We start from the raw sequence: 567,575 nt of genomic DNA on the forward strand, positions 1-567,575 counted from the left end.
AAGATATAAAATAAATCATCTAGTTTTGTAATGAACACTTTTGCAAGGCACTGCTCCTGCAGATTGATCTGACTGGTAAAAGTTAGCTTACGCCACTTTTGGTCTCGCCATTGTTCTCCAGAGGAAGGGCCAGCAGCACCTACCTGTAACTTCATGTTGCCTGAGCTCGTTGTACTTAAAGACTTGTTCCATTGGCTTGATGGACTTATGGTAGATGTTTAACAGTCTCTTTATGGCGCCTAAACAGAGAAAAGCAGAGAGAGAGAGAGAGACAGACCCATAACAGCTAATGCCAAAACCTGCTTCCGCTGTGGATGATGAAAAGACCCTATAAAATTTACTGTACAGATCGGAGGCAATAAAAGGCCTGCCCTGTTGTAGCTCATAACTTTCCTAACAGGAACCGCTCTGATTCAACAAACTGTAGAGGCTTTCATGATCAGGACAGCATCACATTTGGTCTGATTAATCGCCCTCATTTGTACACACGCACTCACATGGTACATCATGCGCACACACTTTGGCCCAGACATCATGAAGCAATCATCAGAATGGCTGCAGCACGGCGACGCAAAAAAAAACAACCCTTTCTCAGGCACAGTTATTTTTCTTGCGAGCACATCTGGTTTCCTTTTTGCATTGACAACGTAGGTGTAAACATTCAGATGCTGTTGTAGTTCAAGTCACAGCTTCGTTTCCACAGCAGAGGTCCAACAGACGTAGCCGGTGGTGATGATGGATAGAGGCAATGTGTCTTTCCCATCAGCTTTCAGGTATGGTGGAGCATTAGGCCCAACATTATGACTTTATTCTTGTAATTTTGGCCCTAATATTCCGTTGTATTTTAGGGAACTCGTGTACCTTGTAAAGACTTCTCATCAGTACGATCGGGCCGATATTTTGCTCCTTACCAGAGAACTCTGCTGATGGTTCAGCCGTCGCCAGTCGCAGCATCTCCTCAATGTGGGAGCGGTCTCTCAGGCCCGACCCAATGGCCTCATCCTCTGTGAGAGTGAATGAACATGCGGTGAGTCGGCAGGCGGATGACAGAGAGCCAATCTAAATGTGACCGAAACAAGCGGTGCTTCGCTACCAGACAGCTGTCGACACTGATCTACGAGATTTGAGAACAAAATCAGCAAAAATCTGCAGAAGTTGATAAAAACAGAAGTGATGTGAGTAATCTGAGTAGAAGTACTAGCCTCATAGTTAAAACAAGGTTTTGTTCCTGTGTAAACAACCACACATTGTATTGTTTTAGCTCCAGTTTCCAATGTTTTGTAACCCCTATCTGGTTTTCTTCCACGATTGCCTTGTATTTCGGTATTTCCTCCTGCTAAAAAAAAAAAAAAAGCTTCCCCACAACATGATTCTGTCAGCACCATTTACATTTTTCAGGTGGTGTGTTCAGGGTGTGTTTCCACTGCATATGATGATTTGAACGCATGCCAAAAAGTTTCATTTGGGCCTGACTATTTTTTTTTCCAGATTTAAATAACTTTATTGTTTTTAATTTAAAGAAGAGCTTAATTAAGACAATATGTATTTTTTTGTATTATTATTTTAAAAAATTCAACACCCTCCCTCACTCCGGGTGGCATAAATAAAACAAAGCAAACACATAATTAACTTAAGAACAGAGGAAGAGACAAATATATTCAATCGTCACAATAATATCTAACAATGTGCATGCAACGAAGCATAGGCAATCCCATTTCTATGAAGGCGTGATGCTCTTGGCTCATCTCTGACTGTACAAAAAGTAGCTGTCAAAGTGTCCAAGGTCATCAGCTGTTACTGAAGGGGACTGAAAAACTGAAGACCCAGTAATGTTTTCCCTCCCAAGTCCAACAGTCTTCGTCAAGGGTCCCCAAACTACGGCGCGCGTGCCGGATTCGGCCCGCCTCCACATTTGGTCCGGCCCCCTGAAGAATACCAGAAAGCATTCAGGTTTTTTTTTTTTCATTTACTGTATTTTCCGGACTATAAGCCGTTTATATGTGATTTTTTTCTTCAACCACCAGGGGGCTCTTTACCAGGAAGTGAATCATTGGAAGTCTCGGTTTCTTGCGCGCCAACATTAAGCCCACATGCAGCAAAATGAGTAAGAAACACATCAGATGTCTTTGGAAAGTTTCTTTGCAAAGGGGAAAAGGCCCAGAGAAGAGACAGGAGGATGGATTTATCCCGGACTCCCACATTACAAGCCGCTCTGTGTAACATGCGGCGAACAAGATTGCCACATAGAGACGCTGTGCTCAAGCAACACAGCTCGGGTGTTATTGTCTCTCATCACTCCCAGATGTCTCGTTGCAGAGAAACAAGCTCAGGGCTCCCATTACTCATTATCGTGAGTTAAAATTTTCACGTAAGTAAAATGTTCGTTTCTGTGGCGCTTCTGTTATTTTGAAGGGATATATAAACGTTACCATAACGACCAGAGTCAGAGCGTTTGGGCAGTGGTCGAGAGGAGATGAGTAGAGCTTGTGAGTCTTAAGTCTGGTTTAGGCGGCAAGATTTAAGAATTGTCGGCCGATTCTCCAAACCGCTGTGACCACAGAGCTGATAAAAGTACAACAGGTTCGATTGGTTCGTGTCTCCAAGGCAGGAGCAACACGAACCGATTCGTGTTTTTCCATTAACATTTTTAACTGAATAGACATAATAATGACCTTTACATATAATAATAAACATTTCCACATATCATCTCTGATATCCATCTGACTCTCAGTTGCGCGATATGTCAGCTGTTTGGGATTCCCCTCTGTTCTGACGTCACCGCGCTTTCTGATTGGCTACCTGTCACATTCAGCAGGTTGTACTCTTATTCCCAGTCAGGGAAAACCCCACAGGCTGCGATAAAAGGGCCAAGACAACCAAAATAGGGCATATTCAGGATTTAGTGGGAACGCCAACATGCAGAAGTCTTATCTGACTGTTCACCCGCCCCCCGGCCCCTCCCATCCCCGGGCCGCAACAAAATTTCCAAGTCTTGACCGGTCCGCGGTAATAAAAAGGTTGGGGACCACTGATTTAGCACATGCTAGTAGCAGACACGAAGGATCAGCACTTTTACTGTTACAGTTACCGTTCGTAAACTACCGTAATCAGTTCTGTTAAATCTAAACTTGGCAACTTTTTCCTTTTTCAACCCTAATAAATGTGATATTCAATTGATATGACTCAAATTTTGGGTGTCCGCCCCCCTCTGCTGCTGCTGCATAGTTGTGGAAAACCTGGAGCGGCAGAGATATCTGCGGCTTATATGTGCATGTTTACTGGTTTATTAAAAAAAACAAAAAAAAACTTTGGGGTTGTGGTTTATAGTCCGGTGTGGCTCATAGTTTGGAAAATACAGACTATAATCCTTACTGGATTTTTTTCTGTGAAGAACCCAGAGAATGTTATGTGATTGTGCTTTCTAGAAAACAATATATTTTTACATTTAGGCACTCCTGCAATCATCACACTTTTTCTGTTACAAACTGACTCCGGCCCCCAACCAGAGAAAGGAAAAGTTATGTGGCCCTCACAGGAAAAAGTTTGGGGACCCCTGGTCTACGTTAATAAAACATTAATTGTGAATTTCGACAACTTTTTGTACCGTTAGCTTGAAGCTGTGCTGGCTCCTCTGCAGGCACCTCCTCTGGTTTCACCTCCTGGTCAGAACCCTGTTCAGACTCCGGTGTGTCCTCTGTAGTTTCCTCCACTGCATCGTCCTCAGTGCCTTCCAGAGAAGGTTCCTGGTTAGCCTGATGGGTGATTTCTGGTTCTGGGTCAGACTCGGTAATCAGCTCCGGCTCTAAAGTGACTTCTTGCTCTGCTTCTGTCACTTCCGGCTCTTTCACTCGATCCTCCGGTAGCTCCTGTGACTCCAGTCTGGGGTCTTCTGTCAAATCTGGGGGTCTTTCCTCTGGTTCAGGCACCATTTCATCCTCCTCTGCACCTTCATCTGCATCAGCTGCAGTGTCCTGACTCACGTCTTCTTCCTCTACTTGAGACGATTCTCCTAGTGCTTCCAGCTCCTCTTCCTCAGGTGTCTTCTCTTCTGGCTCAGCAACAATGACCTCTTCAGCTACTTCCTTTTCCTTGCTTTGAGCACCAGATGTCGCCTCTTCACACTCCTCTGCAATCTCCTCCAGGCTCCTTTCTTCACTTGCAACTTCCTCGACAGAAGAATCGTCCTCAGTTGGATGTACTTCCTCTAGCTCTTGCTCCAACGCGGCCACCAGCTCGTCTTCATCACTCGACAGGGGCTTGCAGGGGTGGCACACGGCTCTCTCTGGAGCCGGGGTGTCATTGGACGAGGTCTGGCTGGCATCAGTTGTGTCACATCCGCAGGGGAAGAGGTCTCCGTCTGGCTGCTGGAGCTGAAGACGCATTTGACGCTCCTCCTCGTGGATGGAGGACTCTGTCAGGAGAAATGAAGGTGTTAAAGAACATCAAACATGAGCTCACAGGGATGCTGTAATAATAATAATAATAATAATAATGAATCTCCTTTCCTGCTCGCCACCAGTCTTAACTTTGCCCCCGAGAGACTTGAGCTGCATATACATCCATTTCCAGAGTTGTTTACGGCTCCAGAATTGCGCCGCTCATTGTAGCAGCATTTTGGAGTGGCTCTGTTATTTCTGATTTGTTCTTTTTCTAGACTTCTGCTTGTTTTTTGTTGTTGTTGTTTTTTTCTAGTTTTGGATGCTGTGCAGCCAGAAGGGTTTTTTTTTGTTCTCATCTTGTAACTTTGCAGCAATTGCTATGAGGCGTAGTCATGGCAACAGGAAGTTGAAAAGGATGCAGAGGACCAAAGAGCAGCTTATTGAAGACCAGACACACTGAGGTATTCTGGACCATCTGCAGAGGTTTTACAGAACAGCCTTTACACTAAAATGTTTTTCTTTAAACTATCACTTTCTCTGCACTTAGTGCTGCTCTTACACTTAAACTTTGTTACCATGCTTTTATAGATCAAACACAGTTACCATGACTTCTATAAAATCATACCTAACAGCAGGGGACTCTTTTGGCATCCCAATACATTGAGGCATGCTGGATATCCTTGACTGTCACGATGGACAAAGAGCAAAGGTTTGTGACCTGCATTTAAATTTAACTGCCTGTGGTACAGAGTGTGATGTGAGACACTTAAAGGAATGCCTGCAGTTCATGTTACAAGATGGATTCACTGCGAGGGAGGAGGATTAAAAGGTTTTGGCAGCTGTCAAAGACATCAGATGTTTTGTTAAGCATTTTGTCACGAATTAAGAAGATCCTGTTGAAAATATTTGTTTTGATTTTTGACTCGGGTAGACCTCCGGTGATTAAACTTCATTTTCTTGCTGTTTGTGATTTTCGTACTTAAAGACTCAACTTAGTCTAAGAGATTGCCAGCCAAGCCTACGCTTACCATACCATTAGTATTCAAACCGTCTGATCTTTTGTCGCCAACAACGGATGTGCGAAATTGTGTACTGATAAATAAAAGAGTCTCTAGCATTTTGTGTGCCACAAACTAAAAAAATATCAGATTTCATCAAGAGCCTTGTTGGCAAACTGTTTTCTATTAAGTGTCCAACTTTTAAAAGTCCATAGAATCAGGTTAATTTGATGCCGTTAAGAAATTGTATAATTTCAGCTTTTATAGAGGAGCAAAATGCTCATCTAGATGTCAGAGGTCATTATTAGAACAATATGTTCCTTGCGTCCAGCACTGTCCCCCACACTAACTTAAGAAATGTCCACTGTGTTCCCATCATGTTGTTGTCACCTCTTGGGGCTCTAAGTTTTTGGCTTACCACCTCCCTGTGGGGTAGTCAGCTTCAACAGCAACTGAAAAAACCCCCCACAATACTGCGGTAATGTTGTTATGTCATGAGGTGTTGTTATGCAGACTTTGCCAAAAGTTAAAATAAAATTGAGTCCAAAACACAGTTAAGGGGCCACATTGTGTCATATTGTTATTTAAATAAATATCTGTGAGAAACAAAAAGGTAAATTTTCAGAGTTCGAGGAGTCCCCCAAGCTCATAGGAAACGGATAGAAAGGAAGATTTTGCCTCCAGGCTACGAAACATGATAAAAGTGCAAAGCCAAAAGAAATCTGTTGACGTCCAGATGAGGCTCAAAGGTTGGGATTGATCAAAGAGGCCAACCAAGTCTGGCTTTGAACATCTTTGTTTGGGCCAAATTTGGTTGAAACCTATAGACAGGAAAAGTCCAGTTTTACACCATGTTTAATTGTTACATACGGACAAGGAAGGTCCAACCTCGAATGGCCGCGATTGTGAGTGTTTTTGCAAACAATCTGTAAGTTTAACACATTCAGTGCAGAAAAATGTGAAGCTTCTATTCAATTATTTTGTTTTACCAAGATACACTATCCATCCTTTAGAAATAATCCTTAGTATTACATCAAAGTATTAAGCCATCCCTCATTTCTTCATGTTACCTTCTGGATGACTCACTTTCCTGAAAACATTCAAAGCTCGGATTCATACCAAAGACCTTTTTGCTCTGACCAGTGCTGGCAACTGCATCCCTCTGTTTATTATCAGTCAGCCATAAAAAGCCTCTTGAACTCAAAGAATGAAAACTCTTGACATCTTTTTTAATGGCTTTCAAAGGTTTGTCAGAGAAGAAAATTGAAAGTGGACATTTTTTTAGCCAAACGTTGCAGATGTTGTAATTTGACCAAACTCAACTACGTTCATACCACATTTAGACGTCTGTGGACATCTTTAGATATCTCTTCATCTTTCACTTTTTAAGCCTCTTTAGACATTCAAACATGACTTGTTTTGGATTTATTATAGACCTTCAGAAAACCTTTAAGGACGATTGATCGGAGCCACTTAAACAGATTCTAGTACATTTGTGTAAAAATATCAAGAGCGGCTCGGTAATGGAGTAGAAATCTCTCTCGGCAGTCAATGCCAAGGTCTTATAATACCCATCTTGAGCAGACTTAAGTGTACCGCAGGTGTCTATAATTGAATGACTCAAGAGAGGAAGAAGAGTAATCTGATCCATGTCTGTACAGCTTCGACTCTGATCTGCCTGAGTCATGTGGGAGGTTTGGATACAGTCCAGACGGGTGCAGTGGCATCGCTTGCGTTCCAACACCAGCCAAAGAACAGAAAGCTACAAGGTTTTACAATTGTCGACTAACTCGTCGTTGTCAGCGATTATTATATCTGTCTGATATTGCTGGCAAATGAAGAGTGGTTAGAGATCTAAATGAAGGGCAATCCTGGAAGAAAACCTGTTAGAAGACGCAAAAACCCAAGATTTGCATAAGGTTTTATCTTTGGGACACAGTAAAATGGTGTGAATCAAGCCATACTTGTGTTTTAGAGTGGCCAAGTCAAAGTACAGATCCACATTTGTTAGTTTATCAAAGGAAACCTTTAAAAAGGCGTTTGCTGTTGTGACTTGACTCGATGTGGAGATGTTCAAAGTATGAGAATACTTTTGCAAAACACTTTACCCAGTTTGAATTAAAACATTCAGATCCATTTTAAATAATTGACTAATTAATTGGAGAATACCTGGTAACTACTTTAACGTTTGGAGCATCTGTAACAAGACTTTATCACATTTTTTCTGCATTTTTGTAAATATAAAATAACAAAGCGTTGTTTATGACAGCATAAACACAGACTGCATCTTTCTTGAGTAATCCACAAACAAATTTTTTTGGAACGCTTAGAAACATTTTCAGTCCAAAGATTTGTTTGCTACCATTCTTGATAAACGTAATTTAATCTCTGACAGAAAATAAGATAAATAGTTTATTCTGTAGTATTAATGTCAACTTTTCATTATTACTTTATGGTACGTTCAAAGTTAAAGCAGACAGGATGGGAGTTACTCGATTGTCCTCCAAAATCTAAATGAGAATCTTCAGCAGCGTTGCTTATTTACAGACACCAACTAATCGACTTGAGATATTTAGCTACTAAATCTGGTCAAAATACATATTTTTATATATAAAAAAAAGGTGGCCTAAATCCAAGCATGGATTTGTGGCAAGAGTTGAAATATGACGTTAACAGATCTGACTGGACCTGGAGTCAATTTGCAAAAAGATGTCCGACACTCTCAGTCTGCAGCGCGAGACGTTAAACCTTCAAGTCCTCTGCTTGCGGGTTATCCTCACTTCAAGAGCAGTTAACGGGCAACGTGTTGCTGTGGTGCAGATCGGCGGCCAGAAAAGCTCCCCGGCAGCAGCCTGACGCTGGAGCCTGGGCAGAGCGCAGGCCTGTGGGGACGGAGCGGGACAGGTGCCCTGGGTGCTGGACGCCCAGAAATAGTCCCACAATGAGTCAGAGGGCGCAAAGAAGGAGGGATAATTCCACTTCTATTTTCAGGAAGCGTGACGCCCGTCGCCCTCTCTCTGCGATTGTCATGAGGCCGCGCTGCGGCTCCTGCAGGAGCTCCGGCCGCGTTCGGCTCCGGGTCTCCTCCAGGAACAATAAATACATCAAGATGTCATAAAGTCGGCATATGGCAGCAATTAAACATAGCAGCCACAGGGAAACAGAGTCTGATTGTGTGTGAGTGCATGACGGATTAGCGGCTCGGCAGGCGGAGCAGCAGGCGAAGCCCCGCTGAGGTGTTTGACTCGGCAATGATTGCATCCAGAGTTTAATGTTTGTCTCAAAATTAAGTGTATTTAACAAATTTAGTATGTGATAATACAGTATATTTTACAGGATGACTACAATATATTCCATATGTAAAGCAGACTTGAAGTTTTTGGGAATATACAAGATGTAGTAATATAAAAATATGAAAAATGTCATATTTTAAATAATACAAATGTTTGTGAATATGCCAGGTGATGTGCTGTAATAACACAGAAAATTTACACTTTCAAACGACACAAATGTTTGTGAATGTAAACCCCCCCCCCCAGAACATTTCAGAAAAGTGAGTAAATTTACCATGAGAAACTGTTAAATTACGGCGAAACTCCATGCGTTGGAACTGAAATATCCATACAATTAGCGGAAAATGTCCTGGTAATCTTCTGCCAGGAACTTTTCTTTTATTTATTTATTTTAATTTTAATTTCTTTCAGAGTGTAGCTGTGGAATTTCAGTCAAAGTAAATGGCTTTAAGTTTGTCTTGTTCTGACGAAGACGTCACAGGAGCAATCTTCGCATTTGGGTACGCGATGTCTGTGCATTCCCGAGAGGTTGGAAGAGATCATCATCAGCCCAACAACCGTATCTGATGACGACTTTGTCTGACAATATCCCGACACCTGGTCAGCGGGGGTCAAAACGAATCGGCATCAAGGACGGACGAGAAGCTTCGACATTAAGGGAGAGTCGATAAAGACCCCAAAACAGCACAAGACGGAGCAAAACCACCAGCCACATCTAAAACAACACATTCAGTTCAAGCTCGTCCAAACCAGAAGCAGGAAGACCGACAGATTCACAGGAGGTCCGCGCTGAGCGTCCAGTGTAAAAAAAAAAAATGATTTGGTTCATTCAGATTTAAAGCAGCAAATTCTACCAAAGCTGTTAGGAAGTTTACCAAAAACGGTGACATGCGTATACACATCAAGTGGACATTTCATTTGAATCAGTCCCTTTTTGTTGTTGTTGTTGTTCAAGAGCGTTACAAACGAAAACTAAACGTTCATTTGTGTCTAAATCTGGTTATTTCATTCATCCGGCCTCCGTACCTGCAGCCGACAGAGCCAGGAGACACAGCAAGCGGCACGCAGTCGCCAGAAGCTTCATTTTGGCTGCCAGAGGACTGCAGATCATCCCCCCCGGATATATATACCGCTGCGGCTGAAGGTCAGAGGGCACGCCGTTGGAGGTGGGGTCGCATTGAGTGTCAGAACAGCTGCCCGGGGAGTGCTGATAGGAGCGGAGCAGGAAGAGGCGGGCCGAACGCTTTAGTGAGTCTGTGGCCCAAATCTAAAACGGCCAAGGTAGATGTACTGATGTACACGATGGATGGATGGTTATGGGGTAAAGATAGTGAAAAAACCCCTCAAATTTAATGTCTCATAAAATTAGAAAATCACATAAGATCAATAAGCCAGTGCGTCTGCAAACAAAACTGTCAGGATTCTGAAAAGTGCGGTGTGTGTGTGTGTGTGTGTGTGTGTGGCTCTTGATGCACTCAACCCACCCTCAGTCCAGACTTTGTGATGCTTCTTCCCCAAATTCTTGAATTGATTTTGCTTTGTAATCCACCCAGGAGCAGAAATATTCATGTTGCTGGTGCAGAATTTCCTACCAAAATATTTGTTCCACTAAGTTTTCTATGAGCATCCTGGTTATCTGTAAGCCAAGAAATAAAGGCTTCAAATATATAATTCCATGTATATTTCACTCTTAAGTGACAAACATATTGAGCTTTTTCACAAATTCCACTTTCTAGATCTCATTTTTTTTTTGTTTTTGTTTTTTTGCCATTGTACATTTCCAAAGTTTATCACCCTTTTGATGTTGGGAACAATTTTCCTTTGCAGCTGCACTTTTATTTTTGATGGAAAACACATTGTGTTGCTTTGAGCATGACATCTGCTATTTAAATAAACTGGACCTGGCATGTGGGGATGCATGGTGCCAATAAAATATGCCCCAGCTTTGCGTTACAAACGAAATCGCGTGTAATTCATAATTTACCAATGAGGAACAATGTTTTCACCGAGCGAGGTGATCTGGCTCGTTACGTTTTGTTTTAAACGTCGCTAGCTAGAAACGAATCCAAACGAAGGAACCTGGATTTGGTCATTTTTCAGGTAGGTACGACGCTAAAATGTTTTTTTGTGAGCTGAAGCATTTAGGTGTGACAAAAGAAAAATAAATCTATAAGGAGGCTAATATTTTTCATGACATCGAATCACTTAACTCCCAGTTCGACGCTCGGCTTGGACGCCATGCTCAGTCGACGGGAGAAGCGATGAGGTGTCCCATCAGCGTCCAAAACCACAAAAAACAAACTTTGAAATGACCCTCCAGAACCGCTGACGGGGTCAAAAACTTCCGCGGGGTCCACTCGATCCTTCCTGGACTGCGGGAGAGTTAAATGACAACGAGAAGTCATAAAAATGGCAGAAATTAAGGTCCCAAGAGAAACCATATGCTATCAAGTCATTTTTTAAAAATTATTTTTCTTATGTCAGTCCCAGTCTGATTCACATTTTGCTAAATTACCAACAAATAACTACAATAAAACTTTAATGCAACTTTTAAAGATGCAAAAAATGTCACCACCTAGTGGCCAGACAGTTTTATATATAAAAAAACTGAAACAACAGAGTGTAATAAAAAAGTACAAATTTTATTTTTTTTTATTATTCCTTTTTTTTTTTTTTTTTTTTTAACAAAGGCCGGTTCATCCAATTTTTTTATAAACAAAATATAACAGCTTGGCATCGCCCTGGACTGATGACGAAAAAAAATTAAAGTCACACAAAATATATATAAAAAAAGTCTTGTCACTAAAAATGGAAAACGGGAGACAAAAAAAGAGTAAAGAGCCGAATGACAGAGGTTAAACTGCATCACGGAAAACAGCTTAGAAAACATAAAAGGCAGCAAAAGAGAAACAAAACAAAAATGATTTAGGCAGTACAGAACAAGTGCTTCATATATATATATATGTATATATATATATATAAAAATTCATCAAAAGGACAGCCGTGCTGCCAACAAAATGTACAGAAACATGAAGGGGTGAAGCGATTCTGCGACTGATAACCACACCTGAGATTTAGGCTGTGGACCAACTGTGATCAGCGCGATGCTAAACCCTTCAACAAAGCTTCACAAACAATATGTAATCCCCTCCCTCCCCGTCTTCCCACCCATGTTTGGCTTGAAAATACTACTCTAACCAGCTGATGAGTGAATGAACAAAACCCAAACATCCCACACAAGACAGTGTCACAGAATGCAAAAAAATAAAATGAGAAAATCATAAAAACCTACTTTAAGACAAGAAAAAAAGAAAAAAAAAAGAAAAAAAAGATGCATTTGGTTGGCAGAAGAACACACAACATCAACAGACGGAAACGAATCCAAACGAAGGAATGTTTACAGCATCAAATCAGCGACTCGAATCGAGTACGACAGGAGAGAGGCTTTGCAGCACGGGGGCCGGGGGGTTTCCAGTCAGACTCCCAGCAGAAACACGAGTAAAGTAACATGAGGTGCGCAGGGGGGCATTTCAAAACGAAAACCAGGGGAGATGGGGCAGCGTGGGGGGTAAAAAAAAAAAAAAAAAAGGGGGGGGGGGGATTTACGAGTGGCACATCTGCAATTCTCTTCGGCTTTTCAACGTCAAAAACTTCGCTGTTAGTGTTTCTGATGCTCGGGCTTCGGTTTAAATTAGTCTCTTTCATGAATCAATTTGTTTCCCTAAATTAAAGAGTTACAGTCTGTGTTTGTACATTAGGGGGAAAAAATAAAATAAAAACACTCCGACTCCTGTTTTCTTGAAGTAACTTTAGAAAATGGAGGCACTAGGCATGGGCCGGTTATCCGGTCGAAGGAATATTTAAGTTTGACAACAAGAACATTTTCCCCCAATATGCGGCTCCTGTGCTTTAGATGCATTTCTAATAAGTTGCCAAGTTAAATACTTGAGTTTTCTCTGGATAAAAACAGGAATCGCTCCCTTTCTTCTTGCTTGCGTCGCAGACAAATCTCTCCATTTGGAAATACTCCCCAACCCGCAAAAAACACAAACGGTTATTCATCATAAACATAACGGATACATATATTATCTCAGCAGCTGCTGGAATAATTTGCTGCAGTTCTTTTTGTAAACAGAAGCACATAAAACAGTTTTTTTACCAAACAAACTGGTCTGTGCTTGGTGCCTCCATAGTCACTGAAGTTACCGGATATGTTTGTAAATAAAGTTCTCTTCTATAGCCAGACTAGGTGTAAAAAAAAAAACCAAAAAAAAAAAGCCGCATATGTAGCTGACTCTACTTCCACCCGTTGCTGTGCGCTGCCAGACAGCTGGCTTAAAGAAGACTCCTATTTGTTTTGGGTGCAAAAAAATTTTAATAAAACCATCTAATTTTGCAGATATCACCAGCAGGGATAGCTGTTGCTGTTCTGCTTTGAGATTAAAAAAAATAAAATAAAAAATTGTGCACAAATTGTGACAGCGTTGTATTTTTACTCAACGTACAAGGATCTATTGCTGGTTAAACTTTGCTTCTTGAAACTCTTAAAAGTTGTGGGATTCTTTTTATCCCCCCCCCCCACCCACCCACAGGAGAAGACACCAGACATTGAACTCCTGTGTCAAATCTCCAAATCTCGGGGGGGAGAGAGAACAAAAAAAAAGGAAAGGTGACTTATTGCAGGTACTTTTGGCCTCGGCTCGTCGCGCCCCTGCAGATCGCCACAGTGACGACTAAAACAAGCACCTCTTAAGTACATTCTTCCATTTAAACACGTCAAGTTTCACACACGGTGCATAGAGAACTTCACCCCATGTTTAAATGATAGCGACAACAAAAAAAAAAAACAAAAAAAAGAAGAAAAAGAACAACAAATGTACAAAAGATGGAATTGCATAAATCCCAACATCTCTAGTGCATAGTCACCAAGACCAGATGGTGGATTCAGGCCCTCAGGGGGAAATGCTGGAAACATGATTCATGCCCATCTGTTTCAGAACTTCGATGGAAACATTTGTAGATTCCAAAGAGTCTGATTCAGTCAAACCGTCTCGGCTTGATCGCTTATTTACAAAAAATGCGGCACCTGAATGTTTTTCATGCAACAAGTCGACATCAAGTTAAAAACGTAATGGTGCGTTTTTCTCCTCCCTCCTGTTAAGAACAAACAAGCAACAACAACAACAAAAAAAAAATGGTAAAAGAAAAGTCGATTAATTTTAAATTACAACAAAACCTTCAACGATTGGCGACCCTGACACTTAAAAAACAAACAAAAATAAAACCATCTAAACTGAAAGACCAGAGAAGGAATTCAGCTCATTTCTAAGGGCTTATTTAGAGTTTAAAAACAGCTTTTTTTCCTCTTTTTTTCTTCTTCAAGTAAATAAGATTTTATGTGTAGGTTCAAATTGTGAAATTTAGTATTTAATAGCTTAAGATTTGACAGCCAGCAGAAATATACGAAAAACAAAACATGTGAATAAGAATCTCCTTGCTTATTGTGTCGTTACATTCAGCTTTCTGATAAATTGACTCCTTTAGATTGTAGCTGCACGGTCAGGAGTGACAGAAAGAGGGCGACGATGATTCAGGGACTATAAGGAGAGCACGCACAAACGTGAAACATCGGGGGGCCGACAGCCTTTTTTTTTTTTTTCTTTCTTTCTTTCCTTATTTTTCTACAAGTAGACCGTTTGATTATTCAAGTAGCTGCAGAGATCCAACGGATCCTGCACGCTGACCCTCCTACCTCTTCAATACTCCGAAAAATTACAGTACAAAACTTGACGCAGAGCTTAAACCACTGGATTTAGGAGTTTAGGTAATGCCAAAGACAGATTAACGTGAGTAGTCAAGCTCCTGGAGGGAATCTTACAGTGAGTAGGGTGTCTTAAGTGTTTGTGTGCGTGTTGGGGGTAGGCAGGAGTTCAGGGTGGGTGGGAGCGGGTCAGTTCATCAAACAGTCTTCGCCCTCCGTGTCCGTGTCCGTGTCTGAGCAGGCGGTGTCCATGGCGACGTGGGTGGGGCTGACGATGACGGCTCTCCTCTGCTCGTCCTCGGAGCTGCCTCTTCTCTCCTGGGTGCGCTCGATGTGCTGGATGGCCTGGGAGGGGATGAGCAAAAAACACGAGCATCGTTACCAGAGGTGGGCGCAAATCTGCTAACTGTGGGCCTAGTTTTTTTTGCTTAGCAGTTTAGCATTTTAGCAAAGAGTAAAACGCTATAATCTTCTCAGATATTTTGTAAGATTTTCAATTGAATAAAGCTCAATGGTCAAATTTAGCACTTTAGCATTAGTTTCTGCTAAAAACCATGATAGCCTAGCACTTCAACATTAGCAAAACTATGTTTATAGATGGCGCTTTGGCGTTAGTGAAGCCATTGTTTATAGTTAAGTGTTTTAGCAGAACTAATGCCTACTGTTAGCGCCTAAGACTTAGCGCAACTAACTTTTATAGCTAGCATTTAGCATTAGCAGAACTTATGTTTATAGTTAGCATTTTAGTTAGCAGAACTAATGTTCATAGTTAACACTTTAGCTGAACAAATTTTTAGAGTTGGCGTTTTAGAGCTAGCAGAACTAATGTTTATAGTTAGCGCTTTAGCGATGGCTCTAGAACAAGCTCCAACCTGCACAATGGTGTCCAGGTTCTGTCTGGAAGTGGACACGGTGCTGGTGTGGACAGATGGGCTCATGGTCACCACAGTGACGTGATGGTGTTGGTTTAGTGTTGGAGCTGGGACGATGACAGTGGGGTGGTGGGTTGGAGCAGGCGGAGTGGGCGGAGCCAGCACCTAAAAGACAGAAGATCAAAGTGAAACCAAAGTCCAGATCTCATTTTTCCTCCCCCAGTGATTCTCATCGATCTGGAGCACAGGGACCCCCGGGAGAGTGGAGCGTTTCTGACCTGAGGACTGTGTGTTTGTCTGTCAGCTGCAGCGGCGTGGATCTGCTGTAGCCGCAGCAGCGTCTGGCTCTGGATGAGGGCCTGCTCCTCCTCCACCTGCTGGGTGATCACCTTCAGACGCTCCGGGTGCAGCTGGCCGTCCAGAGACCGCACCTACGAGCAGATATCAGTCCAGTTAGAGCGCGTCCTCACAAGAGGGGTGTGGAGTATTTGTGACCGCACAACACGCATCAATTACAGAAAAAGAAGAGGAACTTCTACTTTAAGGTTTTCCCAATAAAGTGTTTAACTAGATTTAGTTCTTTACTGGCTCTATAAAACCACCCAGAGAGCCAGTTTGGAGCCTACAGACATTTCTACGGTAAATGTTAGCTTTTATTAACCAGACTTTTTCTCGGCACCCTGCAAAGAGATTCCCTAATATTCCCGCTACAAACGTGCGCAAAACTATTGCAATATTCCGCTAAAGTAAAAAAACAACAACAAAAAAAACACGCAAATCTGCAATGGTGGTGTTTCCGTTAAATAAGAAATACAATTAAAAATCACACGTAATTAAGTTAGTTTAAGAAAACATGCTGATATCTAACCAATTTCTGATGTCTGTATTGGATCAGGACAACCCATATTTAAAACATAAACAGTGTTCAAATAAACATTTGGAAGCTGCTCTGAGCTTCACACACCCAAGAGGAAATTTACACTAAAGTATACACACAGTTCATTAAAAATTATGATGTTAAAAACTCCAAAAAGGAATAAAATGCTTTGGACTTGTGACAGAATGAGCTCGCTTTAAAGAGATCAAACTATTTCTCAAGATGTAGGCGACTCCTCCAACTTCGCGGCTGTGAAATTCTGGTCGAGTCTATAATTACGCTCACACAGCCGTCAGTGTTCAACACCCTCCCCTCTTGTTCAAGCTGCTTGTTTGAGTTTCTGCTTGTGTGCAGCACCTGCTGTTCAGGTAGATCCAGGATGTGACCCGATCAGGACGTGGCTGATGGGCTGATAAACGTGTCGGCGCCACAATCAGCATTGTGTTTGAGTGTTTGCTCTCCTACAGCGTGGCTCAAGGGCCCTATTGGCTCGACATGGAGGACAGGGTTCAAATACACGGGGGAAGAGTTTATAATGATTAAACGCACAGCTGAGATCACCTGCTCCTCCAGCTGCATGCGAGCCGAGCGCTCCTTGTCCAGCTGCTGCCGCAGCTCGATCATCTCCCTCCTCAGCTCCTCCATCTTCTCCTCCTCCAGCGTGTCCGGAGACCCGATGCCTTCGTCCTTCTCCTCGGCTCGCCTCCTTTTGGGTGAGGAGCCGCTGAACTCCTGCAAGAAACGAAACGTGACGTTGTAAACGCGCGACGCCTAACTGAGCGACCGAATCGAACCAGAACTCTGCACTGGAGGCAGAATGAAAGAAAAAAAAAAAAAAAAAAAAAAAGAGCTGAAAGTGCGTCTGCAAGGCAGACCTAAATGATCAAAACAAAACAAAAACACCTCCGGCTATAAAACACACACCACCACATGCTGCTCAGGCGTTACCAACACCTGCTTTCAAGATCAAATGCAGGACGACGTTTTTGTCAGACAAGTTCTCGTCTGACTAGTTAGTGGTGTCTGGTGAGTTTTTACTTTTTTTTTTTTTTTAAATAAATATAATGCTGGCTGAGAAAAATCTATAGGGTGAGTTAACCAGAGATGTCATACGCCAAAGTTTTAAAGAGGCTGGGAAATTTCGGTTTTAATTTTGATTTCAATCAAAATAAGATATAAATAAATCAACATAAAGATTCGTAAAATTATTCTGCTAATCACCGTTTTAGATGGGAACCCTTCTGAAATGTTGGGCTGGTTGCAGTCATCAATATTTACCGATGTTTTCCAATGTTACATGTTCAGATTCATGGTTTCTGCAGGTTTTACAAACTCAAATTTAAGACTTTTAAAGACCACCATGAATGAAATTTAAGACCTCTTAAATGTACAAACTTCCTTCAGCCAAGTGGCCATAAATTTGCAATTATTTATTATAAAAGCAGAAAAAATGCCAGCACGCAAGACAGGGTATATTAGGAGCTAGTTAGCTGTAGCATCAACTGCCTTGCATCACAGAACGCAATGAGGACGTCTCAAATCTTTGCCTGAACAACAACAAAAAAGGTGAGGGGGGAATAAAAGGATACTAGATGGAATAATGCCGCCAAGACCAAATTTAAGACTTGTGACATAAATTTTTTTTTTGAATTTGATGCATTACAGCCTTAATTTTAGATGCATGATTTAAACTTTTTAAGGATGCACGGCCACCCTGACCCTTATTATTAACACTGTCCCAGCTTTACTTAACGGTTGGATATTAATGTGTTAGAAAATGACCAACGTCGGCCGATATTGATGTTAACGCTGATATAGCAACACAGTGAGGCAAGCAAATATTTAGATAAAAACTCCATAAGCAGGAAATGTCAAAGAGGCAAAAATACAACAACACTGAGGCTTAAAACCAATAAAACTAGAGACAACGTTTCCAGTCACATGCAAAAATCTAGAATTAGCGTTCTGATCCCAACCTGGATGAAGCGTTTGAGCTGGTTGTTCTGGGTCAGCAGCTGGGTTTTTTCCTGCTCCAAGGTAAAGATGTAGTCCGCTGTTTGTTGAAGGATGGCGGCCTGGTAAAAGGAGGAACCAGCAGCTCAAATTAGGGTTGAAAAACTCTAAATATCGACAGTGAAAAAGGAATAAAGAGACTTTAAAGACCCGGGTTTGCTCATTGCAGCGCAAGAGGAGCTACCTTGCTGAGCTTCTCTCCGTCTGTGTGTGGCAGGAGTGTTTTGAGGGATTGAAATCCGGCGTTGATGCTCTGCATACGCCGCCGCTCGTTGCTGTTGGCGATTTCCCGACGGATCCGTCTCTCCTGGTCCTGGGCCGTCTCCGGACTGAGGGGGATGTTCGCCAGGCTGAAAGACATTGGAAGGAGGATTAAAAATGTTCTCCCGCGAAGAGACAAAACGTCTTACTTATCCACATCTGCACTTTTTTTTTTTTTTTTTTTAGCAAAAACAAATCCAAAGAATGACATGCATTTCATGTAACCCCCCCCAAATAAAATCCAGTGCAACCAAGAAGCCCCCTAATTAGTCAACAGAGTACATGTGTGAAAACTGACACTGCAAATCACTGAATCCACCACTTGAAACACGGCAGAGGCCGTATCATGCTGTGGGGATCATCTTTGGACCTAAAGAGTCAGCGCACAGCTTCTGTTGTCACAGCTACAAACTAGTGGTCAGGCCCGAACTCTGGCTGTGGGGATGGACTCAGATCCGAGCCTCCAGCGTCACATAAAGACAGTTACAAAGTCGGCCTTCTGTCACCTGAAGAACACTTCCAGGGGATTGAAGAACCAATGTCTCAGCAAGGCCTAGAAAAACCCGTCCATGGAATATCGATCAACATATTTGTTGCATGTTTGCTTGATGGTTTTGATGGTGGCATTTGAACTGCCGTGTTGCTGTACAAATAAACTAGACTTTTCTCTAGAAGGGACAGAAAAAGCTGGGCAACAGGTGGGAAGAGGGAATATGAAGATGGAGCTGAATCTGTCATTAAAAGCTAATACGCCGCATCTAAATCCTAAAACTGATGCCCTGTTTTATCTCCCTTCAAAGTAAGTCTAAAAAAAACAACAAAAAAAAACAGGTTCAAGTATATTTAAGTGAAAAAACGTCAAAGTGGGGAAATAAAAGACGTTTTGATACAGATTACAATTTAATCTGTATCAAATTAAATTGTAATCTGTTTTACCTTTTTTAAGTTTTACCTTTAAAAAAAAAAAAAAAAAAAAAAAAAGCACAACTAAGAGGAACAAAAAAACTTCCCCTTTAACTAATAGCTCTGACGGTGACCTCTTCACATTCCTGATGTCTGGCTCCAGAGGTCACGGGTTTGGGTGAACTTGCTGCCCCTCTCCAGCTCACAGCGCCGGGCGGCGTGCTAGTAAAAAACCTCGCTCTTATTTACTGCGAGGGGGCGGGGGCACCACCAACGACATAAACGGTCACAACAAACCTGAAGAACCGGATCGGCAACGTTGAAGTCGGAAGGTCAGAAGCAACACGGTTCACGTGGCTGCAAAAGCTTGCAGGCGCCGCTGAGCAGCCGTGCTGTCTGAGTGAGAAACTTCAATCGATTTTTAATGCAGGCCTCAGTTTCACTGACATTAAATAGCTTCTAAAGCAGGAAAATCTGGAATAATCTTTTTTTTTTATTAAATTGACAGTTTTTAAAGTTTAAAACACCAACTTGGAGGTCAATTTGAGTGCGTTTGTTGTTTTTCTACTTGGATTTTTCTCAGAAAGAAGAGTGAGCTGGTGACAAACTTTTAGAGATCAGGTTCCACCTACAATCATTTACCTTCACTGATTAACGAGACTCTCCTCACCGGAGAATTTCTGTGTAAAACACTTTCAATAAGCAATTTTTTAATACTCGCACCGTTGAAGTTTATTTTATTCCCTGGGAATCAGAGCTGTGAATTGCATTTTTGTTTAATTTCTGAATTATGGTGCAACAGAAGCTTCCTTAAGTTTCTCTTGTTTTTTTTTTTTTTAATCATCCACAGTTTATTGGTTCATTGTTTTCAAATACCTGTATACAGAGAAAAAAATAAATAAAAATTGATAACATACATTTTTTCAATCGTTTCAGAACAAGATTGCCAAATACCATCACCTTGAATGACATTTGAAACAGTAAATATTGGATTTTTGAAGTTATGTATGAAAAAGGAATAGGTTTCTCACCAGCCCTGACCTCAAAACCAAACATGGTTGACTTGTGTAAAAAAAACTTTAATATTTTATAGCTCGAAGCAACAATACTTTAAACTGTTTTAAACAGTGAATATTTTATAGTAACAAACGCAATGAAAACAGTTCCAGCTCAATTAACTGAGACTTACTCTAACCACGAAGGTATAAGACTCACATATTGTGCCAACACTTTATGGTAACACCTACATTTTGTTAAAAGTTGGCAATTTTGCCAAAATTACAACTTTTAAAACGGTTTTACATCCATAAATAAATTTGATCATTCATATAATATCTTGCTAATATAAACAAAGCATGTTTAGTTCAAAATAACTAAAAAAATATATACAACTTAGGTAAAAAAATCTCAGAAAAGAGATTTAAAAACAACAAGCCAGCTGTAGAATGATGTCACATTCTGGAGTAATGCGCTTCCTTTCATTTCTACCGCTAGGGGGCGCGTCTTCGAACGGTAGCGGTTAGTGAAATGTGACACCACCTGCAGAAGCAGCAGGCCCCCTGGCACCGAGAACAATGCTGTACGCCATTAGCATTGAGCTAAGGCTTTGTCTGCTATTAGTCAAAGGCAGATATACTCATGTGTGTACCCTAGCTTGTGTTGAGCGACTTATTTAAATAATAAATATATCGTGAACACGGGTTTAAAGAAACCCAGTCACACTTAATATGGTTGCTACTAAAGTGCGCAGCGACATATGACTTGCTAGCCAAGCTAAGCTAATTTTAGCACATGACAACGTCGCCAGCTACAGGGAGCAGCTGTTTAAACACACAAATACCGAAGCCGAAAACCTGCTGAACGAACCCAAACGGTATACATCCACCCAGAAAGTGGTTATTAATGTTGCTCAGTGGAAACTAGTTGGGTTTTAATAAACTATTGTGATTTGAAACATGATTTGGTGCGGCAGCGGCGATCATGATAACTACCACGTGGTTGGCGTCCATCTGGACATGAACGTATTCGCTCCATCTCGCTGTCTCACAGAGCACCCATCTACATACTTTCGCCTACATAAATAATGCATCTAACACAGGTTAAATTTAGAATAATATACAATAGTTCTCAATAAGCGCGAATGTGACAAAAAATAGCCAATTTCTACAAGCACATTCCAGCTGCCAGTAGCTAACAGCTAGCATGCTACTCGAAGTCCCCTTTGCACCACACACACATACACACACGCTACGGCCACATGAAAAACCCTTCACGCACATGGTAAGTCTGCACCACAAATTATTATTACGCGGTTTACACACCTGCAAAGCCCGCCGATAACATCCTTCTCCGTCCGCTTGAAGTGCTGCAGGGATGTTATCTTCTCTGTCGGCATCCTGACATAGTCCATGCTTTCAAAGCCACCTTCTGTAGTTCGTGTTTGCTGTTTTCTTCCCCTTCCCACTCGTGTGCTCTCGTTGAAGTATTGTGTTTTTCGTTAATATCGCAGAACCCGCAAAGGCGTCCCAAGGTAGCGCAGTTCCTAAAACCCCGCTCTAAAATTCAATCTGAGAAGGAGGGAAGGAAAAATGAAAAGTAAAATCGAGCTGTGTTTCTTTCCACAGCTGATGGGGTTCCCTCCAGCGTGTGTGTGTATGTGTGTTGCCTTCCAGCCTCCGCCTACTACGACTCTGTGTGTGTGTGTGCGCAGCTGATCTGTGTGAGGCGGGAAACAGCTGGTTGGAATCAGAGCTGGTTTTCCGGAAAACCGAACAAGCAGGGCTCTGTTGTTGAAGCTCTGCAGCAGGGACTGCAGTTCCGCAAATTAGCCACGACTGAACAAACAGTACCGATTAGAACTGCAGGAGACAACTGGGAAACCGTCTGCGGGACAAAGAAAGCATATGTGTGTGTGTACTGAACAGTGTATATTCAGTACACTTCAGAAAGTACTTTGTTGTGTCCCATGTGGACATCTTTTTTGGAAATTTATTAAAAACAGAAAACCAAGAAAATATATTTGCCGAACTATTCACAGCGTTGAAACGCCAAGCGTGAAAGAGGCATAAATCTGGCAAGGATCCAGAAACATATCTGCTGCCTTGAATGAGCTCAGTGACTTCCGGTGTTCTGACTGCACCTGCGTTATTTTGGTATCGATCCAATCCCAAGTAAATATAGAGTCTGTATCGCCAATACCGATGCTGATAACGATACTTTTTAATTTAAAATTGATATATCATCAAAGTTTTGATCTTTAGGTGTCTTTGTGTCATTTTAGCCAAACATTAAATTGCGATGGAGATGTTTAGACAAATGGGTAGAAAAACTAAGAGCAACTATATGGGTCTGATATTTCTAAGACTCTGTTTCGTTGTCTCTGTGGAAGCTCTTAAAAACTACTTAAGCTTTTTTATTGTACTAGGCTTGTCTGTTAAAATTTCATTGAGTCACTTTTATTTGGTCTATACTAAAACAACTGGTTATAATTTAATTTCAGTTCTATTTACAGCTTTGTGACTGTATATCAGAAAGGTGCTCTATAAAAAAAACTTTACTTAGTTTGCCTAAAGGAATCCGAAACTTTAAAAAGGCCAACGAAAAGCTTGTGGAAACAGCCAAGACCGTCTTCACGATGTAATCATTTTAGATTATTAGAAAAAACAAAAACAAAAAAACAACTGGACTAATACCAAAACTTAATTGAGAATCAATGTTAAGTTAAACAGTTGGTTAATGTCAATCTGATGGTGAGATTGACATTTAAACATACTTATCTAAATCTGAAGACATTATTTCAGGTTATTCCTGAGTCATCTTAAAAGTGCAAAGCTGAGCCAACAAAGTCCAACATGGGAAGAAATTTAATTTACCTTCTTCAGGGAGACATTTACCTTTACACAGCATTCTCACAAAGGCACCATAGCATGCGGTATGGAAGACTGGAGGTAGAAAGTGTGAATATCCCCGCTTAGTCCAGCAGGTGGCAGCATTTTACAGAAATATTTTACAACAATCAGGATGCGCTTTATGGGGCACGGATTTGTCTCCGTTTTCGAGTGTTCAAAGATTATTGTGAACAAATTCAGAACCGACTTTTAGCTTTATGAAACACCCTAAATTTGATTAAGATAATTTTAAAATTAACTCGATTCACCTTTGAATCAAGTCCTGTTTCCGATTTAAGACACTTGAAGCAGCTTATCAAGCATTATTCATGTCTTATGAGGCAGAAACTCCAACTTTCCAAATACAACATTATGGCAAAGTTTTGAATCCACCTTGAAATCTTTATTAATTTGTTTTGTTTTCAAAAAGTCAGACTTAACATTGGCTACTTTCTTAAAAAAGAAAAAAAAAAAAAAGAAAAAAGCACCTCTCCTCGTAGTATGCTTGCTTGGTCTGGTACCAGGACTGAACTAAAAAGTTTAATGAAAAAAATTGCAGAACTATTTATCAAAACCATGTATTATGTTCCAATTACATTTTTCTAATTTAAAGCAAACATGTAAGGAAATCGTTGGCAGTTTCACTCTTCTGCAAAGTCTTGCTTTATGTAAACACGTCTTTATGTTTAACATACTAAAACTGATGTGCAAAAGTTATTTTTTTGTCGGGTCTTTATTTTTCAATCTGTAAGAGTTCAACAACAACAAATATTTGGTCCTAACAAAAAATGCCAACATCTTTCTGTGCAGAAGCACATATAAAATCACAAAGTTTCAACAGAAGTTTGCTTTTCTTTCAAGAAAACTGGACCATGTCTCTCAAGACATGTTAGTGTAACAGTGGAGTTAGCGCCATCAACGAGGCTTAGGGCTCTGTCGAAATCCTGACAAAAAAAATATTAAAGCTAAAGAACAGACAAATGTTACAGGAAACAGAAAAGAGCACAAAAAAAACCCCCATCTGTAGTGACAAAGTGCATTTCCTTTTTAGGATACAAATACTATACATTTAAAATCTACAAGTAAAACCAAAGAAACCTTGGGTTTGATGAAACATATGTTCAATTCAAACTAGTAAATACAGAGATTTATAAAACTAATTACACCTTTATCCCTGTGAAGTGAAACCACCAGGAGTTTCCTGGAGAAAACTGAATTCTATGAATTCTTCATTTTACATACCTAACATACAAATAAATGGCTTTTAGGGTTCCTGAATGGTAGATTCAACAAATGAATCTAGAATATGAACATGATTATTCCTGATTCCCACCGTCTAGTAAGCTGTTACCTTGGAAAACCCCGTGGAAACGTACAGTAAAGTAACAGAAATAGTCGATTGATATAATGGGATTGTAACGATCACTGAACAGTTTATGTTGAGATGGATGGTCGGATCCTCTTGGCAGCGGATTCCTCCACCGTAAACGTGTAGTTGTACTGAAAAGCCAAGAAACAAAGGAGCGCGTTTTCCATTTTTAATTGCAGCTTGAGGACGCGTGACTTAAATCCAAGGATCACAGCCGAACCTACCTCATTTTCAATGTCCTTCACAGACTTTATGCGGATGTTGTTTAGTTGGGAATTCAACTGGAGAGCCTGAGAGAAGCATGGCGAAAACAAATAATATGCAATTCAATGTCAAAAACATCAAACATTATTAAACAATCACACAAAAGAGAGCAACCTTACTGTGCCACTTGCTTGCAAATCGAAATCTGGGTGCAGGCTGAAGGGGACTCCATCTAAAGCTGCAGGAAAAAAAAAAGAAATTTGGATCCTGATTAATTAAAAAAAACAACAACAACTTACAAAACATTTCTGAAACGCTTCTCCCCCATTGTTGTTGGGCACATCCCTAGAAAATACAGCGACTGAACCAAAATGACAGAAAACTAATTGGCTGCAGTAAAATTGTCAGCTCTTTTTTTCTTTATTTTTCACACAAAGTTAGGGCTGAAACAATTGGAGTAATCATCAACGAATGAAGTAATCGACTGTTGAATATACAGATAAAAAAACAGGCCAATTGCTGAAAGAGCAACATATTCAGAGACGTAGCCAAGCCAAAATTGGAAAAAAAATGTAGCAAAGGACAGACTTTGGGGATCCTTGATCTAGATAGATAAAGATATGTATCTAGATAGATATATCCATCTAAATAGATCTAGATACATCTCTATATCTGGATCAAATGATGGCTCATTAGAGGCCTAAGAAGAACATTGACAATGATAGGAAAGTTGTTACTACCACCTGGGAGAAAACTAAAACATGCAGGATGCCAGCCCTGTGAAGGAAAGAGGAGACCAGCTGCACAGGCAGGCTGCGAAATGAGATGCAGGTGATCGGTATCGGCAACAAGAGACCGTGATCGGCGATCACTGATCATTCACTTTTTCATGGAAATCGGCCGATTATGATCGGTGGCCGATCGATTGGCACACCTCTAGTATATATATATATATGTGTGTGTGTGTATGTATAAATAAATAAAAGCTACAAGTGAACAGCATGAAGAAAAGATGTAAGACGATCGGGGATCGTCTTACATCCAGTCATTTAACTGTCTCCAAGAGGTGACAAACATCAGCCAGAGACATGAATGTTTGATGAACGTGTAAAAAAACCCCTGATGTCCGATGAGTCGGGACACATTTTACTGGCCGGTGTGAACAGTCATCATCCCAGTTGATCCGATTATTCAAGACAAAACATTGTAGTCATGTGGGAAGGGGAACCATTAATAAAAAAAAAAAAACAATCTGTTCCCTCATCACCTGTAATGGCCTGAAGACTGTTGTCAGCAGGTGTATTCAGGACGTCCCCGGCCTGCAGGCTGTGCCGGCGATTACTCAGCCGGCTTTGCTGCGGTATAGGAGGAAGGTTCCTGCAGCGACAACCAAACGTTGACACATGAGGCATCCAACCTGCACAACGTCTCAGCGTCTCACTCTGGACTCTTACCTGGGCCGGAAAGGAAGAGCCGGAGCGGACGGTTCCTCCAGAGAGAGACTGCGCATCTCCAAGCTGATGCTACGAGGTTTAGCTTTGGGGGTGGGGCTGGAGAAATGTCCCTTCCTGCACCACAGCACGTAACCATGGATGTCGCTGCACAGATAGTCGTTGGCAAGTTAAAAACTTACAGGTACGTCTCGGTTAATTAAAATGTTCAGTGTGGGATGGCGTGGAGGTTCTCGGCCTTATTGTTGGGTTTTGTGTCTTTGATTTTCCTCTTGATCATAAGATTCTCTGTGGCGTTTAGTTCTGGCCAAGTGGTTGGCCAGTCCAGTGCTGTGATAAACTAGGCACTGCCGCAAACTGATGAGCATATTTATGATGGTTTCCATAGTTCCCAAGTAGCCAATAAGTAGGGGTGGACATTTATCATATCGGTTATCATTTATCGTGATAAATTTCTTATCACGATAAGAGTTCCCATCATGATAAATCCTAATTGGTGGTGTTTAAAATCCCCCCAAACTGTCTATATTATCAGGATTGTTAGGTTTGCTTCTTTTTTTTATTTTAACCACTGTTTGCTCAATGAAAGCATTAATTAAATACCAATAAATTGGAAAATGCAGTTACTGTGTGGAGTTTAGTGACACAAATCACACTTCTTCATGTGGCTGGTGTCCTAAAGAAGCATGTTACCAATAGGAATGTTTTTCAAGAGAAATATTTGTTTGTGGGGAACAGATTACTGTGACACACAGTCAGAAAAGACGTCATAGATTCTTCTTATGGTCAGTTTTATCACGCAAAATATCGTGATAAAACTTTAAGTCCACATCCCCCGACCCAAGCAATGTCTGTAAAACCTTCACAACACAACTCAAGCAATTTGAATTCTGTGACTATGAAGACTAAGTTCCCAATGAAGTGAAAGATTTACTCCTAAGTGAAATGAGGCCCTTTTTTCTGTTTATCCCAATAGAAACATTTATGCAATTGTTCTTTATTCAGGAGTGGCTTATCATAAGAAGAAGGGCAGCTGTGGCTGCCCTTCTGTGTGTGTGATACTTCTGTGTGTGTTGGCGCTTGAATTTGCTGACTACCCTCACCTTTTATGTTTTCCTTTTAATCTTCCTAAAGCTGCACTTATTCTGTTGGTTTGCGCGTCTTCTACCACACTTTTTCCTTCCACTCAACTTTCCACTAAGATGCTTAGACACATTACTCTAAACAGTTGGTCTCATCAAAACAACCACTTGAAATACATCACTGTGTGTGTGTGTAACAAATCTACCAGGGTTGTGTCCAAAAACACTTTATCATGAAGATTCAAGATGAAGAGCTGCCCCGTATGGATGCTACTAACCCCACGTAAGTGTAATGCTGCAGCAGCATTTTGCTTTTGGCTGTCAGTTTGATGTCCAACACAGCCGTTTCTACGTTGGCCACCGGGGACGTGCGAACGACCACCCGCTTCTTCTTGGACACAGAGGTCTCTGAACACAAAGCGTTACACAAAATGCTCGTCAAGAACGCAGCGAAAACAAAAATGCATCAACATTCCAAGCCTGAGCAAGCCTGTACGCACTTGAATCGAGGAACTCTCTGATGTAGCTGTAGCCGTGGGGAATGGAGTCCTTGTCTGAGATGACCTGAATATCTGAAACCACCACACTGCCTTTCAGGTCCTAAAAGGAGAGCGACACGGTTCGGTCATGGAGCAGAAAAGGCCACAGAGCAGTGTAACCTAAAGCATTTGTTAAATGCAGCAAACGTCTCTCTGCGAGTCACCTTGCTGTAACAGAGGTAATATCCAGACTTCATGCCAAAGCCGCGCGTGAAGTTCGCCGCCGCTCCGTCTTCTGTGATGCTGATCTGCAGGAAGTTGAGAACATGAAGAAAAATGCACAAGAAGATCATGTTTTCCCCATGTAGCTGGTTGCTAAAGTCACAAAAATATGTATTGTATTTTCTGGGGAACTTTAAATGCAGAGCCGAGAGATGAATGTCGTTTTTTAAATCATGCTAACCTTACAGTATTGAGCTTATTGTCACTCGCTGACCAGTTCTCCAGCCATACTAATTAAAAAGATTTCCTTCTGAGACTAATTGTACCGAAGCAATAAGGCCAGACGATGCTGCACCTCAAATTTCCGTTTCCTACCAGGGTGAAATCTTTGGGGCAGCAGCCGAGGTTGGATGTCCAAGCCACCGCCGTCAAAGGCAGGACTTTTCCCGAATCCATCAAGGACATCTGTGACAGAAACAACAAAAAAGGATAACTATATCTTTAATTAATTTAAAACGCTCAACACCCTTAAAACATTACAGGTTAATAACGACACTTTCTAATGTAGCAATGGATTGATGTACAAATCCCCTTTAGAGTGACTTTCTGACGTTTTGGCACCGAGAAAGCGTATAATTTATGTCCATGTGACAATGAGTGGGAAATCACTCAGGTCAGCAGAGTCCATTGTTTCAGACAAGCAGATCTCATTGAGTCTGCAGAGTTCTCAGCAGACAATGCCAAATAGAAAGAAACTATTCAGAGAAAGAAATGTTGCTCTTACAAGCAAAAGGAAGTGGCTTTTCTCCTCAAAGCAGAGACTTTAATAATGCTTCTAGAACACGCAGTACTGACACTAACGAAGTGCAGATAGCAATGCTGCGCTTTCTGGTTTCCTTAAGCAAAATGCTCCTGCTGGAGAGATGTTTTTTTTTTTATTGTGTTTGATTCCTGAAGATCTGAGGACCACAGCAACATTCAGTTTCTGTGCACCACAAATCTGGAAGAAACGTCCAAAAAACTGCAATGATGCTGAAACACTGAGTTCCTTTAAATTAACGTTGAACCCATTTGTTTTCTGCCCTTCATTATTGTTAATAGTTCTTATAACTATAATGTTCCAGTTCATGAAATGAATAGAATTTTGTATTTAATCTAAATTTATTTGTCTCAGGGTAAACGTACATTTTTAATGTCTGTATATTTCTCTGGTGTTCCTTACATCAGTGTGTATTGCGATTAATTAGATCTAAATTTTTTAAAGTAAATTTCAATGTGATTACTTAACTATCATTCTACATTCTTATTTTATTTTCTGTTATGATTGTTGATTACAAGCTTGTTCCTCTGTAAAGCTCTTTTATATTTAGCTTAAATTTGCTTAAACATGGAATGAATAGATTTGGAGAAGGACACAGTTTGCTTCTCAACACAAGACTTATTCATAAAATTAACACGTTGCTCCTTGTCACCTCTGTTACCAAACAAATTGCTCTCCTGTAATTTCAAAACGTAAAGAAACAAGCTAAAAAAACAACTACATATATATATATATATATATATATATATATATATATATATATATATATATATATATATATATAACAGAACAATGTATTTTCCCTATAAAAAGCTGTGTTGAAAATGGATTAATAAACTATTTATTTACGGCGATACTTCAGGTACTTTTTTTTTTTTTTTTTTTTTTTTTTAATCAATGTGTCCAAATCAAGATCTTACTCTCATTTGCCTTGAAGGAACAACAATAACACGTCAGATTCAGGTACATTAACTCTTTCTTTACGTAGCTCTAAAGATAACCAGTCGGTTTCACAACAACCTCACCCTTAAACATTAAACAATAAAGTCACGTAAAGCATAGTAATGCTATGTGTCACATTTCCAAATTTATCCAGATAAAAACTAATTTAAACGGTAAAAGCTGAACCAACCTTACACTCGACTGTTCAGCCGGGAAACCTGACTGTTTCCTGCTCAAAAAGGCACAAACGCTGCTTGTTTCATAAAGTGACATACAAGCAACAAAGGTGGAAACACTTACCTTGTTTGTGAATCAGTTTCTATTTTTTCGGGGGCTTATATGGAGAATAAAGAACTTCTCAGCTACTAGCCGAAATATCTCGGTCGCAGTCGTGGAAGCAGGAAGTTCTCAATTCATCCCAACTACAACTCCCGTCAGACCCCGAGGCATTACGTCATGACGAGGGAACAAGTTTGCGATGTTAACCGCAAGGTGGCAGCAGCAGTATTTTTGTTACAGCGGCACACGGTTGTACCAAAAGAGGAATACACATTCATAGCCGGTGTTTACGTAAGTAAGAAAAATATATTAACATTTTTTACATTACATGGCAGTCACCTTTTTTTGGTAAGATAATTTGTCATATAATTAAATTCCTCTCAGTCAGAAATACAAACAAAAAAACTTTATTCTGGAAAGGACAAATGTCATAACTCTTGTGGATGTTAAAATGTAATTTTCAGGAGCATTTTAGATGTCTAAAGAGAAATACTTTAAGGAAATAATTTTTTTAAGTTTTCTGATGAATTCCAATCGAGCTTGCAATGTTAAATATTAACAACTATCAGGCTTCCATTTTCAAATATCAGTGCAAATCAAAACCATTTCATTTGCACTTATTTTTGATGGGAAATGTTGACTTTCAAGATACAAATAGCTTTTTTTTGCATTCACATGCTCCATTTGTATAAAACTTGACAAGTTACATTTTTTCCAAGGGGCTCTGTAGACTCATTCGTCTAAAAAGGAAAGCAGACAATCATTAGCTCACAAACAGACAGAATATATAATAACCAGCTTTTAATACGTGACTGTCACCCACAGACAATATTTGGAAAAGGGGTCAGCACAGAGGACGGGTTAAAGGCCGAAAGTGATAACGGAGAAAGTAGTGCAGAGCAGAGACAGAGGAACTGCTTTTTGCTCATCATGGGTTCATATGCTGCAGCTCTGATCTTCTGCTTCCTGATATGTTCAGGTAAGAACTCGGTTTTTATTCAGAGAGAAAAAAATATATTCCTTTCATTTTAACATAGGCTTTTCAAAGGTTACTGTCCTTTTTGTATGTTCTACCTGTGAGCCGAATAACTTAGTTTGAAACAAAACCATACCTTTGACACAAGAAGTTCAGATTCAAGCTGTGTAAGAAGGGATCATTTTAACCACTTTAGGGAGTATCGTAATTGTATTTTAGTGTATTTTACAAAGACAACAAAGAGCAAAACATTGTAGAAAAAGAGGGAAAAAAACAAGATGATTAAAATGATATATTTTCCTTTTATAGTCCACAACAAGGTTGGTTCCCCTTTAAACTGGTCTGGAGACAGGCATTTCAAAATCAGATGAAACAAAGTTTGTAATGCGCTGTTACTGACAGCTTTTTGGTTTAAATTTCTACATTGTCACCACACACATCATGATATATTTGCTTTGGGGTGGTCATTTGTTTACTCTTAGCGTCACTCAGGGCCTGTTTAAAGGTTCACACAGTTGATTCGTACTTGTGTTTGTCCTCACATGTGACACCTCTGTCTCTCTCTGTACCGCTGTCATCAGTGGCAGCTCAGGCTCCAGTTGTCACCGTGGAGCCTCGGACCGCCACCATCCGCCAGGGAGAGTCTGTCAGCTTCAGGTGCCAGGTGAAGAGCAATGTCCAACCAGTTCAGCTGGAGTGGAGAAGAGCCAATAATCAGGTCTTGCCAGGTCAGGAGCAATTACACTTAAAACTGTTTGTCTTATAAAACCAACATCTGTGAATATACACTGAAATGTAATTTTTTCCCATTCAGATAATGTAAAGATTGGTCCAGATGGGTCTGTGCTGACTGTTGCAAACGCTCGACCTGGAAACCACGGCCAGTACCGCTGTGTGGCCATCAGCGCCGCTGGACGCAACTTTGCCAACATTGTGCTGAATGTCAAATGTGAGTTTTGTCTTTAAACTTCAGATTTGGAAAATGGGATTCCCCTAAAGTAAGATAAAGTAGATCCAGTTCTTATTGAAAGGGAAGCTACATTTTCTGAGAAGCCAACTTCTATTTAATCAATATTAACCAAACTGTTAAGTAGTCAAGTTTTCTTTTTTTTTTTTTATGTTGTTTTATACTGCACATTGTCGTTAGAACTAGATTACATCCATGCACAATTTAGAACTGCCTAAAGCTTAGTTAAATATTTTTGTTGAATTTTAGGTTCATCTGTAAATCTTTACCCAATGACTCTCATGAGTTGTCAATACAATTGTTGTTTAAAGATAAAATTAACAAACTCTTAAAAACAATAATTTTCATGTCCTACTCTTCATACTAAGTGCTCAAATTTAAACAAGCTGGCTTTTTCTTTTGTGTTAGTGATGTTTTTGAAACAGCAGATTTTGGGGGCTTGTCCGGGATTAGAGTCTAGCAGTACCAGTCTACATGCAGGTGGTCCAAGAGTCAAAACAATAAATATACAGTAAATATACAGTAAATATATACAACCTCATTTCACCTATTGCACCGATAAGGAGAAGGGACATATATTTGCAGAGTGCAGAATAACATTAACGGAGGATTTTCAAAGGTTGGATTTATAAACGTCTGATGTGATTTTGGAGACAATACAGTCGAGACTGAACAGGTCATGAAATATTACCGCCAGATTTTTTGAGCTGTAGAGGGTCTGTCTTCCAATATTGTATAGACTTCTCTCTCTTTCTCTCTGTGTTAAATTGAGCCCATCCCAACTTTGGTTTGGTTTGCTCCTTCCTACACACATTTCTTTCTTGTGCATTGATCTCCCTCTCTGTAAGCAAACCACTAAACCACAGTATACAGTTTAATGCTTATGAAAATACCCAGATCAGATGTATAATCTATTTAAATCATATTTTGCCATGGGAAATCATTGTATTAATCTTTATTTGTATGCATCTTTTTTATGATTCATAATACATGAGAGTAAGATCCGTTCTGCTGGTAGATTATATTTATTGGGATCAAGTCAATTTATGTCTTCACAGTAGACCGTAGGTTTTAAAGAACAATTATTAAATTCTCATGGGTTAGAAAAGTAGACTCCAAACACTCCAAACTGGTGGATACAAATTTAATAATGGCTTCTATTAAAATACAGTTTTGTACCTCCCCAAAAATAGGTAAGAAAAGACCAAGAAGTGGTTGAAGTAGCGAATGCTCTGACCTTAAACAATGCCAGACTGGTCTGAAATTAATTTTGGAAGCTATATATATATATATATATATATATATATATATATATATATATATATATATGAAGTTTGCTTTTGTGGCAAACTCCATAGTTTAGTGTATTTATGTGCATCCATATTTCTCTTAGTTCCTTCTAAAGTACAGCTGACACCGACTGGGCCCCTGCGTATCCGAACAGGAGAGTCTGTGTCAGTGGAGTGTCGCGTCACCGGTAGGCCACGCCCCACAGTCACCTGGAAACGCAGAGGCTCCACCCTCCAGCTGGTAACTCAGGAGATAAACGACGCCCACATTATAAAGGTGAAACATAAAAGAAAAAAATAGCGTCAGACTTAAATCAATTTTTTTTCTTTTTATACACACACTTCAGATAAGTGGAACAAAATGTTTGACTGTTTTCTCAGTGGCCTTCCGTACGCCCGGAGGACTCCGGAGTGTATGTCTGCCAGGCTGACAACAACGTGGGGAAATCTGAGGCAGAGGTTGAGCTGGTCGTGGTGGGTCCGCCTGGATCACCAGTGGCTTCGGTTAACATCGAGGAGATGACGGCGATCGAGGGACAAACAGTCACCATTGAGTGCACGGCTACAGGTAAGCCTGTTTTTCTGAAAATCCTCTGATTGTAATTCCATCATTCATGTATTTTTTCCCTCCAGGCTTCCCTACCCCTGTCATCACCTGGTCCAAACTAAGAGCACCACTGCCATGGAAGCACTCTGTAGCCGATGGCGTCCTGACGCTGACCGACGTGGGGCGCCAAGACTCGGGACAGTACATCTGCAATGCGACCAACATACACGGCTACAGCGAGGCGTACACCGACATGGAGGTGGACAGTGAGTAGTACATGATGGGTCTGCTTGCTGTTGCTAATTTTGATGAGGGATCCAGTTTGCAATAGAGCTACAATATTATTACAACATTACCATCACAAAGGGCTTTTTTGGAATGTAATAATTATTGGCTGATACATTGCAAGTGTCATAAGCACTCAGAAAGACAGCCTGTTGGATTCAGTCTCACTTGGGCAGATACATGATAAATTACACCGTCAAATTACACAAGATGCTAACGGGCACAGGCAGCACAGATTAACGCTTTCATGCCTGAATTATGATGCTTTGTGTCAGGATTTTTCCCCAAATTTTTCTTGATCCTCTTAAGGCATAAAAGAAGGTAGAAAAAAAATATTTTGTAAAAAAATTTTTATTTTATTGTTTTTAGGGGATCAATTGAAATTTCCTCCAAATACAAAGTTGTTATTTGAAGAATACATCAGTAGTGTTGTTCTTTAGGGGTTAACTGATGTCACAATAATTTTTTTACCGTCTACAGTAGAAGGAGGGACCAGGTCGGTCGGCATGCTTTTTTTGTCTGTCGGCCATATTGGATTTAACAAAAATAATTTCTTGCATTTGCAGCTGATTGCCAGTAGTTGATAGTGTATTTTATGATGCATTAGTGTCCACTTCAGTGGTCTGTGTGCGTTTATAACATAAAAAAATCCACAAGAAGCACAAGAAAATGACTTTTAGACAGCTGTCCACTGTAGTGACCAATATGCATGAAAGGGTTAACAAAAAACTAGAGTAAAGAAAGTGTGTACTTATCATAGCTGACTAATTAGCCCTTGTGCAATTTTTCATCCTGTCATTTGCACTGAAAAGTAAGATAATAAACAGGAAACTGGCAGCTTGAGGCCGTGTGGAAACATCTGCAGGGATTGAAATATGCAAACCTTTTCCAGGTCAAGTAAGATGGCAAAAATGTTGTTTGTTGTCTCTCCAACTAGCTGGATTCTGCCTAAATTAAGGCACCAATAAAGTTGTCTGCACTTCACCTTTCCTTTCAACAAGCCCTCATTTCAAAAATCTTGAACTATCCCTTTAACGGCTGTCGTCCACATGCAGCTCCTCCGTACGCCACCTGCCTGCCTGACCAGGTGCGGCTCCAGCCTGGGAGCCCTCTGGTCTTGCAGTGCCTCGCCCACGGCTCTCACCCAATCCAGTTCACCTGGAGCCGCGTGGGAAGGGGCAGCCTGCCGGTCGGAGCAGAAACCACCAGGGAGGGGAAGCTGATGATAGCCAGTGTTAAACAGGGCGACACGGGAACGTATAAATGTGTGGCCACCAACCACATCGGTTCGAGCGAGGCCATGGCAAAGGTCATCATAAAAGGTGAGGCTGGTCTTTTGGAGGCGCTGCCAAATTAACCTGCTTTGCTTGTCATGTTTCTAACCTCCCCGATTTCTCTTTTTGTCGTTTGTGATAACAGCCTGGGTAAGCGTGGACTGACAAGTGGCGTGAAAATTGCCTGCAGCAAAGATTCTATTTAATGTGTCCATGTATCGTGGAGAATAAAAGCCAACATTTGTTTTGTAATCCTCACCCAACAATTACAACATCAGTTTGATTTTCTGAGAACTAAAGGTGAATAGGGTTGAACTTTACGCAGTATATGCAAGTATGTTTTTCCTTCCGATTGTACAGGAGTCAGGACAAGTATAAAATTCAACTTAAAATCATCTGTTTTAAAGTAAATTAACTGAGACAAACATAAATGCAGTGTGTGAGAAAAACCATCTGCTACACGTTAATTTTCCAAAGTAGTAACATAATGTTAAGACTGAAATAATAAAAGCACAACAAAAATGTAGCTCTACTTTGTGATGTGAGAAAATATTGGAAATATATCACTTCTATATTTCCATATTAAAATATGCATTCTTTGTTTACTCTGATTATTTGTCTGGTTGCAAAATTTGTTTGATAACCTGAAACATTTAGGTGCGACAAAACAAGAAAAAACAAAACTTTTGTCACAGCACTGCATGACAGAGACAGCAGCATGCCATGTGTAGCAGAGCTTAAAGTTTTATGCTATGGAGAAGTTTGTAGCCCCTAAATATAAAGGACATAAAGACTAAAGAGGAAGACATTTTGCAGCAAACATATAAAGGATATACACTCCAAACAAATGTAAAAGGGCAATACAAATGATAAAATGTAGCTATTTTAAAATGTTCTGGAACATGAGAAATGAAAATATGTCAAAAAGAGAGAAACAGACTAAATATGTTTCCTCCTTGTGGCTGTAAACCCACCAGGATGTTATCTTGATCAGACTGAAATGTAAACAACAAACAGCCCAGAGGGAGACTGAAGGTTCAGAGTGGATAAGTTCGACGGGTTAAAGGTTCAGGGTAGCATGATGAAAACATGCCTGCTCAAAAAAAAGGAATAAAAAGCCAAAGGAAAATGAAATAAATCAAATGTGAAAAAAGTGAAGTGTTAATGCAATATGTTAAAGGGACGAGTATATTGGATGTTTTATTTATTATTGAATGATCAATAAGGTGCATAAATTAACTTCGCAGAAATGCTAGTGCATCTCACTGTGTTTCTACTGAAAACCTGGAAGTCGTTTCAGATACAGAAGCCGGTCTGCAGAAGAAAGGTCAAAAAAGGAAGAGAATCAAGACGTTGCAAAGTTCGCTCAAAGTCCAACCCTCAACCTGACAACAATGCCGCTGCACAGTGAACTGAGGAAACGCTACAAACAAAGAGTTGATCAAAATGTTTATCTTTACAAAGACCTAAAGTGAGACAGATGGAGTCTGAGGTTAAACAATTACTTGTAACAGCTTCTAAAAGAGCTTCTGAGCAACTTGATCCAACTTTCTTTTTGGTACACATGAGGTTAGATTAAAATAATTTTACAACCTGGTAAAAGATGAAGGCCATTTTAATTGTTTTTAGACTTGAGAGAGAGTCTGCTTTCTTTTTTCCTGGAACTTCATTGTTTCTTGGTATTTTCCCATTCCAGGAAACACTTCTGACAGTTCTCACACCATGTGCATGACAAAGATCACACCCGTCTTGTGGTAGTTTTGTGCCTGGTTTCATTTAGTCTGCATAAGCAGTCAAAAGGTCAAAATGAGCCGATCAGCTCATTTAGCACAGAAACAGATGTGCTAAGTGTTAACAAGACACCACAGCATGTTTCAGTCATCATAACTTCAGACTCTGTAACCGCATGGGGCTTGTTGCTTTCATTTTCTCTCTGTTTGGGGTTATGCAAAAAAAAAAAGTGTCTTACAGTGTCTTAATTACGGCTGAAGATTAATCGTATTGATTGTGATTAATCGATTATTGAGGTAATAGTCAACTAGTAATCGACTAATTGTTAAAAGTATAGACTCACACCCACATTTTGCATTTACGATAAAAAATGAACAAGTGGCATAGTTTAAGCTTCACATGGTTCAAATTCTGCAGACAAAAATCTACTAAACACCTTCTGCTGTCCAATTATTAATCGGTAAATTAAAGAAAAGAACCAGAAAATCCATGCCCTGCACTGTAAACTGAAAGGGTTGAGCTTATCACACTATTGATTTTTTTGAATTATCTGCAGACAGATCCTTTGCGTACAGTGAAGGAATAATATATTATTGCACTTCATGCAATAATATGTTTATTTTCCTATTTATAAAGGGACTCCATTATTTGTTTATTTGCATCTTTTAATGTATTCCAAATTATGCACAAAAACAGCTTAAAGGGCCAAATAACAAATCTGCTAATTTGCTATCCAATTAATCGATTAATCGTCAGAATATTTAATAGAACAATCAATTTGCTTTTTTTTTTTTTTTTTTTTTTTTTTAAATCACATCCTTCCGACATGCAGTGACTGTTTTTGAAATAATCTAAAATCTCGACATTACTCAATCTAACCACACGGTGGCAGTATGGAGCTGACACCTTCAGCCATATACCCGCAGGCCAAAGAAACAACCCTAGCTGTTAACAGTTAATAAATGGAGGGACAGATGCACCGGACAGATGAGGCATAATTCTCCAGATGAATTGACTTAATGCTAACATTTACAAAGACAGAACGCTTTCTCTGGTCTTACCAGCTGTCTGTCTACATGGGGATTATATCCGCCCACTGAACAAAGTTTTATTTGACCAGACCAATATGTTGCAACAGACAAGCCCCCACTGGTTCGGCTGCTGGAAGTAGCTTTGATTATATAAGGTTTAAGGTGAACGTTCAGGTTTCGTAATCGCAGCGCCACTTGGAACGGCAGAGCCGTGCTTTCCAGAACTGCTGCCAGAACAAAGACGGCATGGCCTGCGTGTGACGGTGGCCTCCCTCGTAAAAACACTCGGTGGTGGATTTATCCTTTTCCACTATCTCCATCTTTACAAAGTACTTCAAAACTAGAGAGAGGAAACATCTGCCCTCTGTCACCTTTAAGCCACCCCCTCACTTCACAGAGAGACCGAGGGAGAGGAGGAAAGCCGGGTATGAGAGGAAAATACGAGAGGTGAATTTATTGAACGGTGCTGTTCAAAAGTCTTGCATAATTTAATCGAGTTTTTTTAAAGTGGTTATAAATAATACAGTGCGATATTTTGATCTGTTTTCATACTGTGCAGCACGTTAGTGAATCAAACAGCTTTCTTAACGTGCTTTCTGAATAAAAAAAGATTTAGATTTAAAAGCTAAAATGATCGTTGATGCGCAGTCAGTCTTTTGGGTTATTTCTCTACCACGTTTGCACATCTGCAGACTAAAATGTTTAGCTCAATCCGATTCGATGGGCAGGAAGTCGGAACGTAAATTCTTCTGTCTTGCTGCAGATTTTGTTTTAATCTCGGCTTAGGTCTGGAGCTTGACCATACTGTCCAAGCTTTAGGTCTGTTCTTGTTCTCAGCTGATTCATGTGGCACACCTGACCGGACACCGGGTTTGGACTAGACCACTGAAACACATGAACATGCCTTGAGCTAAAACTTTTCATTGTAACTGATCGTATGTTTACTGTTATTGTTCTACTTGATACTTTTCACCTTTCTGCCACGCACTGTATTTTTTATGTGACTTTTATACAATGTTATTTTACATGTCACCATATCATGACAGCATGCTTTGAGACAGATAATCTGTTCCTCAGCATCAACCAAAAACAACCAGTCAGAGCCAGGAGGCGTGTCTTAGAGCTGTCAATCATCCTCATGTACTAACTTCTAGAATTGGGAGCCCTCGCAGAAGGCAGAGATTTTTTTCCCCCACAGATTTCCGCATCATACCATAGTTTCACGACATAGTCACAGTTTCAACAGATTTGCAAAAAATATAGTTACATCCAAATTAAATTATCGAAGTTTGTTGCAGGGTGAAGAATGTGAAAGAGTTCAAAGGAAACATTTTCAAGGTACTGCAGTAGATGATAAATTATAGGTTTTGTAGCTCCTCTAGATAGACATACATAATAAAACCTTTTATTCTCTATCCATCTATATTCACAACGTGCAGTTGTGCTAAGCTAAGCAATGCAGACAGAGTAAAAATAAAGCTGCCAAAATGTGATTAAAAAACTATAAACAAAAGTGTTGATCTTATCGAAACCAATACTCAGAATGTCTGGAGAGATATTTATCAAGAAAACGCTGAAGATTGGAATAAATCCAGGCATTTTGTACAGCAAATCAATTCCTTAAATGTGATTGAATTATTATTTTTTCTTCTTTAACCTGCGGGGCCTGCTGTGAAGAAAACTATCCCTCCAGATGACGTCTTAGTGAGGAGATGTGCGCACGCACTCACTCAGCTTGTCACACCTTTACAAACATCGCAAAAGGTTTATTCGGCTGAAAGATTTACCGGCAGCGCACACATTTCACAGAATAATAACATGTTGCCGAAGAGGTGAGAGTAGAACTCTTTGTCTTCCGGAGATTTATTATCGCCAAGATCTCTGTTTCTGGTTTTGAAGAGGGCCACGACATTCATGAACTCGGTCCAACTTGTTCGTTCAGGAAGGAACCAATGAGGAAGGAGCTTCCTCGGGAAGTGACAGGTGGGGGAAGAGCGAGCGGGGTGGGGGCGCGCTCGAGCCTGTTGCCATTGGTTACCACCTGTTGTGCTCGGCTAGGCTACGGCGGGGCGCTTTATCGGAACAACAGTGTTCTCGGGACGGATGAAGGTAGGCAGATGGGTCGAGTTCCTGTTCTGCCTCGGCTGCAGAGCCGTGATGAATACCAGAGCAGAGCGCCTCGGCTCTGTCTGGTCTCATATTTGTGTCAGGGAAAATGTTCCTGTTCCTACCTGGTGCTACAGGAAGCGGCAGCAATATGTCCGTCAAGCTAATCTTTTAATAAATAAATTTTAAAAAATCCTTTCATGTAAATGAAGTGAATTATTGAGAGAGGAAGGGCCGGTAATTCCTGCTTTCCCTGGGGGGGAAATGCCTTCACTGGGAGAAATTCCTGCATGTAGGTTCACTGTTATATATGGAGAAATTAAAAATCTAAACTATCAGTCTCTAATGTAAACAAACTCTAACCCTATAATGACTGATTATCCGCAGAACCCACATTTGCATATTTTTACACAGATTGCTCTTGTAGTTTCACAGCTTGAGTCATCCTGTCTCCTCTGTTTTAACAGCTTCCCCGCCCCTTCTCGTTTTTAGTAAAACATTAAAATAAAACAAAATAAATTTACATATAGATGGCCTTTTAGTATCATGTTAAAATTGGACCTTAGATTACAGAGATGTGTATTTTTGTGACCCAATACATTTTGACTAATAACCTGCTTACAAAATACATTTAGATTTCAAAATATCGTGTGTCCTTAAATGGAAACTGTGAACTTAAAACCAGAGAACTGCATCCTGTTATTATGAGCGAGGCGCCGCTCTGAAGCCACTTTGGTTTAAAAATGCTCTATAGCGTCTAAATATACATGTCCAAACCTAGTCGGTCATAAGCTTGCCAAAAATATATATTTTGAAGTCAAAGCATGAACATGGTTTTATAAAAAGACCATGCTAAACTTAATTTAGATCAGTAAGAAAGCAAGTAATTTTAAATTGTTGCTCCTTTCTGTTTCTAGCCATGTGTAGTCCAGCTTGGGTTTGATTATAGATTATGGGATTGGTGATGGTGAATGTGGTGTATAAAATGTTATTAATACAGAACCAGAATTAGGAAAAGCTGATTTGACTGGCTTTGACTTTTTATGTACTAGTGGTTGTTGTTTATAGACAGGATGTTCTTGGTTCCAGCTGATTTAACCAGATATTCTGGTTTACAGGACATGGTTCTAAAACAAGAAAATATCCGGTGGGCTACAGTTGTGTGGAAGAAAATGCCTTGATGTCAGAGGTCAGACAGGAAAGGGCAGACTGTTGTGGGATGAGGGAGAGGCAACAGTAGCTCAAGTAGCCACTTTTTACAGTCAAGGTACATAGAGCATCATCTCTGAATGCCCAACCTTGAAGAACATGTGCTGCAGCAGCAGAAAACCACACTGTGATCCACTTCTGTTAAAAAAACAAAGGTCATGTGGTTGCAAAACAATCATATTCGCTTACAGTTTTCATACATGACACAGACCACCAGGGGGCACCCCTTTGTCACACCCTAAGCGTATAGGTGAGAGTACACCTTTCTGCAAACAGCCCCCTCTGCGGACAGTGACTTTGCAATTTCCGTCCAAGAGTTTTTAGCCATGTAGCAATCTTTGTAGGTATTTTGTGAAGAATCCTACAGATCTACATAGTTCCTCATTGCATCTGATGAACGTTCCTCAAAGGTTTTCATGTCGCTTGCATGTACAGAAGTAGTAAAGGATTGTAGGAGCAGACTTTTTTTGGTAAAAACCAGCCTCATGTTCTACGCTTTGCTTCGAACAGAAGGTGTGGACCTTCAGCTTGAAGGTTACCGGACATTATCCGCACTGTAAAAAACCGTCCCCCACTGCCCACCCAACCATTCCCAGTGCCGAGCCGAACAGACAGGAATGGTCTGTTTTTGTTAAGTCAATATTTGGAAGTGTGGCCAACATGCTTTGTTCACTTCCTTCACTGCCATTGCTAAACCTACAGGCAGACTACAATATTTGAAGTGAAATATCAACATTGCTATCTGAGCGCATTTCTGTACAACAACTGTCATCTGTGACAACTGTCACAGATGACAGTTGTGTCATCTGTGAACAAGATGACACAACTTTTGACAGCGAGGGGCGATTTCAACACTTCCGATGAAGTTTGGGAGAGCCTCTATTGAGACATGCAAACCAAGTATAAAAGGTTGGGAAAATGTTAAGTGGCCCTATGAGTATTGATTCCAGCTAAAATTTGACATGAAAGCATCCTGCCTTGTATTAATAGTTCAGGCTGATGGTGTAATGGTGTGAGTTTTTTAGATACTCTCCATCTCCATTTACGACCACAGTGTCACTGTTTTGTGGATTGGCACTTCTAATACAGTAACGTGTGACGTCCCAAAGCTGCCCTATTGAACACAGTAAAAGAGTTCACTGCGCTTCACAGCCACCAGATTTCCATAAAGTAGAGATGGGTGCGGTGGACATACAGCTTACAGCAGCCATAAACCCCAAAGCGACATCCGCACGACAAATCGCTTTTTCTTCAACACTGAGAAGAAAGCTGGTCAGAGTTGACTTGAAGATGAATTGATATACATAACTACACATTTTGTTCACTACTTCAGCTATCGTCAGATCCTGTGCCTCATTGTGGTTTTATGCCCATTGTGGTTTTGCCAGCTCTGGCAAGCTTCAAAAACAAATAAAACCCCTAAAAGACTGGAGAATTTTCCAAATGTAATACTTCAACCCAGCTTAATGCAAACTTCAACTTTGATGTACTTGCCATGGGCAGTTTCGTCTGAGTATGCACAGCTGCTGCAGCATCAAATGCGAGCTTCAACACTTTGCTGTATCTGCTTTTTCAGTTCTCAGTTGAGGCTGTTCTATCACACATCTTCTTCTCACAGAGTTGCAAAGGAAGCTGAGAAATGTCTGTTTGCATGGCGTTACTCTAAGTTGTGTTGCACAATCTCTGTGCATGGAAACTCACAAGAGATACACGCTTGTTTGAGAAAGCTTTGTAAAGTTTTACCAGGAGAACGCGACACAGATTGGTCGAAATGATGAAACCAGCTTCATGTGAAATAAATTTAAAGGTACTCTGCCTGTTTTTTTTTAAAGGCAACATTAACATAAGCCATTTTCAGGATCCCCTGTAATTATTGCTGCTTTACTTCGAACTCATAAACCACACACACACACACACACACACACACACACACACACACACACACACAGACACGCACACACACACACACACACACACACACACACACACACACACACACACACACACACACACACACACACAAAAAGGCCTGTCCTCAATTTGTGTTATGAACCAATTGTACTGATGCTTTCACTACCCGTCTCTTCTTCCTGTGTCAAAGAACATCAGTGACAAAAAAAAAACACAAGAAAAAAAAAAATCACGCTTTTAAAAACTTGTGAAACTCTTGCAGATTAAATTAAGAAATCTACCAGAGCTGAAACCGCAGCTGCGAATGTGCGCTTACGCCTCGGCTCATGTGGCATCGCAGAAAAGCCACTTGAGGTGTGGCGGGGAGCTGCGTACGCTCCGGGATAAAAATACAGGGTATAAAAGCATCAGAGTGAGTGAGGCGCACACATCATACGTGGCTGACGCAGCCCTACACACATCTTCTCGCTTGCTAACTGCAAATGAATGTTTGTGCATCGTTTGTAAAGCAGCAGTACACCTCGAGTGTTTAGCAATGTTTGCGTTCGCACAGTGGCAGTGAAAAGAGAAGTAAACAGAACGGTAATTTGGACTGCTCTGACCATTGCACATAACATTGTACGATTGCTAAACACACACTTGTCATACATATAATCATCTGCGCTGAAATTTTGTACATTTCAACTGAAACAGAGAAAACAACCGAAACAATGTGATGAACACCTAAAACACCCAGCTTTCTCTTCTTTTCACCCCCCCTCTAACTGTTTTGAATATAATAGAAAGTGAATAAAGTTAACTGCCTTCAAGGGGCAGTATGTTGTATTTTCGAGGCAGATAGTGATATTTTACAAGAGCGCTATAAGATTGCTGTATATGTCAAACGCAACTTCAAAGAAATGTGACTTTACAATTTAACGCCTTGAAATCGGGTCTCCGTCTCTTTGAGAAGCTCCTGCTCTTTCCGACGTTTGGCCTTCAGCACCTCATGGCAATGTTTCTCCACTTGGCCGTTTGCTAGTGTTGAACTAAGAAGTCGTTTCTATGAAGAGCTCAGCCGACTTTCCACGAGGTGTTTACTAATTTCTGCTGCCGCTAGTCTGGAGACTCAAAAACGTTAATTTTGTTTTAAAATACGTATCTTGGAAAGATCATTCAGATAGCTCAAACTTTTGCCTGTCAAGTTAAAAATTTAACTTGGTGGTGCGTAATTCTGAAATAGGAGGAAATTAATGTGAGGATTTCAGACAACAATTTGCTTTGACATCGCTAAAATATGTCCAGTCCATCTAATTTACTTTCAGAAGTCACCTGGTTTCTAAATATTGTTGACTTGTGTGTTCTGTGAAGCCCTCAGAGGTTTGTTAGAGAACACTGGTGAACAAACAACATCGTGCAGACCAAGGTACACAGCAGAGAGCTCATGCATGAGTCCTGTCGCCATGACAACTAACTGTAAATCTAATATTTATGCGTGTGGCAACAAGAAAACCATAGTTTAAAAAAAAAAAAGCCAGTAGAAGTCCCGTGTGCAAAAATGTAGGACAAAAGACTGTTGTGGTCCAAGGAGACCAAATCTGAACTTTTTTGCTCAGCATGGATAGAAACTGGTGGTTAGAAACTGATATCTCATGGCAATACACGGTGGTGGCAGCATCATACCATGGTAACGTGTTTCTTTCACTGGCGAGAGCTGTTTGTGGTTGCAACATGACAAAATGAGAAAATCTTTACCGAAGTATTCACAGTGCTTCACTTTTCTCATGTTTTGTCAAGTCAAGTTATGGCTTCGTTCAGAATTGTCCTAAATGAATATCTTTCCTCAAAGGTCTACACATGAATATCTTATAATGACAATGTGGAGAAGAAAGGGCTTAGAGATTTGCACAAATGTAATAAAAATAGAAAACCAAGAAATCACAAAGAAATCCAAGACTTTTTTTCCACTTTGTCATAATGTGGAGATTTTTGTGTGTAGAATTCTGAGGAAATAGATTCATTTAGTACAATTCAGAATAAGACCGTAATGTAAAATGTGGAAATAGAACACTCTGCTGCTTCGCGCCGCACACGTAGGTACGGCGATGGTGCTAAAGCGAAAAATAGACAGCGACGAGGACACAGGAAACGAAGGAGGATGTGGTTACTGAAGGGGGGCTGTGGGGATTGCCAGCTTTGACTCTCCTGCACCTCGTGGAGGGAACATTAAATAACACATCTGTGTGTTGTTTTCAGGATGCCAGTCGCAACTGAATATGAGTGATTACGGTCCCCTCGATGTGTTTCCATATGGAAAGATCCTGTTTGAGGGAGTGTGTGCGTCCTGCCAGCTTCAGGGCTCGGATATATTTCTACATCTGCTACCGGAGTTTTTCCACGGTGCTGCTGCTGCGATGCAACGGGTTTTGAGGCAACTCGCAGACTGCCAAAGAGCCCTGCGTTAATCATTAAGTAGAGTGTGAAGAGTAAATATTGAATTCTTCTTTAAAGAATTATCGAGCAGCTGGAGAAAATTTACTTTTCCCTCTTGATGGTTGCGTCTGAAAGCTCACATGAGCCACAGCCAGATGTCAAATCTGTCTTTAAGAACAGGAACTATAAATAACGTGGCCTGTCTGTAAACTGACTAACAACCACAGATACCAATGAAACCATTTGTGTGATCATAACTTTTTAAAAATACATAATTTTATTGTCGTTGAGGTTATCTGGTGCCATGGCAACTTGTACAATGTTAGCAAAGTGTCTGATGTAAACATAGGCAACATGAGCCAATGGATAGATAAAAGTTGTGAAACCTACAACGCTGAACAACTTAATGATGCAAACATAGATTATGTCAGTTCAGGATCGTGGCTCAGCAAGTTTCGGTTCTGCGCCAGCTAGCTGTCGTGTCACATGAATGGAAAGCAGCTGAAGGTTCATGTTTTGGAAATTCAAGATGAATGTTATAGAAAAATGTACCAAAAGCATAATCCAGTGATTTACTGTGGCAAATGAAGAATTTCTCTTGAAGTATGGGAGAAAAAAAAAATTAATTAATTGACCTTATTTTTTTTAGCTCTGGAGGAGCTTCGGAGCCTTCATCTCCTATTTTTGCCCTGTAATCTCCTTAAAGTCTCCAAGATTGGAAGCCTAAATGTCCACTTTTAATGAAATCTAGCAATTTACAAGATTAATAAGGAAAACCTCTCCAGATAAGGTGCAGAAGTTAATTCAACCTGAGGAATTCGGGGTCAGTTCAAGCAGCATAAGCAAATCACTTTTTCAAGTCTGAATTGTTGCAGTGCCATAAACAGGCACACACAACAGGGGTTTGTCCGTTTGGCTCCTGAAGAACTGTTTAGAGGTTTCAGACACTGATTAAATAACAGAGCTGTCCAGATCTTCCTCCTCCACACTCTAATCTACAGTAAGCTGCTCTGTTTTTCAGTATCTGGGCAAAATCAAGCACAGGGTTCCTTCACATATTTCATGTGAAAACACCACACTTTCATGGATTTAACTTTCCAGAGCTACCAGTCCAGTCTAGTGTTCACCCTAAAGTACCAGAAAATACAATGCCGATACTTGAAGAATATAAAAGTATTTGTTTTGTGAAATGTTTTGTGTTAGAAATTCTTGTTTCAAGAAGCGGTAAGCACTGTAAGGGTGTTTTCATACTTGATAGTCCAGTAGACTCGGCTTGATTGAGGACCAAAAAGGCAACGTTTGTTAAATTTTCGGCTGGTGCTGTTTGCTGTCACGCTGCATTGTGTCCAACAATCCAAATTCATCCGAAGACCTGCTCCCCCCCCCCCCCCTCTCGCTTGTGTGGCGCTGCACCAAAAACCACTGAAGGAAACAACACAAAAACCTCAGAAGAAGACACGCTAAACTGGGGTAGCGTCAGAGTTTAGTGGTTGTAGGATCTCTCTTTTGCCTTTGGTAAAAGACCTCAAGTCATTTTTTGCAAGACGTGCATTGATTTTGGCTGTATTTACCCAGAGTGCCCTGCGCAATAGTCCACTTCCTGGTTTTGCAGAGTTCATCCAACCAGACCGACACCTTGGTTTGTCGGTGGACAAGAGTTCACGCTTTTGGTCTGCGTCCAGTTGAACTAAAACATACGTGAGATCCAATGATTTTATGACTACAGTAAATAAAGAGAAAAGGAAAGAAAAGAAAAGTCTTTGGGACGTCACCCCCCCCCCAGAAAAAAAAAAACGGTGGCCCTGGGCTACTGCCCCTTTAAGCCCTTTATAGAGCCTGTCCCAGGCTGCATGTAGCTTCCTCTTCTTGGGTTGCTTTAGATTAGCTCACTGCTAAGCTGGTCCGGTGAATGACAGCAGCAAAGCCACAGTTTCAGTTTGTACTGTCTTAATCAAGTGACAAGGCGTCACGCTGTCACATGCGAATCACATCAAGAAGTACATGGAGGGCTGCCCACACAAACTCCTGAAAACCGTTCAAACTGCTACTTGTATAAATAACATTCTCCCTCTGACAGATCACATTTTTCCCACACAGCTCCTCCGTTCAGATGACGGATGATCACATTGCGCAGACGTCAGTTAAAAGCATGTGGGATTTATGCTTACTGGCGACGGATACTCACACACACACACACGCACACACACACACACACTAGTTAGATCTGTCCATATGGGAACATATGAAGCCCATAAGAGAACAGATACAGACTTAGATCCAGACAAGTCATTAAAACTCAGACACAAACAAATCTAAACAGGTGAAACTTGACTACATGCAGATATACGTATACACACACGCACACACACACACACACACACATATATATACATACACGTGGTGCGTCTGCTTCTTGTTTACCGAAGATGCTGAAGCAACATAAACTCTTCCTCTTCCTGCCTGCATGTGTGGATGATTTGTGAGTCTCCATGTGTCTCTCCGTTTGTCTCCGTGCGTCTGGCTCTCTGTCTGCACTAAAACGAAGACAAACGGTGACAGGGAGTCATGATGATGCTTCTGGAGGCCAAGACAGCATGAGGCCATGTGAAACCAAAGGAGGAGTTAGGGGACAGAGGGAGACGACGAAATCTGGTCACATCGGTGGCCTTTCATTGAGCCCGAAAGCCTACAACCGGCTCGACTTGAAAAAAAGCGAACCAGCTGCACCAAACCGAAACTCTAATCTGCGACTTCCTTATACGCTTCAGAGATTGTTTGTGAACACAGCGCAGAAACCATGGCAACGGCAACCTTTTTCCTCTCTAACAAGTGTTGGTGGGCTGGGGGGGGGAACGGTACACGTCATGATGTGAGTCCACACGTCCTTATCTCTCTTTTAGTTGTTTACAGTATCTTCAAGCATTTTTGTCCTCCTCACACATAGCTAGGCATATTTATGGCTCTTCAAGTAGGATTGTGCATCAGCAGACAGTTTGCAACAATCAAACAGCTTTAAAACTCCCCACCTGTTATAGGCGACATGGACAGTTTGCCATACGCAGCAGATTGTTTTATTTCCTGAACCCAAACCAGAAGGGCAACTGATCAAGGAAGTTTTTTCAGATGCACAAGTTATAAAAGGTTCACTCTCTCCTGTCAGTTTTGTGAGCAGGGAACATCTGAAGTAGGAAGCAGGGAAAAGGGCAGTTACTTTAGATTTGGTTTGACTTTCTGTAGGCGACTGTAACAAGAGAATGTCAAGCAAACAAACAGGTCAATAAACCGCAGCCATCTGGGACTATTGATCAGCTTCTGGAAAGATTATTCGATAGAGGAGCCAAAGTATCTCTTTCACAAAGACCAGACGTCTGGTGATTGTTTCACCATTTAATAACAAACAATAATTCACCCGGTTTTAAATGCTGCGGCGGTGCTTTGATCTGACTTTGCCTCCACTTCTTTTCCAAACCAGACTTACATTTCTCGTGATTCTTTCTCAACACAGTCGACATTTCCATCAAAGTTTTTTTTTTTTTTATATATATATAAAAGGTTAAAAAAAGGTAAAGTTCATTTAAAAAATGAAGTTATCGGATAAAATAAACAGCAAATTTCAATGTACTATTTTTTTTTTTTTTTACACCAGTTCAGAGTTGTGCAAGATTATGACGTGGAAGGAAAACCACTCTAATCTAAACAAGTTAGACGAATAGTAAACAGAGTTCGCATGTGCATAACTTTGAAAGCCTGATAAACCATTAATGAAAAATACTCCATCATGATTAAGTAACCGCTATCTGAGGACTGAAAATACAAGTGCAAACTTTCAAAGACAGCTTGCCTGTCAAGAATATTGTTCCTCAGAGAGCCAATCAAGAGTTTCATGTAACTCAAGCTATCCGCGTTGGAACAGTCCAGTCAAAGTACGGTGCCAAACGCAAATGAAAATCTATGTGAAGACTTGGATGTTCACAGAAGCTCTCCAGTCAGTCTGACTGAGCTTCAGCTATTTTGCAATCAAATGGGCAGGAAAATGTCAAGTCTATAGATGTGGGATTTTATTTAAGTGTATCAGGGCAAATGGAGTTGAACACAGTTTCACTGTTTTATTTGCAAAATGTTAAAAATTGGATATCATTTTTCATTTACTTCCCAATTCGGCACCTGCGTAAATTCACTGAACTCAGTTTCAATGAAGTTAGTAATGGATGTAATGCAAACAGCATGGCTGCCATTGTCATGCTGTTTGCAGGGCACTGTGAAAAAACAACAAAACAATATAGATTCTCTTTATTTTTCCCATTTGTCTTTCCCACGTCAATAAGCTAATTAGCTTAACATTAACTCACTTACTGATGACATGGAAGCCCAGTTTACTCTAAGCAGTACTCTGTTGTGGGAACAGAAACAATTGGGAACAATCCCGAGGCATATTTTCTATTTTTATTTTCAAAAATTGAAAATGTGGCTGGCTGTGATTTGCCTCAGATGTGCCAGACTGTCCTGGATGGGAGCCCAGCAACAGAAACAAAGCTGTTACTGTAGTTCTGCTATTGTCGTGTAATTTCATTTGCACACATTAAAACCAGCCTCGCCCGTTTTTCTGTTTGGTTATCAGCGATCGGGCCAAGGGGGAAACAAAGGGACCAAACTATGTGAAGTTAGTGTGATGCAGTCTGATCCATGTTAACACTCAATTGATTCCAGATAAATACTCTTTTGGCATAAATGACTGTTTTAAAAAGGACCAAAACCGCAAAGATTTATGAGCAAAATCCCAAAATCTTCTAACTAAATGGACCCTGGGCTCATCACTTGGTATTAACGGTTTCCTTCCTGCTATAAATGCTCCTATATGTGGATGCTAGACTTCAGAAGCACGGCGGTGCGCGGCTGGCTAGCTTAGCTTTATTTTTGTATTTCATACTGCGGTTCATGTTTTCAGGTGGTGACAAATTGAATTTGTAGCAGGGCTGCTTATAAAATTACGACCATGTGTTCTGGTGCCTGTGTGTGGTTTGTCTTGTGTTTGTGTTGATTTTGAGATTAAAGTCATTAAAGTGGCCGAGGAGGAGAAGAGGAAAGAAGTTTGAGTTATTTTTTTTATATCTTATACCTTTTTTAACAGTTTGGTGTGATACAGATTAAATTTTTTTTATTTTTTTATTTCCTTTATTTAACCAGGTAAACCCCGCTGAGATCCAGATCTCATTTTCAAGAGGGACCTGGGCAGAAGTCTGCAATACACAGCTACTTAAATATTCTAGGTTATGTACCAAAGCCTCCTCTCAGTGTTTTTGATAAAACCAGTTGTTGTTTTTCTTCTTCTACTTCTGGTTTGACTCAGTCTTTGTGTTTTAGGTTCCACATCTTTCACAGATATTTTATCTCTGCATGTGTCACCGTGGGTGCAGGCCATGTAGACATCAGCAGCTATCTTCAAAATGATCTGACCTGCACAGTGACTCAGAAAACCCACACAGTCTTTTACGGTATACACTTTCCCCGTTCTTTTCTCATGACTGGACAACGAACCATGAAATGGGCCTTATTATTAGAGCCTTGACTCTCCCCTGGGTTGTGTTATGTGTGTGTGTTTTGACTGCTGGTCTTGTTTATGTCAACTATATGCGCCGATGATGGGATAAGTTGCCTGACTAGTAGCCTACAGTTTGGTGGAGAGTGGGAACCAAAAACCTCTTTCGCCCTTTATAAAGATAAAATGCTGTTATTTTCACCAGTAAAACTCAAACCAACCACTAACAACTCTATGCCCTTCTGTAACTCTTTGGAAAATTGCAACGCCCAAGTTCCAAAAGTATTTTACTGCACAGCTCTCGGCCGTTGCTCAGAAAAAGAGATACAATTTGGTAGAACCAGATTCTACAGCCATAGCCCAGAGGCCTTGTGCGCAGCAGACGGATATAGAAGAACTTGTGTTGCCTGCAGAGAATCCTGACTGCAACACAACAGAACACATTTGGGATGAATTAGAGCAGAGACTGTAAGCCAGGCGTTTAAATACCACTAAAGGGGAACTTCCTGTCCATACCGATTACCTTCTACAGCAAAAGGTTTTTGAACAAACCTGTAACAAGCTGTAAAATGAGCTACAACAACATTTGATTTCCCTTTGAGGTTAGTGAAGTATTTTTGAATTGAGTTGAACTGAGCTTCCTGTTTCTATGTATTGTATGACAGTGCAAGGGTAATTGGTGTCTCAAGTCCAAAACATGTGAATCAAATGACTGTAGGAGTTATGTCAGTCCTGCTAATGACCTAATTATATGAGTCAGTGATGCAGAGACACAGTGAAATGTTGCAGAGACAAAAGCCCTCGAGGAATGGAGGTTTTACACCTGCTATCTGGAGACAATTTGTTTTCCTAGCCACTCCTTAAAAAGGGAAAATTGCACTCATAAAAAAAAAGTCAGGAAATGTCCTAAACCACCAAGTTCTTAATCAAGAAATGGAGAAATTGGACAATCACCTAAAATGATATCTAGAGTCAGAGGAATGATCAAAAAGTTTAAAGCAACGGTGCCAATCAAAGCATGATGAAGACCCCTATGTATCTGTCTACCACACACAAAGCAGAGGATGGTAAGAAAGACAAGATCAATCTCCAAGAGCCACTGGAAGTCCATAGCTGCATAAAATTTGTTATTTTAAGGCTTTTGTACAGATCCTGACAATGAGTACTTCTAATCATGGTATTAGTAAATGCGACGCCATCAATGACATCAATGAATGGTACCATAATGTTCTCCAGCTGAACAGAAATAAAACTGAAGTTATTACCTTTGGAGCGATCTAGAGTCGGCACAATGGCTTCATTTATTACAGCTAGAAACTAGAGATCAGGTCTGAAATCTGAATGTAGTGATGAACTCTGACCTGAACCTTCAGAGTCACATGAACACAGTTACAAAGTCGGCCTTCTGTCACCTGAAGGACATTTCTAGGATTGAAGCAAGCTCTAGAGATACTCGTACACGTGTTTATTTTTAGTTGAATTGATCACTGCGGCAGTGTCTTCACAGGTCTGCCTAAAATAAGAAGGTCAATAAATAACTGAGCAGCTAAGCAGCAAAGTACATTGACCAGAACCAAACTTGGAGAATCAGCATTCAGCTTCTGTGCTCCTCTAATGTGAAACAAACATCCAGAAAACTACAAAACAGTCAAAACACTGAGTTCCTTTAAACCCCAGCTGTTCAGAGCTGCCTTTGATTAGCAGCACCGGTAAGTGGAACATGAGTCAACATTTCTCACATTTCATTTCATGTATCTGCTTGATGATTTGGATGATGGGATTCAACAAAATGTCATATTTACTTCTTGTTTCATAAACGGTCGCTGTTGTACGTTTTTAATGCTGTAAAGCGCTTTTACCGAAACGTGCTTTACAAATAAACTTGACCAGGTGCTTGTAAGGCTAAAGATCGGTTTTGCTGTTCTTGAACTACTTTTTTAAAATACCAGAGTTGGACTGATTTGCAGGTTTCTAAGTTTTAAGACACTTTAAAGTTTTGTTACCACATCGTGTCGTGTCGTCTTCTCCACCCAGCTGCCCTTCTCTAATCTACACCAGAGAAACCTCGCAGAGGTCAACCCCTACATCCGTCTGCAGCCGGCTTTCTTTGTGTCCCGGGGGGGGATGAGAAAATGCAGGCACTGGAAAATGGGTGAAGAGCTGAATGCTGCCGAGGGAAAGCAGGGAAAAAGCAGAGAAGGGGGAGGGAGGAGAAGTAGAGTAGAAGTTAGAGGAGAATGTGAGCGGATATAAGAGTACTTACTGGCAATTCTCAAACTCTTAAGCAGCAGCTGTTTAGATTAAGTGTTAGTCATCACGCTCTTTTTTTGATTTCTGTCCAACCCCCCCAACATCCTCCCACCCTACTACTTTTTTTTTTTTTTTGGAAGGCTGTGAATAGCTCCTGAAATAGAGGCCACTGGAGCAGCAGAGGATATTGTGAAAGCGTGTGTGTGTGTGTGTGTGTGTGTGTGTGTGTGTGGGTGCAACGTGATACGACAAGAGTGAGAAACTTGTTCACAAGGAGAGGATTTGGAGTGAAAGACAAAGAGATCGAGACAGAGCGTTGTTGAGGGACACAGGTCCGCAGAGATTAGAGAAAGAGAGGAAAAGAGAGGCAGAAAAAAACCAGAGAGAGAGAGAAGGGGAGGGGAATCACAGGGAGAGAGCGAGAGAGAGAGAGAGAGAGAGAGAGAGAGAGAGAGGAGTGTGCTCAGACTGAAAGTCTGAATCAGTGAGAAAGAAAGCTGGTGAGCGTTCACTGTTTTTAGTGCCTTATTAGTAATTCCTATCTTATAGGAGGGGTTTTCGTTTCTTCAGTTCCTCTGTTTTTGGATCTCCATGACCCTCGGACTACAAATCGACCCGAAAGCTTTTGTGAGAGGAGCCAGTCTTTGCGTTTGAATTGAAGCTCATTGATATTTCGTGTAGATCTGAAAGAAATCTCCTGTGTGGATCTATTTATTGCCTCTGACATGGGGTTTGGCAAGGGGCTGCTGATTTTGGGTGAGTCTTTCAATGAAGTTTGTGTGTCTTAATGTCCCGGTCTGTGCGCATGGAGAAACCAAAACTAAAGACAGTCTCCAAAATGATCTATTTTAGTCGCATACCTTTACGTTTTCTTTGCAAACCCTTTCTATAAAAATAGTCACACAATTAGAAAGCAAATCTTTAAATTAAAATATGAGTTTAAAGAGAATCAATGGGACTTTTTAGAACTTGACAAGAATAACGCCGCACAGTTTTAATTGCGCCCAGCTCTTTTCAGCCAAGGTTTTGAGTTGTGAACTGTCTTGAAATTGTTGCCAAAGTGACCTTCTCCAGTCAGATCTGCTTTTTAGGCAAAGTGGATCTTTAAGGCTTTGTAAGAGTTGTGGTTGTGGATGAGGTTCAAGCAGTGAAAAGCACAGCTTATCTGAATAAACCACAGCTGCCGAACTTCAGATCACTCGTGGAAATACTTTTTTTTTTTTTTTCTGTATGTTAGCAGCAGATTGTTTTGAATTTCACACTGATAAGATGTAACCAAGGCTGGTTAACCGGTTGTGTGTCTATGTTTATCTCTTTTAAAACATATAGTGTGTGTTAATCAGAAGAGCATGCCTTCAGAAGTACCTTATATTATTTTAAAAGGATAAAATTACAGAGTTTGTGCCGATTTGTTGGCTGAATCTTCAACGTTTTCTTAAAGTTGCTAAGTTACGATCTGGTGACTGTGTAGGTCATTGCTTTCCAGTGAATTCATCCCATTGAAAAAAAAAAACATTTTGAGAAGATTTGAGCTTTGTGGTACGGTGTATCCATCATACGACAATGTATTTGATCAGCATTGGCACTCAGATAGTCTGTGGTGTTTAAAACAAAATTACAAATGGTGTTAATTGGCCCAAAGTACAGCTGGAAAATATTCCCTGTACCACGATACCGCCACCACCAGCCTGGATCTTTGATGCATGGTATGATGGATCCATGCAGTCGTGTTGTTTAACTCTTTATCTAAGTTTATACAGTTCAAAGCAGAACATTGCCTGAGATCTTTTGTTGGAGCTCTTTTCCAAAACTTTTTATCACCTGTATACTTTAAAGACAGAAGTGTACTTTAATCATGTTCCATCTCCGGTTGAAAAGATTCACTTTCATCTGTAAAGATGCAGTCATTTTCCCCATCACACACCTTTTTATAGTCTCTGTTTCTATTCAGTTACGGTTGGTGACTTCTCATTCTTCCCATTAACTTTTATAATTTTCTTAGCAATCAGCATTAAAATACACTGAACCTAGCTTTGAGCATTGAAATCGTCAGGAAACGCTTTGAAGGGACTTCCCTTTTAACAATTTTCTCAATCTCGTTAAAGATAATCTCTGACCATAACATGGCAACGTTGCTGCAGAAATCGAGACTGCTTGGAACAGGCGATGTTTTTTCCGTCTTATAGTACCCAACTATGGTGAGCCATTATAAATTATGGTCTCAGATTTCTGCTCCTAGCTGAAGGAAGTGGCACCGGGTGTTGTTTTATTACATACCTTGGTCGTAATAAGTGGTTATTTAAGCTGCTGTTGCCTTTCTGTCATCTTCAGCCAGTTTTCCCTTTCCTCTCCGACCTCGAACGTCAACGAGGAAAGAAAAGGCCGCGCGTGAAAATCCCCAGAGATCATCAGTTTCTGAAGTTCTAAGACCAGCATGTCGGGAATAAACATCCGTACCATGTTTAAAGTCACTCAAATCCCTTTTCTTCTCCATTCTGACGCTCGGTTTGAGTTTCAGAAAGTTGCCCTTGAAATGTCTAGAGCAGGGGTGAGCAACCTGTGGCTCCGGGGTTTGGACTTTCCAGTGGCTCTCAGTAACTTTGGCAAAAAGCAATAAAAAACCAAAAAAAGATAGTATTTTTTTTTTTGCTTAGATTTTTTTGATGGAAAAATTGCACTAGATATCCACAAAACAACCAGTAATCATTTTTTAGGTCTTTTTTTTTTTTTTGGTCATTAGGTTGGAAACTACGTGCTTTTTCAGAATTAGAATGAGTTTTAAAGGTAAAGATCATGAGACCAAACCAGAATTAACTTAAGTTTTAACACTCACAGTTTACAAACATTAGTCACAAATACAAAAACTTTAGAGGATTTTTTTTTTTTTACACAAATAACATCCCCACAGAAGGAACTTTATCCACCCACGTTATTGCGAAAAATGCTAAATTTAGAAATAAAAATGATGGTTCCCTAAACACAACAACACATTTTTTTTAGTATATATTTATACAAATTATAATTATTATGTAACATTTGCTGCCCTAAACAAGCTTTATTTAGCTGGACTGAGGACAAAATGGCTGTTTTGATTACGAAAGTCGCCCTCGTTGTCATTTGATGCCCAGGCTCCGGTCAGTTCACCCCTTCACCAATTTGTACACCTATTCACCCAATGCAGCGCCACTTCTTTCATTTCCACTTGCATCTTTTATGAGTAAGCCAACCAGTTTAGAAATAAACTCATCATGTGAAAAAATGTGTTTATTTCTACTGTCAGAGATAATTTGCAATAAAAATGCCTAATCTCATGTGGAATTTAACCCGTAAACATTTGATGAAAACCTTATGCTACAATTCATTTCGATCCTGATCCTCGCTTGAAATCGCTGACCTATGAAATATGACAGATTGAGAATCTGACTTGCCACAAGCAGTTAAAAAGGATGTGCAGTGAATGCATACACCTCATATGTTTTTGTAATTGTCTTCATCTCATAAAGTCATAAATTAACGAGTCCTGTTTTCTTTGGTTTTACTGCTGGTGAAAACTGCACTCTGAGGAAAAAAAAAATCAAATCACAAGCTAATCAGGGCACAAGGCTGTCTTAAGTAACTGTGGAGTCAGCTATTTCCTGTGGAGGCTTAATTCAGAAAATGGAGAGAACAGAAACTTTTTGGTGCTGCTTGTTACTGAACTCTGTGAAATGTTCGTTGTTGTTTGTGTCTGCCTGCTGACAGCATTGAAACTGTCAGGAGATTGAAATGACATCACTCTTCCATGCGTGGCTTTTTTAAACATGCCAAAATGTGTGTGTGAGTGCAGGGAGGGGATGGCAGAAAGAGCTGTGTGTGTGTGTGTGTGTGTGTGTGCGTGTGTGTGTGTGTGTGTGTGTGTGTGTGTGTGTGTGTGTGTGTGTGTGTGTGTTTTTCTTATACGCCAGGTGACGTAAACTGTCAGGAGTGGAAATGTTTGTTTTTTTCCCCCATACGTTTGTACGTCTGTCGTGTGGAAATATTTTGTCACTGCACAGTTTAAAAACCACTGAGGAAGACCAGTTGGATAGTTGATCATTTTATCCCACTGGGATGGCTTATGGTTAACTGGTATTGAATAAATAAACTGAATTTAAAAAGAAGTTGCCATTTCACGTCTGTGTCTGATCTCAGCAATGGATTTGACTTCTTCAGTACGAGCGTTTCCCAAAATTTTGAGAAATATATGAGTTTTTCTTTTGCCATGATGATTGATGTTTCTTAGTCAGTACTCATATCAGATAAATCTCAGACTGAGCCTGACAAAATGTTTTGAGAGAAACGTTGGTTTCAGACAGCTGTGTTTTCTGTCTGTGTTTCCTGGAGCCTCGGTAGCCATAGCATGCTAACTCATGTTTGTCCTGAATCGCCCAGCGTTATCTTAGTCCGCTTTCATTTCAGCTGAAATCTTCTCATCAACAGTGGTTTGTGCATCTGTGCTGCACGGATAAGATCTTGATGAGGTCTGCCGACACTTAGTCGTACACACATAGCACCCATGAATGTAGGGTCAAATATATCTTTGTGCTCAGTTTCCACCGAGGCACCACATGATTTATTACGATGACACGGAAGATTAACAGACAATCGGCCTCTTTTGAAATGTCTTCAGAAACGTCCCGCCTTCTTTTCAGCGTGGTCTTCTCGGCAGCTTCAGCTCAGCCTTGAAAAGATCATTTTATCTTGGAATGGTTGTTAAGCGTCCGACATGCCTCACTTCCCAGGTTAAATGAGACAAGCCCCCGTGTTTGCTTTAGAGTAACAGTGAACACCAGGGGAGGCTTTGTTAGTGCTCATCGCGGATATAAAGTTACACGACACAACGTCGAAAATGCAAGGCAGAGGAGTCACTCAGCCGTCTTTATGACCACCATTGGCAAAATTTCCACATTCACTTTATGATGGAGTAAATGATTTTAATAGTACTTTGAATTCTGGATGGAAGTATTTCCTGAATACTGAAGAAAGCTGTAAAGTTTTCACATACTACAATCAAAGTCAAGTCAGGTTTGTGTCGCTCGTTTCAGCAACAAGGCAATTCAAAGTGCTTTACACCTGAAAACCATGAAATAAACATTACATTTTGTCAAATGCCATCTTCAAAACAGAATATACATCAAATATGTTGATTAATGTTCCAGATACTAGGAATCAAAAGTGGCTTCAAACAAGTGGGATTACAACTTTTATGTAAACGAACTCAGTGTTTCGGTTTGCTGGCACGTTAGCCTCTTTAATCCCGGAAATGTTCTTCAGGTGACGGAAGGCTGGCTTTGTAATTGCCTTCATGTGTCTTTGAAGGTTCAGGTCAGGTTTTGTACACATTAGACCAAAGAGATCATAAAGCACAAAGGATCCCATGATAAATGATGTCATGGGATCCACCTCACATGGTATAATGCAACATCTTCAGTTCTCCAAATGTCATCATGAAACAGCTGAATGATGATAGTACGAAAAAAAGCCAAACCGGATACCAAGGCTTTTAAATACACTTTGACTTTGCTAGGTCAATTTCAGAACCGGGTTGTGCATACCTGATACCCAGCAGACCTCGGGTTGACCTGCTCCCATTTTTGGACGTGCAGCGGGAAGCCATATTGGATGTTTTCGCCACATATGAGTCAGCTCAGCGGAAAAGGGACCAAACTGCACGACTTTCATCCGGGCATTTTCCAGACCTGCTGAAAACGATAAAAAGGCGCATTCTTTACTGCTCCTCTTCCTGAGCTGAAGAGTTTGAGAGATTATCAGCAAAATGTGAGCTGACAACATAATACGTAAAACACTTGTGTCAGCAAATAAAAGCAGTAAACACGTCCAAGGTAGGTCATAAATTATACACTACAAAAAGTGAGTTCGACCAAATACCTCTACCTCTGTTGCCTCTGCAATATTTGTACACAAGCATAGTTAGTATTTATAATTATTTATTGAAGGCTGTGATAAAGTTACAGCTGTAAGACAAGCTTGTATGAGTAAATAAGGTACAATAAACAGGGTAATGCATGAAATAATAACTAATAGGCGATGTTTACACATTCTTTTTTTCAGCCAAAAACACCAGAATCATACAATCCTACAGCTAGGATCTAAAGATGCATTTGATTGTGCCCATACGATACGTTATGGGAAATCCTGGGAATAAAATCATAAAAACAAAAATCCCCAAAGAAATTAAATTGGCATCTGAGCTCTGAACACATTCTGCCCCTTGTTCCCATCCGCAGGCCACTTCACCACATAATCAAACCCAGACACAATTTTTCTCACTCTGGCTCAGTGAATCGCTGTCTGGTCTGCCTCTGGCTGACATTACGGGATCCCAGCGCTGTCGCACTGCAACAGAAGGCTCATTGTGGTCAAAAGGAGGGAAACGCAGCGAAAGGATCTCGGAATGTGAGCCGGAGCTCCGTCTTTAAAGCAGTTTCATTCACACCCGAGTCATGGAAATGTGACCGGCGTTGGTCTGTTTGGAGGGGCGGCTCGTTCTTTTTTTTTTTTTGGTGTGTCACGGCTGACGTTTGTTTAGAAATACAGAGGAAAAAAAAAACGTCAAGTTTGAATGCTGTGTACGAATGCGAGTAAAATGTGCATTCATTTCCAGGACTGGTTAATTATTAACATCAAATGAAAATGGGGCGAGGCTGATAGTTACAAAATTCGTTCTCGTTGCTGACCCTTTTGTCGAAAACTGTGTGGTGATCAATTTTCCAGTCTGCTCCCACAGTCCCGGTCCAAAACATTTAGTGTAGCGTACTAGATGCATCCTCTACAGCTGGAAATAATCCCAAGTCTTATCTTTATTGGAACGAAATGAGTTGAAAGCCATTGTGCATTTCTGTACACATGGTGTGGCTTCCACTTCCTTGAGCACTGATAAGTCATCCTGGGGTTTTTATGTGCTTCAAGGTCAAGTTGGTCTGTGGCTTTTTTTTTTTCAGTTTCTCTTCTAGATTTTACCAAGTTTCTCTCTCTCTCTCTCTCTCTCTCTCTCTCTCTCTCTCTCTCTCTCTCTCTCTCTCTCTTTTCTGGCAGTGCTAATTAGAGGTGGGAGAGAAGCTTATTTTTTAGCGAAACGTCTTCCTGTTTGCAGGTTTCAGAGGCAGACGAAAACAATGAATTTAATCACATTCTGAAAAAGTTTATGTCTTGCAACAGGTCGAGTACGATGCTCAGTGGTTCAGATCGCCAAGCAAATCTTGGTGTCAGAAAATGACAACCACAGTACTTACAATAACATGTATATTTATGCTACTTTCAAGAAACTGCAAACAACAGCAGGGTCGTAAACACAATTGATTGAGTTTATTACAGCTGCTGGGAGGGAGGATCTGTAGTAACGCTCCTTTGTGCGACTGGGATGCGGAAGTCTGTCACTGAAGCAGCTGTCCTTCTTGGCTACAGCATGAAAAACCTGATGTTCCAATGCTCTGTTTCAATCCAGTGCAGTTTTACTTGTTTAGTGCCAATTCACAACAAATGTCTTCTCAAAAAAATTGTAAATCAAGTCGCTGAAAACAGCAACATGAGGAAATTATTTTCTTTGCTGCACATCCACAGAATGACCATTGGATTTGACGTTAGCGTCTCGGTTGCCAAGGGTCTATCAAAAGTCCTTATTGTTGTGGATCATACACTTGCGACTGCAGCTTCTCTTGTATCCTAGCAACGGTATCATTGTTTTTTTTTATGCCATGTTTACCTTTAGGGCAGTTTTCTCTTCATTGCATTACTTTTGATCAACAATGATTTTCAGCTTTGGACTTTCCTGTAGAGACCGTTTTGAACCAGTCTCTCTCTCTCTCTCTCTCTCTCTCTCTCTGTCTCTCTCTCTCTCTCATTGCCCAGACTAACATTTTCAATAACAGTGAGGCAGGTGAGGCCTGCAGAGCTGTAAATGTTCTTTTCTAACCTCCTGAGTGAGTTATGGACATGATCAACTCCTGGGAAGCTTCATCACTGGTCCATGTTTCCTCCATCTGCAGATTATTTCTCTCACTGTGGCTTGTTGGAGTCCGAAAGCATCAAAATAACTTCTTTGCCCTCTCCAGACTGATTTTTTAAACTTTTTTTTAGACACAATAATTTGCTTTCTGAGATCTTTTAGCTTACCTCATGTTGCCAGACATGTTCTATAAAACGTATACTCTGATTCTATAGCCACTTTTCTTGTAATCAGGAGTCCAGTGACTTTTTACTTTACAAATAATCATCAGACATGGTCAGATATAACCCACAATCGCTGCTCACCTGGTAATTAAAGACAAAACCTCATCATTTACTCAAGTCTGTCATGGTATTGTGTGACAGAAATATCATTTTTAAGCTGGTTTCCACCAGCTTGCTCTGTGTTTGTCCCTCAGCATTTCTTTCTCATGCTCTCTCACCCCATTTCTTACTTTGTCATTGTAACAACTCCCGATGTTTCATCAGTTCCTCTTTCCCAGCATGCATATTGAGAGAATTTATTACACGAGACATTTGGGTAGGAAATTTGCATTTTCTACCCAAATGAAACTGAAACACTGGGTTCTCACAGCTTAAACCTTTGCTGTGAGAACCCGGCGTAAGATAAAAACCAGCATCACAGAAATCATGGATTTAATCAGTTTATCAGCTCTACCAGTTCACGGTTAGGCCATGACTCTGTGCTTTTTTTTTTTTTTTTGACCTGATGAAGTTACAGTACGTTTTTGTTTCTTATCTTACAGCTTTTTTTTTTTTTTTGACCTGATGAAGTTACAGTACGTTTTTGTTTCTTATCTTACAGCTTTTTTTTTTTTTTACATCAAAAGACTTCTAACATTTTCAAACTTTTATCAATTGCTAAATTAACCAACAATTATAACCACAAATCCTCCTTCTTCTTTTTTTCCCCATTTTTCTACATTTACTCTTTTTTTTTTATTAACCCACCAGTAACCTGCTGCGTCTAATTCTGCTTAGTTTTCTTTTTAATGCAAATTCATGAAATGCATAGTTGATTTGATTCAAAACTGCATGCACATAAAAATGATTTGTGTCAAGCTCCTTGACAATCATTCAGAGGACTTGCTCTAAAAGTCGGTCAATGTGTACAAAATTCAGATTTAAACGTCAGCTGACTCTGTTATATTGGGGGTAAACATATACCTGACTCAAGATACAGATGAAAGATGTTTTAGTTTAAAAACTAATAGCTAAGTCTTGTTTTAGCTCATATCTATCATTTGATGGATAAGTAAACAAAACAAAACAAAAGAGCGTGCTAACCATAAAAAGCTCAGACAATACATGTAAATATATCGTCTGCTAGAGATGCGTAACTATCATGACGTCTCGTCTTTGGTGAAACATTATAAAACATTTCGCTTCCCGACCCCCCCCCCCCCTCTCTCAAGCAGACTTGTGGGGGTATGTTGAGACCGGAGATGTTGAAACATCTCCTGTCTCAGGTTTATGCATTTAGAAAGATTTACATTTAAGGCTGTGGTAGGTCGCAGTGTGTGAGAATGACCTTTCCATAAATCCACTGAAAACGGCGCGTCCAGCCAAAGAAACCGTCCTATGGAAGAAGAGTAAGAGAGCAAGAACCGCGACTCTTACTGGGATAGAGTCAGTGTTTCTGTAACAAATTATATTTCTGTCTTGAATTTTTTCTCCTTTATGAAGTGTTTAAAAGGATAAGATCATCAGGCCACAAACATCTATGAACTTCCTGATAAATAAGCTTTTACTAGTTTGCAAGAGTTGACAAGCTTACAAACAAGCCTTCACATAAACTGCTGTGACGTTTTCTGTGTGTGTGTGTGTTTTTTTTTAATTGGTTTCAGCATTGAAAAAATGTGCTTTGCTGTTGGCTCCTTGCAGTTAGAAGGGGGGAGAAAAAAAATTATTTGCTTCATCGAACTGGTGACGCCAAGAGAGCTATCTGCTGCAGGGATGGTTTCTACTGGCCGTCGCGCCTATTAGAACTGAATGTTTTGAGTGAAAGGGAACAGGAAATAAGGCAATTTTACGACCCCTTACTGTGACCGCGCAAAAATATACATATAAAAGTCCAGTGGCAGTTGTGCAATCATTCACATCACTGTGAAGCATTCAGCTGTAGAGAAATTTAGGGACATTTTTAATGCAAGAAAAGTGCCGGAACAGCAAAAAACGATCCGATGATTAATCAGCAATACATTTTAACGGCCGTCAACAGAAACTTTATCGCTTCCCAGCGTTGAAAGCCTTATAGACGGCGCAAGCTTTCTGTTTTCACGCGTACCCTCAAAAGGTAAATAACAAAAAACAAAATCTCACATATAAAGTAATATTCTGTCGCTTTGTCTCCACAGGGTTTGTGTGTGCACTGCAGAAACCCGTGTCTGGGTGCAGCAATGGCTTCCAAGCCATTGACGGCAAATGCGAAGGTACAGTTCTCACACTTTGTGTTCCTCTGTTTTCTGTGACACGATGATTCTCATTCAGAAATGGAGGTACGGTGGCAAAGTGTTGCTTTGCGGAGTAAAAAAAAATTGTTTTGTTCAACACTTAAGTTATACTGGCATCACTTAAGCCTCAATTAGAGTTCTGATATTTGGAAGCAGAAATGTTTGTCTTGACATGCTGGCTGCTTGCTATGTGTCTCAAACACTAAGTCTCAAAATTGCAGATATAAATGAGTGTAATGAAGATGCTGAATTATGCGGGAAGCACGCAAAGTGCATAAACACCAATGGCAGCTACCACTGTGAATGTTCTGCTGGTTTCCACAATGAAAAAGGGAGTACCAAGTTTACCGTTACGGAGGGACAGTGCACTGGTAAGTATGGCATCGACTATGCTGAAAACGGATCTGAGAAATTGGATTGTTCCTAACGGTGTTTGCGTTCTCTCTTCCGTCAGACATTAATGAATGCGCGGACAACAATACAACCTGTGGTCCTCATGGCACATGCAGGAATGTCATTGGGCGCTATACGTGCGTCTGTAACGCCGGCTACGTTAGCGCAGAAGCCAGAAACGACACTGCGCACTGCAGAGGTGAGTGCTACTTCCTCTCTTCTTTCATTTCTGGTCGATAGGTGTTCTTACACAATCTGGAAAAAAAAAAGAAGAACAAAATACGATCCAAGTGCTTTCCAGCCTTCCAGACTTTTTCCTTCCACCGACCAGAACTAAGTATAGAGCAGCCATCCGCAACTGCAGGTCCGCTCGCTCCCTCCCGCTGTTATCAACTCATTATGAAATGATAACAGACCTTCCAGTCCGTACATACACAAACACTTTACGCTTAAGAGGCGCTCAGACATCACGTCACTCGGTTTATTCAACAGAAACCCACTTGATGAACGCCGAAACGAGGAGTAACAATAACATAAGCTGAGAAGATTTATGAAAATTAAGAGGCTCAGTCGCCTTTGCTATACAGAACGAAATACCTCTGAAAGCTGCGAGAGCAGACCAAGTAAGGCTGCATTAACAAAACCCTGGCGGGCACTGGTGGATTTCATTGGTACTAGTTGTAGGAAGGAACGAAGAATGTGTTTTCTTTTTAAATACCAAGGATTTTTTTTTCTTTTGTAAATAATGACAACTAGTCTTGGTTATCAATGAGCTGCTCCCAGGCTGAGGAAAAGCTAACGTTTTAAAGTTAAACTGCTGTGACTCTTGGGGAACGATGCTGCTGAGTAAGAAATAAAGAAATTACATGCGATAAGTGAATGATTTTCAAGATTAAATACAAAGAAATAACCAAAACAAAACAAAACAAAAAAAAATAGTTGTTCTTCACAATTTTCCAGTAACCCCTCTGTGGATAAACATTTTTAATTACAAAGTGTTTTTCACTAAGTGCTCTATTTAACAATCTTTTTAAACGTGCAGCCAGCAAGATAACAACCGGCTCAATATATTGTGGGTTCAGAAATGCCCTAAATTGCACATCATTGCTAAAAGTCTCTCTTTTCATCTCTTCCACAGATATAGACGAATGCAAACACAAAGACATTTGTGGAGAGAAAGGCGACTGTGAAAACCTCAGTGGGAGTTATCGATGCAAATGTGATGCAGGGTACACCAACTACGGCCAGGAAAAAACCAAATGCTTAAGTAAGTGGAAACGCTGCTCTACCCATGGTAGAAAATACTCAAGTCAGCATTTTATTGCTTCTTATAAACCATATCTATGTCCCAAAGAGTATTAGGGTCACACTAAGAAATTACGCAAGAATAAAGTCATAATATTGCGACTTTATTTTCGTAATTTTATGACTTTTATCAAAATACAATTCCATTATTCTCACACTTACTCAATTCTATTCTACCGTTGCTTTATTCTTGTAATTCTTTTGTTTGCGTGTTACATCTGTGACGCGCTCTGTCCATGTATTTCTGAAGAAGTCACTAGATTCTCATCTTCAGATCTGTTTGCTTACATACAGCAAGAACCGGTTCGGTTCGTCACAGCTGAAAAGAAACAAAAACAAAAACAGCCGCGTCCATGTTGTGTTTCTTCCCGTTGTCTCTCGGCCACAGTTTTATTGTTGATACTTCTTGAAATCCTCAATCTACTTCCTGTAGTAGATAATCTTACCTCAGATCGTCTCGTTTTTACTTGCATGTTTTGCTCGTCTGTTTTCGGAACAGGATTCAGATGTTAGAAACGCTGCGAATGTCATGCGAATGTTTGACTTTTTCTTTTCTCGCAGAGCTCGAGTGCGACAGCTTTAGCGCCGACAGCGATCCGGGGAAGGTATGTCTGGACGCATTATCAGCGAGGTAGCCCTCATGTTGAGAATGAAGTGGGGGTGGGGGGAGGGAAGGTGCATAATGGCAATTAAATCTCTAATTTCGTCCAAAAACACAAACTAATTTTCTCTGTTAACGAACCGACCGAAATAAATTGTGGTCAACGAGAAGTCGAATGATCTCTTTGTTCCTCTTGTCTCCCAGTCATTTGAAGGGCTGGTGGACATGTTGTCCATGATGAGGAACAGCTGCTTGGCTCTGTCCAACCCGAGCTTTTCTGCTGGTGGAAAGGCTGACGGCGACGCGCTGCTCGAGGTTAGAAAAACAAAAACCTCAAACTCCCATACGTTCTGAACCCGCATGCAAATTATCTGTCAACACAACTCCGCCGCTGGGTTTCTGATTTAGCATTTATTTCTTTTGGTGCCAGTAGAGGCTTATTAAACAGAAAATTCCTAAACACCAGTGCAGCGAGGGAAATGAGTTGAAATGAGCCTCAGAAGACTCACAAATGGAAACCAAACGTTCAATAAAAGCAGATTAACTGCACGAGTTTGAGAAACAAGTCAGCTTGGGTTTTACATTATTTATCAACTGTGGAGAGTGGGCCTTTTTTGTAAGTGTAATTTTATATGTTTCTGCAGTCGTGAAGGCAAGTGCGTGTGCTATTGCATTTGTGCAATGACTCCTTGTTTTAAGAGAAACGGTTAACATTCTCATATTAAGGTTTTAATTTTAAAACAGCAACAACAAAAACAGTAGTTGATGGTTAGAATTGACCTCTTTGAGAGAGGAAGCCATGTTCAGATTGGTCATCTTTCCATTCTAACCATCTCCACAGGTGACCCACAGGGTTCTGTGTTTGGACTTGCTACATGCATTTATGCTTTAAAAAAAAAAATCAGCTTGAAGAAAATCTATCATCTTCAGCCATTTTCCACTCTTTCTAAAGTTGTTTAAGGGTTTTGATGAAAAAGAACAGATGTTCAAACTCTTCAAATAAATTACAATATGTTAACAAAGCACATGATTAGATGACTATAAAGCACTTCTTTGCATTTCCACAGGATTCGGTCCTTTGGAAAATTATATATAACTGTAGTTTTGTCTGTGTCTGATGGATTTTTTTGTTTCTTCTTCATTAAGATAAGTTAATGGAGTATCCTGACATCTTATTTCGTAAAGAGTTAAATAAATTAAAAAAAACAGTGTAGTTGAGGAACTTTTTTTCCAAGAAGTTCCTCAAGTAAATGTAACTGGTTACTACCTACCTCTGTATTTATGGAGACGAAGGGGGAACCATAAAATATCTGGGTAACACTTTATTTGACGGGGTGGGCATTAGTCTTACATGACATAAACATGACACAACATAAATGTCATTTGGTAAATGACACTTGTAATACAAAGTTGCTCTAAAAGTTTGCATTAAAGTGTCATTATTTACAAAATAATACAAAGTTGGCACTTTTAATGGACTTTTAGAGCAACTTTTCATTGAAAGTGTCATTATTTAATGAATGACATTTCATGACACCAGTCATAAACATTCATAAAGACTTCTTTTTGTTCATAACAGCTGTTATGTCATGTTTATGTCAGTGTCATGTCAGTTTTATGCACATCCCGTCAAATAAAGTGTTACCAATATGTGTTTAGATGACCCAGCTGGCTTGCAGTGACCCTGTTTATTTACTCTATAATATTAGTTCTTCTTTCTCAAAGGTCAATTCCGTCTTTATGCTGATGACACAGCTCTGTATTTATGTTGATTTTTTTTATTAGTCCACCACTGCAGTTACGTGCTCTAATGTCTTTTATTGCATCAGTCTTGAAAATCAGAGTTCTTTCTTTATGTATTTCCCGATAATAACTAAATAAAATCTACCCTTCACCTAGTCATTTTATGTGACTCAACACGTAAAAAGGAACTAGAACAGGTTTAAAAAAATGTCTCTGACCTCCGTCTCTGTTAGAAACTTCTGACAGCGACTGACACCATCCTGTCCCCTGGACACGTGGAAACCAGTGAAGGTGTGAGTGGGCTGCTCAGTGCTGTGGAGAAGTCCGTTTTACTGATCGGTCCTCAGCTCAAAGGCAACGGCACCAAAATGGAGACCAAAGAAGCGGGTATGTTTCAACCCATGAGCTCATGGTTCATAGTAATTATAATAATCACAATAACACTGTGTCATATCTGTCGAAACAGAAGCTGAAATTACAGTTCAAAGAGGAGCTACCCGCCCAACCGGACCAATCCATCTGACCAGTGAACATGCTGATCTCAACACCGACTGGACAACAGCAGCTGGCGAAGGCCCATATCCTGGTGAGCACTTGACTCTGATAAACAGGTCATGCTCACCTTCAAAAACATAAACTAAACCCGAGCGTCCCAAACAGGTTTCGCTCTGGCCGCATTGCTGAGCTACAAGAACCTGGAGGGGTCCGTAAACAGATCTTTCGAGGACCTGAAAGAAAAAGTAAAAGAAAAAGAAAAAGAAAAAGAAAAAGAGGCCATTTCCTTCCAGGTCTTCTCCAAAGTCGTCTCTGTCGTGGTTTCCAACCCGTCGACTCAGAAACTGCACAGTCCCGTCAACATTACTTTCAAACATCTAAAGGTAGGTCCAACCTGTTCGACATCAATTTTGTTTTTTCTTTAGTCCTCTTTAATAGAGTTTGGGGAAGTGTGAATGCATAATCAAACTCTGCCTATAAACCCTTCACTTCACTTCTTGGTTCAATCAAAGTGAACTCTGGTGCGGTTTACCGTCATATGTGGATGCAAGCAGACCGGAGACCGCTAATAAAAGCAGGAAGTGGACTATAGCACAGGGCATTCTGGGTAAACACAACCAAAACAAACACAATAGTCTAGCGCTAGAGGGAGAAATGCCACATGGTCAAAAGACAAAAGAGAAATCCTTCAACCACTAAAATCTCATGCCAATTCATTTTTGTTTACATTTTGTGAAGAAGGAAGTTGCACTTTTTCTGAGGTTTTCGTGTCGTTTACATCAGTTGTTCTTGTTGCAGCGCCACCACAGGCGAGGGGGGGAACAGGTCAGGTCTTGCAATTGTTTGGATCGTTTGACACAGTGCAGTGTGAAAGTGAACCACACCATCTGAAAATGTAACTAATTTTGCAACTTTGGTCCCCAGTTGAACCACGTGTACTTGTGAAAACACCCTAAGAGATCTACATTAATCTCCTCGTTCCTGGTAGCTCTAATTCCAGCTTCTAAAATAACGGGAGACTGCAAGAAAACAGTCTCTTGCCTGGTAATGAAGTCATTACCAGGCAACTTTCAGAGCTTTCCCTGAAATCCAGTGAAGGTATAAATACACCACACACTCTGTATTTAACTGTTGGTTTTGGTTTGCACATTAGGACATAAAGCAGACCCCCGAGGTGGGCTACATCTGCGCGTACTGGGATGACAGAGGAGTCTGGTCCCCAGATGGCTGCACCCAGAAGCTGTCCAACGACACACACACTGTGTGTTCGTGTGAACATCTGAGCAGCTTTGCTGTGCTGATGGCCCTTTATCCCATGAAGGTAAGTCACAGATAATACCAGACAAAGTGCTTTTTTTTTCAAATATGGGAACTATGCAGAATGTTTTTGGATGAAAAAAAATATATATCCATGGCATTAGGTAAAATATAAGTATGTTTGAAGTTGGTGTGATACAGTAACCTTTACTGGCAAGCAAATTGGTGGGACGGTTTTGTCATGTTTGGTGGAGGAATTTGAGCCACGTGAAGACGTGAGGATCACAGTTACGTGTTGAGATGAAGGTTCATTGAAGAAATAGAGTTACCGATGTCAGGAATGGGCTCAAAGAGAGTTTTTTTTTTTTATTACTGGGAAGGTTATGATTGACTTTAGAACCACGTCAGGCTCAAACTAACCAGCAGAATCTAGAGGAACTCAGGGAAGCGACCGATTAGAAATGAACACAAAGGGAACCAACAGGACATAAAATGATTAAAAAAAAAAACTCCCTGAGATCTACAACAAAACATTAACCTGAACCAAAATGGTAAACTTACAAACTTAATGATGATAAATAATGCCTTTCCAGACATACTCGCCACTCAAAGTGTTTACGGTTTCAACTTTATGGGTCCCAAGCATTTTTACAAGACAGAACCCATTGAGATTCTGACGCAAACAACCAGATTCATTCAGTTCGAATCATGTGTTCATCATTTATGAAAGGGTTGTTGTAAGCTGACTTGTTTTCTCTTGCAGACCAGCTTTCAGCTCCAACTGTTGACCCAGATCGGCCTGATCATCTCCCTGGTTTGCCTGGTGCTGAGCATCCTGACGTTCAGGTTCTGCCGGTCCATTCAGGGGACGCGCACCACCATCCACCTGCACCTCTGCCTCTGCCTCTTTATGGCGGACCTCGTCTTCTTGGTCGGGATTTCTCGAACCAGTCCAGAGGTAACACGAACCAGTCCGGACTGTTCAGGGCTCACAGTAATTTGACATCTTTACTAATCTTAAGAATTCATGCTTAGACCTGACAAACTCCAAGAGGAAAGTAGATGAGCCAAAAATGGTGCTAAAGGATTAGAGATGTTACTTCAAAACAATATTACTTAAAGAGGGGTGTTTTGTTAAATCAATTTTTTGGCATTTTATATCATGTTGCAATGTTATCCCCTCATCAAAAACATACTTGGAGTGTTGCTGCATGTTTGAGAAATATGTGAATCTCCCATGGCAACCACTCTGGGTACAAGAGCGGATGTAGACGGCACATTGAGAATGATGTGCTGAAGAGCAGAAGGTTGGAAAGAGCAGGAGGTTCTTAAAGAGACAGAGACCCAATTTCAAGGCATCAAAGTGCGAATCAAATTTCGGTAACACCAGGAAATCATCACTGTTTAAACTTTACCTTTAATAACATAAAGTTACCTAATTTTTAAAGTGCAGTCAGTAATACTTTTATAACAAATTAATATCAGTAATGATTTCTTGGTTAATGTCAAGTTGTCATAACAAAGACATTTTGAATAATGTCAACTTTGTATTAAAAGTGTCATAATTTACCGAGTGACGCTTTATGACAACAGTCATAAATATTCATGAAGGCTTATTCATGTTCATGACAGGTTTTTATGAAAGTGTCATGTCACTCTTATTCAACCCCCTTCAAATAAAGTGTTACCCAAATTTCTTTTAACTCATGATTGATATAGACAGCATTTGTATGGCGACTGAAGATAGCAAAGTGACGTGATTTTGCTATGAAATAACACTAAAGTACATAATACTTCCTCACTTCGTTTCCCCTTACAGAGAGACAAACAGCAAGACATTTAGCTTGATACTTTTTCTTTCTTTTTCGTGTTATTTTGTCTTCCAGGGCGGCTGCAAGTTTGTTGCCGCAATGCTCCATTTCTTCTTCTTGGGCGTAATGAGCTGGATGCTGTTAGAAGGGGTGCAGCTGTACAGAATGGTGGTCCTGGTGTTTAACGCCACCATCCGGCCCCTCTACTTGTACCTCACCGGTTACGGGGTCCCTCTGGGGATTGTTATCATATCCGCCATCATCAGACCGGGGGGCTACGGCACTAAAGACCAGTAAGTAAACATCGGCGCTTTGTAAAAAAAAATGTTGCACATAAAAGAAATTGTTGCTTTACAGTGAAACCAGGAAATTCATGTCTTGCTTGTATTTCGTCACACTATTTGCATCAGTGGAATTCAAACACTTTCTGTTATCAGCTTCTGTGACGTGAGCTATTTTTTTTTCCCTTCTTCTTCTTTCATCTCGCTACCAAAGCTGCTGGCTGTCCTTGGAGCACGGCCTGATCTGGAGCTTCTTTGGCCCCGTGTGCTTCATCATCGCCCTGAACGTCTTTTTCTTCATCGTCACTGTGTGGAAGCTCGCCCAGAAGTTCGCCACCCTCAACCCAGACCTCTCCAAGCTGCACAAAATAAAGTTAGTCTCTGCAGACATTCGTACACCTTTGCAATGAACGGAAAATGATTTGAGTCAGAAAAAAGGAAGGAGATTCCCTACTTCTATCCCGTCTCCCTACATTGATAAGCTTTGTTTTTCTTACTCCTTTTCCACAGCACATTCTCAGAAAAAGTGTTCAGCTGTGAAATTCATTGGAGTCTGAAAATGTCCTTGCTTGGGTGTAGAAGCTCGTAGGGGTTAGTGTGGGAAATTTAAAAGAAATCATCCTCCTGCATGAAAAGCAGCCGCTTGACGAAGCGTGAGATTGAGATCGAAGAGGGGTCGGTGGGTAAATGAACAGATGGTGGAGTTGGTGAATGTAGCGAGAAGCACCTTTTCAATTGGAAGAAGCTGAAATTAAAGAATGGCCTATGAAAATAACAACATTGTAATTCATCCCTGGGAAAATTACACTTCCTTAATCTTCTTCAATTATGACTTCTGCTTTTAAGTTTTTTTTTTTTTTTTGCATTACGCAACCCAACTGAAAGTACAGCATGATAATGAAGGAAATAGGAAGTTTTCAGAATTGCGCTGCTCCCTTTTACGTCTTAACGCTAAAATAAGAAAAACAATGGAACTAATTTCCTTCTAAAATCAACTAATTAGCAAATAGACTCAATCTATGTCAGTGACATGCTGAGGTTCATACCTGGTGAGGCACCGATTATTACTTAAGGAAATTTCGCGCATGCGTACAATGCTGGAGGGCATAAAGGCTATTCTTTAACATGTGATGCTTAGCCGCGCCACAGAATAATTCCGTTATCTCAAACTTAGACATGTAGATATTATTAATTTACTGCTGTGCTTGACAGCAAAGGGAGAAACCGTTAAAGTACAACTCAAAACCACATCTTTCTCAATCTCTGTATCAGCGCAGCTACTGTATAGCTAGCTCACTGTGTCTTACTCTGCAGTTGTGCAGTCACAATATCTGGGATCATGAGCGCCCCCTGCCATGAGGCAAGAGAACTGCCTGCCTCACCTCGAATCTGTTCTCTGCCATTTCTGATCGCTCCTCAGCACACGAAACACGTTACACACACAGTTGGTGACAATAAAAACACAGTACATTAAATACATAAGCTAAATTATGGAAAATCAGTTCATAGATTAAATGTTTTTAACCATTTTATTGGCGACGTACAGACAGGAGGAGCATGCTCTGAGAACGGCAGCCAGTGCAGTTAGCGAGAGGTTGCGCAATCCCAGGTGAGGGAGGCTGCTGCCTCACCGGCTTCGCTTCTGAGCATTTGAATGGGAAAATGCAAAAATTCAGCGATTTTGAAGAAAAAAATAATCAGATTTGGTTAAATTAAATGAAAAATAGGTACTTTATAGTACAAACCACAGGGTGAAAATATCTTTATAAATGATTTTATTATTATATATTATTTTCCCCTGAGGACAGGTGAGGCTCTGTCTCACCTGCCTCCCATTACCGCACGTCACTGATCTATGTGTAATCTAACTGAGCACAGTGCAGGCCATCATTTAAAAAAAGAAAAAAAAATTAGAGGATATGACACACATACAAACTGACTTTTCCATTCAAAGAGCCACTTTTGCCCCCGCTGCTACAAAAATAAAACTCACTCAGAGCCACGAAAAGCAATTTTATAAACGTAACTATGAACGTTGACAAAATGACGCTAAAATGTATTTCTATTTTTATATTTTAGAACAAAGTGAATCACCTTTTACAAAATAAAGGATATATGCTGAATGAGATATGAAAATGGAAATCGTTAGCGTAGTTTAAAGCTGGATACTTTTAAGAGCCTGTTGTAGGTATTATATTCTGATTTTGCATAAGAATTTCTAGGGGAAAAAAAATCTAAAACAACAACTTCTTCATCAAAAACATTTCATTTTTGGTATTTAAGAGCCACAGTTGCGGGCCCCAGAGGGTCACAACTTGCATAGGGGAATCTGATGACGGGACGGATATTAGTTATGACCTCCAAAAATCTGGAAGACTAGAAAAATGAAACCCATTGCTGAAAGAAAGCCGTAAGAGCTGCTTCCTCATCTGACCTTCTGAAAATGGTCAGATGAGACCAGAAATCAAAAGAATCAGATGTCATGTCCTGGACTTTAATAGAAAATCTTAACTTTAACATACATGTATTTTTTCTTTCTGCTTCCTTTTGAGTTTAAGGTTGTAAAGCAAAAAAAAAAAGTACAAATAGGATCAACGGGTATCGACTTCTCAAATCACAGTAAATTACAAACTGAAGCTATTAAGCAACAAATATGTTCACCGGTTCCTTAAATCCAGGTTTATCTCATAACTCTTTTTTTTTTTTTTTTTTTAATTCAGTTGTTGGTTCCTGTTTTGTTTAGGCTGCAGGGACACTGCAGTCTGATTGAGCCTAATTATACCAAAAACACTTGTAAATGCAGCTAAAGGGGGTTTCTACATATTAAAAAAAGAAAAGTCTCAAAAAAGTCTTGGTAGTGGCATTTCTGTCATCGGGGATTTTTTTCGCAGACGCTGGCAACATCCGAGTCACGAATGAGAAATCTTCGTCTGCGTTCTCTGCCAAGTCCCGTCTGTCTGACTTGTCGTTTCGTCCTGCAGAGCTTTCACAGTCACCGCCATCGCCCAGATGTGCATACTGGGACTGATGTGGGTGTTTGGAGCCTTCTTGTTCAGCGAGGGCATGACGGCGGTCGCATACATCTTCACCGTCCTCAACAGCCTGCAGGGTGCCCTGGTCTTCATCATGCACTGCGTGCTGTCTAAACAGGTAGAAAAGATCTGGAAGATGTTTGTGGGAGTGAATAGTGTTGGCAGGAAAAGGATAAGTTCAACATAAAAAAACAACAACAACAAAAAAAAAACACCAACCAGACCGGCGATTTAAAAAAAAAAAAAGAGGAGAAATGTTTTAGAGATCTCTTCAAAAATGTTGTAAATATGAGATTGAGACGCACAGAGATGTGAATATTTCCCCGTGGCTCTGCTGCCCCCTGCAGGTGAGAGATGAGTACGTCCAGTTCCTTTCCTGCGTCTGCACGACGGAAAAGAAGAGATACTCAGACTTCAGCAGCACCAATCCGTCCAGCAGTCAATCTCAAGTAGGTGCCGTTTCCTGCCTCACATGTATTTAATAAGCTATTTATCTGTTTAGTTGAAGGTATTTTAAAACAAACGCTACTTTTATGATCGACAACTAAAACCAGATAGCTACGACAGATCCACTTATCACAGTCTTAGTAATATGTTGAAATGTTCTTTCTTTCCTTCTTCCAAAGTTTTCCATTTGGAAAAACTCTTGTCTTGAATGTTTTCGACAAAAACGTAACATCAGTTAGTGAGTAACACACACCGCGCCCAAGTGTCTGCAGATTTCACCGAAGCGACAGTCTATTATTATTATTTGGATATAAAGACTTATCTGGTGAGGTTTGAAACGGAACATCTGTACTGTCAATCATAATTAGTGTCATATTTCATTATAATCAAAGACTGTGATCTTCCATCCCTCTGCCTTGCAGTACATTATGTCCTGCTGTCCATTGAGTTCTAATAGCCGATTTTAAAATCTGGTGAATGTTAAATCTTTCCTCATGACATGACCTGTTTCCCTGTAGGGTTCCCGGAGCGGACAGATCACGGGAGAATCCCAAATATGAAGAGCTTCATCATTTCTACCCCGCCTCATGGGCGGAAAATCACTCCTCCAGACTGTAAGGGCAAAGACTATCAAGGTTCAAATCACCTAGAAAAACAAACGTCCTTCTGTTGCCTACATTTCAGTCACTTTTAAATTTTTATTCTTTCAACCTGCCTATTGTTGACCCGTAGAAGAGCAGCAAGAGCGATCTCTTATTTAAAAATTAAACAGAAACACAATAAAACAGGAAAAAAAAGAAAAAAAAAACATTGAGTGAAACCATCAGCCGGTTTTAGGATTTGGACTTTTGCCGTTTTTACTTTTTTGAGACTTGAGTTAAGGGTGATCAGACTGTGAATCGTGAAAACTAAACCCTCCATCTCGCCTGCTCAATTCTGTATTCAGTTTCACCGCGATGAAAAACTAATTTAGAGACAAAATAAAAGACTCGTTCGTGAGTGTTTGCCGTGGTTTCAAACATTGTAAAAGGATGAACTTTTAATAAATTTAAACAATTTCTCGTGACTAAACGGTGCCCCCTGCTGACTACTAAAGCAAATGCAATGTTTCAGAAATGTCTGTTTTGTGACAGTTCTGTTTAAATACTCTGTAAGGTCTATGTAAAAATATTATTTAATCATGCACACCAACTTCAATTTAAAAAAATAGGAACAAGACACCAAAATATCATGTAGAGAGAAAAAAAATAAGTCAAAGGGTTTGATAGTTTTTCATGTTATAATGCCATTCACAACTGAACAAATTGTATGTGATGTGATTTATACTGTAAAATGATCCAGGTTATTTTTTTTTAAAGTGAGCCTTAAAAATGTTTATTCAGGAGTTGTTTGAGTTACATTGATGCTGCGTTAGTAAACAGAAGTAACTCGTCAGTTCAACCGGAACATATCACAGTTATAATATAAGCTGTACTGCCGTCAGAGCAACTAAAACGGAGTTTTATGGATTTAGACATATTTATTTCAGAACGCAGACAACAGGAGTTAATACACACGTGAGCAAATAGTTTGCACTGTATTTTATGTAAATGTTACCTGTACAAATAGTCGTTTTTGTTGTTTGTTTTGTGCGTACCGTAGGGAAAAAAAAAAAAAAAGGTACAGAATACGTCAAAAAGTAAACTTCTAATCAGGCTGCGGTGATGGGGGTCATGAAATTCACACCAGATGTTGGCAACAATTCAAGTTATCCTCAAACGTTTACCGCCAGGTTAGATTAAAATAAACTTTTTCCCAGTACAGAGTGAAAAACTAAATATAAACTAAATATGTAGCACTGTTTTATTAAACCTAACAGTGCACAGATAATTCACAATTTAAGAAAAGAAGAAATTCATTCCTATTGAATAAGATGAGACTGTCTGTATGTTTCCGTTTGTTTTTGGACATTTTCAAATATTTACAGATTTTTAGTTTTATGAACTTCTGAAAATTTTAAGCTTATCGACTGTTGCTCAGTCATTTAGGACTGAACCTGTCGATGTCGATCACCACCACTAGGGGGCAGGAATTATTACAAAAACGCTGAGATTTCATCAAGTTCCTTTAGTATCTAAGCCTTTTTTTTTTTATTTATTCCAATGTATTAATTTTAATGCATTTCATTCTTATACTATGTCTCATTATACATGTTATACATACTTTCTGACACATTTGTTACAGTTTTGTTGTATTTGTGGCTAAGTTTGGCTAACTACCAACGTCTGGTGTGAATGTTGTGGCAATAGCCACTTCGGAAACATATTCATCTGGAGAAACGCTGAAGTGTTTGATACTTATTTACCCGGCTGTATTTCTGCGGTATTTGTTTTCATGTACTGTAATTGAATATTTTTGCTTCTAATGGGACAGAAACTCACACACAAGCCTCTGATTTCAAACAAAATGAGTGATTTAATCACTTGTGGCTAAAGTTAAATCCTCTGTCTTGGCTTATGACTGAGCTTTCCTGCTCTTTTATTATTATTATTATTATTATTATTGCAATTGCCAACCATGTAAACACATCTGGGACAGGATAAGAGCTTCGGTAATCAACAAAAACGGGCCCACCCTGCTGATAAGGCTGCAGCAGCTTCCCCCCCATCATGCAGTGTTTATTGAATAAATGTCCATTTAATTACTGTGTTCTTATTTTAGATCTTGTGTGTGTCCAGGAAATGTCAGCTACTGTAAGACTGAGGCTTTATCGCTGAAATGAGAGCTTAGACAGCCATAAGATCTGTACAGACCTGAGTTTGTTTCGTATCATTGCACTTTTCTGTGGTAAAAAAATATTCAGCACAACTACAGGTTTTCATATTGTTATGTAATAACAGAAGCAGTCACACTTGCAGAGCCGAAATAGTTTTAAATATAGATATGCATTTTAATTTTCCATCATTCACATCTGTTGAATGTTAAGACATGGAAAATGCCTTTTCAAAAATAAATTAGAGGCTTTCAGAGCTCTTCCTATTTATGTTCAGATTTCAATGTTAACCCTTTGTTTTACTCGCTGTTCTTTGGTTTGTAATTGTCACTGTTTTTATTATTATTTTTACCGTTTTTATTCCTGCAAAGCAAAAAGTTGTATTTATGCTGAAAAAAAAAAAAAGAAGCAATGTGCAGCTTTTTTAAATGAATGTAAGATTCCTTATTGTTAGAGTATAGAATAGCTACATTTATAAATATGCTTATTTTTTTACTTTGGTTCACTTTACACTATTTGGTACTTTTTCTTCAATAGATATTGTCCACAATTCTGAATAAAGCTTTTTCTTCTTGTGAGAAATCTGATTTATTTGTGTGCTTATTATCAAAACTGTCTTTACAGGCTAATTCAATTAATTTGTGTCTTATTGAAAAGTTAATTTACTTAATAAAGTGAAACACATTCAGTCGATTAACTGCACACTGACTGGTGTTTTAGGACTTTATTTATATTAGTTAATTTTTTTTTTCTGCTTACACCTTTTTAAAAAAACATCGCTGAAGGTTGAAATATATTAGAGCAATAAAACAACTTTTCAACACAGAAGTGTGGACTCAATGAAAAGTATGATCATCAGAAGAAGCCCTGTTTTGATTTGGCGAGTATGACTGCACATCGACTTCTAGACTCCTAGGTGTTTCAGCACACACCGGCGAGTCTGAGTGAGGAACTGCAAGTCTGGGTTTGACTGGAAAAAACCTAAACCAAACAATCACCCACAAACTTATGAATCAGACATTCATAAGAGAATCAGACATTCATAAGTTTGTGCCTCACAACATCGCTGTCATTGCAAAAGGTGTGTAAAAGCATATCTTCTACACACCTTTACAAGTAATTGTCTTGTTTTGTACAGTAAGTGATTTGAATTTTTCCATGAAATGTAAGGAAATGAGTCATCTCACACTCATGAGTCTCAAAAGGTCTTAGACAGTGGACTAGACAAACTGTGAAGAAACCACACAAGGCTGAACTGACACTAGATTTGGCACAGAGTTTTCATTTATAAGCTCCTAATTTGTTTTCAGACATCTGGTTAGAAGCTTACATACATCATGGGGATTATTGTTATATAAATAAGCCTGATGAAAACCACCCTCTTCTTCAACACCTTGCTTAGTTCTGAGAGTCTGGAAACGACTTTAAATTTTACCCAAATGCTAATATTTGTCCATGACATACAGTTTCAGTGCTATGAAGCTTACCGGAAATCACCTGCGCTGTAAACAACCGTCCTTCACTGCCAGGAGAGAAGTGGCGAGCTGAAGCTAATGGCTAACTGCTAATAATGTTGATTCAGTATTTATGGAAGCGTGGCCAACACGGACTGAACGGCTTCATTCTCTTCCTCCGCTGCCATCCTAAAAAGAGCGCAGAAAATGACGTCACATCGCCCGCGACTTCTCCTTTTGTTCGCTGATTGGTCCGGTTAAAATTCTACAGGAAAAAATCCACTTCAATGGGAGAAAACTCGGACTGAACAGAAGAAATCCAGCGGAAATGGCGCACGAAGGAAATGGGGTCAGGCTAATAAATTTGGAGCTTTTAATTATTCATTTGAACGGCCTTTATAAATAGTACATAAACTTTTGTAATTTTTTCCCCCATTAAGTTCAGACGTTTTTAAAAACACGAATTGTATTTTTAAAAATCATCGTTTTTCGAAGTGAAATCCGCGAAGTAGTTACCTTTAGCTTTACAATTATTATACAGCACAATTAAATACTCTACATTAAAACCAAAGAACAAAACCTGTTCTCAGGTCAGCGGATGTGCGTGTTCAATCGGGCCTTAATGTGATCCGTAGTCATGTGATTAAAGCGTCTCCTCCACGCTGCCCAGCGAGATTCACTGCTGTATCTACGGCAGAGTGATGGATCTCGTCAACCGAGCCTCTGGTCGGGTTTTGCGCTGCCTCTGGCCACAGTTTGTTTTTTTGTTTTTTGTTTTTTTCCAGCAGGCATTCAAAGTTTTCAGCTTTCATCTCCTGAATGGCCAGTCTGTATTACTTATATTTAAATACCGTTACGTTATTGGCACACAGGTAGAGAAGGAGCTCGGAGACTGTTTAGCCAATCAGGACGCAGAACACAATGCACTGTGAAAAAAACAAAACAAAAACTGCACGCGTTATAGCGAGGGATCACTGTAATCCAAAGTAGGACAAAAGCATACATACAGGTTCAAATACAGCAGTATTTGAGTCAATATTTCTTAGCAAGTTACTCCTAAACCCCATGCTTTTTTTTTTTTTTTCTCGAAGCCATCATTGCGCCCCCGGCATTATTCTGACAAGACCCATAAAGTAAGAAAAAAAAAAAAAAAGCTCCTTGTTCCTCGTAAAAATACAGCTCGGTTTTGGCTCCGGGGCAGATGAGTAACACACCCCACTGTGACGCTGGAGCTATGAGTTGCAACCTGCTCTGCTCTCTGCTATGCGCTGCTTATCAGGCACTTTATTTCTGACAGCTGCTCTGGAAACATCTGCTCTGAGCGGCTGCTGCTGCTCACCCTGTGCATTAATTACTTCTGGATTCTCCTTCCCAGTGGAGCCTTTTATAAAATCCCTGAACAGGTAAATAAATCGTCTCCCTCTCTGTTTCTTAAAACCCATTTTTTCCCCCCTCATACTCTTTTTGAATCCTGTTTGTTTTTGTTTTGTTTTTTTTGTTTTTTTTTTCTTATTGCAGACAATGAAGCTGCTGATTTGTGTCCTTGCGAGCTTGGTCTTCTTGGCTCCCCTGAGGCCCGTCTCCATCCCCTGGCTGCCCGGCCTGATTGCAGGGCTGGGCGTCCTTGCGGTCTGGATGGGGTCCTGGAAGAACATTCGTGTTGCTGCATGCACCATCAAGAGAGACCTGATGTATGCAAGTGTTCTGTTGTGCACGTCTTACTCCTGTTCTTCCTGATTTTCCGTCATCCCCTCCATTTTTGTCCCCTCTTTTCAACAGGTGTCTGGCTGCTATTGTGAAAGTAAGACTTTCCATGCACAGAAATGTGCAGAATAAAAGAACCATCCCTGCCTTGTTTGCTCAGAAGGTGCTGCAGCATCCAGACAAACCCGCCTTGATCTTTGAGGCTACAGGAGAGGTGAGAAAAAAAAAAAAAGACATTTCAAAAGTGGTGCAAAATCCCCAAAGAAATCTGAATGAAACTTATTTACTTTTGCATTTGTATTTCCTCCAGGTTTGGAGTTTTAAAGATCTGCAGGAGCGATGCAACGCCGTGGCTCACTTGGCTCTGGCCCAGGGCTGGGCTGAGGGGGATGTGGTGGCCTTGTACATGGAGAGTCATCCGTCGGTGGTCGCTCTGTGGCTGGGGCTGGCCATGGTGGGCGTGGAGGCCGCGTTCATCAACCACAACCTGCGGCAGGAATCGCTGCTGCACTGCGTTGGAGTATCTGGCGCTCGGGCCGTGGTGTTTGGAGCCGAAATGACTGAAGGTGGGAGGCAAAGCGACACGCGCCCGACATAAAGATACATTCGCTGCACAAAATGACGGGTTTTTTTTTCCCCCCTCATTGTCTGACACTGAATCGGATAAAATGTTTTGTTTTTGGTCAGTTTCTTTCTATTTGCTAAATGCCAAAATTGTAAAAACAATTTTAGAGAGAATTTTTTTTGCACTACTTTTGTCAGAGTTACAAGTTTAAATACTGCAAGATTACAAAGGTTTTTTTTTTCTTTTTCTAACAAAAACTCAGGGAATGACTTTAAGGCTTTCTAACTGATTCATTTACAGACTTTGAGTGAAAAGGACACAAACCTGGTGGAGGCAACACTTCAAACACACTTCTCCTTTGTGTGGCTTAATGGAAACATTAAAAGCAGTCAAGGTATCAGGAAGTGAACTGTGAACCATGAAGCCATGGGAACAATTTCCAAATGCCAAAACGTGCCACAAATGTTTGTTCGAACAAATGCAATCAATGAGCCAGAGATGAAAATTAGCAAAATATACAAATCCACCTTAAAACAAAAGCAAAAAGACTTTGTGAAGTCGTTGTCTAAAGCTGGTCAGAGTGTCATTAGAGTGGAAGGAGTCCAATATCGGACCACACAGTGAGGAGGAATCCATTACTCCAAAAACCAGCTTACAGTTTGGAAATGCACTCATTGGACAAAGACCCTATGTTTGTTTGTTTGTTTGGAGATGCATCCTTTTTTTTTTTTTTTTTTGGACTAATTGAAATTGAAACGTTTGGCCAGAGTGACCATCACTGCATTTAAAAGAAACAAGCGTAACCATCCCAACAGTAAGGTACGGTGGTGGCAGGATCATGTTACGTGGGTCAGCACATGCAGCAGAAGGTGCAGGGAGCACTTAAGACATAGATGATATCATGAAGAAAGACTAAATTAAAACGGGTCTACCCATTTAAAATGAGCTACAAAGTGCCTAAAAGACAAGAAACATCTGTTTTTCACGAAGCTCTGATGTCTCTCCTATAACCTGAGAGCAGAGCTGAAAAGACGTGTGTGTGACTAAGGCGAACTGCAAACTTCACTCAGTTCTGTCAGGAGGAACGATCCAAGACTCCTGCAAAGTAAAGCGACCCAATCACATTGTTTAAAAGGCAAAGAAGCTAATTTACACTTCTTAAGTATTTCCTAAAGAAGTGTAAATTAGCTTCTTTATTTGAAAAAAAGGTAATAAAAAATATCTAATATATTCTGGCAGTCTTTGTTCTTTCGTGAATCATCTTGGTAATTGAACCAACCTGAAATAGAAACGTCAATAAATCCACAGGGTTTACTCCTGTTGTTCTTGGCTAGTTGTTTGGCAAAATCACCGAATATTACCACAACATGTCACAGTTCATAATTAACCCATCACGTTATTAAAATACATTAACGTTTCGCTGAGACGCACCCGTATCAAAACGAACCGATTGCAGAAGATTTCATCCGAAATACAAGCTATGAATCTTTTTTTTTTTGTGAGCAATCTCTTGAGGAAAAGTGTTGCCCCTCTCCGCATTCCTATGCGCACCACGCTCTGTTTTTCTTTCAGCGGTGTCAGAGGTGTCAGGATCCCTGCAGCCCGGCACGACTCTGTTCTGCACGGGCGGTGAGGAGGAGGATGGGGAGCGGCGCTGCAGCTTCCAGGCCCAGAGTCTGGAAGCCCTGCTGACCTGCTCGCCCACACACCCGCCGTATTACAAGCTGAGGAAAGGCTTCAATGGTAACACTCTGCAGCTTGTTTAGCCCCCCCAATGCTTAATGTGTGCATGCGCGTGGCTGCAGTTATATTTCATGGGGGTTTTTTTTAAATACTTTGATTGCACCACATTTTTCTCAGCAGGTCTTTGCCTGCCAGATTGCTCTCTTTCTCTTGCGATCCAACCCGTATTAACACGCAGACAGCACAAAAACGCTCATGCAGACCTCACCATCGGTCTCTTGCGTGGTGTTGTAACTCTTTAAATGTCATTAAAAGTTATATTTAAAAAATCACTCTAGACTGGCAACATCCCAACTATTCAGTTCTGTTTCTGTCTTGTCGTTGTTGTATCGCATTCCTGAGTTATTCTTCATGTCTTTGCTTGCTCGGTCTGTCAGGGGAGAAAGGAACATATTAGGTGCTAATGTGGGGGCAGGGGGGGGGGGGAATCTGGGAGCGTGTCGTACAAGTAAAAGTTATGCTGAACGTGACAACAGACACCGAAATCACTAGAAAGCTTTTTAACGTCTCTGCGCATTGGGTTTCTGCTGGCTTGCAGACAGACTTTTCTACATTTACACGTCTGGAACAACCGGGATGCCAAAGGCAGCGGTAGTGGTGCACAGCCGGTGAGTTTATTTCGATTGGTTTGATGAATGTTGAACGGCAACGTGTTGCTCAAAAACAGCCAAAGATGTTTAACTCCTAAATGCATGTTTGTTTGTTTTATACCGTTTGAGTTCTCTGCTGCTTTTCAACTCGAAAGCATTTGGGCTTAGCTCCACTACTGCCATGCGACCAGATGGGGTCACGTTGAGCTTTTCAAAACAAAAGCCTTTCTTTTATGACCAACAAAAGACAATAGATTAGGATAATGAATAGGTTCTATATGACTAATAGTCTGCAACCTTTACAGTACGGGGAGACATTTTCATGTAACAAGTGTTACATGAGCAAATAATTAAAAAGGTAAATATCTACTGTAGGAATTTTTAATTATTGTTTTTTTTAAGTAATAAAAAACAACATAAAAGTAAAAAAATAAAAAATCTATCCTACTTTCCGTCTTAACCTAAAGAAAAAAAGTATATACATTCATATCTAAATATCATCTTCTGTTGTGGAATTCAGTGCCATTATTCAACGAGAAAAGAGGAATTAACACTAAAAAACCTGCATTTCTTATTTCTATATTTAAAACATTAGTTGGACCTTTATTATTTTTAAGAGCCATTGTAGAAACCTGCCCAACTAAACCAGCCTCAACTGAGCGCAGTGATGACATTTCAAAATAAGTCCTATAGATGCTCTACAAAATAAAAGCCTTCATATTTAACAATAACATTTTACCAAAGCTCTGCTGGAAATGAATCAGCGATGAACCAGCATGAACAGCAGTCGCCTTCATGTTTGTCATGTATTTAGAAACGGCTGATATGACTAAGTCAGACAAAAATGTTAATGTACAGGTGACCTTTGACCCACATCAGATTGCGTAACACACAGAAGGTCTTTCATGAAAAGACTGCATGACACAAGGAAACCAGTTTCCTGTTAGCAAATAGTTCACCAGTGGTAACTCTGGGGGAGCTGCAGAGTTGCACGGCTCAGGTGGAAGATTTTCTACGAAGCTGTGTGGCAGAAGCCATGAGATTTTCTATTTCCAATTTGCAACGCGCCTTTTAGGAGCTGAACCGAACACATGAAGACGTTTTCTGCTCAGATGAAACTAAAATTATTTTTTTTTTTAAGCCAAGATGTAAAATAAAACATAATGGGAGAAAAACTAACACGACGCATCACCCTGAAAACACCAACCCCATGTTGAAACAAGGGAGTGGCGCCATCATGCTGAGGGAACGCTTTCTGACTGAGATCCGATCAAACCCTCTGCGGTGTGCCATCGTACCTTGACAAATGCTGATTGTCTCTTCTTCCACTTGGCTTGGCAGCTATTTCCGCATCGCTGCCTTCGGTTTTCATTCGTTTGGCTTGCGTCCCGATGACGTCCTCTACAACTGCCTTCCTCTCTATCACTCCGCAGGTAGGCCCCGTTTTTACTGAACAATGCATCTTTGTAATTATCACACCCTTTTTTTAAAAAAAAAATCTGCCATATATATGTTTTATTCTGTCCAGGCTTTTGCTCCTTTTTGTTACTCAAATTATCTTCCTGATTACAGCTTTCTTATTTCATCTACTAATTAGAGGAACAAAAATCTGTCTGGACCTCAGCCTGTTGTGTAAAATATATTCCTCCCCAAGGCAGCTTTTGTTTCGGTCTATAAAATATTTTTCAAAAAAGTCTTGAGGATGACGAAGATGATTTTTGGCAAGCGTGAGACGACACTTTGTGTTCCTTTTGGTCTCGGCTGGCATTTTTGCCCAGTTCTGTTTATGTTTGCTAAATCTTGAACATTGACATTAACTGAGGAAACTAAGATGTGCAGCGCTTCAGATGTTTTCCTTGGCCGTTTCATGACCTTTTGGATGAGTTGATGCACTCACTTCACTGCTGGAAAGGTTCGCCGTTTTCTCTATTTATGGATAATGTCATTTTTTTGAGGTTCGAAAGGACTCGAGTGTAGCGCTAAGCTGTTGTTAAATGAAGTCCTGTGACAATAAGGTAAACAGTGACATTACAGGGGGAATGCAGGCAGTGAAATGTAGGAATCCAGCAAGGGAACAGTGAAAAACCAGGAGCTTAACTGCTGAGGCAGAAATTCAGGACCAGATGAACTAATCAGAGAAGATGGGGAGCAGCTGCAGCAAGAGGGAAAGCAGGGAAACTGAGGGAGAGAAGCTAATTAACACTCAGGGAGCAAAACTAACGCTAAGTGCACACAGCAGGGCGAATGCTACACAAATCAGATTTTTTTTTTATTTTTACCCATATCCCACTTTTTCACAACAAGCTGAACATCTCAATTTTGATCTTTTCACCTTTGTTCCTCCAGAGGAATATATTAAAATCACAAAATGCATGCAAAGGAATAAAGCAGTTTTTCAACACCTTTCTAACAACATCTGTGGTTTGTGACAAGTATTACATGTTTTTGATGATCTGAAACATTTAAGTGTGAGAAAGAAAAAAAAAAAAAGCTGCTTTCATCTGTTTCTAAAGTATCTGAAAAGAATCTCTTGGGTTTGGCTCTTCGGTTGTTTTTGCTGTATGTGTTGTTTGTTTGCACAGGGACCATCATGGGCGTGGGACAATGTTTGCTCTTTGGCTTGACAGTCGTAATCCGGAGGAAGTTCTCAGCCAGTCGCTTCTGGGACGACTGCGTTAAACACAACTGCACCGTGAGTTCACGCCGCCGCCGCAAGCCGGACGATCGATTTCCTTCAGGCGCGTCTGTAAACGACTCGGCCAAATCTGCCATGTGACTTGTCTCTCCTTGTGCGTCAAAAACCCAGGTAATCCAGTACATCGGCGAGATCTGTCGCTACCTGTTGGCTCAGCCTGTCCGCCCGTCCGAAGCTCATCACCGGGTCAGAGTTGCCATCGGCAACGGCCTTCGTCCCTCTGTTTGGGAGGAGTTCGTCCGGAGGTTCAGGATCCAAAGAGTGGGCGAGTTTTACGGCGCGACCGAGTGCAACTGCAGCCTGATCAACATAGATGGAAAGGTGTGCTGAGACTTTAGAACCAACCTGGCCCAGTCCAACCAGACTATTAACTTTAACTAAAGGCCCAAACCCAACTTTAGTTTTTAGACCCTCATTTAAGTAAGTTAGTTTTGTTTAACGTCCACCTTGTCACTTCTTGAATCAGAATCAGCCTTTATTGTTTACGTTTGCGGTGGAGACACGGCTGTCGAAAGAATCGCGTTACAGTCCGAATAACGTCTGCGTCCTACTTACTGCCTTTATTTCCCCAACAAGTTAAACTATCTACTCTTCTGTTTAGACTATAATAAGAAGATTAACCCAACACTTGCTGAGCTCAAGGATTTCAGACGCGTCCTGTCTCACCCATCCAGGTGGGAGCTTGTGGTTTCAGTAGCCGGATCCTGCCCAACCTTTACCCCATCCGCCTGGTCAAGGTGAAAGAGGGCGAGAAGGAGCTGCTCAGGGATTCGCAGGGACTCTGCATACCTTGTCTGCCTGGTAACACAACACACACACTTAAACTAAAAAAAAAAAAGAAAAAGGTATCAAACAGGTTCCCAAACCTCACATCTGCCTTTGCCTCTGCAGGGGAGCCGGGTATGCTAGTGGGCCGCATCAGCGACAAGGATCCGCTCAGGCGGTTCGACGGCTACGCTGATCGGGACTCGACCAATCAGAAAATAGCTCACCATGTGTTCCAGATGGGAGACTCCGCTTACGTCTCAGGCATGTTGCACGCTGTCCGCGTGTCGGTTTCTGAATAATAATGATGTCACGTCTGGGCTCTGGTTTCCAGCCTTGCCGTCTCCAAACAAAGGCTCTCAGTGTAAGGAAGCTGGAGGAGACGTTGCAGCGACACGCGCAGAGGTGTAAAAATGACACAAGGACAATTCGTCTGTGTTCTCCGATTGCTGGTCAGCTCAAGATAAGGCGGGCTTCAGCTCCCTGTGACTGGAAGAACGGGACATGTTTAATAATAGATTCTCTAATGGTGTTTTATTTTCCTCCTAAGACTTGGATAACCTTCTAACCAAAAAATGAAAGCTTATAGTTTGTTGCGAGTGGCTCTGCAGTGCCAGCTTGAAAAGAGAAAAAAAATACAACAGAAACATAATCTGGCACTGAACAATTTAGAAATATCTAGGTGTTTAATTCTACTTCTTGGCACCGTCTTGTCACAGTTTTCTGATTGGCTTATTATTGTAGTGAACGATCCAATCATGAACCATTTACCTCCAGTAAGGTTCCCCAGGCTTTTGGAATAAATAAATAAAAAAATAAATATAACCAGCATCACAAAACCTTCCCTGTACTTACTCGTGGACATGATGTGCTTTTCCAAATCTCATCCATTGGTCCACATCCAAACCCACCTGTGGTGTTTGTAGCTGAAAAAGCCTATTTTTAGACTCAGCTAACCAAAACAAAACACAGGGTTCCAGCTGGAGTCTGCAGCAAAGCTGAACAAATGCCAACATCCCCTGCTATCATTATATCACACTGAATGTACTAAAATCAAACGTTGGGGTTTTCTAAATTGTTGCGTCTGACAATAAAATATGAATTCTGACACTAGAGGCACCAACAGGACGTGGAAGTCTCCGTAACAGAGGTACTTTAGCATCGATCCAATGCCAACCAAATACAGGGTCCGAATGCATGATACCAATACTGACAATGATACTTTTTATTCAACCTTTGAATTATTTTTGTTCAAACCTTGGACAGAATCTGGACAAAGTTTATAGATATCTAAAAAATACTTTAATAACATGATTTTTGTACATTTTTCCTAAATAAAGTGGGGGAAAAAACATTTGAGAGCAAAGCGAAACAAAATCTTTTTTGAGGAAGAGCTGAGACACTGATACAAAAATAAAATAAAAAGATAGAATCCAAATCTAAAGTATCGATCCGATACTGATACCAACTTGGTATCGATATCGGTATTTTTGGATCGATCCAGCCACTTTTACTCTGTTATTTCAGAAGGATAATTATCTTCGATTTCTACTTCACGGATGAAATTCCTGATTCCTTCTTTTCCATCTTTGCGTTTTGTGTCCACCAGGCGACGTGCTGGTGATGGATGAATACGGCTACATGTACTTCAGGGACCGCAGCGGGGACACGTTCCGCTGGAAGGGGGAGAACGTTTCCACCACAGAGGTGGAGGGGGTCCTCAGTGGGCTGCTGGGACACACCGACGTAGCCGTCTACGGAGTGTCTGTTCCAGGTACGGATGAGACGGGGAAAACACACACACACACACACATGTTTGTGTTGCTATCTTTGTGGGGACTTTCCATTGACATCCATTCATTTCTACAGCCTAAACCTTACCTTTACCCTTTTCCTAACCCTAACCATCACATACCTAACCCTAACCAAAACTCAATTCATACCTTAGCCCTAAATCTGACCCCTGACCCAAAAACAGGGTTTCTCCTCGTGGGGACCAGGCTCCGGTCCCCACGAGGAGCGATTGGTCCCCACAACGTAGTATATGTCAGGAAAATCGTCCCCACAAGGTATTACAAACAAACACACACACACACACACACACACACACACACACACACGACACCTACAAACGAAGCCAAACCTGAAAACTCAAGAGCCTCCTGCGTTTGTGCAGGCGTGGAGGGCAAAGCCGGCATGGCGGCCATTGCTCACACGGGAGCCGATTTGGACCTTGATGAGTTTCTGAGTGCCGTACAAAAACACCTTCCCTCCTACGCACGACCCGTCTTCCTGCGATTCATGCCATCTGTGGACACTACAGGTGAGGCGGCAATTCAAGGACTCAAACATGTTTCGAAAAGAGCTGAAATACAAACTCTTTCCTCTATTTTTCCCTCTCAGGTACATTTAAAATTCAAAAAACACGCCTGCAGAAGGAAAGCTTTAAGCCACAACACACGGGGGAGGAGATCTATTTTCTGAACAGCCGGGCCGGACGCTACGAGGCTGTTGATGATGAATTGTGTAAAGCGATCGTTGAGGGCAAAGTTTCTCTCTGAGACAAGAGGACACCCATAGAGTCGGCTGTATATTTTATTACTATTTTAAGAAAACTCCATTGTGCGATGGAAACCTTGTTGATTTTTCAAATAAATGTTGTATGTAAAATGTTTGAGAAACTTCTTACACACTGATCTTAAAATGCATCAACTAAAGATCAACCATTTGGTAATTTTACTGCAGAACAAAGAAACTAATTATATTTGCACAATGTAAAATATTGCACCTGATCTTAATTTTTTTTTTTATCACATTTGTCTCTCTTCTTTTATCACAGTTTGCACTTAGATTTATTTGAGGTTTCCACGGTGAGTGATGGTAAGGTGATTTTTATTTCTACAGCACATTTTCAGCAGCAAGGCAATTCAAAGTGCTTCACATGAATTAGAGGAAATACAAACAAAATAAAATAAAAACAAAGTACTCCACATTTATAAACTAGTAGGGGTTTCTCTGGATTCTTGTTCTGATAAAACTAGATCTAAGGGTATAAAAGTGCGTGTTGGTTCTCCATTATTAATAAGAATAAGTTATTGTTAAACTAGTTGGCATCACTCAGGGCTTTGTTCAGTGAAACATGGTAGCTCACGTTAAACCTGCTCTTTCTGCTCTGCTTCTTAACATGTCTGGCGTTTGGCGTCTTCTCCTTCCCTTCAGGTTTTCCTGATTCCTCCTTTTTCTCACAACATAATTCGGCCGACTTCTTCTCGGCGTCCGTTTCTCTCGCCATCTCTGCTGTAGTACCGTTCTCCGTGGGAGAGTTGCCCTTTGCGGGCCGATCCTCCGACTCCAAGCTGATCTTCACTCTCTGCTCCAGCACTGCAACGCCTCCACCTGCAGACGACGCCTCAAAGTAAGGATAAACTGCTTCTGCGAAACAATGCGGGAAGGTAAAAAGAGGCGCGTCCGTGTCAGCATCTATGAACGTCACCGCCCCTCCTTCGAGGTCCAACTTTACTCGGACTCTGTTGAGGCGGCGTGAGGTGCCGACGTCGAGGGTTTGAGTGGGAGTCGTGAGAGCTTGGTACTCTCCGTCCTTGAGCCCGATGCACCAGAGTCCGGCTTCTGGAGATGCTTCACATGTGGCGGTTTTCAGCGCTGACGGAGCGGCTACACCCACTGTCCATCTGTTGGTCTCCCCAACCTGAGAGACGAAAGATGAACCTTTAGCCTAAAAGTTCGGAAAGAATCGTTATTTCTTGCTGCACGTGAGATTGTCTAAATGTCCTCCTGGTTAACACGTCCCTTATTGGTACCAAGTCTTTATTTTCTGGACTTTCTCAGTTGGTAAAATGTGCCAGGAGTGCCGCAGGGTCGTGTGCTGACCCGCCTGCTCTTTGCACTTTGCAACCATGGCTGTTTTCCCATCAAAACCCTCAAATAAAGACCCGTTTGCAAAATTTCATGTAACAGTTTGATTCAGAACCTGGCAGTGAAATGTTTATCCTGCTTTTGAACACCAAATGGAGATCTTAGGACCGCAAGGAAGTCCTATCTCACTTCAGCATATGTCAAAACAGGAGCAGTGGAGTGTTGTATTTTGAGAGTCACAGTTGCGTATCCGCCTCTTCCGTGCTAGCAAATTATATTCATGTCTACAAAACACATAGTTTAAGTTTTTAAACTAGCTAACCTCCCTCAGAATCTGTTTCTATAGATGTCCTCCTGACAAACAGCCTGGTGGCTTCATATTCCAGCTGAACCAAAGTTTCCAAAGCTTCTCCAGCCTGTGATGAAAATCAGGAAAAGGACATGATCAGAATGGAGTTACCACGAGGTGACCAGCGACACAGGATGTGCGGGGAAAAATATTATCAAAGAAGTTTTTCTAAAACAAGATAAAACCTGTCCCAGCTCCTCCCATCAGGGCAGATGTTACAGATTAATTATGTTCCTACAAAAACAACTTTTCCAGAACTCCCACGAATCTATTCAGCCTTGACTCTCCTTTCTGCTGAACGGTGCGTGTAAAAACACCGCATGTTTAGTCAAAACTTTAAAGCTCACAAAGCCAGCTCAATCTGTCTAATTCTGACAGATTTTAATTTTTACCAATGTTTTTGACATTTCGTTACTCGTGTTTTAATGTTTTCCTCTTTCCTGGTTTCGTATTGTATTATCTATGCTTTTTTTTTTATCTCTTCATTTTCTGATGTAGCTTTTATGTCCATTCATTTTATTCCCCTGGACCTTGGGGCAATCAGAGAAACAATCTCATCATTAAGAGAGATTCTCTTGGAAAAAAAAAAAAAAAAGATGATGCACCTCTCATGTCGGGTCTTTGCTGGATATCTGTGTGATTTTTCAAAGACATGATATTTAAATGCTGTTAATTTGCTGCGGATACCTTTTCAGGGTTTGCATTTTCTGTCTTTAAGCATGCTGCACAATATTTGGTTTTGGTGGAAGAAGTGAACAGAAAAAGAGTGAAACATCATCCAATGTCAAAAGGAAAGCTTTTAAAAGCTACTGATCAATTAGAAGCCGTTTAAAAATGTAAACATACAACACAACTGTACAAAAACACACATTGTCACCTTCATAACCTTATCGCCCAAGTCATTTTTTGCCAAAAGTGTTTTTTTTTTTTTTTTTACTTTTTAGCAAATGCTTTTAGGGCATTATTTTAGGAAGGTGACCACATGCCTCGCAGTGGAAATGTGAGCTTATACATACCTGAGTGAGGCTGGCCTCCCCCCCCACTTTCTTCAAATCAGACAAAACTTGTGTCAAACGTTTGTGCCGCTGTCATTTTAAAGATATTAAGAAAAGTTTCCAGAGGTCGTGAGAGGTCAACCAGCCCCAAACACTTTCCTCAAACCAGACAAATTTGGTGTCAATTGCCTCGTCGTTTGTTCTGCTTTGGCTTTGAAGTCATTAGTGAAAGTTGAAAGGTTAAGAGGTCAACCAGCCTTTTGACCTTTTACAAAATCAAAGCAGCACAAACACAGGCGAGTCGATTGACACCAGATTTATCTGATTGGAAGAAGGAAGAGGGGGGAGGGGCTGGTTGACCTTTCATGACCTCTGGGTAACATTTCTTAATATCTTTAAAATGAGAGCTGCACAAAGGAACATTTTTGCTGCGCAAACGTTTAGCAGCAGGTTTGTCTGAACTGAAGAATCACTCAGCTTCACTCGGGTTAGGTTGCAGCATGTAGATACCTCCACGTCCCAGCAGTGCACCCCGGTGTCAAAGCCCTCTCTTGCCAGGATGCGGGGATGCGGGTGGAGGTGTTCGGGCTCGTTTATGAGCTGCTCTGCGCTCTGCCGGGGTCCAGCGGTGACATGGAACCGGCTCAGCCCTGAAGACGACGCCCCCGCAGCCCGGCCTGCTGCTCCGGGATCCAGGGTCACCGGAGCTGGAAGACGTCGGGTATTTGACTGACATCAAAAGCAGGGAAGCGGAGCAGACCGCAGAGAAAACGAACGCGCATGCGTGGGAGGTCACTAACTATAGGGGGCGATTTGTTTCATCTTCTCCCAAACGGCGTATCGGAGGTTGCCTAAGTGTTTTGCCACGTTGATTAAAGGCCTGTGAATCCTCTCCGGCTTGGCGTTACCGCACCATGTGCTGCAGTGAGTAAACATGGACGGAAAATCAGATGGTGGTGATTTTTTTTGTTTTTTTTTGCTGCTGCTTATATGGATATGATAAATCCTCATACCTACTCAATGTATCTTGGTATTCCTGTGAAAAATAATTGATTTGAGAGAAATTTATTTTTAGGTAATTTTTTAACCGCCAAAAAAAACAAAACAAAACCACAATTTGATTACGTAACCTGTAAGTATTCAGTTCCTTCTCCCCCGGCACGCAGCTCCCGTTCAGTGAGCCGGATCTTGTCCTCCAGACATGTCATCACCTCGTTTAGTCGGTTTATCCTCTCCGCAGCCTTCCTGCTCTTCTCCTCCTTCTCCTCCATCAGCGCATGAAGTCTGGCTGCTTCCTCCTCTCTCAAGAACTGATGAAGTTTCTCAAATTCTTCCTTCATGATCTCCTCTGTGAGGTGGGAATCAGTCTTTAAAAAGATTTTAAAAGTAAAGCTTATTTACACACGCAGACAGGTGAAGAAATGTGTTGTTGTTGTTGTTGTTTTACTGTTAGATGCACCTGGTTGCACTTGGATGCCGCTCTGCAGGCCTGCATTACGTCCTCGAAGTTTTTAATCTTCACGTCTAATCCGGTTAGTGATGTTTTAAGCTCCTCCTAGTGTTGGAAGGGAGAATAACTTTAAAACCAGGCTTTATGGATAGAATACATACGATTAACTTGTTTTGGAAATAATTAAAATGCAGTTTCTGACTTTGCATTTGATTACTTTATAAAGAAATCCAACATTTTAGAGCAAAAAATTATAAATTTTATACAAATAAGACATTTCCCACCAAATTAAATCAAATCTGCTTCATGGTCAATGATTCGGACCTGATTTCTAGAAAAGATTATGTACAATACCTAACTAAAACTTGATCAACTTTGTTGACAAAAAAAACTGTCTTTTTCCATACACAAAAGCAAAGAGAGGACATATACTGAACTTCAAGTGCAACTGAGACAAAAAATTACAGATATCTAAAGTTAAAATACATTCTAGCCACCTAATATGAAAATTTGATTGACTTTACTGAGCTGCTTCAAAATTGGTTTTGAATATTCCTTTTTTTTTCAAAAGGCCTTTTATGTTTTTATCCTCAAGATTGACATATATATGTATACACACACACACACACAGCCAAAACCAGAAGATCACAGCAAAACATGACCCTAAAGGGTCACACTATGACCCTTAAAATTTGAAATCTGAAATATTTTTAAACTTCATATGTGAACATCTTAATATCTGAAGTTTAAATCCCAAAGATGTAGTCATATATCTGTGTTCCCAGGCTACACATATAAAGTATGACTTATGAAATGAATTATAATTTTCCTGGACAACAGTTAGCTGGATCATTAAATGAACTGCCTGGCTCACCACATACAGCAACAATACACTAACTCAGTGTTTCTTAACTCTGGTCCTCACCGCCCCCTGCTCTGCATGTTTTAGATGTGCCTCTATTCCAGAACAGCTGATAATGATTGCATGACCATCAAGTACTGCAGAAGCCTGTTAATCACCCAGAGATACAATTCAGGTGTGTGGCAGAAGGGAAATACCTAAAACATGCACTATGCTAAGCTAGCATTAGCTCCTTTCGGTTTTAATAGGACTCATTGATAATTTAGGGTTGTAACATTTTCCAGACAAGCAAATGTGGACAAATCGTACAGAAAGATTAGCTGTTGTGCTTCATAAACTCATCATTTTATGACTCATTAGTGTTATAAGATCAGAGTTAACCTACACGGCTGTTGGTTGTGTCTCGGTACTGATCTAAGCACTAAATTATCTAAAAATAACATTTCTGATTATTTATAGTGGATCCCAGAGATGCGTTCAAAGATTAAATGATGATGAAATGGTGATGAAATGGTGATGAAATCCTTGTGGAGCCAAATTTTTAGCAAAGACGACCACTTAGATTACCGGCCAAGTATAATTTGTGAACATTCTCTCTTAGTAAATCAGGGCCACATTAAATTTAAACAAGGCAGCATCTGTTTGGAGGAGAAAATGCATATTTACCAGAAATTTTATGGAGGCCTGTAAAGAATCCTCCTTGTTTACACATCTGCCGGATGTGGCTTCAGGAAGCAGGCGGAGGAAAAAGTACACAACACTCAGAGAGGGCCTCAAGACGGGGGGGGGGCAGACAGATCATGTAAGACTCGGCGCTTCTGGCAATTCTTCTGTCACTTTGATGACTTTTGCAAATGTTTGGTTTGGCTTTCTGGCATCATGGCTGCTGTGACTTGAGATACCAGCGCTCAGACATTCTGGTTGGCAGTCGTCTGATGAGCTGGTGTCCATGAGGGGAAAAGTCAATTCATGCCAGCTGTTCTGTTTCTCAGCACTTCGTAATCTGTTTTATTGCTTTCTGGGGGAAAGTAAGGTCTGTTTCCATTTTAATTTAACTTTTTTTTTTCTTTTATCATTTGGGATATTGTCGAAGTAAAGGTGTAAGATAAAGATTGACATTGAAAACATAGTCTAGAATAAATACAGTGCCAGTCATGTCGAGGGAAGAAAGGCCCATAAAATGAACTTGTCTTTTATTTCAGCAGCCAAGAAAAAAAACAAAAAACAAAAACAAACATTTTCTAGTAAACTTTCATTAATAACAATTTACTTTTTGTTTTCCTGGGGTATAAGTGTCAATTAACAGTAAAGTTAGGCGTCAACAAGGACACAAGAACATGCAATGAATCAGCATGGAAATAACTTGTCATCTAAACTTCCTCATGTCCACAATTAGAGCAAATTGCTGTGTCATGTTTTCTTTTTTTAATGTTATTAATTGGAGGGGGGGAGCAGAGGGACGGGTTCGCCCAGGGCCTGAGTCAAGTGAGAACCGCCACTGTTTTAAACAGTCTGTATCTGTGCTGGCCAATCACATGAGCTCATTCAGTGAAGAACTGAACGCCACAGGATGTCATTCCCACGTGTTGCGATAGAAACGATATGACTCCGTCCTTAGACCACAACAAACGGACCACTTTAACGCCATTTACTGATTCAGGTGTGTGCATCCGTTTGTTTACTGTTGTTTATATATATATATATATATATATATATATATATATATATATATATATATATATATATATATATTCTTTTTGCAAAAACATTCTTTTTGCTGTTTTTGATTTTTCTGATTTGCATGTTAACTAAGCAACTGTATCATATTATCGATTCTAATTTCACTTCACTGCTCCGTCTGGGTTTTCTCCAATTGAAGTGGATTTCTCTAGCGAACAGAAGGAGAAGTCATGAACGATGATGTCAATTTTCTACACTGTTTTACAATTGTAGCTTGCCTGTAGTTTTAGTAATGACATCAGAGGAAGTGAACAAAGCTTCTCAGACCGTTTTGGCCACACTTTCAAACATTTAGTTAGCTTTAGCTGCCGTCTCCGTTCGGCTCGGCGCTTCTCTCTTCGCATTGGAGGATGGCTGTTTACAGCACAGGCAAGGTCCGGTAAGCTTCATAGCATCATACCACATGGACAGAGGTTAGAGACTGGGTAAAATTTAACACCTCAACCCAGTCCACACCTCCAGAAAGAAATAATTTCTCAACAGACCATCTGTACGAAGCAAAGCCTAGAACAAGGATCTGGATTTTACCAGGCTAGTATCATCCTGATTAGGGTGTAAAGCCTGAATGTTTAAATGTGTCTTCCTATTTAAACTTCCAACTCCATGTCAACACCTTGTTTCTATTCCTAAAAGATTTATTTACAATGCTTTCTCGTAAGCATGCAGCTTAAAGTGTCAAAGGTCGAGGTACAAGCGGCACCAAATTCCAGATTCCTACCTTGCAGTCGGTCGCGGCCTCCGCTGAAAGGTAAACCCTGTGGCGTGCGTGGCTGTCAGCTGCACAGTGTTTACACAAGGGCTCCAAGTCATCCAGACAGAACAAGGACAGGTACTCCTCGTGTTCCTCGCAACATTCCGCAGACGCAAGCGGTGAGGGAAAAACAGCCTCCGATCCGGGCAAGGGCAGAGAAGAAGAAGAAGAAGAAGAAAAAGAAGCAGCCTGGTCACTCATGGCAGTTCTGACAGATATGAAGACAGTTTAGTTTGTCAGAATGAAGCGGCGAGGGGGAAGCTGGGAACTGGAGAATGGCAAATGGGAGGCGCACTCAAGCGTCCTGGTGTCGGGATTGCACGGTGGTCGGCTGGCATGCATCTGTTCAGAAGTGAGGCTGAATAACAGAATATCTGCTTTCAGTCTTCTCATCTGACCAGATGAAGCCGTGCATCGCCCAGCAGCGAAGATCTGTCTTCTTTAACGCTGTGATTCACAGGTGTTCATATTCCTAATTAGGACTTAGCTCGTCCCTTTTCCCGCCAACTGCGTCTGTGTCATAGTAAAAGAAAAATAAACAGGTCTGAATATGAGTTATCTATTTTCCACCAGGTTGTAAAGTTACTTTAACTGTACAAACCACACACTACAGATTTCAATGTGTAATTATTCACTAAGCAAAGAGAAAATGGAAAAAGTTTGCTTGTAATTCTCGCTGTTGTGATTCAGAGTGCGTCCTCCTCTTCCATGACTTTTCACGGAGGTCGGCTGGTCGTAAAGTTCTGCTGTTTGACATGTAGCTCCTCTGTATGGATCCAGTTTCGCTGGCCTTTAACACTCTGAGCTGCTCAGATCCTGAACTCATGAGGCAGATCAGTTTCGTGTGGCTCATATTTCTTTGCTCGGATGCATCAACCGTTGACCAGTTTAAGGTGAAATGCAGTAAATGATTGGGGGCAAAAATGGCGTCTTTCATCTTTTTATTTTCTACAATTTTTTTTTATCAGAACAGATTTTATTTAGATGCGAAGCATATTTAAAGACAGATTTCAATTAACGTGAGTGACCACAAAGCCACCCTTGAAAATGTATCATAATAATAATACGCTATCTGACTTAGTAAATGGCGAGTAGATGAAATGGATACGTTTTTTGATTTGATTTTGAAGATATTTCTTGTAAAATGTGTGAAACCTCAGGCCGTGTGGGGGAACACTGAGTCCTGTCATGCCTTTGAAGTCAACTAGTTATTTTAAATTTACTTTTTGAGCACATTTCATCCCATCGACTCAAACTGAAATAAAGCGGAATAAGCTGGTCTGTCTTCAGTTTGCTTTCCAAGAGGTTTAGTATTTTGTAAAATCGTGCAGGAAAAATTCATGCTTCATTAGTCTGCTATTCACTGTCCACTTGTCAATGAGGGAAGGAAAACTATGTGGTAACAGACTCAAAACCAAAGCAGATGATTTAGAGAAGTTCTAAACTTTCATCTCGGAAACTTCAACTTTCGTCTCCGTTGACTTCACGCCTCCCAATTGAACAAATCGGATTCTTTGTGTTCTGAATTTTTGCCCCCACTGGTTTTCAACAGAGCGTGTTACAGACATCCTGGGTAATCTGACTCCTCTCTGTAAGCATCGTTACTGCTCTCATCTGCTGAAACATTTGAGGAGAAAACACACAGAGTCCTCTGAGCCCCGCCCTCTCACTCAGCAAGCCGTGAGTCACGTCCTTCCCGAGTATCTCAAATCAGAAACATATCCCTACGGGACATAAAACTCAACCACGGCACTGGTTCAGGAAGCCCGATGGATGGATGGGATCTGGTCATATTGCCACCTGCAGGTCAGCAGCGGTTTTGCAGTGGGGAAGCCGTAACGCCAGAGAGGTAAAGACTGGATCTGCATTTGGGTCTTCCACTGAAGCTTCATGCAGTGTCTTCAACGTTTCATCTTTGAGCACACCAGGTTGTTTAAAGGTGGATGGAGCTGCAAGACGGAGTTCGTCCTTCCTGGCTGCCACGTCTGCTCCTCCGTACCTGAGCATTGTGCGTTAGTGTGTGACATGTGTCAGCACATTACAGGTGAGCGCCTTCAAGACAGATAAATGTGCACAGATTTATTATTTTAACCGCCTGGGGTGATTTTGTTTGTGTGTGTTTCAGGTAAGCCAGAGGACAGACTGGCTTGTTGGGACTGTCCTACCTGCAGTTTCCTGTCTTCATACAGCATCCTTACAGTAACCCAGAGTGTCTGACTGGCTACCGGCTCTTGTGAAGAACAGATCTGCTGGGCAAACATACTACCAACACGACATCAAAGCTCCGGTCTGCGGCGGTTCCCTCATCCCTCCTCCCAAACATTTTATATTCATCTCATTTGTCAATTGTCATGCAACTTTTTTTGATTGAACATCTTACTTTGACTCTTCAAAACGTTTTTCAATTTTTGCCTTGTCTGATCATAAGACATTTCAGCAAAGCTTGAAAGTTTACAGTTTGAAGAAGAGACTTCGTTCTTCGTCTCACCTTACTCTGGAAACTGACGCTGGTGTTTCAGCGTCCTCCAGGTCATGTCGTGCTTGAGTGGACGTTTTTTTTTTTTTCCTCCCCCTTTCTACCAAATTGGGTCTTTAGACAGAACCAGCTACCTGCTGGCTCTAGTCCTGGATCTGGTTAAACACAGGAAGAAAGCTGCATGGTGACCTTTCAATCTAACATTCTTTCATCCAAAGGAACATAGTCTGAGTCAGACGGATGAAACGCCTGGCTTTCCAGCCGGAGAAAGATGAAAACCGTTATTAAGAACAGACTTTGAAGTCAGGCTAGCATTAATCTTCAGGAATGGCTTCCGACATCAAGCCTACTGAAGTTTGTAAACTGTGTGCAAAAGATCTGGAGGAAACCAAGTCGAAGTTCACCAAATCTGCCTGTAGACAGGTCCGGTATCCATCTACAATTATACCAAAAGCTCATTGATAATCTCTACAGATTACATCCTAATCTGTAAAGATTATGATGGAGGTACAAGTCCCCAAAGGGTGTCCGGTTGGGGATATTTGTGCTTGTATTTATGGTTTTTAACCTGATTAGTGTAAAGGAAATTACAAATTTACAGTAGATTTAAAGTATTCTCACTTTTTTTGGAAATTATTTGTTAAATCTAAATGTTAAAAAACATTTCTGTTTTCTGTTTTTATAAAAAATAGAAGATCTTACCAAGTGTTTTTGTCTTATTTTTAGTGGAAATGTCTTAGTACTCTTGAAATAAGACAAAACTAACTGACAGATACATTTTCAACAAGATATAGGAACTTGTTTTAAAATAATTCCTCAATATTGGTGAAAAAGTACTAGTTCCACTGACAGATGTCTTTTTATTTTTAAAATGGGAAAAATAGGATTGAAGAAATCTGCCAGTGGAACGAGTACTTTATATCAATATTCAATAATTGTTGACTTGAAACAAGCTCCTACACTGAAATATTACTTGTCAGTTATTGTTGTGTTATTTCAAATGTCCTAAGATAATGGCAGTAGAAACGGAGACAAATATACTTGGTAAGATTTGTGTTTTTGAAATGTATGCTCCATTTTAAGCCAGTTGGCTCTTGAGCTTTCTGTCTGTGTGTGATTTTTTTATTGAATTCAACTTGTCAAATCTTGCCTTCCCGTTTAACTCCGTCCTGAGAAAAAACCTGTGCTGGTAAAGTTTGCGAAAAGATGAACAAACATGATTTGGTAATTATCCGGTCTTTTTGGCTTCCACACTGTGTTTTTTTTTTTTGTTTGTTTGTTTTATTTTGTGCTGCAGAGACGAGACACTGCCTGCCACAGACCTTCATCCCTCTCCAGCCTGCACCAACTGGCCGAGCGGCTCCAGCTCTGATCTTATTTCTGAACTGGTGTACCATGAAGAGCTGCCCCACAGAGTGTGCCAACACACACCAGGCTACAAGTGTGAAGGCTCCTCGTCAGACTCTGCAGCTCTCCGTCTGACAGGGAGGACACATTGGACAACTCAGGGAAACATGTGCTGCTTCGTGGAGCGGAGTTGGTCAGAGCCAGAGAGGAACTGCAGAACAGGAAGCAGTAAAAATATAACACAATGCAAATCACAGCTGCAAGCATCATGGTCTCTCTTAAACTCTCATATGTCAAAATAATGTTGTTGGTTTTTTTTTTATTGCTGTAATGCAAATTAAGATTTTCCCATAGATTATTGGGAGGAGGAAAATTACTTATCTTTTTATAAATGAAATTTAGATAAAGACAAAAAGAGTATTATTCTTTACTTGAAGTATGTTTGTTTTATCATATTTTGAAAGATGTCTCTCTACCCCCTCCCCCCCTTTAAAAACAAACCTTTTGCAATTTATTAAAGCTATAATTGGCATTCGCAGCATTTTTATTTATTCAAAGGTTAAACTTTTGGGTAAAATGGGGAGAAAAAAGAACGTTCCCCCCAAAGGTTTTCAAAGCGTTCCCCAGAACAGAACATTCTGGTTTTCAGATCCGTCTGCTTCCTGAGTTTTGGTGCTGGGTTTGTTCTTAAAGGGAAAGAAGAACTGAGGCGCTCGAGATGGAAATTATAAATTAATTTTGTTGTTATTTATTTAAGTAGGGGGTATTCCGTCGTAAGAGTTTCTGAATTTGAATGTTATCATTAATGTTTTTCACTATAACCCGTGCACACGGTGGATTATATAATATATTACAATGGTATTAAAGTGACAGTGAGTTCTCCTTGACGCGGCCCTGTCCTTCCCCTTTAAATCCAGACCCTCCGCCATGTCGGCATAGACAACGGCTTCCTCTGCTTCTGCATCCCCTGTCTCCCCCTCTCTGGCTACCACTTTCTGCCGCGTCAGCTACGTCTTTTTTCCCTCTCTCCCCTCCCTGCCATGCTCCGGGTTACCTCGCTGCTGCTTGCCCTGCTGTTCGTTCTGTTGCCGGGCTCGGGCTGGGGTTATTTCCCGGAGGAGCGCTGGAGCCCCGAGTCGCCGCTCCTGGCTCCCAGGGTCGTCATCGCGCTGGTCTGCCGCAACTCGGCCCACTCTCTGCCGCTGTTCCTCGGAGCCGTCGAGCGGCTGAACTACCCGAAGGACCGCTTAGCGCTGTGGTGAGTTTCACTGATGCAATTAAACGTTAATATACGTTTTAGTTTAATTTATGTAACGGGGAGTAGCTGAGAGACGCTGTCAATGAACGCTGACAACTTTAATGTTAGGACAGTCGGTTAGTTGTGGAGAAAGCACGTGCACTTTATTCGCACAAATCAAATAATGATTGATTATATTTGATACGTTCAGTGGAGTTTTCCTCTCCGCTGGGCGTGGAGCAAACGGGACCCATGAGGCGGCCTCCGCCTGCAGAGACGTGCCCGTGAAAAGTTCCATTCAGTCACAGGAGATCATTCCCTCATCCCCCCTTCGTTTTTTCCCCTTCTCTCCTCATACCCAGACCCCTTCCTTCCCCCTTCCACACACCCGTCCTCTTGTCTGAACTAGAATCAGAACTTATTTAAAATAAGCACCTGAGTTTCAAACTCTTCCAGCCTAATTGACCATGAAGCTTGTCCAACAAGTATTTGCAGGAAGGAAAAGCTTCGCTCCGGGGTGTTCTGTCAGCCTGCACAGATTTCTCCTGATTCAGGCTCTCTCACTTCCCTTTTTCTGCTTTCTTTCTTTCTTTCTTTCTTTATTTATTCCTCTTCCATTAAAAAAGAGCTGTGTAATGTTTTTATCTTTTCATTAGCATTCATACCTGACAGGTTGAATCTGTTTCTATTTCATGGTCCAGCGGGATTAACAAGGAAACCATGGGCGCAAAAAAAAGAAAATAAAAAAGCTCTGAGAGGAAGTTGTGTTCTGACTTTGAATTTTACTTCTAAGGATTTTAAAAAACTGTTTAAATGACACAAATAGGTGTTAAGTTGGAGCTTGATTTCCCAATTATCTGTAAATCTTTTTGTAACAAACAACAATGTTTATGTTGAGCTCTTCTTTCACAGTTTATGTCCAGGGGTCGTGATCTTTTATGTGGTTAACTTCATGACACATACAGGCATTTTGTTATGCTCCTGCTGCAAGAAACAAGAACAGAGAAGCAGAATGCAGAAAAATATGTGCTTCAGTTTTTTTTTTTTTTCTAACACAAAAAAATCTAAAAAGTGTGCCAGACATTTGTATTTAGCCTCCTTTATTCTGGTGCCCCTGAATAAAATCCAGGAAATCAGTTTCCTTGAGAAATGACTTTAGTGTTAAACTGTGTTCTCAACATATAAACATAGCTGTTCTGTAAAGTTAAAGTGTGGAAGAAGGCGCCCTAGTCGGACGAGACCGAAATTAAAACCAGACTAAACAGCGACCCTAAAAAGGGCGTCCGCGCATCCATAAAAAGTCTTAATTTTATGTATCTAAAGAAAATTGACCTTGAAATATCTTAAGTTCTTTAAAACAAATTATCGATGGTCTTAACTTTCGTGGCATGTATTCCACTTTGTGATCACAAACTCCTCGTGAAGCATGCGGACGTTTTGTGGTTGTGACATCAGCAAATGTTAAAAAGTTTAAGGTGTGTGAATACTTCTGCAAGAAACTTTTTCTTTTATTTCCTTCTGATGGAGGAAGACAAAATAAAAGAAAGAAAGAAAACTACCTGCAGACATCAGTGTCAAGTTGAGAAGGAACGCTTGGCAGCAGAGTCCGACCAGCATGCAAACTCCCAGAGGGCTTTGCTGTGACGCGCACAATGACTGATGCCAGTTCAAAAATCAGTTTCAATCCTCTCTCTGTCTCTTGTTTCAGCTCTCATATCCGTTAGGCATAGTTCTCCAATCCCAAATATTTACTCTTCAAAAGACACTCAGTTTTTTTTTTTTGTGTGTGTGTGTGTTTGTTTTTAAATCGCTGCCTCTGGACATTGAAAACCTCTCAGCAGTCAGACGCTCCTGCCAGCACGCTGAGAGCTAGACGGATGCAGCGAAGAAGACGGATTGCGGAGTCGGTCACACGTAGGCGTGGAGATGACACCGCTGTGTTAACTTGCCACAGACGCATGGGAAACGAACAGCGGCAGCGCGCTGACTGTCACTCACTACGTGACAGGCTCGGGAGGAAATCCATTTCTGTCATTTTTACACATTCTTTCACTCGCCGGCTCTCGCAGCCGCTGCCCGTCCCTCCAACACGCATTGGGATTTGTTATCATAACACAGACAGTAGACGAATGCCTCGCTTTTTCAGCCAAATTTCCCCACCACCCCTCCCCTTTTTTTAAGGGTGGCTACACTCTAATAAACAAGACTTTGACCGAATTTAACCGTCTCGACTCTCCTGGGTAATCATTAAAACATTTTGTTTGCATTTTAAAGAAACTGAAGTAAATTGGCAGCTTTTGTGCTGATTGAGAGCATCTCTAAGGAGTTTCAAGATGAGTACCTCACACACGTTGAACACAGTTTCCTTCACCTTTTCTTTGAAGTCACAAGGAGAAAATATTCTGTCAAACCGTGTTAGAGACACAGCTGGCACTGAAAAAGGAAGGAACTGCATTTGTCCTACGGATCGTTTAACCTCCAGATACACAACAGGTTTCTTTATAACAAGAGCGTAATAAGGAATAAGATCCCAAACTGACAACGGGACGCCTGGTTATTTTATTTGAAAACAGAAACTTACGGTAAAGTAATTAAACATATTGGTTATTATAGGTGTCATAGTTTTTATAAACTAGTGTTGTGGCATTTCCCGCTTAACAATTATTTCTAAATTCACTTCAGCAGGTCAAAATGAAGTAATTTGTTCGCGAAGTAACTCTTGCTAGTGGAGGGCATTTATTGTATCGTTTATCATTTATCGTGAAAAATTTCCTGTAAGAATTTCGATTTATCGTTTTCTCTATGAATTAGCGTTAAATAAACCCCCTGACAATGTTATCAGAAATGTTAATTTTACTATTTTCTCCACGGTTGGCTCCGTAAGAGGATCAATAAATATCACTATATTTGAAAATTTGATGAAATGCAGTTAATATGTGCAGTTTCAATCCCACTTAGATAAAGAAGCCCATTTCAAATGTGAATGCTTTTCAAATATCACATTAAATTTCTAAGTCCTTATTGCCCAGTCCTAGTTTTTGCTGATTTATTGTATTTTGCGAGTTTTTAAAAATGCACACATGCAGTTCATGTCGTAATTTATACACATGAGCTGTGTTTTATGTTGTGATTCCTAAGACAGCTGCTTTCATTTGTGGGAAAGCACAATAAGTCTGAAATTTCAACAGAAGTGACAGAAAACAATCAGCTGCCCAGAAATATCTGGTTACAAAACAATTTCTTCATGTTAGTTTGGCGTAAAATGGCTTCAGTTTAAGTTTTAAGCACAAGAAAAGACTTAGAGTATCAATATTTGTTCCCCACAATAACTTCATGTTTGTGTGTAAAAGTGTTTTTATAAAGGTTGGTGGCTGGATTTTATTTTATTTTTTCCAAAACTGGCTTTGAGAAGGCGAAGAAAGAGCTGAGCAGCATCTGTGTTTACATAGCTGCTTTTGTTTCACTCGCAAAAGATGCAAAGGGTGAATGAAAACTGTGAAAATTCACTACTCTGCAGCGATCGTGTTACTTATTGTGTGTGTTTTATGTTTCCGTGCCTGTTTTAAAGAAGGCTTAATGTGATTTAGAGGAATGGGAATATGTGAAGAGTTTTCACCGTGACTCACCAGCTGGTAAACTTCATGTTAGCGACTGGCTGCCGTTACGCCGGATTTCATCTAGTTTTTCCAGATTCCCCACCGGTGATCGTAACTCTACTATCATCTCCCAAATTACAATAATCCAGTGTTTTATGTTATTTGGCCTCATTTTGATAACAGTGGAATTTAGTTTATTGGTACTTTTTTAATGTACTGATTACACCTGAAGCTGTTAACTTTTTTCCCAATGAGTTTTTAAAATTTTACTTTTCTCCCTTTTAAATTCTTAAAAACAAAAAATTTCCAAAATTTTAACTTTATGCACTGTAAACTCCGTTAATCTCTAAGAACAATTTGTCGCCTGAAACATTGTTTGTGCATTAACATTAGCACAAACATTTGCAGTGCACTGGACTAGTGAATTAGCATTGGCCGTTTCCCTAAAATAAGCTTCTTAGCTATAAATTTATTAGCCATGTTTAGCACACTGAATGGAGGAAGTCAATGTAAGACAACATGCTAGTGATGCCCCACATGTCACTGGCAGCATTTAGGCTAACATTAGCATTTTGGCTAATTTTAGCTTATACACTAGTTTTAACATACTGAATGGAGTAAGTCCATGCTAATCAACATGCTTGTGATTCTCCACATGCTATTAATATTACTTTAGCTAAACGTAGCATATATGCTAATATTTAGCATCAGAACACTGGGTTCCAAATGATGGGCAGGCCCCGGTTAAATTTCTTCAGAAATATTTTAGTTCCTCTTGTTGTTGCTCCACAGGGTGGCAACAGATCACAACATTGACAACACCACAGCTATCCTGAGAGACTGGCTCATCGTGGTGCAGAATTACTACCATTATGTGGAGTGGCGACCTGATGACGAAAACAGGTAATGTAACGTACATCGAGTGTTTTTTTTAAACTTATTATTAGTTTTTCTTCTTTAAATGGGCCCATCTTTTTATGTCCCAGTGCCTTTGAGGACGAAGTGGGGCCAAAACACTGGAATAATCTCCGATATGAACACGTGATGAAACTTCGGCAGGCAGCGCTGGACACTGCCCGCGAGATCTGGGCCGACTACCTCCTGGTATGTTGGCACCAAGTTGTGGCACTCAAACTTCTACTAGCTATCAAAGTAATCTGCATTACTTTGGAAAACCTGGATTGATTAAAAGTGAGAGTTTGGAATTTTTCTGTTTCGTGGACAAGTTACAGGTACACAAAGTAGCCCAAGTGCTTCAAACATTTTCAGCATTCATTCATTTATTCATTCATTTATTGTTGTGGAGGTTTTCTTTTGAAGTTAAATGTTTTTGTATTCCCTATCAAGCCAATCTTATTCAGAGCACAAGCATAGTTGTTGATGAAATGGACAAATGTTTGTGCTTCCCTCTTTACAAAAAAAAAAAAAAAAGAGGCTAAAATGCCCTGAACAGCTGTTTGACTCCCAGCTGCCCCGCAGATGCTGACTGTTAATGCTCTCTGACAGACTAAGGGAAAATATGGCAAAACATAAACTAATGGCATATCCCTACAACAACACCCCGTAAGTAAGGCCTGTTTTAACCCATTACGATGAACAGATCCACGCAGCGTCTGTGCGCTCGCTTCCCTCTCTGTGATCAAACCACGTCGCCGATGAGTCATCCGCCGGGGAGAAAGAGAAGGGAGGGGAGGCTTTCTCTGCAGGCGCGCACACGTTGATGAGTAATTGTATGTAAATATTTAACCGCTCTCTTCGCTCTGTAGATGGCCGACTGTGACAATCTGCTCACCGACAGAGATGTGTTGTGGAAGCTGATGAGGGAAAACAAGACCATCGTCGCCCCCATGCTGGAGTCCAGAGCCGCTTACTCCAACTTCTGGTGCGGGATGACTTCGCAGGTAATCAGAGGTTTTTTTTATTTTTTTAGTCCACTCGAGGTCCCACGTATCTGTTTCAGTAAATATTTGTTGCATATAGAAGATTCCTTGGTGTAAATATTTCTATTTATGTAATAGAAGTTGAAGAAGAATAAGTGTTCTTAGAGTTCCTGTTCAGCTGCTGCTCAAATGTTACACTGAGATATTTTTCTCTGCAATGTGACACTCTCACCCATCACGTCGTCGTTCTTGAACCGCTGCACACAGAGAGCCAACATACTGTAAAGATTATGTATCCGAGAGCCTCAAAGACTCCCCAGATGGCAGATGAGATTTATGTTTCCTTTTTATGTGCCTGAAAACCTTCAGAGGAGAAGGAGAACAGAGCAGCAAATGAGACGGAGACCAAACCCATTGCAGATGTTCCAATTTGTGGGTTTTGTGGAGCATTGTTCCTGGGTCAAACTGCTGAGTCAAACTCAGCTGCGTGTTTGTCCAGATTGTTTCCAGAATCATCTTTAGAAAAGTCCAAATAAAAAAAAAAGTGATTTTAATTGTAAATATAAGCCCTTTCAAATGTGTTTTAAAGTGGGAATATGATTGAATATATATGGTTCTGGTAAGAAGTTTAGGTTTGCTTATCATGTTGGTGTTTATGATTTATTGAACAGGAGACTTTAGTCTAACTCGTAAACGGTGGCAGACGGTTATGTAGCTTCCAGACACGCCGTGCAATTTGAAAGCACAAACACCTGCAGCTGTTGTGAAAATTCAATAAGTTAATAGAAGTTTGGCGTCACGTTGTAGCCGTGTTTGACGCCTCTTTTTTATTATTATTATGAAATTTTATTCGAACATGATACAAATATAAAAATAAAATAGTGCACAGTAACAAGAAGTGCATAAGAAAGAAGAGAAAATACAGATTTTTTTGTTTCAGTTAACATATCATGCTCAAAATGGGGTAGGAAGAAGTGAGAACTTATAAACTCCTACCCCCTAAACACTTGAAACTTTAGAGTCCTACTGTCATTAAAAAAATCAAAATCAAAGTGGCAGTCAGAAGTAACAGTTACTAATATTTACCTATACATTTTCCCATTTTATGCTGGTTTGTCTTTCTAAACCCTTACACCAAGTTATCTGCAATACACACCTTATTGCTTTCCGTCACCCATATGTGTATCTATTGAAAATTACCTCTTTGTACTTTCTTTTGAATTGTGTTAAACTATTGCTTTGTTTTAAATCTTCATGTAACTTGTTCCATAACTTTACACCTTTAATTGAAATACAGAAGCTTTTTCTTGTTGTTCTAAAATTGCGGATCTTGAAGTTTGAGTGACCCCTTAAGTTATACCCCCCTTCTCTTTCAGAAAACGTGCTCTGTATGTGCTCAGGTAACAACTTTTTAGATACTTTGAACATAAACTGAGCCATTTTAAATTCTACAAGCTCGTCAAATTTGAGAATTCTGGATTTTATGAAGAGCGGGTTTGTATGCTCATAATAACCGACATTATGGATGATTCTAATGGCTCGTTTCTGTAGGACGGTTACCGGATGTAAAGAGCTCTTGTAATTAACTCCTCCTCTGTCTGTTTAAGAATAAAAGGAGACGACGCTGGACTCTCAGCAATGGAGAACTCTGTCTGTGTGTATTTGATGCCTAAAAGTTGCAAGATAAAAGCTTTAATGGACTGGAACTGGGTTCAATAAATCCTTTAAAAAAACGTTGAAAATTATGTTTTTAAGTAATTAAATGGTTCTCCAGATAGAAGCTTATTTATGATGATTTTTTATCAAGTATGGCTTTTGAGGCATTAGTGAATAATGGGAAACATAGTGCATGACATATGAAAGAGAAATAAAGTCCTCATTATTTTGATAGCAAAAAACAAAACATCATTCAGGATTTTTGTGAGGATTGTTTTACATGCATTCATAAGGAAAATTATTTTTGTGGAAGAGGAAGAAAAAACTGAATATTAATCACTGTTTCTTTAAGGATTGGTCCCACGTCATGCTAAATCAATGTGTAATTAAGATAGCTGATTTATTTCTCAGGTGTACTAAAATTTTTTGCTCCGTTCAGCGTTGAGGAAGCTTAATGATATTAGAAAATTATTCGGCGGGTGTGCAGATAGCCCACATCCTCATTATGTTCCATTAAGGAGTATCTGCAGGGTTTGTCCATGCTAGCTTTAATAAAAACTCCAGCTGGTTCTGCGCATTAAAATAAGTTACTTAAGCGAAAGCTCTGACATGTGTTTTCTTGAATATGCAAACACTTTTGCATAATTTAAGGTGTAAGTTGTTTTTTTTACACAGTTGGGAAAATAAGTATTGGAGACACTGCAGATTTTTCAAGCTTTCCTCTTATGATCTGTAATTTTCACTCTACATACACTTCAACTGTGAGAGACAGAATCTAAAAAAAAAATCTGAAAATCAGATTCATTTTTTTTAGGAGTGCACCGATTTATCGGACAGCTGATTTCCTTAATTTTGGGAGATTGGTGATCGGACAATTTTTGCACATGAAGCAGATCTTATCCACCGATCTTATCTGGCTTGGCAAAGATCTATGAATCAACCTCTGTCCTCTTTTGCTCTGCAGTGAGAAAGGTTTGCCTGACAGACCGACCCACCAAGTTGTGTCTTTACAATTCACAATGGTCACCCCACTGTTGCCAACTCCACAACTTTCTTGCTATATTGAGCAACATTTCAGACAAAAAAATTGCTGTTGGCCAAAATTGGAATAGGCAGGTTAAGCTTTTTAAAAGTTCAGTGATCGGCCAGAGAAACGCAATCGGTGAACTCCTAATTTTTTAAAATAGTTAATTTGCATTTTATTGCATGAAATAAGTATTTGATCACCTGCCAACCTGCAGTAAACCCCTCCTGTCCTCCATTTAGTGCCTGTATTAAACACATCTGTCCACACACTCAATCAATTGGAGTCCAACGTCCAACATGGACAAGACCGAAGCGCTGTGTCTAAGGACACCAGGGACAACATCAGGATGGGATCCAGTCAGTCAGTTTGGTGAAAAGGCAACAACTGCTGGTGCAAATGAAGGAAACCTTTGGATGAAGGTCAGAATCCCTCAGTCTGGCGCTCCAGGCAAATTCAGGCCTTGTAGAGCATCAATGATAATGAAAAGTGTAGAGGATAAGGACAGAACTGCATGGGAGGACCTGGTCAATGACCTGTGGAGGGCTGGGCCCACAGTCTCAAAGGTTTCCATAGTAACGCACTACACGGTAATGGATTAAATCCTTCAGGGTGCACATGTCCAGCCAGGTCCATCTGAAGTTTGCCAATGACCATCTGGATGATCCATTGGAAACGTGGGAGAAGGTCAGGAGGTCAGTCGAGACCGAATTAGAATATTTTGACATAAACTCCATTCTGCGTTCTTGGAGGAAGAAGAAGAAGACGGATGAGCACAGTCCCAAGAACGGCGTCCCAGTCGTGATACCTGGTTGCAGGGACCTTAAATGTGAGAGTTTGGGCGACAGCCTCCTTCCCTCAGTGAAGATGGGTCGTGGCTCGGTCATCCAGCATTACGGTGCCCCGGAGCAGTGGCTCCAGAAGAAGCATCTTGAGGTTCTGGAGGGGCCTAGCCAGTCTCTAGACCCAGACTGTATAGAAAATCTATGAATGGAGCTGAAAATCAACCGATGAAGAGCTGTGTGGATGAAAAGGGCTAAAATCCCTGCTGCCATGGAAACCTGGTCAAGATTTCTGTGTCAGAATATTTTGTTCTATTGTAAATATTAAAGTCTAGAACTGGGAGTGGGAGCATGTTGGAGTAGGTATGTTACATTAGACGTTTATTTAATTTAAACATTTAATTTCCTTCTGGAATTAATAAAGTATTTTTAATCCGAATGCATTTTTTTGGTTGATGCATTGCTTTTTTTTGACAATTATTCCTTCTGTTTTTGGGTAACTGTGCAGCTGCAAGGATTTCTGCTCTCACTTTTTTGAGTTTTGGACAGTTGCTATGCATAACCATGGCAACAAGGAGGCTGAAAAGGAGGCTTTTCATGGATGCAGAGCAAGACCAAAGAGTGGAGAAGGAGGGTGGATCATATTCCAGACTCTTAACATCCGCCTGACTTTCTAACCACATAATCAGACGGCGTTAAAAAGGAGCGGCAAAAGCAAATGAGGTGGATTAGCAGTGCTTGCCAACAGCTGTCATCCTGGACAAGTTGGTGTTCAATATCATCTCTCCTGTCTGGCTCTTCAGCATGAGTCAGTCTTACAGCAACCATCTTCAGTCAGAGGCTTTTTCAGATTCGTTGCAAGACTGACTGCTACTGGAGATCCGTCCTGGGCGCAGCATCTCTGTCCTCTTTGAGGATGTTGTTTGAATCACAGCATCATTTAATTTTCCTTTAGGATAAATTAAGAATTTCTTCATTGAATTGATTTTTTTTCTGTTGTATTAAATGCTTATTTCATTCAATAAAATACTAATTAAATAAAACAAAATCATACAATGTGATTTCCAGTATTGACTCCTATAGTTGAGATGTACCAACAATGAAAATGACAGATCTCTCCGTTATGTGCAAGTTGGGAAACTTAAATCAAATACTTATTTTTCCTACTTTACATTTACATACAACCTATCCAGCTGAAGCTGCAGATTTTATTTTAAATTTTTTATTCCATTTTTGTTGTCAACAAATTGCTTTCATTGAACCCAAACCATGTTGTTTCTCAGGGTTACTACAAGCGCACCCCGGCCTACATGCCCATCCGCCGCCGGGAGCGCCGCGGCTGCTTCGCCGTGCCGATGGTCCACTCCACCTACCTGGTGGATCTGAGGAAAGAAGCCTCCAGTCAGCTGGCTTTCTACCCGCCACACCCCGAGTACAGCTGGGCGCTGGACGACGTCATTATCTTTGCTTACTCTGCTCGCATGGCAGGTGGGGAGGAAAAATGCAGCTGAGATTGCCTGGTCGCGTTTTTGATCCGCCCGCACATGTCGCATCGTTTGTCTTCTTTCCGCTCCCTCCCCTCCTCAGACGTGCAGATGTACGTGTGCAACAGAGACACCTACGGGTATTTCCCGGTGCCCATGCGTTCCCACGCTTCCATGCAGGATGAGATGGAAAGCTTTCTGCACACTCACCTTGAGATCATGGGTGAGTTAAAGAATTTTTATTTTTTTTGTTGTTGAATTGTTTTTTGGTAAATGTCGACTGTCTGACACTGATTATCACCACAGGGAAAGATGTGGGAAAAAAAAGACTTGACATAAATTTATTTTTGGATTGTAGTAGTAGAGAAACATTGAAACTCAACAGCTAATTTTAATTTTTGTATCAAATTAACTGGTGGGACCCAAATGATGTTAATTAAATGCAACTGAAGTATTTTTGTTTTAAGTTGACTGGAGTTTCTCTGAATTTTTAGTAATTAGTAATCTAAGATTTTTGTTTAATCTCATCAGGATTATTCTATTTTTATTCCCTTCAGGAAACTTTCCTTGCAACAAGGTGAGGAAAAATAAAAATACCACTAAGCAGGACAGGGACCCACATTTATCTTTGTGCCACACACAAGTCCCGGTCAAAAACAGCCAATCAGAGCCAGAAGGAAAGTCTTAGTGCTGTTAATCATGTCTGTGTACCCGCTGCTCAAAGGCTAATGAAACGACTTACCGTTCCAGGAAAAGTGAGCAATCCTGGCAGATTTAGCTAACAGGAAGAAGTTGTAGCAAAGCACAAGGCTGGAGGGGATAAGATGAGCTACACATACACAAAGATGATTGACAGCGCTAGGAGCCCCCTCCTGGCTCTGATTGGTCGTTTCTAGTTAGCATTGAGAGGAGGCAGAGGAGCTGCATTTATTCCATATGTAAAAATACATTTTTATAAAAGTTACATACTGCAGTTTAAAGCAACACCAAATGATTCATCTGATAAATGAAAACTTGTGTGAAAAAATGGAGATAACAACGGAGAACATAGATTTCTGGTCTTTGCAGGAGACGCTAGTCCTGCAGCTGCTATGCGTTTCTTCTCCGATGCAACTAAACCAAATGGCTAAATTACCGCCTTAGCAGAGTCCTGCTGATGGCCCAATTACAGGAAGCAGGTGACTTGCAGCAGATATTAATTTAAGGCTGCTTTCACACCAGCCCTGTTAAGTCCACTTTAATCAAACTCTAGTTTGTTTGCCCAGAAAGTCTGGTTTGTTTGAGGAAGTGTGAATGGGTAATCGAACTCTGATGCAGACCAAAAAGGTGAACTCTGGTCTGATTTATTCAAATACGTTACACCTGGGCCACTCGACAAAGCGCTTCACTTTCAGTCGGCTGTTCCTAGCTAAAAATGAACAAAGGAAGAGGAATGTTTCAGGTGAGGATTCTTTAGATACAAGTTCTTGTAATGGAGATAAGGATCATTAGCAGGGCTGCACAATATTAGTAAAACGTGATGTGTGTGAACGTCGCTTTCGGTTCGTTGCAAATCGCAGATAGTGAGTTGAAAAAAAACCCAAAAACTAGATTTATTGTGTCCGTCTTGACATGCTGCTTCTGGCTACATCTGCTGTTTTCTCAAAGAAATGGCTTAGTTGTATTTTCTTAATGACTTTACCTCAACCCCACAGAAAGCTTCTCCAAATACATATTGCTGATATAAAGCGCTTGACTGCATGGTGCTTATTTAATTGTCTAATATTTATGGCAGTTCAAGCAGTTTTTGCAGTATCGAACGCGTGTGCAGGGCTGTGTTATTTATTGCACAGCCCTATTTATTAGTGATTTTTAAAAAATACTATGACGTGTGCTATATTCAGTCTGCGCTCTTTGGAAAACTTTACTACCATAGAGAGTTTATGGTTCTGGTGAGAAGTTTACATACAGAACAGATACGCGCATAATTGTTTACGTCACTGGTGGATTTTGGTAATCTTTTAATTTTACTGACTTGTTTTGCTTGTTTGGAAATAACATTAACATTTCGGAGCGGCTTAGGCAGAGTCCTGACTTTAATCACCTTGCGTGGAGGGAGATGAAGAATGTCGGAAGACTTTGAGCTCATGGCCAAAGATAACTCATCAAAATACCAGAGGAAAGAGGCAAAAAGCAGGTCAGAAACTACAGGAAGGTTTTGATTGCTGTAGAGCCTGAAAAATATTTTCTATTGATTATTTAAACTTGCATTATTACACCATTATCTATATTTCACTAGGTGAGTGCAACTGAATTCCCTCTACTGACAAAGTTACGGCTCTAATTTCACTTTTTTTTTCCATTTTTACTTGTATAACTTATGATTTCACGCTCTTCATTTTGTGCTTTTTGTAAAATTCTCTTCTTTTTTTTCTTCTCCTTTCCTTCAACAGTGAATAATCCTCCATTGGAGCCCTCCAGCTTCCTGTCTCTTCCTCCCAAGCATCCAAACAAGATGGGCTTTGATGAGGTATACTCACACTCCACCTCCTACGGTCAGGAATACGCATTAGCCCAGCGTACGTGTGTGTGTGCCTGAGCGTCTGCATTCGTTTGTGCGCAGGTCTTCATGATAAATCTGGTTCGCCGAGTCGACCGCCGCGAGCGAATGCTGAGAACTTTGTACGAGCAGGAGATCAGCTGTAAGGTCGTTGCCGCTGTGGATGGCAAGTATGTTTCCTCGTCGCCTTCCTCTCCTCCTTCCTGTCGTCTTTTCTTTTTTAGCGCCTCTGGATCGTGTGCGCTCGCCTCCCGCAGAGCACCGAAACTGACATAAACAATCAGGTGAACAGTAGCTGTTCTTGCTGTTTATTCTGCTGGAGGTGGGTTTACATGCTTTCATCTGTGTAAATACAGCTGAAGCCTAAGATTCAAATATTTACAAACTCTAGCTAAAACTTTTTTTTTTTTTTGGCTGTGTCTGGTGTTTCATCAGACTGAACTATTCATGTTTTACAACAGTTCGGATTACTATTATTTCTGTTTGCTAAATGCTTGATAAGATTTTCACACGGTGACTTTAAACAGTTTGGGAAAGCCTGTGGGATGATGTCATGGCTTTGTGAACTTCTGATAGGTTCAGGTAAACTGAGGCAACACATTGCTTCCCTGTGTGACATTGTGAAAAATTCAAAGAAATCAAACAAGAACATGGAAGATGTTAGCATTTCTACTCCAACTGTAATAATCCCCTTTCAGCGAAATGTTGTTTTTTCGTTACTGTTTCATATTTTACTTCCTTCCTTTCTCTCGTTTCCGTCCTGTCGCCTGTGGTTCTTTCCTTCCTTTCTTTACAGGGTTGATGGTGGCTGAGAAGGTAGACGTTTGTCCTGTAACCTCTGTCCTTACTTTCTTCCTTCTTTCCATCGATCCTCCTTTTTCATAGTGAACGTTTGGATTTTATATGTTTTTAAACACACCTAAAGGAGTTTTAGAAAAACGTTAGGAAAGCTCGAGTCACAAGTATTGGGAGATTTTTACTCCATAAACAGATGTTATGAAAACCTTTATTCTGACACTAAAATGCCCCCTAATAATCACTGTAATGACATAAAACGGCAGACATCTCCAGGCACCAACACCTTAGAGCTACTTAGTCTGTAGAAAAGTGAACATAAGCTTTGCTATAGACGGCATATTGATTGAACTCTAAAGGTCGTTGGGTGTAATTAGTCCAGCTTTATGCTCTTCCAGATGAGCGCCCGGTTAATGCTCCGCTCTTTTTCCTGCTCCATAAGCATGTGGGCTGAACTTTATGATCTGGCTTATACTCAGCCGATTGGGTCCAACGTCGCTAGAATGAGGGTCAGCTGTCCGCCAAGCGAGTCCCCGGAGTCCAAGCTTAACCTCTGAGGGACCTCATCAGTCGTCTTGGAAACCGTCCAGCCGTCCGACGCCCTAAAATACAAAAACCTCACGAATGCAGCACCGTTTTGGGAATAAACTAAAGTTGCGTTAAGATCATTTAAAGAAGAAGAAAACTCCAGTGTAACATATTTTATAAAGTTTGGTTGTTTCTGTGCAATTATTATTATTATTATTATTATTATTATTTTTCTCCTGTCGTGTAATTTATAGATTTAATCCCTCATCTGTTTATATTTAATCCCATCTCTTTCTGCCAGAGCTCTGAATACGTCTGATATAGATTCCATGGGGATTAAGATGCTCCCGGGATACAAAGACCCTTATCACGGTCGGCCCCTCACCAAAGGCGAGCTGGGTTGTTTCCTCTCTCATTACAACATCTGGAAGGAGGTGAGACACTTGAACGCACCAGAGGCATTCAGTTCCCCCTGCACAAGGCTGATAACAGTTTGTGTTTAATTGGCGGATTGGTTCGTTGTTTGGAAACTCGGGTTTTCTCAGACAAATTAACTTTTCTGTTCAGGTTGGTGTTTTTATGCTCTTGTTTACTATTGACGAAGACTTTGGATCAGATATGAGAATATTACTTTATTACCTTTTCTCATGATTGAGTAGTGACAGAAAGACACTCACTGTATTTGCCACCATGTTCAGGTTGCTTTATTAGCCGCCTTTAGCTCGTTTCCGTATTCGGATCTGGTTTTTTCTTTTCACCATTTTCCACTTGGCAGGTAAGTTTGCTGACCAACCAGGCAGAGCACCAGCATGGTCACTAGACCAGACTGCACCAAGGCCTGCTGGGAAAATGAAAATGGCATCTCCATAAAGCTAGCATAAAGCACCAATTCTCTAAAGTGCTCCTGGTAGACGACCGTGTCTGGGTTTAGACTTGATAAAACACAACGGATCGATTTTTCTCCCACATTTTTTCCTTCCATTTAACTTTCCATAAGTTTGCTTGCACACAACACACTCAGCAGTTACATTTTGTAGCTTATGCTCTCTGCAGAGTCCGGCAGTTGTCGGGTCATTTGTGTAAGTCCTAAAACTGCATTAAAACAGTTTTTTTTTTTTTTAATAAGTCGCTTTTCAAAATTTACAAAAATAAAACCATGAAATACATCACTGTGTATATAATGCATCTATAAATTCTGTAGTAATGTTTGTTGAGATGCATCTTTTTAAAGCAGCAGCGGTTTCACAAATCTATTACTTTTAAAAGAAAATTGTTTATTTCGCTAGGAGGGGGAAAAAAACGTTATAAGTTACATTTGGTTTAATTGAACAAAATAAAACGGGAGCCAAGTTTGAATCACTTTTGTTGTTTTGTTTTGTCTTTTTCGCAGCTAGAAGGTAAAAAAAGAGGCACCGTAAAATGTTGTTTGCTTCATTAAATGCCCTATTAAATAACCATTGGGCTTGTTACTGCAGCAGTATGGGTTTATGGTTCAGAAAGTCGCCTCCTGCTGCCTCGGCTGAAACCTTTGTGTCCCTGTGAACCCGTTCAGATCGTGGAGCGCGGCCTCCAGACGACCCTGGTGCTGGAGGACGACCTCCGCTTCGAGGTGTTCTTCAAACGCCGGCTCCAGGCGCTGCTGCAGGAAGTGACCACACACAAACTGGATTGGGATCTTATGTGAGTAAATAGACATAACCCAGATTACCCCCCAAATAATCCCTCCTGTCAAACATGACGTCTCTCCACCAGACATTCAGGTGGTTTGGAAATGTTCTGTTTTAGCGTTTTGCTAGCGAGCACAGACGCTGAGCATCGGCTCGGAAAAAAAGAAAATAAAAACAGAAAGTTGCAGCGTTTATTTGAGTATCACATTTTAGCAGAAAGGCAGTTCAAAGTGCTTTACTCCATAGAAATGTGATGCAGTGGCAGATTATGGAACAAGCAATAAACATTACTGTTTGCCAAATGCCATCGTCAAGACCGTAAAGCAACTGCGCCTCAAATATATGGATTAATGTCCCAGTTGTAATTAATCAAGGCCTGGTGGGGGTTTTAGCCTTGATTTACAGGAACTCAGTTTTTCTGCGGTTTTGCAGTTTTTTGGCAGTTTCTTCCATATTGAAAACCAAATGCTTTGCTTCTCCATGTTGATGGAGTTCAGATAAATTCACAATGTATAATCTGATATTTTAACAGCCATCAGTTTTGATATTCTTTGTTAGACTGTAATGATATGGATGTGATATTTTAAAACATACGCATAAGACTATGGTGGTCATGGAAAAGATGAATAAAAAGATGAAAAAAATAACTGAAAACTATTAAAATGAATCTCAACTCAGTTGGGGGGGAAAAAATCAGGTTAGGAAAAAAATGTTACAATAGCACCATTCCTTTTATGCATTTATCTGAAGTTTAAAATGTATGTCGTCTGAGCAGGATAGTAAAAGAGGTTAATAAAATCCCTGTAGCTCAACGCTGAATCATAATGTTTCCATAAGAGCCGTTGCATCTGCTCTTTATGCTAACCGGGAAAAAACCTCCAGTAACACTGCATTTGACGGGGTGACATGTCGCTGATATAAACATGACAACATCTGTAATGAACATGAAGAAGTCTTTATGAATGTTAATGCCTGTTGTCATGAGGTGTCATGAGGTAAATAATGACACTTTTTATGAAGTTGCTTTAAAATTTACATTAAATGTCAATTAAAAGTGCCAACTTTGCACTTTAAATTAAAATTGCCATTATTAAATCGATTTTATTTGCATTATTTGCACTTTAATGCAAAGTTGGCAAAAATGTTTAGTTTTTTTTTTTTTTTTCAATTAAAAAGCTAATAGTGAGAAAAAATGAGGTTTCTGTGTATTTTGTGTTTTGGTGGTTATTTCTAAATCTAAAAGTTTTGTATGAACTACTGTTTCACAAGGTGAAACAAACAAACAAACAAAAAACAACTATTTCTCTGTTTTAATTGGTAATCTGACAAATGGCTGCTCAGATACATCGGACGGAAGCGGATGCAGGTGGACCACCCGGAGAAGTCCGTCCCAAACGTCCACAACCTGGTGGAGGCCGACTACTCCTACTGGACGCTGGGCTACATGCTGTCCCTGCAGGGAGCCCAGAAGCTCCTCATGGCCGAGCCTCTGAGCAAGATGCTCCCCGTCGATGAGTTCCTCCCGGTCATGTACGACAAGCACCCCATGTGAGTCCAACCCACGTTCTCTCTGTCGTCCTCTACGTGGCGCTCTTATTTTACACAACCCCCCGTTTTCTGCCCCTCCAGCTCGGAGTACATGGCTCCCTTCGAGCGGCGGGACCTGCAGGCGTTTTCCGCGGAGCCCCTGCTGGTGTACCCGACCCACTACACGGGGGACGCAGGATACATCAGCGACACGGAGACGTCCGTGGTGTGGGACAACGAGACCGTCAAGACGGACTGGGACCGGGCCAAGTCGAGGAAGACGCAGGAGCAGGGCGAGCTGAGCTTCGAGGCGCAGAACTCGGACGTGCTGCAGTCCGAGCTGGAGAACGTGAGCGCGCGGGACGAGCTGTGAAGAAGAAGGAAAGGGAGAAGTAGAGCTCCGACGCACGGAGACAAGGGAGACTGAAAAAAGCTGTGATGCAGAGAACAGAGGAAAGTATGGAGGGAACATGATCAAAAAGAGCCTGAGAGGCAGAGCTAATGGAGGCTTCGTTCACCAGGAAAAAAACAGTTTCCTTATAGATTTCTCGCTCCACTAATGGATCTTTCTCCTGAGAGATAGATGTCGAGTTAACTCTTGAAGAGTCCGCTAACACCTTTTGGTTTATTTATTGCAGTCGACACAAATGTCTTGCTTTAAGTGTGATCCAGTTATTTTATTTTATTTTTTGCATATCAACTTTTCTGAAACTAATCCAAACGTTCACTTAGACTTTCTGTGCATCTGAAAAGAAAACAAGAATGCGTATATGCAAGTGGATTAATCGATTATTGGAATAATCATCTAAATTTGGTAATCGATTAGTCGGTAAAGGGGGTATACAGACTCAAAAAAAAATGCCACTTGTTGAAAGAACAACATGTTTGGGCAGTAATGAACTGTAAAACAGAATATACATTTTGCCTTTAAGATGAAAAGAAAAACACTTTTTCAGTAAATATGTTCTGTGCAAAACTCCTGAAGTGGCATTTTTAGCTTCGCCTGCTGCAAATTCTAGTTTGCAACCTTATCTTATTATTAATATAGGAGTATATTTTGGGTTAAAATAAATAATTGGATCTCATTTTATTTTTGCATGGACTGACTCTGCAGCTCCTCAGGTGTTTATGTTTGTGAGCTCCTGCATGTCCACAATCTGTGGCCTTTTAAACCAAAAAGTTTAGTTTTTTTTTTAATACTTTTTTTTTTAATTTTTTAGGTTTAATGCAGATGATGAGAGCAATAAAACAAAAACGGCTGTAGTTGATGAAATATTCAATTGTTCCTGCTTTCTGTTTTGGATGTATCTTGTTTCGCCTGCCTGAGGTCCTGACACCAACGTTTCTCTGAGTGTCTCTCATCGTCCTGTTTAAGGCAAACCTCAGACGTTTCTTTTGTTTTTAACGATGAATGTATCTGAGTCTCTTCTTGCCAAAGAAACATTTCCACATTTGGACAGCAGCAGATTTGATTGTCTCTGTGTTTTTGTTTTTGTTTTTTTCTGATCTTGACCTTTTGCAGGATTTATTAGCAAACCAGCAGCTTGTGTTGCGTGTTTGTTTAGATTTGCAAATATAGATTTAAAAAAAACAACAACAAAAAAAAAGCCTAAGTCTCAGCTTTGTTTTCTGCACGTCTTTCTTGCCAAAAGTCGGCGCTTTGTAGAAGCATTCAAAGCCCTTTAAAACATTGCGTCAACAACTGCAAAGTTCAATGTAGTTTATTAGGATTTGATGCGACTGAGACACACAAAGCAGAGCATAATTAAGAAGTTTTGCAAAATGTTTCTCTATTTTTTTCCTTACAAATAAATGTTTGTCTGAACAGTGTGTATAAAAAGTTTTCATACTTTTACATGACCAATAAAATGTGCCTTTTTTTTTAACAAAAAGTGAAAAATTGATTTCTACAAAATATGCAACTTAAAATAAGTGACTATATCAATATTCACCCTCTTTACAGTGACTGACCTAATTCGACAGAGGTCCAGTCAACTGCTGCTGGCAGTCTCACCGACGAGTTGAATGCAGATAACTTAAGTGCAGCGAATGTGTCTCCAGATTGTAGCGCAAAGTAAAAAAGCTAAACTAAATGTACGCTGTTGGAGATTGTCATTGATCCAGGACATAATTATCCTAAGTGGTTCAGTAGAAAGCTCCCCGACTTCTTTGTTCCTTGAGCACTGAAAGCCATAAACGTACAGCCAGGGCTTCACTGGAAAGGTCAATAACATGCATTGAAGTTTGTGGGAGAAAACACCTAAGCGTTCAAGAGGATAGCAATACTTTTGCAAGACACTTTAAATCAAATGGAAAAGAAAAGAAAACGTCCGAGCGTCAGCTGAAGCTGCTGGACTTAAAACATCTGGACTGAATCTTTTGGCAATCGGTTCTTTGTTTCAGCCCAAGCCGACCCATTGTGCAGCTCAGACTTCTTTTAATTACCACTTCCTGGTGTTTGCCCTCTCCGTAATTACATAATGGTCAGTTTGGATTACAACAGGCCACAATTACTTATCCTCATTCTGTGTTTTTGTTCTCATTCGTTATTCATTGTTGACCCATGGAGTTCGCTCTTTGTGTTTTGCCTGCTTTACAGATTCAAAAGGAGATGGAAAAAAAAGTTTCCTACTTAATTCAGGAGCAAGAAAGACTGATATATATATATATATATATATATATATATATATATATATATATATATATATATAAAATTAGACTGAGAAATAATGTCTTTATTAAGTGTTGGAGAAACTAGTACACCACTGTGTATTATCTCTGTAATGATTCAAGTTGCTATCACCCTTCATGCAGTAATTGCATTTCTTCTCAGCTGAACAGTGGGGTGTTTGCTCTGGTGTAAAGTTAAAGCTTGCAGTTTGCATTTGATTCGCTATATTAAAAACACAGACCCCCGCTGTTGCAAATCAAACATCACTAACCGAGTGCTGCTTTCAGTTTTTTTTAAAGATCTTTCCTGAATGAGTGCGCTGCTTTATTTTCTCCTTTTTAATTAAAATAACGTTTTTTTTGTTTGTTTGTTTGTTTGTTTTTTTTGACTCCATGGTATATTTGCATGTATAAAATGCTCTCTGCCACTGTTTACTGGACCCCTCCCTCTAAATACCAACAGAATACAGATATATCTCCAAACTGCTCACCTGGCTGGGAGCAGCAGCGGCGTTAGCTGCGTCTGAGTCGGTGTTTACCGTGGTGCTGCCTCGGCTCCGAAGCGGCTAACTTGGCTTTCCATTCTCTCCACTACGGTGACAAAAACGACTCATTCCTCACGGCTCCATCGAGCTGCCGCTGAATATTGAAATCCGAAGCAAAGAAAAAAAGCAGGCATCTTTTAGTTCACGGCTTGTTTGTATCTTCCTTCACTTCCGTGTTGCAGCGAGTTTCAAACGTTGCGCCTTCATTTTTCTTTTCCCTTCGCTGCTCCGTCTGTCCACGCCCTCGGCCAATCAGTGAACAGTAGCGAAGCTTGCGTCACCCACCAAACCATGGCTGGCCCTGCTGGCCCTGCTCTGAAGCAGGACCCTGAAAACAGGGCCAGCCCCGTAAAAAAGCAAGTGAAAACACTCGGAAAGCGAGCGGAGCCGAGTCGAGCCGGTGGAAAAGGGGCATAAATCTTTGACTCATTCAAGCTTGGTCCCAACCTCAAGGTGTCTGACGTAAAATGCGGATAACACTTTAGCCTCTGCATAGGGGCGCCCAGCTAGCGGGGGCGCCAAAGCGATGGAGGAAATGTAATTCTCAGTCAGCTGTCTGTGAATGTGTAAATGAATTTATCACTGCATAGTGTGATATATATTGCACAACATTTCTTTTGATTCTGATCCAGTGCAAAACCTAAGGTAGAACCTGAACCCGGAATCCCCCCGGAGGGCTCAGGAAGTGCACGCAGTGAGAGGAGCACGTGCTGGACATGCTGCCTTTCGTTCCCGTGTTTCGCCCTCGCGTGCGGGTGACAGTCTGAATGAGCTGCTGAAGGGATGCCAACAGATCTGAAAAATTCCCCCTGACACATAATTTAATGTCATATTACAGCTGAGCGACAGGCAGAAACGCGTTGGCACCGGTCGCGAAGCGGAGCTAACGAGCTTTGGCATGCAATTGTGCGCACTTAGATGTTAATGTCCAGAAGCCATGCTTGTGTGCGTCTCGCCGCGGGAGTGTTTCGGTGCGTGTGACGTTTGTGACTCAAATGAAAATCCTATTAGATCTCTAGCTCTCCCCCACCTCTATATTTACCTCCCTCCCTCTCTCTCTCTCTCTCTTTCAGATTAACCTGGGTGTTTACAGTGTTTGGCTGCCTCTGTGGATCAGTAAGCGTGTTTTCCAGCCTGCAACCCGGGGTTCACTAGAACCAGCATCAAACCGCGGCGACTTTCTTTCTCGGCTCATTTCCTCGCCTCTCTGTCGCATGCTGGCTTTTAAATCACCCTGATAGCCGGGCCCAAAAGATTCAGTGTTGTGCTTTAAAGGTTTAATGCGCAGACATTTCTGTGAAGAGGGTGAGGGGTGGGGGGAGGGGGGAGTTGAAACCGGGTCATTGGTCTCACTCGACGCTTGTTTCAAACCTATCTAACTCCATTTTACATTTTCCCACAGTGTTTCTTTCTACCCCACTGTGCATGTCCGTCCTCGCTTTGCAATCCAATTTGTCCTCCTCTCCTTTATCCTTCCTCTCCTCCCCTCCCTTCTTCATTTGAAGTAATAAGATTTCTGCTGTTCAACAGAGAGTTTTAGAAACACACGCACACACACACACATTGAAAAGCAACCTCTACCCCTCAATTACTGCGCTGCCACACCTCCAGCTATCTCTAATCTCCTTCGGTGGACCTCGGAGTCCAGGCTGAAACAAATTACAAAGCGGGGCGAGGAGGCAGCGAAAGGTGTCACTAAAAATAACAAACTTCACAGGATTCAAAAAAAAAAAAAAAAAAAAAAGGAAGGAAGGAAGGAAGAAGAATGAAAACTGATCAAATAAAAACGAGGACTCTTTGACGGAGGAGGAGGGAAGCGGCGGATTTATTTCTCGTAGGAGTGTGAGGAGTTTCAAGGTAAGGTGAGTTATTTCGTGCAGATTTGGCTTCCGGGGCCCGCGCGCAGATTGATGCGCTATTAAATTAGCAGCTGACAAAATGAAGCTCAGCGTAGATCAGGCAACATCGATCGGCTTCCAAAAAAAAAAAAAAAAGAAAGCTGGACCTAATAGTTGGGGAAATTGCTTTTTTTCTCCCAGTTTTACAATTACAGCAAATCGTCATTCTGCAGGCAGGTGAGGTGCGATGCTGCTCAGATTTCAAACGTAACTCTCCCCATTCACGGCGGTCCTGTGCGCCTCCAGTCCAATATCTCTAACGGATTTGGCGCAGCTCAGTGCCAGAGAGCCAAATCTAATTTGTGCAGTTATCACTGTCAATTCCCGCCCTGCAGAAACACAGGCTGGATCAGACACATCAAGTTTTCCTCTTTTCTTTTTTTTTTCTTTTTTTAAATGGTTAAAGCTGAACTTTATTTTTGTTACTGATTTTTAATTATTCTGAAATTTAGGTGCTTTTAGTTATATGTTAATCCCCCCCCCCCCCCACACACACAAAGCTTTTACTTTAATAAGTAACTCGGTTAGCCAGTGAGACAGCAGAACAGTTGTAGGTCACATGAGGGGAAAACTCGCCCTGAGGGTCAGAAGTGTCTCTTTCTGGTCTCTGATGACCTCAAATGATCCAAAAAACAAAACACCGATCAATGAAATCCACAGTTTTCAAGTTAAATTTCAAATTGAACACAAAGCACAGCCTAAAAAAGACTCTTCTGATGTAAATCAAACCTCTAAAAGCAAGAAGGAAAAACTCAGAATGGTGTTGAACAAGGAGGAGCGCAAATATTTACCCACAGAAAGGATAATTATTGAACTTCCCCATCTTCCTGATCTCATGTTGCCGCTGTTCTTAATTCCTCCCTAACCAAACTGTGCATCATGTTTTCTTAGTTTTCAAATCGCTCAGAGTTAAAGTCAAGACTTAAGTTTCATCTTGTGAACTGGTGTATCAGGATGAAAGCTGCAGTCGTGAAATGTCTCCGTACTGTTCATAATGTTTTTCTCATTTAGTAACATCATAACTATAAACTTACACATCTCATTTTATATGACAGACCTGCCAAATAGCTCATTTAGAGCCGCATGACAGCTGCTGGAGCGTGTGGCTGTAATGTAACCAAATGGAGAGACATTTAAAGGTATATTGACACATTTTTAGGGAGGGCTTCCCCATCGCTGCCCGCCAACATGGTGGACCTGTTCCTAGACCGAGTTCTTGTGGAGAACAACTCGGACCAGGACGAGTTCAACACGGAGCGCGAGATCATCGGGATCCTGGAGAACCGAGTCCTGCTGCTCTTCTTTGCGTCGGCCGAATGTGAGAAGTGCCAGAGGTTTGTGCCCGTCCTCAACAGCTTCTTCAGGAAGCTGAAAGATCCAGCGTACATCGAATACCCCAAACTGCTCGCTCTCATCTATGTCAGGTCTGCGTCTTCGTCTCTCTGATGTTTTTTGTTTTTTTTTATCTCCTTCTTCCACACTGGCCTCCACTGCTGACTCTCTGACATGATTTCTATCTTTCTTCTTCAGCTTGGACCAATCTGAGGAGCAGCAGAAAAAAATCCTCAAAGAGCTCCACAAAAGGACTTTGTTTTTGGCGTTTGACGACCCGTACAGAAAGTAGGTGACTCGTGTTTAAATGCTTAAAATAGATTAGTTTTAATAAGTTTTGTGATCTCTCTTGTGGCGTAGGGAGCTCCATGCCATGTTTAAGGTGAAGGACGTCCCAGCGGTGGTGGTCCTGCGTCCCGACGGCTCCGTCCTCTCTCCAAACGCCGTGCGGGACATCTGCCGCCTCGGCACCGACTGCTTCCGCAACTGGCAGGAGTCGGCGGAGCTGGTGGAGAGGACCTTCATGCTCAACGAGGAGTTCGACGACCCCAACCTGCGGAGCGCCACCGACCCCGTGAGGAGGCTCAAGTACAAGACCGAAGACGACAAGAGGAACAAGAGATGGTGGAAGCTTTGGGTGAAGGGAAAGGACGGAAACGGCGAGGAGGAAAAAGACGAAGCATGGGACATGAAGAGAAAGAGTGGAGATGGAGGAATTTGGAGAAAGAGATGAAAGAGTTTTTGGTTTTTTTTATGATATAGCCTAACTTTTTTTCTTGTTTTTTGCTGTCTTCAATCTAATTCTGTTCACCTAAAAAGAAACCACACTTGTTGTTGCTGCTGACCCAACACTGTTTTTAAAACTGTCAGGATCCGTGTTTTTGTGTGTTTATTTTTGAGTTTTCTGTGTTCAGTCCTGTTTCCCTGTGAGTCTCTGTCCTGTCCTCCCCGTTGATTGCTCCCCAGGTGTGTCTCATTCCCTTAATTACCCCGTGTGTATTTAAACCCTCCTGTTGTCTGTGTTCCTTGTCGGATCCTCGTTGTATGTGTCGTTGTCTATTGTTGTTAGTCTACTCACCAGTTGTACTGCTAAGTCCTGGTTTGTGTTCGCTCGCACGTAGTCCTGTCGTTCAGTTGCTACCGGTATTTGGCTGTGTGCCTGTCTCTCTGCCGTGCTGCCTGTTTTGGACTGAGCTTTACTTTCATCATTAAATATCATCACCACCATAACCTGGGTCTCGGCGTCTCTCCTCACCATCAACACCCCCACTTCTTGACAGAAGGATCCGACCACGACCGGTGAGGCTCGCAGTTTATCATCATGGACCCAGTAACCACTACAACTCCACCGCTCTTCCCATTCCTCAAATCAAAGGACATTCACAACATCGAGTTCGAGGAGGATTTCTGTTATCTGTTCAATCTGTTTCACAATGACCCGTTTATGCTGGATTTGGTTCACGAGCTCCACGAAGAGTTTCTCGCCAAGAAAGTATTCACCATACCTGTTCCCGTTCCGTCCCTCCGCACCACCCCTCCGTTGCCTCCAGCCGCCACCTCCGTCTGCCCGTCTCCAGCCGCCACCTCCGTCTGCCCGTCTCCAGCCGCCACCTCCGTCTGCCCGTCTCCATCCACAACAGTCCCCATGGTGATGGGGTTTCAAGGAGCCAGGTTGTCCCCGGGACGTCAGGCGGCACGGTTAGTGGCGTGGCCCGCTCCCGAGTCCGCTGCCGGAGCGCAGCTTTTCCCCCAGCCAGAGCTCCCCGAGTCCGCTGCCGGAGCGCAGTTTTCCCCCCAGCCCGAGCTTCCCGAGTCTGCTGCCGGAGCGCAGCCGCCCGAGCTTCCCGAGTCTGCTGCCGGAGCGCAGCCGCCCGAGCTTCCCGAGTCTGCTGCCGGAGCGCAGCCGCCCGAGCTTCCCGAGTCTGCTGCCGGAGCGCAGCCCCCCGAGCTTCCCGAGTCTGCTGCCGGAGCGCAGCCCCCCGAGCTTCCCGAGTCTGCTGCCGGAGCGCAGCCCCCCGAGCTTCCCGAGTCTGCTGCCGGAGCGCAGCCCCCCGAGCTTCCCGAGTCTGCTGCCGGAGCGCAGCCCCCCGAGCTTCCCGAGTCTGCTGCCGGAGCGCAGCCCCCCGAGCTTCCCGAGTCTGCTGCCGGAGCGCAGCCCCCCGAGTCTGCTCCGCCCGAGATCCCAGCGTCTGCTCCGCCCGAGCTTCCCGAGTCTGCTCCGCCCGAGCTTCCCGAGTCTGCTCCGCCCGAGCTTCCCGAGTCTGCTCCGCCCGAGCTTCCCGAGTCTGCTCCGCCCGAGCTTCCCGAGTCTGCTCCGCCCGAGATCCCAGCGTCTGCTCCGCCCGAGATCCCAGCGTCTGCTCCGCCCGAGATCCCAGCGTCTGCTCCGCCCGAGATCCCAGCGTCTGCTCCGCCCGAGATCCCAGCGTCTGCTCCGCCCGAGATCCCAGCGTCTGCTCCGCCCGAGATCCCAGCGTCTGCTCCGCCCGAGATCCCAGCGTCTGCTCCGCCCGAGATCCCAGCGTCTGCTCCGCCCGAGATCCCAGCGTCTGCTCCGCCCGAGATCCCAGCGTCTGCTCCGCCCGAGATCCCAGCGTCTGCTCCGCCCGAGATCCCAGCGTCTGCTCCGCCCGAGATCCCAGCCGGCCTTCCTGCCGGCCCGGCGGACCCGCCTCCGGGACTCCGGTTTCTGCGCCGGAGACGCCGCCCGCCGGACCCGTCTCCTCGCTTCCTGCGCCGGCGGAGGAGACCGCCGGACCCGTCTCCTCGCTTCCTGCGCCGGCGGAGGAGACCGCCGGACCCGTCTCCTCGCTTCCTGCGCCGGCAACGTCCGCCGGATTAGCCTCCTGGTTCTCCGCCCACTCTGATGGGTAGTTTTTTGTTTTGGACTGTCTTTCTATGGACTCTTGCCCTCCTTCCGTCGCCCCTCCGCCCACCCTGTTGGGTTGTTTTTGTGTTTTTGGACTTTTCTGTTTTTTGTGGGCGTCTGGTATCCGCCCTTGAGGGAGGGGTACTGTCAGGATCCGTGTTTTTGTGTGTTTATTTTTGAGTTTTCTGTGTTCAGTCCTGTTTCCCTGTGAGTCTCTGTCCTGTCCTCCCCGTTGATTGCTCCCCAGGTGTGTCTCATTCCCTTAATTACCCCGTGTGTATTTAAACCCTCCTGTTGTCTGTGTTCCTTGTCGGATCCTCGTCGTATGTGTCGTTGTCTATTGTTAGTCTACTCACCAGTTGTACTGCTAAGTCCTGGTTTGTGTTCGCTCGCACGTAGTCCTGTCGTTCAGTTGCTACCGGTATTTGGCTGTGTGCCTGTCTCTCTGCCGTGCTGCCTGTTTTGGACTGAGCTTTACTTTCATCATTAAATATCATCACCACCATAACCTGGGTCTCGGCGTCTCTCCTCACCATCAACACCCCCACTTCTTGACAAAAACATCTGATATTATAGTTTAGACATTATATATTTAAGAAAAAAATGTAATGGTCTATATATGTTTTTTATTATAGATAAAATACTCAGAAATGTACAAAGACATTTGTTGAATTACAGAATTTTTTTTCTTGGTTTTCTAGATAAAAATGTCTGCAAAAAAAGAAATAAAATACCAAAGATAAGAAACTAAAAAGTATTCACTTTACAATAAAACATTTTTGAAAAATGTTGCTTAATTCTGTGAAACAAAACAGAGATAAAACTCTTTAGCCTTGTAGATGCCAACATTATTTCTACACCAAGCAGAGGAATAAAACTGATACCATAAACAAAAACATTTTAATTTTCTATTTTTGACCTAATGTTAGCATTACAGCTGAGCTAGCTATAATGCTAACATAGAGCTCAGCTATGCTATAGCTAAGTTAGCTACTATAGGAGCTATGCTAGCTAGCTCAGCAGTAGCTAGCTCAGCTATAGTAGCTATAGTAGCTAGCTCAGCTGCAGTAGCTATAGTAGCCAGCTCAGCTGCAGTAGCTATAGTAGCTAGCTCAACTATAGTAGCTATAGTAGCTAGCTCAGCAGTAGCTAGCTCAGCTATAGTAGCTATAGTAGCCAGCTCAGTTTCAGTAGCTATAGTAGCTAGCTCAACTATAGTAGCTATAGTAGCTAGCTCAGCAGTAGCTAGCTCAGCTATAGTAGCTATAGTAGCTAGCTCAGCTGCAGTAGCTATAGTAGCTAGCTCAGCTATAGTAGCTAGCTCAGCTAAGTTCAAAGCATATTTGTGGGAATGTTCATTTATTTTGGGCAATATAACCATGGAAAGTGTGTCCAACAGTTTTCAAGTTTGCTGTTGCTGATGTTGCTTTAGAAAGCTGTAAAAGTAACTCTTGGACTTAAGTAAAGTAAATATTCATTTATTAAAATGTTGTTTATAAAAAACCTCTGAATAATTTAGTTTTATATCTGTGTGATTGAACCCACACATTTCACTTAGAGCTTTTAGGATTCATTTTTGCTGTCAGATTCAATAAATAAGAACAATATTGAAAATTGTATCTATTTATGGAACTCAGTTCATCAAATGGAAGCAGCGTTTCAAGATTAATTACTGTCAGACTCATGTATGAGCCTTTATTTCTGTTTAAGGTAATATTCCACTGCCAGCCAACGAAAACACACTTATAAATATGATATCAGATCAATAAAATCATTAATACAGAACTGTGGGCCTGTACGAATCCCTAAACAATAAACATCTTGTTGCTCACTTCATTAAAGTCTCATTTTAAAACATTTCCATCATATCTCTGTGTTCAGACAGCTCAGTCTCTGGAAAGACAGTGAGCACTTCATGTCCCCCAGCTCCTCTGGTCACCTTGTCTTTATGTCCCTTCTGTAAGCAGACAGAGGACGGGGGCGGAGCCTCCAGGACTGAAAGCCAAGACTTAGCCAGCAGCTGGTAGCAGCACCGAGATGAACAAGTCAGAGGGAGACTCTGACTAACAGGCTGGGACCTGCTTCTAGAGGCGTCCAGAGAGAGAAAGTTTGGAGGAAAAACAAAGCCAGATGTGAATGTTGTTCTGTGTCGGATCTGCTGCCTGGAGGGGAGATAATACAGGTGAGCAACTGTGAGGATTATCTGATTTACCAGCAAGTGAGATTACATATGTGAATAATGCATGTCTGTAAGTAGGGCTGACTGGAAATAGGAAATGACACTCAAAACAAAGTGAGGAAAATTTCTTGAGTTTAGATTTATATCAAGAATTTAATATATATTTTTTTTATAGATCACCATTTCTTTTTGGTTTGCTGCAAAAATATCATCCTGCTATTAAAAGAAGTGAATGAAATGCTAAGGTGTGTGTGTGTGTGTGTGGGGCGGGGGGTTCTAATGAAGCCTATGCACCACTTCAAAGTAATGTGTTTTATTTTTTTTATCTAAAGTTGAATTTACAGTTACTACTCTGCTAAAAACACAAAACCTTAGCAAGTATTTGTGTTCTAGTTGTTAGTGCAAATATCTTTGTGCACTTGAAATAAGACAAAACTAATTCACAAGTAACTTTTCAGCAAGACAAGCACTTGTTTTAAGCCAATAAGTATTTAATTTTTATTTAAAAAGTAAGTAGTTATAAGTGAAATGATCACATGTTATAATATGTGAAAAATATCTTGTTCCGCTAGCAGATTACTTCATTTATGAATAGTACCTTTTCATGAATATTAAAGGAATATTATTATTTTTTTTATAGTATTCTAGTCTTGTTCCACTTTCTCATCAATATTAAGAAATGATTTACTTAAAACAAGCTTTTAAATTTTGCTGAAAGGTTACTTGTAAGTTAATTTCGTCTTAGATATTTTCAGTAGAAACTGGACCAAAAATACTTGGTAAGGTTTTGTGTTTTTACAGTGTAGGTACTATATTGACCCATTTATTTATTTATTTATTAGAAAAATTGTCAGCTCTTCTGCTTGTTTGGATTATTGGATTATTATTGTTTGCATCACCGCTAACGACAGCAGCGCCCACAGCAGGGTTCCTCTTCCTCTCTCCTCTTCCTCGCCCAGCGACGCCTCATCATGGTGGACCTGTTTGTTGACCGGGTTCTTGTGAAGAACAACAAGGACCAGGACGAGCTGGACACGGAGCGCGAGATCGTCACGCGTCTGCAGAACCGCATCCTGATGCTCTTCTTTGCCTCTGCTGAGTCCGAGACGTGCCAGCGGTTCGCTCCCACGCTGCACGACTTCTTCAAGCAGCTGACCGATGAGTTCTACGTGGAGCGCTCCGCCCAGCTGGTGCTGCTCTACATCAGGTGCTCCGCTCGGCGCTCCTTTCCTCCGTCCATCGTCGGTCTTGCTCGCAAATGCGGGGCTGCTTTCCTGGAGTTTCTGCACCCGAAAATCTTGCGCTTCTTAAATTGGGATGTGTGCGCCTATACGGAAGCCCTGTGGTTTACAGTTCTGATTGTATTTATTGGTGATTCTGACTGTCCATTCGGACACTTACATAAAGTTACATATACATTTTTGTACTTCAGACGAACCTTTTGCATGATTGGACTAGCTTTGTACTTTTTTCTTTTTGGTGACACTTTATTTGAAGGGGTGTGCACAAGACTGACTTGACGCTGTCATAAACATGACACCTGTTATGAACATGAAGTAGTCTTCATAGATGTTTATGACTGTCGTCATTTGGTAAATAACGACACTTAATGCAAAGTTGCACTAAAAGTTGCATTAAAAGTCCCTTGAAAGAGTCAACTTTGCATTAAAAATGTCATTATTTACCAAATGACACTTCATGACAACAGTAATAACCATTGGTGAAAACTCCTTCATGTTCACAACAGGTGTTACGTCATGTCTATGACTATGTCAGTCTTCACCCCTTCAAATAAAGCTACCTTTTTTTAAAAAAAACAAAAAACCTTTTTTAATGTGTCTGCATGTAGATTCTGCAGTGGCAGGCTTCTTATTTAATTTAGGTCAAGATGACTCCTTATTGTCCAGTTTTAAATACTTACTGTTTCAGAGTGTCTGAACTAGCATTTAAATAAATTAAGACCTTAAACGCAGCTTCTGCAACCTTAAGTGCTGTGTTGTCTTTAAAAGTTTTTTTTATTTACCCCAGTGAACATGATTTCTTCTGCACATTTTATTCAATTATTCAAATATTTGTTTCTAGTGTCGTTATAAATAATCATGCCAGTAGCTTTGCCAAGCATTGTGCACGTATTCACAACAATTTCTGCACAAAGTTGTTGTATTCACCAGATTCAAGTATACATTATTACAACAACAGAAAGACACATGTAAAGCGCTTGTTATTATTCATTTTAATGGCTACGGCGTAAAGCTAATCAAAACACAAAAACCTAAGTCCTACTTTATAACAGAGAAGGAGAAGAAGAATGCTAACTTTACAGTTCAGCAGATCAAGACCCTCCAAAGTGTCGGCTGTAAAAGGTCGTTGCTTAATTAGGTTGATCACATGACGTTGTGTCAAAGGTCACTGTTGAAGCAACCAGTTGATCATCTCTGTGCTACTTTGCATTGATGCAGTAATTCGTGCTACATATTGAGTGCATTCATGCGTTGCACTAAACTGGTATTTCTCTATTAAAATCACTGATTTGTTGATTTCATATAAAACACCAATTTGCCGAGACACTAAATTTTGGCCACATTTATCTGAATTAACATCCTGAAACACGTGGAACACTGTAAAGACAAATCTATATCTTATATGAGTGTCAAATTTTGAATTACAATAGTCAAATCAATTATCTTGTCATCGATTTTCATAGTTAGTAAAACACAACTGTACGTTTGAATGCAATTTATAGGGAAAGTTATGTAACAATCAATTTTTCCCCCAATCCTTTTAATCCCTGCCAGTCTGGACCAGTCAGAGGAGGAGCTAGAAAACTTCCTGAAAGAGCTGCCAAAGAAGTCCCTGTTCCTTGCCTACGAGGATCCTTACAGAAGGTGCGTGGTGGTGAATATATTAACGAGATGAATTCACAAAGTCATCACGCGTCATGTATGCCCGCAGGGAGCTGGAGACCATGTTCGACGTGAGAGAGGTTCCCACCGTGGTGGTCCTGCGTCCCGACTGCTCCGTCCTCATCCCCAACGCGGTGGAGGAGATAACCCGCATGGGTCCGGACTGCTACCGCAACTGGCACGAGGCGGCCGAGCTCATCGACAGAAACTTCCTCACCAAGGAGGACTTTGAGGACAAGTCCATGCGCAGCTTCAGCGACCCCGTCAGACGACTCAAGTACAAGGTGGAGGAGGAGGAGAAGAAGAAGAAGGAGAAGAAGAGGAAGAAGAAGCAGCGCAGAGGCTGGGGTGCAGGAGGCGACGAGGGCGAGGAAGCCGGAGCGGGCAGAGCAGACGATAAGGACGGTGGAGGGTCGATGTGGTGATGGAGAGAACGACGCTGTCAATTTGTCCCAAAGTTGCTGTTTTGTTAGAGTTTGCTGTATGGCAAATTTCATAATAAATATGTTGATTATGGCATTTTTAAAATGTTTTTTATTATTATTACCTACTAGGTGAGGGGAAAAAAACCTCTTCATGTTTTCAAAATTGGAGCAAAAAGAGAAATATTGGGATTTTGCGCAACAGATAAGGTAACACGTAGTTGTCAACAGGAACGGAAGTGATGGATATAATTACTTCTAATATACTAAAAATCATCTGAAAATTGTGGAATGCATGTTTGTTTACACTGCTTTTGTCCGACACCCCAAAATTAAACTCCAAACATCTTCACAAGTCACATTTTAGGATATACAGTTGACCTGTGCGCAATTTGACGATGAAATTTAGCAAATGTGCTAATTCTTTCATATACACACTCCCACGAATTGTGCTAATGTGGATTAATGCGTGCTGTCTTAATCAAATTAATTAAATAAATACACAAATAACAAACTTAATCTCGCAAGATTCAATTTTTACTGCAAGACTAATTTTTAGAGACTGCAGCTGTTCTGAGAAAGCTTCGCAGGTTTGCTAGGGAACATCACACAACAAATATCGTCATAAAGATTAAGAAACTCAGTAGACCGAGCAAAGAATGAAGATGTAGAGAGGATTAAAGCAGAGCTAGGTTATAAAATGAAACTCCAGACTTTGGACATCTCTCATAGCAGTGTTTGATCCACTGTAGAAACACAAAATTACCAAGTCACGATCATCCATCTAAAGTGAAAGGATGGAGCAAACAGGGACATTTCATGTGGAAGTGGCTGCTCTGTCTGACGAGAAAACGTGAAAAATGTTACGTGTGGCGTAAAGCAAAATTACCCAGAACGCACCTTCCTCACCTTGAAACATGTTGATGCTCACGTGTTTGGTAACTTCTGACGAAGGCCAGGGCTAAAACCTCTGCATCAATGATCTCAAACACTCTTCATCGGACCGAGTTAAGAGGACAAATTGTCGGCTTTTATAAATTGGAAGGAGTTCAAGGTGTGTGAACAGTTTTGCAAGGCAACTCCATGCAATGTAGCTCTTCTTTCTGAAAGGCCACTGAAAGCTGCCTCTTCTCTTTGCCGTGTTTGTTTGGAATCGCCTCGGTCTTACGTGTGAAGTTTGCAGTCAAGCACAGGTTTGGTGTGAGCCACGAGGAGTCCTCATCCTTGCGGCTTGTTTTTATCACACCCAGGGGGATGACTGAAAGCCCTTCCTCCACTTTCAACAACACCAACACTCGGCGAAGATGTAGTTCTCCCGTGTTGCGTACCGCCCAATCAAAGCTCGCCTTGCACAATTTGATAACCGATGAATAATTCAGCAGGATTAAAATAATTTCTAGAGACTGTTTTGTTTTTGAGTGCTCGTGAAGCCTGGCTGTACTTTATAGTCGGCATAAGCAGTAATCAGAGCCATTCAAAGAGAGTCAAGTGAAAATGGGGAAACTAGCTCAACAACATAATCAGTGATTTCCTTTCAATATGCCGAGGTCTGTGTTTGGTCCCTGCACATTTCCCCTCACTTGTATGCTGCTTTGATGATGCTTTTGTGCCGTCAGCTAGGATTCCAAGTTAGGAGCCGTTTTCTCAAAGGAAAATGAAGGAACCTGGTTTTCTTCCTTTATCCTTAGTGTTCCATTACTTCAACACATGCTGTCGATGCTTCTGAGGACAATGTTAAATTGGATTTTTATTTCAAAATTTCATTTCTTTTTCATGCTCAAATATTTAGGTCTCTTGTTCAATTTCAGACCTGTTTATAAGACATAAATAAAAAAAAGTTCAACATGTATCTACAGTCAAAACGCTCTACAACCACTGGGGTTTATATTTATAAACTCCAAATGCCGTAAGAAAACGTCACGGACTACAAATCCCAGCGCTCACCCTTGTTCTGTTTTATTGCTACTGTTGATGGGAAGAGCGGCCATATTGAAACGCAAAGTCAGCCTTTGCCGGGGGTCGGAATTTCCCAGTTCCGACTACAACTGGGAACGCACCATAACACCGACTCAAAACTGCATAAAAGAAAGATGAACACTGTGGTCCACTGTATTAAAAAGAAGATTACAAAATACAATTACCCGATTATTAGCTACTTAGTTCAATCACTTGAGTAATGTTTGGTTAGAAAAAATACACGTGTACTTTACGGCCTGTCTACCATATAAAAACAAAACAAAACATATAGGGCTGAAACGATTCCTCAAATGATTTGAGTACATCAGTTACTAAAATTCCTCGAGGAAAATTTATCTGCCTCGAAGACTCATAAAATTATGCTTTATTATTTAGCGCGCCGTGTTCCGGCCGGACCATTATTTGTGTTGTGCAGCGCGCACACTTCCGCCTATGAGTTGTTGCTATGTGCTAGCAGCACAACGGCGAAGTTTCCGGGTTTGTGTCTTTTTTGGGAGGGACTAATAAGCATTTTTAAATTAACTGATGTTATTTATGTTATGTTACTTTTCTCCTCTCGGAACTGCGCGGTCGGTCACCATTTGAAGGCGAACAGCTGGAGAGGGGATGCAATTTTGGGCAGGCATGCGTTTCTGGGCATAACACCTGTTTTATCTATGGAGAGAGAGATAGGTGTTTTCCGATTACTCAATTAATCGTAAAAATAATCGATAGCGTACTCTAAAATATCCTTTTACAACAGCCCTAAAAAACACGGTAAGCATGTTGCATTCAAAACATATGGTTGTAATAACACTCTTTATGGTTACAGATATGTTTTCCGCTCTTCTTCCACTTCCGCAGGTAAGGGAAAATACTAAATTCAAACGCTACGAAAGCACAGACAGGAAGAACCAGTGAAGAGCACTGGAACAGCTGAAAGTGCATCTGATGATGGAAGCGGAGGATCATCAGGTGTCATTAGCAGCTGATCATCTTTTATCGGTGTGATACGATGACGGACAGATTGGCTAATATGTCTTGTTTCGAAGGAGAGCTGCACGATTTCCATGGAAATATTGTAAATACCCAGTGCTGGCTGGCTGGACGTCTGTTCATGCTGGCTGGCTGTTCATGCAGCAAACACAATAGCGCCCATTCCTCCATGGCAGAGCTGTAACATGCACTCGGAGCTGGTCAAGAGGATACAGATGCTGAAGCGAACGCGCATATTCCTTTGCTTTTGCCAACACAGCAGCTTATTGTTGCTCACTCAGACAAACCTTGACAATATATCTGAATTCCACCCACCCACCGACCATCAAAACACACACACACACACACCCTCCCGCTCTTCTCTGCCTCTGTTCACGCTCACACGCACGAGCACACATAGAAAGCAGAGACGCGTTGCGCGCTCTCGAGCGCAGAACGCGCAACAAGCGGGACCAGCGGATGGAGAGAGAGAGAGAGAGAGAGAGAGAAGAGAAGAGAGAGGATAGAGAGGAGGACGGATGCAAGGCGAGGCCAGGAGTGAGGAAACCTTATCTCTCCTGCTTTTCCAGCTGTTGTCTTTGTGCTCTCTCTCTTTTTTTTGTTTTTATTCCCAGGATGATTTTATAAAGCATTTTTGTTTTTCTTTTCTAACGCAAGAAAACAGACGTGACAAATCTCAACATCCGTCCTGATGTGTCGCCGCGTTTCATCACGATTGGTCAAAGATGCGGGAAGAGGCTCCCGTCGCGTCGATGCTATTTTCCATTAAAAATACAAAGACGTACTCGATGAACGACGTCGGACACATGACAGGCGACAACAGCCTGGCTCGGTGAAGAGAAGAAGAGGAGGACGAGGACGAGACAGAGAGGGGGTGGGTGGGGGGGCTCGACATCGACGGATGGACGCAAAGCAACCGCGGGTTTGTGCAATAATTTGCGCCTAATTATTGCTCGTGGCGGCTGATCGGGGAGCTGTTTTTGCCCCGTTCTCTCTGACATCCGTCCGTCCTTCCGTCCCTCCATCCCGGAGCTGTAAGGCCTACATAGCCCAGCATTATCTCTGGACATGAAACCCGTGGGAATTATGATACCGACGTGACGCACAGTCACACACACATACACACACGCACACACCACAGCGCGGCGGGGAAGACATCGAGGGTGTGAGGTCCACACTGATCACAGGAAGGGGAGGACGCCCAGTTGTTGTTTGACAAATCGCGCTAATGACTGTTGTTTAGAGCCAAGAGGATTGGGCCCAACAAATATTTTTTATTATTATTTTTTTATTTTTATTTATTTTTTTTATTTTTATTTTTTTAATGCACTGGAGGCAGCGGAGCGGGAGGCGGGCAGGAGAGTACAGCGGGTGAGGGAGCGGAGGGACGGGATGCGGGAGACGCAGTGAGCGCGGAGGAGGAGGAGGAGGAGGAGGAAGCAGAAGAAGAAGAAGAGGGGAACCAGGAGGATTGACGGTAAGATATGAATACAGGCACCCCGCCCCTCACATTAGCTCCCATCCATCCTCATGCACAACTGCACATGTATGATGATGAACGCCCCGGAAGGCAAGAAGAGAAGAGGTAGTGCTGCTGCTGCTGCTGCTGCAGCCTGTGGCCATTTGATCAGTGACAAACACGCTTGAAACTCCTACCGCTGGCTGCCATTAAACCTGGGTCAGTAGTAGAGGAGAGCTGCTGTGTGAAATATTCATAGGCATGTGATTGGCCTCAGAGGGCGACACGCTTGACAAACTGGCAACCGTCTGTCCGAGCTGGCACATCAGAGAGCGAGGCTGCTGCGAGCCTTGATTCAAAATGTCCTGCATGGGGTTTTAAATGCTAATTCATGACGAACGAGGAGCAAAAAAAAAAAAAAAAAGCCCAACGTGAGGAGGCCAGTATCAATATTTCAGAGCGGGAATGAGAAGACTGGGTCAGTAGGAGGAGGAGGCCAACCTGGAGAGGAAGAAAGAAAGAAAGATGATGAATGAAAGAGGAAGAGTCACGCTGTCAGAGTTTCGATTTTAGGAGAGGTTCGACTTTTCCTGACACATTTTCACTCTGTTATAAACACAAAATGAGCTGCCGGTTCTTTCATAGAGGTAGAATTAGTCTCTAACCTTTATATGATTTCTTTTTTCATTTTGGGATCATATTTTTAAACAGGTGCCTCAAAGTGAAGACCTGAAAATGCAGGGAGTTTGCAGTTTGATGGATTTATTGACTAATGAAGGGGAAGAGGAAAAAGTTGGATTCTGTTTTATTTCACTCACAGACCAAGGGAGGAAAAACTGACTGATTCCTTCCTCTGGGTGACTGCTTCATGTTTCTACGATGATGTGGCAAAAACGAGGAGTTTGCCGCACACGACTGCTGATACGAAATCTCCACAATCTGTCTCGTTAGGATGCATATCGAGAGAGGAAGCAAAGATAACGAGGCTTGTTTCTCCATTTACATCAACTACAAGAGAAGAGAGCGATTTGTCTCAGAGCACACACACACACACACACACACACACACACACACACACACACACACACACACACACACACACACACACTCAGAATATGAAATGTACCATTTAGTGGCTTTCTGCCTCAACCATCTCAAACAGGTTCCCGTCACGTCCCTTTGAATCGGTCAGACACAATGAGTCAGTCTCCCTGTTGCGCTGGGAGCTTTTTACGCATTCAGGCCTGCGAACGCTGTGCGGAGCTGTGGGCGGATGGATCAGCGCAATATCAATCTCGTGGTACTAGACTGGACATCGGCAAGGATTTCAGCAGGAATAGAGACACTCGGACGCGGCTGATGATTTCATAGTTCCTGCTGAATTGGTGGAAAATGTGTTATATGCATAAAAACAAAAGCAGAAAGGCTGGCTGCTGTTAACCCAGTGATGTCTGAATGTTTCGCATTCAGTCGACTGAAGGTCTGATCGTTGCCACAGTCGATCGTTCGCTCCCCGGAAGCTTTTCCATGTTTTGTCATGTTACAGATTTCATTGTGTGGCATTGGGGTTTTTTGTGATACGAGGTGGAAGGTAAATCAGAGATGATTTTTTACAATTTTTTTTTTTTTTTACAAAAAAAATCTGGAATGCGTGGTGTTCGTTTGTATTCACGGTTTCTAAGTAGAACCACCTTTTGCCAACGTTGCAGGTGGGACTCTTTTCGGGGTTTTATCTCTACCAGCTTTGCACATCAACAAACTCAAATTGTTGACAGTTTTTCTCTGATTCTCAAACGGATTTAGGCTTGGACTTTGACTGGGCCGTGCTAACCCGTGACTGTGCTTCGGTCTGAACGGTTCCTCTGTGGTTCTGGCTGCCTGTTTGGGCTGAACCTGCAGGGAGGTCAAGTGTGTGGGAGTCTCTTACTGTCAGCTATCTCACCATGGATGGTGTGTGCAGGGTCATGTATGCCTGTTAGTTTTCTACTAAACAAAGAACGGCTGCATGGTTTCATTTTGGCCTCGCCTTTCCCACCTGAGCCGTGGCTCTTTGCAGCTCCTCCAGAGTTACAAAGGACCTCTTGGCTGCTTTCCAATGAGGGGTACAGCAACGGATATGGGACTTAAACCTGCTCTGAACTCCTCCGCGGCTTTATCCCGGACACGTTTCATTTATTCCTCGGTGTTCGGGATGCTTTGTGTTTCATTATTGGAACAGATCTCCAAAGCCTTCACAGAGCAGCTGGATTAATACTCAGATAATATTACGCATAACTGGACTCTACTTACAAATGAGGTGATTTCTGAAGACTTTTATTTAGTTGATTATCTCCTAAAACTGTTACACCAGCTAGCACAATCTTCTGCCACAGTAAAATATATAATTTGATCTGGATTCTTTTGTTCTTCCAATTAAAACGGACAAGCTTAACGTGCAAGTACATGAATTTTCCTGAAAACCAGTTCCTTAACATATAGATTTTCTTAATTTCACGGGTTTTATTTAACCCAGTCCTGCTCGGCTGTTTTTCTGCAGACCCTCCAGCCAAAAAGGCTGCGACCGGCACGGTTTCCATGTGTCACGTTTTGTTGCACTTCAGCACAATAATCCACTTTTCTGTCCAGAAGTCTGCTTTGACATGCTTGAGCAGATAATCAGTTCACAGGGCGACACAAAAGAGACAGCCCAGTCTAACAGAAAAACAGAAACGACCAAATCCTTTCTGTGCACTTTTTTTTTCAGGGCCCTATAGATGTGTGGTTTGTGCTTACATCGGCATGACAGAGATGACAAGACATGACAGTGTTGTGCTTTAACACAAGCGTTACGCAAAAGAGAAAACAAAGAAACGGCTTGCAAAGAGGTTCTGTAAACATATTAACATGCCATTTCTGATTTTTATCTGAATGCGCCTCCTGCTAAGTAAAGCGCCATAATGGCGTACTGCAATATTGTTGGGTAGTTATGTTTTTATTAGCTGCATTTTGGCAATGTGAAACATCGTAGTGAGAAACATAAGCAGCTCATATACAAATGCCTTATCTTAATTAGTCCCTCCCTTTGTTTCGTGGTGGTAGAGCAGACAGTAGGACTGACCAAGGGGAGACCATTTACTGCTGTTTCACATTTTAATGAAGAAGCTTCTGTTACCCAAACAGAAAGCAGGGCCACATTATATTAAAATATTAAGAGCTGAGACTCGATCTCCTTAAAAAAAAATATGTCTCTCATTTAGAGTACGCTGTCTAAAACTGCTTTTTACAGCAGCTGCACCAAGTGAATAAAATAAGAAGAATAAAATAATTGAAAGGAATAGGTCAAATAAATAAGAAAAACAAGAAAAAAAAAGCACATCTGGCTGACTAAACAATGTCCATTTAATAGCGACGAAGCACCTCATTTTGCTTGTCTGACATTTGAAAAGTGCTTAAATTTGAAACCAAATCCTGTCTGGTTTTTCACCTCAAAGCATCTCTGGAGTTATAAATCACAAATTTGAGACTCTCGGTTTAATTATCGGTTTGTTCAGACGCAGGTGTGATGGCGTGTTGGGATTAGGAAACAAAGCTCCCTGATAAAGCCAACCGCAACACAAAAAAAAGAAAAAGAAAACGGATTGAAATGAACTCCTCTGATACGTGATTTTACAGTAATTCGGCGATTGGAAAATGAAGAGCATGATAATCCACTGAATTACTTTGCTGCCTATTAAGGTAATCAGTTTGTTTAAATTGTATTCGTTGTAGTAAACTTTTATTTTGCTGTTGGGAAAAATGACTTTTCCTGTATATCTGAAGCCAATTTACACTCATTGCCACCCCAGTAGTATAATTTCACAACGAAAACATTTAGAAAAATACAACTTTAATTTAAGTCCTTTTTTTCAGTGGGGAAAAAAAACATCCCACATTTAGAATTTAATTTTTTCACCAAAAAAAATAATCACTAAAAGGTTGTTGTAAGTAATTGCATAGGGACCCGTAATTAGTAACTCATGACTCCCTGTTTCCCAGGGGTATGAATATAGTGTGACACAGCAACCGCTTCAAGAAAAGGAAAGAGAACATTCATTTTCAGTAAAGCAGACGCGTGTTGATCTTTGTAACGCAGAAAGTAGCTGCAAGGAAGCAGCTACCCGCCTCAGCCGGGGCAAGAATCGTTTCTTAACAAATGGAAACAGTGACACGGCGGGATGAGGACTCGTTTATCTGGGCACCACACACAGTGAGCGCGGTGGCTCAAAGGTCTCTGAAACCGTAGCTGGTTCTGCAGCACCGAGTCTCCAAGCACTGCAACAAAACTGAAACCGAGTTAAGCTCAAACATCTTGGATTAAGGAGGTTTCTGCTTCACAAGATACTTTTTCCCACTTAGAGGTTTTTATATGAGACGTACCGACCTGATATTAATATCTGTATCATCCTCAATTGAAAAAAAAAAGAAGTCTAGATCGGGTATTGGTGATGATTTTGCCTATCAGATGTATTCAGCCTCATTCTGTGGTTTGTGCTCTGGACGTCACTCCTTATGTATTTCACTGTTCCTCTCCTAACCACACTGACTGAACAAAGTAAAGTTGTTTTTACATGTTTGAAGCTTGTGAAGCTACTCGTGTATTTAAGTGTGCCGTGCAGGTGCAGAGCTATCAAACACATTTATAATTCAGTACAGTCATGTCTGTATTTAAAAACAGAAACAATCTAAGTCAATTCAGCACCGTTTTTCTGTATCGGATAGGTATCGGCTGTAACACTTTATTTGAAGGGGGGTGAATAAGATTGTCATGACACTTTCATAAACATGACATAACACCTGTCATGAACATGAATAAGTCTTCATGAATATTTATGACTGTTGTCATAAAGCGTCATTCGGTAAATTATGACACTTTTAATACAAAGTTGACATAATTCAAAATGTCTTTGTTATGACAACTTGACATTAACCTAGAAATCATTACTGTTTAAACTTTACCTTTAATAACATAAAGTTACCTAATTTTTAAAGTGCAATCAGTAATACTTTTATAACAAATTTACATCAGTGTCATAATTTACCGAATGACGCTTTATGACAACAGTCATAAACATTCATGAAGACTTATTCATGTTCATGACAGGTGTTATGTCATGTTTATGACAGTGTCATGTCAGTCTTATTCACCCCCCTTCAAATAAAGTGTTAACGTATCGGCTGATACTAAACCTCAGAATCGGTATCAGTATCGGAGGTGAAAAAAGTGTATCAGGTCATCTCTTGTTTCTATATTAGAACATTTCCCTTATTTTAAGTGTTTTGGGCATTAATTATCCCGATAAGACATTAAACTTGATATTAAGAATTTATTTCTTATTAATAGTAATTACATATCTATACTTAAAGGAAAACTTTAACTATAGAACTTGGCTTTCAAAGTGAAATTTGTTTATTTCAAGAAGAAAAAAATCGTCACTAACTCAATTTAATCTCTTCAGATAAGTGAAACAGGTGAAATTTAAACGTCAACCAGTGTTCAGAAACATGCCAAGGAAAAATTTTTCATTTTGTCCAACCACCACAAATGTAAGCAACTCAACCGGGACTATAATCTGGACCTGTGTGCTTTGGTCAGATTAGACTAGGATTGCCTTTTTCTATAAACAAATACTGAAGGTGGGTTTGGCACCAAACAGGTTGAAGATCTGTTAATTCTCACTGCTGTGAACTGGTTTTTACCGGTGAAATGTGCAGTGCAGTCCATCACAGGGAGTCACATGGACACACACACTCAGACCTACCAGAAGTTTACATAGGCATGACGTTGGGCTGTGGAGGAAACTGGAGTATCTGGAAAAAACTGTAGATCCATGCAGAAAGGCTCCTGATCAGGATCCTCTTGCTCTGATAGTTAATTATTCCACCATCCGATGACTCACATTGGTTTCTGTGCTCCTCTACCTACTTGCCAAGCAACACTTTTTTTTCTTTTTCCTATCCCGATGATTCCCACCACCCAGTTGCTGTGACTGATCAAGCCTGCAAAGGAAAGAGAAGAAAATGTACCCAACGCAATTTTAATGAGGCTTCAAATACACTTTAACTTTCAAACTTAGAAAGGCGCGGTGAGAAATCAGCACTTCTATAAGATAATGAATGTGGGCGTTTCAAGGCGAGACTTGTAACCTTTTAGCATTTCTCTTTAAAGCTACGCATTCTTTTATCTGCGATGATAATGACCTGAGACGAGACAGTGACAGATTCAAGCTATTATGTCGAACACTGGAATGCTCAGATAAAAGCAACAAAATGACAAATGAGGAAATACACTTAAAATCCTGCAGATTGTCTGGCACGGAGAAAGTGCTTGTAGTGCGTAAAAGGCAGGAAGTGCTTTTAACTCGAAGAGCATTTGCTGAGGGCAGGATTGGGATCTTGATAAATATGTGAGAAGCCTCATCAATGTTTAATAAACCTCGGAGCAGTTTTAAGAGACTCCAGGCTTTCAGTGACGGAATATGAAATATGGTCTCATTCAGAACCATTACAAACTATTTCTGTCTTACACATATGATTGATGTCTGCAGGAAGGTGAAAGAGTTTTCTGGTTGAAACTTTTCAAGGCTCAGTTGCATCAAACAGGCCGGGGTCTTCATTTACTGTGCCAAACTAAAGTATCAGGGTTATAGTGAAGACAGTTTTGGCTCATTTGCGTGTTCATATTTTTAGCTGCTGGAAAATCTATTCGGTCGTTATGGTAATAAATTTGTCGCATTTTTTTTTTCAGAACGCTGCCAATCATTTTAGCTTTCAACTCGAGCATTTGCTTCAATAAAATAGAAAATATCCAACTTTCAAGTACAAACTGTGTTATGTAAAATAATACTAAAGAAAGTAAAAAATAAATAAATACCAAGCTAACTTTCTTTGCAAGTTAATAGCTCTGGTTATTTTACAGATTAAGCTAAATGTTTGGTCTTCTATGGTATGTTTAGATAATTAGTTAGCCTGTGAAGATAAACAGAAATTACTAAAACTTTATTTTTATCAGAAGTATTATCTAACAGCTGGACAAGCAACACCAATCCTTGAAAATATTCAACTTTGAAGTGTATCCTAAAGATAAGTTTTTCTTTTTTTCTTGTTTTTTTCTTCTTTTTTTGAGAAAGACAGCTTAGCTTCATGTGCTAACTTAGCCTGGCTAACTTACAAGTAAATTTAACCGGTTAGCTGGTTGGCCTATCATGGGAACACGGCGGGGAAGAGGAGTAAAGTACGGGAGTTTCCCAGCCAAAATGGGAGACTTGACAGGTATGCAAATTATTTGGGATTTGTACATGCTAGAAATGTTTGTTGTTATGGGAATGATTGTCAAACAGTTGGGTAAAATGCAACAGTCATGTTATTTTTACACCCTAAAGCCAAAGAGATTCAACTTTCTCTCTCTAAACAGAGACTTTTATGGGCAGCAACACGTAAAATAAACAAAGTAAATAAAGGCTAGCTGAACAGACTTAGTTAGCTGAATAGGTTAACCAAACTGATCAACTTGTTAAGGGAACTTGTTAGTTATTCAGCTTTAGAAACAAACAGATTAGCTGTCAAGCTAGTTAGCATATTAACTTAGCTTAGTTACCAACTTATTAGACCAACCAGCCGACAAGCTTGAAATAATGTTTGGAAATACATTAAAGTAGCAACAATGAGCATTACCCACACAGCTAACACTCTGTGAAGATAAAAAACATTTGATCTGACTATAAATTGATCTGTTTAAACCTAGTCTTGTACTTTAGAGGGATTTAATAATTGTGAAATATGCGCAGCATCTCACTGACTCAGAGAACAAGTTAATTAAAATAACAATTTATTACCCCATACGGTATAATAAAACAGTGATTACTTGTTAAATTGCAAAAACTGAACTTAAGAATTTGAAGCTTCAGAAAGAAATGAGATCCTATTTGGGAACATACTCTGGCTGTGTCTGCAATTTGTGCCTGGTTTTCCCTTTACGTTGGGCCAGACAGAGTATAAACCGATGCTCCAATGAGTGCCAAACATGCAATGCTTTAGCGCTTTGAACTGGACTCTGATTTGCGACAAGCAAATGATTGACAAAAGGTGACACCTTCGTTCCCCAGAGTCCTGCATCGACCAGACAAACATAAAGGCTCTAAAACCCCTTTAAGTGGCTTTGACTGCAGCTTGCAGGCTTTGGCCCACTGGGAGACGCCGAGGTCGATGGTTTGAAACTGGCTCACAGGCGTGGAGGCCAATGCGTTGTGTCTTTTAATTCTGAAATACTGTGAGCATTTACGAGGAAAAAAACTAAACTTTCAAGTGGCAATGTTGAAAAGTATCCTGCCTCTAATGCTTTACATTTCTGCGTGCAGTCAATCCCTCTTCCCCTCCACCACCTTCTCTCTCCATCACCAATACACACTCGCTCACACACCCACACACACAATCATTCAGCCATTAGAGCAACAATAACACTACAAGCCTGTTTTGTCGCTTAGCGCTTCATCGCGATCTCCCCTCAGGCATTGACAGCATTGATGGAAGAGTACATGTGGGGGGTTACACACTCGCTGCCAATCTTGTTGTTGACTTTTTTTTGCCTCCACATCAAATATTTGGAATATTTCTTCCTGTTGTTGCTGTTGTTGTTTTTGACATCTCCATGTCTTTTCCCAGAAGCACCCATGGTGCAGCGAGCAAATCCCTTTCTGTAATTAATTGCCTACAATTTTATACATTTTCAATCATCCAGATTTGCTGATTTGTTTTGACCTGAATTGTTTTTGAGGCCATTATGTTAATTAGATAAAAGTCTACAACATGTCCAGAACATTTGACCAACTAGTTTGAGCACGGAAAATCTTTGGCCATCGATTGAATTGCGTTTTTGTGCTGGAAGGCAGCGAGCATTTATCCTGGAGCCTGAAAGAGAACATCCCCTGTTCTTGCTAATTACGGTTTTCCAAGGGAAATATGTGTCTGGTGTCGGGGTTCGATAAACAAAGCTGTTTATGTGCAGGCCAAAAAAAGAAAAAAAAAATTGCTTTTGGTATTGTGTGACTAGAGCGTTTTCTTTAACAAGTCTACGGCAGGTGCATTCACACCAGCCCTGTTTAATCCGCTTTAACTGAACTCTAGTTTGTTTGTTTGCCTACAAAGTTCGGTTCATTTGGGGAGGTGTGTATGTGCAAAAAAAGCAAACTCTGGTCTGCGTACAAACCGAGGTTAAAGTGAAGTCTGCCGCGGTTCGAATGCGTTTGTAGATGCCAGTCGGACTGTAGACTGCTTCAAAAGCGGGAAGCGGACTCTAGTGCATGGCATTCTGGGTAAATTTAGCCAAAACAAATGCACGAATGGTAGTACATGGTGATTTTATTTTTTTTTACCAACAACAAAAGAGAAATCCTACAAACAATAAAGCTGACACTACTCCACTTTTGTTTACTGAAGGAAGCTGCGTTCAGGGTCTTGTACAGTTTTTTGTTGCCTGTTTACCTTGTCAGGTGATAAGGTACACAGGTTTTTCAAAAGTTCTGGTTTGTTTAACACAGTGCATTGTGAAAGCGAACTGCACCAGCTGAAAAGGTAACAAATGTGGCAAATGAACCAAGTTCACTGGTATCTACTATCAGGTGTGAAAACACCCTGTGTCTCCGACACGTCTCGTGGCAAAGTGCGAACAGGACCGCTAAAGCTTCCTGTTAGCATTTTTACAACAGCCAGGCTAATGAACCAATTGTCTTGTCAAGTAACTCTCCCCACCTGAGCTTGCAATCTTGGCAGCAGCTCCAGAGTTACCATCGTTCTCTTGACTGCTTCTCTTTCCAATGCCAAGGCGTTTTGACTGGGAATGTAAGTCACACTGTTTAGATTTTTACATGTAAAAAAAAAATAGGAAAACACATCATTCTTCTTCAAGGACATTTTTTTTGCTTCTTTGCAGCCTGTCAAAGTACTGGCTGTACCAATTTCAAATGTTCATGTGCCTTAATTTCTCTGTGTATTTTGACGGTAACCAGGATTCTTACTAAATGTTACGCTCTCAGTTTACCTCGTTTATCTCCAGGCAAATCGTCGCATCGCACTGTAAATGCATTTTCTCTCAGCTGAAATTGTTGGGAGTGCGCATTAATGCAAGACTGCATGTGCATGCGTAAGTTTTTGCACTTCGGGCCGTTTACTCACACACGTTCCCACTAAGAGACCGCTGCTACTCCAAGTAGGCCGGCTGGTGGCCCCGGGCTGGATTTTGGTTGCAGGCGGAGGGGGGAGGGGGGACAGGGTGTACGGCTTTGTCAAGGGCCATCAGTGTCCTTGCTCTACTTACTCTGCATCAACACTTACAGGGTTTATGGCAGTGTGAGTGAGAGGAAGAGACAGACAGTCAGGAAAGCAAGCAGAAAAAAAGTAAAACATGCTGCCATCAGGGTTTTTGATGTCTGTCTGTGTGTGTGTGTGTGTGTGTGGCGCTTTGTGCGTGTAGGACACAAAATGAAAATGTTTTCATTTTGTGTAATCTTTGCCGTGTGTGTGTGTGCGTGTGTGTGTTATGATGGTCCTGCGGCTTCTAATACAGTGTTGTTGGTTCAGTGCGTTCAGAAAAGGCAGAGGTTTCTGTCCTCCCTCTTAGCTTTGCGTGTGCGTGTACAAGCCAAAGCCTCTGAATGCATTTTGGACATTTGTTGAGTAGTGACCTAAATCTGTCGGCTGACATTACCTAACAAGAAGAAGCGAGGAAAAGTAAGTCACATACAAACATACAGGCACACATATGTTTTTTTTTCTTTTTCTTTTGCATACAGAAAGTACAGTGGCTTTAACCTGAATCATCGTCAGGACTGAATAATTCAAACCTCGAACGTAGCCCTTGACGAAGGAAGTCTTACTACAAACGTCCAATTAGAGAGTAACCTTCAGGACGCTCCGTGACTCAGCCTGAGAAACTGTGGTACACATGAAAACATCAAGCATGATGAAGATCACAGTTTGAGGAGCAAAAATATAATGTTTTGAGCCAATGGATTTTATTCCTTTATGTCATTAAATCTACAAAATTTTGTCCAAAATTGATGGTTAATGCAAATTAGAATTAAACGTGAACCAATTTAGTGAAAAGTTGATCTAAGTTCATTTATATTCTGGAAAAAAATTAAGAGATCACTTAACATGTATCAGTTTCTCTCTCATTGTTCTTTTTTTTTTCTATGAGCTACTGACATCAATTCCAAGCAAAAATGTAGTTTTTATTTGCAGAAAACAAGAAACGGTCCAAATAACGAAAAAGATGCAGCGATTTCATACCTCAAATAATGCAGAGAAAACAAGTTCACACTCAATTAGAAACAACAGTTCTAATGTTTTAACATATTTATGTATTTGCCACCTTGAAGATTTCTTTTTTTTATTTTCACACTAAATGTTTCGGATCGTTTTGACAAAGATAAACTGAGTAAATACAAAAAAATAAAAAGCAATGTTTAAATAATGACATAAATTTTAAAGGGGGGAGTTCAGCCACACTGGAGGATTTTTGAGCATAAACAGCAGATTTAACATCCCGCAACAGCAATGAAGCTGTGTTTAGGTTCAGACTTTGACTTGGCCACTTTTTTTTGTTGTTGAGAATTTCAAAACAGGCTTCACTTGAGCTCAACATCCTGAATCGATGATCGCTGATTCTTCTTCTTCTTGTTGTTCTCTATTTTCTGCTCTGGTTCTGGCTCCGGTCTGATTCAAGTTCTGTTGATGCTCCAGGTCCAGCAGTGGTCAGGTCTGGGTGTGGCCAGGTCTTGGTGTGGACAGTGAAGCTTCACTAGAAATTCATCATAGCTTGAAAACCGAGATGCTGTATATCATATTACCTGTTTGGTTTGATTGCTGATCCGAAACATTGAAGTGAGTTAGACGGAGCTGCAACCTTTAATTAAGGTGATAGTTAGTGTGGAGTTCCTTGTTGCTTCAGTTTATTTGTTTAAGCCAGTTTTGTGTTTTATTGACAGGTTTTCCTGTCATCCGTCTCTTTCCCCTTCTCGTTTATTCTGTTATTTTGCGCCTCCTTCCCTCTGTTGCCTGCACCCTGCTGCGTTGCTCACTGACTGTTTCCATTTAGTTAATCAGTCTCACCTGTTCCTTGTAGCAATAATCACCTTCCCCATATATTCCTTCCTTGTCACATCCCCCCTGTTGTTTATCCTGTTGTGCTTCACTCCCAATCCATCCCCTAATTTTGCTTCATTTTGTCACTTCTCTGCTCTTCCTGGCTGTTTACTGGTTTGGTTTCTCTCCCTGTGTCCCCTCTGTTTGGATTATCATTTGTGATCTTTTTTTTTTCTGTTTATTGTTTCATCTTCTTCTTCCAGTCTGTGTTTGGGCTCTTCGACGCTAAAACCATGACATACACAGCCAGCGGCATCTCTTGGGCGCCTTAGAGAAAATGGCTCTGTGTAAACGAATGGACTTAATTGCGCATGATCCCTCACACAGAGAGTCAAACCACCTCAGTGACGGCAGGGATTTACAGTGAAATACAACGAAGCAGCGCTGTCATGTTGAGTATGAATTTATTTGTGCTTTAGAGAATAACAGTTGGTTCATTGCAATGCGTCTGATTTGTTTTTTTACTTAGTAGAGAGCTGAAACTGGGAATCGTTCTTTAGCAGCTGCTTGATAGTCAACAATTACTGAGAGGCAGAGCCAGCCCAAAACATGTTCGAACCAAGCGGCTGCTTGGGGCCCACAAACCACGAGGGGGTTCCCATAAATCCTTGAATTTAAACATGCATAACGTGTTTATTGACGAAACAAAAATGAAGTTCGATTCAACAGTTTCAGCACAGATAAATTAATTTTTTTTAACTTTAATTTAGGATCCAAAGAAATTGAGGCGTTCACTTTGTGCAAAGAATAATCTTCATTGTTAGTTGTGTTCGCATAGTTGCAGTCCGATGCTATGACTCTCATCTTTTATTTGTGTTTGATCTTGATTTGTTCTTGGCCAACAATATCCAATTAACCGTAATGCTAGTTGAGCTAATTAAACTTGGCCCTCTGTAGTGGTGGTGATGTACTTAACAGGAAGACGGGATCCAAATAAAAGTTTGACCCAGGCCCACATAAAAGCTTAGTCCACCCCTGCTGAGGGCAACAGGTTGCCGAGCAGCGGCAACAAAGTAACAAACTGCCTCGTCAACAAAGTTGCCAAAACAACAACAAAACTTTACACAAAAGGAAAAGGGGGTATGTAGAAAGTTGTGAGAGTAGTTACTCTACAACTCTTACATCTTACATCATGTAACGAAGACAAAAAAATAGAAAATAAAGCCTTATTTTTTTCAGTGAGCTAGTTAGTACGACACATCTTTGCTATAAACATAATCTGTGTTATGCTAGGTACGTAAAACCATCAAAGCCGGTTATAAGGCAGCACCAGCGGTACCGTACGGATGTACAGGTGTGTTCAAAATAGCGGCAGTTGAACTTCACTTGTTAGTGGAAAAGGTGCGTTGAAAATAGTAACAGTGGAGTTCAGTCAACGAGGTCAGTCACAACAGATGTGAACCAGGTGGCTCCGATTTACGACGAAGACGACAAATGCTGTGTATGCTGATCATAGTTGTTTTTCTTTTTAATTATTTCAAATGAAGGACAAAACAACAAACTACGTTGTTGCAGCACTGTGAGCGCTGCAACGAGAAGACGGCAACATCTTCAGAGCTACGAAGAGCTTAAAGTTCGACAAAGATTGCAATGACAAGATAAGAGTCTGTGGACCACTGAGAGCAACTTTGATTGTGTTTTTCAGTGAGCTAGCTGATATCTAAGTGAGACCAGTGTCCAGTTTAAGTGTCGTAAATCTTTTCATGTCGCAGTAACCTGACAGCAGGGCTAATGTGGATTAAAAACGGAAAATATGTTTGGAAATTACAATCTTAGAGACGTTTAGGTGTAATTCTCTTCTTGACTGAGACGCTCTTAGCTGGGCAATTGTGGCTGATCCTTTTGTCATTAACCAGGTGGAGGTCATTTCAAACGTTGAAACGGTTTTTAGACAATCCATGTCAATACAAGAAACTCACTCCAAAAATATAATGCAAAAATAAAACAAGGCACAACTAAAGAGAGAGCGGGAACCGTAGACGTTTGGTCAACAGTTTGCAAGAGGAAAATGAGGAAAAATGAGACACCCGAGTTCAGAAAAATTCAAAAACCCGGCGGTCCGTTCAGGACCGCAGTAGTGAATAATCAAAGGTTTCGTTTCATGGAAAAGAATAAAAAAATATTTCCCTGCATCCCAGTAAATGAAGGACTCCTCAGGAGGCAGACAAATGGTAACACAAAGCTCTTTTAAAGGCGAGACGTCCAGAGTGAGAAACACGGACGATTTTATCAAGGCTGAAAAATATTCAGAAGTCTGAAGAATACAAAGAACAGGTTTGACTGTATATGTATATATATATATATATATATATAAGTTTTATATTCATATAAAATCATCAATGTTACAATATGTGACTTATCAACCTGAAATGTGTATTTTCATAAAGATATTATGCAATAGACCAACACAAAGCTTCACTTTACTGTAAAGATGTAGGACATTTATGTCATCAAAATTTCTTTATGAATAATTTGTATTCAGTCTAACAGTCAATTCTTTCTTAACCAACTTTCGCTGCTGTTGCATTTAAGAGTCTCTTGCACAAATTCCTCTTTATAAAATGTCTAAAGCTCAGTCAGGTTGGACAGAATGTCTATAAACAGTTTTAAATGAATTTAGGATTAGGATCTTCACAACATAACTGACTTAATATCTGAATCAGGGGACCTTCAAAAGTATCTGAAATATTACGGAGCCCAACCTACATTAATTAACTACATTACTGTTGTTCAAATGCAACTTTAAATTTAAGGATGTTTTCATGGGCTTAAACTAAAAATGCATTCAACTTAAACTTCCTTAGGTATCGTTCTTTGCTTTTTATCTCCCTTTCTGAGAGCAAAGCACAGCAGCCAGGTTTACAGCCAGACAGACAGGAAGCAGCAGTGTTGGTCTTTCAAAATAAAGTCTGACATTTAATCATGTTTAAATTAATTTCAATCTCTGATATTATCCATCCATCCATCCATCCGGCGTACTTTACATAAGATGAAAAATACTTCATCCTGAAGGTGTGACAAAATGTGACATTTAAAAAAAAACTATATATATATATATATATATATATATATATATATATATAAGCTCAGTCAGGTTGGACTGAATATCAAGGAATACTTTTGTTAAAGGTATGAATCTATTTGCAAAAAAACAAAAACAAAAAACAAAGCATCACAAAGCTGCTGACAAATATTTTGCATTGCACTAACTTTCACACATTGTTCACCGCCGACCTATGCCCCTAATTTATTTATTTATAATTTATTTATTTTACAATAATCTGCTGGTGACATAACTTCCGCCCTCGGCTCTCACCGGGACCTCAGGCATCATGTTTTCGCCTCATTAGAATCAGGCTCTGATCCCCCAGGAGGACCGCAGCTACTGACAAGGTCAAAGATTATACAAGTAAAAACTTCTAATTAAGTAACAAACAAAAAAAAAACCCAACATGGACACACGCTGCCTGCCGCTCCTCCAGCCGTGGATGTTTGCTTCTTCTCCGACCATCCTGCGGCGGCCCGCTGATTAGCATGCTAAGCAGGAAGAAGAAACGCAATCCGGCGCATGTTGTAGTTTAGCCTCTATCTGCCGTTCTGTCCGAGGCCAAGAGTTCAGTCTATATTCAGGAATCATATTACTGTTGTTCTCTTGTAGCCCATTCGCCTGCATCCCTTATGTTCCCCCCTCATGAAGCAGCCCTGGGATCAGCCTCGCCTCCAGTCAGCTGTTTACCTTGTTACGCCCGATGTGGATGAGGCCGGTGTTCTCTGCAGCATCATTTATTTAGGATTAATGAAAAGTGGCCTAAACTGAGTGTAGCCGTCTGCCTCTGCACACGAGTGTGTGTGTGTGTGTGTGTGTGTGTGCGAGTGAGAGAGAGAGAGAGAGAGAGAGAGAGCGCGATGGTGTGATGGTGAGAGATTAAGGCTCTTTCATGGGTCAGCGGCCAGTTTCGCCTCTGGCTAATTGTGGACTTAAAACACGAACTCTCTCTGATAACGCGCTCACTCCCTCCCAGACAAAATAAAGGCGGCGTATCTCTCCTCCTCGCTCCCCTTTCCCTCCGTCTTTCTCCTTGAGACTGCCCTGCGCCGTCGCCATGGCAGCAGCAGATTGAGTGATTTTTCACTGCACGGATTGTTCAATTGTTATCTCTGTTTTTTGCTCTCTGCCTCTCCCTATTACTCTGTCTCCCTTCCTGCTCTGCCATGTTGTTTCACGTGCATCCATTTCATTTTCTGTGTGGGTTACCGATCATCCTGCATCAGCTCGCGCGCACGCACGCACACAAACAGAAGACAATGCAGCTCTTCACTCTCATTTTTTACCGATGCTCTCTCTGTCTCCCTCCCCAGGGTCTCAAATTGCAGCTGCTGGTGTGAAGTCCCAGCTCTTCCTGCTCAGCATGGCCGTGTCTCTGTGGTGCATGGCAGTGGGGGTTCTCACCCTGTCTCAAGTCGCCCCCTCTGGTCAAGGTAAGTTTGATAGTAAGAAAAAAGTAAATAAATTAAAAAGTTAGTGGTGCTAAAATTAGAGGAATATTCAGTTAGAGCTAGAGCTTTGCATTTCTTTTTCAACTTTGAGTACTCTGCTGTGCTCTGTCACCAGAAAATTTTTGCTTTACTGAGATTGGGAAAAGGTTGAGTACCAGTGAATGGAAGTAGCTGAAAAGCTCATATAATCACTCCACTTTCACTCGCAAAGGTTTAAACGCACCGCAATATTCTAGCTGTCAAGCTGATATTCTTTGGACACAGTCTCTGTCACATCTCTTTACATCTGTGTAAAGTTAGTTTCCTTAGAAGACTTTAAATTTTTCTGCCCTTAGAATAGGATCAAATTACAATTTTAACCTCCATTTATAATGAAGCTGGTTTTGCTAAGAATCAGCCAATCCCAATAATCATCTCAATGATTAATGCATTGCAAGTTTGGCGTCAGTTTTTAAATTTAAACACACTTCATGACAATACGAAAGGCAAAATGTTTCAGTAAAGGCCAGTCAGTCAGACAGTGATGAGCTCAGCCTCTGTTTTTCACCACACAAGTGAATCAGAACTGTGACAAAAAACAAAATCGTAATTTGGGACTAAAACTGTGACACTCAGGTGTGATTTTTGCCTAAGTTCTGATTAGCAGTGTTTACTCTAACATTCAGCCAGTGTCACTATAATATTTTACGTTTGTTGATCATTCTGTGGTTATGTAAAACAACACAGGAGGAAGTGGACGTGGTTGAAAATATTCGTTTTCTACACATAATACGTTGCGTCAGTACAGTAATAACAAGTATGATGAAATCCTCTGTCAAACTCTAAGTCTGTCCAGAGTTATTTTCTCACAAGACTTTTAGGTTTCTTCAAAGATATTTGAACGAACCCTGTAGTGAATGGAAGCACCTGAAAGTCCAAACTTTCCACATATAGTTACTTACGATTTCACTGATAACGGTCTAAGGGTCGAACCACTTCACTGTTATAAGATCTGCAAAGCTAAAGGTCAGTTGATCCTGGTTGATCCTCAGTGCAGATCAGTTAACCAATCACATTCATCTATAAACTACCTTAAAAACAACAAGCAAAGTAAAACATCACAATTAGATTAATTTAAAGGAATAACAAAGTTAAAAAAACAACAACAACACAGATATAAATAAGGAGAGTAGATGCCACTAAAATAACTCACTTTGTCCAAAAGGCCAGGGGATAAACATGTGTTTTTAAATTAAACAAAAATAAAATAACTAATGACACCTGGAAAGATTTGAAGTTCAGCTATTCAGCACCGTGGACAGCGACGCGTCATGGCCGAGACGCTCAAGAGCCGGCCTCCTTGCCGCGTGTGCACGATACTGGAGCCAAAGTGGGAAGCTGGATTACGGTGACGATAATGGGATTTTCTCCTGACATGTAAAGATTCACTTTGCTCGGGTCGTGTTACAATACGGCCCTCAAAGAGGAGGAATCGAAACCTGCCAAGCTGTTTTGTTTTCACAACCTTCTGACAGAAAAGACCTTCATTCTGTGAAAAAAACCAACAAATAAAAAACAGCAACAAGAAGAAAAATTAATAAACTTATCAGATCCGACGGCATGCAGAATCCAAAGTGCAGTTACAGTCCAGGGGCACGTGGTTTTAAAAATATATATTTTATATTCATTAAGAGCCTTATTTGTGGGGCCAACATTGATCTTTGCAGGGTTTGAATTAGGCAATCTGAGCAAATTGTTACAACATCCACAGGGGAATCATTAGCGTGTATCAATATTCCCAGGCATGGTAATTAATGACTGATGAAATCGGGACAGGTAATTAAAAGGAACTGGCTCAATTTCTCATGCAAATGTCTCTTTAGCATGAATATTGGTGCTCCGTTTGAAGCACAGAACGGAGCCTGGTGAAACCAAAACAAACCCACACAGAACCCAATAAACCCGAAGTTCTGTTATGTCAGAACATGGCTAAAAATGGACATATTTATTTAAAAAGTCCTTTTGTAACGCCATACTAGTTTTATTTAAATCACACTTTATACGTTTTTCACTTAACCCTTTCATGCATAGTGGTCACTACAGTGGACAGCTGTCTAAAAGCCATTTTCTTGTGCTTATTGTGGATTTTTGTTATAAATGCACACAGACCACTGAAGTGGACACTAATGCATCATAAAATAAATTATCAACTACTGGCCATCAGCTGCAAATGCAAGAAATTATTTTTGTTAAATCCAAAATGGCCGACAGGCAAAAAAGCATGCCGACAGACCCGGTCCCTCCTTCTATTGTAGACGGTAAAAAAAAAATATTGTGACATCAGATAACCCCTAAAGAACAATACTACAACTTTGTATTTGGAGAAAATTACAATTGATCACCTAAAAAAAATTAAATAATAATAGAAAAATGTCCTACCTTTTTTTATGCCTTAAGAAAATCAAAAAAATTAAAAAAGAATGGAAAAAATCCTGACACAAAGGATCATAATTCATGCATGAAAGGTTAAATCCTGCACATTGGTATTCAGGTGTGACAAAATGTACAACCAGTACACAATAAAATCACTCTTTACCGGTCGTTTGTATTCATTAACAAAAGAGCTCAAATTTGCCATGACTTATTCATGTCATATCCCCAGATGGAAAAAAAAAAGCTTAAGTGTTTGCTTTACCTGGAGCAGGAGCATTTATCACAGCCCCCAAAAACTGATTCCAAAAAGGCTGCATATATACCTATTAGAGCATCTTGCACTAAAGGCTCCGAAACTGACAGGAGCACTAAAGTGTGGATAAAAGGAGGCGTGACGGATGCATTTTATCAGGCTTGGAAGGCGAGTGGCAGCTCATCCAGTGAGAACCAAGCTGGAATTTCAATGTGGATTTCATCTTTAAAGCTTGATACGCAGTCTCGGGGCGTTGCAGCCTTCCCTCCACCGGTTTTAAGCAAAGTGTCACATAAATTGACTTGGGAAAAGAATCCATTACCCTTGAACTTTTACATAGTTTTCACATTGCAACAAGGATTTTCAGTGTATTTCGTTTGGGATTCTGCGTAATAGACCAACGTGAAGAAGTGCATAGGTGTGAAGCGAGAGGAAAAAGACAAACCTTGTTTAGTGCCGTCCGTCATCATCATCATCATCATCGACTCTGATCAACTTCTTTTTCTCCTGCTGAAGAACATCACCGCAGCCTAATGCTGCCACCACCAGGTTTTCTTTGACGCATCGTACGTCTTCCTCTCCACAGCTACCGCATGCAGTCATCGCAATTAAATTTGCGAGTCAGCAACCTTTGAAACATCCGATTAAAAAGAAAAATCCTTGGTTTTTAAAATGCTAAAAGCTAGCATTTTAAAGAGTTTAATACTTCAGTATAATAAACACATTGAGCGCTAAAACGCACCTGATTGTGTGCTGCCTGAAAGAGGAGTTATGCAAACCACAGACTAAAGACTTTGTTTTGACTTTTCTCAGTCTTTATTACATCAAGGTGTTTCTTCTTTGCAAGCAATGCTGAATATTTAATGTTGTGCTTTGAAGTGGGGCCTCTACGCTCTTGTCACAAACAGGAATTTAAAACTTTGTGGCATCTTTAAAACATTCTTATTTTTCCTCTCACTAAAAGGTTATTTTATTGCAACGAAAACAACGTTGTTGCGTCCCTCACCTGTTTACAGAAACTGGTTGCCAGGTTGAAACCACCAGACTCTTAAGGAGGTTTCTCCAACAGCTGAATCTCACAATTTTCACCATTATTGACATTCTACTCCAGTGCCAAATGCTTTTAAACACGCTGTTGTTCAAACTCTGCTGGCAAAAAACAAAAACAAAACAAACAAAAAAACACAAAACTGGCTTTGGCCCAGCAGCTTTTGCTAATTTTAGAAGAGAAGGGATTCCTTAAATCATTTTGGAAGTCTTCCAGCATGTTGGGTTTTTTTAGTTTTGTGCTTCTGCTTCATGTTCTGTTATATTTCACTGATAGCTTTGATACTCTGAGCCATATTATCATCTTTCAGCAGCGTGAAGGCATCACTGGTTTAGAGCCTTCCTCACACACAGGAATGTCTGTGAGAGTTCAGGATTTTACCCCCTCCCAGTTTCTCTCCCTTGGGGAGTACCGCAGGGCTCTGTGCTTGATCCGCTACTTTTCATGATCAATTTATCGCCTCTTGGCGCTATTTTTTTTTAATAAACCACGGCCTTTCATTTTTTATGCTGATGACTACCAAGTTTATTTTCCTTTCAAGCGGAACAGGTCGCCCTCTGCTCAACCTTGTCTGAGCTGCCTCGGCCACATGAGAGGGGATGGAGGGCGCTCCACTCGGGTTGCTTAAATTTAATGAAAGTTGTATCGACTCTGGCCTCAAAGTTGAGTCAATTCAGCTGTCAAATCCTGTTTTTGTTTTCCACCCGAGGTGGCTGGCCAAAATGAATTCTCTCCTTCCAACACCGTCACGCCTAGGGAGAGCATTTAGATTTCTGTAATTCTCTTTAAATTAGTCTTAGCCGTTCACAGTTGGCACAAAATGCTGCTGCAAGATTTCTTAATGACTTTCAACACCTGGCTCTAGATTTAATGCCTCGTCACTGGCTTCCTGTCCACGTTAGAATGTGTTTTGAGAAAAATTTACTTGCTTTCAAAAGTTTAAATGGCATTCCCACCTTTTTAAAAATCTCTTCTCTATCTCATCACACACTCTGAGCTTAGCTCATCCGATGTTTTAACTGTCTCCCAAAACCTCATCCAGGACCAGTTGCTCCTAATAGTCTGTCCACTTATCTTTCTATAAAAGTGAGCTATTTATCTGCTGTTCATAAATCTTAAAGTCACTTTTGCTCTGTGGTTTTAATCATACTTTGCTTTATTCTACAGTTGTTTTTATCTTCTCTGTTATTTTGTTTTCATTGTGCAGCCCTTTGGTCAGCAGTAATTGCTGTTTTTAAATGTCCTTTTACAAATACAGCGGATGGTATGTTAAAAAATAATAATAAAGTCCAAAATTACTCTAAACATTTGGACAGGAAATCCAAAAACGCTTCCCAATGTGTAGCATTTTAAAATCCCAGTTTTTGTTTTTTACACTTAATGATAAATACTTTTAGCTGCCATCTTTATGTGTTGTGCATCACGAAGCGCAGCGCTGGTTTCATGAGTCATGCTCGGTATTTTTAATTTGTTGTTCTGACTCAATATCCATTAAGCTTAAAGTATGAAGAAAAAAAATGGTCAAAGAAATGATGAGCTTCAAGTGTTTTGAGGGAATAATGAGCCTCTTTAAGACATTATGAAGAGGCTCTTTGAAATTTCATCTATTCATTTACGTCCATGTTTTTCCACTTTCTTGTGCTGCGTCTGCATTTAAAAACATTTTGTTTTAGCACCTTTGCGACAACGATTTTTATTTTTAGAATGAAAATTGTTCAAATAATTGCTAACTGATCATGAATTTGATTTTTCCTCATGTCTTTCTGCATCCCCCCCATACATTCCTTTGCCACGGCGCTCTTTGCCTCTCTCTCTCTCTCTCTCTCATGCAGCCATGTCTCGGGCCGCCATGCCGTTCGGGCTGCTGCGCAGGGAGTTGGCGTGCGAGGGCTACCCCATAGAGCTGCGCTGCCCAGGAAGTGATGTTGTGATGGTGGAGACGGCCAATTACGGACGCACCGACGACAAGATCTGTGACGCCGACCCCTTCCAGATGGAGAACACACAGTGTTACCTTCCTGATGCCCTAAAGATCATGTCCCAGAGGTTTGTATCCGCTGAGCTGTGTGATTTGTTCGCTGGGTGAGGAGAATAACGCGCGCTGCCTCTCTTACCTTACATCGCGTTACAAACAAGGACTTCCTGTTTCGTGTTGGGATCTTGTTTGACAGGCCAACTGAAAATAGCACGAAACTGCAAAGTGAAAAAAATAAAAAATCAGGTATGGTTTTCAAATGTTCTTACTCTTAGTGAAAAATCTGAAATTTAGGGCACGCACATTCAGCTTCTAGATGAAATCCAGTGCAAGCAAGTACCTCAAAGGGGAACGGGATGTAAAATTTGCATTTTGCAGGTTTTTGCATCTCAACTGTGTCTAAAAACAGCAAAAGCTTCTAAAAAAACAAAACAAACACCCAGCCATTTTTTTAAATAAAAAAAATGAACGTTTTTTTTGGTCTCTCTCAGTTGTTATGCCGCAATCGACAGGCACTGTAACGTTACCTAGCAACCCCAGCCGAGCTCCAGCACCTCTTGTCAGCTGGTTTTACCACTGCATCCACTGTACAGTGGCTGCTGGAAAAGACAGGTGTTTCGTTGTTGACTTACCATTCAGAAACCACTTGCTGGATTCTCCTTGGTCGCGCATGAGGCTCCATTTATGCTTTTCAAAGATGCCCGGTTGTGTATTTTCACTCTTCAGATCTGAGCCAAAGGTCCTCCAGCTGTATTTACATCTAAAGGGGGTTCTACAAACACTTAACCGAGTGGGGCTCTACACATTTACATGCACGCCACACTTTTCAGACTTTTTAAAAATCATACAAAACTTCAAAAAACCTCACATTCTTTTTTCTATGTGTCACAGTTATACGCTACTTTCTGTCACCAGTGGAAAAAAAACCCCACTCAATTTCCTTTCTGTATCATGACAAAATATATTTATATATTAAAAAAACCTGTCAAAGAGGCATTTGAGCAACGCCAGAATTATTTCAACATGTGAGGGCGCTCTGGATGGAAGCAGGTCAACTGTTTAACGCTATTGCTGGTTTGTGCGCAGCGTGTCGGTGTGTTGCCGTACATAATAAATGTGGATTAGTTGGAAACACTACACCAAACCAATACTTGGGCTTGTGTGTCATGTGTGTGTAAGTACTGCAGAATGTTTAGCTGTGTACTCAGCAGCGTTTTCCTCGAAGAACTGATCAATATTCAGCGAGAGAGAGAGAGAGAGAGAGAGAGAGAGAGTAGGCAAATGGCCCATCCTTCGCCTCTTCTTTTTCTGTGCTACTCCCTCGACTTCCTTTCTCTTCCCCTCCCTCTAACTCCATCAGTTTCATCGACCGACTCATCAATCCGTCCGTTCTGTTCCTCAGATGTAACAACCGGACTCAGTGTGTGGTGGTCGCTGGGGTCGACGTCTTCCCAGACCCCTGCCCCGGAACGTACAAGTACCTGGAGATCCAGTACGAGTGTGTCCCTTACAGTGAGTACGCGTTAATATGCAATTGAACACACACAAACACAAAAACAAAAAAAAGGACACAGTGACACACACGAAACACAGATTTAACCTACTTATGTCATGATGCAGGTTTGATTTTTGATCTTTCACCTTCTGATGTCAGCTATTTCCCCGAGAGATTGATGGATATATATATATTTTTAAAAGTGAGATGTTTTATGAGATGTTTTTTTTTCTCAGGAAGAGTGTGTGTGCATGTTGGTGTGTGTGAATCACAAACAGAAAGTAGGATGGAGAGAGAGGGGGAGAGGGAGGGACAGGGGGTGCAGAGAAAGGGGGGAAAAAGTGAAGAAAACAAACCGTGGGGCATTTGCAAATTGTCATAAAATGTCACGCGTGTCTGCAAGCGTGTAGGTGTGTGCGTGTGTGTGTGCGTGTGTCTGCGGGAGGGGGGGTAAGCGCTTGAGTGTGCACGCGTGTGTGTGCTTCTCTTTTGCAGATTCACGCCACAGGAGTTGCTCTCTTTTCTCCACAGGAGCCTGATTGAGGGAAGGAGAGATCGGGGGGAGGGGGGAGGAGGAAGAAAAACGGGGGGATAATTGGGGGAGGAGGGGTGAGGGAGGTGGTGAGGGGTGAGGAGGAGGAGAAGAGCGGAGTATGTCGGGGTTTCTTTATCTTTCTCTTTTTTCTTTTTTTTCTTTCTTTTTTTTACATGAACAATAATGTTTGTGGTGAGAATGAGCTCCGAAATCTTTATCTGTGCAACTTTTTCTTTCTTTTTCCTCCTTTCTTTGCTTCTTTCTTTCTTTCTTCCTTCCTTTCTTTCTTTCTTGCTTTCCTTTTCTCTCTCTTTCTCACTCCCCCCTTCTTTCACCCTCTGACTTTTCTTTCTTTCTCTCCCTCTTTTTTTTCCTATGCTTGAGTAGAAGTGGACCAAAAAGGTAAAGACAAAACATTGTAGCATCTTGATCTCTCCTTACCCCCAGCCCCCCCTCTTTTCTCTTCTTCTTCTTGTTCTTCTTCTACCTCTCCACTCTTCTCCTCTTCCTCTATCCTATCATTTCTCTCCTCCTCCAACCCTAGGACGTTGTTTCGTAATCATGCTGGATGTTGCCCCCCTTCCTCGCCCCCTCACCCCTTCTTCTTTTTTTTTTGTTTCATTTATTTATTTTTTCATTTTTCACACAGTTCTTTGATATTTTTTTTCTCTCCACATTTTATCCATCTCTTGTTGTATCCAAAGCCGTCTTTTTGATCCAATTTTATCCAGGTTCTGCACCTCTCCTCCTCTCTCTTCCTCCTCTCCTCTTTCTCTTCGTCTTTCTGTGCACACACAAAAAACCCCCACAACTGGTCGCACAAACACGAACACCTTCTTTACCAGCTCTTTCTTCCTTCCTTCCTTCCTTTCCTCCTTCCTTCTTTTCCAGTCATCCTCGTCATGCTTATTTTCCCTTTTCTTCCCTTATAGGAAGAGCCCCTTATTTATCTTCATAGGAAAAATAAGACGAAACGTGTGTGTGGTTGTTTATTCGTCTGGATGTGCGTGCTTACCAAGCACCGCTTACATGCGAGAATGCGTGTGTGTGTGTGTGTGTGTGTGTGTGTGTGTGCGCACGTACGTACGTGCGTGTGTGTGTGCATGCCTCTTTGCATGCCAGTGTGGGACCGTCCAGTCTACATATGTGTCCATGCAGTTATTGACATGTGGGTGGACCAATCGTTGTGCCCGGCGTAAACTAACCTGCCCTCTCATTCACTTCAAGGCAAACTTTAGCCCCGCCTTCTGCGTCCCTGACTCTACCTCACACTCTTCTTCACTCTTTTTGCACTAACCCCCTCCGTCCCCCCTCCTCCCACCCCCCACTCCCCTTACATACACACACACACACACACACACACACACACACACACACACACACACACACACACACACACACACACACACACACACACACACACACACACACGCAAACACACTCACACACATGAAACACTTAAATGCACTTATACAACTTTCATTGCAGTGTCCCTGTTGTATTAATCACCACACACAAACACACACACGCTCACACATACAGTGTGTGACTTTTCGACACTTATTCGTCTCTTCTGTCACCTGTCACCTGAAATCAGAGGTGTTTTAAATCTCTCTCTTCTTCTCCCCATTCTTCTTTTTCTCCGAATCTCTGCATTGTCATCTATAATTCAATTCATTTTTTCCCCCTTCTTGCTTTCATTCATCCTTCCCCCCCCCCTCCTGACACCTGCCTCTGCTTTCCTCCTCCTCTCTTCCTCTTACGTTGCCTCCGTTCTCTTCCCCGTTTCTCTCATGCTGCTTTCCACCTGCTCTCCTAACGCCCGGCTCTTAGTTTTCGTGTGCCCCGGCTCGCTTCTCAGCATCCAGCCAGACTCCTCGCTCCTGGAGGCGGAGCATCAGTCCGGGGCCTGGTGCAAAGACCCCCTGCAGGCCGGAGACAGGCTGTACGTCATGCCGTGGACGCCGTACAGAACCGAGGTCCTATACGAGTACGCCTCGTGGGACGACCTCCGACAGAACAGAGTCACCACCACCTACAAGTGAGTTTGTCTTTGGACCCGGCTCTGATTGCTGTTGGACCAGTAGCACTCGCACTCAGAAACCCAGAAAGCATCATCGCCCTCATCCCCTCCGGTGTAAACATGCGACAGCGGAGAGACGAGTTCCACACATTTCCACAAGACCTTTGAGAAAATGCTACATGGAGGGATGAGACTTTTTAAAATATGTGTGTGTGTTTTGGTCCGTCTGGCATTGAAGAGTAACACAGAATTTCCAAAAAGTAATTATTAAATACAGAGTCAAGGATGGTAGTTATAGTGTGACGGTGTGAGGACGTTTTGCTTCATCAGGACCTGGACAACTTCCTGTGATTTATGACATGGTGAATTCTGCTCTCTGGAACAGAATAGAACAGAATAGAATATAATAAAATAGAATAGAACAGAATAGAATAGAATAAAATAGAATAGAACAGAATAGAATAGAATAGAATAAAATAGAATAGAACAGAATAGAATAGAACAGAATAGAATAGAACAGAATAGAATAGAATAGAATAGAATAAAATAGAATAGAACAGAATAGAATAGAACAGAATAGAACAGAATAGAACAGAATAGAATAGAATAAAATAGAATAGAACAGAATAGAATAGAACAGAACAGAATAGAATAGAATAGAACAGAACAGAATAGAAGCTGAACATTTATTTTGTCCACCAGAGTGGAAAAATGTCATTGCCTCACCATCGTACAACACAGGTGTGTGTGTGTGTGTGTGTGTGTGTGTGTGTGTGCGTGTGTGTGCGTGTGTGTGTGTGTGTGTGTGTGTCATATGACTTTTATTAGAACTTTATTCTCATAAAATGAGTCCATTTCGACTAGGCGAGTCGGTCTTCAGATCTTTTTTCTCATGATTTTACTTGTTTCTTTGTAATTTTGCATCTCTCCTAATTTTATAACATTATTGTCACAATGTTATGATTTTATTTTTATTATGGCTTTTTGTCGTGCAACTTCATCTCGGATTATTCTGACTTTATCTTGGTAACATTGTGACTTAATTTTTGCATTATTAAGTCTTTTTTTCTTGTATTGTTATACTATATTCTCCTATTATTTCTACTTACTGTTGTGCGACTTTAGTCTCATATTCTGCTCTATTTTTCTTAGCCTCCATCATAAAAACAAGACAGTTTGACTAAAAATGTATAAATAACATATTTTTCAAATTAAAAAGTGTGCCACCACTGGTAAACTTTTAAATTTCTCTTATGTGGCATAGTTACAAACATCTCAGTATGAAAAACCTATTATAAAGGAAAATCGATGTCGTAGATGTATCATTTCGGCCTGGAAATGGTTATAAAAGTCAGCTATATTACCTAGTTTACAGTTTGCCCACATGCCAAATCAAATGGATATTATCCGTCCTCTTCCTCTGTCCCAGGTTGCCGAGTCGTGTGGACGGCACGGGTTTTGTGGTGTACGACGGAGCTGTGTTTTACAACAAGGAGCGAACTCGCAATCTGGTCAAATACGACCTGCGCACTCGCATCAAGAGCGGCGAGGCGGTGGTCGTCAACGCCAATTACCACGACACCTCTCCTTACCGCTGGGGAGGAAAGTCGGACATCGATCTGGCGGTGGACGAGAACGGGCTCTGGGTCATCTACTCCACAGAAGCCAATAATGGACGCATCGTGGTCAGCCAGGTAGGAGGACCGAACTCGGATCGATAGCAGGAGCGGAGCGAGAAGAAAAGCAGCTGAAGTGCCACTGGGTTTTATTCCAGGTGAACCCGTACACGCTGCGCTTCGAGGGCACCTGGGCCACGGGCTTCGACAAGCGCGGCGCCAGCAACGCCTTCATGGCCTGCGGCGTCCTCTACGCGGTGCGCTCCGTCTTCCAGGACGACGAGGGCCAGGCGGACAGCCGCGCCAGCAGCAACATGGTGGTGTACGCCTACGACACCAGCCGGGGTCAGGAGCTGCCCGTCCAGATACCGTTCCCCAACCCGTACCAGTACATCTCCTCCATCGACTACAACCCCAGAGACAACCAGCTGTACGTGTGGAACAACTACTACATGCTGCGCTACCCTCTGAGTTTCACACCGCCACCGCCAACTAAAGGTGAGGAAGCAACAAATTATGTTATAGGACACATGCAAATATGTTTGGGGAAAAATTTTTTAAAACCTTTTCACATTTTCAGAGGCATCGCCTCGAACCTCAGTGTGTTTTATTTGGATCTGGGCCAACAGGAGGAACTCATGGAGAGGAGAGAATATACTGCTCTTTTATTTTCACTTCAGTAAAAATATGACTTCATTTTCTTATTCATATCCATCCTCCATTACTCTGATACCCCGAAACAAAATGAAGTTCAACAGGCTGCGCTTTGCCAGAGTCCCTACAGGAGACATGCTGACCGTGAGGGAGGCGGCGCTCTGGTCAGACGGTGGTTTAGATCAAGAAGCGTATTGGTGTGGCTCAGTCAAAGCCCAGATTTAAATCCCACTGATTAATGGCATTTAATCCGTTTCTAACTGAAGCTGAATTATTGCATAAATAAAACTGTGGGGGGAAAAATATCTTGTCGTTTTCCCCCATAAATAAGCAATAAATCAGTAGCTGGAAGACAAATTTAAATTAGCGCAATCATTTCCATTCTGATGATTAACATTTTTTTTAAGGGCAATTTTATTCACAGACTTCATTTTCTGTTTCATTTGTGGTTTGAGTTGTGTATGTTTTCTTTTGTTCTGTTGTATTTATTGTTTTTGGTTGTTTTGTTTATTTTATTTTTTTATTTAAACAGTTTGAATGTTTGCTCCCTCTACGGTTCTTTCAGAGAGCAAATGTTGGCATTATCAAAATGCCAAACAGCAGCAACACTGTTATTGATTACCTCAATCATTTCTGGCAATTTCTTGATCATGACAAGCCACCTCATAATGACTCAGTAAAAGTTGGATATAAATACAAACACCAACGCGTAGCAGACCTTTTTTTTCAATTTATTTTTTAGCTGTTTTCTCAAATATTTCCATCTCTGAAAATCTTTTTTCATCCCTTGTGTCGTCTGTCTTCTATGTGGAAAATATAAACGACGTAAACTGAGGTTTGGGGACGTGACGTAACAAGATGTGAAAACTGTCAGGGAACATGAACACATCAGAGTGTCAGGTCAGAACACAGGCGTGTCGTCTCTGTCCCTGCAGGTCCCCTGTCCTCTCTGATGACCACTGTGCGCTCCTACACGGCGACAGTCGCTCTCACGCCGGTGCGCCCGTCGGCCTCGCACCCCATCGGTGTCATCAACAGGGGTCCGATCACAGCCATGGTCCCGCTGACCCCGCGGCCTCCGCTGCGGGTCCCCCTGGCCCCCGGCGGGCCCGGTCAGGTGGGCGGGTGCGAGGGCCGCGTTGCACGAGGAGTTCAGTGGCCTCCGACTCTGAAGGGAGAGACGGTGGAGCGGCCCTGTCCTAAGGGGTCTCTGGGTAGGTGTGGAGTGTGTCTTCGTGTGTGTGTGAGTGTATCCTGTTTCCTTTTGAAACGCAGTCAGGTGTCCTCTCTTTGAACTCGGACGAGACGGGGAAAAAAAAAAAAAACGAGAGACGAGTTTCAGAGCGCAGAGACGCCGTATTTGGCAATCCTTCCTGTCGCTGAGCAGCTGCCTCTCCATCCCTCCCTCCCTCTGAGGAGACGCCGGGATGCAGATTATGTTGATAATCCTGCGGTGCATTTTGCCTCGATAATCATGTCAAATCGCTTCAGCATGGATTTAGCACAGAGTTGACGATTATACTGGAACGGCATCACCTTATTTTATCTTTTAACTCCAACCAGGTGGATCTGCTGTCTCACCTAATTTGCAGGAAATGTGAGTGACTGGCCATGAACTGATGTTTTAATGTATTTATGTAATATATATCTGGCTGGATTCACAGTTTTACGCTGAACTTTGTTGTTTTGTTTCATAATTTATTCTCAGGGCAACAAAGTCTAAATGTGTAAATCTAATTAGAACTATTTCAAAACTCTAAATATAACGTCAACAATTCAAACTCACGTCTAGGACTAAAATGATTATTCCAGTTAATCACGATGAATTGATTACTGGGATAATTATCAACTATTTTAGTGATCAGTTAATCATTAACTAGAGAATGCAGACTCAAAAAAGACAACATGTTGAAAGAACAACACACAGTGATTATAACTGTACAAAAGATATGTACAATTAGCATTTTAATCTTTGTAAATAGGTTCAAATTCTGATTAAAACAAATCTCCTATTAAGCACCTTTTGCCGTCCATTATTAACCGTTTAATCTAAAAGTTATCAATGTATTGATGTTAAGTCGATACATCCTGTTTTCACCTTTTTTTCTGTGGCCTTTCCACTTTTTACACGCTGATGTTGGAAAGATTTTTCAACATTTCTTACGAAAGATTGCGTTCACGCCACAGGAAGGACGTGTTGTTGTATTTTCCTATTTAAAGCAGGAATCCAGTTGCTTATTTTCAACATATTTCTAATATAAAATATAAACACTTAAATGAAAAATCTGCAGAACGTGCCCGAGTTTGAATCATATCATTTGATTAATCGTCAGAACAATCAATAAATGAACTGATATCTAAAATAATTGTTAGCTACAGCCCTGCTCTTGTCCCAGTATTTCAAATCCTTTTCATGAGCCTCGTTTCCATTATTATTGTTCCGTTTGAAAGCGAAACAGCATCCAGGATGGAAATACAAATCACTAACTTCTGCTTTTAACACTGGGAATCTGTCTGATCCCAGTGCAGAGGGGGTGGAAGTTCAGCTGCTTTGCCACAGGAGCCGGATTCGGTCCAGATCTTGTCCTTCAGCTTCTCACTGGTTTCTGCTCTTGTAGTTAATCAAGAGATCAAACACTTTTATCCAGGCTGTGGGCTCAGATCAGGAGACATTTAAAAATGTTTCTGTTTGTTGTTCAGGCTCATATTATCTCAAATTGAATGCAGAAACAATTTAATTCATTGTGTATTATTATTATTATTAACATGTATTGAGTTCCAGTTTGAAAACAGGAGAAGATGTGGGTTTGGTGTTTGTGCGTAAGGCCTCGTGTTTTTTTTTTGCTTTCTGTTTTTCTTGACTTTGTCTCCCCCTTTCTGCCGCCGCAGGAATCGCCTCCTATCAGTGCATGTCGTCTCCGGTGGGCTGGAACTCCCGAGGGCCTGACCTTTCCAACTGCACCTCTCCCTGGGTCAGCCAAATCGCTCAGAAGGTCGGTGCCTAGCTCACACACACACACACACACACACACACACACACACCCTGATGAGAGCAAAGACACACAAACATGCGCCGAGCAAACACCCCGCAGCTCTCTCTCTTCCTCTCTCTCTCTCTATCCATCTCTCTGTCTTTTAAATGTCAAAACATTTGACATCACAAACACCTCCTGACTTCCGTCCAGATCAAGAGCGGCGAAAACGCGGCCAACATCGCCGGGGAGCTGGTCAACCTGACCCGGGGCCGGATCTATGCCGGCGACATCAGCATGTCGGTCCGGCTAATCGAGCAGCTCTTGGACATCCTGGACTCTCAGCTGCAGGCCCTGCGACCAGCCAACAAAGAGTCAGCCGCACGCAATTACAACAAGGTAAATTTATAACGTGGGCGACCTTTAGTGGAAATGAGATGGGAAATGTCAGCGATTGCAGGTTTAATTGTTCTTGTAATTTTTTTTTCTGCTTTCAGCTGCAGAAGAGAGAGCGAACGTGCAAAGCGTATGTTCAGGTGAGACCGATGAGTGGATGAATGGAGGTATAGGTATTTGTCAGGTCGCTGTCACAAACATCAATTTTAGTCTGATTACCCTAAATAAATTGTCAGACGGCTTCGAACATCACTTTGCTAGTAACTTCAGTTTGACGTAGTTCGTGAGACTGACGGACTGAGTGTCCGACCAGGCGGAGCACCGCAGGGTCCTGAACTCTCACCAGCCCTTTTAACTCACAGACCTCCAGCACAATCCGACTTCTGTCGTCTGCAGAAACATTCAGATGACTCTGGAGTCATCAAACGTATCAGACAGGGTCAGGAAGCCGAGCTGGCGGATCACTTTTGAGCTGGAGACCTAAAAAGGCTCCACACCCTTGTACATTAGGCTGGTTCTTTTCTGTTGGAACCACTGGAGATGCTGGTGCAAAGACGGATCCTTCATGAAACCAAGACCGTCACGGGGAGCCCTGAGTATTCTTTAACTGAATTGAAATCCAGCTGTTCTGTGGAGGTTTATTTGAGAATAAACAGCATGCTGCCAGACCAAGCAACGCGGCAGGCAGGTCAGAGATCGAGCTGTGGAGAAGTTAAACCCTGGATAGGACATGAAATGATCTTTTAAGCACAAAGCCGGTGTTCAATCATCTGTTAATGGGAAGAGTAAGTCGTAACATGCTGAGACGTGTATGAGACAAGAGCGGGAAAAGCTTGTTAAAACATAATCTGAGAGAATAACTGCAGCCAGCTGAGCAAAACACGGTTTTGTTAACTGTTGGCTGGCTGGAAGTAAAGACAAATGCATTTCAATTTTTCTTCTGTTTCCCATTTACATGTTGATGTTTAGGTCTGTCACCTAAACATCAATGTGAATCCACTGAAGTTTGTTGTTTATAACACGACAGAAAGAATGTGAATACTTCTTCTGCTTCTGCGCAGACGGATGAGCAGACCGACTGACAGATAACTCTCTGTGTGTGTGTGTGCGTGTGTGTGTGTGTGTGTTTGTCAGGCTGTGGTTCAGATAGCCGACAACCTGCTGGGTCCTGAAGCCCTGGTGTCCTGGGCAGACATGAGCAGCCTTGACCAGTCCCGCTCGGCATCGCTGCTGCTGGACGCCGTCGAGAAGGGAGCGTTTCTGCTGGCGAACAATCTCTACGAGGGCCGTTTCAGTGACAGAGCGCCTAATGTCGGCACGTTGACTCTCCATTTGCCTGCATATTTTTCTCCCCCGATGCAACTTGGAAGAATCCTGAACTCATGCACAAACATGTGTATTCTTGTTTTTTTGTTTTGTTTGTTTGTTTTGTCATTTCACAGATCTGGAAGTGTATGTACTAAATACAGAGGCTGACATACAGGACCTGACATTTCCACACTCGTATGACAGCGACAGCATCCTGCAGATCTCGGCGCAGGCTCTGCAGCAGTACAGCAACAACGGTCAGTGGCACCGGGAGAAACCAGTATTAACCAATGTTCATGGTGGTTAGTGGAAGTATTACTTGTCTCGGTATCCGTATTTGCTTTAAATACACCTTCTAATGATTATTTTAGAAATCAATTATTCTATCAATTGTTCTAACGATTAATCAGGAATAAAAAATCGGCACTGATTTTTCATTTAGGCCTTCTTTTATATAATATTAGAAGTACATTAAAAGAATAAACAAATAATTTATTGATGCAAATGATGCATCTGTAGGTATACTCCTAACTTCAACACGATGAAAGGCTCAGCCCTTTCTGTTTGACTTACAGCATTGGGCTGATTTGATGATTATTTTTTGAAGTAACTGATTAATAACAGGATAGCAAACGATGCTTAAAAATCGATTTTTCTGATACAGAATTTGAACCAGGTGAAGCTAAAATGCCACTTTGTAAAAGTTTTGGGTAGACCAGATATTCTTTTCATCTTAAATGCAAAATGTATATATTTTTTGCAGAGTTTTGGCTTGATTACTGCTCTGAGAGTGTTGTTCTTTTTGAGTCTGCATACTCCAGTTAACGATTAATTGATTATCAAATTAGTTGGTAATTGTTTCAGTAATCGATTAAGGCCTCCTTCGCTAGAGGACCCAGCGCTTGCTGCAACAAGATCAATTGAAAACACATGCTATACATTTATCAATATAGGCATATTGCATATCCACGTATCGGGAAAAAGCTCTTCTAAATGATAGAAACAATATTTTCTACCTCAACAACACCCAGCTTGAACACTAAGCATCTTGATAAAAAGAAACTCAATTAGAAGCTAACGAGGCATATCCGGTAAAAAACGCAACAATGAAAGAGCAACGATTCCCAATGGCCACAAACTATCTATCAGAGTAAAGCCGAAGCTCTGCCGTTTCCAACAATACCAGAGTCACCACGCTACGTGCAAAGTCACTGAACCAGCAGCTGAAGAAGAAAAAAAGAAATAGCTAATTTCACGAAGCTAAAAACATAAATTCAGTCCTATCTTTGCTGTTTCGTGGTCATAATCCTTATTAGAGCAAATATTTCCACTTCGTCCGATAATCCATTTTCCCTGCGTCCATCTCACATTGTTTTCGGCTCCGCCCAGAGCCTCTTCCGTCTCCTAGCTACCATACACAAAATCTAGAGGCGAACTCCGTCAATGTACGTCACATGCGTTTTCCTCGCTGTAATTGGTGAATGGCTTTAGGTTCCGTATTAATGTCAACGCCCTCGGATTCTATTGGCTGTGACGGTTCGAAAGACGTGTCAATCATCAAAATTGGCCAATGGGTTCCCGAGAAACTGCCCAGCGTAATTTTGAACGTCTGAATGGAGAACTGCATGATTTTACGCGCAGAGTGCAGAGCGCATTGTTATTGCAATGTAATTGTGAGATATATTAGTTTTTACCTGTGATCATATCATTTTGACAAATTAGTTTTCATTTCTATTTACATTTTCATTGTTATTTAATTCTATTTGAAATGTCATTGTGAGTTAATCTGTTCCATTTTCAGACTATTACAATTTGTCTATTTTTTTCTCTTTTTATGAATGAATGCAATGTGGATTTTTCAAAGGAACCCCCAAAAACAATTATTATATGTAATTACTTATCTATGATAAATAATCATTTATTATATGATAAGAATAAATTATTGAAACAGAACCTACAGAAAAAAAACTGAGAAAATTCAAATGGCACAAATTGTGCCAAAATGGCTAATTTGGAAGGTCCGCCTAGATTTTTATCAAGTACTACCTCTCTATAACTCATAAGATTAACTCTTTTTTCATGAAACTTGGCATAGTAAAAGGTCAGATTGTGTACTGTTGTTTACTACATGCTTTGGATTTCATCTGCATTGCTTTGAAAGGAATTTTAATATATTGAACTGTTTTTTTTTAGGCGGAAATAGATTTTATTTCTTAATTTCTGCTGTGTATCATATTAATTTACTTTCCTCAGTAACCGGCAGGGTGGTTTGTAGAGTTGTTACATATTCTCTAGGGTCTTGCCTTTGTTTTGATACCAAAACTATTAAAATAAACTCTGTAGTTCTTGAGATACATTCAATTCATTTGGGCATGTTATTTTCAGCCATATTTCTCAGAAACAGGCCATGAATCGGAGAGGTTTTAATCATGATTGATTGGATTAATCGTTTCAGTCCTGATTTTCCCACCCGGGCTTTGCTTTTGCAGGTCAGGTGAAGTTGGTCCTTTCCCTCTTCAAGAACCTGGGCCCCTTCCTCACCACCCAGAACTCAACTTTACGTCTGGGACTGGGACTTTCCCAGGGCCAGGAGCCCCGGCGCAGGAGCCTGGTGGTCAACTCCCACGTCATCTCTGCCTCGGTGCACAGAGGCACCAACCGGGTGTACCTCACAGCGCCCGTGATCTTCACTCTCAGACATCTCCAGGTATGTTTGTTTGCATCCACATTAACATTTAGATAGAGCAAATCCCTCCTGTTTGGTTCCTGAGTTTCCTTCAGAGCCTCTCACGGGACACTCGGCCATGTTCTTGTTTTCGTCCACAGCTGGAAAATCACTTTGGTCCCAACTGTTCTTTCTGGAACGCTTCGGGGGTTTCTGGGAGCGGCAGGTGGTCCACGCAGGGCTGCCGCCTGCTGCACACAAACAACACGCACACGACTTGTGCGTGCAACCATCTGTCCAGCTACGCGGTCCTCATGACTTACCAGCAACCAGTCGTAAGTTGCACATCTGTACACGACAGCGCTGGATACAGCTTTAGACACGGACGAGTTTGTTGGGCTTCCGGTAGAGACGAGCAGCAAGGATTTAGGCCGTGTAACGCAGACAGCCATTAAAGGATGGCTGATTTGGTGGTTAATGATTTTTGTTTTGATTAAGTCATCCAGCAGAAAGACCCAGCGATTACTTTCAGTTTTCTGGCAGAAGCTGCCAGATTTTTACTTGAGACTGTTTGAAAGAGTTGATGTTGCCACGCAGTAAGATTCCCAGGGCCTTTGGCAGACAAAACCTGTCCAATGTACTTAACAGTGGACATGAAGTGCTTTTCCCTAAATGATCATTAGGCATTAAGAAAACATCTAGTGGTTACCATACCGACATGGAGACCCCCAACATGGCACCCTCAGCGTCCTCCTCACCAGGCATGCTGGTGCGACAAACAGGAGTCTGTTAGTAGCTTCCAGTTGTTTTTCTTTTCATGAAATGGGGTTTAAATGTACTTAAAGGTTGGCTCATTCTAAAATTCTTACTATTAGGTTGTACAAGTGAAATAAACAGAGGTGTAACAAGACATCATTGTATGAGATTTTGTGATTTCAAGGGTCTCTTCACACCTGGTACATTTTGATGCGCTTTAAACGGACCAGAGCTCGTTTCCCGCCTTGTTCTGGACCTTTTGTCCGTTCACTGAAGCGAATCCCGGCGCGGGACAATCAACCGGAATGACACCCGCTGTTCGAGGTGGTTTCGGTTAACCTCCAAACGAACCCTGGTGTGCAGCTTCCACTTCCGGAACGCTGCTTCTGCTGCGCCGACTGAACTGAAATCAGGCCCGATGTGCCGCGCTCTGCTCAGTGCTGGCAGCACGTTGTGGGTCAGGAGCTCCTCGTCTCGTTCGGCTCGCAGCAGCATCCGCTGACGCTGCTCCGAAATGAGAAATATCACATTGGGAAACCTGCGTCGCACGAGGCGCTCTTGACATTTAAAACGTTGCCGCGGTTGTGAAAACAGCAACAACAACAAAAAAAACGTGCAGAGCAGAAATGCAGCAAGTGGGTCTTCCACGTTTGTTGCCTTTCCGTCACTTCCGTCCAACAGGAGGAACGACGGTCATCTGCTTGGTTTTGTGGTTCTGCTGCAAAAGAAGCATGAAAATGAATGCAAACTGCACCCGGAAGAAAAAAAAGACAAACAAAGTCTGCTTTGGAGTTTCCTGGCGTGAACGCACAACTAAAACATCACAATGTTTCTCGTTGAGGCGCCTGCTGCCTCATGAGCGTCAGTTAGTCAGCGTCAGCTGGGCTCCTCCTCAGGAAGTGGTAATAAAAGATCTAAAATATTTATTTGACTGCATTCGGTTCCGACCTGGAGCAATAAATAGCAGCAGATTAACATCAGACATCAGTTTGTTGAGTTTGTAGCAAAATCAATATATATATATATATATATATATAAATATATGTATGTATGTATGTATGTATGTATGTATGTATGTATGTATGTATGTATGTATGTATGTATGTATGTATATATATATATATATAAAAGCAGAACGAGGGCGTTCCTGAAGCGTAGCGTCTCGTTCTCATGAATTCAATGTCGCGTCTGGTCTGGTCTTGCTGTAGACATCGTTACAGTCCGGAAATAAGAGAGGAACTGATTTAAAGTTTTATTTTTACACAATCCAGTGTGGGCAATTAATTTTGTCTCTAAATTTGAGTTAGGTTTGATCTCTACACTTAAAAGCTGTTGTTTGCCAATATTAATAAAGCACGTCAGGTTCTTTTTTATTTATTTATTTATTTACGTGTGTTAGAACAGTTGATTATAAAACGTGTCACTGCTGTTGATTCAAGTAGCCATGTGCCAAATTTTGCCTTATTTCTTCCTCTTACTCAGAGAGCTCAGACTGACACTGTGGTCTCTAAACAAAGGAGGAAATCAGACGCAGAGTAGGCGTTGGATGCTGCTGCAGACATGCAGCAGGATATTTTGTCCTGCCATGAAATCAAATTAAGTGTTCCCTGCAAGATGTTCTCTTCATTAGCTGTGATTTATTCACATAAATAGACGTTATGTAACAAACATACACACACACACGCACACACACTACACAATACATCCACATCCGCTTTAGGATCTGCACCAACGCTCTGCCTCTGCATTCGTTCGTTCTTGTTGTTTTTCCAAACGTCAATCGACGCCCCGCTGTGACATTTGCTTCTCAGTTCGGCGCCGGTGTGGAGGAGCTTCTGGTCTACGTGGTTTCCTGGGTCGGCATCGCCGTCGCTCTTGTGTGTTTGGCTACCTGCCTTATCACCCTCTGCTGCCAGGGGGCGCCGTGGCACACTGACCACAGCACCATCCACTGCAACCTGTGGGCCAACCTGCTCATCACGGAGCTCATCTTCCTTATCGGCGCCAACAAGACCAAGTACACGGTCAGTACTTTGATATCAGACAAATCAGCTTGAATTTTTTTTTTTTTTTTTTTGTGGTTGCTCATTTTGCTCTCCCGTTTTCAGGTCCTCTGCTCCATCACCGCCGGCCTGCTGCACTTTTCGCTGCTGTCTGTGTTCTGCTGGTTGTGCCTGGAGGCAGTGGAGCTGTACCTTCTGCAGAGGGAGGTGTTTGAGGGACGCAACTCCAGGAGGAAGTACTTTTACCTCTGCGGCTACTCCGTGCCCGGGCTGGTGGTGGCCGTGTCGGCGGCCATCGACTTTAGAGGATACGGTTCAAAAACGGCGTAAGTTGATGAATGTGGGGAGTCGCTCTGTTTTCCCTACTGTCTTTTTTTTTTTTTTTTCTTGGTTAAGTCACCAACTAGTGCACACAAAACAACCAATACAGGATAGCAGACGGAAGTTTTGGTCTGCAAAATAACCAATTAGATAAGCAGAGAGAAAAAGCAACAATAAAAATGAACAAAGTGTGAGAGGGGGAAAAAATAAGTTAAAATGCGCACATTTCAGACGAAGACAAAACACAACATAAACAAGCGATGTCACGACACAAAATGCAAGTGGGATATGCTTTTTTTTTTTATTTTCTTCTTGGCGGTTATTTTCCAATTATTATTTCCTCTCTACATGCCTTTTTTTCCCTAATATTCCTTGTTTTAATTAATCTAGCGACACACATATTTTGAGTAAAAGTGGGAAAGAAAAAAAAAGAAAAACAAGCCAGAAAAAAAAAAGAATAAATAACAAAGGGTAACTAAAGAACATGCTTTGTGATCTTATTGGTTGCTTCTCCCAATTCCCATCTTCTCCCCTCAGAATTGTGGAAAATATTTTACTGAAATAGTCAAATTGACTTTTTTTTTTTAATCTATTGCAGTTGCGTGAGAAGATCTATCCATTTTTTATGTACTGCTTTTTTTCCTGCTGTCTAACGTCAACGTGCTTATTATTTCTCCGGGTGTTGGTGCTGTTACAGGTGCTGGCTGCGCACAGATAACTACTTCATCTGGAGTTTCCTCGGACCTGTAGCCGTCATCATTACGGTGGGTTCTGCTGCATTGTGTCGTGCAAATATTGTTCAGTTATCTCCCGTTTCTTTATTTCTTGTTTCCAAAACGTCAGACGTTATCTCTACCATCAGGGTTTTGTTTTAGACTGGACTGGTGGCACTTATCAAAAATGTTCATAGTCAAATGGTTTTCAGCTTATAACTGAAGTGAAAGTATCTTAAATCAGACGTCGTGGTAACAGATGATCTCAGTTCCACAGTACAATAAGTTATACAATAGCCAGTTGTGGCTGCAGAATGAGAAACTAATGAGCGTTGCATTGTTTCATGATTTGTGGGGTATACAAAGTGGAAGATCGTGAGGTAATAATAAAATGTTTTGCTGCTCAAATGTCAAATGCATGTTGCAAAAACGTTGAAGTCTGAGTCAGGGCATGTGTGGAGTTTTAAGAACAGACAGTTGGCAGAAACTCTGTCAGCAGAAGACGGTTTTTAAAACAAAATGTTTTTTAACGTGCGACACTTCTTTTCTCCAGTTTGTTTTTTAAAGATTGTTCTGTGCAATATGCTGCCGCTGTCAAGAACAAAGACTAGATGAAAAAATGATTGAGAAAGCAGCCAAGGTCCAAACGAAAACTTTGAAAGGTTTCAGAAAACCTGAAAAATGGATGAACACCACTTTGAAATATTACAATGAAATGTTGTTGTTTTAGAGGGAGAAAAAAAGTTTTTAATTTTTTTGCAAATGTTCAGCTTCTCTTTCAGCGTCTCTCTGACTAATGTCATTAAACAACACATCTGTCTTTGCTCGTTTGCCTCAGTTGAACCTGGTCGTCTTGGTGATGACCTTACACAAGATGCACAGCACCGCTGCACTCAAGCCCGACTCCAGTCGCCACGACAACCTCCGGTCAGTCAGACGGCCTCGTGCTGTTTTTCATGTTTGAATAAAGATCACGGTGTCTGAATGAGTTTAAATCGTTTTCAATGTTTGAAGAATTCACGGCGTGTCGAGCTTCTACAGCGCCACCTTTTTTCTTTTTTTTCCCCTTTTTTTTGTGTGAAGTCAGAAAATTTTATGGTTTTCAAGTTAAAATTGACAAAAAGTCTCTGAAGTTTTGAAATCAGCGTCACCTGGATGTTGAAAAGAGACGAAATATGAAATAATCAACTTTCTGCACATAACCGGGAATATGTGTGTGCGTGCGTGCGTGCGTGCGTGCGTGCGTGTGTGCATGCGTGCGTGTGTGCGTGTGTGTGTGTGCGTGCATGCGTGCGTGTGTGCGTGTGTGAGCTTTGTCCATCACCTTTGGTTGAGCTTGCCCTGTGTCTCCCTGTGGGGTTCCTGCTTTGCTTTTACAGAACTGTTCAGAGAAAAACTCAGGAACATTTTTGTTTAAGGTTTAGATTCGTTGTGAATTACACGCAGAGCCGAACATCCGCAGAGGAAATAATAAAAAAGAGAAAGTGTGGAAAAGTTTTCGGAACAGCAACAGGAAATCTTATTACTGTGAACATTTCATAGGTGGATTTATTCCAGAAGGTATTGAGTCATACGTGTGATAGTCTTTGTAACGTTTGTTTTGTTCAAGCTAAAGCTCTGCAGGAAAACAGAATTCAAGAAACGTTAAAAAGTTTCAAAACCCCGCTGTGAAGTTTAATGTCGACTCGTGCTGATAGACAAAAACGTATGTCTGTCTCTTTGACAAACTAAAATAAAAAAAATAAAAAACAGTTAATGTGGACAGGAACGCAGCTGAAACCTCAAACAAGAGGTATAATCAGTTTCAGGTCGCCATCTCCTCCATGTGTTTTGTCATTAAAACGTAACACAAACCAGGAAGGTGAAACGTTTCTGAGGTGGCGTCCACTGATGATGTGGAAAAAGCCGAACAGATCTGAAATTCAGAGATTTTCTTGTGCTGTTCTCTTTAAAAAATTGATTGCTTTAAAGGACTAAATGAAAAATCATTTTAAAAAAGCATGCTGTCGTTTATTGAAGTTTTTGCAAAATCCATTCTTTGTTTTTTCTCCTCAGCCACAAAACGTAATGTATTTTCTGGAGACTCTGTGTATCAGACCAACAGAAGCAGTGCACAGATAGTTTTTTGCACACAAAGTGTCATATGTTTGCATTCACCCGGCCTGAGTTAACACTGTGTAGAACCACTGTAAGTTTTTTAGCAAAGGCTTTACCAAATTATGTTTTTGCTATTTCATATTTGCAAATATTGGCTGAGTTTGGGCTCAAACTCAGCCACATGCCATTGGTAGGGTCTGTGTACATTTCCAACTCTTCCCACAGATCAGATTCAGATTTAGACGCGAACAATAATCTTTACTCCTGTTGTTCTGCTCCACATTTAAGTTTTTTGCAGGCTCTCTCGATCTCCATCACCACTGTCTTTAATTTGTCAAACAAAGAAACAAACAAAAAAGTAAAATAAAATATCCTCCCTGCCTCTTGTGTGACCTTGCTGCCTGGCCTGCAGGGCCTGGGCCGTGGGCTCCCTGACGCTCCTCTTCCTGCTGAGCGTCACCTGGTCCTCGGGCTTGATGTTCCTGTCGGGTCCGTCTCTCCTGCTGGCTTACCTCTTCACCTCCCTCAACACGGCCCAGGCCCTCCTCATCACCATCCTCCACTGCACGCTCGCCAGAAAGGTCAGCATCCAGGAGCCGTTATGCAATTATACACGTCCGTTTCTCTGCGACTAAACGCTCTGTTTTGCGTAAACGGTGGGGGGCTTAGGGTCAGAAGGACTACGGCCGATGCCTGCGTCTCTCCCAGTGCTGCGCCACGTCCTCCTCCAGCTCTCCGGACTCGGTGAAAGGCGCGGCGCTTCGCTCCAACAGCCGCTACACCAGCAGCCAGAGCCGGAGAGCTACGGCGAACAGACAGGTGAAACGCGGCGATGCGTTTGTTTTTACCTGCTGCCGAGTCTGTTCGACCCCCAGCCACTGTTTAACCGCGAGCTAATTTTCCACTCTAGAGCCGCATCAGGAGGATGTGGAACGACACGGTTCGCAGGCAGACCGAGTCCTCCTTCATCGCCGCAGATGTTAACAATACTCCGACTCTTAACAGAGGTGAGGTTTGGGGGAATTAGCTCTGCTTTCAGCCTGCTGTGAAAAGAGAGAGAAAAAAAAACATTTTGTTTTCCTCTCTCTCCTTCAGCTGCTCTGGGAAACCATTTCCTGACAAACCAAATGCTGCAGACTCATGCAGGAGCTTCTCCCTACGACACGATGCTGGCGCAGGGATACAATCAGCCCTTCACCTCCACTGGTACGTCCCATTGAATCACATGAGATCTTCCTATTTTTACTGGTATATCTAAGAAAACAAATATTCTTATAGAATATTTTGATTGTTCAGCGTATGCTCAGAGTCACATTAAATTATTACTCAACTCCAGACTTGAATGTTTCATGGGACAAAAGTTAATTTTGTCTCTACTGGGGAAGATTCCAGAAAAAAAAATTACACTTTTCAGTATTTTCAAAATATTAAAATAAACTAATATTATGTAGGAGTGTAAGGATTCAACATTGTAAGTTAAAGAACATGTTTTTGACATTAAAATGTATCAGTATCATTTTGTGAAATTAGGGATATATCAAACTTAAGGACATGCAAAGCTGCTAAATCTAAATAATAATGCTATGGAAAACTATTTGCACTTCTTTTTTTTTCTTGTTTTTTTTTTGGTCACATTCTTTTAGATTATATGTGTAAAAATCAGGCTGTAATTATAATTGGCCTGGCAGATAATTGCAAATTTCCATTAGAGCTGACTGGATGTTGGACACACAGCTACTATTACAAATCCTAAAAAGCAAAGCTGGTGCACTGGCGTGTCAAGCACAGCCGCGCTCCAACGTCGACATTCATTAGCGAGCTCACGCTACCACCAGTCCCATCAGGCCGCCGGTCCTAAAAACATGGCCGAAAAAATGATAAAAGGCAACAGACTGATCTGTTTATCACCTTTTGCTGATCCAATGCAGCTGTAATCAAAGTATATAAATTTAACTTCAACAAATCCCAAGGTTAGACAATAATATTCAATATGAAAGTTAGAGGTTAAAAGCTTAAAAACTCCAAGTAAACCTGAAAGAGTGGCTACAGATAATTTTATGTGTAATGTAACTTAATTTGTAATGTACAACTATTTGTGTGCTTGTTTTTGTTCATCATGTTTATTTATAAAGCTTTTAGTTTATTTCAGTGTGAGAAAAATGACTTTTTTTTTGGTCAATTTCCTTTTTCTTTTTCCTTTAAATGTTTTTTGTCGTTTATAAATGTTTTTCACGCTTTCCTTCTCTGTCTCCGTGTCTTTACGTGGACCAGTAGGAACCTTCAGAAACAAACAGAGTATGACCTCTTTCCTTTTGTGCTCCTTTAAGTCATTGAGCACCATTTTTTTTTTCAATTCATGGACTCTCAGTGCAACAGCCACAGAAAGTGAATATGCACAAACCATGCAGTCTTCTTGCAAAATTATTCATGCTTCTTTTTCGTCCCAACATTTTGTCACGCTCAGCCTGTCCTGCGAAAGTAGAAGATATGGCCACCCAACTAAACAACAAACGTGTAGAAGTTGTTTGTCCAAAATGGACCTTTTTGCTCTTTAAAGAAACATTGGGTCAGGAGAGCTGGTCAGGGTTGATAGGAAGTTGGAGCGAAATACAAAAATACAGGGTAATACTGGAAGTAAAGTTTTGGGAAGCTGAAAAAGACGCTCAATGTACAGCGACGGCCTTCAGTGGAATAGCTTAAAACAAAACATGTTAATGTGTGTGATTGTTCCGATCAAGGTCCAGACCTGAATCTGACTGAAAATCTATGACAAGATTTAAAAAGCCAACTAACCTTGAGCTGTTTAGCAAAATTAAGGAGCATAGATGGTAGAGTCACAGCCCAAAACAGCGGCAACATGGGGCTCCGCAAAGTATTAATTCAGGACAGATGAGAACATGTTTCAAAAAAATTGTGACGGTTATTCACTTAGAATCTCAATAAAATGCAGTGGAGGTTGTAATGTGACAATGTGGGAAAATGTTGAAGTGGTGGAAATACTTTTGCAAGGTGCTGTGAAGGCATAACTTACACCTCTCCATGTGGCAACATGAGCAGACATTTCATTAAGGAACAGCTTGTTTATCTCCTAAGTCCTCCTGGTAACCCTCCACCTTCAGCGACATATGAACTCCAATCTGTATCCATTCATTCATTCATTCATTCATTATGTGCCTTTCCGTCTTTGTTTCAGTCTTCTCTGTCTTTTTTTTAAACTTTAATATCTTTATTTCTCCTCACAGAGGGTGGAGTGTCGCAGAGCCAGGAATCCTGTGCATTGGACAGTGTTTGTCTCAATGGAGGCTACACCCCCAACACCTTCACCCTTCACGGTCTGGGTACAACGCCCGGGTCCCGAGCAGGAGTAGTGGGCAGCGCTGACCTACTCAGGGAGGGGGGCGTTGGGCTTGGAGGTGATGACATCTCACCGGGGCTCCTCACACCGCACAGCTCTACAGACCTCAACAGCGGAGCCGGAATGCGTCGTAACCTGTCCGACGCGGCGGCTCTGGAGAAGATGATCATCTCGGAGCTGGTCCAGAGCAACCTGCGGCCCTCCGTCCCCATGCCCGTTCCGCCCGAGCGCTACGGGAGCCTGGCGAGGCCGCATCACCATGAGAGGCCAGCTCTTACTCACACCGCTACGTTGACCCGCCACCCGCAGCCCTCGCAAGAGGGCTGGTCTGCCACGGTGCAGCCGAGCTCCCGGCAGAACGCCCAAGAGGGCTGGGCGCATGCAAGGCCGCCCACACAGGACACCGAGGCAAACGCCGCCACACGGGGCCAAGAGCACGGCACCACGCCTCGCTTGCAAGACGGCTGGTCACACGGACGCATTTCTGGAGATTCCGACACCCAGGAGTTACTCAAAGACGGAGACCGCTCACAGCTGCAAGGTACTCTGGGCAGGCGTGGACACCAGGAAAGGCAGCCGGCTCGACCACCGGACGTCCAAGCTCGGCCTTACGCCACCCTAAGCCGCACCCCGGGTACCTTGTCCCGCCACCGCAGCACGGTGGAGTCTACTGGAGGGACAGAACGAGACAGGGAGAGGGACAGAGAGCGAGACAGGGATCGCTACCGAGACAGACCTCTCCCTCCGCCTCCTCCCCCACCACCACAGGAGCCAGAGTCGCTGTACAAGGCTCTGGAAGAGCCACTGCTTATGAAGCAGAGAGAAGCGGTTGTAGAGGCATGGAGAGGTGGCCAGGACAGGGAAAAGGAGGAGACATTTCTGCTGAAAAGAGACGGAATGTCTGACGACTGGAGAGGAGGAACCGAAAGGGGACGAGACGAGTCTTTCACCTCTCATAAGCGAGACGGCGCGATGGATGAGTGGAGGTCCGGCATTGAGAGAGGCAGGGAGGAATCTAAAATGCTCGAGAAGAGAGATGGACGACTCGAGCTGTGGCGAGCAGGGGAGACGGAGCAGGGAGAAACTTTTATCACTCAGAAGAAAGACTTTGGGATGGACGGTTGGAGAAGTGAGGTAGAAAGAGGGTCGGACGAATCCTTTTTCCTGAAGGACAGAGATGGGTGGAGGGCAGGGATCGAACGAGAGAGCGAGAAACAGAAGGACAGAGCGCTGGATGTTTGGAGAGGTGGGATAGATTTGGACAGGGAAGAGTCTTTCTCATTCGAAAACAAAGATGGAGGCCTAGACGGGAGGATCAGGGGGAAAGACAGAGGGTCTCTGCGGTATCAAGGCGAGCGTCAGGATTCAGACAGCTTCACCCTACCTTTAACGCCCGATCTCGACTTGGACCCAGACTCCTCGCCCATCTACACACGGGATTCGAACCCTTCCCCTCTGTACCCCGGAGACCGCCGCTCGCCGCCGCTGAACATCTTCTCCCGAAACTCTCCGCCGACAAACATCTTCGCGCCACAAGAAGACAACTCGCCGCCGGGTAAACTCTACTCCCGCCACTCTCCGCAGGTGTACAGCCGCAGCGGCTCCCCTCCCCGCTTTTACACCCGCACCTCTCCGCCGACTCACATGTACCCAGACAGCAGCCCCGAAGGCCCAGAAGAAGTCAGCCCTACCAGCGGGCATCAGCCCCAGCGGCCCACTCTGGAGCTGCCCTACAGCCTGGGGCGCCCGCCGTTAGGCCCGCGGCCCAATCACTTGCAGACCTTCTACCAGCCCCCGCCGCTAGCTTCAAACGGAGAGACAGGGTACGCGGCAGAGCCCACTTCTGAGGGAGACGACGGACAGATGCAGCGGGTGACGAGCCTGTGACTAGGGCGGTGGTGATTGGGGTATAGATACCAGGGAGGAGGAGGAAGAGGAGGAGGATGGTGACAATTTCAACAAAGTGAAGAACAAAAAGATGGAAACCAAGATTATGCTTTAGAATAATAACAATGTTGGACTTCTCTAACAATTCTGGCATTTTACATGATGGCTCCTCCCTGCTTCTACACCCCGATCACCACGAGACTCCCCCACTTTTCCCGTGTTTTGTTACTTTTGTACGACTGTGATCCATTTATAGCTGCTTCTCCTCCTGCTGCTCCCCTCTTCTGTCTTTCCCGAAAATCCCTTGTGTCTTCCCATATCATTGGTGCTTTCCTTAATCCGTCCTCGTCGCCTAGGTTTTGCTTCATTGGCTGGGTGTTGCCCCTCCCTGTAGCAAACAGTGTGTCAAAGAAGCACTTGTGTGTTGCCAAAAAAAAAGAAAAGAAATCCTTTCAAAGAACTCATGCATGACTTTATAGTGGCTTTGCAAGGCTACATACTGTAGGAGGACGTGCTGATGCGTACATGCGAGTGAGTGTGCATAGCTTGATGAGCATGTGTGTCTGTAAGGATGGGTATATGTGCGTATGACAGAGAAAGTATGTGTATATAATACATTATTGTATATTTAATGTATCACATTGAAGCATTTTATCAATACCGACTGGAGGAGCTGTCCGTCTCTCTCCTCCTCCTGATTTCGACTCGACCCATTTCACATCAAGACCAAAAAACTTTTGTTCCCCCCGCCCCCCAGAGTTGCCACGAACTGCCCCGTGGAGGAACTCGCTGACCGCAGAGCCGGAGATTGTGTAAAACCTCAGAGATTTTCTGCAAACCCCTCCTGAGATCCTTGTACATATCGACCTCAAGTGTTCTGATTGTCTTGTATTGCTATTGAAGTTCAAGTAAACATGTGAAATAAATGTTCCTGTTTTTCTGTTTGTGTGCACAAAGAGAGATGGAGGCATTCAGAGAAATGATCGACATTTTTGTTATTAATTAATCGGGGGATAATAAAAAAAATGATGATGCTGATGTTCTTTTCAGAAACCCTGGATAGCACATGACGAATTAGAAAATATAGTTATGTACATTTTAGAGTGGATAAATAAATGCTACTTTATACAGCTACTGTGGAATCTTGGTCGATTTGCCCCCTTTGCCAATTCATACCTTGATTTCATCTGTGCATGTTGCCAGTTTCTACCTGTAAACCGAACATGTATTATCCATCCGTTTACCCGTTTCATATCACTTTGTTTCTTGGTAGTTAAAGGGAGTGAGGTTCTGTTATGAGGCTGATATCTTACCTGCAGTCAGTAATTTAGCTTAAATCCAGTTGGACCCTGAGGCTAATGTCAACACCATGTCCAAAATAATCCAAGGCCAAAATGGACCCTGTTTCAGAAACGGTACAGAAGTTTACGCATAAGCTGTTGTGTTTGCATTGAAGGTTTATTTAAAAAGAAGTCAAAAGAGTATATACCTGGAAAATAGAGGTAGCGGGTGGCAATTTGGGATTTCTATGTGAAACAGATTTTAGGAGTGCACTCACACCAGTCCTGTTTAGACCGTTTTCATCGAACTCTAGTTTGTTTGCCTAGAAAGCCCGGTTTGTTTGGAGAGGTGTGAATGTGCGATCTGATCCGCCTACAAACTTAGGTTTCTTTTTGATAAATGTGAACTCTGGTGCAGTTTGAACGCACATGCCGACGTAAGCGGACCGGAGACCGCTCCAAAGGCGGGAAGCGGACTGTGCATTCTGGGTAAACGCAACATAAACAAACGCATAAGTCTAGCGCTAGCATAAGAAAAGGCGCGTGGTCTCCAACCAAAGGCAGAAGAGAAATACTACAGCTGCTAAAACTTCATTTTTGTTTACATTTTGAGAAGAAGGAAGTTGTGCTTGTCGTCTTGTTCAGAGACTTTTGTGTTGTTTCCTTCAGTAGTTCTTGGCGCAGCGCCGCCACAGGCGAGGAGGTGAACAACATGTTCAAAGTTTTTGGTTTGTTTGACAAACGTGTTGAAGCCACCTGCACCGGCTGAAAATGTAACAAATGTTGCAATTTTAGTCCCCAGTCCAACCCAGTCTACCAGGTTATCAGATGTGAAAACACCTCTGGTCAGAGTTACTATCTGATAGAACAACATGTTTATTTATGACGAATAAACTGTGTATTTTTGTTTATCACTCCTCTTTATCGGTCAAGAAACAAATTTCACTCAAAAATATTTCACACAGGCGGATTATTAGTAGTGTACCGCTTCTTCTGTGCTGATTGTTACACATTTTCCTGTGTAACAATCAGCCATTTCTCTGAATATATCTACTGAATGCCTAAATGATTTATAAAGCGATGTTAGCATAAATCGCTCTCATGTTCTTAATGTGTTCTGAGATGACAGACGTCTTTGGTCTCGGCCTTTCTCTAACGAGCTGTTAGCTTAATCTTATCAGATAATCTGGATTTATACTAAACGATAGTAATCTGACACAGGTAAGACATTAACCCTTTAGAGCATTTTTTTTTTAACAAAACCTCACTTTAAAATTTGACTTTGAAGAAGTATTTTGATCAATAAGAGATGAATAATGATTAAATTGGACAAATTTGACCTATTTAATTTATTGTATATAATTTTCTTTTTTTAAAAGATTTTATATTATTCTTTATATTACACCCTAATTTCATTCACTGTGTGTCTGGTTCTCATTCGGACCAGTCGACCCATGAAATGAGACATTATGACTCCTTATCAAATCAAAATAACTATGACTGTAAGATATTAATGACCAAACTGAGGGCAAAGTTCACCAAGGCAGATACAAAGTGATGGTCGGTATGACGCGTTCAATGGCACGCTGCTCTTTTATGAACCCAAATTATCTGATTAACCGAAACGTAAAACCAGAAAAGTATGAAATGGTGAAGGGATCTCATGGCTGATGCTCTCTACTGTGTGGCATTTCAGACGACTCTGTAATATTGCAACATCTCTGTACAAAACAGATGAAACGGCTGCAAAACAGTGCAAAAGTCTTAGGTCATCCTGTATTTCCACACTTTGACTCTAATGAAAAGTCACTTCTTCAGGATTTCTACAAGTCTTTTAAACATTTTCTTTGGTGTTCACTCATTTCCTGTGCGGTGCTAGAAGCTGACCACAGCAGCTCGTTATAAAATGTTTGCTTTGAGAAATTAGGAAAATGCAGATAAATAGTTTCTATGTTTAGAAAAAAGGAGATGCATTGATTGATTTGTTGCCAAGATCTCAGTTTGTGTGTTAAACTGTTTAACTTGTTTTTTGGGTTTTTTTTTTTTAGAAAATAAAGGAATGGGAACATCTGAGTTCCTGTGACTCTAGTAGCAAAGTGAAAAGGTTTCGTCACTGGTTCTTTGCTACATTGTGAGTAGACAAAAAACCAGTTTCGCCCTTGAGTTATGAAAGCTTTTTGGGACCAAAGAGGTCAAACAAGAATCCATTTAAATGTTGACAGGTATTGGGGCTGTTACTCTGTGAAAAAGAAAATCTTTAAAAGACCTGAAGAAATAGAAAGAAATATCGACTAAAGCCACTTAAAAAAAAAAAACTTAAGAATTGAGGGATAACTTAATGACTTTTGCACCAAACTGTACAGAAACCAAGAGATAAAAAAGAAAATTGTTGCTGAAAACATCCGACGAACGACTGATGTGAATCTTTTTAATGAAGATAAAATTATCAATTTGAAATGGTTACAGAGAGCAGCAGTGCAGAATGTATTCAGTCACAAATCACTGCAACTTTTATCAAGAGGACAACTTGACAAATCAGATCATTGTACTTGATCATTACATTTCTGAGAAAATATGGAAAACTGGCATTTTCACAGGCATTATAAGTATGATGAACTGGTACATATGACCATGTAGCCATATTTTGAAGTAAGAGGCGGTGAAATCAGAGATGGAGGTGATGAGGTTCATTTCAGGCAGCAGAGAAGAAATAGATGAAACGATGAGTTCTGCTGACAAGAAAGATTAACTACAAAACTTAATTTAAAAATGACGGTGTATGATTTTAATGACAGGAATAAAGATTGTATTACTTCTCTTGATCAAATAAAGATTTTTTACTATTAATTTACTTTATGGTGTGGTTTCACTTTAATCTTTTGCAAAGTGTTGTATTATTGAGGAGGGTATGGTTAACAGACTCATTTTAAATTTATATATATATATATATATATATATATATATATATATATATATATATATATATATATATATATGTATATATATATATATATATATATATATATATATATATATATAAGCAAAAATCAGCTTTTACCAACCATTTTAATTTTTAAGTCTTCAATTTTGTAAAATATCGAATTTGTTTTGTTGCATTTTCGTTTTCGTCTTTTAAGATCATCAGACAAGAAATTATGTAAAAAAAAAAAAAATTCAAATGTAAAACTAAAAGAGAAAAGAATGAAGAAGAAACAGAGAGATGATCTGGTGAAGATGAAAATTTGGTGAAAACAAATTATGAAAATAAAGAATAAACAAACAAACACTAAAACGATTAGCAAAAGAATAACACACACAATAAACCAGGTGCAAAAATCTCTAGATCTTACAAAAAAGTACCTCATCAAATTTATGTCCACTCTGCAGAATTTTATAAACCTTATGTTTTTACAAAACATGTCAGAAACATTTGCAGTTCAAAATGTTTAGATAGCAAAGCAGACCTTTCTGTCAGTATCAATATTAATGTTTATTATCAGCCTGTAGAAAATTGTACAAAATCATTTGCTTCACATTAATTAAAACTGAAAATGCAAACACTTTTTTTGTGTGTGAATTTTCTAGTAGAATGAGCGTCAGATATTTGGAGTGCTATTCATTTTTGGTAAAGTTTAATTTCACAGAAAAAAATAATTATTTCCAGTGGCAGATTATTTCACTTATAACAAGATATTTTCACCATGTCAATAGTGACATTATCTGCCAGTAGAAATACTTTTTCATCAATATTGAAGAATTATTTATTTAAAACAAGCTCCAATAACTAGTACAAAATTATTTGTAAGTCAGTTTTTTATTTAGATATTTACACTAAAACGTAGACCAAAAATACTTTTTTTTTGTTTTGCAGTAAGAGGAAAATAATCACGAATCAAAACACACAACATATTTATAAAACATTTTACTTCTAGGTGGCCTCACGTCAGCTGCGCCTGCACACTGACGCGTTCACATCAAAAATGACCTCTACTGATAATTTCAGTATTTTTCCTGTAAGTTATGTTCTGTTAGGACGTCTATTAGTCGTTTTCTTATGACACAACAAACCCTACGACATCTGGCCAAACACATGAAGAAGAAAAAAACAAGTGCTTACATGCAGCAGCGTACAAAATTATGTAAAAACTGTTAAATAATACAATCTGTGTTTATAAAAAAATATATTACGTTCTATTCATTGCAAAGTGGCAATAACACTAACACTGAAATGAAATGTGCCTTGACGTTATCCTTTGTGATTTAACAATATTTACACATGTACAAGTGGTGCGTAGTTATGGCGGCTCCTGTTTTCAGTCTCAGGTCGGAGGGGCGTGACCAGTCACAAGGGCAAAAGGTCGAGGGCTCAGGCTGTTTACATAACAGACGCACTTTTCAGTCTCCTTCCTCTCAATAGCTTCGATTTTCTCTCTCTCTCTCTCTCTCTCTCTCTCTCTCTCTCTCTCTCTCTCTCTCTTTTTTATGAGCTGCAGAGATTGTCTCCGAAAGTCTTTTTCTGCTGTCAAAACGTAGAGGTATGTCTTGTGATTTCAGAGGAAATTGCCAGGCGTTCCTCTGGCTCGTGGGGTTTTCAGCAGACGGTATGCTGAGGAGACGAGGGGCCGTCCGGCTTCTCGACTGCGGACAGGTCCGACGTACGGCCTTTGAACATCGGCGAGATGTAGAAAGCCTGGCGGTGCGGGGAGGAAACAGACAAACACAAACACGACTTTGAGACATGAGCGGACTCTGACATGCGGATGCGCTCCGGTGAACCAAACAGGGACGGTGAGGAATACTGACCACCCAGTACGCAGTGAGAGCCCCCTGCACGTATCCTGTCAGCACGTCCGACGGGTGGTGCCTGTAGTCCGAGATGCGGGTCAGACCCGTGTAGACCGCCAGGACGACCAGGAGGAACTGCAGCAGCGGCCTCAGCAGCCGAGCACCGCGCCACGTCAGCCGCGCCTGCAGATAGAACTACAAACAACAACAACATGTTTAATGGTCTGGAGGTCATTCAGTGTAAATGAGTAAACCAGGAAAGAAATGAAATGCAGTTTAAAACTGACTGTGATAAAAAAAAAAACATTAAAAAAGAGAGACATCTGTGGTTGAAGTAAATGGACAGCACCAAGCATCTACAGAGCTCTTTTCCCGGGAAGACGATGAAAGTCGTGAAAGCTTTTCTTTTGGACTTTCAAACCTGTTAGCTTTCTTTCTACTTCACTGATAAAAAAAAAGGTTTTCCATTAATTAAAACCCCCACTTCATTTTTGTAAGACTTACTTGCAAACCCCTAACGTTCAGCAGCTCGAGAACAATTTGTTTTTTTTTTTGTCATCGGAAATCTGGAACAAACTTCCAGAAAACCGTAAAGATGTCGAAACACTGAATTCATTCAAATCAAAACCTTAATAAAAGCCTTAATCTTTAGAGCTGCCTTTACTCTTTACACCTGGAACATTGATCAATATATTTGATGTGTATTTGATTTTTGATGATGGCATTTGACAAAATATGTTCATTTCTTGTTTCATATTTGCTAATTGTACAATGTTTTTATGACGTAAAGCACTTTGAACTGCCTTGTTGCTGAAATGTGCTCTATGAATAACTCTAAATATTTTATTGTGATATTATAACAAAATTGCTCGTACTCTGTGAGTTTGTCAAGACCTTTCAAATTTTTGGTCTGATTATTTTGACAGTATCGACTCTCCAAATGGAGTCTGACTGCTTCACTAATTATTACAACTACAAGTTTTAACCTTAATCTGAATTCAAGGTCTCAAGAAGTTATAAGGGGTTTGTTTTGTTTAGTCTTATTGAAAATTGTTTTTTTAATAACCGTAAGCTTGATTTGGAGTATTAAAATCAGAGGATTGAACTCGATCTACCAACTTGTGATGAGGGCACCAGGGTTTACACACAAGTTCCCACATCCACACACACACATCCACACAATGCAGCAGAGCTGTGGGGGCGACGGCGACGCTCCTCCCACAGCGAAACAAAGCGGCTTTTGTCCGCCTCGTATCCTTCGCTCCCCGTCCTGACGATAAATGAATGCAGCAGGAATTTATTTTTTACAAGATATGAAAACGCCGACTGTAACTAGAGAAATATAAATGTCACGAGTTTGGCTAGTCAACGAGAGTGCTTCGTGGTTCTTGATAATTTAAGTAAAATTCGACGTAAATCTTTACTGGTCAATTCATTTTATTATAGTTTCTCTTCTGAAGAAAATGATTTAAAACGTCTTAAAAAAGATCCTGATGTCTGATTGGTGAACCTGCACAATAACATAATATTTAAGTTCATTATGAACTCATTAGAGCTTGACTATCAAAGAATTAAACACACACTATGTGGTACATTTTGAAAAATGGTTTCTATATAAAGTTACACTTTCAGTAAGACATAGACAAACTTTAAATAATCATTTCTTTAGCTGACGTATTTCCATTTTTATGACATAAAAAAAAGAAGATATTTGAAGAAAACGTAGAAACTCACCGCTAAATACAGCAGGGAGTACATGGCAAAAGAAGCATGACCAGAGAAGAAGGACTTCCTACAAAAACAGAAAAAAGCATTTAAATTTATAAGTAACTGAAGGAGATCGCACAGAAAATTCATAAACACGTCATCTGCTTTTACAGGTGAAACTCATTTGTTTCAGTATTTCAATACAAGAATGGACAGTTTTATAGATAAGCTGTCACCTAGTGAAATATATGGGCGTGAATTACTGCATTAATGAACATCCTTTTACCTGCACACCTTTTTTGATCACAGTTTTTCCTTCCAATCAACTTTCCATTGATTTGTGGTTCAACCTTCGATGGCTGTAAATAGCAAATGTTGCTCTGTATGTAATATTTTCACATTTTTGTGAAACTAAATTTTGGGTTTTCATTCGCTACAAGTTAAATTTTTAAAAAAGATGCTTGAAATGTATTGAATCTACAGTCACATTCAATAAATTATAATACGAGTTCCAGTGAGGCTCGTCTGTCAGATTAAAAGTACATTCTGAAAATAACTTCTTATCAGGTATTAAACATACTTTTCACTAAAACCCACATTTTTTACTCATTTTCTATTGGTCTGATGTAATATTCTTGTCTTTAATGTTGCATTTTCAGATTCGGTAAGTGAAAATCATCGTAATTTACAGAAAAATTGACTTCTAAACCGTCTGTCTCTATTTGTTTTATTTAGTGACGTGAATGAATGAAAGGAATTAAAACTTACAGACTATGACTGTATTTTATGAATTAATGAAATAAACAAACTTTTTAATGACAGTTTAATTTATTAACCCACACTTGCATATTTTTATAGTTTTTGACACGTCATCAGTCGGATCCTCACCTGGCCTCTTCCACTAATTGGTGGTCAGGTTTGGTACACTTCACGTCTGTGGCACGCACGTATGTTCCCAGCGTGCAGTTGAGTGACGCATATGTGACGCCGCACACTTCCAGGAAGTGAGGCCGCAGCCGCCCGACGCTGAGCTTGGCCATGTTGGTGAGCGACTGGCCGACGCAGCAGCCGAACAGGAAGGAGCCCAGCTCCTTGTACAGGCAGGAGACGTACAGGTTCTTCACGAACGATTTGGAGCTCACGCTGCAGAAGCGCACCCGGAAGCACTCCCCGAGCGCAATCTGAAGGTTGGAAAAAGTTCAAAAGGGAAGTGAGAAACGGTTTAAAAAAAATTAAAATAAAAAAAAAAAGAGCTGGTGTGATGGGAGGAGGTGTGTGTGTGGGGGGGTAACATGTTGAAAACTCACTGCCAGGCCTGTGATGACGATTCCACCTGCGATAAGAAGCTTATCTGAAATGGCTTCTTGGGTCAGATAAGGGTAGCCGATGCTGGGGTCTCCACATGTGAAGCCCCTCTTGAAGGGTTTCACTGCCTTCAGCTCGCATACGAAGAAAGGAATCGATGCTGCGTGGACAGAGAAGAGGCAGACACTGGGTTAGCCCAGCAGATAACCCTAAAGACTCTTCTGGTTTAAAAACACACACACACACACACACACACACACACACACACACACAAATGTCAAAGCACATGTGTCACAGAGAAGTGGACGGGCGACGGAGGAACATCTCTGATATGCTGAAAAGCCGCAAGTGTTACGACGGGACATGAATTTTAATTGACCGTCAGGCAAGAACGCACCAGCAATTACACTTCAGCTTTACTCTCAGTCCAGAAAAAACAAATAACTCTCAAATATTCTGTCATTATTGCTGTTCTAATTGAATTACTTTTTTTTTTATTATTTGTTGCTCAGAAAGGAACACTCGATGATTCTCAATCAAATTTCCACTCCTGGCATTTTTAATGAAAACTCACGACAACGGTACTTTGTGCAAAACCTTGCAATAAATATGCTGGAATGCTAATGCTAAGTGCATCGCTGAATGTAGCTCTGAAGAACCCGCTTGCATCGCCAATTCACAAATAAAACACTGCGAAGGTTTTGAATCTCTTTGACAAGCTTATGCAATTTCTGTTTTTTCCAGTGCGGTCTTTTAAAGGTCTTAGAGAGGAACAGCTTTGTTTGTGGCCGTCAGACTCACCTGCAGTAAACCACTGGACAGTCACTCTTATTTTGAAATCAAATTTCTTTGTATCCTTAAATCACTTCAGACTCAAAAATCCAAAGAGTTTCAGGCAAATGTTTCGATAAACCTTGAAGCCGCTATCACATTTACATGCAACAGTTATTTAAGGCTTTCGGTTGTTTGCAGTGGTTAGCTTGCAATGTTAGCTTAACTACGGTAATTCAATTTTCTGTAGACTGGGATAACTTATGCCATAAACATCAACTTAAAAAAATTATACTGATCTGTTGATAGAGATATTTCTCATTATGTTTTAATACAGAATAGGGTTGCAGGCAGCAGTTCCAGTTTTCTCGCCCATCGCCAATTACCGATCTCTAGAAAGCCTGACCTGCCGATTCTGATTTTGGCCGATAATTTTTTTTGTCTGAAATGTCGCTAAATATAATTAGAAAGTCACTGAGTCAGCATTAGTTCACATGCCATAATCTGACATTGATTAAAGCTGAGGCAGATGTTTTGTACAAGTAAGAAAGTCTTGGACAATTTTTTTTATTTTTAGAAAAATCTGCGATAAACTCCCAATTATTAGCACAAAAAAGTGCAGGGATTTGTTGACTGATTGATGTAATTTGACAGTAAACAGAAAAAAACTGCATTAATTTGATTGATACCCATGATATTTAAGCACAACTAGTGTTCAGTCTAGAATCTAGGGTCGCATAAAAAGCTTTGGCGGGCCAGATTTGGCCCACGGGCCTCGAGTTTGACACATATGGTCCAAGCCAATGGCGAATACTCTGTAGTATATGGGATTTGAGAGAGGAGAAAAGGTCAAACGTGGATTATTTTTACAGGAAAACAACAATGAAGAATGTGGAGGTCACCAAGCTGCTCCACTGGGATGTAAAAGAAGAGCTGCAGAGATCTTCTGTTCCCTGAATGAACACAAGCTGAATCCACTGAGACTGGAAAGAAAGCAGTAAGGCAGAGCCCCAACAAAGACCCAGCTCCCACTGCGCATGTGTGTGGGAAGGTTTCTGTTGTTGAGGAGGAAGAGGAGGGTGCAGGAAGGGGGGTGAGGGGTTGTTTGTGACTCCAGTTCAACTCTGCCCAGCAAAAACAAAGAGTAAATGGAGCAGCAGAGCCAGAGCCAGCTTCACACTGTCTCTGCTTGTCTCTGGTCGTCCGACCCCTCTCTGCCTCTTCCTCGTTGTCTGTTTTGCATTCCTGTGCACACCGAACAAAGCAGGGAGTGGAGAGATAAAAGAGATACAGGGAATTCTCACGGTGCTGCCTCTCTTCTCAACTTACCCAAACTGTTGTTAAAATGAACCACTTCTCCCTACAGCTTTTCCTTTTAACCGATAATAATATGTAATCGGCCCTTGTTTATTGCTAGCGGGTTGGTCAGCAATGGGCGACGCACGCGAACATGCAGTACCCATGAATGGTAAGCGTAAGTCTTTAAACCAAATCCTCCCCAGACTTTCCCCGAACCCTGAGAACTGGGATGTTGTCATGGAAAGAGCAGAAATCCCCAGGCAATGCACAGACCAGCTGGTACAGCGCGCTCACTACGCCACATGAAGAGGGACAGAAGGGTTCACATGTAGATGAAGGGATGACCTTCTCTCAATCAATTTAAACTAAATGCAAAATGCTTTTTAAAGTTTAAACTAAACTTTAAAAAGACCCCAGCTGGAATAACGTTCTCAAAGAATCACAATATTCACTTAAAACGTGACTGCTTTTGTTTTTATGTATGCTTTTGGGCATAATAATACGCATTGCGGGTGTCCCAATACAACTTTTTCACTTCCAATACGATACCAATATTGCGGCTTTGTGCGTTGGTTGATACTAATATTGATCCGATGCGATATGAGCACAAATTGTACACAATTTTCTTACTTACTTTGTAGCGTGGAATGTTATTGATCAAGTTATATTACTCAAACAGAGAGCAGTAGTCAGCAACAACTGACATGTGACCAGCTGACTCACAAAGGTCTGTGTGAGGGATAAAAGAACAGCTGATATAATCTGATACCGATATTGGATCGTTTTCCAATATCAATAACAAATTGGAACAACCCTACTATAGATTTTGTCATTTTGCGTTACAAAATAGCATAGGTCTAGCAAGCTGATGTTAGCTGGTTCAGCTGATATCTGCTGGTTATATTGAACTTGGTTAGTAACTAGGGAGGCTAGCTGCTCAGGTAGCTAGCCTTCAGTCAGCTGCTTTACTCTCCACCTGTACAGTGTTACCCTAATAAAAGTGAGTAATAAACGGGTGTGTAACAGGATCTTGTGACACCTTTTAGTCAAAGTAAAGTCCGTCTGGTAAAACAATATTTAGCCAGTGTGAGCATGTGACTTCTTCAGTTGAAATAAGTAAGTGTGAGATGCTAATATGTTGTTTGAGACTTATTTTGAAGGACAAAAGGAACAAGTTTTGTATTTCTGAGCTATTTTGTTAAAGTAGTCATTACATTAAGATGGGTTGTCCATGACACTGATTTAGTGTACATAGCAAAAAAGAGAAAGATTGGTTTGCAAACAAAATACAAACATCTTGTTAGAACTGTGACATTAGCACCTCTAGCTAACTGTTAGGTTGTGCAGGTTGTATCTGCTTCTGGGTTTTATGTAGACGATAAACTGAAAAATTATTTCACAGTCTTTTAATGATTTGAGCAAAGTTTGAAATTCACGAAAACTTTTTTTTCTGTTAATTAATACAGAAGAAAGGAGTATTTTTCAGTGTATTTTAAAGGCAGGATGACCGATCGTAAATACCAGAATGTATGGATGAGTCAAATCTGGACCAGAGTATTCTATACTCATTCATGATAACTCTTAGAAAACAAACTAAAGGGGATTTTAATATGAAAATTGTGGTTTAGACAAAATATAGTTAAAATCGATATCGAATGTTATATCATCTCTATAGACCCAAGAGTTTCCATATCAGCTCTGTCCAGGTTTTTTAGTAGTATATTTCCAATCAGCTAAAAGTGTTGCTTTCGCTTCCTTCAGTTAGCAGTTTTCAGCAACAAGTGTTGGAGAGACAATCCTGTTTTACTCTGTGCGTCACACAGCCGAACAAAACACTCTGGTCCTCTCATTACAGCGCCCCGAGGGCAAAGGAATGATGTGTGATGTAATATATTTTTTATGATTTTGAAACTGTCACTTTTTAAAACTGAGACATTTTAAACTAGTGCCTACTTGCAAACCAAACCTGAAGTTATCTTAGTTCTGATTATCCCAGTTTCAGCTGCTGGGTTTCTTCTGTTTTATATATATGTATAAATATATATAAAAACAGGAAGGATTTAGAAACTAAGCAGAAGATAACATTAGTGAAGTTACAAAAAAGAAGTTACAAAAAAGAGGGAAGTACAAACACACGAAAAAATAATTTAAACACGAAAAGAAAAAAGTAAAGCCAAGCAGCATGTGAGGTGTTTTTTTGTTGTTGTTTTTTTGCCCAAGTGATTAAAAAAATATTATGCAACGAATATAGTAAATGAATATTACAACTATTAAAATTGGAAAAGCGAAACCACAAGTTCACAGGGGATTCAGTCACGTATTGAAACATTTTTTAAAAATTTCTCTCACATTCGTGGGGTTTTTCCCCACAAAAAGCGACTCAAAAAGTTGTTTGTGATTGTGTCCAATAATCAATCCGCGCACACAACCAAATAACTTCTAAGAGACTCAAATTATGTCGCTGTATTTACACGATACATTAAAGACAGGTACTAAAAACTTTCTCAAACATGTTTTTTAAGTGCTGCTTCTGTTCAAACATGTATTTAGCTGTATAAGCCTTTCTGAATGCCTGTTTAGAGTCACCGTTTACTTACCGAGAAAGAGGCAGAGGAGGTCTAATCCCACCAGGAACCTCCTTTTTGACAGAGCAGGTCCCGTTATCTCCAGGAGTTTCTTCCCGCTGTCCATCCCCGTCACTGCCGGCTTCAGGCTGACCTTCTTGTCCGACACTTTGCGCTGGAGCTCCGCACTCGGCACGGTCACCGTGGTGGGGTGCGTCCCAAACGTATCCAACATCACGTCTGCCTGGCTGCGGGTTGAAGCTCAGCGTAGAAAAAAAAAAAACCCAACTAACAACAAACTTGTAGGCAGGAGCTTCTTGAGTGCGTAACCCGAACCGTGGCTGCGTGTTATTTAAACTCTCCAAGGAGATTCACGTGCTCACACGTTACAGTGTTTCGCTTTTACGTGCTTTTTTTTTTTTAAATTGATATTCATTCATCATTGTCTGGCCAGGCCTGCCCCGACCTGTTGCTGCTGATTCATCTGGAAGACATGGCGTTGTTTGCGAAACAAACCGGGATACGATCTCTTTTCCTTTTCTTCCCGTTCAGAGGGAAATTACCAGATTCGGAGAAATGTCACATCACCCTCCAGGGAAGGATCGGAGACAAATGCATCAGATATTTGTCAGTGTCTGGAGGAAAGATAGCTTTCTTCATCGCTATTCACTTTTCATTTTTATAAGCCAACATGTAAATTTACATCAAAATGCAGTAGATTGTTTAGTATAAACGGTGCCGTGAAAGAGTAGCTACTTGCAGCCTTAAAAATCCGACGTTTTTGGTTCTTTGTCAACAAGCAATTATAGCCAAAAATAAATCCAGTAAATTAAAAAGTTTTCTAAAATTTCCTTTATAAAGTGAAAACTATTTGACTTAAAGGGGACATGAAAAATATATTTGTGTACGTTTGAGTGTCTAGGAGTGAAAAAAATTTAATTATTCTCTCCCAATGCTGATGGATATATATGTTTTTTGACGTTATTTGTCATTCTGTCCATTTCCCTCATTTTCTTGTCTATGAGGTCACCACTACATTTACGGTAGAACCATAGACATAAACATGTATATGATGTCTATGGTAGAACCACCGTAAATGCTAAACTTATCAGCTGGAAGTCCAACTGATAAGCTGCACTTCCGGCTTATCAGCTTTGTCAATCCGCCATTTTTTTTCCCCTTGCTGTGATTTTGTAGTCCAGGTTCGGTTATGCCTCAGTTGCAAGTAGATAAGTCAAAATGTTTGGTTCTTTGGTGGATTTACTCACATGATTCCTTACATCGCCCCAGTGTCTGGTTAAACTTTGTTTTTCTCAGCAGCGTACCCACATCAGTGGGGAAAGTCCGCTTTTGTTAGCGCTGTGTGCTAGCTTTTAGCTACATATGAAGATATAACTGTACTGCATGTTTTGGTTATAATTATTTGGCTTTATTTTTTTTTTACACATAATTCAAACGCATTCAGTGACGTTAGCTAACTCCTTCATTATGTCGAGGCTTTGTTTACTTCACACATCTTGCTCTAGCGTTAGCACAAGATGCTAGCACATCTTAATACGTATTTGATATGCATAGATACTAGAGTTAAACTACACTCCATATTATGTAGTCATCTTAAACTTGGGAATAAAATTTTCTCTGACGGTGGATAAACATATTGCTGCTGTCACACTACAAATATGGCCAAAAGGAGAGGAGTGGGATGTTAAATAAGGGTAAACGAGGGATCTGTGGAGCTTCAATATTGTGAAATTCAAACCAAAACATTCCAGTTCTGCTTTATACCATAAGAGAATGATTTACATGTGAAAAGGAAGCATTTAAAAGCTCAACATGTTCACTTTAATAAAAAAAAAACTGTTATTGAAAAACAGTTTTTTGTGTTTATGTCGCTTATCTGAGTAATCTGAATAAGCTATAATGTAAAACGTCTGTGACTCTCACCCAGTGGCTACTGGACACTTGTTAGGTCGTCACAAACAAAAAAAGAATAAAGAAAAGAAACCTGTAAGGATGACATTTTCACTAAACTGCAAAAAGGTAATTTCTGGAAAATTTCAGTGTTTGCTTTTAATTAACCACAAGACTGATTTAATTTTTGAAACAGAAATGAAGCTTTGTCATATCATGTGTCTGCATTTAATCAGTTATTTATTTATTGCTTTTTTCTACCTCATTGGAAACAAATTAAGATTTAAAAAATGAATTTTAGTAAATGATGAAAGACATACTGAATCACAAATGAGCCAGTCCTGAGTTAATTCATATGGCCTGCAGGTGTCTCCAGATGGCTCTTAAAGGTGTGGCCAAGTGCAAGTCATGGATGGCTCATCAAAACTAACCAGATCTGGTTTTTGTTGGGGTCTTTTTGAAAATCATATTGGGTTGATTTAAGTAGTCCTCTCTCTGATATCCCAAGGAGCAACACAAGCAGTCACTACACAACTAGGATCCTCACTAACCTGATGGTTAGTCAGGGGTAAATAATGTGATTTATGAAGAATTTTCACATGTATATGTTTCTTAACTTAGGAGCAACAGCGCCTCCTAGAGTTACAATTGAAGTCTTCAGTATTTGCAGACTAGTGTCCTTGTCTGAAAATGTGAGAAAACTTTTCATTTCTCTTTCTGAACGATCTTATATGTTTACTGTTTTCATTAATATGGGAGAATACAACAAAAAGTGAATTTCTACAGTTGCATTTTTTTTTATTTTCTTTAAATAAAGACCTGGGATCTTCACTTGTAAATAAACTTATAACTATAAGTATTTTTATCAGTATTATTACTGTAATAAGTTCAGATTCAACATATTTACTTCTGTAAGTGTAGTTTTTCCTGTAACCAGCCTGTCTTAGCAAAAAGGAAAATACTAAGGGATGATACACAGCTCCTCATCTCAACATCGCCGTGTCACTCTGGACCCATCCAGGCTCTGAAAGGAAGATCACAACCAATCAGGGCGTGGAGGTGTTACAACGTTTTTCAGCTGAACACAAAGTGGGTGTTTAGCACCTGTGTTTCAGAGTAAACTTTCCTGAGCCGTGTATCTGCAGATGTCAACCATTTTACATTGCCAAAATCCACAACTACTGCTCCAACAAATAATATCATGAAGGAACTGATTAACTACCACATTATTAAGATATTCTATAAACATCAGTAGAAAGTCAACCATAAAAAGCACCAATTAAGCTTTTAAACTACGTAGTTAAATGAAGTGACAGAAGAAGGACGACGCCACAAAGGTACAAGCTGAAGAGATTTATTGAAGGAATTGAATGAAGGGGATGGTTGAGCTCGGCTTGGTCATCTGGGGAGAAAGCTGGAGGGCTTGGGCGATGAAGGGGATGAAGACTCAACGTCGGGGTTTTCAGGAAAACGTGTTCCACTTTTTTTCCCCAGAGCTCTCTTGGGACCTTACAGACAAAACCTGCAGCGAAAAGGGGGATGAGGATGATGGGATGAAGAGGGGTGGGGTAAAGGAAGTAGAGGGTAAAGAGGAGTAGGGTTGACGAAACCTAACAGAGAGAGAAGAATGGGTGAGTAGAGTACGAGGAGTCTGCTTGGGAAGTTGGAGGTGTGGTTTTGGGCGAGACCCTGCTCCAGAACCCAACTTAACATTTTAACTTAATTTTTAGCGTTTCTCCCTTCTTGTAATTGTGTTTTCCTCCGCTAGGTGGAGCCTGTGGTCTGGTATTCACCCACTTCACTGCGTCTCCTGCCTAAAGTTCGTTGGGATATGGCTGTGAAATAAAATGTTCAACCTATCCAATGTGTCTGGTCACCTTTAGAGCTTATGTTGCATTACAACTGTGATAGTGTTGTGCACCAAAATGTTGAAATGGATCGCTATATGAATGACAACTATTTATTGAGAGCAACAAGCCTAAGGTAGTATTTTGAGAAATTGAGAAAGTTTGGTCCAGTGGCAACCAAGTACTGCAAACCGAGGAATTTTGAAGAGAATTGTCAGGTTTTTAATTTACAAAAGCATCCCAATACTTTCACCTCTGGGAGATCTGAATCCTGCCTTTACTCCGTACTATCAGATTCCCAACTTAAGGTTAGGTGTAGAAACCATACATCTGCATTTATTTGTCTTCTCGGTTTTCTCTTGTTGCTTCATGTGTGCTAAAACAGTTATTTTTAACATCCTGATCAATGTGGAACTGAGCTTTAATGGGCAAACACTAGACTTCTCCCTTGACTCAACTTAATGTACAAACAGACCTAAATACAATCTTCCTTCCTACTGTCATTATCCAAAGTGAAACATGTCCTGTAACAAACCCCTAAAGACATCAGGAAGTTAAATCTTAGTCCCAGATGGATCTTCAAAATGAATAATAACCCTGAGCATCCAGTGGTTATGAAGGTCAACAAAGTGAATGTTTTGGTGCGGCCGTCACGTAGTCATGATCTCCATCACAAGGAAAAGTTGTGGGTAGATATGACAAGGCGGGAAAACCAAAACTTTTGACCCAAGTCATACAGTTTCCTCTGATTCTGACTAAACCTCTGAATTCAAAAAAAGTTGGGAAAAAAATCTCTAACAAACATTGTTCTTGCATTTGGCAAATAGAAATGATTTTAGTAATTCTTAAACAAGAGACGTTTGGTCTGATTTGACTTTAAACAGTGAGGAGAAAAAAATGTGTATTTGTATTTTTAGTTGGTGTATGTAAACTTCTGGTTTTATTTGAAGATGGAAGAAGTTTTCATATTAGGTGAAACACAAGGATGTTTTTTAGTTTGTTTAATTAAGGATGAATCAACAGGAAGTAATTGACAGACCTTTTTATGCCTGCGACTTTTTTATTGATCTGATGTAATATTCTAATCCGTAAATATTGTGTTTACACTAGCTGTTGCTAGAAAGCCATCATAATCAAGATGAATAATAAAAAAAACAGTCTCTGCTAAATTTATCCAAATAATGTGTTTCACTTGGAGATATTTGCTGAAATAAGTGCATTGAACATATCACTGTTAAAAGCAGCTTCATTATCTGTACTGGAGAATTTCAAATTAAGTGATGTACAAACTTTTCCTTTTCTGTTTAATAAGGAAATTAATAATAAGTAGAGTAAAAGCAATTATACTGTCTTGTTTTTTTGCATGTGTTTTTATCCCTAAGATCAGCTAACTTAATGGGGGAAAAAGTTATATCCCTTTACTCCTCCAGGGGGCAGCAAAAGCTCTTGAACTGGAGGTTTTCCCTGTGTTTTCTGCTCTTCGTCAGCACTTTGGTGTTTTCTTTTTCTGTTTCTGTACATAGAGGAGCACTGAGTGACATCACACACACACACACACACACACACACACACACACACACACACACACACACACACACACACACACACAAGAAAGCGAATACCTTTTTAAACATGAAGTGAAAGCCACGGCAGTGACTTCCCAGGGAGAAAGCCCAGCAGCGCATCACGGTGCTGTTTTTGTTTTGATTGAAAAGTGTCCAAATGAAGACCTGACCGCAGAAAATCCAAAACAAGATCCGTGTGTCCAGATTTATGACGCTCCGCTTGCGGCAAATCACTCGAATTCCTTTTCTGAGGGAAATGACGTGCGCCCTCCTCCAGTATTTCAACACTTACTGTAAAAAAGATCTCATGTCTAAACGAAGAGAGTTATGACCCTGATTTCTCACTGACTCGGTACTTCATCATGGAAGGCTGATGATGAAAGATAACAGGTATCTGGAAATCTGCCATCTATAAATTATTTATATATATATATATATATATATATATATATATATATATATATATATATATATATATATATATATATATATATATATATATATATAAATATAATTTATAGTAACACTTTATTTGAAGGGGGTGAAAAAGACTGTCATGACACTGTCATAAACATGACATAACATCTGTCATGAACATGAATAAGCCTTCATGAATATTTATGACTGTTGTCATAAAACGTCATTCGGTAAATTATGACACTTTTAATACAAAGTTGACATTATTCAAAATGTCTTTGTTATGACATCTTGACATTAACCAACCAATCATTACTGATATAAAATTGTTATAAAAGTATTACACTTTAAAAATTAGGTAACTTTATGTTATATATATATATATATAATTTTACAAATTAATCATGATCAACATTTTTGTTTTATCAAAAATTATTTGCTAAATATTTCTACAAATAATGGTAATTAGAGCGCAATATGTCTCATGAGATAACAGACTGCCCTAATATTCACCCTTCAAGTCTTCATCAGGCTGCACATCTGGATGCTGCAGTTTCACTCCACTCTTGCAAAGCTGTTCAAACTCTGTCAGAGACTTTGACTGGACCATTCCTGAACACTCAACTTGTCTGTGTACCGTTGGGTTGTTGTCTTGCTGTAAATGAATGATGGAAACTAATTACTCCTCCAGGATTGCTTGTATTGTTTATGTTGTGTTAATGATAGCCAGGAACACTGATGAACCAGTGAACTTCCAGACACAGCAGGTTTCCTCGTACTGCGACACACTACACTCAAGTGATCTCCACTCCACGCATCATCAGACTACAATCACTAGTTGGCTGGACCTCTGTTGAATTAAGTCTGTCACTTTAACAGAGAGAAATATTAATCTTCTTTTTTTCTTTTTACATATTTCTCTTTAATCAAACAGCCATTTTTTTCCCACACTGATAAAATGACTTTAATTAATTTCTAAAGTCAATAAAAGGATAAAAAAGAAAATCAGAGGGAGTGAACACTTGTTCATTCAATTCATTTCAGCCAAATTTGAACACATTCCCGCCTCTACACTGAAAGACCTTCAGGCAGTTCAGATATTTTAAGAAAAACTGAAAGTGATCCTCACTCAGCTGGGTTTTTATCCCAAGCTTTAAAAAATAAACATGGACTTTTGAAGATCTCTGTGTGCTCTTTAAGGAACAGAGTTATGTGGGATTTTTTTTCTTGCCCCCACAAATGCTTATATGACATTTAACAAGAGTTTGTCCTGCTTGCAATGTTAATTTTCTCATTTTCTCTGTTTCGTAGCTACTTCCTCATCTCTGTCACTCCTACGCAAAAATAGTCCCTTCATCTTTTCCCATCACAGTGCTGTACTTCTCAATTTTCATTCCTTGTGATGTTTTTTACTCCTTAGGCACTTTTTTCAGTTTGTTTAGAAAGTATTCTGTCTCTTCATGTGATGTGTGGACTTTTGCGGAGCTGCAACAGTGAAAGTTCCTGAACCAATCTGAATCTTTGAAAAAGATGAAAAACAAAAACTCCCAAGAAACCTCAGGAAATAGAAAGCACATAACAAAGACACATTCTCTCAAAAGTAAAAGTCTGGTAATGAAACTCATTGTAAAATGACAGCTTTGGAGTTCATGTGGACTCTTTTAGCTAGCTAAAAGGCTTAGCTAGCTAAACTAGCTAAGTCTTTTAGCTAGCTTAAAGGCTTTGCTAGCTAAATTAGCTAAGTCTTTTAGCTAGCTAAAAGGCTTTGCTAGCTAAATTAGCTAAGTCTTTTAGCTAGCTAAAAGGCTCTAACTGAACTAGCTAAGCCTTTTAGCCAAATTGGAGGAACAACTTGAATACAGGAAAACAGGAGGAACAATTATTAAATAAGATCAATAATCTATGTAAAGTGCTAAAGATTAGAGTGATGGCAAGAATACCTTCTAAACTCAAATACTAATAATTGCAGATTTCAAATATCTTGCTCTTTAAATTGGTCCTAGTCAGTGAGATGACATTCAGTTTATTTACCTGCCAGTTTACAATCCATGTCTTCTCAAGGCATTTTACAAAGAAAGCCACTTCAGTTGAATCACAACTGACTCAAAATTAAATGCATCAACTGTAATGTCTGCATGAATGGACTGAAATGAGTTTTTATGTAAAGTGCCTTGATATGACATGTTGTAAATTGGCGTCAAATAAATAAACTCAACTGAATTGATTTCCAATTTCATCCAAGACATCAAAAAAGTATTCAGTTTATTGTCCAAATTAGTTTGAAAGATTCCTATTGAAGGAACCCCACCTCTACAAGTGTGAATGGTGAACCAGCTCGCCTGGATCAATTACTTTTGGTATACACTTGAAATACTTTTTCCATATTGAGAAAATGACTTTTGGAGAAATTTTTGATTGTCTTTGAGTTACAGTCAGAACCAAGGCTTCAGCCCCACTACCCAAGAAGTTCTCAAGAAGACCAGGAAATAACTCAACTTATTAAATAAATAAATGCATTCTACACAGATATCAGTTTAGAAAATTCTAATATTAATATTTAACAAAATAATCAGCTTTATTGGGCAAGACTGTGTGCGCAAACAAGATGTTTAATGTTAGTTTTCAAGCATAAAAAATCTGGAATACTAATAGCTACAACATGCGTAACATGTTGAATTAGATTAACATATCTTTTAGAGATTATAATAAAAAACAAATGCATTAGGGGAAATGGTCCACAAATACGTCAGTAGCTGCAGTTGCACCAACAGATTCCAGGCTCACAAAACGTCTGGGAGAAATTATTAACAGACTGTGCAGCTTTGCCAACTCAGACGTTTGTTTTACCAAATATGAGACGCGTAACTGAGGCCAGGAGGCTTGTGATGAAGGTTGCTTTCTTGAAGCACTCTGATGCATTTCTACTGAAAATATGCAGGCTACGTGATACTGGTAATCTGCAAGCTTTCAAAACAAACAAACAAAACAAAACAAAAAAAATAAGAAGAGAGAGAGAGATAAAAATGTGACGGCATCAGAAGCACAGCACTTGTTAGATTGCTGAAATTTACAGCAGAGTGACTCATTAAAGTTAACCCTAAGGAACCTCCTGACTCTTGTTTGTCTTCATGCAACAGTTCAGTTCCCGTTTTTGTGGCTGCCACAAACATTCCTGTAACACCAACATGCTGCAACATCAGCGGATTAAAAATAGAGTCTGAAGATGATTACCATAAATGCCACGAGTAAAAGCATCAGCTGTGGAAGAGCAGAGTCTAATTTGCCGTGGGAAGCCCTCGCCATGTGCAACATTAACCGTGAGCGGTGCGTGACTTGTCTTACTGTAACAGTGCCAAAGTCCTGACGGGAATCCAGTAGATCAAATCGGTTCGGCCACAATGCAATTAATGACTGGCACCTACTTTCATCTAATCGGATCGAATCACAAAACGTTATTCTGACCCAGACGTTGTACGTCTGAGCAAAAGCATGTGATGAGACGCAAAGCTCTGAGATGCTCCTTTAATGTTTTACAGGGCCGGATTTAGAAGAGTCAGGGCCACCAGGATGGAGCCGGGCTTGGTGCCTCATCCGTAGGGGCATTAAAGTGTCTTACTCATGCAAAACTTAGTAAGTTAACATGTAGGCCTTTACATCAGCAGGTGGTTTGAAATGTCCCGTGTAACCCGGCTCCATGTTGGTCCCAGAAAGATGCAGTACAACTTCAGAATTTTCCCATATTTGAGCGTTGCAAAGAGTTTTAATGCAACATTAAAACTCCACGTTTTAAATGGGCCAACTCAAGGCTCCAAAAATGAAAAACACAGAAAGAGTTTATGTTAAAGGGATTCATTGACACAATGTAACATGAGCATCATTTGCAGTTAAATCACCAATACTCAATTTGTTTTCTGTAAAAGTCACCAACTCAGTAACCAGAGGTTGGAGTTTACACAGGTACATCTTATGTCCTCTTTTTAAAACAGTAGATAATTCTGGTGATTCTACTGAGTCATTGACTGATTCATTTTTTTTTTTGTAGATGTTAGCCGCAGAAACAGAGGAACTACTGGGGACTATTTGTCAGTTGAAGCATATTTCAGACTGTTTATTTAAAAACAGTCTGAGCGCTTGTTCTTCTGTACTGAAGCCAGAATGTGCAGAGGCACAACCGGTACGGTTCTCATTAGGAAACGTTCTGATGTGAAATTTCCTCCTCCGTTTGATTTAAATATAAATCTGAAACAGAAGCAGCGCCAGCGCCTTCACCTGGGGAAGGTTTATGAGATGCAGTGTGACATTCTGTCGCCACAAACCTAGACCTATTTTTTTTGTCTGTGTGTGTGTGTGTGTGTGTGTGTGTGTTTTCAGAGGCCTTCTTCTCAGAGGGCAGGTGTGTCTACTTTCACTTATGTGTGGTCTGTCTGTGTTTTTTTTTCTTCCTGCACCAACTCATCTCACCAGACTTTTTCTTAACCAGAACCTCAGAACAAAAATGTTTTCCATGATGCAGCGACAACATGAAGCGCCTGACCAATAAAACACCTTGTTTCAAAGCGAAGACTTGAACAGATTTGACCTGCCCTGTTCTGCATGAGAAATACAGCACAAACTTTAACACAAGCGAATGTTTGAACCTTTCTTTCCCACAGATGACACGTAAGAGCTTTTTTTTTTTTATTATTTCTTGAAGTTTGCGGATGCGCTGTTCTGTTTAATGCAAACAACAACAACAACAACAAAACCCAGCAGCATGAACATGTTATTGTTTGTAAAAAAAAAAAAAAAAAAAAATGTCTGCACCCGTTTACCTTTCACACGTTTTCTTCACCTCAAACCTTTCTGTATTTTACTGGGAATATTCCATGACAGACCAGCAGAAAGTAGAACAAAACTGTGAAAACTGAAGGAAAATCTGACATGATTTTCATATCCTTTACAAACCTGACGAGTGATACATGTACTTGCATTTTCAGCTCCTTTCACTTTGACTCCGGTAGATAAATCCCATTGCAACCAACACGCCTTCACAAGTTGCCTCAGCAGTAAAGAGAGTGCGCTTGTGCGTCATCCAATCTCACTATAAATCCAGCCGTTCTCTGAAGGAGGTTTGAACAAGCAGCGTGTGGGACGGGCACCGCTAGCTAAACGGTTAGCCGTGCCAACCCTGAAGCAACCAATCATGCTAAATATTAGTTTCACAAAATGCTAAACCCCTGTCCTGACATGGGGTTTAGGGAAAAACATCCATGCTGATGCCTTCATGGTCAATCTACAGTCAAAGTAAATCCATGTTGTAGAATGGCCCAGTCGAAGTTTAGACCTAAATTTCATTGAAAATATGAATAGACTTGAGAATCGACGAGCGCTTGATGTATTTTGCAAAACAATAACTTCTCTTCTGATGCTCAAAACTGCCCTATAGAGACATCTAAGTCCCGAAACACTCACAGCTGCAATTTGATGTTTTCTACGAAGTGTTGACTCAACATTAATGCATGACACGCACACGCATGCAAGATTTGTAAAACACGAAACCAACCTGCTTGAAAGTTACGGCCTACTTTGCGGTTGCCCATCACATGATCCCCAAAAACACATGCAAGGAAGTTTGCAGCCATCGAGCAGCAAGACGTGGAAAGTTCATGGAGTGAGTTTTGTTTTGCAACGCACCGTACTGTCCAAACTTCTGTCGACACAACAGACTTTCCCCCCTGACGTAACCCTAGAAACTTATTTTAGGATGTTTTTCTGCCACACGTTCTCGGGTTTGTTTTGTTTTGGTCGAAATGGATTCCTGTATCCCGTCGATCAGCGGCCCACGTCACTTCTCGCTCCGCTTTCCAGTCTGGTGAATGGTTGCTGAGATAAGCGTCTGATTTGGAAACGACACACAGCAAACTTCAAAGTCGGGATTCAAATCTGGTCTTTTGAGTTTTGGCTGCTTGATGAGACATTACCATTTGATATTTGATGTTTTTAATTGTTGTTCTTTTTTTTTCTTCTCGCGAAAACTCGCAAATGAGAAAAAAAAGTGTTTTTTTTTAATGAAGTTGTTAAAGTTTAGAGGAACTTTAACTTTACGCAGCCAGTTCATAAAATACCTTATGCAACAGAAATGTCAACAATGTGCAGTTAGCTATAACCGCTGCATGTGGCCGATGTCAACCTCATCACATAGCATGCAAAAAGCGGAACCAAAATGATTTTGTGAATATATTTACTCTGCAGCAGCAGGGAAAAGATGAAACGGCTTAAAATAAATTCATTTTTCCACTGAGTGTCATAATCCCAGGAAAACTTAAGGAATCAGACGAGAAACTGAGGAGTACTATTCAACCAAGTTGGTATCTCGTGATGAGACACGATTGTTTCGATGGTTATTGCAAACCCTTCAAAAATAAATATGATATTTTCATATTACATCGCTTTTACAATCAATTCGATTTTCTCTGAACTTTCCATCTAGAATCCAGAACGCTACAACTTTAATGGACCAGTTTATTTTTCAAAACAAAAATCTCCCAAAGGTTTGGAGAAACACGACAAAGATAGGAGTCCCTCGGGCTCACACAGCCTTTTTTGGCCTACCATCACAAATATAAACATCTCAGGCTCATTTTGCTCAGACGAGACCAAGACCTGGCTTTTCAGAGAGTGTCTGACGCAAAGCAGAGAGCGTCACTTAAAAACTCTGCTACAGCAAGGTAGGGGATCTGTGATGCTGTGGGCCTGTTTCCTTACAGAAGGTGAAAGGAAGCTGAACTCTTTCTGAGAGTGGAGGACATGCAATAACTACATGGTCCAATAAAACCAAATGGGTCAGATCAACACGAAATCGTTTCAGAAAGCCAAATCCCGAATTGATCTCGATTACGGTGCATCTGGACACGTGTTGTGGGAAAGTCCTTGGAGTTTCATCCAGCTCGTCATCCCACCCCCATCTGATAACCTACCTCTCTAAATATGCCTGCACAGCGTGTTCAAACCCATCGCTTTGTCTGACGGCCAAGCAGATACAAGTATAGATGCCTGGCCTCTTTCGCCCACGTAAACTTTACCGTCTTGGAATAAAAAGAGACAGAGAAAAAAAAAATCCCACTCCTTCTCATCATGTTTAATATCCACCCACGTGCACTCCACCCTTCCCATTAATAGAACATACTGGGGCCCCTATAGAGAGGGGCCCCCTCCACGGGTTCAGGTACGAGTTTGTATCTCTTTTTTTTTTATGACTGTATAGGAATGTAGCCTGGTAATAAATAAATAACGATGATAAAAAGCCCTTGGGTGATGCTTTTTCTCTCTTTTCCTTTCGGTTTCCACGACACACGCTCTCCTCTCTGATACGCACTTGCGCAACAGAGAGGAGAGCCGCGGAAAGTCTACTTTTCGCACCTCCAGTGAAAGCAGGGAGGGGAGGGGAGACGGTTAGCGTGCGTGTGTGTGCGCGTGTGAGTCTGTATGGAGGCGGGGAGGGAAACCCATGACTTCCGTATTTTTTTCCTCTATCTGAAAGCGTGTTCTGGAGAGCGCGCTATAAATGCTCCTGTCATGGTCCTCAGAGCCGCCACACTTTACCAAACAGCAGGACTGAGCTGAGGTGATTAACAGAGCGGACTAAACTCCCAGGAGGCAACTGACCCATCAGCTGGAGGACTGTCTTTGCCTTTTTTTTCCTTTTACTTGTTTTTCATAACTTGCATTGGCACTTTTGAGCGTTTCGCGCCGCATCACAACCTCGGCAACAGCAGACAGACCAATGGAGCAAAGCAGCAACCAGGCGGACGTGGAGTCTCTCCAGAAAAGCGCCGGACGGCGTCGGAGCCTCGTGGATTTCTTCCTCGGCATGTCCGTCGTGATCCTGTTCGTGGCGGTCACTGCTCTGGCTGTCGGCGGGATGCTGGTGGTGAAGGAGCTGCGCTCCGAGCTGCGCGACCCCGCATCTATACACGCCCGCCTGGTGGACAGTGGGTCTCCTTCCCCCACTCCATCTTACAAGGTAAACCGCGTTTTCGTTAATGACAACCTTACAATGCCTCAGTTTTGTTTTGTTTTTGTTTTGTTTTTTCATAAGCTTTGGTTGTTTTCTGACACATGTCCTTTTCTCTCTTTTTTTCTCAACAGATGCAGAATTTTGCTTACTTGAAACCCACACAGAGTGAGTATTTATTTTTATTTGCCCTAATTTCAACAAAGCCGTTGCTTTTTTTTAAACGAGCTCACATCCAAAATTAAATCAACAAAGCAGAAATAACTACTTCAAGTTTTAACTGGCAACGAGAGCATGAATTCAGTATGTGTTACGTTAACGTGCCACAGTCAAATAAAATAAATAAATGACAGAGAGAATAAACCAGTGAAAATATGATAAAAAATAATTACAATTTTCATGTAGAAAAATTCTATATAATTATTTTATATTCTGCCAAATATAGAGGGTCAAAAGCACTGCAGTTGAATAAATAAATGTATATATAGTTGTGATAAAACTGATGAATGCCTTTAAAAAATAGAAAAATGTGTCAATATGTCAGTTTGTTAATTGTAAAATAAAATAATGAAATGTCTACTGTTCGTCATGCAATGAAATTATATTGACATTCATATTTTTGGTAAATATGGAGCATGAAAACGGACAATAATAATAATAAATATAGGGGTTTATTCGTCTAAATATTAATTTTCAGTTTTTATTCAGTCATGTTTTAAAGGTGCTGCAGCTCAGTTTGTGTAGGAAGGACTGACATGATCAGTCTGCACTGCTGCGCATGTCAGCCAATCAGATGTCGCGTCTATTTGGCGACAGTAAATAATCTTAGAACAGCTGCAGCACATTAAGAGTAAAATGTTTATGCATAGTTTCAGAATAAACTGAATGAAAATTTAATTTGTTAAATGATTCTTACTCTGCCTGTTATGATTGTGTATTTTAGAAAGTATTGACTCATTTAAATACATATTTAAACAACAACAAAAAACCTTTATTTAATGTATGTATTAAAATTTTTGAGTTGTTGATGTCATGTGTTATCACATACAGAAAAATGTGTTTTATAAATATATTTCGGCACTTTTGGCCCTCAGTCCCCTTCTCCCTTCTCATTTTCTAAAAGGTGTTTTTTTTCTGCATCTAAAATGTAAAAAGAAAATGGAGGTTTAATGAATATTAACTGTGCTTACTAACCCTCAGTAACCATCTTCTAACTAACCACATGTTTTTCTTCTGTCTTAGGTAAACTAGACAACACTACAATGTCTTGGATGATCTCCCATTATGGCGAAAGGAAATCGATTGGGAGCAACTTCCAATACGACCAATCGAAGCGATCCCTGACGCCATTGAAGAAGGGGACCTACTTCATGTACATCCAGGTCACTGTCAACTGCACACACAAATGCGAAGCAGGCGTCCTCAAGCTGGAGGTGACCGGCAAGCTCACCTGCAACGTGGAGCTTACAGACGACGTGGAGAAAACGCCCGTCAGTAAAAAGTGCTGGACGGTGACCGAGCTGGGCAACGACGACCTGATCACTCAGATGACTGTATCGAAGAAGACAAAGGAGAACTGGAGATTGGACCAGCACAGATCGGGCCTCGGGGTGTTTCTCGTAGACTGAGGATCTGCGGCTGCGGGTGTCTGGAAGAGAACGGGACCCTGACCCTGTGGGGGGGTCGTAACACAAACGTGAACACCAGTGGGTTCTTTGTGTAAGCTCAGGAAGGTGGAAACGTGCCAATATCGGTACCGGTACCGGTCAAGAGTTGAGGTGGGATGTTTTGTTTTTGTTGTTTTTTTATTTTGTGGTTTTTGTTTTTGCACTGAACCAAAGAGTCTCTGAAAGGACTTTAAAGAGAAATCTCAGGACAAACATCACTCAATATCAAAAAACTCAGTTTTCTGCATCGTCTTGCAGTGTATTTATTTTAAGTTTTATTTATGTATCTATATTTATAACGCTGTGGGAATGTTCTATTATTGCTGTAGATGCCACTACATATGTGTTGATGTGCAATGCATTGTTACCGCACTGATTTGGTTCAGTTTTGAACTCGGGGAGCTGGATGTTGTTTCACAAAAAACAAAGGGTGACACGTCGTCAAGGAGACAAAGTTCTGCAATCGCCACCGGCGATTACGGATAAGACGCATTCCATGTGGAAACTCGCGAGCCAGGAAAACGTTCCGCTTGTGAGAAAAATGTAAGTCCTATGGACAAAACTATTCAAACGTGAATGTATTTTTTGTTGTAATCCATGTCAAACATGGATGTAATGTTCTTAAGTTTATTGCAAAAAATGAATAAATAAATAAAAATCAAAAAGTGAAGTCATATGTGCAACGTTTCAAGTGGATTTTATGAAGTTTTATTTAGGTGAGGGAAAGTTCCCCGGTGTCACGGAGACTGTAACGGGAACTGGACGCACATCACATCCTGTTTGTTGATTGCAGCGAGCGGTTTAGAAAAAAAAGAAAAAAACCTGTGGGCCATCACACATACACACTTTTTTTTTTTCTCTACACCTCCTGTGTTGATGTCAAGCAAAAAAAAAAAATTTCCGGCCACAAGATATGAGAAATACGCTCTTAATTTAGCCAGCACGGGCAAAAAAAAACAAACAAAATGTTCAAAGATTGCTGTGTTGCTTCCTATGAAGATGTAAAAACGCTTTTTGAAGAAATGCATGTGATTTGAAACGTCTGATGGATTTGCTGCATTTAAAGGGAATGTGCGATTTTTTTGTTTTGCGATATGCTTTCACTTTATGGCCCCAGTTCATCAGAGGTCACAGGTCATCATAAATATAAAAACTCTGATTGACTTATTAAGTAACTTAGTTTTATCTGAAGCACAAATAGCACCTTTTCACTGAGTTTTTCCAAGAATTGCATTCCTAAAAATATGTGTTTTAAAGTTTTATATCTTCATAAACTCATAAAAATAAGTTCAGAGTTTAGGAATCCCTGCTGAAGAACAAAACTAAGAAATGCAAGCTTAAAAAACCCCCCAAAAAAACATCAAAAACCACAGATCTCTTGCTGTCTGACAGAATGAAGTTTTTTTTTTTTCCCTTAAACAAGCCGATCGGCACCTTAAAAGTTTTGAAGAGTTTGTTTTTATTCTTAGACCTTAAGAAGCAGATTATATCCAATAGTGTAATTTGAGATTTCATGACTTAAAGGTTATTTTAAAGACCGTCATCAGTTATAGATGGGTCTCTGCTCCCATACAGCTGACTCAAACGGTCCAATGAACTCATAAACAGCACAGACCTGTTAATGAACCATCATTTGATTTTAAGTGTGATGAACCAGGCAGATCGCTGAGATCTGCAGGACACCGACCTTTTGGACTCCACTGGAATAAGGAGATGAGACGGGAAACGTTTGCTGCCCAAACCCCAAAGAACAAGGAAACGTTCTAGCTCGGTCCAACTCACATGCTGTAAGATTTTCCACCGATTCATGGCATTTTTTCGGGTGGAAGACGCAACTGGGCAGTGGAGGTCAGCGCACAGAGGTCACCAGGGACTGGACAGTGGTGGAGGGCACGATTTCCTTCGCTTTGGATTCCTGAGCAGGTCAGTGCGAAACTTTTCTGAAGGCTTAAAGACACTAATGAGACGAGGATAAAACACAAACAGGCTCGGAGAGATTTACCAAGAACAAGAGCAGACTTTTGAACAAAGACATGGAGCAATTCGGAAAAATCAGGAAATAAATTGCTTGTAATGTCTTGAGAAAGATGCATTTGATCACACAGGAAATTGTAAAATTCAAGGGTTATCTTATATTATAAAGACTGTCACTGTATGCACCAAAGGTGTGTGGTTGATACCAGCTATTTACACAGATATGTTACACACATAGAGCCAAAAAACTGCTTAATGCGTCTAGTTGTCAGTCAAAAATAAAACCAGCCCCAGGAAACAACACATTACCAAATTTGGACTTCCTTCACGACATATTCAGTTTCTGCTTGTGCAGAAACTGAATATGTATTACTTTTTATTATTATTATTATTATTATTATTATTATTATTATTATTATTATTATTTATTTATTTATTTATTTATTTATTTTACTGTTTTTAAACATTTGGCTTGGAAAGTCAAAAAACATTCATCAAGTTGAGAACATCTAAGTGTTAAAACTGAGCTCTGTAGCTGCGGCGGGAATGAAAGCGAAGAGTTTTGGTAAGTGAGAGGTCAGAACTTAACCTGAGAGCAGAAATTAAACAAAATGCCACAAGACACTTCACACCTTGTGAAAACAATGCAGAACACATTTTTACTGATTTGATGCGTGAAAATAATAATAATAATAATAAAAAATCTCAAACTGGCTCTTTGTTGTCCAAAAGAGTCAGATCCGAAACAGCAAAGCAATGGGAAGCTGTTCTTTCACTTTCTGAACTGATTACGCAAAAAAATATATATATAAAAAAAAGGTTTCAAAGAGTCGAACTTCAGAGGTACTTCAAACACTCCAGCATCCTCTGAAATTACTAGTGTGCTGAGCTTAAAGGAACGCTACCTCAGTTTCTCCCTCGGCGCTTGGCTGAGTAACCCGCAGCCTCGCTGTTCTGAGTCACTCTTAGCATCGTTTTTACAGGTAGCCGCTTTCACACCAAAAGCCGTGCAGAAAACAGGCTGAAACCCGGTGAACCCAGCGGGAGGCTGACAGTAAGCGTTGCACGCAACATTTAGAGGAAGAGCGACAGCGCAGGCGACAGGTTGCAAATCTCAGACTCGCCAAGTTGTGGTCCCTCTTTTGTGCTTCTTTTTTTTTTTTTTTTTTTTTTGCTCTGGAGCGACAAAAACCCACGCCGAGAAATTTCAGCGGGCGCCTTTTCAGCGTATCCATATCTCATGCAAATTTTGGTGTCAACGTGGAAGCTAACCTACAAAAGATTTCAGGAAGAAACAGCACACATGATTTACAGCATGAATTAAGTTGATGTACTTACATTTACATTCCTTTTGTCTTCTCCGTGTCTTTTTTTTTTATTTTATATCTAAAATTGGCAATTTTTTTTATCAGAAATCCATCAGTTCCTTTCCACATTCCTGCATCCGACATGATGGAGGCGTTTGTGCAGTAAATCAAAAAGTCACTTCAGGTGGTGATGTGAAAGCTCCCTGTTAAATCTACAGCAGTGCAACGCAGCAAAGCTCAGCCTTACCTTAAAAGCCTGCTGAGAAGCAGCCGCAACACCTTTTGCCTTGACGCCACAACACCTGCCGTTACTTCAGCAACGCTTCCATATGGCGCAGCACTCACTCTATGGCATCCTGCCTACTGCCGTCTGCCAAATATAAACCCCAACACGCCTCTCTTGAAAGGAAAAGGTGCATCACAAAAGAATTCACATCCTTTAGACTTTTGCTTGCCCGACAACCACGCGTTCCTAGACATGTTAAAGAAGAGGAGAAAGGTTGTATTATTCTCAAACTGTTTACACGCAAAATCTCAAAAGCCTGAGATTTAGCCCCTTACAGTCTGGTACCATTGAAAGTCATCATCGGTTTGGTTGAGGTTTAAAGCAGGGTTAGGCTGTGAGACAGCAACCCGAGCTTTTGCATGTGGCACAGAGGATCTGGTCAATGAAAAGACTGCAGCATAAACTCAGTCCCATTGGTCTCGTCAGTTGATCGGAAGATGCGCGGAGACAAAAACAAGTTTTCTTCAGATACCAGAAGAAAACCTGTTAGAGATTTAAGGGGAAGTTCAGGAAGTTGTGATGAGATTTAGTTTTTAAGAATTTGGTTAGCAAAACGTCTATTGCAATGCGAGCATGTCTCCTTGTTTGTAGAGTTTAACCTCTGGCTTCAGGATGATTGGCTTGCACTAAGAGTCAAAGATTCTTCCCAGTCGAGACGTGAAGGCTGATGTTCCTACATGCATCTTATCCAAGTTAGATCTGCAAGAGATCGTTTATTTACATGTACAAATGCCAGCGCAGTTCGGTTTGAAGAATACGGTGGAAAAGGTAACAGATCCTGATTCTGATTGTAGTTGACCTGTAGCTCTGACTTGGTGAGTTATCGCCACATCTGGTTCGTGAAGAACTGCCTCTCTAAGTAGTTTTAGCTCAAAGACTCCTGCTCGTTCCTCACAACAGAGGTTTAAAACTTGATTATCACAAGAAAGGGTGCTTGAAATCATTTCTTGCAACCAGCGTTGCTTTGGTATCTACCAAAGTTGGGCGCATTTTTTGTATTTCCGGGGAAGGCTCCGAAAAAATTTTTGAGGTCAACCTTGATAACATTTTTGCAGAAACCGCTTATTACCGGATCAGTAAACTTACCATGAAAGTGCAGGCTGCGTCGACTAGCAGCATCTTTGCATCAGGTGGTCGGGGGTGGTTGTGGTTTACGTTCCTTGTGCTAATTAAGGGGAGTCACTTCTGTTTTCAAAGTCAGGTTGGGGTAAGACGAGAGTCTTTTATGGTTTGGGGATGAAACTCTCCTGTTTCATGTTTGCCAAGTCCCACAGTGCAGAGCGGTGACAGTGCTACCTTTGCATGCAGGCTTTTTTTTTTTTTTGCATTTGTCAGCTTGTTTACTGACTCATTTCTGCGGTTTTGTGCCTTTCTGCAGGCGGCTCTGTGGGATAGTTGAAAGCACTGGAGCACGCTGCTCTAAGGACGATGGCACAGCTGCGCTGCTTTTCTTTCCAGTGTGGTTATTTTTGTGGTAGCAAAGCTTGTTTTTTCCCAGGTTTTGTTCAGAGCCACCACTGTTGTCTTATAGGGCGTCTTCACACCTGATAGTCTGGTAGACTCGGCTCCATCGGGGACCAAATTTGCAACATTTCTTTACATTTTCAGCTGGTGTGGTTTGCTTTCTTCGCCAAGCCATTTGAAAATGCTGTTCCTCTCCCATTTGCTTTGGCTGTACTTACCCAGAATGCCCTGCGCTACAGGCCACCTCCTGCTTTTGGAGCGCTGTCCGCCGCTGCTCCAAAATGTCTGAATTCCCTCACCAGCATTCATTCCTCTCTGTAATAGGCTGGAAACGAGCAGTTTATTTGATCCAGGTGTGTTTGAGCAGAGACGCATCTAAAAGTTACAGGATGGTAGGACTGGAGGACTGGAGTTGGTGACCCTCTAAGCAATGCCAGAGTTCTGACTGTTCGTTTAGAGTCATCCTGCTGGAAGGTGAAGAGGAGCGTCCTCACACCGTGATGCTGCCAGCGCCACGTTTCAGGCTGATGTTCCTCAATACACAAAGCGATTCAGCCCAAAAGTTAAACTGGGCCAGATCAGCCTCTCCCACACATTTGCTATGGAAATCTGTATTAACTTCTTAGGAGTTTCTTTAAAAATGTGTTGTTGTTTTTGTGTTTTTGACTTTTCCACAAAGGCCAGATTTCTCCTTGCGTTTCAAGATGCTGTTTGTTTACTACTGATCTCTGTTTAATAATTAGTTGATTTCTGATTGCATTGGGTTGCACAATTGTAATACCACACTTCATATATACAATATGCACATATAAATTAAAGAATAACGAATGCATTTTTTTCAACAAACCCTCTTTTGTCTTGATTGTGACTATACTATCTGGTCGGCGTTACATGCTTCAAATAAAATGTGCAAAGTCGTATAGAAGCCAGCGTTTGTCACGCAGCTGAACATTAATATGATGCAAAAATAAAAATAAAAATATGTGTAGCACATTTAATTCCGAACAGTTTTCAAATTAAAGCACTTGGGCCAAGCATGCACAGTTTCTTGCACAAGAAGCTTTTTATACGTTTGTTTACCAGAGCATCAATATGTGGAGATGTTTATCGAGCTCTCGCAGCAGGAAATGACCCACATTTTGTTCAAATGCAGAAACCTGGTCTGTCCTCTCACATGTGTCTCTCAGAGGTGATCTGGTTACCTGGTCCTCCACCTGGCAGCTCTTTTTTTTTTTCTTTTCTCTGCTCTCAGTTCAACTTGTTTCCAAGTGTGGAGCTTTGTGTTCTGCATTGCCGCGTTTGTCTTTGTTCACTCTGTCGCAGCTCTTGACAGAGAATCTTAATTACTGTCAAACTTTCATTTCCAGACTTCTGCATTGTCTGCGCCTATTTTTTTTTGTTTCTTTTTTTTTTTTTTTTTTCCATTTGAAACTTTGCTGTGTTTCTGAAACTCACTCACTGTGGGAAGAGCTGAGTCAGCAACAAGCAGCACTTTATTTCACTCCTCCTCCTTTCTGCGTCCTTACTCAACCACATCCTGCTCCTCACACACACACACGCGCGCGCGCGCACACACACACACGCATACAGTCATGCATACATACACAAACTCTCCCCTAAGCTGATTGCACATTTGTACGCCTGCAGCCCTATAATGTGGGTTGACTGCGGTTTAAAGTTATCAAGTTGATTTTTCTCTCAGTTTATCATGTGAACAGAAAAATAAATCATATTTCTATGGCTTGTGTTTATGCTACAAAGAAAGAAATCCTCTTACAATTTGTTTTGTAGCATTTATTTTTATTTAAACACCAAAATATGAGGAATAATTACAATGTAAATATATATATAATCTGAATATCAGATACTTTTATGTCAAAACTATTTGTTTTTTCATTGTTCTCAGAATTACATCCATCAGTTGTGGTATACATATATTAGGCTGGTGAACAGAGCTAGCACAGAGGTATTTCTGCTATTGTCTAAGTGTCTATCCAGATGGCACCCAGACAGTTCTCATTGGCCTCAGGAGACAACTTGTCCATGTTGCTCAGAGTGACATAAATTTCATCTCCGTCCTGCAGGAGGAAAATCCCCGACAGAAAGCTTCTCCATTTGTCCTCGCTTGAAGTGCCACGATTTTCAGAACTATCAGAACTTTTCTTTGGGCCCCAGTTACTGGAAAAAAAAACAGTGAGAAGAGTCAGATTTGGTTATAGTTGTGTTGCATTTGGAGAGGAGGGATGTATGCATCAGGCACAAAAGGAACAAGAGCAAATATAGAGAAAAATCCCACCTTTTGGACTTCAGAAGGTCTACAAGTGAACCATAGCCACTGGGTTTACTCATGATCGTGTGGACGATAGGCGACGTTGCCTCCGAAACGTCCACTACCAGCTTGGAGTAGACGTAGTAGTAGCCTTCCTGGTTGATTATCAGTCGGTTGTCCCGGTACTCCATTCTCCTTCTGTCGTTGTGACCGTGTGATTTCCACTGCACTACGTTGCTATTCGACTTCTCAGCTCCTGAAACACAGAAGAAAAACACAATATTGTATTGTGACGTACAATATTGGTACGCCACAAAACTGAACCGGAAAATCCTGAAATAAGCTGAAATAACGTTTCACTGGACTAAATTCAACTTTTTAAATTTCCCAAACTGATTTTTTTGAACAGACAAAGCAGCGACCATGTTGCCTCCTCATCTGGGCAACATGAAATTGTGGTTAAAAAAAAATGTTTTTAAAGTGAAAAGTCAACATAAAGAGCTGAACTGATGACCAAATGTGGTTGAAAGCTGGTTGAAATGATGACATCATGGGGGTTCTTACCCATCAAGTGAGCAAAGGGCCGTTTCTGTGGCTGCAGTGGAGGAATTTCATTGGATTCTGTCGAGAAAACCAGATAACAATGTTTGTTAAATCAACAAACTAATCAATTAATATGGAAAATGATAAAGTTCTGGGGGAACAAAGGCAGTAATAACAGCTGCATCTCAATGCTTTCTTTTAAATAAAAACAAACACATTAATCACCATTCCAACCTTGAGTTCCTATTCGTCTTGATGTCTTCCCATCCTAGAAAAAAAAAAAGACACAAAAAAGTGGATTTGTTTAAGCAGAAAAAATTGACTCGGTGTCTGACAATTCACGTTCTACATGCACATATATCTACCTGCTGATCAGAGTTCCCAGGGTGGGACAAGTTATGGCACAGATTATTAGACACACAGCCAGAAAGGGCCTGCAGGGAACGAGAAGGAAAATGAGCGTGAGTGATCTAAAAATGAACTGGAGAGTCAAGTTGTCTATGAATGACTGAAAGGAGAAATCGTTGCATGTAGGAACAGAAATGCCCGGTGACAGTAAATCATTCTGGAAAGGTGGCTAAGAAGTGCAAGCCCTTTTTTCCCCTCCTAATTTGGTTGGAAAATGGAGAATCCTTCTGGTTTAAAAAAAAAAAAAAAAAAAAAAAAATATATATATATATATATATATATATATATATATATATATATATATATATATATATATATATATATATATATATATATATATATATATATATATATATATATATGTATGTATGTATCATTATGTAAAAAGTGGTAAATATAATTACCACTTGAAATACAAAAAGAAACCCTACAGACAAAATCAAATCTGACCCTAGTTAACACCAAGTTCCACAAATTCACAACTAAATTTAGGCTTTAGTGAATCCAGAGAGAGTGAAATAAAATAGTCAAGGTTCATAACAAAACGTATAACCTGGCATTAAGCCTGGGGTTAACGCCACATATCTGCAATTTAGACAGAAAAAGAAAAAGGAAGTACAAATTCAGACTGAAATCTTGTGACGCCTTCGTCAGTTTTGACCAGAACTTCGCGAGTAAGAGATGACCCGAGCAGAATCTTCTTCTACGCTGCCATGTGACGTAGAAGAAAATATGCAAATCGCCACGTGGAGGAATTTCCAGTCTCACTGAGCCCTAGAGGGTCTCCCCTCATCCGATCAGATATGCCAAGAGACACTCTCCTTACCTCGGTTCTCTGGTAAAGTATGTAGATTAAATATCCCTCAACAATGACTGCCAGCGCGAACAGAGTCAGGAGAGGTGGGAGGAACTTCTGGACCGCTCTGGCCCAGGTTGACTTCTTCTTGGGCATGGACAGGTAGGAGGCCTGGCTGTCCACCACAAACACCTGCGGCGTGGGGGCCGAGGGGTCCTCTGACATCCTAACTGGGTCACAATCCACCTGTGTGCTCTAGCGTAGTTTGGAGAAGAGTTACTGAAAAAGAGAGAAAAATGGGTCTTAGCTTAGCAGGTAGTCAGAGAAATAAACTGTGGAAGACAGACGGCAAAAACAAGCTGGCAAAGGAGCATAAAAGTTACAAAAATAACGTCTGAAGGGTCTAAGTTTAAGGCAGACCTATGTGACTCAACCAGATCCTGGAAGCAAAGTGATTTCTTCACATCCTCACTACTACGTTGACAAAGATAGTCATCACCGGTCTATTGAATTTAAAAAAACCACAAGGCGAACAGTAGTCCAAGTTCTTTAAATGAACATTACCTCAGATATAAGTCTCCGTCCACAGCTCAGTCAACCATCCAGCTCCTTCTTACTCAGACCTCTGAAGTTTGTTGGCAATCTTGACCAGCACAGGCATTCAGAGCCAAAAGAACCAAAACAAAAACCGAAAATAACCAATAAATAATACTATAAATCTGTTCTACCACCAACTATTTTATGTTTCTGCCAGATCTGTCCATCTCTGAAGGGAGAGGTCCTGTCAAGTGTTCAAACTTTAATCCTTCCTCTGTAGTCGTATTTGCTTGCCTGCTGTCAAATGTCACTTATATTGCTTTTGAAGCAAGCTATTGTAAGGAGGAAATGAAGATAACATGGGGAAAAGACATGCAGAGAGCGAGAGAGTAACAGAGAGAGAGAGAGAGAGAGAGAGAGAGAGAGAGAGAGAGAGTGATCAGTCTGTGTGTTTGCATCTGTAAGGGACACTCCCTGCTGTATATAGCTGTCAACTAAAAACTGACACTTCCCTTTTGCTTTCTGCAGTTTTTTCCCCTCTTCTCCCTCCCGATCATGTGCACGGTTTTTCTGTGTTTCTTTTTTCTGACTTCGAAACTGCCTTGATTTTGTAAGTGTCCCTCTTGAGCCTGTGATCTTTCGATGTGTCGGTCTGTGCTTGTTGTTGTGTTTGGGCTACGCATTAACACTTGCCCTGAGGTTGAAGCAGTGACATCCTTTCTTTTTGACCGCTACGCATCTCTGCTACCACAGGCTACAGCACTATAACCCACATTGCAGCTCACCTCTGTCTCCTCACGCAGTCACCCTGAGCTGACATGTGTCTGTAAAGTTGTCCTGCGTGTTGCGAGGCTTTGCCAATTGAGCAGCCGCTACCTGCAGCAGATGTAGACGACGTGTTGCAAAAGACCAACATTCATGGTGCAACTTGTCCTCCGTCTTTGGATTTCTACACATAATTACCGTCATTGTCTTGTTGAGGAGTTGCTTCACTTACTTTTCTGCTCTCTTCCTTTTTTTTCCCCAATCACAGTTTTACATGTGATTCATGTTCTTGTTGCAGAATGGCCCAGTCAAAGTCCAGAACTAGATCCAACTGAAGATCTGTGACACGACCTGACAACTAATTTTTGCCTGTGCCTAAACATACAAATGCAAAGCAGACTTTTCACATAAAAGTTTCATGTTATTATTATTATTGTTGTTGCTATTAGCTGTATGCTAGTTTTTAGTTCTTTAAGCTGTATACTTACTGTAAAGTCTTTCATGTGATTCATGCGTACAAATACTTTTTCAAGGCACTGCATTCACTCCAACGAGATTTAATCTTTCACTCTGCTGCTAACTTCCTCTTCTTGTGCTCAATATGTGTGAACTGAAAAGATTCTTGGGCATTTTCACAATGTTGATGTAAAATGTATTTTTTTATGTTAACCATATCCTATATTTAAACTAACCTTTTCTCTAGATCTTTCAAGTTTCCTTTTCTCTCTCTCTCTCTCTGTCATTGGAGGGAACAGTTTGACAAGACAAACTCCATACGGCGAAACCTCACAATTCACTATGACTTACTTTCTGCCCACACACTGTAACCTCTCACACAAGCGAGACGCTTAATGTCTTGCTTAATGCAGATGAAGATGCAGAGAGGACTGACGGAAGTCGACATGCCGACCAAATTAGGGGCCCTGCCTACAGGCGCCTGTGGCTTCTGCTCGTCGGGTGGAGGGACAGTAAGAACTAGAAATGCCCTGAGACGCATTAGGTCTCCATGGGGTTAACCTTACTGTAAGGCTGGTGGCTCAAAACAAGAACTCTAACGTTGGAGGATAGTGGTTTCACACCAGTCTTTGCTAAGTCTCAAATAATGTTGAGCTGGAAGTTTCCTTCCACTCATCATGGCCGTTTCGAATGTTTTATTTGAGTCGAGGTGTTAGGATTACATAACATCCAAAGTCCAATCGTGTTTCTTAGGAACAACTAGGCACACGAGTTTGGGTTGATTGTAGATTTTGTACTCATAAGTACAGGGTTAAAATTATAAACTTCAAATTTGCCTGTACTTGTAGAGAGCTTTATCAGGTCCAGAGGACTCCAAAGCTCTTTATGCTACATTCAGTCATTCACTATTTCACACACACACACACACACACACACACACACACACACACACACACACACACACACACACACACACACACACACACACACACACACACACACACACACTCACACATACACGCACACGCACACACACATTCATGCTGTAATAAGCTACAACTATTACAGTGTGTTATTTTGCCCATTAGTGTGTAAAATATGTATTGAACACATCACAATTTTACATGTTAATTATATTTCTAAATGTGCCATTGGCAAGACATTTTCACCAGGTGTTTGTAAGCCACCCAAGGACTCCATGCAAAGAAATAAACCAAAACAAATAAATCCAGAAATTAAGTTTTATACCATTTGCCAACCAGTCAGGTGGTACCCCGAATTGATAATTTTGATCTAAATTACTAATTTTCAGACGACTGTTAGAATGTCATGACCTATGCTGGTTCAGCAATGACATCTTAAATCATAAAAATACATTTCGTCATTAAGACGAACGCTAGAATTAGACTTACTGTAAGAAGTGTGAGTGCTTTATTAAGTAGTCGTAGGGAAAAGAGTTCATCCTGACATACATGTATCACTGTGAGGTCATACCACCGCACATATTAGTGACATTTACTTTGAGGTCTACAAATGTCAACACTTAACATTTTCCACCGCACCAAAACAAATTCCCCGCCAGCAGCATAAATATGGTTTGTTCTTACTTTTTCATGGTGACTCTTTGAAGAAGTGACAACCTGCTTACTTCCTCTTGGTACGAAAACGGACACTTGTTTTCACAGTTAGTGACATATGGTAATTTACATGGACCAGTGATGAAGCGTCAACTTGCTCAGGATGTGTGCCCACCTCTATACGACTGACGTGACCCTGAACAGCAGCACACAGAGGGTAGAAAACAGGGGAGTGGATGATTTATACTGATTAAATAACAATTCACAGGAACCCCCTGATCCCCACAGCAAAATAAATCAAAGTAGCAATGTGTACTTTCTTAAAATGACAAACTATATCTAAAGTAGGTACCGTGTTTCCCCGATAGTAAGACACCCCCGATTGTAAGACGTATCAGGGGTTTCAGGGGGGTCGGCTAATATAAGCCGTACCCCGAAAGTAAGATATATGTCTTACTTTTCGGGGAAACACCTCTCATCTAGCTGCGCGCCGCCTCCTGCCCACTTCCGCGCCGCCCCCCCTCCATACGTCACCGCGTCTGCCGTTCCAATTTAAGACATACCCCGAAAGTAAGACATAGTGGGGCTTTTGGGGATAAAAAGAAAGTAAGACACTGTCTTACTTTCGGGGAAACACGGTAACACTTTATTTGACAGGGTGTGCATAGGACTGACGTTGTCATAAACATCACATAGCATCTGTTAGGAACATGAAGGAGTCTTTTAGGACGTCTATGACATGAAGTGTAATTCAGTAAATAATGACACTTTTAATACAAAGTTGTTCTAAAAGTTGCATTGAAAGTCCATTAAAAATGCCAACTTTGCATTAAAGTGTCAATATTTACAAAATAATGCAAAGTTGGCACTTTAAAAGTGTCATTATTTACCGAATGACACGTGATGAGAACAGTAAGACATTCATAAAGACTCCTTCATGTTCAGATGTTATGTCATGTTTATGACAGCATCATGTCAGCCTTATGCTCACCCTGTCAAATAAAGTGTTAATAAACACACACTATAGAGAAAGGACATGCAGTAAATGTGTTTTAGTGCTTAGTCCACCATTTGACCCAGTGGCCTCTTCCCCAGCCTCTCACATCCAGCTAAATAACATTTCCTATTTCTAAAAGACAAATTCCCCAGGTGATTTCATCTACCTTAGTTCCCCATTTGACAACATTTCTACCCTTTTTTGATTGCTGCTCTCTGACAATGATGTATGTTGTTTGCATTAAGGTCACATACATATTTGTTTGGGTTGTGGTTAGTGTTGCATGCACAAAAAAAAATTAAATTCTCTGTTCCTGAAGGTTTGAAGAAGTTGTTATTGTCTTTGATTTCTTTATCAATTTAGTTATGTGAATGACTGGCATTTCAAGAACCACACAGCCACAAGAAATAATTACTACAAATTATTTTTCAGTAGAGAAACTTTGATGTCAGATGTAGTACTAAAATCAATCTTCCTCTTGTATCTTTTATCTTTTCCTGTTAAGATATTTTTGTTTGTTTAGTATTAAGTAAAACTGTTGAATAGCTCAGTGAAAAAGAATATATGGGAGGTAAAAACGTCTTTTATAGATGAAAGAGGAAAAATATTATTGTCTGAAACTTTAAATAGACAACTTAGATTGAAGTTTCTGATTCTATCAGTTTGTTGAATGTTGCCTCAGTGGATTTCATGAGCATCATTACATCTGACAAACGTGGGTTCTCCATTCATTGGTGGACTTGCTGCTGTGCTTTGGATCATTGAAAAAGCAGGGTTGAATCTACTGTCACAAAGAGTCTCGTTCATATTGTTGAACTGAAAACTGAATGAAGCGCCAAAGTCCAGGCTCTTTTGAGTTATTTTGGCGAATTACTCCTGATCAAAGAAATGCTATGCTACAAAAGTGTACCACAGCCACCAAGACAAAACAAAAATATCACATTATAATGTGAAGGCTATATTCTTCTATCTATATACATCCCATGTATAAAACATATAGTTTCAGACATGTAGTTCATACATAAATAAGTATATTGTTATGTTATGAGAGTGTACTTATTTATATTGTATGAATTTGTTGTGAAAGCTTCTAAAAGATATTGTCGGAACAGTATATTTCTAGTAAAGACGTTTCACATTCAGAAATCAATTGCTCTGTTTGTATGTTCAAAAGTTCAGTTTGCTGTAACAGTCAGGATGGCACATTAATTTGGAATCATTTTTGGCGAATTTTGTCTCTGCGCCAGATATATCTGTCAGTGTCCCCCTCCAGTCTAAATAAAGCATAGTATGAATGATATAATATCTGGGCCACGAATAAAGATCTGAACCTGAAGCTTCCTGTGCTCCTCTCATGGAGTAATTTCAAATGCGGTCTCCTTGATCACTTCTGGCTAATTTTTCCTCCTTTCCTTTACTCAACGTTATAAGTTCCTGTCCACGTAAATAGCAGCAAAAATCTCACCATGACTCACAATGAACACCTAATCAGTTCCAATAGAAGATGTTTTCTCAGTAGCTTATCTTTGTCGTCATTGACTTTATGTTACAAGGTAAGCACATTGCATGTTCTAGCAATAAAAACAGTATTATGTTGTAACATAAAAACTAATTATTGTTAAAACAATATAGATTTTGTGTTTATACAATGTATTGTAATTATTTGTCCTTATTTTCATACAATATAAATATAAACCTGGAAGAACACAAAATGTTTATTGTGATAACGAAATATACTTAGTAATAATGCGTGATATGTTTTATGAAAGTATATTTTTCGTTTGTCTAAGGCGGCAGGTCTACACTTCCGCACGATTCCCATCACTCTCCCTTTAAAAGACGTCAGGTTGCTCTGATTGGTTAAGGGCTGCTACTCTTCCTCTTCTTATTGGTCACAACCTCTGCCTTTGTCAGCGGGCATCTGTCCAATCAGAACGTCGCAAAGTTGTTCTGCGGAAGACGGATGCGAGGAAGATGTTTGTAGTCAGATTGCCAAGCGTTTGAGCAAATTTTCACCGTCATGGAGGCTCTCCGGGGCAGAATGAGCTGCAGGGGAGGACTGCTTGGCCTGACCGTAGCCTTCCTGTGCTGCGTGGGCTCCGTGCAGTGTTTTGGGCAGAGCCAAGACAGCGAGTTTACGTTTCTGCTTCCAGCCGGAAGATCCGAGTGTTTCTATCAAACGGCAATAAAGAACGGTACGATGGAGGTCGAATACCAGGTAAATGCTCAATAGTCAGTGAACACAGTCACTCATTGTCCTCACAAACAGCTACATGCTCATCTTTAAGGATTTTACACCAATACCCACTAGTTGAATTAAAGCTTTGTCAATTTCCAGAAGCTGTAATGTGATTAAAATATTTTAAAATCGATATTTATCAAACACAATATGTATAATTTTTACTCCAAGGAGGACTATACCACTTACAAAGTGTGTATAGTATACATAGTATAGTGTTTAATGCAGGTTCGTTCATAGAAGTAATAGTTTTAAATTCACAAGACGACGAGGGAATTACATAATTATTGCATCCAAGCCTATATTCTATAAAACGTGCTAAGCTAAAAGTACACATTATCGTGTTTGTTGCCCCAAAATAGTGAAAGTTATATTTGGATGCATTTAATGAATAGAGATAATAAATAAATGAATAAACTAATATCATCATTTCCAGTCACAAACCAGAACTCCTCAGCGGTAAATTGTTAAATTCATTAGTGCATAAATACAAACATAAAAAAAAAAGGTTTTAATTTGTGTGAAAGTCCAAATGATTTATATTATCCAGGACTCCAAACAAAGCTATCAATAAACTATTGGATACATGTAGAGTTACTCGTTAATGTGAAAGGAGCATGCATTTCTGTTTTGCATAATCCAAAACTTCTCATTTCAAAAGCCAGGCCACAAAAGGAAATTATTCACTTTTACTACCAAATATGTAGAAAACTCACAACTGTTCAGTATTTTCAGCTTTCCTGCTGTGACCAATGTGTCTAATGTTAAAGCAGTTTTAGCTCCACTGCTGTCAGATCTGAGAGGGAGGCGTAAATAAAAATGTGTGATTATAACCACATCTCATTGGTGAACTCATCATCACATAAATAGGAAGTTGCTCTTCAAACTGTCTTATTTGCTGAGCGTGAAAGTCTCCGTGTTGGTGACGTCACTATAGAAAGAGGAAGTTGAAAATATTTCACTCATGCATTTATTTCTCATTTTATTATGTAGTTGTCATTATGTTACACTGCTTTTCAGTGCAAGTCCTTCTTTTGGAGTATATAGAACTAATTCAATATCTCAAAGCATCTTAAACCATACAGTCCGTCTGAGACCAGCCCAAATAATAAAGCAAAAATGATCAAATTCAATTGATTACTTTCTGAATGCAAAGGGACAGGGACTTATGTAAAACCCCTGCAGAAGATATTTCTACATCTTCTGCAAAAGACATAATAATATTGCTGAGTTTTACATTTTCTACACTGCAAAAACACAAGCAAATATACTCATTCAAAGTATATTTAGCTTAATTTTTAGTACAGATATTTTAGTATACTTGACTAAAGAAACTAATGACTAACCTTTCAGCAACATATGGGAGCTTGTTTGTAAGTACGTAACTTTTTAATATTGATTAAAAATATACTGCTTCAACTGGCCGATTATTTCACTTACAAGACATTTCCCCTATGTTTTAAGGATCTAGTACTTTTGCATCAATATTAAGAAAGTGTTTGCTTAAAACAAGCTCCTTTATTTACTGAAAAGTGACTTGTTAAATTGGTTTAGTCTTGTTTCAAGTGTGCTTAGATATTTACACTAGAAATGAAACAAAATACTCGGTAAGATTTTGTGTTTTTTTTTTTTTTTTTTTTTTTTTTTTTTGCGGTGTGCCGTCCTTGAATCGTTTTGAAATTGTCACTGTGTTTGTGAATCTACATTTTTAAGAGCATACTCCTGTTGCTTCAGTGTGAATAAAAAAGTGGAGTCTTGCTACTCCACAGACGGTTGGTCCGTAACGCCGTGTTTGGAGAGCGACCTCTCTGCCGGTAGTTGACATTGTCTGTTTGCTCAGTATGTAGATCACCTAATGGTTTGTTGAGCGCACGTTGGCCGCGCCTTTTACTGTTTGGGCATTTAGGAAATGTAGTTAATAGACGCAGCTGAAAGTGTAATTTCTCAATCAGATTGTGAAACAAATATAACGATTTGTCCCGTTTGCCTCTTTTGACCGTATGATCTGCCTGTGGTCCCAGGTGATAGCAGGAGCAGGTATGGACGTGGACTTCACCATCATCTCGCCCCAAGGAGCCCGCCTGATTATCGAGACGCGCCGCTCCGACGGAGTCCACGTGTAAGCAGCTTTAAGTCCTTGATCAAGTTTCACACCACCAGCTTTACTCTCTTTTCTTTTTGTTTGTTTTTTTTTAACCTGTTTTTCTGCGTCTCTGTTGTCGCAGGGTGGAGCCCATGGAGGAGGGAGACTACGAGATCTGCTTCGACAACGGCTTCAGCCGCTTCTCGGAGAAGATGGTGTTCTTTGAGATCATCATCGAGGGACAAGGAGGGGATGTGGGAGGAGACGACGAGTTTCCGGGTGTAGAGGAGCCCGACGGGAGCTTGCTGGAATACAAGCTGGACGATATCAGGGTGAGAGAGAAGCAGCAGAAGAAGGTCCAGCGTCTAAAATTGCGACGGACGCAACACGATAGAATGCCAGGTGTTTGTAACGTCAAGAAACAAGACGGTAATAACGTAGATCTTGTCAAATTGAACTGAAAACCATATGATTTGTTACGAAACGATCGTGAAGGGATAGAAAATATTGACCTGCTGCCAAAGAAGATATCTTGTCTGTCGTCAATGACGCCACAGTATTTGTATAGCTAGTTGGAAATAAAATACTAATTAAGACTATATATATATATATATATATATATATATATATATATATATATATATATATATATATATATATATATATATATATAGAGTCCTTGACACGTTGCAGAAGGCGGTGAAAGAAAAACAGGGTTATTAAACCACCACGAGTGTGGTGGAGTGTGGCACGCAGCTGAACTTTGGACTGCAGCTCTAGAAGGAAGGTTTTTTTTAAAATGATGTCCTCATTGTGGCAGAGGGAAACTACAGAGGCAGACCTCTACTTCAGTAGCTAGCTAGCGATTAATGCTACGTGAGTAAACCTTTAGCTGGATGTTTGCATCCAGCTTCAGAGGATCTGGTTGCTATTTAGACTTGTAATTATAGAGTCAATGCTGCAAACTTTCACATTAAGAGCCTTATACAAAGTATTTGAACAGCAGTGTGTCTGCATATCCTTAAAAAGTTTTAAAAACACTTAATTCATGTATCTGAAATTATGCCCTCAAAATGTCTTAAAAAGTTGGTTAGCATTAAATGCATTAATCGCAGATCTTTAGTTAATCCTATGTAGAAATCCTATTCAGATTTCCGCTTTCATACAGGACTGCACTGTTGGATCACAGTTTGACTCACGCACAGAGGTCTTCACTGCATTGTGTGACTCCAACGGTTAGCTGAATGCTAATATGCACTCGCTAGCTAGTTAGCTTTGTTTTTGTTTTTTTGTTTTTTTCTACATCTATCACGGACAAGTGCAGATTATTTCCAGTTCATCTTTGCCATTTTCTCACTTCTGTTGTTCCAGTAATTGAAAAATATTTGAATTTCTTCCACTACCAAAAGTAACACAAACATTGATGCTGATCTTCAAACTGTTAACTGATTAATTTTACATGAAAAATGCTAATTTTTCATCGTTATTTATGTACAGTTCACTCAAATAAGTTAACTTTATCTGTGTGTTTGTGTTTTAGTTTAGACATGTAAATAGTTTTGAATTAGCCATAGCATTTTTAGGTACAGCGTATTTTTGTTGTCTTTAAGTGCAATGCTTTAAGATAGGGAAAATTAAAGTTTTGTCATATCCTCCTTTCTTATTTGATAATGTTATAAATAGTAGGTCAAGCATGTTGGAGGTGGAAAAGGTTATTAAATGATTTGTTTTTGCTCTTCACAGATTCGCTGTATTTGACCTTTTTCCGTATAGATTTGTGGAAGCGACATGTAGAAAAGGCATCAATTTAAATATTACTGGCCCCTCATTAGCAGCACCGTTTCCTGGTAGCAGTTCTCATCTGAAAAGGGCAGTCGTTTTTTTGTCATTTAAAAATGGAAATAATGCACGTCTGATGAATTGTTCCTTTGTCAGGAGAAGGAACACGTTTGGCTCGTGAGCCGCAGAAAGCCTGAGGAAGTGGGAAATTTAGAAAGACGGACTAACGCAGAGTGGGTTTTTGGTGTTTACGTGAGACCTGCTGACATTTAGGAAAATGTGTCGTTGTGGCCTTCTGGATGTAGTTAGATGGCACCCAGTTTATGCTGAGCTATTGTATGTAATCTTTAGCTAATGGGAACGCGCCTCAGCGGCTGACAAGCTTAGGTAGGAAATAAATCATGATCTCAAAGGCATGCTTAGAAAGCCATAAAAAGTTATTGATGCTCAACCTGCTAAAAAATATGACTAATATTACTAGTTTCTAAAGAGTACCTATGCTTGGACTTTGAGTTTATGTTCTTAGAAATATGTGAGCAGAGTCATTTGTTTGGGGAAGTCCCTCCAGGACTGTTGTTGGCTATCTATGACTTTGAACCTGTAAACATCTACTGTTTTAGGTCTATACGTGTATATATATATATATATATATATATATATATATATATATATATATATAGAGAGAGAGAGAGAGAGAGAGATGTCATCAGCTAATCAAGCAGACTCAGGGTGTTTGTTTGCGCATCCTTAAAAGGGCTTAAATTTGTGTATCTAAAATTAAGGCCTTAAAAGCCTTAGTTTCAAAAAGTGGTTTGGCCTTTAATAAGTTTATCACAGATCTCAGATCTTAAATGTTGTCTTAATATGATTGTTTAATCTTTTTTGTTGTTTTTTTGCGGGACTTTTTTGTCAGGTTGTGTTTGAGTCGCACTAGGATATATTCATTGCTTTTTGTCTGAGATGATGGAGGCCACTGCTAACTCACTGCTAACACCCCCTGGTAGCTGTTCTTTTTTTTTTTTTTTTTTTATCGCGGATAAGACCAACTTTATCGCCTTCACCAGTCGGCGTGATGAAGGCATTTCCGTGAAGATATTGGTCTTAAATTGCAGTCATCGTGGTCTTAAAAAGTCTTAAATTTGAGTGAAACCTGCAGAAACTTCAGAACCTGCAGACAAGACTCGTCCTCGGTGTAGTTATTCTTTCTTTTTAGCATTAGTTTGTGTGACTGACACGCCGTCGCTCTCTGCTTGGTTTCCCCTCAGGAGACCATGGAGTCTCTGCACAAACGTTTGGAGCGAAGCCGGCAGATGCAGACGGTCCTGCGGGCTTTTGAGGCGCGGGACCGAAACCTGCTGGAGGACAACCTGTGGAGGGTCTCGTTCTGGTCGTGTGCCAGTGTGCTGGTGATGCTGTGTGTGGCCCTAACCCAGGTGACCGCCACACGACCCGATACTTCACTGCACATTTTAACCAGACGTTACAAAGTATGACGCGTGTTCATCCTCCTCACTGATTTTGTACATTTAAGTGATGGTCAGTGTGATTTGGCATTTACATATTTTTATTCCACTTTATTAGTAGTAATAAAGTGGAGTGTGTGTTTTACTTTGGATTTTTAAAATATCTTCCAGTACCAGTGTCTTTTCAAAATGAAACTTTATTTATTGGTCTTAGATAGAGCAAATTTGCATTATTACGCAATTAATTAATTTATCATCCATCCGAATATATATATATATTTATATAATCATCCATCCATCATTCATCCATATATATATATATATATATATATATATATATATATATATATATATATATATATATATATATATATATATATATATATATATATATATAAATGAAGGAATAAGAATTTGAGCATTTATTTGCTCCAATACAGCAGACTAAGTGCTGTAACTGCAGCCAGTAGTGCATCTATTTAATACAGACCTGAATAAATATGCATTTAACTAAAACATTTATATTTTAATTTACTGACATGATTTTGTACGGATCTTTTTTTTTTTTTTTGCTGTTTTCTCCAGGAATCTGCTGCATTTATGCTTCAGTAATGTAAAGAGAAATGTGTTTTTTTGCTGATTTCTGTGCCCGTCGTCTTTCCGCAGGTCTACACCGTTCGCAAACTGTTTGACGACAAGCGGAGAGTCTGCACATAGAGGAAGTGTGCAAGACAGACGAGTAAACAGACTGTGAGCAATAATGACATTTCATTAAATCACAAAGTGCAACCAGAAGGTGAAGAGGTATGACAATGTGGAAGTTGGGTCAATTCATTTCGTTTAGTGCCTTTAATGCCACGTTTGGCCCACAAACTGATAAGGAAATGCGCGTCAAAGCCGTCCTACGCCTCTGAAAGGGGGTGAAGGGGTCGAGATTTTACGGTAAAGGTAGACGGTTCGCCCAGTTGCTGGATAATAATGACAGGATAATAACGTGCAATAGTGTCGACTCTGCAGCTGCGTTTGTTTTAGTTGGTCTCAGAGTTGATTCTGGTGTTTTTCTTTTTAAGGGTCCTGTTTAATGAGTCACATTTGTTTTAGTCTTTTGACGCGTGTGGGAAGGAGGGAAACTTTCACAAACTGACTGCCATTCGCACGTCTGAATAATGTAAACACACCGACTGCGTTTGTGTCTTAAACTTCAACCATGTGGGTTTTTTTTTTTTTTCTTTCAGATGACAAAAGTGTCCTTTTTGTTCATGCAGAGGCATTTTATGTTTACATGTCCTGTAAGATGTAACAAATCACCTTTTAGTGAAAGACATTCATGACAATAAAAGCATTGTTTTACACTGAAAGAACGCAGAACGGAGCCGTTTTTGCTTTTCGCCGTATGAAAATTGATATGTTCTCTGATCAGGGAGCTCTGTGAATGGCTAAGTGACACAAAAATGTTACCAAACTATCCAGTTTGGTTTAAGTTTGTAACTTGATTTGATCGGCTGTTCAATCTTTAAACAGTGGATCAGAAACTGGATCGGGTCTCAAGTTTCCTCAGACGTCACTGGTGTTCTAGTTCTGAGTCAGAAAAAGGTGGGATTTTATTAATATTCATGATGCTGTTTACTATTAGCAATAGAGGGGTTCTTGTGCATTAAAACACTTGCAAAGTTGGCACTTTTAATGTACTTTTAATACAAATTTTATTGCAACTTTGCATTAAAAGTGTCATTATTAACTGAATGACACTTAATGACAACAGTTGTAAATATTCATGAAGACTCCTTCATGTTCATGACAGGCGTTCATGTCATCACGTTCATGTCGTCACGTTCATGTTGGAGCGTTTGTGGGTAAACCCAGTGCTTGCGGGCCTGAATTTTTCCCACCTCAACATCTTCTTTGCATCGCCTGAATGTCTCCCCAGGCCGCCTCAAAGTTCTGCAGAAACATGTTTTTATTCGAGGCGTTACTCCAGCATCTGAAATAAATGTGTCACGAAACCTCTTGGCGGGCTGTAGTTTACAACTACCTGGAAATTTAGTCATAAAATTATCACCACCAAATAGTTTGACCCCAAACGTCTGAACGGTATTTATTTAGCCACAGAAAAAGTTTTACAGTATATACAGCGCATGTTTACTATTGATATTACCATACATACACAGCAAATCAGGGGTTTTTCAATTCTGTTTAAGAAATTCTTGATACCCGTTATCTTCTTCAACCAAACGATCTTACAACAAAAATTAAAAAACAATAAAAATTGAGTTCTTCCAGCAGAGTCCTGCTGCTGATTCTTTGTGGCCGGGTCGGAGGTTTCTTCACATGGGGTTCGGACGAGAAGGAGCGTGTGGCGGCCGCCTGCGTGAGAGGACCATGAACACAAACACCTCCGGTTAGTTTCTGGCTCTGTTGAAAAGCAAACTTCACTGGAAAGAAAGGATTCACACCGAGGTCTTCTCTAACGTCTGGGGGGGAAAAACATCATTTCAAATGATCACTAGCGGGATGAACAACCTGCTGGGGCTGGAAGTGTGAGGAATGACTCTTTAAACCTCTAACAATGGCTCTTAATACATTTCTAATAAGACCTTTAGTAGTTAGAATAGCTGCACTGAATTTCCAACGAAAGATGCTTTTTAGAACAATTTTTTGTCTTTAGGTTTGAAACTATGTAAGATTTTTTTTTTTTTTTACAGACTGAACAAAATGTATATTATAAAGTTTTATGTTTTTCTGAATACTAAACCCTTAAAATTTAAATAAAAACGTAGCTCTTTAAAAATGACTCCATATTTCCTCTACTAAAGGTTTCTTTTTTCCAGCACCTAAAAAAGAAAAAAACAAATCAAAACATTTGCGGCTCAAAACGAGTTTTTTTTTTTGCTGGATTGAGGTCAAAACCGGCTCTTTGGGTTGAAAAGGTTGCAGAGGAACTTGTATAGCTCAATCTCCACACATTCTATAATTTATACAGTAAAAGTTTTGGTGTGTAAAGAATGCAGCGACTTCTGGCTCTGCTTCTTACTTACCGGTAAATCACTGCCGTTTTGTTTCCCTCCTGTGGTTTGATCCCAGACTCCCTACGTCTTTCCCGAGTGCGTTTGCATTGAACATTGATCCCAATGTGTTAAAAACAAGTCATTCTAAGGATTCCACATTGTTATAAACATGCAGCATCAACCAAACTGACCTAGACTCAATCAGAGGAAATGTTTCACTTCTGCTCAGCTGCTTCCAGGTTTGCACCATGCAAATATTTCATAAGCGTTTGCTCATCATCTTGAGTGAAAAACAACAGAAGCACGAGAAAAGGCATGCAGCCAGAAGAAGCACCAACCACCAGAGCTTTTGGTCTCGATTTGTGTTTTATTCATAAACATAAAGGCGACGTCTCTCAGATTTATTTAACAAATGGCTTTATGCGCTGATGAAATTTCAAAGACGTTGTGACATTTCTTCCATTGACGGTAAGCTTTGTGGAAACTTGCAGGCACAGGACATTCTTACATCAACATCTGTGTAGTTATTAGTGTTACATAAGACGTCAGCACTTCCCTTCTGGTTTCCATCTCTGATTTAGGTTTGCGTTTCCCACAGAAGGAGAAGCAATAAACCTAACAGGAGTGTGTTATTAAGAAAAAAAAACTATCTGGAAAGAAGCTGAATGTTATAAAACATCTTAAGTGAAAAGAAAAACCATGTGAGAATAATTATTTTCGTTAAATGCTGTTAGTGTGTCAATGTTGCAGATTTAACATTAGCAAGGGTTCAGCTCACAAACAAACATTTCTCTTACGTCATAAAAAAAACGTTGTACATCATACGCCGCTTTAAGATGGATTTTATTACAAAGTTTCTGAGGAAGGCTTTAAATTTGTCATCAAATTTATATCTTTTCATTTTGCCTTCATGTCGTCGCTTTAAGGAAAAAAAAATATCTACACAAAAATGCCTCTGAAAAGCACAGACCTAAGAGCATAACAGTAGTTTGTAATCACAGAGTAGAAACTATTTTAGTAGAACGTTTCTGCTTGTAAGCGATAGAAAAGTGTAAACAGGGTCTGAGAGACCAGATGGAGAGAAAAAAAGGAAAACAAAATGACGTTTGAGGGAGTTTCTAGTCGAGCAGGGAGGGCTCTGAAGGGCGGATGATGGTGGGTCTGTTGGGTGCAGCCGGCGGTCTTCTGCTGCAGGAGAAAATGGTGGAAGAGAGGAAAAGGGAAGGGAAACAAAAAAAAAAACATGCGAGGGGAAAATGTTACTATTTAGTCATGCAGCGATCGCTCCCAAAGCACCAAAACAAACCCTCCCGCCCCCCCCCAATAAAACCCCCAGCAACACAGAACGGGAGATACGTCATGCGTGGAGACTCGTGGGCTTCCTGGGCCCGTTACCATGGCAACAGGGTCACCTATTGTGTCAGTGTGGATGCAGACGGAAAGCCAGACATGAAACGGGTCTAAATTCTGGTCCGGATTTCTGACCCTGAAGCACCAACGGCGCTTTGAAAGCTTTAAAACGGTGCTCAGGCGTTCAGTTTGCTAATTACCAACAACACGGTAAAGCTCAGTCTGAGTGCGCATCAGACTGAGTCTCAGCTGGACCCAGACTGATGATAAGCTGTCCATGCAACATTTCTATCAGCTCATGTTGATCTGTTCAGAAGAGTTTCTCAGGAACTTTAAATTAATCTGAAACAAGAGCCCAGATGGTACAGCCTTAGCTAGATGTTTACATGATGCACGGAGCCCATTGGGCTTTTAATCGTTATTAGCTTAGCTTAATTGAACCCTTTATATTTAGGGTGTGATAATGTTATAACATGCAACTGCAATTGGTAATAAAAAAATAATTTAGTTTAGAATCTGAATATAGCCTTAAAAATGCATTTATGCTCATTATTTTACTTGTTGATGCTAATTTTACATTTTCGAAGATGGGAGTCTGGCTCTTCTATTATAACATTCAGTGCCATGTGTTAAAAATTAATTTTTGTGAACTTCCTGAAATACCACAGCATGATGAAACCAGGTCAGGTGACATAATTATTGCATTGGTAATCATTTATCGTGATAAGTTTCTCATCATGATAAGAGTTTTGACTGACTGTTGTCACGATAAATTTCAATTAATGATGTTTGAAACCCCACAAACTGCCCATGAAATGTTAGAAATGTTGTTTTTACTATTTTCTTTGTTCAATGAGCGCGTCAATAAGTATCAATCAATTTGAAAATATGATAAAATACTGTTACTGCGTGCAGCTTAGTGATGGAAACGGCACTTATACATTACAACTGGGAACATTTTTCAGTTCCAGTATGTGTGCTTGTGATGCTGTGATTGCTGTGGCCCTAAAAAAGTAGGAATAAATTCCTCTTATTGTCACTTTTATCAATAAAATATTTCCCACATTTACATTTGGACCAAGAAAGGAAACAGACGAGATGAACTCATAAAAAGAAAAGCAAGTGACCCTCCATCTGCCAAAAGGTCCTCATGATACGTCACAACAAAACTCTAAATCACATAAGGATGTGTAAGGGTGTGTGTGTGTGTGTGTGTGTGTGTTTCCATCTACCTGGGAATTCCCGGCGGCAGAGCTGGAGGCACGCGGGGCGGCCTCGAAGGAATGAGGGGCACGGCCGAGTTGGCATCGTACGGCGACGGAGCGCCGGGACGAGACGGAACGGGCGGCGCTCCGAACGCCGGCGACGGATTCAGAGGAGCGGGCGCACCCGCGGGTGGGCCCCTCGCCGCCGGGGGCCGGTTGGGAGGCGGTGCGGTCGACGCGAGAGGTCGGGACGCCGCAGGAGGACTGGAACAAAGAGCCAGGTGTTGCTTTTAACATTTCATGTTCGTCATGGATAATCTGAACAAATCAAAGCCGTTTATTTTCTAACTGCATTGCAAAGAAAGGAAGAAGCTGCTGGTCTAATAACTGACAGCTCTTTGGTGCCCCCTGGTGGACATTATGCATTATGATAAAGGCAGTTTGCTCTTGTTTACATTTTTAATAAACAATAAAAATCTAAACAAAAAGAAAAATTGTAACATGTATTTTTTTAAAATTAAATCATGAATCCTTAATTTATTCACACTTTTTACTCTTACACCAATACCATAGTTTTAGTCACGCTCACCTGAATCTCTTCAGATTTTTTTTTAATGTTGAAAAAATTATTCATTTTTCACCTGAATGTTATATGCGAACATGACAAAAACAAGAAAACGCAAACATTTCGTCACGATTTTACTCTGCATTGTTTTTGTTATTTATTTCTATTGCAGCACATAGAAATAAAAACATGTTGGAACAGAAATATGTATTTTATCAATAACTTAATATTTCCTAAATACATTTTTCTTTTAAGGTTTGTTTTTGTCTAATCTGGAGACTCACCGTCCACTGCAGGTGAAGCTTTGACCATTAAGCAGGTTGAAACCCGTCTGAAGTTAAAAGTATTAAAACTTTTCACGCATTTGTTTGTCTAACATTTGTCACCTCGGTTCTTTGGCGATCCAAGTGTCGTCTACGGGTGGCGGCACCGGCGTGGAGACGGTGGTGGTGCTGATGTCTCCGATGATGACGAGCGCCTCCTTCAGGGCGTGGTACATCCTCAGCATCTCGTCCCTCCTCTGAGCCTTCTCCGCCGACTCCTCCATCAGGCTGCCCTGGTCTCCGGCCGAGTACAGGTAGGCCAGCAGCTCCGAGTGGATGAAGTCCTTCGTCTGAAGCGTGAAACATTTATTTTAAAAAATGTAAAGTGAGGAACGTCGAGCACCTCACAAAGATATTCTTTGGTGTCGGTTTTTACAAATAAGGACATGTTTCATTTTCAAACTCAACAGCATCAAATTATCATGCAATTGACTTTGAAACGATTGAAGACAGAACCAGATAGGCGCCATGTTAGGTCTAGATAAATCATTAAAACAGTGTTGTGGTACTCGAGATCGGTCTTGGTCTCGAGTCCGGTCTTAAGACCGTTTTCTGATTGTCTCGGTCTCGTCTCGGACTCGACCGCATTTGGTCTCGGTCTTGTCTCGGTCTCGGGCGCTGAGGACTCGGCATTTTATTTCAAGACCAGTCGAGACCGCAACTGTGAAAATATCACTAAACGTACAGCATACTGTCCAGTTTATTTGTTAACATCTTTGTTTTCAGTGGATGCAAAAAGCACCAATTAAAATCCAAGCAACTACTGTTTCTGTTACTCCCCCCTCCCTCTACCCTCCCCACCTTTCACTCGCACGCGGCGCTCCAGGACATGCGCAGTGGTTTCCTCTCAGCGGCAGAAAATGTTTGTCTAATCGTCAGTAATATAATAGCGCTGCATAAATAGTAAGAAATCCGATGGCCAGAGCTAACTCAGCAGCGCTTCCTTTCAGAGACGATGGGGACAACGTCTAACTTTTTTCGTCACTTAGAAAAGTAGCTCAAAGAAGGTAAGCCCCGTTAACGTGATGTTAGCAAAGCTAGCTGTACAGAGACACATAAGAATTTGTGATGAAAAAAGTCACTCACTGTCTGAGTTATTGTGCAGAGGTGTTGACTGACTTGTCGCATATATGGGACAACGCTACGTCCAAAAGTCTGCAATATAGTGATGTGACATTCAGAAACAGTCGATTCTTCTCCATGGCTCTTTACTTATTAGATAGGACTGGAGTGTCACTCACTGAGAGCCGTTGTTCTATCAGATTACCGTGTGCTGTCAGAATAGCATACATGCAGTGAGTACCATGCCTGCGCATGCGCATTAAGAAGTCCGACAGTCAGAGGAGTTGTCAGTTCACCATATGCAGCAAGTTATGACGAAAATAAGTCATTAAATTGTTTTCAATGATAACTATATAGATATACATGTGTTGTCATGGTTTCAAAGTGTATTTAAAGCAGGTCTGGCTGCAGCTGGAGTCAGCTACAACACACGCCCATGTAAAACTCACTTAACCGCTAAGTCAGGATGCCATACAACTGTTAATAAAGTGTATGACGATCTACGTCATGATTCTATGTTGCTAGTACCATGCCAGCGCATGCAAGTTATGACGAAAATAAGTCATTAAATTGTTTATAATATGACATAATATGATAACTATATAGATATACATGCATTGTCATGGTTTCAAAGTATATTTAAAGCAGGTCTGGCTGTAACTGGATGCCATACAACTGTTAATAACCAAGTGTATGATGATCTACGTCAGGGGTCCCCAAGCTACGGCCCATGGGCCGGATCCGGCCCGCCACCTCGTTTGGTCAGGCCCCCTGAACAATACCGGATCCTGTATCCATCTAAAAACGCGAATATGTCGTCGGCCGTAATCCAGCCGTCCGTCCGTTCCCACCCCCGCTCGACAGACCGGCCCCCGACCAGAAAAGGGAACAGTTATGTGGCCCTCGCAGGAAAAAGTTTGGGGACCCCTGATCTACGTCATGATTCTATGTTGCTGATTAAATAAAATCATATGGTAATGACAGCGTATGCATGTCTGAGCTAAGCTATGACTATCTGACAACGTATGCTGATCTGACAGAACACCGTGAGTTCGTGTTAAGCGTATGACGATCTGATCTGACAGAACACCCGTTCTTTGTTCTAGTAATGCTCTGTGTACACTGCATCATTATTTTATTTTATTATGTACGTTGATATTTAAATTAACAAATAACTAAAACACAAGAATGAAAGAGCACACAGAGCATGCACATTGCTCTTTGCTTGTTTTTGTTCAAAGTGGCAGCTGTAATGTCTGCCATGGTGTCAGACTACCTGGCTTCATGTACTGGGATAGAGAGTGAAAACAGTCACGATGAGCGCCTTCTGTTTGGTTACTTCTTGCTTGTTGCTCCTTGGTCAGTGTTGGTAGTTGAGCGTTATTTACCGTCAGGGCATTGCCTCAATTGCTGTGTTTAATGGTGCAACAGTGGTGGTTTCTTACATGAGCAATATGGGCAAATGCCCAGGGTGTTATGTTTTTAGGGATGGCACGAGACCATCACACATTGTAGCACAGAAATGGAATATTTAATATTGGTAAAATGTATTAAGTATTTAATATCTAGGTGTTTTTATAGGAATATGGATCTTTCAGATTATTTTGAGAAGCAATTTCGATCATATTTTACATTTTATTGTGTCATGTAGCGTGGGCCGTCTTGACTCGGTCTCGACTTTCCTCGGTCTTGGTCTTGACTTGGTATCGGACCCTAAAAGTCTTGGTCTTGTCTTGGTCTCGATACACTCTGGTCTTGGTCTTGTCTTGGTCTCGGGTTAGGTGGTCTTGAACACAACACTGCATTAAAACAATCTTCCCAGAAGTTTACGACTTTCTTCTGGTAATAATGCATCTAGTCTACTAATATTAAGACTTTATTGTCTCTATGTTAGCAATTAAAAAAAGAAAGTCTTTTAGTTTGGCCCCATTAAGCTTGTGTTTGTCACATTTAAACATCAAAGTTGCTCAAAAACAGATTTAAACAACAAATCAAACCAGCACTAGTAATGCATTTCACTTTTTCTGCAAAGCTTCAGTGTTGATGCTATGTGCTAAATGGATCAGCTGATTTTCTGCAGAAGCTAAAGAGGATTGAAAACACCCGTCAAAGACGAGAAATTAGCAAATATTGTTAAGAGCTTTTTTTTTTTAAACATGTTTTCAAAATACAGTCGATAAATATGAGTGCACTTAAAAGAGTTTTATACATTGAAATCCCAATGAATGTCTCTGGGTTTGGTAAAATTTTGTGAAGACAACGGAAACCAAATGCGTTTGCTTGTGTGTGTCTGTGTTTGGCCTCACTGTGACGTTTTCCTCGAAACCCGTTTAAAACGCACCAAGCAGAACCAGCTGGTAGCAGAAATGTTCAGCTTAACGTGGAAAGAAAACCCGGGACGTACGTTGTTGATCATGAGGTGCATGATGGTCTTGGGCATGAGGTCCCTGATGGACTTGTTGACGATGCTGATGTACGAGTCCACCAGGTTGCGGATGGTCTCCACCTGGCGCTCCAGCTGTGGGTCCATGGACACCGTGTCCCCGGGAATCATGGCGTCCTCGTTCTCGTGCTGAGGGACACCAGAAGCGGACATCACATCACCCACGCAAAGGAAACCTTTTTAGGAAAGTCAAAAGAGAGTCTGAAAACTGAAAAACAGGGGACGTCTCGTCAGCGGTAATCTCTTGAGCACCTGGTCTTTCTCTGGGTAAACGCCGGCTCTGAGGAAGGAGGCCTTCCAGCTGTCCACGTCTTCCTGGGTGTCGCAGGCCAGCTCGATCTGACGCAGGTCTTTGTACACGTTCCTGTAAACCAACAGAACCGAAACACAAAGCTTCAAATCCAACGAGTTTAACAATAAAAAAATAATAATAATTAAAAAAAAGATGTCAGCACCTTTGTTCGGTGTTAAAGATAGCGAAGACGTGCTTGCTGGACATGAAGCCCTTTTCCACGTCTCTCAGCTTCAGATTGTCGAGAGGCAGCATGAACTTCTTCTCTTTCTCCTGATGAAACACTCTGTGTGACGTTTTGCCAGAGACTGACAGCTACATCATCATTTCCTGTCGTTTCTGCAGGTTTACCTCCTCGTCTTTGTACCAGGAGAGAGACTCGGCGGTCAGGACGAACCAGTAGTCCTTGGATCCGCCCTTCATGATGCTGATGTTGATGGTGAGCCAGCCTCTGCGGATCACCTGAACGGTCCACAGAAACACCAGGTGTTTTAAAGCTCATCCTAAGAGAGGAGGCAGGACGCTACAAGCAAATGAAAATGCAGCACAGCCGAGAGAGCTTGGTGCTTCAATTTGATATCTGATTTGCTAAAGTTCTTCTGTTCGCTGTTGTTTCTGCGTTAACACTGGTAACTTTAAATCTGCAGTACGTAACTTTTATGAAGAAATAGCTTTTTCACGTATTTGTTCAAACTGTCATAACGATATACTGTGACGGTATGCTTCGAGACAGATAATATATGAAAAATAAATAAATACATCAAGCTTTTCTTCTTCCTTCCAGTCCTACAGCCACTGGAGAAATACTCTCCATGGTCAGAAACAACCAATCAGAGAGCAAGGAGGAGGGTGTTATCGCTGTCAATCATGCTTGTGTACACACCAGGCACACTCTGCCATTTGCTCTCTGCTGCGATACAGCCCCTTGCTCACAGCGGAGCCTATTATGAATGCTAAGGCTAGTTAGCATAGCAACCAATGACAATAGCTGAACGGTTTTCCTGTAACGGTAAGTTGCTTTTCCGCCATTAGCGTTTAGCAGCGCCTACACAAAGATGATAGACAGCAAAACAAATAAGCAAAAAAAAAAAACATTGTTTATAAAGTAACCTACTGCAGCTTTAAAGAAATACATAAAAACGTACCACGGAAATGCAGCACTCTGACTAAAATGATGCAGAGCTACAGATTAAATGGGAGAAAAATAATCTTCATGGCAGCCATGCTGCAAGACGTTTTAGCTTGTTTTTGACGTCTAGCATAGTGTAGAGAGTTGGAAAATGTCTCTGTTTCTTCAATAAATCAATTTTCAGCATTTCAAATTGTGATCCTACGGCTGATTCATTTGTATGTGTTTTTCGCAGATCAGATGACCAGAGGAAAATTACTCCAGCCTTATGATGTAATGGGTTGCAGCGTTTTACAGATAAATCTCACCACCTGCTGCCTGTAAACCTGCAACAATTAATCCTAGCTTTCCCGTATTTCTTCTAATTTCACCGTCATCCATAGATGCAGATCAAAATTCTTAAAAGCTCAGAAAAACCCAAAGGAGCTTCACGGAGAAGCTGTGATGTCATATGTTTACACTTAAAAGCTGACCTGTGAGTTCTCATAAGTGTGCGCAATTCTCACTTCCCTCTTCCCTGTCAGACATGAAAAAATATTGTTTGTCACGGCCTGAGCGAGTAGCGGCTCCCCCCACCCACCTAAAGAGGAACTGGGGCCAAGGTGCTTTACTAGAAGCTCCAGTGAGCGGTTTAGAAGGAGGAAGAGAGGAACAAAGAGCCAGTAGGTAGTAGCATGGAAAGATGAACAATTACAGCGGAAAAACAAAACAATGCAGTGATGTAAGAGAGCTGGTCTACCTGGTTGGGCATGACTCTCTTCTTGGTGGCGTTGGCAGCGGTCCTCTGCTGGGCGCTGCAGGACAGAGACGTTCAATAAAATCAGCTCAGCTTTAAGAACTGGCAACTGTGAAGCGTTTTAGGACCCGGTTTCTTTTCACACACTGGAAGAACCATCAGTCGACTCTTACACATTCAGTCTGATCCAGTTACAAATGAAAGAGTGTTTAAAAAAAAAGAAACCTCATCAATGAGAGACTAGAATACCGTATTTTCCGGACTACAGAGCGCACCTCACTATCAGCCGCATCTACAAAGGTTAAAAAAAAAAAAAAAAAAAAAACCCGGAAAATAAGCCGCACCAGGCCGCTGGTATCTCCACCGCTCTCGGTTTTCCATAAGGACGCAGCCCTCCATCTCCAACACCCAACCATGGATTCATTCACGGCGAGTTTATGTGCAGCGGCTCCATTTACTGCCAGATTGATTGATAATCTTTAGCTTAAAAGCGGCATCATATGAACTTCTTCGTGTTGCTTCCATGACGAGGGGGTTTGAATTTGAAAACATTTCTCCGTCGTTCCTGTTGCTAGCATGTGCTTGCTCTAAATGAAAATTAGTGCTTTCTTCTTTGATTTCCAATGTTGACTTCCAATGACTCACTTCCTGCTAAAGCGCAGTTGAAGAAAAATCCACAGAAAAGCTGCACTGGGCTGTAAGCCGCATGGTTCAAAGCGTGGGGAAAAAAGAAGCGGGTTAAAGTCCGAAAAACACGGTATATTTCTTTATTTACCAACATTTCGTTTATTCTTTTTAAGTTATTGCATAATTTAGCATTTTTGTGGCTGGCTCAGTTGTGTTTTATGACTATAGTATAATCTATTATTTTATCAGTATTTGTCCCCAAAGGAATAAAAGAGCATGGATGAATGAGTGGTTTTATTCCTTATACATTTATTCTAAACTTTTAAAACTCAGGTACTTTATTAAATATAATGTAAACATTCTGTATATTTTCCTATGCAGACATCAGTTACACTTTGTGATTTAAACATTACTCTGGCAATGGGCAAATCTGTACTTAAGTTTCAATTTCATTTTTACGTATTTTATTTTCAGAAAAGCTCTTAAACCTCACAGTAATACAATGAGATACCAGAATCATCCAAAAGCATAACTGAATTTGATTATTTATTGAAATGGCTAGAAATGGGTTTTGATAAAGTCAGATAAAATGTTTTAAACATAAATAATTAGTGTACATAATGTAAATAAATGTAAATAATGTGTTTTAAATGTAAATAATTAGTTTTATTTGTTGCACGAACATTTACATGTTGAAAATAGGTCAGTTTTGCGTTAACACAAATTCGTTTTAACTTTGTTAATTTAAGCTTCTGTACCATTTGGACCTCTGCAACAATGTGACTTGAACGCTACGTTCGTCTTTGTTTTGGCTGCTTCTTAGAAAGAAATCTCTGAAAACAGTTCCAGTCTCTGTTTGACAGCAGCTCAGCTCAGTCGCGGCTGAAAGGGGCAGAAACAGGATGGACCCGCATAATCATTTTACTGTTGTAGACAAAAAAAAACAAAAACGCAGCAGAGCATCTTTTTTATTCACTACTGAAGCAACACTAAACCGCTTTGAACAAATGAAAAACTGTAAATGCAAGAGCAACAAATGATCCCAGCCTTGTAATCTAAAATAATATATAACAGAATGTAGAACGTATCATCCTGGGCTTTAACTCCGAAACTGAGAAGTTTTTGGACCCACATTGTTAGAAGTGACAAATTTACTTTAAAGAAAGAACGTTGGCTAAACACTGCAAAGCCTCTCAAACATCCACCATGAACTATGAGGCGACATCATCCACAGACCAAATCTATGTTAACAGCCAATCAGAGCAGCCGAGCCGGATTCCCAGTAAGAGTCCCCATTAATCTGCCTCAGAGGTTTATCTTACTTTGCAAACCCGATGAAGTCTTCATGGTTGGTGTTGATGTAGGAGAGCTCGATGTCAATCAGCAGCAGCACCTGATAGGCAAAATACAACACAATGCTGCATTATCTGCACAAACAGAGCAAAACTACAATTTCCCGGTATACTGGGAATCTTTTTGCTTCCAACAAACACCAACCTGGTCTTTGGTCTTGTTGTCTCTCTCTCGGATGTGAGTGGTGACGATCCTCTCCGTCTCTTCTCTCAGTCGAGGGTACGAATCCAACTGCAAACACCGACGTGTGTGCAGGAAGAAAAAAAAAAAACAGCTGCAGAAATCCCAAGCTGCACACCTTCACACCAGCACATTGTGCAGAGCTCCTACAGTGCCTTGTAAAGATATTCAGACATTCAAATTCCTTTAAGTTGTTCAAATTTTCTGACAATAGAACCACAAACTTCTGGATGCTTTATTGGGATTTAATGCGACACACCAACACAAAGTAATGGATGATCATGAAGTGGAAGAAAATGACACAACATTTTCAGCTGCTTTGATAAATAGCTTTTGTATACGAGGTGCCGCCGCAATCGCTGCACCACTCTCTCATTAGGAGGAGTCTTTGTTTAACTTACTGTGTTTTTTTTGTTATTCTTCTTAGAAGTGTTTATTCCAGAACAAGTGAAAACGAAATGTTTTACCAAATGAAGCTTTGTGCCCGAGTTCCCGGTCTCCCGGTTCCAGTTGAGTCCAGGCCAGTACCAGGGTGCAACATATGCACTACTTTACGTTGATCACATAAAACCCCAACAAAGTGGATTTAAGTTTGTGTCAAGTTGCCGGAATTGGAAACAGAACTGGAGGACTGAAAACCCCGCAAGGCACTGTAATTACAAGCTGCACACCTAGTATTAGTACAATGTGGGAAGCACCTGAGCATTTCTGAGCAGCGACAATTTTACAGACGGCTCAGACACAAATGCATGCACAACACGTTCACCATCAGCTTGACGTGAGTCTCAACAAATCAGGAAGGAAATCAGGGGGAAGCTGAGAGGAAGACTGAAGAGTGTGAGGGAGAGGTTTCTAAATTTGCGTGTGCGGGGTGGGGTTTGATTTAAGAACAGGAAGGGGTGAGGACTTGTTAAAGAGCTGATCAGTGTGGTGATGGGCTGCGTTTAAATTGAGTTGGTCATTAGATTTATAATTGAGGGTCAACATTGAGGGAAGTGGCAGGATGGGTGTTGAGTGAAAGGTGCCGATCAACAACGTTCACGGTGGCTGGTTAGTCCATTAAAAGTTCTTGATTTTTCTCTTTCGCTTATTGCCTCTCACTCCTCGTTCTGTTTCTGTTCACATTTACCTTCTCCGAGCACTTCCTGATCAGGGTGACCAGCTCGGTGACGACCAGGTCTACGCATTTCAGACAGGGGTCTTTCAGCTTAATGACCTGCTTTTTCACTATGGCCTCAAAAGCCAAGTCTGGGGTGAAGAGACCTGTCCTGTAGTGAGGCATCATGGGAGTTGGAGTTTCAGTGTCAGGTAAAAGAATGAGGTGAGCATAGCGTGGGTCATAGTAGGACAGAAGGGAGAGAAAAAAATGGTGGAGAAAATAATAGTTGGATGGGATATTGTGGGAAACAATAGAGCATTGAGGCATGTGAAGAGAGATAAAACAGGAATTAGTTTAGCTCTGCTTCATGTTCAGGACTAAAACAAGCTGCAGGTTCTTAAATCTGCTTTATGGGACAAAAACAGCTTTTTAGTGACACTGCAAGTGTAGCCAAAAACAATGAGGTGAACTCTGAGAACAGCTACCCAAGAAAACATCAAAGAAACTAAGAGAAAGTTTGGCTGATTGGAAAGAAAACTCAGAGAAGTGATGGACAGGTTAAAACTTTCCCTCAGTGCTGCACAAACAGAAAAGAAAAAATAAACCTGGGAAAAAAAAGTTCAAATGAGGCCTGCAGCTTGTTTTGCAATGAACCAGCGCAGAAACATTTCACATCTGCTTGTAAGCACGCAGCATCTAGCAGGCAGCATTCCACCGCACCGCCGTCCAGCCAGGACACCAAACCTCGTCCGCAGACGGTTGCACATGCTGCACATGGACTGGACGGTCAAACAGAACCGAAAATACAGCTGGAGCTCATCACAGCTACTACTTGACCTTCCCTCTAATCATGAGTTAAAAGGAAAACCGTGCAAAAAGGAAGATGCAATAATTGTTATCTATTAAGCGGAACACCGTCTTGGTGATTTCCAGTCAGATTGGGTGAAATATTGGTCATTTAAAGCAGCAGTTCTCTAAGTTAGGGTTATGAAACGCAAAGTTTGAGGCCTGGACATGATCCTCCTGTGGCGGTGTAGCTCTGGTGACACGATATTTCTCATCAAAGTGAAGTCTGGTGAAGTGAAATCTTTTATAATGTGAATGCTTGACGTGATGCCAACGTCAGAGTTTTTATTTTACAAAAATGGCCGCTGCTTATCGATGAAACAAGTCAGCTACTAATTGAACCCAAAATTATTTAGAAGTTACTGACAGGCAGATTTAAAAAAAAAAATTACAAATTCTTCTAAACAATTTGAGTTATTTTTTATTCAACAGCTGAAATAGATTATTTTTAAAGTGCATTCCTTTTAATACATTGAATTAGGAATCGTTTAACTAAATTTGGGATTAAATAAAATTCAGTCTGGGCAAAGTATATAAATATACCCACACTAGTTTATCTTTGAGTAAAAGTTTAATCTCAGCTGCTTTGATGTTATTGAAGTGTTTTTCAAAGCGGGGGCCACTAGAGGGCGCTAGGAAAAAATGTTAGACTAAAACAACTCAATCTAATAAATGTTTTAATCATAACTATTTAATCACCTTTTTATTAGAAAATCTAACGTGTTTCAGTCACTGTTCTAAAATATAAATAATTACTGGAAATGTCACTTGCCATGCTTCTCTTTCTGATTGGCTGCCAGTCAAATTCATCAAGCTGTTTTGTTCCTCACTGAGGCTGAAAAAGCCCCCAAGAAGTCATGGTCGACTACAATTAGAAGGTAAGAGGCAGCATTTATGCTACACAAAAGCAATAATTTTTAAACAGTGAATAAAAGTTAGAAAAAAACACAAAGAGCTGATGGTTTTCATGTATTTTTCTGTGGCTTTGTAAAGTGGATCCTTAGCAGAAGCTAAAGCTGACTGGGTGGGGAGCCACGGCATGGAAAAGTTTAAAACAGCAACACAATGTTTCGCTGACCTTCAAGTTAATTTTAAGAAAATAGTTTATTCTTGTAAAGAAAGACAGTTAATTGGTTAAAGTAAGGGCCACATTGTAGGCATTAAGTATCAGTTTTTCCTCGAGTTGTAGCCAAATTTAATGCCATCACTGTTGTGTTATTGTCAGAAACCTCACATAGAAATCTTATCTGACCCGTTTAACATGGACTTTGAGAAGCAATCGGATTTTTTGAGGTAAACGTTTAGCTCAATGAAAGCAGATGTTCTGTCACAGAGTGGGATTTTATCGATTAGTAGTTTTGTGATTTTTTTTTCACTGGCAGGGATTTCAAAGCTGCTACTGTCTGTCTTCTTTTTCAGAAGCTGTTCTTCTCAGTCCATGAAAACAGCATACGATAAGTAAATAAAAAACACAACACTGGACAGATATGGCTCCTGGCTGCACTGACTGTGCGCTGGCGTGACAGTCTGACAGGCGGCCATGCAGCGATACCTTATTAGTGCATTGTCTGACTGTGTTGATGAGTTCCTGGATGACCAGGTCGATGCATTTCAGACAGGGCTCTTTCAGTTTAATGATCTGCTTTTTCACAATGGCTTCAAACGCCATGTCTGGGGTGAACAGGCCTGTCCTGAAGGACATACAGATAAGATACATGGACACAAGGACTGGAAGAAAAAAAAAAAAAATCAAAGACAGGGAAGACACGAGCAGACGAGACGCTGTGGAGAAAACTAATGAGGAGGGGAAGAAAAAGAGAACCTGGAGTCAAGGCAGCCATGTGGCAGACAAGCAGAAAGTTAGAAACATAAACCTCATTTCCAGAAAGGTTTCTTCTAAGGCGGCCATTTTGTTCATGTCAAAGAGTGTGATAGATGTATTTGTGCCTCAGAGTTCATCTGTGCAATCATTCAGCCGCATTGGTCAGAGGTGATTACCACTTTCATCCAGAAGAGGGCGTGCCTGTGCTTTCCTTGTATTAACTGGAATGAAAGCCTGATTGTTACTAGGATTGCTAATGCAATTATAATCACGCAATAATGGACTCAATCAGACATGTTAATGGAATTACCTTTGTTTAGTCAATGTAAACAAACGGAGCTACTTTACTTGAATAACAGAGAAGCTTATCTTTTAACATTAGTGGAGGAAAACAACTTTACAACAACACCAATAAGCGTCTGAAGCATTTCTACTGTAGAACAGAAAAGTGCATAACATTTTACTTATTTCCTGCTTTGTCTCTGCTTTTCCAGTACCGTATTTTCCGCACTATAAGGCGCACCGGATTATAAGGCGCACCTTCAATGAATGGCCTATTTTAGGACTTTTTTCATACATTAGGCGCACCGCATTATAAGGCGCATAGAATAGACGCTTCATACTCTATTATTACACATCCACATTAATAAAGAAATGGTCCCCGAGTACTTTATATAGTAGGCTGGCGCAGTCGTTGTTTCACTCACGGTGTTGGTGTTGCGATATTATGCCCAACTGCTTTCTGGGTAACACAGACCAACCGACAAGCTGCCGCTGCAGTCTCTGTCTCTCTTCCCCTGCCCCTCCCCCCCTTTAAATGTATTATCAAACTTTATTAACAAACCAGTGTTCTGACAACTATCCCAGCATGCACCGCGCACTACTTCTTCTACGGGGGAAAAAGAAGTTGGCGGCTGCTTATGCTTACCGTAGTGGACCAACTACGTAAGCAGCCTACTGCATGTCTGTGTAAACATGACGTCTTTCATTTCGATCTGAGTTAATTAGCGTAGCATTTCTGCCGGATTTTCACAACATATCAGCCACGACAATGGACAGGGGAACCAACAAGTTCATGTCATCTTTTTTGGACGACATCAAGGTGTTTGAGCCACTGGATGCCTCCGCGTCACAGCTAAAAGCTACCGATAGATGAGGAAAACAGCAGATCCTCACACCCTCAGCATAAATATAGCTGTGGACAAGATCACTGATGCCTATTGTTCTTGCAAGGCTGGGTAAGTCGGCATTCATGGTTTTGATGGTCCACAATGTACATTAGCATATGTTTACTACTGTAGCTTGTGTTTGTGAGACGGTCACGCACGTGGTAGCTGCACTGTGACCTAAAATGGGCATTAGCCAATGAAACGCGGCCCCTGTGGTAAGGTCCGTTGCTAGACCTGTTGTGGCTCAATATTGGTCCATATATAAGGCGCACCGGATTATAAGGCGCACTGTCGGCTTTTGAGGAAATTGAAGGTTTTTAGGTGCGCCTTATAGTGCGGAAAATACGGTAATTCAAGGCCAAGTCAACTGACACAAACAAAGCCTTATAAAAAAACTAAATTATACTATTTACAGAGCAAATGAGAAGAAACTTCCTGACTTTATTAAACTTATGTGTGCTGTCACACACTTACTAAACGGCACACAATAAATATCAGTGTCTTCACTGATTAATGTTGTCGTGTTTAGAAAAGATAAACAAACACATTCAAATATAGATATGCAGCACAATAATAAACATTTATCTTCCTATTTTGTGTGAATTTCTGGCGAGTGTTGGTCATCTCACACTATATCTTTGATACGAGAATGTTTCGTACAAACCGTCCGTCAGATGTACCCAACAGGCGTACAGTCATTTCCAATGCTCCGCTCATCGCCTACTGTCAGGAAGTTGGGTTATGTGACTACAGTAAGTGGCACCTCCCAGTAGGAAATCACTTTTCTTATGTTCAGAGATTATAATCTGTTATATGTCATAATATTTAGCAGGCACATTAAGGGATCAGAACCAAAACAATTAGGTTTTAGAAAAAAATCTAACAGTATTTAATTATATCTGAGTATTTTTGTTATAAGTACAAACTGCAAGTAGAAAGGAGCAAAATATCCACACACAGGTGAAATGTGGCAAGAAATTGTAGAAAAAAAACAATTAACCTGAGGTCATTTCTGGCTTCAAATTAAAGTTTGAAAAGTTTAAATACAAAAGAGGTGAAAACAATACTCAAAAAAATAATTTCCTTCTCTTTCTTTCTCAAAAACATAAATTAATTAGCAAATGGGAAGATTTGGGTTTGCTGTATATTGGAAACAATTTCTGGATATGAGGTTTTAAAAAGTGATGATGAAAACAGAAAAAGCTGAGAATCGTGTAAGATGGACAGCTGACAGAAGGGTAGGAACTAAATGTGGAGTAGGTTTTTTTTGGCATGCTGGCTGAACTTGCCTGACTCCATGGATGTTCTTGATGGCGTAACTGATTTCTTTGCGAAGCTCCTTCTCATCAAACTCCATCTGAGACACAAAAGCCGTGTCACGTTTTACTTGTTGTCAAAGAGCTTCTTTAGTTTTAATTGACAAGCAGGAAAAACCTTACATCTAAAACATTTTCATTTTTAGTCAGAAAGAAAGTCTGCCCTTAAATCCCACTGCAGTTTAGAAACATGTCAGAGAGAAACCTCCAAAATTACCTTCACCAGCTCGAATGGGAAGCGCTCGTGAAAGATCCGGTTGATCTTCGCTCCGCCGGACAGGTTGGAGGTGTCCACTTGGTCTCCGGACCCTTCGATGCACTTCTCAAAGTCCACACCGAACTGCTGCACCATCCTGCAGATTCATGCAACGTCAGCTTAGCCAAAGAGTTCAAACACGTTTTGTTTATGTCCGTCTGTTTGTGTTTGTACGAACTGGAGCAGGGCTTTGGTCTTCCGGGTCGGGTCGTCGGGCCGGAAGTTCTTGTACTCCTCCACTTCTTTCTCCAGCGACAGCATCTGGCTCTGCAGCTTGCTGCGTAACCCCGGCAACGTGTCGCGGATGTGGTTGGTGAGTTGCTGCAGAAAAACAGAAAAATTAGGTGGAGACGATATTTATTTCAAGTGGAAACTCCGTCTTAAATTCTCGGAAGTCAAAATTCACGAGGTCCGACTTAAGAAAAGAAGAAAATAAATTTACCGTATTTTCCGCACTATAAGACGCACCTAAAAACCTTCAATTTCCTCAAAAGCCGACAGTGCGCCTTATAATCCGGTGCGCCTTATATATTGACCAATATTGAGCCACAACAGGTCCAGCAACGGACCTTACCACAGGGGCCGCGTTTCATTGGCTAATGCCCATTTTAGGTCACAGTGCAGCTACCACGTGCGTGACTGTCTCACAAACACAAGCTACAGTAGTAAACATATGCTAATGTACATTGTGGACCATCAAAACCATGAATGCCGACTTACCCAGCCTTGCAAGAACAATAGGCATCAGTGATCTTGTCCACAGCTATATTTATGCTGAGGGTGTGAGGATCTGCTGTTTTCCTCATCTATCGGTAGCTTTCAGCTGTGACGCGCACAATGTTGGAGGCATCCAGTGGCTCAAACACCTTGATGTCGTCCAAAAAAGATGACATGAACTTGTTGGTTCCCCTGTCCATTGTCGTGGCTGATATGTTGTGAAAATCCGGCAGAAATGCTACGCTAATTAACTCAGATCGAAATGAAAGACGTCATGTTTACACAGACATGCAGTAGGCTGCTTACGTAGTTGGTCCACTACGGTAAGCAGCCGCCAACTTCTTTTTCCCCCGTAGAAGAAGAAGTGCGCGGTGCATGCTGGGATAGTTGTCAGAACACTGGTTTGTTAATAAAGTTTGATAATACATTTAAAGCCAGGGGGGGAGGGGCAGGGGAAGAGAGACAGAGACTGCAGCGGCAGCGTGTCGGTTGGTCTGTGTTACCCAGAAAGCAGTTGGGCATAATATCGCAACACCAACACCGTGAGTGAAACGACTGGGCCAGCCTACTATATAAAGTACTCGGGGACCATTTCTTTATTAATGTGGATGTGTAATAATAGAGTATGAAGCGTCTATTCTATGCGCCTTATAATGCGGTGCGCCTAATGTATGAAAAAAGTCCTAAAATAGGCCATTCATTGAAGGTGCGCCTTATAATCCGGTGCGCCTTATAGTGCGGAAAATACGGTAAATGTTCAGAAGGATGGTTTTGTGTTCACCAAAGGCAACCTTGAAATCTGATGTTTGTTGGGTGTTTAACATGATGAAAGCTTCAGTATTAAACTGTTTACTTGAAACTTTAATGGTTAGTGTTGAGCAAGTTACATAAATTACTGAGCAACAGCTGTTTGCTAAAGTTGCTAAATGTGCAAACTGGTAGGAAATAAACCGTCATTAGCCTTTGCTGATAATAGTAATTAGACGACGTATTGAACTTCATTTTTCCAACTTGGAATGGAAGAAAGCGAAGGACCTCTGGAGCTCATTGTGTAACAAAGATGATCCAGTGAAAGGCCAGTCTTAAGACAGGAGCTTTTTCAGATTGGCTGCAACACACACTGCTACAGGAGATCCCTCCTGCCCAGACAATAGAGACTCCGAAAAATCTTGGATATAAATATCCACGTTCCTTTTACTGAACTGAACAAAATGTACCAGAACATGGTTTGGTTGGGTGTGACGTGTCGCCCAGGCAACGCTTTCAAGTCAAACGGTGTGACGGTGTTTAATCCGGGGCGGGTCTGACCTGGTTGAGGGTCTTCTGCAGGTGCGGGGTGCCCATGCGTTCGGCGATGTGCCTGTATGCGGGGTGAGACAGGAAGAACTTCCTCTCAGCCGCCAAAGCAGCGCGGATATCTTTCTTTCCGTCGATGTCCTTCTGACTGCGGTTCACCACCCCGATGTAGCCTGATAAAAAAACATAAAAGTCAGATCTTACAGTGAAGGAGCGGACTGCATCTGACTCAGATTGGAACATTTCTAACATTTGCTCAGAGCCAGTCAGAGAGACTGGCGACTCTGAGAAAAATCCCATGTGCAGAGTTACCTCTGCGAAGTGGCAGCAGTTTGTTTTCCAGGATGTCTCGTGCGTCCGTCCCCTCGTCCATCAGGTCCAGCTTCGTGATCACGCCAATCGTCCGCAGCCCTAAACACCAAAGTGTCCTGATGATGGTCTTAAAATTACAGCTGGCGCTAATTTTACCTGAAAACTCCTTCTGATTGTCATACATACAACACGTTGCTACAATCCAATAAAGAACAGCCAACTAACTGATGACATCATCGTGGTTTGAAATATAAAGAGCTAAAGATAGAACTAATCCACTAACTTTATCTCTACTTGCTTCCCCTTGGCTACCAGGAAATCTTTTAATAATTAAACAGTTCATTAAAACCACAATCCAGCTTTATTAGTGAGGCAACGAATGACAAGAGAGCGGAAGGGAAGAAGTGAGAGGAAGCTAAGAGCAAGGAGCATGTTCATCTTATTCAGTGCTAAACCAAGTTAAAGTCAGACTGAATGACTACCGGGTTTCTACATGTTTCACCAACTCAAATTTAAGACATTTTAAGACCAGTATGAATGGAATTTAAGACCTTTATGTCCAAAGAAATGTACAAACTTCATACAGCCAAACAACTGGAGAAAAATTTGCACTTATCCATGACAGACATAAGAAAAGCTAGCTGCGACAACGAGCCGCAGGTTTTAATGAAGATGTCTGCATGTGAGCCAACCTTTTGCCTGACAAAAGTCCTACTAAGACCAAATGTAAGACCTCTGATGAACAAATTTAATGACAACTTACTTTTTAAATGAATTTAAGATAATTTAAGTCTTTAATTTAAATTTTTAAGGATCCAGGTCTGAAGGGACGGCCTCACCTTGTGGGTCCACCTCCTTGGCGATTTTGAGAGCATCTGAGTTTGCCAGGTCTGTGTTGGCCGGAGTGACGGCCAGGATCAGGCAGCTCTCCTTGACGATGAACTGCAGCAGCATGTCTCTGATCTGGTGCTCGATGTCCACAGGCTGGTCGCCCACGGCGACCTTGGTCATCCCCGGCAGGTCAATCAGGGTCAGGTTCAACACTGAGCCGAGAAAGGAAGACGAAAGGAAGGCTGAAGTCAGCCGGGGGAAGTTCAAATACGTGGAGTAACGGTTTTAGCGTGTGGATCCGGTACCGTTCGGGGAGTAGACGCGGAGGTTGATGGGGACGGGGGAGATCCCTTTGTTTGACCCGGTGATCCGGTCGGTCTCTGCTTCGATCTCCATGCGGACCTCGTCAAAGTCCACAAACTTGCGTCCCTTACAGTGCAGGAACTCCGCATACTCTACAGAAGAAACAAGTGATGTAGAAGACTGACGCAAAATAGAAGTAAAAATCAAGGACAGAAAAATGTGTAGAATAGCAGCCATTACTACAGAAAGAGAATCAAGCAAAATCATATGTAAAAAAAAAATTACTTTAACAATAATAATAATGATAAATTACAAAATAAATGATCATTTAAATAAGAATGTTCTGAATTTTGACCTAATTTGATGCAGCTTCCATGCATCTTTTTACATTTTTGACAAATTAAGATCAAATGTTTTAGAATATTACTAAAGAACTATTTCAATTATTCTATGATAATGATGATTATACAAAAGACAGAAAAATAAATTTGATTAAATGCACAGCTGCTCCAGGCAAAAAGTAAAAGAATAATCCAAATTGGTATCAGACAAAACGGACGCAGCGATGGAACAATTTTTCGATAGATTCAGGATTTAAATTCTAGTTTACTGCTGCTATTTACGTTTTAAAGTAAACCCAAAGTTTTGTGCTTTACCTGCTTTATTGTTAACCAGCTGGAGGATGAGCGGACGGCGGGTGACGATGCCAGATCCTCTGGGTAAAAAGTCTCTGTCAGACAAAAAAAAAAAGAATAAGTTTAGTTTCTGGAAACACAAACTAAGGAATAACATTTACAGGTTGATCTTTTATTCTTAAACAGAACTGTAAGATGGAAGCTGCAGGGTACTTGTTTTTTTCCGTTTGTTTTTTTGCAGAAGGTACCTGTAGCGTAGCGCCACTGTGTTCAGCTGTGTCCCCTTTCTGGAGGAAACCATTGCTAACCTATTGCTGCCTCTAACCTGTTGAACTGTTTTCGTTTACATAGAAAGCTCCTCTGGCTCAGTGTTTCTCTGACTAGCTGCGTCTCTTTCCTGGATGGAGTCTGTAATGAACATTTATTGTAGCGAATCATTCTATGGACTGTTTGTGATTCTGCATTTCATCTCCTTTCTATCCTCCCAGTCCGCCATCATGGCCGCTAATCCTGAGGACAGTTCTGCTGGAGGTTTCTTCCTGCTAAGAGTTGTTCCTTTCCACTGTGACCACATGCTTAACTATTGCAAAATCATTGACTCAAGGTAATCTTCTGGGCTCCTTTACCTTGATGACTTTTTCCCTAATTTGCATAAAAAGATCAGCTGAGTTTGTACTTGATGACGTTTGGACTGAATTGCATCTATGACTGGGTTTTTGGTTTTTGAAGATTTAATTTATGGAAAATCTTAACTTTTTTCCCCCATCAATGTACTCCTTTTGTTTCCGTATTTCAGAGTGATGTCGACACACCGAAAGCCGCCATCTTGTTTTTCTTGAGGCAGTTTTACAGATTCTGCTTATTTGGACTCTGAGTTCAGGTCAGCTCTACAACAAAACACAACGGTCAGGCTAAGATATTTGTCTTTTTCCATTACAAGAATAAAGTGAAGATATTACAAGAGTACAGTCGTAGTAACACAACACAAAAAAAATACTTTTTTCTTATAATTTTAAGATGTTTTTCTGGTCAAATTTCGTCTTTATTCTGCTAACATTATGACTGTGTTCCCGTAATTAAACACAAATTCTTGTAGCCTGACTCTAAAACTCTGTCATAGAAGGAACGATTGAAATAAAAGCCACTTTTTGAAAATGTTTTCTGCCATTTGTAATTTCTTTCAGAGAATAAGGCGAGAACAAAAACAGACAGAAATCATAAATGAGATTTTAGATGTAATTCCCATCGCTCAGTCCTAGTTTTACTGCAGTGACTGAGATTGACACGAATTACTTAATCAGGACCAAATTGAACTGCATGTCTCCGCGTGAGCTGGACTTGCTTCTGTTTTCTGAAGTGACTTTAAATGACATTCGCTGAAAACTAACACGGTCTAAATGAAGCTGAAGCATCTGCCTGTGTTCCCTCTCCTCTTTGCACACATGCTCATCGGGATGGAAACTTCTGCTCAATACAATCGCGATCATTTCCAGGTCAGCGCCCCCACATCTCTGCAGGCGAGGAGAATATGTTTGTTTTTCTGTCCGTCTGGCTGTCAGGTCAGCTGGGAGACTCAACATTTTATTCAAAAGACGGCAACCTGAGCAAACAGTAAAAAAAAAACCTTCATATATGCACTGAGGTCAAAACTGGAAGACGTTTATGTTCCCTCTGCTCCTGAAGTTCAGCGCTGACTGAGCAGTTAGGATGTTGCACAACTTTGATTTCCATCCTGTTTCCTCCGTCACTTATGCCGCTGTAGCATAAAATATGAACAAGACCAGTTCAGATCATGAATCATTATTCTGGTAAATCAGTCAGAAATGCCTTTTATTGACTCCCATTTTTGGAAGAACGATAAAGAGTGATCTATTTCACATTATAAAGGCTGAGCAGCAAGAAGTGAGTCATGTGGACAGCTTGATAAGTCTGATAAGACCAAAACTCCAGGTTATAGAATGGCCCAGTCAAAGTCAAGACCTAAATCCAATTGAAAATCCAATCTGATTGAGCTATTGAGCGGTAAACCTGTCAGGTCCAAAACTAGAAAGGGAAGACAAAAAACATGCAGCTGTAGTTGCAACTAAATGCAGGTCTATAAATCAGTGACTCAGGGCGACTGAATACAAATGCATCCCACATTAACTTAATTTGTGTGCAGCAGAAACCATTAATGACCAAATGTGGACAACTCGAAGGGTTAAGGTCGAGGTTCTGTCCATTACAAATGAGGAGAACAGCTTATTTGGACCAGTCAGAAACCAAGAGCCATTTAATTTAAAAACTAACACAGTGGAGTCAAAAGTCTGCCAAAGCGTCCCTGCATGATTACCGATCATGGGAACAGCTAGCAGCTTTGTGGGTATCTGGTACCCAGTGTGTCATGTACGCATGACGGTGCAGCTGGTGACATGACTGACGACCCGGGCGCAGACACATCAATGCCTCCACTGTCTCCCTGTGCGGCTGCTGTGGGGCTCACAAACAAAAGGCGACAGGAAAAAAAAACGCAGAGACGTGGCCGTCTAATCCACTTTCACTATCACACACACATTGCACTTTAGCTGAGGTCTAGAAAAACTATGCGGATGCAACAATCTTCAGCAGATTTAAACCAATTAAATCTTATCATAAACAGATGTTTTCTCACTATTTCTACCAATTTCTCTAACTATGTCCACAAAAAAAGGGATTTTTTTTTTTCTTAAAGTCACAATTGATGCTTGGCTTTGTCAAGATTTCCTTAATCAGCCCCACACATAAACACAAGATTATGCAAAGGGTTAAGCTCCTGTTTCGATTCCTGTGTGGCTGAATGATAAGCTATTTTATCTGCCAGTGACCTCAGGAAATCTACAAACTAACCTTTTTCTGCCACACCCTTAAAATTCAAACAGTGACCTATGTGACGTGAGGTCTGTGTTTACAGCCAGGCAATCTTATGATAAAGCAGGCTTTGTGAATGTTTGACAGGACATGGCAGATAGCAGGCCCTGCTGACAGCATTAGATTAGTCATACACTCACAGTCACTTTTCCACCTACTTTTAGTGCCTGAATAAAGCCAATTTTGATGTATTTTACAATAATTTTAAAGAATTTATGTTGTCTGTCAAACATATGTTTTTTATACGTAAGCTACGTAGGAATAGACTGTGAATAGCTCAAGAATGGAAAGAATCAGTTTTGGGGGAAAAAACGTTATAAACTGGGAGGAACCGACACACTGGGCGCCGAAACAACTGCTTAGCTGGCGAGTTTTGTTTGTTTTGTTGTTGTTTTTTAACGCAAGTGTTCATGAGACACTAACAGTAGCTGAACTCGGTCTAAAAGCAAGGGGATAAAATGGAAGAGCAGAGACGGGCTGTACAACCTTCCAACGAAATTCTCCAACACGGAGCTTTTCCCTGCGCTCTGCCCGCCGACCACCGCTATCTGCGGCAGGTCCAAGTTGCAGCTCTGGCCGATGGAGCTGAAGGCGTCCTGCAGCTTGTTGATGAGGGGAATGAGGTCCTCCATCCCCCGGTTTCCCATAGCGGTGCCTCGGTGAGCCCTGCGGGCTTTATCCCAGACACCTCGCTAGTCAAATTATGGTTCGCTCTTCCAAAGGGAGGGAAAAAAAAAAGTTTCCAAATGGCTCAGCAGCCTGCCACTGCTTCTTTTTGAAAGTCTGTCTTCTACTTCTTTTTATTTATTAAGGAAAAAAGACGGAAAAGGCTAAATTCAGTGAACTTGTCAGCTAGTTAGCGGGTCAGTGTATAATAAAAGTAACTGGCTTCCAGTGAAAACTTCTGTCATCATCCGGTCAGGCGACACCCAGCCTCCGCCGGAGGTCGAAGCCCCGCCTTCCAGGTCTGCTCGTCCAATCATTGGTCGGGTTGAGCGTCTGTCATCGCGTACGTACACTCACGCACATCCATGTTTTAATTTTCTAACTGGAAGTTTCTGGACTTGAACTTCAAAAGTAAGAGCATTATTTTATTATCGCTTCAAAAACTATAAACGTTTTTAGATAGTGAATGAAATCAACAGTCAAACACTCGCGTGTTTTTTTTATTATTATTATTTTGATATTTGTAACTTTATCATTCCATTTATTAATTTAGTGACTTTTTTTAACCATTTGCACTGATTTATTTATTTATTTATATTTGTAAAATTATATGAGCTATCTGGAAATGTGTTATATTTTTATGTCTGATCTGATACTTATGACAGAAAGATGTGAATATCAAAACTAATAGACCTAATAAGAGAACATAAGAGTTTGTATTAAATATTTATTTTAACAAGATATAATGACATTCTGAATACCCGAAATGTTTACTTAGACTTGGCAGAATTTTATTATAAGCATCTGCTTTGATGGTTTCTGAATACCCTAGTGGGAAAAAATACTTTAGTATATTTCAAGTGTACTTACATTTGTGCAAGTACATTCTACTAAGTATTAAGTGTACTACCTATAAATATATACAAAGTATACTAAAAGTATGCTTGTACCAATTTTGACATATTAACTTTAAACATATTTAAATAAAATTGTACCAAAATACACTTTTAAGAAATATATTACATAAAAGTATACTTTAAGTGAACAAAATATGTATTTGCCCAAGTGTAAATATGGATACACTTATCCATATTTAAGTGTAAATATACACTTATCCAAATGTATATTTAAAAGATATTTTAAATATTTTAAAATATCTTTTAAATATATTTTGTGTACATTTTAAAATATATGCTCAAAATAGAATTTAAATAGATAACATTAATAGAATGTTAAAATGGCAAAGAATTAAAAAAATAATCTTAATAGTGGAACTTGATGTAATGTTGTTTAACAAAGCAAATAATGTGTTCATAGTTTACTTTGTGCTTTCAATATGTACAGTAAAATTCTAATCCTAAGTGAACTTGAAGTATACTCATGATTAATCTTTCTTAAAGTATGCTCAAGTATGTTAAAATTGAACATACTTAGTATATTACTTTTTCACCAGGGCAAAATTCTTTCAATAAAGCGTCAGAACGAAAACTTATGTCGTATCCTCTGTTGAAAGGCAGAGTCAGGATACAAATCAGGTCATCTGACTGAAACTTCAGTGTTTGCCAAATCAATTTTCTTGAGAAATCCAATCTTGACATTCTTGTTGACTTAACTTGTTCGTTGAATAAAAAGCAAACACTGTGGTGCCTCTGCATGCCGACATGAGTAGCCGCCATGGAGGAGACACCACCAGTTAAAGGCTAAAACCTTTGTTAAGAACCAATACATAAATAAAACCAGGTACTCAAAGGAGGAGATATTTTTCACTGTTCAGCGATCAGCATCTCAACCGGGGACAAAATTTAATGAACCTCTAAATCAGTGATAACAGCCAAGTCACAAAGACTACCGCTGTTACCGCCCGATGGAGGGGACCGCTGTCTTAGCCAAAAGGCCGAGAAGCAATTAAAAGTTTCTTACCACATAAAAACTCATTGAAAAACTCATGCGTTTATTTTCAGTATATCCGATTATTTTAACCATGTCTCTACTGGTCTCTATAAAACAAAACTGAATTCTACAATCCAGTCTAAATTCAGAAAAGTGGATCACCTTAACTCCCCTCTTTCAGAGGGAGCATTTAGTTTATTTACTTCTTCACTTTGGGAAAGATTAACTGAAAAACCAAATGCTGGCTAAGAGGTAAACATTACTGTTCATAGCTGCTTTCCTCGTCTTTCTAATTTCTAACAGGCTAATTATACATGTTAGGGTAAGACACATAATATCCACTTGGTGGCGTTGTTCGTCTACTCTAACAGCGGCAGACTGAACGGACGAAAGTTTGTATACTTAATGAGACAGGAAGTCGTTTACGCCCTGCGACAGACTGGCGACCTGTCCAGGGTGACCCCGCCTCTAGCCCGGAACGTTAGCTGGGGATGGGAACCAGCACCCCTCCCGACCCCACTAAGGAACAAGGGTGTACAGAAAATGGATGGATGGAAGTCGTTTACATATTTTAAACGCCACATTCACTACGCAATTAAAACGGTACAAAGTGAAACCGGTCTTATTACGTTGTTGTAATTTTTGTAAATTGTATCTGCCAAAGTATTTGTTTGCAATAACAGATGAGGCCAGACTGAATAAGAAGAGATACGAACTGAGAGGACGGCAGAGAAAAATCTGTCAATAATTCCACAACTATCCACAAGATGGCGCTGTAGAACACAGAAAAACGGTACAGTACTTATTTGTCATAAAATATTAGCGCCTAAAACCTTCAATGCTTGGATAAAAAAAAAATAAACCAAAATTGAAAACAAGTGATTATATCTTCTAATTTATAAAGGGTAAAAGTTAACAAAATGCTGCAAATGGCCAGAGAAATTATCTCAAACATTGCAGGAAATCTAAAATAAAATAAATAAAAAAAATCCAACTCAGTGTCACATTATGTTGCAAATTTTGTGTAATTTATTATGGAGAGTTGTGACTTCAGTCTTGTTAATATATGTCCTGGGTAATCAAATTTTTTTTTTTCTTAAAAATAAGATACTAACATTCTTTTCCATTTGTAATTCATTGTGATTTATGAAACTCAGGTTCAGAGTACATGTAAAACAAGGGAAAAATATTTCTGAAGGGAAATTACCTTTTAATTCTATCCAATATTTGATAAGTCAAACAATATACCTAAAATCAAGTAAAAAAAAAAAAAAAGTCAGAGAATAGACATTAATGCATGAAATTAGTAAAAAAAAAAATAAAAGCTCCAAATGCAGTTCTGACTCCAGAGCTGCAGAGTTCTACTTATTCACAGGCAAACACAACAATGAATCAGCATATCCATTCCGGTAGCAGCCTTCATCTCCCATAGTTCACTAGCACCTCTGCAAGTCCACCATCCCATAAAGTCTGCAGACGATATGTTCAGCGGCCTCTTGAAGTAGCAGTAACACAGCAGGTTTCAGGCTCAGCTAGTCAGAGTTCTGGATTTGCCCTCCTCTAGATTCTCCGCCATTCACAAGTGGCTGGAGCTGATGCTCCTGGCAGCTTCTCTGTAGGGTTAGGAATAAAAAAAACCAAAAAGGTTCCTTGATGCAAGACATTCCTTCTTTAAAAATCCTTGCAGCAGTTTCTCCATGTCTCAGTGGCACCCCTGAAAATTCTCATCGGGTGCCCATTTTAGGGAGTCACAGCAACAGAAAATATAGGAATTTAATTTACATTGCCCGTTTACATTTATGTCTTCATTGAAGAAGATAACTGTATGCCTTGCTATGACAAACTACATTTTTCGGCATTTTTCAAGTGGAGGTCATGCCCCCTCCAACCCACCGCTTGGGGACGCCACTGTCAAGTACCCAGAAAAAGATCAAATTCTCTACATGTTTCAGAAAACACACAGGAAGTTTGGCTACTCTTCTCCGAGCTTCGCGACCGTAGAGTAGAGAGTGGTCTCTGCTGGAGGGTGTGAAGAGTCATTTTGATCACTACCAGTTCTGGGCTCTCCGCCCTCGATATTGACGCTGGCGTAGTGCAGCTGGTCTGCAGGTGGGTTCACTGTGGAATAAAGAGTGCAGACTGTTTTTGCTTCTTTGTTCTGCGTCTGTATCTCGTCATATTGGTGATCTCCATCAGTTGTCTGGAAAACAGAACAACAATTAGGACGAGTTCCAGAGTAGTGACGAGAAACGCGCTCCTGTTATCAAATGTAAATGAGACACAAATGCGGACCTCTGCGCTTTGTACTGTGTTTATCTTCGGCTCCGATGTTTCCCCTAAAGCACAACATGCAAAAATAGTGAATATTTAAATATAGCTTCAGGATATTTATGTTACCTCTGCGCAAATAACTTGTAAGTCAGTTTTCATGAATTTATAGGGGCAAAATCTGAGTTTTAAGTTCCCAAACTGCTAAATGAAAAACCATGCTTACGATTGCAATTGAATTAGAACAGTGTTTTTTTTTTTTTTTACACAGCCACCCCTGACCTCGTCTGTTGCAGAGTTTCCGTCTGCAGCGTATTAAGACAACTGCAAGCACCACCACGATCACGACACCACACACAATGCCAGCAATCGCTTCTGCAAACAAAAACAGCAGGAACAAAACATTAATTTGGGTAAATTAGCAATTAGTCTTTTCAAGACGTCATGCTACAGTGAAAACTCCTAGGAATTGTTCAGCGTTGTAATTCTGCGTTTATAACACTTATTCTGTTCCTTTCACGTTCACCATGTTAAAGAGATAAGTACAATTAACAGGCACACAGTTACAGCATAAAGAAACAATTTCAAAATGTTTTTGTAGAGCCATAGTAAATCCTTCTTTACCTGGTGGTAGTTTTTTGTTTCCTTGTTCACCGTCTAAAAGAGATAAGTACAATTAAACGACAATATTTCAGTGCAAACACACATTTAAAATCATTCTAAAAATGATTTTAAAATGTTTTTGTAGAGCAATAACAAATCTCTTTACCTGGTTTGTTTTCTTGTTCACCGTCTGAGATAATTAGAAGACAATATTTCAGTGCAAACACACAAACATTTAAAAATGATTTTAAAATAATTTTTAAAATGACTTTAAAATGTTTTTGTAGAGCAATAACAAATCTCTCTTTACCCAATTTGTTTTCTTGTTGTTCATCATCTAAAAGAGATAAGTACAATTAAAAGACAATATTTCAGTGCAAACATAAACATTTAAAAATCATTCTAAAAATGATTTTAAAATCACTTAAAATTACCAAAATGTTTTTGCAGAGCAATAATAAATCTCCCTTTACCTGGTGGTAGTCCTCTGTTATCTTGTCCACCTAAATGAACCACAAATAGCTGTCATAAATGGTGGTTTGGTGGTGGTGAGGATTGACGCCGAGATCCAGGTATGGTGAACATGATGATATGTTTAATAATAATGATGCTTGGAACAGTCCAATACAGGCAGCACGGCAGAGAATAAAGCTAGCGCTCAACACCAGTAGCAACTGTACTAAACAAAGACTGACATGACAAGCTAATGCCGGCACAGGACTTTGCAGTTCTACTGTGCCAGCAGACTAACAGTCAAGGACATAGACATACGTTTGACGTTAGACAAGGACCCCAAAGACAACAGGTGGACTTAAATACACACGGGGTAATCAAGGGAATGAGAAACTCCTGGGAACAATCAAGGGGAAGGCAGAGACAGAGACTCATAGGAAGGACCTGAACACAGAAAACTCTAAAAATAAATAGACAGAAACATGGATCATGACAATAGCAGACATAGAGTTACAATGCAAACAAACAGAAACAAAGACGATCTTTAGAACTTCATCTGGTTCTAGTCAATTTAAATTTTGCTAAAACGGTTTCATTTTGTTGGTTTGCTCATATGTTTGCCACTCATATTTACCTTATCCTACAAAACATGCCAGTACAGTGGCAGTTTTGGATTACCTTGCAAAAATATAACATATTATAAAGACTGGACAAAATCACTAAACCACCTGCAGACAGGTGGGATTTTTCTCTGTGTTTTGCCTCTTTGACATTTCATACCTTTGTAGTGGTGGTAGTTCCATAAAATTTTATGAAATTGGGCCAGAGGAGGGTTTTCTTTTCTTTTTTTAATCAACCATATTGTGATTTCTACACGCTTTTAAAACCAACAGTTGACAGATAGATCGACAATTTTCTATTTTTATTTTATATTTTTAACAGATTTAAACAAAACCGTGACAGCATTTGATCAATTCCACCAGTTGGCTCACAATTATGGTGATGCTAAATTTGCACTTGGCTGCATTCTTGTTGTGTACTACAGAAACGAGGAACATTGGGACAAATTGGTAAGGAGAGGCTCACTAGATCAGCCTTGGCATTATTCTGGGCAGTCGTGACAGGGCAACGTACCAGAATGATGGGTCCCTCCAGAATAAATCACTACCTCTTAAAAAAAACAACAAAAAAACCCATCCCATTTATGTTCTTTCTAGGATTTTGCTTAAAGTGATAGCTGTGTCTCTTTACTGATACATTATGACCGTGTAAGTCCATATTAATTTCAATCAAACAGAGAGACTGACCTAGGCATGTTGCATATCTGATAGGGAATTAGATATGTAGGTAGTGTGAATTTACTGAAAAATATGACAAGCTGTCGATTAAAGTTTTATTCGTTCAATTTAATTCAACACTTCTTTATTTTATTATGATGAAATAAACAAAATCCTTACTGGCTTGACAGCAGTCAAACTTTTCTCGTAATTGCTGATCAGGTTTTTGTAAGTTTCTGTTTTGAAGAATTTAACTTTGGTGATAAACTTCAAGTCTTTGACGTCTGATCTTTCTAATCTTTAGTTCTCATAACAGTGTCAGTACTCAAAATGTTAATATTGCTTTCTGTCAGAAGAAAGATGTTGGTAAATTCAAAATTACTTTATCTGTAAGAGGCCTTAATGATCCTTACAACATTAACTTAGAAGTCACAATTTGAATCTACTAATTGTGAGCTTTTGATTTGAGCCAAGGATGAAAGTAATGGCCTCAAGACACAGAGAGCAGCAAGCAACATCAAAAAGCTTTCCTTCATTTTACGGTTTCATTCTGTATAGTAATGAAAACACATATTCATGCTGCAGTATTGTTAAATATATACAAAAATATAATTAATAGAATCAAGTTTATTGTGTTAATTGTTTTGTAATATTATAATCCTATTACCACTCCATTAAAGTACTGTCTTAAATATATGAGTTTTCCAGTTTATAAAATGTATGCATAAATGATAGAGGAGGCATTTACATGTATGGGTGGAAACAAATAGCAGGTGTTTCTTACCACAATCAGAACCAGAGCCACAACCAGAATCAGAATCCCTGTAAGTCCTCACTCGTGTTGGTGGTATAATCTGCTCAGGTTGGGGTGGTGACTCTCCCTTTCTGCTGTAGGTCGGGACTGTAACCGGGTCTGAACAACAACAAAGTATAAGTGACAAAAAGCATAAGAAGCATTACTTGATGTACAATTTAAAAAAGCCCATCTTAAAAAATAAACTTAACTTATAGAAGTAAATATGTGAAGAAACATATAACGGCTCCAAAACAAACAGCTCTGGTTTCAAGGGGTCTTAAGTATTTTTTTCACCCTTTACAACAACATTAACAGTGAAAGGGAGGCTGTGGTAGCAAGCAACCTATCTGTGTTGTGTGACTTGCACCAAATTTATGAAGTGGATTTTTTTTGTTAGTTTTATCTATGCATAATTCAGCTGGACCCTGATTGAAATTATGTTACCGGACAAACTATCAATAAGCCCTATAAAACACAGAGAGAACATATCAATATTAAGCTAGCATGGCAGCAAGCTTCACTGCACATAAATGTCTGCAAAAAGCCAGACTTCAGATGGATGCTTATAAACAAACACTGTTTGAGCATTTTAGATGGCCTATTTGACACGTTTTATAGCTTTCTCAACCACATTAAGCCAAGTGTCGGAGGATGAACTGCTGAACACCATTTCAACCTGATACATTATTATTAGTCTAATGTTATTTGGAGATTTTTCAGATCTCATAACTTCAGAGTAACCCTATGTACTCTGTTTTTATAAGGCCGCATTGTGTTGATAATTTCTTAAACAGCGATCCACTAATTCAGATCAGTACTCACTCAGAACATGGAGGACGACCTCCTGTAAACAAGTGATTATATCATTTTCTTCCAGGGCACACCGGTATTTGCCCGAATCCTCCTGAGTCACCGTGAAGATGTTCACCTCGAACAGTCCTCGCTGTTTATCAACGCTGAGGGAAATCTTTTCCCGTTTTGTGTAGTTTGAATGCTGCGCTGAAATCATCTTTGTCCAGCTGAAGTTTCCGCCGCCTCTGCAGAAGTGTTTGATGCCATTTTCAGTGGCTTGTGGATATTTGCAGGTGATGGAAACAGACTCTCCAGGGCGTGCTGTTTGCTCCACTGTTGCACTGTCGCCTTTGGGAGAATTAAAGAGTAGAGTCATGATCGCTTATGTTTATTAAAGGCACGTTTTGGTTTGTTTTAAGCTGACTGTTAACATTTAGAATCCATTTATGATTCAGAATAAGGCCGTGATTGCTAATTATTATTCTTGGCGTGTCTGAGTAAAATACATTACTGCGCTTAAACCTGTCTAGATATGTTTTGTTGTTTTCAGTAACTGTAAGTACGCGCTGACGCACCATTTTTCTACTGTTGCTGAAATACAAAGCAGTGAAAAGTAGATAGTTAATAAATGTAACACAACTATTTTCTTAAGCACATTGTTTCTTCTTAATTTCTGACTTGCTCCTGATACCATTTGTAAAGACATTTCAAAGCATGTTTTACGACCAACGTACTTACAGTGTGACCAATCAGCAGTGTTGAGAGGCGCTTCATCATTTTCCTCCTCTACAGATAAATCTCCACTGACTGTCATGAAAAATTCACCAAAAGTAATTTCATTTTCACACACTTAACATGTTTAAGTCCCACATCACTTTATAATGTAAAAAATAAAATAAAATGCTCTTACCTGTCAGCAACCAGACAATAGTTGTAAAATATATCCTCATGGTGGAGTTCAAAACTGCTTGAACTGAAACTAATATTGGCCTAAAACTTCTCCTCAGGAAGTCAGATCTGTGACCGTTTCTGATTTTTTTTTTTTTTTTAAATTATCGTTTCAACTTCTCCTTTCTTCTACAGGACTCGATGCATTTGCATGTCATCTGTCATCAGAGCATCTGCCTCCGACGTGAGAAGGAGAAGAAATGCAGAAGAGAAAGCTGGGACCTGACTCATACGCAGAGTGAACCTCCACCTGCTTCATGTGACTAAAACACGGCTCCGCTTCACTGAACAATGTCTGCAGTGTACGACTTATCTTTGGATCGAAAATCATTATGAAAATAAATACGAGCTATTTAGTTTCATGTTGCACATTATCTCAGCATATTACACCCCGAGGTAAAAGTGGAATATTCAAAGCTCAGGCTATAATAAGGAACATGTTTGAATTTTGACTGTGTTGATTTTCTCTGGTATGTGTGAACGTAGCCTGGCACTTCGCTGAAGAAGATCTCCCATATTACTGACGTTTGAGGTGAAGGATATTATTTTTCCATGGAAGCACTAATCCAGTTTAATTACCAGATGAGTCCAGATAAAGGCATTTTTTCAGATGAGCCGTGTCAGAGTCCCTGACACACATTTTGTTCTGCTGCAACTTTTATTTGTTGGGATTTATGTGACAAAGATAAATGTGGGTTTAAATTTCTTGGTGGTTTAATCAAAGAACAACTTATGATGTTCATTTGATGGAAGGATGAATTCATCTCTTATTTTCTCAGAGAATGGAAATTCATGACTCTTTCAGAATGTGAAGCCGCAAAAACTTGGTCAACTTGAGGACACAAATAGCAACGGATATGTAAATTCCTAGAATGTGGAAGTAATTTACACAGGTTATGTACTTGACAGCATTGAGTGAGAATAATTTCTGTTCGATCTGGACCTCTGTCAGAGAAGCATAGCATTAAAATGTTTTATTTTTTTTTTTTTAAATGGGCACTTCAGCAACGTTGAACTTTTGCCCTGAGTTTGGAAGGAAAGAAGATTTTAGTTTGATAAGAATCTAACAAAATCCTAAATGTTACTTGGGCCTATTGAAAGTAAATTACTCCATGTCTTTTTCCACTACTGATGTGACATACATCTATTTTACAAACTAACAACCTGTTTGATATGAAAAAAGAAAGCTGTTTGCATTTGTAATCCAATTCTTCCACAGAATTTTAAATCATTTGTATGTTTCCATAACAGGAAGTGGAGACAAACAGAGTCAGAAATGCGTAACGTTAGTTATTCAGCTGTGTGTTCAAATCATCTCACCAACATGCTGCATGTTATTTCTTATAGTCAGCAATGATTTAAGTTATTTAAATTTATACTCACATGTTCTTTATAACTATTTATGAAGAGTTTTTTGTGTTTTTGTTTTTGGATTTCTTACATTCATGCTAAACATTTGCTCATAGCCAAGTTATAGAGATTGATTACTAGATAATAACATATATCGTAAAAAAAAAAAAAAAAAACCTGTAGTATTGGGACCATGTTAGTCTGGAAGGCTTTTTTTAAACAAAAGTCTGGTTTGCCTCTTAACTTCTAAATGTTGTGTAAGATTTTTTTTTGTTGATAAAACTTAATGGCAAAAAAAGTTATGCTCTTGATTTGAGAATATGTCACCTACAAGGTGATTTTAAAATAATGAAGATTTGGACTCTTGAAATAATTTTAGAATTTGAATGAGTGATCAAATAAAAAAAACATTAAAAACATCTATTTATAGGTGATCTGTTCTAAAAGAAATAAAAAAGGGAGATTACCACTGAAACTTCTAAGGCATAAAATGTGCTGCAATGCAGCGCAACTAATGAAGAAAGACGGAAAAAAACAATATATTCCTTTGTCAATTAGAAACTGTCCACTAGATGGCAGTATTGTTATGAGTTTACATGAACAGAGGGTTTTGGCTTAAATATGTTGGATTATTTCTTTGTTCCTTTTGAGTTTGCATGTATGAAACCATTTAGCCTAAATTGTAATTTTCTGTCAAATTAATGTGTTTATTTAAGAGGAAGATGAAAAAAAAACTCTAAAGTATTCAAAGGTAACAAGAAGGAAAAAAGATGAGTATGAAACTAAATAATTAAATAAAAATATTGTATATTTTTTTATCTTTTTGTGCTGTGCATTTGAAATAATTAATGATAATTTAAAGAAAAAACACAGCTGACAACTGAGCCTATCGATCACATTTTGATCTATAGGACATTAAACAAACCACAAGGATAAACTTAAAAACATCTGCTGTAATCACTAGATATAATTTTCTCAGTCAAAGATGTAAAAACTTATATTTGAACGTTAAAGCTGTTCAGCTGGCGGAGCCTGCAGGTTTGGATTTAACAAACGAGTATGTGGTTAGTTCGTTTTGAGGAGAGGCAGCGCTGCAGGCTGGTTGTTCGCTGAAGCTGATGGTGGAATAGCAGAGGTTGTCTGACTGGACCTGAGGCCCTGAACGGATGTTGGAGTACAGAACCTCCGGCTGATCCGCGTTGATCCTGAAACCTGCTCCTTGCTCCTCACTGACTGACGAAGCGGCGTTGGCATGTTGGGATTTCTTCTGGATCGAGGGCTTCGAATATGTAACGCCATCATGTTTTCCTGAACAGGTTGAGGAAACACAGAGAAGTTCTGAATCCCTCCACAAACCAAACAACATTCATACATTAGATAAACACGAAGCAAGAGTAGGTTACAAAAGCAACAAAATGCGACACATCATTTGCTCACATTTTTTTTCTCTGTGATCAAATGATAAGTGTGTTCACTGCTTCGTTCTGTTACAAATACGTTTTTATGTAGACATTTGAATACGATGGAGTATTAGGGCCATGCTAAGACAATTTAAAAAAATACAATTACAAGAATAACGTCCTAATATTCTGACTTTATAAAACTCTTTATAAAGTAAAATTCTTGACTTTATTCTCATTTATTTCTTAGTTTTTTGTAGCATGGTCCTAAAACTCCACTGTATTTGTTCTTCCAGTATAAGCAAATTTTAGTAGATACTAAAATGGTAATTGAAGATTGCTTTTAAAGTCGTGAATGTCTTTAATCACTTATTCCATCACTTCATATTACATACTAAGTGATGTGAGCCGGAGAAACTCTGCCTGAAATCAACCTACAGACCTAATTATGATAGATCTTCAGCTTTGGGCCCACAAGCTGTAGAAAAGAGTTTGGAAAAATCTCAAAAGAATAAATAAAGATAAAGGGCAGAATAAAATGTCTTGTCTTTTTTTTATATCCAAAGAAAATGTTGAAAAATTAAAATTTTAATGAAAACCTGTTAAATGTTGTCAGCTTTACTTGTGATCATCATATGTTTAAATGAACTAGTAGGTTTGTTATGGGCAAGTTTCTCTTTGCCCTGTGTGTTTGGCGCAACCTAAAAGGTGTGTTTCAGCGGTTTGCACCTTGAGACGTGCTGACGTCTCTTCTTCTGAGTCTGAAGAACGACAGCAGGACGGTCGCCAGAGCCAGCACCGCCACACCAAGACCTGTTCCAAGATACACCATCTTATCTGGAACAAACATAACCAATGAAGAACAAGCTCAGCAAATTGTCTTATCAATAAGGCACTGAAACAGAAATGCTTACTAGAATCCAGCGTCTTCAGGCTGCTTCCTTGATTCTCTGTAACAGAAGGCAAAAAGAAAACTTTGACATGTTTCATGATTTCGTCACATGCTTTTGAGACGAAACAAACCCGTTCAGAGAAGCTTCCTCATCAGTGAAAGGAAGCAGAGCTGATATTTTTATCTCGAGAAGAAGTGATAATTACGGCATCAATGTTACAACAACTTTACTCGCCTTCTTCTACAGAGAGGGTCACTTTGTCGTACGTGTCCACTCCGACTCTCTCAACGCCACACCAGTAAACTCCTTCGTCGCCCTTTTCCAGTTTTGATATTGTTACATAGAATGTGTTCCCTTTATCTTCTATAGAGTACTTCCCCTCTTGCTGCATGGGCCTGCTTTTTATCAGGACGTCTGCTTCACTGCACGCTCCTTTGCAGAAATATTTGACATTGGTGGTGGCATAAGAATGAGAGCATGTTATTTTGACTGATCCCCCCTCAGTTCCTGTTACAGACATGGCTCCAGTCTGAAAAACCACTAGACAAAAGAAAACAGAATCAGAAACACATAAAGACAATTTCTGAACAGACTTTTGACAAAATAAATAAATAAATAAAATCCTCCAAATGTGACGTTTCTGAATTTCACGGATTAGTACTATAAACACGTAGCGGTGCCCGTAGCAAAGATCAAAGCCTTAAATAAGTTTGTCTTTTGCAGCAGCAGGAAAATCCAATCATATATTGAAAACATTTCAGTGGAGAGTAAAAAACCCCTTTGAGATCAGCTTTGGGGGTTTTGGGGCTGTTGTTTGTTTTTTTCTGGTAACACCATCACTGGAATCCCTAACAAATCATTAATCATCGTAAATAAGCGCAAGTAAAGAATTTAAAGGAACTGTTGGCATTTTATGTATAGATTTGCAGCTGTAAAGAGTGTCAGACATGTTGACCACAGTGCTAACCGCTAACCTCGCTGACAGACATGTTGCATTTGCCGTGACAAAACAGTGAAATCACTTTGACCAAACTGATCTTAGTTGGTTAAAGACAGACTTGACCTCATTTCCAAATTATTTTGAAAAAAAAAAAAAAAAAAAAAACCCCAACAGGTTTGGCAGTTCATGCTGAAGTGTTACATCATTGCATCATTTTATTGGTTCATTTTTTTTATTATTTTTACAGTTTTACCTTTTCGTAGATTATTAGTTTCATCATTCTTTCATCTCTCACTCAGTGGTTTAGTTGAGTGTTACTGGCTTTTGGTCCAGAAGACGAAAGGCAAAAAGCGTTCAGTCAAGGTGTGGCGTGTTTATAGTTAATCAGATATTACTCTTGGTGTATGAATATTTTTTAACTTTGTTGTAAAAAAAACAAAAAAAAAACAGACAACTCAGTAAATTTAAGCTTCGTTTTTAAACACCTTGTCTGCTGGTGGGGGTCAGAGGGTCAGAGGTTAGCGCTCTGACACTGGTTGGTAGCCATGGCTACCGTCCAGTAGCTCACCACCGTCAGTGAGTGACAAAGTCCCCAAAGATCGTTGTCTGAGAACAGCAGCGTTTTTCGCTGCGAGGTTACGGTGCTGCAGTCAAAGGTTTATTTATCTGTTGGGGTTTTTACGTATATTTGCGAGCGCTGCCAACAGATAAGGGTGCCATGCATCCCAGCAGCAGATAAGCAAAAAACAAACAAAAAAACTGAAATGAAGTAAGTTTCAGTGATAAAAAAGAAAGTGCAAGATGTTGTGTTTTTAACTTTTATGTTGTGTTTATCTTTTCACTGCTGCAAACTGCGACATTAAAGAGATACCAAAGAGATACTTGAAAACGAAAGCTCACCAGCTGCATTGAAAATGCAATTCGAGTCAGCAAGAAAATTTTATTGGTTTTAACTCAGAAGCAAAAGTTCGTGAAGCTGATTTAACAACAAGAGACAAGTTGTCTAAATATTGTTTTTTAAGCTCATTAATCTTGACTGGTGAGTTTTACCTTAATGCTGCAATTTAAGCTAATTAATTATGTCACAATATGCAAGACAATATCAAGTTCATATAACTATTTACTTTAGAATAATTTAAATCCTTGTTTCAAATTGCATGAACAAAATTTCTGACCTGATAATGAAATTTGATAAACATTATTATGAAAACATTTAGTGTGAACAGGACATTATCCTCAAGCTTTGCAAACTGTCAGTTGCATTAAAATAAACCTTTGCCTTAATAAAACACAAGAGTCAGATCAATGTAACGCACTTCCGTCTCAGGATACAAAAACATGCCGCTAAGCACTCTGGGAAATGATTCTCACTCCTCTCTTCTTCTACTTTCAGTTTTTTCTTTAACCAAAAAACTCTAGTTTATTCCTCCAAGAGTTATTCAACTCTTGGAGGTTTGAGAAAATTAATAAAAATGTTAACACAACTTACCACTGTAAATTTATCTTCCACAAACTCAGACATTTAGGTTCGAAATCTAAAACTCGCTAAATTTATTTAACTTAAAGAGTAGAAGATAGCAGACACAACTAAACGCAGCTCAAATGTTCTACAGTGTTCCACAGGGCAATAAACTTTACAGAAGAAAAAAATGAATAGTACATGTGTAGACATTCATTTATATTTTTTATTAAAGTCCTAAATGTTGTTTTCCACCCCCAGAAGAACTAAGTGAAGTGACGGTGGAGTTTCTAAACCACTGTAGAGAAATGTTCAACCACAGAAGATGAAAAGAGAGGAGGACACTCGAAAGGGATGAATTAATAAATCTTGGTGAATTTACCTTCCAGAGCGAGGACAACAGCAAGAACCAGACTCCTCTTCATGATTTTCAGATGGTTTGTACGTCTGTGTCAGTTTTCTCAATCCAGACATCAAGATTGAGGAAATCTGTCTGCGCAGCTGCTTTTATTTTTACACAAGTTCCTTGCTGTTGTTGCACTTCCCCACTTCTGACCAATCTTCTATTTAAACTTAAAGAACATCCTTTGGTTCACATGTTTTCTTTCTTTCTTTCATTTACGTGACAGAAGGAACTACTTATGGTACACAAACCGAAGTGTTTGGTAAACTTAAATAGGTCATGAAGAACTTAGGAAACCAGAAGAAACTCTTCATCACCAGAAAGAGGTAAAATACCAAATGCTAAGTTGTAGATTTGCATTATGCTGTGGTACACACGGGAGGAAACGGTATGTCCTGTTTTGATAGCAGAACCTGGCTGCAGTGAACTGCTGACTGGTTCACAATACAACCAGCTTTTGCCAATCTAGTTGAGCGTAGATTATACCTTTAACCTCAGCTTCCTTCCCTGCTACAATGTCCCCTCTGCTTCTCAAGAGATGGCCGTCTTACATGTAGTTGTGCTCCCTATACCTAATCATTGTATTTTTTAAAAAAGTGCTTTTCTACATTTATTCATTTTTGATATTTCATTGTTAAAACCAAAACTTAAAAAACTAGTTTTTTTTTATAATATTTCTTTTTAGAGGCCCCTGTAAGTGCTTAAAATTTATTATTAATTTTTTTTACATATTCCTTACAACTATCACTATGTATTACTGGCACAATCTGAGAGAGATAACCAATCAGAGCAAGGAGGAAGGTCTTAACGCTGCCAATCATCCTTGTGTACACACAAATGACAACAAACCAAACACTGAACCAAATACAGAGGAAAAGCAGATACCAATGTGATCTTAATAGTAACTTTAACGTCCCTGTTCGTTTCCTTGTTTTGACTATAAATTACAAGCCTTGATATTTCCGACCCGTATTCAGAACCAAAGAAGCCTTTTGGATGTGGGGTGAAACAAGAGAAAAAGTCCAGGTACCTTCTATTTGACCACATCAAGAATGTCCTGGATGACTGACCTACTCCATGGTAATGAGAACAACATGTAAAATAAACCAATCAGGTCTTAGAAGGCGATACATGCAAAGTGTTCAGCCTCAGTCACTAATCATTCATTTGTGTCATTGAGGCACTGGCATGGTACAATTATCAACTTATATTGATAATTACAGTTATTTTATTTCTTGCAGCTCTTACCAAAGCAAAAATCTAAAGTAAACACACATTAAAGTTAATATTGGATTTCAAGTGTTTACTGTTTCGAATGATAAACCTCTATGCCGTTCTGCCCTTCAACAAACACAAGTGTCAAGGCCATGCACTGCAAAAACACAAAATGTAGTTCCCAGTGCATAAAATCCTGTCACACTTGAAATAAGACCAAACCAGTTTAACAAAACATTTTTACCATATCAGTGAAATAATTTGCCAGTGGAAAAAGCACTTTTTCATAAATGTCATGGAGTTGTTGACTTAAAAAAATTGTTTGTAAAACTCCTCCTGCATTAAAAATGGAACTCGTGAGTCAGTTTTGTTTTATTTTAAGTCTGCTAAGATATTTGCATTAGAAACCAGTCCAAAAATACTTAGATTTTTTTTTTTTTTTTTTTTTTTTGCAGTGTATTAATTTGCTTATAGCATGCGATGTTTTAAAAACACCATGATGGACGATCCTCCACTTTCAGACCATGACTTATCATGTTTTCTCCATTCTAGAAATATTTCCAAACAGACTTTCTTTGCGGCAGTTTATCAGATTGGCAGTGTGCAGCAACAAGTGGGAGAGGGGCAGCTCACATTATGCTTAACATCATCAGGGAGAACACATCTGTACATTTTTTAATCTCATTAAAGCCACTTTCAACTGTGCAAACAGCTTTAGTAAGATGTAATAATTCTGATCATTTACCTTCTTCATTTATCACAAACAGCCAACAGAAATCTGTGTGCCTTTCCAATAGTACTGAAAGAAAGGAAATGAAAATGTCCGTTTCAGATTAAATTCCTCCACAGTAGCTGAAGGACGGTGTTTTCCTGACCCTTTTCATCATTCTGTTGACTCATCAGAATGATGGAAAGCATTTTAAAACTTTTTTCACACAGTTTTCTTACATTTTTTGAAAGAATAAAACAGTTTAACTTGCCCATACTGTCAGATAAGTTGATTGTACATCCAAGTAGGTGACTGCATCTTAATATGACTGTAATTTTGTACAATACATTCAGCAAGTAGGACGGCAGCGGGCAGGTAGAAGGAGCAGAGAAACGTCTGGCACTTCCTCCTTCATGTCACTGAAGAAACTTCAAGCTATAAAACTGAGAGAAAAGTCTGTCACTTTTTACAGATTGGTATAACTTAATACCAATAACCAACCCACACACTGTTCCAGGTATAAGCTCTGTCAGTGGACAATCTGCTCTTTTGGAGCTCGTTGTTTGGAGCTGCAGCTCCCGTGAAGACTGTGGTAAACATGGTTTTCCAGTCGGCTCCGGTCCAGAATCTGGTACTGGCAGATATGTCCCGGTACGTCTACATCGACGTATTCGCCGAGGCTGCAGGAGATGGTGGACTCCCGATTCTCTTCTGTGAAGCAGGAGTAGAGGTCAGAAGGTGGCCGAGGTAAAGTAGAGAGGTCAATGCAGTCCGGATGAGAACATCCACAGGGCTCTGGTGCCGCTCCCGCAGGCGAGGGCATCATCGTCTCATAGTCAGACGACGTCTACAGGGAGGACAAATCAGTGGCGTCAATGAACAAGTCATGGACTTAGATCAGGTTTTTAGATAAGATAGATAAGATCTATCTATCTTATCTTATCTTATCTTATCTTATCTAAAAGCATCAGCTGTACTGACCTGAAAGAACATGATGTCACATGTGGTTGTAGAAGTTCAGAGTGATTAAATAAGCAATCAAGAGACTTACAAATAACTATTTTTAATGAACACGAAACAGAACTCTCCAGCAAATAATATTGGTGAAATGTGCTGGCATTTAGTTGTATCATTTGAAAATCGTTTCAGCGGCTCTTGTGGCAGCTTGACTGCTCCTAATATGGAGAACACGATGTCAGCTGTCCAGACAGAACATGTGACAAAAACCGGATTTGACCGCTGAGTTTCCCCTGAGGGAAGTAGGGATTTGAGGATGCTGCAGTGCCCCCTTGTGGACTATAGATGACAGACATGTTCAAACAATGTAAACAAAAGCCAATGAAAAAAACTCCCATAACTTGATCCCCAAATATCTGACTCCTCCCTGCACTCTGGGAAATTTATAAGATTTATTTTTTTGCTCTCATATATTTTACACTAAATATTAGAAATAAGTGCCATATTTTTCCCTAATCCTCCTTCATCTCTTGGTTCTCACTCACTTCATGCACAGTCTTATTTGGAAAAGTCTTTTCATCGCCTCATAAATCAGACAAGTTTGAAAGGCAGAAGGCGGTACAGTAATATGTCATTGTCAGCATCTTGCTACTTCAGACAGGAAAAATATGGATTAAAATGTCAAAGTTCAAAGGTTCCAATAGTTAAAGGGAGCAAACTGGATAGAAGGATGCTTAATGAGCTGATATTAGGGATTCACATTCAACATGTATGCACACATCAAATAGATTTTGATTCCTTTGATTGTCTGAGGTTTTCTTCATGAGGTGGGAGTGGATAGCTTAATTTTTCTCCCCTTTAAAAATCAGCGCCACACTGCAGCAGGAACAATGAAAATGATAAGGACCAGTTTTAAAAGCTAATTGTGGCCACACAAATAAAATTTTGATCAGCACAGATAAATACAAACAAATCACAGTGTACTGATACGTTATTTATTTATTTTTTTATTTCCTTTATTTAATCAGGTAAACCCAGTTGAGCTCTAGATCCCATTTTCAAGAGGGACCTGGGCAGAAGTCTGCCCTTTCTTATATTATAAATCTATAAAAGAAAGGGTAGTAGGATAACTTAGGGATTTAAGAGAAACTAAACCATTGTTAATTTTAAAGAGAAGTTACTCCAGATATTTAACTTGAGACCTCAATGGGTGTTATTTTATTTCATTATTTTGTAAACCAACCTCTCTTTTCTGGCGTGGGGTGGATCTCCTGTGCTTCGCAGCCAGAAGAAGACATATTGTGAACAGACACACAAAGATCATCGCTCCAACGCACAATATAATAGTCAGGAACAGCTGCATGGTGAGCTCTGTATGTTAACAAATAAATAATAATTATTCAGTATAACTTCAAAACAGCAAAACACTGACAGAAGTATATAGGGATGTATAAAAGTAACGTATTAAACAGAGAAGAGTATGAAAGCACATCAAAAATATTACCAAACAATACTGTGGGGTCAAAAACCAATACTCACTGTGAACTGGTGCAGCCATGGTGGAGGCAGGGATTTTATACACTGGAAAATGCAACAATGCATTAGAAACAGAAGTATGTAACTTTAAAAAATAAATTCTAATAACAATATAATAATTATATATATATATATATATATATATATATATATATATATATATATATATATATATATATATATATATATATATATATGCCTTAATTTATTTATTGTCAAATTTATTTATATAGCACTTTACAACAGGTATAAAACTGCACCAAAGTGCTGTACAAAAACAACAACACAAATGACAAAATAGAACACACGTCAATTAAATGCCAAAGAGTAAAAATGAGTTTTAAGAAGCGATTTAAAATGATCCAGGCTGTGGGTCACATGGTGACAGTTTTAACGAACAAATAAGGCAAGTCCTGAGAAGCCAGCTCAATGGCAAGAACAAGATCCGTGCAATAAACACCTATGCTTCACCAGTAATCAGACAACCTGGAGGAATAATTAGACCACGACCCTGCAGGAATAATAAGACTCAGAAGCTACTAACCATGCATGGAGGGTTCCACCCCAAATCCAGCACCCTGAGACTGTACACGAGCCGTAAGGAAGGAGGCAGAGGACTAGTGAGTGTGAGAGCCACTGTCCAGGATGAAACATCCAAGATCCATAAATACATCAAGGACAAAGCCTCAACGGACGATGTGCACAGCGAATGTCTCAGACAATGGGGAACAGAAGATGAGGTGCTAGAGGTACCATCATGGGAGGACAAGCCCCTACATGGGATGTACCACCGACAAATAACTGAAGTGGCTGATATCAGGAAATCCTACCAATGGCTGGAGAAAGCTGGACTCAAGGACAGCACAGAGGCCCTCATCCTGGCTGCACAGGAACAGGCCCTAAACACCAGAGCAATAGAGGCTCAGATCTACCACACCAGACAAGACCCAAGGTGTAGGTTGTGCAAGGAGGCCCCTGAGACAGTCCAGCACATAACAGCAGGGTGCAAGATGCTGGAGTTGTAGTAAAAATGTATTCCTTTGTTCCATTTTTTTATTGTTATGTTTTTTGTTTGTTAAGATCCAGAGACCAACACTGGCTGTCTTACCTCTAGACTCAAGACTGTCCAATGCGGTACCTATGAGGAGCATGTTGGTGTCTCCAACTTCATGAACAGCCCAACAACCCCAAGACAATCTTTGTTAGTGAGTGGACAGCCCTTTGGTGGAGTGCAGAGAGGACCTGTCTCCACACAGAGTTGGTATTTGACACTTAATTAGAGTTAAAGATACCAACTCTCCAAAAGGAGTTAAATTAACTCTCTCTGGTGTTGACCCATATAGACACCTTAAAAGTATTGAAATCAAATCTGACAGAGTTCACTTGGGCCTGCCGGATCTGCCGTGTTGTTTTGAATCAGAGCGGTGCACTTAGACGGTAACCACAGCTCAGCGAGGAGGTGGAGGATATTGATCTTTTCACAGATTATCTGTCTCATAACAAACTGTCATGACATGGTGACAGTTTTAACGAACATGTAAAAAACATATTCTTTATAAAAGTGACATACTGTAGCTCTAAGTACAGAGGAGCAGCCTGTAAATAACTTTACTGTATCTCATTTCCAGTTGAATTTCACACAAAACAACGTTTATTTGACGTGTATCGGCTGAAAGCTTCATGAACTCAGGGATTAATTTGAAGTTTAAAAGTTTAGTGTTTCAATGAATTGCTAATATTTTTTTAAATATCAAATGTACCCATGTTATTTTCACGGAGAAACGGTAATAACAGCAGCATGAGATTGTTTTTGGCTTATTTAAACCAAGAACAATTCATCTAGCTTGACCTCCTTCGTATTTTGTCACCTCACGACCACAAACCTCCGTGTGCGTCAGTGGGATTTTACGAATCACACCAACACAGGTGCCAAAGTTATATCTTGGTATGTCTCTGCCAGCTTTTATGCATGTTGAAAGCCAAAAATCCCATCCTTTTGAAACTATGTCCCTTGTTCTTTATAGCCTAAGCATGAGAGGTACTGAATGAAAAACATCAAAAACATACAGAGCTAATTTAGCAACAGAAAGGCAGCATTTCTTATGCCACTTTTTTTTTTTTTAACCAAGTAAAATATAATTGTTCTCATTTCCATGTCGACGTGGTCTTGCCGGCCTTTTGCTACAGAAATTGAAACTTCTGAAAAGGAGAAGATAACATGGAAAACTAATTATACCCTGTTCTCATTTGTGGCTTGTGCTGCCTGTCATTTCTAAACCGCAGCAGGTCAACAGCGAATGTTTCTCACGTTGGCTGGTGAAATGTAGCTGAACATGTTACAAGCAGAATTTGTATGTGGTGTGTTGCATGCCAATAATTTCTGACAAAAGCAAAAACACATTTAATGTTGAGTTATAATCTGAAATCGGCACAATTTAAGGTTCAATATTCTGTTGTGATTCGATGCTTTGAACTTTACCTTGGGAGACATGCAGATGTATCTTCATGATGCGATCACTGCTCCCAAAATCACCACAATGGTACTTCCCGCTGTCGTTTAAATACAGTTTATCCAACCTAACGATAAAGTAGCCCGCTGTAGTGTTGTCGTAAAGAGAGACACGTCCTTTTCTTGTCCACTCGTTGTGTTTGGAAGTTCGTACGACCTGACCGAAGGACTCATCAATGTCTAAACAGCAAAAGTGTTTCGTGTTGTTTTTGCTGTCGCTTGGATACTCACATATGAAGTCAAACATTTGACCCTCAGTGCCAGAAACAACTGTGGGTTTGTCACACATCAGAGCTGGAAAAAAAATATTGTTTTAAAGAGTATCTGATATAAATTAAGTCAAGTGAGCAAAGCTTTCAGCAAGATGTTAATCAGTGTCGGAAATTCTGACTAAAAAGTCTAAGTAGAGAGGAAAATGCTTACCTCGGAATTGTAGAAAAGTAATGAAGATGACTAGAACTGGAGATGTTCTCCCTGAGATCCCCATTTCTCCTAGCATTTCCAGTTTGGCATCAATTCACACCGTCACTGTCACACGTCCACACCAACCTGGAGGCAAAATCTTCTGCTTGAGTCAGGTGCTTTTCTGGTCCTGTTCAAAAACGCCTTCCTCTTTCACATAAAGCTAAACCAAAGTGAAACCTTTGTGGCTTTTGGGATGCTAAAACTGATGTTGTGTTAAAATAACAGTTTATTCTCCGTCAACAGAGGCAGATGCTTTGTTAGGTGCATTTGATCTAAGCACATCCTTAAGTTAAAATAAAGTCTTGGTATCTGTTCTTATTTCTTTCGGGTACTGTTATGTCTGAATAATTGTCAACCTAATATAGAAGCATACCTGCTGAGGGCACTGTGTTCACCACGTTTTCCTTCAATTTAGTATTTATCTTTTCATAAAGTTGGTGCTGTGTCAAGCAGCATTCATAATTTTTCTCTGCCAAATTTCTCTTGTCGATTTCCTCGGATAGGGATGCCTTTGTTTTCTGCAATTGTTGAAGCAGGACTTGTACATGCTGTTGGAGGTCGATAACATTTTCTTGGGTTTGCTTGTTGGAGACGTCAGGTAAATTCTCCACCTGGATGTTGTCTGGTTCGGGAAAAGTGAGATTTGTTTTGTTTTCTCCTCGTCATTTAATGGCTGTTTCTTCAATTGTGGATCTACTGTCTGGTGTTTCAAGGACTGACTCTGCTTCAGTGACCAGTTGTGGTAAAGACGTCACTGAGCCGTCACCAAGTCTTCTTGACATGTTTACTCTTAGATGGCTGTTTCTTCTGTGTCTCTGTCTCATGAGGTTGAAAGCGGACTCTTTCTTTGGTGATCCATGGAGTGGTTTCTGGAGGAATTGTTTGACCTATTTCGCCTAGGTCATACATCCAATTCCCATATGACATGATTTTGTTGTTGTTGTCACCCTTCCATGTTCCTTGTGTCTTCTTGACATGTTTACTCTTAGATGGCCATTTCTTCTCTTTCACTGTGTCCTGAGGTTGAGAAGTGGACTCTTTTTGGTCACCAGTGAAGCATCTTGCTTTTGGGTATTTTTGTTAGAAATCTTTTCATCAGTGGGGGGCGTGCAACTCCAACCAGGCCTGAAGTGGTATCTTCTTCTTCTGCTTACGCTTTGGTGGCTGTTTCTCTCTGAGTTCATTCCAGTGAGGGGTTTTCAGCAGAAATTGTTTTACCTACTGGGGTAACCAACCACCCAGTTTCCAACTGATATAATTTCCTTATTGTTGTTGTTTGGTCACAGGTGGTCATTTCTCCCCTTGCTCATCCACTGTCTCTTGAGTTTGAGAGATTGTTTCTTTTACAGGGACCACTGAACCGGCTTGGTTTTCAGGATTTTCCGGAAAACAATGTTTGTTTTCCTCAAACCAAGTGTTGAACGGCACCTTCTTTTTGTTGCGCTTGGCCCTAGGCCGTTCAACTTCTCTTACGCTAATCTTGTTGGATGTTTCCATTTCAGTGATTGGCTAGTTTGACTGCATTCTTTCAGATTAAGAGATAAATCAGTCTTCAAAGTTGAGAAACTTATTTGGAACTGTGAAACGAACTTTCTTCACCAGAGGAGATCTTTCCTGCCAATAGCCATTGCAATCTGCAATAACTCTTTGAAGGATCTGAATTAATGAGTTACAGCATTTAATTTCCCTTTGGGATCAATAAAGTATTTTTGAATTTTAATTCTATATTTTTAAATGGCTGGTTAATATCAACAAAATTGCAAATACCTTTAAACCTTGAATTCTCAAATAAGCTGAAAAGGACATCAGGAATGTGGAGCAGGAGCACAGAGAAGGAGGAAATTTAAACTATTAGTTTTGTTATACAGAAGTGGTAAAATTAGATTTTTAGTAAACAAATTGAATGAATTCCAAGTTGTAAAAAAGGGTCGAGCCAGAATACCAGGAATACAGTATAATATGCTACGAAGCATTGCTGCAAGTTCATCTCCCTAACTCCAACATCAGGGATATTTCTTACCTGTGGTCTCCCCCGTTAATATGTGGTCCTGTTAAATTAAAGTTTGCATTTCATTTAAAAATCAAAGTCCCAGAGACTGGAGCAAGAAAAGAGAGGTGCCCAATCCAGGATGCTTGAAGTGTGTGTGGAGTTCACACAGTCAGTGATGATTGGGGTTGCTATTTTTGTATTGGTTCTTTAAAAAAAAAAAAAAAAAAAAAAAAAAAAAGAAACCAATTCCTAGGTAAACTCTTGGCTATTGAGAAGTGATAACTCTCAATATAGAGAGTTATCATTCTCAAATAAGAATAACATTTCTCAACGATATTGAGAAATATTTCTCAATATCGTTTCTATGGACATGTGGACTGTTGAGGCTTTAAACCTTACCCAATATCTAACATTTGCCCGTGATGAATGGGCAAACCTTTTGGAGGCTACCGGAAGTTTCCAGTGCTGTAAACAACTGTCCTCCATTTCAAAGGGAGATTACAGAGCTGAACCAGCCGTGGGAATGTGGCCAACACACGGACTGATTGGTTTCACACTTCCTCTGTTGCCATTACTAAAACTGCAGGCGGACAGATGTCGTCGTTTACAACTTCTCCATCTGTTTTCTGATTGGCCCAGTTGAAATTCTACTGGAGAAAGTCCATAGTAGAATGACTGTATTTTATAAGTGCATGAATAAGGGAGAGCTGTACAGACATATTAAACCTGGACCAGGAGAGGGGCGGTGGGGGAGATGATGTGTTCGCATACCCCTCAGAAAGTGTGTAGTTGCGCCCCTGCCCTTAACAAATACATTTATGAATAAATTTTACTTTATTTCGTCAAAGTTAAAAAACAAAATATATTTCCAAAGCTTGTTTGTGCAAAATAAGTAAAACAGAAGACGTTTTTATTGGGAAAAGTGACAATAATTTACACAGTGAAGAAAAACAAACCCAGACAACATATGTACAGTTTTTGATACTTGCTATAAACATCCATAAGTGTAAAGATATACAGTACATTTAAATATCCACAGTTATACAAGTTTCCAGAGGACATGAAGCATTTATAAATAAGCAGCTTCTACTATTAACCTGAGGTCACAAAGATAATATTTTACTTTTATAAATCGTGTTATAATTGTATGTATGCAGAGTGTTTATGGAAAATACAATTTGTTCCTTAAATTGCATTTTTAGCATATAATCTTCAAAAATCTATATGACTCTACTTACTACCACCTAAATATACTATGAACTTAAATCACTTTCTAGTTTTTTTCTGCTCTCTGTTTTTTAGTTACACCAGTTTAGTTATTAGTAGGTTTCAGGATTAAAAGCATATCTATAGTGTACAATAACATTGTAAGTATTACTTGAAGTGGCATTACTAACATCTATTTAGTAAAAGGTGCTGTATTGCCATCCTAAACGTGATTTATTCTTGATACGTCTAAACCAAACCAAAGCGATCTGGAAGGCGGTTCAGTAGGGACAGACTGAGACACACTGTTTATTTCTGCCGCTGTAGACGGCAACGGTGTGATGTAGATCCTGTGGTCTGCGTCGTCGATGCTTTGCTGATCTGCTGGTAAATTTCTTGAACCAGATGAGAAAGGAAGGTTTTCATAAACGGGAAGGGAAACTGGACCTGTGGGTCTGGTTGGATGTTGTCGTAAATGGTCAAAAATGACGGATATATCACTCTTTGCTCCCTTGTCATTAAATTGACGATCAGTCACCTGAAAAAAGAACATTTGAAAATTTTAAGCTGATATCACTTTGTTTCGTTTCTTGTGGTGTATGTTGATGTGTCTAAAAACATGTCTACGGCAAATCCTTTTTTGCAATATGTCAAAAATCTGGTGTAAAGTGATATGTAGTTACTTGTGCTACAGTACTTAATAATGCATAGACTTTGTAAGGCATTAGTACCGGGGCCGGTTGGTTACGTACAATTGCTTGTACATTAAACCTATAATTTACCTAATCATTATGTGCTGCGTAAATGTTATAGCTGATCTTTGGTGATTGTCATTTTCCACAAAAAAAAAAAAAAAAAAAATGCAGACAAAGTTTTGTTTTGTGAAGAACCTCTTCGAATAAAGAAATAAAATTTCAGAATCTGAATCCTGTTCATGAGCAAAACAGTTTTGGAGAACTGCAACATGCTCTTATCTCCCACAAGTCAATGCTTTGAAAGTCATGTGAAAGTAACACACATTTACTAAAACTAATCCATGTAAGGTGTCTGACAACATCACAAGGGGTAAGTCGCTGCTAACTGGCTGATGACGAGTCAAAAGACAAAAATCTGATTTGGAAACACAGAGAACCAATTTAAAAGAAGTCATTGTTTACAGTGAAACGTGTCTTGTACCAACATGGACTGAAAGACCAATCGGTGAGGAGGAAGCTGTTTCTCCAAAAGAAACATTAAAAAGCCAGATTACTGGGGTGTGCTGTGGTGGCGCAGGGGTTAAGCACAACCCACATATGAAGGCCTTGTCCTCAACATGGCTGTTGCAGGTTTGATTCCCAGCCCGGTGACCTTTAATTATTAATTGCTTGCTACAATAAATTTCACCTGCATAAAGTGAAACACAGATTATTTAGTTTGGTCAGGTCTATTGCCACTGATTTAAATGACCAGCATCATGCTGTGGTCATATGCATGAAAGCTATTTTCTGCATCTGTTCTGAGGTGGGATGAGAACAGAAAGGTAAAACCATTGAAAACCATTCTAACTAAAACTACTACATTTTATAAGTTCTTTTCTCAGTAGTTCTTGTTCTGTTTTTAAATCCAGAATTGAGACGTTTGGACTTAAACAGTATATTATTTCCATTGATACTACAGTTGAGTGTCTTTTTTTCATGTTAGTTCATATTTAGTGCTAAACTGCATTTAATGCTCTAAAAGTTTCTCCCCATCTATTTGTGGCAAAAAAGGGGTATGGAACAATGTTTTAGCATACAGCTCCATGAAATTGTTTACAAACTAAGCAAAAATTATGAGGTGACAGACTTCAGTGCATGCAGATGTTCCCAGCTATATGAATTAATACATGAGATGTATTATACTCTGAGCTTTTTTTATACATGGGCAAAACAATGTGAAGGAAGCTGTTCCTGTTTTCAGTTTCTTTGCTTCAAAATGATTCTGAATGAATAAACCCACAAATGAAACATGCTTAAAAAGTAAAAACTAAACATATTTTACAGCCAGGAAATCTTATAAAGAGGGACTAAGTAAAGAAATGAAAACTGGTCTTGGTCCATTGTTTTTCAGAGGAAATAGATAATTTTGATTTTTTTTTTAACCAAAAGATAAACCTTTGTCACATCCTCAAAACCAGATTCAGACTTCCATAAATGGATTGCAGTGTTGTAGTACCCGAGATTTTATTTCAAGACCGATCAAGACCACAACTGTGGAAATAACACTAAATTGTCTGAATATTATCAGTTTCTTTGAGATCCCTATTTTTATTGGATACAAAACGTACTGATTCAAATCCAAGCAATAACGTGTCTCATTGGTAAACATGTTTTTGTTAGCACTGTCGCGCCCACCTCCTTTCACCCGCGCGCGGGCTGCAGCACTTCAACTGAAAGCCACAAGTGGTCGTCTGAGGACGGGGTAAGATGTCTGCCAAATCGTCAGTTATAAAATTCGGCTACTTAAATCACAAAGCATATATTTGTAGAGCAACATTGAGAAAAAAGCAAACAGCGCAACGTAAGTTCTGCAGTGCTTCACTATCAGAGACGGTAGGGACTACGTCCAACTTTCATTGACACCTTGAAAGGAAGCACGAAGAAAGGTAAGCTATGTGTATGTGATGTTGGGAAAGCTAGCTAGTTAACGCCAGCATTAACGTCTCCTCGGTATCAAATTTTTTCTACCTGGCCATCACACAATATTAGCTATCTATATTAAGTTAGCAAAAGTTGTATATGTTTTAGGGTGAATGTTATCCTTTCTTGTCAACTATTTGCCACCTAGCTTATGCACAAGTTATTGTCGCCTAGTAGTGTTTGTGAAAACATGTCGGACATTACTGATTTGATTTAATTTAATTTTGTCCCACGAAAAACTTAAAATCATGTGACATGTTGACTAACGTCCTTCTCCTCTAACCCTGCCAATATAATGTCATTAAGTAACATTTGAAAACCATAGGGCGGTGCAGTGACAAATATTTTGCATTTGCAATGACAAAGCTTTGTCCGTTGAATTATTGTGCGGTGCGAACGTGTTGACTCGGGTGTTGCGCATGGCGGACAACGCTGACAACGCTGTTTCCATGATTACAGCTCTTCGTATTTCTTCATGAGTGGATTGCAGCACGTAGGTGGAAGCGAAGCAGAAAGATGAGTGTTTTATTAGATAATCGTAATATATTCGGGTTCTTGTCTAATACTTCTCACGAAGAAGCAACATAACGTAACGTTTTCATGGTTACGTTCTGTACCGTAATTTAGATGACAAGCATTTGTGGGAGGACATTAATTCAGAGGAAGACATTGAGTTACCGTGGTCATCCGGTGAACGTCTTTCCTGCTTTCCACACTCTCTAGTTGTGTCTGATGGTATGGAGGAGGTCAAGACCATTTCTCGCACCATACCAAAAACGTCAAAGTTTGCAACCCTTTTACATAGAAACTCACAATTTAAAGATCAGCTTGAGGCTGCGTTTGGCAACAATAAGACTGTTCCAACTGCAAACACACAATGTTGGAACAGTACATTTAAACAAGTACAGGCCCTTACAACTCTAGAACACAAATCACTCAGTAAAATGTGCAGCAAAGACTATGAGGATGTGGTGTTCAGTGCGCAGGAGTGGAACCAGCTAAAGGAGCTATATGCAGTCCTTTCTCCATTTGCTGAAGCAACAGAGCTGACAGAAGGGGAAACATCAGTGACTACTAGTATGGTGGTTCACCTCTAGATGGAGGAGACCTGAATGCAGTGCCAGCCATTGGTCAGAGCCCTCCAGCAGTGTCTGGTGAAAAGATTTTCTGGAGTCTTTACAAAAACAAACATGGCCAAAGACAGCGGAACCATGATGCGTACTTCTTTGCTACCATGCTGGATCCACAGTTTGGGTTAAGGGTTTTAGCTCTGACAAAAGTCAGCCAGACTTTTGTGCACGTATTTCAGTGGGATTTGTATTTCTGCAGATGACAGTAGTATTTCAGGGAGGAAGTGGAGGAGATCAATCTTTTTGTCCACAAACTATCTGTCTCATAACAAACTGTCACGACATGGTGACAGATATAGATTGATTTAAGAAAAGTTACATAATGCAGCTTTAATTTGTATATGAGAGAGAAACGAGAGAAATGATTGGCATTTTTTCAGTTTTACATTTACAAATTGGTTTTAAAATAGCTTGTTTTGAAATAGCACGTTTAAAAACAACATAAATGTATAGTACTGTTCATGAAAGGCAGAGAAAATACTATTCTGATAAACTTTGAATAATTGTTTGAAATTTTGTGGTTAATACACAGAAGTACTAAATAAAGATGTTTATATTTATTCCAGCTCTCTGTGTTAAATATGTAGGTGTTTTTATGTGAATGTGGATCTTTCAGATCAATTTCAGTGATTTTGATCATGTTTCACGTTTTATTGTCACATACTAGCGCTGGCCTTGGTCTTGACTCGGTCTCGACTTCCCTCGGTCTTGGTCTCGCACCCTGAAAGTCTTGGTCTGGTCTTGGTCTCGGTTCACTCTGGTCTTGGTCTTGACTCGGTCTCGACTTCCCTTGGTCTTGGTCTCGGACCCGGAAAGTCTGTCTCGGTTCACTCTGGTCTTGGACTTGTCTTGGTCTCGAGTTAGGTGGTCTTGACTACAACACTTTTGGATTGTCTGTAACGGCTCTGTTTGTGGTCACCACCAAAACGTTTTCTTGACATAAAATCCATTGCGTAATGGAGATCTCACAACAGCTTCTCTTGTAGGAACATTTGTTTCCTCTGGATCATTTAACAGCAAACAGGTTGAAGGAGTTCAATAGCATTCATCTTAAAGCACCATCAGTTGCCAGACCTCAGAATGTTGGCATAAATGTTTGATGGTAAGATTTTTTTTTTTCCCCAAAGAGTTTCTCTGTATTTTTCTTTTTCTTATTTTTATATCTTTTGTGTATTCATAGTCAGACATCTGAATGCCACTTTCTTAACTAATTGAATAATAGCCCTCTATGATCATTATTTTTGTATTGTTTTCCTCTGTGTCTGAGCCAAATGAAGGAGAGAATGAGTCATGATTGTTAAGAAATTTTTTTGTCACTAGAAAACCATGGAGTCATTTCGGATAACTTCCTCAGTCATCATCAATGGTAGACCCTAGGGCTGTGTAATAATATCAATATTGCGATATATATCGATATTTTCTTTCCTAGAAAAAAATCGATATTCATCCGCAAGTATCGACACATCCAACTATCACCTTGCTCACTCACTGCTTGCTTCGCTGGGAGAGTGATTAGGTCATCAGGCTTAGAGTGGTTCCTTCAGATGTTAAGTGCGAAGGTTAAAAAGGTATCAAACTATTCAGAGCAGGGTACTTGGTGCACTTTATTTACTGTACAAATGCATGTAAACTACAGTTTGTACTGTTTCAGTTAAAAGAAACATGTTTAACATGTTTTCTCACCACTTTGATTCATTTTGTCCAGCTGTCGACTTTAAGTCTGTGTCCATGTCCAACTAGAGCGAGGTATTGTGTAGTTGGTACTTTTAATCAATTTTCAGTTAAATTAATTCAATCCAACGCTATAACAGTTACAAAATGTCACCAAAATCACTCTGTCCCTCTAAAATCTTTCAGAAAATTGCAAAAGTGTATTGAATTGTATTGTTTGCTGAATATCACAATATATATCGTATTGTGAGCAGAATATCGTGTATCATATCGTATCGTGAGATTATTGTATCACTACAGCCCTAGTAGACCCCAGGATTAATCTAGAACTGCAGACTCATCACTTGTTTTATTTTGTTTTAGTGCTCAGTTCTCGGCTAGCTTTTTTCTTTCACGTTGTTTATGTCACACTATTTGTTAATGTAGGAGTGAGTGACTGACAGAGAGTGATTGTTTTACTAAAATGTCAAATTGTACCCCCAGCAGATGTGTGACAGAGGTGTTAAACTGTAGAAATGCTTGATCCCTCCATTAGATGTGGGATAAACAAAATGTTTTCTAAAATGTCAAACTATTCCTCCCTGAGGTTCCACACCCATTTGACACTTTGACAGTAGATGTGGTGGTAAAACACCCCTACGCAAAAAACAGTCAGATTTAAAGAGAGAGAGAGAGAGATTTTGCTTTTGGAAAAACCCGTTTCATATGTTCCACCCCTGCAACCAGGAAAAGAAAGCAGCTCTGTCAGCTCTGATTAATCGGCTGTTTAGAACAAGTCTGTTGCTTAAGTGTGTTGTGAGGAGACTTCCTGACCTCACTCCTGGGTTCTTTGTTGTCGAGGCAAAGGTGGAGCTGAGGTTTTGACATTTCTCGGCGTTTCCTGATGTACGCTGCCAGGGTGAAGATTATGAGTGTAGCAGCGGTCCCGGCCGCAGCGAACAGCACAGGGTCTGATCAGATGCAAGATAAAAAAAAAAAATATAATACGTTATCTGATTGTTCTCATGCACACACTGTTTAACAGATGAGTAGAGAGATACTCACTGAGGCTGATGTTGGTCAAGATTGAGGCTGTTGGAGTGGTGCTGTTTATCACTGCAAGCAGAGATCATGAATTAGGTGTTGATTATTTTAATGTACAGGGACTCGCGTATGAAATTAAATTACAGGCTCTCCTACCTTCTAAGATGTTTCCTGTCGCATTTGTTCCCATGCGGGTTGTCAGTTGTGTTGAGTTGGTGACGGTCGGAAACCAGGAGGAAGAAACAATGGGTGGAACCGTCGTTTTAAAAGCTGTTCAGAAGAGTGAAACAAAAGAAGGTTTTCAGAAGAAGGTGTTAAGTGTACTTTTCTTTAAGTCGATATTTCTGTATGAAAAATGTTTTGACTGGTCCGATGTAATACCCCTCACTTAAATTCTGTTAAAACCAGTCTCCTATTAATTTATATAATCTGTTTCTCTTTGTGGAATGAGTTACTGAAATAAATAAAGATTTCAACAGTACAGTAATTTATAGAATATGAATATATTTATGTTACAACACCACATAGACCATAATTAGTCTCATGAACATTAGTTGTGTTTCATGGTCTAAATCTTCTAATTCTGAAAAAACCTAAATGATTGTATTTTTGCCTACTTAGAAATTAATGTAAAAGTTTTCATATTTGTAACTTTTAGAAGTCAACAATCATTGTGTTCAATTCTAAAATAATAATAATAATATTAATAATAATAATAATAATGTTCATCTTGAATGTGCAAACCTTCTCAATTATGAAGTATGTACCATGAATGCAGAGATTATGTTGATTCATCCTGTCAGTTTTTTATGTCAGAAAAGAGCATTCAAAAATAAATCAGATTTATTACTGGTTTGTTATCATGCTGGGTGACATTTCTGCCCCAGACACCATCAGCTTCTGCTGGTTTTGGATATTCTGATTGATAAAGGGAAGAAAAAAATCCACACAGCATTCTGCCTGATTCAACCAGGTTGAATTATCAAACAGTCCAAATCAGTCACTTTCATTTGCTTTTGTTTACATCTCACAAGGTTTTCTTTTATTCCCCTTTTATTCAATCAGAGAGACAAACTGCGGTTTAACCAGCATAGTTCCTTTTTTTAAAAAATAAATCTTAGTTTGGTTCCAGATTGATGCAAACTGGGTCCAATCGACTGGCTGGACCAGCAGCAAGGTTTCACAGTGTGTGGTGTCCTGCACATACCACAGTCCAAAGTCGGTTCTAAGAAAGGGATGACCCAACAACCTCATTTCAGACCATGTTATGACGTCCTCTGTTAAGTTCTGATGTGGATTTTTTTTGTGGTGGCCAAGTGGTTTTGAAATTTTGAATCAAAGCCACAAATTCATGTTCCCAGTCAAATTCAAAATTGGTCTTAGAATTTAGGTCTAATTTTAAACCCACCTGCATTAAAACTTCCAGGAAAGGGACAATCTGTCAATAAAAGTGTGATGTTTTTTTTTAACTAGGACCAATGATAATATTTTCAAACTTTATTTCAAACAATTCTTATTCAGAAAACTCTATCCTCTTGATTTTTGTAGTGATATACAAATTGTGTAGGGTTTTTTGTGAGTGCATTTCATTCACTCAGATATAGCATTTGGTAATAACATTTGTAAAATATAATATTTGATGTAAGTCATTTGATTAATAAAATAAATTGAGTGACAAACTTCCACAATGTCATCGTTTCCTTAAGCGTGAGATTGATCGTTCCCCTGGATAGATAAAATATTTATCCATCAGAACAAATTTTTTATTTTTTTAAGTTTTACAACTTATCATAAAACTGGTTGAGACAATTTCTATTCAGACAAACCAAAGCATTTAAAGGAACTTCAGTTCTGCTAAGAGGTGTTGCATACTTTTTAAAATTGGTTTCCAGAAAGACTATTCACGAACTAGCAGGACAGCCCAATTTATTTTTCAGATTTTTAGTCGTTCTCTAAAATATATTTCCTACTTAATTGCTCAAACACGTAGACATGTATACAAATCCAACACTAACAACAAGCAGTGATAGATGGAAAACAGAAGTCTCTGGTTTACACTAAAGACGAAACATACCTTTATGCACAGTCAGGTTGACCGACGTGTACGTGTTGCTGATGGACCTGATCACGGCACACCAGTACACGTGTGCGTCTGACAGAAGAAGTTGTGTGATTTTAACCGTGAAGGAGCCGTCCTCAGAGTCCACCAGAGTTATCCTTCCAGAGGTGGCAATCTTACCAGGGGACACGTCAACCAGAATGTCTTCACTGGTTTTGCACGGGTCTGTGCAGAAGTACTTTTTGTTGTTATGTGCCAGTTTGTGAGAGCACTTGAACGACACCTCTCCCCCTTCAATTCCCTCAACGTTGATCTCGGCTCCCAGTGTCGCCATCACTGTGAAAATCATTTCACGTTGTGTTAGGCTTCAGCTGAGCATTTTAAAATTATTTACAATAATTACATTTCTGTGGTGTATAACTACTACATACCTGTAAAAAGACAGCAGAGGACAGAGAGGCTCCTCATTGTGGCTCGGTGGTCACTGTAGAGTAGGTACAGTTAGAAGAGCACGTAGAGATCAAATCTGGTGCTAAGCCTCACCGCCGTCTGAGCTCTCACTAATGGAATTACATGTAAACAAGCCTTCACCCCCCCTGACAGCTTCCTGTGGTTTCTACTGCAGACAGCAGAAGATGGGAGCTGTGGGCGTCAGCAACCCAAGAGAAGTGATAGTTTCTACAGTATGCAGAACCTCGTTGGAATCCAGTGAAGGGGCTTTTTAATATACCAAACAGGATTTAGGATTCCAATATGTCTTCACATTTCAGTGAAATGCGAAATAATACTTTATACCACTCGTCGCTATAGTGTGTGCATGTAAAAGCAAAAGTGGAACATACAACAGAAAATAACCTGTTGTATGTAACAGCCACTGTAGTGATGTTTTTTAGGCACAACACAAGCTTTAAGCCAGATATGAACAACATGGCAGAGTTAGCTAGCAGGTTAGCTGCACAGTTGTTTGTGTAACTTCTTTAGCTCCACAAACTTGCAAGTAAATCTTTAACTCAATAAAAAAAGTGAAATGTGGAAGGGACTTGACAGAAGTCATGGAAAAAATATATAACATGGACTTTAATTTTTGTTTAAGGGAAATGTCAGCTAGTTTTAGCATTTGTTCATAACATACTGCTTTATCTCATTAAACAGCTGTCAGTATTCAAAGTAGAATTTGTAAAATCATGTCACAGTCATTTTATCTCAATATTCAGTGCATTTGGAATATATTCATTTTGTTACATTACAGTTTTATTCCAATTCCACATACAAATATACCAAAATGAACTTGGAGTGTTTGACAAATTTATTAAAACTGGAAATCCTCTAATTCACATTTCCGTAAGTGTTCACAGCCTTTTGTCACGAAGCTCAAAATTGAACCGTTTCCACTGATCATCCTTGAGATGTTTCTACAGTCCACCTGTGGTGAATTCAGTTGATTGGACTTTATGTGGAAAGCCACACACATGTCAGGTCAGAGGTCAAACACCAAGCATAAAATCAAAGGAATTGTCTTTAGGTCTCAGAGACCGGATTGTCTTGAATCACAAATTGGGAGAAGGATTCAGAAATATTTTCTGCTGCTTTGGTGATCCCATTGAGCTCAGTGACCTCCGTCACTCTTAAATGGAAGAAGTTTGGAAACATGCAGACTATTCCTGGTGCTGGCTAAACTGAGCGATCAGGGAGGAAGGGCCTAGGGCACAGGTGTCAAACTCCAGTCCTCAAGGGTCGCTGTCCTGCAGTTTTTCTATGTGCTACAGGTACAAAACACTGGAATGAAATGGCTTTATTACCTCCTCCTTGTGCAGATCAGTTCTCCAGCGCCTTGCTAATCACCTAATTATAATATTCAGGTGTGGTGCAGCAGAGGCACATCTAAAAGTTGCAGGATACCGGCCCTTGAGGACTGGAGTTTGACATCCCTGGCCTTGGGGCTTTGGAGAGAGGAGAACCTTCCAGAATGATTACCACCTCAGCGGATATCCACCTACATGCTCTCTAACACCAACACAATGATTTGCCTCCCAAACATGAAACAGAATCATGTTTCTGTTTGCTAATTCAAATGTCAGTTCACATTTTTTACTTGGAGACAGGTCTTGGAAGCACTGACTCAATTTATCCCCAAGGTGTTTGACCCACAGCCACCACTTTGGAGAAAAAATGACCTAGCTTAGCAATTCGAGCAGATCTTTAGCTAAATGGCTTAAAATGCTGGCAAACTGTCAACATCTATGGCATAAATTTTTATATCAGTTTAAATTTCCTTTCACGTAACAGTGATAACTGCTGAAATATAAAATATTTACTTTGACAAGCAAAAAAATTTAAAAAATGCATTAGAAAAGTGGATATTTGCAGAATTTATGGCAACATGTTGAGGGTGCGGGTTAACTTACCCCACTCTTCCCTATCTCCCCGCTGTTTTCTTGAACAAAAAACAAACTAACAGATTAATTTTCATCTGAGTATCTTTGAACCTGGAGGCTTAAATGTACATATATGTACACAGTGACAAAGTCTAATTTGTTTGAGGAGCTATAGTAGACGTGCAGTAGAAACATATTTTTTCTTTTACCTAGAAACAACACACCATTTTTTGATTTGTTCATAATCGACTATTTTTATCACCCGTACAAAAATCCCCAGATGATACTTCTGTTGTGGTCTAGTAGGAAAAAGGAGAGCGTGGGCTCAGTAACAATGTATTCAGGTTAAAAATAAGGAACCCCTGTACTATTTGTGGTATTAATCAGCATGAGACTTGCAGTGACAGAAACAGAAAGTACATAAAAAGAAGGTGGTGTTGAGATTTTCAAAATAAAACAAGAAATAAGGAAAAGCAGTGGAATCAATGTTGAATGTAGCCAAGACAGATTAGAATGAAAATTAACAAAAAAAAAAAAAAAACCCTTACCAAAAGAACTTGTGAAATAAATTGTGAAACAAGGACCTAAATGCCACCAGGGCAATAAATCAAGAAGATTGAAAAAAAAAAAACGCAACCAAAAAAAAAGCTTTAAAGTACACCATTAAAAACTAAACTAAATGTTTCTGCATGAAAAACCTTGATTTACTTTCTTCTTTAATACTAATATGGATTTGTCAAACTTGTCAAAAAGTGGAACTTGAGTTCCATGAAAAGATTAAACAATATTATTTTTATAGTTTACTCAGTGTTTTCTTTGTTTTAATTTACAGTAGCTCCAAGAAGTGTACACCTTTGTTAAACTACAACGGTTTTATGATGTGAAAATACGTGTTCATAATAATTTTAAGACATTTTTATGCACAATGTGAAAAGTATTTGACTAAACACAAGCATAAAAAAGTGGTTGGTGGAGCAAATGTGAGAAATATGGCAATAATGTTACATAACTGTGGACATCTTTAAATATATATATACTTTGTAAAGCATGAGATTGATTTTCAGCATTCAGGCTTATTGGGTTTATTACCTTAAATTATACTGAATCTGTAAAACCTGGGGGAAAAGTTCAGATGTTTTAGTACTGACAATAGCTCATTTACATCTTTTAGTTTACAGAAGCTTTAGAATGACTTTGTACAATGGTATCAGTCAGGAGAAGAGTACCGTATTTTCCGCACTATAAGACGCACCTAAAAACCTTCAATTTCCTCAAAAGCCGACAGTGCGCCTTATAATCCGGTGCGCCTTATATATGGACCAATATTGAGCCACAACAGGTCCAGCAACGGACCTTACCACAGGGGCCGCGTTTCATTGGCTAATGCCCATTTTAGGTCACAGTGCAGCTACCACGTGCGTGACCGTCTCACAAACACAAGCTACAGTAGTAAACATATGCTAATGTACATTGTGGACCATCAAAACCATGAATGCCGACTTACCCAGCCTTGCAAGAACAATAGGCATCAGTGATCTTGTCCACAGCTATATTTATGCTGAGGGTGTGAGGATCTGCTGTTTTCCTCATCTATCGGTAGCTTTTAGCTGTGACGCGCACAATGTTGGAGGCATCCAGTGGCTCAAACACCTTGATGTCGTCCAAAAAAGATGACATGAACTTGTTGGTTCCCCTGTCCATTGTCGTGGCTGATATGTTGTGAAAATCCGGCAGAAATGCTACGCTAATTAACTCAGATCGAAATGAAAGACGTCATGTTTACACAGACATGCAGTAGGCTGCTTACGTAGTTGGTCCACTACGGTAAGCAGCCGCCAACTTCTTTTTCCCCCGTAGAAGAAGTAGTGCGCGGTGCATGCTGGGATAGTTGTCAGAACACTGGTTTGTTAATAAAGTTTGATAATACATTTAAAGGGGGGGAGGGGCAGGGGAAGAGAGACAGAGACTGCAGCGGCAGCGTGTCGGTTGGTCTGTGTTACCCAGAAAGCAGTTGGGCATAATATCGCAACAACAACACCGTGAGTGAAACAACGACTGGGCCAGCCTACTATATAAAGTACTCGGGGACCATTTCTTTATTAATGTGGATGTGTAATAATAGAGTATGAAGCGTCTATTCTATGCGCCTTATAATGCGGTGCGCCTAATGTATGAAAAAAGTCCTAAAATAGGCCATTCATTGAAGGTGCGCCTTATAATCCGGTGCGCCTTATAGTGCGGAAAATACGGTACAAAAAAATTCCATAGGATTTTATATACACAATGTATCATTGACAGCAATTGTCAGAAAAATGAGAAAACATAAAAAAAATGTGACAAGACTAAAACTAAGCATTTCTCCAAAATTACATCCTCCTGTTTTCTTCAAAAGTCTAAGCTAACAATAGGGTCACATGAAAACACCCAGACGTGGAAACTGTTTCAAAAACTACGTGTGAAAACAATGCTGATGATCACCTACCATGCGTAGGCTCATGTGAAACATGTCAGAGGCTCGTGAACTTTTGCAAGGTAGTCATAAATATCAGCGTGAACATGTTTGATGCTGCCTGTTTCCGGCAATTAAAAACCGAGAGCTGAAAACAAATCGAAAAACGGTTCAACGTAATAATCATCCACACACACATATATATATACACACTTATGCAACAAGGTTATTATCACTGTTTTTTTAAATTTAATGTTTCTTTTGTTTGTCAGTTAATCAAGATAAATGTTTTGTTTTGTGTTGAAAAAGTTAAAAAATCATTTATGACCCTCATTATTTCACATTGCAAAAACCTGTTATTAAACAGGGGTGAGTGTACACTAAACATGCTGAATTGATAATATGGTTAAAATACATTAATAAAATCAATGCACAATCAATGCACCTGTTAGTATAAGTGTAACAACATTTAGTCATCTGGATGTTGGAGAAAGACCCAAACCAGACATTTGACCTTAGACAGGAAATGCGTGGGTAGAAAAGAGGATGGTTGTTGCATTACACTTAAATTTGGTTGTTCAGTCAAAGGGAAGTGGCGCCCCCCAGTGTTTTAAAATATGTAAACACGGTAAGAAAACGAACAGCTCTAGTTCACAAGTTTATCTCTGAATTTTAAATACCTAAACTGGGTTGAATAAATATTTAAGATTCATAAAACCTTGATATTGTTAAAACACAACAAACTCCTATAAAAAGCATTCTAAGTTGTTTATTTTTTCATCAGGCCTTAAATAGATGAACATTCAGTTATTCAGTGTGTGTTTATGTAGTGATGGATTCTCAGAAGAAGGGTTCGGCTAGTGTACCATTCATAGACAGCTGGTGAACTGGTTTTGAGACCAAAACTGCTCTAGACAGTTTTTATTTTAGAAAAGAACAATCATATTTTAGAAATAAAGCAAATTTTTGGTGTAATATTAAAAGCTGGTGACAGACGTTGAGGATTTTTTAAAAAAAAAAGTGTTTTCTATTAGTAGTTTTATAGATTTAGTGTAAAAGTTTCAATACAAACGGGATCAATTTTGTAGTTTGCAGGTTGATTTTCTTTTTTCCTCACGGAATGATTCGTTCATAAAACAAAGAATATTCAACAGGTACAATAATGAGTAACTGTATTATTGTCAAATAACTAATTTTATTTGTTAGCTCTAAGCTTCACAAACCTTATGAAAGTGAAAAAAATTGCTGAACTACATTTATAAAATACTCCTAAAACAGACATGTTGTTATTTAACACTTGTGTGGCGCCCTCTGCTGGTCTTTTTGTCAACTTTTAATTGCGTGCTGCCATATAAATACTGAATAACATGCCTCTTTGTCTAGGTCTCAATATTTTGTTTGCCTCAGTTATCACTCTCCAAAGTCTAAAACATTATATGGAACACATAAATATTCAAAGAGATGTTTATTATTTTTACTGAAAATTCAGTGAGTGATTTTTACAATAAAAAAGCTGCACAGAAACAGAGTAATTCCTGCTCATTCGAGGCTTCTGGGATCCAGCCCCTCGTACGCCGCCGCATACCGGAGGCTGTCGTCTGCACCAGATCCTGGATGGTCGTCTTCTCCTGAAGTCTGAATCCCCATCGCGACCTGAGTGGAGGCAGTTTCTACGTCTCCATGGCAGCAGTCGTCCTGAGAATGATTACATTTTTATTATGTCTATGTTTTCAATTACGAAACAAATCGGATAGAAACCGACTTTACCTCGTTTTTGTTAACTGACAATCTGTTCTCACCTGAAACAAGCACATGAAAATATTAATTTAGCTGTTTCAGGCAGGAAAACTTTGGAAATGCTCCATTTGTGATGCCTCACCGCCCATATTCCGCCAGTGTCTGTAGAATATCAGAGGAATAATGGCACAAACCAGAAAAGCCAGGCTACCGGAGATGATTATAACAACCATCATGTCTGCAGACAACAGAGACTACTGGTTACTACACTTTTTATACAATTGTATTTAAAAAGCAAGATTTTACAGTAATATTCCTAACAGGTTGGTAGCTGGTTTTTATATTTTTGTTACCTCAACATTCTGATTCTCTACTTCATTATTCTTCTACTTCTTTGTGAATGTGTTTTACCCAAGGGGCAACTTTATGTCAGTGTTGCCATTATTCTTCCATGACATTGCATTTTGTTTGCTAACTTAATACCCATTATCTGGTTAAATAAAGGTTACCATTATTAAAATAATGTATTTACAACTGGAATTAGGAAGTCGGACAATTATTGGTTGCACAGGACAAACAAAAAAATTAGCCTTTATATACTCAAAGTTGTAGTTGTGTAACATTAGTGTGGAAGGAAAGACTGCCAAGTTAGTCATATTTTAAAAACAGAGACAGGGGTGTGTGTTTGGTCCTCTAATGTTTGGTTTCTTACAGATGGCAGCTCCAGACAGCTGACATTTTTACTTTTTTGACACATTGTCTCTTTCAACACCAGTAACACTTGTAAACTGGATGCTTTGAATGATTGTATTGAGATCATTTTACTATTTTTAAAAAAATATTTTTTAGTAATTTGCAACAAATCAAGGCATCTTACAACACAATTAGATTCAATATCAATACAGAAATACGTGCCACCAGTTTCACTTTGTAATGAATATTTGTAAAAAAAAAAAAAAAGTTTACAATCTAACAAAATATTAAAGTTGGACTGCACAGATCAGCCTTCATTTAAAAATGGATAAGACTGATGTCATCTTTGCTAGATCTATGCACATTTCTGTCTATAAAATTCATCCAAAACAACAAAAGGCCTGTGAGTTGAAATGATTCTCATCTTAAGCCAGCATATGAATTCAGCTGTGCAGTCCTGCTTATGCAGCTGAAGGAACCCTGTAAGTTTGGTTCACTTTTAGCCAAAACAGATGTGGTCATTCATGATTCATTATCTTCTCTAAATTCAATAATTGGAACTCATTATAAATTTACCTCAGCCAGCAAAGCTTACACAAACAAATTGGTTTAGATTGCTGCAGCTAGAGGTTTTTTTTCTTACTACATGTTGTTTTTTTTATATAGATTTCAAGATTTTATTGATGACTTAAAGGTCACCCTTGTCTTATATATTTTATATTTTTGCAAGCTCAGTTTTTCTACTTCTGCTGTTGGAGTCAAATATTGTCTAAGATTACTTTTTTGATTTTTTTTTTTTTTTTTCACATTTTATTTTAGTAACCGGGTTTTACCACTTATATTAGAATAAATCAGATTGACTTAGAATAAGCATTTTGAAAATATCTGTTCTGTTTTACTGTAATTTATATAATTTTATTTTAATAGAAATCAACTTTCTTTTCTGCACTATACATTAATGCAATTTGTATTTATATGAATTACTTATCCAAATAATTATTATGAAGCTGATCAATGTATTTCGATGGCTGCTCTTTTGTGTACTACCTGTGAAGTTGTTTGCTTCTTTCTGTCTTCTCTTCCTCTCTGAAGGTGGCAGCGTGATTGGGACGTCGGATGCTCCGCTGCTTGACGGAAAGCCGCCTTTGGGAGAGAGTAGCCCCGTCTGCAGGACGGTACTCTGAGTTATAGAGGATCCAGCTGGAACAGTGAAAGCTTTGAGAGACCAAGAAACAGCATGACTGGTGAGAGACAATATCGCTACATAGGTCTGGACTCATGTGACTCTTTAACATATAGTCAAAAACAAGAAAATTCAAACAAAAATTTTTTATATGTACACATTCACATATTTTTTATTTAAATGTCAGAGTCTTTCAAGTCAGTCAAGATTGAGATACACAGAGTCGAATGGAACCAAAATCAGTTATTGTGACAGACAGATATATATAGCTGAAAAGGTATTACTAAATACTTGCAGTCACGGCTAAAATTTTCATTCCCCTAACAGATTCATGTTTGAATAACAATTTTTTGATTTTACCAACATAGAATTAACATTTTGGAGTGTCTATAATAGAGTTTTGACTTTAATCTGATAGAGCATCCATGTATGGAACAAAAGACTAAGGTGAAGGCAAAGGAGTTTTCCAATTTCAATTATTGGATATCATCACTCAGCAAAAATCACCAAATTACTGGTAGAAACATGAAAAAGATGGTAAGCAATGATTAATAATTAATTTAAACTTCTCCATCATTTAATCCCTAATTTGTCTGCTGTGTTTCTTGGTCGTCATGATGTTGTTTGTTCACTAGTGATCTCTTGCTGAGGCCTTAAAGAAACCGCTGGAGTTACGACTGACATTGAACTACACACAGATGGACCGCGCCCCTGTGTGCCAGTAAAATGGTCCCCACAAGGTATCAAATACAGAATACACACCCAGACACAACAGGCTTCTAGCCGCTTTGATGAACCAGTGATGTCACTCATGCTCTATCTTCCGTTAATCCCAACTCATTTGCTGTACATGTCAGATTATCTACATGTCAGAAGAACACTTGATTTCACATACCAACAATTTTGACTTTTCAGCACCACGGATAAAAACAATGGCTCAAAAAAGGAGTGACACACCTGTGACTGAAGAGTTTGACAGCATTTCATAAGAAAAAACTTTTGATAACAAGATGGACAGGACACTGAGGAAGGAAAATCAAGAATTTAAACAGACTGTTGAATTTCTCCAATGTAAAATCGAGGACTTCAAGTCTCGTGCAAGTGCTTGCAGGCCTGGTCGCCTGCAAGCACAATATGATATTCTGGAAACTTCTGGAAGAGAGCGCAATATAAGGATGGGAGAGAGGAAGCGCAATCTTTAGAACACGTCCAAGAATTTCTCAGAGGAGAATCCAGGAGCTTCGGACAGACCTGAAAAGGGCACAGGAGAAGATGGATCAGCAGTCTGGAGAGGTGGATGATCTTTGGAAAGAAATGGACCATCTGCGTAGCCAACAGCGGAGAGATCATCAAAGAATCAAGAGCCTGTGCAGGCAGAACACGGAGTTGATGAATGAAAATGTTCTGCTTCGAGAAAGGCTGGCTGAATCAAAACAGAAGAACCAGGAGAAGCAGGAATGACAAGCAGTTTTGAGAAAAGTTGGTACGTGGGCAGGTACAGTTTTAAAGACAATGTACCAGATTGTAACAATCAGATACTGGGTGCCATCATGGATCTTCTAATTCCACTGGTTGGTCCTGTAAAACTGGTGTTTACTGGTTGCAAAATTCGAATAAATGTTAAGACAGCAAGATAATGGTAGGTAACCATAACAACTGGAGACAAGTTAAAGACATGTCACAGTTTTAATAAACAAATAATCATTTTTATTTGATTACATTCTACTTGAAAAAACGTCCATGCAGATCAGAAAAATGTCATCGTGTTCCACAAAAGTCCTCCATTTGCTGATGAAAACGGTTACTTGTATGTAATCTATACAAGTGTGTTTACTTGTATCGATTACATACAAGTAAACACACACGTACACACACTTTTAAAGTATTAATATGAAAATTGTGTTTCTTCTTCATAAAAACAAACTTTAAATCAGCACAGAAATGAAACATGTGCAATTCATTGTCAAAGGGTAACGCATAGTTGCTTGCTAAATTAAACTTTTGTGTTGCCTTGGACCCCCCCCCAGGCCCTTTCCCCCGAGTTATCGCTACCGACTTTGTAAAGTATATGAACAATTTGATGTGTTATCCTTCAAAAATGTATTTCTCTTCTATGCCAAATACTTACCATCTACAACTTTTAGTCTAACTTCCTGGTACGTGACGTTCAAGGTTCTCGTCATTCCACAGAGGTAGCTTCCAGCATCCGCTTTCCTCAACCGGTTTATTGTGACAGTAAAGACCCCGCCGTCTCCTCCATTAGACTCCATGCTGTATCTCCCGTTCCGTGTCACGGCAGAGCTCATCATCTCCATCTGAATGACTGTGTGTTCGCCGGAGCAGACGCCTTTGCAGAAATGTACGCTGTGGAGCTCAGAAACGTTGACTGGAGACCAGCTGCTGAAACAGTGGATGGAGACGTTTCCTCCAACATGGCCGCTCACCTCCAGAACCTCTGAGGCGTCCAGGTGCACAACTGCAGGGTGAAACGAAGGCTGCATGAAGATTAATTATTATTTTTTTTAGCAAACTTTAGCGCACAGAAGGAATTATGTGGACACAGGAATTGTGATTTTTGTATATTGAAAGTAATTTCAGGTATGCCTGGAAACGTGATTTTGTCACATTCTGTTAAATTAGTGTAACACTACGATGTGGGGCTAAATACGTGTTACCACAAAATAGGAGGTCGTGGGTGGAGAAAGAGCAGAACACTGAGAGGGAATATAGTAGCTGTCCACCCGTTTATTCAACTTTCATCTTAACGTAACAGAAAAACCTTCTCGGAGCCTCATAAAAAAAAAAACAACGAAGAAGAAGGAAGCGGCTCCTCTTAAAGGCACAGCACAACTCTTTAGCTATAAATCAACTTTAGTGAATAACTGATGTTGTATGTAACCACATTAATTGAAATGTGAAAATAATTAATCTTACATTAGTGTAATCAAAATGTCAAAATATTCAATAACTAAATTAAAATGTTGATTTGTGTTTGTTTTTGTTAATTTAATCATCATGGCTTACAACTAAATTCAATTTCCCAGAAAAATATTACGTAAAACCAACAAGAAGGGATTTTTGATACAGAAATGTTATGTAAAGCCCAACACAGTCATGGGGAAGACTGCTGACTTGACCGTTGTCCAGCAGCCAGCCATTGATGCACTCCACAAGCAGGGTAAGCAACAAATGGTCAATGTTAAAGGAACTTACCGAAATATATAACCAAAACGTTGAGTGGGAAGAAAATCTGTAGGGAAGAGAAGTTCACAAGAAACATATAACCGCAGACCACTGCTGAGCAAAGAACTGGATTTGGAAAACAAGGTCCCAGAATCAGGAGGAAGAGTGGAGAGGCAAGATAGTTGAGGTTGAGCCAGCATAACAGTCTATAAGAAAATGATGGGTATTTCCTGCTTTCCTCTCATTAAAAGCTTTACAGAGATGGCAAAGGTGGCAATTGTCTACAGTTATGTGTATCCTGTGCACTTTTTAACCACAGTTTTTCCTTCCACTTAACTTTATGGGAAGATACTTGGATATTATCTTTAACATTGGCCATTTGTTGGTTACCCTACTTGTGGAGTGTGTCAGTAGTTGCTTGCTGGACAACTGTCAAGTCACCATGATTGAACATTATATTACATTTATATGACAAAAACATTTTAATTTGTGTTATGTGATTTTTTTTTTCTGAGAAACTGAATTATGGTTTTTAGCAGCATGGGTCTCCCACACCACATAGATGGAGTAATTCATGCAAAGTGAGCCCTGATGTCACGTTAGTGAGGTAGGTTTTTGTTCAAACACTTTCTTATCAGTTATTTATGCTACACAGTTCATTTCTCTGTGTTTCAGTATATGTTTGAATTTATTTGTCTTAGATTATTGTCAGGCTTCTTCTCGTGTCTGGTTCCTTGGTTGAGTCTCAGTTCGGATTCATCTGGGTTACTTAATCTCCTTCCTCAGTTTCACTGCTTTCCCACAACTCTATCACATTTCCTGTTATTGTTTTATCTGGTTCACTTTACAACCCTGCCCCAGTATTTAAGCTCCTAGTGTCTTGTTTCATACTTCCTGTCCTAGCCCATTATTTTGTTCTCTTTTTCTGGTGTGAATTCATCTAGATATTTTGTTGCAAATACTCCAAAGATCACATAAATGGAGTGCGTATCAAAGATCCTCTGCTGAAAAAATGCGCAATGAATGAGTGAAAATGGAGTTTCATGCTTCCTGAGCCACTCTTTTTCACCATTAAGTCCCAGTGAATCCTGGCCTTGTCAGCCCATGAGGGATGTTGTCTCAACAATTCTCACATGGATGATTTTTATGGATTCAATAAATCTTTGCCATTTGAATGATACCGATCACTGCTGTGGTACCATCACAGTGGAGAGTCTCCTCTTTTACCTAAATCCTGATCTAACTGTACAGGAATAAAGTTCTCCTGTAGAACTGACTAATGTTGCACTTGGAAAACAGGCCAAACTGTGCAAAATGTTACTTTTTTAAAAGAAAAAACAGATTTCAAGACAAACAAAATGCATTAGATTTGTACAGATGTAGGTGTGGTTGTATATTAAACCAACTACAGTGGCTCATTCTATAGTAGTCAAATATTGTTTATACCCATGGCAAAAGTAGATGCAAACTATTTTTTAATTAACCAAGAAGCTTTTTCTGATACAAAACGGGTATGGATGGATTGTTCAAACACTGGAATTTAATTATTGCAATCTTTTCCTCTTTTTTTGAAGTGATAGTATCATGAAAATAGGCATTTGTTTTTTATATCAAATTTTGCGAGACGCAAACAAGGAAACAAGTGAATAGAAAACACAGGTTTTCAAAAATAGACAAGAATTAAGGTAAAGAAAGGATCGAAGCTAAAGACTGCCAGGAAGAGGATTTAATTGTTCCCAAATCCATATAGTGTGTTGTAACGATGAGATTATTTAGCAGCACACAAATTAATCAGAGCAGTAAACATGTTCAAAAACTAAATAAATCCAAAACACCATTTCTTGGGCGACATAGTTCTCTCATTATGCTGTCCCTTCTGGGTTGCCCTGTATCCAAACTTATCTGATCTAGCTTGAATAAACTGGATGTCTGTTCTTAAAAAAAAAAAGTGCTGAATTGTTGTTATGCAACATAAAATTTCACAGTGGATAAATAATTCAAAAATTTAAATCACATTCAAACTTATTTTACTTTATGATATTTATGAAATTAGAGTCTTCTTCTGTTGTTAGGGTCAAACATGTTAGATGAAGTTTGGAAAATCAAAATATTGACTCTAACAAATACAAACTGAGCAATAAACTTACCTGAGAAGCAACAGAAAGTGAAGAGGAGAGACCTCATTCTTTGATTCCAAGTAAAAAGAAGGAACTTCATTTTCTACAGATAATCTGATTTACTGCCATAAAACAGGAGCGCCTCAAAGAGGAAAGCAACGCTGCGCCCAAACAATTCTGCAGCAAATGATTACAGCGGCTCGTCTTCAGTTTGCCTCAGCGTTAAAGAAAAAAAAGAAGGCATCATTCTTATGTACCATGCCTCTATTTATCCCTAACAGCACACGTTAGTTTTTCCCATCACTTTCACTCGGTATTGAAGAACCAGCTCATGACTGTGGTGGGCTATAAAGTCCTCAGTGTTCATGCCAAGTTCCTCCAGCCATTTGTGTGCCTCCAAAGGTCTAGAGCCCATTACGCTGGAGGCCATCAGACTCAATAAGTGGTCTGTCTGCAGACTGTGTCACGGGTATCTGAGGGCAACCTGAGGTCTGGTCGTTTCAACCATGATGACCCCGTTAAACCGCACACAGACACTGGGTGATCAGGCTCCTCACCAAAAAGTATCAAACGACTTCAAGGAAGCGACCCCCTGCAAAATGAGCTCAATGTCATGTAGCTTTAGTAGAAGGGATGTCAGTTCTGTCTTATGACGTATTTGGCCCTTTACCAACTCAGGAATAATGTAGGATCTGACTTTAATTAAGTCACAGGCGTTTTTTTGACAAATGCTGGTAAAAAAAGTTCCTGCCAACATTCCATCGAAAAGGTCAATAAGATCGTTAAAGGAAATAATGAGGTAATTCACAGTAAAACTGCATAACATAGCAAGAACAAAAATTTTGGCACTTGTATAACAATGATTTATTTATTTATTTATTTATTTTACATTGCTACCACCATTTTCTGTGTACAGGACGATAAAGTAAGTAAACTAAATTTCTTGGTGAGAAAAACATTCGGAACAGATTTACTTAAACTAGCACCAAATACAACTACCCAGTATTTTCTCCTCTGCTTTTCATGACATAAATGGTGATGATTTTGGTTCAAATTGGTGTGGGAGAATTACACCCACACCATCAGCTGCTTCTGATTGGTCGGCCTCGCGTCCACAATGAAAATTTCCCCTTCCACCACATCCCAGAGATATAATCTGTTGAGATCTGGTTACTCCAGATCAGAGACCGCTGGAACACAGTGAACTCGTTGTCATGTTCAAGAAACCACTTTGAGATGATTTGAGCTTTGTGAAATGATGCTCTGTCCAGCAGGAAGGAGACATGAAAAACACATAGGGTCACAGAAGTCAACAAAAACACTCAGGTAGGCTGTGGAGTTGAAACAATTCTCAACAGGTACCAAGACAGCCTGACGTACCCAATATCCCCAATATGCAGGGGCGCCGCCAGGAACTTTGAGCCCCATGACAAAAAATTAAATTGGGCCCCTCCTGAGAACCTGCTCTTACAGTTTCTTGACTCATCAAAAGCATCACAATCTAAAAGCTTGGAACTGCCTTGCTTTCTTTGGTCCAATATTGATACTACCACAATATTTAAGGTTAGTGAATTTTAAATGCAACAGGCCACATACACTATGCAAATAGGTTGCTTAATTTTTTATAATTAGCTTTAGCTTACTGGAAGGTCTCTCCCCACCAGCAACAGTCATAGGCAACATGCAAAATATACATAAAGCAATCCAGACTTATAAAAAATGCTAGAAGTTGCATTTTGTTCAAGCTGCAGTATATAACTTTAATTAAAAAATATGTTTCTCCATATTTGTTAAAGTTGTCACCATGTTGTGTAGGACTATCTGGATTGACAGGAGGCTAATTTTTGTTATCTTTTTATAAAGATTGAATTTCTGTCAGTAATAAATATATTTTTTGTTGTGTAATTCTAAAAAGAGCAGAGAAACAGGAAAAAATCTCTATAGATTCCCTGGAATTATGCTAACTATGTTGTCATTGAACACAGTGTTGCTTACCTTTATCACTGGAACGGGGAAAAGGTGAGAGGGATTATGCTGGTATCGGGGTTAGAGCTGCTGCTGACTGACTCACCTGTTAAGTGTGATAAAAGGTACAGGGACAAGTTAAATATATGAATATGTTGGTAGATTTGTTCCTTCATTCACTAAATGAAATGGAGGCAAACAGTAGTCTGTAGCTAAGCTAACTATGCTAAATGGTTGATAATCTACAGTCTACCCACCTCTCTTGGAGAAAAACTGGGCTACAAATTGAGGATAGAGGACATTCATTTTCTCTCTATCTCCCTATTTTATTTTTTTTTTTGAAAACCTGACTTTCTAATTTTTCTTGGTAGCATAGCAACTGCCACAGTCGTTCTTGTCTTCTACCAACCATTTCATGCAGATCTAGGGGGGTGTTCAGGTTGATAACTGAAGCTTAATCCCTTTTAAACTGTTTACTCTGAGACGTTTCGCCCTCCATCAGAGCGAGTTTATATCTGGAGATTGGCCAGTCTAAAGCTTAGCCCTGTTATCAATTTTGGCTGTTTTGACAGTCATGTTTTCTGGTTATGTCATCAAATGAATCAGTTTAAGCAGGAAGACAAAAAGGTTCTGTAGCATTCTGAGTTCATGTTCCTGCTGGCGTCACAAGGTACAACGAAGGTCAGCAGGTTAATCCAAGCAGACGTTATGGCATCAACCTTAGTCTTGTTTCAGATACACATCCGTCTTCAGGGTCGTCAGTAGATCTACCGGCAGCCCTTTCCATTGTTTTAGAGATTGGTCTTTGGTTTGGTCTATCAAACTTCAACACAGGTCTTTTCATATTATCGTATGTTTTGTAGCATGTTTATATCACCCAGTGGGGCCCCTGTGCCATTGGTTCAGGTGAAACCTTTGTACAAATCTCCTGGAAGGTTTTCAGTTCCTGACAATTGTTTGTTTTGTTTTTCTTCACAATTCTTATATTTATGTCAAGAACAACTTATGTTTTTCTTGTTCCTTTGAACAAGAAAAACAAGCACTATCATCTTCATACATCCCAAAATATTTTACTTTTGTGACATTTTTCTCAAATTTTGATTTTAGTATCAACTAAGTTAATGTGTAATTCTTCTAGAAGGGAAAAATAATTGTATTAACTCTTTGCTAGTTCAATAGAAAGGTAAATCTCTACCGTAGAAACTACTTCAGCAAGCTGTAAAGCAGAAGTGGATAAGAGCGGGTCAAGAACCCTACGATCCCAACTTCAAATGGAAACTGGTGGAAAAAGAAGCACAAGAAAAGTTCAAAGACAGTGAGTGACTGAAGGTGTAAAACACTCTGTGGGAAAGAGGAAGTGTGGTATGTGGCAATATTCTCAGCAAATTTCACCCAAATGTGTGGTACTGAAGGGCAAACCAGTAGTTTCATATCCGATTGGTTAAACCAAAGAGGAAACACTCATTACACATTGGGAGAATAAGATATTTTGTGAGTGTATCAAACAGTTCACGTATTAAAAGGTAGAAGCCTAGGTACTGATCTCATCTTAACCCTTTATGTGCTGAATTCAAAATCTCTGCCTGGATACTTTTGCTTATTTTAATTGTATGCAGCTCTTTAATGTCCTGTGAGTAATTATATTTGCCCATTTGTCCATAACAACTGGAACTTTCAATATCTAGCAAGTTATTTTCGTAATTTACCATCTATTAAAAGAGTGCCCCCAGAGTAATTTCACTCTCTGCTACGGGAGGAGTGTAATTACCGTAATAACCTGAGATTGGCTGGAAAACACAACGTCTCCCCTTTCAGAAACAGTTGGAAATTTTCCGATAGCGCAAAGTGTGGCGGAATTACGGCTCTGCAAATTTGGCTGGATTGCCGTTGATACGATTAGGATTTATGGGGTTTTAATCACCTCCTGATGTCCAGGTCAACTTTTTACGTAAATCAAACATACATGTTTAAAAATTGGTTGTAAAAGCCGAAGAAGGGACTGACTACTCACTATAAAGCTAATTCATGGACTTGATGACGTGAGCACATCCTAGAACATTTCAATCAAGCCATACTTGGTCATTTTAAGGACTTCAGACTGGGGCAGTAATTCAAAAACAAGGAGTATGGGAGAAGAAATCTCTATCAGGAAATCTTCTGTTTCCAGTGCTCTCATAAGTGCTGCTGCCTAATGAACATGTTTCAATTAAAAACCTATTTAAATCACATCACTGGGGCTTAAAATATATAATTATACTTTTTTTTATTAGGAAAAACAAAATATATAAATCTCTTGAGGAAAACGCGTGTAAAGACAAGAAAAACAATATATATATATTTATGCCTTTATTTTTTATCATGTCGGTTTTGGTCCTCCATACACAGGAGCAAAATAAAAGTCATACTCAAATGTATTTGTTCCAGTGAGGCTCATTTGTCAAATAGAAAGTATCTTTTGAAATGAACCTCTAAAAATGTATTAAACATGGTATTCATTAAGCCCAAGTTTCTGTAATAAAAATATTTACTGATATAAACTATTCCATTAAATGATTTGCAAGAGACACCATATTTAACAAAAATAAAAGCTTTAAAACATCATTCTTTGTGTAGTTAATCAAGTTACTCATTTAATTTTCAAAACGTGTTTATTATGACACTTCATGGAAGAGCAAGATGAGAAAGTCGCCTGAAGAAACCATTTGGTTTCAAACACCTACAAACCATTTCATAGAAACATACAGGAGACATTGGGCGTAAACAGCACCATTTTCCTTTTTATTATTCTTAATGCAGCATTATTCAGAAGACAGGACAATATTTCATCTCCATGTCATTCTTCAGAGCGGGACCTGCTATTCTTAGTAAAATAAGCCATTTTTATACACTTATGTGTCAAATACATCTGTGCAAACCATCCACTGCAAACCTGGATGCTTAAACTTCATACAAAAAAAATAAAGGTTTCTCGATGAAAACTGTTATAAGCAAAAGAGTCTGTAGAACAGTGGCACATGTAGTCTCTCATTTATTGCACAGTTTTCATGAAAAATATAAACTCACTTAGACCAAACACCACACCGCACTGGAAACATATTTACAGTCAAGCCTCTGAAAAGCAGCACTCGTTCATTGGGAGCAAATCTCTCAAAAGTCTATATTTACACTACTGAGGACCGTGTGACGTTCGGGGCAAATCCAACCCCAGGAGTGTCGCTCTCGATGTCGCGTCTAACTCGTGAATGTCCGCGTCATAATGCACGGGTAAAAAGATGGCGTCCCAAGTAAGAGTCCAGCGGTCGTGTTCACGATCGAGGAAGAACCTGAGCGATGGTGTCCCGGGCGTTCTTGCTCAGCCGCTCCGGGAACTTCACCTCAAACTCCACGATCAGGTCTCCTCGCCGATCGGGTCGCTTGGGGTAGGGCAGCCCCTCCCCGCTCACCCGTCGCTTCATCCCCGGCTGTACGATGTCCGTGGACGTAACAGTCACCGTCCTCCCGTCCAGAGTGGGCGCCTGGACCGTGCAGCCACACAAGGCCTGATGGAGCAAGGAGAGCAAAGAACGGTTAGCGACGTGATTCACCACAACACTGTTTAAAAACAGCTTAGAGTCAAACTGCAGTTTATGGAGGGATTATTGGTCGATGTCACGCTGCGTTGCCTGCAAAAAGTTAGCAAGAAGACAATATTATAACTATTTACAATTAGGCCAATAAAATAATTTACAACTTGCAGCAAGAGCAGATCAAATCTTTTCGCCTGGCGCTAATCCTGCATGCATCTTTGCGCTGCTTCCTCTTCAGACTGCTGCACCTTTGATGTCTGATGGCTTAGTTTTCCACCTGCCTTGATGGCTGCAGCTACGCGTTAATTTTTCAGTTAATTGTGACCAAAATACAAAGAAGTGACCACAACTCATTTGACCTTTCCATGCCAAACATAAATTCTGCTTTTTTTTGCGCTTACAACCAAATAATCCCTCTAAATTAGAAGTTTCAAGTAATCTCAACTTACATCGCGTAGTGAAACCTTGGCGGTATAAACGATGTCGGAGCCGTCTCGCTTGAACACGGGATGAGGCTTGTCCTTCAGCACGAACACCACGTCCGCTGGAATGTTCCTCGGCGTCTCGTCCCCTTCTTTGGCGAACGTGATCTTGGTGCCCTCTTTCCAGCCTTTCTTTATCTGCACCTCCAGGATTTTCTCCTCCGTCCTTGACGTTCGGCCGTCGGGGCAGAGCCTTTTCCGAGAGATCTTCATCTTTTTCGTGCAACCGTTCAGCACTTCTTCTAGTGACACGTTGAGGTCGTGAACCACGGGGGGGTCCTGCTGCTTCTTCACGACGCTCGTGTGGCCACCCATTCCTCCCATGCCGGGGCTAAAGGAGCGCGAGAAGCCGCCCATTGCGCTGGGGCCCATTCCACGACCGGCCATCCCGAACTGAGCAAACGGGTCGTCAGTTTCCATGTCTTCGTCCATGCCGCCGTTACGAGCGCCGAAGAACTGCTCGAAGGGGTTACGGCCGCCGAAAAACTCTGCGAAGATGGCATGAGGGTCTCCATGGAAGGTGTAGCTGTAGGTGCCTGGTCCGCTGCCCCCTGTTGGTCCTCCTCCACCGCCACCGCCTTTCAGACCTAAATACACAAGACAAGGTTAACGTTTCACCCAATTTTAATTTTGGGATGCTTACGTGTAATTACTGATTGCAAAGGTGACATAGGTCTCAAGAATACAGGAAATAATTATTAATAAATCTAGCCTTGGTTTGGATTTTATAAAAAGGTCATAGATATTGCACCATCGAGATCATTTAAACAAATGCAATGAAATAGCAATTCAGCAGAATTGCTAATAATACATTTTCAACAGGATTATTCTGCATTGACGTGGATTCAAGAAAAATTTGTTGAAAGCAATGTTTGCAAAAACTTGACAAAAATAAGGAGAATTTTGATGTTCTACGCCTGCATATTCTTGAATTGGTTGGGGAACTTGAGACAATGCGGAATACACGAAATGAGGATGAACACAAAAAATTTCAACAATTTTTGCAATACTTTTCATATTATTCAGTAAAGTACATTCTGTTTATGCTATCTGCTTTTTATCCAACACGCCCTCTGGACACATGAGTTTTTCTGTTAATATTTAGAGTTATGATGAGGCACTATTAATTAAAAACATGTAAAATTATTATGCTCATTTTCCTTTGTTTCTTTTCTGTTCTAATCCTAAAAGGTACTAGAAATCATTTTTAGCTATTAATTTTGTTTATGAAAGTGAATGTTATTGTTTTTATTTTTCTATTAGTTTTAAATTTAATTCCAGTTATTTAAGATTGCTAATTATTTCTAATTTTTTATAGATCGTTTGCCATATTTGGCTTGATTGTAGATTGCATTCTCGTTTCTGTGTTTCATTCAACTGTATAAAAACTTTTCTATAAATATATTATGACTCATTGTAAGCAGAGCATGCCCACCATGTGTCTAAAAGCAATAACTAGTTGTGTGATCTGCCAGTTTTTCAGCCCCCTCACAACAAAAGGTGTCCTCTCACACCAGTGTGAGAGCAGTTGCAGGTTGCCTAATTTGTTACTTATAAAAACATGATGTAACCATGGCAACACACCACACAGGGAGCAAACTTTTGACCATCATTTTACTGTTTCCGTTTAAGTCAGTCGCGGTGTACCGAGCATTTGAATTCAAGAACCTGCTAATCAGGTCACGGCTGTTTGCTAGTCATTTTGTTTTGGCAGAACTGTAAGTGAACTAACAGCAGGCTACCATCAGTAGCATCTTCATAACAACAATGTGGCTAAAACTGCCTCTTCCTGCAAATATGCAGAGCCTTCCAGTAGCACTGCTATTATTAGTCGGGCTACATTCCCGTTAGGATTCCAGCCGATTTATTATGGAAACAGGTCTGGGTTTGTCCCGTTAAGCAGGGCCTTGGCTTTTAGTTAGCCCTGAAGGTAAAACTCACAATGAAGGACGAATAGAGCTCAAAGCGCCATGACACAAACAGATTACCACTAACCACCGTTTGTCCCTAAAATGTTAACATTTACTTCGGCTAACACATCAACCAAGGTTTTAATAAACTTATTCTAACATAGCAGGGATTACTGAGCGGACTACAAGTTCAAGATGACGCTTACCTTCTTCTCCAAAACGATCATATATGTCTTTCTTCTTTGGGTCACTCAAAACGTCGTAAGCTTCTGCGATTTCTTTGAATTTCTCCTCCGCTCCTGGTGATTTGTTCTTGTCGGGATGGTACCGCAAAGCCTGTTTACGATAAGCTTTTTTTATATCATCCTCTGAAGCTCCCTTCTTAATTCCCAAAATTTCGTAGTAGTCCTTGCCCATCTTGATTTAAATGTTCCCCCAAAAGTTGTCTGTCCGCGCCGGCTCCTGATCAGTCGTCCGTATCTACTCGGGCTGCTGCTGGAGTTCTGTACGTACTCTTTATAAACAGCGTGGAAACTTCCAGACTGTTCCACACGCAGCCAGAACCATCTCGGCTGTGACGCCACAAGCAAAGTCACGCCCATCGGGAAACGTTAACTCCCATGGTGCTTTCACGTGCTGTAGGAGATTTTTTTAAATTTCGGTATTTTTTAACAATGTCATAATTTAAGCAAAGGTTCAAAATGATTCTAAACTTTTTACAAGACGTTTCACGATGTTTTGCAAATAGCGCGAGCTTTACAAACTTTCTGGTACAGCAGTAAAGCAGAACTTAGTCTTTTTTAGTTTTATGGGGAATTTAATATTACAATCTCTTGTAGTGGCATGTTCCCTCGGTGTTTGAATGTACAGAAATAAATACACTGTTATTAGCTTGTACGTCTAATATCAGTTCGCTTGGTGTCTGAACCAAGCGAACTGAGTTGTAAGATCTAGCTAATCTTAATAGTTTTCAAACTTGGAACTGATTAGGTGTGATTTGACGTCATTCGCTAATCGAAGTTCAAATCTCAGAGGTAAATGGAAAGCAGCATACCGTTTCCAGCACGTGCGCTTGGAGTACTACGTCACAATTTATTTTTGTATTTACTATATACAATTAATTATAACAATTTCAGTCCAAATACCAGCAGTGGTCATTGTAACACATTTTGATAGCCATGGTCTTAATTCTTGTAAACACCACAAATTTTGGCCGTTTTTATATACATGAAACTAAATTATATCATTGATTCAGATGATTATCATTTTAAGGGGGGACATCTTAAACCGACACCCACAGCAACACAGCAGAAATGTCTTTTTGTACAACTCATTTGTGCAAAGAGGTCCTTTTGCTTCACCTCGGGCGTGGCTCATACCAGAACCAACTCTGCAGAAGCATGTCTGACAAGTTTAAGGTACACAGGAACAAGTCTACACAAAAACTGTCAGTGAATACCATTTTTTGAAGATTCGTCTTTAAATTTCTGTGGATTTAAAGCTGGGGTGTGTGAATTTTATATTACACACAATTTATTAAAAAAAATTCTTACAAATGTTCTAATTGGCACCATGTGGTGACAAGTGAGTGACTATTTGTGAAAAGTTGGAGCTACTCCACCTCCTCCCAATGCTGCTCCAACCGAACAGAGCCAGGATGCGGATTTTGGTGCAGCCAATCAATCTTGGTGCTAATGGCATAGGAACAACTTATTTGTCATCTGTCAGGAGATGATTTATCAGTCATCTTCGGCGACCATGAATGAGCATTCATGGCAGGCTTCCTTGTGGTGAATCAGCTGCACAGCAGAGACCAAGGGGAGGCTCTGAGCAGCATGTGCACAAGTTTGATTGACAGTGCTAAGATCACCTCTGAATTTAACTTCTAACATTTACATACCCCACCTGTAGGAAAGTAATAACTTGTCAGGCCAAATATATTGGAGAAGGAAATTCCCTTTTTCTGATTGGAGATTATCAGATATTTATAACATCATGGAAGTAGGTGTCATTATATCTGGTCTTTTTGAGGATTACATTGTGAACTTTTTCGTTCTCTTATTTTATTTAAATAACATTGAACTTTATTTGTGAAATACTTTATACCCTTGCCCTTTATACTTTAATTATTGTACATGAAATGACATTCAACAGAAACAAGCAATTTGAAGGACGAAATTACCAACAGGAACACTGAATACGCCAAAAATAATAATTTCTTACAGTAAAATCCGAGCCAACCCAAAGTAAATCCTATTATCTCGCGCTAAGGCATCGCCTTTCCATTTGCTCAAATCTCATTGGCTACATTCGACAGTGTGGGCGTGTTCGCCTGACTTATGCCAGCCGTGATAGGCTGCCAGGAGCGTTTTGTACCCGCCCATGACGTCCTTAGCCACCGCATGTTTATACGCTGATTGGACATTGACCTGTCACTCATTCGAGATATTAAGGAAGAGTCACTGCCAAGATGAAGCACTACGAGGTAAGTGGTATCCATTCATTGTTAAACCACACTTGTTTGAGACTAAATTTAACAAACCTGGCTAGTTCTTGGCCTTCGCGTTAACTCTGTGTTTGGAAACCTCAGTAATTAGGTACCGATATTACTGGTTACCATAAGCGGTGAAGCTTAGCCCAGTTAACACCGTCTATGATGGGTCTGAAACGATTTGTGGCCTGTTTCTTTTAGATATACAGCGTACATAGTCTTAAAACCTTGTGCACCATTAACAGAGTGTTTTTCAAATTGGAATCCCTGAATTTAATGGAGCATTTGAGCTTAACAGAGACATTCTTTGTGCAGGAAAGGGTTTAACAGATCGCCATCTCTGGCTGGGATGGTTCATGGCGCTCCTTATCTTGCTCAGTCTTACCCAAGAATGGAGGTGAAAAGTCAACCTCAGCCCTTTTCCATAAATCTACATTATCTGCGAAATATACATGTAATCTATATTCCAAACTTTTTCCAATCATTTTAATTAAAAAGGTGCTCATAGAGGGAGATTAGCAATACATTTCATGGAAAATATACATGTAGCTGGTTCAAAATGTAAATTTTGCTAATATATTACTAAAAGGCTAAAACAAATCTTTGTCATAAGATTCAGAGAAGCTTTCAGGACTAGTAGAATAACACCAGGCCACAGGTGCATCAACACCCAAAAACCCATCAGACAGGATCTGAAGTAGTTTGGCAGAAACTGACACAACTACTGGTTGGTCTGCTCCCTTTTCTTTCAGGCGACAAATCTGGATGTTTGGCACCTGTAAAAAAAAAACAGTTTTCAGTTGTAGCTGTGGTGTGCACAGTTTATTCCTATATGAAAGCAGTACATTTCATCTAAATAAAGGGATAACAGTGAAATTAATTTGCACAGGACATTACAAGACGACAAATACAACAAGATTAATGTTGGTTAGATTTATTTGCACATACATCAATCAAGAACAACATTATAACCTCTGAAGGAGAAGTGATAGATACTCATTACCACTCCATCGCACTTGTTAGATGGGCTACTTTAGTGCTTGATCAGGGCAGCTCTGATTGCTGAATGCAACTTTGTAAATTAATATGAAGTTCATTATTTGAAACAGTTCATCTGTGACTCCTCTAAACAGTCTGACTGTTTTGTCTTTGAAACAGTTTAACTTTTAAGGGGTCAAGCTGAGCTGACGTTACTGTTTTTTATTTATCCTTACTTTACTTTTCCACTTTCTAAAAAAATGTTTTCAAAAATACATATGTTTAAATTCTGTGCCTGATCTGCAAATATGAAACAGAGGGATAAGGCCTGAGAAAACAATACTTTAAAAAGTTTTTTTTTTAAATAGGTTTCACTCAGAAATAAGAAAAAGAGGGGTAAGTGTGGGGCTGAATGATGATTTTTATAGCTATCTGCACAATTCCTGAAAAAAACATATATATATATATATATATATATATATATATATATATAATATAATCTTCTAGTATACAGTGGTTTAAGAGGGGGAAAAGTTATTAAAAAGGGACTAAATAGTGAATTGTAATGACAGAGCTGATTGGCTAAAGACATGATTTTGCCAGAACCACAAAACTATTTGCATTAGTTATGCTGATTGTTGATGCATTATGGAGCTAATAAAGTTTGAGCTTTCAGGATGGAGGCATTTAGTGAACAGGAAAAAGATTAGATTTTTCAGTATTTCACCTACCAATCGTCGGAAAATAGATGGATTTCGAAATCTAATTGATAAGTGCAACATTATCATAGATGCTAATAATAATGCTGATGCTGTACATTATCAAGTATTTTTTAAGGAACACCTTAAAATAGATATTAACTCTGACATCATTTACTATTTGCTTTGACATTATTAAAGCTAGATGACAATGCAAGTGTAATTACACTAAATTATTTGTTAAATTAATACTTGTTAAAGTTTTCAGACTACTTTAGAGAAGAATCCTTAATTTCAGTCAACTATCTATATGGCTGATTTATTTCTCACAACATCATGTTTTGTCATTTTTAGAGATGGCAAAGAGAAATGTGTTGCAGTGACTCCCCTGACCCACAGGATACAGTCTGTCTAACTTGTATGAAGCACATTATCTCTACACTTCACTGCAACATCAGTTTTAAAATGAACGCCAGGTTTTACCTCTGATCAAAGCTATAAATCCAGTTGCTGAACCGTCGACATCCGCTGTAGCAATTAAAACTGAATTCTCCGTGCTTCGTCCTCGTGCCCGCAGAGTTCATTAGCAGCTCCGACTGTCAGTGTGACAGGTTTTATTTGGCCGAGACGAGGGAGCTGAGGGGGGAGGTACAGCAGAGTTGGCCCAAAGACAGGAACGGGGTTGTTACCCCAAAGTCACAGCTGTGGTGTCGTGTGTCCTGCTTGCTTTATGTGTGGCTCTTTATTTCTTGTAGGCAATAAAAAAAATAAAAGAAATCCTGATTTGAAAAGCTATGGATTCTCATTTAATAAAAATGACGTATGAAAATAATTCAACAAATGAGGTTCAGCACAGTTTGTTGATCTGGTCTGTTAATTGGTTGTAACTACGGGTGCACTGATTACAACTTTGTGGCCGGTCACTGATCTTTAAAAGGACTTGGAGATTCCAATTTAGTTGATGCCAATTAAAAAAAAATTGTCTAAATAGTTGTTGCATATGAATGACAAAGTTGCTAAATTGGCAACAGTGGGATGACTATCTTTAACTACGCATCTGCAGACAGGACCTGGTTGGGGGGTCTGTCGAGATCGGTATGGACTGAGTGCCAGTCTTTCAAATTTAAGAAAATCAGGGCCGATTGTAGCGGTGCACCAAGTTATCGGCCAGCCGATTTATCTGTGTCGATTTCCTTAATTTTGGGAGATCGGTGATCAGCCGATACTTACATTGTGAAGCCAACTTTATCCGCTGATTGTATCTACCTCAGCAAAGGTCTAAAAATCAGCCACTGTCTTCTTCTGCTTCCCTTGAGAGAGGTTTGACTGACAGACCGGCCCCCCCAGGTCATGTCTGCACGTTTATAGTTAACAATAGCCATCTGAGTTAATTGAGTTAATTTTAATTCATTATTTATTGAGACATGCTTTGATGATTTTTCTTTTACATTTTGATTTAGTGTAGCATTTTATGTTCTTAAAGTTACCCCAACCATTTACCCTGAGAGAAAGTGGATGGTATCTTTTCCCACATTTTCCAGAGAATTGGGAGTCTTATCACTTCACAATGCTGGGAAAAGTTAAACTTTCATGTCGGTGACACCTTCGAGAAATTTACTTGAGTTTTAAAGTCCAACTCACTAAAAAGCCTATTAGAATTTGACGACACTTAAACCAAGGGAGTGTCTCGGTTGGCCTCTGATAAAACCCATGACTTCACTGCCCAGATCCGTGTGGGGTCAGTTGGGAGAAGGCTTGATGGGCAGAGTCACTATGAGATGTTTATATTTAGCTGTGGAGAAGAAGACGGGGTCAGGCTGGTAAAGGGAAGTGCTGTTTGTCGTAATACCTCCCTTCTTTCCTCCCTCTACCCCACAAGTTGAGATGTCAAAGGTCGTAGCCATCCGTTTTTAGGGAAGAGTTGCATTTCCAAGCACATTCCCTGCATGTCAGGATGGGAGTTGCATGAATTAGAGGTTTCTTTTGTCCAACATGCGTTCAGTAAACAATTTGGCATTTAGGATGCTTGGCATGCCTTTGTATGCAACTGTCCCCGCTCCTGTGGACGGCGTCTGCGTCGCAAGCGGTCGGGCGGCTGTTAAATAAAGCGAGAGGTGGACAGAGAGAGCTGAATGAAGAGGGTGGGGCTGGATGAGGAGGAAGAGGGTGGGGGTCAAGGGGGGAAGCGACAGATTTATTTCCACAGCTGAGCGCCGCTGCACTCTTGTCCGTCTCTCGGTGCGGATCTGGAGAGGTCGGTGCCGATCTGAGGGGAGCAACGGGGGGATAAACTGAGAGCAGGTGGAGCAAAGGAGACATGGATGCCTTGGCGTTAGAGGCTAGCGGGAAAAAGGCGAATAACGCGGCGGGGGCTGCCGTGCCGACGAGTCAAGCCCCGGCAAAACGCAAACCTGCAAAAAAAGCTAAAAAGGCCGTTGTTTTCTTTGAGGTGGAGATACTGGACGCCAAGACCAAGGACAAGCTCTGCTTCCTGGACAAGGTAAGAAGCTCTTCAAGTTCAAGGTTTTGTTCGTTTGATTTCATGTTGAGATGACACAGCTGGTCATGGTGTGATGCCTACAACCTTTTAAAAACCTCTATTGTATAACTGTCTCTGTGCAGCATGTGGCCATTCATGACAGTAAAAGGTCTGTGTGTGGGAGATGGGTGTTTTCTGGAACATGAAGCAGTGGTCTATCTCTCTCTCTGTCTCTCTCTCTCTTTCTGTGGGCATGTATCCCAGCCAGTGTAAAGGGGACACCCTCTGGAGTGCCTTTCATTCATGGGACGCTGCTGCATGCTGCGTTTAGTAATCTTGATGACGGCCAAAGGGACACAACACATTTGTAGAGAATCATTTGATGATTTAGGCCTTGTCTGTCACGGAATTGACCTTTATACAAGAAATATGCCAATGTTGAAAGTAAAACCCCAAGAATTCCCATTCGCAGTTGGCCAGAAACCATCTTGGGAAGACATAAACATAAGATGCTCTGGCCAGATCAGAGTTAAACTAAACTTTCTTCCCCCACATGCAGTAAACAAGATGTACACCTGGAACATCCCATCCCCAAAGTTATATATAGCGGGGATGCTTTGTTTAAGTAGGAACAAGGACTTGTTCTAAAAGCAGGACAGGCTTAGAAAAAAACTTATCAGGAACTTTAGACTGGGGTGGAAGTTCACCTTCCAACAAGACACCACATCCAGCATAGCTACTAATAGTTTTTATCACAGCAAATTCATGTGTTAAAATAGTCCAATGAAAGTTAATTTACAATCTGTGGCAAGATTTAGGAGTCGATGTTCGCAGTTCCCTCCAATCTCAGTGAGATTGAGCTGTTTTACAAAGAATGGACAGTCGTCGTTCTGTAAAGTACTGACTATATGAGGCTGCCAACGATATGAAAGTCACACATTTTAGATTATTTAGTTCCTTTGCATGAAATCTTTATGGAAAATATTGAAGTCTGTGGTAGTAACATGACGATGTGGAAAAAGTTCAAATGATTTTAATCTTTATGCAAGGCGATATTTACTCCCATCATGCAAAGCAAAATAATGGCTTTATTTACCAGGCAATAATGGTGTATATGCTGTTGGTGGCTTTACAACTTCAAATGAATGTTGTACTTGACCTGTAGTTCTTTTTAAATGGTGCCTAACTAAAACACAGAACTATGCATTAAAAGGGATTTAATAAACCCCATAATCAGCGATGGTTTTCAGAAACCACATATATATATATATATATATATATATATATATATATATATATATATATATATATATATATATTTTTTTTTTTTTATTTTTATTTTTATTTTATAGCGTCTTGATAAGTAAAAAGTCGACACGGTTGCATCTGTCCTGTCAGAAGAAATCGGCCAATCACTGTGAGACTCTTCTGGAAGCAAACTTAAAACATTTCAACCAAATCATCCAGTTTAGAGACAATCCTACCAGACACAAAAGAAATGTGTTTAAACTTCTGAACCACAAGAAAGTTGGGGTTCAAAGATTGTAAGAGTCTTTGACTCTTTTTACTTATGACATTTAAGTCTTTAGAGTCACGTAAAAGTTACAAAATCTTCCAAGTTTCATTGCTGTGAATCTCCACAGGCATTTGTGAGATTTCCTCGGACGGATGAAAAGATATCACATTTACATGTGCCTTATTCATTTTAATTGTAGATGACCAGCTTGTTTTACAGATTTATTTACAAGTATCCGTGCTTGGCCTGTAGTTTGTTGTTAATGTGTTAGACGGATTAATTTTGTCGCTGCTTGTGCTCGGAGAGATTTGGTGCGTTGATGGTGCATGGATAGAGTTTCACTAACCACACTCTTGGTACCATCAGCCAAAATAAACTCTGTCTATTAAAGGCTACATAGTATGAGGCGCAATCCTGGACAGATTAGACCTGGTTGTCGAGTTAGCAGAGTTTCTATGGTGATAAGAGTTGCAGTCTTATCACCTCGAGGGAGGCGGATTCAAAGATGCGACAGATGTGGATTCGGATGTAGACAGAGGGGCTTTTGGGGTCGACACACTTCCTAGATTAGAGCTAAAGTGACCGGCTGAGTTAGAAATAAAACTCAGGAACGTGTCTGGATCAGTGTCCATGAAGGGCAATCCTTCAATACACGAAGCCTCTAGAATGAAGGCACAATGAGTAAGTTTTTAACATTTTCACTTCTGATACGATACAGATATTGCAGCTTTGAGTATTGGTCGCTACCAATATTGACCCAATACAATATTGGTGCGACTCAGATACTTTTTTAGAAAAGACTTGATCAAGTGATATTACTCAGAGCAATAGTCAACAACGGCCGGTATGAGAACAAGTGACCCATTTATTATGAACCAACAGGGTCTGTGTGCTGCTGGGACCGACTAAGTACTGGAGCAGAGTGCGCAGAATTTCGATGCAGGCCGACACAAACCCGATACTCATTTATTGGCTGATATCTGACTATTTCCAGTATCAATATCAGATCAAGACACCCCTAATAGAAAGCCCTTTTCAAAGAACCACGAGAATGTATCTTCCAATCAGTACAATCAGAACTTATCTGTGAAGAAAGTCCCATATCTCTGGACCCCCAATAGAGCCCTGCCCAGCTTTGCCAGTCAAAACACAGCAGGATCTAAGTTGGGCATCGGCTCCAGACCAGCAGTGGAACCCTAGAGGTGGTTTCTGAAATCCAACAGCAGCGATGTCATTGTGCTGAAAATACTTGGAGGTCCCGGAGAGGTCACACACAGAAGTTTGAGGGAATTAAAACAAGATGGGTGAAACATGAGGGGTCTACCACTTTCACATAGATGTGTACCATGTCTGCTGTTCAGGAACTGGGTAATGGTTTTTGTCTAGGAATATCATTGCATCAAGAGATATGCAGGGTAAAATATATGCCTAAGAATATTGATCCACAGCGAAGGCAAACAGGACTGTTGTCTGTGTGTGCTCCTCATGATTTCATGGAATAAAGGACGGGTGTTTTTGTGCATCCAGACTTTTTGAAACTCTTTAACACCAGCTGTTTGTTAGCCCACATCCAGGAGGTGTTTAAGCGCAGTCGGAGCTAAATTTACCTCTAACCTCCATCATAAATGGAAAGGGGATTATGAACGTCCCCTTTGTGTGGGAGTGGGTGTCCCTGTGTTTATTTACTGTCATGTTATTTGCAGGTCGAGCCAAATGCCACCATCGGAGAGATCAAGTCCATGTTCCACAAGAGCCGTACGTGTCGTTTCCCTGCTCCTTTGACATCCAGCTCTTTGTATTCTGCCTTTACAATGACTGTAAGCTAATTACGTCTCCCGTTTCAGATCCTCAGTGGTACCCAGCCAGACAGTCCATTCGTCTCGACCCCAGTACGTCACTGTTAATTTGATCTAATTGAAGCAGGGCTGGTGGGAGCTTTTCACTCATTCCGCTGCGTGAATCTTACGTGTTCAGTAATGCAATCGTTTCAGAGGGGAAGTCCCTGAAAGACGAGGACGTCCTGCAGCATCTCCCTGTGGGAACCACGGCAACCTTCTACTTCAGAGACCTGGGAGCTCAGATCAGCTGGGTCACAGTGAGTTCAAAACACAAATCGGCTCCAAGAGCTCCGACACGTTCAAACACACGAGCGAGCGACTGAATTCAGAGTCCCCGCTGTGAAGGAAAGGCGTTTGGGACTTAAAGAAAAGTCCTTGTGACTTTGATGTGGATCTGCTTCAAGGATGTTCTCATGAACATCCTCCATGTTTTTTTTTTCTTTTCTTTTTTTCAAAGCTCCCACAATGCATGTATTCCAGCTCCACTTGTCAAAGCCAAGATTTCGTGGCGTCTAATCTGTTATTCCTCATGTCTTCAGGTGTTTCTGACAGAATACACCGGCCCTCTGGTCATCTATCTGCTCTTCTACTTCCGGGTTCCCTTCATCTACGCGCCCAAATATGACTTCACCACCAGTAAACACTGGGTTGTACAGTGAGTGTCCAGTATGTTTTCCCCATGACTCACGGGATTAGGAAGAGTCCTTTTTTCTCACTCAACCTTTCAAAACATATGTAGAATAAATGAACAATCAATCATTTGAAAGGGTTTTGTAAATATTTGGAGTAGGGTTGTAACTAACAATTATTTTCTTGATTATTCTCTTGATCGTTCTGATGATTATTTGGATAAAAATAAACAGCAAATTCTACAGATCTTTCATTTCACCACTTAACCCTTTTTATACAATATTATAAATACATTAAAAGACACAAGATAAGCAAATAATTCAGTTCCTTTTTAAATAATAAAATACTGATCTTGTTGCCTAAAATGCAACAAGAGAGCAGGAACAGAGAGTTCCCTTTTGTGAACTGGAGTCAGGTGAAGATAAGGAGTTGAGGAGTTTTGGATAAAACACATTTACAGACGCAGACAAATGCCGTTTTTATCTTAATACAGTTTTTTTGTGCTGATGGCTTTTTTGCAAGTCTCTGTACCTCAGTTAACAAGTCAGTTTACCAAATTAGTTAACAATAATGGTTTCATCCCAAACCTGGAGAGAGTCCAAACGGCCAGATGCCAAGTTGTCATACAAGAGGAGGCAGGCAGATGCTGAAGAAAGGCTGTGCTTGTTTCCAGGCAACCTAACATTCAACAACACAGTGAATCATAATGAGATTTAGTGGGTTTGATCTCTTTACCTGCAGTGAAGAACATCAGCGCCTCACGGTTATAGTACAAGTCAGCTCAAGTACGGACAGCTCTTAATGGGTCCTGGTTTGAGTGACGGGTGTCATCCGCTCACATCTCCTTCTTTCAGTCTCGCCTGTATGTGTCACTCCTTCCACTACGTTAAGAGACTCCTGGAGACCCTGTTTGTCCACCGCTTCTCTCACGGAACGATGCCGTTGCGGAACATCTTCAAGGTGGGATTCACTGAAACTCTGTCTGATCTCGTCTCACGTTAACTTCTCCGACACAAGAAAAAAAAAGTGTCTTTGTCGCTTTCAGAATTGCACCTACTACTGGGGCTTTGCAGCATGGATGGCTTATTACATCAACCATCCATTGTACACACCACCCAGTGAGTGTCCATTAACATTGTGGCATTTGGTTTAGCTACCCATGAATGGTCTGTTTTTGTTTTTCTTATGTTAAATCTTCTTTTTCAGTATACGGAGAACAGCAGATCAGACTGGCGCTCATCATATTCCTGGTAAGAATCAGTTTCCTCATCGCAGCTCTTCTGATGCCAGTCGATACAGTTCTGGTCAGCAGTGGACTTCCACTCAGAGTTGGCATGAATTGTATTTTAAAGTTTATTATCAAGATGGACTTGAAAGTACAGGGTCAAATACACCAACACTTCCTGTAATTTCATCTTACCTAATTTTCTTTGACATCTAAACAAACTCCATGTAACGCCTTAAATGCTCTCGTTCACAGTTCTGTCAGATCGGTAACTTCTCCATCCACATCGCTCTCCGGAACCTCCGCCCACCAGGTGAGCACATCCATCACTTCGCACTGTCCTCCGATTCAAAGACATATCAGTGAACTTTTTGATGGAAGTCCTCAAAATCTTGAGCTGGATTTATCTCTGGACAAAACATATTTAAAAACTAAGCTTGCAAAATCTTCAGTTAATCTAATTTTACTAAGAGAATTGGATCGGTAAAGAGATTTCAGGTTTCAAATTTCCTCTGTTTTTTGTGTGAATCCAGGATCAAAGACCAGGAAGATTCCCTATCCAACCAAGAACCCCTTCACCTGGATCTTCCTCCTCGTCTCCTGTCCCAATTACACCTATGAGGTAACATGGTCTCGACTTTTTTCATGCTCCACGTTTGTGTAGTCAGAGCAAAACATAGTAGAATTATATTTGTATTGAATCTCAGTTGTCATTATGATATTGCAGTTTAAAATAACAGCTTGGATGCAATATTTAGAAGGATAACAGACTTAAGGTTCTGTTCATTTACCTTCTGAACAATAATAGCAGTTTAGTGATCAGAATCCTAACAATCAGTCAGCAACGTAACAATGTTACACAGTAATGAAATGTCTGCAGTTAAACTTTTTCCAAATTTTGAAGATAAACTCACTTATTCAGGAATCAAAAAATCCTGAATTCATCACTTCTTTGGCCAATTGATATACAATAAGGAAGCTTAGTTAAAACACTAATTTTGCTAGAATAGTCAGTCCTGCAAGCAATTCACTGCCATCTAGTGGTCAGACTCATCCTAGGCGCAAGTTTGTCAGTTTCCAAACTTTTTACCCCAATAAATAAATCTATAAATCTATAAATGGCAGAAACATATTTACTTTTAATATTTAAATGTAAATGACCTCGAGGAGTTAGAAGTTGACTTCTGGATTATAAACTAGACACAAGATTTTTCAACATGACCTGGTTCACAAGCGAAATATGACCCAAATCCTGTGCTTCACCAAAATAAATATTCTCCTTCTTAACCATATTTCCTATCTTGATTAAATAAAGATTGGTTAATTTAAATATAACATTTTATGTATTGGACTTGAACAGAACAGTACAAAGTTGTGAATTTATAGGCACAACATGCCTGGAAAACGACAAACAGCAGCCCCTGCCATATTTCATTGAATTTCTATATTTGGAACATAAACACATCCAGAGATGTTGCGAAATTACAATTGAGGTTCAGCCTTTAAAAAAGAAAAAAATCTAAAAGCTGCTAAAGAAAAATATGAAAGTGAGGAAAAGCTTTAATTGATCCAAGTCTAATGTAGATTTTCAGGGCCTAATCTCAACATGGAGAATGTGTGTGTGTGTGTGTGTGTGTATGTGTTATCCGTGACGGCGTCTGTTCCTCTTGCAGCTGGGCTCCTGGCTCGGCTTCACCCTGATGACCCAGTGTCTGCCGGTGGCCTTCTTCACCCTGGTGGGTTTCATCCAGATGACCGTCTGGGCCAAAGGGAAGCACCGCAGCTACCTGAAGGAGTTCCGCGACTACCCTCCGCTCCGCTCGCCCATCCTGCCCTTCGTCCTGTAGATCCATCACCAACTACGAGGACGTCGTCCTTTCTCTAAACCTCACACTGGATTTAGACTGATAGATTCAAAGCTTGATCCCTTGCTTCCCTTCCTGCTTTAAATTCTCATGTTGAGTAAAATGTAAACGACTAGTTTGTTATATTTTTTTTGTATTGCAGACAAACTGTTCTGTTCTGACTGGTTTACTTTTGAATTTCTTTTCCCAGAGTTGCGTACTTCTAAAAACTGCTGTAAAATATGCAAGAGTTTCATTTTTATTGCCTCAAGCTGCAGTTTTCTGGTGTTTTTTTTAGCCTGGAGCAGCTGGCATTGAAAGCATCTTTGAACTCTCACCTTGAATTGCTTAAGAATCTTAAAATCTGAAACTGACAGAATTGAGTTTTGTTGTCTGAGGTAATTTATTAAAAAAACCATACAAATCAAGCTTTTGTTTCTTTGTCTTAAATTTTGTTTTTGGGTTACTAACTTTGAATAATGCTGGAAAGACGGCAGGCGGTGGCATTTTTCCTTGTAGAAAGTGATGCTGGATATTCACACACGGTAAAAACAAAAGGCGTTGGGTTATATAGAGCTTGATCAATATTGTTTAATGTGAACAACAGCAGGTGTATATACAAGGAAGCAGAGTCTGAGGATTTTCTCATCATGCAGCTTCTGCCTCTGCCTTGGCCTCAATCCTCTTCTTCCTCAGCTGGAGCCTCCTCTCCCTCTCGTACTCCTTCATACGCATAACGTAACTGCAGGCAGGAAGCGCATGTATTAACCGCACAGCATATTGAAGAGGTAGATCTTTTAAAATTTAAAACTCTAGCATGTGAAGTGTGTGAACCAGCAGCATCGCAGCTTTCCCTTAATAAGCAACTTGGGAAAATGTGACCAGCGGACACTTACTCCTGGTGTTCGCAGTAGTCCCAGTCGTGCCTCTCATGCTTGCAAGCCAGGAAGTTGGGCCAGTTGTCCCTCTTGCACTTCATGAGCTTTATCAGATGGTGGGCGCAGTAATCTCTCTGCCCCAAAGGCAGCTGCGCCAGGTTCATCTGTTCCTGGGTTGCAATCATCTCTGAGAAAGAGCAACTTGTTTTTAGTTGAGATTCAGCAGGTTGTTTTAGTATATTTTGTAAAAGAAAAACAAACAAGAAGAATTTGTAGTATTATGAGAAACTGGTCTGCATTTCAAGGTTTCTGCAACACTGTTTTTGTTCATGTTCAGTTTGAATTAAATAGTTTTAAAACCTGCTAAAGACTTACTGTGCACAGACTCCTAAAAACACTTTTTAATTCTGACACAGGGGGGAAACAGAACGACGTTTGATCACAACATAAAGAACCTGAAATTGAAGTTAAACTACAATAAACACATCCCTGGATTCATTACACAACTTAGTCGGTAGCCTGTAGTTATTTATTTAGGGCACATTTCATTTTACAACTATATGCATGTTTTCAAAGGAACAAAAAATGTAGTTGAAAGTGTTTTTATGTAGTTTTGATCCACAGAGGAAAAAGGTAAACAATATGTCGGCACATGTTTTTATTTAGGGGTGTACTGATCAATCAACCCAATCGGAAAAGCTGGATACATGCTTTTCATGAATAAAAACATCCATGAATATTTTTATTCATCAGTTTTGCATCTTAATAGCTAATTGGTTCTCTCTTTGATTGCTTCGCCTTTATTTGAGCATAAGTTGCAACTGTAATTTAAGAGGAATCATTTTGTAATCGTTTATGTTCAATTCGCACTTTCTAAGTTTGAATTTTACCCTTAGTTGTGCATTACTCCACTCAACGCTGTTATAGATATTCACTAAAACATTATGGCTATGCTTTGTACCCTAGATTCCCAACCAGATGCATTCTGGTTCATTACAATATGCTGTAAATCTTTCCCAGCAGAAGGTAAACCGTTTTGTGGCATTCAACATGCTAACATTAGCTAGTCAACAGGACAGCTTCGTTCGCGTCTCCAACGCTACATTAGCAAGAGCTAAACCCCAAGCTAACTGATGTGAAATCCGCTTTAGCCTGAAAACACCTGCTTAATAGCTGCAACTCAGATAAAACCCGGTCCCGTCGCTGCACACCGACCTCTCTCCTTCCTCTCTTCGAAGCCGATCTTCGGGTCAAACTCGAACTTCTTGGTAGGGTCCGGCTCGGTGTCCCTTTCGGTGATATACTGCCTGGCCAGGTGAGCGCCCATGGCAACGGTGATTCAGGCACACTGGAGGCTAAAATTAATATATCACACACTGCTGTTACTCATAAAAAATTAAATGTTTACAGAAATAGTCTGCAATCGGCCATTCGGTCACCTCCACAAGCCCCCTGCATCCACTTCCGCTTTGCTTCAGAACTTAACGTCACAAAAAAAATAAAAATTACCGCCACCTACAGGAGGGAAGGTGAAACAACAGAACACTGTAGACACGTACAAGATATTATTTATGCACATTCGACTGTTTTTTATTGGGAAAACGTTATGATTCACTATGAATACAGATATGGACATTTCATCAGAAGCATGTTAAATAATAAAATGGAAGATGTTTTCTTTAAACTGTTACACAGACTATTAATCAAATTTTGTATAAAAAATATACTAAATATATTTATTATATAGCCTATCCCTCTGGCATACCTTGTTACAGATCCTGTGTTATATTGCTTGTTCTATCTTTATATTTATAAGCAAAGATCTTTTTTTTAATAAAAAAATAAATAAACTAAAACACATTCACGCACTATTGGATAAGTTGTGCAAAATGATACATGCCGTTTAACCTAATACTGATAACCTAATATTTGTTTTTTGACCTTCACAGTAGTTATATTTCTAGACCAACATCTATGCTCTCACAACAGTTGACAGCACCTTTCTGCTTTGGAGACGCATGGCTCCAAAAGGCTCGTTTTGTTTCGGAAAAGCAGGTTTTGAAATGACCAGTCTGCTCTGAAAACCAAAAGAAAGAGCTTCATTTTATTTATTTATGTTTTATGCTTATCTTTCACTCTCTTTGGCTTGAAAATGTCAATGAGAAGACTGTCACACACACAAGTGGATTAATCATGCTCTGAGTTTTTATTTGAGGCAGCAGTGAAAGAAAGTCTTTTGTTTTTGAGAAATGATTAAATGAAATATCAACCAATTCAAAAACAGCAGCATTTAAAACAAATAGTGGCATGAAACAAGGTAAAGAGGTTGTTCAGAGTGCTTTACAAGATATGATTGGTCTATTTGTGACTCGTTTTCTGTTTCACTTATTTAAAATATTTTTATAATAATCTCTGGCCCCATAAAATCAAATCTTTGGTTTTAAATCATTAAGGTCACTCAAACATATTTTAAATGATAATGAATATGTCTAAATATATAAACAAGTATCACTAATGTATTAAAGCGGAGAAATGAGTATTTTCATACATACATAGTATTTTTTTCAAAATGTCTCGACATGACATGAAAAATGAATATTAATGCAAAAGACTGGATGACAGAACAAGAGGCCAGTTTATCTTCTCTTCATAACTTCCTGAACAGTTAATAAGTAACGTAATGCAAATAAAACAAATCAACATTTATTTACTACCATTACTCTAAACAGTCACTGCATCCTTATACTTTTACATTTTATTGTAAAAATGTTATAGTTTCTATCAGTGTAAGAGAGATTTAGACAAACACTTTTCATTTGACCTCTTGCTTCTCTTCTAGTATCGAACCATCATCATCATTATCATCATCATCATCATCACTGGTAGAGGTCGTCATCCCCTTCCTCTCTGTACAGACTCGGCCTCTCCGATCCAGAACCTGGCCCTGACCCCTGACCTCCAGACCGGGTTCCCGTAGCAGACGGAAACCTGGAGGAAACATCTAACGTAAGAACTCCGGACGAAAATGAAAACAGAGTCAGGTGACCTGTGGCTGCTCTTCTGCAACCCGTGTGGCGCACCTGAAGTTCCCGAAGCCTCGGCTCTGCTGCAGAGTCTGAGCAAACATCTCGTATTTGCGGATGTCGTTGTCGCTGACGGAGCGACGAGCGAAGCGCATGGCCTCTTCAAAGTGGTCCTTTCTGATCTCTGGGACCGGGTCGAAGTCCTCGTCCTGTGAAAAGATGGACACGGGATTAGCTACAAAGAGGCTAGATCAGAAACCCTGAAGGTCCAGGGACAAACAGCACCGAACACAAAGCCCAAAACTGGTTTGAGATGCGAGTATAATTCAGTGAAACGCAGAGGAAGAGCAGCAGTGACGACTGACCATGGGGATTCCTGGTCTGCTCTGCCTCTGACGCTCAGCCTTGATCTCGGCTTCGATGGCCTCCCGGATGGCCAGCTTACAGGCGCGCTGGCAGATCTCCGTCAGGTCGGCTCCGGAGAAACCCTCAGTGATCCCAGAGAGGAACTCCAGATTCACGTCCTGCAGGTAAAGAATCCCACCCAAAACGAGCCAGCAGACAAAAGAAACAGTCATCAAAATGCTACTTTACTCTGTAGCAATCAGCAGGTGAATGTTAATGTTTTTCATCATGACATTAAAGGTCAGGACATTACAGCCACACCCCTTGAACGTTTTCACATTTGAGCCATTCTGGTTTCTTTACACCACCAATCTGGAGCAAACAGCCAAAAAACTGAGCTCTTTTAAATCGGGGCTAAAAACCTCACCTGTTTTGAGTTGCCTTTGATTAATGATAACGGGAACATTGATCAGTATACTTCATTCTGCTTGATGATTTTGATGGCATTTGACAAGATAGAACGTTTATTTCTTGTGTCATAATTGGTCACAGTGTTTGATTTTTCTGGTGTAAAGCTCTTTGAGCTGCCTTGTTGCAGAAATGAACTTGATTGTAGCCACAATTTTTACTGTATTTTAAGATTAAGACATGATAGACCAACATTAGTATTCAGACACCATGAGTCAATACTTCAAAGAGAATCTGGCGCTCCAGCCATTATTTCTATGTATTTGTTATTTGTGTTTTGCAATGTTGGTCTTCAACCCGACACGGTGTTTAGCCCGTAAACCAAAAGATTACATTTTGTTCTAATCTGATCAGATTACCCTGCCCCACATGTTTGCCTTTATGTGTCACAGGTGCCTTTCACACATTTCAAATCATTATTTGTAGATAATTTTTAAGAACACTGTCCAATTATGCATTATTTTATGTTGGTTTTGCAAATTAAAGTCCCTAAAATACGCTGGATGAAGAGATTTTTCCTATGGTCGAGGTCTAATTTAAGATTTAATATGATGAGGGAGGGAGTTAAAACTGGCCTTGTTGTGTCCATCAACAGAAATCATTCAACATTTTAATTCATAATTTACCTCTCTTGGTCCGTTACGTACAGCTACATGCCAGACGGATCCACTGAGAACTGTGTCTCTGCAGGTCTTACCCGTGCAACCGGTGATTTGCGCAGGTTGGCTTTCAGAATGGCTGTGCGAGACGGTTTGTCTGGAAGCGGGATGTAGATGAGCTGGTCCAAACGGCCCGGCCGCAGGATGGCCGGGTCTATGATGTCAGGCCTGGTTTGATGGGAGGAAGGGAGCTCAGCACGGACTTTACGTCTGTTCACCCATTGTTCACAGCAGACGTGCAGAGAGGCAGCACCTGTTTGTGGCGCCGATGATGAAGACGTTCTTCTTGTCCGACATGCCGTCCATCTCGGTGAGGATCTGGTTGATGACTCTGTCCGCGGCTCCGCCGGCGTCCCCCGCCCCGCCTCCCCTGGACTTGGCGATGGAGTCCAACTCGTCAAAAAACAAGATGCAGGGGGCCGCCTGCCTGGCCTGAGGCGCGGAGGAAAAATGACCAAAAAGGTTAGACGACAGAAGCTCCAAGAGTCGGTGTTCACCGTCAGAGACCTCCCCACCTTGTCAAACACATCTCTGACATTGGCCTCCGACTCTCCGAACCACATGGTGAGCATCTCAGGCCCTTTGATGGACACAAAGTTCGCCTGGCACTCGTTGGCGATGGCCTTCGCCAGGAGCGTTTTTCCGCAGCCCGGCGGGCCGTAGAACAGCACCCCACGGGACGGCGTCATCCCAAACTTCAGGAACTTGTCAGGATACTCCACTGGATACTGGAGGAATCAGTAAGAACACGTGTGGGTCGTCTAAGGGAGCTTGGACTGTGGCTGCAGTGCAGAGTGTGCTGTGAGCGTTTCCTCCACCTGAACGAGCTCTTGGAGTTCTCGTTTGACCTCGTCCAGACCACCGATGTCCTCCCAGTTGACCTGAGGGACCTCTGCTACGGTCTCCCTCAGAGCTGATGGGTTGCTTTGACTCAGGGCCCACTAAAAACAATTCAGTTCAGAAGTATTCATACACACAGCATTGTCTTTACATTCTTCATATTTTGCTTACAAGGAGTCACACTTTCCTGTGATCATCTAAATTAGTCCATATTATTATTTCATATTTTTACTAAGGTCTATCAAAGCTTTTCCCCCATTTTATACCAGATTTTATACCCGACCACAGAACTGAGTACAACTTATCTTGGTGTTTTTCATGGATTCACTTAGAGAAATGATTACAAATGTCTAAACATCCAAAATTTAAATTTTTTCATTGGTCATTTGAGTTGCTGAACATGTAGGCAATTATATGAAAATGCCTACATATGAAAGCTTTAAAAAATAAGCTTTTTTAAGCTTAAGCTAAATTAAGCTTTTTTAAGCTTTCAAAAATAGCTTAATTTAAAAATTAAACTATTTTTTAAGCTAAAAAATAGCTTAAAATGGCATCTGAACTAAAAAAAAACCTTTCAGGAGGGCTGAAGAAATATTGTGTGAAGCTACATTATGTAATTCTTATAAAAATATAAATATGCTTTATATTTGTCAGGATTCTCCACTTCTTACATATTTATTTAAGCTGTCTCTATGTCCTGACAGCATGATATGAGACAGATAATCTGTGAAAAGATTGCGCTCCTCCAACCAGTCAGTGCCAGGAGGAGGGTCTTGGCACTGCCAATCATGCTCCTGTACACGCTGCTCAATGAGCTAACGACCGAGAAACAATTTACTGTTTGTCATCGGTGGCCATGCTACCAGCAGGTTGTGCTTCAGGGTACCAGACAGCATAGGTGAGGGTGCGAGCATCTCATACGTGAGGATGACTGACAGCGCTAAGACTCGCCTCCTACCTCTGATTGTTTCTGACTGAGCGGTGTATTTCTGTAGTTTGCACTGGTAAGGCAGAGAAGCTCACAGATTATCTCTCTCACATTATGCTGTCATGACATAGTGACAGTTTTAACAAATATGTAAAAAACAAACATTTTGGCGGGATTCGTGGTGTTAGCTTAGCATGTTAACACACAGCCTGATTATGTGTGTGTGTATCAACCTGGAAGTCGTCCATGGTGACGGCCAGAGAGTTGAGCAGGTCAGCGTCGATAGTTTCGTCCTCCAGGTCGATGAGCGTCATCTTCTTGCGGATCGCTTGCAGAGCAGCTTCTGAGCACAGGGCGGCGAGGTCAGCGCCCACGTGTCCGTGTGTTTCCATGGCGATCTGACATCAAATTAGGACACGTAGACAGTCAGAGTGACGGCAGAAGGACCTACCGGCTAACAACCGATGTGGAGAGAGCAGGACTGTTTCTTATTCACATCCATAAACATCTCAGCAAGTTTCACTGACTTTAAGTGCAGAGTTTTCCCGACTGCCTTTGTCATTATCATCCCGTTAGCAGCTTTTTGAACTTGCAAGAGTAACATTTAAAAATTAATTTTAAAATTTTAGGCCTCAAGACTATTAATTAATGCCTCATTTGCATGTAGTCTCAGTGCTATTTGCTGGGAAGGAGCTTATTTTATTTTATTTGAGGATAAACTTGTGGAACAAACTGAGGTATAAACATGTTGTTACAACATGCTTATGAAATCTGCCTGAAGGAGTCAATGCTGCTTGAACATAGAAACACAATGGAGGAGACATAAAAACATTTTAAATTTTTTATTTTTAATCAAGAATAATTTTATTCCACTACTCAATTATGTTGTTTTTTTGTTGATCTGTGTCGTAAAATCATAAATAACACTGACGTTTTTAGCTGTGATGCGACAAAATGGTTTAAAAACCAAGACTCCGTAACTTATTAGCTAACGCACTTTTGATTTTAGCATGAAATGTTAGATTTTTACTGAAATTATTGTGATTTTTTTTTCCTTTTTGCAGTAGCAGCTCACCTTTTCCAGGTCGACATCGTCTGCCAGCTTCATATTCTTGGTGTGGATCTGCAGGATCTCCAGCCTGCCGGTGGAATCTGGGATCCCGATGTCGATCTCTCGATCAAACCTGCCTGGAGAGCATCGGGGTTTCCGTGAATGCATCAGTGTGTGTTTCTGCGACACATGTGTCGTGTGTGTGCGTTTCCGTCCTGACCGAAGCGCCTCAGAGCAGAGTCGATGCTGTTCGGCCGGTTCGTCGCCGCCATCACGACCACGTGAGCCCTTTGCTTGAGCCCGTCCATCAGGGTCAGCAGCTGCGACACGATGCGCCTCTCCACCTCGCCGTGAGTCTGCGTACGCACCGTCACACAACACAGGCCAGAGGACGGCAAAGACGTGTCGGTTTCTGATGGAATACCTGGACGTGCTCACCTTCTCTCTCTTGGGAGCGATGGCGTCCAGCTCATCGATGAAGATGATGGCCGGAGCGTTGCTCTCTGCCTCCTCAAACGCCTTTCTTAGGTTGCTTTCAGACTCCCCTGCCAACTTACTCATGATCTCAGGACCTTGTGATAGAATAAGCAGGAAGCAAGCAGGTAAGTAAGTGAGAAAGAAAAAATAGAAAAGAAAACTTCTTAGAACGGATGGGCATTTATCGTATCGTTTATCACTTATTGTGATAAATTTCATGTCATGATAATTTGAATTTATCGTTGTTATGATAAACTCCAATTAATAGTCTTTAAAACCCACCCAAACTGTCCGTATTGTTGGGATTGCTAATTTTACTATTTCTTTTCCATTTTGTTCAATGAAAGTATCAATAAATTTCTTTATGTGACTGGTGTTGTCATAATGAAGCGTAGCACCAATGGGTACGTTTTTCCAGAGCAGTATTTGCGGCTGTGGAGCTACGGTTGCTATGTTATGCAGTCACACCAACAGTTATCTAAAGAAAAAGTAATAAATAGTTCATATTGTCATTTTTGTTGTTGTTACAATACCATCACAAATTTTCTTGATAAAACTTTAAGTCCATATCGTCTCACCGCTCTACTTGTAAGGTGACGTTTTTCCAGCCCCTTGCAGTGTCATGCGATTAAATGAAGGAAAACGACTCACCGTTGATCAGAAAGAAGAAGGCGCCGGTTTCATTGGCGACTGCTCGGGCCACGAGGGTCTTCCCTGTACCTGCAGGGCCATAAAGCAGGATACCTCTGGGGGGCTGAGAGAGACGACAGACAAGAAGAAGTGACCCACATGATGTGAAGACAGCGGCTTTATGCTTGGATCGGAATGACAAGTTTAAGAGCGCCACACCTTGACTCCGATCGCCTTGAAGAGCCCGGGGTGCCGGAGAGGAAGCTCCACCATCTCTTTGATCTGAGCCAGTTGTTTCCGACAGCCTCCGATGTCGTCATACCCGACATCGTTCAGATTCTCCTCTTCATCCTGCCACAGAAAGCAGGGAAACCCAGGACGCTCCGACGACCGGGCGGAGACGTTTTCTTAAAACATAACAGGCTTTGACATTGTTTCAGGGGAGGAACCTTTCTGTTTAGGCTGTGCTGTTGAACAGCTCAGATCCAAGGATTTAAGGTGCAGCCAGTTGTGTTTTTCTCGACTTAAAACCAGTTTATAAACATTTAAATATTACACACAATGCTTGGAAACAACTGGTTCTTTTCCCAGATTTTTGTCACGCCACATGCATAAAAATGTATGTATTTCATTAGGAGTTTATGTCATAAATGACTACAGCATTTCGCAGGTCAGAAAGTTCAGTTTTGCTCACATTGAAAGCAATGGCTGCCCTGGACTTTATTTACGGGTGTCAGAGTGAAGGGACCGTATGTAAATAGAAAAAGAACGACTGGTTTCAGGTGTTTGTTTAACTCGCATCCACTTCTGGAGGGTTCCTACATTTTCTCCACAGCAACTCAAAGAAAACCTGTTCTGCCTCCTGACTAGAGGTAGAACGTTTTCCTTTCCTGTCATCCCCCATCACGTGCCCCCTGAATGCAACGCCTTCAAACAGACCTCTCTTTTTATCGGCTCTCCTTCGCAGTAGATGACGGTGTCTGGGGCAACGATGCAGTGAGGGCTCGGGTCCGTCTCAACCACCTTGAACTCAACAGCTCTCATGCTTCCCCGCACCAAGAAAATGTCGCCTGAAGACATCACAGTGCTGTCAGAAACGCTCAGAAGATGAAGTTCCTGTGACTCAAGGAGCCAGCTTTTGTTTTGGTACAATCCTGTCTTCGTACCTTTGTGCACCGGCCGGTACGCCTCCAGAAAGTACGGCTTGAGGAAAACTTCAAAGAGGTTCCCCGTCAGGCCCTCGATGGTGTCGTCAATGGGGAGGAGGTGGATCTTTTTCCCATACTTGATGTCAGGGCAGGCGTGGATGCTGGCATGTCAGAAACATGAACTTTTGTCACGTGTGGTAACCTTTTTCATCTACATCTGTCATGATGTTAAGCCACAGCGGACTCCTGGAAATTTCCATTTGGGATCAACAAAGTATTTTGGAATTTGAGTTAGAATTTAATTTGATTCACTCGTCTGTAACTCCAAATCATTCACAGAAAATTTGCATATTTGCTGATTTTTTCTTTTTTTTTTTTTTGTAGAGCATATTTAAAATTCCCCCGGCTCCCCCCAAAAAATGCGGCTGGGGAAGATGAAATACATAAGAGGCAATGCTACTTCACATGCTATTACTCTGACACTGAACTGTTCATCCAGTCGGTGGCGTTAGCTTCTGTGGTACTAGCAACACAGTTTCCTCTTTTTGTCTTATTGCAGATGAATTTATATTTGGTATTTGTGCTATTAAATTAGACCATTGTAGATGTTTTAGAGGGTTTCTCAAGGTTTAGTGGATTTCATCCCTATGCTGACAATTGTGGCCCCTGACCTTCATGAATACCTGGAATCCACTGTATATTAATTTCCATAAATTAATTGTTGTGGGAAAGGACAACAGAGATGGACTCCAAAAACACCAATTTGACTACTTTGTTCTCACCTCTGTAATAATCTAAATAATAAGAATAATAATAATAATAATAATAAGTTTGAGAAATATATACATTAATTGCACAGCAATTTCTATGCATTTCACAAATTCCATTTAAAAAAACCCCCATCAAAAACAATTAACATTTCAATTAAAGAGGGCTAGTAATAAATTAAATCAAGACTCAAATGTATTATTTCAACTAGTAGTTATTCATTCCTGATGAAATGAGGAGGAGTTGTCGTGAGCGACTGATCAGCCAATCAGAATCAACCAATCATTAAATCAGAACCCATGTCATGCTATGGCATGTTAGCCAAATAATAAACCAATTCACATTTCTTTCCCCCCTAAACTCTCTTTTTGTAAGTCAGGGATATTTTTTCAGAACCAAAAACATCAACAGTTGGTCACTAGCCACTCTAATGATCTCAGGACTAAAGTTCTTTTCGGCATTCAACCTTCAGCTATTGACAGTAATAAAAGTTTCATTTGTTTACACAAAGGTAGAACCTTTAAAATCTCTTTGTACTCTCTGAGGTGCAAAAGGGCTCATTAGGTGTGTCTCTGTTATAGATCACACCGTTTACACGCACACACAGCTGCCAAATACAGGAAAATGTGACTAGATTTAATTTTTACGCCACTGTTTTGGCGCCCGTCTAGCATAGCGCCCCTATCCGTCGCATACCCATTTTTTAAAGTTTTATTTGATTTGATTTTATTTATGCATCTTACCAGGCAACATTGAGCAATGTCGTAAAAAAAATATTGAGCTAGACTGGCTCACAAATTGAGAGAATGAGAGTTTGTTTAATTTAAAGTTTCCCACAAAATGGAAAATCTTGTTGATAAAAAGGTCAAATTCAAAGTGTGTGTGTGTGGGTTTATGCGTGTGTGTGCCCTCCACACAGATCTACACCTGATGACATCACCGAGGCGAACTCGCAGGTTGTTGCGCGTCACCCTGTTCATCCGAATCCTCTCGGGCCCGCAGGTGTCATCCGTCAGGACGATGCACACGGTTTGCCGTCGCTTCCGTCCTCTCAGCACCACGGTGTCCCCGCGGAAGAGCTGCAGCTCCTCCGTCTTATTCTAACATGGAGACGCACAGGTCTGAGAGCAAAATCATTACCTTCGCGGATCTGTTGTTCACGTAGAAACTCACCTGCGACAGGCTGACGATGCTGCTGTCCTCGTTGAGCGCTTCGTCCACAATCAGCCTGTTGGGTCTGTGTTTCTCCTTCAGGATGGCGGTGGAGAAATCCTCTCCCTTCGGCCTTCCAGACAGGAGACACTTTGACTCGTTCACACGCAGCCCCACATGCTCCACACTCAAAGATCTAATTTCTTCATGTGACTCTGAGCCGTATTTAGAAACTCTCTGGCTCTCCGCAAAGCAACTTTTTTTTTCCACCTTGATAGACCTAAAAATATCTAAATTCATCAAAGGTTTGGAGCTTGTGATGGAACATTTGAGCTCTTTTATAAATGGCTAAGGCCTTTAATCTGATTTTGTTTGTTTGTTTTGTTTCTATATGTTTAAAATAATGCAGCTGTTTACTCACTCTGCTCCTCCCGGGCCTGGCATGTCTCCTCTCCTTCGTCTTGGAGATTCAGATAAGCTCAATTTTACGCTGCAGAATATTCAACACAGTCGGTCCCTTATGTTTCAAAGCTTCGAGCTTTCTGTCTGATCTTTTTAGTCTTTGGTGAGCTGCTTTTGTTCTTCAGAGGCCAAAACGTTCCCAGCTGAGACTCCCGGCCTTTTGTTTTATTTTATTTTTTCCTTTTTCCTCACTTGTCTTCAGTCTTCATGTTTGCAGGAGCCGCACTCTGCCTGTGTGACATAAACACGTCCGTCTGCTTCTCCTGTTGTAACCTCAACATGAGCGCCTACACGCATGCAGGGATCCCAGGCTCTTTACCTTGGAGAGCGTCCCAAAGCACACGGCGCGCAGACAGTGTGAGGTTTCCTCCTGCCCTCGCTCCTCGCCTGCAAAAATGTAAAACCGAGAGCTCAGCTGCTCCCAGCAGCTGCTGAATATTCATGTGTCCAAATAAATTCTGCATAGAGATTTCCTTTTGTCCTCAAAATAGGAGCTGTGATTTGCGTCATCTCCCGGACCAGCCACGTCTTTTTATTTTTATTTATTTGTTATTTTTTGTTGAAACGCGAGCTGCTGTTGTGTCCCAGCTGCTCTGAACCGTCACCGGCTCCCTTCCTGACGCACTGAGTGCTTGTGTTGGGTATTCATCGCCTGGGTCAGAGTCTGGAAAGGGGCTTAGGGGCAGTAGCCCAGGGCGGGGGGAGGGATGAGGGGAGGCAAAAAAAAAAAAAAAAAAAAAAAAGGTTTTTGTGTATACTGTGTCTGCTAATATGAAAATCATGGGCTCATGTATATTTTATTGAAATACTATTTGACTTTTATTCATTTATCTGCTCAAATGTTTGAAAATGATCATCTCTTTGGGGACCAAATGGGGGGAGCCATCTGTCACGTTTTAAACCAACCCTCCATCAAGTCATACCTGCAAATGTGTAAACCTACCCAACAATATTTCGCAATTTGCATGAGAATAGGGCTCTAAAAGTGGCTGCAGCCCAGGATCTCTTATCCTTCTAAATCCGGCCGTGTTCATTGAAAAGTCTATTGCTTTGTCACGTTGCAACGACAAATCGGGCTGGGATTTTATGCAGTAGCAATTCAGCCCTTTGATAGCACCGAGCTAACAGACAGAGTTAACCGTTGTATTTATGTAAATTTAAAAAATGGCCGCCCAATTACATTGACAGTTCAGAAGAGGATAGTATGAATGAGAGAAGCAGGTGGGAGAATCTGTTTGCAGCTGTTCTTCATGACCTTAACAAACTTGGACTTTATAGAAGAGTGGCAAAAAGAATCCATAGCTGAAAGAAAGTCAAAGAAGGCGATGATAAGAGACCAAAAGTTTGACATTCAGCCTAAAGGCTAACTGCCAGCAACAGCAAAAAAATAAAAATAAAAAATCACAGAACACCGCGGCGGACTGGCGACCTGTCCAGAGTGCAGCTCACCTCTCGCCCGTTGACCGCTGGAGATATTCACCAGCGCCTCCCCAATGGGATGAGAGTGTAAGAGAATGGATGGAAGGAAATCACAGAACCCTGCACATCAACCTGAGTGCAGCATCCAGGGACAGGGAGGTTGGTTGGAGTTGATGGGTTTACTTAGATTGGGGGAGTGAAATAGTATAGAAATGCAGAGAAAACTGATCAGATTTTTAACAGTGAAAACCACGTCTGATATTTCTTCCAGAACAGATTTGCTCTCCTTTGTGTTGTTTTCAGTCACATAAAATCCCAAAAGCATGCGGTCGTACTGTGACAAAATGTGAAAATGATGCGTGAATAAATCTGCAAGGCACTGGGCACACAACTTCTACAAACAGCATATGTTTTGCATTAATTTTTTTTTTTTTTGCTTTTATTTACTAAAATTGTTCTGTAACAAGTAACAAATGACAGGAAAATCAACCATTTTCTACAGTCTGAAACGCGGCTGTTCTCTCCAGATGGGTTCCTCTCATGAAAAAAGGGATGAAGTGACAGAAAACGTTTTGATAACGAAACATAACATTAACGAATAAAGCAAGAGGTAGAGAAAGTGCAAAAGCACAAACAGAAACACGTCTCAGGAGAAATTATTGCCAAAACAAACTAACGTGTAAAAAGAAAAAACGAGTAAAGCAAGAAAACTTAGAACGGTGCTGAGGAAATGTGTTATCTACTCCTATGACGTCACCAAGAGTGTAAAAACGCATTTTAATATTTGATTGCCTCACTGATATTCTATTGTTCAATGAGGATTTTACAATGCAAATATGTGTTCAGTACTCTGCTGGTTTTGGTTAATTTTCCATTACTTTTTTATAGACCAGAGATAATTTAAATGAGGTCAGACCACACCTATTATTTGACTTACTTTAATTGACATGTAAATTGATTGCTGTTCTCTGTAGGCTAACTTATAAATGTCCATCCTGTTTAAATGCCAGCAATCAGAGTCCAGTTAGAAGAATCTCACACTAACATACTGTTTTTTTTATTTTTTATTTTTTTTAGCCAAAATAAACAAAAACAACTAAATAAATGTGGGTTGGACGTGTAACCCAGACAAATGCAAAAATCTTCCGTTGTGACGCTTTCAGGGAACCGACCGGCGAAGACAAAGGATTGTGCCGAACATGAGCAGACTTCAGCTCGTTAGCTACTGCCGGATCGCCGTTTTCTTTGCTACATAAAGAGTTTTGCATGCATGTAAAGTCAAAATATTAGACAAACAGAAAATATTGTCTGAGTCCATGAAAATTGATTTTTCTGGAGTGGTTTGCTGCTGCAGAGACTTTGCGTTATTGCTCTTGATCCCTTAGATAAGTCCAAATCCAGTTCTGGAGGAAATGTGGCTTAATTATCTCTGCAACCAGTTCTGCAAAGGCTTAATAAAGACTCATTTGTTTAAATGAAATGTTTAGCCAGGTGAGCATTTAAAACATGCAGAACATTGACATTTGAGGACTGGAACTGGACAGCACTGCTTCATGGAAATCATTCAGGTCTGATGATTTGTTTACAAAACCAGTTCAATCTGTTTTGGATTAAACTTTTACACTTGGAAATCAAGCTTTAGTTCCTGCAGTTCTGTGCTGGAGCTACATTTAATGAACTGCAGGTTTTGGTATTTTTTAGTGCTTAGTTTTAAAATGTCTAGTGGGTTTTTTCGGTGAGCTGTCTCAACAGCATACACTTAAAAAACAGAAAAACAATCAGTTTGAAGCTGTTTTTTCCTCCTTTTTTGCAGACAGAAACTTAATTTAGATCCTAATCATAAATCAAAGTTATGTAAAGTAAAGAGTAAATTTGCAAAAACTATTCCCTGACGTCAGAATCCAAAAGGCCCAATCGACTTTATGGACCTTTAGTTTCCAGCTGTTCATGTGACGCTTTAGGCTGCAGATGAAAAACATCAGCCCTCAAATAATAACCTTTAAAAAAAAAACTGAAGAGAAAACACCGGCTGGTTGTGCTGATGAGTTCTGGGTCGACATAAACACAAATTATGTAACCGTGACGCTTCGGTCCAGATTCAGGGTGTGTAAAAAAAAAAAAATCTGCTTCTATCTAAGCTGCTATTTGTTTTCCACTACTTTTCTTCCATATGAAGAAGAATCAAACCTACAAGCATGAAGCTGTCCTACCACAGAGCTAAAATTTAAACGTAACATGGATTCTGAGGCGATGTGCACAAAAACACAAACTATCTTACACAGATTAATTGAAACAAAAAAGTGCTGAAATTTTTTGAAAATAAAATAAAATGCCTTTTTGTGTCTGATTTACTCATATGAAAATGTTCTGATATTCTACCTTGTTTTTGGGCCATCATTTGTGCTCCGTTCAGTAGAAAAATCCTCCTAGAAAATCCTGTGAAATTCCTACACAGACAAAACAAAAGCTGAGCCGTGTTTGCTTGATGCTTTTCTCAAAGCTTATATTACCTAATGTAAAGACATGCATTTTTCTTTCTTTACTACTTGAGCTATATGTAGATATTAACATAACAGTCTGAGTGTATTTTTTGCGTCTTCGCAGCAGTCATTGTCCTCAAAGTGTGTTTTCTGCAGAACCTTGATGTGACGCTCGTAGATCTTGAGGGCGGGTCCGAGTTTGATCGACAGGCCGGTCAAAACGTCGTTGCGTTGCATGAGGAGGAGAGACTTCCCGTCGATTTCCTGTGGAACAGAGAAAAGCAGAGAGTGTGTAGCAGGCCCATGGAGTCTGCAACAATTCAACAGACGCAGTCTGTGGCGCCCACTAGTGGCAGAAACAGTCTCACCTGGGTCCTGAAGGCTGCAGCCTGCTCAGGGAAACCCACAGCTGTGAAATAACTGACCACGTCAGACACGGTCCAGTCCACCGGACTTACTCTGGTGCTGCCAAACTTCATGTGCCTTTGGGTAAAAAACAAACAAACAAACAGAAAAATCAAGTTGGACTTTTATAAAACTCATTGGGTAGAGAGAAATCATGAACCACAGGGGATTTTAAAAGTGGGATTAAAAGCAACATTAAAAGGAGATTTCCATGGCTAATGTGACACATACTGTAAACAATTCAGTTGAAAAACTACTAAATATGTTGGGTGGGAGCGGGGCATGAAAAATATCAGATAACCCAGTGGTCACACCTTTGTTGAAGAAACTTCATATTTATTTTCAGCAGTCAGTCTTCCTTCAGTCGGCCATCAGTTTCAGTGAATATAGCGAACGGTATAAAGTTCAGCCATCATAGTAGAAACTTTCTGATATTTTAGCTAAAGCCACTGTTTTAAAATGATTTCAATGTACAAAGGTATAAGTCAGGAGAAGGGTGCAAAATAGAGACGGTCCTTGTCAAACTGTTCAATCTGCAGTGTTTAATCATCGGTGCAGCATTCAACACTGATATTCTAATAGGACAGAGCTGGATTGGACCTTCTGGTCTGGTACTTGACTGGATCAAATCTTACCTAAACAGGGACTTTTTCGTGTCAGTCGGTAACTTCTCAGCGGAACGGACAAAAATCACATATGGGGCCCCCCTTTGGTTCCATCCTGGGACCCTTCTTATTTAATATCTACATGCTCCCACTTACTGAGATTACAACATGTCATAAATTAAGGTACCATAATCATAAAGAGGACACACACAGCTCTACGTTACAACACCAGGTAACTATGAAGCCATTTGAGTGCTGAACAAATCAACGTGTGGATGTGCCACAACTTGATCAGAAACAGAAAAGAAACTGAAGATATTATCTTTGGACCCAAAGAGGAAGAACCTAGAGTCAGCACGCGTCTTATTACAACTAGAAACCAGCGATCAGGCCCGAAACCCGGGTGTAGTGATGGACTCTGACCTGAACATTCTGAGTCACATAAAGACAGTTACAAAGTCGGCCTTCTATCACCCGAAGAACATTTCCAGGATTAGCGAACTATTGTCTCAGCAAAACCTAGAAAAACTCGTTTTACGTGTGGATGGAAGTAAGTTTTGATCCAAAACGTTTGATTGTCACTTTCCAGAATTCAGAGCTATATCTGACAGAAAATCTGTGTGGTCAGCAGGACGAAGGCTGTGGACGTAAGATACCGTTTTCATCTACGAACGGCTGTTTACTCACCCTCCGCTGCTGTCGTTAGCGCCTCGTTCCTCGGGGAGGCTGGAGTCCCTCGGGGAGGCGGTGGGAGTGAGCATGCAGGACGAAGTACCGATCTCTGTTTTATACTCCAAGTCTACCGGGGAAATTTTGGGACAAGTGTTATTCACACCAATATGCACAGGTAACACTCAGGTAGTGAGATATCGGAGAGGGGAAGCTTACTGCGAAAGCTCGAGGTGGTGAGGTTTATTTCACTGTGGTGTGTGTAGCCCTGTGTGTGGAGGAAAAACAAGTCAAACAGAATCCAAGGAGAAAGCGAGCATCCAGAGCGATACAACCTTCCTCTGAAACAAAGGACAACAGGAGGTGGCTGCATGATGACACAATTGCAGCGGCACATTAAGACCATCTGCTGTAGGCGTGTGAATGATGATGTGTTGGCCATGAAGCGCCGGGATGGGGGAGCCCAGTTTGCCAAGGTTGATGAGTCACCCCTCAGTCAAGCGCTGGAGTGTGCCCGAATTCAACTGTTTACTTTAAAACACATATGAAACTCTCTTCTACTGGCAGGTGAAAATACAACCGGACTCACTGACAGGTTAGCTATTAGGTGTTTTTACCCTCGTTCCAACTGACTGAACTCTCCCAAATCACCTAAAATCTCCTCGACTCCTCAAATAGGGAAACTCAACGCCTAGAGTTTCACTTTATTCTGGTGTGTTAAAACAAACAAAATGAGGAAAACACTTTCTTGTGAGATGGGTGTGTGAGCCTACGGTGCGGTGCGAAAGTATTCATACCTACTGCACTTGTCCACATTTTGACAACAGACTTCGATTGGCTTTTTTAAGATTTCACGTTAAAGACCAACACTTAGAGCTTAGCTGCTGTGAAATGCAAACAAAACGTTGTTTTCCATCTGTTCCTAATTCTGAAAGGTGAGTCACGTCATGGAAATCAGCCGCTGGTATTCTGAAAACGCCTAATTAAAATGCATTGCAGCTGGAGGTCATCTGATTTGTAAATAAGAGTAAAGCTGCGTTTAATTTCATCTCAGTGTAAATAGTTCATTTACGGCTTGTGAAAATGAAATATTTGGCCTGTAAGCAAAACGATTCGTAACTTCACTCAACTATGCAGGACTCTGGCCCTCTAGGAACGCGGTTTGAGACCACCAAGCCAGAACTATCCGCTGCCAGATACTTACAGCATCAACCTGAACACTAAATGACATTTGTTTGATTAAAATCGGAAGCTAAGCCACCTTGTTTTCATAAAACAAAATCTGCCGGCGATGGAGGTGAACCGGACGGATGTTTGCCTGGACGGACTCACCAGGTGATCTGAGGAGAAAGCTCCCTCCTCAGAGCAGGCATCGTTACACTCAGACCACGAGGCTCCGTCGGCAGGTGGAGACCGGGACTCTGGAGGAAAATCAAGCTCACACATCCCTGAAAGGCGACACAGGCAGACAGAATATGGATTTAAAGTATCTATTCTGCTCACTCTTCAAAAAAAAAAAAATAGATGAAATTTGATACAAATTTAAATATTAAAGAATATTTGTTTTAATTTGAGCTTTTTCACATTTTTGCCCCGTTATAGCTACATGAATGTATTTTAGAATAGTGCATAATTTGCAACGGTTAATTAAAATGAGAAACAATTTTATAAAAATTAATCAGAAAAGCAGCCAACATATGCATTCCCAGCTCAGATGGGATAATCAGTGAATCAGAAAACTATTAGCTAAATTTGCCCTTCATAGAAAAGTGTCAGGAATAAAGACAGAGATCTTATTCACAGTTATGCACTATTTCTATTAGGCAATCGCCTGAAATCCCAACAGGTTTGTGGCAACATGTGAACATTTTCCAGTACGTATACTCTTTTTTCAAAGTTTAAGACATTTGATAATGTGAAAGGTAACCAAACTGATAGCAGAACACGGACCTTTTCCATCCTCCCTCTGAGGGCTCTCCTCTTTCAGCTCCCTCTGAAAGCCCGCATCTTCTCCGCTTTTCTCAGCAAGTCCAGCTTCGGTTGTCATGGCTACCGGGGAAAGTCCTCCATCCTCATCAGAACTCCTGGGATCATCATCATTGTCTTTCTCTTCCTCCTCTCCTCCATGACCCTCCTCTTCCTTCTCGCCGGTTTCCATGGGCTCGCTCTCCGGACGGGCTGGAGGTGGGGACTGCAGAGACAAAGTGAACATGTCCTCTCTCTCTTAATTTGTTTTTTAAATTCAAAGAGATAAAGTCGGGGGGGAAACAGACACATAGCCTATCAGAAATAACGAGCCGCCCACTGTAGTCTAGTCAAGTTTTCGCCTACGGGGAGAAAGAAGAAGCGGGGAGCAGAGTGCGCTGTGAGGGACCATAGAAAGATTTTAATGAGGCACCGAGGGGAGAAGGAAAAAAAAAAAAACACACAAATAAAGTCGATGCCGAGTCCCTCCGCCGGGCTCAATGCGCGGCAGCGGCACGGCTCAAGTTTTTCTTTTCTTTTCTTCCCCCTCACAGTCGCCGCCTGCCGCGCGGCCTTGCCCGGCCGCGAGGCGCGCTCCTTTCCACACAAACTTCCAACAAAGGGAAACCAGAAGGACGGGGTGCCGGACGCCATCTGGACGCGGCCTGAGAGCGCGGGACGGCGGTCAGCGCGCAGCGAGGCGGGCGGCGCTCCTCGCGCTGCTTGTCCTGGGAGCCGCCCGCTCGTCTGCGCGTGCAGCCCGCACAACAATGAAGCTAGCATCTGATTCGATGCTCCACTAAAGGGCTATTCCGCTGCATTTCATGACTCTGAGCTGCCACGATAGGCTCTAGTTACTTTGGATCAATATTGTTGATGTATAAATATATAAATAAAATTACCTTTACCTTAGCTGAGAATTCAAAAACACTTAAAATGGCCAACCTTGAGTTGGATTGTTCTTTGCACCCTGCTGCTTATTGCCAAAGACAGTTTACTGTTTACGAAAAACACAGAGGGTTAGCAAAAACGTGTGTTTTTTTTCTTCTTCTCCACTAGACCAGTCAAGATCGAGATTATGCTGTGCTTATTATTCCAGGTTTATTGTTTAGAAAACTTTTAGTCAATTTGTGTGATGTTAAAAGAAAAGGGGAAAAAAATGCTATTTTAAAACTTTGTTGGGTTTAAGACTATTTTACAGCAGTTCCACCTTTAAACCTACACACCTAGACAAACAGATTTTTCAATATGCAAAAACTGAAAAAAAAACAACAACAATAATTAAAGCTGTGTAGTTGCTTGACACAATTTAAAACTGCATTCATTTCAAAATCTATAACACAAAGGAAACACTTAGAGGAAAACATGCTCTGACAGACCTCAGGAAATACAATGTGAACACAGCGCTCCCATTATGAAGCATAGTGGTGGTAGTATTGTGATGTGGGGATGCATGGAGCTAGTTAAAATGAAATCCAAGTTGTAAACCCTCTCTTTAATTAAACTGAAAAATCGGCATTTCAAGGCTTTTCTGGCTTCCTCACATGGGGCTTAAAACACATTGTTTAGCATCTTGCTAAACAATGAGCAAGAAATGCAGGGGATGATACATAAAGGTCAAAGGTGATTTGGAAAGCTGTTGTTTAGATTGAAACCAATTTACACGAGACACATCTTAAAAACTGCTCCACTTATAGACAGGCTAAAGCCATCTACAACTTTAATAAGTTCTTCTTTATTATTTTTAATGTAGGAAATTTGTTCAAGTTCAGCCAGTGCTCTTTTTAAAGATGGACAAAATATTAAGTGATGCAAAAAGAAACGATGAATTCACAAATAAATAGCATTTGCATCAGTGTATTTGGATAAATTAGATGCAGCCTTCTTTTTTTAACACAACTTTAGTCTGTCTTGCCTAAAAAAGTCAATTTTTTGTTCTTTTTGTCCTATTTTTTTTTTACTTTTTAATAATTGAAAACAAAACAAAAAAAAGATTCACTAATGTCCAAAGCCCAGCAATCCCCTCAAAAGCTCATTTTTGTTTCAGTTTAAACCCTTTTGTAATTTTCAACTTCTATTTGAAATAGTTAAAGGATTCACGTAGCCCAAGTTGTTTTCTATAATTTGATATTACCGTAGAATCATCCTGTCTAGGTTTGACCTACATCTAACAGGTCAAGTTTTTAAGATGTTCCTCTTACGCCAGGAATCCACCTATCGTCGCATTTTTTTGTTTAAATTTTCACAAGTTAAAAGATTCACAAACCGCGTTTTAAGGGAAACATACTGAGCATGAAAACATTTCAAGTATTTTAGCTCCAAGTTGTTGAATACAGGGGAATAGGCTTTTAGTAGAGCACTGAATCGGACGCCAACTTCAGCGTCGTGCAGCCCGCACCTTTTGTGCAGAAAGCCGACACACACGCACATGATCCGGCAGATGCAGCGCAAATAAAAGAGAGAGAGAGAGAGAGAGAAAAGAAAAGACGCATCGAAGTAACAATGAACCGAGACTGAGAAAAAAATAATCCTGACTGGGAAGAATAATGTAATAAAAACAGGCTTACTTGAACAGTAATGTAATTATTTATCAACCTATAAGCCCGGCGCGCCTCCGTGCCACGCGTGCTGTTTTAAAAACACCGATCATTAATTTATGAGCGAAGCCCATCGAGGCAGATCCACACAGTTCGCTTCGTGGCGACAGACGGGACAGACGTGTCAGAAATAATAAGTTGCCCACCTTTTTCGCTGCGCGCTTGTCCTGCAGTGCGCTTCTCGCAAGTCTGTCGGCGGACGAATCACTCGGCTCGGGCTCGTCCGGCTCCATCCCCCGCAGAGGAAGAGTGATGTTCCCGCAGCGCGTCCTGCGCAGCCTGCCCCTCTCCACCTCTCTCTCCATCACCACTTTGACTTTGCCTCGGGTCAGCTTCTCCTCCGACAGCCGCTCTTGGCTGCTCAGGTAGCCCAGGATCTCCTTCAAGCCCAGCGGCTTCACGTGGCCTCGGGTCGCGGCGGCGGAGCCCCCACCACATCCTCCTCCACCTCCTGCTGCTCGGAGGGGCTTCTCGGACAGAGCTGCCAGTTCGCGCAGCTCGGAGTTGGCGTGGCGGTGCGCTGCTTTGGTGCTTCCTCCTCCGAGTCGAAGTTTGGGCTGGCCAGACTCGGTCTGCCTCTGTGTCTGGGCTTGGCTGTCGCTCCCGCAGTAAGTTTGGCTTCGGGTGTCAGCTCCAGACAGACCGGGCTTCTTTCCTCCGCCGGACGGAACATCCTCACTCCGGTCTCCGGTGCCCGCGCCGCGGCTGACTCCGAGAGGCAGGCAGCCCCCCGCTCCCTGCTGTCCTAATCCCTTGTCTCTCGGTGCACTTGCTTTCTCCTCTTCACAGCCGCTCCCGACAGCGCAGCTCGTTGTTGCGCCACAACTGAGGCACCCGTTTCCGCTACCCGGGCTGGAGGCAGGCTGGAGCTTTTTGTTTCGACTGCCGACTGATGTTTCGGCGCGGGGATCCGGCTCCGTCTCGCCCTCCTCCGGGTCGGTGAAGCTGTGCGCGCTGTCGCCGTTGTTGTTGTTCGGATGATCGGGTTTGGTCCGCTCCCTCGGTGCATCCGCGCCGCCGCCGAACTCGCTCCGTTTTCTGCTTTTCCTCTGCACCTTGGCCGCGTTTCGGTACGATATCGATCCCTTGTAGCTAACTTTGAGCACCGTCTGCTCCTGGATGAGTTTTTCCAGCTCCGTCCTGGTTCGGTCTGGGTCTGACCCGTGTCGCCTCCGGACCATTCGACAAATCCTTTCCAGATCCGGACGGGCTTTCCTCGAACGGAGAGAGTCGATAGTTTCCAGGATCCACTCTCGGTACTTGTTGGGCTCGGACATCGTCTCTCCTTTGTGGGTGCGGACGGGGCTCGGCCCGAAAGTGCGTCTTCTTGTTTCACCGGTGACGCTGTGTCAGAGCTGGGAAGCCAAAGTGCGGCGGTACCCCCCACACCCCTTTCTGGCTGGAGAACTGAGGACGGAAGTCTATGGCAAGCCGTTGCTGTACATATTCCGTATCTTTGACGAAGAATAGAATAGACTTCATCTTTATTGCCTCAAAGTGGGGAAATTCAGGTGTACCTGTCACGGCAACAAATTTTGCGGGACGATCAATTGTCCCAGAGGTCATTGCGATAAACGATAATATTGTTCTTTTTAGTCTATTTTCAAGTAATACTATGGTAATGATGGCATACAATGCAATAACACACCCTTAAAGATTCTTAAAAAAAATTAAACAGGGAAATTGAAAAACATTTTAAATAAACAAAACAACAAATAACATTAATCATGAAGTCTCTGTAAGAAAATTTGTTCTTCAAAAAAGGGCTAATTGATACCAAAGCTCTTGGAAGACTTGGAAGACTCACACCAAGTTTTTGGTAGAAAGAGAGAGAGAGAGAGAGAGAGAGAGAGAGAGAGAGAGAGAGAGAGAGAGAGAGAGATAAAAGAGAAAAACAACAAATCATGCAAATGGAAAATATTGAGCTTGTTTTAATTCATTGTACATTTAATTGATTTATTGCTCATTGCTACAGGCTTAGGTGTGTCAGGAGCAAAGTGACAGGCGGGTTTTTACTCTTCAGGGTCGCCAACCACATCACAATCCTCCAGACCTTCAGCACTGCAGGCTTCCAGAGTCCAAGCTCCTGCATCACAGATTTGCAGCTTCCAGACTTCATCTTATCCGGCCTCAGGTCCAGCCGCTTCACCGCCGCCAGCTTCCAGACCATGCCTTCCCCTGTCACTGCTAGCCTGCAGCCTCTAAGCACCTGTATACCATCAGCCTCCAGACACTCAGCTGCTCTCCCACCAGCCTCAAGGATTCCTCAAGCACCACCAACCAAGTTCCCCAGCTGATGCCAATGGGTCCCCAAGGTTCCTCTGCCTTCATCACCGACCATCATCAGGGCTTTTCAAGGCATATACCTCAACCACCTCAGGTTGCTCTACCACCTAATCGGCCATGTCACAGATCTCCTGCACTGCAGCCCTTCAAAGTTTTGCACCACCAGTCTGCAGAGTCCAAGCTCCTGCACTGCAGGTCTTCTGACTCCAAGTTCTTCCACCACATGTTAGACTTCCTGCGCCACAGTCGCACATCCACATTGTGGTTTCCTGTAGATTCTCTGATACCATGTTTGTTTTTTTTAAAGATTTTTCTGTGATGTCACTCCAGGACACAAACTGCTTTAAGTGCTACCTTAAACTGCATCCACAGATGTGTCTCCGCATAACCCAAATGTTGGGAATTAACCCATGAGAAGCTTACTTCTAACTTCTCAAAAGTCTCAAAGAGAATCTTTTGACATTCTCTGGGATTTAACAAATCTAAAATCATTTTTGGTGTATACGTTGTTATACATCACTAACAATGTGGTTTAGATTTTTTTTTTTTTAAAGTTAGGGACAAATCAAGCAAAATTAATTAATATGAGGACACGTTGAACTACAGCTGTTGCAAACTAGCAGACAATAACTATGTTCTAGGGATGTGAAATATTTACACAAACGGCTTGCCGTAGCCCTGTAGGAACTCCAGCGTTCGTTGGCCACATTGTGCGTTTAAGGTGGACTGAAGATGGCGCCTCCGTCCAACAAAACAGCTTTTAAGGCGGACTCTCTCGCCTTGTGTCTGTACTCTTTGTTGAAGGTTTTACAGCAAAACTCATCCACCACAGCACAAAGAAACATAGAAGCTCTCTGAATTTTACCATCATCTTTGGGTCTTTTTGATGAATCCGACTGAGTATTTCCATAAAGGTAGAGGGCAACTCCATTCCGGATGAATGGCTGACCCCCCAAAAAGTCCAAAACAAAAACTATTGGTCCATTTGTTCCTTCAGTTTTTCGTAAGAGTAAAGGAACCATTCTGTAGTTAAGTAGTTTTTTATGAGTTAAGGATATCGACTTTAAGAAACAGGGCCGCCCCAAGATTTTTTGAGACCCAAGGGAGAACTCCATCCCACCAATCCCCAAGTTAATCATTAATTTAAGTTTCTTCAAAAGGTATATACAAAACACAGGCTTAAAAATGACTCAGACTGGATTGTGTCTTAAATTCCTGCTTGTTCTTTAAATAAATGGTTAATTTGGGAAATCTTAAGATCTGGGTGTTGATCCAGTTTTGACATTTTGCCTTAACTTCTGTGATGAAGTTCTTCAGTAAAATTACATATATGAGACAACAAAATTTGTCTTCACATTGTTTTCAAGTAAATGATTGTTCTCTATTTATTTTTCATTGATGAGCCAAGCTTAATGTTGGATCCAAGCAACCAGACACACGCACACACACACACACACACACACACACACACACACACACACGCACACACACACACACAAAATGGACTGGCAGATCTACTTGCAAAAAGTTAAAGTTTTCTGAAATGTTTTTTTTTAGCATTATTCCAGACTTGTCAAATGGATATTAGGACAATCTTTTCAAATTGCACAACACAGTTAGACTCCATATGGGTGCCACTTTTTACCCAGTTGTCCCACAACAAAATGTAGGCTATTATCATAGTTATGTAACTTCTGGACAGTCTAAAGTGGGGCCTATTTTTCACCACATAGCCCTATGGGTCCCACATATAAATGTTGGCAGGACTAATACTTGTTTGGAGCTTCAGTTAATAATATGAGGAAAAAAAACTTTTACAAATAGTTTCATAGCTAATCACATCTTTCCCAGGGATATCTGTGTTTCTTGCAGACCTTTGGCCTAATACAGATACACAACCAGTCTTACTTTAGCTGTTCTTTTACTGCGAAGTTCATTATAAAGACTGAAAACTAAGATATTTTACATAAATATGTAGATGGGTTCTAAGACATTGACAAAATGTGGTGAGACTGAAGGCTGCCTGACTTTAACACACATAAAGAAAACAAACCATTGGATAGAAAACATTTCTGTTATATGTGTTCATCGTCACAGATGGCCATTGTTTACATGCTAGCATTTCCATTAGAGAAGAAGGGAAGGATGCAATGAGGAAATATGGAAGGAAGGACACAAGGCACAAGGAAGAAGGGAAAAGGAAAGGACACTAGGAAAGGAGGAATGATGGTAATGAGAAAGGAAGAGAAGGACTGAAGTAAGTAGGAAGTAGAAGGACACAAGAAGGAAAATACACAGGTAGGTCCCAACAAAGGACACAACTTCAAGACAAAGACACAGGCATAAAATTTGAAAATACAAACATGCTTTCATAGTTTTTTTCTTTTTCTCTATACTTATCCAGATCTGGAAAATACTGGAAACACATTTCATACTTTTGTCTACTTTTCCAGACTGCTTAGGAACCTCTGCACTCATGGTTGGTGGGAAAAAGACAAGTTCACAAAGGCAAGGAATGGGAAGGGTGGGGGATAACCAATACCCCAGTCAGTCTTTACTAGAGGATGATTTACACACGTCACCATCATTTTCTTTCTCCATGAACTTGTCCTTGTTCGAACAATCACTCACACACACGTACACACACACACACACACACACGCACGCGCACGCACACACTACTCAGTAAGGACACACAAGTTCAGGGGAGATTTTACAAGTAAAACTTTATTGGAATGATACTCATGTTGCAAAATATTACACTTGTTTTTATGTCACTGTTCCCGTGACTTTAGATGCTTCCCTTCACAAGAGTGTTTTGTGTGTACGCATGTGTGCATGTGTGTCTGTGTGTGTGTGTGTGTGGTATGGGTCGATATGGTTTACACTGGCTGGGGAGGAGGGAGGTCTCATTTCCCTAAAAAGTGCGACAGTGGGCTCTTATGTACCAGCATTGTGCCTGCACTGAGAAGAAGTTGTGTCTCTGCAAAAGTGTCTCAAGGATGCTGCATACTGAACCCGACATGAAGGAAATGTTGGGGATGTGATGTCCCAACCACAGATGTAAACAATATCATGATGATAGTAATAGTCTATAAATTAGGCTATCATAATCAGTGAGCAAGCGGATGACGACCAGAAAGCTGCCATCTGTCTGCCAACATATCTTCAGATTCGTCAAGAAAATAAATTGATAGAACACTGAACATAACAACTCAAGAGAGACATTTTTTTTTTAATTCAAACCAAGTGGCCTGACATGGCATAAACAAAATAAACAAGCCCCAGATTTATTGTGGTAATTCATTTCCTACCACTTATAACATACAAGGATACAGAAAAACAAATGTGAAGCATAACATTAGGTCATTTTATGAAGGGGCCTAAAAGTTTCAGACTCTTTCTGTGTGAATCACAAGGTAAAATAAATAATGTTACAGTGGACCATTGTTTCAGATGTAGTATGTGTTTTTATTCTGCAATTAGGTGTTCCAGGTTCGCTGTAACTCAGACCAAACTCACATTCTGTCTCTGTTCACACAGTAGTAATAATAACACAGCCAGTGAACACACTTTTGCCTTAGAGTTTCACGACAAAACCAGCAGCTCAAACTGTAACAAATTTACCACATACGTGTTAAACCATGTGAGAGATGTGAACTGAGTGTTTGTAGATCTTAACCTGCATTTGTAATAAGGGAACTGACAAGACAAACCTATTTTTCCAAAAAATTGTACAAAAAACCCCAAAACAAAACATATAATGAATTCAGAATTTACTGCAGCGGGACAATCTCCCACTAGAAAAAATACAAAGTCCAAACTTTCACTTGAGTACGCTTACTCAGTGAGGGAAATAATTGAATGATAGAATGTAATAGATTTTTTCAACAAAGTTACCAGAGCCATTCTTTCTGGTAGTCCCAACATTCCCTTTAAAATAGATGCAATAGAAGCATTTCAATTCAGAGAACAGAGCTGAACTGAGAACTGCAGCAAATAATGACATCTTTGGGGGACGCCAAGTCTCCATAACAATCATGAGATCCTGTCTACGAGCCACCCAGCTGCATGTGAGGCACGAAGCCTTTCCAGTCCCTCCTTCGTTAACAGAAACACGGACAGCTTGCAAAACTCTACTGAGACCCTAGACAGCGGTACGAGCTTTGGTCAGATGAAACAGAGATTAAGCTTTTCAGCAACAAACACTGTAAGTGGGTTTGAAACAAAGTATGAACATGTGTAAGTGTCATGTTGACTGAAGTACAGCGGAGTATCTGTGACGCTGTGAGCCTGTTGATTATGGCATCATAAATTCTTTGAAATACCTGATGATTTAGAGAAAAGCCTGGTGGCTTTTATCAGTAAACTGAACAAAGTCTGAAGAGCCAAGACTCTGGAGAATCTCTATAGAGAGGATTATGTAAAAGAAAACGGCCAAAAGTCCATCTCTGTAAATGCTGTTGTGCTGCACTATTGTAAAAAGGTGGCTGTTTGACGTCTTAACACAGGGCTCCCAGTGACTGTGTCACATTGTTGAAAACAATTATTTCCTAACATGGTATTTCATTCCTCACTGAGTAAATTTACTTCAATAACAAGTTGGAATATTTTTAAAAAGTGTGATATTGTGGTACTACACTAAAGTATTTCTGTAATTAACATTTTTACCAGACGTGATAACATATTGTGTTTATGTTGCTTCCTGCAAGTTCTCTTATTTGATGTTTATTGATGTTTATTCGCTGTATCGGAGAGGAGGCTCTGACTGACAGCTGAACCTCGGATACAGGAAGTGCAATGTGGCTCATAGAGCAGTGGGCTACATCTTTTACTTTGCAGAACTGCCGAGGGCGTTTGCTTGTCAGTTCTACTTGTGGTTTATGGATCTGAAGTAGACTTATGACCAGGTCCATCCCAGGTATTTTGGGGGCTGTTCTTCACAAGTATGGGGTGTCTGGCTGGGTATCCAATCTATGTGTGCCCAAAGCAGGACCTGGGGTCTGTATTCTCGGCACAAAGTGAAGCCTGTTCCCAGTGTGCTCTGGATTCCACCAATATTCATGGATATCAAGGAATAACCCTGTAGGGGAGGGCGTCTGGTTCGGAAACATCAGCATCTCATTTTTACTTTTTTTTTTTTACTTAAGATGGGGGTTCTGTTGGCTTTTTCAGCCCATGACCTCCAGTGGGCACTGGAGCGGTTCACTGCAGAGCGTGAAGCAGCCAGGATGAGAGTCAGCCCCTTTAAGTCTGAAGCCAAAGTTCCTGAGCAGAGACAGGAAGACGGCTCCCCTCTCAGTCAGGGGTCAGTCTCTGCCTCAAGTGGAGGAGTTTAAGTATCTAGGTGTCTGGTTCCCGAGTGATAGTAGGACAGAATGCTAGATCAACAGATGGATCGGGGCTTTGTATGCAGTTGTGACGTGTTGTGACTGAAAAAAGAGCGAAGCTCTCAATTCACTGACCTAGGTTCTGACCCTCACCTGTGATAATAAGATAAGAAAAGAGGCTGAAAGTATGAGATCCTGGATACAAGCGACCGAAATTAGCTTCCTCTAGAGGATGGTTGGACTCAGTCACTGCTTCTCCACATTGAAACAGTCAGTCGAGGTGGCTTGGGCATCTGATCCGAATGCCCCCTGGGTGCCTCCCTTTGGACGTTTTCCGATCACGTCCCACTGGAACGTGATCGGACCCAGGGGAAGACCCAGAATTCACTGGTGGGATTTTATGTCCCATCTGGCATGGGAACGCTTTGGGATGCCCCAGAATGAGCTGGATGATGCTTATGGGGGCCAGGGTGGGATGTCTGGGGATCCCTCTTGAACCCGATCCTGGATAAGTGGAAGACAGTAGATAGATGGACGGGAATGGTCTCTCCTAAGAGACACATGTGGTAAAGGATACTGTGAACCCAGGTCGTCCACCTGGACAATTCCTTCATGTTAAGCCATTTCAAACACCACTCTAATTTACAAATGATGCACACAGACTAGTAACATTGCAGATGTGTATTTCAAACAAAAGGCCAATCATATTTTTCTCATATCTGAGATTTTTCACGAAGTCGAGACTCTTGACAAAAAACATGATGAAAGGAATTCCTTGTGCCTATCTGAACTGCAATATTTCACATCCCTAATAAGGTAAAAGATCAAATTATGATTTAACGCCTGAAACAAACAATTGAATCCTCTCAGGACGTTGTTTTAATGCCCTGCTGTCAAACTGTGTCAAGCAAGGAGACCCCCAAACATCCGAGGTGGCCTTTGTCGTAAGCTTCAAATCACCAGGTTGTTTGGCGAACATGTTAAAGGATATTTCAACAAGCTGTAGCAGGAAAACAATGATCAAACAGTTCTTCTCAGTAAACACATTTCTATTAGTCCTACTGACATAAAAATTCACACAGGATGTCTGTAACAACCCAAGAAACTCCCACTCACAGCAAGATCGACACAAATTGCTCCAGAAATTAAAGTTATATGTAATAAACTTGAGTGAAAAAGGCAACTAAAACATAACTGAAATCTGTAACCATGTAGTAAGCAATCCTGTCTTGTATTAGTTCAGTTATCAATAATTTATGACAGCTGATTTAGGCGGGAGCATAAACAATTTGTCTTTTATGCTGTTGCCAGAAAAACGTAAGAATCTCCACAACCATATTATTGCAAAAAATACAAATGGCACCGAACCATTACAGCCATTATCCGGAGGAGGAAAGAACACAATTTCACTAAAAATCAGCCACGGGTGGGTGGCTTCTGTGTTTTCTGTAAAAATTTCTGACAAAAAAAGAGTAATCAGAACAGGTCTCCGAAAGCACATGATTGCTCTCACTGAGCTTTAGTAATCCATTTTTTTTAAATCATGGAAATAAACCACAATGGCCTCATTGAAAACTAACTATGCAAGACTCTCCTATTGACCGGAAAGTTTGCTCTAAGTTTGCTACAGAACATTTTGGTCAAGTCAGTGGAAAACTGGATTATCATCTTTAGATGAGACCAGCATTAAACTCTTTGAATGTCACTACACACACAATGTTTGGAGAAGAAATGGCACTGGCCACCAACCCCAAAAACACCACATTGACAGTGACGTTCGGAGGTGGGAACATGATACTGTGGGCCCGTCTTACAGGATGTGCTAGTGGCAGCATTTATAGGAAGAAATGTACTAAGATATTCTTAGTAATGCCCTTGTTACAATATTTTGTATCAGTTTTCTTTTACCTCCAGGAAATTATGTGATTGGAAAATAATGTATATTGCATCACTATACATTCAACACTGTAACATACACGACTTTAATTATAATATAAACAAAATCTTGCCACATGAGAGTGGTTGTTACACACGCAGCAGCTGCTACAAAATCATGTCAGCTGCAGCTGTTGTGTTCTGATTAATTTGGTTAGTAATTGTTTGACCACTAGGGGGCGCTCTCAAAACATAGAAATTTAATTCCCATAGGGTCTGCTTTTGTTTACTCTTTCTAAAGAGAAATTAAAAGATGGCGTGGTTATGAAAAAGCAATACATGACTGGTCATGACTGCAGAACATTTAAACAAAATTGGTCCTATTTGTCTCTAGTATAAACAGACAAAGCTGATCTAAAGTAACAAACACTTGAAAAACATGACAGAATTTGAGGTTTTGCAAAATGTCCTTAATTTCCTCCTCATGTTCAGACTCATGTAACAGGGTATCTTTTAAAATGCCAGTGGCAAGATAGGAAGGAGTGCAACAGCACATGTCAGAAAGACAATGATGCCAAAAACACAGTCATGGAAACTTGTAATCTGGTGTCGGAAAAGGAACCAGAGGAGAGAAAAACGGCTCAGTCAGTCACCTGACTTGAACATAATTAGAAACACTATAGAAATAACTGGTTATCAGAGAGCGGTGAAGAAATTTGAAGACAGTTTTTATCAAAGAATAAGTCAAAATGACAACTGAGAACTTCGACTAGCTTCTACATACGGGAGATGCCTTAAAGCTTTTCTTTCAAATATTTAAGAGAATTCAACTTTATAATATGCAACCTGATTTATGGACTTAGTTGCTTTTATTTCTTTGTATGTGCAGATTATTTGGGTTGCTAGCAACATCTGGTGTGAATTTTATACCAATATCCTCAATGGAAACAAATTCACTGAGGAAAAACATGTTCAATACAAAATTCCCAGATGCATATTCACTTCCCATCTCTAACTTGACAAACAGAGTACCAATCATTTTCAGATCATCAATACATACACATAAAATGAAACTTAGCAAAACTAGTGCATGTCCTGAACGCACACAAAAGAAATGATGACAGAGTTTGCATGGTTCTCTTTTGTGACACGAGCGACAATCAAGGTAAAGCACACCATCCTGATCGCCATCCGTACGGACCAGAGCGCCGACGACCCTCAGCCAGAAGCAGTCGGAGGTCCTCTGCCTCACACGGTGTCTAAAAGTCAAAACCAGGGGGGCCAAACGGTTGTTTCAATAAGTAGAATAATCTCATGTAGTAAATTAGCTCTGAGCTGAAACAGGAAGTGCTTTTCTATCAAAACTGACCAAAAATTCTGGAAGGGATAAAGTGTGGAAGACGCCAACTAAAACTCTAAATAGACCCTCTTTTTCTTTTCTTGTTCCTTTTAAACTCGTTTAAAACCAGAACTTCAAATTCCCAAATCTGTACTCCGAGATTTACCTGCTGATCCTTAGGCTTTATGGAGATAAATGTCTGTTAAGTGATATGTTCAAACCTGAGTTTCCATTATGCGGTTGGTGTTTTTCTCGCAACACCGTTGAAACTGAGAGAAATCCGTCCTTTTTATTGGTATGTCGTCGTACTGTAACGTTAGCATGATATGGTTTCACTGGAGCCACTAAGTACCTACTAACATTTAAAAATGGAGTACTGCAGATATGTACAAAGTCTGTATATATTAACAATAATAAGAGCCGTAGATGGAGTTACACAACAGACGTACCTGACTTTTTGTTTCGTCTTTCTTTTGGCCCCTCGAGCCTTTGAAGTGTTTCATCTATGAGATGGGTCAGGTGAACTCAAGACAAACTATATATCACATGGGCATTTATCTTAACGCGTGTTGTGTTTTGCTCAAACCATCTCGTCGGCGCGAACCGACGATATCTTGCGTGCGCACTCGTGCGATGACCGGCCGATTGACGTGTTGACTCGTCTTTGCTGTGGCGCAGAAACGAACGGAACGGAAACGGATGCAGAAACGGGAAGATCTCGGGCGAGAATGCGTAGAGGCAACTCTAAGTCAGCGGGGCTCCCGACACCCATAAAACACAGCGTCGTTATAAAGGGATTCATAAATAAGACGACAATAAAGAAAACACAACAGAAACGCAACAGAAAAGGCAACACTGCTGGTTATCAGTCTCCGCTCTCTTTTTCCACACACCTCTATTCGATTTTTTTCCCTTTTCCTTTTTTTGTAGCTGGTGCTTATATTTGGACAGAAGACAGTACACTTTTCTTGTGTCTCCCTTTTGACCAGCCTACCTTAGACTTTCCCTATTTTCCTTATTTCTTCTCCTCTAACTCTAGAATTCAGCAAACTCCTTGGCACATTTCTCGGTGAAGGAGACGCGGATCTCCTCCTCTTCATAGTCGTCAAAGTTGCTGGTATCGCCTGGTCCTTTGAACTTTGGAACAAAGGGAGCTTCCACCTAGAAACAAAAAAAACATCAAAAACATAAAAGGCTCCAAATCGCAATCAAATCCAGTGCAAACGGAGACACAATGTAGAAACACCAACACGCACCTTTTTCTGGTAGATGGCAATCCAGTCAGTTGTTGCGAACCACTTATGACCTTTGATGTCATTGACTCCGTTTTTGAGGTTCCCAAAGCGTTTTGTGAGATCCACCTGAAACCAAGAGGAGAACGTTCTCATCATCTCGGAGGTCTTGGAAAAGTAAACCACGCCTCACTGGAAGTTCAGAACTTCCTTGACTTTTGCCTTCACCTGTAGGAGGTTCCTCAGTAGGTCCTTCAGGTCTGAACTGAAGTGAGACGGGAAACGAACCTGAGGACAAGGAAATAGAGGAAGCGGTTGTGTGAACGCACAGTTACAGAGCCAAAAAGAGTCTTCCACAACAAGTCACCAAAAAACCCAACAAGCAGGTGAATGGGAGCATTGGGGATCCTTCTCATCTTCGCCACAGCATCCTCTACTCTCACACCAGCTAACTTCATGTCCATCCATACATCTTGGGTTTGGTCTTCCTCTCGGGCTCCAGCCCCGTGGCTTCCAACCTGCTGACATGTCTACAGATGTCCAAACCGTCTCAGCCTGGCCTCTCTGATTGCCCATCCCATCACTGCCAAACAGAACCTCAACATCTTGAGCTGTGAAACCTCCAGTTCTGCCTCCTGTCTCCTCTTCATCGGCACTGCCTCTAAACCACACACCATCGCCGGTGTCACTACTTTCCTTACATTCTCGTTGATCCACTTTTATCACATCCAACTCTGCGCTTCTCTCCATCCATTCCACCCCACTTGCACACACTTCTTCACCTCTTTTCCACACTTCTTCCACTGCTCTGGAAGATTGACTCCAGGCCTCTACCTTATTTTGCCTTTACTTCCTGTGACATCACCGTTACATTTGTGCCCCTCTCATTCACACACACACACACACACATTCTGTCTTGCTGCGACTGATCTTCATCCCTCTCTTTTCCGGTACACACCTCCACCTGTCTTGCTTTTCCTCTATGTGCGCCCTGCTCTTACTGCAGACCACAATGTTGTCTGCAAACACCACAGTCCTTGGAGAACTCCTGCCTATCCTCATCCTCATCTGTTAGTCTGTCCATCACCTACACGAACAAGAAAAGGAGAAATCCACTTAGGTTTTTTGCACCAATGGTTGTTGGTGTCAACTTCCAACTGGTTGTTTATTTTTTTTACAAAATGAAAACGATTCTGAACTCGCCTTGATTCACTCTAATGGTGTCAAACTCCAGTCCTCGAGGGGCGGCGTCCTGAAACTTTTACATGCATCTCTAGTTCACCAACATTTGAGTCAAAAGGCTGCAGTCAAGTTCTCCAGAGTCCTGCTAATGACCTAAATGTTTGATTCGGCTCTGCTGAAGCTGAGACACGTGTGAGAGCCGCATGGCACCGGCTCTGGAGGAGTGAAATCTGACACCGGTGCAAGACGGTTACTGCATTTAAAATAGGGTTCCACGATATCTGTGAAACGTAACTGGGATGCTACTTAACGCACAATTTAATTTCTTTTCTGTTTCCTTTGCCATCACGTTCCCACCGCTATTTTGCAATCTGAAGGCATCCATACAGTGAACATGTATCTCAACAGACCAGAATCATTCCTGGCAGGCAGAATTTGCTTGGATTGCGTACAAAATATATCCTGTCAAATATTGCATCCAAGCAGTCCTTACTGAATATGATATTGCAATTCAATATATTAATATGTAGATCTAAAAGATTTTTGAAATGTCTAAAAAAAACACTACTCAATGAAAATTCAGATTTCTCTAATAAGAAGGGAAACTTTCATCTTTAATGTTTATTCTTACATTTTGCCTTGTAGATTTTTGGTTCACGTTTTATAAAAACGTCAAACTCTTTGGTTGGATTATGTACAAGAACTGAAATTACTCAGTCTTGGTGAGACTTATTTATATAAGACCATAAATCCTAAAATTAAATAATGCACCACGAAACATCTGGATTTCTTGCCGAAACATTTACATACTGTAGAAGAAGTCCCCAGAAATCACTGAGTTTTTAAACAACACAAAAGAGAAAAGTACCGGAAATTAGTAACATTTTTCTCTCAAAAGCGCGAGACTAAACAGTGAAACGGAGTGGAGAAGTCCGTCTTCAGTCAAAAACAACAAACATTTCAAAATGAAAACAGCAAAACTCACCTTCCCTGATACAATCTTTTCATAGATTTGAATTGGCTGATCGGCAAAGAAAGGAGGATACCCTGCTGCCATCTCATAGACCAGAACACCCAGCGCCCACCAGTCCACCGCCTTGTTATATCCCTGCCAGTGTAAACAGGTGGAGAAAGTTCACTTGCATTTTCAGATTGCCACACTTCAGGCTTTGACTAAAAACACAATCAAAAACAAACAAAAAAGTCAAGGGAAGATGGATCACCTTGCTGAGGATGATCTCTGGAGCCAGATATTCTGGGGTGCCACACAGTGTCCAGGTCCGGCCCTTTACCCGTTTGGCAAAGCCAAAATCTGTAACCTGAGTAGCAATGAGAGAGAGAGAGAGAGAAAAAAAAGAGCTGACAGACATTTATTTTAATGAGAAACAACAGAAATAAAATGAACAGAGATAGATGGAAGAGAAAACATCTTGGAGCAGAAAGAAATATTTGGTGTTATTTCACATTAAACCACAAGGGGGCGACATAACCATTCAATACTCTTCCAGTTTTACTACAATAACATGAATATAAATTTCACTTCCAGACAGTTTTCTAGATTTTTTTTTCTTTTTCAGACTTTTAGGAAGTTATGAACATGTAGACTCTCCTGTTTGGTTTTCATTTGGTTTCCAGAATTTTACCGTATTTATGAAATTTATTTAAAATTCAGGCAACCACAGCTGCACCGGTATTTTACCGTAAATTAGAGACTTTTTTTTTACAGTGTGGAATGGATGATTTTAATCCCTTTACATCCCAGTTTGTGATAAAAAAAATTAATTTTATCTCAAACAATTTAAAAATAACAGGAAAAAACACAAAAACTGATATCAGAGAAATAAATCCAAATGCACAAATAATAACACAAGAATAAGCCCGAGGAAGTAAGTACAAAGAAACGAGCTAATATGAGAACACCCTTGTGATAATAAATCAACACAGAAAAATAAATTGAATATGGCAAAAACCTACAGCGAAACTGTCACGACATGGACAAAAATGAAAACCAGGACACAAAACACCGAAAGATCGTGATAGAAGAAACAGAACCTCTGACCTGTATGTAGCCCTGTTGGTCTATGAGCAGGTTTTCAGGTTTCAAGTCTCTGTAGATCAGGTCCAGAGCGTGCAGGTACTCAAAGGTCAGCACGATCTGAGCAGCGTAGAACCGAGCGTGCGGCTCACTGCGCCAACAGAAGCACAGCAGGAACCGACAGTGAGTGGATTGGTAAAAACTTTGGAGAACTAAGACGCAGCAAAAAAATACCAAAACATCTTCATGGCTGTCATCAGAAACTACTGAGCGCTTCCTGAATGCACACTTCAATCAGTAACTCCAGGAAGTTGCAGTAGCAACTGTTAGTGCAAATTCACTCTTTATTCGCAATTCTTTTCTCAGACTTTTCAGTAGCCATTGCAACTTTTCTGCAAATCCGACGAATCACCTTAACGTTTTTTTCTGACCAATCACTGGAACTTGGCTGAATTTGGACCAATCTCCTCAATAATAACTTCCTGTTTTACAACATCTCCAGAGACCTGCACCTGGAAGAAGAAAGCATGCGTGACGCTAAGCGGTAACGTTTTCTCTTTTTTTTCTGCAAAGACCCTTGTGAGACATTCTGCAGGATCTGCTTGTGCAGCAAACAGTTCATGTTATCCTGAATGACCAATAAGGGTTTCTTCTTTTGCACTTTGACTACTCCTTGGGACATGACTTTATTTGCATTACGTTTGCTATTTTAAGAAGGCACTTGAAAATGTTATCTGCATTTTAAGTTTTAACTCTGTTAAAATCCCGTCATTTATTGGGAGGTTTTTATAAGATCATGTTATGGCAAAATAAAGCTTAAAAAAATGCATCTTCGACCACAACTTTTTGAAAAAGGTACAGCAAAGTCAGTTATTTCAGGCTGCAAAAACAATCACAACAACAAAAACATGGCAAAATTTTGGAGGGACTGTTAAATGCACTGACCTGAATCTGCCAATTCTTCGTAGGTGGGAAAACATCTCTCCACCTGGTACATACTCCATAACCATGTAAAGGTTGGTGTTGTCCTGGACGCATAAATAAAAGGACGGAGATTAGATATACAAACACACAATAAACTGGAAAAAGACATGGGAATCTGAGCACAAAGCTTGTTGAACCTCTTGCTAATGTGTGTTCTCTGACTGCCTTGGTGAAATAAACCTTAAATGACAAGACCGTAACACAAATAAAGTGACAAAATAGTTTCACAAAAACTCAAAATACCAGCTTCAAAGGTGAACCCTAGAGTCAGTTTGTCTCTTTTGGGCTGCAGAACAACAGCTCAGCAGCATAAGAGCTGAGGAAGGCTTTCTCTTACAAATAAAATACATTCACCTGTAATTTTACTCCATTGAAAGCGTTTTTAATACACAAAAATGATACTGGACCTCTCAGAATGACTGGTGGCACAGATTAGTGTTCATCGGTGCCACTTCAATTCGTGTGCAGAGCAGCACACATGGACCGTTAATAGGTTTATTTAAGGCCTCAAGGATACTGGATGCCTGCCCAACCAGGTGCATCTAAACAGCTTAACCTGAGTAAGGACATAATTGGAGCACGGCCCTCATCTGGGTTAGTCTGTGTGGGCGCAAGAGCGCTGCTGACACCTCTTCACGTGGCCGGCCTGGTTTTGTTCTGCTGAGACGCGGGTTTACGGTCTCGGAAGAGGCGACAACACAACAGAGGTAATGAATCTAATCTGGATTGGTTTATGCAAATTTATTAAAGACTCTTGATTGGATAGGCTCTTAAAAAGTTTACGAATGGGAGGTCACAGCTTGTGATTGGCCACACGTGTTCTGGTTGTAGAAGAAGGAGTGAATTACATCTAAACTGGATCAAGTTTAGAAACTACAGGTTCTGAAAAAGGCATTAAAAAAGCCGTGAATCGATGGCATGTTTAGATTCTTAAATGTACGTTTTTCTGGTGAATGACCTGGACAAAAAGTCAAATTTTGATTATTTAAATCCAAACTAGAGGAAATAATCTGAAACTGAGGTAATATATTTTTTTTTAAAGTCCCAATTTTTTCCAGAAATCTTGATTTTCATCTGGAGAAATCTGACATTTTTCCATAAACGTAGTCAGACTTGGAAACCGATAAAACAACATAAATGGGTCTTAATCATTTTGCCCCTTTAACCATTTCCTACTTTTGTTGCCTTAGGTCTGTAATTTCCAGGAGACACACACAAACACTGACGTTCAGCAATGCTAACGATGCTAATAGCTAGTAGAGGATGATGAAGACATTTCTATACTAAAACTTCAAAACATTTTGTCTTTGTTTACGATCAGCATTAACCTTATTTACTGCGATTGTTCTCTCACGGACGTGGTAGATTATCACATTCGTTCCCAGTAAACGTTTTAATAATCACACTGGGAAAGCTGGAATTCATGTTAAACTCGGTTTAATCGAAGCTCAGCAGGTCAGACCGCTTACAAAAGCGATGATCCGAAACACACCTGAATCAAATGAATGGCTCGTTATCAGGCCTTTGTAGAGCTGATCCCGGTCTGTTGGAGTAAGGATACTTCTAAAACTTGCAGGATGGTGGCTCTCGAGGACTGGACTTGGCCACCCCAGTGCATCTCGCTGTTTACGCGATTAAACAGTAACTATGACTGCTATTCTCATAAAATCTTACGGTACAAAATGAGCAAAGGTTAGCGAGAGGTGAACGCCAAAACGCGGCTGGGTCTAAACGGAGAGGTCAGCAGCGGGGTCATCAGAGCTCTGAGCATTTGGAGCTCACACTTCCTCCGCATGCTCACGGGCCACACAATCATTTCGTTATGCAGCAACAGACAAGTTCACGCCTGATGCTGCCTCTGCATACAAAGAGGCGACTGACGCCACATAAACAGACAGGACGGAGCAGCGCCGTGCAGAAACAGCGCGGGACTCCACAGCAGGCAGCAGCAGCAGCCAGTTTGATTCAATTAAACACAGCAGAGAAGTGGGTAGCGGCGAGCGCCCATCTTTTTAGCTCACTGTCTTTTATTTTTGTGGTCTGAAGCGCTTTGATCTTGTCAAGCTGACATGCTTTCGGAGGCCGTTTTGAGGAGAAGCTCTTGACAGTCGGCCTGAACGCCAAAACGTCCAATTCGCAACCGCCCGCGAAAACAAACAGGGACACCGTCGGACGTTCTCCGTACCTTGAATGAATACTCTAACCGCACAAGAAAGGGAAAGCTGACAGCCTGGAGGATCCTCTTCTCGTTTAGAGTGTGCTCTATTTGCTTAAGCTTCACCACCTGGAGGTCACACACACACACACACACACACACAAGCAAACTCAGAAGAAGGAAAGGAACTCAGATTGATCACATAAAAGACTTGTGAAATTTGAATTAGGTAATAAAAAACACAACAGCTCTCTTACAAGAGCACCCTAACATCATCTGAGAGGTATACAAGCTTTACTTTAACTAAACAGTTAAATACTCGATTAGTCACTTGATACTTGGTTTTGGAAAACAAGACAATGAGATTTTAATGTTATTTTGTGAATAACTTAAGAACACCTTTTTTGTTGTTGTTGTTTTCACAGTTAATCAGAAACGACACTTTAAGGATTCTGAAATAGTTAAAACAAGAGTTTACTGAGATCTCTCTCGGCGTAACATCTCTAAAAATGTAAACACCCCGTTACATTTCTTATCAAAGTGAAGCGCGCCTACCAAAACGTTACCTAGCCGTTGTATCTGTTCGTTCTGGAAACGAAGGTAAGCTCTTCAGGCTCGACAGAACATTTCCAAGTTTAAGACTCGTGTTTGAATTGCTGACGCTTTCATTGTGAGAACAGCATGACTGGCTTCCACTGTCTTAACCGCATCAGTAACTCAAGCCGGGTTTAACCAGCACATACATCATCGTTGACCTGTTGAACTCACTCTAAGGCGGCAGTGATACCGATTCAGACATCGGAAATGTCTGAATTGTCTTTTATAAAGAGCGATTTTTTAAAAAATGTTTTAACTTTTATCCAGAAATGATCAAATGCAGTCCAGATTCCCTAAAATAAAACATGAAATCGGCTTTTCACTTTGAAGGGAAGTTAAAACTCAGACGCTAACTTCGGCGTCATGAACCAGATGCGGTATCCTCCAAAACCCGTTCAGTTCTTATGATCCGTTTGGGTCTTCTACAACAACAACAACAACAACAACAAAATCCATAAAAGATTGTCAAATAAACAGCTTAAAAGCTTTCAGCGACTACCAGCACAACTCAACAACTACTTCCTGTCTTACGCCACAATAATATTCTCATTTACTATTAGCAGGATGATCAGAGACGAAGCTTACGCCTGGATTTGATGCTCCCTGAACGAAGCACCGGGACTTTGTTTTTTTTTCCAGTACCAATAAAAAAACAGGTCAGTGTTCTCACGAGTAACACGTGGGAACACTGAACATGAGCATCTCGATGATGATAACATCTCCCAACCCTCCTAACTCCGCCCGCCCTCCTGCGACCTCCGTGACCCCCACTCTGCCGAGACTGACCTTCTGCTTGTTGAGGATCTTCATGGCGTAATGCTGTCCCGTTTCTCTGTGCTTCACCAGCATAACACGGCCAAACGAGCCCGTGCCCAAGGTTTTCAACCTCTCAAACTGCTCCAGGCTAGCAGTGTTCTGGACACGGGGAAAACAGGAAGAGTTAGCACGTTTTTCTGAAAAAGGACGGCGGGAGACGCCATTGCAAAGCCATTTTCATAAACGCATGAAACGGATGCCCACAGACAGACATGAAAATATTCATAATAACAAAAAGAATAAGATAAGTACTGTAAAGTAAGGTCTAATATACAATGTAAGGAAAAAATAGCAGGTTTACATTCAAAGTAATGGGCGTGCGTGATAGCAGAACTGCCCAAACTGTGCTGATATATGTTTCTGCAAAAACAGGCTTTTTACAAGACTATGAAAACATGCATAAAGAACTGCCTGTGGGAATGTAAACGGGATGCTGTATTTGTTGGAAACAGGGATGGTTGCATTCTCTGAAGAGAAAACTGGAATTGGCGGGTCACAGTTTCACAAAAACTGGAGATTGAAAATTGGCCAGAAATTTAGAACCAGTCCGTCTTTATTCACAGCTGCAAACAGAAACGGTGATGGTTACAGCATCAGGTCTGGGCAACGAGATGGTTCATTTGGTCTTTTGGTTCACTTGGTCTTGAGGTCACATCAATTAGTGACCCCAAAATGTCACTAAGTGATGCTGTTAATCTTACTGTGAGTTTTTTTAGCCACCATTTCCTGACTTACACAGGGATCAATTGTTGGTCTTTCCCAGTTTGAAGAGGGGCTAAGTGAGAAAAGTGAGTCGCAAAATAGTTATCCCTCAGGGGAACTAATAAGGTTGTGGATTCCTGACTAAAACTTTCTCAAACAGCAGAGTTTAAGATACCAAAATGCTTCAATTACATTTAAATGAGTAGACAATGTTGAGAAATGTTAACGTTTCTCAACTTGGGATTTTCTCCCACATCTATGAAAGTATTTCAATGAAATGTTGGGATTTTCTGCAGTAGTTTGTATGGTTGTTGTGCTACAACAGAAAAAGATTCATTATTTTGTATAAAAATGTCTTTGTTGTTGTTGCATCAACCTTCCAGACCTCTCAGGTATTCTGATTCTGGTTCTGCTCTGCATCCCCAGAACCAGAACCAAACGCGGAGAAGCAACATTCAGCTCCTATGCACCACAAATCTGGAACAAACTTCCAGAAAACTGCAGCACAGCTGAAACACTGAGTGCCGTTAAGTCTGGACTACAAACCCACCTGTTTAGAGCTGCTTTTGAAACACAGTCATGAAACACGAATCAACAATCTGAAGTGTAACGACGGGAAAATGTAATGTTTCAAATGTTCACCGTATGTTCTATGACTTTGTATTTTCGTGTTTTTATGATGTTCGAAATGCCTTGTTGCTAAAATCTGCTAAACAAAAAAAAAAAATTTAACTGACTGATTAATCTTTACCATTGGGCAAATACCTGCCAGTGCACAATGCGATGTAGAGAAAACACTTTGGTAAACCATGAAAAACAATTGTCACAACAACTGCATTGATGTATTTTAAGATACAATCATATTAATCCCTGATCCGGTCATTAGAAAGTGACGACTTGATGCAGTGGTCACTGTTGGTTTCCCCTTAAATCTCAGCTGAGTGGTAGGTGGGGTGTCCGCCTGCCAATCAAACCTTGTTACACTCAAACGAGCCGAACAATTTAGACGTTGTAGTAAAACTTTAAAACTATTCATTTCTATATTTCTGTGTGGCTGACAGACATAAATTGTCCTAAGCCAGAGTTGGGCAAAACATAAATGACAACTGCAAGAGTGTCTTCCACTTTCTGCACATTAAAGTGAATCAAACAGATGCAAACCTGTGAAGGATTCTCCCATTTCTTGAGGAAGTCCTCTTTGGCTTTAGCAAGGAACTCCTTGACTGCAGGAGGACGGGAGAAACGTGTGTTAGCGGTTTGTTGTTACAGATAATGAGAGATGCCACAGAAATACTTAAGTCTGCTGATATTTTTAGAGGTCAACTGCACAACGCATGACTAAACCTACATCCTGCTTCACTGTTATTTGTGGCATTACTTCACAACTTTGACTAACATGAAAAGCAGTTCCAAACAATAATTTGCATCCAACACACACACAGACACACACACAGCCACGCACGCACACACACACACACACACGCACACACTCATCCAGTCAGAGTGCTCAAAACTCCACTTGTGAAAACACCTCAAAAAGACAGCATAATTACATGCTTCAGTGGCTGTGGTAAGAAATTTGATGTGTTTTTTTTTTATAGATATTTTTATAATAAAACAGAAAGAAGGTACAAAACGCGTTACGCTTTCCTGAAACTCTAAGAGCCGATTCCTGAAACTGGGAGCGGAGTAAGAGCTTTCCAGTCTGCATGGCAAATAATCTATATGATTCTCAAAAATTAAATACATAAATAAATAAGAACGGGCTGAGCAAGCATCTGCTCTGCACAGACAAACAGCCTGAATGTAGACGACACAGCAGAGGAGAGTCTAACTAATCCTTGTTGCACAGCAACCGTGTTTAAGCATTACACAGTGGCATATGTTGTTGGTTAAAGTGCTTGTAGCACATGTCCCGCTAATGTTTTGCCATGCAAACCACTTTCTGACGCTTCGTGTTATATTATAGTGCAAAGAGGGAAGGCTTTCATTTTCTGCTCAACAATAAATTTGTATTGAGCTGGAGCTGAGTGCAGGTCCATGCCAAGGATGTATGGAATATTTTTTGTGGTGCCTCCCAACCGGGCCTGTCGCGGTTACGAATCACATTTTGCTGGACGATAAATTTCGCCAGAAATGATTGCGATAAACTATAATATTGTCATTTTGAGACCATTTTCAACTAAAAATAGTGACAATGAAATACTAACGCAAGTTTGCCCTCTCAAAGACGAATCAATTTTAATTTCATACAGAACAGTTCACATTAAAAGACATTTTTGAAAAAACACAACAACCAAAAGCAGTAAATAAAAAAGAAAAGAAAAACCACACATGAAATGTGATTAAGATTATGTTGTTGATTATTTTGAATATTTCCAGTTGCGGATTCCTGGATTCCTTTGGCCTCTGGTATATATATATATATATATATATATATATATATATATATATATATATATATATATATATATATATATATATATATATATATAATCTCTGTGTGGGACAATGAAGGAATTTTCTATTCTATTCTGTGAAATAGTTTTGAATAGTTTTACATAACTTCTACAGCAAAGTTGAGGAGAAAATTGCACAAATGTGAGAATAATTAATAGTTTTTTGAATAATGTCCAGAACCAAAAGCGTCACAAGAAACATATAATTTAGGAAAAAAATATAAATGTGTCGTTACATTGTAACTTTTTTTTCTTTCATTTTTATTCAGGGAAGTCCGTCGAAATAGTTTGTTCTCGTGTAACAAAACATAGATCACAAATACTTATGACTTATTTGCAAAAAAGTTGAACTATTCCTGAATTTTTTCCCCAGCTCAAGTAGCATAAAAAGTTTCAACGTAACTCCAAACATGCTAAACATATCTACACATATCCCTCCACGCATGTGTGCAGACAGTGGTGAATTTATCAATGTGAATTCAAGGTTTTGTTGAAGGAAGCCCCAAAAACCAATCCCGAGCTTCCGAGAAGCTTCGCAGTTCGCCGATGCTTTGGGCCGGCACTGGGCGTGTTGGGCCCAGTGCCAACAACAATATCTATTTCCATAAAGCAACAGGCACAGAGTGTTCGGGGAACATCTGACACATAGCTCGTTTGCGATCTTGCCAAGATCGGAGCACAAGAGAAGTGGAGATGCTAACATAGCCGCAGCTTGCACTCGCTCTCGGCTGGTTTGCAGCTCATAAAATGATAACTATAGACTAAAACTTGCTGTATGTCGCGTGTAGAATCTCACGCCTCACTAACGCACCACAAACAGATCCTAAAATCGATTCCTGATCAGGATGTTTCATATGGACACGGAGTGAAGCGTTGCTGCGTAATTTCTGCACGCGTACAGTTTAAAGCCCAATTAGCGGGTCGTAATGAATGGAGGTGGAGAGGGGGAGAAAAGGCCTGCTTGTAGCGTAAGGCAGGTGGTGTGAAGCTTTAACGGGATGCTGTGTCACGTTGTTTCTCATCGTTTCATGAGGATGTAACGGAGCAGGTAAAGATCGGAGGGGAGGGGATGGAGGTGAGAGAGAGAGTCAGAAAGAGAGAGAGAGACAGAAAGAGAGAGAGAGAGAGCATACCCACCGCTTTCCATCTCGCTGCCCTTTCTGGCCGTGGGCGCGTTGCCCATGATGACAACCTGTCAACGGAGCAATCCGTGGCTTTGGGCCGCCCTGCAGCCTCCTCAAGCCGGTTTAATCTCTCTTAGATCGTCTCTGTGTTTCCTCTACCCAACAGAAACGGAGCGTTAACCCGTTTTGAAGAAGAAGAGAAAATAAAATAAAAGAAGAAGAAGAAGAATCCCCGACAGATGCTGCTAATGCGGCGCCACGGCGAGGAAAGGCTGGGAAAGCGGCTCCACTCCCTCCACGGTCATCCGCAGCCGACGCCGGGTTTCAGATCCTCTCTGTGGACCCCCGGCCCCCTGATAAGGGCTTCAATGGAACCATCAGACCGAGCTCGGCGCAGATGGCCCGAGCACGGAGGATACAGTCTCCGCCTGACCCTCCTTGCAGCCCCCGCCGATTGAGCCCCCCTCCCCACCCCCGGCTCCCCACCTCTCCTCAGTCCAGAAAAACAACGATTCCCGGCGCGAGCGAGCAATTTTCTCAGTCCGAAGCGTCCCGTTTTCCGGTGGTGAACCCAGTTTTAAAAAAACAAATCGACCTAGGCTGGGTCCGGCAACTGCAGGTATTCATCCAAATCAACATCGGCCCCCCGTAGCCTCGGAGACGAGCGAGATGACGGAACTACAGGCTGGCGAACGCTCCGCCCACTCGCCGAATCATCCGTTAATTGACAGCTGAGAGCCGCTCGTTGATTGGCTGCATCCTTGCAACGGTAAGCTCAGGAGTCCTCTAATTGGATATCTTGTTCTATCCCTCAAAGGGACAGCGCGTCTGACAGTCCTAACAGAATAGCGAGTGAGGGGAGCGTCATCGATTATTTTCCTCCCAACAACGCACGCGCCCACTGTCTCTGGTCTCCGTTCTCCATTGGCTTGATGCGGAGGGACCGTGGGAATCTCAGTGAGCGCGATGTTGTCCATTGGCTGTGAGCAGTGATTGACAGGAAGGCCCGCCCACCTCCCCCCACTTAAAAAAAAGAAAAGAAAACTCATTTACCCCACCCCCGTCCCCTCCAGCATCCAGCGACTGATACACGTTTGGCTGAGTGACGTCAACCGCGTGCTATTTTTAGATATGTTGGTCAGAATTTAACGCACGCCTGTATGGCAGGACATCGTATCACATAATCAAACTGCACTTCATTTTGTTCCTATTAATAACGGCAACTGGTCAGAACTATAACTAAAGATATGTAAAGTTGAGTTCAAAATTATGTTTTTTTAAGTGAATACTAAAGCTAACATTTTTTCTAATTTTTTTTACTTGCACTTAAAGTTATTAGGAACACATGCTGCTCTAAATCAAAACTTTAATAACAAACTCATTAAATTAATTATGCTACAGACTGAAGAAAAGAACACTCAAACATTTATTGTATAAACTGAAAATGCTTAAAAATATTTATCACTGAACTAATATTTGCCTAATTATAACCATGGTTTCTGAGAACTACTTACTTTCATTTTCTGTGCCTTTAAAAAAATTAAGGAAGTTGATTTAGTTGAGATAAATTATCTTTTTTTAATTAAGCTGGTATGACAACAAGCGTTTGGTCAACTTAACAGAACTGACCAAAGTTATTTACAAGTAAATAACTTGTACAGGTAAATCAAAATATGAATGCTGATAATTATATTTTTTACTTATTCTGTTTTTTCTATACAAAACAGCATCCAAAATGTCTGCAATTTTTTTGTTTATCCTTTTGGATATTGAAATACAAACCTTGAATTCTGGATTTCAACTTCACTCACACACACAAACTCTTTTTCCAGCACAATGTTTAACTTGTGAAGAAGATATTTAAATATATATGACAGCGCAACACTCACAAATTTAAAAACTTGTCACACAATAATGACATGAGATATCTCACATGTTCATTATGGACACCATAGAGCCCTTCTCCATATATAAATATTAACCTTTACTAATGAAAATAGTTATGCTTGCTTTTAAGAATTTACATTATATGATAAGTTGGCTTGCCATCGTCATAAAGCATTGTGAAAGCAAGGACGTTTACACATTTTGGAGGGATTTTTAGTAAGGAAAAAAAACTGCAACCTGAATAAACAGAATTTTTCTCCCCCCTCCTTTTACTTTTGTTATACCAGGTGTTTCTACAGCCAGGCGGTCAGTCAAACCCCACCCCGCCCTCCATCTGTACCCCTCAACGCAGCACCTGGATTACCTACTGGGAGAGCACCGAGAGCCCTTTATATCCAGCATCATCAAAAGGCTAATTTCTCACATATTTGCATTTGCATATCCTTTGGAGCCATTTCATATTGTAATAGTACATCAGTAGCAAAAAACATGAACAAACAGTTAATCACATCGGTATCATTCGTTCCTATATGGACCGAACCGACCCTTACAACCCGTTTCCCTACAGGTGAAGTTCTGCTTTTATGCGAGATCTGCTGGGTGTTGACAAGACGTCAAGCTGGTCCACCTGGTTTCAACACGAGCCTTCAGCTGCAGGTGCATTTCTACTATTGAAACCTAAGATCTAGACATAAACAGCAACTAAACAGGAATGCACCAAACATTCAAGCTGCAATAAGCAGGATTTTTACCTGATAAATGGCATTTAGTTATTTTCAGCAATTTTTTTCACCCCTAATCGCATCCATTATGAATGCGTAACTAATGCTTTTCATCACCTTAAACATTGCAGACATCAGAAGTGGAGGGAACAGATGGATGGATGGGGGAGTTACTCGATGCGACGAAGATAAAACGAGCGAGAGCAGACGCCCCCTCCCCTCTCTCCAATTTTGTGCTGCAGTTTCCTAGCAACATGAGGCTGGAGTGGAAATGGTGAAGTGATGCTGCTGCATTTTATGAATGAAACTGGAAAAAAGAGCGAGCCAGAGCGGGGAGGGGAGAAGACAGGGCCGTTTTTTTTCTTGTTTTTTTTCCTTCTTCCTCCACTGCTGTTGCTGTGCTTTCTATTCTCCACGAGTCGAAGCAGAAAGGAGCTGGAAGGCGCAGGGATAATCAGAAAAAAATCCATCAACTTTATTTAACCTCACAGTTGATAAAAATAATTAAAAAAACAAAACATGGAGGTATATAATATATAGTTATGCAGTACAAAATTAAACGACGCCCTCTGCAGAAGGCAAAACAAGCACTAAGTAACATTATTTACAAAGAGCCTTTTGAAACCGCAGAACTCGACATTAACATGGGATCCGTTTCTCCTATAAACCTCAAGTTCAGTGAATTTTAAACAAATGGTGGACAAAGTAGGGTTTGCTCAAATGTGTGGGTTCACCATTGAATGTCAAAACTAACAACGGTGTTGTGCCACCTCTCAGGAGACTGAATATTTTTTTTGTCTCATGAGAAGCAACAGATGAGATTATGTTTTTGCATAATGAAGAGCCTGAACTGTATAAAGCTTGTGCTATATGTGCAGTGATGTCCAATGCTCAAAAGGACAACGAAAAAAACAAAAACATAGTTGTAGAGGAATCCGGGTTTCTCAGCGAGAATATTAAAGTATGAGAAAGAAATAATAAATTAAGGCATTTCTGGCTGTGCAGATCTATGAGTATGAGAAAGAAAAGCATACAGGAGAGGAACCTACGCTGGCCACACCCATCCCATTAAATGGGCCACACAAGAGAGAAAAAAAATGTCCCATGTCGTTTTGTCCTTCACATGTCCACATGGGACGTCCGTGGTCTTGTTAGAAAAGTTAGTGATGTTTACGAATGTAAAGGTAAGAAGAGCTCCTTGTTCGTCATCTGGACCGCTACATGCAGTCCATGGAGTTGTCCGGCATCTGTCCGAGAGCTGGCATCTTTCCTGGAACGCAGGACGGGGGCAGCATGCCGCCGACGTTCGGGGACGGGTCCACGTTTTCGCTGTCTTCCATCTTGTCCGCCGATCCCTCCCAGTTGATGTGGAAGCGGGTGACGCGGGGGTTGGAGGCCAAGATGTTCCTCTGAAGCTACGGGGAGGACAGAAAGATCAGGGGCTTTGTATGCTCGTGCCCTTTAAGTACATGATTTAAGGTAACTGGTGGGTCTGGGTAACACTGACACACAAACAAAAAAGTATCACAATATTTTTTGCTATAATCCCTTATGTGTCGAAGGTATTTATCAATTATCACGGATGGGATTTGTTTCAAAGCAAAGAGTAAATAATAAAAAAAAAGATTTATAACAAAGACTTTTTGCTTCCAAAAATGACGATAGACCAAACAATTCCCTTAATTACAAACAAAAAAAGAAGCAATATCTTTGAATAATGTTATTAAGTGAGCTACAAAAAAACAATGCTGCTGAGAATATGCTTTGATGAAATCACTGTTATTCTACAGACTCTCTGCCTTCTGACCATGGATTATTTTTGCCTTTCATCCAGCAATTTTTGAAAGAAGCATATTTATTTACAGTTTCAGTATAACCGTTATAAACTCCAGTGCAGTCATACCTCTGATGTCAGGAATGTTTTCCTCTACTCAAAGTGGTGCAAGTGGCAGAAATCCTGTTCTGACAAGCGTTGCATATCGCTGTTGGTAACCGTGTAAAATTTAGTTACACCTACTTTTGTATTTTGTACTGTTGAGACAGTAATAACTAATAATATTAGCAAAAACAGTTGAGTATTTGTGGGAATGGTTTGCTAAAATCAAATCAACCAAAGTGGATTTTTCAGGGTATTTGATATTTGGTCTTGAAAGGGTCTTAAATGTCAATTAGGACTAAATGAGCAGAGTTAGAGTGAGATTTAACCTTTTTAGACACATATCCAAGTTAAGGTCACCTAAAATACAAATATGATCAAAATCTAAACTTAGTAACACCTGCGTAAAAACAGACGTTTTTCAGAGTAAGAAAATTAAATTATTACACAATGGAAGACAGGAACACAAACACAAAACAAATTCCTTTTGGAGACACTGGAGGGCAGCAGAGAGCTGCACTTTACTAAAGTCTGCTCAGAAAAATGGCCCATTTAAATACAACATATCCTCTGTTAGTTACCTGAGAGTAGTCTGGCTTTAAGGGGGGGTTTTCCCGCAGCTCTGGATCTGTGTATTCATTGTTGACATAATAACCGATGCGAATGAACTCCTGTCCGCGGTAGGTGCAGGTTATGAGGACTACTGTCACTCCCACAGCGTCAGTCTCTGGAATCAGACCTGTATTAGGAGCGTCAGCCTGTTGGGTTGGAGCAGAGCAAACAAAAACATCAACTCAAGAGTTTATTGTTCCATATTGTAAAATCAAGAACTTGGGAATAAAAACGGGGACAAATTAAGTTGAAGCCTCAATCAGAGTTTTGTAGATTAGCTTTGACTTGCCAGTGAGTTTCTCTGATTTCTCTTCTGAACATTAAAGTATGAAAATGTAAGAACAGCTCAAACTTATTGCTTCCACTCTTTCGGTTGAAAGCACTCAGTAGTCATTTATTTTAGAACCAGAGGTAAAGCCATGGACGAGGGAACAGCAGCTGCAGAGCAGGGTTTTGCCATTTTGTTTTAGACAAAATTATGAAATTACAAATTATGCACCATTTGGCCCTCTTAGCAGGGCTCAAATTACAAAAACCTTAACATATGTATGTATTTTCTTCAGGATAAAACTGAGCAATTTTATGCACAATGTCCAGCTTTCCTGATATCTGTTTAAAAGTCTTGCTCTCTCTCACTTTCAGCCTGAACGAAGAGCAGGCATCTCTAGACATCTCACCTCTAGATATAGTTTTATTTTAAATGGTTTCTTAAGCTTGTACTTCTTTAAACTTTAAAAATCTTGCTAATGCTGAAAATAACTTTGAAAAGTGCTGAGGGCTGCACTTATTTCGTGTTCACAGATTTAGTGAAGCTTAATCAGTTTGGTGGCCAGACGATGTCCTGTTTTACTGGTTTGTAACATAACATTAGACAAGAAACGTAGTCAATCGGGAACTCACCTGAAACACAAACATGTGTCTTCCGGCTGGAACTGGACCGACCAAAACAGAATCTAGAACCTGGTCGTACTCTTCACTTTCTGCAGAACCAACATAGATGATCTTCCACTCCAGATCTAATAGAGGAAGGAAAGAGGTGACGGGTTAGGATATTTTTCACAAAAATAAAAACTGAGTTAAAAATTCAAATTTCAGCTCTGTATGTTCCAGTTTTTTTGAGTTCAGAATGAAGGATTTTTAACATGATGCCACTGGGAATTCATTGGAAAGCTTTGCAAACGGCAAATTCAAGCAATAATAATAATAATAATAATATTAAATTATAAAAATACAAAATAAGTATTAGTTGTGTTCTGCAAGTTCAGAGAAACAAGCACTGAAGTTGGTTGAATATGCATTAATATAAATGGACAATTTTACAAACATAAAGGATTTTTAAAAATTATATACCCACTTGGTATTACAGTGCTTGCACAAAAATGTGTAACTTGTCCTAAATTATCTATTTTTAAAAAGAAAAGCAATTGTTATTCTTACTGTTGACACATAACATTAAACGTTGCTGTTTTAATGAGGTTATCGTCACAATATATTTATTCTTGTGAAAAATATGTTGTGAACCAAATCTTTAAGAAAAATCCACTACATTTAGACTTAGTTTTACAGCAGCAGCTCAATTTATCTTTCTTATATATAAGGGAAAATACTTAAAAAAGACAAAAACAAAAAAACAAAAAACAACAAGCTTACATTTATAACAGCTTTACATTTAAAAAGGATGCCAGCTACTGACATTCAGCAAGTAGTCATAGTTATTGATTATGATTAAAAGCATCTTTGACTTGATTTCAACTCGCATATTTATATTTTTCAAGCAATGCGTTTCCAACTGTAATTAATTTCAGTTTACAGTCTGAATTAAAACAAATCATATTTTTTAGTGAAAGCTCAAATATAACTGCAAATGGATCATTGATGGGCAGAAAATCTTGCATCTGATTTTAACTGGTTATGTATGCATTGTTTTAAATTAAAGGGGCTTGAACGACAAACATCTAGTTCAAGCATAATACGAACACTAAAATGCGTAAAATAACACCTTATATCTAATGTTGAAGGCAAAATGCACCCCCAAAAAGGCAGGTTTATAACAGTTTGTTGATAGCAAACCTTGTTATGGTTGGTTTTCGCGGCTACGTTTTCCCACATTTAATAATGCTTTCTTTTCAACCGCAGCACACAGAAGTGGAAACAGATAACAGAAAAAAAAAATTCTCAAAAAATGAAACAAATAAACAAATGAGCAAACACAAACGACAGATTATTTCTAAAAGAAAGCAGTTTATTTCTGGGTATTTTAATCCACGGCAGGAATTTGTATTTCGCGGCAATTCCTTGACATACCAATGTAATGCCGCCAGCCAATCATCTTGTCGGAAAACACTGACGCACTGGTAAAAGAGCCAATCAGCTACAACAGAAGGCGGGCTTGTCAGCACAAACGCGCCAGCGCCAATTTTTAACAGTTCGCATAAAGAAATGCATACGAGCCGTATAAAGCGCAAGTTAACAGTTATTTTCAGGTAAACTAAAATGCATAAACGCGACGTACTGATGTGTTACGCTTTCTCACAGTGAAGCTAACACTTCATAAAAACCTAAGAGCGCCCAAACTCAACAGCTCACAGAGATAGTGTGATTTTACTGACAGTAAAAGAAAACTCACCTTCAGGTAAATCCTCCATGCATTCAAACGTTATCTCAAACTGAAACGGGTTTCCAAATGGGCTCGGGTTGTCCAAAACAGCAACATTTAACACTTGTACCTTTGCCATGACAGAAAATGAAGACGCACTTCAACCTCGAAGATTAATTTGGCTGCAAAGAATCCTAAACTATCACTGAGCACTGGTCTGTCGCAGCTCTACAGCCGGCTGTCGAGTCGTGAAGTTAAAGTTCAAGCCTTTATTCTCAGAGAACACCTACACAACCCATCGGCGTCTTGGCAAAAGGAAGTGCGTCACTTTCTTTTTTTTCTTCTCCGCTGATGACGCATTCATGAATTATGTGCTGTAGCCCCCTAGCGTTCATTTGGCAAACATCAGCTAAAGATCTCAGGAAAAAAATAGCGCCCACTCACTCTAACAATGTTCTTTGGATAAATGTACTTGAAAATATTACTATTTACTAATTTGTTTAAAAAATTATAATTTTCTTGTTAATACTGTGTTGTTTAACCAAAACTTTTGACATTGTTTCCAAGCAGGGTTGAAGAAAATGTTACAGTTAGTAATTAAATGTTAGCCGTTTTTTTCTTAGTGAAAACCCCCAAGACATACAGACACTTATGTTGATCAAAATAAAAGCATTTCAGGTCCTACTTGAAAGATGTTTATTTGATTTAACATAACTGTCTCTTTTTCCACTGAAGCTGTCATATTTCTCTGAAATGGCCCAACATAGACTCTTATGTGTCAGAGAACTTTGAAAAGCAGAAATCTTATTTAAGCCTTCACTTGTGTTACTACTGTCGACACCCAAAGAGCGTGTACTGCTGGACCATTGCCTCCATGCCAGCACAGGTGGTGTTGTACTTCTTATTTCCACATTCTGCTTCGGTGGGCCAGTACTCAATCCAGGTCCGCTCACCGAGTACATATTGGTACCTGATAGAAAAATGGAAAGATCACGTTCAAAATCCTGACAAAAGTACACAACTAACAAACTGATGATCAACCAGAGTAAACTTACGAATGATTGGGTTCATCAGCGTGAATATCTTTGGAGGTGCCCATGATGAGGTAATTTTGTCCTATTTTTATGTCTAGAACTTCTCTGCAGTGCCGGAAACCGAGGAATGTGCGCCTTTTATTCTGAGGACCCACATCTGAACTTCCTATGATTAAAAACACGGTTTTTATATGTTGCAATTTAATTGGACATAGTGACTCAGCAGAGAGAGAAACTGGGCCATCATCATCTTCATCATCCGCACGTCTTTCTAAAATTACTGCACATATTTTCAGCAATACATTTAGATTATAATAACTTAACCATCATTGTTACTAATACATTCAATGGGACTTTGATGAATAAATGTTTGATTTTGTTTGGGAAGCAAATATTACAGTGTAAAAACACAAATACAGCAACAAACTGGAAAGTATTTTTTGGCAATTTGATTTTGATAAGCCCCATGGCAACCCATAATAGTGAAGAGGGAGAAAACCTTAGAGTTTAAAACTGTGCTGTGCCTTCATATATGGGCCCTCAAGATGATAACTTTGGATGTTTTTCTTCCCTTAATCTCCTTAGCAAAAATGCTCAGCTTCAGTCAGTTTCTATGGAGAGCATCAACAACAATTCACATGTCTTACTTAAGGTAAGAACTGGACTTTGACTGGGCCATTCGAAATCTGATACCGAAGCAACATCTTTTCAAAACACAGGGTTTTTTCTCAAGGGAAAAAAAAAAAGCTTTGCTCGATTGCATATAGATATTTTAACTTTCTTATCAGGGCAAAACCAACAAGTAGTGGATACTTGCATTTTATTTTACTAAAAGGCCTCATATTAGGGTTAATTTGTGCTGGTCTGTTACATAAAATATCAATAAAATAAAGTGAAGCTTGTGGTTTGTAATTGACAAATTGTGAAAACGTTCAAGGAGTTTGAATACACTCGAAAAGAAATTTAGAAACATGACAAAGTGTTATATTAATATTAAATTCTTGCTGATGCTCCATCTGTTAATACATTACTCTATTAATAAACAGAAATGAAGATTCAACTGTAAATTTTTATAACTTTCAAAAGCTGTAAGTGTGATGGACACAAACCCCACCTTCTTTGATGACATCAAGCACAAGCACTGTGTAAATATCAGCGGACACGCCGTCTGCAAACTCTTCCACTCTCACTTTGTAAGCTGAGAATATGCAAGTTGTACATCATCAGCACATTTACACAACTCATTGGGAAATTCGTACAAATACACACTTACCAAAGTCTATTTTGCTGTTCCGTTCAGTCTCACAAATCTTATCTGTCCGGTCGTCGTCGTTGATTTTGCCCTTCTTCTGCATGCTGCAGTTCTCTGCAATCACACAGCAGTTGCAATGAGACGCATGACCCAAGAGCTTCATTCATAAAACAGTCAGGAACTCAGAGAGTGAATGAATATATCCTCCCTCATCACCAAAAGCAAAAATTATCAGTAAAACTTCTCTAATTTCTTAGCCACTACACTCAGAGAAATAATAGGTTTAATTTATGAACCTAAAGGTACATTAATATGACTACCTTAGGATCAGGGTCCTATTTTCACTACCACACACCCTGACACCATAGATCTGTATTTTAAAAGTATAAATCCCTCTTCTGACAGAAAGGGAATATTGTCCTCATAAAAAGGTTTTACCATGTTGTTTAAGTTGTATATAAATGTTGTAGCTAAGAAAATTTTACACTATTCTAGAAACCGAATAATTTTATGATTGTGATGTAGATTTTAGTTTATGCTTCATGGTGATTTCAGATGAAGATTACCTTGTTAAATGTTTGTACTAGATCAACTCAAAAGTCATGGTGGGTGTCAGTCTCATGCCACTACTTAGAACGACCAGCAGGGGTCAGTAAGAAGTCAGACTCTGCTAAAAGAACGTTGGATAATTTTTTCCAAATAATTCAGAATTTCTTCATGCAGCATAAACCTGCTAGAGACAAAGACTGAATATCAGAGTTTCACACTTCAAATGACAATAGTTATTAGTGTGTCTTGCAACTTTTGAACATGTATTGTTTTATTTATTTACAAACAAGTATGAGGTCGTAAATTTAGCTGCATGTATCGTGATTTGGTCTCTTCCAAAGAAGTAATATTTCTTTTTAAAGCTAATTTTCACCGACTATTAAGACAAGTTTTATTCACCTTCAGCACAAATGCATTCGTCGTTTTTGCAGAGCCGCAGCAGCTTCCCAGCGTCCCTCTCTGGATGGTAGAACCTCACACAGCGCGTCTCTGCATGGTGTATTAAGCACAAGCAGATTTTAAATGTATATTTATATATGTTAAAAATATTTTCGACGTGTTGTAATTACCATACTGAGGGCTGTCGTGCTCATAAACAGACACAGCTGCTGGCTGTAGTACTCCCACTGCCTGCTTCTGGTGAATCCTAAAAATGATCTCCTCTGGTTTTGTGTGTGAAACCTTTGGAGAAATATTAGTAAGACAAATGAAAGAGTAGAATATAGATGGAAAAAAATGTTGGATGGATGTAATACTAAAGACTTACTTTGTCCATGTAGATGGTGATTGAGCTTCTTTCTGAGTCACTGATAATCTCCTTGTACTTTGAGATAGTGCGGGCTCGACCTTTAGATAACTAAATGCAAGAAAACAACTGTGATTCTCATCCGTGAGAACAGAAACATATCTTTATTTAAAGATTTACATTGATCAGTCTAAGCTTGAAGGTCTGTGTGTGTCTTACAAGGTTTAGGTCTTTGGTGTTAACAGTGAAGCCGGTTAGCAAACCGATATCCAAAACTGTCATGGCGGCATCTCGATGTTGGTTCTTATATCTGTGCAGAATAACAATTAAAAGAGGAAAAGAGTTGATAGAAATACAAAGTTAAGATAATTAAATGTAATTTGGTGCAAAATGAACACACTTTTGTTTGATTTTTTTTTTCTTTTCATTTTATTAGATCTCTGTAAAGCTTGCTGTAAAAAGGAGGAACTCACAGATTTGTTTTGTCTCAATTACTGAGACAATCACCACCAGGATTAACTTTTTCCTGATTAAGATTACATTTGAGGGTTAAATGGACAATTTTCATGAAATGGCCTCATAGATCTTACAAAAGCAGTATTCTCATGTTGTATATCTTCTCAACTTCACTTGTTTTTTCTGGAAACACGACAGACAAAGTAGTTTGTAGTCCTCTGTTTGTTTGGTGGAAAGTCACAGCAGTTTGGTATAAAACATGCTCATGCAAACAAAGAGACACAAAACACAAGTAGACGAACCTGGGAGGAGTTCTACTGTCATGTTGAACTTCTGACAATCACTATGCTTTTCTTTAGGTAAAGCATAAAACAATGACACCATCTGTCACATAAAAAAAATTAGGTTTTAAGTTAGCATATGATAAATAAATAGGAAGTCACTCTTAAGTATTTAAAATTAAAAATGTGTTTGACTTTCCATGACTACAACTGAACCCAAAACAACAGTCAAACATTTGACTTACCGTCACTGTGGCTTCTCCTAGGCCTGTAGCAACAACAGTCACGTCTTGGTTTATATTATTGATCTATAATGATTTAAAATCAAATAAACAGATCAGCAAAAACACATAAAATAGATTTATTTCATAATAGTTTGAGCTACTTATTGTTATAAAATGCTTGTTCGAACTTTAGATGTTCTTGTGGCAAAGTGGTTCCTCTGGTTGAAGTTGTATTTTACAGGCTTTGATCTGCCCGGCAACAAGATGTCCACATTTAGATCATAGCCTGGGTTCTGTTCACTGGTCCAGAACTCTGCCACGGCCTGGTACACTGTCACAGTGGCCTGCAGAGACAAGACGGACATGAAAAAAATGAGTTCTGACGTCAAAGAAACAGACCAATCGACGCTATTTCATAAAGCTGTGGTTTTAAAGTGTGACAAAGGTACAACAGGTGGTATCTGGATTAATTAACTCTCAGTACTAATGTGTTGTTGAACAGTTTTGACATACATAAATAATAATTCTCATTCAAAAAGTCTGTGTGAGGGCGAATGACATCAGTCAGAGGAGGCCTGGGGTCTCAATTATAAACGTGGCGCTAAAGTTGTGACCTACAAAAAACAAGCTTGACAGAAGAGGCATTGCCACTGCTGCAAATCGGAGAATCCGGAAGTAAGTTCTAACTTTTCGGGTCATGCGTCCTGATGCACTCCTCCGCTATAACCAGCAGGGGGCAGTGGCTACTCACTTCCTCTCCAAACCCACAGAGTGCAGAGGAGGTGCGCTTTAATATCACTCATATGGAGCGTGTATCGGCCTTCTACTAAAAATGCCAATGTTGGTGTATAACTTTTATTTGTCACGCCACTACTGTGGCTAAAAAATAAGATTTTGTTCCCTCATCTCACTGAATTGTGTTTCTTTAGTCTTTTCTCTGTGATTGCCATTGTTGGCCATGAATGACGTTGATCAGCTGATATTCATGAGGCACTTTGCATCGACCATTTATGGCTGAATGTAGAGGATATGAATAAATGAGCAATGTAGGGAAATGCTGAGGTGAAGCTTTAATTTATGAAGGAGAAATTGCTTTCTGGTTCCAGTTTTATTAATCTGGATTATTCCGGAGGTTTGCCATTTTTTTTCTTTTGGGCAAATGCATAGTTTTAGTATAGCTCCTGGGCAAAGTTTTAGAAATGAGACCCATGATGTTTCTGTGGTCACTACCAAGCTAATAAGCACCGACAGCCAAAAAGACGAGTTGTTTAAGCGCGGCTGGCTTTGTTTCAAGCAAACTTTCTTTTAAAAAAGAAATCTGCAGTGGAGAAATTTTTGGGAATTTACTAAATATAAGATGGGCAAACATTGACTGTGATGGCTGCCTGTGCACTACCTCTGAAGTATTTCATACGTAGCATGTTTTGGCCTCCTTTCACACCAAACATAACTGTGTTTCAGGTTAAAGCTAAAAAAAGAAACCAATGAGATGAGAAAACATTTGTTTACACATTGATGTATGGATGCTAACAAAAATGTCTGTCTGCATTTTTCTTTTCCAATTACAATAAAAACTAGTTCAGCAGAGGAGGTACAGTTCTGCAGTTCCTCTGGACAAGAACTTCATCTTCTCAACATGACAATCTGACAAAGTCCAAGAGTGATTGTGCAACGGTTTAAAACTGTCTGTCAGCATCATGGTACTTAGATATGTGGGCATCCAGAGACTGGGAAAAGAAAAAAGTTTTATGTTACCTGAATTGATCCAAAGCCTCCGTTTTCTCTTTGCTGCTTGTTGAACCACCTTGCAATCGGCCAGGCTTCGTTAAAGGCCTTCACGATAAAAACAGACCACGTTAAAGCTGTTGACCAGAATGATTGTCTATATTGAAGTCACAGCAGTAAATAAGACATCCTGACCTTGACTCTGACCAGAGCCAGGAGAGCGTATGCTGTGGCTTCCAGTGAGTGAACACGACCCACTGGTACCGGCCAGTGGGACTGATCTGAGGACGACAACACGGCTCAATCTCAAGAAGCCTTGTCGTGGTCTGTGGTAAAGACCAAAACAACTCTCTCATCTTTTCTTTGTACTGTAGTTGAGAGGTTGCATGATCTACACTGTTTCATTAGAACTGCTCCATAGTGTCTGCGTTACTGTGTGATCGCACCTGGAGAGGAGAAACTGTGCAGGATCTCCAGGTTCAGCTTGTTTTCATTGGCCAGGGCATACGACGCCATGGCAACGGCATAGGGGTTGATTAAGGTCAGCAGGCGTTTTTGGAGGTAGCTCACTGCTTTGTTTATGCTGTCTTGTAAACTCTGGATAAAACAGAGGAAACATTTTAAAATAGGTGAGAAATATTAGAATACTGAAAGTATTACAGTACACTGTGCTATGAGAGAAAACAAAGATCCTCACACTAACACTGGCACTGCATAACCCGCTTGACTCCTGCATGGCAATGAGGCAAAAGGCTGTCAGGGAGACGTCCGAATCTACGCCGCCGACGTCACCCTGTGGACACACACAACCTGTTCTTACACTGATACTGATTTACAAATACTACGCTTTTTAAAACGAAGAATAATAGGTCTGGATGATTTCACGGTGCCCACTGTCATCTCTACGTGGGACATTCTTCCAACTTCTCTGAACATCCCGTCAGGCTGCTGTGCGTTGTGAATCAAAAAGTTGACGGCGTCACAGATGACTTTGCTTTGAACGGCCACCAGTCTGTGGGCCAGGGAGAAAACCTTGACAACATACGCCGTCAGCCTTTAGGGGGGAAACGGAGGATGCAGAAAGGTTGGTCACTTCTGAAACATCAAACCGAACAAAAGTCAGATTGTAAGTTCGTCTACGTAGAGGCACGTAAAGCCTCCAGTCAACCATTTTGTTTATTCATGAAATGCTTGTTTTAGGAGTCGTACTTGTAATCTTTTAAAGTGGCTTTGAGCAATACTTTCCCAGGCCTTAATCACAAAAGATCTGCAAATATTGCTAGCTTCGAAAATATTTTAATTCTTTTTGAGAGTGTAACAGCTGAAAAATAATCTGATATTTATCTTTAGTACCCCAGGTTGAAGTTCTGATGGATCGTCTCTTTCCCCTGGGCTTCAAATGCAACTAAACAGTGAATGTGAAAACTAAAGAAAGCTAATAGGACGACTGAAAAAGAACCATTTATTGATCAATCAGTAGGAGTGTTTTAAAACTTGTGCAAATTACTGTAGCTAGATAATTATGCCTGAAGGTTTTCAGGGCTCACCATGTGCTGCTGTCATGATCAGGATATGCAGCAAAGGATCCGTCTCTTTTACGGTAGCTTAGCTGATTACGGTAACCTAAGCCCAACAAAACAAACAAGATTCACTGATTGAAGTTTATGTTTTGTGAAACCATGTGCTCTGATGCTGCACATCTTTCATTGGGATTGTGCACAAGGTTAAAATTACATTTCCTTATAAAGTTCAAATTGAAATTGAATAACAGTTTTTATTCACTTTAATACACATAAGAATTAAATAGAATCATCTTCAATCTGTCATAGACAATCTGTGACATGATTGTACCTGTAACCACTTCCTGGAGATCAACATAAACCTAGGAAAGGGTTTTTGTCAACTCTAGTCCTCAAGCGGCGTTGTCCCGAAACTTTTACATGCTTCAACACAAATGAGAACACAATCAGATGATTAGCAGGACTCTGGAGAACTTGACTGCAAACTGAGGAGGTAATTTGATTAAGTTTCAGGTCGCCACCCCTCGAGGACTGGAGTTGAAGAACCCTGACCTGGGATATAAATCATCAGAGAAATATATATTTATTTGCCCCACCGGTTATGACGTGTTGCAGGGCTTCATCCCGTCTCTCGACCCCCACGGCTTCCCACTGGTAGGTCATGTCCAAATACGTGGTTGCAATGACGGGCATTGTCAAGTGGATCATGTTTTCCTCTCCACAACCAGAAGGTTGGTAGAGCAGGCCGCTCATCGACTCTCCAGTGACGGCGTTCTTCAGCTCTTCTTTAGGCTTTTTTCCTGGCAACATTCCCACGAGCAGCAAAGAGACGCTAACGTCATGCAGGCTTACTTGCATCTTGCAGTCTTACATCCGTTTTTTTTGCGTATCACCTGTAATTGCTATTTGTGTGCTGGTAGTTGAGTTCGGTATGATGTCAATCAGAGGAATGTTACTGCGGAGGAGCTGCACTTGTTTACCATCTGGATTTAAAAAAAATATTTACTAATTATCACCAATTTAGAAGTGACTATAGCTTTGCTCTAAACTCAGTGCTCTTTGTCTGCTTCATCCACTCATCATAACTTCATCGTCATCCCGCTCTGCCTTTTCCTGTTTTCATTTCAAGCGTTTCTTTCCTCTTGAGACACATCTCTTGATTTAGCAATAGTTTATTCTTAAAAGTCAGGCCCGTTAAGGCACTTTAAATTAAATGATGGAAATAAGTACGTTTTTCAACCACACAACTTACGGAGACTAATCCGTGTGCTTAAAGATGAGTAAATAAAAATGTTGACCAGAGTCTTACCTTTTCCTTCGTTTTTAGGGTCCAACGTTATAGTTAGGGGAGATTTTATCAGAATACCTTCAGGCTAGAAGAAGCAGCAATGAGGAAACATCTGAAATTGAGCTTTTTCTTTATATCACATCAGGTTTTGTTAATTCAATCATGTTAAAATGAACTCAATATCCAATGGCAGTGGAAGACAACCAAAACACAGAATGGTTGGATTTTACGTACTTGAATTGACTGACTGATCGTTTCTCTTACCACAACGTGCAGCGTTTTTCTAAATCCGTCACCCTGCTCAGAGTCCTTCACAGCCACTTTGACCTCGATATTGAAATCTCCTTCTCTCATTGGAATAATAACAAAGGGAACTGATCGTGTACTCGAGGCCCCAACTTTGACCTCCTGTTGATATTTCCCACGCTTAGAAGCTGCGCTGCACACATGTTCTGTCTCGAGTAGAAAGACGCGCACCTTAAAAACAACAAACGGGTGAAAAGGTGCAACGTGGTTACTCAGTTCGATTCAGATGTTCAGATGGTTTTGATTTGGTCAACGTAGGCAGATGCCCAGGGCAGCATTAGAAAGATGGTCAAACAAACACAAGATGAAACGTATTTCAGGCATTTATTTAGATTTGGACCCACCTGTATGCATTTTGGGAATAGTTTCCAGGGATATGACGGACAAAGACAATAAATACTTAAGAGTCTTGCTTCTGATTGAGAAGAAATGTGTTACATCTGCTTGGTTAAAATGACAATCTCCCAGTATTATGCAATGGAGAGGTCGACTTAAAAAATTTACATTATGGAAAAAACAACATCAAGACTATAACTTAAGATGGAGATGTTTGAATCTAAGTGGAAACCAAAGATTACAGTCATAATGGATCTTGACTGTTTACTTGCGTGTATATTTTTAAAGTTTATTTTGCACTATTATTATTATTACTACTAATATGTACTATTATTACTTAATTTTTTTTTCATTTTCCCGATGTCAACATGTGATCCCCTTGCAGATTTACATGTTTATTGGCATTGTTACCGAATATTAGCTTTTTTTTTACAAAGTTAATGTTTATCTGAGGGAAATGTGTTTCTGTTTATCTGTAATTACCAAATGACTTGTGCCAAAGTCTGAATTAAACAACATGCATACTTATTGTAGTTCAGTTATTTAAAACAAAGAACTGCATACATCTATGTATGTATAAGCAGTTATCGGAAGACAAATAAAAAGTAAAAAAGAAATATGTAACTTATCTGCCAAATTCCCCCTAAACATAGTTTTTATTGCTTACATGCAGGCTGGATTGTTGGCTTTGCAGGAGCCAACCCTGAGTTTAGTTTAGCGAAACAACTTTAAAACTGATACACCTCGTCACTTCACAAACAGGCCTGGTTCACGTTATATAAATTAAATTTGATCTAAAGCTTCAAATCAATTTAATTTATTTCAGTACAACCCAATCTTATCGACACACACTGTTCAATCCTTATTTAAGTAGATTAGGAGCAATTAAAAAACAGTTATCTGTGTCTGTAATCCATGTTGCATTACTTACAGTGGCAGGCTCAGGATTATGGTTGTGCAGAACGGCTTTAATTTCTATCTGCTCTCCTCGAACACTTGAGTAGGGCAGTTTGAGATCAATGAAGATGTCCTTTCGGACAACAATGTCCAAAGGGTCGGCCACACAGAGGCCTTCACACAGCATAAATGACACAGAAAATAAAGGAACAGTGAAACAATGAGGGACTAAAACCTATAGATCAGTTGATGTTGAGTTTGAAACACAACTAAACACTGAAGCCTGATGTTTAATGAATTCTCACCACCAGTTTTGGACAGACCAATCCCTGTGAACCGCCATGTTGTGATCGTATCCTGCAGAGCCATTTTCTTTACGAAGGAGGTTGTTTCGCTGAAACAAAGACACATTTAAGACTGAAGCTAAACTGATAGCGTGATTCTTTGTGTTTATTTGTAAATGTTTCAGTGAACCCACCAGTTAGGCTTGTCTGGAGGACATACTGGCAATTTGACATCGGACCACAGCCAGCTTTCAGGGAATTTGGTGCGAGAGACAATATCATTGGTGTCCATGTAGCTGCTGTCGTCGCTCTCACCTCGAGTTTGATAAAAAAAAAAAAATCACATTTTATTACTTTCAAACAACAAAACTGACAAAATAATGATGCTGTCGCCTCTCATGTCTTGTTCCAGGCGCTTATGTGATGGTTTGAAAGTTGGTTATTTCAGAGATACATTTATTCTTTTGATGTTAGGAGGTTGTAATGCTTTACCAGCATTTGGGGCTGAAGATGTTAATGTCTAGCTGATGTAATGGTCAGATCCAACCAGCAGGGGGAGTCTAGCGCTTGCGCTAGCTATGTTGAAGAGCACCGGAACTTCCTCCTTAGATAATAATAATATACGCAGGAGCAGAAGCACCGTGTCCGGCTCTTTTATTAAAATATCTCCCTTCTTCAGGTATGAATATATATATATAAACGCACATGTAGGCTGCAAATGAGTTTATTAATTGTCAGAAAGATTGTGAGGTTTTTTTTTTTACGCTCCGCATGTTAAATTCCGTTGTTAGCTCCATTGTTAGCGCCGTTGCTAACATACTGCTGTTTCAACGTCGATATCGTGTATGTTTGTAAGCTAACTGAGATAATAATATACGCTGGAGCAAAAGCACCGTGTCCGGCTCTTTTATTAAAATATCCCCCTTCTTCAGAGCATTTACACTTACTGCGAGCTAGTTTAAGGTTCTCCTCTCTCCTCTCGGCTCGTTTTCTTTCCATCTCCGTGCAGCAGTGCAGGAAAGCCTCGACGCAGGCCTCACCGTCCAGAATGTACTCGCTGCGACGCCCACAGGAATACGAAACTGTGGTCTCCCGTGTGCCATCCAAACAACAGTCACGCTGCAGGTCGTTGTCATATCGACTCACTGGTTACACAGAAGGTTGTGGGGGAAAATGAGCACAAGAAGCTGATTGAAAGCATAAAAACAGTTTGGGAAGGACAAGCAAAAAAAAAAAAAAGTAACCCCCCCAAAAAAACATGTTGGAAGCATAATTTAAAAACCAAGCATTTAAAAATAAAATCAGCTTGTTTTGTTTATACTTTTGCTGAAGTTTTATTGGTGAGATTCAGTTGAAGGCATGGGTACAAACTTAATGTTTATGGTTAAATGTATTTGGTGCTATTTTTACCAGAAAGTCTAAAGAGATGAAATCTCTGTTTGATGGAGTGCTGGCCAAGAGGCACGCAGGTGTAGTTTACAAAACAGTAATTAAAAGGTACAATTTAGACATCATAAATTTACTGAAGTACAAACTAAATAAAAACTTACAAAACAGAACATAAGACAAGAGTCCATGAAGGAGGTTTAAGAAATGCTATTATGCTCTTAAAGAGGGAGTGTTGTGCAAAAGGTTTTTTTTTAAGCTTTGTATTATGTTATAACGTTATTCCCTCATCAGCAACATATGCAAACTGTTGCTTTTACTCATTAATGCATGTCTTAGAAATCGTTGAATCGCCCGTGGCAACCATTCAAGGTTGCCTTAACGAACTGATGAACTACTTCTCAGTCCAGCGCTCCTACAAATGTTTGTAAACCGCATCAGCACACGGCATGGAGAAGTGTTGACACTAAAGACAGACGCCAATTTCAAAGGGTCAGATACAGATATGACACATTTCTTTTAAGTGGGTTTTGACATATGCAGCATTTTCATACCAGCTGAAGGCAGCATAGTTACTTCATTGAACTAAGAAAATGGCACTTTGTGACTGACAAATAGACAATACCCCCCTTTGAGAAGAGTTTTAAACCCATTTGCAGATTATTTCTGGATCAAGGGTGCAGCATATTTGTAAATGTGCCAAAAGATCAGCTGATAAAATGATTTATTAGTGATATCATACATTATGCATCCATTACAACGTGTTGTGCATCAATGAAAGGGATGTTGCCAAGAATTTAATGTGCATGTATCAGTGGCAATGCTGTTGGAAACTCAACCTGCTGTTTTTCTGTATGTTGAGCAAACACAAGATGTATTTACAATGAAATAAGTCTAAAACGCCAAAACTGTCTGAGAGACGACTCGGGTCAAACATGGATGCAGATTGCTCTTGCTTTCTGTGACGGCTCTTACATAATTCGGTGGTGGCGTTCACCAGGGCAGAATCCCGTTTCCTCCTCCGGAGGGCTGAGCACGTCGGATCTAAAACATGGACGGACGTGTCACGACAAAGTTATTTCAGATTTATTCCAGGTGGAGTTAACAGTAGAAGAAATTAGATTTTTTTCTCTTTTTTTTTTTTTAGCCTTATGTAAAAACCAAAATAAAGAAACGCCTCCTATTTTAACCGGAACAGGACAACAAGCCATCATCTCTCTTCTTTCACGCATCATTGTATTTTTGTTTTGTTTAGCTACCCTGTCTGGGCGGCGTCTCGGATTGTAAGTTGGACTGAAACAGCAGCCCAGCATCGTAGAACACACTCATACTGTCCTTTCCTCCGCCGTGTGTGCAACCGACGTCGTGGCTCTCAACTGTGTCCCACACCTGAGGAATCAAAAAAGCTCCTCAAGATAAAACGTAAAAAAAAAACAAAAAAAAAAACAACAACTCTAAGATGAATATTTGACATGCAAAGACGCTTTGGCTGTAAGTGCTGAACATGGTCAGGAGAGAAGATCACCTTTTTCTGCGTCAGACGGTATTTCTTGTTAAGAGCGATGACGCCTTTGTCCACGGCCACCAGCCCCACTGTGGCCTCAGGATCTCCTGTGATTTTCAGGTCAAACTTTCTCCGAGGTTCGTAGGAGGCGGAAAGTTTCAGTGGCTCTAGTTTCAGCTGTTGGAGGTAGATGGGACCGTCCCTTATTTCCATGCATAATATGATTAAAAGAGTAAGAACTGTGAATAACAGCAGAAGGCATGTAGACAATGAGATGAGGACGATGCTTAGAGAACGTGAGCGCTGGGAGACACAAACGTTATCATCTAAAACAAAAGAGCAGACAATTTAAAGCAGAATTTAAACTGTACACCAGAGCCCTTTTACTCCCTTCATACACACATTAAATCACAATTCTTACTTAATTTCTTCATCTTCATATCTTTGAAATGGCTTTTTCTTTACATGCCAATATGGTTTCAATACAACAAAAGAACCATTTGTATGAACCTTTATGTTTTAAAGTGTGTCCAAATATTTACCATGATCAATAACACTGAACAGCTGAACTCAGTTAGAAGTTGGATTTAATTTTCAGTTTTCCTGTCTAGATATCTTGGTGAATGTAAATCCATAAGATGCCAGAGGGTCTTTAAGAAATGTCTGAACTTGTAAAAAATGTCTGAGCAATCCAAAAATCTAAAAAAAAATAAAATAAAATTCTATTGATCAAAAATAAATAAAAAAACAGAATACAGCGGTGGATTTGTTTAATTTTCCCCCGTGAGCCCTGCTGCTGCACCGTGCCTCACCGAGCCGAGGCAGGAGTCCTTCACGTCCACCCAGACTGAGTCCGACACCACCTCATTGTCATTGGGATGGTAGAAGGCCAGGATGCGGAATGACGGCAGCATCTCCTTGGTAACGGTGAGGGTCATGGATATCATCACTTGACCTTTCACTCTAAAGCGTCCATGCTTTATTAATTGACCTCTGCTCTGGATCTGAAAGCAGGAATAAATAATAAAAAAAAGACAGCATAAAGCTCTGCTTCAAACGTTTTTAGAAGCAAACATAAAATTTGCTCTCGCACCAAATATGTCACGTCGTTTTCTGGATTGTCCTGTTTGTTGAGGTTGATGTTCACTTTCAGGTTATCTCCTGGTTTTACTTCTGCTGTTGTCACTCCTGCAGAGACAACAGTCATTTACCACAAAGTGTGTTTATGCATAGAAAACTGATGGACATAAATCTAGTGTTTACCGATGTGGATGTAGTTTTTGCTTGTTGAGCGATAAGGCAGAGCAGTCATGCTTGCCGACGCTTGTCGTTCAGCTGAAATTCGAGGATTTTTTGTCCTTACCTACACAGTTAAGCAAAAATATAAATATTAAAGAAATATACTTGACAAACAGAGATGCACTCTAGCAAACACAGCTATAGAGCTCTTACAGGTATGACTAAGTACAATTAAATGTTTTTTTTTTAGAGGAAGAAAATATTACTCGATACATCATGTTTTTGAATCACACTATTGTCAGAAATGTGAGAAACTTACAAGAGTGTTCATGCAGGCTTCAATGCTTATTTTGAACATGAGATCAGCATCCTGAATAGGCGTCTATCCATGTGCCTAGATAAAAATGTGAAACATTTCTACCAATTCTCAGGACTTACTGTGATTTTTAACGGTCCAGCGTTTTCCAGCGTATTGATTGAAAGTCTCGCCATGCCGTTGGCAGAAGTAACGCCTTCAACCTCAGCTTCATCGATCGCAACAGGAACTCCTTGTGCTGAAGTGCCGTCAGGATTCAGAACCTCAACCTTTCAAGAAACAATCAGACAAAGATCAATCGTATCTGACAGAACTGGATATGGTCAAACATTCGGATGGAAAAGAGAAGAAAGAGGATGTGTGAGGAACCTGAAAGTCTGATCTTTGGACCAACAGTTCATTAAAATGCACAAATTCACAAAGTGATTCGCTTAGACTCTAAGCAACCAGCTACAAATCAGTCAAATGTGACCCATCAGACTATCAGTTTGTCTGCATGTGAATCAAAACAGGACAAAAGAAATCTTACCGCAAAATCAAAAGACAATCCCGGTTTGAAATATTTGGGTGTTTTGGAGAACTGGATGATGTACGGTGATATGACAATGTAAATATCTCTCAGCTCTGCCTCCACCATCTCACTACCTGTGAGGATAAGAATGACGTGTCAGGCTTTCATTTTGTTGTTTCACAACAGTGGGGACACATAATAAAGCTCTGGATCTCACAGTACACCACTTTACAGATAAAATGGTGCATAGTCACAATATAAAAATAATAAAAAAGGCCTTTAAGGCTTCCATTGTGTGATCGGTCTGAACATTTTCCAATAAGATTGTGACATGATGCGATCCTTATTGGTTTTAAAGTTAAATCATAAGACACATCAGTCATAATTTCCACCCAAAAAAATGATAAACAAAATAAAGCTGAGGCTTAAAATAATAATATTAAAAATATATATGGTACAATTGCTTTTCAGTATTTTATCAACGGAAATTTCTAAATATTTATAACAAAAAACAAACGACATGACAAATTAAAAAGTGTTAAACTGAGTACTGAAGAACAGAGGACTCATGTATTTACATGATCCATAACATACTAATTTACATTATGTTCAAGATTTTAACAGTTTAGAAACGTCATGTTGTATTTTACGAGTTTAATTATTTGTATTGTTGCACTTCCAGGACTCCAAGGCAACACGTTTACGTAAAAGCTTAAACAGAATCAAGATGACCCATTTCATTAGGACACACACACTGTGATAAACTGACTACCACAGTTTTTCCTGGATAAGTGACACTGATCCCCACCGACCTCTGCTTCTCTTACCGTCGCTCGTCAGCACGCTGACCGCCACAAATATGGAGCTGCCCATAAGATCAGTGAAGTTTTCAAAGCTCTGAGTAATGTGTTCTCTCTTCAGGGTCACCACTCCTTCTCCTCTCTCGATCTAATGTCACACAACGCAGGTTAACTTTAGAGTTTGGTGTTGTCACACATTTACATCTCATTTACACTCACAGGCAACTTTATCAGGTTCAGCTTTTCTACAGACACAAACAGTGAATTGCTAATCACATAGCAGCAGCAGCAACACACTGTGTTTGGTATCAAGTGATCAATGACTATTCAAAGCACTTTGCATTGCCTCGTTGCTGAAAATGTGCTGAATAAATAAAATTACCTATTCAATCAATATTTACATATGTCACATAAAAAAAAACATTGTTAGTAGGGGTGGGCATCTCTCACATTATCACTTATTGTGGTTATTTCTTTTATGATAAGGATTACATTTGTTGTTGTCACAATAAATACCTATGAATAATGTTTTAAAATCCCCCAAAACTGTCCATTTTCTTGGGACTGTCCACTGTTTGTACAATAATAGTACCAATAAATATCAACAAATGTATGAATATGAATAAGTGCATTTACTGCATGCAGTTTAGTAACACAAATAACATTTTTCCATGTGAGTGATATCCTAAAGAAGCGGATTACAATGATTTTCAGAAGCAGTGTTTTTGTTTGTGGGGCGATGGTTGCTCTGCTCTGCAGCAATACAGTTACCTAAAAAAGCAATAATAAATACCTATTATTACCAATTTTATCGTTATCAGAATCGTACCCCAGAATTGTGATATAAAACTTTAAATCCATATCGCTCACGCCTAACGGTCAGCATTACTAACGACATCACTCATCTGTCTGAAGACGGCCAAAAGTTAAGACGACAAACACTGGCTCCTAATGAGCTCCTTCAGACCCTCCATTTGATAGTTAGTTACCGGTCAGTATCTGTGGGTTTGCTTACAAAAACCATTTCCATCATGATTTTCCATGTTGTGCTTGTACAGGTAGAATCTCAGCCTTCTCTCTGCGCTTCAAACTGTTTCCTATACATGTGTAGGTCAATGTTTGAGACGGACGTGGAGCCAAATGCAACAGAAAAATAACTGAAGGTAAAGACCTACCGGCACTCTCTGAAGTGAGCTGGGGAAACTCTTCTTTTGATTTTGATGGATAACTCCAAAAGCTCCATATGCAGAGCCTTCTACATCTTCACCAAACATGTACCTGAAATCAGCAGGAAGGCGCTTTTATTTATTAACGTCCCAACACTAGTTTCTACTGCGGTAGATCAAAGTACTACAGAAAACTTAAATCAATCTGATAATCAATACTTGTCTCCTACAAAGAAAAACTCAACGTACGTGGCCTTGATGTCTACGTGGAGTTCTTTGCTGTCCGAAAAGAAGAACGAACTTCGGCGTATCAGTTTGACGTCGAAACTGGGCAGCACTGAAAGTTTAAGGTTTGAGTGAGCCCTGACACCAGAACAATCACAACCAGCACGTCAGGGAAACTCTGATGCAACTCACCGTATTCTTTGATTTCAAACTCTGCAGAGTAGCTCATCTGTGGTAAGCTTTGAAACCTCGCCACGATTCTCCAAAGTCCAACACTTGACACACAGCACACAGGAAGAGCATCAGGATGTATGGCCTGTTTAAACAATCCTCCCATCTTTGACTGTCCATGTGTGCCAGTTAGTAGTAAAGTTAAGACAGAGTGAATAGGTAGCTATATTTGTTACATTACTGTCTTGAATTCCTTAGTGAGTCAGTTTACTGGTAAGTCAAGTTAATACGACACAAATCGACAAGATCCTTCACTTTACTGTAGCCAAAAATATTCAGGAAAACTGTAGCAATAAAATTATGTGTTTAAAAATTACGAGTTAAAACATTAGCACTGTTGATTATAGATTAACATAAACTTGTTTCCTTTGCGTTACTTGAGGTCTGAAAGCGCTTTTGCGTTATCTTCACTATTTCTCATTTTCTGTAAATAAATACTAAATTTTCACTTGGAATTTCAGAGACATGATGTCAGTAATTTATAGAATAAGAGCTCAACATGATACTCAAACATGATTTTACCCTTTTATAAAGAGTAAAATCAGAGAAACTGGTCATTTTAAGTGAACTCATAATTTTTTTCCAGACCATATCAAAATGCCATATACTCACCTGACAACTTCAGCAAGTTGAAAATCTCCAGAATGAATTCCTGACCTCAGAGCGACTGGATCCAGCGGTAGAATGACACCTTCAGGGGTCTAAAGGATTGAAATCAAGATTTATTGTTATTAAAACTGATTAAATTAAGTAAATCCTTAATTTAAAAATTATCGTTCTATAAATCTGTATTAATAAATATCAGTCAATTTGTTTAAATACGGCACAGAAACTTCACATATTGACACATATTGTGAGAAATCACTTCTAGATATGTTTAGTGAACATGGAGTTACCATCTATGTTTTTTTTTATAACATAACATGCAACAATGATATTCAAATGTTAAATAAATCACCACAAACTCAATGGCAACAGAAGCGTCCATCTGGGTCATGTTGTCTCTCTCCACAGGCTTCATGTCAGGCGTCATCGCAAATATCCTGTAATGAACTGCAGCAAAGATATTACACATCTAATTATCATGAGACTTTTTACATGAACCCATCAGGTAAAACTGTGGACTGAACTCCCATTTTCTCAAAAATAAAACATTAAAACTTCCATTGCTAAGTTCTAACTTGGACGTAAACTTCTGCAAATACCACCAGACCCCGAGAAATTTTTGTCCCCATTGTTTGTCTCTTTCTTTTTATATTTTCTATTTAGAAATAACGGTAACACTTTATTTGAAGGGGCTTGAATAAGACTGTCATGACACTGTCATAAACATGACATAACACATGTCATGAACATGAATAAGCCTTCATGAATATTTATGACTGTTGTCATAAAGCGTTATTCAGTAAATTATGACACTTAATAAAAAGTTGACATTATTCAAAATGTCTTTGTTATGACAACTTGACATTAACCAGGAAATCATTACTGTTTAAACTTTACCTTTAATAACATAAACTTACCTATTTTTTAAAGTGCAATCAGTAATACTTTTATAACAAATTTATATCAGCAATGATTAATTATTAAATTAACGAGTCGTCTCGTTTAATCAACCTAACAGGCCAGGTGTGTTTGTGGTGCTGTCGGACTCACCTTTGCTGTTGGGCGTGTAGAGCGCTTTGTCCGTCTGGATGAAGATGTAGCCGGCATGCAGGGACAAGAGGACGACTTTCTCCAGCTTTGCATCGGGGAACTGAGCTTGCAGATACACATAGTGCTTTAAGTTTGGACTGCGAATGAAGTCATCAGCAGGAATCTGTCAAAGATTTAAAAGAAATGTTTGCAAGGAGTGAGCGGTGTTTATATTGGACATTTGAAGACGGTTCAAAATGTTTTATTTGCACACTTTTCATGAATTAAATCCGCAAACGTTTGAGGTAAACCTCGGTTTCAACATCACCTCAACTTCCCCAAAGCCTTGAAATCTGTTTGCAGTGTTGAGGTTCACAGAGGCGTGTGCAAGTCTTTGAGATTTGGTCGGCCAGTTCATCACACTGATGCCGACGGTGAAGTTGTTGTCACTGGGGCAGTCCTGGCACTCCACGAAGATGTTTTGTGGTCTTCCCAGGCGCAGCAGGTTGGGGGCAGACATCACCTTCCTGCAGAGCAGAAACCGGACAGGAGGTAAACGTAAAGTTTTGACCGGCCAGACTGGACCCAGTTACAGGTCACTGACATCTTATCACAGATAAATCATTTACCTTTTCGTTTCACAACATTTGTTTGAGTCTATTAAAGTTTCTGTTTACCCTGCATATCCAAAAACATTTCCCACATGTTCAGTTTGTGATTTATTGAGTTTTTTCCCCCTGACCCAAATCCAACAGGTAACATTTTATTGTTATTCTTTATTACAAACACATTAAATCTTTTTTTTTAACCTGCCTAATGATACTTTGACACTTTAAGCTTTCAAATGTTTTCTTTCAGTCTTCATATTTTGTTGACCATCACCTCAGTCTGTAAAAATTAGCCTCATAACATTAACGCAATATCAGCGTTTGACACACAAAGTTGTCAAAAAATACATTTTAGTCTCCAAATATTAAAATACTGTTTCAAAGCTAAAACGTATTTTATGAAACCTTTTTTACGTAAAACTTCCTGTAGAAAAGTTACATTTTCGCCATAAGTTTGGGAATAGATATATTTGATAATTTCTCTGCCTATTAATTGATCTTCTTTGACCCTTTTGGATGATCTATTAACAAATAGATCAAATTTATAACTTTCTCTAACAGGATTGAAGACAGGCAGGCATGCAGTGGTAAAAAACTAGAGGATAGAAGAAGATCAGACTTACATTGGAGCTGCTGTTGTCCTAGAAATCACAGAAATAAAAGCCACTGAGGTAAACAACCACCACTGCTGTGTCATCGTCATCCTGCAGCCTGACCCCATATTGACTGTTGGAGCTGCAGGTTTCCGTCATGCAGCCGCTTCCCTCTGTGTGGACTTTCACTTCCCCTGTCACATGCCTCATTCACGGTGTAATCCTTAAAATATGTCCTAATTTAAAAACTAACCTGCTAAACCCTTTTCAAAGCAGTACATCCAATGAGTTTACTCTCTTACCTGGATTTGATCAATTTATTTTTACTATAAAGTCAGTTTATGTTTAAGTTACTGGCCAGATGCGTGCTGCTTTTAAGAGCATTGTAATGAATCTTCCTACTTATGCTAATGTATGAAAAATAGGTAGATTAAGTCTATAATACTTTATTCAAATAGCAAAAAATTTTGAACTTGGCAAGTAAATTTAACTGAGGAGACAGACTCCTACAGATATGTTCACATACAAATGCTAACAGATTGTCATTGTTGATTGTTTTGTCACAGCTTTAGAAACAGAAGATTCATTGTCAGACTCTCTGCAGGGAGAACATTTTTTATTTGTTGGAAAATATATGAAGAAAGCGCACATTAATAAACATTTCTGTAAATTCACCGGCTTAACTAAAAAGGTTAATTTCTATGACAGATGACATGAGCACGACAATCATAAAAAAAAGTCATCCCAGTAATTAAAATACCAAGAGCATGTAATTAAAAACAAATATAACATTTCACTTACTTCACTGGCAACAATAGTCATTGTTGCCAGTGAAGTAAGGCAACAATAGTCATTGTTGCCTTCACCCGTAAGATGAAGGCAACAAGAACAAATGCATTTTAATAGGAAAGAACATTTAAAAAATAAAAACAAAGAGAAATCTGTTTAGACTGGAAACTTGACATCCTGGTCCTGGAGGCGGGTCACAAAAGATGAGTGAGGGGAATTTAGTTTGGGTCTGTTTTATTCAAAGCATCCAAAGGCAGTGAACTGGTCGACCATCTCCTCCAGACCCATACAGACAGGTCGGTGCGCCTCCAGCTGGCACTCCGTTACTAAGGGCCAGTACTCGATCCAGGCGTTCCCTCCAAGCGTATACCAGCGACTGAGTAACACAAGTCAGAAGAAATACTCTTCATTACATCGCCACACAGTGAGGGACTTTACAAGCAGATGGTTTTCCATCAACCGATATAATATTTATAGTTATTAATAGTAGACGTTGATGCACAAAAGTCATTTTAAAGAGGATTTTGTACGAATGTGAAATTGATACTAATCTCCAGTTACCTCATGTTGAGTTCGTCATTGTTTATGTCTCTGGATGAGCCCATGATCAGGTAGGTCTTGCCTGTTTGCAGATCTAAAGCATCTCTGCATGCTTTTTTGCCAAGAAACTTGCGCTGTTTACCTTGTGCTTCCACATCAAGGCTAACTGTAAAGTAGTGACAAAATCTGGTCAAAAACAACAACAAAAAATCATAATTTTAGCCGTTTATCTGCATTTATACAAACCGGATTCCAAAAAAGTTAGGACACTAAACTAATTGTGAATAAATTCACAAATTGTGATTTTTTTTTTTTAGTTGGGTCACCCCTATGTCTTAAATTTGGGGACAAATGGTGCCAACCTCCAATATTTTATTCACAATAGGACACAAATCACAGATCAAAAGTTTAAACTGAGAGAATGTATCATTTTAAGGGAAAAATATGTTTCAAAATTTCACGACATCAACAAATCCCAAAAAAGTTGGGACAAGGCCATTTTTACAACTGTGTGGCATCCCCCCTTCTTACAACACTCATAAGACGTGTGGGGACAGAGGAGACCAGTTTCTCAAGTTTAGAAATAGAAATTCTCCCATTCATGTCTAATACAGGCCTCTAACTGTTCATTCATCTTGGGCTGACTTTGTCGCACCTTCCTCTTTATGATGCGCCAAATGTTCTCTATAGGTGAAAGATCTGGACTGCAGGCTGGACATTTCAGTACCCAGATCCTTCTCCTACGTAGCCATGATGTTGTGATTGCTGCAGAATGTGGTCTGGCATTATCTTGTTGAAAAATGCAGGGTCTTCCCTGAAAGAGACGACGTCTAGATGGGAGCATATGTTGTTCTAGAACCTGAACGTAGTTCTCTGCATTAATGGAGACATGCAAGCTGCCCAGGCCACCAGCACTCATGCAGCCCCAGACCATCAACGATGCAGGCTTCTGAACGTTGATAACATCTTGGCTTATCCTTGTCCTCTCTGGTCCGGATGACATGGCGTCCCAGTGTTCCATAAAGAACTTCAAATCGCGACTCATCTGACCACAGAACAGTCGTCCATTTTGCCTCACTCCATTTTAAATGACTCCTGGCCCAGTGCAAACGGCTGAGCTTGTGGAGCTTAGAAATGGCTTCCTCTTTGCTCTGTAGAGTTTCAGCTGGCAGCGGCGGATGGCACGGTGGATTGTGTTCACTGACGATGCTTTCTGGAAGTATTCCTGAGCACATGCTGTTATTTCCTTGACATTCCTGTTTGAGGTGCAGTGACGTTTAAGGGCCTGGAGATCACGAGCATCCAGTAGAGTTTTACGGCCTTGACCCTTACGCACAGCGATTGTTCCAGATTCTCTGAATCTTTTGATGATGTTATGCACGGTTGATGATGATAACTTAAAAGTCTTTGCCATTTTACGCTGGGTAACACCATTCTGGTATTGCTGCACCATCTTTCTGCGCAACAATGGTGGAATTGGTGATCCTCTTACCATCTTGGCTTCAGAGACACTGACACTCTAAGAAGCTCTTTTTATACCCAATCATGTTGTCAATTGACCTAATTAGTGTTAGTTGGTCTTCCAGCTGTTTGTTATATGTTCAATTTACTTTTTTCAGCCACTTATTGCTACTTGTCCCAACTTTTTTGGGATTTGTAGACACTGTGAAATTTTGAATCAACAAATATTTCCTTTAAAATGTTACATTTACTCAGATTAAACTTTTAATCTGTCATCTATGTTCTATTACGAATAAAATATTGACATTTGCCATCTCCACATCATTGCATTCAGTTTTTATTCACAATTTGTGTAGTGTCCCAAATTTTTTTGGAATCCGGTTTGTAGTAGCATTGCTGCTTCAGTGAATTGAAACACTTACAAGAAAGAAGAAAGAATGGCATTTGATCCATAAGTTGACCAATAAATTGACTCGATAATCAGAAATGGTTTTTAAACTGTCCTCATCAGGCCGTTCAAACACTCAACTGACCGACATTACATAACATTAGCATCGGACATGAATGTGCTTTTGCTTCTGCCTCAGTTAGTGAACAGGAACTGGTCTCCATCGCAGATGAACCAAAGGCTCATGCAAGACATGTTCTGTATCCAAACTTGCGCTAAACTGAACAGGTGAAGTAGGACGACGCTTTTGTTAGCACAACGGTTTTGCTATCTGCCTGCGGATGCGTAGAATAAATCCAACAGCGGTGGATCCTGCACATGTGGGCTTTCACACCTCAGCGGGAGAAAAGTTTCACTCTGAGAGCTGCTTTTGAAAACCGCCGGCATCAGAGACACTGATGCCACGTAAACGAGCGGCAACAAAAATGTTATCAAACCTAAAGTTTGTCAAATGCCGTCATCAAAATGATCAAGCATAATTATCATCAAATATATATTGATTAATACTCCATTTATCAGTCACAGGGAGCTCTAAACAGATGGGTTTTTAATCTTGATTTAGTGGAAGTCAGCATTTCGGCTGTGTTGCAGTTTAGAGGAGGATAAAAACTTCATGCTGCTTCACCATTTTTGGTTCTAGTTCTGGGTACGCAGAGTGGACTTGAGCCAGAACACCCGAGTGATCTGGAAGGTTAATAAAAACCTTACAACGATTCAACCGAAACATCTCAAAGTCTAATCTCTGAGCTACCGGGAGCCATTGTCAGGACTGGGGTGATGTGCTCCATCTTCCTTGGTTTTAGTGCAGCAGCGCTCTGGATAACCTGCAACTGGAGGATCAGACGTAGAGAGCCACAGAATGACAATGCAACGGTCAAGGAAAGAGCAATGGTTCGCCAGATGAGCCTTTGGACGTGGCTTTTGTTTTAGTACATTATTTGAGATGAGGAAATCTCTACCGGATGTTTCTGTAGAAATGCCCTGCTTTCATTATGTAGTACCATTGTAGTGCAAACATTTTACTTTGTCACAGTACTAGGCATGTAAATCAAGGTTAATATTTGAATCCCATGTTCCCGTCAGACTAAAACAGAGAACAGGGCAGAGATATCAGGAGACATTTTATCACCTACCTTCTTTGATCACCTCCAAAATTCGTAGAGTGTAAACGTCAGCCGACGGCCTGTCAACTAACTCTTCCACTCTTACCTTATAGACTGACGAGAGACAAAGATCGTTAGTCTGTTTGCAAGTATATTTTGACACCTATTAACACTTAGAGCCACAGAAAAAATGAGGTGAACTTAGCCTGAAATTATTTACACCCAACTGCAGAAAATCACAGACCCCAAATACCAAACATGATGGTCATCACTTACTGCACAGAAATCTGTACAGCACAGAGATGTCTTTGAAACACTTCAGTACATCTCAAAAGAAATAGATGTGCACAAAATGTTTGAGGAAGAGTATTTTTGATTCTCTATATATAAAAAAATACATATATCCACAAATGTAAAGACTTACTAAAATTTATAGTGGAATCACAAATCTTCCCAAGACGCTCGTTGTCATTGACTTTTCCTTTTTTCTGACCATTGCACGTCTCTGGAATTAAAAATATAAATGCATAAAAGAATATTATTTGCATATGGCTACACATTTAAAAAGAAAGTTAATGATAATTACTGCATAATAACAGTGACGCATAATTTATGGGGTAATTTTACTGTTTTGAGTCGAGTGTGCAGGATTTCTCTTGTCTCTGAGCAGAGAGACGTTTTGCGTACGAGGAGAAAATCTGAGTAAGAACACAAAAATCTGAGAGAGCACAGAGAATATTTGAAAGGCAGCAGAAGCACTACAAGTTTTGAGAACAAAAGACAAGGCATTCTGCTTTCAGACTGAAAATGTATGCTCTCGACTTATGGCACTAAAATTCCCCCATAAGAACTGAACAGTTCCTGTCACTGTACTAGCACTTAATTCAGGAACAAAATTTGCTGTCCAAACATTTCCCCTGTATCATTTGTTACTTGATAAGATCCTAATAATAAAATTAAACCTACAGCTGGGACGAGTGTTTTCAGTAGATGTTTCGGAAATGGCTTCCAAAGTGCTAAATACTGACTCCATTAGCAAAAATATTGTGATGACCATGGAAGCTATAAGTGCGACATAGTTTTCACACAGGCAGTTTGTATGTGGGACAAAATAGTTTTGAAGTATTGAAGTTGATGGAAAAAAATTAAAAGAATCTGGACTGAACGCCAAACCTCACAGTACAGGACTACTGGTGTTCCATACATAAGATGTGGTGCAGAAAAGGCATCACTGTTTCACCGCTTGCTATTAAAAATAAATCAGTTCACTGAGAATTGTTTTTGCATGTCGGAAAAAGCCCCACAGTTTTGTCAATGTAACAGTTTGAAGCAGCTTTGTTTGGGAAATTCTCTTTTTTTTTTTTTTTCAAGCAAAGATTGAAAATTGATTGGTTTGCAGGTGAGCATTTCCACACTGGGCAGCGCAGACAGCAGAGGAGCACTCAGCTGAGAGCCGCTGCTCTGTTACCTTCAGCGCAAACGCAATGTCCGTTCAAACACAGCTTGGACAGAGACCCGGTTGTCTCAGGGCTGTAGGATTTCACACAAGGTTTCCCTGCAACAACAACATATGTTTGAAACAAGTTGCACTTTACAAGGGAATCATTTCTGTAATTTAGAATTAAAATATGCATTTCATTCCTTCAAAATAGAACTGTGAAAATTGTTCAGTTTTTTTTTTTTTTTTTTTTTTTTTGCTGGGCATTCCTGCAGCTGGAAACTTACGGTTGTAATATTCATAGACCTTCACAGCAGCTGGTTGCAGGATTCCAGTTTTCATCTCCTGGTGGATCCGGAAAGAGATCTCCTCGTGCTGCGTGTGAGAAATCTGGCACAAAAAGTGCACAAGATATAAATATATAAAACGTCTACAATTTTTATAGTAGTAAACATTTTTAGAGATTAAATTTAGACACTCCCATAAGAGTATTGTTGAGTACATCCATGCTGCACTAAGCCGGTCTGCCTGAAACTAAATAAGCCTTATTTTAAACCCGTGAAGAATGGAGAATTTGTAAATTAATAGACTATTTTAATATGGATAAAAACCCGGTATTAAGCAAGATGTTGCACAATCTAGAGGAAGTCTTACCTTGTCCAGATAAAGGGTGAGAGATCCTCTTTCTGACAGAAATGTTTGAGCGTCATATTTGGAGATGACAGGAGAACGGCCTGTAGACAACTGTTAACACACATTTTTAAAGATTATGCAAATAAAACGGGTTTGGATTTTTCCGGATGTTTGTTTTTTCTGCAGTCTTACTGCGTCCAGGTCAGGCTTGTTAAAGGTGAAGCCGGATGGTAAATCGACATCCACGATTGATAAGAATGCATCGCGGTGTCTGTTCTTAAACCTGCAGGCAGACAAACAAAGACTTTTATCATTACAAAAATATGGAATAGTTGAACACAGAGTAAGTTTAGCATGTGGGGGGAAAAAATGGATGGAATAAAATTTCTGGAAGGAGCTGAACGACGATATTGGGAAATAAAATGTATTGAGAAATGAAAATATTTTAAGGGGTAAAAGACTATACACATAAAACTTAACTTGAAACAAAGGAGTAAAATTGATATTCACAGTCCTCTCTGATACTCACCTGACCTGTATCCTCAACCTGTATACTTTTTCATCTTCGGTGATTTTTTCTGCAAGTGACAATAGATAAAAGGTTTTAGGTTTCTGTTTGTGCACCGATTTTGGCATTAATTTTACTCCATTCTTAGATTTTGACAGTAGGTATAAATACACCTACTGTCATATTTCTTTGGGTTTCTTCCCTTTTACTTTTTCATCACAGATCCACATTTCAGATCAGACAAATTTGAATAGGTGAAGAAAACCCAATACTAAACAGAGTTGATTGTGAACATTTTCTTTGGTTCAGTTTCACCACTGACAGCAACAGTTGATGACTTTCTGATCTGAGAAATCATGAGTTGACTAAAGGAATATTGTTTTTACCGGCTAAAGTATCTCAAAAGAAAATGATCATGCAGTGATGTAAAGAAATCTATCAGTAAAAGAGAAATTACCTGGCACAAGTTGCACACTCATAGCAAATGCCTCACATGAACTCTCAGGTTCCTTAGGAAGAGTGTAGTAGAGAGACACGATCTTTCAAAGACAAAAAAAAAAAAAGTCCTAGTGAGTATTTCAGCAAATCTCAGAGGCATCTAAGAAAATCCATCTTTTTAAAATTACAGTTTCCTTCATTAATTAAATTGAAACGGCTATAAAATAAAACTTTACCTTCGTGATTTAGATATTGGTGAAAAGTGCCATTTTCCATTTATGCAATGCTGCATTTGCCAGTACTAATAATATATGCTGTATTATGATACTATACATTACACAAAACATACAGTGTATTAAATTTACACATCCGCACTCGAAGTATTGGCTGCTCTGTGTCTTTAAACAATGTTGCTCATTAAAACTGTTTTAACCTTAATCAGATACAAAGTTAGCCTGATGCACTGCTAGTAACACAGTCATGACGTTTAGCAGGAAATCACTCAAAAACTAACATATTCACCCTTAAGATGGCTTCTCCAGCTCCACTTGCCATCACTGTTATGTCCTTGTCTACTTTGTGAACCTGTTAAAATTACACACATATTTTAAAGTTACTAATTCAGAAATTTTCTGTTCATACTGAACCATTGCAGTGTGGAGACAGACAGACAATTATGCATGCACAAATTCACAAATTCAGCAATTCTGAGTGGCTAATTGACCTATCAGTGGAGGGTGTGAGCAGTGCGTACACAGGCATGACTAACAGCACGAAAACCCTTCTCCTGGCTCTGATTGGTTGTTTCTGACAGAGCTGTGTGTTAATGCAGATGGCAGTAGGACCACAGGGAGGGAGGAGGCAGAGGAGTTACATTTTTGTTAATTGTCTCTGTCTAGTTATAATGCCATGATATGGTGACGGGTTTACCAAATATGAAAAAGACACATTATTTAAATTTGCATTCAGCGGCTTTAATAAGTGGGACCTGTGTAAACAACAAAACCATCTGTTGATTTGGGTAAAATCAAACATTTAAGGAAACAGTCGTGTTAAGGTCATTTTGGTTTTACCTAACATTTTGCATCATACTAGAATCCCACAATCATACAGTTCGCTGATCATTTCTGCTGCTTCATAATATCTGCTTACTTACTCAACACTTTAATATGGAGGGTGTTATATCAGTAAACATTTGCACAACCAGTCGTTTGTGCTTTATCTTGCCCTTGCGTTCGTACCTTGGAGGTCCTTGTGAAGTAGTAATCATCCTTATTGAAGTGATGCGTGTCTGGTCTGGCCCTCCCTGGAAGGATGAGTTCCACTTTCAGATCATAATCTACGTTTTGCACACAATTCCAGTACTGAGCTACGGCCTGGTACACAATCATGGTCCTCTGGAGAGGGAGACATGAGCAAATGTTAGAAAATATTTCCTTGGGAAATCTCAGAACCCAAAATATGTTTTTTGATTTTTTTTTTGTCACCTGTGTTGATAAATAACCTCCATTTAAATTTGGCTGTTCACGGATCCATCTCACGACAGGATGGGCTTCGTCAATGGCCTTCAACGATGCAATGTGAGAAAAAGCTTTTCAAATTTACTCCAGACAAAAGAAAGTCAAACATTATGTGACTGTCTAAGAAGGCTTCAGAGTCGCAGAACATCTGATCTCCAAAACAACTCAACAGAGACAAATTAGAGGTGAGCTCATCTGTTTTACACTCTTTGCTTTTTGAAACGTAAAACTGAATTACAACGATCTTGCATGACAGCAGGAAGTGTCACCTCAGCCTTGAGAAGCGCCAGCAGAGCGTAGCCTGTGGCCTCCAGCGTGTGCGTGTTTCCTCTTGGTACAGGCCAGTGAGATCGATCTGTGGACCAAACATGAAACATCCTGTTAGATTAAAAGTAAAATATCTGAGCATCGCAACACTGTTTTACACACACACTGTGTGATCTGTCAGGCAGTAACACTTTGATTTAGCAGCTAGGATTCATAATATCTGTTTGCTAAGTTAGTAAGTTATGCATCAATAGAATCAGAGTAAACATGTCACCAGTTTTTCTGACCTGTACACTACAACTACCTATCCTGTCAGATAGGTAGTTTAAGGATCATGGACACAGCAAACTTTAAAAAAAAAAAAAAGTCAGTTTAACTCTTACAAGCTGGCCAAAACCCTGTCTGACCCATTTCTCTTTTCCCAAAAATATAATCTGCATCGATACATTGTTTATTGGCGGCCTAATGTCAGTGTACATAACCAACCACAGCAAGCTGGCTGGTTACCTGGAGAAGCAAACTTGAACAGTGTCTCCTTGTTGAGTTTGTCTTCAGTCGCCAAGGCAAAGGAAGTTATTGCAACAGCATAAGGGTTTGTAAGAGCGGGCAGACGCTGCTCTAGATAGGCTGCTGCTCGGACTATACTTTGGGTCATTGACTGAAAGAAAAATAATTAGAATTTAAATACATATTACACATACTTACCTTTCAAGCTTAAATTCAATCCTAAAAATACTGCCAAAAGCTGAGTGCAGCAAACATTTAGCAAAAAGGTAAATATAGGGAATATAAGGAGAAAAAAAAAGTGTATTATCGTTTGCCCCATGTCATTCTGATGGTATTTTGGTTTTGTCTATTTAACATAAGTACTAATTTACATTTTATGAATTACAGGACTGATCGTTTATGTAAACAGTTAAGCTGCTTCCAGATCACACACTGTATGTTTAAATGTTAGTGTTGGTTTTAGCTTTCTTACATTGCAAACTTTTTAATTTTTTTTTTCTCTCATGATTATTCTGTACAACCAAATAAAACGACTGCTACTAAATGCTATAGGCAGCATTTGAATATTGAAGTGTAACACAGAGACCAGAAGAAGGTCGTACTCACAGGAACAGATTCGGAACATATCCTTCGCGCCTCCTGGATGGCAATCAGACAGAAAGCTGTTGTGGAAGCATCTGAATCTGTGCCAGCAATGTCGCCCTGCAAAGCCACATGAATGGATTTTCATTTTTGCTTCTGTTTTATTATTAAAATCAAATCAAATGACTCACCGTCATTTCGGTGTTAAACACACGTCCAACTTCTCTAAACACCCCGGTCGGCTGCTGCGTGGTCAGGATCAGAAACTTGACGGCACCACAGATATTTGCTGAATCTACATCTATCATGTTGGACATGATGCTGAACACCTTGGCGACATAAGCAGTGAGCCTTGTGGAGGAAATATTTAGACAGATGAGTCAGATATGCACAGACACTTTATGAAAAATACATGGTCTGACAATAAATAATACAAAAATGTACCTTATTACTGACAGTTGGGATAAAAAGAAATGTTTCTATTTGATAGGATGAGGAGTAATGCACACATTGGCTTTAATAAATGATTATTTACTGAACACTTTGTCAATCTATTCTCATCTGAAATCAATAATGAATTTCCACCCAACCAGTGGATACTTGTTGTTTTCCAGACCATTCCCAGCAAACATCAGAAATATTTGTGAAATCTTCCACACAAAGTTGATATTTGTGGGGTTTGTGTGTCTCCTTGAGAACTGCTCACTGTTATTATTTGTTTTTAATTATTATTTGTGTTATGCTGGGACAAACAAATTCCCCCCTTTGGGATTCAGTAAAGTATTGTTATCTCATTATGTTTTCTTAAGTAATTGAACAGGTTTATGTAATAAAGTCGCTTGGAGTCTGTGCATTTGAACACTCTGACATTCAGGCACTTATCTTACACACAGCTTACAAGAACGGTAAACATATATAATTTAACATATTCTTTAGGTGACTTTATTGTGTAGATTGTTTTACACAATCTGTTTTTCTATTTATTGGATTTATTTTCAATGTTAATTATTGCCTCTCATTACTTTTTGTTCTTCTTTTATAAAATATTTCAGAGAAATCTAACAGAATAATAGACTATTTGTGTGCAGATAATGAATATGTAGTTAGCTGTCGTCTGCCTCACCAGGTGCTGCTCGGTGTGGCAGGAAATGGAGCAAAAGAGCCATCGCTTTTACGGAAGATCAGCTCTCTTTGATACCCTAAACAGAAAAAAAAGCTTTCACTTTCATCCAATCAAATAATTTATCTTCGGATTGTTAATCAGGTTGTTATCTGATGATACCGTTCTTTAGGTGTTGGAGAGCTTCAGCTCTTTTTTCTAGCCCCACTGCTTCCCACTGGTTGGTGGTGTCCAAGTACATCGTTGCAGCGACAGACGGAGTCATGGTCATCATTGTTTGCTCCCCAGAGCCCTGAGGCTCTCTGAAGAAACCCCTCAATGATTCTCCACTAATGATATTTTCCTGAAACGGATTCATCTTCCCTGTACAGGAACAAAGCAGTCGGTGAAAATATTTGATACTTGCAAAGATGAAGGCATAACGGGCGTTTTGCAAAAGCTGCCGACATTTTCTTTTATATTCAGATTTGGTCGTTTTGGTGCATTTTGTTCCAGCAACATTTAAGCCTTTTCGATACACTTTGTAAATGATCAAAAATAGGGACCAACATAAATGGAAGTGCAGAGTGCAATGCAGTGTCTTCAGAGAGTAATACAATTAAGTTATATGAAGTGAGGTTTGAGCTTACTAGTTTCATGAAAACAGGAAATATTTAACTGATACAGACACAAAATGGAAGCATTTCAATGAGGATTGTAAAACAAGATGGCTAAAGAAAATAATTGAAGGAGTAAAAACAAAATAAGCAGGTAAGTTGAAGAAATTTGGTGTTAAACGTTTGGAAATGTTCAAGAGAAATAGTCCAAAATTTAATAATGTGAACGTTAAACAACAAAAAGTGTTAGCTGGGCAACAGGGACAAACTTGACAATTAGCATGTCTTTAAGTTTTCTATGTGGGTCTGAGAGCAGCAAAGATCTGAGCAAATTCTAAAACTTTCTCTGATAGGCAACACAGACAGACTTTTAGCAACATTTTAACACAATTAAAAACAAACATGACCAATTACGTAATGATTTTGGAAATGGATTTATTTTTCAGAAATGTTCTTCAGCAGATATTTTGCTTGTTTGAATTACCTGTCAGATACATGTAAGTCGTCATCGGTGTGTTTGGAGCGACGTCACTCGGAAGGATTTTACCACTGATCGTTACAGATTCTTTGCCATCTAGAGATAAAAGCGGCAAGTTATGAAGTTCATTCAGCAACATAAAATATTGTTTTCCTGTTCTTTTAGTATCTCGTTCGTAAACTTACTAATGCCGTTCTTAGACGGGTTTAATGTGACAATCTCCACCAACTTTACCAGTTGACCTGCAGGCTACAAAAATGTAAAGAAATAATTAACACGAATGTGGCAGGAAGAAGGTGGAACCTGTCTTTTGCTTATTGCAAAACCGGACCTGGGTGATGGACCCCAGGTGGGGTTGGCAACAAACAAAATTAATTGTTGCTGTGATCTGTGTTTCTCTGTGTAGTTATTTTGAGATTTTCTGTGTTTAGTCTTGTTTCCCTTTCTGTCCTGTCCTCCCTGTTGATTGCTTCCCAGGTGGGTCTAGTTACTTGATCACCCTCCCTGTGTATTTAAACCCACCTGTTGTCTTTGTCTCTTGTTGGGTCCTTGTCTTTGTCAGCGTCAGTCTGTCCGTCTGGTTAAGTCCTGCATCGGCGTCGGCTCTAGTTTTCAGTCTTCTGTGTACCAGTTGCTACCGGTAATTAGCTGTGTGCTATTCTCTCTGCCGTGCCGCCTGTATTGGACTGTTTGAGTTTCATCATTAAACTCATCATCATTGCCATCATCTGGGTCTCGGTGTTCATCCTCACCACATGTGATTCCACCACATCATGACAATTGTACGGTCAAAGCACTGAATGCCACACCAAGAATTTCTGACTACAAGAAGAATTCCTGTTTATCAATTATGCCGAGGCGAGCAGTTGTCCCAGAATAATAAATACATTGCGTTTAATCTTTTCTTTCTTTTTTATGGTTTTTGTTAAAATGGTTGGAGATAAAGCTTTTCTGCAATATAACAAAATCAAATGAGTTTGATTTTCTATCCAAGATTATAAAAACCCGTGGAGGATCATCACTGTGATTAAGCCATAAAATCTCGTATGTTTAAAAACGCTTGTCTGACATGTTGTGCTTGCCGGTCCTGGACCAAGCAGCCATCTTTGTGTTTGAGATTTGTAGCTGTTTGAGTAAAGCGGTGCAATATTCTAAAATGCAGGACATCGAGAGTGTGTTCAGAACAACATTGTGATACCATATCAAGCTAAAAGATCATTTTGGCAAATCTGCAAACATGTGTTTTCAAAATGAACTGGGTTGAATAAAACTGAGCACACTACTAAATACAGCTTAACCTTTTGTACTGTCTGAGAATCAGTCAGTGATGACTGGTATGAGGCAATAGTAGCAGATCGTTTCATCAAATGAAAGAAAATAGACTTTCAAAGAAGGTGCCAGTTAGGAAATAAATTCAGAAGAAAGTTTCTTGTTACATCTCATAAAAATAAAAAAAATCCAGATTTCATAGTCAGACTTACCAACACTGTCAGTGTTTTTCTGACTGCATCTTCAAGGCTTGAATCTTTAACAGATGCTTTGACCTCCACAGAGAAGTGTCCTATATTCAGAGGCACAATGACAAATGAAACTAGCTGGGAAGTTTGAGCTGCAACTGGGACTTCCTGCCGGTAGCTCAGACGTCTGTAAGCTGCGCTGCACAAGTCGTTTTCCTCCATCAGATCCACATACGCCTTAAAGTGTATAGAACAAGGAACAAGGTTTTAAATCCAGCAGGATTCATTTTCAGGCATCATAAACGACAAACAAAAGATTAGAAGAAATGGGTGCAAAAGTTTCAACCCTTTGATGCTTCAACATCTTGAAATCTATGTTTTCCCTTCAGAAATGCACTTTTTAAAAAATATTGCATTAGTTTTAGTGTGATGGGATGAAATTGGCTCGAGCACCTGGGCATAAACTGGGTATTTCGATACAAGCTGGTTAAGCAAAACAGCTAGCTTACAGGAGCTAATTAGTGTCCAAAAAACACATTGGCCATCCATTTGCTTTGAGTGCATAAAGGTATTTTTTGATCAAATAAATTATCCATGCTGAGTAAAATGTTAACCAATTTGGCTGGAATAGTTCAGACTCACAGTGATGGGATTAGGATTGTAATTGTAGAGAACTGCCTTAATTTCCAGCTGCTCTCCGTGAACCGCCGAGTACGGCAGCCTGAGATCGATGAAGAAAGTTTTCTTCACCAAAACCTCTAATGGGTCAGTCACACAGATACCTGCAAAATAAAAAATAAACAGAATAAAGTTACTCCACCAGCTACCACTTTGTTTACCTTAAAACCTTAAATCAAAGCTGCAGATGGAGAGAGGAATTGATTTGGAAAGAATTTGTTATGTAAAAACAGCAAAAGTAAGTCAAGAGTCCTCCTCACCGTGAGTGTCTGACAGACTGATGCCTGTCAGCTGCCACGTTGTTATCGTGTCTTGCAGGAAGAAAGTTTTTTCATGTGATGTGGATGAACTGAAATGGATAAATAATAAGAGCCGGTCTCATGTGGAAAACATCTCATTAGACGTCGGTGTTGCCGTTTCTGTTCCTCACCAGCCAGGTATGTTACTTGGGCAAGCGTTCGTCTTCACGTCGTGCCAAAGCCAACTTTCTGGGAATCGAGTGCGAACGACGGTTAAATCTGAACCCGTGATACCGCCTGCCTCAACTGAAGTGGAAAAGAAGAAAAGAGGAATATCTCAGCAAGAATCGATGACCGCTTTCGAAATACGTTGATTCCTGTACAGTAATGACATGAACTGATGGTAACTACCACTCGTCTGCTGCGCTCTTCTCCTGTTGCGACGCAGTAGATGAATTTCTCTAAAGAAATCCGAATCTGAAGGAAGAGACGGAGAACAAGATGATCTGCATGTAAAATCATGCAGAGCAGAAAATATCTGTATTTCATGTGATTGAGGTTGGTTTTTTTTCATTCCATAATCTAATCTGCCATACAAAAATTCGGTATCCTTGTGGTTTTTGAGGTTTTTACCCGCTCTGCTTGTATTATGTCTCAGAGTGGTGGCTCGTTTCCTCCGGCTGGATGTGGGGCACTGGAAATCTGATAAAGCAGCAAAATTTAATAATTAGACAAAGAAACAAACTGGATTTTTGCTACTGAAAGTGTAGCGGTGCACTTTATCACTGTCGGATAAAAGCTGAGAGGGTGGCTGGATCCTTCCTTCCCTTTCAGCCCCACCGTCTGGATAAAGCTGCCACCACTGTCGTCTATGTTGTCATGCAAGTTGGCAAACCAAAAAAACATGTCGCCTTGCATCAACCAAGCATGAGGAAATTACCCAACTCCACTACAACTGAGAAATACACATGGCGCTCTAATGTTTATTGTGTGTGCGTTTGGAAAAAAAAAGGTTACAAAGATCACGGGATTTGCTGCGTCTTCTGTTGCGTCGCCTTGTTGTTGTGTTTCGACTTTTCAATATTTCAGAATGAACTGACCATGTGGAAATCAAAAGGTAAATATTCTAAGAGCAACCCAAGTGATCAACACATTTATAGGATCAGCTTATCAGAAAGCAGATCAACCTGCTCTAGATTCAAAGGATCACGGAGAGAACAACAATGTTCAGGCGAGACGGAGAAATTAGAGATTTAGAAAACATTTAGAAGAACCAAGATTACAAATCGTTTCTCGGTGAGGTTTTAAAGATGCAGGTGAAATAAGGTGTGAAGTTGCAAAACACCAGCCCCCCGAGGCAGGGAGCTGGAGATCCCTGCTCTATGCACAATTATTAAGGAAGATATGTATTTGATAATGTATTCTACTACTGAACAATTATAGCATTTTTCTGCCAATCTAAAATTAAAATAAACCTCAAACCTCATTGTGTAACAACACAAAAGTAAAGTTTGGGACTTAAAAAACAACAACAAATGTCTATGAATGTGCAATTAAATGAAAAATTTAAATGAAGATTTGACCATGTTTGGAAATGTCTTCAAAAATTCTGAAGTTCACCAGAGCTTTATTTATTTATTTATTTATTTTTTAAAACATATAGGTTTGTATTAAAGGTGCAAGTTATAACTGGTATTTTCCAAATAACTTCTGGGTTTTTGCTTGATCTTTTTTTTTTCAGGTGACCTTAAAAGGGCATCTTTTATTGAGATCACACAATGTGTTTACTTACTTGAATGCATAAAAGTTTAATCCAATCCCACCTAAAATAGTGGGATTATTTTGAAGTCCTTGGAGAAATGTTTGCTTGTTTTTAATGAGATATTGTGTGATCTCATTAAAAGATGCACAACATTTAGCTGTGTTGCTATCCACTCTGTCAAGAAAGCAGCAGGAGCGAGAGCTAACCTGTTCTGGAAGGCGTCCCTGGAACGGTGCTCGTCTCCATCAAGAGTCCAGCATCGTAGAAGACGTGCATGCCGTCCTCTCCGCCCCCTGCTGTGCAGCCAGGGTCGTATTCCTCCACCATGTCCCAGATCTAGACACAATAAAAGTGATTTAAACACAACCACTTAACAGATTCAAACATTTTCAACAGAAAATGTTAAGTTTTCTGCATAAGTACAAACTGCTGAGTTGACAATTATTCTCCCTTCTTTTATGTTATTTGATCCATTCGTATGCATTTAATGAAAAATAATTAATTAATACATGTATGTTCTGTATGCAAGACGGAACCTCAGTTAGAATAAACTTTAGCTAGTGATGAGTTTAATTTGCACTCATAAGTTACAGCTTTGCAATTGCAGAAATCTGTTTAACCAACCAGACGAATGAAACTGTGTGCAAAAATAACAAATACACTGCTCAAAAAAATAAAGGGAACACTCAAATAACACATCCTAGATCTGGATGAATTAAATATTCTCATTGAATACTTTGTTCTGTACAAAGTTGAATGTGCTGACAACAAAATCACACAAAAATCATCAATGGAAATCAAATTTATTAACCAATGGAGGCCTGGATTTGGAGCCACACACAAAATTAAAGTGAAATGTTCCCTTTATTTTTTTGAGCAGTATATTTTGGCAAGCAGACAAAAGGAGTTACCTTCTTTTGTGTCAGGCGGTGCTTCCTGTTGAGGGCTGAGACACTTTTGTCAATTGCCACTATTCCCACTGTGGCTTCAGGATCTGCCGTGATTTTTAGACTGAAGCTGCTGCGGTGTGCATAAAATGCAGCAGGTCTCACTGGTTCCAGACTTAGCTTAAAGAGAAAGAAAGGTTTTTTTATTTTTGCTCAAGGCGACCTTCAGGACACTTCACAAACGTTAATATTCTTGTGCATGAAGCAGCATTAGCTTGCATGGATGTGCGATTGTTCAACTGTTGTGCCTCTTACAGATCCCATGCAAGAGTCTTTGACATCCACCCACATGGAGTCTGCAACCACTTCTTCAGAGTTTGGATGGTAGTAGGCTATGATGCGGAAAGATGGCAACATTTCTTTGGTAACGGGAAGGCTCAGCCTCATCAGCATTTGCCCGCTCATCTGATATCGTCCGTGTTTTACCAGCTGACCTCGACTCAAAATCTGGGAATACAGACAAAAACATGCATGAATGAAATCCCAACATTGAGAGCTTCAAACAATTCAGGTTCACAGAAGTAAAAACACGTGTTTGCAGACTGCCTGCATTTTGTTCTTACCAGGTATGTGATGTATTTGTGTTCCCTTTCCTGCCTGTTGAGGAACAGATTGACTTTTATGGTTCCTCCTAATTCCACCTCAGCTGAATCCAAACCTGTGACAACAACTTGTTATTAGAATCAGCAGTTTCACTATCAGAGCAGGATTTCCCCCGGAAACACATATATAAGGCTTATAACACACACATATATATATATGTGTGTGTGTGTGTGTGTGTATAAAATTTCGATTAAACAGCAGTGCAATTTTTTTTTATTTGTTTGGAAGATTCTATAGTTGTGGGTTTAAATAGCGTTTCACTGGCAATATTTTCCTGTAACATCTAATTACCCAGTAATATTTTTACATTTCCTGTCTGCTTAACATCTTTTAATACAAAAACACGATGGACCGCCTCGGCGCCCCGACCACCGGGCTTAGAAAGTTTTCTGGGGGAAACCCTGCAGTGGTTTAATTTCATTATGATTTAGCAAAAAAAAAATAAAATAAAATAAATAAATTTACACCCTTGGCACATTTAGGTTTAATTTTTTTCCTCGCTAAAGACTCTTTGAACTAGTCTAATAGAGAATTTATGAAGGGAGCTAAAGATTAGGGTGATGTGACAGAGGCCTTCCAACATCACCTCGTCACAAAAGATAATAATAATAATAACAACAATAATAATAACAGGTGATATGCAAAAAGCTGGACAGCAATAATTAAACTGGTTGATTACTGTAATACCATTAACTATTGATTAGGGTGTTAATGATATTCAACATACCACTTTAAAAAAGTTAAACATATTTTTTTCATTCCTATTCTTTGCGTAGTTCTATCTTTCTAGAGGTGTCTTTCTCTTTTCCACTCAGAAACTCTCCATTTGAAGAAAAATGATTTCAAACCTAAATCTGCCTTGGGTAAAGAATAATGTTGTTCTGTACATGTTTTCTATATTTACTCATGTGGAGGTAAGAGTTGCTTTTGGTTTTGTATGGACGAGCCGTCATGGAGGCAAACGCTTGTCGAATTGCTGGGATTTTGGGATCTTTGGTCTTTGCCTGTAAAAAATGACACATACATTTAAACACAGAGAAATGTAACTATTATAGAGAGACAAAAAGATATTTTTTTCTATCAATAGGTATTGAGTAAATTCCATACACATTTCTATATAGTAATTTCATATTTACTTATTGTTTGACTATTTTCCACTGTTCTGCTCCATACCTGTGGGCTATTAGCAGATTTATCCTCCTTGTGATCAGTTTGTTGATGAGTTCTGATTTCTTTTTTCTGTTTGCAAGATTGCAATATCATTTCCCTCAGTTTAGCTGTAACACCATTACCCATTTTTATTCCCTTTCTAAACATTCACTAATAATTAAATTAGTGTATAATCCCAACTGTTAAAAGGTTTGCTCCGCTATTTTAGTCTGTTTTTAATGCTCTTTCAGACATTCTTATGTCTTCTTCTTTCAATTGCTTTGACTTTTGGTTCTTCTAATTATTGTGATGCTTTTGTCAGTCGTTTTGTTTCCCTACCTGTGATCAACTTTCTTATTTTAAAACGAACATTTGCTTAGTGACTGGTTAAGCCTTCACAGTGACCTCAGGGGGTCAGGTGGGACACAATTCACACAACTTACTTCAATAAACACAGCTTGAGAGCTTTGAAATGAGTTGATGCTAAATCTTGCGATGCCGTTTTCTGAGGTGACGTCCTCCATGTTGCCAGGATCCACCACCACGGTCACACCTGGAGCTGGAGAATCGTCAGGATTCACAACTTCAACCTGCCAGAGACGGAAAAAAAAAAAAAACAAACAAAAAAAAAAACCCGCAAGAAAACAGTAAAAATGACAAGTTGTTGTTAAGCCACATCACATGATGTAACTGTAGAAACATGTCAAGCCCCTCCGCACCCGACTGAGAGCATCCAAACATCCATGTCTGCTTGAATTTGACTGGAAACGGTGAACCTGAAAGCCTCGTTAACTGTGAAAGCAGTCGAGGTGCTTTTGCTCTCCGACCAGACAGAGGGGCAAAAAAAGCTTATTGATGTACTTCGAAACTTTTGTTTTAAATTAAAGAGTGTCTTTAAGGTAAAGTCCTCCTTTTAATATGTTTTTAAGAAATGTTTGCTCAGTTTTATAAGGATCCAGACATCCTGCCTGCTGCCAACTCATTTAAGTAAAACTACAACCATGCAGAGTTTGGCCATTTTTACATTGTGCTGCCATCCATCTTCTGTCTGATCTTTAATATTTTTGTGATTTTGTTTGGTGCAAACAGAACTTAAAAACTGCTGTGCCTGTGCAGTTCACAGTTTTCAGATTGTTAACACTCGTTAGGATGTTGGAATATGTTTCTATCAAATTTTCTGTCCGTTATCTTTAATGTAAATGAATTATGTACCGTGACGTCCAGCGGCATGCCTGGTTTGAAGAACTTTGGTGTTCTCCTGAAGAGGATGGTGTAGGGGTAAGAGGCGATCTTTATGCCTCCCAGCTCAGACTCAACCATTTCAGCGCCTGTCGGTAAAACATAACGACGATGAAAGAGGTCAGAAAATCAAAGTCCAAACTTTTTACTTAGTACAACAGCTAAAATCTAAAGTTAGACACATTTTTAAAAATGTATCCCCATCTAATCAAAACGAACTGGAGAACACGATACGAGAGCAAATTTTCACGTTGAAAATGCCACAGTTTGGTGTATTTTTGTTTTCTTATTCATCTTTAAGGATGAAATGCTTCCTTGTACAAAAACATTTGGTAAATTACAAAAAAAAAAAAAAACCCATAAAAATCTTTCATGGAAGTAATTTCTTCAGTGTGTATCATCTTGTTTACTTGTTGTGGCGCTGGCTTATGTAAGAACAATTGATAACGGTTCAAACTGAAGCGATTCATGTTTTATGGAGATGCTACATTTGAAAAGTAGTGGCAACATTTAGAGCAGATGATGTTTACTTGAGCAGACATTTTCAGATTCTTCATAAAAAATAAAAAACGCATTTTACCTTAACACGGGTTTACAGCCTTTTTTAACCACAAAAAACATTTTCTAATTGTTCAAAACTCAAAATCAAACATTCTATGGTCAGTTTTCTTGATGGCTTACGTTTGTGTAATAATAATAACTTGGTGTGTGTATATGAACATTTTTTTTTCTCACCGTTTTTCGTCAACACACTGACTGCTACAAATATAGAGCTCCCCACCAGCTCTGCAATATTTGGAAAGGTCTGTGTGATTTGCTCCCTCGTTAGTCTGGCCACTCCATCACCTTCCAGGATCTGACATGATGTGAAGCAAAAGTTTGTCATCAAGAAAATATTTAACTCTGAGTACTTGGGTTAATATTTCAGTCAGAAATTTACACTAATTGGCATCATTAATCTAAGCAAGCACATCTCAACAACAGCAACATGAGCATATGTCTTTCTAGTTCTGCATAATTCAACTCAAAAAGTTACTCACGTTGCATAATATTATTACAGTAAGTAAAGAGTTTCTTCCTGTTGATTTAGATAAATATGGCACACAGCTTATCCAAACTTAAATAACTCAAATTAACAGAAAATGATGCCTGAACTGTGTCACACTGTGTGGAATACATTTGTGTGAGTTTAACTTATCGAGTTGAATCGCTAAAATTCTCTTTTAGTGACATTAGAAATTACTGACATGCACCTGCAACATCAGACAAGTAGAAAATACTTAAAAATCATGTAGAAAACTGCAAAACTGAAATAAGTCTGCACCGTACCGTAAAGCCTTATTTATCCCTTTTACCTTGATTTTCTGTAGAGAGTCAGGAAAGCTTTTCTTACGACCGTCTTGAACAACTCCAAACAGAACGTAGGCCGTTCCATCCACTGCCTCCCCAACGTTAGATCTGAAACAGCAAGTAAAATATTAACTTGGACGAATGCTTTAGTCACACTTCTATCTTTTCATCTGCATGATACTTGCATAGCTTTGATGTTGACTATGAGATCTTCACTGTCTACATAGAAGAAGGGGCTTCCAGGTGTCAGCGTAACTTCAAAACTAGGGAGAACTGCAGAATGTGCAGACATTCATGAGAACCTTTTGTCTGTTTTTATCAGGCATGGATGATGGCATTATTATTATTATTATTTATTTTAAGTGGAAAAGAGTTTTACCATATTCTTTGACCTCAAACTCAAAAGTAAAGCTCTCTTGTGGGGTTTTCCTGAACTTGGCCACAATTTTCCAAACTCCAAAACTACATGCAAACATGCAGAGAAACAAGTATTATTTGTGCACTGAGAGAAAGGAGCTAATTCAAGTTCAATAACATTTCACACATATTCTCCCTGAGACATGTGTGTTTCTTGCTTTCAGTCAAATGAGAATAATAATTATGTTAATTATACAACATATTTTAAGTGTTCACAACATATTTAGTGTAACTAAAGGCTTTAATTATAAATTTTAGTTCAGAGACCAGTGGGAAGTATCAATAAAACCACATTAAAAAAAAATTATTGTAAATCACTTACCTGACGACTTCAGGAAGTCTATAGCTGCTATAACCCAGCCCTGCTCTTAAAGTGTTCCGGTCAGATTGTACAGTGACGCCTTCAGGAGTCTGTGAAAAAAAAAAAAAAAACCTTTGACTATTCACTGACATTAACCAAAACAACAACAAAAAAACTCGCTATATTTTGCAAAGTATCATGTTTTTCTTTATTAATTTCAATATTTCAGATATTCTTTGGTCCACCTCATGGCAACAAGTACAGTGTGGAAGATTTGCAGGTACTTTATTCTAAAATCTCTTTCTATACCAAAACAGACTTACACACAGTCCAAGGAAATATTTCAGATAATAAAGTCTTTTGGGGAATATACTTGGGCTTCTGAAGATATTTTGTTTGTACATCCACATCCACATGGTACTGGTACAGAAGAACATAAAGCAGTTACTGAAACTTAAAAGTACGTTACCACAATCTCAGTGTCCACGACTGCATTTGTTTGAGGCTCCATGCCAGGACTGACTGCAAAAATCCTGTACATAACTTTTAAAGACAACAAGAAAAAAAGATATAAAACGCATTTTATCATCGGATAAAGTAAAATCTAAAGGAGAATTGCTCTTAAAAAGACACAGACAGACATACTGCCTGCCCCCCTCCCTGAAGGAACAGTGTTTCCTTTTAAGCTGTCAAGTACATTATGGTACATTAGTGGTCTATCCAGACCTGTCAGAAAACAAATACCTAACAAATAGATAAGCTTGAAACAGGGTTTACTTTCTTTTTCCTTTGCTTGTATATCTTTTCCATAGATATCGTCGCTGTGAATATAAATGTGGTTAACTTTTTCTCTGGTAATACTGGTGAGTATAATTCATTTCAGACTGTAACCATTGTGTAGCTGTGACTGAGGGGAAAATGTATAAACTCACCGTTGCTGTTGGGAGAGTAGATGCTTTTGTCAGTCTGTATGAAAATGTACCCGGATTGGAAGGACACCAACACAATTTTTTCCAACAATTTGTTTGGGAACTGTGCTTGGAGATACACGAACTGCTTTCTGTTGGGGTCTTTACTGAAGTCTGTTGCCTCAATCTGGGAGTAAAGCAAAGTAAAAAAATTTAAAATGATTATGTTCATGTACATTTTGGGGATTTAATTAGTTGTCCGCCAAAGAGTCTTTTGTGAAGAAAATACCTTGAAATATTTGAATTGAGAGCAGAGGACTTAAGTCCTGTTGACAAAAAGCTTGTTGGTTCTTTTATCTGTTTGTTTGATACAATCTTATCAATAATTTTGAGGTAAACCTTCGGTCTGATTTTGAGTGACAGAGCATTGCAACAATGGTCATAATTCTTAAAGCGTATCTGAACCAAGTTACCTGAATTTTCCCAAAACTCTGAAAGTTGTTTGCCTTATTAAGGGTAACAGATGTCGATGCGAGTGCTTTAGTTTTCATTGGATAATTCATTGCTTTGATTTGCACAGGCATGGCTTCTTCTTGCACATAATCCTGAACTTCAACAAAGATGACTTCTGTCGTTTCTACTCGGAGCAGGTTGGGTGCAGACAAAACCTCCCTGGAGAAGCAAGCAGACGTGAAGGAGAAATCAAAACTATTTTTGCATGGAAATTGTCTTATCTGAAATACGGGAGAAACGGCGATGTAGCTAGCTTATTTAAACTGTTTTAATTTTTTATAATTTCATCTAAAGAGTTTTGTTTACTTTTTACGGGCTATAAATCGCAGAAAATTGAAAAAAATCCCTTCAGCTTAAACATAATGAACTCATTCACATTAGAAAAACCTGCAATTTAAACAGGGAGCATGCACAGAAAAATTAGCTAAGACTAGCTAACCAGGGGGAAAACAACAGACAACGTTAGGCATTAATGACGGTAAAGGCAGCAATGTTTAATTAAAAAATATAAATGAAAGGACAAAAGGTAGAACCAGAATACGTCTAAACTTGTTTACACAACTTTCCCTAATTTATTTAGCTTCATTGTGAACTTGGGAACTCGAACTTGTGGTTTCACTAAAATTTGAAGACATTTCCTATTATCATTCACACTTCAGAGCAATCAAAGTGGAACTTCACAGATGTGGTTCTAGAAATGGAGAATATTTTATGAGCCTGACAACATGTAAAGATATTTCCGCTCCAGATGTAAAACAGCTGTCTTTCTTGATTACAAAACATTATTGTTATTATCGTCATTATTTATGATACACTGCATTGTCCAAAAATTAATTTGACACATACAAACTGTACAGAAGTACCTCCAGTCTGACTTTATTCTCTGAGAACGTCTTATAAAACCAGCGTACCCATAATGCGTCAATGGGTTAGCTCTTTAAATGTAACCTGAAATGTAACTTGTGAAGTTCAGAGATACAGCAGGCGCAAATCGTGACACCGCACCTACTAATGGCACTTCTGGTGGCAGGTGTCAGCGGAAGTGCCAGTATGAGGTGCCGAGGTCAGCCGAAGTCAGCCGAAGTCAGTGACAACACTGGCAGCTAGTCCCGAAAACAGTGGCACTTGTGGTGCGCCATTAGTAGGTGCGGCACTCTCATTCTCTCAGCTCGATGCTTCATAGAGCTGCCTCTGGATATTACAGTTCACTTACGATGTACAGTAAAGTCTGCTCCTTATAGTTGGACCACAGCTGGTAGCTACGAAGGCGTCCCGAACCTTCAATCGTAAGCTAACTTCAGTGGCCGCTTCGTCCAAACTATAAAACCCCCGACGGTGAAGCTCTGAGTCGGGGGTTTTCAGCACGTTCTGTCTGAGCGGCAACACCAAAAATAAAGTCAGGAGTAATAACACTATTTTCTAATGAAGTTAATGAGCTTCAGCTTATTGATAACCCGGTAGTAGGTCGCCATCTTTCTTGAAGCAAAGTACAGGTGACGCTAAACAACCAATTGGGGAAGGTGTAGCCTGATGACGTGCCTCTCCTCATTTGCATTTATTTTTTCCTAAGTTTTGCGGGTAAATAGGATGTGATAAATAAGAAAATAAGGAAATACTAAATGAATAAGGGGAATTGGAAAATGGGAAAATAAATTTTTTTCAAACAAATGTTAAATGAAAAATAGATAAAAGAAAATGGGTAAATAAAAAAGGGATATATGAGAAATTGATTAATGAAACTGGGAAATAGAAAATCGGGTTAATGGAAAAAGGAAATTGAAAAATGGTTAAATTAAAAAATAGATTAATGAAAAATGGGTAAATAGATAAAGGGATAAATGAAAAATGGACAAATGAAAAACAGATAAATGAAAAATAGATAAAAGAGAAATTGAGAAATAGATAATCTGGAAAATAAATAAATGAAAAAATGGGCTTAATGAAAAAGGGAAATTGAAAAGTGGTTAAATGAAAAATAGATTAATGAAAAATGGGTAAATGGATAAAGGGATAAATGACAAATAGATAAATGAAAAGAGAAATTGGGAAATTGATGATATGAAAAATAAATAACTGAAAAATTGGTTTAACGAAAAAGCTAAATTATTTATTTAACAATTTTTTTATTTATTTCACTCATTTTCTTCATTTTTTGATTTAGTTTACTCATTTTTTATTTATTTCACCCATTTATTTATTTATTCATTTTTTGATTTATTTTACTCATTTTTTATTTATTTCACCCATTTATTTATTTATGTAATTTTGGCTGAAATGGCTCTCCATAAGCTTGCCCCTCCTAGTGGAGTAAAGCTCCGAAGTCCCAATCAGTCAGTGTGGAGAAGTGGTTTGGTAACCTTTCACCAAGTCCTTGTTTCCCTTTTTTTCTGGACTTTTACATATTGTGAAATGGTTCTTGCTCACAATTCAAATTCATTTGAGTCAGATAAAGTCTCCATTATACATAAAGAGGTAGTTTTGACCAATGTCCTTTTCAACAGAGCATTTAAAGAAACTGGTAGATGTTAATGTGTTGTTTGCTCATCTTTGTGTTTGAACTTTGTCATTTGCTGTCATTTTACAGTAAATGATGCAAAAGAGAGCACACAGTCAACAAGTTCAAGGCCTGAACATGTTGGCACCTAGCAATGCATAACAACAAAGCAAACTTTCCAAGATGGCTTGTAGCCATCTGGTAGCATTTCTCAATACCTTGCTACTGTAGTGACAGATTTTATAGATTATTGAGTAACATCACTGTCAGTGCTTCCAGTCAAATAACACTGATTTTGAAAGGTTCCCAGCATTCACATTCTAGCCAAATAAAAGAAGTTACAAAGGTCAGTTTGTTTTGGCTAAACTGGAGACATACTACGCAATTTGGTAAATTTTACTCCTGGTTTTTTTCCTCTGGGAACGTCTGTATCAGTCTGAAGTGTTTGAGGTCAGTCAGAAGGGGAAACTGGGGCAAGAATCTTTTAGCGGGAGATCAACTAAACTCTGGGAGTGTGAGACCTTGCCTGATCACACAAAGTTTCCATTTCTTGAAGGGAATCTGGACGAAGCTGGATAGAATAAACCGACCCAACTGCAAACCCACATTGTCGACAGACAATGAAACGAGGCTTGGACACTGCAAAAGCTGGAATCTAAATTTAATCATTTTTCTTGAGCTTTAGTTGACTTGATAAATCCTGTCGTCTGTAATCCATCACAAGGTGCGGCTATCAAGTGTGTGACCCATGACACTGGAACGGATGCCATCTTGTTCCAAAAACCCAAACAAAGACAGACACACCCTTACAATAATCCACTCCTGTTGAAACTTTGCTATTACAAATGTTCATGTGAAAGTCATCATCACTTGCAGGTTCAGGCTGTGTTGGTCAGTCTTGGTTCCTGCTCCGCTCTCCTGTTTTCTGTCCTCCTTCCACTTCTCCCTCTCTCCTGTCCCTCCATGTCTTTCTCTTCCTCCTCCTGACTTCATCCTGTTCCTACATATAACTCCACAGCCGACACTGTCCTTCTCTGCTACTCAACAGCAACAATGCTAAACTTTGCAGCATTTTGCAAATTTATAGTATTAGAACACAAATTGAATACAAAAAAAAATTACTTAGGAACATTGCTGAGCATGTAGGAAGTGGTTTATAGATTTTATTTGAGTTTTTCCAGCTGGTTAAAAATATGTTAAAAAAAAAGAGGAGGACCACTACATGCATCGTCTGTATATTCAAATATAATGTACTTCACTTTGAACATACTTTCTCCTAATATGCTTTCCTTTGCAACACAAAACTATATGCCGTTTTAGTTAATCAAGCAGATAATTTTACACACATATGGTGTAACATGGTTGATAGACTACCTTTAATGTTCAATGTGTCCAAAAACAAGTCTGAGATGGGATGGCAGAGCCGTGTTTAAACCACTAGAACTTAAATTTCAATCCAACACATTTCACACTTAATTTAGAAATTACATAACAAATAATGTTTTTTTTGGTTTGTTTTAACTAGGAAATTACTCTAGATAAAACACTAGGTTTAGCAAAGTAGCATTTAATTACATGTATTTACTGCATAAATTTGACCAAAACAACAGTATAGTATTGAAAAAGGATTTTAGTTAATTGTAGGACTGTAGGATGAAATCAGATTTTCACAAACAATTTAAAAGCCAGCGCTTTTTGGAGTCTTGGAATAAAACATCTGAATTACTAAGAGACACTTTAAAACCAAACTATTGAAAATCATGCTGTCTGAATCTTGCACCAGTATAATCTTAATTTTATTATGCATCAACTGAGAAGAAAAACTGCATAAAATAATTAAATTAAAATCTTGCAAAAAAAAAAAAAACATAAAAAAATTGGGGTTTAATTATTTTATTCACACTATTATCCATTTGCATGTGTACTTAAAACAAGAGACACTTCCTGCAAATACATTTGCATGCTCTTTGTAACTATTTTAGTAAGGAATACTTTAGACATTAAACATCAACTTATGGGAGCCCTTTGTTAGTGACAGTTGATATAAAGCATGATAATCTCACTTCACAAGTTAAAACTGTGTTTGGAGAAAAAAAAACAATTAAGGAGAAGGATTTCAGAATAACTAGCAATGTAGCTAACTTTTCATTTTCTATTTCTTCATTATACATCCAAAGTCTACTAGCTGATCCTCCATGAGCTCCAAATCCATACAAACAGGGCGATGTATGTCAGTCTGGCACTCCTCTGGGGTCGGCCAGTACTCGACCCAAGTAGTCTCCCCAATGATGTACCGGAATCTGAACACAGAAAATCGAATGATGCGTTTAGTTTCCACAAAGCAGGATTTTGGACGGTTATGCTTTATTCACGGACCAAGTGGATCAGAGTATCAAAAATACATGTTACATGACTTCAAATTTTTATGAAATGTTTTAAACAAAACGTATCCCAAACTCTAAAAGTATTTTGGCTGTTTATTATCAAAGCAAGTTGAGTTCAATTAAAAATCATCTCACGATTCAAGGAGCTACACATTTCATTAAAATAACATTTTAAATCTTATCAACATGAAAACTGCTATGAGCCTCAATACAATTAATTAGTGAAAGTCTCCTGTCAATTTTCACCTAAAATATGACGACTTTTGGCTCTGCCATACACGACTTAGTCCTAATAGTGTCTAAACACTATTTATTTTGGGTAGTTGACAAGTAGTCTTTTAGAAAATTATGCATTTTCTAAAAATGTTTACTTGTAAAGTAACAAATTATACAGATTTAACAGAGAAACTAAATAATAAATATTGAAATGAAACCCATTTATCATTTAGTTAACTTGCTGAAAAATCTGAAATAATGTATAATCTTAGGTTCAGCAAGAAATCCTATTTCCCTAGAAGTCAAATAAGCCTCCTCCTCGCCAGTTCTGAATCTCGAACCCATATAAACAACACTTATGACATACAACACACTTACGAGGTGCCGACGATGTGAATATCAGCTGATGTACCCATGATCAGGTAGGTCTTGCCCGGTCTCAGATCTAGCGCCTCTCTGCAGTGCTGGTAAGTAAGGAACGTGCGGTATTGGTCCAGTGGACTCTCATCAGTAGTTCCTGGGCAAGAAAAGGTGTGTTGGAAAAGAGTAGAGTACAACATGCATTCGGGACTCGTTTATTGCCCTTAAAAGTTCAGAGTTACTAACAGTAAAGGCAGATTTTCTTTGAATTCAAGCACAATCTCTTATGAACCTGAAGTAGATTAAAGTAGTAGTCCAAGAAATTTGTTTCTTTACACAGTATAGATATACAAACCATCAAAATAAACAGATAGCACCCACCGTTCTTAAAGGTTTGCAAAATGCGCACATTGTAGGAGTCGGTTGTGTAATTGTCAAAAAAATCCACCACAACCACTTTGTAAACTGAAATAAAGAAAATGTATAAGCTGTGATTCTCTCTCACTCAATAAAGCCTTTAGCAAAAAAAAATTCCCTATAATTCCACAATATAATAATAAACACTCTTACCAAAATCTATTTTGCTTGATTCTGTGGATTCACAAGCTTTTTCCAGACGGTTATCATTGCTGATTTTCTCTTTTCTCTGTTTGCTGCAGTTTTCTAAAAGATAAACAGGAAAGTAAGATACGTCTGTGAGGAGAGTGAGAGAGCAAATGTGTAATATATATTTGTAAAAATGGCTATACGTCAATAACGTGTGCACATGCTGGATTTGAACATGTTTGAACAGGCCTCCGATATTGAGTGAAGAAAATTAACAACAATATCTTCAATACAAAACAATGAACTGAACTACAAAAAAAAAAAACTACAAGAAAAAATGTTACTACACTCCTTTAAACCCCATTTGTATCATTTTCAACAAAGTTTTAAAAAGGATAAGAAAGAAAAATGGTGAAAAGTGTGTTTCCAAATGTGTTTTAGCATTCCAGGTGAGTTGTGTTGTGTTTCATGGTTCATGATCAGCTCAGATAATTACGTTACCTTCAGCACATAGACATGCCTCGCTCTGGCAAAGCCTCAGTAACTCGCCACTTTTCCTCTGAGGACGGTAGAACTTCACACACCGTTTCTCTGAAGCAACTAACAGAGAAACGCATAATAATCCATGAAGGTATTAATGTTTTAAGCATTTATACATTTACAACACAGATCTTGAATGAACTGCATGCTCTCTGTGCTTTTAACGCGGACATAAATATCTTGTGACAGTAATTTGTTCAGCCTGAGCTGCATGTGTTGTTGTTGTTCAGAAACCCACTGTCATAGTACTCGTAGACTGACACAGCAGCTGGCTGCAAGAACTCCACTGCCATGCTCTGTTCTATCCTGAAGGAGATTTCTTCAGGCCGGGTGTGAGAAACCTGTGAGAAGAGGTGGTCATTAATATCATGACAAGGGTGTGTTGAACCACATTTCACTTTTTAATGCTTGTGTACTTCAAATGATAAAGCTACAAATGCTCCAGATAGGCTAACACAACCGCCAATGATGCGGTACGTTCAAAAGAATCACGTGGTTATTTTAGATATTGCTAGGTTTGACAAATCTTAAAAACTGGAATTCAAATGTAAAACATTTTGAATTCAAAACAGCCAGAGACACATTCTTACCTTATTCAGATAAATGATCAGGGATCCCTTTTCTGACAGCTCTTTGTTTACCTCATATTCATCAATGATGCGATCACGCCCTGTAGACAACTACACAACCAGCGGATTTAGAAAAGCTTATGGTTAGTATTAGATCTGATTCAGGACCATTTATTTTAGCTCCCATGTTTGTGAGCGACTCTTACTGCATCCAGGTCATTTTTGTTAAATTTATAGCCTGTTGGTAAACCAATATCCAAGATTGACATGGATGCATTGCGCTCCGTGTTTTTGTACCTGCAAACACACAGAAACAAATGCACAAAAACATTTAAGAGCGTCACAGAATCTCATGAATGTCAGCAATGCCTCAAACAGTAACACAAGCTTTTAAAAATATTTACATCATCCCAGCTGAAAATAGGAAAATGCTTAGTTTTATATTTCATCAATAGGCCACAATATGACTTAGCCTACTTACCACCTCAGTGATACATGAGTCTATAATAGTAAGTGGCTAATTCTTTATCCTGCAGTGTTGTATGTTGTAGCTACAAGACTATTTTTTGTACTCTTTCGGCTAATTGATGCAAGCAGTCATTTTTCTCTGAAGTCTAGCTTGTATTTAGTGCTTTGCTCGTGTATTTATTGCCTCATTTGTGTTCAAATTTGATGTAAATTTGAGAACCTTTGTCTGACTGCACAAATGCTGTGTGGGTGCATCTCAATACAGACCCAGGGTCTTTATGGTGCTTCTTAGGCTATTCAGTACAGCATGAGCTGCTAATATTACAATTGCAGTCTTGCTGCATTGTGTGAACTTTAATAGCCAGATTGGAAGTTAAGGTCAGGATCAGGATGTTTTCTTCTATTGCGCCTTAGACAGCTTCTTGTTGTTATATGTTGTGTGTTGCACAACATATAACAACAAGAAAGAAAGAAAGAAGAAAGAAATTGAGAAATAGATAATCTGGAAAATAAATAAATGAAAAAATGGGCTTAATGAAAAAGGGAAATTGAAAAGTGGTTAAATGAAAAATAGATTAATGAAAAATGGGTAAATGGATAAAGGGATAAATGACAAATAGATAAATGAAAAGAGAAATTGGGAAATTGATGATATGAAAAATAAATAACTAAAAAATTGGTTTAACGAAAAAGCTAAATTATTTATTTAACAATTTTTTTATTTATTTCACTCATTTTCTTCATTTTTTGATTTAGTTTACTCATTTTTTATTTATTTCACCCATTTATTTATTTATTCATTTTTTGATTTATTTTACTCATTTTTTATTTATTTCACCCATTTATTTATTTATGTAATTTTGGCTGAAATGGCTCTCCATAAGCTTGCCCCTCCTAGTGGAGTAAAGCTCCGAAGTCCCAATCAGTCAGTGTGGAGAAGTGGTTTGGTAACCTTTCACCAAGTCCTTGTTTCCCTTTTTTTCTGGACTTTTACATATTGTGAAATGGTTCTTGCTCACAATTCAAATTCATTTGAGTCAGATAAAGTCTCCATTATACATAAAGAGGTAGTTTTGACCAATGTCCTTTTCAACAGAGCATTTAAAGAAACTGGTAGATGTTAATGTGTTGTTTGCTCATCTTTGTGTTTGAACTTTGTCATTTGCTGTCATTTTACAGTAAATGATGCAAAAGAGAGCACACAGTCAACAAGTTCAAGGCCTGAACATGTTGGCACCTAGCAATGCATAACAACAAAGCAAACTTTCCAAGATGGCTTGTAGCCATCTGGTAGCATTTCTCAATACCTTGCTACTGTAGTGACAGATTTTATAGATTATTGAGTAACATCACTGTCAGTGCTTCCAGTCAAATAACACTGATTTTGAAAGGTTCCCAGCATTCACATTCTAGCCAAATAAAAGAAGTTACAAAGGTCAGTTTGTTTTGGCTAAACTGGAGACATACTACGCAATTTGGTAAATTTTACTCCTGGTTTTTTTCCTCTGGGAACGTCTGTATCAGTCTGAAGTGTTTGAGGTCAGTCAGAAGGGGAAACTGGGGCAAGAATCTTTTAGCGGGAGATCAACTAAACTCTGGGAGTGTGAGACCTTGCCTGATCACACAAAGTTTCCATTTCTTGAAGGGAATCTGGACGAAGCTGGATAGAATAAACCGACCCAACTGCAAACCCACATTGTCGACAGACAATGAAACGAGGCTTGGACACTGCAAAAGCTGGAATCTAAACTTAGTCATTTTTCTTGAGCTTTAGTTGACTTGATAAATCCTGTCGTCTGTAATCCATCACAAGGTGCGGCTATCAAGTGTGTGACCCGTGACACTGGAACGGATGCCATCTTGTTCCAAAAACCCAAACAAAGACAGACACACCCTTACAATAATCCACTCCTGTTGAAACTTTGCTATTACAAATGTTCATGTGAAAGTCATCATCACTTGCAGGTTCAGGCTGTGTTGGTCAGTCTTGGTTCCTGCTCCGCTCTCCTGTTTTCTGTCCTCCTTCCACTTCTCCCTCTCTCCTGTCCCTCCATGTCTTTCTCTTCCTCCTCCTGACTTCATCCTGTTCCTACATATAACTCCACAGCCGACACTGTCCTTCTCTGCTACTCAACAGCAACAATGCTAAACTTTGCAGCATTTTGCAAATTTATAGTATTAGAACACAAATTGAATACAAAAAAAAAATTACTTAGGAACATTGCTGAGCATGTAGGAAGTGGTTTATAGATTTTATTTGAGTTTTTCCAGCTGGTTAAAAATATGTTAAAAAAAAAGAGGAGGACCACTACATGCATCGTCTGTATATTCAAATATAATGTACTTCACTTTGAACATACTTTCTCCTAATATGCTTTCCTTTGCAACACAAAACTATATGCCGTTTTAGTTAATCAAGCAGATAATTTTACACACATATGGTGTAACATGGTTGATAGACTACCTTTAATGTTCAATGTGTCCAAAAACAAGTCTGAGATGGGATGGCAGAGCCGTGTTTAAACCACTAGAACTTAAATTTCAATCCAACACATTTCACACTTAATTTAGAAATTACATAACAAATAATGTTTTTTTTGGTTTGTTTTAACTAGGAAATTACTCTAGATAAAACACTAGGTTTAGCAAAGTAGCATTTAATTACATGTATTTACTGCATAAATTTGACCAAAACAACAGTATAGTATTGAAAAAGGATTTTAGTTAATTGTAGGACTGTAGGATGAAATCAGATTTTCACAAACAATTTAAAAGCCAGCGCTTTTTGGAGTCTTGGAATAAAACATCTGAATTACTAAGAGACACTTTAAAACCAAACTATTGAAAATCATGCTGTCTGAATCTTGCACCAGTATAATCTTAATTTTATTATGCATCAACTGAGAAGAAAAACTGCATAAAATAATTAAATTAAAATCTTGCAAAAAAAACATAAAAAAAATTGGGGTTTAATTATTTTATTCACACTATTATCCATTTGCATGTGTACTTAAAACAAGAGACACTTCCTGCAAATACATTTGCATGCTCTTTGTAACTATTTTAGTAAGGAATACTTTAGACATTAAACATCAACTTATGGGAGCCCTTTGTTAGTGACAGTTGATATAAAGTATGATAATCTCACTTCACAAGTTAAAACTGTGTTTGGAGAAAAAAAAACAATTAAGGAGAAGGATTTCAGAATAACTAGCAATGTAGCTAACTTTTCATTTTCTATTTCTTCATTATACATCCAAAGTCTACTAGCTGATCCTCCATGAGCTCCAAATCCATACAAACAGGGCGATGTATGTCAGTCTGGCACTCCTCTGGGGTCGGCCAGTACTCGACCCAAGTAGTCTCCCCAATGATGTACCGGAATCTGAACACAGAAAATCGAATGATGCGTTTAGTTTCCACAAAGCAGGATTTTGGACGGTTATGCTTTATTCACGGACCAAGTGGATCAGAGTATCAAAAATACATGTTACATGACTTCAAATTTTTATGAAATGTTTTAAACAAAACGTATCCCAAACTCTAAAAGTATTTTGGCTGTTTATTATCAAAGCAAGTTGAGTTCAATTAAAAATCATCTCACGATTCAAGGAGCTACACATTTCATTAAAATAACATTTTAAATCTTATCAACATGAAAACTGCTATGAGCCTCAATACAATTAATTAGTGAAAGTCTCCTGTCGATTTTCACCTAAAATATGACAGCTTTTGGCTCTGCCATACACGACTTAGTCCTAATAGTGTCTAAACACTATTTATTTTGGGTAGTTGACAAGTAGTCTTTTAGAAAATTATGCATTTTCTAAAAATGTTTACTTGTAAAGTAAAAAATTATACAGATTTAACAGAGAAACTAAATAATAAATATTGAAATGAAACCCATTTATCATTTAGTTAACTTGCTGAAAAATCTGAAATAATGTATAATCTTAGGTTCAGCAAGAAATCCTATTTCCCTAGAAGTCAAATAAGCCTCCTCCTCGCCAGTTCTGAATCTCGAACCCATATAAACAACACTTACGAGGTGCCGACGATGTGAATATCAGCTGATGTACCCATGATCAGGTAGGTCTTGCCCGGTCTCAGATCTAGCGCCTCTCTGCAGTGCTGGTAAGTAAGGAACGTGCGGTATTGGTCCAGTGGACTCTCATCAGTAGTTCCTGGGCAAGAAAAGGTGTGTTGGAAAAGAGTAGAGTACAACATGCATTCGGGACTCGTTTATTGCCCTTAAAAGTTCAGAGTTACTAACAGTAAAGGCAGATTTTCTTTGAATTCAAGCACAATCTCTTATGAACCTGAAGTAGATTAAAGTAGTAGTCCAAGAAATTTGTTTCTTTACACAGTATAGATATACAAACCATCAAAATAAACAGATAGCACCCACCGTTCTTAAAGGTTTGCAAAATGCGCACATTGTAGGAGTCGGTTGTGTAATTGTCAAAAAAATCCACCACAACCACTTTGTAAACTGAAATAAAGAAAATGTATAAGCTGTAATTCTCTCTCACTCAATAAAGCCTTTAGCAAAAAAAAAAAAATTCCCTATAATTCCACACTATAATAATAAACACTCTTACCAAAATCTATTTTGCTTGATTCTGTGGATTCACAAGCTTTTTCCAGACGGTTATCATTGCTGATTTTCTCTTTTCTCTGTTTGCTGCAGTTTTCTAAAAGATAAACAGGAAAGTAAGATACGTCTGTGAGGAGAGTGAGAGAGCAAATGTGTAATATATATTTGTAAAAATGGCTATACGTCAATAACGTGTGCACATGCTGGATTTGAACATGTTTGAACAGGCCTCCAATACTGAGTGAAGAAAATTAACAACAATATCTTCAATACAAAACAATGAACTGAACTACAAAAAAAAAAAAACTACAAGAAAAAATGTTACTACACTCCTTTAAACCCCATTTGTATCATTTTCAACAAAGTTTTAAAAAGGATAAGAAAGAAAAATGGTGAAAAGTGTGTTTCCAAATGTGTTTTAGCATTCCAGGTGAGTTGTGTTGTGTTTCATGGTTCATGATCAGCTCAGATAATTACGTTACCTTCAGCACATAGACATGCCTCGCTCTGGCAAAGCCTCAGTAACTCGCCACTTTTCCTCTGAGGACGGTAGAACTTCACACACCGTTTCTCTGAAGCAACTAACAGAGAAACGCATAATAATCCATGAAGGTATTAATGTTTTAAGCATTTATACATTTACAACACAGATCTTGAATGAACTGCATGCTCTCTGTGCTTTTAACGCGGACATAAATATCTTGTGACAGTAATTTGTTCAGCCTGAGCTGCATGTGTTGTTGTTGTTCAGAAACCCACTGTCATAGTACTCGTAGACTGACACAGCAGCTGGCTGCAAGAACTCCACTGCCATGCTCTGTTCTATCCTGAAGGAGATTTCTTCAGGCCGGGTGTGAGAAACCTGTGAGAAGAGGTGGTCATTAATATCATGACAAGGGTGTGTTGAACCACATTTCACTTTTTAATGCTTGTGTACTTCAAATGATAAAGCTACAAATGCTCCAGATAGGCTAACACAACCGCCAATGATGCGGTACGTTCAAAAGAATCACGTGGTTATTTTAGATATTGCTAGGTTTGACAAATCTTAAAAACTGGAATTCAAATGTAAAACATTTTGAATTCAAAACAGCCAGAGACACATTCTTACCTTATTCAGATAAATGATCAGGGATCCCTTTTCTGACAGCTCTTTGTTTACCTCATATTCATCAATGATGCGATCACGCCCTGTAGACAACTACACAACCAGCGGATTTAGAAAAGCTTATGGTTAGTATTAGATCTGATTCAGGACCATTTATTTTAGCTCCCATGTTTGTGAGCGACTCTTACTGCATCCAGGTCATTTTTGTTAAATTTATAGCCTGTTGGTAAACCAATATCCAAGATTGACATGGATGCATTGCGCTCCGTGTTTTTGTACCTGCAAACACACAGAAACAAATGCACAAAAACATTTAAGAGCGTCACAGAATCTCATGAATGTCAGCAATGCCTCAAACAGTAACACAAGCTTTTAAAAATATTTACATCATCCCAGCTGAAAATAGGAAAATGCTTAGTTTTATATTTCATCAATAGGCCACAATATGACTTAGCCTACTTACCACCTCAGTGATACATGAGTCTATAATAGTAAGTGGCTAATTCTTTATCCTGCAGTGTTGTATGTTGTAGCTACAAGACTATTTTTTGTACTCTTTCGGCTAATTGATGCAAGCAGTCATTTTTCTCTGAAGTCTAGCTTGTATTTAGTGCTTTGCTCGTGTATTTATTGCCTCATTTGTGTTCAAATTTGATGTAAATTTGAGAACCTTTGTCTGACTGCACAAATGCTGTGTGGGTGCATCTCAATACAGACCCAGGGTCTTTATGGTGCTTCTTAGGCTATTCAGTACAGCATGAGCTGCTAATATTACAATTGCAGTCTTGCTGCATTGTGTGAACTTTAATAGCCAGATTGGAAGTTAAGGTCAGGATCAGGATGTTTTCTTCTATTGCGCCTTAGACAGCTTCTTGTTGTTATATGTTGTGTGTTGCACAACATATAACAACAAGAAAGAAAGAAAGAAGAAAGAAATTGAGAAATAGATAATCTGGAAAATAAATAAATGAAAAAATGGGCTTAATGAAAAAGGGAAATTGAAAAGTGGTTAAATGAAAAATAGATTAATGAAAAATGGGTAAATGGATAAAGGGATAAATGACAAATAGATAAATGAAAAGAGAAATTGGGAAATTGATGATATGAAAAATAAATAACTAAAAAATTGGTTTAACGAAAAAGCTAAATTATTTATTTAACAATTTTTTTATTTATTTCACTCATTTTCTTCATTTTTTGATTTAGTTTACTCATTTTTTATTTATTTCACCCATTTATTTATTTATTCATTTTTTGATTTATTTTACTCATTTTTTATTTATTTCACCCATTTATTTATTTATGTAATTTTGGCTGAAATGGCTCTCCATAAGCTTGCCCCTCCTAGTGGAGTAAAGCTCCGAAGTCCCAATCAGTCAGTGTGGAGAAGTGGTTTGGTAACCTTTCACCAAGTCCTTGTTTCCCTTTTTTTCTGGACTTTTACATATTGTGAAATGGTTCTTGCTCACAATTCAAATTCATTTGAGTCAGATAAAGTCTCCATTATACATAAAGAGGTAGTTTTGACCAATGTCCTTTTCAACAGAGCATTTAAAGAAACTGGTAGATGTTAATGTGTTGTTTGCTCATCTTTGTGTTTGAACTTTGTCATTTGCTGTCATTTTACAGTAAATGATGCAAAAGAGAGCACACAGTCAACAAGTTCAAGGCCTGAACATGTTGGCACCTAGCAATGCATAACAACAAAGCAAACTTTCCAAGATGGCTTGTAGCCACCTGGTAGCATTTCTCAATACCTTGCTACTGCAGTGACAGATTTTATAGATTATTGAGTAACATCACTGTCAGTGCTTCCAGTCAAATAACACTGATTTTGAAAGGTTCCCAGCATTCACATTATAGCCAAATAAAAGAAGTTACAAAGGTCAGTTTGTTTTGGCTAAACTGGAGACATACTACGCAATTTGGTAAATTTTACTCCTGGTTTTTTTCCTCTGGGAACGTCTGTATCAGTCTGAAGTGTTTGAGGTCAGTCAGAAGGGGAAACTGGGGCAAGAATCTTTTAGCGGGAGATCAACTAAACTCTGGGAGTGTGAGACCTTGCCTGATCACACAAAGTTTCCATTTCTTGAAGGGAATCTGGACGAAGCTGGATAGAATAAACCGACCCAACTGCAAACCCACATTGTCGACAGACAATGAAACGAGGCTTGGACACTGCAAAAGCTGGAATCTAAACTTAGTCATTTTTCTTGAGCTTTAGTTGACTTGATAAATCCTGTCGTCTGTAATCCATCACAAGGTGCGGCTATCAAGTGTGTGACCCGTGACACTGGAACGGATGCCATCTTGTTCCAAAAACCCAAACAAAGACAGACACACCCTTACAATAATCCACTCCTGTTGAAACTTTGCTATTACAAATGTTCATGTGAAAGTCATCATCACTTGCAGGTTCAGGCTGTGTTGGTCAGTCTTGGTTCCTGCTCCGCTCTCCTGTTTTCTGTCCTCCTTCCACTTCTCCCTCTCTCCTGTCCCTCCATGTCTTTCTCTTCCTCCTCCTGACTTCATCCTGTTCCTACATATAACTCCACAGCCGACACTGTCCTTCTCTGCTACTCAACAGCAACAATGCTAAACTTTGCAGCATTTTGCAAATTTATAGTATTAGAACACAAATTGAATACAAAAAAAAAATTACTTAGGAACATTGCTGAGCATGTAGGAAGTGGTTTATAGATTTTATTTGAGTTTTTCCAGCTGGTTAAAAATATGTTAAAAAAAAAGAGGAGGACCACTACATGCACCGTCTGTATATTCAAATATAATGTACTTCACTTTGAACATACTTTCTCCTAATATGCTTTCCTTTGCAACACAAAACTATATGCCGTTTTAGTTAATCAAGCAGATAATTTTTCACACATATGGTGTAACATGGTTGATAGACTACCTTTAATGTTCAATGTGTCCAAAAACAAGTCTGAGATGGGATGGCAGAGCCGTGTTTAAACCACTAGAACTTAAATTTCAATCCAACACATTTCACACTTAATTTAGAAATTACATAACAAATAATGTTTTTTTTGGTTTGTTTTAACTAGGAAATTACTCTAGATAAAACACTAGGTTTAGCAAAGTAGCATTTAATTACATGTATTTACTGCATAAATTTGACCAAAACAACAGTATAGTATTGAAAAAGGATTTTAGTTAATTGTAGGACTGTAGGATGAAATCAGATTTTCACAAACAATTTAAAAGCCAGCGCTTTTTGGAGTCTTGGAATAAAACATCTGAATTACTAAGAGACACTTTAAAACCAAACTATTGAAAATCATGCTGTCTGAATCTTGCACCATTATAATCTTAATTTTATTATGCATCAACTGAGAAGAAAAACTGCATAAAATAATTAAATTAAAATCTTGCAAAAAAAACATAAAAAAAATTGGGGTTTAATTATTTTATTCACACTATTATCCATTTGCATGTGTACTTAAAACAAGAGACACTTCCTGCAAATACATTTGCATGCTCTTTGTAACTATTTTAGTAAGGAATACTTTAGACATTAAACATCAACTTATGGGAGCCCTTTGTTAGTGACAGTTGATATAAAGTATGATAATCTCACTTCACAAGTTAAAACTGTGTTTGGAGAAAAAAAACAATTAAGGAGAAGGATTTCAGAATAACTAGCAATGTAGCTAACTTTTCATTTTCTATTTCTTCATTATACATCCAAAGTCTACTAGCTGATCCTCCATGAGCTCCAAATCCATACAAACAGGGCGATGTATGTCAGTCTGGCACTCCTCTGGGGTCGGCCAGTACTCGACCCAAGTAGTCTCCCCAATGATGTACCGGAATCTGAACACAGAAAATCGAATGATGCGTTTAGTTTCCACAAAGCAGGATTTTGGACGGTTATGCTTTATTCACGGACCAAGTGGATCAGAGTATCAAAAATACATGTTACATGACTTCAAATTTTTATGAAATGTTTTAAACAAAACGTATCCCAAACTCTAAAAGTATTTTGGCTGTTTATTATCAAAGCAAGTTGAGTTCAATTAAAAATCATCTCACGATTCAAGGAGCTACACATTTCATTAAAATAACATTTTAAATCTTATCAACATGAAAACTGCTATGAGCCTCAATACAATTAATTAGTGAAAGTCTCCTGTCAATTTTCACCTAAAATATGACGACTTTTGGCTCTGCCATACACGACTTAGTCCTAATAGTGTCTAAACACTATTTATTTTGGGTAGTTGACAAGTAGTCTTTTAGAAAATTATGCATTTTCTAAAAATGTTTACTTGTAAAGTAACAAATTATACAGATTTAACAGAGAAACTAAATAATAAATATTGAAATGAAACCCATTTATCATTTAGTTAACTTGCTGAAAAATCTGAAATAATGTATAATCTTAGGTTCAGCAAGAAATCCTATTTCCCTAGAAGTCAAATAAGCCTCCTCCTCGCCAGTTCTGAATCTTGAACCCATATAAACAACACTTATGACATACAACACACTTACGAGGTGCCGACGATGTGAATATCAGCTGATGTACCCATGATCAGGTAGGTCTTGCCCGGTCTCAGATCTAGCGCCTCTCTGCAGTGCTGGTAAGTAAGGAACGTGCGGTATTGGTCCAGTGGACTCTCATCAGTAGTTCCTGGGCAAGAAAAGGTGTGTTGGAAAAGAGTAGAGTACAACATGCATTCGGGACTCGTTTATTGCCCTTAAAAGTTCAGAGTTACTAACAGTAAAGGCAGATTTTCTTTGAATTCAAGCACAATCTCTTATGAACCTGAAGTAGATTAAAGTAGTAGTCCAAGAAATTTGTTTCTTTACACAGTATAGATATACAAACCATCAAAATAAACAGATAGCACCCACCGTTCTTAAAGGTTTGCAAAATGCGCACATTGTAGGAGTCGGTTGTGTAATTGTCAAAAAAATCCACCACAACCACTTTGTAAACTGAAATAAAGAAAATGTATAAGCTGTGATTCTCTCTCACTCAATAAAGCCTTTAGCAAAAAAAAATTCCCTATAATTCCACAATATAATAATAAACACTCTTACCAAAATCTATTTTGCTTGATTCTGTGGATTCACAAGCTTTTTCCAGACGGTTATCATTGCTGATTTTCTCTTTTCTCTGTTTGCTGCAGTTTTCTAAAAGATAAACAGGAAAGTAAGATACGTCTGTGAGGAGAGTGAGAGAGCAAATGTGTAATATATATTTGTAAAAATGGCTATACGTCAATAACGTGTGCACATGCTGGATTTGAACATGTTTGAACAGGCCTCCAATACTGAGTGAAGAAAATTAACAACAATATCTTCAATACAAAACAATGAACTGAACTACAAAAAAAAAAAACTACAAGAAAAAATGTTACTACACTCCTTTAAACCCCATTTGTATCATTTTCAACAAAGTTTTAAAAAGGATAAGAAAGAAAAATGGTGAAAAGTGTGTTTCCAAATGTGTTTTAGCATTCCAGGTGAGTTGTGTTGTGTTTCATGGTTCATGATCAGCTCAGATAATTACGTTACCTTCAGCACATAGACATGCCTCGCTCTGGCAAAGCCTCAGTAACTCGCCACTTTTCCTCTGAGGACGGTAGAACTTCACACACCGTTTCTCTGAAGCAACTAACAGAGAAACGCATAATAATCCATGAAGGTATTAATGTTTTAAGCATTTATACATTTACAACACAGATCTTGAATGAACTGCATGCTCTCTGTGCTTTTAACGCGGACATAAATATCTTGTGACAGTAATTTGTTCAGCCTGAGCTGCATGTGTTGTTGTTGTTCAGAAACCCACTGTCATAGTACTCGTAGACTGACACAGCAGCTGGCTGCAAGAACTCCACTGCCATGCTCTGTTCTATCCTGAAGGAGATTTCTTCAGGCCGGGTGTGAGAAACCTGTGAGAAGAGGTGGTCATTAATATCATGACAAGGGTGTGTTGAACCACATTTCACTTTTTAATGCTTGTGTACTTCAAATGATAAAGCTACAAATGCTCCAGATAGGCTAACACAACCGCCAATGATGCGGTACGTTCAAAAGAATCACGTGGTTATTTTAGATATTGCTAGGTTTGACAAATCTTAAAAACTGGAATTCAAATGTAAAACATTTTGAATTCAAAACAGCCAGAGACACATTCTTACCTTATTCAGATAAATGATCAGGGATCCCTTTTCTGACAGCTCTTTGTTTACCTCATATTCATCAATGATGCGATCACGCCCTGTAGACAACTACACAACCAGCGGATTTAGAAAAGCTTATGGTTAGTATTAGATCTGATTCAGGACCATTTATTTTAGCTCCCATGTTTGTGAGCGACTCTTACTGCATCCAGGTCATTTTTGTTAAATTTATAGCCTGTTGGTAAACCAATATCCAAGATTGACATGGATGCATTGCGCTCCGTGTTTTTGTACCTGCAAACACACAGAAACAAATGCACAAAAACATTTAAGAGCGTCACAGAATCTCATGAATGTCAGCAATGCCTCAAACAGTAACACAAGCTTTTAAAAATATTTACATCATCCCAGCTGAAAATAGGAAAATGCTTAGTTTTATATTTCATCAATAGGCCACAATATGACTTAGCCTACTTACCACCTCAGTGATACATGAGTCTATAATAGTAAGTGGCTAATTCTTTATCCTGCAGTGTTGTATGTTGTAGCTACAAGACTATTTTTTGTACTCTTTCGGCTAATTGATGCAAGCAGTCATTTTTCTCTGAAGTCTAGCTTGTATTTAGTGCTTTGCTCGTGTATTTATTGCCTCATTTGTGTTCAAATTTGATGTAAATTTGAGAACCTTTGTCTGACTGCACAAATGCTGTGTGGGTGCATCTCAATACAGACCCAGGGTCTTTATGGTGCTTCTTAGGCTATTCAGTACAGCATGAGCTGCTAATATTACAATTGCAGTCTTGCTGCATTGTGTGAACTTTAATAGCCAGATTGGAAGTTAAGGTCAGGATCAGGATGTTTTCTTCTATTGCGCCTTAGACAGCTTCTTGTTGTTATATGTTGTGTGTTGCACAACATATAACAACAAGAAAGAAAGAAAGAAGAAAGAAATTGAGAAATAGATAATCTGGAAAATAAATAAATGAAAAAATGGGCTTAATGAAAAAGGGAAATTGAAAAGTGGTTAAATGAAAAATAGATTAATGAAAAATGGGTAAATGGATAAAGGGATAAATGACAAATAGATAAATGAAAAGAGAAATTGGGAAATTGATGATATGAAAAATAAATAACTAAAAAATTGGTTTAACGAAAAAGCTAAATTATTTATTTAACAATTTTTTTATTTATTTCACTCATTTTCTTCATTTTTTGATTTAGTTTACTCATTTTTTATTTATTTCACCCATTTATTTATTTATTCATTTTTTGATTTATTTTACTCATTTTTTATTTATTTCACCCATTTATTTATTTATGTAATTTTGGCTGAAATGGCTCTCCATAAGCTTGCCCCTCCTAGTGGAGTAAAGCTCCGAAGTCCCAATCAGTCAGTGTGGAGAAGTGGTTTGGTAACCTTTCACCAAGTCCTTGTTTCCCTTTTTTTCTGGACTTTTACATATTGTGAAATGGTTCTTGCTCACAATTCAAATTCATTTGAGTCAGATAAAGTCTCCATTATACATAAAGAGGTAGTTTTGACCAATGTCCTTTTCAACAGAGCATTTAAAGAAACTGGTAGATGTTAATGTGTTGTTTGCTCATCTTTGTGTTTGAACTTTGTCATTTGCTGTCATTTTACAGTAAATGATGCAAAAGAGAGCACACAGTCAACAAGTTCAAGGCCTGAACATGTTGGCACCTAGCAATGCATAACAACAAAGCAAACTTTCCAAGATGGCTTGTAGCCATCTGGTAGCATTTCTCAATACCTTGCTACTGTAGTGACAGATTTTATAGATTATTGAGTAACATCACTGTCAGTGCTTCCAGTCAAATAACACTGATTTTGAAAGGTTCCCAGCATTCACATTCTAGCCAAATAAAAGAAGTTACAAAGGTCAGTTTGTTTTGGCTAAACTGGAGACATACTACGCAATTTGGTAAATTTTACTCCTGGTTTTTTTCCTCTGGGAACGTCTGTATCAGTCTGAAGTGTTTGAGGTCAGTCAGAAGGGGAAACTGGGGCAAGAATCTTTTAGCGGGAGATCAACTAAACTCTGGGAGTGTGAGACCTTGCCTGATCACACAAAGTTTCCATTTCTTGAAGGGAATCTGGACGAAGCTGGATAGAATAAACCGACCCAACTGCAAACCCACATTGTCGACAGACAATGAAACGAGGCTTGGACACTGCAAAAGCTGGAATCTAAACTTAGTCATTTTTCTTGAGCTTTAGTTGACTTGATAAATCCTGTCGTCTGTAATCCATCACAAGGTGCGGCTATCAAGTGTGTGACCCGTGACACTGGAACGGATGCCATCTTGTTCCAAAAACCCAAACAAAGACAGACACACCCTTACAATAATCCACTCCTGTTGAAACTTTGCTATTACAAATGTTCATGTGAAAGTCATCATCACTTGCAGGTTCAGGCTGTGTTGGTCAGTCTTGGTTCCTGCTCCGCTCTCCTGTTTTCTGTCCTCCTTCCACTTCTCCCTCTCTCCTGTCCCTCCATGTCTTTCTCTTCCTCCTCCTGACTTCATCCTGTTCCTACATATAACTCCACAGCCGACACTGTCCTTCTCTGCTACTCAACAGCAACAATGCTAAACTTTGCAGCATTTTGCAAATTTATAGTATTAGAACACAAATTGAATACAAAAAAAAAATTACTTAGGAACATTGCTGAGCATGTAGGAAGTGGTTTATAGATTTTATTTGAGTTTTTCCAGCTGGTTAAAAATATGTTAAAAAAAAAGAGGAGGACCACTACATGCATCGTCTGTATATTCAAATATAATGTACTTCACTTTGAACATACTTTCTCCTAATATGCTTTCCTTTGCAACACAAAACTATATGCCGTTTTAGTTAATCAAGCAGATAATTTTACACACATATGGTGTAACATGGTTGATAGACTACCTTTAATGTTCAATGTGTCCAAAAACAAGTCTGAGATGGGATGGCAGAGCCGTGTTTAAACCACTAGAACTTAAATTTCAATCCAACACATTTCACACTTAATTTAGAAATTACATAACAAATAATGTTTTTTTTGGTTTGTTTTAACTAGGAAATTACTCTAGATAAAACACTAGGTTTAGCAAAGTAGCATTTAATTACATGTATTTACTGCATAAATTTGACCAAAACAACAGTATAGTATTGAAAAAGGATTTTAGTTAATTGTAGGACTGTAGGATGAAATCAGATTTTCACAAACAATTTAAAAGCCAGCGCTTTTTGGAGTCTTGGAATAAAACATCTGAATTACTAAGAGACACTTTAAAACCAAACTATTGAAAATCATGCTGTCTGAATCTTGCACCAGTATAATCTTAATTTTATTATGCATCAACTGAGAAGAAAAACTGCATAAAATAATTAAATTAAAATCTTGCAAAAAAAACATAAAAAAAATTGGGGTTTAATTATTTTATTCACACTATTATCCATTTGCATGTGTACTTAAAACAAGAGACACTTCCTGCAAATACATTTGCATGCTCTTTGTAACTATTTTAGTAAGGAATACTTTAGACATTAAACATCAACTTATGGGAGCCCTTTGTTAGTGACAGTTGATATAAAGTATGATAATCTCACTTCACAAGTTAAAACTGTGTTTGGAGAAAAAAAAACAATTAAGGAGAAGGATTTCAGAATAACTAGCAATGTAGCTAACTTTTCATTTTCTATTTCTTCATTATACATCCAAAGTCTACTAGCTGATCCTCCATGAGCTCCAAATCCATACAAACAGGGCGATGTATGTCAGTCTGGCACTCCTCTGGGGTCGGCCAGTACTCGACCCAAGTAGTCTCCCCAATGATGTACCGGAATCTGAACACAGAAAATCGAATGATGCGTTTAGTTTCCACAAAGCAGGATTTTGGACGGTTATGCTTTATTCACGGACCAAGTGGATCAGAGTATCAAAAATACATGTTACATGACTTCAAATTTTTATGAAATGTTTTAAACAAAACGTATCCCAAACTCTAAAAGTATTTTGGCTGTTTATTATCAAAGCAAGTTGCGTTCAATTAAAAATCATCTCACGATTCAAGGAGCTACACATTTCATTAAAATAACATTTTAAATCTTATCAACATGAAAACTGCTATGAGCCTCAATACAATTAATTAGTGAAAGTCTCCTGTCGATTTTCACCTAAAATATGACAGCTTTTGGCTCTGCCATACACGACTTAGTCCTAATAGTGTCTAAACACTATTTATTTTGGGTAGTTGACAAGTAGTCTTTTAGAAAATTATGCATTTTCTAAAAATGTTTACTTGTAAAGTAAAAAATTATACAGATTTAACAGAGAAACTAAATAATAAATATTGAAATGAAACCCATTTATCATTTAGTTAACTTGCTGAAAAATCTGAAATAATGTATAATCTTAGGTTCAGCAAGAAATCCTATTTCCCTAGAAGTCAAATAAGCCTCCTCCTCGCCAGTTCTGAATCTCGAACCCATATAAACAACACTTACGAGGTGCCGACGATGTGAATATCAGCTGATGTACCCATGATCAGGTAGGTTTTGCCCGGTCTCAGATCTAGCGCCTCTCTGCAGTGCTGGTAAGTAAGGAACGTGCGGTATTGGTCCAGTGGACTCTCATCAGTAGTTCCTGGGCAAGAAAAGGTGTGTTGGAAAAGAGTAGAGTACAACATGCATTCGGGACTCGTTTATTGCCCTTAAAAGTTCAGAGTTACTAACAGTAAAGGCAGATTTTCTTTGAATTCAAGCACAATCTCTTATGAACCTGAAGTAGATTAAAGTAGTAGTCCAAGAAATTTGTTTCTTTACACAGTATAGATATACAAACCATCAAAATAAACAGATAGCACCCACCGTTCTTAAAGGTTTGCAAAATGCGCACATTGTAGGAGTCGGTTGTGTAATTGTCAAAAAAATCCACCACAACCACTTTGTAAACTGAAATAAAGAAAATGTATAAGCTGTAATTCTCTCTCACTCAATAAAGCCTTTAGCAAAAAAAAAAAATTCCCTATAATTCCACACTATAATAATAAACACTCTTACCAAAATCTATTTTGCTTGATTCTGTGGATTCACAAGCTTTTTCCAGACGGTTATCATTGCTGATTTTCTCTTTTCTCTGTTTGCTGCAGTTTTCTAAAAGATAAACAGGAAAGTAAGATACGTCTGTGAGGAGAGTGAGAGAGCAAATGTGTAATATATATTTGTAAAAATGGCTATACGTCAATAACGTGTGCACATGCTGGATTTGAACATGTTTGAACAGGCCTCCAATACTGAGTGAAGAAAATTAACAACAATATCTTCAATACAAAACAATGAACTGAACTACAAAAAAAAAAAAACTACAAGAAAAAATGTTACTACACTCCTTTAAACCCCATTTGTATCATTTTCAACAAAGTTTTAAAAAGGATAAGAAAGAAAAATGGTGAAAAGTGTGTTTCCAAATGTGTTTTAGCATTCCAGGTGAGTTGTGTTGTGTTTCATGGTTCATGATCAGCTCAGATAATTACGTTACCTTCAGCACATAGACATGCCTCGCTCTGGCAAAGCCTCAGTAACTCGCCACTTTTCCTCTGAGGACGGTAGAACTTCACACACCGTTTCTCTGAAGCAACTAACAGAGAAACGCATAATAATCCATGAAGGTATTAATGTTTTAAGCATTTATACATTTACAACACAGATCTTGAATGAACTGCATGCTCTCTGTGCTTTTAACGCGGACATAAATATCTTGTGACGATAATTTGTTCAGCCTGAGTTGCAGGTATTGTTGTTCAGAAACCCACTGTCATAGTACTCGTAGACTGACACAGCAGCTGGCTGCAAGAACTCCACTGACATGCTCTGTTCTATCCTGAAGGAGATTTCTTCAGGCCGGGTGTGAGAAACCTGTGAGAAGAGGTGGTCATTAATATCATGACAAGGGTGTGTTGAACCACATTTCACTTTTTAATGCTTGTGTACTTCAAATGATAAAGCTACAAATGCTCCAGATAGGCTAACACAACCGCCAATGATGCGGTACGTTCAAAAGAATCACGTGGTTATTTTAGCGATTGCTAGGTTTGACAAATCTTAAAAACTGGAATTCAAATGTAAAACATTTTGAATTCAAAACAGCCAGAGACACATTCTTACCTTATTCAGATAAATGATCAGGGATCCCTTTTCTGACAGCTCTTTGTTTACCTCATATTCATCAATGATGCGATCACGCCCTGTAGACAACTACACAACCAGCGGATTTAGAAAAGCTTATGGTTAGTATTAGATCTGATTCAGGACCATTTATTTTAGCTCCCATGTTTGTGAGTGACTCTTACTGCATCCAGGTCATTTTTGTTAAATTTATAGCCTGTTGGTAAACCAATATCCAAGATTGACATGGATGCATTGCGCTCCGTGTTTTTGTACCTGCAAACACACAGAAACAAATGCACAAAAACATTTAAGAGCGTCACAGAATCTCATGAATGTCAGCAATGCCTCAAACAGTAACACAAGCTTTTAAAAATATTTACATCATCCCAGCTGAAAATAGGAAAATGCTTAGTTTTATATTTCATCAATAGGCCACAATATGACTTAGCCTACTTACCACCTCAGTGATACATGAGTCTATAATAGTAAGTGGCTAATTCTTTATCCTGCAGTGTTGTATGTTGTAGCTACAAGACTACTTTGCTTTTTTTGTACTCTTTCGGCTAATTGATGCAAGCAGTCATTTTTCTCTGAAGTCTAGCTTGTATTTAGTGCTTTGCTCGTGTATTTATTGCCTCATTTGTGTTCAAATTTGATGTAAATTTGAGAACCTTTGTCTGACTGCACAAATGCTGTGTGGGTGCATCTCAATACAGACCCAGGGTCTTTATGGTGCTTCTTAGGCTATTCAGTACAGCATGAGCTGCTAATATTACAATTGCAGTCTTGCTGCATTGTGTGAACTTTAATAGCCAGATTGGAAGTTAAGGTCAGGATCAGGATGTTTTCTTCTATTGCGCCTAGGTTCTTGTTGTTATATGTTGTGTGTTGCACAAAATGTTTCAGTTTAGTCATAAAAGTGCCAAGTGAACTGACATTTAAATATGTTCCTATATAAAATGTTTTTAATTAAAATTTTATAAGCACATTTAACTGAGCTTGCATAACAATAAAGCAATGGCGGTACTCACAAAACTTCTATCTTGAGCTTGTACACTCTTTTATTTTCTTCAGAGCTCACTGCAAAGAACCAAATTTGATTACAGTTACATTGACCAAAAAAAGGCAAGCAGGGCAGATACAACCAAACCCCAAATAATAAACCATTAAACACAGATAATAGAGGGAGGAATGACAGTACCTTCAATAAGCTCCACTGTCAGGTCAAACATCTCACAGTCACTCTCCCTTTTTGTTGGTATTGCATAATAAAGTGAAACCATCTGAAGCACAGAAAAAAAAGAACTGTTGCAGCCTCAGAAAGTTTTTGATTACACAGCACAATGAATTTCAACCTGGATTTCTCTGGAGTAAACCAGCTCAGCATCTAATACTGACACAGCATCTTCAAGAGAAAAGGAATAATAGCAATTGAGTAGGACTGGGTCACATCATATTATTCACGATAATACCGATTAAATAAAATAAAATAAAAAATAACTAATAAATAGTTGTTTTTTTTCCCGTGAATTTTATCGCGATGTGTTGATTTTACGCCGTAAATACATCATACTGTCACCCATGCAGCAACATTCAAGTTGTAAAGCTGAAGGCAAACATGGCCGAACTACAAAGGAGAAGCCGGTGAGCAGATTTTATAGTCTGGGCTGGACTGAATTTCACAAAAGTAGCTGCTATCTGCGATAAGATAAGGACATAGAGAAGCTTAAGAAGTGCTTTATCCTGCATTTACTTATTGTTAATCAGACGTATTAAAAGGAAGATTTAATTTTAATAAGCTGCAGTAAAATTGAGTATGACACATCTTAAAGCTTTTAAAATTACTACAAGTAATTACTGGATGTATATCTTATCTATTATATAGCTTATAATTCCCTGCATGCTCCAAAAAGGTCAAACTTTGTTAAAACTTTGCGAGGGAAAAGTTATGAAAATAAAAGCATTTACAGTCTCATTAGCATATAAATACAGAAAAAAAAATTCACAAACAATGAGTTATACTTACATTAAACATTGCTTCTCCTGTCCCTGTTGCAGTCACTGTGACATCCTTATTAATGCCTTCAAACTGTTGGGGAAAATGGGAAATTGCTTACAGAAGAAAAAAAATTATTTATATATATATATATATACAAAACATAAAGGTCTCATTTGAAGTAACACTGGTCTCATTGAGTGGTTGTCGGATCCATTGCCTTTCTACCAACTCAGTCTGCTCACTGTATATTCCTAAACCTCAGGGATTGTTCTGCACAGTTTAGACACTGTTGACAATGGCATGATTGTTGGTGCCAGACCATTTGAACCTGAAACAACAATGTGAGTCCTTGAATGGCTTTTCTTTTCTTCTGACGCAATGGTTTCAACTTCAACAGCTAATCAGGTCTAGATGTCAAAATCCACTGAGTTTCTTACATTTGTTTGAGCTTATGCATCCAATAAACAGGTCAACGAGTGAATTTTAAAGGTTCCTCAAAAGAATCGATACAAAAGCCTGCAAAGGTTATATTTCACTATGGTATGCTGGGTTTGTTTTTCAGTCTGATGTTATGTTTTTTAGGTTACATTATAGATTTTGTACTAAATAGACCTTAGTTTGTCACTTTTAATTGTAAATATTCCATGGAAAGCAGTAGTTTTCACTCTTGTTAGCAGTTCTGATCCATCTTCTCACCTTAGATGTTCTAGTGCTGTAGTGATTTTGATTGTTCAAGTTGATCTTGTTCATCAGTGACCTGCCTTTTACTGATACGTCCACATTGAGATCAAAAGGAGGCTCGTTCACATTGGAGGCATACTCTGCTACAGCCTGATACACCATTATAGTAGCCTGGAGAAAAATATAGAATTCAGCATCAAAATATCAGATTAAACAGAAGAGAAGTATGAAACAATTTATTTTTTCATTACAAACAAAGTGCTTGACCTATCGAGAGTTTTGAATTACCTGAGTTGCTCCGTAGTCTCCACTGTACCTCCGCTGTTGGCTGAGCCATCGTACAATAGGTTTAGCTTCTTCAAATGCCTTTAAGAAAAGGAGGCAAACCCCCCCCTGTGTTTTATTTTAATGTTTCACTGAATGTGTTACGTGATCTTAATGCCTTTTGGGATTATGGCAATTCATTTAATCTACTAATTACATAGAATAATCTCCAATTTTTAGGATTCTAAGCACAGCAATGAGAACATGGATGCAGAGAAGCCAAATACTCTGTATTCCAAGCGAGCAGAAAACCCTGTTTTTGCTTTTTCATCATTATTTCATCTGGCAAAATTTGTAGGACAGTAGAAAGTTTGAGAAAGGTATTTCACTGTAATAACACCTGTAGAAGTAGACATGACTTATGAATACAATTTAAATCTGATCTGAAAAGTTAGACATTCACATTTTTATTCCAAAGTCTATTAGTCTCCATGCAGGAGTAAAGTACCATAAACATCTACTTTTAAGTAAAATGTTTGAAAAGTGAGTGTACTTAAGCGTTTTTGGTATCTCAGATATATTGATTTTCTCATGGCAGCTGTCTTGTTATTACAGTTTTGTCAACTGTAACTGCATAACACATTGAAAACCAATTATTCTCCACTTTGTCAAGAAATGCCATCAATGCTATAGCAAAACTTTGTGCCATGAGATGTGTCTTTACCCCTTTGCTTAAAAGTCGACTTGAAATCATACTCCTACAGTGCTACTATTTTACCCAGGTCCGGATTGGCTAATCCTTTTGAAATAGTTCCAATTATGTGGCATAAAAGCACAAAACTTGTACATTTTAATAAAATGCTGTGTTCTTGCACTGCCCAGCTATATCGAAATGTCCAGAATCAAGTGTCATTATGTAGTGACATTGTAAAACAGAAATCCCGGTGCAATTTCATGATTAAAACTGACATAAGACCACAAAAATAAAATCTCATATATATATATAAATATTTAGTTTTTAGGATTTTTAGTCTGTCATTTGTCACAACACCCACCTGGTCCTTAACAAGTGCAAGAAGAGCATAAGCTGTGGCCTCCAGTGTAGCATCTTTCCCCTTTTGAACAGGCCAGTGGGTTCGATCTGTGGAAAACTTCCTGAGATTATTACTACAGTTTGTGTGTGATTAGCCTCTTAGTTATTTCTGTATTCTTATTGAAATGTTATGCTAGGAGACCTGGGGCAGCATGCCTGAAGAGAACGCCTCTGTCCAGTTTTTTAAAGTTCACCAGGGCGTATGATGTCAGCGCAACAGCGTAAGGGTTGGTGAGACTCTGCAGTCGTCGTTCCAAGTAGGCTTGTGCTTTTCTCATGCTGCTTGAAAGGCTCTTTTGTGCAAAAACATTACTCAAAATAAGTCATGACAAGGTCAGGAAAAATGCTGTATAATGAGTTCATTATTTAGCAAAAGAGGAGATAAACCATTTTAATTTATGGTGAAGTAAATGATGTCTGAACAAACCGTATGAAAGGTCTGGAAAAGCTGTGTGGAGGTTGCTACTCACAGGAACGTAATCAGAACACATTCTACTCGACTCCTTCATGGCAATCAGGCAGAAAGCAGTCATGGAGGCATCTGAATCTACACCGCCCACATCCCCCTTTTCAAGTACATTGGGTACAAAGTTGGTGGCATCTTTTCTGTTTTTACACCATATTTATAAGGCGGTGTTACCTGATGTATTGTACTCACAATTATGCTCTTATCTGAAACCTCTCCAACTTCCACAAACATGCCATCTGGTCTCTGAGTCTGAAGAATCAGAAACTTGATAGCACCACATACCACACTGGTATCAATGTGCACATAGGCTGTTGCCATGGCAAACACCTTGGCAACATATGCAGTCAACCTTTCCAAGAGAGAGGTGAGAAGAGGACAATAATAAAATATTTTCTTGTAGAAATTTCTATGAAATGTGGAATTTATAAATGAGTATCTTACCAGGTGGTGCTTGGTTTGAATGAATACATAGCAAAAGATCCATCATCTTTACGAAATTTGAACTGTGTTTCGTAACCTGCAAAAAGTCAACAAAAATTTTTGATTACCTTTTGAAGTATCAAAAAATATAGTTTTAGAAAATTTACTGTGTTAATGAAGGGTTTTTTTTACATTTAGTATGTTGCAGGTAACATTATATAAATGGTATTTGCACCTAAAAAGGGTCTATGAAGCTTACCTGTTTTAATGTGTTGTATAGCTTCATTGCGCTTTTCAAAGCCCACATGTTCCCATTGGTTGGTTTTGTCCAAATATAAAGCTGCAATTACAGGCAGGGTCACACCTTTCATGTTCTGCTCTCCACATCCTGAGGGCGCTCTAATTAGACTACCCATGGACTCCCCACTAATGACATTATCCAACAGTGTATTCATCTGCCCGATGCCTGTGTTTTCAAAAAAAAAAAAAAAAAGTTAGTGATCAGGATTGTCGTTGGAAAACAACATGGGAATCTCTAGAAAAAATATACCACCATTGCCTCTATTTTTCGTGACTGCCAACATTTGATTTGGACTGCAAAGTTAATTTGGCTACATCTAACAAAAAGTGATGAAGATGATGGAGCAGATTTAACAACGTCCTAAATAGCTAGCTCTAACAAGCTTTGTCATACTTACCAAATTGCTTTACACTGCAGACACATTCACCCAAACTCTTACAAATATTTAAACACTGAAACACAGATGAAGTTGAGTGCTGGAATCAAACCTGCAACCTCCCAATTGTAAGACAACTACTCTGCACTAGATGACAGTGAACCTAAGTCACCTACTTGTGGGATCAATGCCATTTTATGAAAACACATAAAATACATTGTCAATAACAATCCAGTAGGCATGCAAATACTAAAATAGTACAAGAACTTTAAACTCTTGTCCTGTTGATGGAAATAGCTTGACTTCTTTGCATTGAGTTCTCATTGTGTAACTTTTCCTGATGTGAATGTCAAAGTGGAAGGGGGTTTGTGCAGTTGTTTCATAAGAAGAAGGTCTTGGGTTCAAATCCTGCCCAATAAGGGTGTTTGCTGTGTGGGATTTGTCCATAGCACCAGAGGGAGGTGCTGAAACATTAACAACTTTAACTACTATAATTTTTTTCGGTGAAGCATATTTACTGCAGCAACATAATGTGGATGCAACGGGATCCAATGTCAGCAGCTTTGTGCACTACTTCCTCTCACCTGTCAGAGAGATCAGAGTGCTCTCCGGTGTATTTGGAACCAGATGGGCCATGGGAATGTCACTGTTAATAATTTCCTCTTGCCTTCCGCCTGTGATGGGAAACAGCAAGACATCAGGAACCATATGCACAAATATTCCTAAGACTAAAAATAGCTCCAATGACAGCATTTTAGAAAGGAGAGACTTTCTTCATGAAACGTATAGAGATATGCCAACAGCAGGCACTGCTCCTTTTTCCTGTTTGGTTTCTGTGCCCTTTACTTCACCAGCCGGTCAATGTGATAATGGCAGGGAAGCAATTTAGGGTATGAGCAGCGAATACCCGAGCATGACTGACAGTGCTAAGACCCTCACCCTGATTGGTTGTTTCTGATTGAGTGAGTATTTCTGCAGTAAGCACTGGGCACCAGTGACGGTTTTAACAAATATTTAATAGCCATATTTTTCTTAATAAATGTTACATGCTGAAGCTTTAATATGAAGTTTTTTGAACTGATTACGGTTCCAGTTATTTTGATTTGTGTTTCAACTAATCAGTCACTTGAAGTCAGCGTCACACCTAGCATCGGGTCACCCACACTTTTTTACTCTTAAGCTAAAACTCCCTTGCAGGATTTGTTTGTGCTAAAGTAGGAGTTCTGTGAGAGGACTCTGAGAATCTTTGTGCACAAGGGTCCACTTTCCCAAATCTAAAAATTAGACTGGTTCCCTAAACTTACCTTTTCTAGCAGGATCTAGAATTCGTTTTGTTTGCTCTTGCATCAGCACACCTTGAGGCTAGAAAAAGAAACAAATCACGAGTAAAAAATCCTGTGTTGACTGGATTCCATCTCCATATTTGGGTACTTGCATTACACATGACTAAAACAAAGTTTTCTGCTGCACCTAATGTTGCTTATCATAGAGCATCTCAAAATTTCAGTTTTTTGATTTGGCATGAATTTCCCCATTGTGTTATAAGATAAAAAAATCAAACAAAAAATAAAATATTTATACTCTTTGAGGGATAAAGCTGAGTTAGGTAAACTGGATAAGGGGGAGTGATCTTACTACATGTTTTGTTAAATGTTCTCCAGTATTTTCTTTCCCAATTCCTGGTTTAAACAGTGAAAACTGCCAAAAAACATATTCCCCTTAAAGTTTTAACGAAAGAAGGATACTGTACTTATCAAAGTACTGTTGCACTTATCAAATATGGAAATGCGGAGGTCTATCTGGAAGATGCTAACAATAGGATGCTAACATCCTATCTGGAAGATGTTTCAGCACAGTAAAAGTGTAGAGCAGGCATTCGTCTCTCTTACCACAACAAGCAACATCTTTCTGACTCCATCTGAGTGGAAAGAGCCTTTAACAGCTGCTTTGACCTCAATAGGAAAAGATCCATGCTTCATGGGAATAATGATAAATGGTACAGCTCTTGTAGTTTGGCGTCCGACCTGGACCTCACTTCGAAACCACTTTTTTTTGTAAGCTGCACTGCAGATGCTGGCCTCCTCTTTTAGCTCAATGCGTACCTGGAGAGCAGAATGAGGTTGGGAGTTTAACAAGGAAAAACTCAATCTCAGTCTGTCATTTTAAGAGCAAAGGGCAGACAAAGATAAAGACAAAAAGAGGAGTATGTATGATTCAATATTCAAAGTGTGTGACACATACAGTCTGGATTAGACTGTATTCCAGACACCTCAAACTCACAGTTATGGGATTGTCATCGTAGTTGTGGAGAATTGCCCTAATTTCCAGTTGCTCTCCTTGAACAGCTGAGTAGGGCAGTCTTAGGTCAATAAAGAACGGCTTCCAGGTAATGATCTTCAGTGGTTTGGCCACACAGAGACCTTTAATGAAGCAGAAAAAACCCCACAAAATGAGATAGAAATCAAAAGCCTTGAAGGATATAAAAAAGTGCTTTTCTACTGAAGTCTTTAAAGAGATTTACTTCTTGTAAACTGTGGTCTGGGCTTTTTATTCGTGTCAGACAAGCATAAACTACAGAACTATTTTGCATACGTGCAAGAGACATGACATTTTTATATTCTCATCAGCACAGACAAGTAGAAATGATCATTTCAGAAATCATAATGCTAAAGCTTAAAGAATATGTATTTTTAAGTAGTGCAATATGACTACAAACATTTAAATATTAGTGAGACGTCTGACACACTGAAGTCACTGTAAAGTGAAACAGCAGCAGATGAAACCCGACTACAGACCGCTGACGCTCACCATGAGTTTTTGACATGCTGACGGCAGTCAGCTGCCACGTTGTGATTGTGTCCGGCAAAGCTTCAGTCTTCTGAGCTGTCACGGTGTTACTGATGGAACAACCAGAGATCATGTTGGTGTGAAAACATTTAGCGTTTAGTAGCCACATATTTTCTTCTGCTGCTCTTATTACCAGTTGGGGTCGTTTGCAGGGCATCTTAGTGAAATATCCTTCCAAAACCAACTTTCTGGGAAATTGGAGCGCGACACGATTTCATCATTGGATACCTTGTAATCATCTGTCTCACCTCGGGAAAAGATTAGAAACGACCAATGTTTTCTTGTTTGTTTGTTTAAGAAAAGACTTTGAATAGAAATGAGAGCAAATCGTGTGCTCGTCTCTTACTGCGAGCTAGGTGTAGGATTTCCACCTTCCTCTCGTCTCTCTGTTTTTTCATCTCGTTGCAGCAATGCAGGAAGGCCTGCTTGCATTCTGGACCATCCACGATGTACTCGGTGCGCCTCTCACAGGTGTATGAGACGGGGATTTCCTTCATCCCATCCAAACAGCAGTCCTTTTGTAAATGGGTTCTGAAACCACTTACTGACAAAGACATGAAATGAGGACGCACATGTCAAAGCTTTTTATACATTACAGCTCTGTCTTTATCACAAAAATATATCAATAATCTGCTAAGTCTTCAGTTTTGCACAACTTCCGTCTGATTCAGTTCATCAATAATTGCCATTAAAATCTTTTTTGAAACTAACACATGTAACTCGATCTCAAGCTGAGGAAGGCTAATCACAGAGATGGACATGTCAAGAGAAACATGTGTGGGGGAAAGAAATGACATTACAGAGATTGCTTTATAAGTACTATAAAACACATGGCACAATTCAATTAACAGTAACATTATTGGCTTGTTATCCACAAATTAATACTAGTATTAGAAAAATACTGTGAAAAAATTAATTCTTACATAAGCTGGTTCTGACTTCCAAGATAGTGGTTTCTCTTTTCCTCCTGGTGGCAGTGGGGCATTTTAGATCTAGAAACAGGAATTTTCAGAAACACAATCTTAATATCAAATTCCACAATGTATAAATAACACATCCATGAAAGTTTCATGTAAAAATAAGAAGTAGATGATTCAAATTGCAGAAATGATTATTATTTTCTGAACCTAACATACTGAGTGTAGATCCAATCGTTTCATGTCTGATGATTAAATTCAGGTTAGACCAATCATAATCTAGCTTATGCCGTTTATCATCTTCCTTGAAAGAGGACACAGCAACAAGCACTGTGATCTTCTTACTGTCCATCACTTTACAATTTTCTGGCCTTTTACAAATCATTTTCTTTCTTTAACTAATTTCTTCTTTGTTCAACCCAATCGGTTTTGCTGTTGTTTCTTTTTATTTACTTTGATTGTCTTTTTGGTGTTTCACTGCTAATACAAAATCCATGCCCAAACATGATATGACAAAATATTAAGTATTTTTTAAGTTGGGTTAGATTAACGTTTGTTGGTGTTTTATTATCCTGCTACTCTGAGTAAATAAACGCTGCTTAGCTGCTGCTTGCATAATACAACCAGCAGAGGGCAGCAGCTGTGATCCTTTGGTGGTTAACACTAAAACAAATGTAGGGGAACGTGTGACCTGTTCTGGACGGTGATCCATCATGGCTGCTCTGAAACAGGAGTCCTGCATCGTAGAACACATTCCTGCCATCCTTCCCTCCACCTGCTGTGCAGCCTGTGTCATATTGCTCCACCACGTCCCATATCTAGTCAAAGGGGTGGATTGAAAATAAAATGTCACCTGACAAGGCAGAACATCAGAGCTTCACACTTGTGTTTGAAACATCATATTTATCTTACAGAGAGCTAGTTTGTCAATTTTTCTTTTCATATTGAATAGGCATCAGAATGTTTTGACTTTTGCTTTGGATTATTGTATTTTTTTTTTGTTCTGTCTCTGTTAAATTCTTATAAACACCATAAAAATTTGCCTTTTTCTGTGTGAGGCGGTTCTTGTTGTTCAGTATGTAGACGGCGTCGTCGACAGCCACCATGCCCACTGTGGCCCCTGGGTCTCCTGTTACTAAAACATTGATAGTCTTCCGAGGTTCATAGCTTGCAGCAGGCGTTTTCATTTCCAGTGTCAGCTAACGGGCAGGCAAACACAACATTTACATTTTCTTTATAGTTTCTCCAACATCATGCTTTCAGCGTCTCTCACCTTTCCCATGCAGGTGTCGGTCACGTCCACCCAAACAGAATCTGACACCAGTTCATTTGAACTTGTGTGGTAGAAGGCTACAATGCGGAACGATGGCAGCATTTCCTTTGTAATGTCAACTGTCACCGACATCTGGTTTAGATTAACGTTCTTTTCTCTGAAATGTTTCACCAGCTGACCTCTGCTTAATATCTAGGGAAACAAACTTGTTCATTAATCCCTCAGTGTTCAGACGAAACAACAAAGAATTGTGTGCAAACTGCAGACCGACTCTCACCAGGTAGGTGATGTGTTTTTCCTGACTTTCTGGTTTGGTGAAGTAGAGGTCGAGTTTCATCGAATCCCCTAGCTCCACTTCTGCTGTGTGAACACCTGAAATGTTGTTTCTCACATTAACGCACATATTTAATATGCTACATTTTCCATGGCTGGTATTACTTAAATTGTTCTTTTTGAGGACAACGCTTACTTAGGTGAAGTAAGCTGTTGCTTGGGGATTTATAGGGAAGAGCAACCATTGTGGCCGTTGCTTGTCTATTTGGTGCATTTGGGGGATAATTAGTCCTTGCCTGTGGAAAATCAATTGAATTAAGGTAAAGAGCACACAGATTAGCTGAGGTAGGTACAGACTCGTTAAAAGTTTCACAAATCCTATAAATAAGATTAATATTTTGGAAAAGTTTATTTCAGCAACTCGGATAACTTATCAAAATGCACGATGTGGATACAGACAGACAGACAGATGAGTTCCCTTCTGCTCATTATAGTGAGTTTTGCTTATTTAAAGAAATCAATACAGAAATGTAAGCTGAAGGAAAATTATGGTTACCTGCCTATTTTCAAACCATGCCATTAATCAGAATCATGGCTCTACAACTATTTTTTCCCCTTTAAATAGGACTTTTTAAAAATCTTAAAGACTGAATATTTTCAAGACGTCTAAAGTAATGTAGTTCCAATTTTTCACCTTTACCAGAACAAACATGTTAATATGCAAATGTTACAGTTGAAGAAGTGGTAAGTTGTAATGTAGCAAAAACAACAACAACAACAATAATAATAATAATAATAATAATAATAATAATAATAATAATAATAATAATAATCAAGATTCCACACATGAAAAGATTCAAACAAACAAGGTTGATAGAAAGCATTACATGAGACATTTCTGGACACATACTGTGATTCGCAGGCTCTGTATCTCTCCCCCGGGGTTAATAGGAATTCTTGCCAACCCATTGCTTTTAGTGGTGGCCAAAACTCCACCGGGATTGACGGAGACAGGGATGCCCTCTGCTGGAGAACCGTCTGGATTCAAAACTTCTACCTGCCATTGGCAACAGGAGAACTTTAACTTTATGTAATTAATATAATATATGTCTAATAACTCTCACTTCTATTAACAATAGTACAACAATGACATAACTTAATAATTACAATGTTTTCTTATTTTTACATATAGTACATGGATAGTTGTACGTTACCGTTACATCAAATGACAACCCTGGTTTGAAATGTTTGGGTGTTCTTTTGAAGTGGATCCTGTAAGGGGATTGGACAATCTTGATCCCTTTTAATTCTGCCTCCACCATTTCGCTACCTGTCAGGAATGCATAAGCAAGGTTTACTTAGGCAGGTCTAGCACCTTTTTACACTTCAGCTGCACTAAATGCTATTTTCGGGAGATTTCTCTATATTTAAAATTTTACAAATAAAGCCCAATTCATCTACCTACCCAGTCCATTCAGTTATTAAGAAAGTTGTATTTTTGAGAAGCACATTTAGTTTTGAAGAATTAATTAATTTAAGCAATGTTGTCAATCTCACACCTGAATATCTGAGGAAGACAAAGAGACGTTTTGTCGTAAATTAATGGGCATTTGTTAGTTCCCAGAATCAATATGTCACTTAATGACAAACAAAATGGATTTAGCACTGTCCTGAACAAAAATCCCACAGGCGCAGAGTTTTTCCTCTACAACTATTTCAAGCAAATGTCATTTGAGAATTGATTTTGGATGGACATTCAACCTGAAAACATTACAATTACCTTATTTTCCACACTATAAGGCGCACATAAAAACCTTCAATTTCCTCAAAAGCCGACAGTGCGCCTTATAATTCGGTGTGCCTTATATATGGACCAATATTGAGCCACAACAGGTCTAGCAAGTACGGTAAGCAGCCGCCGACTTCATTTTCACCCGTAGAAGAAGAAGCGTGCGGTGCATGCTGGGATAGTTGTCAGAACGCTGGTTTGTTAATAAAGTTTGACCTATCTACCTACCCACCGTCTAGAATCAGGTCGTCTGCAGGTCATTTAGCACCACGTTCTCCACAAACATGCTGTGCGCGAACGGAGAAGGGTGACCATTGTCTGGCCACGTCCTGGCCCAGTTCCGGAAGGCTCTCCTTGCCGACCGAAGTCGGACTGTTTTGTTGATATTCTGTTTACTGCAGCTCCATCTAGTGGATGCATAACGTAATTCCAGCCTCTACTGTAGCGACTATTCTATGCGCCTTATAATCCAGTGCGGCTTACAGTGCGGAAAATACGGTACATTTTCTTCCATGACCACCTCTGATAGTACTCCTTCTACTTCCATGCCTAAAACCTGAAAACACGTTTTAATTTTTATTTCTGCTTTCCAACACTATTTTTTTTTTTTTTATCTTTAGATGAAATTAGAAACATCTGGGCTGTTGTCTCTGTGATGTTTCAACACATGAGACTATTTTGCTCTATTTTGTAGAATGTGCACAAAAACATCAATAGAATAATGCTGCACAAAAACGCTTACAGCTGCTTAAAAATGTCTTATATTAGAGTAGTACATCAGAGCAATGAAAACAATTTTAATTCAACCTGACAGAAATGTGGGTTTAATGAAAAGCATGTTTAATACCTTCTTTAACGTTATCTTAATCACTAATCCTCTCTGCCTCTTTATTCATGTGCAATGGCAGCCTGAGAACTGAAACCTTTATTTTTTTTTTTTGTCTCTTGCACCAATTTAACATTACGTGAATAAAGCGCACAAGGACATTTTGGATGTTTTCCTTCAGGTCAGTGTTGTGTCTACATCTAGCTCATGGTCTCAAAGTTAAATGCAGTGTCTCTTACCGCTCTCAGTCAGCACACTGACAGACACGTATATGGACTTTCCGACCAGATCCAGGATGTTTTTGTAGATTTCTGTGATGTGTTTCTTCAGTAGAGTTACCATTCCATTCCCATTTTGGATCTGTAAAAATATCATGCAAGGATTAGGTTAAAAACCGAAACACTTGAATTTGCATGAAACCAGCAATGTGACCTGGATTGAAAGCCCTATTACACAGACACATTTATATAATTTGTGGTTGGGTTTAAAACATATGTTTCTGTCACTACAGTAGTCCCGGATTGTTGGTCAAAGTTAATTTTGAAAGATGATTCAATCTTAATAATTTTTTTTATGTGGCATTGGAGGGTTTTACCTCTCTTGGACAAAGAAGCTCCACACAAAAGCTGATAGCATCATTCACGTTTTCTTTTCTACTGTTAATTTCCTGATACTCCAAACAAACTAATGGGAAGTTAATTAGACACTACATCTTTATTTGTCTTGTTTGACACAAGCCCAGCATCCAAAGTTTCCACACTGATCTTCCTGCAGAACCAGTGGCAGCCACCCACTGCCACTTTGCAACAAATCCTGCACTGGTGCCCACCGAATCCACCGAACCACCACCTAACCAAACCGTCTTTGGGAGTCCGTCATGCTGGACTCTTTGAGTAGTGTCCTTGCTTGCGCACCCCATTTGAAGTAAAGCAACGATATCAGACACGTTTCCTTGAAGGTAAAGATGGTGGACAAAAAAAAAAAACATAACTTTAAGCTCTGCTCCCTTTTAAAGTCACCATTCAGCTTTCCCAATTCAAACAGAATGACAGAGTAATTTCAGCTGCACCCTTCATGAAAACGTTTCAACGAGCCAATCACAGGAGCATTGCAATAGAAGCTTATGATAAAAATATTTATTCATTAACTTTACGATGGCCTCCATTTTATTTTCATATTCTTTACAACTTATTTAAAGTCTTTTAAATAAGGCTAAAAATGATTTTAGCCTTTGTGCGGCCAATGGCTGCCATTGGCCACAAACGGATGTTAATGTTGATCACAATCTTCATTAAAGTGGGGAGAAAAATGGACGAACCAGCTTAACTTTTAAACGATTTTGGCTAAACATAAATACACCTTTGAATGGGGTAAGTCTTTGAGGGGACTGGGGAAAAAATGTAATGAAAAAAAAAAAATAGAGCTCAAACTTTCAGACGAGAAATGCAGATCAGCTGCATGAAGGTACTTACCGGGACCCTTTGAAGGGAACTTGGAAAGCTCTTTTTTTCATCGCCGTTTATGAACCCAAACACCACATAAGCGGTTCCATCCACCTCTCTACCAAACGTATACCTAAAACCAGACAAGAACAGTGAACATGTCTCTAAGAAAAACAGGACAATCAAAGGTCTGCATCAACCTACGTAGCTTTGATGGTGATATCGAGGGCATTGCTCTCAACATAGAAGAAGGGAGTCGTGGGCGGAAGCAACAACTTAACTTCAAAGCTGGGAAGCACTGCGAAACAGGACAGCATTTTTGGTGTATTAAAGCACTTAAAATAGACGGTCTTTATTAATATGAAGAACTTAAAAGGGATTTACCATATTCTTTAACTTCAAACTCTGTAGTGAAACTCTCTGCTGCATTGCTGTGAAAGTTGGCCACCATCTTCCAATTTCCAAAGCTGCACACAAGTACAACAAAAAGTAGGAGGTAGCTCTCCGACGGGGATAAACAATACAAACGTTTCAAAGATCTAACGATGTTGAAAGATCCTTCACCTGACAATATTACCCAGACGGTACTCATCCGTGTAGATTCCTGATGCCAGATTCCTGAGTGAGATTATTTTAGACTCTATAACAATTCCAGCCGGGGTCTAAAAATAAACACAAAAAGCAAATTTCTTCAAGAAAAAAAAAGTAATTTATTTTATTTTATGGTCTGAAGGTCTGGTCTATGTCTGCAGGGCTGACTCTCACTGGTTTAGATTTAATTTCTCCATAGTTCGGCTGGCCGGCTGACTGACTGGCGCTTCTAGGCATTTTACAGTAGGAGCAGCAAGTTAACGATGAGAAGCCCAGTGTGTTGTCTTGAACGGCAGCTCATCTACAGTGCTGCTTTGAGTTGGTGACAAAAACAGACACTTACGGCACTGCAGTTAATGCCAGATGCAACTGAAATGTAATTGGAATATTTTCACAACTATGTGAAAACCACAAAGGAACATTTATCCAGCAATTCATGAAACTTTTTGTTCATGTTGTTCACTTTCTAGACCAAAGAAAAGTGGCTGTTGAAAATGAATCCACGTTAGAAAGCTTGACATTATGAACTCTTTACAGATTTTGTTTAAAATTCGGTGGCTTATGAAGCTGGACGCAGGTACTCAGGCCTACGGACCGGGGGGCTGAGTTTCCCCTTCTGCTGCATCTCAACAATTGAAATGCAAAACTAATCAGAGAAAACCCACCCACATTTTATGCATTATTTTCTGACGCGGTTGCCTTTCCTAATGCCACCATGAGCAACTGCAGCAATGTGGGTCGTAACCTCTTGTTGACTGATATGCAAACTAGAACAAATTGGTGGAAAAAAAATTCACCAGCTTTGGAAAATGTTACGAGACACTTGGCTAAATGAGCTGATGTAAAAATATTAACACAAAATAAACATACCCAAATTAAAGGGTGGATATACACATAAATACAATAAAAATCGGAATAATAGAAATAATATATTTTATCTATAAAGCATTTTTCAAGATGCTGTCCAGTAATAGAGTTTTCAAAAAGACAGCAACAACAATCGATCAGGGAAGCATTAGACATTAAAAGCAATTCAGGTGAAATATCTTGCACCATACCACAATTTCAAAATTGATTGAAGTATCCGATTGGGACTGCATGTCGGGCCACATTGCAAAAATCCTGTAGCGAACTGTCACAGGCACAGAAACAGACAGATTATGCACTTTGCATTGCTTTCCAAGTAGCATGCTGCACGTGAAAACCTCAGAAACAAATAGTTCTTTTTACATTATTTCTTCTCATATTTTCTTTACTTATATGATGCTTCATTTATGTTTGATGTGTGTTTTTTTTAATTATCTCCATTTGTTTGACCACTCTTGTGTATGAACGTTGCCTGTAGATTCAATGGTCTTGGACGTCAAGATTAAAATTCTTCAAACAACATTTGTGACGGCAGATTGTTCTGGCTTTGGACTCACCTGAGCTGCTGGGTGTGTAGATGGGTTTGTCAGTCTGAATGAAAATGAAGCCAGATTGGAAGGAAACTAATGCAACCTTCTCGAGCAATTGATCAGGGAATTGTGCTTGAAGAGTAACATAGTGCTTTCCATTACGGTCGTTGGCAAATGTTTCAGGAGGAATCTGCGAGAAACAAGCAGTTGATTAAAATATGTGGCTAATGAGCTAATATTAGAGCCAGGTGAAGCAGAGAGACATCGAAGAGCTGCAGCAGACGAGTCTTTGAGCGCGACTTCTTTAGATTTTAACGACAATTTGCATCCATTGGCGTTGCATTACTGCTGTCCTTGAGGACTGGAGCTCGAGACCACAGATGTAGACAAAACCGTAAACAGAGGATGCATTTCTGAGCTGCTGGATTTGAATTACCGGTAATAATAATAATAATTAAAAAAAAGTCCAATATTTTACCTGTAAGTAAATAAATTCAAACACAGAAACATCCATCACCATGTGAACATATACATGGCCTCCATTTTTATACATTACGACCACAAACATCAAGTATTTTATTTAGATTTTCACGTTGCCGTCAACAGAAAGTTGACCAACTAACTTCAGTTTCTTCATTTAGAAAGGAAAACATTCAGAGGCAGTTGATAAGTGCTGCCTCCATCATCATAAAAGGTTTGGGTAATTCCAGGAAACATGCATTTTACCACAATTTTTGCAAAGGCCTGGAAGTTTGCTTGATCCGTTAGAGTCACAGATGTGGATGTGAATGTTGTGGCTTTGGTCGGATGGTTCATCACACGTATTTGAACGTTCACATTTTGGTTCCGATTCACATTGTCCTGAATCTCAATGAAAATTCGTTCTTCTGTTCCGATTCTCAGCAGGTTGGGGGCAGACATCACATATCTGAAAGAAGCAAACGTAGTTTAGACGTCCATCACAGCAGTGTGAAAAGATGCTCCTTATCATCTGTGACTTGGGTTTTTACAATCCTGTGAGAATTGTGCTTAAGACTAAACAGACATGTATAAGTAATGTACTTAGTATTAAAGAAATTTCTTTGGAAAACACTATTTTGAAAACATTCTTTACAACCTTAACAGTGCAGCAATCTAACAGCTACGTGCACTGATAGCGTAGGGGGAACTTAACCATCAAAAAAAAAAAAAAAAAAAAATCTCCCCATGTTGTTGTGTAGTCGGCATTTCTGATCGTGACCTTGATCCAGTATTGATTAGAGCAACAAAATGTTTCATCACTAGTCTGTATTCTCTATGTTAAGTCTGTTGAAATGCATCTCTAAGTAATTCATAGATTATTAACCAAAGTGCTGTGGATTTCTGTCAGAAGATACAACTCAAACAAACCTTCTGACCCAATTTGACATCCTGTTACAGGGAGAAAATCAGGGACTAAAACATGTTAAGAGTGTAAATTGATGTTATATGGTCTGTGTGAGGCAACGGCTAAAACTTAAAAAAATAATGTCTACAAAATTAAAACAACAGCAAATGTTATCCATTCTGCGCAACATAAAAACACCTTCAGTCTTTACCGTTTAAGAAAGTGTTCAATAAATGCAAAACAGTTTCAGAACCAACTGAGACATTCACATACTGAAATAAATTTTTATAATAAAAGTACCAACACAAGCAACTGGCAGAAACGCCACTATTAAAAAATGAGTTAAAGTAGCTTATATCCTATTTATTAAACTCTAAATATGCTTTGAATGCGACAACAAACGTTAGCCTGATCTGTTGAAGCAGCAGACGATTTACCACGATTAAAAACGAGACATAAGCGTCATCTAAATTCACTGTTGAAAAGTGGTTAAATATCAATATGTGAATATGAATGGATGGCCTGCTTACGTCGGAGATCCAGCAGCTGGAGAGAAAAGAGAGAAAAATGCAAGGCAGGCGATCAGCCAGAGCTGGAGCCAACGCATCCTCCTGCCTGATCCCATCCTGCTCTGAGTGGCTTCACTCGCTCTGTGGCTCCGTTAAAAACAGCTGCCATTTGTTCCTCCCATTTCTTCTGCCTCACCCACTTACAGATTGGCAAGATTGTATATAAAAGCTGTGTTAAATTCAGTCCGGTGACTACCATACCCTATGTGTTTTGATAAGTGCACATGAGACTGTTGTGCTGTACAAAACATATGTTAATAAAATGAGCAACATACTGGAATAAATGTTCAAGTCAAAGTCTTATGACGGATAAATTATGAAGTCATGAGGCACAAAGATAGAAAAAGAAACTTAAGGTCTGCCCCCCTCTTCAGGTTTTTTTGTAGTGGTGAGACTCAGTTGCAACATTTAATCAAGTTATTTGCGCTTTCTGTAATTAATCAATAAATTGCAATTAATCTCATTTTAGCTGAAAACTATACATTGTTAAAATAAGCAACAGTTTCAATTCAAAATCCATTTTTGCAGCAAAATTATTGAATAAATAGACACATGAGCACACCAAGGAAATTTATTTCTACTATAGATTATTCTGCCATCAGATTGGTGGAAAATGCTGCTATAGAAATTCAACTGTCAAGTGTTTCAGGAAACCCTGATCAGTCATGTAGGTGAACGTTTACTGCGGTCGCTAACATTAGCGTGCGCGTACCGAGGTTCGGTGGCGTGGAAGCCATTTTAAACTTGTCTGTGTTGCTGCAACATGTTTAGCATTTATTTGGTATTTTAGGCTTGAATAGCTCCTTTTATAGGCTAACTCCTTTTTGCACAGCTTGCACACAACCGTAGTGCTTTCCGGAGTGCCATCAAATCATTTATTGAAACCAAAATCAACCCCCAGTGGGCCAAGAGAAGCAACTCTGTCATCCATCAGTGTTTGCGGATATCATTAGTGCTTAAGATTTACCAGCAATGCAGAAATAGGAAGGATGTGGCTGGAAACTTAGTGTGAGAAAAAAATGGGATTAATTCCAACAAATTTTTTAAGACACACAGATTTGAGTTGGAGTCTGTTTACATTTTCCCCCAGGTCTTCTCCCTCTCTCGTTAAAAAAAACAAAACAAAACTCAAAATCAAATTGTATTTGTGTAGCACATTTCAGCAGCAAGGCATTTCAAGGTACTTTACATAATTAAAAAATAGAAATAAAAACAGCATGCGACATTGAATCATTACAGACTTTAATGTAGATTTTTTGTCTCAAAGTTCCTTAAAAACAATAAAAATATATTCTTGACATTACATCTTGTCTTTTTTTTAAATCACTTTCCCCCCTAATTTTCCACATGATTTAGATTCAGACTCATGTGCTGATTTACCCTTAGAAAACATTCTGTCTTTGCTCAGTCAACTCCTGCCAAAGAACCTCATCATCAACAAGCCTAAAATTAAAGGAACGAATAAAAAAAAACATTTATAAGGTCCAATGTCCACCTTGCAGCTACTTAAAAAAGTAACTATACCACACATCAGCTTTTTCACAGATGATAAGCTGTATAAATCGATCATGTTTTTCCAGTTTTTTTTTTTTTTTTTCCCAGTTTGAAATCTGGACCCGGGAAGGAATCGGTCTGGTCTCTGCTCTGGCTGCAGGCTGCTTGCAGCAGGATGACCACATGAGTCTAAGTGATTAGGAAGTAGATGGGCTTTTCTGATCGCTCCATCAGAAAAGTTACTGCAGAGCTATTGATGCTCCAATAACAGGAAAACATTGCTATATTTGTGGCATCTCACAGTATTTAAACTTTTTGCATCATATTTGGCAATACTTTTAAATTGGATAATCATAAAATTTGTTAAATAATTATGAAATATGAGTCATCTTTTAATTGTATATAAACCTGCGTGTCAGGCTAGGGTTAGAGTATACGCTTTTTCCTCAGTTTGTTAATCCTGCTGGCTGAAACAAGCCCCTGGAGACACATTGCCACACATCCACCCACTCAACTCAAACAGACTCACCTAAACAAACTCACACACATTCACCCACCCATGCACCCGCTGTACAAATATTTGAAGGTCATGCAACTGAATGTTCTACCAGTTTTACTGTAACATATGACTCTAAGGTGAATACCAAAGATGCAACACAACAAAGGTTGAGGCCTTGTCACTGTGACTGTCTGGCTAATTTGTTGCGTCCGCTCACAAACCTAACCCTAAACCTCAGCAGCTGGTTCACACTTTTCAATCATCTTGACAGAAACACATCTTTTAGTTGGTCATTTATTCCAGTTATGCCATAATAGTGCAACAGATATTTCAACAACATTCCAAGTCTTTCATTTCCTTTCAAGGCATGCGTACAAATTATGTAAGCCATTTAATTTCAGAAGACAGCATGTTTCAAAATGCAGCTTGTTTTTATAATTAACTGATGTCTTCATTTATTTACTTATAAACAATTACTATGGTTTATTCTGCCCATCAATGATCAATGTTGCCAGAAATGTTTGTTTGTAAATACAGTCAATCACAGTTTCAAGGCACACTCTGTGATTAATTTGATATGCAGCAGTTACCAAATATATTCAATTTAATACCGTAGAATCATGTTTTGACAAGTTGTGACAAATATTTCAAAACACATGTTCATTCTGGGTAAAGGAAAAGGCAACAGAGTGACATGGAAATCAACAGTTTGACACAAAACCAGAAAATAAGAAGCTTCCTTCACATGGCATTTAATATGAAATGCAGCAGCTGAAATCAACATTCTTACATTTCACAAGGGAAAATATCACAAAATTATATGATAACCGTGTGCTATCTCAGTTTTATTTTCATATCAGAGTAGTATTATATTTACTGTATCATTTCATCTGACATCCAAAGGCTTGGAGCTGATCAACCAGTTCTTCTAAGCCCAAGCAGGTAGGGCGGTATTTCTCCACCTGGCACTCTTCTGCACTGGGCCAGTACTCAATCCAGGTGTTCTCATCAAACGCATACTGATACCTGAGCAGAGCAAAGCCAAAATTACACAGCCATTATCAGAAGAAAGGCTTATTACAGTAACTCAGCAAATGCAGTGAGACAGATTTCTAAATAATATTGTATTGTGCTAAAACAGAGCTTCAGGATTACAACATTTAAGCAAGATGTTTTGTTAACATAGACAGCTTACTGTGCAAATCTTGCCTGTCTGGTAATTTTCCGAGAGATATATGATCATATTCTGTTTCTGAGCTGACTGTAACAGCATTAAATGCATCTAATAATTAAAAAACATGTTTTTGGTCTGAACATACCAGTCTTATGACTCAGTTATTATCGGAAAACAATAAGTGTTTTCACTGTCTTCATCCTTTTTCTTTCTGTCGCTACTGAGCAAAAATAACTTTTCTTGACAGGTGAATTAAATCAACAAATGATATTTAAATTTGCATGGCACAGGTGCATAGAGATAGGGAACAAACTCACTGTCGGTTTTTGTAATCGATACGAATGTCTTTGGATGAGCCCATGATCAGGTAGGTTTGGCCTGGAGTCAGATCTAGAGCTGCTCTGCAGTGACGATAGCCGATGAACGTACGAAGTTCACCTTCTGCCTGCTCATCTGTTCCTGCAGGTAAAATGATTGCCCAAGAAGACAATAGGTGTTAAAAGTATAATCATGAAATGAATGGGAACTTGCTAAAATACAGATCTATTCTCCAATCACTCCAATGATTGATTCTCAAAGTTGAATCCTATTTGTTTTACTAAGATTTTAAATACAAGTCTAAAATTTTAGCAGAAAAATTGATTTTCATTCATTCTATTGGGTAACACTTTATTTGAAGGGGGGTGAATAAGACTGTCGTGACACTTTCATAAACATGACATAACGTCTGTCATGAACATCAATAAGTCTTCATGAATATTTATGACTGTTGTCATAAAGTGTCATTCGGTAAATTATGACACTTTTAATACACAGTTGACGTTATTCAAAATGTCTTTGTTATGACAACTTGACATTAACCAAGAAATCATTACTGTTTAAACTTTACCTTTAATAACATAAAGTTACCTAATTTTTAAAGTGCAGTCAGTAATACTTTTATAACAAATTTATATCAGTAATGATTTCTTGGTTAATGTCAAGTTGTCATAACAAAGACATTTTGAATAATGTCAACTTTGTATTAAAAGTGTCATAATTTACCGAATGACGCTTTATGACAACAGTCATAAATATTCATGAAGGTGTTATGTCATGTTTATGACAGTGTCATGACAGTCTTATTCAACCCCCTTCAAATAAAGTGTTACCTTTTATTGTCAACATGGCCTCCAAATTGCTCTTTTTAAAACTGTTAATATTACAGTAAGAAGGAGGATAATAAATATGTCTTATTGATGCAAGGTTCCTCTCTGGGTACAGATAAAGACTGTTTCTAACAAGCAGTAAAAATGGCCTGTCCCCAGATACAAGACAGTCGCTTGTAAACCTTCCTCCCTCCACTAGAGGCACACCCCTGTTTTACATATGGTAATGAGGAAGGAACGCCCCAAGGAAGAAAAGCTAATGGTTTTGAGCTAGGATAGCAGAGAGAGAGAGAAAGCGAGAGTCTAATTTACAAGTATTATTGTTATGAGTATGAAAGCCCTTTGCGTGGCCACAATGACCTGAATCTAACACAATGTGAAGAAGAAAATACGTACAATACATGTTTAAGGACATTCTAAATATAATGAAATACACAAAGATCAGCTTCATTCACCTACCTGTCTTGATTACTTCCAGTATTTGTACAGTATAAATGTCAGTGGACCAAGAATTAACAAAGTTTTCCACTCTTGCTTTATACACTGAGGAAAAAATGAGAAAACTGTTAGCTTAGCTTGAGCTGGTGCTCACTCACTCTTAACTCACTCAAACATTCATTCATTCACTCTTACCAAAGTCTATTTTGTAGGTTAATGAAACTTCACAAGCCTTTGCAGTACGCTCATCATTTCTGATTTTCTCCTTTTTCTGCATGCTGCAGTTCTCTGAGTAGGAAGAGAAAACCTAAAATTATCACACATCTTGAATAATAAAAACCCTTCAGTATTGCATAGGTATTTGAGTATTTGTTATTCTTGATGCTTTCTTTTCATTACAAACTATATATTTGAGACTTTTGAAAAAGCTTTAGCTAGTCTGAAATGATTAAGATCTTCCTATTTAAAAGCCAGATATATTTCTGATAATAAGTGTGGGGCACAGAAATCTTCCTTATTTAGTTTTACATTTTGTAAGTAACCAGATATATACTTACACTGTTTGAAGAGACAGAGGCCATCAGCTTCGGCTATGATACAAAGTCAAGTTTCTTTTCATTTGTATTTGATATATAAAGCAGTTTCACAACAACTTAAGGCAACAGTTATCTTAGTTTTGTCATTGCCAGCCACATTTATATCTTAAAATATAATACATACATATACTTCTAGTCTGGGCTAGGAAAAGCTTTTGGATCACTCTGGGTTTTTTTTTTTTTTGGTTAGTTTTTTTTTTTTTTTTAGGAATGTGTTGTCCTTTATTGTTTAAAACAAACAATCTTTGCTGGGACAAAAGGACATAAATAAACATGTTCCTTTATTTTTGACAAAATGGAAAATATAATAGATAAAAGTAGGAAAATTTTATTTTTTATGGAAGTGTAGCTCCTAATCTATTGCATCTTTACTTTGAAGAAAGATAACCTCAAAAAACTAAAAGGATTGCTTTTTCTTTTATGCACAAGGGAGACAATGTAAGAAATTAAACATTTTTTAATCAAAATTGATTTTCTTGTTTTTTTCCATTTATAAAAGGCACTCTTGTTGAAATTTAGCCCCCATAAAACATGTTTAAACTGAAGTTTGGTCTCCAACTCTAACAACCTTCAAATAAACAGAGAATTACATTCAGATTTCTGTGTTTGTGATTTCTGTCCATCTGTGTTAATGTTGCTTTTCTGACTCAAACTAAAGAAACACAGAAGAATCTTTCGACATGTAGCTTGGTTACCTTCAGCGCATCCGCACACATGACCGTGACAAAGCCTCAGCAACTCTCCAGTTTTTCGCCCAGGGCGGTAGAATTTCTTACAAGGTTTCCCTAAAAAAAAAAAAAAAAAAAGAAATTAAACACACATTGAGTAGTCAGCATGTTAAGACAATAATTATTCTGTCCTACAGTTTAATGATTATTAGACTATAGTCATTAGACTACATTCTAATAGTGTAATTCTTTGAAAATAACTGAGAATTTTTGGATAGGATGAGTTACATTTAATTTTCATTTGGGATAACTAAAATATTTCTGAGTTGAATATTCCTCTGTTTCCGTCCCGTGAGCAAATTAATATTTTTGGAGAGGTCATGTCTAAGTTAAAGTTTACCTGTATGACCAAGATTTATTTTTCTGTCAAAAATACCCATATTTCTTAAATTTACGTTTCAGGTTATAAAGAAAAAAAGGACTAAAAACATTTTGCACAATAATGAATAATTTTTGTCTCAATGACAGAAGTTTCACACTGAACATGTCTTACCTTCCATTTAAACTAAAGAACAAATAATTATCATTGTGCCTCCAGAAAATTTCCATAGTTGGTGCCAGAGGTATATATATATATATATATATATAATTTTGTTTTTGTTATATATGTTTTATTTTGTTATATATATCAGTGTTGTGGTCAAGACCACCTAACCCAAGACCAAGACAAGACCAAGACCGAGGAAAGTCGAGACTGAGTCAAGACCAAGACCAGTGCCCCGCGCTATATGACACAATAAAATGTGAAATATGATCAAAATTGCTTCTCAAACTAATCTGAAAGATCTGTATTCCCATAAAAAGACCTAGATATTAAATACTTGATAAATTTTACCAATATTAAAAGCAGGACAAACTTCCATCTCTGTGCTACAATCCGTGGTGGTCTGGTGCCATCAATGAAAAGATAACGCCATGGGCATTTGCCTATATTGCTCATGTCAGAAACCACCACTCTCTGTACCATTTAACATAGCAATTGAGGCAATGCCCAGACGGTAAATAATGCTCAACTATGAACACTTCCCAAGGAGCAATAAGAAAGGGGTAACCAAGCACAAGGCTCTCATCGTGACTTGTCTCACCCACTACATAAAGCCAGGCAATCTGACACCATGGCACATATTACAGCTGCCACTTTGAACGAAAACAATCAAAGAGCAATGTGCATGCTCTGCGTGCTCTTTCATTCTTGTGTTTTATTTATTTGTTAATTACAAAAATATCAATGTACATAATTACATAAAATAATGATAGCTACTGCAGTGTATGCAGAGCATTACAAGAACAAAGAAGAGTGTTCTGTCAGGTCAGCATACGCTGTCAGATCGTCATACGTTTAGAACGAACTCACGGCTATATCTTTCAGACACATCATTACCATATAATTATATTTAATTAGCAACATAGAATCATGACGTAGATTATCATACACTTTATTAACACTTGTATGGCACCCTGACGTGGCGGTTAAGTAGGTTAATGAGTTTTACATGGGCATGTGTTGTAGTTGACTGCAGCTGCAGCCAGACCCTGCTTTAAATACACTTTGAAAACACGACAACACATATACGTCTATATAGTTATTATTGAAAACAATTTAATGACTTATTTTCGTCATAACTTGCTGCGTATGGTGAACTGACAACTCCTCTGACTGTCGGACTTTTTAATGTGCATGCGCAGGCATGGTACTCACTGCATGTATGCTATTCTGACAGCATATGGTAATCTGATAGAACAACGGCTCTCAGCGACATTCCAGTCCTATCTAATAAGTAAAGAGACGAGCAGATTAACCGTACTGTTCCTGAATGTCACATCACTATATTGCAGACTTTTGGATACAGCGTTGTCCCATATATGCGACAAGTCAGTCAACACCTCCGAACAATAATTCAGCGCAGTGAGTGACAACTTTTTTTCATCACAAATAACGTGTCACTTTACAGCTACCTTTGCTAGCATCACGTCATCGGAGCTTACCTTTCTTTGAGCTACTTTTCTAAGTGACGAAAAAAGTTAGACGTTGTCCCCACCGTCTGTAAAAGCGAAGCACTGCTGAGTTAGCTGTGGTCATCGGATTTCTTATGAGTTATGCAGCGCTATTCGATTACTGACTATTAGACAGACATCTTCTGCCGCTCAGAGAAAACAACTACGCATATCTCAGAGCGCTGCGTGCGAGTGAAAGGTGGGGGGCAATGGGTTAGTAACAGAAACACGTTATTGGTTGGATTTTAATTGGTACGTTTTGCATCCAGTGAAAACAAAGATGTTAACAAATAAAGTGGACATTATGCTCATGTCCACTCATGTCCATTCGGTCTCGACTGGTCTTGAAATAAAATGCCGAGTCCTCAGCCCCCGAGACCGAGACAAGACCGAGACCAAATGCGGAATGGTCTCGAGACCGGTCACGAGACCAAGACCGATCTCGAGTACTACAACACTGGTATTCACTCTTTGGGCAAATTCACCATCTGCATAATTCTTGTCAAGTCGTATAAGATACCTTATGCAAAAAAGCTTATGCTAGCATGCCTAGGTGGGACCCATGTGGGGGAAAGGAGGGCTGATATATGGGTCCCATATGGGTTTGTCCACGGGTTCCACGATGGCCCCAGATGTGTTTGCCCATGTAGGGCCACAGCCCACACGGGCCCTACATGGACAAACCCATGTGGGCCACCACCATATAGGGCCCATGTGTGCTGTGGCAAACACATGTGGGGCCATCGTGGAACCCGTGACAAACCCATATGGGACAAAATATGGTCTGCCCTCCTTTTCCCCAAATAGGGCCCACTTAGGCATGCTGGCAGGGACATTATTGGTTGGATTTTAATCGGTGCGTTTTGCATCCACTGAAAGCAAATATGTTAAATAAACTGGACAGTATGCTGTATGTTTAGTAATATTTTCACAGTTGCGGTCTCGACTGGTCTTTGAAATGAAATGCTGAGTCCTCAGCGCCCGAGACCATCAAAAAATGGTCTCGAGACCAAGACCAATCTCGAGTACTACAACACTGATATATATATATATATATATATATATATATATATATATAAGTGAACACAAATGCCGATTTTCATTCCTGGCTCTACTGTTGGGTTAGCAATGACAAGGAGAAACTTAGCTAAGATATTATGGTACTGAAACACCACCGAACAGCTGTTTAGAAAAGGAACACAGACATGAGTGTCTGCATATGTTTTTATGTCTCAGGGACTCACTGTCATAGTATTCATAGATAGACACAGCAGCTGGCTGCAACATGCCCACTTTGACCTCCTGATGGATCCTGAAAGAGATCATCTCTGGCTGTGTGTTAGAAACCTGTGGAGGATTTAGCCAACAAAGGTAAAGCTGTGGAGTTAGATTCATGGAAAGTGCAAGAGGAATTAATAAAACCATGTAGAATTTGCCATTTTGTCCAACAAGAATCCCATTTTGGGCAATTAAGGTTTTGTTGAAAATTCCTCCTCAATGTGAATGCCTAAGTCTCTTTTTGAACTACTTTCAACAGACTCTACTACAAACATCCGAAACTCTGTGCAGGCATCTTTATTAAAAGCTCTGTAAACTCGATAACAATGTTAGCAAAAACCTTTGAGCTACATTTGCCAAGATGGAAAATGTAGCTAATAATAGTTAAATGACAAATGACGTATTTGACATAAGGCAGACAGCTTCACATTTTTGGTTGCATGCTAAAAATGTCCATATCACAAACGATAAGGATTGGAGACACAGTACAGTACCTCACATTTTAATTAAATAATAATATTTTTATGCAAGGCTGTGATATGCAGATGTTTTATCCAGTGAAATTGACCCATCCCAGTTCCTTGAGGTGGCTGTTAGTCTGTATAATTTATATATGTTTGTTGACCATTTGCTGGTACTCATAGATTAAGTGTAAAGCATTGTCAACTATCAGCCCCTAGTGGTCAGCCAGAAATTTTAGAAGAAAAAATCCACAAAAGTGACTTTCTATCCTGATGCAGTGCAATTCTGTTAATTATACTCCCTTCATTCCCAACACACATGCACAATGAAAAACAAGGGTGAATCGTAGCTGAAGCAAATATGTCGTATGTGACAAGACTTGACTGAAAATGTCATTCTCTTCCTCAAGTATATGCCCAGATAAAATGTGTTCTTTGGCATGTCAAGATTCAGGGAACCATAAGAAAGTGTGTGACAGCACCTTGAGTCTTAGCGTGGATATTTTTACTCAAGTGACCAAATCAGAAATCAAATTAGAAATACTTTCACAGATCTCAGGAAGGTCAACACCCTTTATATGATTATACAAAAACAAATACAGCCAAAAACTTGTTCAAGTCTAACTGGAGGATGCAGAATGAGTTTTTAATAGCAAAGTCACTTCATGATTTGCTTTGAGGAATATGTGATAAGTTAGGTGAGATTATAGACAACTGATTAGTGTTCTAGTTCAATCTTCAAAATCTAGTTTAACCACTCTCTTATACAAAGTAAAAGACAAAAGTGTAACTTACCCTGTCGAGGTAAATGATCAGTGAGCCTTTATCTGTCAAAATTTTGTCAATCTCATACTTTGAAAAAAGGCGTGAGGGTCCTTTTGACATCTATACACACAAAGATTACATCATGAAAAGAAATAAATTTACTGTAAAATACCATGACTATGTTTGTGTGCATATAAGCTCATACTTTGTCCAGGTCTTCTTTATCAAAATTGAACCCAGTTGGCAAACCGATATCCAAAATAGACATTGTTGCATTGCGTTCTCTGCTCTTAAAGCTGCATAAGTGAAAAATAAAAACACACCACTTTAAACTTTTTTTCAGAAAAATAACATCTACGTCTCTGGATAGCATCCTGAAATGAACATGATTTTAGAAATCAAACAGTGTTCATTACTCTTGTAAAAAAAAAAATCCATCCAGGGACATTTAAACAAAGTGCTTTTAAAGAAAATAGACATCGAACAAATGCGACTTTAGTGTTTATGATAAAAGCATGATTTTAACCCTGGTTAGCAACGGTTTCAGGTTCTACTCACAAAAATTCTAGCGTCAGCCTGTATGAGCTCTTCTCATTATTGCTCGGTTCTGAAAGAGTAAATATGGAATAAATATTGGTTTGCTCTAAAAACAATATAGACAACTCAACAAAACGCCCTTCACCACAAAACCAGAAAATCAAGCATAAATAATTTACCTGCTGTAAGCTCCACAGTCAGGTTGAACATTGTGCAGTCATTTACGTCTTCTTTAGGCATTGCGTAATAGAATGATACCATCTATAGGACAAATTATTTTTAAAATAAGTTTAGGTAAATGATAAATAAACATTTGATAAATATTGTCATTAGGTAACGTCTGTTTTCTTGACATATTGTTATATATAGCTATGTAACATATAATTATGTAGCTTTAAATATCATAGCTATATATATAGCTATGATATATTACATAGCTTTTGACTTATAAACTTCATAAGTCAAAAGCTCTTTAAAAGCAGAACAATATGAATGTTTCAGTAATTGAATGAGTCGAAGTTGTTGAATTCCTCCTTGGTTTTGATTCAGCAACAGCAATATCCCGACTGGTGCTCTGTTTTATCTCGGGCACTTTAAATCTGGTCGACTGGTGCGTGGGTGATTGTGTGTTTAGAAAATCAATTGGATAAGATGTGGTGGCATTTCAAAGCTTTCAAGCAAAAAATATTTACATATTCAGTTAGATGTGAATACAGTTGTATCTCAATAAAATGTTAAAAATAGAATGTCACTGAAGATGTTATTTTTCACTAATTCAATCCGAATAATTAAACTCTGTATAGCATAACTTGGGACACTCACTGGCTACTTTCTGAGTTACAACGCTCTCATACAGAGTTGGACTTCTTTTTGCCTTCAAAACTGCCCCAGTTCCTCCTGACATAAGTTCAACACAGTTTCAGAAGTATTGCTCAGGTATTTTTGCTTTGCGTTGAAACTAATCATGCATTTGCTGCTGATTTACATCCTACATTCCTTATGTGCCCTGTTGAATTAAGAACTGGAGAGCCTGCTGAAAAAGAGTGAAACCATTATCTTATTCAAGAAAGCATAGCAATCAGGATATGTGTATTCTGTGACATAAAAGGGGTGTGCATGGTCAGCTAGAGCTATTATTTGATTAAGGGGCAAGAAGTGTGCAAAGAGAATATCCCAGACACAATTAGAAGGTCAGATCTGTTTTCTTCTTAAAACGCCCTCTTATGCTGTCTACGTATTCAGCAAAACATTTGAATAATTAAAAATAGAAATGGACCAACTTCATGTTTACCTTCAAAGTAGCTTCCCCTGTTCCTGTGGCTGTAACTTTTACATCCTTGTTTATGCCTAGAAACTGTCAAGTGGGCAAATAATAGTTAACATTGAATACATCCCATTACAATGGTGGTAATCATTAAAACCTTTAGAAAGCAACGATTATACTGAAATACATGTCATAACTGAAGCTTTGGTTTTAGCTGCTGAAGCACAATTAATTGAACCAACACAAGAAATATAAATATGCATGTACAGTAATATGAAAAAAACAACAAAAAAACAATGAGGATGGACCAAAAAAAAAAAAAAACCCTTTCATAACAGCTTACGTAAATGCAGAGTTAAAAGCTGCAACAGTCTTTATCTCACACATTGCCTTGCAAAAGTACTGAATTGAATGACTGTTCACTGCTAAACTTCTTGCTTATTCCATGTAACAAGCAAATGAATTGAGTCAAGCTGCCATTTTCAGGTGATACATAAACCATGCATTTTCTAAACACCAAGAAATCCAAACACACTTAGAGATCCTAAAAATCACAGAAGGGACATAATCTCATAGAAAGGGAGCAAATCAGTTGTGTATAAACATATGTTTGTAAAACAAAATGAACTGAAACAATGTTGTCAAAAGGAATGGGCCAAGATTTCTCCCCAGCACTGTGATACACAAACATATACTTGAAAATATGAACATATTCCTACCTTGTTGGATTTTGTTGCATATTGACTTCCTTGGAAGAAATTATACTTGAGAAGATTTGACCTGCCTGGTAAGGTAATGTCCACATTCAGATCATATTTAGGTTCTTCAGCGTTTGCCCAGTACTCTGCTACAGCCTGGTATACCATAATTGTGGCCTGGAGAATCAGGACCATGTTACCAACAGATGACCACCATGCTAACAAACCAGACTCAATACAGATATTTAAGTTGAATGGAGAAAACTTCAGTGTTACCTGTGTTGATCCATAGCCTCCTTCAGACTTTTGCTGTTGGCTGAGCCATCTTACGATAGGTTTTGCCTCTGTAAAGGACTTTGAATAAAAGACAAAAGCCTTTAATGTTTAAAAAAAACAAAAAACTAAAATAACTATGTTACTGTATTGGATATTACAACCACTACATGACTGAAAGAGCGATGGCCTCACTAATAAAGTTACTAAAGCTCTAGGGTCACACAGGAAGATGATAAGTAAATAGTTTTAGCAACTCAAGTATATCATTCACTTTTCTGCAAACACTCTGGCATATGTCACTGTAAAGATGTGCTCACCCTGTTGTGGACAAGGGCAAGAAGAGCATATGCAGTCGCTTCCAGTGTGTTTTCATGGGTTGTGGATGAATTCCAGTGGATTTGTCTATGAAAGAAATACCCAAAAAGCCCAAGTCATTACACTATACTTGATAAATAATGATCATAAAATAAGCCGATGTTTGGTTAGCACTACCTGGAGCAGCATACTGGTAGAGAATATCTTTGTTCAGCTTGTTTTCATTCGCCAAAGCATATGACGTTATTGCAACAGCATAGGGGTTGGTTAGTTGAGGAAGATGTTGTTCCAGGTAAGTTACTGATTGGTAAATAACATCATTCAGATCCTACAAAAAAGACAGAATAAAATGTGATGTTGTACTTTCAGCCTTAGTTTCTTGATTGCATTGCCATATTGTGCTATAAATAATTTGGCGAAGTACCTACTTGAATGTCAGAACATATTGATCGGGACTCTTGCATGGCAATCAGGCAAAAAGCTTTCATGGAGGCATGTGAATCTCTACCAGCCACATCACCCTACAGACGAGAACAGGTATAATACAGATATGTATTAATTTGGTTGATTTCTCTGTTTTTTGCTTCATACAAGATTTAAGGACTACTTTAACTAAATCAAAAAACTTACAATCATTTCAAAATGGTACATATATCCATCCTCCTTAAACATTCCAGCAGAGTTCTTTGATTTGAGAATAAGAAATTGAATGGCCTCGCAGATTACGTTTTTGTCCACTTCCACAAGACCATGGGCAATAGCAAAGACCTTGGCAACATAGGCAGTCAACCTAAAAAGTGTCAAGAACACAGCAGGTTTATTTTATATTCAAAACCAATTAGTACAAAACCAATAATTGCAAACATTTGTGAGTTATAAAAACAGGTTCCTTACCAAGTGCCACTTGGAAAATAAGGAAATAGAGCAAATCCGCCATCATTGTTACGGTAAGCAAATTCATTTTTGTAACCTGCATAAAAGAAAAATGTTAAATATTTGATGACAGGTATTAAATCTTCATCAGCTATTAAATCTACAAAGTCACTATTAGTGGTTAAGTGATGGTTCTGTAAATATCTGTATATTTCTTCATTCTGATGTTCACAGAAAGATATAATTGATGAGCGTACCAATTTTGATGTGTTCGAGAGCTTCCGTTCGTTTCTGAAAGCCTACAGCTTCCCATTGGTTGGTTTTGTCTAGATACAACGTAGCAATGACCGGCAGGGTCATGGTGATCATGTTCTGCTCTCCACAGCCTCCAGGTGCTTTGATCAGTGTTCCCATGGATTTTCCACTAATAGCATTCTCCAATAGTGAACTCATCTGTTCCCATCCTTTGTGAGCAGGAGAGGTTCACAAACATTCTTAAATTATTTAGAAATAAAACAAAATTAAGCTGACCTGCCCTCCTAAAAGCATTAAGCACACACTGCAGGCGGCTCAGACAAAGGTGGAGTATGAGCTTTGCAGGTAAACCAATAATAAAAATGTTTAGCTAATATTTCAATGTAAAAATACTGTTATCCCATGTGGATCACTTTGTGCTTAAATACTGTGTAACTTTCTTTGTATTTTTCTTCCTGTTTACGGTGTCTTACCTGTGACAAAGATGTGTGTATTCAAAGGTGTGCCTGGAACAAGCTCTGTTTCAGAAATCTCACTATTTATAGTTACGTCTTGTCTACCACCTAATAAAAGAAACATTTATTAAATTAAAGGAATTTGGTAGATTTTTTAAATTGCTTTCATTTTGAGGGCACACTTACCAACACCTTTCTCAGCAGGGGCAAGTAGTACATTTCTAACGGATTTCTTCAATACACCTTTAGGCTGCAAAAATAGTGAAGTAATCCAAACAACAATGTGAATAAAAAACAAAAATCTTCAGAGACAGAACATCTTCAGAATTTGAGAAAAACAGTTCTAATAAGGCATCCTAAACTCAGAAACCACACTAGTCTTTCTCACTTACCACAACCCGCAATTTTCTCTCAATTCCGTCTGAGAGGTTTATGTCTGAATCTATAACAGCTGCTTTAACCGTAATTTTGACTTCCCCTTCCTTCATTGGGATAATAATGAATGGTACAGCACGTGTAGTTTGGGCCCCAACTCTAACTTGCTGCTGAAACCTTTGCCGCTTATAGGCTGCGCTACACACATCTTTTTCTTCAAGGAGGTCCACACGTACCTTAAAAGAAACAACAAGAACAAAAGTGACAAAAATGTAATACTGTTTTCAGTACAGTATTTTGCAGTTGCTATGGTATATTGTAAATAATCTTTGAAATAAACTAAGATTATCCTGTCAAATAGGTATTTTGATGACATATTTGATGTTCAGTTCATACATCTTTTCACCGTGTCCTTTGTAGCTCTGACTAAAATAGAGGTGTTCAGGCTGTAAAGTTCAAGACATACTCACACTGACGGGATCATCATGGTAGTTATGTAAAATTGCTTTAATTTCAAGTTGTTCTGCATGGACAGCAGAGTATGGTAGCCTGAGGTCAATGAAGAAAGGTTTTTTAACAATGACCTCTAATGGCTCTGCCACACAGATACCTTAAAAACAGAAAGGAGGACAAATTTGGAAAAAAAAATGATAAAAACAATATATGAATGGAAAATTGTACAGCAACCTGTATACTGAAGAATTAATTTAGCACATGAATAAAATATTTAGTTAAACCCTCATTATGTAACTTTTATAACAACTATGTTTTTTTCATATTTATTACATATCTCCCTATGCCGTGACAGTATGGTATGAGACAGATAATCTGTGAATAATAATAATAATAATAATAATAATAATAATAATAATAACAATAAAAATCAAGCTTCTCATCCTCCCAGTGGTCCTACAGCCATCTGCAGAGGTGCACTGCTCCTGGTCAGAAACAACCAGAAGCCAGGAGGAGTCTCTAAGAGCTTTCAATCATGCAAATTGTGTATTTGCTGCTTAATGTGCCAATGGCAAAGAAACAACTTATATTACAGGAAAACTGTTAATCCACCATCATCAGTGGCCTCTCAACAGAGAGTAGCATAGCAGAGAGCAAGGGGGAGGGTCGCCAGGATGATTGACAGCGGTAAGACCCTCCTTATGGCACTAATTAGCTTTTTCTGACATAACAGTGTATTTTTCAGAGTAGCACAATTTTTTCTGATTATCTGTCTTATACTTTATTGTCACAACATAGTGAAACATATAAAAATTATTTTTATTAAAGTTGCGTACTATTGCTGTAAGTCAGGGGTCCCCAAACTACGGCCCGCCTCCTCATTTTTTCCGGCCCCGAACAATACCAGAGAGCATTCAGATTTTTTTTTCACTTATTGTATTTTCCGGTTTATATGTGGATTTTTCTTCAACCACCAGGGGGCTCTTTAGCAGGAAGTGTGTCCTGTAAACTGTGGGTGTTTTGTTTTGCATGGCGCATTGCTGCCATCTGTTGGACTTTTGGGGAACTGCTTGACTTTATGTTATTTAATCAGTTGCTAGCGGTAGAGCAGATCAACACACGTGTCTGTTATGAACGCCGCATTCCAGGTTGAATTCTTCGAAGCAATGCCTGTAAGTAGCAACTTATACTTCAAAACAAGCCTTTATGTTAACATAGGAGAAATTAATATATTATAGATACATTCCCTGAATGGAATATATAGTAGTTAGTCCCAGTGACCGTTTCACTTATGGTTTTTGCCCATGTGCTTTCTTGGTAAAAATTTACTGCTTTTAAAGCTTTAGTAGATTCCAGCTATGTGTGTTAATGTATTACCATTGCCTACATGTTTTTTTGATCATTTTTTTCTATCCATTTTTTGTGGACCTCAAGTGTCGAACCTGTGTAGGGTTTCATAATTCCCTACACAAAAATAAATTTGTATATAAACTTTAAGACTCAAACGTGAATTTGGTTCTATACTGACCACATAATTATTCTACAGAACAACATGCACATTGAAATTGGTATTAAAATATTCAAACTGATCTAAAGTAAATGAAGGAAAAATTAAATATGGAGATTTACAGCATCCAGTGATAAGAATGAAATATCTAGAATTTGACTTGTTTTGTTAATATTGAACCTGGATGAAACAAACAGATTAATGAAATTGATCAAATTCAGTTCAGTCATATAAAATAAATATTTAAATGAACTAAGGTTCTGAAAAAAAAAAGCAAAAGATAAATATATATGTATTGGAAAAAAAAAACCCAGCTCAGGTTCTCACCGTGAGTGTTTGACAAACTAATTCCAGTCAGCTGCCATGTGGTGATAGAGTCAGGCAATGCATATTTTTTCTTAAAGACTGTGCTGCCACTGGAATAAAAACACAGAAATCCCTTTAATAAACATTGATGTGGAACTTTCTGTTCTTGCGTATGTTTTTTTGGTGGTTCTCTCACCAGTTTGGATCTTGCCCAGGGCATCCAGGTAATGTGATATCATACCAAAGCCAGCTTTCAGGGAATTTGCTTCGTGTTGTTATTTTGTTACTCATGTAATAATCATCCACCTCACCTAAACACAAAAATATGCACTGGTGAAATGGTTATTGAGAGGCTGTGGGCATAATATAACAATATTATGACTAAAACAAACCCACCCAAACCCTTTCCCACTTACTACGGGCCAAATGAAGTATTTCTTCTCTTCGCTTAGCGTGCTCTTTTTGTATCTCATTACAACAGTGCAAGAAAGCTGTAACACAATCTGGGCCGTCCAAAATGTAATTGCTCCGCCTCTCACATGTGTATGCAACAGGGATGTCCTTCATGCCATCCAGACAGCACTCTCTTTTCAACTTTTCAGTTTGATTATATGTGTTTACTGTTGGGAAAATTAGATTTAATGGGAAGAAAATATGGAGAAAACATAATAAAATGTACAAAACAAAACAACAAAACACAACAATACATAAAAATGCTTCATGTTTTTCATGATAATAGGACAATCATGATCAATCTAATGTGCACCATAATTTAAAATACAGACTGTTCTTCAGATCAAACTTTAATCAGATGTTCACAAATGAGACAAAAATCTACTGAGCCTGACTCTCATTTCTTCTACTAACTAATAATCTGATCCATCATCCCAAATAGAAACAAGATCAGATACACTAATGCATTATGTCATCATGGATAAGACATTGCGTAAAGTGAAATCCAAAACAATCCAAACACTGGCAAGTTTAAAATTGTAATTGAAAAAGGGAAAGATGTCTTTTAAAAGGTTACAAAAGATGTAAATGGAGAATAAAATTTGCAAAAGATAACCTGAAATTTTAAGCGACTAATTCATCTTTCGAAAGGAAGACAGTTAATTAGGTAGGTAAGTAGGCATGTATGGATGTGGTTGGGTTGAGGAACTTAGGTTTTGCCCAGGTAGACATTGGAGGTTTGTGGTTTGGAGACTGGCTGCCCTGCTGGGGCTCGGATGGCGCCTACAATCCTGGCTGGTTCTGCAAGTCTCTGTGTCTTAGGTTTTTGTCAGAAGGATTGCTTTGCTTGGCTAACCCAGATTCATCCAGACTACCCTCACTTAGAGTGGCAGTCACTCTGTTGTGAGTCCCAATCCCCTCTTGACCAGGAACAAGAGGGCACCAGTTGTGGAGCCTCCTGGGGGACTCCCACTCTCCTGCCTAACATGTAACACCACAAATCAGTATGGTCTTGATAAGTGGGACAATGGACCTTGCAGGCATGGCAGAAGCACCATGCACCATCCGGTCCTCAATAAAAGTCTTCATGTCTACAAATTTGATGAGGAAGTTGTTGCCGTTATCTGTGTAGTTTCAAAATTTTATACTTTTTTCTTCTGTTTGTCTATTATTTTAAACCGAAAGAAACATATGCAGAGCATAATTTTCAGTAGACCTAAAATGAGGAGGGAATAATAGCTACAACTTACCCAACTTGTTTATGACTTCTGAAATGGTGGTAGCTCGTTTCTGCCGGTGATGAGACTCACATTTTAAATCTGTAATTGCAAGATAAAATTTGCTGTTAAACAAAAAAAGGACAAAACTATTCTGCACAGTGTATGCAACATAATACATTTAAAACAAGGATTTAGTAATAAGGCATCTTTAAAACTACATCTTGTTATGCGTCTGACTTATCTAACGTTTGCCTAAGCACAGTTGTTCTAAACAAGCTGCTTGCAAATTATTTTCAATACATTGATTTTAAAAATCTTCTCATTTTAACAGTTGAAACACTGCTTTTAGAAAATAAATGGGTTTTTTAGATGTTATGTTGTTAATAGCTCCTTTAAGTGCTTCATCTATGAGAGAAACGGCTATATAAAGTCTGAGTCTGTAGTAAAAAATAAAAATATGAGCACATATATAAAGGAAGGGAGACCGAGGAACAAAATAAGTCTTGTTGCCAAGTTGGGTTTTTAGTTTCTACTCCAACACCTTGGGATCATGATGACACCCACCTGTCCTGTAGGGTGTCTCAAAAGCTGTGTTGGTCTTAAACAACAGTCCAGCATCAAAGAACACATTCCTGCTATTGTTCCCACCACCTGGACTGCAGCCTGTGTCGTACTGCTCAACCACATCCCAAATCTGAGCAAAGGAGAGGTTATTTAAATATTAAAAATATTTACACTTAATAATTTTACAACATGTTTGGCTGTTAGCCCTGTGATGATGCCCTTTTATTAAACAAGCCAGCTTCTTCAATACATTTTGAAAAACCAAATTTAAAGTATGTTTAGGATCAATGTTTCTTAGGAACACTAAGTTGTGACCCTGTTTTTCTTCACAAAGCTGTTGATTTGTGAAGTTGACCATTTTAGACTAGTGTGTAAAAGTATGTAATTGGTTATAACAGGAAATTATTTAAGTTTAACTGTTTCATTATTGGGTTTTACAGTACAAGTGTGCTGTGTTACTGAAGAACTTGGTCAGTACTTTATGGAGCTTCTGTAATGTGCAGTTTTCTGTGGGGTTGTTTGCCATTTTTGCAAAAATAACTATGTTGCATTGGAGACAAGTTGGCCCATCATTTTCAGCAGAGAAAAATCACTATTCCATACTTCTACTTAAATGCTCTATTTCCATAATACATCAATGTAATGTGAACTTTACATTTTCCATAAATTCCATTTGAAAGTTAAATCTCCATATCTTTCTGGAGTTTCTGGACCGTACAAACTGTCATCCACAGTTTGTGCGGTCATCCACAAACTGTGGTTTGTCCTGCGGTCATCCACAGGACAAACTGAGCTAGTTGATCAGTCTCCCATTCCAGTTAATGAAAAATTATATGCTCTTTCCAAAAGTTATGTCTAAAATGAACAGCAAAAAGGCTCCTGAGCGTCTCTGTAGGTACACAGAAAACACAACACCTCCCTTTACCAAACACCAGTGAAGCAAGCAAGTGCTCCAGTATATATATATATATATATAAAAATTCCCTTCTCACCCTCCGCGGGTGGTCTCTTTCATCCTCTGAGCTCGGGTCCTCTACCAGAGGCCTGGGAGCTTGAGGGTTCTGCGCAGTATCTTAGCTGTGCCTAGAACTGCACATTTCTGGACTGAGATGTCTGATGTTGTTCCTGGGATCTGTTTGAGCCACTGCTCCAGTTTAGGGGTGACTGCCCCGAAGGCCCCGATGACCACAGGCACCACTGTGGTCTTCACCTTCCAGGCCTTCTCCAGTTCCTCTCTGAGGCCCTGGTATTTCTCCAGTTTCTCGTGCTCCTTTTTCCTGATGTTGTGGTCACTTGGTATTGCTACATCCACCACAACGGCTTTCCTCTGTTCTTTATCCACCACCACAATGTCCGGTTAGTTCGCTATTACCATCTTGTCTGTCTGGATCTGGAAGTCCCACAGGATCTTAGCTCGGTCATTCTCCACCACCTTTGGGGGTGTTCCCCACTTTGACCTCGGGGCTTCCAGTCCATATTCGGCACAGATGTTCCTGTACACTATGCCCGCCACTTGGTTATGTCGTTCCATGTACGCTTTCCCTGCCAGCATCTTGCACCCTGCTGTTATGTGCTGGACTGTCTCAGAGGCCTCCTTGCACAACCTACACCTTGGGTCTTGTCTGGTGTGGTAGATCTGAGCCTCTATTGCTCTGGTGTTTAGGGCCTGTTCCTGGGCGGCCAGGATGAGGGCCTCTGTGCTGTCCTTGAGTCCAGCTTTCGCCAGCCATTGGTAGGATTTCCTGATATCAGCCACTTCAGTTATTTGTCGGTGGTACATCCCATGTAGGGGCTTGTCCTCCGATGATGGTTCCTCCAGCACCTCGTCCTCTGTTCCCCATTGTCTGAGACATTCGCTGAGTACATCGTCCGTTGAGGCTTTGTCCTTGATGTATTTATGGATCTTGGATGTTTCATCCTGGACAGTGGCTCTCACACTCACTAGTCCTCTGCCTCCTTCCTTACGGCTTGTGTACAGTCTCAGGGTGCTGGATTTGGGGTGGAACCCTCCATGCATGGTTAGTAGCTTCCGAGTCTTAACATCCGTGGCCTTTATCTCTTCCATTGGCCAGCTGATTATTCCGGCAGGGTATCTGATTACTGGTAAGGCATAGCTGTTTATTGCACGGATCTTGTTCTTGCCATTGAGCTGGCTTCTCAGGACTTGCCTTATTCGTTGGAGGTATTTGGCTGTGGCTCCTTTCCTTGTGACCTCATCGAGGTTGCCATTTGCTTGTGGTATTCCCAGGTACTTGTAACTGTGTTCTATGTCTGCTATTGTTCCTTCTGGGAGTGAGACCCCTTCTGTGCGGACGACCTTCCCTCTCTTTGTAACCATCCGGCCACACATGTCATTCACAGTCCGAATGACATCCCAATGTCAGTGCTGTAGATCTTGGTGGTGTGGATCAGTGAGTCGATGTCTCGCTCGCTCTTGGCGTACAGCTTGATGTCATCCATGTATAGGAGGTGACTGATTGTGGCCCCATTCTTGAGTCGGTATCCGTAGCCAGTCTTGTTGATGATTTGGCTGAGGGGGTTCAGGCCTATGCAGAACAGCAGTGGGGACAGAGCATCTCCTTGGTATATGCCACATTTGATGGACACTTGTGCAAGTGGTTTGCAGTTGGCTTCAAGGGTGGTTTTCCACAGCCCCATCGAGTTTGCAATGAAGGCTCTTAGAGTCCTATTGATGTTGTACATCTCTAAGCAATATATATATATATATATATATATATATATATATATATATATATATATATATATATATATATATATATATAGTTGTCTCTCTTTCATCCTCTGAGCTCGGGTCCTCTACCAGAGGCCTGGGAGCTTGAGGGTTCTGCGCAGTATCTTGGCTGTGCCTAGAACTGCACATTTCTGGACTGAGATGTCTAATGTTGTTCCTGGGATCTGTTTTAACCACTGCTCCAGTTTGGGGGTGACTGCCCCGAGGGCCCCGATGACCACAGGCACCATTGTGGTCTTCACCTTCCAGGCCTTCTCCAGTTCCTCTCTGAGGCCCTGGTATTTCTCCAGTTTCTTGTGCTCCTTTTTCCTGATGTTGTGGTCACTTGGTATTGCTACATCCACTACAACGGCTTTCCTCTGTTCTTTATCCACCACCACAATGTCCGGTTGGTTCTCCATTATCATTTTGTCTGTCTGGATCTTGAAGTCCCACAGGATCTTAGCTCAGTCATTCTCTACCACCTTTGGGGGTGTTCCCCACTTTGATCTCAGGGCTTCCAGTCCGTATTCGGCACAGATGTTCCTGTAGACTATGCCCGCCACTTGGTTATGTCGTTCCATGTACGCTTTCCCTGCCAGCATCTTGCACCCTGCTGTTATGTGCTGGACAGTCTCAGAGGCCTCCTCGCACAACCTACACCTTGGGTCTTGTCTGGTGTGGTAGATCTGAGCCTCTATTGCTCTGGTGTTTAGGGCCTGTTCCTGTGTGGCCAGGATGAGGGCCTCTGTGCTGTCCTTGAGTCCAGCTTTCCACATCCTCATCGAGTTTGCAATGAAGGCTCTTAGAGTCCTTTTGATGTTGTACATCTCTAAGCATTCAATGATCCAAGTGTGTGGTATTGAGTCATAGGCTTTTTTGTAATCAATCCAAGCCATGCACAAGTTGGTGTGTCGGGTTTTGCAGTGGTCTACAAGGAGTTGGTGTTTGGCTCCTCTGCCATTTATGCCGATGCCCTTGTGTGCCGTGCTCATGAATTTATCCGTGTGCCCACTTATCTTCTTAGCCACTATGATGCCTGACATGAGCTTCCATGTTGTGGAGAGACAGGTTATTGAGAGTTGGATGGGACTGAACCCTTTGAGGGATCCTTCTGGATCAGGATTGTGCGCCCTGACTGGATATATATATATATATATATATATATATATATATATATATATATATATATATATATATATATATATATATATATATATATATATATATATCTACCCATCCATTTTCTTCTGCTTCATCCGGGGTCGGGTCACGGGGGCAGCAGCTTCAGAAGGGACGCCCAGACTTCCCTCTCTCCAGCCACTTCTTCCAGCTCCTCTGGGGGAATCCTAAGGCGTTCCCAGGCCAGCCGAGAGACATAGTCCCTCCAACGTGTCCTGGGTCTTCCCCGGGGCCTCCTCCTGATGGGATGTGCCCGGAACACCTCACCAGGGAGGCGTCCAGGGGGCATCCTTACCAGATGCCCGAGCCACCTCAACTGGCTCCTCTCGATGTAGAGGAACAGCGGCACTACTCTGAGTCCCTCCCGGATGGCCGAGCTTCTCACCCTATCTCTAAGGGAGAGCCCAGCCACCCTGCGGAGGAAACCCATTTCGGCCACTTGTCAGAGGCGGAGGCGGAGCCAGTGCCCCCCCTGTCATCTGATTGACTCTCCCAGTGGACCCCCCTGATGATTGACATGTAACAGCACCAGGTCATTCCTGTACATTATTTGGAATCATTCTAAGCCAACCTAATATCTAAAGAAGAAAAACATTAATAAATATATGAAAAGAAAATGTATAAAACTTTATATAAGTCCATGTGATGATATAAATAAATAGAGTTACATCAGGCGCAATACCAGCCTCCTTTATACTTGTACTCATAAAAATGAGCTGACATTGTTCTCCTGTATGTTTCAAATGTGCTGCGCTGTGGTGCAACTCAAAGGCTAAAGCCCTACATACCTGGTGGTTGTAAAACACCAAGAAGTTATTTACTAATCCTCCACAAAAAACCCCCCCAAAAAACCGAAGAGGGGCCGACAATGTTCGTAGTTTGGAGCAGAGGTTGCGCTAGAGATTTTTCGTTGTCCGTCAAAGAAAAAAATAATTTTATTTCCAATTTGTAGTCATCAAACGAAACATTTAGTATTTCTCTGCGAGACCGTTTTTGAAATCAGGTAAGATTTCACGAAATGATGTGATTAGAAGACGGCAGAACTCTGGTCGTTTCCTGATCACTTCCTTTGGCCTGCGGGAGAAAAATCCCGCAGAAGCGGATCAGCTGTGCTACACTCTCCAAAGCCTCTGGTTCGTTAAAGCGTCCAGATCAGAGGTGATTCTCTGACAGATATTGTTCTTAGTATGATTAATAATGAGCTCCACGATGTTCACTGTTCTTTGTGCGTAAAGTTGAAACTGCCTGCGTCAGCTGCGCTTGATCACAGTCTGGACAGAAATGAAATTAAGCGACTCCACTTAAATTACCATTATTTCACCCGCTGCGGTCTGAACGCACAGCTTCACAAATTCTACCTGGTTGCATCTGCAGAGAAATCTGCGCTGATTCTTCGACATTTGGATCTGTATGAACCAAACCGAACAATTGAACTCTGCGAGATTTTTTTTATTTTTTTTTTTATTTTTTATCTTTTTAACCCTGTGCAGGGTTCGGGCGTGCGTTTTTACCAGGATTTTTTATTTTTATTTTTTGCATGGTTTCGCTTCTCCAAAACGGATAGATGTTACGTCTGCCGCGCTCCTTCTCTGCATCGCTCTCCTTCTGGGTGCGGGAGGGTAACATCTTCAACTCTATTTGTTAAAACTGCAGGGCGAGTTAAGTTTAATTCTTCGCAGCGGCGGCGCATTGGTTGTGCAGCGGACTGCGCATGGATCTAATTAACTTATGCACCTTTATTTATTTCCTCAAAATAAACTGATGGCTCCTCTGTTTAGACTATAAATGGATTAAAACAACGTTGCATTGTCTTTAGTTTTCTCTGTTCTGTACTGGAGACTGGAGTTAAAGGCGCCATTTCAACTAAAGATTTGCAATGAGATTCCTAACCAAGATGTCCTGTCCATCACTCTTCAACACGCTGTCAGCTCCCGGTCAGAAAGACGCATTTAGTTCAGTGTCCATGAGATGATATTCAGAAAGGATATTTTTATTGAATGATTTTAGTTGCCTCTGCAGTGAAATCTTTGCGTAAAGTCTGTCATGTCTCCATGTGAACCAGTCAAAGGTGTTTATATATATATATATATATATATATATATATATATATATATACTAGATAGATATGTAGATGTGTGCACGTAAAGTATGTCTTTTGCACCCCCAGGGGTAGTCCTGGCCCCCCCTTGGCCCCCCCAACTTTAAAAGTCTGGCTCCGCCACTGCCGCTTGTATCCGTGATCTCGTTCTTTCAGTCATGACCCAAAACTCATGATATATAAATATATATATATATATATATATATATATATATATATATATATATATATATATATATATATATATATATATATATATATATATATTTTTTTTTTTTTTTTTTTTTTTTTTTTTTTTGAGGTAGTAAAAATATATATGTATATATTTTTTACTACCTCATCTCTGCATGATCTGAATCAGGTGCATTAAAGGAGGGAGACGTCTAAAACATGCAGGCCAGTGTCCCTTGAGAACCAGGGTTGGGAAAAACTGTGTCTATACAAACTTATAGAATCATATTGAGTGTTATTTTCTTCTTTTTTTAAAGCACATGCAAAGGAAAGAAATCCAACATGTTAAACTTGGAAAAAAAGAAAGAAAGAAAAAGAAATTGCCTTTTTCTGTGTCAGACGGTACTTGTTGTTCAGAATATAGACCCCTTTGTCGACTGCAACCAGACCCACTTTTGCCCCTGGATCTCCTGTGACTTTAAGCTCAAGCATGCCTTTTTCTCGAGGCAAGTATGATTTCTTGTTTGAGATTAACGTCAACTAAAAAAGAAAGAGAAAAATCCATTAGAGATGTGATTCATTAAATCCTGAAATTTACTTGCAATGTAACATTTCTCTCACCGATCCCATGCAGGTGTCTTCCACATCCACCCAAACAGAGTCAGACACCACTTCTGACTCTGTTGGATGGTAGTAGGCAACAAGGCGAAAGGATGGCAGCATTTCTTTGGTAATTGGAAGCATCATGGTGACCAGTGACTGACCTTCTCTCCTGAATCGTTTATACCGGACCAATTGGCCTCTGCTTAAGACCTGTGGGAAGGGTTAGCTTAACTATGCAACAAAGGAAATCAGACTCTGAAAGCATGCCCATTAACAAGACATAGATTTAAAGAATGGTTCTCACGAGGTATGTGATGTCACAATGTCTATCCTGGCTTTCAAAATAAAAATTAACTTTCAAGTTTGTTCCCAAATTCACAAGTGTTGTGTCCAGACCTGCAGTCAGAGATTTCAGCTGTTAAAGTGGGACCCGTGTATTTGGTATGTTACTGATATTACCATGGTAAGAGTTTACTAAAATATGTCTAGAAATCACTTACCTATGTGGATGTGATTGTTGCTTTCTTTTTGGTATGGGTAGGCTGTCATGTTGACTGATGCTTGTCTTTCAGAATGGATTTGAGGATCATCTGTCCTTGCCTAAAATTAGACAAGCATTTAAAGAAAGGGAAAAAAGCAATTGACAGACTTAACCTGTGATATTATGAAATAAGGAAGAAGAAACTGGTTTCTGGGAATATGGGCACAGCTATACTTGTTCCGCTGTCTTTACTACAAGTCTTTTACGTCTTAAGTGAGCGGTGTTCGACCAGCCAAAAAACTCTCCGTTTATGCACATGAAAATTTGAATGTGCACTCATCTCAACACATTTGTTCATATAGCTTCAGAGTTTTATTCTCAGCTAAAATGTAGCCTTTTGATTAGGCCAGCTGAGATCCATACCTGGGCTCAAGGCGAGCCAGTGGCGCAAAAAGTGGGTATGCAGCGCATGCAACGCATAGGGGCGCTGCACCAGAGGGGGCGTCAAAAACCCCGTCTGGAAGGGGCGACGCGCCGATGATGCCCTCGCATACACTTCACCGCGCCCTTACGCTCCTTCACCCTTATGTACCTTCCTTTTGGGGGGGCGCCGATTTATGTTTTCGCATCCACCTGAATAATATGTAGTTGCGCCCCTGAGGCGAGCTAGTGTTAGGTGGTAGTTGTAGCTAGTTGAGACATTGATATCGATTGTTCAAAGAGATTACTTGCACTTGATTCTGTTGCATCCTTCCTCATTTTCACCTACTTCCCCTCTAACCCGCAGAAAATAATAATAATAATAATAATAATAATAATAATAATAATAATAATCTAAGAGAAAACTACATTTATTGCAGCTTTTATAAAATAAATGCATGACTATCATGATGTAGTAATGACAATGGACCCAAATGCAGCAAGGCAGAGACGGCCTGTGTGTTAAAGCAACTATCACCAGAGCAAAGCACTTTAAGTCACTGGCATAATTTCAGTTGGGTCATGTCCTAAAATAACATTTTTTAGGATTGACCTATAGATTTTGAAAAGGCTTCAGAGCAGCTGCTGTCTTAAAAAAAAAAAAAAAAGTTCAGTTGTATTTTTTCAAGTAGTTAAAAATAAAAGAAAGAGTTGACTAAGAATATATACAAAAAATAAATAAAAACAAGGAAATCAGGAAATTATTTCACAATAAAAGCCAAAAGCCAAGCAGGTCAATTCCACCTTTACACTACAGAAGAGCAATTTGACATGAAGGATCCAAATGACTTACTGTAATAAGTAGGGGATCTGAGCTTGCCACTGTATTGATGGTAAGCCTCGCTAATCCAGTGGCTCCAGTCAAACCCGTAACTGACCCCGGATCAACTACCACTTCCACACCTTTCGCTGGACTCTCATCAGGATTTAAAACTTCAACCTGTTAAAGAAAAAGAAAACCAATACTTGAAAGCATTGTTTTAACTTTTACAATGATGTTTTTTTTTATGTTCAACACAGTTCGACTCTGTTAGTAACATGCAAAATCCTTTTACAGTTCTGCACACCATTTATGCCAAGCTTATCACTGGTATTAATGTGTCAGAAAGGCTTCCACTGATTAAGTAAAACCAACAGTTTTTTGTTTTTTTTGTTGGGGTGGGGGCCTACACATTTTTCTGATGAGACATAAAAATGTTACTTACCGTTACATCAAACGATAATCCTGGTTGGAAATATTTGGGCGTTTTCTTAAAGCTGATGGTGTAAGGCGATGTGACAATCTTGATGCCTCCCAACTCAACTTCCACCAATTCACCACCTATTTGCCATGTTTCATTATTAGTGAATCACTTAGACCTCCAAATATTGATCATGCGTAGCAAAAATTATTTCTAAAAAGCTTTCATTTCCTCTCGTCATTCTTACCATTCTCTGTCAGTACACTTGCTTTTACAAATATAGTTTCCCCAACCAGGCTGTTCACATCTTTGATAGTGTTGATGTTCTCGATTGTTATTTTGGCCTCTCCTTGACCTTCAACAATCTAAATGAAACATATTTTACCATCAAATATAATACCAAACAATATACAGTTTTGGAAAGCCACTAACTGTTATAAATCACATCAAAATTTGAATGGGATCCTACTTAATATTTGTCCAGAAAAGTCTAAAACAACTTACCGGAATTCTCTGGAGAGAATCAGAAATGCTTTCTTTCTGATTTTCATGCATAACTCCAAAAACAACATAGGCTGATCCATCCACTTTTTTACCAAACGTGTACCTGAAACCATGAATGAAACAACTTATTTTCAGTTCCTAAGAAGTTCCTTATGTGTACCAATCAATTTTCCATACGTAGCTTCAATGCTGAATTTGAGTTCTTTGCTGTCCACATAGAAGCAGGGCTGCAAAGGCTTCACTTCCACCTCAAAACTTGGAAGCACTGTGAAATGAGCGTTGCACATTTTATCATCGTCTCCATTTGATGGCCACAAGTTTAGCGACCCTAGACTTACCATATTCTTTAACCTCAAACTCTGACACAAAGCTCTGTGTGCTGGTGCTGAACTTTGCAATCACCTTCCAAATTCCTGGGCTTTAGGAGAAGATGCACATCAATAGGCAGAGTAGATTATTTTCAACTTGAATCATAAGTTAAGGTAACTTACCTTACAAGGTCACCAAGATTGTACGTTCCAGAGTGTATTTGTGAATTGATAATAAAAAAGTCAGATTGTAAAGTGGCGCCATCAGGGGTCTAAATAGAAACATTAAATAAGCAATAGTAATCCTTAGTAGGCATCATTAGTGTAAAAAACTCTTTCCTTCAGAAGCATTTCTGAAGAACATTGTTATTTTATCCAGTACTCTTACACAATAAAGCCATTCAATTTGCTAGAATATGAGTTATGATAAAGGTAATTTATCAAATTAAAAGTGCTTCTTGAAACAAATAACCTTCAAGCAGGTATTAAACATGCTTTTCAATTGCCCAAATTTCTGTATGAAAAACTTTAATAATTAATGTAATATTCTATTTCTAAATGTTAAATTTTTAGTACTGCAGCAAGACAGATATTGGCTGGAGATGGGCACCAGCAACCCTCCCGACCCCACTAGGGACAAGGGTGATAGAAAATGAATGAATGAATGAATGAATAGATGGATGGATGGATGGATGGATGGATGGATGGATGGATGGATGGGTGGATGGATGGATGGAGTTTTTAGTAGATGTTAGGAGAAAGACATCGTTAACAGAAATAAAAGACTTAAAAGTCATTCTGTATAAATAATCTCCATAATGTGTTTCACTTGGTGAATTAAGTTACTGAAAGAAACGAAATTTTTCTAATAATATTGTAATTCAATGAGTCGGATTGTATTTCTGACTTGTACTTAAAACTAAAATACTCTTATAGTTACATATGTGACAGAAATACTTGAGCTTCCTTGAATAATTAATATGCATATGCATTATGTTCAATTTCTTAAACTTTGATATGGTTTCATATATTTAGTTTTGAATAAAGTACAATACCACAATCTGAATGTTAATTAAAGCATCAGCTTCGGACGCTCTCTCCACCGGTTCCATGCCAGGTCTGATTGCAAACAATCTGTAGTTGACTGTCAAACAAAACAGAGGGCAGGCACTTGTTTACATGTTTCATCACAATTACACAACGTTTCAGTTTGTTGAAAAGCAAAAAGCATTTCCGTGAGAATAACTATCTTTATTTCTATCGACAATAACTGCATGGTTTTAGAACGCAAGTCTTTTTTTTTTTTTTGAACTTCCCTTGTGTGTGATAGTTTGTAGTTTTCTTGGCAATATTATAATATTACAAGGTTTCATTTGCATGTTAAGCAACACTAAGGCCCCCAGTCCTGTGTCCTGTCCACACCACAGGATGCAGCGCCACTGAAAACAATATATATATATATATATATATATATATATATATATATATATATATATATATATATATATATATATATATATATATATGTATATATGTAGAATAGAGACAGAGACATGGACCCATGACGTCATTCTTTTTTTTTTTTTTTTAAAGAACTCCTCCAGTAATTTATAAGCATCTTTGGAAGTGAACCATGGTATGAAAAATGGGGATCAAAAGACATACTCCACAAGCCATATTTACCATTGCTGTTAGGGGTGTAGATAGTTTTGTCAGTCTGGATGAAAATATAACCAGGCTCAAAAGAAACCAACGCAACTTTCTCCAGCAAACTGTCGCCAAAGTTTGCTTGAAGGTAAACATAGTGCTTTCTTTTTGGGTTGATTTCGAACTCATCAGCAGGGATCTGAGAAACAACAGTAACCCGGTTATTTAAAAGTTAAATAATTTTTTAAAATCGTCTCAAGGATAAGTATAATAATAGTACAGAATTATGAAATATATACATTAGTATATATAAAAAGAAAATGTCTATTTTTTATACTAACATGAATGTTAACTGTGAAACACTTTGTAACAAAAATGGGTCTTGACATGATTTTACCGTTATTCTTCCAAGATTCTGGAAATGTCCTTCTTTTGTAAGCCTCACACGTGTTGATGCTAATTTTTTTGTTTTTCCTGGAAAGCTCCATGCAGCAATTTCAACAGAAACCTCTTCTTCAGATGCGCAGTCTTGAATTTCCACAAATATGTTTTCTGCCGCACCAACTCGCAACAAGTTGGGGGCGGACAAAACTTTCCTGTTGAGAAAAAAAGAAGGTATGAGTTGTAGAATAAACTACATATAAAGAAAAAATATTTTTATATGTAAATTAATTATTTCATTCCTGTTGAACAGATCCAACAACTATTTTCCAATTTAGAAGAAAACACTTTCCATAAGAGGCTAAAACCAAATCTAAATTGAGTTTTACCCCAAATGAAAGGTAAAATAGAGTGAAATGTTCAACCTTCAGCATTTCAGGAATGAACATTATCTGGACTTATCTAACGGTAGAACGATAAAAAGTTTAATCATAGTTCTGGACTTGGTCCGTTGCTTTATTTGCTTTGTCTGGTTCATGGAACCAAATAAAGCCTGAGATAGGCAGATAATTAACTGGCATTTTGTGCAAACAGTACTTTGATCTGAGTGACACAACGATGGAATCAAAGTTTAAGCAGCACTTTTAATACTCAATAATTAAAAATCACTTTTTTTGTTTTATGCAAAGTTTTAATTTGGTTACTGTAGCAAATGTTTAAATTTTGCTGTTTTTAAAGCATGTTTGTTTCAATGCTATTGCAATGACAATACAAATTACGCAGACGTAACACTGTTGGGATAAGACGTTGCATTTGGCAAAAGCACACATCCACTATGTTTTGTCATGAACTAAAGCAAAACAAATTCTAAAATAAACAGGCTCTGAGACAATGAATACATTATTAACTGCAGCGAAGAATCAAATCAAGAGCAGAATAAGAAAGATCATCCCTGATTTACTATCGCGCATTGAGGATCATAACTTGAATGAGATGTTGGCTCATTTAATTTAAAGGCAACAAGTATCAATTATAGAAAAAAAGAAAAGGTTTTCCAGATACACTTACAAAGGAAATGCACTCGACTGAGAAGTCAGACAGGAAAAAGCTACCAGCAGAAGCTGGAGAGCAGAGATTCCCATCATTGATCCCATCTCTGCTGTGGCTACAGATCGCTGGTGTGCCTGTCTTTTATCCTCAGGCAACAGGATCCTCTTCCTGCCCCTTTTACTTTCTCCAATTGAAAGACAGTTAACCAGCTTACGCAGTGGGACTTTCATAATTTGTCAAATGGTGAAGCAAGTAATGATCACTGTAAAAAGGCACTCTGTTAGACAAACTAAACAACGGGCTATTTTACAGTGTAATTGATTTATGTATATTAAGAACACTGGAGTGCTTTGATCTTCTACATTGACGGGCCAAAACACAACTTGATTGCACGGCACTGAATAGATTCTTTAAGACAGAATTTAAGATTTTTAAAAATATGTATTCTTTAAAATTAACTCGCCAAAAGTACATAGTATTTTTAATTTATATCTTTTTCAGCATTAGATTTACCTTAGATTGAGATAAGTGAAGCCTGGGCTTCACTTATCACACTGATTCCTGATTCTTTGAAATCTGAGGGGTTTTTTAAAATAATTTTTTTATAAGATCTTTTGTACGATTTGCCTGGTTATAGATTGAGGTGGGAATCTGTGTGTGCAGGGGATTGTGCTGCCCACAGATGCACTGCACCTTTAAAGAAAAAGGATTAATATGATAAGCTAGACATTTGTTGATATGTTTATATTTACATTTATAAGGTGAAGTAGCAACTAAAGCTGTCAGACATGTATTGGTGAAAAAGTTGCAATATTTATGTAAAAGCAAACAAAACAGGAAATATGTCGTTAGATAATTAAACTGTCAGGCTTTATGCGTTTCTCGTTTTTTTCCACATTTCTTTGCTGGTCGATATATTCGGTTATTTAATCATTGTCAGGGTTAGGCATCATTTCCTCAGAATGTGTACTTCTTTTGTTCAGTTTTTACTTAGTTTGCTTCACCAGCTACTTGAACTTTGATCTTTGAAAACACCAACAAATAAAGACAATATGACCAGAACAAATGTACCCAATTTAGACTAATCAATCTAAATAATTATGGGAATTGATTTCAAACATTTTCCATATATTTGTTCAAATTTACACATCTACAATACTACTTTTCTAGCTTATCTTTTAATCCAGGCAATCAGTTCACCTACATCTCTTATTTGATGTTTTCATTTTTTTATTTCTAGGAATTGTTATGAAATACTTGTCCAAATGTGTATCTATTATGTACCCGAATTATTGAGGTGGTAAAATAATAAAACAACTTGACAAAATTGTCGTTTTGCAATTGTTGAATAATACTTTTGCTCTGTAATACTCAAGAAGGTTCTTTGTGTTAAACCAATGTTTCCCAAGCCTCATCTCGGAGCCACAGTGGCCCTGCTTCAGCACGCCGAATTTCAACTGATGGCTGATTAACAAAGTTTTGCTGAACATAAATCATCTGGTTCAGGGTTGGGAAACGCTGGGCTGTTTATATTAAATGGTTAATTTGAATGTGAAGTTATCTGTAAAAACTCCCTTTCCAGTAGTAAAAGGGGTATTTATGTGTGAGCTGTACCCGTTTTCTCAACATTTGATTTTGTGACTCAGCAGGTTGTAAAATCCAGTGGACTAGCGAGTCACAGCTATTTTGGTAGAGCGATACAGCTGGCAGACTCAATCAGAGTAAATACGCCAAGACCCTAACAAAGCACTGTAGCAAAGTGAATTGTGACATGTTTATTCTGAGTGGATTTAAATAGCTAAAACTAAAGCTAAAACAGACTGTGTGTCTGAATCACTATAGGATCTGTTTAATTTCCGGAGCACCCAGTGACATGACATGTTCTTTCATACTTTAGACAACTATTCCTACTAACAGCTTCACATCACCTCACTTTGAAAAAGACCCACAAATATTTAAAGAAGGTGTTTAAGGGAGTATAGAATTTTTTGTATATAATGAGAGCTGAAACAGAGAAAGATGGGGAAAACAGTTTCAATTCCAGACAATAATTAAAGATGAGACACCCAAGAAATTTTTAATAATACAATCAGCAGATGTAAAAAAAAAACTGCAAAATTAAGCCTATTTAAAATTGGACAGTTATTTCCTTGAGTTCAGTTACTGCTGACATCCAAAAATGGCGTACTGATCGGCCATCTCCTCGAAACCCATGCAGGTAGGTTGGTAGTCATTAAGACGGCACTCTGCTTCTGAAGGCCAGTACTCGATCCAGGTCCTCTCCCCGAGCTCATACTGAAATCTAAACAGGGACAAGAACAGAAATACGTGGAATGGTGAGTTGCCCAGCTCTCTGTGGATTGCTGGTACAAATATGAATAAACTGGCAATGACTTATGAGCGGCTGCAAATTAGAGGATGTTTATAAAGGACTATCCCCTAATGTTCAGAAACCCACATTTGCGTCTGGTTATTTCCAGAAATGTCACTGGATGATCCCATGATCAGGTAGGTTTTGCCTTTTTCCACATTTAATGCTTCTCTGCAGTACCGACGACTGAAAAACGTGCGCAGTTTACCAACAGCATCTGCATCAATTGGTCCTGTGGTTCAAAAGCAGATAAAAACAAAAAAGGAGAAAGAAAAAGAAGCACATTTTTAGACAATATGGCATTACTGTAAGTGAAATGTGCTGCTTTTTCACTGTAAGTGACTCGATAGCTAACCTACTACCCTTTAAGCCTTTTAAATCTCTGTATCCAAGCAAAAACACTCAAATAAGCTCAAATTCTAAATGTTAGTAGAACAAGATACAAAAGAATGAAAAACAATCACAATAACAGATGACACTGCACTACAGTAACATTTAAATTAGTAGGTTTTTACACAAACAAGCTACATCTCCTTACAACACAAAAGCAGGTTTAACAAAAGACATAATCAGAGACGGTGTCTATAAATATTTCATGCGACTGTCACCACTTCCATCTAGGAATGATTTAAAGTTATGAAAATATAGGTACCCACCTTCTTTAATAACCTCGACAATGCGCATTATGTAAAAGTCTGCAGACGACTCAAAATCAGTCTCTTCCACTGTAGCTTTGTATGCTGTGTGCAGACAATGTGGTTGTTATGAATAATCAAACTTGCTGTATTTTCGTTGGGTAGGAATTTTGGTTACTTCTGGCCCACTTGCTGTTTCTTACCAAAATCTGTTTTGCTGGTCTCTGTGTTCTCGCAAATCTTAGCTATGCGCTCCTCAGTGTTGTGTCTGTAGCGCTTCTGCATGTTGCATCTCTCTGAAACATTATAAGAGATGCAAGTGTACAAACACTTGTTAAAATGGCAGGTTTTATTGAAATGCAACTAAAAAATAAATCTGCTTGAAGAAAAGAAAACATTTAGAAAGGTACATACATGTGTTAAATCTTAAACTAATAATTAATAAATTTTTGTCAAAAGTAAATTTTTGGTGTCATCAGACCATAGCGCTTTCCGTTACAAGGTCTTATATGATTTTAGCATGGCTCTTTTACTTGAAATAAAAACAAAATGTCTTGCAAACTTAATCATTGATCCATTGGAGATTGTTGCTAGATGTAGAACAGAGACAGCATTTTTTTTTTCATTCAGCCCACAATTCTGTGTTCGTAAAATGTTTTTGTTGGTCTGATGTAATATTCTAATCCTAAATGTCCTGTTTCCATTAGCTGCAAGACAAAAAATTATTATAACAGACAAAAACAAAGTACTTAACATTCTTTGTTAAATTGTGTCAGTCTGTGTCATTAATCTATATAATGGGTTTCACTTAATGAATTGAGTTACTGAAAAACATCAACATTTGAATAATAGTCTAATTCATTAGACGAGTCTCTAGAAAGGGACTTTGTGTGCATATACTGGTCATCTTGCAGATTATGTTCAGTCTCACTGAATTTCATTGCAGTCTTAAGTCTCATTTGTATATTATTACATAAGTTAATTAATTTGGACAAATTGGAATGCAGAAAAACAAATGTTTAATTTGTAATTTAAATTAAGACAATTGGACTCAGTTTTTTTCTTACCTTCTACACAGATGCATTCATAACTTTTACAGAGCTTTCCATTCTGTCTCTCTGGATGGTAAAGTTTCACACATGGTGCTTCTAAAATGGGAAACAAAATTATTTTAATATCTCAATCCCTATTAAAAAATCTAAAATAAAAATACAAGGCACTTTATTCGATCCATTATATTCTATATTTTTTGATTTCTAAAAATCTTTTAAACAACTGCTCTCTATTTGTTATGGTCTATTAGACATGAAGAAGTGTCTAATAAAAGTCTATTAGTCATTAATACATATGTGAAATGGAATGAAAACCGTTTCACACAAAAGTCTTAAAGCCCATCCCGCTAAAACTTACGGTCGTAGTACTCATAGACAGACACGGCTGCTGGTTGTAAGACGCCAACTTTTAATGTCTGATGGATCCTAAAGCTGATCTCCTCTGGCCGTGTGTGTGAAACCTGGTAAGAGATTTACATTTATGATGGAGCAACTAACAAATGAGGAGAAAACTCAACAGAAAGGTGAATTATTACCTTGTCCAGATAGATGATGAGTGAGCCTTTTTCAGACAGAACTGTGTTCATATCGTACGTTGCAATGGTGCGGGCGCGTCCTGTAGACAACTGCAGAAACAAACAAACATGTGGCCTCAATCATCTAATAAACTTTAAAACAGAATATCAAAAATGTCCAACACTGAATGTTAAAACTCTTCTATGTTCATGTATCTCAATCTGTCACCAAGTCCAGATTCTGCGTGTCAACAGTGAAGCCAGTCAGAAGGCCGATGTCCAAGATTGACAGGGTTGCGTCTCGATCCCTGTCCTTATACCTGTATGTGGAATGCACAGGGCAACTTACGTCATTTCAGGTAATTATTTTTAACAAAAGTTCAAGTGTGAACAATACTCACAAAACATCTATCATAAGTTTATATGTCTTCCTATCCTCATCCGATATTTCTGAAGAAATTATGAATAAAATATGCATAAACTTTTTGGGCAAATCACAAGAAGAGATAAAATGGCGAGATGTTACAAAACAGAAAAATGTCTAAAAATTACCTGGGATTAGTTGCACAGAGAGATTGAACTTCTGGCAGTCACTTTCCTTTTCTTTAGGAATGGTGTAATACAATGACACCATCTGACATTGAGAGAGTAAAATTATTGATCTGTCTAAATGTGCCTCACATGCAAAATAACCAATGACAAAAATGCAACCATTTTCCAAAATTCAATTGATTTGCAATGAGATTTGGAATCTAAACAATAATTTGAACATGGCAAAAAGTAAACAGACTGCAGGTGATTAATTTAGGCTGGCTTATGTCTCTTCAGATATCAATTAACCATCACACGGTTTTAGCACAATGCTCAAACTCCTTTGTAAATGCGCACAGAGGATCAGTGTGACCCTGTTGGAACAACACCAGAACAACACTACAACTGTTGTTCCCTGTTTCTAAAGAACAGAGATTGGTCTTTTTCCATATTATTTATTAGAATAAGAAAAGTGTATAGCATATATGCATATAAGTTCAGATTTTCCATATCAAAAGTACCTGAAATGAAACAGAGATATTCTGAAAAACTTTTGAAAGGTGCAATTCAAATAAAATTTTAAAGTTCAGAATTATTCTGTAAAAAGTAATCAAAATTCTTCAAACCAGAAGTAGTTGTATTTCAAAATATCTTTGATACTTGAAAAGAGACGGTCTCATTTGATTACATTTTATATGATGGAATATGCAGAGAGAATAGAATTAGGCTGAAAGGTATATCGTTTTATTTTTATACTTTGTGTCTGAAAGCTTTTGCTTAGTGTTAATGGTTCACAGCTCATACACTGCTAAAAAAATATCTTAGTACTTGCCTGGAGTATAACACAAAGTTACTTACTTTCACTGTTGCTTCTCCAATTCCTGAAGCAGTAACTTTCACATCCTGGTTGATGTAAGAAACCTGTCAAGATTTTAACTTGTAATTTAGGAAAAAGCAAATCATAAAAAAGTTCAAATGTTGTAAATGTGAAGGAAGGTTGTGATCTCACTTTAGATGTTCTTGTGACAAAGTGATTTTCTCTGTTAAAGTTGAACATGTCAGGCCTTGATCTGCCCGGCAACAAGATGTCAACATTCAGATCGTATTCTGGTTCTTTAGCTCTGGTCCAGTACTCTGCCACGGCCTGGTACACGATAATAGTGGCCTGGGAAGACAGAAAAATTACAAATGAGAAGAATTAAGAAAAAATCTAGTTCAACTAGGGAAAGTGATATTTCCCTAAGAAAAAGTCTAGAAGTTTAGAAGTTACCTGTGTTGATCCATAGCCTCCACCCACTTTTTGTTGTTGGCTAAACCATCTAACGATAGGCCGTGCTTCTTCAAAGTGCTATAATGAAAGAAAAAAGAAACTAGCAGTTCTTTCTCTATATATGCTGCGTAATTTTAATGCCTTTTCTCCCCACTTATTTGATTTTTCCATACTGAACTCACAAAGCAGTCTGTGCTAAATTCATGCAAGAATAATGTTCCCCTAGTCCTGGTAATATAATCTTCATAAGTTCTCCCTTCACCCACAATCACACAGGATGAAAAAGTAATGCAGAAAAATATTTTCATTTTTAAATGTTATTTTAGTTAACCTTCCTGGATCCAGACATTATGCTTCTGGCTAATTAATTTATTTTATTTTTTAAAGGGAATTTTCATTTTTCTTTAATTTTCTCATTGATTTTTTTCAGATGCATTTTAAACTAAGTACAGCAATCTGTGTCCAATGGAAATTTTTTGTTCTGTTGACTCCCAATTAAAATACACTTTCTGAAAACATTGCAATTGCAATTTATTTCCTATGTTTGGTTTTTAATCAATCAATCAATTTTTATTTGCATAGCACATTTCAGCAACAAGGCATTTCAAAGTGCTTTGCATAATTAAAATAAAAACAGCATGTGAGAGAGATTTAAAAAACATAATTAAAACGTAAACAGTGAGAAAGAGAAATAAAAAGCTGTAGAACTTTAGTTGGGACGCCGTCAACTGGGACTCCAACCCTTTGGACTTTAGTCAAAATGCCGTTTGACAAGGACTCTAACCTCTCGGAATTTAGTGTTTTAATTTCCTTAAATTTATTTATGTACTGTAAATATAGCAAAGCAAACCAAATGAAAAAACAGATTTTAAGACATAAAAGTCCCACCTAAAGAAATAAAAATCTCAGAAAATGTATTAATAGCGGCTATGTATATTGAGGACTGACATTAGTAATGGTATTCATAACAAAAACCATAAAATGTTTTGTGTTCTTAATGTTTTTAAAGTGATTAAATTATTTTAAATAATTCTGAAAATTATTTTGTACCCAACTAGTTTTTTTTTTTTCAAAAGCCAGTAGCACAAATGCCAAATGATTGATTATTTGCTCTGATTTTCATTAATAAACACATAGATGCAGCTCTTCCCTGAAATGCATGTGATGTCTCATTTCAATGAAAATATTTGGGATCAATGCACAGATGTTATAAGCTTAAGCACAACATCTTGGTACAAGGCTCCCTCAACGTGATTAAAATGTTACCAATTTTAGGTTATTTTAAATTTCAGAAGTTTATTTGGAATATACTCTAGTTTAAGCATTATTTCTCCTAATTTTCCATTAAATATCCAAACTGAAATGGCTCTCACTGCTATCCACCAGTGAAAAGATATTGCCTGCAAAATCCCACATAAAAAGCTATTTATTAATTTAAAAAAAACAAACAAACATTAAAACAACTGTTTTCATGTTATAAAACAGGGCTGCTCCAGTTGATGTTCAAATTTTTGTATTTCAATGTAATGATAAAAAAAAATCACCATAGCTCTATATTTATGGAACAATCTCTCACCTGAGCTCTGACCAGAGCCAAGAGAGCATAACCTGTCGCCTCTTGTGTGAATTTCTGTTTTCCAGATATAGGCCAGTGGTTTAACTCTGAAAAACAGAAACATTTTGAAAGGTTTTGAAATATTTCTGACATAAATTACCATTCTACTACCCAGACAGACCTAACCACCCAAACCAGGGCCGACCCAAGCCTCCATGGGGCCCAAAGGGAAATTTGGACCCTCTATTTCTGCTAATATAATGTGGATTTCTGCAATCAACAGACAATTAGATCATTTGCACCCCTATAAGCTCATTGCATCTCTGACAGCTGTTTACAGTACATCCTGTATGCATGTATCATCCAGTGGTAGTAAAAGCAACAAAAAAAAACTAGTATGTACTGTATACACACACACACATTCATGACATACTTTGATTAAATTAATTTCTCTTAGGTGTAATCCCTGTAAAAATAATTATTCCAGGCGAGTCTTTCTTACCTGAGAATGTGTACCAGTACTGAGTTCATTATGTGCCTATAAATAATTTTATCAGTTCTCTTGTAGAAGTTACTTTATACCTTATAATTTATGTAACTCAGTGTTTTTCAACCTTTTTAGAGCCAAGGTACACCGTTTTAATTGAAAAAATCTCGAGGCACACCACCAACCAAAAATGTAAACAAAGATACTCTGTAGTCGCCTATATAACATATATAATCATTCTTATCAAAGTGTCTTGAATAGGAATCAAACACAAAAATGTATTTTTATCACATTTTACATTTCTTATTTCAAATTGCACGCAACATGTCGACTTCAAAAATACACCTGAACAGGGCCACGACAATGTGGTCTTAAATTTAAAGAAGTTGTAGAAAACTTAAGTGTTTCACAAACTAATCCACAAGCATTCTTATAGCCAGAATACAGAAAATTCTTATTCTGACAGAAGCAATAATATTTGGGAAAGATTTCACTGTTACAATATGAAGATTTGCATGTACAAAATGTCAATATCTGTATATTTTACCCATCTAGTGTGAAACCTGTGCATATTTGGATAAAAACAGCTGATTTCCTGGCAGAAATTGAAGAAAGACAAAGCTCTTCCTCAACAGCTCTCAGTCTCTCTCTGGTTTCAGTTTTTATAGTATCCAGGCTTGAGAAGCTCACTTCACACAGATAAGTTGTGGGAAATGGACCCATGTTCTTTCCAACTACTGCTGAGCTTCACTGTCGTCACAGTCTTTCTAGATACGATGCTCTCACCGCTACCCGTTACATTCATGCATCACTAATTCACTAATTGTAAAATGCTCTTTACCTACTGCCATCTACTGGTAAGAAAATTACATGATTACACCGCTAGCCACTACTAACCATGGTTTCGTTCACACCGAGCTTAAGTGCAGCGGCTTCATTTCCCTCCTGTAGTGGCAGCTCGACAGCCCTCAACTTAAAAGCTGCATCATATGAGTTTGAAAACATTTCTCCGTCGTGCCTGATGCTAGCATCATGTGGTTGTTCTAAATGAAAATTAACGCGTTCTTTGATTTACAATTTTGACTTTGATGATTCACTTCCTGCTAGAGAGCCCCCTGGTGGTTGAAGAAAGAAGCCGCACCGGGCTACAATCCGCATGGTTCAAAGTTTAGGAAAAAAAGTAGCAACTTACAGTCCGGAAAATACGGTACCATAGGTGAAATTGAATAATTTCCACGGCACACTAGTGTGCTGCGGAACAGTGGTTGAAAAACACTGATGTAACTTATGTGTAATGATTTGGTTCAGTGTAAGCCACTATATTGTTTAACAAATGTGACCAGCAGGTGGAGATCTTTTTTGAAAGTGACAAGATGCACCCCAACACAGACTTAGCAGTACACAATATTTTATTTAACAATTTCTTTAAAACTTTAAAAAAAAAAAAAAAAACAAGGCTTCAGGCCCACTACTCGGTCCCTGGAACAAAAGGAAACAGGACAGACAAGTTCAAGTATTCCAAAAGAAATAAAATAAAACCTGCAATGCAAAAGAAATTAGCAAATCAAAACAAATTAGTAACTTCAATCACAAAACAAAACAAGGGAACAAATCGTCATCCGCTTCCAAATGCCCTTGATGGGGCCAGAGGAGTAATGCCCCGCCACACAGCCTGCCCAATCCGCAACAGGTTTAGTTGAGAGCGGCCCAAACAAACAACGGGAAGACAAGACAAGACAGAAGAGCATCCAAAGCGCTGCAGCTCCAAACACAATTAGGTGCCTGAAACAGAAAGCCCATTAACCGTGGATCCAGATAAAAGAAATCAAACGTTAAACAGGTAGCTTACCCAGAGGTGGAAACACAGCCTAACCCGGGAGGAAGCGGGTCAGCAGGTGAGGACCAGATTGAAGCCGCACGCCACAGCAACCCCCAGCTGCAGCCAGCAACGCCATCAGAGCAACGCTGCAGAAACGCATAAGTGTAGCACCCAAAAACCAACCATGATCTCAGCCACGGATAGCAAAACTGACACTTACGATCGCAGACGAGTCGACCAAACCCACAAGCCGACATGTAGCCGCCGACCGTAGCAACAGTGGGAGAAACAAAGACGCACGCACCTTGCAGCAGCCTGCCCAACTATATAGGTATCTGCCCCACCCACCAATCAACCGTACTAGGTGCACCAGCGCACAGAGCGGGGGAGGGTGGAACACCATTCCACCACACAAACTTCCGTTTTCTTTCGCTTACCTTCATTAGCTTAGCTTTCAGTTGACGCGTTTCTGTCCCACGATATGCCTTTTTTCATCTTTCAGTGAATTAAAGAAGTACTTACAACATCCATACAAAGTCTGATGAACTTTACTTTTCTTTGAGTAAAAGAAAAGTAAAGTTGATAATAGATGATTCTTTAATCTTGCACAGTATTCCTCATGAAAAGTAAAGTAACGGTCAAAAAACTGTGTAGAGCTCAGTTGAATGCGCCACATTCAACTTCCTTTCATAAACTAAAGTGACACAATTATTCACATAATTTCAATTACGCCCATTAGGTGGCGCTTTTCTACAAAAAACAATGAAATGGAATCTTATTAACAAAATATCTAAATATGCAAACAGCATACACAATAATAAACAATGTTACAAACTGACATTTTTGGCTCTTACATTATGACTTGATTTAAAAATATTTGCTTTAGCCACATAAATGATCATGCTCTGCAGCGAACAACATATCACCAACTACAGCTTAGAGCAGCTCATTGGTATATTAATGATTTAGCCATGCAGTCTGATATAAAAACATTTTGCTAGACGATGTAAAACATCGCAAACTTTTAATTATTGTCATCAAATGTTAACAAGCAAAAAAACCTTCAGAAATATAAAGGGCCAACGAGAATCAGGAGCAATTTATTTTTTTTCCTTTTGCTTGTATAAATGATTTCTACATGATCAAATATATTATTGTTAAAAAAACAAACAAACAAACAAAAAGCACCCGCTTAGTTTTCTTATGCCTTGGGCCAGCCCTGACCCAAACACACACATAAGTATGTCTTCCTATCTTCACAAAGTTGTCACCTTGACTTCCATTAATTTTTCATTAATTTATCCTAAGCCTATCATAACTTAAGCTCAATTCATACCTTAGTCCTAAACCTAACCCTCAAAACAGCACTTCTACCTATGGGCCCAGGCCCTAAGACACAGCATGCATGCATGCATAATTCATTCATTCATTCATTCATTCATTCATACATTCATACATACATACATACATACATACATACATACATATGTGTGTGTAACTTATTTAGATTTTTTTGTGTAGTGCAAATACCAGGAGAAGCAAACTTGTAGAGGATTTCCCGGTTAAGTTTGTTTTCATTGGCCAGAGCGTATGACGTAATGGCGACGGCATAAGGGTTGGCGAGGTTGGGAAGACGTCTCTCAAGGTAGGTGACGGCTTTTTCTATACTGGATGGAAGACTCTAGGGAAATGAAAAGGAGAACATGGGAATGAAATGGTTTGTTGGGAAGCCATCGAGATACATCATTGTGAAGACGTAAACCTTTAATATTCCCTTCTGTTCACTGTCACAGAGTTGTTTTCTCACGTTCATTGTTTTGACAAACCTTTAGTACAAACAGTTTTGAACTAAATGAAGAAGTTGAAAACATGGAATTAGAAAACAGTGTGAAGGAGTCGAGGCACTCACATCTACAGTTGCTCCACATATTGTGCGTGATTCCTGCAGGGCAATCAGGCAGAAGGCCGTCATGGAGGCATCTGAGTCTGTGCCAAGCACATCACCCTGAATGAGCACAAACACAAACACCAACATGCCAGGTAAAAATATTCATCATGATGGTTCGATAAATGAAACACTGGGTTTTGTTTCATTAATGAATTCTCAGTTTCATAGCAGATAATATTTTAATAGTGGAAATAAACATGGCACAAGAGGTAAAGGCATTTATGTTGGTAGATTTTTTGTAACTATGCTTCTTGACAACAAATGTAAATACTGTAAAAATACATACTGTTTATTTCACTTTAGATGCTGCATGTTGTACAGCAGAGCCAATGCTGAGCCCATTAAAACATGAAATATCATCTCTGCTAGTGCTAAGCAGCTTCTTCTGCTGTTGACTCTTGTTCCTTGTCATTTATTGAGTTGTATGATTTTTAGAAGAAGACGACATAAAAAAAATGTAGCAATTTGATCATGTAACTAACAAAGGCCTTCATCATGCAACTTTTGACTCAGGCTGGTCAACAGTTTGGTCACACACTGCTGTGAGCGCAGAAACAGAAATCAGCCTTTGTTACATGAGTCAGTTTGGTTACGCTGGTCACTCCGGTATTAATGGCACCAAAATGATCCTAGAATATTCTGTGAAACTAAGATCCTAACTGACAACAAGCTAATCCATCTTCTCCACTCCTTTCTTTGCCATTAAAAAAAGAAGATTTGGGAATGCTTTGATGGACCCAACTCACATTTTTCACTATGTTGTTCCACTCACAGATGCAATTTCCTTAAATATTTGCCACCATGTTAGTAGAAATAAACTGTCCTTCCAGGATATAGTCTCTGTAGTGGTGCACTAACCTGCATCTCTCCATGGTATACTTTTCCAACTTCTCTAAACATGCCATCAGGTTGCTGAGCGTTGAGGATCAGATACTTCACAGCACCACAGATGTGTTCATTTTGCACTGTTGTCAAGTTGTAAGCTAAAGAAAACACCTTGGTCACATATGCTGTCAGCCTTGTGGGGAAGAAAACATTAATAGTTTAGTTCATCAAACTGCATATAGAACAAATACTGAGAAGTGAGGTATTGTCTCCAAAAAATATAATTGAACCTTGAATGCCTTACCAGGTGCTACTTCCATGACTAGCAAAAACAGAAAATGAGCCATCTCCTTTACGAAACCTTAGCTCATGGTTGTATCCTAAACAGATAATAAATTGTTATTTTATTCACAAATGACCTTGCAATCACTTAGTCAACAATAAGAAAATTAATTATTTCAAAGGAAATCCATTTCTCTTTACAACTAAATGACTTTACCAGTTCTTATGTGCTGAAGAGCCTCATTACGTTTGTTCAAACCAACAGCCTCCCACTGATTGGTTTTGTCCAAATATATGGCTGCAATGACTGGCAGAGTCATGTGGATCATGTTCCCCTCACCCTCACCTCCGGGCTGGTAGATCAGAGTACCCATGGATCTACCACTGATGGGATTCTCCACAAGTCCAGAAACCTGTTCTCTGCCTGCACACACAAAATAAAATCAGTAAATGTACGTATAGATGAAAAATTTAAATATTCCAACTTCCAGAAAGGTGGAAGAAATCCAGATCAATTCATAGTTGATTGTCAAGCAGCTTTGTTTACATTATTCTTGTGGGTGTTACAGCATCTCTCACCAGTCACAGAAACATATGTGCTGGTTGGTGAGTTTGGTACCAAATCTTTCCTGGAAATATTACTGTTCAGGATTTCCACTTGTGCTCCACCTGAAAGTAGAAAAGAACAATTGAATTAGTTAGGAAAAAACTAAAACCGTATATCACTGAAATCTTGCCTTGATGATGTAAAAACATACCTTGACCTTTTACAGCTGGATTTAAAGTTACACTCTGAACTACTTTGGTCAGTACACCGCCAGGCTGAAAAAAAGAAAGTTTGAACAAACATTAACAATAAACATATTCAATGAATCTGGTAGGTCAAAGCAAAGACATACAATTAAAAAAAAATCTAAAACTCTAAATGTATGACATCTAAGTAAATCCAAATAGGCCAGCCCGTTTTTTAATACACATAAGTTACTACTACGTGACAATGGTGATGACTGTAATGGAAAATTTTATAATGTGCTCCTCACTCCTTTTGTGCTTTAGATTGTGTCTGAAGATGAGATCATGTGTCTGCATGATCTTATCATGAGCTTGGTCAAGCTGCTCTCCTATAGACTTCTACAGTGCCATATAACAGCAGGAGAGATCCTTGATCCTGGAGACTATCTAAGTCAGGGGTCGGGAACCTATGGCTCGCGAGCCAGGTGTGGCTTTTTTGATGATTGCATCTGGCTTGCAGATTTCGGCTTTTCAGATAAAACATGAAATATTATCACTTGTTTTAATCCATCCATCAATTTTCCACTGCTCATGCCCTGTTAAGGGCTGCAATTGGCTGCAGGAGCAATTGTCCATTATTTTACTTGGATGATAATAACTCACGTTGGCTGTTGCTGGGTAAACAGCTAAACTCCCCCTTTTCAATCAGTCTGCCTGGTCATTAGCTGGTCAAAGCTAACCCTTCGACAAAGAAGATGGCGAAAAGAAAAAAAGATGATGCGATGATGAGTATCATACATTTCAGGACAAATGGACTGAAGAATTCGCCTTTGTGGGGAGAGCAGGTTCTGCGATGTGCCTAATTTGCAATGACAAAATTGCATCGCTGAAATGGTCGAATGTAAAGCGGCACTTCGACACAAGCCATGCTACCATTGCATCAAAATACCCTGCAGGAGACAGCAGGAAGAAAGCATGCCAAGAGCTACAAAGCAGGGTGCAAGCTAGCCAGCAGCAACTGCGCATATGGACTCGGCAAGGTGACTGTAATTCCACTAGTTTTGCTGGATCTTTAGCAATAGTGTCCAACCTACAATCACGTTTAACGGATGAAAGCCTCAACGCCTGCATGAAGCTTAACCTCACTAAGTACCAACCAGACTACAAAGCCATCAACAAATCCATGCAGCACCAGAAGTCGCATTACTGGTGAGTATTATAACAACATTATCTAAATGAATACATTCAGAGGCTTATTATACTCACATTTAGTTGAATTCAGTCTTAAACTATATTATATGGCTCTCACTGAAATAAATTTTCAAATATTTTGCTTTCATGGCTCTCTGAGTTAAAAAGGTTACCGACCCCTGATCTAAGAGTTACTTCCCCAACCTAGGACTTATCTGCCCTCTTTAGCATGAAAGTGTTAGGATCTAGGGAAGGCTGATTGGGGGGTCTCTAGTTTCTCCACCAGGGGGCATCCTGGGACCTTCTGGAGGGCGTGGACCTGGAGCTGCACACCTGCTGCCACTTACCATTGTTTGGAGGGGTTTATCAGGACGGAGCCACCGACACTCCAGTGCCAGAGTGTTAGCCTGTGATGGTAATATCATTGTAGCTCACCTCCGACCACCTGTTCTCCGAGTAACCTCCTTTGTGCTGCCTTTCCTAGGTTGTCGTTCTGTGAAGCCCTGAGTTACTTCAAACTTCTATGAACCTGGGCAGATTACCAAAGATCCTCGAGACCCCGCGGAGTTTACCCGTTGGTGGCCACGTCCCTGAGACCAGCTCTCAGTTCTGTCGGTGACAGATCCCCGGTCAAGCGGATCCCTTCCGGCACCTTGTCTGATATCTCCCTCCACTCACCTGTCCGCCCTCTAGAGAAACTCACGCCCTCGTTCCAGCCTGCAGCTCCGGATCCTAGCGGTCCACCTCTCCGTGCACAGACGAGCTCACCAGCAAGTAGGTCTCTGGCTGGACTGCAAATCCCACAATCTCTGAACCCCTCTTACCTGTCTTATCTCCACCCAGAGACCCAGAACCACGCAGACGAGCACCAGTTCCGGACCTCCTTGTACATACCTGTTGGCACTGTATTTAATAAACCACCTTAACCTTTACCCGTCTCCAGAGTGTGTTCTGCGCATGTGGGTTCGACAAATTAATCTCAACATGACAGAACAACCCCCTTTCCTTGACAATAGACAAATGGAAAGACCATCTGTGTTGGACTCCACAGAATCCCTGATACATAACAATCAGGGATTCACACCTATTGTCCAATCAAGTCTCTCTTCTCTGACCAGAACCTATGAAAGGAAGCCAGATCCACTGTTGATCAGAGCAGACTTGACAGACGCGTTGACTCTGTATTTCTGTTCTCACCTTGCAAGGTTTGAATACATTTCTTATTTCTTCTCATCCAGGCTCTTGCTAAAGTAATTTTTTTCCTCGACATGACGGTGGCAGGAGTTTGTTCCACAATCGGTGGGTTGATCCCTGCTCCTTCCTCCTCCATCATTGTGTCCTTTGTCAGTCTGCCCCTTAGCAGCTGTGGCTACAATCCAGTAGCTTGCCACCATCAGTGTGTGAATGTGTGTAGGAATGGGTGAATAACTTAATGTAGAGTGTAGCACTTTGCTATTCAGTTTAACTCAATTAACTTTATTGCCAGGGCGATAAAGTGAATTATCACTTTATCGCCCTGGGACTTTAATAATTACATAAATAATTATGTAATAATTATTTATAATTTAATTACATGAATAATTAAATTATTTATGTAATTAAAATTATTTAATTACATAAATTATTTTATGTAATTAGAGCATACATAAAATAAATATAAGCTAAAATACATAAATAGAAAGAGAGTCCAATATGCAAGGTGCAAATGGACAATGAAGTAAATGAGTCATTTTTGAAACCAAGATCCTATAGAATGGGTTAATGCATGCATAGCTTTTAATTTGGTTGCTGGGCAGTAAGAGGCAATTGTCTGGCTGCTTTTAGGATGTAGGTGATGGGGAGTTATAATCAAAGTCTCTGTCTTACCGTCTGCTTGTTTCAGTTCGTCTGAGTTGAAGTCTGTTACTTTGACCTCTTTTATGGGCCCAACTTTGTAATTTTTTTTTCATTATTTACCCAAGGCTCTGTTTTGGGTTAAATAAAAAACAATTCTTTTTGAATTTAAACCTTTGCCTGGCTTTCCTTTGACTGCTCAGTCCATCACAGAAAACCAGACCCATTGTTGCACAAAACAAAAAAACCCTTTGTCTTACCACAACGCGCAGCATCTTCACAACTCCGTGATTTAGGGATGAGTCCTTGACAGCTGCCTTGACCTCGATGCTACGCTCTCCTTCCTTCATTGGAATAATGATGAATGGTACAGATCGTGTAGTTTGGGCTCCAACTCTGACCTCCTGCCGGTACTTCCCACGCTTGGAGGCTACGCTGCACACGTTCTCTTCCTCAATCAGTTCCACACGAACCTTAAAAATATTACAAAGACAGAGAAAGATACTGGCATCACAAGTGTATGGAAATCTAAAAAGGTGTTTCAAATATTTACATAAAATTGTTATTTATTGAATAGTAGAGAATAATGTTGTTCAAACTGTTACATTTTTTCCTCAATTTCCAGGAATATTTTAAATTTTATTTTGGGGGAATAATCTTAACTGCTGATGATATTTTTGATCTTGAGTTCTGGTCCAAGTCAGATGTTCAAAAGTCAGGTAAACAGAGATAAATGTGAAAAATGCCATTTTAGTACTACCATTCTTATTTTTTCTTAATCTTTGACAGTTTCACTTATTTTTTCCTCTCTCTCCTTTAGGACTTACGGTAATAGGGTCTGGGCTGTAATTGTGAAGGATCGCTTTAATTTCAAGTTGCTCCCCTCGGACGGCTGAATAAGGGAGTTGGAGATCAATGAAAAATTCCTTGCGAACAATAACCTCCAATGGCTCAGCAACACAGAGACCTATAGGGTGAAGAAATGAGACATGAAATAAGCGGTGCTGAAATTGAGATGGTAGGGAAACACAGGCGACTCCTCACCAAGTGTCCTTGAGAGACTGATGCCGGTGAACTGCCAGGTCGTCATTGAATCACGTAGTAGGATATTTCTCTCCAACGACGTGGATTCACTGAAACACACACAGAAAAACAAAGGCAGTGTTAAAACTATAATTAGGGATTATTAGTTTAGCAAATTAAATGTCCAGTGTTTTATTCTTTTACTGTTGTAGATTTTTTTCAACTTCATCAAATGACTCACCAATTAGGATTTCCTGCTGGGCAAACAGGAAGTTGGATGTCGATCCATAGCCAACTTTCAGGGAACATGGATCGAGAAACAATTTCATAGGTGTCCATGTAGCTGTCATCTGATTCACCTAAGTACATAGCATGGTTTGTGTTTCTTTAGTTACAAAAAATATCCAGCACTGCAGTATTAATCACATCAAGGCTTTCATTGTGGGGTCACTTTGGATGGAGATGGTGTGTGAAATCCACTTGGATGATTGCTTGTTCACTGTGTTTCTCTGGTTAACAAGATGTCCAAATTGCACACACACACACACACACACACACACACACACACACACACACACACACACACACACACACACACACACACACACTAGCCAATGCCTGTATCCTATAAATGGTAGTATATTTTAATGGATCATTATCTATGTTATATAGTCCTTTCCTACATATCTATCATATTGGCCTGACAATCAATACGTATATTTACCAATAGGTGTTTGATCACTTGGATAAGTGAAATAATTGTTCCCAAGATTTGAAAAAATCTGGGAGAAAAATTTGGATATTGCTCCATTTCACAGTTAATATTTTAATTTCATCAACATAATTCTCCTATTATCACTGGAAGTAAAATTAGCATTTTGGAGTCTCATCTTGAATTTAACACAGTTTTGGGGAAGGAGGTAAAGATTATGGTGATGGCATTAGTATTTATTTATAAGTATTTATATTCAATAATTGAGACTGAACTCTTTTCAGATTTTACTTACCAAACGGAAATTAAAGTTCTGCGCAAGTGGGTCTTTTAAATGGACAATGACCATAAACATCCAGCCAAAGTAGTTACAAAGCAACTTAAGGACATCAAAGTCAATGTTTTGGCATTGTCTTCACACAGCCCTAAACTCAATGGTATGGAGACACGGTGGGCAGATCTGAAAAGGCGTGTGTGAGCAAGGTGGCTTATAAACCTGACAGCAGCTCTTTCAGGAGAAATGGGACAGCATCCAGGAAACAATAGTCAGAAGGTTGTGGAAGAAAACCCAACATGCTTGACCCAGGTCATAAAGTTTGAAGGCAATGCTACCATATACCGAGGAGGTGTATGTAAGCTTCTGGGTTAGAAGACAGTAATAAATAAAACTCTCTCACATTATTTATGTGCGTCTAGCATGTATATAAAAAGTAATTCTCTTATTTAAAATTAGATATGTTTGGTCTGATTTAACCTCAAACAGTGAGGACAAAAAAGGTGTGTGTGTGTGTGTGTGTGTGTGTGTGTGTGTGTGTGTGTGTGTGTGTGTGTGTGTGTGTGTGTGTGTGTGTGTGTGTTTGTTTCTTTTCATGTAAACTTCTGGTATCAACTGTAGATGAATTAGTAAAAAAGTATCAATATTGAAAGAGATTTATTTTTAAGTTAAATCTTTGCCTCTTACTTAGGGTAGTTGTGACTTCCTCAGCAGTGGTGTCTCTTTTCTGTCTGGATGTTGTTTTGCATTTCAGCTCTGAAATTGAATACAAAATATATTTTAGATAAATAACTTAATACCCTTAAAGAAGACATTTTTTTTAATCAAAATAATAGTTATTGTGTTTTCTGCCAATATGAAAATCAATCAAAAACATGACATCACATTGTTTTCATCTAAAAATAATTATGATTATCACTGTTTAGATTTTTAAAATAACAATTAAGGATTCATATCATTAAATGAAACCCAACTCCATGAAGGTATTTGAATTGTATGCAGAACCTCATTTAGTTGGACTGAGAATAAAAACACAAACTTCACTACTAGGTGAAGTGAACTCACCTTGTCTGTAGGCAGTTCCTGCAGCGGTGCTTGACTCAAACACCAGCCCAGCATCAAAGAACACGTTCATACTGTTGCTCCCACCACCTGGTGTGCAGCCTATGTCATGATGCTCTACCTCGTCCCACACCTGCAGGGTGCAGAAATAAACCAACCAAAGACTTATGGTTAAAGAAAACCAGACATACACAGTCAATTTCTAGATTTTTAGATACAGTAGGATGTACCTTTTTCTGGGTGAGACGGTGCTTGTTGTTCAGGACGTAGACGCCTTTGTCAACTGCGACGAGTCCCACTGTGGCCCCTGGATCTCCTGTGACTTTCAGAGTGAACATCCTGCGAGGCTCATAGGACGGAAGTGGCCTCTTTGACTCCAAGGTCAACTACATGGGGAGAAAATAGCACAAAAAATTCAAAAGATTTAGATACCAAGGATTAGTCCAGGTTTGTCTCACAGAGTCGGTGGAATGAGTCTTACTGAGCCCATGCACGAGTCTTTCACATCCACCCAAACAGAGTCCGACACCACTTCATTATCGGTTGTGTGGTAGTAGGCTATGATGCGGAATGAGGGCAACATCTCTTTGGTGATGGGAAGAATTAGGGAAATTAGAGCTTGGCCTCTTGTTTTGTAGCGCTCAGATTTCAGCAGCTGGCCTCTGCTTAAGATCTAGGGTTGACAGAAAAACACGTGAACAGAAATCCAATGTATACTGACGAACTAAGAGAGGTGTAAATCATCCCTCACCAGGTATGTGATGTCCTTTTGCTGTGGTGGTTTGTTGAGGTTGAGGATGATTTTCAGGTTGTCTCCTACTTTCACCTCGGCTGTGTTCATGCCTGGATTGGAAAGTTCCCAAGAGTGTTAAGACCCAACACATCATGCTGATAACATCCACAGTTCTTCTCCATAGTTTACCGGTTCTTTCCTGACTGTGTGCACTGTTGTGGTCCTGGAGTATGACTTACCTATGTGGATGTAAGTCCTGCTGTTGGTGGCATAAGGTAAAGCATCCATCTCAGCTGTTGCTTGTCTTGCGGGCGTAAGTTCAGGTTTGTCTGTTTTCGCCTGTAGTCCAAAGGAACACATGTTTTTCAAGATTAAGAATCAGGGCATTATCATTTTATAAAATTTACATTCCAGTTTTGTTGTTTCTCTTGGTTAGCTAAACCTTTTGCAGTCCACAATAAATTGAATTGTCTTACATTGCGTCATACTGATCGGTAGTTTTAGTGTGTAGCTGTTAGTTTGGCTTTGAACTGAAATGTTATGTTGTTTTACTCACAGAAGTGTTACCATCGCCATTACTGTGGTTTCCCATTACTTATTTATTTGTATTATTTTTGTGTGTGTGGTGGTCGGGCGAGGAGCCCATTATAACTGCCTGCAGTTTGTTAAGAAAATAAATTTCAAGTATGCTAGTTTTAAAACTTAACATGCCTTGATTGAAATAGCCTAATTATAGTTTTAAAATCAGTAACTTATTCTGGCCTATCGACCTTTATGTTACCTGTAGTTAAAGCAGATGGTTTGCTAAGATCGTTTGAACTGCCTTTTGTCTGTGTGGGAAAAACAATAAGGAGAAGTTCCAGCTTTTCACACTCATCTGTGAAAAGCTGTAAAACAGCAGGAGTTCCTGGCTTCAGAGAGAGGGTCAGAGATAGCTCCTGGTTGGATGAGCAAAGGTACGCCTTATTTGAATAAATTAAAGATAAGAATACGCCTTTTACTATAAAACTTTCTACACAGAAGTAACAAATTAGAATTGCTCTTGCAATTCTCCAAAGACGTCTTTGCTTTTCTTTCTTTGTCCCTTTCTTTCTTTCTTTCTTTCTTTCTTTCTTTCTTTCTTTCTTTCTTTCTTTCTTTCTTTCTTTCTTTCTTTCTTTCTTTCTTTCTTTCTTTCTTCCTTATGCTTTCCATTTATGTCAGGTAAATGAATGTATGTCTCTGTTGTTCTGCAGTTTCTGTTGTAATTTTATGCGTTGACTTCTACTGGATTAAACTGCAATTTTGTGACATCTGCACTCGTTTTTGTGTGGCTACACGCGCCCCACCGGGAGAACCTGGGATCGAAGGAGATTGAGCCAAAAGAGTTTTAAGAAATATTACCTAGAATCTTCAACAAGTTCTAGCATTTAAAAAAAAAATCAGCAATTTCTTCACTTGTACATTTTCACTAGGCTGTTGCTTACAGTGATTTGAAGTCTAGCATCCGTTGCTGCTGTATTGATGGTAAGCCTTGCCATCCCATTTGATGCTGTGTATCCCCTCACATTTCCAGGAGTGATCACCACTGGAATACCTTCTGCTGGACTGCCATCAGGATTTACCACTTCAACCTACCATAGGAAAATGCATCAGTTTCTGAATACCTCCTCACGCCACATTTCATGAAAAATCGCACGTCATTAGATTAATTCATCCTTCAATTGGTACTAGATATGAAGGACATATTATAGTTTAAATAGTACGAAATGAGGGTGCAGTGTTAAAGATGCCTCTTACTTAAGATAAGTCATTGTACACGAGTAATTTTCTAAAGTTTAGGGTTATTAGTTGATAACATTTTGACAGTAAAAGAAGAAAACATTTGGTTCTGTACCGCAACATCAAAGGACATTCCTGGTTTGAAAAATTTGGGGGTTCTTGTGAAAGTGATTTTGTAGGGCGACGTGACAATCTGGATGCCTCTCAACTCTGCTTCCACCATTTCATTATCTGCAAAAAACAAATTGAGAAATTAGTCTTGTGTAATCTAATTAGGGAGAATATATCAATAAAATCAAAAAGAGGTGTTATTTCGGGAACAAAAAGTTTGCTTTAGTCTGAGTTTAAGTTATTTTGCCTCATCAGGTTAAGAAAAACACCTTTTAATGTAAATAATTTCCTTATTATTCTTCACTGAGGTAGAAAAAGTATATTTCTTCAAATATAAGTGTTGTTTTTTTATCTCTTCTGTTTTCATATCACTGCTTGTTCATCTGATAAATAATATTAATTTGAAATGTAATAAAACACTGAACATGCAGCACAGTCACTCACCGCTCTCTGTCAGCACAGTGACAGACACAAAGATGGATCTTCCTACAAGATCATTAATTCCTGGGAAGGTCTGAGTGATCTGATTCCTTTGCAGTGTGACCTGGCCTGCACCATTCACAACCTATGATCCAACAACCCCAAGTTAGATCAGCCTGACTTTTTAATTTTTAACAACATAAAACATAGTTCAAGAGCTCACTGGGACTCGCGTGAGAGAGTGTGGGATGCTTCTCTTCACGTTGCCTTCCATGATACCAAACATCACATAAGCCGTCCCAAAAACCTTCTTTCCAAATAGATACCTACAACCAAAGGAATAGACAAATTAAGAACAAAAGTGACAAACGAATCATTTTATTTCAGTCATGAGGATCATAAAAAGTCATTGCATACGCAGCGTTGATGTTGATGGTAAGTTGTTCACTGTCGACGTAGAAGAAAGGGACCACAGGCACCAACTTAACCTCAAAACTGGGAAGTACTGCAAAATGAAAACATCTTTTAATGTATTATTATCACCAAGGTGAACAACAGAGCGAATGTTGGATAGATTTGAAAACAATCTACATAACTGAATGTTTACCATATTCTTTGACCTCAAATTCAGCATAATATCTCTGCTGTGGGTTGCTTTGGAACTTTGCCACCACCTTCCACAGTCCAGGGCTGAGAAAGACACAAACACACACAGAGGCAAAAATCTCTGATCAACTGGGGAAAAAAAAATGTTGTCAAGAAAAGCTCTGAATATCCCGTGAATCTGAAATCTGTCCAGAAGTCAATTCTTATGAAAATTATTTGATTCTTATACTTTGGTCTCACAGAGACATAAATCAGCCCAAATAGTACAGTGTAATTTAATAACTGGGCTTATTAAAACACAAAAATGTCAATAATAATAATAATAATAATAATAATAATAATAATAATAATATACAAATAAAATAAAAAATTACATTCTTGCTAATCTGCTAATTTTAGTTCCTTGTTAAGTGGCTTAGTTTGCATATTAATAGGTTTTATTAAAGAAATAAAACCTGTATGACTGATCAATCTAAACAGCCCAGAATTTAGATACACTCAAAGAAAATGTGCATTATGGAGGCTAAGAAACTTTTAGCCAAACTGTAACATGACCCAGTCTTTTATAGCAAATACATTTGTTTGAGTAAATGTGTTTAATATGATAAAAACGTTTTACAGTTATTGTAAATGTACTCACCTGGCAATCTCACTAAGTTGGTAATCTCCAGAGAACATACCAGAGTTCAAAGTGACTAAATCAAGAGGTATGATGATTTCCTCAGGAGTCTAGGGTAAATATATACAATGGACAGATTTTAAAAGTTAGTCCATTTACATTTTGATAACACCCTTCATTTGCTCCAGTTATCTTTTAGCTAATTTTAGTATTCTCCTTTTCCTGAACTTAAATATGAAAATAATTTGCTAAATAGGATGAAGAAAAATAAACGTGGATTGATCCTGGATATTAATTGTCGTCTTTGTTGTCATCTGAAAAAGAATAAAACATAGTACCATAATCTCGATGAGCACAGCAACATCTTGGTTCTGATCATTTCTGTCCACAGGCTCCATTTGTGAAGTCAAGGCAAACAACCTGAAAGAAACTGGCAGAGAGACAGGAAGACGTAACAGTTTCTCATAGATTTTAAATATATCGTCTTTTCCAAATAGCACATTTATTTATGATTTCACCTTTTTTGTAAGTTTTCTATTTAAAAAAGCTGTTTGCTAGTCTGGGTGTTTAGTAAACAACTCTCATGTTTGTTTAGTTTGTTTTTCTAACTCTTTATTTCTGCTGTGATTTAAAAACTGGCTGGTTGGGAAATGAAGTGCCAGCCAGCAGAACGTAGCAGAACTGAATGACCAGCTGATGAGTAAATTTAGCCATTCAGGTCTGTTGGATAAGAGAGAAGCAGGATGGCAGCTCCCGAGGACTGGACTTCAGCACCTCTGCTTTAGTCAATTAAATGACTTCATGAGAATCATGAATAAGTCTAATTTATTAACAAGAAGTGAACACTGGAAAACTCCATCACACCATTGAAGCTTAAAGCAGCATTCATCCTATTGGTTGAGCCAAGAAAAGACAAACAAAGAGTAGAGATAGAAAATGACCAATCAGAGGAAGGACTGCATGCAGCCGAGTTCCTGAGTTAACTTTGAACTTTGAACTTTGAACTGCTTCAACTGGTTTTGGGAGCTCAGATCATCATGTACATACAGGTAGTGTAAGCACTTTTAGTATGTATGTGAAAAAGAGATTTTTATAAATTAAAGTTACAAATAGCATCTTTAAGAAATTAATTGTCTATTAAAGAAATTATTTATATATTTATTCATTTCATGACTCATTTAATAATTTAATTTTGTTCCTTTTAACTTTCTATACTTCCCTTCTCTCCTCATTTTTTGTAGGCTAGTATTTGTGAATAAATTCCCCTGTGTGTTCATTGTTACAGGTCAAACATTAAATAATTATTTTATACTTTAATTCTTGGCAGCAGAGTGAGATGTCTGAGCCAATCAAGTAGTCAGGTACGGCAAGTAAAACAAATTAAGTTGCACAGATTACATCAATGTCTATGGTAAATATATATACACAGGACTGCTTGCATCTATACATTTAGATAAAAGCTATACATTTACACTTTTCCTAAAATGATTCTTTCCTAGATCATATGATTTCTGCAGCTGTACTTTATTTCTCAAGAGATAAAATGTATTTCCATACCTCTCACGTAGATTATTTTATGCGAGTAAGACATCTAAATATGCTTTCCGTTTTGTCCAACATCATTGAAAGAGCGTCTTCTTACCCCTGCTGTTGGGAGTATAGAGCGTCTTGTCCGTCTGTATGAAGATGTACCCAGACTGTAAGGACACCAGGACAACTTTTTCCAGGGTTTTGTCTGGAAAATTGGCTTGAAGATAAACATATTGCTTCATAGTGGGATCCTTGCTGAATTCTGCTGTCGGTATCTGAAACCAGAGTAAGAAGGCAGACTGATAAGAAACACTTCAGGCATATTAGCAGTCCTGTTATTGCAAGAGTGTTTTACTTACAGTTACTTTTCCAAACCCCTGGAAGTTATTCACTCTGTTGAGGGTCACGGTTGTCCCAGTCAGCTTCTTGTTTTTGGTGGGATGGTTCATCACGTTGATGCTGACCACCATGTCCCCTCCAGTGCAGTCCTGACATTCCACAAAGACGTTTTCTGCTGTTCCCACTCGCAGCAGGTTGGGGGCAGACATCACTTTGCTACAGGTAAATGATATGGTGCATGGGTATTTTGAAAGAAAAGAACTACAGATTCCAACAAAATGCTGCTAATTTATGGTTTAGAGTGATTAGGTTACATACATTTAAATGAGGATAGTACTATATGGTGACGATCACAAGAGAGAAAAACATGCATTTGATCATTCAGAACTGAATTCTTTTGTTGGCCAATGGCCATTTAGGGAAAAGGCTATTTTTAAATGACTGATGGTAACACTCCACCCTCATTATATCTTTCAGTTTGGGACAAACTGCAAAAACGACTTTTTATTGCTCTATTAAAATAATAGGTTTCTTCTTGGTAATCATCCATCACTACTTCATTTATAGTCTACACACTACTAAAACTAGATTGTGAAGAGATTTTTCCATTTGTGCAGTGGATCTGATCTTAGATCTTATATAATTACCATAGGCATCTTGGCTGCCTTTTTGATTAATGTTCTCCTTAGGTGGATGTCTTGGTAGATACCTATGCCAAATACATACCCATGCAACACTTCTCAGATTTTTTACTAAAAAAAAAAGTCACCTGTCCTTTTCTTTCACTTCACAATTTTGCATTCCAGAGTTAGTCACATAACATTCCAATAAACTGCGGTTGTTACACAACAGAATGTGAAAAAGTTGCCTTTCTGTGCTACTCTGCTCAATTCAAATCTTGCTTACAGTACAATCTGGGTTTTCTCCTGCTCACTCGATTCCCTCTAACAGCTTTTCTGCCAGACCAATCAGCCAACAGAAGGAGAAGTAGTGAACGACAACGTCGATTTTCCGCGCTGTTTTAGAATGGCAGCAAATGAAGTGAACGAAGCCGTTCACTATGTTGGCCATACTTCCGAATATTGAATTAGCATTAACAACTGCCTTGTTTGGCTCTACATATCTCTCTTTGTAGTGGAGGGCGGTTGTTTAAAGGGGAGACAATTTTCCATAAGTTTCATAATGTCAAACTGGCGCAGGAAAACGTCAGCAATGGGGTAAAATATAAAACCTCAAGTGTCCAAGCCTCCAGGAATCATATCTCATATCTCAATAGCCGAGAGGCCAGACTCTCTTTATGAAGCAAAAACTGGAACCAGGGGTTGATTTTTTATTTTATGAATACTTTTAAATTACATTGTATATTCAAACTCTGGAACTGTTGGCATCTGATGGCTGTAAAGTTGAGACCTGCGATTGATCCTTTGATTAAACGTTTAGGTTGTTCACATTTTTAAGATGACTTTTTTAGTAGAGGGCGACGATCTGTTGTTTGGACTATGTACTCAGTAAACCAACCATTGATAAAGATCCAAGGCTATGCAAACACAGAACGAAATGCAGGACAACATTTTGGCAGCAAGTACAGCAAAAAGGTTTAAGAGGGCCAAAAAAAACAAAACCATATAGTAAAATTTGCGAACTATTAGTAATACATGTGAGATAATCATACAAGAAGTATACAAAGCCATACAAAATATTCTAATTTGGTTTCATAAATGGTTTATATTCAAAGAAACAGATATATTTCATCTTTAGGCTTTAATTTCTATAAATTTGTATTGTGCTGCCAACACTTGGGTCTACTTACAAATTAGCTCCATCAGCCAGAGGAGCCCAGGAGGCAAAGGCCAGAGAGGCCAGCTGCAGCAGAAGAGTCCTTCTCATCCTCCAGATTGGTCCCTATCTGCTGCCAGTGTGAAGCGAAGCTCTACAGAGCCTTTCAAACTCTCCCAAACCTGAAGGTCCTCCCACATTTCCCCTTATCAAAGTCCCATCTGTTCTACTCTCATTTGCACACCTAAACATAAGCAGATGTAAACATGACATATTTTCTAACAATAACTTAAACTTTAGAAATATAAAATGGACAAACACTCAAACCTTTTCTGTCTTTGGAGAAGATCCGAGGAAGCTAAACATTTAGCTTTCAGCTAAATAATTAGCTAGCAAAACAAATATTATTTACCAGGTAAATATTTAGCTTTGAGCTAAATAATTAGTTAGTACATTTAATATTTAGTGTAATTGCTAAGTAAATATTTAAATGGAGAGCATAAATGTTTAACTAGCTGCCAAAATCTGTCATTGTCTTGCATTTATTGATCTTTTTTTTGGAAACGTTTGTGTGTCTGATCAGTTTCAGCATTCCCTGATGTTATTGTGGTTGTGTCAGAACTTTTCATTTTGATGACACGTTCGCTGACATGAAGACCTGCTTTAGAGGAACGAGCCATTCATTCTGAATTAGTTCTGAATCACTTTTACAGCTTAGCTAGATTTTGGGTTTTGTAGTAATAGTTTTAAGAAATGCTCCAGTTGTTGTGCAAATGTGAAGAATGAACCAAAAACTCAGAGGAACTGGAAAACCAAAATTCTTAAAGTCTGAACAACTTCTTCACATTAAGTTGCAGGTTATTGTAGTTTAAAGACTGAAAAAATTGGCTTACAAAAAATTTTTTGATGAATATTAGATGCAAATTTAGGTCTAAGTAACAGAAAAAAAGGGGAAGCAATCTTAATTTTACAGGTTGTCAATAAAAGGTCGTACAAATAAATGCAAGAACATGTGAGAATGAATATGTGTGCAGGACCGTGCAGAGACCACTAAAGGGGCAGGTGCTCAAATAAAAAAGAGCACATCTAGCCGCATTTTAGGACAGAATATTAAAGTCACACAGCTTTCAGGGTTTAATAAACAATGATGAATTACATAATGTGAGATATACAACTAGATTTAGTACATCTTAACATAACAGTTGCCTTGTAATATTAAATATATTGTTCACTACCAAAACTGCATGTTGATTATGGTAAGAACCTTTATTTATTTATTTTTCTTACCTGCGGTACTTGTTCTGACCCAGTTGGTCAACAGTCCACTACCTTTGGCTGCTTCTGGCAGATCCTTTTTCTGTTTCTGACGATTTTCCTTTATGTGGCATCTTTGATCTGAAAAAAGCAAAACATAATGAATTATGATCAGAACACTATATTAAACCACACTACCAATTATTTACCCTTGTGTTTAAACCAATATGTTTTTCAGTCCCTAGAACAATATAATATTACTTAAAGTCTGGATTGAGTTTTTTCCATTAATGAAACGCTTTTATTGGACAGGAGCAGCTTGATTGATTATTACATACATTATATATGTCATGCTAATTCAGGGTGAGTTATATCTAATTCTACATGAATATCCTTGTTGGACTTTTAAGTGCTATTCTCCTTCAAGACACATTTACCCAACGCTAGAATAAATGCAATGTACATTATGCAGCAAAGGAAATTAGAAGATCAGACATATATATCCATTATGGTGATGACAGGTTTTGGATGGGCGATGTGCCCCCTATTGCATAAGCGATACTGAAGAATGACCGCTATCATTGTCATGTCGAGTTTTAATCTTCTGACCCACATGCAAGAACACCCTCGGCACAAAGGAAGTCAGTAAAACGATCTTTATTGTAAAGAAAACAATAATCAGCGGGCAATCTGGTCCCGGGCAGGATCAGCGCTTCAGGGTTGGGACTAGAGGATGAGAGAAGGATGGTGAGTTCTTCAGCTGAGAAAAATGAGGAATTGACGGGCAAAAACTGGAGCAGACTTACTCGGGGTGGAGATGATCACGACCGGGGGGGATATGATTGTTCCAGGGTGAATATCTTGGAGCCGGGGGTTGCTGCTGGGTTATTGAAAGGCGGGGGTCGGCACTGGAGGGCGGACAAGACCAGCTCAGGTTCTCTCTGTGGCGAGAGCGAGGGAGGCAGCCTACTTGAAGATCCTGGGGGATCTGGTCACAATGATGAGGTGAGTACTAAGGCACCAGGTGGGTAGGATTCACCGGCGTCTCGGGGAGAGTTTCTGGGAAGGAGACACAAAACAACGTCACAAGGAATTCTCGAAGAGAGCAATTACTAGAATAAAACAGGAGGCCTGAAGTACCAAAACTGGCAAACACTCTGGCACCGATGTGCAGGATGAGATAATGCCGAGCAGGTGGTTCACATCAGCTGGTCCATGCCCTCCAGGAATAACCTCCAGGCGCCCCCTAAAGGATGGAAAGAAAACAGCAACCCCAAAGAGAAAACACCCAGGAACCCAACAATCATTAGATACAGGGAAGAAGCTTTTTAGTTATTTTTCTTTGCTAGCAAAGTCGTTAGCTAGCAGCTAGCTAATAGCACATCAACAACAGCCTAATGTCTGTATGATAAAAATACTGAATCGATAGATAAGAACATTTTTTCCTCACCTGACTGTCTCCTCCCCTCAGTAGTTCTTCAGAGAAAGGCAGATGCAGAGGCCAGTCAGTGTCTGTTGTATTTCATTACCTCTCTGCTTAAACCGCTACTCCGTGCTGAAGCAGAAACGATGCAACGTTCAACGTTTTCCGTCATCTGACAAGCAGCAAGTCTACTCCACTTTATTCATCAAAACCTTTTTTTTTAATTCACCAAAAACTGTCCTGTAATCTGGAACGTTCGCTACGTTGAGCTCCGCAGTTATCCGCCCTATCTCTGCGTGACAGGCAACTGCGTCATGCGTCACGGGCAAAATGTCAAAGGTAACAAGGTGACCGGAGGGCTTATTATGTTATTTTTCTTGAAAAATACAAAAAAAACGAACCAAAAACCAAATAAATTTAGTACATGTCATGTGTCAGAGGGCTTAGGAAATAATAATAATAATAATAATAATAATAATAATAATAATAATAATAATAATAATAATAATAATAATAATAATAATGTATTATTATTATTTGGTATATTTGAGAATTACAACACTGTAAAGTGACATGTGGGTCATTCTCTGAATTCAGAGCACTTTGTGTGTCACAGATTTATCTAAAAGATTTTCAAATAATGAAAACCAATTTTGAGAAAATCAACAAATGGAAATAACGTTACATCACCGTAGCAGCGCCAGGTTGGCTAACTCTAGCTAGCTAGCGTGTTTGCTGGATTTACACCGAGGATGGTATAGCTAGCTAACTGTGTTCTCTTGGCTGCATGCCGATGTTACGTCAATCCCAACACCGGCAGCTAGCGTTAGCTAGGGTGTTTTTGTCATAGACATAATATAAGCATAGACGCCTTATGGACCATTCCGGCGCAGGAAATACGGCGGCCATCTTGGAGCGGTATACCCTCCTACTTTGCTCAATCAAAACAGCAGAAGATGCCTCAGTACTGAGGGATATTGTTGTTCTGGTCGATGGATTACTGATGCAAGGGCTCCACAGACAACATTTCACAAGTAAGATGGACATATTATTGTGTATATATAGTGATTAGATATTACTTTACTGTATTTATGTCCACCGGCGAGATACCAGCTAATATTAGCTACAGTGCTTGGTGTAATACGGGTTCAGCCCCGCTATGAAGGCTAACTGAGATTCTGTAAATCTAAAAAAATTAATTATTCTCTAACATTGAGTTAGATTATCAGACACAAGGGCCTATATTAGAAATGAAACAGTATAACACATATTATAAAACTTATATTATGTGTTATAACATTCACCGGCAAAGTTTACACAGGTGGTAAAGACTATTATTTATATTCTTTCACTGTCAAAAGTAAGATACGTCCTAAATCTTCCGTTTTTGTTTTGAAAATTTCCTAAAGACACGATGTGAGGAAGAAGAGGGAGAAATCTATAAAGAGAGACGGATTCACTGCAGCACGGATGAATCTCACATCGGATTTTGGACTCGTCGGCTGAAAAAAAAAAATATATATATATAATTCAGTATTAATAATTTATTTGTGCCATTATTAATCTTTATTTATTAGTGTTTGTATAGTTATATAAATATATATTGATATTACTAAAAAATTTATTAAATAAATTATGAACGGGTGTGTGCTTTGTAATATGCTCTTCAAACATCGATATCAGAATATTCCATTCCTATTCTATTGTTATAGCCACTAAGCATATTTAAATATGATGAACTATGTATTAAAAACATACTTAAAAAATACAATTGTTTATAAATGTTGCTTTGATATATGTTTGAATATGGTTTACAGTAACAAAAAAGTGTGTTATGATCGATTAAATCCGCTGATACGTCATTGTGCTGCTAAACACATAACGCTGAGTGGAGTGGTGGGCCGCTCCAAGATGGCCGCCCTAAATCTCGTCAGCGACAATAGGCGAGAGCGGTCCATGAGGCGTCTATCCTTATATTATGTCTATGGTTTTTGTGTTGTGATGCGTTACATCACCGTAGCAGCGATGTAGTAGGTATTAAAATAGCTATATGGCTTATGAAGAAATGACCGATATAAGTGTAGCCTGTATATTCAGATATCTTTTTTTTCCTCATTTTGAATAGACTTTCTCCAAAACTACTTTTTCTTTTGCAATGAAACAGTGTCTTTTTCTTGTCAACCAGTATGGACTGATCCTAATTGTTCAAGCAGATTATTAACCTATACAGGGTTATATATAAATCTGCTAAACGGGTGCAATTGGAAGTTGTTCTTGAGTTCAGCTCATCTCTTTGTCGTTTCTTTTTGGCATATTGACTAATTTAACCCAGTCCTCTTTCTTTTCTTCTGTTTATTTGTTCTTCCATTTTTTTCTGTTTATCCTTTCTTCCTATTCTCTTAGCATGCAAACTATCAGACTGATCCAAGCTTTATTTGTGCAGCAAAAGAAAAAAATAAGAAACACTGGCTGCACAGTGGCGCAGTTGGTAGCACCTGTTGTACCAGTTGTAGCTTTGCCTGTTTGTTCTATGTTGCTTATTACTTTAATGTTATTAAAGTAGTAATATTATGTAAAAGAATGTGTCATCATTTTTCAGACATGAGACATATAAATGAACCACTAAGAACACGAATAAGTCAAGTGAAAGGACAAAGAGAAAACATATTTGAAACATGTTGTGTATGCAAGCATCAAAAGTCAAGACTCTGAGACAAAAGAGAACGTCAGATTTTGATTAATATATTTTTATTTTAGGTCTTATACAGCCAACTCTGGACAACCTTTACAAACATTGCAAAAAAACATTATTGGATACATGACCATTGTTTTCTTGAGTTCAGTTACTGCTGACATGCAAAAGTGGTGTACTGATCTTCCATCTCCTCCATGCCCATGCAGGTAGGTCGATGTTCATCGCTCTGGCACTCTGCTTCTGAGGGCCAGTACTCAATCCAGGTCCTCTCCCCGAGCACATACTGGAACCTAAGAGGAGCAGGAAGACACACACACACACACACACACGAAAAGTCAAAGTAAATATATTTTCTGCATCCAGATCAAAAGCTATATGAGCTTCATATTATTTAATAATTTAGATGCAACTTTATGCCAGCTTGTTAACGGCAGAGGAGCTTATGGTGTCTCTGCAACGTGCTACGGGTCATTTGTTTGCCCCTTAGTGTGGGTCAATGTTCACACACTCTGTATGGATAAGAGGACATTTACATGTAAAGTTGTGTAATTCTTGTTAACAAAAAAGATTAATTTAAAGTTTTATTGTCAGTCCAGCCTTAAAAAACCCCCCAAAACTAAAACCTTTCAAATATATATTAGCTCAAACTTCCCAATTGCATTCAGGATATTTTTTATGTTTAGTTCTCTGAGCAGAACGTTAGCTTTTAATGAGCAGTGATGATTTTAAATGATCCACTTGCACAAGTAACAACTTACGTTTGCTTCTGGTCGTCTCTGTGAATGTCTTTGGATGATCCCATGATGAGGTAAGTTTTGCCCTTTTGCAGACTCAAAGCTTCTCTGCAGTGCTGATAACTGAGGAATGAGCGCAGCTTACCAGTAGGACCAACATCAGTGCTTCCTGTGGTCAAATTGTAGAACAAGAAGACAAAGCGAGTGAGGATCTTGAGGTCACTGAGGGACTTGATACATAACAACAATCCAACTCATGGCCCTTCAAAGAGTTCAATACCCACCTTCTTTAATAACTTTCACTATGCGCATCATGTACGAGTCTGTAGACAAGTCAAAGTCACTCGTTTCCACCATAGCTTTGTACGCTGTGGGCAGACAATGTACAGGCTTGAGATCTCGTGTATTGCTCTAACTAAAAAAGTATGTCTTCTTTTGTTAGACATTTTCATGCCTGTTGTTTCTTACCAAACTCTATCTTGCTGGTCTCCGTGCTCTCGCAGATCTTAGCTGTGCGCTCATCGTTGTTAATCTGACCCTTTTTCTGCAAACTGCAGTTCTCTATAAAGTGACACAAAAGAGATTCTGTTCATGTATGTTGCAGGCCGATGAAAGAGACATTTTAAAGAGGACTACTAATAAAAATGAAGGTATGCATGAAGCAGAAGTAATGTTGTAATTAAATAATTGACCATGCCTAGCAAAACTATGTTGACTGTGAAAATGTCCAAGCTTTTTATTCAAATACATGTAGAACAGTAGAAAACTGTAGACTGGAAATATTTTACACATGGTTTACACAATTATTAGAACCCTCAATAGCAGGCTCAGGGTATTCAGTATTTTGTATCTATGACCAAGAAAAGCTTTTCTGCAGATTGTAGCTTCAAAGTGGGGATGGCGTGTGCAGGTTGATGTGCAACGTTAATTTTTTCCCCACACAAAGATGTCTGCAGGCGTGCAGGCCAAAAACTTCAATTTTTTTGTCATCTAACAAGAACCTCTTCATCAACGTCTTTCCTAAGCCTCCTACATGGCCTATGGGAAGCAGAAAATGGGAATCTTTTGGCTTTCTTTCAACAGTGACTTTTATGTTCCATTCTTCATTAAAGGTTAGGTAGTTAATGACTTATAATTGGTCATATGAACAGATTCTGCCATCTGCGATGCGGATCTGCACAGCTTCTCCTAACTGTGAGCTGTACTTTTTGTCATTAATAATGTTTGGTCTTTGGTATCACTTCACTAATATCCTGGGTCAAACTACTGAGGCCTTCATAGATCATAGGGATAAAAATAGCACAGCGTTTTATTTAGGGGTAATTGGGGAAAAAAGGAGGCAAAATACACACGCCGGCTACAGCATGATATAAATATTTCAGATATAAATATTTTAAAATCAACTAATTGACTCTTCTTCTGCCACTTCACAAACTTGCATCGCTTTGTGTCAATGTGTAACAAAATTTGATACAGCAAAGTGCGATTTTTACATGAAAAAGGGCGATTTTCCAAACTTTTTCAGAAAAATGTCAGCTTTTGGGAAGTAAACCATGTGTTTTTCCAACCTAAAATCCTCACGTAAACTATTCTTGTTTACCTTCTGCACAGGTGCATTCATTATCCCTACAGAGCTGGAGCAGTTTTCCTCCTTTCCTCTCTGGATGGTAGAATTTCACACAAGGTGTTTCTGAAATAGAAGAGGAACAAACCCCCACATATTTAAAACAAATGTATTCTTAGAATAGAATAGAATAAAGTAGATATATCCTTTATTGTCCCACAATAGAGAAATTCTGGCACAGCGGCAGGTTAGGTAAGTGGAAACGTGCATATTTATATAAATTTAAAGCATCAGAAAAATTATTTTGTAGAGGAAAACTATAGCCCATCCCTTTTAAAACTTACGCTCATAGTACTCATAGACAGACACGGCTGCTGGTTGTAAGACGCCAACTTTTAATTTTTGTTGGATCCTAAAGCTGATCTCCTCTGGCCGTGTGTGTGAAACCTGGTGAGAGATTTCAAAATAAGTGAGGAACACTAATGAATAATCCAACATGTAGTAAAGAAAAAAACAAAACAAAACAAGAGAAGGTTGAATTATTTACCTTGTCCAGATAGATGACGAGTGAGCCTCTTTCGGACAGAACTGTGTTCATCTCATACCTTGCAATGGTGCGGGCGCGTCCTTTAGACAACTGCACACACAAATAAACATGTGGCCTGGGTCATACTTTAAGCTACAAAACTGACTTTGGGTTAAATGAGAAGTATAAATTCTAATATGCCAAACTCTGATGTGTAGTTCAAATATAAAATAAGTTTAAAAAATATGCTGAAATCAGCTTAAACACATTTCCTGTTTTGGTTATTAACAAAATTCAATAGATTTGCTTCATGCTATAATTCTGGGGGAGATTTCTTTGGAGAATTGTCTTGAAAGCTTTTGATAGCACTTTATTTGAGTGCATCAGACAGATATAATACTGTCATAAACATGATGCAGCACCTGTTATGAACACAAAGGAGTCTTCATGGAAGGTTATGAGTGTTGTCATGAAGAGTATAATGACACTTTTAATGCAAAGTCGACACTTTTAATGGACTTTTAATGTGAGTTTTGGCAGAACTTTGTATTAAAAGTGATATTATTCACAGAATAATGCAAAATTGGCCATTTTAATAGACTTTTAAGGCAACTTTTAATGTAACATTGAATTAAAAATGTCATTATTTTCCAAATGACACTTCATGGAAACAGTCAAACATTCATGAAGACTGGCTCATAACTGGTGTTAAGTCATGTTCATGACAGTGTCATGTCAGTCTTATTTTGAAAAATTGATGCAACATCTCAAGACATCAGCGATCAAGTTAAAACATGGGCACAAATGGGTCTCCTAGATGCCACCAACCCCCAAGTTAGTTTTAAAAAAATGGTTTTAGAGTAGCAAAGTTAACGCTTCAGAGTACGCATGACAACAGTTCTCACATCATTCTGGCATTTAGCAAACAGAAATAATTTGGATATCCAAAACTGACATAAACTAGGAAGAGCTTAGTTTGCTTTAATTTGACAAATAATAAAAAAGTTGCATCGTTTTATACACTGTATGTAAATATCTGGATTCAGCCGTAGGTTTCTCGTTCGAACTCTTACCGCGTCCAGATCCTTTGTGTCAACAGTGAATCCGGTGAGCAGGCCGATGTCTAGGATGGTCATTTTTGCGTCGCTGTTCCTGTCCTTATACCTTTGTGCAAAACGTTCAGAGAAATTTTTGATAATTTCACAGACCGTTTTTAGCACGAGCTGAAGTGAGGTTTACTGTACTTACAGAACGTCGATCCTAAGCATGTAAATCTTGCCATCGTCTGTCTCTTTATCTGAAGAAGCAAATTAAATCCATATAAAGTATGCATTTTTTTTAAACAAATCACATGAATGGAGAATAACAAAAACAGAACAAATGAATACCAAATTACCTGGGATTAGTTGGACAGAGAGATTAAACTTCTGACAGTCACTTTCCTTTTCTTTAGGAATGGCATAATAAAGCGAAACCATCTGTAACATCAAGAACATGTAGGATTATTGTGCTGTGATGTTACAACAAGATATTATTTGTCCAAATTGTGGACTTTATGCACAAAAAAAAAACTGATGAAAAATGTAACTATTTTATAGAATTCATTTGAACTACAATTATGTTTTAAGTTATCCACAATTCCCAGTAGAAAATATAGATTTTGCCTGGCCAACATTAAACTCTGCACATTTGTTTAATTTAGACCACACAATGTCCTCTTCATATTTCAATTAAAAGAAACAAATCTGTGAAAATCTGTGATCCAACCTTAATATGAATGAATTAAGTCAAAACATACTTTTTAGATGTGTTTCTGTTTCTAAACTGCAAACAACATCTAGCAATTCATGAGCACTTCAAATTATCTGTCCATATCCACTGAGGTGCTTATATATGAATGCAATGCAAATTTTATATATATATATATATATATATATATATATATATATATATATATATATATATATATATATATATATATATATATATATATATATATATATATATAAAAAATAAAGACTTTTCAGACAAATGTGCATGTCACCAAAAATTCCTAAGCTAAGCATTGTTTTTTGTAAAAATGTTCACTACTGCCCCTACTATTTAATGACAAACACTTTGATATGAAAGGTATTTTAAAAAGAAAATCTTCATAATTTGTAGACAGTCATTATTGCTAATAGATATTTTTGTACATAATAAATGCATCAGACTCTTAATGCATCTGAATGAAAGAATTAATCTGTTGTGTCTGAACGTTTTCCAACTTAGTTTTATGGTTCACAATTTGTATAATGCTAAAAAAAAACAAAACAAAAAAAACATCTGGAATTAAAAACAAAAGTTACTTACTTTCACTGTTGCTTCTCCCGTTCCTGTGGCAGTAACTTTCACGTCCTGGTTGATGTCATTAAGCTGTCGAAATTTTAATTTGTAATTTAGGAAAAAGCAAATCATAAAAAAAACTCAAAGTTTTAAAAAAGGAGGTTGTGATCTCACTTTAGATGTTCTTGTGGCGAACTGATTATCTCTGTTAAAGTTGAACTTGTCAGGCTTTGATCTGCCCGGCAACAAGATGTCAACATTCAGATCGTATTCTGGTTCTTTAGCTCTGGTCCAGTACTCTGCCACGGCCTGGTACACGATAATGGTGGCCTGGGAAGACAGAAAAATTACAAATGAGAAGAATTAAGAAAAAATCTAGTTCAACTAGGGAAAGTGATATTTCCCTAAGAAAAAGTCTAGAAGTTTAGAAGTTACCTGTGTTGATCCATAGCCTCCACCCACAAACTGTTGTTGGTTAAACCATCTAACGATAGGCCGTGCTTCTTCAAAGTGCTATAATGAAAAAAGAGATGATTTGAGCCTGCTGTGCGTAGCACTTGTACTTTTGTTTTTTTTAAGTGGCTTTTTAAAGTGACTACTAATAAACAGTTTATATCCTGTCCACCTACAATCAGAACAATTCAGCACAGTAGTTAGGGTTAAATTCTGACTTAAACCAGCAGTGCTTTCTCTACATAGGCTGCACAATTTCAATGCCCTCTCTCCCACGGTTATTTCCTTAATCTGTCCACTGTACTCACAAATCAGTTTGTGCTACAATTATTTATTTATTTTATATATTTTTTTAATTTATGATACAAGAATAAAGTCACACAAATAATGCAAAAGACATTTTTGTACCACAGTAATCTTATCATGCTTGAAAAGGTGTAGGAAGAACTAAGAAACTTATGAAGTCCTACCCCATAAACCCAAACCATATTTTCAGATGGACACTCATTATTAAATTAAATTAAAAAAAAAACATAAGTTAATTAATCTTCCATCTTACCTGGGTTTACACATGTCTAAATATATACATCCATACCCACACACTCATATTTCGTTAGCTTCAATTTACATATACACATTAGTGCTAACTCTCACCTATATTTCTACATCTTGTGAAAATGACCTCCTTGTATATATATATTTTTAAATTGTATTAAATTTTTACTTTGTTTTACCTCCTCTTTTAACTTGTTCCATAATTTTACACCATGAATTGAAATACAAAAGCTCTTTCTATATTCTAAATTCATGCAGGAGTAATTCTCCCCATCAAGTCCATGTAATAAGAACAATCTTCCCATTCCCTTTGCAGCAGTTCTCTCTTTGCCCACAGTCATAACAGATGCAGCAGTAATAAAGAAAAATATTTAACTTTTTATTGTTGAACCCCAGTTTCTATGGTAGTTTGTTTTAAATACAACTAGAAAAACTGCAGGTCATAACCAACTTACAGTAGGGTGCATTGATCAGCCTCTTTCACTTCAACTATTTCAAACTGCATATCTCAGTTTTTTCTTCTCAACAAGCAGCTCCGTCACTCTATAGTCCTGAACATATCCTTATAAAGTGTTTGCCCCAAACTGTAAAAACCTTTTGATTTTAAGTTTTTGATGGCAGAGATTCACTTTTGAGCAGGCTATAGATTTAGCATTACTTTCCCCAAAGCATTTAACCTAAAACCTGTAAATTTAATCCACCAGTGATGAGACAAAACCTGGTTTTAGAAACTCTGCATAAAGAACTAGAAGGAACAAAAAAAGATGTTAAAACAAACTTGTGAATTTCTTCAACAGACATTCAAAACTTTGTCTTTCAAAGTCACAATGAACAAATAACAATGGCTCTACTCACCTGAGCTCTGACCAGAGCCAAGAGAGCATAAGCTGTCGCCTCTTGTGTGAATGTCTTTTTTCCAGGTATGGGCCAGTGGTTTAACTCTGAAAAAGAATTTGTGTTTTTTGTTTTTTTGTAAAAATATAAAATATTTCTGACACGGCTTATAAATTGCAATTTCCACAAGATGGGTAGTGCAAATACCAGGAGAAGCAAACTTGAAGAGGATGTCCCTGTTAAGTTTGTTTTCATTGGCCAGAGCGTATGACGTAATGGCGACGGCATAAGGGTTGGCGAGGTTGGGAAGACGTCTCTCAAGGTAGGTGACGGCTTTTTCTATACTGGATGGAAGACTCTAGGGAAATGAAAAGGAGAACATGGGAATGAAATGGTTTGTTGGGAAGCCATCGAGATAGAGGATATCAGTGTGAAAGCATAAACCTTTGATATCCCGTCCTGTTTAATAACGTCACAGAGTTGATTTCTCCTAGGAATGACAAGGTCGAGATACTCACATTTAAAGTTGCTCCACATATTGTGCGTGATTCCTGCATGGCAATCAGGCAGAAGGCCGTCATGGAGGCATCTGAGTCTCCGCCAAGCACATCACCCTGAATGAGCACAAACGCAAACACCAACATGTCAGGTAACATATTCCCTCATCATGGTCAAGGAAGAAAACAAGGAGTTTTGTTTTAGATGAAAAACTTAAGTTTCAGAACATTTTAATGGAGGAAATAAACTTATCACATGAAGTACAGGAATTTTAATTTATTTTTTTGGGTTTTTTGTAATAAAGCTTCATAATATGATGATTAATTTTATTGAATAGGATGATAAAAAAAAAAAAAAAAAAAAGCAAGACTTAGCTTAAAATATTTAACAATCGATTATTTAAACTAACAATGGCCTCAGTCATGCTCCAGAGAACTGTATCCAACAGCCTGTTGCCTCTTTCTCATGCTAGTTTGGTCACACTCTGCTGTGGGACGGCAGCAACAGAAATCAACTCCTTCCAGGAGGATCAGGGGTTTTTTTTGCCAAGAAGCAAAAAATGTCTAACACAAATGTACTTATTGTGTAATGTATGTAGTGGTGTACTAACCTGCATTTCTCCATGGTGTACTCTTCCAACTTCTTTAAACATGCCATCAGGTTGCTGAGCGTTGAGGATCAGATACTTCACAGCACCACAGATGTGTTCATTTTGCACTGCTATCAAGTTGTAAGCTAAAGAAAACACCTTGGTCACATATGCGGTCAGCCTTGTGGGGAAGAAAACATTAATAGTTTAGTTCATCAAACTGCATATAGAACAAATACTGAGAAGTGAGGTATTGTCTGCAAAAAATACAGTTGAACCTTGAATGCCTTACCAGGTGCTACTTCCATGACTAGCCCACACAGCAAATGAGCCATCGCCTTTACGATACGCTAGCTCGTTGTTGTATCCTAAACAGATAGTAAATTATTAGTCTATTCACAAATATCCACACATTCATTTAGTCAACAATCAAAAGAGCACACATTTCAAGTGAAATCCATTTCTCTTTACATCTAAATGACTTTACCAGTTCTTATGTGCTGAAGAGCCTCGTTACGTTTGTTCAAACCAACAGCCTCCCACTGATTGGTTTTGTCCAAATATGTGGTTGCAATGACTGGCAGAGTCATGTGGATCATGTTCTGCTCTCCACAGCCTCCGGGCTGGTAGATCAGAGTACCCATGGATCTACCACTAATGGCATTCTCCACAAGCCCAGAAACCTGTTCTCTGCCTGCACACACAAAATAAAATCAGTAAATTGACATAGGATAGTCAATTTTCAAGCAGCTGTCTCTGCATAATTCATGTGGGTGTAACAGTCACAGAAACTCACCAGTTACAGAAACTTGTGTGCTGGTTGGTGAGTTTGGTACCAAATCGTTCCTGGGAATGTTACTGTTCAGGATTTCCACTTGTGCTCCACCTGCAAGTAGAAAAGTACAATTGAATCAGTTAGGAAAAATATTTCCACTGTACATCAGTGAAAATGTTAAAGCATTGCTAATGTGTGAACATACCCTGTCCTTTCTTAACTGGATCTAGAGGTACAATCTGGGCAGTTTTAACCAGAACGCCTTCAGGCTGGGAAAATATATAACAAATATTAGAAACAAACATTTATTGCATGGTTCTGGTAGGTCAAAGCAAAACGAAAAAAAACAACAAAAAAACAACATACATAAATATTGAACAGATAAGTATTCGATTTTAGAGTAGGGCTGTAACGATTCCTCGAATGATTCGATGCCTTGATTATTAAAATTCCTCGAGGAAAATGTATCTGCCTCTAAGATTCGTAAAATTATGTTTTATTATTTAGCACACCGCGTTCCGGCCGGACCATTATTTGTGTTGTGCAGCGCGCTCACTTCCGCCTGTGAGTTATTGCTATGTGCTAGCAGCACAACAGCAAATTTCCAGGTTTTTGTCGATTTTTGGGGGACCAATAAACATTTTTAAATCATCTGACGCGATGCTTGGAGTACGACAGTTTTTCTCCTCTCGGAAATGAGTGGTGACCGTTTCAAAGCGACCGGTGGGAAGGGGACTGTCAGTGTATTTATACGAGAGAGAGATAAGGGAGAGCGATTTCTGATTACCTGATTAATTGTAAAAAAAAAAAATATTCGGAAATTATATATATGCTGTATAACTGCTGATGGGAAGCACAGTACTTGATCCAGATGGAGTTCGGGTTTCTCAGTTTACCCCTTACTGTCCAACACACATGCTAATAAATTGATTTCCTTAGGTCCAAATGAGAATGTTGACCAGTCTGGGGTCTGCCCTGTTAACTGTGAAAGGCTCTTTGTCTCTCTTACCACAACGCGCAGTATCTTCATAACTCCGTCATTAAGGGATGAGTCCTTGACAGCTGCCTTGACCTCGATGCTACGTTCTCCTTCCTTCATTGGAATAATGATGAATGGTACAGATCGTGTAGTTTGGGCTCCAACTCTGACCTCCTGCCGGTACTTCCCACGCTTGGAGGCTACGCTGCACACGTTCTCTTCCTCAATCAGTTCCACACGAACCTTGAGGACAGGATAAAGACGGAGAAAAGCAATTAAATGTAATCAACTAAAATTCTAATATAGAGTCAGAGTGCATAAAAAATTTCTAACTTCCATTTGTCTACAAAACAGACCATTTTCTGTCTCTAGGTAAACGGACCCTTTCTGTGTTGTGCTGGTTACATTTATGTAAACCTATGCATAGATCTGTTGTTAGTAATGCTGACTAATTAACATGAATTATAGACCTGAGCCCTAAGTAAATTCAACTGCTTTCATTTTTAGACCATAATTTGAGTAAACAATGTCATTTTTCCCATTTTTAGCTTTTGTTTAATATTTCCAGTTCGATATAATAAATATAATTGTGTCAGTCGTGACCAGTGAGTCAAGTGCAAATCATCTGGGATGTGTGACTGATAGGAGAGGAGCAGGGCGGGGCCACACGCACAGTTATTGTGCAGAGTGAACTTGTTGTGATCTAATAAACCTCTGCACTTTACTTTCTTTCTCTCCTACACAGCGAATCAACTCCTCTATTTAGACTACAATAAGAAGATCATTATTTCTTGATTTGTTTTCTCTGTGCCGTATGTATTGCAGGCTATTTAAAGAAGCCCGACGAGAACATCAAACAAATTATTTTGGCCCGACCCAGCCCAAATTTGTAAACTCTAACTTACAGTTATTTGATCTGGGCTGTAGTTATGAAGGATCGCTTTAATTTCAAGCTGCTCCCCTCGGACGGCGGAATAAGGCAGCCGGAGATCGATGAAAAATTCCTTACGGACAATAACTTCCAATGGCTCGCCCACACAGATACCTTAAAGATGAAACAAATAAAAAGGTAAGACACCAAAAGAGAGCAGAAATGTAAATGTTGGGAAAATTATAAACTTAAGTTGCAGAAGCCTCACCACGTGTTCGAGACAGACTGATGCCAGTGAACTGCCAGGTCGTGATTGAGTCTTGCAGAGGAACATTTCTCTCCATGGACATGGCCTCACTAAAACACAGATCGGCAGAAGCAGATATGAAGGTCGAGCATATAAAATTGTTACCAAATTATCTTTTTATAGAATACAAGATCTGTGCAGGTTTGAAATGGCTCACCAGTTGGGGGCATTGGCTGGGCAGCGAGGAAGCTGGATGTCGATCCACAGCCAACTTTCGGGGAACTTGGTTCGAGAAACAATTTCATTGCTGTCCATGTAGCTGTCATCGGACTCGCCTAAAGGGTTGTTGCACATGGGATCATTAACGTTTCTTTTAGGAAAGTAAGAATACTGTTCCCCACCAATTGGTTCCCATTTCTTACTGCGAGCTAATTTGAAGTTTTCTTCCCTCCTTTCAGAAAGCTGCGTTTTCATCGTAGTACAACACTGCAGGAAGGCATCAGCGCAGGCTTGACCATCCACAATATATGCCTTACGCTCCTCGCAGGTGTATGAAAGTGGAACTTCTTTCATGCCGTCCAAACAACATTCTCTCTCCAGCTCATTGGTAAATTGACTCACTGTGAAAAACAAAGAAAAGCTATGTGTTAAAAAAGGCAGCATACATGTAGAAACAGGGCAGTTAGAACAAATAAATCTAACTTGGAAAGACATAACACTGTGGTAGCTTAACAAATGGCACAATATTTGGTTATTGATTGGCTAAAAACTGTGTTTCTTACGTAGCGTAGTTCTAACTTCCATGATAGTTGTGGATCTTTTCCTTTTGGCGCTTGCCTTGCAGCCCTTTTCTGAAATAGAACACAAACCACATCTTTACAAGACACACACACGCATATATACATATATATATTTCAAAAACCAAAGACATTGAAAGGACATTAATTGGTTATATAATAACAGCTTGATGCAACCTGAAAAGCCTCTTATGTCCAAAGCTCTTACGAAGGAGTAAGTCATCTATTAAGTTGTCAATAGATGTAACAACATTGTATTAGTAATATTCAAATGCAGCTCTGGTAATACTTACTGACTAAATGTATTGAAAGGATTTACTAACTTCTGGAAATAAATTAGAGGTTGACTTTTTAATTTTAGCGTGAGATTGTGCTTCTGCAATGAAAAGTTAATATATTTCAAGCTCTTTCACTCATCTTTACCATGTGGGTCTATAAACATGCCTGACACTGTATAGTTTAAGGTAGCTGCACTTTGTAAATCTATTTTATTCTTAAACAGAATCAAATTTAGCTTCATTCAGATTGGTTGAAGTGAACTCACCTTGTCTGTAGGCAGTTCCTGCAGCGGTGCTTGACTCAAACACCAGCCCAGCATCAAAGAACACGTTCATACTGTTGCTCCCACCACCTGGTGTGCAGCCTATGTCATGATGCTCTACCTCGTCCCACACCTGCAGGGTGCAGAAATAAACCAACCAAAGACTTATGGTTAAAGAAAACCAGACATACACAGTCAATTTCTAGATTTTTAGATACGGTAGGATGTACCTTTTTCTGGGTGAGACGGTGCTTGTTGTTCAGGACGTAGACGCCTTTGTCAACTGCGACGAGTCCCACTGTGGCCCCTGGATCTCCTGTGACTTTCAGAGTGAACATCCTGCGAGGCTCATAGGACGGAAGTGGCCTCTTTGACTCCAAGGTCAACTACATGGGGAGAAAATAGCACAAAAAATTCAAAAGATTTAGATACCAAGGATTAGTCCAGGTTTGACTCATAGAGTCGGTGGAATGAGTCTTACTGAGCCCATGCACGAGTCTTTCACATCCACCCAAACAGAGTCCGACACCACTTCATTATCGGTTGGGTGGTAGTAGGCTATGATGCGGAATGAGGGCAACATCTCTTTGGTGATGGGAAGAATTAGGGAAATTAGAGCTTGGCCTCTTGTTTTGTAGCGCTCAGATTTCAGCAGCTGGCCTCTGCTTAAGATCTAGGGTTGACAGAAAAACATGTGAACAGAAATCCAATGTATACTGACGAACTAAGAGAGGTGTAAATCATCCCTCACCAGGTATGTGATGTCCTTTTGCTGTGGTGGTTTGTTGAGGTTGAGGTTGATTTTCAGGTTGTCTCCTACTTTCACCTCGGCTGTGTCTATGCCTGCGTTGGAAAGTTCCCAAGAGTGTTAAGACCCAACACATCATGCTGATAACATCCACAGTTCTTCTCCATAGTTTACCGGTTCTTTCCTGACTGTGTGCACTGTTGTGGTCCTGGAGTATGACTTACCTATGTGGATGTAAGTCCTGCTATTGGTAGCATAAGGTAAAGCATCCATCTCAGCTGTTGCTTGTCTTGCGGGCGTAAGTTCAGGTTTGTCTGTTTTCGCCTGTAGTCCAAAGGAACACATGTTTTTCAAGATTAAGAATCAGGGCATTATCATTTTATAAAAATTTACATTCCAGTTTTGTTGTTTCTCTTGGTTAGCTAAACCTTTTGCAGTGCACAATAAATTGAATTGTCTTACATTGCGTCATACTGATCGGCAGTTTTAGTGTGTAGCTGTTAGTTTGGCTTTGAACTGAAATGTTATGTTGTTTTACTCACAGAAGTGTTACCATCGCCATTACTGTGGTTTCCCATTACTTATTTATTTGTATTATTTTTGCGTGTGGTGGTCAGGCGAGGAGCCCATTATAACTGCCTGCAGTTCTAGCATTACAAAAAAAAAAATCAGCAATTTCTTCACTTGTACATTTTCACTAGGCTGTTGCTTACAGTGATTTGGAGTCTAGCATCCGTTGCTGCTGTATTGATGGTAAGCCTTGCCATCCCATTTGATGCTGTGGATCCCCTCACATTTCCAGGAGTGATCACCACTGGGATACCTTCTGCTGGACTGCCATCAGGATTTACCACTTCAACCTACCATAGGAAAATGCATCAGTTTCTGAATACCTCCTCACACCACATTTCATAAAAAATCGCACGTCATTAGATTAATTCATCCTTCAATTGGTACTAGATATGAAGGACATATTATAGTTTAAATAGTACGAAATGAGGGTGCAGTGTTAAAGATGCCTCTTACTTAAGATAAGTCATTGTACACGAGTAATTTTCTAAAGTTTAGGGTTATTAGTTGATAACATTTTGACAGTAAAAGAAGAAAACATTTGGTTCTGTACCGCAACATCAAAGGACATTCCTGGTTTGAAAAATTTGGGGGTTCTTGTGAAAGTGATTTTGTAGGGCGACGTGACAATCTGGATGCCTCTCAACTCTGCTTCCACCATTTCACTGCCTACATAAAAAAATAAAAAATAAAAAACAAATAAATGGACAGAATAGTGCTGCTTAATCACCCGTTGTTTTATCAAATAAAAAAACAACCAAATGATAAAATCTTCCTTTGATCTGAGAAACATGCACATTTTTAAATCTCATCAGATCAAGAGAAACATATTTAAATATATATGAAATGATCAAATCGTGTTTTGCTTTTCGTTTTTTAAAGGAAGTTGACTTGAAAACTTTTTTTTAGCCAATGAGCATAACTCAAGATCAAAACTACCTAACAAGGAAAAACACAATCGCTGTTACTCACCGCTGTCTGTCAACACACTGACTGACACAAAGATGGCTTTTCCCACAAGATCGTTAATATTCGGGAAGGTTTGAGTGATCTGATTCCTTTTCAGTATGACCTGCCCTTCTCCATTGTTAACCTGCAATCCAACAGACCCAGGTTAAGTTTTGCCTTTTGCTTGCATGAAATGTATGTTTAATGGAGAACTGAAAAAGAAGAGAGCTCACCATGACTCGTGTAAGAGAGTGTGGGAGGCTTTTCTTCACCTTATCTTCCATAATGCCAAACACCACATAGGCAGTCCCGTAAACCTCCTTTCCAAACAAATACCTACGCATAAAAAAATCACTCTTAAAGCCATACTGTAAGAGCAAAACAATAATATAATAACAACCCTATTTATTTAATTTTTAACTAATGAAAATCTTTCACGTACGTAGCTTTGATGTTGATGACAAGTTCTTGGTTGTCCACATAGAAGAAAGGGACCACAGGCAGCAGCTTTACCTCGAAACTGGGAAGGACTGCCAGATGAAAACATTTTTGAAAATATTTTTCTACCAGATGAAAACCTAGTTAATTATAAATATACATATGTGAAAACACCGTATTTACCATATTCTTTGACCTCAAATGTAGCGTTGTATTTCTGCTGTGGGTTGCTCTTGAACTTTGCCACCACCTGCCACAGTCCGGGGCTGAGGAAACACACGCACACACACACACACACACACATATGATTTACAGCAATCAGTTGAGAAGAATGAAATATTCGCACTAAATTTACTTATCAATTATTGAACTCAAATAAAATGAAAATTCCAGCATTTGCTCTTAATTTATCCATAAAAATGTACAAAGGAAGCCAGATAAAATTAGCATATTATTCACTTTTAGCCAAAAAATAACAAAAAAAAAGATTGTTTAGTTTGTTAGCAAAAATCCAAAGCATTATAATAAAATGTTTCAATGTGCTTCCTGAATCAAAAAACTAAACCTCTGCACCTTATTTCCTTTTTGTGTGTAAATAAAATTCATGTAGATCTTGACTATTTAACAGTAATTATTTGGTTAAATATGACCAGGTGAATGTCATTCAGCTACTTAAAACAAGTTTTCGTCTTCAAAACGGAATACCTGACAATGTCAGCAAGCTGGTAATCTCCAGAGAACATGCCACCATTAAGAGCGACTGAATCAAGAGGGATGATGATGTCCTCAGGCGTCTAACCAAAAACAAACAAACAAACAAAAAACTGCTTTTAAAAGTCAACCCAACGTCATTCATTGACTGACTGGTCTGGAAGTAAATATGTGCCAGCAGGACACCAATGCTGGTGACACATATTTACTTCCATAGAGCGGGTTCAACTCCCACTTTTCACCACCAGGGGGCAGCATGATTCAAATGTGAAACTGAGTCACTAAATGGATACGAATGAGGGAACACAATACCACAATTTCAATGTCGACAGAGGCATCAACTTGGTTCTCATCGTTTCTTTCCACAGGCTCCATCTGAGGCGTCAAGGCAAACATCCTGTAATAAACTGACACGGAGAGAAGAAAGTCCTTTTTACTTCTCAAGACCTTTTATATTTATATTTCATAGCCAATACTTGGTCATATATGTTGAAGACATTTTCACAGCAGGCCATAAAAATTATCATTTCTAAATATTTCTGGTTTTACTTTGTAGTCTGTAAAATAAATCAAGGACCTTTGGTTTATCATATCATTGTGAGGCATTTTGTTTTTGTTTCCTTTTTTTATGTCATGCAATTATGATTGTATTGATTGATTGGTGGGGGGGATAAAACATATCTCCAGAGATATAATTTTTTTTTATGTATTTCACAATTGAAAACTATTTTATGCCTTTAGATAAAAGTTACAATAAAGCTATAAACATCTTTCTAAAAACAATTGAAATGTTTTATGTTTATGTTGGAATTAAGATTTCTATTGAAAGCCTTATTCAAATATAGGACAATTTGGAGTTTTAAAACTGATTTATCAGGATGAGTAACTTAAAAATAACTGTTTTTGTCTGTTTTCATTGTAATTTATTTATATTATTTTAAATATTCTGCATTTAATGAGTCCAAGGTTGTAAAGCTTAATTTTGATACCCTCAGCATACCGGTGATTTGGCCCTGTTTTGCTTTGGACTCACCTTTGCTGTTGGGCGTATAGAGCGTCTTGTCGGTCTGTATGAAGATGTACCCAGACTGGAAGGACACCAGGACAACCTTTTCCAGCAATCGGCCCGGAAACTGAGCTTGCACGTAAACATATTGTTTTGCGGTGGGATCCTTTCTGAATTCTCCCACTGGCATCTGAAATCAGAATCAAAAGACGGATGCTTTGCTTCAGGAGCTGCAACAGAACCCTTTTATGAAAAGCCTACTTTTGCATCGAGGGATGTTAGCAGCCGTTTGAGTATTTTACTCACCGTCACTTTTCCCAACCCCTGGAAGTTATTCGCCCCGTTGAGGGTCACGGTTGTCCCAGTCAGCTTCTTGTTTTTTTCCGGATGGTTCATCACGTTGATGCTGACCACCATGTCCCCTCCAGTGCAGTCCTGACATTCAACAAAGATGTTTTCTGCGGTTCCCACTCGCATCAGGTTGGGGGCAGACATCACTTTGCTACAGAAAGATCAAATTGTACGTTATTTATTTTGAAAGATACATTCTCTGGTTAGCACTTGTGCGAAACAATAATTTACACTAAATGTGCTGCAGGCAGCAAAACATGCATTGGACAACTGAGACTTCTAGCTGAACCCTTTCTAGGTTTCCTTAAATGTAGAGTGCAAAACGGAATAATGAACAAAAATAAATAAAATAAAAAGTAGATTGCATGTACCCCTTGCATGCAACATTGTAAAGTATAATGTTGGGCTTTCAGGGAAACTCTTGTGTTTTTGCAGAAAAGGACTGAATGATTACTATTACATTATTATATTATTGCTCCACTTGAAACAGCAGAAACCTGCTTCAAGGCCTTTTACATTGCAAATTGTCCTCTGGTTACCGTTTTGTGCAATCTTTTCATATTTGTTTGTTCAGTAGCGGACTTTTGATCTCCACTCTGGACTTCATACTTAATGAATGAGCCATTGATTATCTTGATTAAGATCCAGCAGAGGATCAATGAAGCTCATGATGGTGACGATCGACTCTGTTTGCCGTGTCTGGAGCGAGGCGAGGCCACGCAAACACTGCACAAAAAAATTTAGGGCAGCTGTCTGGCACCGCTTGAGGAGGCTTAATGGACAGCAGTTGATTATTAGAAAACTGTACTAGCAGTAAAGATTTAGCAAACTATAAACTGCTAAAATATTCACACAAGAAATAAAAAATTTAAGTGAAGGCATTTGACAAAGTATACCAACTAATTTAAAATCTTCAAGAAAACAAACTTGAGCGTTTTTTTTTTTTTTATATATATGAATTTTTGTCATGCTTCAAACACTCAGGTGTACTTACAGGTCAGCTCCATCAGCCAGGGAGGCAAAGGCCAGAGAGGCCAGCAGCAGCAGTAGAGCTCTCCTCATCCTCCGGTCCGGTTCTGATCTGCTGCCAGGGTAGACTGAGCCTCGGCTGAGCGCCCCTTTTATCCTCCGAGCTCAGGGGCTGGGGATCCCCTCCCACATTCACCCCCATCACCCTCCCGTCTGTCCAACTCTTGCATGCGCATACGGTAAACAAACAGATGAAACACACAGATTCCCAGCAGCAGTTGAGAAATTGTTCAGTTCTGAAAAAAAGAAAATCTCTATAAGTAAATAGTGAAAAAGAAATCAATAAAGGGTTTGCGTGTCCCACTAACGTCTGAAGGCGAGTAAATTGCAAGATCACGGGAACAAATACTCTCAATGAAGTTGTGATTTTTTTATTTATCTTTAAAGTACCTATTATTAATGTGCTGTTTTAATTTTCCTTAAACTCTCTTTTAGCTTTCGATTCTTTTCCGGCCGCTGGTGGTCAATCAATAAACACATGCAGGATTAAAGACACAAAACAAGCAAAAACACACACAAAAAAACTGGTGTTGCAAAAGTTTTGTTATGCAATTTCTAGGTAAATTATTGGTGGGACTTTTTGGAGTTGCAAAGGAGCATTTTCAGCAGTGAAAGAAAAACATATGTTTAAACAAAAAAGATAAAAAAAATAAAAAAGTAGGATAAAGATAGCATACTGTAATGTTTCAATCTTACTGAGTCGTTATATGTATTCATTGTATGATTGTAAAAAAAAAACATAGTTATCAGGAAAAAAATGTCATTATCATGAACAAATCTATAGGTCTGAAAACATCAGTCTAATCAGTTTAATGTGTAAAGTGAAAAATGAATTAACTTTCAGTTCCTAGAGCTGGTTGTGACATGACTGAAAACCTGTGACTGGCAGGTTTTACAAAGAATTGACTCTGGAACGCTGAATACAACCTCACATCAAATTTATAAAATTCATAGGTGTAAAAGACTTTATAAAACCTTTCATCAGTTCCTTCAGATTTCAAAACTCTAAGCACTGATTTGTGGTGGTCTGTTAAATGCGATTTTAAGATAATTTGATGTCACAAGTGAAACAGTTTTAGGAGCTAAGAATAATTTGGCAGCACGTTTCTGTTGTTTGCTTCATAGTAGAAACTGTTTTAATGTATTTTTCTCTTGCCAACATAAAGCAAGGAGTTATTGTTAAATATTTTCACAAGACTGTAGATTTTGTTCTTTGCAAAACTGTTGATGACACTGGTGTTTCTTAACTCATTTCTGGGTTTTATTTTTTGCGTTATTAAACGTATTTGAGAGATATCTTCTTTCCGTTCCGTACTTTGTTGACGTGGATAAACTTTCTCTAACCTGGAAGCGTTTGCTTGTCTTTAATTTCTCACTCTACACTTATAAGTCAGGTGAGTTCAGGTCATCCGTAATTATCTGGAAACCTTCACATTTATGGCTTCGTTAATATACTTTCTCTTTCATATTAAGATTGTAAATGAAAGTAATCGCCGCCCAGAATTGCCAGCAGTTGTGTGAGGTAACTTTTGCAAAAGTTCAACTATCTCAGACTGAGATAACAGATGTCCTTTCACTTACTGCAGTCTAGCTCAAGGTGGCGCCCTTTGCCCTTGAGTGAGCCAACCAGCTTTGTAATGAAATGTGTAACATGGCAAAAAAGAAGAAAGTAGAGAACAAAGGAAATAAATGAAGTAAGTAAGAAAGAAAAAAGAAAAGAAGACAGAAAGAAGTTGTCACATGAGCGTCATTTTTCAACAGTAATGTGATGATTGTCTCCTCATTTCTTCTCTCCTTCAACAGTTTCTGTTTTGTTTCTAGGACGGGAAGCTTTTCGTTTGCCCTTATTCTGCATGTTTTCCAGGGCATGTGAGGATTTTCTCTTGTTTAAAAAAAAACACATAACTACGGTTATGCGGACAAGTTTGTTTGAGCAGTGAGGAAGGCATGTCGGAAGGCAAACAAGGCGTTGTGAACTCAGGGACTTCTGCCTCTAATTATTAAACCCGGCTCCTCGCAAAAAGCAGGGTGACTGATGCCTGGAGCATTTCTCGAATACAGACACATCTCAACAAATTAGAATATTTATTAAACTTTTATTTACTTTAAAGAAAATTATTTTAATATGTAGACACATTGGAAACAAAATGACATATATTTTGTTAAAGCATTTGTTGCTTAGTAATTACTTGGCTCATTGAGAATATTGGACTATTGCCTAAAACAATAGAAACTGTTGAGAATTGTGATCTTATAAGATCATTTTTTCCTACACAATTGAGGGGGAAAGCCTCGTCTGTCTTGGCGCTCTCCACAAAGAGGGCAAGCCATAAAATATCTTCCCAAAGCAGGCTGACCACGTCGTTACCTTTGAAACCTTTTCGTGTCACACTAAACAAATGTCACAGAATATATTAAAAGCACGGAGGGCCTGATTCCATAATGATAAAACAGTCAATTAGGACAGTTTGTAGTTTTTTGTAATATCTGTATGGAAGTCATTGAAACTGTGATGGTGAATAATTTGCAATTGCGCATCCCTAACAGAATCCAAACTGACTGATGATTTTGGGAGCCGTGTTTTCTTCCAGATTTGCTCCACTTTGTTTCATCTAGTCCAAAGTCAGTGTAGAGGTCTATCAGGAAACTTTAGAGCACCTCATGCTTCCCATACTGACAAACTTTATAGCTAATTTTATTTTCAACATGGCAGCTGCCCACCATGTTAGCATTACCACCGTTTGGTTAATGACTGCTGTGTTACGTTACTGTGGATGCATTGGCCAACAAACTCACAAAACCTACATGTCATAGAGAAGCTAAGGGCAATGACAGGAGAAAGAGAAAAAAAAATGCCGAAGTCATTTAGTGGGGTGACATTTCTGTATTTAAAAAAAATGAACTGAATGAAATGCCATTATAAAGAGCTGTTTTATTCAAAATGTAGTCAATAAATAAATACTGTATCAACAAATTAATAATAAATATTCCATGAAATAAATAGAGTTGTTTCGTTTTCTCCTATCATGAAATAAAGGAAAAATATTTTTCAAGAATATTTTTCCTTGATTCTTTTTAATTTATTTCAGTATTTATTTCAGTATTCATTTCTTTACTTATATATTTTACAAATCCATTTAGTTTAATTTCATGAGTACAATTCATTCATTTTAATAATTCGATAACAACATTTATTTATTCAGTTTTGAATGAAACGTGTTTCCATACAAAATACTTCACTTTACATGTAGCAAATTTATTTACACGACAGTGAAATAAATGATTACTCAAATAATATTTTGTGGGTTGCGTTAAAACAACACACGCCATCACAAATTCACTAAAAGGAGAGAAAAAAAACATACAAACCCAAGATTAAAAAAAAAGGCGAGCTGACTCTGATTGGCTGGGGTGGAACACGTGATCGCGCTAATTTACATCCGGCAGACAGGTGAGCGAGAGAGGGAAGGAGAAACCAGTATCGCTTCCACACCTGGCTAACGCACAATGATTCCTGTCGGTGTTGCGGACCTCCTCGCTTTAACCCAGGAGTCTCCACTGCGGCTGCGGTCTCACCTGGACTCTCTCGCTGGCCTGCAGGTAACTGCCGTCACTTTGCAGCTAAACCTGGCGCTTGGTAGAGGAACTCCGTGGTGTCTGTTGTCCGTGAGCGGTTTCACGTGTCATCAGCAGCAGTCTCACCTGCGCAGGAA

At 39.5% G+C, this 567,575-nt stretch overlaps 36 protein-coding genes and 2 pseudogenes across 46 annotated transcripts in view; 12 read left to right on the plus strand and 26 right to left on the minus strand.

The window, feature by feature from the left end:
- Nucleotides 1-9,874, minus strand: part of srla (sarcalumenin a) — a 14,325-nt gene extending 4,451 nt beyond the window's left edge. Inside the window, exons 1-4 of the mRNA XM_014994113.2 lie at nt 9,697-9,874; nt 3,605-4,411; nt 912-1,004; nt 144-239 (exon numbers count right to left, since the gene is read on the minus strand). Of these exons, the coding sequence (XP_014849599.2) occupies nt 144-239; nt 912-1,004; nt 3,605-4,411; nt 9,697-9,781 (1,081 nt within the window). The 5' untranslated portion in view covers nt 9,782-9,874. The remainder of the gene's footprint in view (nt 1-143; nt 240-911; nt 1,005-3,604; nt 4,412-9,696) is intronic.
- A 1,417-nt stretch (nt 9,875-11,291) lies between these two features.
- On the minus strand, nt 11,292-22,410 carry LOC106922029 (transcription factor AP-4-like). Of its 2 annotated transcripts, none has more exons than XM_014994122.2 (7): nt 21,679-22,410; nt 18,378-18,543; nt 18,157-18,255; nt 16,730-16,912; nt 15,582-15,734; nt 15,304-15,468; nt 11,292-14,776 (listed from the first exon to the last, which is right to left on the minus strand). In XM_014994122.2, exons 1-7 carry the CDS (start codon nt 21,765-21,767, stop codon nt 14,621-14,623), a joined length of 1,011 nt encoding a protein of 336 aa, XP_014849608.1. In that variant the 5' UTR covers nt 21,768-22,410; the 3' UTR covers nt 11,292-14,620. The 2 variants fall into 2 exon arrangements, with proteins under 2 accessions (XP_014849608.1, XP_014849609.1); XM_014994123.2 differs by having other exon boundaries at nt 16,742-16,912; nt 21,679-22,409.
- A 1,548-nt stretch (nt 22,411-23,958) lies between these two features.
- Nucleotides 23,959-30,254, minus strand: mvb12a (multivesicular body subunit 12A). Of its 2 annotated transcripts, none has more exons than XM_088009992.1 (10): nt 30,114-30,254; nt 28,427-28,544; nt 28,054-28,137; nt 27,851-27,950; nt 27,629-27,758; nt 26,272-26,415; nt 26,085-26,194; nt 24,997-25,055; nt 24,838-24,903; nt 23,959-24,744 (listed from the first exon to the last, which is right to left on the minus strand). In XM_088009992.1, exons 2-10 carry the CDS (start codon nt 28,514-28,516, stop codon nt 24,679-24,681), a joined length of 849 nt encoding a protein of 282 aa, XP_087866118.1. In that variant the 5' UTR covers nt 28,517-28,544; nt 30,114-30,254; the 3' UTR covers nt 23,959-24,678. The 2 variants fall into 2 exon arrangements, with proteins under 2 accessions (XP_087866118.1, XP_014849610.2); XM_014994124.2 differs by having other exon boundaries at nt 28,427-28,516; nt 30,114-30,253.
- A 697-nt stretch (nt 30,255-30,951) lies between these two features.
- Nucleotides 30,952-36,041, plus strand: sid4 (secreted immunoglobulin domain 4). Its single transcript, XM_014994125.2, has 8 exons — nt 30,952-31,071; nt 31,650-31,796; nt 31,883-32,017; nt 33,429-33,601; nt 33,706-33,892; nt 33,958-34,137; nt 35,212-35,478; nt 35,576-36,041. The coding sequence occupies exons 1-8, from the start codon at nt 31,023-31,025 to the stop codon at nt 35,593-35,595; spliced, it is 1,158 nt and encodes a 385-aa protein (XP_014849611.2). The 5' UTR covers nt 30,952-31,022; the 3' UTR covers nt 35,596-36,041.
- A 17,524-nt stretch (nt 36,042-53,565) lies between these two features.
- adgre5b.1 (adhesion G protein-coupled receptor E5b, duplicate 1) lies at nt 53,566-78,772 on the plus strand. The gene is made up of 17 exons (XM_014994126.2): nt 53,566-54,372; nt 63,978-64,052; nt 64,295-64,444; nt 64,528-64,665; nt 65,605-65,733; nt 66,333-66,376; nt 66,577-66,687; nt 68,349-68,502; nt 68,582-68,701; nt 68,776-68,993; nt 69,764-69,931; nt 70,631-70,825; nt 71,754-71,971; nt 72,174-72,332; nt 74,941-75,109; nt 75,339-75,440; nt 75,957-78,772. Exons 1-17 carry the CDS (start codon nt 54,342-54,344, stop codon nt 75,996-75,998), a joined length of 2,223 nt encoding a protein of 740 aa, XP_014849612.2. The 5' UTR covers nt 53,566-54,341; the 3' UTR covers nt 75,999-78,772.
- Nucleotides 78,773-80,833: 2,061 nt separating this feature from the next.
- Nucleotides 80,834-90,376, plus strand: LOC106922034 (long-chain fatty acid transport protein 1-like). Its single transcript, XM_014994128.2, has 14 exons — nt 80,834-81,047; nt 81,163-81,335; nt 81,424-81,562; nt 81,659-81,914; nt 83,486-83,656; nt 84,195-84,264; nt 85,588-85,679; nt 86,829-86,938; nt 87,053-87,262; nt 87,616-87,742; nt 87,833-87,970; nt 89,316-89,480; nt 89,883-90,029; nt 90,110-90,376. The coding sequence occupies exons 2-14, from the start codon at nt 81,166-81,168 to the stop codon at nt 90,265-90,267; spliced, it is 1,953 nt and encodes a 650-aa protein (XP_014849614.2). The 5' UTR covers nt 80,834-81,047; nt 81,163-81,165; the 3' UTR covers nt 90,268-90,376.
- On the minus strand, nt 90,286-99,761 carry LOC106922036 (zinc-binding protein A33-like). Its single transcript, XM_014994130.2, has 7 exons — nt 97,694-99,761; nt 94,383-94,478; nt 94,054-94,290; nt 93,937-93,959; nt 93,724-93,842; nt 93,434-93,630; nt 90,286-91,412 (listed from the first exon to the last, which is right to left on the minus strand). The coding sequence occupies exons 1-7, from the start codon at nt 97,925-97,927 to the stop codon at nt 90,810-90,812; spliced, it is 1,509 nt and encodes a 502-aa protein (XP_014849616.2). The 5' UTR covers nt 97,928-99,761; the 3' UTR covers nt 90,286-90,809.
- Nucleotides 99,254-101,966, plus strand: LOC106922037 (uncharacterized; annotated as a pseudogene). The gene is made up of 5 exons (XR_015762360.1): nt 99,254-99,561; nt 99,655-99,770; nt 99,852-100,079; nt 101,286-101,288; nt 101,377-101,966. The product of XR_015762360.1 is annotated as an uncharacterized LOC106922037 (transcript).
- Nucleotides 101,967-102,175: 209 nt separating this feature from the next.
- Nucleotides 102,176-122,164, plus strand: LOC106922035 (procollagen galactosyltransferase 1-like). Its single transcript, XM_014994129.2, has 12 exons — nt 102,176-102,807; nt 107,175-107,285; nt 107,369-107,486; nt 108,149-108,283; nt 113,008-113,212; nt 113,312-113,431; nt 115,641-115,717; nt 115,811-115,917; nt 117,372-117,504; nt 118,623-118,750; nt 120,079-120,285; nt 120,367-122,164. The coding sequence occupies exons 1-12, from the start codon at nt 102,590-102,592 to the stop codon at nt 120,635-120,637; spliced, it is 1,830 nt and encodes a 609-aa protein (XP_014849615.1). The 5' UTR covers nt 102,176-102,589; the 3' UTR covers nt 120,638-122,164.
- A 2,030-nt stretch (nt 122,165-124,194) lies between these two features.
- LOC106922038 (nucleoredoxin-like protein 1) lies at nt 124,195-127,939 on the plus strand. Its single transcript, XM_088010034.1, has 4 exons — nt 124,195-125,336; nt 126,537-126,801; nt 126,908-126,997; nt 127,070-127,939. Exons 2-4 carry the CDS (start codon nt 126,566-126,568, stop codon nt 127,440-127,442), a joined length of 699 nt encoding a protein of 232 aa, XP_087866160.1. The 5' UTR covers nt 124,195-125,336; nt 126,537-126,565; the 3' UTR covers nt 127,443-127,939.
- Nucleotides 127,940-132,681: 4,742 nt separating this feature from the next.
- nxnl1 (nucleoredoxin like 1) lies at nt 132,682-135,188 on the plus strand. Its single transcript, XM_014994134.2, has 3 exons — nt 132,682-132,964; nt 134,553-134,642; nt 134,710-135,188. The coding sequence occupies exons 1-3, from the start codon at nt 132,729-132,731 to the stop codon at nt 135,083-135,085; spliced, it is 702 nt and encodes a 233-aa protein (XP_014849620.1). The 5' UTR covers nt 132,682-132,728; the 3' UTR covers nt 135,086-135,188.
- Nucleotides 135,189-155,825: 20,637 nt separating this feature from the next.
- Nucleotides 155,826-187,556, plus strand: adgrl1b (adhesion G protein-coupled receptor L1b). Its single transcript, XM_088010036.1, has 24 exons — nt 155,826-156,128; nt 161,692-161,905; nt 163,237-163,346; nt 164,252-164,266; nt 165,698-165,905; nt 167,317-167,581; nt 167,662-168,001; nt 169,093-169,371; nt 171,047-171,150; nt 171,343-171,528; nt 171,627-171,665; nt 172,660-172,840; nt 172,968-173,090; nt 175,323-175,540; nt 175,660-175,833; nt 178,066-178,278; nt 178,363-178,583; nt 179,276-179,342; nt 180,130-180,218; nt 181,801-181,969; nt 182,058-182,207; nt 182,299-182,395; nt 182,484-182,594; nt 184,631-187,556. Exons 1-24 carry the CDS (start codon nt 155,984-155,986, stop codon nt 186,628-186,630), a joined length of 5,718 nt encoding a protein of 1,905 aa, XP_087866162.1. The 5' UTR covers nt 155,826-155,983; the 3' UTR covers nt 186,631-187,556.
- Nucleotides 187,557-191,375: 3,819 nt separating this feature from the next.
- LOC106922041 (phospholipid phosphatase 3-like) lies at nt 191,376-200,819 on the minus strand. Its single transcript, XM_014994141.2, has 6 exons — nt 200,375-200,819; nt 195,710-195,867; nt 195,291-195,583; nt 194,430-194,487; nt 192,714-192,890; nt 191,376-192,600 (listed from the first exon to the last, which is right to left on the minus strand). Exons 1-6 carry the CDS (start codon nt 200,574-200,576, stop codon nt 192,502-192,504), a joined length of 987 nt encoding a protein of 328 aa, XP_014849627.2. The 5' UTR covers nt 200,577-200,819; the 3' UTR covers nt 191,376-192,501.
- A 12,828-nt stretch (nt 200,820-213,647) lies between these two features.
- On the plus strand, nt 213,648-216,417 carry LOC106922042 (uncharacterized). The gene is made up of 3 exons (XM_014994142.2): nt 213,648-214,083; nt 214,209-214,242; nt 215,317-216,417. Exons 1-3 carry the CDS (start codon nt 213,844-213,846, stop codon nt 215,700-215,702), a joined length of 660 nt encoding a protein of 219 aa, XP_014849628.2. The 5' UTR covers nt 213,648-213,843; the 3' UTR covers nt 215,703-216,417.
- Nucleotides 216,418-222,551: 6,134 nt separating this feature from the next.
- LOC106922024 (tumor necrosis factor ligand superfamily member 14-like) lies at nt 222,552-225,693 on the minus strand. Of its 2 annotated transcripts, none has more exons than XM_014994116.2 (7): nt 225,353-225,693; nt 224,819-225,067; nt 223,950-224,018; nt 223,819-223,852; nt 223,606-223,662; nt 223,069-223,297; nt 222,552-222,950 (listed from the first exon to the last, which is right to left on the minus strand). In XM_014994116.2, exons 2-7 carry the CDS (start codon nt 225,011-225,013, stop codon nt 222,755-222,757), a joined length of 780 nt encoding a protein of 259 aa, XP_014849602.2. In that variant the 5' UTR covers nt 225,014-225,067; nt 225,353-225,693; the 3' UTR covers nt 222,552-222,754. The 2 variants fall into 2 exon arrangements, with proteins under 2 accessions (XP_014849602.2, XP_014849601.2); XM_014994115.2 differs by having other exon boundaries at nt 223,810-223,852.
- Nucleotides 225,694-231,047: 5,354 nt separating this feature from the next.
- tmed1b (transmembrane p24 trafficking protein 1b) lies at nt 231,048-238,045 on the plus strand. The gene is made up of 5 exons (XM_014994148.2): nt 231,048-231,338; nt 233,381-233,478; nt 233,585-233,774; nt 236,487-236,654; nt 237,351-238,045. Exons 1-5 carry the CDS (start codon nt 231,141-231,143, stop codon nt 237,399-237,401), a joined length of 705 nt encoding a protein of 234 aa, XP_014849634.1. The 5' UTR covers nt 231,048-231,140; the 3' UTR covers nt 237,402-238,045.
- Nucleotides 238,046-238,750: 705 nt separating this feature from the next.
- Nucleotides 238,751-265,385, minus strand: LOC106922044 (dynamin-2-like). Of its 5 annotated transcripts, none has more exons than XM_014994147.2 (20): nt 264,929-265,384; nt 261,578-261,651; nt 260,924-261,073; nt 260,627-260,830; nt 259,788-259,886; nt 259,488-259,648; nt 257,641-257,783; nt 257,424-257,559; nt 257,180-257,247; nt 254,452-254,590; nt 250,919-251,005; nt 250,744-250,814; nt 248,798-248,852; nt 247,281-247,391; nt 247,093-247,202; nt 246,890-247,001; nt 246,599-246,766; nt 243,196-243,422; nt 242,272-242,508; nt 238,751-239,048 (listed from the first exon to the last, which is right to left on the minus strand). In XM_014994147.2, exons 1-20 carry the CDS (start codon nt 265,087-265,089, stop codon nt 239,009-239,011), a joined length of 2,553 nt encoding a protein of 850 aa, XP_014849633.1. In that variant the 5' UTR covers nt 265,090-265,384; the 3' UTR covers nt 238,751-239,008. The 5 variants fall into 5 exon arrangements, with proteins under 5 accessions (XP_014849633.1, XP_014849632.1, XP_014849630.1 ...); XM_014994146.2 differs by lacking the exons at nt 238,751-239,048; nt 254,452-254,590 and adding exons at nt 240,037-240,874; nt 252,084-252,222 and having other exon boundaries at nt 264,929-265,385; XM_014994144.2 differs by lacking the exons at nt 238,751-239,048; nt 254,452-254,590 and adding exons at nt 240,037-240,877; nt 252,084-252,222.
- Nucleotides 265,386-268,004: 2,619 nt separating this feature from the next.
- LOC106922047 (uncharacterized) lies at nt 268,005-274,205 on the minus strand. Its single transcript, XM_088010085.1, has 11 exons — nt 274,098-274,205; nt 273,926-273,994; nt 273,218-273,535; nt 272,384-272,512; nt 270,343-270,372; nt 270,180-270,206; nt 270,036-270,059; nt 269,891-269,923; nt 269,549-269,641; nt 269,291-269,334; nt 268,005-269,198 (listed from the first exon to the last, which is right to left on the minus strand). The coding sequence occupies exons 1-11, from the start codon at nt 274,135-274,137 to the stop codon at nt 268,971-268,973; spliced, it is 1,035 nt and encodes a 344-aa protein (XP_087866211.1). The 5' UTR covers nt 274,138-274,205; the 3' UTR covers nt 268,005-268,970.
- Nucleotides 274,206-276,275: 2,070 nt separating this feature from the next.
- On the minus strand, nt 276,276-282,018 carry LOC106922048 (uncharacterized). The gene is made up of 5 exons (XM_014994150.2): nt 280,560-282,018; nt 278,013-278,318; nt 277,800-277,835; nt 277,615-277,722; nt 276,276-276,793 (listed from the first exon to the last, which is right to left on the minus strand). Exons 1-5 carry the CDS (start codon nt 280,600-280,602, stop codon nt 276,504-276,506), a joined length of 783 nt encoding a protein of 260 aa, XP_014849636.2. The 5' UTR covers nt 280,603-282,018; the 3' UTR covers nt 276,276-276,503.
- A 426-nt stretch (nt 282,019-282,444) lies between these two features.
- Nucleotides 282,445-288,085, minus strand: LOC106922026 (uncharacterized). Its single transcript, XM_014994117.2, has 5 exons — nt 287,930-288,085; nt 287,477-287,800; nt 285,001-285,042; nt 284,705-284,832; nt 282,445-283,351 (listed from the first exon to the last, which is right to left on the minus strand). Exons 1-5 carry the CDS (start codon nt 288,003-288,005, stop codon nt 283,034-283,036), a joined length of 888 nt encoding a protein of 295 aa, XP_014849603.2. The 5' UTR covers nt 288,006-288,085; the 3' UTR covers nt 282,445-283,033.
- Nucleotides 288,086-290,835: 2,750 nt separating this feature from the next.
- On the minus strand, nt 290,836-300,274 carry LOC106922050 (uncharacterized). Its single transcript, XM_014994152.2, has 6 exons — nt 300,139-300,274; nt 299,723-300,043; nt 297,805-297,918; nt 297,670-297,720; nt 297,439-297,575; nt 290,836-291,705 (listed from the first exon to the last, which is right to left on the minus strand). The coding sequence occupies exons 1-6, from the start codon at nt 300,173-300,175 to the stop codon at nt 291,391-291,393; spliced, it is 975 nt and encodes a 324-aa protein (XP_014849638.1). The 5' UTR covers nt 300,176-300,274; the 3' UTR covers nt 290,836-291,390.
- LOC148160373 (uncharacterized) lies at nt 294,448-295,474 on the plus strand (annotated as a pseudogene).
- Nucleotides 300,275-305,981: 5,707 nt separating the features above from the next.
- LOC106922051 (uncharacterized) lies at nt 305,982-311,155 on the minus strand. The gene is made up of 5 exons (XM_014994154.2): nt 310,273-311,155; nt 308,009-308,161; nt 306,411-306,506; nt 306,299-306,330; nt 305,982-306,226 (listed from the first exon to the last, which is right to left on the minus strand). Exons 1-5 carry the CDS (start codon nt 310,643-310,645, stop codon nt 306,071-306,073), a joined length of 810 nt encoding a protein of 269 aa, XP_014849640.2. The 5' UTR covers nt 310,646-311,155; the 3' UTR covers nt 305,982-306,070.
- A 7,011-nt stretch (nt 311,156-318,166) lies between these two features.
- Nucleotides 318,167-321,955, minus strand: dnajb1b (DnaJ heat shock protein family (Hsp40) member B1b). Its single transcript, XM_014994159.2, has 3 exons — nt 321,574-321,955; nt 319,425-320,044; nt 318,167-318,948 (listed from the first exon to the last, which is right to left on the minus strand). Exons 1-3 carry the CDS (start codon nt 321,782-321,784, stop codon nt 318,715-318,717), a joined length of 1,065 nt encoding a protein of 354 aa, XP_014849645.2. The 5' UTR covers nt 321,785-321,955; the 3' UTR covers nt 318,167-318,714.
- A 1,822-nt stretch (nt 321,956-323,777) lies between these two features.
- Nucleotides 323,778-335,494, plus strand: tecrb (trans-2,3-enoyl-CoA reductase b). 2 transcript variants are annotated; one of them, XM_014994161.2, is made up of 12 exons: nt 323,778-323,852; nt 327,984-328,034; nt 331,233-331,284; nt 331,374-331,418; nt 331,521-331,624; nt 331,907-332,022; nt 332,852-332,957; nt 333,043-333,115; nt 333,204-333,247; nt 333,478-333,535; nt 333,756-333,844; nt 334,896-335,494. In XM_014994161.2, the coding sequence occupies exons 1-12, from the start codon at nt 323,838-323,840 to the stop codon at nt 335,067-335,069; spliced, it is 927 nt and encodes a 308-aa protein (XP_014849647.1). In that variant the 5' UTR covers nt 323,778-323,837; the 3' UTR covers nt 335,070-335,494. The 2 variants fall into 2 exon arrangements, with proteins under 2 accessions (XP_014849647.1, XP_014849646.1); XM_014994160.2 differs by lacking the exon at nt 323,778-323,852 and having other exon boundaries at nt 327,760-328,034.
- A 138-nt stretch (nt 335,495-335,632) lies between these two features.
- Nucleotides 335,633-337,466, minus strand: ndufb7 (NADH:ubiquinone oxidoreductase subunit B7). The gene is made up of 4 exons (XM_014994163.2): nt 337,384-337,466; nt 337,160-337,299; nt 335,963-336,131; nt 335,633-335,808 (listed from the first exon to the last, which is right to left on the minus strand). The coding sequence occupies exons 2-4, from the start codon at nt 337,269-337,271 to the stop codon at nt 335,715-335,717; spliced, it is 375 nt and encodes a 124-aa protein (XP_014849649.1). The 5' UTR covers nt 337,272-337,299; nt 337,384-337,466; the 3' UTR covers nt 335,633-335,714.
- A 661-nt stretch (nt 337,467-338,127) lies between these two features.
- LOC106922052 (transitional endoplasmic reticulum ATPase) lies at nt 338,128-350,388 on the minus strand. The gene is made up of 18 exons (XM_014994157.2): nt 347,855-350,388; nt 347,455-347,566; nt 347,209-347,381; nt 345,532-345,674; nt 345,305-345,435; nt 344,585-344,716; nt 344,387-344,489; nt 343,697-343,830; nt 343,479-343,614; nt 343,283-343,395; nt 342,441-342,605; nt 341,258-341,380; nt 340,955-341,167; nt 340,693-340,871; nt 340,478-340,607; nt 339,333-339,491; nt 339,025-339,176; nt 338,128-338,932 (listed from the first exon to the last, which is right to left on the minus strand). Exons 1-18 carry the CDS (start codon nt 347,875-347,877, stop codon nt 338,821-338,823), a joined length of 2,433 nt encoding a protein of 810 aa, XP_014849643.1. The 5' UTR covers nt 347,878-350,388; the 3' UTR covers nt 338,128-338,820.
- Nucleotides 350,389-350,592: 204 nt separating this feature from the next.
- samd1b (sterile alpha motif domain containing 1b) lies at nt 350,593-359,634 on the minus strand. Its single transcript, XM_014994158.2, has 7 exons — nt 358,182-359,634; nt 355,424-355,664; nt 354,806-354,921; nt 353,693-353,741; nt 353,492-353,603; nt 352,163-352,277; nt 350,593-352,058 (listed from the first exon to the last, which is right to left on the minus strand). Exons 1-7 carry the CDS (start codon nt 359,310-359,312, stop codon nt 351,879-351,881), a joined length of 1,944 nt encoding a protein of 647 aa, XP_014849644.2. The 5' UTR covers nt 359,313-359,634; the 3' UTR covers nt 350,593-351,878.
- A 3,387-nt stretch (nt 359,635-363,021) lies between these two features.
- Nucleotides 363,022-383,353, minus strand: prkacab (protein kinase, cAMP-dependent, catalytic, alpha, genome duplicate b). The gene is made up of 11 exons (XM_014994165.2): nt 382,165-383,353; nt 379,730-379,791; nt 377,837-377,965; nt 376,484-376,582; nt 374,260-374,342; nt 373,339-373,465; nt 372,503-372,598; nt 372,265-372,387; nt 370,326-370,385; nt 370,122-370,226; nt 363,022-370,026 (listed from the first exon to the last, which is right to left on the minus strand). Exons 1-11 carry the CDS (start codon nt 382,208-382,210, stop codon nt 369,901-369,903), a joined length of 1,056 nt encoding a protein of 351 aa, XP_014849651.1. The 5' UTR covers nt 382,211-383,353; the 3' UTR covers nt 363,022-369,900.
- Nucleotides 383,354-385,211: 1,858 nt separating this feature from the next.
- On the minus strand, nt 385,212-390,188 carry asf1bb (anti-silencing function 1B histone chaperone b). Its single transcript, XM_088010146.1, has 4 exons — nt 389,875-390,188; nt 388,149-388,264; nt 387,218-387,394; nt 385,212-386,175 (listed from the first exon to the last, which is right to left on the minus strand). The coding sequence occupies exons 1-4, from the start codon at nt 389,981-389,983 to the stop codon at nt 385,978-385,980; spliced, it is 600 nt and encodes a 199-aa protein (XP_087866272.1). The 5' UTR covers nt 389,984-390,188; the 3' UTR covers nt 385,212-385,977.
- A 335-nt stretch (nt 390,189-390,523) lies between these two features.
- LOC148160375 (complement C3-like) lies at nt 390,524-411,107 on the minus strand. 2 transcript variants are annotated; one of them, XM_088010124.1, is made up of 43 exons: nt 410,986-411,098; nt 410,083-410,281; nt 409,776-409,938; nt 409,078-409,172; nt 408,732-408,820; nt 408,081-408,163; nt 407,913-408,000; nt 407,673-407,775; nt 406,525-406,645; nt 405,716-405,831; nt 405,309-405,455; nt 404,895-404,994; nt 404,725-404,819; nt 404,444-404,635; nt 403,653-403,808; nt 403,387-403,516; nt 403,103-403,171; nt 401,689-401,886; nt 400,936-401,056; nt 400,763-400,851; nt 400,492-400,631; nt 399,183-399,395; nt 398,940-399,003; nt 398,524-398,613; nt 398,227-398,430; nt 397,658-397,733; nt 397,005-397,164; nt 396,808-396,903; nt 396,557-396,707; nt 396,306-396,391; nt 396,141-396,218; nt 394,574-394,729; nt 394,407-394,469; nt 394,183-394,264; nt 394,015-394,063; nt 393,644-393,734; nt 393,446-393,535; nt 393,249-393,360; nt 393,079-393,168; nt 392,152-392,244; nt 391,993-392,076; nt 390,900-391,044; nt 390,524-390,814 (listed from the first exon to the last, which is right to left on the minus strand). In XM_088010124.1, exons 1-43 carry the CDS (start codon nt 411,081-411,083, stop codon nt 390,673-390,675), a joined length of 5,007 nt encoding a protein of 1,668 aa, XP_087866250.1. In that variant the 5' UTR covers nt 411,084-411,098; the 3' UTR covers nt 390,524-390,672. The 2 variants fall into 2 exon arrangements, 1 of the variants encoding a protein (XP_087866250.1); XR_015764612.1 differs by lacking the exons at nt 390,524-390,814; nt 390,900-391,044; nt 391,993-392,076; ... (2 more) ...; nt 393,249-393,360; nt 394,015-394,063 and having other exon boundaries at nt 410,986-411,107.
- A 447-nt stretch (nt 411,108-411,554) lies between these two features.
- Nucleotides 411,555-436,476, minus strand: LOC106922061 (complement C3-like). The gene is made up of 43 exons (XM_088010130.1): nt 436,160-436,476; nt 434,907-435,105; nt 434,458-434,620; nt 433,995-434,068; nt 433,547-433,635; nt 433,187-433,269; nt 432,993-433,080; nt 432,813-432,915; nt 432,193-432,313; nt 431,431-431,546; nt 430,662-430,808; nt 429,974-430,073; nt 429,030-429,124; nt 428,722-428,913; nt 428,431-428,586; nt 427,726-427,855; nt 426,391-426,459; nt 426,169-426,234; nt 425,949-426,063; nt 425,779-425,867; nt 425,483-425,622; nt 424,865-425,077; nt 423,569-423,632; nt 423,390-423,479; nt 422,472-422,672; nt 422,313-422,388; nt 421,381-421,540; nt 421,214-421,309; nt 420,608-420,758; nt 420,103-420,188; nt 419,801-419,878; nt 419,555-419,710; nt 418,836-418,898; nt 418,333-418,414; nt 417,897-417,945; nt 417,560-417,650; nt 417,389-417,478; nt 417,022-417,124; nt 416,765-416,851; nt 415,721-415,801; nt 415,327-415,410; nt 412,306-412,450; nt 411,555-412,120 (listed from the first exon to the last, which is right to left on the minus strand). Exons 2-43 carry the CDS (start codon nt 435,015-435,017, stop codon nt 411,979-411,981), a joined length of 4,635 nt encoding a protein of 1,544 aa, XP_087866256.1. The 5' UTR covers nt 435,018-435,105; nt 436,160-436,476; the 3' UTR covers nt 411,555-411,978.
- Nucleotides 436,477-439,317: 2,841 nt separating this feature from the next.
- LOC148160376 (complement C3-like) lies at nt 439,318-442,370 on the minus strand. Its single transcript, XM_088010139.1, has 8 exons — nt 442,262-442,370; nt 442,077-442,166; nt 441,725-441,827; nt 441,448-441,546; nt 440,971-441,063; nt 440,782-440,865; nt 440,419-440,557; nt 439,318-439,740 (listed from the first exon to the last, which is right to left on the minus strand). The coding sequence occupies exons 1-8, from the start codon at nt 442,322-442,324 to the stop codon at nt 439,593-439,595; spliced, it is 819 nt and encodes a 272-aa protein (XP_087866265.1). The 5' UTR covers nt 442,325-442,370; the 3' UTR covers nt 439,318-439,592.
- Nucleotides 442,371-445,485: 3,115 nt separating this feature from the next.
- Nucleotides 445,486-448,525, minus strand: LOC148160377 (complement C3-like). Its single transcript, XM_088010136.1, has 8 exons — nt 448,417-448,525; nt 448,232-448,321; nt 447,880-447,982; nt 447,603-447,701; nt 447,125-447,217; nt 446,932-447,015; nt 446,569-446,707; nt 445,486-445,908 (listed from the first exon to the last, which is right to left on the minus strand). Exons 1-8 carry the CDS (start codon nt 448,477-448,479, stop codon nt 445,761-445,763), a joined length of 819 nt encoding a protein of 272 aa, XP_087866262.1. The 5' UTR covers nt 448,480-448,525; the 3' UTR covers nt 445,486-445,760.
- Nucleotides 448,526-451,640: 3,115 nt separating this feature from the next.
- Nucleotides 451,641-479,540, minus strand: LOC148160378 (complement C3-like). Its single transcript, XM_088003849.1, has 51 exons — nt 479,407-479,540; nt 478,237-478,438; nt 477,538-477,700; nt 477,172-477,245; nt 476,087-476,184; nt 475,907-475,989; nt 475,727-475,820; nt 475,553-475,655; nt 474,320-474,440; nt 472,680-472,795; nt 472,376-472,522; nt 471,662-471,761; nt 471,470-471,564; nt 471,193-471,384; nt 470,963-471,118; nt 470,611-470,737; nt 469,926-469,994; nt 469,349-469,546; nt 469,136-469,250; nt 468,964-469,052; nt 468,436-468,575; nt 468,045-468,257; nt 467,460-467,517; nt 466,740-466,829; nt 465,738-465,944; nt 465,500-465,575; nt 465,248-465,407; nt 465,060-465,155; nt 464,732-464,882; nt 464,552-464,637; nt 463,521-463,598; nt 463,248-463,403; nt 462,579-462,641; nt 461,754-461,835; nt 461,584-461,632; nt 460,735-460,825; nt 460,550-460,639; nt 460,198-460,300; nt 459,924-460,022; nt 459,446-459,538; nt 459,254-459,337; nt 458,891-459,029; nt 458,085-458,230; nt 454,584-454,726; nt 454,399-454,488; nt 454,047-454,149; nt 453,770-453,868; nt 453,293-453,385; nt 453,104-453,187; nt 452,741-452,879; nt 451,641-452,062 (listed from the first exon to the last, which is right to left on the minus strand). The coding sequence occupies exons 1-51, from the start codon at nt 479,499-479,501 to the stop codon at nt 451,915-451,917; spliced, it is 5,886 nt and encodes a 1,961-aa protein (XP_087859975.1). The 5' UTR covers nt 479,502-479,540; the 3' UTR covers nt 451,641-451,914.
- A 2,178-nt stretch (nt 479,541-481,718) lies between these two features.
- LOC148160379 (complement C3-like) lies at nt 481,719-512,581 on the minus strand. The gene is made up of 43 exons (XM_088010152.1): nt 512,408-512,581; nt 511,356-511,554; nt 510,995-511,157; nt 510,367-510,455; nt 509,495-509,583; nt 509,342-509,421; nt 509,181-509,268; nt 509,004-509,106; nt 508,747-508,864; nt 508,524-508,639; nt 508,112-508,258; nt 506,858-506,957; nt 506,662-506,753; nt 506,376-506,567; nt 506,139-506,294; nt 499,573-499,702; nt 499,039-499,107; nt 497,752-497,955; nt 497,532-497,646; nt 497,357-497,445; nt 495,540-495,679; nt 495,087-495,305; nt 494,881-494,944; nt 494,713-494,802; nt 494,242-494,448; nt 494,006-494,081; nt 493,742-493,901; nt 493,540-493,632; nt 493,286-493,439; nt 493,114-493,196; nt 492,797-492,874; nt 492,542-492,697; nt 491,850-491,912; nt 490,738-490,819; nt 490,580-490,628; nt 490,227-490,317; nt 490,052-490,141; nt 488,762-488,864; nt 485,490-485,579; nt 484,394-484,486; nt 484,220-484,303; nt 482,930-483,071; nt 481,719-482,464 (listed from the first exon to the last, which is right to left on the minus strand). Exons 1-43 carry the CDS (start codon nt 512,491-512,493, stop codon nt 482,320-482,322), a joined length of 4,977 nt encoding a protein of 1,658 aa, XP_087866278.1. The 5' UTR covers nt 512,494-512,581; the 3' UTR covers nt 481,719-482,319.
- A 1,859-nt stretch (nt 512,582-514,440) lies between these two features.
- Nucleotides 514,441-540,540, minus strand: LOC106912035 (complement C3-like). The gene is made up of 42 exons (XM_088010156.1): nt 540,436-540,540; nt 538,646-538,841; nt 538,399-538,561; nt 537,095-537,186; nt 536,778-536,866; nt 536,139-536,221; nt 535,949-536,036; nt 535,755-535,857; nt 535,556-535,676; nt 535,116-535,231; nt 534,706-534,852; nt 533,479-533,578; nt 533,258-533,349; nt 532,988-533,179; nt 532,737-532,892; nt 532,510-532,639; nt 532,132-532,200; nt 530,700-530,817; nt 530,480-530,568; nt 530,263-530,402; nt 529,696-529,908; nt 526,438-526,501; nt 526,259-526,348; nt 525,897-526,103; nt 525,702-525,777; nt 525,431-525,590; nt 524,534-524,629; nt 524,155-524,305; nt 520,340-520,425; nt 518,764-518,841; nt 518,503-518,658; nt 518,352-518,414; nt 517,515-517,596; nt 517,364-517,412; nt 517,192-517,282; nt 516,984-517,073; nt 516,806-516,908; nt 516,463-516,543; nt 515,599-515,691; nt 515,417-515,500; nt 514,848-514,992; nt 514,441-514,691 (listed from the first exon to the last, which is right to left on the minus strand). Exons 1-42 carry the CDS (start codon nt 540,510-540,512, stop codon nt 514,550-514,552), a joined length of 4,761 nt encoding a protein of 1,586 aa, XP_087866282.1. The 5' UTR covers nt 540,513-540,540; the 3' UTR covers nt 514,441-514,549.
- A 5,269-nt stretch (nt 540,541-545,809) lies between these two features.
- Nucleotides 545,810-563,938, minus strand: LOC148160380 (complement C3-like). Its single transcript, XM_088010127.1, has 43 exons — nt 563,828-563,938; nt 562,789-562,984; nt 562,510-562,672; nt 561,789-561,883; nt 561,471-561,559; nt 560,949-561,031; nt 560,770-560,857; nt 560,561-560,663; nt 560,352-560,472; nt 559,933-560,048; nt 559,523-559,669; nt 559,034-559,133; nt 558,813-558,904; nt 558,543-558,734; nt 558,292-558,447; nt 558,065-558,194; nt 557,506-557,574; nt 557,146-557,343; nt 556,941-557,058; nt 556,745-556,833; nt 556,511-556,650; nt 555,636-555,848; nt 554,832-554,895; nt 554,648-554,737; nt 554,339-554,545; nt 554,144-554,219; nt 553,873-554,032; nt 553,283-553,378; nt 552,972-553,122; nt 552,786-552,871; nt 551,358-551,435; nt 551,097-551,252; nt 550,950-551,012; nt 549,994-550,075; nt 549,846-549,894; nt 549,671-549,761; nt 548,619-548,708; nt 548,416-548,518; nt 548,108-548,197; nt 546,976-547,068; nt 546,792-546,875; nt 546,532-546,676; nt 545,810-546,063 (listed from the first exon to the last, which is right to left on the minus strand). Exons 1-43 carry the CDS (start codon nt 563,893-563,895, stop codon nt 545,922-545,924), a joined length of 4,962 nt encoding a protein of 1,653 aa, XP_087866253.1. The 5' UTR covers nt 563,896-563,938; the 3' UTR covers nt 545,810-545,921.
- Between the last annotated feature and the right edge of the window lie 3,637 nt (nt 563,939-567,575).

Source organism: Poecilia mexicana, unplaced genomic scaffold (assembly GCF_051168715.1).
Source record: "Poecilia mexicana isolate PSO_F unplaced genomic scaffold, ASM5116871v1 scaffold_2, whole genome shotgun sequence".
Classification (NCBI taxonomy): domain Eukaryota; kingdom Metazoa; phylum Chordata; class Actinopteri; order Cyprinodontiformes; family Poeciliidae; genus Poecilia; species Poecilia mexicana.

What these genes read in the sequence shown, in the direction of transcription:
- LOC106922029 (XM_014994122.2), bottom strand. Translation starts at nt 21,767, where the DNA reads ATGGACTATGTCAGGATGCCGACAGAGAAGATAACATCCCTGCAGCAC. An exon ending in GTTATCGGCGGGCTTTGCAG is followed by an intron (nt 18,544 to 21,678) that starts GTGTGTAAACCG and finishes AATGTCTTTCAG; the next exon opens with CCTGGCGAACATCCCCCTCA. An exon ending in ACCTGGACACCATTGTGCAG is followed by an intron (nt 14,777 to 15,303) that starts GTTGGAGCTTGT and finishes ATCCCCTCCCAG; the next exon opens with GCCATCCAGCACATCGAGCG.
- mvb12a (XM_088009992.1), bottom strand. Translation starts at nt 28,516, where the DNA reads ATGTCCTTGATGGATTCGGGAAAAGTCCTGCCTTTGACGGCGGTGGCT. An exon ending in ATTACCTCTGTTACAGCAAG is followed by an intron (nt 27,951 to 28,053) that starts GTGACTCGCAGA and finishes CTCTCCTTTTAG; the next exon opens with GACCTGAAAGGCAGTGTGGT. An exon ending in CAGAGAGTTCCTCGATTCAA is followed by an intron (nt 27,759 to 27,850) that starts GTGCGTACAGGC and finishes CTTTGTGTTCAG; the next exon opens with AGACCTCTGTGTCCAAGAAG.
- sid4 (XM_014994125.2), top strand. Translation starts at nt 31,023, where the DNA reads ATGGGTTCATATGCTGCAGCTCTGATCTTCTGCTTCCTGATATGTTCA. An exon ending in CACCGACATGGAGGTGGACA is followed by an intron (nt 34,138 to 35,211) that starts GTGAGTAGTACA and finishes GTCCACATGCAG; the next exon opens with CTCCTCCGTACGCCACCTGC. An exon ending in GGCAAAGGTCATCATAAAAG is followed by an intron (nt 35,479 to 35,575) that starts GTGAGGCTGGTC and finishes TTGTGATAACAG; the next exon opens with CCTGGGTAAGCGTGGACTGA.
- adgre5b.1 (XM_014994126.2), top strand. Translation starts at nt 54,342, where the DNA reads ATGGGGTTTGGCAAGGGGCTGCTGATTTTGG. An exon ending in CGACACTGCGCACTGCAGAG is followed by an intron (nt 64,666 to 65,604) that starts GTGAGTGCTACT and finishes TCTCTTCCACAG; the next exon opens with ATATAGACGAATGCAAACAC. An exon ending in CCGACAGCGATCCGGGGAAG is followed by an intron (nt 66,377 to 66,576) that starts GTATGTCTGGAC and finishes CTTGTCTCCCAG; the next exon opens with TCATTTGAAGGGCTGGTGGA.
- LOC106922034 (XM_014994128.2), top strand. Translation starts at nt 81,166, where the DNA reads ATGAAGCTGCTGATTTGTGTCCTTGCGAGCTTGGTCTTCTTGGCTCCC. An exon ending in TGGAGCCGAAATGACTGAAG is followed by an intron (nt 81,915 to 83,485) that starts GTGGGAGGCAAA and finishes TTTTTCTTTCAG; the next exon opens with CGGTGTCAGAGGTGTCAGGA. An exon ending in GCCATCTGTGGACACTACAG is followed by an intron (nt 90,030 to 90,109) that starts GTGAGGCGGCAA and finishes TTTCCCTCTCAG; the next exon opens with GTACATTTAAAATTCAAAAA.
- LOC106922036 (XM_014994130.2), bottom strand. Translation starts at nt 97,927, where the DNA reads ATGAGTGACCAGGCTGCTTCTTTTTCTTCTTCTTCTTCTTCTTCTCTG. An exon ending in CGGCATCCAAGTGCAACCAG is followed by an intron (nt 94,291 to 94,382) that starts GTGCATCTAACA and finishes ATCTTTTTAAAG; the next exon opens with ACTGATTCCCACCTCACAGA. An exon ending in TGCACTGCTGGGACGTGGAG is followed by an intron (nt 91,413 to 93,433) that starts GTATCTACATGC and finishes TTCGTCTCTCAG; the next exon opens with GTTGGGGAGACCAACAGATG.
- LOC106922035 (XM_014994129.2), top strand. Translation starts at nt 102,590, where the DNA reads ATGCTCCGGGTTACCTCGCTGCTGCTTGCCCTGCTGTTCGTTCTGTTG. An exon ending in AAGGACCGCTTAGCGCTGTG is followed by an intron (nt 102,808 to 107,174) that starts GTGAGTTTCACT and finishes GTTGCTCCACAG; the next exon opens with GGTGGCAACAGATCACAACA. An exon ending in GGTGCGGGATGACTTCGCAG is followed by an intron (nt 108,284 to 113,007) that starts GTAATCAGAGGT and finishes GTTGTTTCTCAG; the next exon opens with GGTTACTACAAGCGCACCCC.
- LOC106922038 (XM_088010034.1), top strand. Translation starts at nt 126,566, where the DNA reads ATGGTGGACCTGTTCCTAGACCGAGTTCTTGTGGAGAACAACTCGGAC. An exon ending in CTCGCTCTCATCTATGTCAG is followed by an intron (nt 126,802 to 126,907) that starts GTCTGCGTCTTC and finishes TTTCTTCTTCAG; the next exon opens with CTTGGACCAATCTGAGGAGC. An exon ending in TTTGACGACCCGTACAGAAA is followed by an intron (nt 126,998 to 127,069) that starts GTAGGTGACTCG and finishes CTTGTGGCGTAG; the next exon opens with GGAGCTCCATGCCATGTTTA.
- nxnl1 (XM_014994134.2), top strand. Translation starts at nt 132,729, where the DNA reads ATGGTGGACCTGTTTGTTGACCGGGTTCTTGTGAAGAACAACAAGGAC. An exon ending in CTGGTGCTGCTCTACATCAG is followed by an intron (nt 132,965 to 134,552) that starts GTGCTCCGCTCG and finishes AATCCCTGCCAG; the next exon opens with TCTGGACCAGTCAGAGGAGG. An exon ending in TACGAGGATCCTTACAGAAG is followed by an intron (nt 134,643 to 134,709) that starts GTGCGTGGTGGT and finishes GTATGCCCGCAG; the next exon opens with GGAGCTGGAGACCATGTTCG.
- adgrl1b (XM_088010036.1), top strand. Translation starts at nt 155,984, where the DNA reads ATGCTCTCTCTGTCTCCCTCCCCAGGGTCTCAAATTGCAGCTGCTGGT. An exon ending in CTAAAGATCATGTCCCAGAG is followed by an intron (nt 161,906 to 163,236) that starts GTTTGTATCCGC and finishes TCTGTTCCTCAG; the next exon opens with ATGTAACAACCGGACTCAGT. An exon ending in TGACAGAGCGCCTAATGTCG is followed by an intron (nt 172,841 to 172,967) that starts GCACGTTGACTC and finishes GTCATTTCACAG; the next exon opens with ATCTGGAAGTGTATGTACTA.
- LOC106922041 (XM_014994141.2), bottom strand. Translation starts at nt 200,576, where the DNA reads ATGTTGGATACGTTTGGGACGCACCCCACCACGGTGACCGTGCCGAGT. An exon ending in TCGTCATCACAGGCCTGGCA is followed by an intron (nt 195,584 to 195,709) that starts GTGAGTTTTCAA and finishes TCCAACCTTCAG; the next exon opens with ATTGCGCTCGGGGAGTGCTT. An exon ending in CAATTAGTGGAAGAGGCCAG is followed by an intron (nt 194,488 to 195,290) that starts GTGAGGATCCGA and finishes CTGTTTTTGTAG; the next exon opens with GAAGTCCTTCTTCTCTGGTC.
- LOC106922042 (XM_014994142.2), top strand. Translation starts at nt 213,844, where the DNA reads ATGGAGCAAAGCAGCAACCAGGCGGACGTGGAGTCTCTCCAGAAAAGC. An exon ending in CCCCCACTCCATCTTACAAG is followed by an intron (nt 214,084 to 214,208) that starts GTAAACCGCGTT and finishes TTTTCTCAACAG; the next exon opens with ATGCAGAATTTTGCTTACTT. An exon ending in TTACTTGAAACCCACACAGA is followed by an intron (nt 214,243 to 215,316) that starts GTGAGTATTTAT and finishes CTTCTGTCTTAG; the next exon opens with GTAAACTAGACAACACTACA.
- LOC106922024 (XM_014994115.2), bottom strand. Translation starts at nt 225,013, where the DNA reads ATGTCAGAGGACCCCTCGGCCCCCACGCCGCAGGTGTTTGTGGTGGAC. An exon ending in TACTTTACCAGAGAACCGAG is followed by an intron (nt 224,019 to 224,818) that starts GTAAGGAGAGTG and finishes CGTTCCCTGCAG; the next exon opens with GCCCTTTCTGGCTGTGTGTC. An exon ending in GCCCTTTGCTCACTTGATGG is followed by an intron (nt 223,298 to 223,605) that starts GTAAGAACCCCC and finishes TCTGTGTTTCAG; the next exon opens with GAGCTGAGAAGTCGAATAGC.
- tmed1b (XM_014994148.2), top strand. Translation starts at nt 231,141, where the DNA reads ATGGAGGCTCTCCGGGGCAGAATGAGCTGCAGGGGAGGACTGCTTGGC. An exon ending in CGCTCCGACGGAGTCCACGT is followed by an intron (nt 233,479 to 233,584) that starts GTAAGCAGCTTT and finishes CTGTTGTCGCAG; the next exon opens with GGTGGAGCCCATGGAGGAGG. An exon ending in TGTGTGTGGCCCTAACCCAG is followed by an intron (nt 236,655 to 237,350) that starts GTGACCGCCACA and finishes GTCTTTCCGCAG; the next exon opens with GTCTACACCGTTCGCAAACT.
- LOC106922044 (XM_014994144.2), bottom strand. Translation starts at nt 265,089, where the DNA reads ATGGGAAACCGGGGGATGGAGGACCTCATTCCCCTCATCAACAAGCTG. An exon ending in CAAGGAGGTGGACCCACAAG is followed by an intron (nt 259,887 to 260,626) that starts GTGAGGCCGTCC and finishes TTTGGTGTTTAG; the next exon opens with GGCTGCGGACGATTGGCGTG. An exon ending in TGCAGAAGACCCTCAACCAG is followed by an intron (nt 257,784 to 259,487) that starts GTCAGACCCGCC and finishes GTTTTTCTGCAG; the next exon opens with CAACTCACCAACCACATCCG.
- LOC106922047 (XM_088010085.1), bottom strand. Translation starts at nt 274,137, where the DNA reads ATGAGGATATATTTTACAACTATTGTCTGGTTGCTGACAG. An exon ending in ACAACAAGAAAACAAATTGG is followed by an intron (nt 270,060 to 270,179) that starts GTAAAGAGAGAT and finishes TAATTATCTCAG; the next exon opens with ACGGTGAACAAGAAAACAAA. An exon ending in TGAACAAGAAAACAAACCAG is followed by an intron (nt 269,924 to 270,035) that starts GTAAAGAGATTT and finishes TATCTCTTTTAG; the next exon opens with ACGGTGAACAAGGAAACAAA.
- LOC106922048 (XM_014994150.2), bottom strand. Translation starts at nt 280,602, where the DNA reads ATGAAGAGGAGTCTGGTTCTTGCTGTTGTCCTCGCTCTGGAAG. An exon ending in TGTTGTCCTCGCTCTGGAAG is followed by an intron (nt 278,319 to 280,559) that starts GTAAATTCACCA and finishes TCTTTTGTCTAG; the next exon opens with TGGTTTTTCAGACTGGAGCC. An exon ending in AGACGTCAGCACGTCTCAAG is followed by an intron (nt 276,794 to 277,614) that starts GTGCAAACCGCT and finishes CAACCTGTTCAG; the next exon opens with GAAAACATGATGGCGTTACA.
- LOC106922026 (XM_014994117.2), bottom strand. Translation starts at nt 288,005, where the DNA reads ATGCTAGGAGAAATGGGGATCTCAGGGAGAACATCTCCAGTTCTAGTC. An exon ending in TACTTTTCTACAATTCCGAG is followed by an intron (nt 287,801 to 287,929) that starts GTAAGCATTTTC and finishes TTTTTTTTCCAG; the next exon opens with CTCTGATGTGTGACAAACCC. An exon ending in CCCCACGCCAGAAAAGAGAG is followed by an intron (nt 283,352 to 284,704) that starts GTTGGTTTACAA and finishes TCCTCCCTGTAG; the next exon opens with ACGTCGTCTGACTATGAGAC.
- LOC106922050 (XM_014994152.2), bottom strand. Translation starts at nt 300,175, where the DNA reads ATGAGGAGCCTCTCTGTCCTCTGCTGTCTTTTTACAG. An exon ending in CCTCTGCTGTCTTTTTACAG is followed by an intron (nt 300,044 to 300,138) that starts GTATGTAGTAGT and finishes TGATTTTCACAG; the next exon opens with TGATGGCGACACTGGGAGCC. An exon ending in GACAGGAAACATCTTAGAAG is followed by an intron (nt 297,721 to 297,804) that starts GTAGGAGAGCCT and finishes CTCTGCTTGCAG; the next exon opens with TGATAAACAGCACCACTCCA.
- LOC106922051 (XM_014994154.2), bottom strand. Translation starts at nt 310,645, where the DNA reads ATGCAGCCTTCGTTTCACCCTGCAGTTGTGCACCTGGACGCCTCAGAG. An exon ending in AGAAGCAAACAACTTCACAG is followed by an intron (nt 306,507 to 308,008) that starts GTAGTACACAAA and finishes TGTTGTCTGCAG; the next exon opens with ACATGATGGTTGTTATAATC. An exon ending in ACACTGGCGGAATATGGGCG is followed by an intron (nt 306,331 to 306,410) that starts GTGAGGCATCAC and finishes TGCTTGTTTCAG; the next exon opens with GTGAGAACAGATTGTCAGTT.
- dnajb1b (XM_014994159.2), bottom strand. Translation starts at nt 321,784, where the DNA reads ATGGGCAAGGACTACTACGAAATTTTGGGAATTAAGAAGGGAGCTTCA. An exon ending in TGATCGTTTTGGAGAAGAAG is followed by an intron (nt 320,045 to 321,573) that starts GTAAGCGTCATC and finishes TTGTGTATTTAG; the next exon opens with GTCTGAAAGGCGGTGGCGGT. An exon ending in CCAAGGTTTCACTACGCGAT is followed by an intron (nt 318,949 to 319,424) that starts GTAAGTTGAGAT and finishes TTGCTCCATCAG; the next exon opens with GCCTTGTGTGGCTGCACGGT.
- tecrb (XM_014994160.2), top strand. Translation starts at nt 327,852, where the DNA reads ATGGATGCCTTGGCGTTAGAGGCTAGCGGGAAAAAGGCGAATAACGCG. An exon ending in GTCCATTCGTCTCGACCCCA is followed by an intron (nt 331,419 to 331,520) that starts GTACGTCACTGT and finishes CAATCGTTTCAG; the next exon opens with AGGGGAAGTCCCTGAAAGAC. An exon ending in TCCATTGTACACACCACCCA is followed by an intron (nt 333,116 to 333,203) that starts GTGAGTGTCCAT and finishes CTTCTTTTTCAG; the next exon opens with TATACGGAGAACAGCAGATC.
- ndufb7 (XM_014994163.2), bottom strand. Translation starts at nt 337,271, where the DNA reads ATGGGCGCTCACCTGGCCAGGCAGTATATCACCGAAAGGGACACCGAG. An exon ending in CGAAGAGAGGAAGGAGAGAG is followed by an intron (nt 336,132 to 337,159) that starts GTCGGTGTGCAG and finishes GCTCTTTCTCAG; the next exon opens with AGATGATTGCAACCCAGGAA. An exon ending in GACTACTGCGAACACCAGGA is followed by an intron (nt 335,809 to 335,962) that starts GTAAGTGTCCGC and finishes TCCTGCCTGCAG; the next exon opens with TTACGTTATGCGTATGAAGG.
- LOC106922052 (XM_014994157.2), bottom strand. Translation starts at nt 347,877, where the DNA reads ATGCCAGGCCCGGGAGGAGCAGA. An exon ending in GCATCGTCAGCCTGTCGCAG is followed by an intron (nt 347,382 to 347,454) that starts GTGAGTTTCTAC and finishes TCTCCATGTTAG; the next exon opens with AATAAGACGGAGGAGCTGCA. An exon ending in TCACCATGGACGACTTCCAG is followed by an intron (nt 341,381 to 342,440) that starts GTTGATACACAC and finishes AATTGTTTTTAG; the next exon opens with TGGGCCCTGAGTCAAAGCAA.
- samd1b (XM_014994158.2), bottom strand. Translation starts at nt 359,312, where the DNA reads ATGTCCGAGCCCAACAAGTACCGAGAGTGGATCCTGGAAACTATCGAC. An exon ending in CTTTCTCCTCAGATCACCTG is followed by an intron (nt 353,742 to 354,805) that starts GTGAGTCCGTCC and finishes CTCCACACACAG; the next exon opens with GGCTACACACACCACAGTGA. An exon ending in GCTAACGACAGCAGCGGAGG is followed by an intron (nt 352,278 to 353,491) that starts GTGAGTAAACAG and finishes TTTTACCCAAAG; the next exon opens with GCACATGAAGTTTGGCAGCA.
- prkacab (XM_014994165.2), bottom strand. Translation starts at nt 382,210, where the DNA reads ATGGGCAACGCGCCCACGGCCAGAAAGGGCAGCGAGATGGAAAGCG. An exon ending in CGAAGAATTGGCAGATTCAG is followed by an intron (nt 373,466 to 374,259) that starts GTCAGTGCATTT and finishes CTGTTGGCGCAG; the next exon opens with TGAGCCGCACGCTCGGTTCT. An exon ending in ACCAACAGGGCTACATACAG is followed by an intron (nt 372,599 to 373,338) that starts GTCAGAGGTTCT and finishes ATTGCTACTCAG; the next exon opens with GTTACAGATTTTGGCTTTGC.
- asf1bb (XM_088010146.1), bottom strand. Translation starts at nt 389,983, where the DNA reads ATGGCAAAGGTACAAGTGTTAAATGTTGCTGTTTTGGACAACCCGAGC. An exon ending in CATGGAGGATTTACCTGAAG is followed by an intron (nt 388,265 to 389,874) that starts GTGAGTTTTCTT and finishes TTCCTCTATTAG; the next exon opens with ATCTGGAGTGGAAGATCATC. An exon ending in GACACATGTTTGTGTTTCAG is followed by an intron (nt 387,395 to 388,148) that starts GTGAGTTCCCGA and finishes CCAACCCAACAG; the next exon opens with GCTGACGCTCCTAATACAGG.
- LOC148160375 (XM_088010124.1), bottom strand. Translation starts at nt 411,083, where the DNA reads ATGGGGTCAGGCTGCAGGATGACGATGACACAGCAGTGGTGGTTGTTT. An exon ending in CAGCGTGCTGACGAGCGACG is followed by an intron (nt 405,832 to 406,524) that starts GTAAGAGAAGCA and finishes TTATCCTCACAG; the next exon opens with GTAGTGAGATGGTGGAGGCA. An exon ending in TTGCCACAAGAACATCTAAA is followed by an intron (nt 394,470 to 394,573) that starts GTTCGAACAAGC and finishes AAATCATTATAG; the next exon opens with ATCAATAATATAAACCAAGA.
- LOC106922061 (XM_088010130.1), bottom strand. Translation starts at nt 435,017, where the DNA reads ATGCCTGTGCAAATCAAAGCAATGAATTATCCAATGAAAACTAAAGCA. An exon ending in CTACTCTCCCAACAGCAACG is followed by an intron (nt 434,069 to 434,457) that starts GTGAGTTTATAC and finishes TGTCTTTAAAAG; the next exon opens with TTATGTACAGGATTTTTGCA. An exon ending in CAACTCTTACCTCCACATGA is followed by an intron (nt 429,125 to 429,973) that starts GTAAATATAGAA and finishes TTGTTGTCACAG; the next exon opens with GTTTGGATTCAGCTGAGGTG.
- LOC148160376 (XM_088010139.1), bottom strand. Translation starts at nt 442,324, where the DNA reads ATGTCAATCTTGGATATTGGTTTACCAACAGGCTATAAATTTAACAAA. An exon ending in TGATCATTTATCTGAATAAG is followed by an intron (nt 441,828 to 442,076) that starts GTAAGAATGTGT and finishes CTCTTCTCACAG; the next exon opens with GTTTCTCACACCCGGCCTGA. An exon ending in AGTCTACGAGTACTATGACA is followed by an intron (nt 441,547 to 441,724) that starts GTGGGTTTCTGA and finishes TTTCTCTGTTAG; the next exon opens with TTGCTTCAGAGAAACGGTGT.
- LOC148160377 (XM_088010136.1), bottom strand. Translation starts at nt 448,479, where the DNA reads ATGTCAATCTTGGATATTGGTTTACCAACAGGCTATAAATTTAACAAA. An exon ending in TTTGCAAACCTTTAAGAACG is followed by an intron (nt 446,708 to 446,931) that starts GTGGGTGCTATC and finishes TTTCTTGCCCAG; the next exon opens with GAACTACTGATGAGAGTCCA. An exon ending in ATTCACATCGTCGGCACCTC is followed by an intron (nt 445,909 to 446,568) that starts GTAAGTGTTGTT and finishes TTCTGTGTTCAG; the next exon opens with ATTCCGGTACATCATTGGGG.
- LOC148160378 (XM_088003849.1), bottom strand. Translation starts at nt 479,501, where the DNA reads ATGGGATCAGGCAGGAGGATGCGTTGGCTCCAGCTCTGGCTGATCGCC. An exon ending in AGGCCTTTGCAAAAATTGTG is followed by an intron (nt 477,701 to 478,236) that starts GTAAAATGCATG and finishes TGTTTCTCGCAG; the next exon opens with ATTCCTCCTGAAACATTTGC. An exon ending in TTTGCAAACCTTTAAGAACG is followed by an intron (nt 452,880 to 453,103) that starts GTGGGTGCTATC and finishes TTTCTTGCCCAG; the next exon opens with GAACTACTGATGAGAGTCCA.
- LOC148160379 (XM_088010152.1), bottom strand. Translation starts at nt 512,493, where the DNA reads ATGGGATCAATGATGGGAATCTCTGCTCTCCAGCTTCTGCTGGTAGCT. An exon ending in AGAGAAAATTGCGGGTTGTG is followed by an intron (nt 494,945 to 495,086) that starts GTAAGTGAGAAA and finishes CTATTTTTGCAG; the next exon opens with CCTAAAGGTGTATTGAAGAA. An exon ending in AGGCTGACGCTAGAATTTTT is followed by an intron (nt 490,318 to 490,579) that starts GTGAGTAGAACC and finishes TCACTTATGCAG; the next exon opens with CTTTAAGAGCAGAGAACGCA.
- LOC106912035 (XM_088010156.1), bottom strand. Translation starts at nt 540,512, where the DNA reads ATGAGAAGGACTCTTCTGCTGCAGCTGGCCTCTCTGGCCTTTGCCTCC. An exon ending in GAGGCTATGGATCAACACAG is followed by an intron (nt 518,659 to 518,763) that starts GTAACTTCTAAA and finishes CTGTCTTCCCAG; the next exon opens with GCCACTATTATCGTGTACCA. An exon ending in TTGGAGAAGCAACAGTGAAA is followed by an intron (nt 517,597 to 518,351) that starts GTAAGTAACTTT and finishes TCTCAATGTCAG; the next exon opens with ATGGTGTCATTGTATTACAC.
- LOC148160380 (XM_088010127.1), bottom strand. Translation starts at nt 563,895, where the DNA reads ATGAGGAGAGCTCTACTGCTGCTGCTGGCCTCTCTGGCCTTTGCCTCC. An exon ending in CTGTCGACATTGAAATTGTG is followed by an intron (nt 561,560 to 561,788) that starts GTATTGTGTTCC and finishes GTTTTTGGTTAG; the next exon opens with ACGCCTGAGGACATCATCAT. An exon ending in CAGGACTTACATCCACATAG is followed by an intron (nt 558,905 to 559,033) that starts GTAAGTCATACT and finishes TTTCCAACGCAG; the next exon opens with GCATAGACACAGCCGAGGTG.